Here is a 467,085-nt window from a genome sequence, read left to right as displayed (position 1 = left end):
AATAAAAAAAAACAGATACATACTTCGCATTAAACATTTTTTGGGCATTCTGCCAAAATTGGATAATTTGAGTATTATAACACGAAAAAATAATACTAAATAATAAGCGATATTAAATAATACTTGGCCCAAATTTTTTAAGGTTTGGCACAACCTGATGCAGGCCGCAAACTCGTTATCTAGTCACTTTAAAAGAGAGAGAGAAAAAAACATTATCAGATGTAATATTACTAATTATATATGTGATATATTTAATTATTTTTTTATAAAAATAAAATTGCTTTGATAATCTACATAAAGTATGCAATTTTTTTAGAAATAAAAGTAGAAAAACAAACTAACAGATTGGGTTTATTTATCATATATACAAAATACTCAAGCGTGTCATATATCATATAATACATACATTTGCATATTCATATATTAAGCTCACACAAAATTTATAAAAATATCCAATTTTTACCATAACAACAAACACTATTCGTCTCAACAATAAGCATCCTTTTATACGAGATAACCAAAACAATATATCATATTCACGTGGTAAAACCCTTGCAATGCATAATGAAGTGCTTCCCAACCGTTTTTTTAAACATAATTTTTGGAAAAATGTCCAGAAAATGGCAACACAAAAGAAAATCAGATGCCTTTCGATCACTTAAAACAATTCATCATAATAATATAATTTTATTTAAAACTAAATATATATTTATTACAACAGAGGTTCAATCGTTCGTTCTGCATAATATAAATTTTGATGTTCAAAAAAATATTGTATAGATTAATTGATTTGCACATTGAGAACCTCCGCTTTATAACATTCCTCCGCTCGCTTATAATCTCTATATATAATATTTAATGTTATATCTTATATAATATTTATTTACTCATCCGCACAATGGACCGTCAAAATTAATTTTAATTTGTCCTCTTGAGCGATAATCATGAGCCGAACTGAAAAAACTATATTAACTTTCTATTATTATTTAGGCTCAAAATTATCGCTTTTAAGTACAATAAATAATCAGCGCGTCGTTATTATCTACTGGAACTATTAAGAGATTCAAATAAAATTAAAAAAAGTGAAGAAATAGCTACAAAAATATATTTATTTAAAAAAAAAAGATAATAACAGAATTGGAATGTCACTATATAGAAGAAAGAAAAACTTGATATTAACGAGCACGCCGATTTTGACAAAACTAATAATTCAAATAGGTCCACTGTGCGGTGAGATGCTCCTAAAGCAACGCTCTAATTTCTTTGTGTAAGTGGCAAAGAAAGTCCATGTAAGATGAGGCGCCGTTGCGACCGTCGTCCTCGACCAAGAAGTGGCGGAAGACCATTTCCAACTTGTCGTTTTGCTTCACGATCGTTAGCTAAAAAATAGTATTAACACATAGTGATTTGTTCTCAGTAAATAAATGCTTTATAAATAAATACATACCCTCATGCATCTTCGTCTCTGCTTCCTGACCATGTCGATCAGGTCCCGAACGGATTCGTTGAACGGTGTATTCAACACTGGCAACTCCGCAACCTCAGGATTGATTTCGGCAACTGTGTTGACTCCGAATAAGCTTTTGAGCAGCTCTGGAGAAGTTTGCAAGCCGACCCACAGCATCATATAAACACTATTTTCTGTAAATTATTACATTTTGAATATGTTATAATGACTTATTTGTAAAAAATAAACAGATGTCGATGTTCTTAACATTGAATGCATAGAGTATATATCAAAGTACCACATTATTAGCCCTAAATTTAAAATTTGTATTTGCTGGATACAAGTTAATAAATACGAAATTCTCAAAATTATTTATTTCAATATTTAATAAGCGCATAATTTAAAAAATGACGCATATTTGCGTCATCGGCTCTTAACGATAGTTTTATAAATGACGCATTCATACTAATAAGAGTAAGTACATTTACAACTCATTTTGGTATGTATATGGATTATATTGGTTACAGTGTTTTTATATCTTTTTACATACATTATTTGCCACAAAGATTCATTAATTTAATTTACATGTAAAGTACTCCCCTGATTTTTTATAGCATGCGTAATTTTATTATGGTCGTTTTTATATTTTGTGCAGCTAAACAACTACATTTTAGTGCCACAAAGATTTAAAATTGCAGTAATTTCAAAACTGATTATAGTCGATTTTATATTTTAAACAATAATTTTGTTTCATTTCGGTCAATATTTTTTATTAAAAGTATTTTAACAAATGCTATTGATATGTGTTAAAAATGGCTCTGTTAAAATCAAACATAAACTATTTTCATTGTTCTTGACATAAATATTGCGAACATTTAGACAATGAGACGCTTCTTCTTAACAAAAAAGTGCTAATACGCCTTCAAAAAACATTTGTGAATAGAATGTTTATCGGCGGTATCTACTATGGCCGAAATTCGCAGAATTCATTCGTTGAACGAAACAAATGTGGCAGACCGAAGGAAGAATGATTTTTCTGATAATTATATTTCCATTTAAAAATGGTTCATCAGATGATAGTTTTTACAAACAAAGGGTTAACAGTGGCAAAAAAATGTAAAGCTTGTATATATAGTGTAATTAAAATGTATAATGTATACCTAATAAAAAGATGGAATCGTCTCTCAGTTTCTCTAAAATACATCTCACAGGCTCAGCTGGCACTCCTGAAGCTAACGGATTCAAGCACAATAAGCGAGGATAGAACATTCCCACTGATGTATCGACATCGGCACAAAGAACGGCCTGCATCGCCCAACTTCTATCGTCGCATGTGATATCTGGACCTAAATAAAAAAAATAATATAACACAAACGCAATTATCTCAAGTATTAAAAAGTTAAATTATAAAAAATACCTCCGCTCAAGGCGTCACTTCTCAAAAGGCAATTGGCATACAACGGCAAGAGTTTCATACTTTCTGGAAGCACCAATTGTCCTACGCTAGACGGAGTGGCACAGTGCTTTCTGTAGCAGGCTAACGTTTGCGCGCATCTCGCAATAATTCCTTCTTTAATTGACTTGGGAGAGTGTTCGCTCAAACGCGATATGGCTGCATCGATCGAATATGAATTAATCAAATGCATTTTTCATTATTTATCTATTTCAATGGCACTACCTTGCTTTGATAAGAAATTGATGAATGTGTCCAGATCGCACGATCTATATAATTCGACCATTTGTGTCGCGACGTTCAAAGATAAATTGCAAATCCTAAGACGACGTTGTCCAGAAATGTGAGTATACAACAAGGCAACCTAAAAATAATAAATAAAAAACATTATTATTATTACAAATAATAATAATTAAATTGTATTTAAGAACAAACTTGGATATAGACTCCGTCTTCGCCTGTCAACTTATCGTCGTGTTTTATTTCGACAGCTATCGCTTTGTCACTATCTGTAATTAAAATATATTAATCAATGGGTCATTAAATTAATAAAAAGTAGATGACAAACCTAAAGTAGCAAGTTCAACGTCAGTCGTGTTCGACATGAAGAAGTGTCCATAAAAATCAGTGGCTCTGACTCCTGTGGACGTCCTCACTCGCATCACAGCATCGAAAGCAGTCGGTCTAGTCAACACTCTGTTCAAATCTTCAATTACACGTTCGCCGTCAATATCCGCCTGAAAAATATTTATATATACAACATCCTCTTGTCCTTTATTATGTATCTATTTATTTTTGATTGGAATCTTTGGAATAAATTAACAACAACAGACCTGGAAATATGTATATTTATATATTCCTCCTCCCGTGAGCCTTGCCAATTGACCGATAGTCGCAACGTCAGTGTACGCATTATTGAACAAGAAGAGCTCCACTCCGCATCCATTTCCGACACACTCTTGAGCCAGTTCATTGTATACCTTCGTTTGCGGCACTGAAATTAAACACGTCAATAAAAAAATCATTTTGAACTATATTGCATTATAATCACAAATACTGACTCAATATGCTCTTCTCTTTCTCAGTTCCCAACAGCTTCCGATCATCTCTGTTCATGAGTTGACCTGGCGCTTGTGCTGACGGTAAAGCAGAATGGAAAACCAAGAGCTTTCCGCAGCATTCGGCAGCTTTCAATGCTTCTAAACCAGCCTATATAAAATATTTTTTAATAATAATTATAAATATAGATTGAAAGAATTATAAATGAAAAAACATACTTGAACGGCAGGCAAGAGGATCGTTTCAGTCTCTTTCGTTTCTCTAAACATTAACGGTATTTGTTGCGATAATGCTTCGAAAAGATGATCGACCTGTCCGGGCTCAGCTAATAAGCCACGCGCCAATGGAACGAACACATCTTGAATGTCTCCCACTACCATCATTTGGGGTTGACCCAATTTTTCCTACGGTACAAAATAATATTAGTTTAGGGTTAGATATATTTATATTTAAAGGTTTTTGTATGCTTACGTTGATATTGTAGAAATGTATAGTTGAGCTATAAGTAATTATGCCTATCCTTGGCGGCGTCTTCAAATTGGCAACAATCGAACGCAGTCTACCTATGATCAAATTCACCATACCAGAACGGATGGCGTTATATGAAACGTCAATTACAAAGATCATCGCTGGAGGATTTGGCAAGACGTTATTCTGAAAAGAAAAGTAACATTCAAGTGGGATAATTACAATTTTGGTACCATTTGTGTTAATTTTTATGAGATAAACATCAACCAATAAGCAATCAGTGGTTGTTTAAATGCCTGATAAAACAATCAAACAATCACAAGATTATTAGCATGAAAAACTTTGCTTTAAATTAATTTGATAAACATATGTATGTAATATATTTTAAGGTTTAAGAACCCTAGGGGGTGTGACTTCGTAGCCAGTGAGACGCAAGGTGGAATTTAGTTAGTTTTATTAGATTATATTACAATTGCGAGATGTTTTTTACGAGCGGTGGCGGAGAAGCTGGCGCAGGGATGATGTATGTGAGAGATCCTCATAGGTGGCAGCGATAGTATAGTGGAACATGATCCTTCTCTGTTCGTATGGAAGAGTCCCTCTCGGGATGTGAGCTCTCATGACAGTATATTGTTCGTGGGCATCTGCTGGTCTCTTCGAGTGTCTGCCTGAGTTTGCGAGTGATCGCTTGTGACTACCCTCTCCTCACCGGAGTCTAGGGCTACAAAACTTGCTGACCAATAACAATCATGCAGTGATCATTCAGCCAATAGATGTACTCGTTTCTTTAAACGGCGAAATATGTATACGCCTTTAGAAAGCGACATTTGCTTGATGGGCATTGTCCAAAGTCGTATACTGTAACGAGAATCTTTTGGATCCGGTGATTTATTATATTGCAGCAAAGAAATATTCTTTCAGTGATGGAGAATATTTACAGTAAGAACACTTGCGTATTATTTATGTCGTAACGAGGGCTTTTGTGTGTGGTCACATTCTTTACGCTACGTCTTGTTTCCTTGTTGTCGGATGATCGTTTTGGTCAAAGTAAATTAACGCATGTGTTACGAATAAGACCCCACACTATACTATAGATTACATATAGTCACTGCATTCTATAAATCTTTTTATATTCATCTCAATGTTCCGTTTCAGAGTAGCAGTCAAATGGATCGTCGGGTATAGCAAGCGTTGAATGTTTTAATCACATTCTTGTCAATCAGTTGGATCAAATTTATCATGTTAGGAGACAAAAACACTACTTTTACTCAAGGATCAAAGTCCACGAAAATTTCTAGTGCTCTTAAACTTTGTCGACAATTAGCACCACTTAAAAAAGCATGTTTGAGAAATTGTGATCAAACCAGTTGTCAGATAGTAGCAGTAACACATATTTTGGCATTGGATTTTCACCACGGAAAGATTAGCTTTGTTCTTGTTTTTCAGAGCTTTCGGATTCTAGCATTGATTGACCAGAAAAGGCTTCAATCTGCTATCACCTATAAAATTCCCATCAAGCACTGCAGTTAGCCAATCTTTTTCTGAATAGAAATTTTAAAGAGAAATTAAATAATCGAAGAAACCAGAAATTTATACCATTAATTAAATATTTGCAAAATCCATAATTTTTTACCAATTAAAAAAATTGACTTCTTTGGTTATTCTTCAAAAGTAGAACTAAGTAAAATGGGGAAAGATATTATTTGCAGATTATTTAATGGCTCGATGAATTCTAAGGACCCTCGCGACTTCATTGATCATTAGAATCCATAGAATTCGAGTAGGTTAGGTTTAGATTTAAACAGAAAATGTACATTTCACAACTGTCAAATTGAGTTTCATAGACATTTTAGAGCAGCATATAACTTCACTAGCGCCTATCAATTAAATTATATTTTCGCTGGTAGAAATATATATCTACTGGTGAAAGTGTATTTGGACTTCACTAGTGAAAATATAACTTCACCGAAAAATATGCATTCACTGTAACATTTATACAATGCATGTAAACAAATAATGATAAGTATGTAAAGGTATATAAGTTGAAATCATTTTCACTGGTAAAAATATATATCTACCAGTGAAAATGAATTCCCATATGATTTCACTGAAATGACATATTTTTTTAAATATTTTGGGATAGATTCGAAACTGTTTTTTTAGATTTTCTTTGAAGGATTACCTGAGAATTTCAGGTTTAGAATCAGGGGCGCCATTTTAGCTTTTTCCAGGGGGAGGGGTTAGTTGGCTAGACTATGGTTATATTTTTTAATAATTCGATTTTATTAAAATTCATATTATTTCATTTAATGTCATGCAACTTTCTGGCCAAACTCAAGGAGGGGGGGCAAACGCACCCATTTGCCCCCCCCCCCCCTAATGACGTCCCGTATTTACAGATTCCTCTTTCAGCTTTTGAGAAATTATCTTGGTTTCATTGCATATTTAACTTTGATTTATAGAGCAATTTTTCACTCTGACGTGATTATCATAGTCTTCATTTCAGAAAGAAATCCTCGAAAAACCTGGATCTCATATCTTAGTTCGAAGAAACGTTACCGCGATTTAATTAATAAAATTATAAATACATACCCTGCAATATTCTTTAGTTGCGACAATCTCGTAGCATCCGAGCGACATTTCAGGAGTACCTTGACCGTAATGCTGATTATTGTTTAAATACTGAGTGTACTCCATAGGCACTGAAATAATACAAAAATATATTATTAAAATATGTTCTTTTTATAAGTTAATATAAATCATACACACCTTCGGTTGTAGCTTTACAAAAGGCACATTGGAAATGACGTCCGGCATCTACGAATTTCATAGCCGGACACATATAAGCTTTGCAGCGGCCGCAGCGCACCGGACCGTTTCCAGGAACTCCCGTCAAAATTGAAAAATCGAGCAACGGTGGATGATGCTCCTCTTCGGCTTCTTCGGCCATCGGAGACAACTAAAATATCAGCGTAATGAATTAGGCATACCTAAGATGCAATTCTCTCTAATTGATACAATACTTACAACAACACAGAATGGAACAGCAGTCTGCTTCATCATCTCATTAGTAGCAGGAACGTTGTACATCGAGCTTCGAATATACCTGGGACCTAAAGATTTTCATCGTTAATAACAAATGTATGTATAGTTTGTATAAATAATAATTTAGAATCTTACTAGCGTTTCCTTGATCCACGACGACAAACTCAGTGGTAACCAAAGGTGGCACACATCCTTTTGTATTTGTTGTGAATACACCTCCGTGAGCATTTTGATCATCGGTCATCACTTGAATCTGTTCATCAATAATGGAATAATAATATTACTAAATAAAAAACCGGTGTGAGTAATAATTACTCGGTATGTATCAAAAACTACTTGGTAGTTAATGATATTAAACTTACGGGACTCGGCATTTGATCAGGATTCAATTTTTTAGCTGACTGCTGCTGATATCCGAATTGAGCCTGCTGTCCAGGATAAGAAGGCTGCTGTCCGGGGAACGGTGGCTGTTGCGGCGGATATCCACCTTGCTGATTCGGATATCCCGGTTGAGCTGGAAAGTTCTGCTGTGCGGGGAAACCCGGTTGTTGATTAGGATAGCCCATTTGTGGCCCCTGCGGACTTTGAAGGCCAGGCTGTGGCGGATTCATAAATCCTGGACCTCCAGGCGGACCTTGCATTTGTTTAGGCGGCATTGCCGGTTGGTATGCTTGACCGGGCAGTGGTGGCATTTTAGGGGGCGAATATGGAGGAGGTGCTCCTGGTGGCAATTGAGCGTTGGGAGGATGTCCGGCAACCGGTACGGGATATTTAGCTCCATGGTTTTGAAACGGAGGTATCTGATTTTGCGCTGCTTGATTTTGGAACGGAGGCATCTGATTTTGGAAAGGAGGCATCTGGTTCGGTGCATCCCCGGGATTCGCACCCGGAGGGAACTTGGGATATCCTTGAGGTGCCGGTTGATTTTGAAAACCCATCGGTTGAGAAGTTGGGGGTAGTCCGGGTTGATTCGGGTAACCCATAGGTTGATTCGGCGGCGATCCTGGTTGGTTTGGGAAGCTCATTGGTTGAGACATCGGCGGCGCAGATGGTTGAGACATCGGCGGCAACGATGGTTGAGACATTGGCGGCATTGACAGTTGCGGCGTTGGAGCACCGGGTGGCAGATGCTGGGAATTAGCATTGGGTGGCCTTTGCGGATCGTTCATCGGCGGTAAACCCATCTGCGGTCTTATCGGTCCTGTCATCTGTGGCGGTCCTGCCATATGTGGCGGTCCAGGTTGATTGTCGTTCAGTTGCTTAGGTGGTGGCGGTTGTTGTCCGCCGAATGGAGGTTGACTGAATTGCTGGTTTGGACCGTTTGCGAATGGCCTGACTCCTTGCTGCGGCATGGCCTGGGGACTGCCCAAGTTTAACGACTGCATCTTTTGGTTGATATTGGGCTGACCGACGTTCGGTTGCGAGTTAATATTTTGGTTGTACTGATTGTAATTTGCTCCGTTGTTCAAAGGCGGAGGCATGCCCGGACCGCTCGGATGCTGCATTGGATTCATCTGTGGATTTAGTGGCGGCGGAAGGCCGGCTACAAACTGGGAATTCATTTCTTCAATATAAATATCTGAAACAATAAAATGCCCTATATTTAGTTTGGAAATAATATGTTCTTGAAGAACGTCCTTGATTTGGCGAGTGCCAGGGGAGTCAAACTTAAGAGTTTTTTTGAGTTATTTTTTAAAATGCATAATCCTACAAAGAATAAATAATATAAAGTAAATATAAATTATTAAACTATTCCTGCAGTATGTTTTATTTTACTATTGAATTTGTTGCCTTAATTTATTTAAATTTTTCCCATTGAAATAGGAAATTGATTTGAGGTACAAGTAATTTGAGTTACGAGATCACAGAAGGAATTAAACTCACCATTTAGTCAAGGTACCACTATTTATTAATGTCACTGACAAAAACTGGTTCGGTGACTATTGCTCCCATGGAACATTGAACATCAATCAATTACATTTGCTTCAGCATAGGATATCAAAGAAATCGTAATGCGATTTGGGGTAAAGTTTCACAAGCAGCAGGTAGGAAAATCATCTCCATAAGAAGTTTATTCCACAGTTAAACTACGCCAGTGTCAGGTGCATTTTACGAAATCTATTAGATGTTTGTAAACACATTTTTATAAATTGATTTTTTGTCAACTACCTAGCATTCTAACTGGAATCTACATATTTGGTTGAAGGCCGTGCAATTACTAGAGAGCAACCTGTGGACTCAATTAACCCATATAGACCTACGTGTTTCAGTACTGCCTCAATAATCGTATAAATCACGTATATTAAATGAATTGAACATAATTAAGTGTATTTCACAATCCAAAAAGGGTTATCATAAATATTTTTTAGCTCTTAACTTCGGATAAAATCAAACTGGGACACAAGTGTTTTCTAATCAGTCTAGTACTTTGTGTTACTCAAGCAGTAACTCTGAATTTAAACATTATTTTATTATCATACGGAATGGTATTGTTGTAGAAAAAATGTTGCTTAAGCATATGTAAGCCCTAATACAACACAACGTGCGATAAGTGCATACGTCAAGCGTTCCATTGAACTTTGTTATATCACAGAAACGTCGTCGACCCCTCTCATTGCAAACAGGCTATCGTCGGTTTGTCTTTCGATAGTGTGGAATCACTTTCGCTGCCGTATACTCGACATACGTACGTTTAAAAGCGACATGCTCGTAGGAAATAAATAGTAACACTGTCGCCGTTGTGTCTGATAATTGAAAGAGGTTAGGGGTTAGGGGGTGTGTTATACCTCGTGCCGGACGCGAAGTGTCTTATGAAGCGCAGGAATGTGTTTCGAATGAGGTATCCAGCGCTGGGGGCGAGCGAGCGGGGCGCAACCGGCCACCGCAGCTGTCAGGGGCCACGTATCTGCCGGTGTTGCCAGGCGGCGACGGACGATGTGGAACTTCAACGTCAAATTGGGCAATTGTCAAAATTTTGGCCAAATTTCAATTTAAAATCATATTTATAATGAGCGAAAAGGATAGTAAATCTTTAAAATGAGATAATAATCGTTTTAATATTTATTTGCTAATATTTATAAATATGTGGGTATCAAAAAGCTAAGTCAAATTAAATTTAAATATCGTATCATAAAAATAATCGAGCAGCACAATTAATGCTTTACACAATTAAATTCTTGAACAAAAATTTCCGAAAAGACATTTTTTAGCTCCCGCAGCAATTTATCTTTCTCAAACAAAAATTTTGGAAATAGCCAATTTATTTTTAATATTTTAAAAGTCTGATTGCCTTAGTTTTATTATTGTATAGGTGTACATACATTGTTTAATAAAAAAAAGTCATAACCTAACAACAACGCAAGACAAACAACAAAATAAATAGAATAATCGTCTCCGGATTCATATAAACTGAAATCTCACCGTTAGCCCTAAGGGAGAGATGCGTTCCGATTTTTTAACACTACACTACTGGTTAAAACCCTTTTGATTTTTAGCCAGAGAGATCCTTCTGTTTTCTCGAAGTAATATACACTTAGAACTTGCTGGTATATCTGGAACGACGATATATCGGTATTTAGCGATATAAGGGTTAATGAGACGCACAATTCGATCATTATAAATCAAGTTTTATTATTTCACAAATAATTATTTATATAAATATATTGTAGGGGGCCCATTAATATTTAGATTTTATTATGGACAAAACTTGGCGACACTTTGGTAACATTGGCGTAACGGACACACTTTCTCTTGGCGACTCTGGTGGGCTGGCACTCGAGTGCGTGTCTCGCGCACCGTCCAATCATTATAATAACAAAAAATACTACTGCAGCGGCTCAATCTGTGTCTAATTGTCAGCAAAATATATTGAGTTGATATTAATTATTTATAAACATTAGTCAATTATTGTATGAACTATTACTTTTAAGTATTTTCATTCATGCCGCAAATGGTGGAAGTTCTGGGTGCAACTTCTGAAAGTTTTCTAGTGCCAGTGACTAAGGGGGGAAGCCTTAGCGACAATCGAAAGTATTCGACTGTTAAATTAATTTATACTGTACTCTTAACTGAATGTGTGAGGCGGAGTTCTGACTTGTGTACAATCTCCGCCACTTGAGGAGAACATAACTTATCATTTTGCTCCATCTATTGTGTTATGAATCAATCAAAACTGTTAATGGAAAATTTGCGGTACATTCTATTTATAAAAACTTGTTTACAGCGTGAATTGCGTTAAATAAAAATGGCGAACTTTCGGTCGGTGCTCGTGGTTTGTTTTTTCTATTTCTCTCGAAAAATTATCATCTTTCCGCCACTGCAGTGCTGCCAGCGTAACTCTAGAGTGCCAACAAACCAGTCCCCCCCATAATGTAGTTTTTATTATAAAATTAGATTCTATTGCTAGAAATAGAACTCGCTACTTTTCTTATTTTATTTACACACACTTGAATTAAAAAAATAAAACTCAATTAGCTTTTAGTAAAAACGTTTTATTTAATAAAATTGTTAATTTTGATATATATTGTTAATTTAGAAACAATAAAAAATCATGTTTTTTTTCATAATTATAAAAAGTGAAAATTTGTAAATGTAATCTATACATTTTATAATATATTTTACAACAAAAAATTGTAATAAATAATATTGTAAGCAGTAATATCAGAAATTGGTAAAAACTCTAAGATTATAAGTAAGAAAAGTTAAAATAAAAATCAGAAATTAAAATTATTTTACATTGTAATGAAAATCAACATTTATAAAATTTGACACTGAAATGTGAATAGTAGTAGTATATTAACATAAAACTTAATATATTAAAATCACTTTACTTATTAATGCAAATAATGGCTATATAACAAATAAACATGATTTTTCGATATAAAATTTACAAAATTGTACATGGCATTGCACAGCACAATGGCAGGCATACGGGCACGGCTGTGACGCCCGATGATGACTTAGATTTGCTACTCGATTTAGCTTCGTATTCATATTTACCCTTTCCTTTCATATATCCGCCCTGAAAATAAATATAGATTTATCAGACAACTCGCCATTATAAAAACGAAAGAGAAAATATGATATAGTTACTCCAGCTTGTTGATAAGCGGCACTCTCCTCTCCGCGAGCGAACATTTCCTGACCCGGTGGGTAGTACACGGCGGGTCCTTCTACGTTTTTACTTGGAATGGGAGACTAAAATGAGATATCATTGTTTAAGGAATGTTATCACGTTAACTTAATGATTGTAGATTTAATAGAAATAATATTACATCGCTGGATTTGCTAGATTCTTGCAGCTTGATGCTTTCTTTCATTGTTAGGTTTCCATTCATAGTTGATCCTCCCGGTCCCCTAGCCGGATTGGGTCGATGTCTTAAGCCTTCATCTGTGATCCGATGCTAAAATAACCATAATAAAATATGTTATTATATATATTGACTTACATAAAATATATGTGTACTTACATCGGCATCAGGAAAATCGGCCAACAGTTCGTCGAGTCGTTTCGGGGGTTCTTGTACACGTGGAGCAGGACTCTCATTGCGCGGAAACGGACTTGGAGAAGGCGGAGATAAATGTCCCGATGGGAACGGTCCAGGTTTCGGACGTCCATCGACCGTATTATATGTCGTATAATTCGTAGTAGTATATTTATAAGTGGAAGATCCCTGCATATTAAATTTAATGATTGATTTTTAAGTCAGATATACTACCATTAGCATGTTATATTTACCGGTGGTCCACTGTTATTCGGTGGATAGTTCTGTTTTGGCGTATTGTCAATTGGAACTGAATAAGTCGGACTGCTGTTTGATGGATACGGCGGGTTTCCTGCGTGTTCGGTCGTGTAATGAGTGGTTCGTGTTGTTACTTTTGTAGAATCGGTTCCGAGCGGTAGCGGCGGATAGTTGTGCGGTGGCGAACCAGCTAGGCTTGTGGTGCTGGTTGTGGTTATGCGAGAATTGCAATGCGTGCAGAATTGACAACCTCCAGTGAGCTGCGGAGACGGTGGCGGCGGTTGTCTAAAATTATATATAAAATATATTTTAGACCACTAACTGATTAGCATTAGAAAATTATTTTAATAAATATCTGGGACATTATTTGGGGGGGGGGGGGGGGGAACAGGTGGGGGCATTTGCCCCCCTTCCCTTGAATTTGGCCAGAAAAATGCATGTCATTTCATTAAATGACATGCATTTTTCTGGCCAAATTTAAGATTCATCGTATTTCATTAAATACAATGAATCTTAATGAACTGGCTAACTTTAGCCCCCGCCCCCTCCCTAGAAAAAGCTGAAATGAGATCCCTGATTCTAAACCAGAAATTCCTGGGTTAACCCTCAAAGAAAATCTAAAAAAAACAATTTCGAATCTATCTCGAAAATATTTTTAAAAATGTCATCTCAATGAAATCATATCGGAAAACATTTTCACTGATAAATATATATTTTTGCTAGTGAAAATATAATTTATCTAAATTTATTTTTATATGTAGTAATATATACATTTACATACTTATCATTATTTATATACATGCGATGTATAAATGTTACAGTGAATCTTTCAGTGAAGTTATATTTTCATTAGCGAAGTCCAAATAAATTTTTATATAATTGAACTTGACAGTTGCGAAACGTCCATTTGTTGTTCAAACCCAAACCTAATGTAGTTTAAAAAAACAGTCTCGAATCTATCCAGAAAATATTTTTTTAAATATATCATTTCAGTGAAATAATATCAGAATACATTTTTACTGGTAGATATATATATTTTTTACCAGTGAAAATGTATTCTGATATTATTATATAAACGCTAGATAACCAAGCGTTTCCACTGTGACGGCGATGGCACGATTTTATTGCTTTTGACCCCCTTGAATTTGGTCAGAAAAATGAATCTTAATGAAATGGAAATATTAAAAATATGCCCACTCCCTAGTCAACTTTTTCCCCTCCTTGGAAAAATCTGAAATGTCGTCGCCCTTTGTGCTCCGAATGCCTCATATATGTAATAATATTAATCTTATTATTGTGGCAAAATTTTGTACATCAAATATTATTCTTCAGTACTTTATATAAACCACATATATTTCTAAATGGAATCATAAACATCATAATCAACTCACTTTACAGGCGTAGACGTTTCAAAATGAGTATTGGCATAAGTGCGGTGATCGTGATTCTCTTGAATGTAACTCGATTGTTGATGACGATTGTTAGTGACGTATTTTTCAGCGACAGTTGTGTTTGTTGTTGGAGACGTCGTCACTCCGGGAATCGGTATGGTGGTTGGATCCTGATCCGCCGGCACTTCGTAAGTGTAAGTCTTCACAGTCGTGGTGACTTTATTCATGGGAGTGGTCGATACCTACGATAATTTGCATATTAGATAATCATTCATTAACTAAGAGACTGAAAAAAAAACAACATTAACCTGAACGTTCGTATGGTCTTGACATTTGGCACAAACAACTGCTGGCACTGGTTTAGGATTAGCCGGAATCAAATGAGATTCTAAAACAAACAATAGTTTATTTACTATTTTACGGCACGTAAAATGATTATATATATATACCGGTAACTTGATTTCTCGTGACTTCCCTCGAGACTTCTCTGATTGGCGCAACGGTAGTGTTTGGCGATATCCACTCAGTATCTTTCTCTATTCTCGTAGTATATGGAGAAGACTTTGGCATTCTATAATATAAATTAAACATGACATAATATAAGCATAAAAATAATATAAGAATAATATACTAACGTTGTTCTGTAATCAAAGGATGAAGATTCCATAGTGTCAGATGCGTATCCACCTGAAAAATACACAATTATATATATATAAAACTATGATGCTTTATATATAGATATTTGCACGAGGCTGAGTAAAATGAAAACGTTAAAAGTTCGATTAAAATTGTTCTGTAAATTGGCAGAAGTTTGACACAAAGGCGTAGCAGTAGCTTAAAATGAGTGTCGCACTTGCAACATGCATTAAAGTTGATCATCACTATCGTTCGTTTTTTTGTTAAGTGTACTAGAACGAATCAAAATACTGTAGCTACAAGCAAATAAATTTTTTTCTAGAGGTATCCATACAATATCTCAGCATTAATAAGCTTTTATTGAAAGCCATAGAAACCACGTATAATAATGATTAGTTTTCAGTAGACGCCCTCGTACATATCATTTAATAAACATACTTTTGTACATCTTTCTATCTTGATCTCTCTGCAAATCGTCAAGAAGCGAATCTAACTCTTCGATATTATGTGAAAGATCACGATTGGTCGTAGTCACAGTCGTCGTCGTAATCTTTTGGGGCGTATTAGTAATCATGTGGGTAGTCGGGTAACCGATGGACTCACTAGGAGCGTGTGTGTATTCATATTGCTAAAAAAATATCACCTCTTTAATACGATTCAATTATAAGTATAATATTAGTAGTTCGAACAAGGATTACATCAGCTACCTCAACGGTATGAAGATCTTTTCTGTCATAAGTACCTGCCGGATTCTTTTCTTCTTTGTATTCGTAATAGTACTCTTTGTTCTTAGCTATAAAAATGATTTGTAACAATTTATATCGTGTACTGCATTATTGGATCAATTCTGAAAATACCTGGCACTCCATTGGACGTTTGCACTAAGCTTCCGTACTTCGGCAAGAGTTCTGTTTTCATAGACTCTGTAAATAAAACATTCAATGAACAACAATTCAATTAGTCTAACTGTGCTTGCAATATTAGTTACCGAAATCCTTATCGTCGAAGTTGCCCTTACTGGAGTACGTTCGATACTCGCTGTGCTTCGCGTACGCTTTCTGCGCCATTTCGATCGGAGGTCACTGAAAGAGATAATCGAGTAAATGAGCGATACGTCAATGGAAGCAAACTATTGATTGTCGAAAGATTGAGAAAGATTGGCTTGGCGCCCAACACCGCCAAGGATATTTCAGTGTGTGTCAGTGGTCAAAGTTATTTTAAACAGGTGACTAAGGGTATAGTCTGAGTAAGCAGTCTATTGTTGCGCGCGATGGTCAGTGCATACGGTGCATGATTCATTTTCGCGCGAAAAATTATTTTTTTCAAAATTTCCGTTTCAAGTATGCTTTTTTCGTTGCAAAACAAAATGGTCGGTTGGTTGGTTGGTTGGTCCGTAGTTACCATATTCTGACCATGATCCCATACAATCGTTTTAAAATATTTTACTCTATATTCAAAATAATAACAAAATCTGAATTAATTTCCGGATACTCTTATTTTATGTAAATAATAATAATAATAATAATAAATATAAAGGATTAAATACAGTTTCTATTTTTATTGATGATTTGTTACATTTTTCTAAAGCATATATCAGATAATGATTAAGCAACTAAAATTAATCATTTTTAATTATTAAAAGTCACTCAAATTATTAGTTTAAGTTCATTTCTATTCCTAAACGAAAAAATAATGAATTTGTGACAGTTTCCCTAAGAAATAATTTTTAAGAAAAAAATAGATATTATTATCCTTCTTTTTGTAACTCGCACACTTAATTACCGCGACATAAGGATGATCATCCATAATAATAAGTATGAACGTGACAATAGAGTGTAAAGGAAGGAACCGCACAAAAGCCCTCGTTACGTCCAGGAAAAAAAGATTTCACATAAATAACACGTTTTTACGAAAGAATATTTCTTTGTTGCGAAACAGGCACGGAAATAATATATCACCGGAAGAATATTTCCGTTGCACCATTCGACCTTGGAAGGATGTCCAGCGAGCGAATTTTACTTTCTAGAGGCGTATACATATTTCGTTGGTCGAAGAAACGAGTGCGACAATAGTTGTGATTCGTCAGTGAGCTTCGCAACCCTTGTTGCTTAAGGCTGATCTCCAATGAGAGGCCAGAGACGTCTGAGACGGTGGACCATACGGTTATAGACTACAAGACCTCCGAGGACCATTCACTGGACATCATCCCTCCACCAGCATCTCCACCACTGCTCGGAATATATGTAATATTATACAATAAATTATTACCAGTTTCCAACTGCGTCTTTCTGGTTGCGAAGTTGCACCCCTTAGGGCTAGAAAACTATAAATTATTATTAGCATTTGTTCGATTAAATAATTACACAAATGTAAATACACATCCAGTGTTTCTCATATTTTTCTTTTGTAAAATAAAAAATATACTCTTTATGTATTACACATTCTCTTTTAGTTATGTTATAATTTTTAAAACTCAAATAATAATTATATAGAGTTGAATGTGAAGGAGATTATACATTATTTTTATAGAAAATGAATCTTAAAGATGAGCATTTGTTTTTTTATATTAATATTACACTTCTCAATGGTTTGATTTGGGTACATATATTTTAATAATGACTTATTTTGAGCATACATTTACAATATTTATTTAATCTAAATTGATATAATGAAATATATGCATATACAAAGTGATCCAATTCGAGTTTCCTATGTTGGCAGCACTGTAAATCAGACAGCTGTCAATAATCACGTGTGTTCAAAGTGTTAAATGTTAGCGATCCATTTTGTAAATGCGTTGTTGCAACAACGCATTTACAAAATGGATCGCTTAACCACCACTCAACGCGTTAAATTGTGCAATTGTTCTACAGAAATAACAATTTCGTACGAACTGTGAATCGGAATTTACGGGAAGATTATGGTTAATTTCATTGTCATACTGAGTGAACATTTTGCAACGTAGTGAAAAAATGGACTGGAAGTGTCGGAGATAGGTTGAGGTCTGGGCATCATCGTGACGCTCGTTCAGCTGAGAATATTGGTGTTTCTGCACTTGCTGCTTCTGGACTTGCATCTACAACTGTATAAATTTCAGCCGCACATATATCATAGATAGGGAAAAATTTACGCAGATTAGGTGGTCATGCTGATTTTTCAAAGAAAATCTTCTTTTTTAATGAGGCACATTTCCACCTTTCTGGGTATGTTAATAAACAAAATTGCCGCACACGGGGCGAGGAAAATCATCATGTGATTCACGAAAGAACATTACATGAACAAATAGTGCGCATTGTGGTCAGGCGGCGTTATTGGGCTTTACTTTTTTGAAAACGATGAAGGTCCGACTATGACAGCCAATGGTGAGCGTTATAGGCGCGTGATATTGATGTGGAAGACACGCGGTTCTAATAAGACGGCGAAACTTGTCACATATCGGGTGCAACGTTGGATGTTTTGCGTGTAAAGTTCCCAGGTCGCATTATTTCATGTTTTGGTGACGTCAACTGCGATTTATTGCCGTTGGATATTTTGTGGAGTTATGATAATATCGTGTCTACGCCAACAAACCCGAAAAAATTGAGGACCTAAAAACCAACATACGCTAAGTTATAGTCGAGATATCGCTATGTACGATAGAGTCGTTGAAAGGATCGGCCGCTGCAAAAATTCATAGGTGGCAATTTAATTGATATTATTTTTTTATAATTAATGAAATACAGCAAATGTTCGATTATTAAAAAAAAACAATAATTTTAATTCGGAAACTGAAGTTGGATCACCTTTTACGTGATAACGTTTACTCTACTAAATTCTAGTTTTAAATAGAGCAAAACGGACGTGAAATGGTTCAAATGAACTACATACATATGTTGTCTCTCTCTTTCTCCCTCTCTTACCAAAAAGGTTTATATCCTCTGATTGGAGTGGCGCGTGGGAAGAGAAGGAATAAAGAAGTGTTCGATTGTGACCGGCTTCCAGCACTCGCCCATGCATCTCGGTCTCATTTATCAAGCTCTTACGCCTGTTCGAGGCGGAGAACGTTTTTGTGATTAGTCGGTGGTTTTATATATATATATAAATTTATTGCTTCATACCAGAACTATAAAATTATATACTTATCGCGAGCGGAATTACGTAGTAGATTGAGCTTGAAAGTCGCGGATACGGCACGAAAGTGGAATGGATGCGTTGGGAATATTTATAAGAGTGACAAACGGCGCTGGAGATAGCCAGAGGAGAAAAAAGAGATGTTAAATTGGTAGATTCCTATCTTGAATTCCGAAGAATTCTGTCTGAGTGCAAGAAGATTCTATAAATCAGTTTTTAAGTGGATTCGAATTCGATATGAGAAATTGGACTTCAAGAATCATTCCATTCTTAAAATAAGTATGTTTATAATACCAGATATTTGATTTCGTTGAAGGTTAAAGAATGCAATATTTACATTTATTTAAAGTGTTTTTTTTCCGTTAACCAACTTTAAGATATACATTTATATTTTATTTTATATAGTAGTATCAACACACTTTTTTTGGTATGATATAAATAATTCATTTTTTAAAGCATTGGTGCAAATTTAATATATTTTTTAAATTATAATCTAATTTAGTAACCGCTCTTTGATATTTTTTATATCCACGTCTCAAGTACATACACGTAAACGGTTCTTCTTAATCTACATCTTTCTTTGTATATGTTTAATACTGTACATAATGAAGGGGAAATTGATCTAGAAAATATTACTTGCATCATCTTATTGATTAAACTCTGGAGTTCGATTACTCATTGTTGCTGAGACATACCATCTCAGTCGTGCTTGATAAGAGAATCGTCGATTAATCGACTCATTTGAGTATCATATGTATTTTTATGACTTACCACCACGGGTGGTTTCTATAATCAGTAACATTCCCAAGGTTTATTAATTCTCAGCAATTACTAACTAACAGCATTAACCATGACGAAACCGACGACTCCTATCCTTTATATGGAGTTAATAAGGAGAAATGACAAAACCATCACCTTCGACGAACTGGCGCCAAATGCGGCACACTCCACAATCCACAATCATGTCAAGGATTTCAACTCGTATAGATGGATATAAAAAAGGATTTCCAGGAAAAAAACTGCATCAAATGGAATGAGTGCCTTACCGTTTTGCATCTCGCCTTGCACCTTCGATTTTGCTCTCTAGCATCTCGAGATACGTGTCTCGGTTTGTGATGACGCAACCGGTCACCGACGCGTCCATATATGGACCTCATGTCTGTTGCAAAACGTTTTGCTATCAGTGATAGCCTTACCCACATTTTCACATGCGTGTCCGCTTTCTCCACCACTTCCCGAGATGATGGATTTATCGCATCCGTCATGATGATGTTTTTTTAATAGTTCCAAGAATGCAAAGTCAATCCCATTAACTTATATACCAGATTAAGACAACGAAACTCATGGAACAAGAAAATATATGATGATATCAAAGATTCATCTGAAAATTAAGATGGAATTGAATAATTTATAGACTAGACACTGTATGTTAATGATCGTCTCCACACACGTAATAGTTGCTTCGTTAACCTTGTTACTTGGTGACCTATGCATTAATTTAAATAGAGGGTAAAAGTCTAACAAGATTTCTGCACAAAAATATAGAATTACTCGAAAAATATCACTTATTGTTTACTAGTAAATATAACCCAATCCATCAGTGCAGTTCTCCACCGAGTTCCTAAATTCTTTGGAACCATCTGGAAAGCTGCCATTTTTGTTTGTTTTTATGGTACTAAGTAACATAAATCCATCTAGAATTTGTGAGTCAAAACATTGCTACCAAATGTAATTAAAGCAAGAATTTTAACTGAAAGTGCTAAAGCAGCGTGACTTTTAACTTTAAAATGTTTCAATTTCTGATTAGACTCGATTAACCAATGACTGAAATTAGTTTTTTTTTCATGTTCAAATATACAGTCACTCCCAAGGGATTATTGATTTTAAAATGTACAATATATGTTGAAGTATTACAATAGTAATTTATGGTTAGACAGACAATTTATTCCGAATTCGACTTTCTTCTTAGTGATTTACTGTATGGCTCATCGTTGTTTTAAAAATGCAATCTTTTAAATAAATAAACTAAGCTATCAACAAAGTAAGCAAAATTTATCTGAAAATCCATACCCTTGGAATAAAAATAATATATGAATGCAAAGCATAACCTTACAATCAAGTTTCAAATTTTGTCCAAATTTGGTTATCTAGTCCCTAGAGCTAAACTCTACCTCTCACTGTTGCATGAAAGGTCAAGTTTTTTTAAAAGATATATAACGACATTGACCTTGCTTGAGTTCCAATCGATAAATCAAAAGCTTTCACGATTTGGTTCAACCTATAATTACACTTTTGGTATCCCGCATCGTTTCTAAAAAAAACACCCGCATCTTTCAATACTAACCCTCGATCGTTCATCAGGTCGAGTCAATTGGTTCCAAAACGAGCCAAAGGCCAACGATCCAAAATAGTAATTTATTAGATGATCCTGTTGACACAATAAGATGTGATGTCACACCGGATGACCCAGCGGGTCATTTCACTTATCTCAATCGGTACTTACTTCTTAGTAAGTCACCGCTGGTGAATGCTTTCAGAATTTTTAAACGCTCGATCTGGGAAGGTCAGATTGAAAGTAAACAGAAATAACTTTCCGCCTCAGTGGGTCAGCGTGTGGGCGCGATGCTAATGGAAGATGAGATTCGAATCGAGGATAATGACGCTATTTTGCATGTCATCGTTGCATCCGTTGCCATTTTTGGATGCACACTTTGCATTACTTTGTTTGGAGATGAAGAGTATTTTTTTATTTTTTTGTAATCCTTGCGTAAGTGGTGTTGATGTAGCGCTTCGTTTAATTCAATTGACTCAGTTTAGTGAATGCCACACAATAGGATTCTAAACTGTTAGGTGCGTGCCTTTGTAGATAAAAGGTTCAAAGCATTTTAATTCATATGAATAGTATTATTAAAGCATTCTCTCATTGTCCTATTTTGGAGATAGATTAAATAAAAAGTATTTACTGCAATGTATGTTAGATTTAATATATTACATTTTTAAGATATTACTTTGTCGGGGCCATCCATAATTGTTGCGCTATGAAAAACCTGTTAAAAGGGTAAAAAATGAATGGATTTATTTCCCTCAAAAATCACTAAGAATTTAATCTTTTAACGTGGAACAATGTAACACATACATACATATCTCCGCGCCAAGGACAATTAACAAAGATTCTAATTCCACCCCAAACCATTTTTGATTGATTAAAGAGGCGAGGACTAGAAGTCACGTATCCAATCTAACCCTTTTCTTGATAGTATTATATATAAACGAGAACGCTGCCATTCTTCCATTTGGAACTGTTCTTCCAAACTTCCATTATTATTTGTTTAAATTAAGACCATCGTGACCTAACAGGTTATCCCAATGCGTAAAAGCAATACATAGTATTATTAATGTACAAAAATATACAACTAAAATAAAATTAAAGAAAGGAAAACTTCATAAAATATTACAATTAAATAATAAAAACTGGACCAGCTTTTCTTAGTTGGCATTAAATAGATTGATGTGCAATGCCGGCACATTAAGGAGCTGGATGGCGACAGCCATAGGCGAGTCGGCTAGTGCGGACAAAAAAGGTTTTGCAATGACCACACACAGATGACCACGTTCTAAAGGGTCATTATCTCAAACCCTAAACTCGCGTTAATGACTGTGACCAAAACGATCATTTATTAACAATAGAGACAGTCGGAGAGTGAGACAGTCACCCAGTCAAGGACAGGCAGTCAGTCACCAGCAGCCACCCGACGAGACCTGAAGACGCGTTCCCACCGACAGACGCGAAGAGACGACCTGGAACTCCCAAACGACTATCGCTGCAAGAAGAACTACCTCCTGACACTCGCTGCAGAGCGCCACATGAACCCTGAGGATCATCCACTGGCATCATCACCTGCGTTAGCTTCGCCATGTAAATATCGCACTCATGTAAATATTGCAATAAAAAGTCTTACTAGATTCCACATTGAGTCTCATTGGCCACCAGGTCAATCACCCCTGGGCCTCAACCACTAAAGTATCAAAATATATATCAAAAGAGGACACAATCGTGACTTTCAAAACTGAAATTCCTTGAGAAAAGTTGGATTGTTAATAGAACATACATATTTTTGAGAGAAATCAGCGAATCGTATCCCAAAGCTTAAAAAAAAGGCGCTGAGATACAAGAACAGATAATAATCAAATATCCTCATACAAAGGTATTTCAAGAACCTTTTTTAAACTTTTTAGATTAAAGGGGAGAATTTGGTTATTCATGGATTCAAAATAATAGTTCCTAATTCAACAATAATTCGAATTAAGGTGTCATAGAACAGCGGTCGCCAACCGAACTTTCAACTTTCATTTATTTCAATTTTCCCCTCATTAGATTGCGCGGTAATTAAAGGCTTCGACAAACATAGCGATGCAACTATTAAATAAAGTTGCCAGATCTCACACTTACTTAAAATATTTACCGGCCGTAAATATTTGCAAATTTTTTTAAAGAACCTAGCGCATATATCATAAAAGTCCAGTAAGAACACAGGCTAATCCAATTATATCCGTAGATAGTCGTAACTGGGCGTGACAGCAATAAGTGGGCGAGCACTAAGTCTCCCTCATGGAAAAAATAAATATCATTTAATATTTGGAGTGGCACTTTTAAAAAAAATCTTGGTTATGATCCGCGGGATTCAACATTTTGAGTTTAGTGATCTGTGAGGTCCGAAGAATAATCTGATGGCATATGAAATCGGGACGGTTTACGGAAGTCTAAGAGTCTGGAACAAATTGAGTGCATCTAAACAATTGTAAATAATTTGAATACAAAAGAAAACTAAAACGTGTAACTGCCGTTTTATGTCATTATTAAATAACTTAAAGAGTAGAGGGCCCAAGTTGGACCCTTAAAGAACCTCCGAATGAGTGATATATTATTTTGACAATTAGTCGTCATAGATCGATCGCTCAAATAATTAATAATTATGCGAATTCTGTATCAAGATATGTTGTCACTGATTTGGTAAAAGACAGTATTTGGATAATCACTTCGTTTCTGGCTTGGAATATATATTAGACCGAATCAAGTACGACAACGTACAACTCCAGAAAAGCCATCGCTTTCACTTCGATTGTTTGATTTGGTCCAGCCAAGCAGTCACTCTGCATTTCCAATGATTGAATGAGAACTTCGGAAAGACTAGGATCAGTGACGTAGCTAGGGTTTGTGCCACCTAGGACGATCCTTAACTTTGTCCCTCTTTCCAAACAATTATCTAATATAAAATCTGACCTTCCTTATAATCTGTAACTTAATGCACGTTTTTAGTACCTCAAAACTTTTTGGGGCAGATGGCTCGTTTTGACCCCCACTCCCAGTAACGCTACATACCACATATTATATGCATATAAAAATATGTTAATGGTTATCAGGCATTTCATTATTTTAACCGAACAAACAATGCGGAACATCTGGCGTAACTTCGAGTTATACCGATTTTAAGAAAGTAGCCAAATTTTTGGGCCGGCCAAAAATATTTTTATCTATAGGGGCGGCATTTTATGACTCGGGTCATAAAATCAGAATTTGTTAAACTGTTGTTTACGCTACACGAACGGTCCTTTCATCGCGAAAATGCAGCCCTTAAGCAAGTGCCGCCCGGGACGGTCCCCCTATCCTTAGCTATGACACCGAATAGGAGACTACTTTCGGTACGACTAGGATAATATCATACATTTATTGGGCAAACTATACAACCATATATAAACTTTTGAAATTTAAGAATAGCTAACTAATTAGTATGTTTTAAGAAATATTGAAATTATTTCACTCAAATATGATGTTTAGTTACCTTAAAACTATTGTTTTTGCATTTCTTAATGTGATTTTTTTTAATTTTTCGTTGTAACTTAACAGGCGTAAGCCCGATGCGTTACAGTGTGGTAAATCAGTACTGACTGAGTTAGTCAATCAGACACAAACAATACCTAGAAGTATTAATATACAATATTTTCAATATTCAAAGAAGTTTATTTGATATTTAAGTTTTGTGAATCAAAAGTACTTTTGCTTGGAATTAATGTGGCAATGCAGCAATGTGATGATATTTCATTGCCTCCTTCATTACAGTTTCACTAAAATACCACCGCAAATACGTATAACATAAACAAACTAGAGGTAAATAGTTTTTAAAAGCAAACCAGTGTTTAATTTAAACATTAAACATAAAACCATATGCTCAATGTAAACACGTGGCTTGTAAAAAACGCGGCACGTTCGCTAAGAACAATGGCCAATATATTTTATCTTTTTTTTATGTTTCCTTTTTTTCTTCTAATCTTCATCCCACTGCACTTTTTTGCCGCAGGCGTTCGCAACAATTGGAATAAAGTGGAAGGTCAGGCGTTCATATATAACTCATCTTATTAAACGTAACACGAGCGACACATTATTACATCATTGACACAATTGGATATGTGTGTCTGTGTCCAATACATTTACGCGACATTTTCGCGCAGAGGAAGGTCGATCAGAGTTTGTCAAACTTATTTCAAATATGTAGAAAAAGTGACGTTTTGTTTAATATATTATAATCAGCAGAATAGGTGTAACCGGTGATTAATACCGAGTCCTAGGTTCAACCCTAGTGTTTATGATACACAGTATTCAGAAAAAAATCAAATAAATAGATTTCATGCAGACTCTCAACACCACCTGATACAAATCAAATCAGGAACAAGCTCACTGTTGTACAGAGCTAGAACCAGGCCGACGAAGAACACAAAGACTCGGAGTTTAGACCGTGAAAAAAGCACTAAAGTGCAATAGGATGAGTTTTCGAAAATATGGGACAGTAAATAAGTAAGGCAAAGCAAGAAATATAATCAATTAAAAATGTATATAAATGATTCTTAACGTTAAAACGAGAGTCAAAGCGTATACCAAATAGCTTACTTTAACTGTAATATAATACATATATATATTAGACAAACAAACAAAAAGAGAAACGCAAAAATTCCATAAAAAAATTTCGGAAGCAGCACAAAGACGTTAGCGAAAATATCCACTCCGTTTGGAAGCGGTTTGAAGAAAAAACGAAAAGAAATTGAATTTTAAAAATGTCCACAGTGAACAAACATGACGATAAAAATACAATATCAAAGTATTGACTTCCTGTTCTGGATACTATACGATCAAATTCGATCACCAGACAAATATAACTTAACACAGACAACAATACAAGTAAAACAAACACTAAAAATGTGAGTATGAATGCGCAAAACAACACAGTGTGATCAAAGACGAGAACCGCAATAATCTCGCTGTGACTGTGACGGGAATACACCTGCCGAAACTTTGATCAAAAATCACCATCGCTAATAAACCTGTCTTTTTTAATTATAATATAAATATTCGTAAAAAAGTGTTTTAAAATAATATATAATATATGCTCGAGTAAAGAGTATGTGTTATATACTCTGATTTATAATATATTTATTCTTAATATTATATAATTTAATATGATCAAGATGCAATTATTTTACTGTGGCATAATTTGTTAATGTACACAAGGGATTGATTTTTGTATCATCCGTGTGAACGATACGATGAATCGATAATAGTTGGCCATACACGCGCGGATCTGCTCGTCGCGGGTGGCGGACAAATCCGTTCGTGTGTGGTGAGAAAAGACACAGATGTGTCTGTCCGCCGTCTATCCACTGTCCGTGCTCAAAACGAACGTATAGGACACAGACACGCAGATCCGAGCATCCGCATTTTTTGTTAAAATTTGTCCCTTAAGTGATTTTATGACCCGGGCCATTTCTGTCCGCCAAATTTGCCGCCACCGGTAAACGTCTAAAATAAGATTTTGGTGATAAAGTTTTATTAATTTATGATCAATCAGGTCACTCAATATTATTACCGTTGAAAATGTATTTTTTTTATCAATGACAGTGGGACATAAATACTAAATTCGCGTGTTAAAAATAATTGTAAACCTTGTAATTGCTTATTAGGACCAATCGCCATTAGTTATTATTTTAGTACTGTAGGGATAGGGCTCCATAATATGCTTGTTTAGTTGAAATGCAGAATCAATTAAAAACACGTAAATCTGATGTCGAGACTTCGGACAGATCTGTCCTGGTGTATGTCGGACATATCTGTGCGTGTGTGCTTAGCTTTTTTAATCTTTGTACTTGATACCGAGAACAATAAGATACTGCTCATGAAATCCATTAAAGATTGTCACAAAGAAAATGCGTCACATGTTAAATAGATATAAGAAGGAAAGAGATTTTGTTCTCGGAGAGAGAGAGAGAGAGAGAGTGTGAAGTCAGAGCCAATACAACGTCTATTCATTTACAAATCTTTCGTCCAATCAATTCCTCCTCCCGGTCCTTTTCATATGCGCATATATTATGTTATTATTAACACTAAGAAACTTGTAAAGTCATGATGGTCAGATTTCGAATAATTAACTAAATGATATATTAGCTAATGCCTATGCTACAAAATTTTTAAATTGTGATAAATATATTATCGCAACCACTTAAAATTGTTATGGCAAAATAAAAATAATTGATTTACAGTATTGTGCAAATGTCTTAGCCATCCCCGCTGCACTATTTTTTAAGTGAAATGGGGGAAAATAGAACCTTTATTAGTCAACAAATAGCGAAAAAATTCAGAAACTTAAATAAAACATGTAATATTATAGCAAATTATGATGTAATCAACATTATCAACATTATCCATTCGACAATTAAACCACTTAATGGAGAAATTAAATCAGTAGGTCCTCAAACTTTTAGCCAAATTTAAAGGTGTGAGAATCTGAATATTATGCTATTAAATCATGAATCAGTGTAGCTTCAGTGCAGCTTCTTTGTTAAAATCGGACACCACATTTTTTGCAGTCAAAGTACCCGCCATAAATCAGAAAGAATAAAAATATCCGTCGCAAACGCATTGAGTAAAGATAAACGTATGTATTTTAAAAAAACATACACAACGGACAGATTTTGTAATTGGCCGTTCCACCGAAAGCGGCGAAAAACAAAATCTCCTATGAAGGGAGCCATGGGTACAGACACTTTTTCCGACACTTGAACACCGAAATGTGCGAAAATGACTTTTCCCAATAGTTTTTAATAATATTTATTAAGATCAGAAGTCAGAACACGTCCTTCAGACAGATCAGTCACGAATTTACATACGCCACTTCATCCAAAACTACTACTTTGCTTCCGACTTGGAATAAACTGATCTCGCACCAAGAAGTGATACGCCAAATTGACTGAAACGATCTGACTAAATCAGCCGCTCTCCTTCAAGAAGTCAGCCAAACTCCCAATAGTTTTAAATTTTATTTATTAGCATATCAATTTTGGCACGCGTGCCACCTTTGCACACATATCTATACTCTATATCTCGCATAAGGCCAAAACACTTAAAAACACATAAATTATGCACGAACACGTAATTGAAAATATGTTATGTCATAATAAAATTTACTTATCGAGTATGTCTTTTTAATAACAAAATTGTTCATAAACTGAATAATTGATCTAACCGCAACTCGTTTACAAGGTCCAGTTATATCCAATTATGCATCACCGATTCACAACAATTTGCGGTTAGTGGTATCACACTGATGAGCTGATGAGTTTTTCAAAGTAAAAATATGACATAAGTGATTCGGACAAAATTTATAAATAAATAAAAAAATCAAGGTTTGAAAACCAATGATTCAACGAATGTATTCATAAGAATATATTGTTATATATTTATATATTACAACTCTTTGTTTATGTGGGAGCAATGAACTTACATAAGAGTTTTGATCCAGAGGTCCTTTTTATGGACTAACACGACGAAGCACCCCTTTCTTACACCTAATTAACATACTTATATAAATAGGGGAATGTCCTTCGTTCGTCAGCATTCATATTGATAAACACTACAACTCTTTGTTTATGTGGGATCTATGAACTTACATAAGAGTTTTGATCCAGAGGGGCTTTTTATGGACTAAGACGACGAACCACCCCTCTCTTACATCTAATTAACACACTTATATAAATAGGGGAAAGTCCCTTGTTCGTCAGCATTCTAACTAATAACTTCAAACCTCACGGTCAGTCATCGTCTGATGACCGACCCCCCCTAAAAACCGATTTTCATCGAGCTCACGCGAAAATATAACAATATCAATAAATTTTGCATTCGAATGCGGTTCTTCCACAGAAATCTAATAAAAAAAACACATAATACCAAAATGTAATATAAAAGATGAAAACCGGTTAGGTTTGTCATTGAATGTGTTGTATTATATAATTTTACATGTGAGAATATGGTGTGTTATTTTTGAGAGAATTCATGTGAGATAGATTCAAAATGGTGCAGCGTCTTAAATTTAAAAAATCGTTTCTGAATATGTTTTTTATTAATCCATGTTATATGGTTGAGGCAAACATCAGCTAAGTTTATTATAATGGCATTGGAGAATCTGTGTTTACACCTATATCTGTCAATCAACTTTGCGATTATGCTTCGACTATGTAAATCAATGGTTATGTTTGAGAACTACCTATGGTTATTTCAAGCTTTCAAGCTTAATAAGCGAAGAAAAGGGTTAGCAGGTTAAAGCCATAGCCATGGAAGTCGCAAGGTCGCCAAAAGGTGCAAACGCATGCAGATGTCTGAGATCTGCGAGGAGAGCGGTAACCCAGACTCCATTCAGCAGAAGGTGTATCATCAAGGTTAACCGGTTCGTTTTTCCCCCAGTTTGGCGCTTGTCAAAAGATGTGGGCGTATTTTGTCGTAACTAGTTGCCGATGCAAAAATCTTACCCACAAAAAAGAGCAAAGAGACCGGAAGGAGAACAAAAAAAAGGAGATCTGGAGCTAGAGAACCAGTCTGACCGAGTTTCTAAGCTTAGAAGCTCGGTTTTGCATCCAAGATTCAAATGCATCGCGTTAAAACTTTTCTGCGGCTAACACGGGGTGCTGGTTTCTCCATCGTGTGACCAGATGGTGTTTGACCTCATGATGGCGATCGGAACACCCACACGAAACGAGGAATGTCCGCTTAGGTTTTACCAATCGGGAAGGTTATCTAACTCTTTGATGGTTCATTGTTTACGGTAAAACTGATCAACAAATAACCATGGGTACCAAGCTCTAAAACACGCACCATAAAAAAACAGCTTAAAGCTTAATGAATTGCCCAACGAGTATTTTTTAACAGTAAGTCACCATATAATTTAGTGCTGCGTTTTGTGACAAGGATTTATTTGTGGTGTCTAGAGCCACATTCGTTTGCTCCATTAGCCTGTCATTCCTTTAAATATAAACAGAGCATTTCACGAGTCTTGTTGCTCCATCTAATGCAAAGGGAGAATGTGAAAAATTCAATTAGTTTGACAAATGTTCGTAATGAAGACGAAGTAGCAGTTGACACTTAAAAAAGTCACAGATGTTTTGTTATTTCTCTGTCCTTAGTCAAACAACTTCACCCACATTGTATCATCAAGATTTACGCAGACTACCTACATCTTCTAAATAATAAGATCCATAGAAAAGGTATTTTATAATCGTACCAGGCCTCGATCGCCTTTTGTTTCCAATTATTTCATATCGATCCCCATGGGTCGATATCACATTGTTATAGGTCGATTGGGAATCGACTGTAAAAAGTTAAATTATTATCACAAACATAATTGATTATAGTTAAACAATTTAAAAGGAGGATTATATAAATTGAAAACAAGATTTAAAATACACATTAAATATAAATATTAAACAATATATTATTATCATAAATTTCCTCGAGTTAAATTATTTATATATTTAATAGGAAGAACAGTGAACACCCCATGATTCGTTGCAGAGTTATTCATGAAGTGTTCACTGTTTTAACCAACGCTCGCTCTGATCTAACCTTTCCTTATCGCATTATGGCCAACGATATCCGGTGTGTCACCATGCGGTCACTAGGGATTGCAATAAAACCGGTATTACAGAAAGAGAAAAACAGTCAGCACCGGTATTATCAGTTAAATTATATTTTTGCTTGTAGACATATAAATCTACTGGTGAAAATGTATTTGGACTTCTTTTTCTACTGTTAAAATATGTATCTAACGGTGAAAATGTATTCCGTTATGACTTCACTGAAGTGACACATTTAAAAAAATATTTTCAGCATAGATTTGAGACTGTTTTTTTAGTTCATTAAGTTAGGTTTGGGTTTATACAGTAAATGGACGTTTCGCAACTGTCAAATTGAGGATCAGAGACATTTTAGAGCAGCATATAGTTTCATTAGCGCCTATCAGTTATATTATATTTTTGCTAGTAGAAATATGTATCTACTGGTGAAAATGTATTTGGACTTGAATTGGACTGAAAAATACACATTCACTGTAACACTTATACATCGCATATAAATAGATAATGATAAGAATATAAATTTATACTGCCAAATAAATTATATTTTCACTGGTAAAAATATATATCTACCAGCGAAAATGTATTACGATAGGATACCTTGACAAACATTAAACATTGAGAGCATAAAATAACTAGTTATATTGTTCATAAATATATAATTAAAATAATACTTAGAAAAAAGCAAACAAAAAAATCATAAGATATTAAAATTATATGATACGAACCGAACCAGATCTTCGTAACTGACATTAAACAGATCAATATGCAATGCCATAGCCATAGGCGAGTCGGCAAGTGCGGACGTCTTAGCCCCTACGGGCATCAAAAGAGGACGCGATCGTGATTCTCGAAGACGTTCTGGAACCCAAAACTGGAATTCCTCAAGAATAGCTGGATTGTCGACAGAAGAAATGTTTAGCGGCATACAACTTTCTGCGAGAACTCAGCGAATCGTATCTCAACGCTCTTAAAAGAAAGGCGCTTGGATATAAGAACGTATAACCAAATATCCTTTTGTAAAGGTATCTTAAAAACCTTTTCAGAACACATCTTGGAAGATTTTTCACAGACACGTGTATGTGTAAGGAGAACCTCCACTTGGTCTCAAAAAAAATGTTCCCACCGAGATCGTAGGAACAAACTGATGGCGAACGGGACCAAGAAAATGTCATAATATGGCACTTTCCGACACTAACGGAAGCTCATCTCCATAGAGAGTCTAAATCACTCTGTAGAAAAAAAGAATCCGCAACAGATCGAATGCATTTATACAATTTTAAATCATATGCGTGCAGAATTCTTACTAGTATGAGATTATTTCATGAAGTATAAAAAATAAAACAACTTCTCCCACATTGGATCATCAAGATTAACAGTCCTCCCACATCTTCCAAAATGTTTGAATCCTTAAGTGACTCACAAATACAGGAAGGATGGCAAAACACTACGGTAGGTCCTGGTACGTGAGACACCCATAATATACAGCACCTGATTATGCATTCAGCTTGCTATGCTATGTCAAGATTATCGTTAAAGCGTGGGAACACTTTCCGGTGTGACGTCACATATCAAAATATAGCTTGCTTATACAAAGCAAACACCTTAAATTTATCAATCGGAAAAGTCAATTACCTCAAAAAGTATTGTGTTGATTCAGTCGGATGTTATCCGTTAGGATTATGTGTTGAATAAGTGATGGATTTAGGCAGTGTCTAAGACAATAAACTTGTCATAAAGGTGTACAAGAAAAAGTTTCGCAAGCACGTGGTGTCTCCATGCCTTCAAAAGGCATTGGCCGAAGCACTAAAATATAGTGTTTATATACCTATAAAAATGGGTAATGTAAAGCTATTCTACATTTTACAGATGTAGTAATAGAAAGTACACATATTCATGGAAATGTTTTAATCTATCATTTCGATATGTAATAGATTAATGTATGACAAACTCTTCCCAGACGATAGACTAGCGTCTTATTTACTGTCCAAAACTGGGACGAGGCAGTCTAGCTGGCCGATATGACCCGGTCTATTTCGGCAACGAATCCAAAGTAACAACTGGCGCCTGGTCTATTTAAAAACCCGCACGCGCACGTAAGACCGCTCACCTGTCTGGGACTGTGTTTCTATGACTCACACGTGGCTAATTATTCAACAGTATCCCCAGGAATCAGGAGTGCAATAAAAAAAATAGTCAAAACATCTGCGCTTAAAGTGTTGATGGAAAAGAAACCCCTTGATATGTTTTTTTAGGGTTTAAGTTACATTGTTATAAGGTAAAACGACGTGCGGTTGACATGCCGACTACCTAAAAAGTCTAGGGACGCTTCGCCTCTTGGGGTTGATTTTTATTAACATTTCGACAAACATCCATGCGTTACAAAACTTAAAATCTTTGACATATTGCATAACTGTATCTTTTATGAATGAAGTGTTTTTAGCATACTAACACGATATGGCTGATATATTGTCGAGACGAGCGGAATGCAAAGTGAAGAGCATTATAAACATACACACACAAGAACGAGTCTGTTTGTTTATCTTTATAATCCAATGCTATGTTTGTCGTATTTATTTGATTACACTTTTTTCGTAGATCAAATACTAGAGAAATGAATCACGTGTAAATATATACATAGTAATATTATTTTATGCATAAAAGTATTTCCCCCTTTTTATTAGGTTGGTATCCTTGATGCTCGGTGTTTAAAATAGCCGGCATATTATATCACAAATGTTTTATTTTCATTGATGAGGCCTAGGGAACAGCCGTTTTAAAAAAATGTATATTAGTCGGTTGCTTTCTTATTGCGTCACTGTTCCATTCCAATTCTTAAAAAATAACATTCGTGGAGAGTGTGGTAAAAAGCTGTCAACATTGCAGTTTACGTTTTGTGCAATGGTTCATTGAAGATGTTTATACCAATTTTGTATTTGATGCAAGAAGTATGTGAAATATGATGGGTATAAACAACAATGTGAGTTATTTCACTGATAACATCCATTTATCACAATAAAGAACATGTTGATTTACAGAACTGTTTGACGTCAAGTTGTTTTTTTAAACTTCTTGTATACAATTTAAGTATCACACAAAAATATTTTTTATTATCTGTATTTGAGATAGAACTTTACCTAGCATGTAATATTTTATATTTACTAGTATATGTAATACAAAAATAAAATAAAAATGCTATTCTATAGATCAGAATAAAACTATAACAATAATTATATCGAAACAAACTCGTAATCATCGCGTTGCATTTAATTTGTATAATACAATATCCGTCTTTTATCCCTTGAATTTGTAACAAAAAAGCGTTTTAGCGGCTGCTCAAAAGGAACGTAGAGCAATCACTAAATTTATTATAAAAAAATAATGTCTCCGAGTTACCAAATTTATGCTGCCGTAAATAAAAACATATACTCAACTGAGTCTAATACGATATTTATCAGATAAAAATTAAAAATAAAGATTTATGTTCCGTTCTTTGATGCTAGCGCAAAACTGACATATAAAAATCACTTATCTACTTTATTTGAAACTTTTAATTGAAATTGCAGCGGTGGCCGGTATAAAATCGACCAGTACTGTTTTTTGCGTTTATAAATATCAATAATCGTTTAAATCTGACTTTTATGTTCTGGATTATAATTCTGAACTTTCAAAGTACAAAAAAATATTTTTTTTTTAATGAAAATTTGATTAAATTATGTGGTGTTAAATAGTGGGCAGAATCTAAATATGTTATTCAATTTTTGGTAACGAAGAGCCTTACGTTAAAAATTATAAAAACTAATGATTTGAAATCAGTGTATAATTTTACATATAAAACAGGTTATTCAAACTTTGTGGCAAAAATGTATAATCCTGTTTAATCTCAGATAAATAATGCATATATTATTAATATTAAAGCTACGTGTGTCACTTGGCTATGAAAATAATTTATTACAAAAAAGGTTATGCTCAACTTTAAATGTGTTAAATCATATGAATGCAATTAAAACAGTTTTCTATATAGTATTTTAAAATCAAATTTAAATTTTAAATGGATAATGCCGCGTCAGACACCATTCATTGAAACTTAAAACAATCTTTCGTCTCTTGGATTGTACCATGATCTCATCTCGAATGCATTCCATTTTTTACGGCACACGCTTCGTTAGTATCCAAGAAGCGAATTAACCCTTGCTCTTGCTCCGACACGGTCGTTCTTCAAGTCTTCGAGCTCTTATAGAAAGTTACTGTCAAGAAAGCGAGCGGCATTTATCAATCGTTAGAAAATATGTGCAATGTTTACAGATTCGAATCTAATCTTTAATATGCACATCTACCGGATTCGTCTGACGCCATCTACGCCCACCGACACCAGAAGAAGACACGAATAATCGTCTAAACGGCGCATATGCGTATTTATGTGTGGAAGCTTTTTCTTTAAAAATAAACGACCACCCGAAGGGAGCGACGGAGACTATAGAATAGGCCAAAAACAGACGAAAATCTTAAGCAAAAACTCAATTTTGCACAAGAACTGGTTTCCCCCTAGTCTACTCGTTTCGTAAATATGGCGACAGATTTTCTACGGACGCCTGTACTAAAACACATTTTAAGTAATTAAATACTACGTAAAAAAGGGAAATTAAGATTAATAAAATTTATATTAAGCCGAATAATGAAAATTATGAACGCTTTTCAATTAAAATACTTCTAGCATAACATATTTAAAATTATAATTATGCATTGTCAAATAAAATTTAAAACTCGATAATTATTACATGGCCACCAAATGTGGTGTTTAATACGTTATAATAAAAAAATAAACATGGCTTCCTGCGTTACGACCTATAATGGAGCTGGATTTGAATTTGACATTTGATCCACTTTGATATATTTTTACTGTAACATACACCTGTTTGGAAATATACATATTTTCCGGTCAATGTGGTAACAAGCCGCTTCGTTATTGTTTGTTTTACACAAAACATATCGGAAATTTTATGCATTTTTTTAATTGACACTTAAAATTAGCTCCACTGGCGGAAAAGGAGGAGCGGGCGAGATCAAAGCCAATGTTTACAGAAGAAACAGTTGCGCAAAGGAGTATCAAAAACTCACACAGAACCGGCGTCGTTTCCTGCGAATTCTGGCAGAGACACAAACTCGTTTCGCACTACTTTTACACGACAGCGTTTATCTGTCTTGTACGTTCTCTAAAAATAACGTTCGAAAAGTTTTGCGGCACGGAAAGATCGAAATTTAACTCGCACTAACGACACGACTATACGCGCCAACCACCCGGCGCGCTCTAATCCAAAGTCTGCTTGTTTGAAAATAAATTGAGTTGTTGTTTTTGTGCGCATGCGCTGATGCGTTTTTATTTCAAGTGCACCGCGAGTAAACAGTTTCAAAAAGAAGCTCTGTTAAAATAAACGATTTTTTATTCCAAAATAAAATCATTATTATAGTTAAATTAAATAAATTGTAATATATTCCAACGAACCAAATTTAAAACTTAATTTACGGATATTATTTCTCTATTTTTTATCAATCAATAATACACAAAAATCCGCCGAAGAAGTTTTAAGGAACGGGTCAAAATAATTGCAGAAAACATGATGTATTAATGCAACATTAATAGAAAAGAAAAGCCGTTACGACCAGTCTTAAAAATAATGGATCATATTTTTCGATGGGGGTGAATTTAAATGTCTGAATACATCGGTCAGAATATAGGCGACCAGAATAAATATCAGATGGTCAGAATTTATATTAATTGCTCGAAATTATTTCAACAGATGTTCAGAATCTTTTTTCAGTCAGAAATTATTAAACTATATTGATCACTATTTACAGTCCATATTTATATGATATAATCTGTATTTTAGCCTTAGGATCAGTTTTATGTTGACATATGGTCAGCAAAATAATACATGGACATTATCAAGGTGTTTTAGGGCCTATTTGTTTAGTAAGGCTAGCAACATTGTCAGATAGCAATACAACGAGCCAAGCGTGCTCTCTGTCGTCGCTCTATCGTTATTCCCGCTTCGTTCGTCGCTCAGAATACCTTCGCGTACTACATACAATTAAATAGATTTGTTGAGAGTAATTCATGGAGCGTTTATTGTTCCGACCGAAGCAAGCAAGCGAGATATTTCTAAATAAATTTATTTATTGCCTATTTATAAATATTATATTTTTTTAAGTTATTATAGACACAAGTTGTAAATTAATTAAATTGTATATAATTTACGCGTGTTGCGCATTAATATGTCGTTATACACACGTGTATCGAATTATATATTTACTATAAATATGAAGTAATTATTCAAATAAAGATAGAGTTAAGACAGAACTCAATCAGAGGCGCAAGAACTAGTCTATTATTGTTGGAGCATCCACGATTAACTGTTTCCTGACTTCCGCCACCACAGCGCCCCCTAGAGGGCGGGCGCTAAAGTGGTGGACCACCGACGTGATCTAAAATTATTATTTCGCTTTTTCCATGGGGGGGGGGGGGCAAAATTTGGCCAGTCAGTGTTCGTTTTTTTTTTAATAATTCGATTTCATTAAAATTCATTGTATTTCTTTAAATGACATGCATTTTTCTGACCAAATTCGAGGGGGGAAATGATGTCTATGGACACAATATTAAACAATGCTAGTGTATTCCTTAACAAAGTAAGTGTAGTAACTGACAGTAAAATGTAGGTCTCATTGGCCTCTTGAAAAGTAATTCTAGATTTCCGCGGTTTATCGCGGCCTTGAACATCTGGTGGTTTAATATTTAAAATGTTATCAAGACGGTTCTACATATTATAAATTATATTAGAAAAAAGGATGAGGCGCATTTTTGGTTAAATGGCTACGTCAACAAGCAAAATTATTGAGATGCCTTTACATCCACAAAAAGTCGCTGTTTGGTGTGCTTTATGGGCTGGTGGAATCATTAGTTCATGTTTCTTCAAAAATGATGCCGACCAGAATGTTACAGTCAATCCATGATTACTGACTTGATTCATTCCCCAATTGATTGGCATTAATTTGAAAGAGCTATGGTTTCAACAAGATGGCGCAACATGCCACACAGCGCGTGCAACAATCAATTTATTGAAAGAAACATTCGATGAGCACATAATTTCGCTTAATGGACCTGTGAATTGACCTCCAAGATCGTGTGATTTAACACCTTTGGAGTATTTTCTATGGGGATATGTAAAGTTGCTAGTCTACGCCGATAAACCAGAGACGATGGACGACTTGAAAGCCAACATTCACCGCGTTATTGCCGATATATGGCCTCAGCTGCTCCAAAAAATTGAGACTTCCAGATTGTGCTTTATTCGAGCAAGCCGCTGCGCTCATGTGCCCGAAATCATATTTAAACACTAATGGCATAAATTGATCTTTATAATAAAGCCAATAACATGGCCATAAAATGTGTTTTATTTCATTTTAATGTTCTATACCTAAAACACCTTTACAATCTATAATGTCGATTGTCTTGTCAATTTTTTTGAAGAAAAGAACAAATCGTACACACAACTCGAAGATAATGGTTACGGGATTTAATGCTTCTGACTGACACAATGGAACATATGCAAATTTTAAACTCAAAGAGGAAAAATATTTCTTAACTGGTTCAAACGATATTTAGCTTTCAGAAAAGACTGCAACTTTTCTGTTTAAAAATCTACTGATAAAAAATAAGGGTTAAAATAAGATCCCTTGAGATCAAAGATGAAATACTTGATGAATATCGAGGGAAGTTAATATAATTATCTGAATAATTTAGATCATACTATCTCATTCTTTATTAGTCCATTAGTAATGGATTAAATCAGCTATAAATTTCCGATTTCACAATTGGTGCTCCCTTAAATGGCAGCTGGGGAAATAGAATTAGTAGAAATTCAAGAAGAGCTCGCTTTGAAGATACATCACAAGGCATTTACATCTCCAAAAGAATTTTGAAAGCTTGTTCCACAATCAAAGTACCTCATCTTAAGAAAAACTACTCACCGACTTATTTTGATTTTCCGTATAGCCTATTTCTGTGAATCTTTGTACTCGTATATGAACTGATCAAATCAGAGCACCTTGCACTACTCATGAATCAACATTTTACGGATTTGCAACGCACAGCCCTATCAAACTACAAGCCAGATTTTAAATGCCTGACATAGCAAGTCCAAACAAACAAACAAATTCACTATTTAATTTAAAAAAAAGAATAAATAATACATTTTTTATTCGTTTGTTGTTAAAAATAGTACATCTATACAAATTATGTTCATGTAAATATAATTTAAAAAAAATTAAAATCATTGTTTTTGATTCCATCAAAAAAATTATTGCGACTGAGACTCCTATTGCGACTGAGAGGCTCGGCAACATATGACCCGCGGGTCACCAAGTGACCCATTTCAGTTCTGCAAATATTTTTTTTTAATGTGTTATAATGTCACGACTAGACCACATATATGGTTGTTAGGACCAAAAATATTCACTAACCGAATAGTCTTTTTTATAGTCACATTTTAATTATTTTGTCCCGCAGCCAAAAAAGGTTGCCGAGACCTACTATATGCTATTGCAAATGATTTCTGCAATTTAACGAAACTTTGCGGTTGCTCATTCCCTGGGGACGCATTTATTGTGTAGTGCCGTTCCGGTGGATTGGAGTCTCTTGGTGCTGCTCAGTCACTGGTCACTATCGATTGGAGAAGAACAAAATTCCTCATTTTATCGGTTTTCGTCGGTGTATGCTACGTTGTTTCTCGTTGTGTGAGCATCTAGCCAAACAATTCCATTGCTTGCCAGTGTTAGTGTTTTATTGATTGCGAGTGTTAGTATCTACTACAATTACATGACTCGTAATGTTAATAAAAACATTGTTTTAATACTATAAATCAAACATGTTGTGCAGCGATGTACAAACGCATGGGTTTGTACTTAATCCCACTTCTTGCACTTGACCTACATCTGGAACATCTCACATTGCCCATGCAGTGTGCCCTGAGTTGCTTTTTGGAGTGCACGCATGACGCATGTTATAATTTAAAGAAACTTGAATAAACAGAGGTTTACTTAACAATAAACATATTGAAGTGCTACCCAATTTTATTATCTTTAAAGTTAATCAGTTGCAATACCACTATGACCTAAAATTATACATATATAAAAATAATCTTCAATGTCTCAATTAATCATATATATGAAAATGATTACGACAGTTTTTTAAATGGGGCGTTATATGTTATCTTATATGCATAGATACTGCAATATTAATATCCTCCATATATTCAAAAGATAAAAAACGTGTATTTTAATTACTTTTTATTTTCCTCGTATTATTACACAATTAAAAAACAAAATATTAAAAAAAATGTACAGTAAAAATAGCCGTCTACATTTCCAAAAAAACACTACCTGTTTTATGTTTTACATACATAGTTTGTGTACGCAGGAGGGACAGGATATTTCAGGAGAGGGACAAGGTTAAGGGACACATCGCCATTATTATTTCCAAAAGTTTATACGAAACAAACGTCAATAAGATGTCAAACGTATATATTCGGGAAGATAATGATTTGTCTTTTACATTAATCCGTCGCGGATGAAACGACGGAAGTTTTTTTTTTATAGGAAACAGTAACAATGTAAAGTGGTCAAATCGAAGTTATTTTCACAGCGAAGACCAAGTGATTACGATAAACAACCAACCGTGTATACGTGAAAACTTTAGCGCATTTCATTTACAATAATACCTTTACAAATCTATGACACAGATAAAATTGTTATTCAATCGAATAAGACCTGCTCGATTGTATTACTTGTTTTATTATTTATTTATATAAATATATATACGTATCGTATATTATTAACTATACAGCACATTCAAATATGTAATAATCTAATATTTATATTTATATAAAAATGAGTTCTCAACCAGTTATGAAATTTCAACAAAACTGAAAGTGACATGTAATATATCAAAAACGTTCACTATTTTTTTTTATTATTTAACAAGCAATTACAGTAATAAGCCTTCAGTTAAATTTTTATAATAATCATATATAAAAATAAAATCAACAAAATGAAGATCAACTAATGAAGCGTACATATAATTATTTTATAACCATTTTAGCACATTAGTGCGAAACTATTTTTTTAAATTAATTAACTTAAATACCTTTGTATATTTATTAATAATAATACATTGCACAACTATGAGAGCATTAATTACAATTAAATATCCGCGTAATGCTCAAAAGTAATCAGAAACGTAATGTTGGTGCACTGCAGTTTTATACGAAAGGCTCTGCTAGGAACTGTGGAATACAGCACCCTAAAATATACATAATTTTTTCTTAAGCGCTATTTATTTACAGCAAAATAAATTATTAACTATCCTTTGTATATTTAATTAAATCCTTTGTTAATAATACATAGAAAAATCCGTTTTTTTTTCAAAGATATAATTTCTCAAATGATACCACTTAATATATTTAAGATTCAAATCATAGTGGAATTAAGCGGCACTTATGGTGCACCAACACACCGTAAAACACTAATTTCAACAATATCATTAAATCAATATTTTCAGTGCATAGTGCATTTGAGAAAAATAACAAATCATGTAACGAACATCAAAATTCAAAGGCTTTTTGTTATACACCTAATATCAGTTCCAATTTTGAGTATACACAAAACGTCTTAAGTGCAAAAAACGCCAGTCATAAAAATAAATTAAAAGAACGATCATAAGTTAGTATGTATATGTATAATAAATACTGTGTTATAAAGCCAAACGTAATACTTTAACAGCAAGATGATTAAAGTATACGAACCGTCTAATAATTTACATTTAATACTGACTTGGTTAATGAACACTTATATATTATACTGAATACTTGTGTGAAATTCGTTGGTTTATATTAAGAAAAAAAATACAAGTTAAATAAAAACAAAATAAGTCACGTTATATATTTACATAAGAATTGCAATAAATTCAATAAACGGCGTTAAAAATTGTGCTTCCCGCAAATGACAAACCTTTACGGTAAACATCGATACTGAGATCAATCGTTCTTAATTGTCAGTTAATAATATATTAACTTTGAATTAAACCAAATCCATATATGTATAAAAAAATAAATCAGGTAATGGGTCGACATTTATATATATAATAATGTATATATAAGCACATCAATATATTTACTAAATATATATGTATGTGTGTGTGTATATAATATGGAAGCAACAATTATATTTTTTTCATCAAAAATTTAAATCTAAGCAAAAACGAAAAAACAGTAAGTCTAATATTTGACATTGTACAATTTCTATAATGGCGACATCTGTTCTTACTCGTCTATATAGGTTGTTTTAATTTTTTATTTACACTAAAGAACGGAACGTTCATATTGGCTACTATAAACAAATACGTAATATTTACACGAACTTTTTTTAATGAAAACACCTCCCCCTTATTACATACATAATATGTTTGCAATTATTAAACTCCCTTAGCGTTTATAAGACATGTATTTTTTTATTTTTGCTTACACATTATTATCAAAAACTTTATACAAACATGTGACTAGAAAACCATGATTACGAAACATTACATAAAGATATAATTATCAAATGTTAATAAAAAAATTAATGCATATACATTTATATATATATATATATATTTAATATATATGCGATTCTCGCGTTGAGACATAGCAATCATACAGTTTCATCATATGATCCGTCAGACATTATAAATTTTACTAATTATACAAAAAAAAAATTAAAATAAATATTTTCTATATTTTATTTACACTTAAGAAGCTACTCATTGAATTATTATATTTAATGTGCTGAAACAGCTACTAGATACTAAATTATAAGAGTTAAATCATGAGATGCCTGGTTCAGGGTACGTATTATTATATCATCAATGTGTAGTAACCGTGAGGCCTTTTTTTAAAAATAGGTCACAATTAGAAACTATACACAAGCAACAATTTATTTGTAAGATATTGAACAACAATGAAGGCGATTTTCGGCATCGCCAAAGCCACTTTTCTAGCCGAGTAATTTACAATTAGGTTTTCAGTTTAACGGCGGCGGTTTCCGACGGGCCCTTCTCGCGTTGGTGATTGTATTCGTGGGGGGCGGGGCGGGGTCTGCTCCGCTGCAACAGTGGCAAGAGCGTTTGATACCTCCGGGCGCTCGAAGGGAAACGCGCCTATTGTTGCTACTGCCTTCTTCTGGTGTAGAACTACCAGAATGTCTCATTGAACCACCTTAAAAAATTACATTCTCACAACATAATCCCCTTGTAGATAGCATTACAATATTCATTTAATTAATTTAGACGGTGTTCCTAGTACAGATTCAATAGTGTTTCAAACTTAAACTTTAGGAACACAGCCTATAATACAACGAATTTTCTTCATTAGCACTTTACCGACTTGCGAGTACGAGTTTCACCAACAAATGGCAATATACAAATATTTTGGGTCTTTGAAATACAAGTAACATAAGATTACCACACCTGACACATTGAATATTACCACTGGTGAATTTTAGCAAAAGTAATGGAGTAAAAGTATATTTTAAAGTATAATATAATTAATTAATAAAATAATATAAAATGTATTTTTTTTTAATATATACATTAAAACAATCATATGAACTTAAAAACGTTTTTAAACATTGATTTCTAAGACAAAAAAGTAATAGAAACACTGTTCGGATTCTAACAAAATCTTCAATGTCCTGTGAACCACATAATAGCAGGGCAAGATTCAAGTAAATAAATTAAATGCACCAGTCGGTAAAGTGTTGAATGAGAGTGTTGTTCTTTGATAGATAAGACAGATTTAGATGCTTTGATATTCTATGAACATAAAAAACAATTGCTATAAAGTACCTGATGGTTTAGTTATGATGTTAACTCCTTCAGAGCTACTAGTCTCAATCTCGGCTCCTAAATTTATTTCCGTCGTAAGCGATCGAGGGCTCAGTACCCTCCTATTGCCTTTATGACTACGCGTCCACGATCTTCTATTCATTGTATGATTTCCATCCTCTTCTGGACTCGAAGACGTATTAGAATCGCTCTTATGAATGCTATTCAACATCAACGGTTTCTTCGATGCGTCTTGATTGAGATTAGACGTCCCCGACAACAGAGCGCTATGCAGAATCGGACCTTCGGCCGCCGTACTATTAGATCCTGACGATTTAATCACAGAGTTTAATCTCAGCGGATGGTGGTGAGAGTTGTGCGATTGCGTGTTATGTTCGCCTAAGCTGCTACTGTCCGTCGAGTTCGATTCTTCACACGAAAGAGGACTCTTACAACATTTATTACTATCTTCTGAAGAAAAATCTAATAGATTCGGTGGCGCTTGAGAGACGCGTTCTTCTGACTGATTCGAATTAGAGTTGGACTCCCAAAATAATTCGCTGTGTTGATCCGGAGACGAGCAAGTCATTCCATCTCTGCCGTCCCTTTCTAACATGATAGATTTGAGGATGCTGGAATCGGCAGCTGGTCTGTTATCGCTGCCGCTTTCTAACAAAAAATTACGTCCATTCTCGCTCAAATCGTTCACAGTCGTACTACACAACTTTTCAGACGTTTCCTTTCCGGATAACGACAACTGATCGCTGCTCGCGTGTCTAATGACTTGCGTCACGTTTCTTTGTATAATTCCTGATGATATACAAATGGACGATTCGGCCGAAGCTAAATTCAGATCTCGCTTCACAATTTCGTTCGTCATCAATCCGTCTAAGCATTTGTTATTGACTAAGATATCTTTGCTCTCGGCAGAGTTCATGGAATCATCGGCGCCTTCGGAGAAGTCATCTGAGCTCTGCACGGATGACATCACATTAATAGTCTGCCTCGATAGATCTCCCATAGAATAGTGAGTCGGTAATTTTGTCGACGCAAAAGCCGCACTGCCACTATTATTCCCTATTCCTTCTATCACGCTTCTGACTATATCCACTCTTTTCGTCATCATATGAGGACCGGAACTTGTGAGTTTATTAGTCGAAGTTCTGAACATCTAAAATATAAAATTAATCATAAATAACATTGAATTAAAAAGATGCAACTCAAATATATGTATATTTACAGCTGCATCGCCAGTGTCGTCGCCGACTAGTTCAATTTCACCAGAATGGAAAGTCGTGTTCGGATGCATCCTGGCGAACTCGGACTCCTCCGCTCCTTCCATCGGTTGATTATCCGACAGTTTGGGGTCGCGAGTGTTAGAACCGCCCGACATGTGATGACCGGTCAGGTGAACGGACGGAGAAGCGTGACGTGCCGGCGCTAAAACGCATCCGTCTTGAGACTGATCGAACTGCGAAGACGGAGAAGCCGCAAACAATAACTCGGCTTCGGGGAACAAGTCCGAAGCGGACGGCGAATCTACTCCTAGATCCTCACATTCCTCCGACAATGACTTCTATAACACAAATGGTAATTAATACGTTACGAAAGTTTATGATTATATTTTTATTATATATTACCTGTAATCTCAATTCGTGTTCCATCACAGCGTATTTGTGACGGAGGCTCGCCGCTGAATGGCCCGAACTGTTGTGTCCAGGCCTTCCTCCGGAAGCGGACGCCGAAACGTCCATAGATTCACCTACTGCTGACTTATCGTCCGCGTGCCGTATACTTATAACCTGTGGATTGTGACGGTGATGAATGGTGAATGGAGAATTATTTTTACGAGCAGATACTGCAGATGCCTTGTGTTTTTTGTGATGTCGCTGTAAATATGAACAAGTTTTTGCTTATAACCGTCGATTGACTTAAAAATTAATAATACACATATTCATTACATATTAAACCTCTCAGTTCCGATTATATGCGGAAGAACATTTTAAAAATGTTATTAGTTAAAAACAAATACAGCAACAACATCAACTGTACAAATGTAATAATTTGAGTTGATTTTACACGCACCTGTACAAACTGCTTATCATCGTCTACGGAAGATGCGGAATGATCGATTTCAGAAGAGAACGTCTTTTTTGCCGGTGCTGAGATAAACATTTTGTGGTATAGATGTCTCGGTCCTGGCGGTGACGACGAAGGACTGTACTGATGTCTCAGAACTCTGCTAACTCCTCCGTCTGCCAATTCTCTCACTCCATCAGACTGGAAATTAATTTAGTAAAATCACTGTATAAAATATTGTATTTATAAAGAATGATCCACGAAGGTGACCAGATTTTAAAAATACCAAAACACTAAAAATAAAAAGGCTATAATGAAAATTTTTGTTCAAGAACAATAAATTGTCGCAGAAACTAAAAAAAAAATTCGGAACTTTTTTGAGAAGAAATTGTAATAAAAAGAAGATACATTTTTGTTCTAGAACAAGAACAAAAGTGAACACCCCATGAATAACTAAATAGGCGGGACGAAACCCGTGCTGTTGGTCCAACAAAACTTGCCGAAAGTGATTAAAGGTAGAACAGTTAACACCCCATGATTCGTTGCAAAGAGTTATTCATGGGGTGTTCACTGTTTTGACCAAGGCTCGCTCGCACCTAACCTGTCCAACAATTAAATGAAAAACTTTATTATTGCCTATTATTTCGGCCATATGAATGGATATAAAAACAAATTAAAGCTTTTTAAATCAGCGTTGGCCAATGATGTTTTTACATTATTTCCTAATTGCAAAGAACGTTTCGAGAAGATGAAAAAAATTAGAGTATATCATTTTCATTGATAAAATAAATGCAGATTTTGACCGAAAGATTTCAAAAAAATTGAAGATATTAGTCTGTTTGCCGAACCCTTGGTTGTCAGCATTAAGAATGTCCGATATTCAGCTGGAATTGTGCGATTTGCAAGCTGATCCCTTTAACTCCGAAAGGAGTGAAAAGGGAGATTTTCTCAGTTATTATCAGCAGAGAATTATCTAAGATTGAAAAACTTTGAATTAAAAATGTGCTCAATGCTTGGTAGCACATTTTCAACAATGAATTTCAAAAAATCTAGATACAGATGTTAATTGACAGATATAAACCTATTCAATTTATTAAGATTGGCAACCACAAATTACGAAATAAACGAAGCTGTACTACCAAAGAGGTTTCATTAAAACAATTTTTTTTTGTTTATTTACCCTAATTCTAATAAAAAGTGTACTTCACTATTTGTGCATTTTTATTTATATTTTTAAATACATTTTGAAAGTATTTGCGGACCCAACAGTAATATTTTCAAATAAACTTTATATAGGTACAGTAGTTCTCCCCAATAACACGGTAGATTGGGAATGTGTTATTCGGGTGCTGGTAGTTGGTGGGGGACTAGAAAATAATCATACAATTTTTTGTAATACGTGCGTACAAATCTAGAGCATGTGGTGAGATATCCTCCCTTTGGCTCGCTCACATGTAATGTAACGGGTGCGAGTGAGAGAGGAGAGCATGCTCTCATATGAGTGATCAGACGTCCGTATTTACGGGACATGTCATTGTCTCACTGTTTAGATTAAGATCGTCGGTACAGTTAAATGTATTTAAGTAATTGTTGATAAAAAAACTATATTCATAATATATTTGAGAAAATTTTGTTCCAATAAATATTTTAATATAGTAGTATTTCGGAAAAGCAAAAGAAAATGTTTTGCTTTTCCGAATGAAGTGCTGACTTGCTTGGCATATTTGAGAAACTGGAGTGATCCTTTTAACAAATATAAAGTTTTTATTTGGATGTTATTGGGAAAATTACCACATTATGAAGAAGTTCAAAAAACGACTGAGTTAGGAATAGAAATAAATGAAAGTGACCCCTTGAATCAATATTCTGTTCTAAAACAGTATATTACTAAACAAATAGATGACCAAACCAAGTGGATAAAAACAGCATGCAATGATAAATGCAAAAAAATTAAATATTTTTTTAGCTTTTTATTAGCATTGCCTGCACATAATGCAAGTACAAAAAAGTTTTTTCTATCATTAAAGCATGGAAAAAATTATATTTATATTGTCAATTGTAAATTTTTATTATAATTTAATAAAAATAAAACAAAGATATTATAAAAAAATGGAAAAGGTACATTAAAATATATTTGATTTCCAAAATGTGCCATTTTATTATAAAATGTGAAAAGATCTTCCAGTCGAAAATGTTCCGGATTCGTATATACTGAATCTGGTCACCCTATCTTATCTTTCACTCACTCTTGTCACTTAACGCGCGAGTGAGCGAGAGGCACTGTAAGTGACTGGTACGAATGCATATGTATTAGTGTTGCGTCGCAGGAGTATTAAACTTTTATATTTACGAACATATATATTTGTTTTACTGTTATATTTTTAATTGAAATATTTTAGTAAGGACTACTTAGATTACATTTTAGTGTGAGAAATAAAAAGGATATAAGTTATATAAATTATTTTTATTTTACTTTTAAACAAAGATTTATTTACGAAGGAAATAATATTAAAAAATATGAATAAAATGAAAAGATTTATTTATTGTACAAAGAAAAAAAATATATTAACATTTAGAATAACAAATAATTCAGAAATAAATAAGTATGAAGCAATCAACAATCACTCTCGCTGTCATCCAAAATCAAATTCCAATGACACGATTTTTTTGAAGTGCTAATAGGGATACTATACTTTGAAAATATTATAAAATTTCCAATACAGCCCGAAGACAATTTTTTAATCTCAATGCAGAAACTTACTGAAGGTTGGACAGCCCTGTTTTAGATTAATTGAAATAATCCTCCTTGAACTTAAACTATTGTATTATTACCTGCTTAAGTTAATTCAATAAATATAAATATTATAGTTAGCCTAATATTGTTGCATTTAAATTAGGATGAGTAAAGTTGTAAACTTTAGTATGGAATTGTTTGAACTTTGCACCACAAGTTACGTCGCCAGCTATAGAACCACTTACGATTTAATTTAGGGGATTACTATATATTGTTATAATTTAATAATGCTAGTGTATCTGTTTTTATAAAGTTTGTCAAATTTATTTATTTTTTTATGTTAATAATTATCCAGCATAAAAATTACCTCCTGCATATCATGATGATCTTCGCGATGTGACGATAATCTATGCGGAGAGTCTTCGAAGCTAACAAAAGACGAAGACGGATCGCTTCCAGGTCCGTTTCCATTACTGTCAAGATATTAAATGATTAGAATAAACTATTAAATATTGACTAAAATCCATGAAAATGTTGCAAACCTCCACGGATTGTGATTTTCAGTCTTGAGTATCCTGTCGCCGTCGCTCTGGCTGGAGTGCGCTAATATGAACGTCTGCTGATTTGAAGAAGACGACATCGTCAAATTACCGTCCAAGTGATTGGCCGCGTCCGATAGCTTAGTTTCCCCGTCGGCGCCCATATTCAGCTTACTGCCGCTCAAGAATTGCGTGTCAAAATGCAGGTGCTTTCTGACCAGCACGTTCGTCGCAGACTCTTGAATGCCACCCATGTCGGCGTTGTCGTCGTTTAACGATTGACTCAACGCGGCCTTGTTGGATAGCTGTATCAAAGACCCAAGATTAGAAGCGTTCCGAATATATAACTTTGCACAATTGCCACCGTCCAGTGAGTGTACCTGTATGAGATTTAAAGTATTCCCCGACGATTTCGCTATGTGAGCTTGAAGAAAATGTTCTGGTATGCTGTGAACCTCCTGATCTTCTTCTTTTTTTATGCCCAAGGAGGATTCACCGGACGTTTCACCGGTGTCTTCGATTTTGATCGTCGGCATGTGATCGCTGCCTACGGATATGACTTCTTCTTTGATCGTAGGGGAATCGGAAACTTCAGATTTAATGGAATCGATGTTTAGTTCTGGATTTGTGACATTTGAGCTATATTCGACGAGCAGCTTGGGCTGAGAATTGGTCCCGATCCAAGATTGATCTTGATGTGTTATGCTGGTCGAGGTGTTGATGTTGAACGCTTGTAAATTTTGCACGGCATTTGCGGGGAGTCTCACGTGCCTCACTTGACCCGGTCTAGTTAACATGGGTTTTAATCCAGCCGGACTAATGAGCCTTTGTACGAATAAAGTATTCGCTGCACCTTCTCCTTGAGGGACGCTTAATATTTTAGGGCCTTGATTGGTTACGATCGTAATCTGCTGACTTCCTTTAACCATCGACATTGGTAATAAATAATTAGCAGGCATTAGAACCGCCGTAGCCTTGCCGGTACCGGGTCTGGCCATCGTTATAGTTTGCCCGTCTGCTATAATGACGTTTCTTTGCTGTTGAGGGTTGGGCGTAGCGGGTGTTTCTACATCTGGTTGAAACAGTATTTTCTTGGTAGATTTTTGGGGGCTCGATTGTGGAGATTGATTATCAATACCTTGAATACTATTGTCGGTGCATTCTCCTTGAGATAAACCGCAGGAACTGTCTTCTGAGCCCATCGTGTGCCCGGCGTCTTCTCCACCCAGCGGACTCATCTCTTGCATGCTTTGACCGCTGCCGCCTTTTTTAGAAGAGCCACTCCCGGATCCCTTTTTCCTTTTCGACGAAGTAGTAGGATTTGTAGGTGGATTTGAGCGCCTCCTCGGTGCAGGTTTATCTTTATCCGGCGAGTTCTCTACTTGTTCTTTATACTCCGCCAGAATATACAAGATTCTCTGAGTGGTTTGTTCGTCTTCTAACGGCTTTTGCAGAGACGTTTTAGCTGCAACTGGAGCTGATTTCGAAGCACTGCTAGTCGACGGGTTTGGAGGTTTACTAGGTTTAGTCTTGATCGATTTTGAAGTTAATTTTGTCGGCGTATTAGGACCGGGTTTCGTGTGCGATATAGTGCTGGATAGTCCATGAGTGATTTGATTAGATGGAGAGCTCTGCGACGCGTCGGAAGTGGTATAAGTGGTCGTCAATACAGATGAAGCTTTAGATATGACCTTTTGATTAACGTACGTCACATTTACAGTCTGATTCGGTCCGATTGAATATAATACTTCTCTTTGCGCCGGCGGTGCTGGAGCGGCGCTAGATTGATTCGACTCGATATCGCTATTATTATCGACTACTTGGGGAGAGTTTTCGGAAAAAGTTGAACTACTGTTGCTGTTCGGTTGTGTGGTCGTGCTCCGTTCTTTAACTTGCTCTAGAACCATATCGAACTCTCTCAACTGCTCGAGAGTTGACGAGCTTAAATTAGATTCTTGATGAGTAGTCACAGGCGGTCGAGTGGGTCGTACGGCGGGGACTGGCGCAGGAACAGGCTGTCTTATAGTCGGCGCCGTAGTTAAAACTAATTGTTGATAAACGGCAGGATTCGTACCCGGTATAATGTTCCGCTGTATTTGCAACACGGGTCGGACGACCCTCGCACCGGTGACCATCTGTCCTCCGCCTTTGCTCAAAACTGGTACTTTAATCCGCATTTGCGTCAATAACGGATGATTATTCGCGTTATTTTGAGATTGCTCGGAAAAAGATTGGTTTGTGTCGTCGCACGATGCTTCGACGTGTGAATTTGTAGAATTCGACTGCGATTGTTCTTGAGAAACTAACTTTATCACTTGCGGTTCGTGCTGCTCGCTCGAGGATGACTTTTCTTGAATTTGTTTTTGAACACCTTGCAGCTGCACTTCGTCCATCATATCCGAGCTCGGCACTGTTATGAGATTAATGGTCTGACCGCCTCCGATGTTAACAGGAATCTGTCTGGTGTAAATGACTCCTCCGTGAATCGTTTGTATGTTCATTGGCTGGATGGAAGGTTTCACTTGTTGGACGACATTTTGATGCACGATGTTCGACGACGGCGCCTTTCTGATCAACAACGGCGGACTACCGATGTGTCCTAGTTGTCCTAAATTAAGCGTGGAAAGTTCTTGAGAGTTTTGTTGTTCATTAGCAGTCGATACAGCTGGATTTTGTATTTGTTCTAAATTGTCACTATTTTTAGAAATACTGTTGGTTTCTTGATACACAGACTTTCCAAATGCTTGATTAAATTTTGGCAAAGACACTGACTTTTCCGGACTAGACGGTACTATAGGATTAGACGAATTTTGTATAAATTTAGCATAATTTTCTTCGTACACCGATCTAGACTTTAACTCTTGCTGCGACGGTTCTTGCGCCTTTACAATCGTATTAGTTACGGAAGTCTGTACTTCGGATATCTTTGCATTTTGATTGAACGTTGAATTGTCGATGGGTTGCAATCTCAACACCATTCCTCTTTGATGTTGCGTATTTAATTGAATCGGTTTACCGTCGGTGGATTTGCAGACAAATTGCACCATTTTTTGTTCGTTGTTCCCTTGAGGATTAGTGATGCTCGTTAAAAGATTGACTCTTTTGAGAACCTGCGCCGTGTTACTGTTCTTGCCCTGCATCCCGGTGTTGACAATATGTAAAACTTGATTTCCCGACTGATGTCCGCTAGCTTCGACCAAAGAGAGACCGCTAAACGTCGTTCCTGCAATTTGCGATTGATTGAGAATAGTAGAGTTATTGGAATTAGCACCAGATTTTCCTTGCACGATGTGCAACACTTGCGTACCTGCCGACGTGTTCATCACGCCCTGTTGAGAACTATCGACCAGAATGCTTCCGAAAGTATTGCCCGATTGACCGGAATTTTTCCCTTGCACAATGTGTACCACTTGCGGCGAACCAGTGGAATGAGCCGTATTGTGTATGACGCTCTCGGAGGATTGACTCAAGGAAGACGGCAGGATTTGCGCTAACGCCTGTTGAAGCGATAACGCGTTGATCGTTGTGCCTTTGGGAAACGTAGCCATTTGCACGTGTTGACTTCCGCTGGGAGATTGAATAAGTTTTTGAGAAATTAAATTGACGAGACCTCTGTTGGTCGAAATGAAACTGGCAGTCGAGGTCGGCATAGTGATTTGGTTTTCAGACGCGGATTCGGTCGGATCTTCCTTCTGTTCGTTTTCAGCAAAGGTTTTTTGTGAGGTAGATTGCTGAAATTCTTGAGTGACCGGCTTATCCGCAGTTTCGCTCGATACAGATTGTGAATTCGCATCGTTGTAATGATTGTCGTTCGTAGTAGCTTTTTCTGGACTTGCACTATTACTCACTTCGTCAGACTTCTTTTCGGATGCCTGGATTTTTGAATCGTCTACATCCGCGTTGTTTTCGTTGCTGCTAGATTGTTGGGAGTTTTCGTTTGATGATCGATAATCTCCTGTGTTGTTTGAACTTATATCCAAGAATCCACTTGACGTGCTCTGAGAGTTGGTGGAGGTGTTCGAGAGAGAGCTTTGTTGCGCAGAAGTGACCGGCAATTGACCCAACTGTACGACATTAACGATATTCATAGATTGTAGGGGTCGCATAAAATCCAAGTTATCTAAACCCGGAACTTTCGAAAGAATCGATTTTTTATCGTACAGTGGTTTAGAACAAAAGCCTTTATAGTTTTCTTTTTTGTTGAAATCTTTAAATTTATTTGTTCCGAGGATCGATTTGATCTCGTTGGCCAGTCTCTCCGAATTGCAAACATTTTCGTCGCTGTAAAAAAATCCTTTGCTGCTGCTTTTCATTACGTTTTCGGATTCATTGTTAAAATACGGCTTTTGAAATTCTTGGAGCTGAGTAAAACGCTTATTCGGTTTGATGTTGAAAAAATTGCGCAAAGCGAGGGGCGGCCGATTGATGATTGCGTCCGACAGCGCGGCAGCCGGACCCTCTTGGCGACCTCTCGACGAGTCCTTCATATTCCCTCTGCCGGACCAATCACAAAAACCCTTCCCCTGCTGTGTTATTTTTTGATTAGTTATATTGTTTCTATTTATATTGTTCAAAGGCGAGTCAATTTTCACTGGCACCTCGGGACAATCTTCGAATAATCGCTCCTTATTGAAGATAGGAGAGTATAGGGTGTGGCGACCTTCTCTTTCCGATTCACGCCATACGCTGTCAGCTTCGGATAAAATATTAATGAAACTTCTATCCAAAACCCTCACACTCTTCATCTCCGAATCGTTATCGCTATCCAACGAGTCGCATTCCACGTCGCTCGTAAGCAGATGCTTAAGACTGAAAGACAACGCATACTTGTCAGTAACGTTATCCTCCTGTCTCACGGATGTAATATCGACTTGAGACAACTCAGGTAGATCGATCGTCGGAGAGTTCTTCAATTTTTTTACCACGCCTTCCAAGCTGAAGTCTAGTTTTCGTTTCTTCTTAGTTGGACTTTTATTATGATACGTTTTATGGATGTCTTCATGGTTTATGAACATATCATAAGTTGAACGGGAATTATCATCGTCGTATTTTTCAGATATGGAAATTCTTTCCTTTTGATCGCAGTTCGGAATAACATCCGGTTGTTGATAATTGACGATGGCTATCTCCTCAGTTTTGTTTAACAAATCAGGGCACGGCGATACAAGATTATTGCATGCATTTAACGATGATTCTTGATCAGTCTTATTTTCAGAAACAGATAGATTCGTTTCATCCGGCTCTAAATCGCAATCTATAATAATCGGCGATATATTACATTTCCTGATGTGTTTAAATTTCTTGCTTTTATTTTTGAATCTCCTTCGTATCAATCTACTCAAGTATCGAGGTTCATTCCCATCATTGTCTCGATGAATTTTTGCTTCTTTTCCATTCTTACTAGCCTTCAAAATGGAGTTGTCGACTTGAGTACTTTTAGAATCGATCGCATCTCTAGTGCTTCGACTGCTCCGTCTTGTCATTAAATCGGAGCCACTTTCACCCTGATCCTGAGTTTCAATCTCGCTCATTTCCAACTTGACTTTTTTGATGTCGAACCTATCATTTTCACTATTTATTAGATTCAAGTCGATGCTTGTCGAGCAATCTCGTAACGAACGTCTCGTGTTTAAACTATCGTTGCTCTCATCCAGCTCCACTTCTCTAACATCGGACTGATCGCTATCGTCCTTCGCTTGATCTAAATCAGAATCGCTCTTGTCGTTTACTGAGCAACTTCGACTGCTGCCATATAGTTTACGCTGGCGTTTCGTATCCGAGTCATTGTTCTTTAAATCACTTTTTTTAATATCGAACCCGTCGTTTTCATTATTCAACAGATTCAAGTCGATGCTTGTCGAACAATCTCGTAACAAAGGCCTCGTGTTCAAACTATCGTTACTCTCATTCAACTCAACTTCTACGACATGAGACTGGTTGCTATCGTCCTGCGCTTGATCTAAATCGGAATCGTTCTTGTTGTTTATTGAGCAACTTCGACTGGTGCCACATAGTTTGCGCTGGTGTTTCGCATCCGAGTCGTTATTCTTCTTTAAATCGTCACTCTTCAACTTCAACAGATCGATATTGTTCTTGAGACTTATCGAACAATTTCGTATTAAATGCTTAGCATGCAAACTAATCCTGCTCGCCTCTAAATCAGCTTTGACGTCACTTTTATTCTTTGTCAGATTAGCATTGATACCGTTCTTGAGTTTTATGGAGAAATCTCGTAGATTACACAGCAAATCGAAATCATTATTGCCATTCGACAAAACCATTGCGGAAGTAAGTTTATTTTTGCGTTCGACCTTTGGTTTTATGTTAAAATTATATTTTTCTAATTTCACAGCGCAAGGCATCTGAAACTTTTTAACATCAGCTGCTGAAACCTCGACGATTCGTATCATTTTCGAACCAAAATATACAATATACTCGGGCTTTTTCTTTTCCAGAAATTTATTTCTGACTTTCGAGAATTTATTTTTGAGTTTGGTCGGTTGAACCGCTGAAACGACAGTAACGAACACTGGTGGAATCGGTATCGATTTGATTTGGCTCCTTTCCTTTGGAATAATAGGTTCAGGTAATATCATCGTCGTAGGCTCGGTAATATCATCGTCGATTGCGATCGGATCGCTAGACTTAACAAACTCTACGTCGCTATTATCGTCATCGGACAATTCAATAACTGCAATTTGTCTCGGAGCTTGCGAAATTTCAACACTCTTATCTTTAACTTTTTTGTTAGATTTAGCTCGACATTCCAGAAACTCGATATTTTTAGATGAATCCAGATCTGATTCGATGCACTCCAAAACTTCAGAATCGTCAGCTTTAGACGTCAGCAATTTTGCTTTGGTTGTTTTATTAGCATCTCGTACAAACGTAGCAATTTTTTTGAACTTTTGAAAAAAATTCTTACCGTCTTTATTATTTTTTAAAGACACGTTATTCGGTTCTTCCACTTCAACAATAATAACATCGTCCGAATCTGCACCATCTATAGGATTTTCAACGTCGATGACATCTTTCTCTCTAACCGATTTTTCTTTATCATATATGATTAAAGGCGAGTCGGAATCACTTTTATTTTCCACGTCAACATTCTTCGATATCTTATCAGTCTCATCAGTGTGTATTCTTGCCGTTCGTAAATTTACATCATTGGTTTTACCGGACGTTTTTCGAGGTAGCTGTACTGTTTTACTATTACTATTGGATAACTTGTGCGCCTTACTTAATTTTGATCGCATGCTCGGTTTTTTTAGCGAGCTCGCAAAATTTAAAGCTTTAAACACTTTATGAGAAGCTTTAACTGTAACGTCGTTTTCAATTTTGCAATTCATTGATTTCAAAATTTCTTCGATCGGCGTGAGAGCTACTTTAACTTCTCGAGTGGCGTGTTTCGCTTTTGGAACGTCAGCTTTCGGTTTATTTTCTGACGTGTTGCATAAATTAATATCAGTCGCTTCATTATTTTTTACAATATTGAACACAGGCTGTTCCATTCCTAAACTACTAGATTGTTCATCAGACACATTATTTACAGTATCTTTCATAACATTATTTACAATAAAAGTTGTTCTCTTGTGGTGACTCTCTTGCTCTGCGACATCGTCAGTGTCGGAAGGAGATTTAGGCAGGTTCTTTTGCTTCATATCGCCGATATCGACGGAAAGAGGATCAGTCTGACTCTCTTGCTCTTCGATATTGTCAATATTAGAAAGATGTTCATCTTGTTTCAAGACACGGTCATGATTTATAAACGCTTTGCTAACCCTTTTAACAATCACATTTAACGGTCTAAGTATTTTAGTGGACTTTTTATGTTTCTCCGACTTCTTTGATGACAAGGTTTTACTAACTGGTCCGCTAGATTTTTTAAGAATATTGTTGTGGTGATTCTTTAAAATCGTAGGTTTGTTTTTGACTATTTCCAAATACACATCTTGTTTGATTAAACTGGTTTCAATTGGAATGTGAGACGCTTTGATAGTTCTTTGCAGAGAAGTCGATTTAATTAAAATGGGGGTCTGAGTTTTCTTGCACGGTTGAGCAGCTTTTTTCTCAGTATCAGCAGTAATGTTCGCTGAAAGAGACTGATTTTTCTTGCTCGATTGAACAGCTTTTTTCTCAGACTCGACGGTAATCTTCACTTTGCCTTCTGAGGGAGGCTGAGTTTTCTTGTTCGATTGAGCAGCTTTTTTCTCAGACTCGGCAGTAAAGTTCGCTTTTCCTTCTGTAATAGACTTAGTTTTCTTGCTCGGTTGAGCAGCCTTTTTCTCAGACTCGGTGGTAAGGTTTGCTTTGCCATCAGAGAGAGGCTGAGTTTTCTTGCTCGATTGAGTAGCTTTTTTCTCAGACTCGGCAGTAAAGTTCGCTTTCCCTTCTGAGATAGGCTGATTTTTTTTGCTCGGTTGAGTACTTTTTTTCTCAGGCTCGGTAGTAAAGTTCTTCTCTTCGGAAGCAGTTTTTTTCTCAGACTCGGCTGTAAAGTTCGCTTTGCCTTCTGAGACAGGCTGAGTTTTCTTACTCGGTTGAGCAGTTTTTTTCTCAGACTCGGCGGTAATGTTCTTCTCTTCTGAGGGAGGCAGAATTTTCTTGCTTGGTTGAGTAGCTTTCTTCTCAGACTCGGTGGTAAAGTTATTCTCTTCTGAGAGAGACTGAGTTTTCTTGCATTGTGCAGCTTTTTTCTCAGACTCGGTTGTAAAATTCGCTTTGCCTTCTAAGTGAGGCTGAGTTTTCTTGCAAGATTGAGCAGCTTTTTTCTCAGATTCTTCGATAAATTTCGCTTTGTATACCTTGATCAACTTTTTGAACGTTTCTGCTTCTTCTTCTTTCTTATTTTTCTTCGACATTGTGCGTGATTTTTCAGTGACAAACGATTTAAAATGCGTTGATTCATTCTGAATCGTTCTACATATTTTTTCCATACAAATAGTTTTTAACTGTTGTTTAACTAAATTTAATTTTTCAGACCTATCAGTTTCAGTGCTGGATAATTGACTATGTTTAGCAATCCTTGTGTCGTTTCTTAATACGTCCTCAGGGATTGTATTGCTGTGTAGGGCTTTCGCGTCTATTCGGTTATCGGTATCGACAGGTACGGGCCGATTTGACGTTTTAGCGTCTATACTAACTTCTTTAACTAACGAAGAACAACCATGAGTGTGTACTATACTATTACTATTAATATGTGTTTTAACATCGGACTCCGCAGCTTTCGTTTCCAAAGGACTGACCGCTTGAAGTGATGCATAGTCTATTACTTTCTGGGAATGTGCAGTTTCTTTATTAAGCACCGATAAACTGAGATCTGGTTGCGAAGAGGTGGAAGCGATCACCGATTGCCGTTGAAGATTATCACTCGAGCAACCACTATTAGTCGGATCTTCTTGTGGTTTTCTTCTGAACTTGTTGGATTCGGAGTCTTGTAGCGCCATAAGTTTGTTCCTCAACAAAGTCCGTTCATTTTGATTCGACTCTGACATTGCATTTGCTTTTCTTTCACTATCAAAGCGCATACTATCTTCAGTTTGACTATGATTCGGTGTAGCACTTTCAGATTTCATTGGATTCTTTACCATATTGTAATTTTGACATTCAATGATTCTTTTCTGCCAACTCGGAGTCATATTACAATATTCATACCTTATTGGCTCTTTTAACATACATTCTAATCTGGAAGATCCTTCAGTTTTCACAGTGATGTTGCTTTGTTGTGAACTCGACGGCTGTTCAATTTTAACTGCAATGTCTTTATGATAATGCAATGGATGCGCATACATATTATGTTGTAAGCTTTGCGTCAATTTCGTGATATTATTAGCATTAAAGTTTGGTTTACGAAACGATAGCAGGCTCGATTTTGTCTTTTTGAGAATCGCACTCGGCGTCGTCGATACTTCAGAAGACGAACTGACAATGGGGTTTTTATGATAATCGTATCTTATTGCGGAAGATGTAGCAGTATAACTCGAAGATGGCATCGAATTTATATTATTATGAATGAAGTACGGATTCGGATTGGTTAACAATTGGTTCAACAGCGGATTGTGTTCAGGTCCCTCTCGTTTAATCTGCAATTTATCGTCGTCTGTCGTTTTCGGATAGTTAAAGAGGTTGAATGATGATTTTTTTTGATATGTTTTCAGCGACGCTATATTGTTACCTGCAAATATTAATTTACCTGGATAAGTTCTCATAAAGCCATACCTCTCCTTAGTATCATCACTGATGCCATCGCTTTCGGTGGAGCTAGTTTTAAGTTTACGATTACCTTTGGTTTTTTTTTTCTCTCTGCTACTATCTTTCTTAACGCTTTTTATCACTTTTTCCGTTTTTACTCTACTCCTGTAATCGGAATCCTCTGATTTCTTGGAAGACTTCTTCTTGGGTTTTTTAGACTTTTGTTTGCTTTCGCTGACATCACTGCAATCACTGAACGTTTCATAGTGTGGCTCTTCGACTACGTCGTTCTCTTCCCATTCGTCATCCTCCAGTTCCAGGTGATGTTCGTAACCTTAAACAGAGAGTAACTTTAAATTTCTATCAAAAAATAAAATAAAAAAATAGGTAATTACTGTGATAATGTTATTATCGTTTTAAAAAGGCCCTAATAAGCTGAGAGGCTTTAATCAACAATCGAGAGAAAGTGCAGCAATTAGTAAATAAATAGTCAAATGGAAACTTTTCAGGCCCACAGATTCAATTTTTGATTCTTTCAGGACGAAAGATGTCATGGAAAATGCTTCCAACGGCGAAAGTGTTCATAAGGGATCAATTACAAAGATTACTAGAGAAGCAAATTTCAATTTGGCCAAAGGCGGGATACTCTTTTTTATGCATAATTTATTTTGGTCAAGACTGTATTTAAAAATTCAAATTCATAATCACCTTTCTCTATACCGAAATATATATCTTGCACTTCTGGTTCTTTAATTTTATATTGACTATAATCCAGATGCACGAATTTCAATTCAGTAGCAGCCAAGGTCTTAGTGCCTTCTTCGGTGTCGGCCATATACGATAGACAATATTCAGAAAGTTCTTTCCTATAATAATATTAATCAAACATATAGGTTATAATTTCCATCATTAGTTAATTAAAACAGACATTGAACGAACCAACTGAGGTCCCAAGTGAGCATTTTCAACCGGGGTCCGCTCAACAGCACGGCAAGGTCGTGGCAAAGATCCGAACTCAAATCTAGATCTTCCCCTTCTAATACGGCGCTGGAGACAAGCGACTGCGGCTGTTTCTGCTTAAGGTCGAAGCTTTGCAATGCATTTGATGAACACTTTTTCTGCATTTTTAAAAGTTGTAAGTCAGCTTCCAGTCCGTCTAACGCTCTCGAGAACAATTCGTCGCTATTCGGTTCCGGCGAAGGAGCTCTCTCGGGCTCGACGAGCGTGCTTACCTCTTTTACCAGCATAGCGCTCTCTATCACCCGCTGATAGTATAGTTTGGAAGGATAGAGAGAAAATGCTGTCAAAACACACTCGGCGCTCACCGTCACGTTCACTGATAGATAATCCGCCAACGAGACAAACCAGTCGGCGAGCTGATGGGAGATGGTCGTGCTCTTTCCGCCTGCTTCGTCTTGAAGTTTGAGCCTTTCGAGCTCGTTCACGCCGGTGGTGAGCGCTCGGATATAAAGCTCGCAAACGAATGATCGCATCGTATCACCGTACTGTAAACACAAATACGATTATTGTCTTTATCTTTGTTTTTATACTGATCTTAAATATTTTTTATTACAGCGCTCTGGATGGCTCTGCAGACTGTGTAGATGTGTCCAGCAGTGTCGGCCGAATTCAGCAACTTACGAAGAATGGGAGCGAGTTCGTCAATTTTGGACGCATACAATGAAGCGAGACGTGTCGCCAACGTGTTCAACTGTGAATTCTCCAACGGTTTTACTAAGCTCGTAGCCATTGACACCTGTGCATTAAAAATATTTTTATAAAAGTCCTTTAAACTTATGAGACGATTTAATAACAAACTTGTGTGCATAGCAAGGCGGTTTCTCGAGCATGTTTGTAAATACGTCCGTTAGATTTGTTTCTGGAAGCCAGTCTGGCGATTATGGTGATTGCGTCGTTCGTCTCCATTGCTTTGATCTACACAAGAGAGAGTTGTCAATCAAAATATAATCGTAATCTTAATAGGTGCTATCTTACGTGAGTTATGCATTCGGTGGTGCGGCTCGCTCTGTACAACAGGATGAGTAATACTTCGAGTATGCGATTTCTGTAAGATAGCGAGAGCAGTGGAGCAGCGGGCGGAATGGGCAATAGGGCCAACGCTAAACGCAACGCAGCCTTCTCGCATTGTCCTTTAGCTTCGCACAATTGCCGCAGCCGCTCCAAAGCTCCAATGCATCCCTCTTTTCGCAGCCATAATAGTACTGAAAGTAAATTCAACGGTAAGTATTATAGAAAACAACAAACTTAAATACAAATACATAAAAATATATACCTTGCTGCGAATCAGGTACGACTCCTTCCAAGATGTTCTTGAGCACCGCAGGATGCCACGGATCCTTTGCCACCTCGATCAAGTACCGCAAGCGGGCTTCAAACGCGGAAGACTCTGACCTGGACTTAACTTTTTCCATGCACATTTCGATGGTGTCCAGCAATTCTTTTTGGGCAGACTCCTCCGAGCTCTTCCATCCCTCCTGTTATTTGTTAAAGATCATGATAAAATAATATAAAACGTACTACCAAATACATTTTAATAATCACTTACTTGCAATACATGTAAAAGAGTGATATGGTGTAAATTTTGTAGCGTGCGCATCGACGCCAAAGGTGTCGTCGCGGCTCGCCATGACGCTGCCAATATGGGAGGCCGTTCTTTATGTGCAACTTCATCTATATTTTCAAGCAACTGTAAAAAGGAGACGAATGGTTATAGAACATAAATCATACATTTCTCAGAAGTTACATAATGTATTTATAGACGTTAAGAGAATACGGAAAAATATATGAATTTTATTGCACTGTGTTGATAAAAATAAATAAATCCAAAATCTTTCACCAGTCAAAAAAATAATGACTTCTTTAGTTATTCTTCAAAAACAGAAATATGTAAAATGGGGAAAGAAATTATTCGCAGGCTATTTAATGACTCGACGAATCCTAAGGAACCTCGCGACTTCATTAAATCATTCGAAAATTGATCATTGGCGCAAAAATTAGAGAAAGAAATTTCTTTCAGCCTTACAGAGAGTAGTGCAAGAAAACCAACATCTTATGGATTAATGAAGAAAGAATTCAAAATATTTTAATCGATGGGTAAGAGAACAAATAATTTACAATGCCTATTTGAAGCCTTGTTGTCGATTAAACCAACATCAACGCAAAACAAGAGGAATTTTGCCACAGCTGAAATTTTATTAACAAAAAAGGATCGAGGATGTTTGATTATACTTTAGATAACATGTGTTTTTAAGGGGTTATTTTAACAATAATATGTAATAATGAATATGCAATACTTTACTGTATTACATACAAAATTTCTCGAGAAATTTGAGAAGTGAAGTTCTGTAAGACTGTATCTTCAACAGACTTGTGACCTGACTTTCAAGAAAGATGACCTAACCGTGGATGATGTTTGCTGATTTATAATGGCACCCACCCCTAAGTTGGAGTAGCTTTTTAACCATTAAAATGTAAGATCTATAACTTATCTCGTTCACAAGTCTGTATGCATGTACACAATCTTAATCTCGTAACTGAAATATTTATTTTCTGCCGGCTTTAGAAAGTATTTCAATTTAATAAGGATATGTTTTTATTTTCAAAATATGACTATTCCAACTTCATGATTTTCATTCAAGTGAAGATACAATACAATGTCTGGTATTCTCTCTGAAGTTTATCTAAAGTGGTTTACTCTTTAATCTTTGATTGCATAATCTAGAGACAACTAAATGCGGTCAAGAATCGCATAAATGATGCCACAGAAGAAAAGATAGAGCAGAAATTAAACTGACACTTATATATTTGTCTTATATGAAGCGGAATGGCTGTATATTTTTACTGTCAACCGTAGTCTATATTACGCCAAATCACTTAATTCGAGTCAATTACCAAATTCGCAATTTGGGATAATCGCCTAATTATTTATATTATTTTTACTGAATATACTGATTTTTATAGAGCATTGGCAATGGATAAAAATACACTAATAACGAAATTCCCAGTGTGCAAACTATTTTATTGTAAACATATATTATTAGCAGAATATTTAAACAGACGCTTTTTAAAATGATGTTTATAATTTAAAATTAATCAGCAATCAACAAAATTGAGAAACATAAATAACTTGCTTCATTAGTATTTTTTCATTCAAGTAAGTTTTTCAAGGAGCTCGATGGATCTTGCTTAATATAGTTCTGCACTGACTAAACAAATCTTGATTGAGGCCACTGGATCAACGACAGAATTAGGAGTGTTTCAAGAAGATTTCAAAAATAAAAGGACACTTTAATTATTCTATTTCTTGACTAAGCATTGCCGTCTCTTCTGAACATTTAATGATACATTACAATTTATTTGGATTGATACATAATTTCATAAAATGTTAAATGATAAATTAAAGAAATATGCAGATTTAGAAATTGCGCTTTTAGATTCTCAAATCAGAGAGCAACAAAACAGCAGTTCATTGATTTTTTCTATCATCTTGGATACATGAGGGCGAGCACTATCTTGCAAACTATGTATCTATCATAATTGTCTGCCTATAATCCAATAACTTATAATGAATTATGCCCTTTATATCCCACATTTTATGTTACGGATTAAAATAAAAAATCAACTTCTCATCTTCAGTAATAATTTTAGTCAAAAATAAATCTTTCTGTTCTAGAATCATTAATTATTGGCAAATTGAGATTTTCCTCAGACAATTACCCAAAGAGATACCCATATTCTGCAAATTGATATCTTTCGTAATTTTTTAAATATCTGAACTGATTTGATGGCAACCCTAATATCCTCACTAACAACCCCTAAGGAAAATTCCTGGAATGAAATATTTAGAACCACATTTGACACTTTATAATATTAATGAAATCCCTGCTGTTTGCATTACATATGTTTTTAACTGTTATTGACACATTGTGACCGAGTTGAAATGCATAAAGAATACTATAGCTTAATTGAGATTATTTTATTTTTACTGCCATTGTTGATTTAGGGTCGAAAATATCGAAACAAAAAATATCCCACTACTAAATAGCATCATTGATACGACTACTGTTTCAACACCAAAATCATTGTTAATTTATAAAAAGTTATACATTTTTACAACCCAATATATGTTTTCCCTCTATAATTTTATTTCGCTCTATATTATATATTTTTGTAAAAATCAACAAAGGCATTAGATATATAAATGAATAAATAGTGTACAAGTATATTGTAAAGTGGAGTTCTTATCAGGTTTTTTTTGAGTGATTTATTTTTATCACTTTAAAAAGGTTAGAAACAGTGACTAGGACAAATACATAGAATAGTTAAAAGAATCTGTCGCCGTCATCAGCATCTTTGGACTTCTGTGATAAAAAAGACTTTCAAGTCGAATGAAACGACAGTGAACGAGTGATCAAAATGGAAGATCAAAGTGGAATCTCGACTTACGCGTTTTTCGAGATACGAGCAAATTTTTTTTTAAATTTGTCTTGACATACTAGCAAAATTTTTTAAGTTATTGCATAACTTAAAAATAAACTTTATTACTAATTTAGGTAGTATATATTTACCATTTCAATGGGGAAAATTAAAATGGAGTATAGCATTTTAATTCATTATAGTGAGGAAAATTGAACAAGCTCCGTCACGGAACAAATTAAGCTTGTAAGTCAAGGCACTACTGTATATGATTATGTAAAAAAGCTCAATCAATTTTAAAGTAATTTTATTTGATTCATAATTTCTTTCTATTGTGAAGAACTTTTTAACTAGATACAAATCTTCATTATAGAAATGTTAGAAAACTAAAACTGAAGAATAACTATAAAGAGGTTATTATAAGTTCTCTGTTGCACGCCGCAAAAGGTTAATACCAGATAATCTTAAATCACATACAAGATCTATATTGAGTCGAAATAGTATATAGGAATATTAATTGTTCAAAGTGTGTAATGCTTCTGTATTTTTACTTAAAATTAACAAGAATGAGATTAGGGATAATCGATTGATAAAACTACATCTCAAAAATTAGTTTCTATGTACTCGATGTATAATGAAAACTTTTAAAGGGAAATAAGTAAAGTTCGCGATTTACAAATATGTTTAAGTGGATATATTTCATTGATAAAGTACATCGCAATAATAGTAAAAACGCGAGTAAATCGAATTAATAGTATTTTAGATGAATTTTGTCGAAGTGACATAGACGCGAGTGAAAAATGCTTCGGAACAAGACAGCCGTCATCTGTCATCGGAATCGGGTGGCGGAGTCGCCGCGGCGGAGACCGACCCCGCCGGGTGCGCGGCGAAAGCGCGTTCTGAGACGGGAGGGGCGCGGGAGGGCGCAGGGGCCGCTTCGGGGAGGCGCGGTCGGGCTAACATGGCGGCGGCGGCGGCGCGGCGGTACCTGCAGCGGCTCGCCGTCGCCTCGGGTGGCCGCCCCGGGCGAGGGCGGCGGCGCCGGCGGGGACTGGCAGAGCGGGGGCGAGCCCTCGCTCCGCCCGCCGGCCGCGGCCTCAACGGCGGCCATCGCCGCGAAGCCCCAGGGGCCCCAGCATCGCCGCCTGTTGTGTTTTCTCGGCCTGTCAAACGCGGTGTTGCCACACGCACGAGACGCGATACGCAACGACGCCTTTTCGCTTTTTCGCTGAGGGCACGTTCGCCACCTCCCGAGTCAGGCGATTATCGCCCTTAACGCATTGCGATTAAGGCGCACAATGGCAACACTCGTCATTATTTTATACCAATAAACATTCGTCTGATTTACCGACTCATTATTTTAAACATTATTTTTATAAATACACGTTTTTTTAAATTGAACCGCAATTTGCTGCAATACAAAACGTTATTATAAAAATAATTATTCGTACTAGTACTAACGACTATCAGGGGGGAAAAGAAAGTTTTGCTGTCATTTTTATTTATATTATTAAGTTAAAAAAATTTACGCAGTGCATATAACAGTTTTTTACAAAAATTATATTATTAACATGAAAAAACGCGGATAAACAAATTCAAAAATGACATCTTAACGATTTGCTTCAAATGAATTTGATGCGAGAAATCATTCATTCAATGTACAAACACAGATTCCTGCATTTTTAAAATATCATACGAATTAACAAAGCGCAGAAAACAATACTGGATGTAAAATAATATAATAGTGAAAGACTGGTTGAAACAACACATAAAACTTCTAAAAAGCAAAAAATTACATTTAAACTTAAAATCATTGTAGAATATTCAATAAATCGCTAATTAAAAACATTTTCGACAAAATCATTGATTCAATAATATATGGACTTTAAATAGATTAAAACCTTATAGTATCATAAGCTTGCAAATACAATTTTAAACATATCAGACAGTAAAATTGTTCAAAGAAATGATCGATTTTAGAAAATTAGGTATATAACTAATAAAGCGAGTGATCTTTGCACTTTTATACACCTTGTAAGTATGGTATGATAATTTTATGTTCTGAACAAATTAAAAACTTTCTACAATGCACAACCGGCCGTAAGCTAAACATAAATTATTAGTTTGCGCGTGTTTTAGATATTAAGTGAATTTTTAAGTACTAAAACGCGAAATATGTTTATTAAATAAATATGATTTACCACTTAACAAACATTTTAATTTTAATTTTAAGAAGTTTCAAGTAATGTTTAATTTTAAAATTAATCGTTATCGTATTGTAGGGACCCATTTATAAATGTATTTATTTAGGTTTTATTATGTTCAAAACTTGGCACTCTGGTAACACTAACGTGATGAGGACATTTTCTTGCCGGACTTTAGTGGACTCGCAACGGCCGGTGTTGCCTCGTGCACCGATCACCTTTATATTGTAATAATTATGTAAACCATATACTTATTAATAAAATACTACTGCAATGGCTCAATCTGTGTCTAATTGACACTCGTCATCATCCGTCGTCAAATTATGTTTACAATTATGGGAATATAATTATTTATCTTGGTTTGCTGATAATGTAATTCGAACGGTATTGTTATGTTTTTCTATTTTGGGAGTTCCATCCGTGATAGAGATATCCATATAAGAATGCTGAAAAGCTATTGGTTGTAGGAAAAATAAAAATAGTATTAACCTAGCATGGGTTAAGCATAATAACACAAATTCGTTCCAATTATTTGACTCACGACTTCAATTTTTGGAAAATTGATGTAACAAGTGATTATTCATTTGGGCACAATTGTTATTTTTCTTAGGAAAATAGAAAATAAAATATTTGGAACGCAATAAAAAACATCCGTTTTAAAAGATTAGTTGCTTACTGTGTAGAATGTGTATTTATTTTTACTAGTTTAGTATATTTTTGTGTATGGGATAAATTTTTGTTAGCGTAAATCTAGAATTCCTCAGAACCTCGCTATACCTCAATATGTAAAAAAATATAGTCTGTAAATAAATATATAAAACATATTAATGTTTGAACATGTGTGCGAAAAATGATTGTCACTATATATCCTTCACATATGCGTCACACGAAATCACTAAAAATGCGAAATATAATTAAACGAAAATATTTTTTTTATTGTGAAAATAATATTATTGTTTCATACGAATCTATATAACTTTAGCATTATAGAATGAAAAAATATCCGAGCAAATATTTAATGAAGATTATCTTCGACAAGCAACTTATGTTTTTTGTACTAAATTTTGACACTACTACTGTAGCGGTCTATTTAAGTATGTATTTATTTTATTTTGACACTACTACTGTAGAGGCCTATTTATATATGCATTTATTTTATTTTGACCAAAACTTGGTAGCATACTGGTAACATTGGCGCGACGGCGGTATATTTTGGTAGACTTCAACGGATTCTTCAACTTCAACGGCCTCGCTCACCGTACACTTTCATGAAATAACATGTAAACTTAACTATATTTCAATAAAATACTATTGCAGCGGCTCAATCTAGATCTAATTGCCATCCATTATCATCCGTCTGCCAAATCAGTCACTTGATAAAAGCTGACTTCACAGTTTCATTATAAACAAGCGGTTCCAAACCAACATTTTATAAATTCACACAGGGAAAAACAATTTCTTTATGTTTTTTTTCCAGAAATGTATTTTTAATTAAACACGTAAATTAATATTTATTTGTTTAATTTAGGCAAACATAATATTTTTTATTATATTATGTGATTTAACACAAATAATTTCACATTACCTTATTCAACATGTTCAATTGTTTTGCTTTTGTTCTTATGCAGTATTGCAAATTCAATACAAAAGCATAACATTTTCGTAAATTTGACAATATATTTAATATCATTACATTATTTTTTTAAATTTAATTGGGTATTCAAATATAATCCATCATGACAGTTAACGTAAGTTGACGCGCGAATATATGTAAACGGGAGCCCTATAATGTCAACGGGAGCGTGTTAATAGTTCAATAATCTAATTTGTCTGATTTGCTGTTGGTACTGCCTTTTATTCTCGGTCGTGCGAGTTACTTTATCACGCGTTTTGACATCCGTAAGGCGTGGTGTCAAAACTTGACTTGATGGCTGTTAAAGCCTCCTGAGTCAGGGCGCTTGTTGTTGATGTATAGGGCATTACAATAATAACTATATGATTTCTTACATACAATTTTAATGAAACTACAAAATAATTTTATTTATATAATTTGTATTAGAGAAAATTTTTTGTTTATAAAAATAAAAATAAATGTTTACATATAGAAAATATTGGATTGGAAATTTTAGTAGTAATTAAACGATTTAAAACGCTCGATTACCCCTTGTATGAGTTTTGCCACACGGCGTTTGTTATGAAACATCTCGACGGCGTTACCTGGCGATCATGGCCGCCGCTCTGCGCGGTTTGGGCCGCGAACTCTGCGAAGAAAATAAAAAAGGTTTCAGTGTGTGCATATGTCGCTGGCGGTGATGAGGGTTTGATGCTGAGAGAAATAAAATAAATCAGGTTGGTACGGAGCCCCCGAGGTCGCGCGCGGCCCCTATCGCGCCCCCGCGCCGTCCGCCTCCGCGGCTGCGCCGCCGCCTTTTGTTTTGGTCCGTGCGCCAAGCCGTGAACTACCGATTCCCGCAGAAGCTCTCACGTCATCGTTCATATCGCGTTTGCCACTCGGACGACCGCCTAATGACGTTCGATACGATTTCGAGTCGCGATATTCCGCGTACACTGTTATTATGCACTTTTCCAGTGGCAATTAAAACAGCCCGATCTAGGGCCGTAAACATGGACTTAGTGCGCTTGTGATACTGCGATAATATTTGCTTTCATTTTCATCACATTAACGACCATTAAGACCATTACTTATTTTTTTTATTCGAGTGTATAAAATACTCAATCTCCCTCCTTTGGTTAAACATTTCAAATGAATACTTCTCAGCAAATCCTGTTATACTTTTGGGTCTAGGTTTGCACAAATTTTTCACATGTGCACAATGTCTGTTGACATTTAATGAATTGCATTTTTATCCAAGCCATACGTTGTAGTTGCATACATTTTGGTTAAATTTATAATCGTCTCGGGGGTAGATCTCGTGAGTATTCGTTGCACACGCAATGAGGTATCAAAACACAATCCATTAACGTCTTTTAAGATGGGCTTCATACAAAACTGGGTCTCAAATCTATATTGAATTTGTGTTAGTTGATAAACTTGCTTATTTCTTAATGTGTGATGTATTTAGAGATGGAGGTGAGTCAAATTAAAACTATAAATGTATTTTTAAGCATTTAAGTGCATATTTTGGATTGTTGCAATCGTTAAATAAACAGTACAGGGTTACAAATAAGAAAATTATTCTCAAGGACAAAGTTCCCCTTGGGCATGTAATGTAGTGCTTAAATTTCTCTCCCTTCATCTCAAAAAAGAGTTAATTTAATCTTTTCTGCAGATCCTTGCGTGCGATTTAACAATTCATTCTTATGCTACATAACTTGCTCCATTTCGTGACTCTAGGCCACTCGTACATTTGTTGGAGTGACCGATGTACATCACCATACTGAACATTCATATTTCGGATTTTGAATCCGATAGATGTGTTTCACAAATAAAAACTAAAGAAGAACATTTTTTTTAATGCATATGTATGTTTTATTGATGTAGTGTTTTTAGATCTACAATCATTTCGATGAGGGCCTCTTTTTGTAGGTATGGAATTAAAAATTAAATACACGATGACCCAATCTGAATTTTCTATGTTGGCAGTACTGTAAATCAGACAGCTATCAATAATCACGTGTATTCAAAATGTCAAATGTTAGTTTGCAACAACACATTCACGAAATGGATTGCTTAACGCGTTAAAATTGTTCTACAGAAATAACAAGTGTATCTAAATATATGGGAAGATTATGGACTGAAAGCGTTGGAGATAGATTAAGGCCTGTGCATCATTGTGACACCCGTTCAGCCGATAATATTGGTGCTGTAAGTGAAAGTGGCCGAAGACTTGCTATTTTCGATTCGTCGGTGTTCGCAGCTTTTGGGCTTTTCTTATGGCATCTAGACTTGCACCTACATCGGTATAAAATTCAGATAACACAACAGCTGAAGCCCAGAGATCATGAACAGTCAAGAATTTACGCAGGAAGTTGATGCTGATTTTTTCAAACAAAGTTTTCTTTTCTGAAGAAGTACATTTCCACCTTTCTGGGTAGCTTAATTAACAAAATAGTCACATGTAGGGCGAGGAAAATCCTTATTTGATTCATGAAAGACCATTACATGCTCAAAAAGTGACTGTTTGGTGCGCATTGTGGTCAGGCGGCGTCATTGGGCCTTTTTTGAAAACGAATGTTGGACTGTAATAGTCAACAGTGAGTGCTGTAGGCGCATGGTAACATACTTATTTTTGCCATGAAATCGAATATATTGATGTGGAAGACATGTGGTTCCAAGAAGACGTGCAACGTTGAATGTTTTGCGTGAAAAGTTCCCAGGTCGCATTATTTCACCTTAAACGTTGGAGCACCTAAAATCAACATCCGCCAAGTTATAGCCTAAATTTCACCCATAATGTACGAAAAAGTCATTGAAAATTACATCAAAAGGATCGGCTACTGCAAAAGACCCAGATGCGGCCATTTATTTGCTGCGTAATAAAATATCGGTTTCGAAAAAAATGGTCTAAACTAGAAGTGACACATTTAAGCAATAGTGTGACACTCAGTACCTGTTGTATCATTTTAAACCCGAGATTTATTACCGTGCGTTTCTGAAAAGTTCTAAACGGCGTCTTGTATGCATGGTCACTGTTCAAAGGGAATCATTGTCTAACGGAGAATTTTTGCATTTAGCTTCATTTCGTAAGCTGTGATATTGAGTTCTTTCATTATAAGGATTAAATTAATAATAAATAGTGTGTTTAACAATAATGTAATTTTAATTAAATAATAATATTAATATGGGGAAAAGTGCACATTGTGATCCTAAAAAACGAGAATTAATTGTGGAATTAAAAAACGAAAAATGTAAAGGTTCGTGCAAAAAGTGCAAACAATATCAATCTTAATTGAACACTTATAGAGACATTTAAAACTCAAAATTAAAAATAAATTTGCCACAGATTTAAAAAAGCTTTTCAATTGTGAAAAACGAGTGGGGACTGATTACTGCCGCAATATGCGTAGAGATTGGGACTTCGTTATAGGAATACTACGTTATAGGGGGACTAGGAATAGGCCATACAAAATTTGGGGTTAGGTTTTTTCAACCGTATTTTGTGAATTTAACGAAATCAGCAAATCAAACTTTTTTCCCATTTTTATGTATTAAATGATTTTAATTCAGCAGATTGCTCTGTGGAACAATAGTATTGAATAAATTATTATATTTACATGGGTTTTGCATTTAAATTTTGAAATAAAAAATTAGAAAGATTACGAATTATTTTAAATGCACCAAAATTTGAATGCTGAATATCATATATCTAAATATATTTTATGATTCATTAATACTTTTTTAGATTTGTAATAGATATGTATTACATAATTAAATAATTTAATTATAAAAAAAAAGAATGATTGAAACCCCCTGAAAAGTGTATACATAATGTATTAAAAAAACGTGTACATTGATTTGCTTAAGCATAATTTTATCCATAGCTATACAAAAATAAATATTTTCTTACTGTATTGTGAAGAATATCCCTGAAATGTTATAGCGCGGTGGCGTTTCGCCTATTACAGAATACGTCTAGCGAAGTCAAGGGACAAACAGTAACAAAAAGTACGTTATACGGGGGAACGCTATAGGAGAGACTTCTGCAAATGCTGTAGGAAACTTCGCTATAGGGGGGTTTACTGTAACATTTATATCAGGCGCGGGTGGTGAGATACTTTCAATCGCTTCCGTGTTAAGTGACGAGAGTGAATGAGAGATAAGGGCAAAAAGTTTTAGCAATTATATGTTAAATTTGCACTTTACATCGCATTTAGCCAAAAATTCGCAAGTGTCTTATTTAGGTAGATATATTCTTTATTATTTAAAAAATAAAATATAATACATATACGAGTATTTTAAAATATAAACATTATTTTTGCGGATAAAAGAGAAAACGGTTCCTGTCTTTCTGTAAACAAATATGAGCTTGACATTTCGTACACATCCATCTAGACTTTCCTTTACAGCCGAGATTTTTGCAGCGGGTTGTTAATAACTATTTTTCTGAATGTTTTGGCGTGTGATCCATAAAATCTTCTTCATAAAAGTCGAGTTTATTTCTGTCGTATTGCCTTGATATTTCAAGAAATCATAACAAAGTCCTGTTGCTGCACATAGCATAAAAATTTTAATATCCCATGGATTTGGTTTTATATTCATCAATATTTATTATTGATTCTACTGAAAAATATTAATGTATTGTTTTTAAGGTGCAGGTTAAATGAGTTATAAAATAAAATGTTTGATACTTTTACCAAATTATATATTCTCTATTTTTTTTACAATTATTCTATACATGTTAACGAAAAATAATGTATTTTTGGAAGCAATAAATTCTTTAACCCTTTCACCTTCAGCCAATTATTCTAAATCCGAAACATCTCCATTCTCTAGTAAAGACAAAATATCATCAGCAGACTATCAAGCCTTCAGTAAACTGAAAAATAATAAAATATTTAATAACAAAAATTGATATGTGATGTACGACAGACTTTCAAAAAAATTGCTTACGATTGTTCACATAAACTATATTTAGGCGTATGGCTAATTATAAGCAAAGTAATCAATATGTGTACATTTGAAAACATAAATGAACATATTTTATGTAGTTTTGTAAAATATTTAATAGATAAATTATTACATTACAATAAATAAGGAACAATTCTTTTTTAGATATCGGAGTTTAGAGTTGATCGGCGAGGAAGTTCTTCTCTCGCCTATTGACTATGTCGTTAGCATTAAAAGATTAATATTCTTCAGACAATTTTATAAAAATTACATAATTTGTTCACAGTCAAGTTGGCGAAGGCACGCAGAGGTATGATAAAGGACAAGGGAGATAAGGTCGGCGGCAATAGAAATACTATCAAGGAAGAAATCCCTGATAATGATGCTGGTACGAATCTCAAACTAATTTATTTATTAAAAATGTTTTATATGTAAAGTATAATGTATTATTTATAAAGGCCATGTCTCCCGGGCGGGTGCGCCAGGAAACGGAGGGGCCGGCAGCGGCGCCGGGGGGCTCAAAGAGGCCGACGAGGCCCCCCGTGTAAAATTAGAGCGAGGCGATGACACTAGCGAGCTTCCCACGGCCGATATCAAAACAGAAATGGACGGTCTCATAGATTCCGAAGGTTCGTATCGACTCAATTGTGATGTATACTTTATATATATAAAATGTTAACAATTGTGGATTGGTTCGCAGGTGATCCGACTAAATCTCCCTCTTGTGACATGGTCGGTCCGGGATCGCTGAAATCCGAGCGCTTGTCATCCGATTCGAACGATATTCTTGATCCACAGACCGGCTTGCGTGGACCAGCTATGCCGTTGCAGGTGAGATATTCGATATTAGTGTATTTTCGCACGGGATAACTCGTTAAAATTCTTAGAAGCGATCCATTTGAGATACGGATCGTATAATATGGCAGTGGTTATTAGATTGTTATCAATATGAATATGATATTCAGCAGGAAAGCTGTCAGCGCGGTAACAGTGCGGGAAACGTCGGCGATAATATGTCGTGCAGAGCTCCAGAAGGCGTTCAGCCGTTGCCGTCGAATGTTATATCGAAACAACCCAGCAATATGGAGGTTCTCTATGCGTTTATATATTCGTAGCATAGCAAAATATAAGCTTTTATTGAAATTTTAATTTTTCATATTTTAAAACATAATACCATAATTTGCTTACTAACTCATTTTTAACACATTAGACATATCTAATATCTCATCAGAAAGATAATAGGAATTGTTCATTTATTATCAATTTTATTTTTGTAGTTCTAAAAATTTTTTTTAGATATTTTAGTTACATATAAAAATAAATTATAAACTAAATTTTTTTACACAAATTAGATTAGATTTATTTAATTAAATTTCTGCTTTATATAAAGAGATAAATAATCTGCACTTTTTGCCCAATTCGTGACTAATATAGTAATTTTAAATTAAGTTTTTGCATCCGCTGATCGAAAAATTTGCACTTTCTACAATTTATCTTTTCAAGCGTATGTACAAGAAATGTCTATCTTATTCTCTCTTCACTCTTCTTCACTCCTAAATACTACTTAATCATTTCTTGGTGTATTGAGGGTTATGGTCTCTAATGTGCTTTCTAAGGGAACAAATTAGGTGTAGTGGTTTTTGAACTTTATTTATAGACAAAATATACGGGATTTTTAAAAAATATTTATTGTATAAATTGCTCATTTTTATTTATTTATTTTTTATTGTGATTTGATTAAATAATGAGAATTTACGACTATTAATGTGTCCATTAAAAAATCATATTACCCATATAAAATATAATTTATTCATAACATTTAACCCTTTTGTTACCAAAATCAAATGTATGGCTTTTTATACTTTGGCGAGTATTACCAAATTCGACGTCACCGTTGAATGAAGAATTGGATACATTTTTAATGGACTAGAGTATTTTCTTCAGGCTGTTCTAAAAATATATTTTTGTGTTATGTAATATGTTGATATTTATATAATAATCCAAAATAGCACGGCAACTAAAGAGTTAAATATGTATTAATCTAATGTTTAATATTTATGAACTACTATAATATTTTAATTATAATTGATTATAACGCAAGATAATAATAATGTTGTATTACATAAAATCAGATATTTTTACTATATAAATAATTAAATTACTTTTGAGCATACAAATATTATTATTTAATATATAACAAAAAATAATATCAATATTAGTATTTATAAATACTGTTTTTTTTTTGTAATTTTCCAGCACTTTTTACATCCACTGGTTGTTATCTCGATTATTTTCAAAATTAATTTACACTAAATTGAAATAAAATCATCTTAGCATATTATTTTGTGATTCATCATTGAATACGTAATATCTATCAAAAAATTTTTTTTAACCCTTTTGCTGCCTGGTCTTTTGAGATTACTGTTTAAATGTCGATTTATTACATAATAAAAAAATGTTATTCAACCCTGGATCAAATACGATGATATTGAATCTGGATATTTTAGCTAAAGTAGCAAAGGTTTATAAACCAAATTTTTTCCATTAAAGGATTTTAACGAGCGATTGTATATTTTTTGAATTTATTTAAAAATATGTGATATCAATTTTAGTAGTCACAATTGCTGTATTACTGCCCATTTGTAATATCATTATTTAACCCTTATACCATAGAGCCAATATATTGGCTTTCATAGAATCGCTAAAAATACACAGCCAATATATATTGGCGCTTCAAAATGATTAATTTATTTTTGTATTTTAAATGTAATTTGCTGCTTAAATGAGTTTTTATGATAAGTACATTTATAATATAGTGTCTGTCTGGCGTACTAGTCTCGACAGCTCTACAAAATATTATTTTTAACATTATTTGATTATCAAAATATTTATTATACACATATAATTTTTTCCCAAAACGCAATAACACATACATGAAACTATTCACTAAAAAAATATTAAAATAATTAAATTTCTAAAATATAATTTTCTTTTATTTTAAAAAAAAAATCATTGCTATTTTTTTAAATTATTTTTAATTGCTGAAACATTAATTTATTAACTAAGAATAAGTCTGTATTATTATTTTTCTTTTGTATATATATATGTCTTTATTATTATTTTTTTCATAGATTTACGTAAACATTTATTAAACAGACATTTCTTAGGGTATTCTTGGCATATCTATTAAAAAAATCAAAGGGTACTAAAAAAGTTAAAATAACTAATAAAAAATTGTGAATTATTTTTATACTTCTATTCTAATATTTATTTTAATATAATATTTTTTGTTTTTATACATTTTAAAGTTTTTCAACGACTTTATTGCATATAAAAATCTAATAATATACTATTGGGTCGTTGAGAAAGTCATTTTTAATCACATATCAGATTTCTAATGATGGATTTCGAACATCCGGCCAGGTGCAGTACTCTCAGCAACAGTCGCAGATATTCGTCTTCTCCACTATGCTCGCAAACAAAGGCGCCGAGGCCGTAATGCAAGGACACTTTCAATCTATAATCGCGTATCATTGCGCTCAACCGGGTACAAAAAAGTACCTCGAGGTAATCATTTATTCCATCTTAGATCATTTGAAATTCTCTCAATTGTACCGATTTTAATCGACTTGAATCTCGCAGAAACATCCGTTGAAGATGGGCCAATTCAACAAGCAGAATCCGGCCCAGTGGCTCAATAACCTTGCCATGGTGAAAAACAGGGGTGCGATTCGAGGTTCGGGCGGTCCTAATATGCCCCCAAGCATGATGGGCGGCCCCAACTGCGGCCCAAACCAGATGGGACCCATGATGGGCGGTGGGCCAATGGGCGGCATGCACATGAGTCCGGGCATGGGTCAGATGGGCCCCAACATGGGACAAATGGGGCCCAATATGAACCAGATGGGCGGCAACAGGATGGCCGGGCCCGGGGGACAGGGGAACCAAATGATGATGATGAAAGGCAACGGAAATCAGATGCCAGGGATGGGGCCCGGTGGAATGGGACCTGGAATGGGCCCGATGGATGGCTTTCCCGGAAATAATGGACCGTGCGGAGTGATCGACGGCATAAGCGAAGCCGATCTCTCGTGGGACACGGTTAGTATTACATACTTATTAGATTCGAGATTCACTTTTATTAACATAATATTTTGTAGCAGAAAAATCCGATGCACTCAAACGGAATTAACAACGGAAACTCTGGCAGCGGTGGTCCACACATTGGCTCTGGGAACGACGGCAACCCGGGTGGTCCGCCATCCGTGTCTTCGGCTCAAGACGGAGGCGGAGGCCGAGGCGATGGCAGTCCCGCTGACTATCTAAAATTACCTCTCACACAAGGTGCGTCTCATAGAAATATTACACTATAATTTTAATCCTTTATAGATAGCTGTGAGTAATTCGGAGATTTTGCGGGTCGACATGTTTGATCAGATTTTTCGTTGATTTAATATTTTTAGCTACTATTGCTGCACACCTGTATACATCAAGTGTATTTGTTTTAATAGATGATTCTCCCGCTAGTATCGAGTTTCTTCGAGAGCCGAAACGGCTTTTATAGTTGTATTTTATAAACACTAGAAATTTGATGATGAACTTTCCAAATTTTTAATCATGTTTTCGTTTAATTGGCGATGGACACAGGCGTGGGAGCATACCACGGAGCACCTCTCATACGCTTCCTGACCCACCCTAGTCTGCTTAATGCCCATCACTCGTCTGACACACGTTTGTCTAATCTCATATATTAATTAATTATTTTAATGTTTTTGCAGTATTGGTTATTTATTACTGTTTATTTTTGGTAGTGTTTTTTTTTTAATTTAGGTTTTTCAGTTTTGATGGATTATAGAATTATTTTGATTTATTTATTATATGAATATGTAATGAAACTTCGATTCAACATTCTCGCGTATGCAAAAAAATGTCTAGTGGTCGTTAATTTGATTTGATTAGATCGGCGGCTGTTTACAGAATGTTACAAATCGAGGTTTAATTATTTATTTATTTTTATTTATTTTTATATATTTTTAATTTTAGGATAATTTATTTTCATAGATGCTTATTGTGTATTTTTTTGTTGAAATTTTATAGTAGATATGAATGAGGCGAGCTATATCAAAATTTAGATTTATCCATCTTATAAATATTTTTTTTAAACAAAGCTAAATAATGTTATTGATATAACAGAAAATAAGGAAACAGTTCTGAAGATCAGTTTTTTAAATAAAGTATTAATAAAATGATTTTAATTGTGCAATAAATTATGGCATTAGTTTATTAGGTATAGAAATGTTAAATATGAGTGTTTTTAATAATAAACGAAACTAATATTTAATAATAAAAGATAATTTTTGATATGATCCGTCTCAAACATAGAGATGTGTTGCTGTTTTATATTATTTCAATATTACCTAGAAAGAATTCGTCTAAGGAATTGTGATAATATTTTAAATATAAATGTGCAGCAATTCCTTAATAGTGAAAAAAAAATTGTGGTATCGGATTATAATTTTGGTGATTTTTCACAGGCGTTAAAATACCCGATGAAAATCTGACGCCTCAACAGAGAGCTCACAGATTGGAACAATTGGCGACGATCAGAAAAATGCAACAGATGTTGTTTCCAGAGTCTGGAATGGGACCCGGCGGTCCCAATCAAGGCCAAATGATCGATCCTTCGCAAAACCCTAACGACCAGAGCCCGATCGGAAACAGCCCCAATATGCCACCGAATTCTTCCGCTGGAGGCCCCGGAATGAACCCCAACAATATGCCGATGGGATTCAATCCAAATCAAATGGGCCCAATGGGTCCTAACTGTCCCATGGGCCCTGGAAGTATGGGAAGCATGGGATCCTCCGGTCCTATGGGTCCAAATGGTCCGAACTGCTCAATGGGACCGAATGGCCCGATCGGCGGCGGCATGGGACACAACAGTCCGATGGGACCGATGGGTGGTCAAATGGGACCCAACGGACCGAATGGACCAAACGGCCCCATGGGTCCTAACGGGCCGATGTCATCAATGGGTCCGAACGGGCCGATGGGTCCCGGTGGTATGATGGGTCCTAACGGGCCGATGGGATCTGGAATGCCCATGGGCTCGATGGGACCTTGCAGTATGAAGAATAACATGAGGAATTCGTCGTGTGGCGGTCCCGATATGAAGCAAGGGATGTGCGGAGACGTGCATATGAACAGGCCGTGTTCTGGACCTATGGGAGTGAGTCATTTTTGCTCTCGCTTTAGTTATTATCTATCTGTTGAATCTAACTTTTATCGTTTTCAGCAGCGAATGAATCCGATGGGTGACATGAAGCCTTGCATGATGGGCGGCGCTAGGATGATGCCCGGCACGAACATCAACGCAATGAACGGTATACACCTATATTGGACTATGATAAGCATGGCATAAGTAATAGGTGATTATCGCTATAAATTTCTAGGCGGCATCATGATGGACGGCGGAGTGATGGGCGACTGCGGCGGAGGCGGTCCTAACGAGCATCATATGAACCTCGGCGGACCAATGTGCGACGACTTCAACAGAAACAGAAATGTAGGCTAATATAATTTTAAAAGTTCACATATATATATGAATGGAATGATCATGATTATTATTTATAGCAAATGAGCGGTCCTAACAATTCGGGAGATGGACACAAGCTCGGATTGAGAAGTCCGAGGAGTCCCAGCGCCGGTGAATTAGAGTGGCAGAAGTTGCAGTTTTTCGATCATGAACCTAAAGGAAATCTAGATAATGAATTAGGTATGTTTTATTATTTATTATATTCATTTTTAATATTTTGTGTAACAAACCATTGATTAGTGTGGCTCATAGGACTCGAACTCAAATTTTGTTAAAGTCTTAGTAAGGAAAGAAATACTTGATAGTCGAGTGAGAATGCACATTTACATAGCGCCATTAAATGACAACAAATTTATTATTACCCATATAGACATTATTATTATTATTATTTTAATTAATTGGTAATAAAATATTCTGAGTACCGCTTTCATAAAGTTTCACCTTGTTTATTAATTAGCAAAACTGAAGCATTCGAATACCCCGGCAATTATTGTTTCAATATATAGGCGGCCTTCGACTTTCGAACGTTCGACTTTCGCACAATTCGCTATTTCGCACATTTAAAAAAAAAACAATTTTTTTTAATTTCATTTTTTTTTTAAAAACATTTTGATAGCGGTGAATCTTTTGCTTCAATCGGACGTTTGTATGATATGTTCAATTTTGCAAAATAAAAATATAATTAAAGAATACGTTCAAAATTGTGGAAAATAAAGATATATTTCCACAATCTTTAATGATATGTTTCCAAAAAAACACAGCAAATAAAAAACATGGATGAAATGGAAAATCTTTGTCATCGTAGATCGATGACCAATATCAAAAAGATGTCCCTCTGAGTATTTCAATTATTCAAGCAAAAGCTCTTAGTTTGCACAAAGATTGGAAGGATAGATTAAAAAGATATTTTAACACGGTTTTTCAAGCAAGTAACGGTTGGTTTTACAATTTTAAAATGAGGTATTCTTTTCATAATATAAAATTTACTGGAGAATCGGCTGATGCGGATAAAGATGCTGCAAAAGAATTTATTTCCTAATTATCCAAAATTATCGAAGATGGAGAATATTCTTTTAGCCAAATATTTAATGTAGATGAGACAGGTTTATTTTGGAAAACTCTTTAACAATGAAAAATATGAATGAAGCCTTCACGCACCTTGACAAATTTTTAAATATTATGGAAGATTGTGATCCCAATGGAGAACGCATATTTCAAGTGGGGTGATCAATAAAAACATAGCATGTTATAAAATACTATATGAAGAAAAGAAAAAGAATAGTGGAAAACAGTTAACTCTTGATAACTTTTCAAAGGAAACACCCGCAAACCCCACTTAAACGTGTCTCTTAAACGCCTCTTAAACATTTTATATTTACTTGATAAATAAATATTTTAAAATATACACAATTTTAATTTTTTTTTACTTCCCTCGACTTTCGTACATTCAACATTCGCAAACATTTTCAGGAACCAATTATGTGCCAAAGTCGAGGGCCGCCTGTACATATTAAATATTTTAATTATATCATTATCCATTTTAATGTTTACAATGTTTATATCCAGCATGTTTTGTAGATATTTGACTTGTAGATGTTTTTGTTTCATTTTGAATTGTGTTTTTATTACACTGCAATCAAATTAAACTATACCTAATTGTCATGTTTAGTATCTTTAAACGTTGTTTAGTCAGCTTATCTGATAAATGCCATTCAAAGTCAAAGTGAATGCTTTTTTGCTAAGTTTATAATGTAATATATTGTTAAATGTTAATACATACTAGCAAATTTTGCGAAAAAATTCAAGAATTAAAAAAATCGATATTGAATATATTGTAACTATTGTCATCTTCATGTTTTTTTGAAATATAATAAACAAGCAGGTTAAATTTCGACCTCAATTGCTGACATTTATGACCAATTATCCATCTATTTATAAATATTTCATGTTTCAAACAATAAGAAGCGTTTAATCAATTTTCCTTGCATTCAGGTACTTCTAAAAATACTTTATACGCTGATTCTTTATTGTGTTATCTATGAGTACCAATAAAAATCAATCGGATGACTCACTCATTCATAAAAAAATGCAGTTCTTTTGGAACAATAAGTCTAGGAAAACATCATCTTTGACAAAATATCGTCTTTCATCGATCGCTTCTAGATGCCTCCTAAGTATTTATACCAGGGGCCAGAGCATCACTAGCCAATTTATTCCAATAAAATATATTCCTATTTTACTCATCATTTTTTGTCAGTTACGATTATCCGAAAGAACCTTATGAGAAAGGAGTGCCTACAAAATTATAAATGTGTTTGTTCAAAATGCGAAATTTTATTCTAAACACAGATTTATGTGATTATTTTATTTTGATTATTGCATATTTAATATTTATTTTAGAATATCTCAATAATATTTATTTTCGAAAGATTTATCTCTTGTATATTTATTTATGTTAAACTCATGTTAAACATCAATTAAATTAAAAAAATACGTAAATACTGCATTATATTATTCTACTTTGATATCCTACGCCGATTTACTACTTAATTTAGTCCCTTACAATAAGCATAATTTTATTCTCCACTTCTGTTTTCAAGCAATATGGGCATTGTCGTTTTCATAGTTCGTTTATCGTTTTCAACAAATAAAATTTACGGATTTGAAAAATATATAGATTTTTTTCTGGGTATTACCGGTAGTATCGAAGGTTGATTTTTACTTCAATACTGATGTTGAAAACTAGTAGAAACTCAATATAATAATAAAAAAACGTTGAGATATTACTAAGTATAATATATCGTAAATTCTAATTTTCCGTTAACGAGTATACGTAGTTATGTTTAGAATGTATTACTTATTGTGTATTTATTTTTAAGGTGGACAAGTCAAATCACCATGTAGCGAACGAGGAGGTATGTCTTCTGGAGGCTGTTTGCCTCCTCCACCATATGGTGCTTCTCCTTTACATCGATCTGCTTCAGTTCCCATAGGTAAATATTTATTGAACTTAATTTTAAGAAAAAAGAAACATGTTTTGAAGGAATCAAAACAAAGGCGGATATCAGTATTGTGGAAAAAATCCAATAAATGATTATTCCTTTTTATAATGTAAGCTCTAATCATTACTTTTCTATTTAGCTACTCAATCACCTAGTCAGTGTCAGAACATACAGATGCCGATGTCGGCCGAAGCTTCTAGAGCCAATTCGGCACTGAACAGTCCGGCCGAATGCAGCGGGTCAAGAGCGCCGCCCGGTTCGAACTCCGGCGGAAACTCCGGAAACGGTCCGCACAAAGGCCTGCCTAAAAACCCTCTCGACGGAGGACCCGGTATGTTTGCGTTTCATTTGCCGTGTTGCTTTATATTATTTTTGGCATTTGTGTGCATAAATATATATGAGTTGTCTAGTTTCAAAAATCAATACATCTGATATTGTTTATTTTTTGAAGCTAAGCGATTCACTCATTGATTTATTATTTATATTTACATTTTAATTATTGTTTTTTTGAATATGTTTTTTTTTTATTTTTTGTTTTTATCCGTGTGTGTGTTTGTCTTGCCCGATACCGTGTGCCGGCCACATATCGTATATTAAAAATACAAAACCGATCACTCTTCAAAACAACAACCAAAATATTTGGCTACGCGCACTCATCCGACGATGATGCCGAACGAATAAATAAAAATAATTAAATGACGGCCAGAAGAGGGCATGTTTGTGAGGACGCTCCAATGCTTGGCGGCGCAACAGCAAAAGCAGCAGTCGGGCCCGGTAAAGGAAGCGAACCTGATGCCGGTACCCTCGCCGCAGCAGATTCAATATCTGAACACTTTCGAAGGTAAAGACGAACGGACCGTACGCAGTGGTTATAAAGACCTTGCAGGACCGCTGATCGTGAATCACATCAGTGTATCAATCGCACTTATTACATCGCAAACACATCGGTCCTGGAAGGTTTCAGTGGCCGGCACATTACATACATTCATATATATAAGATCACATCACAATAATAACGTTTTTGAAGCATGATTTTATTTTACATTAAACTAGTAGTTCTTATTGTGTAGTAATTATTAATTGAACGCCGGTTTTAATATATACACATCTATGATATATCAAACGTCTATTGTATTAATAACCATGCGGTGTGTTTTATAGGTCAAGAGTTGACTATACAAAAGCAGCCAAATACGTCGTTAAAAGAAGGAACGCCAACGAATCAAAAGTCGCCTGGGTATGTATATTGTGGATTTTTAGAGTAGCCGTTTGCCGGTGGAAATTGTGATTAAATTGTTGTGATCTGTTTCAGGATGATGCCAGGCACGCCGGAAGGTCATAGTACAAACACGAGCGGGAACAGTGGAGCTCCGATGATGGAAAGAACGGGACGATACTCATTAGATCACAGTCCAGGCTTTCCCGGATCAAATAATCCTCAAACGCCCAATTCAAATATACAGAGTAAGTTTTTTTATGTATTATTCTTATTTGTAACTGAGAAATCAACGAGTAGCAGCAACTAAACTGAGCAGCTTTTTGAATATGTTAATTTAAATCAAATACAGATATAAGCTGTATGCAGTTTCGTATTTAAATGTTTGATATACTTATCGTTACTCTGATTAATTAAAAAATATAAATTTGTTCAAAATATAAACGGAAGTAATGATAAGTATATCTATATTGTGTGCCTTAGTGCTAATACCTAGTAGGGTCGTTAATAGTACCCAAACATGCCATCTCTTTCTCAATTATGAAGAATGATGAAATGGATTGCTTTCGAACTGACTGTGTTAACACAAATAGGGTATAGTTTTGAAATTACTCTATTGCTGAAAACCCATGTTTTTTTCTTTAGATTACCTAATAATTTTGTATTGTACTATTATTTAAATTTCAAAACTTAACATATATTTACTTTTGAGTTTTGAATGTAGATATAAAAGTATACTCTATTAGTAAATTATTATTTTTATTAGCGACAGGTATGGCAAGAAAGCCTAATAATTTAATATTTTTAAATCAGATGACAAACAACGACCGAGCCCGCAGTCCAACAGACAGGATCCAAACTCAAAAACACCAGTCCGGGACTCGATGGGCGGCCCCAACACGCCCTCGCAAGGTCTGAGTCAAGGCCCCTATGCGCCCAACCCGTCAAATCAGTCCACCAACCCCGCGATGACCTCACCCAGTCACGCGATGATGTCGAACCACCCGGCGAACTCGAACAACCCTAACAACCTAAACAATAATCCCAATAGTTTAAATAGCAATCCTAATAATCCTAATAGTCTTAACAATCCTAGTAGTTTAAATAATCCGAGTAATATTAATAATCCTAATAGTCTTAATAATCCGAGCGGAGCCAGCTCGGGGCCCAACAATAACTTTAGCAATAATAACAAAAGCGGCCCCGGCTCCGTCTCTGCCCCCTCGAGTGTTAATTCGACTAATGTAAATACGAGCAGCGGTAGTATAAGTAGTGTTAATGTTATGAGCAATAATCCGAGCGGGATGGGAATGGGACCTAAGATGCCGGGCTTGGACGATAGCCCGACTGGGATGTCTTCGGCGCCGGGATCGCATCCTGGAGCTGGTCCCGAGGTGAGCTTCGGAATGAAATTTATTCATTATTTAATTTAGGAGGTGTCTAATCGTGATTGATTTTGTTTAGAACGGCGGCATGGGAAGAGGTGAGCATGTTCCGTTGGTACCTGGCGCCGGTGGAGGCTCAGGGTTCGATCCAATCTCATCGTTAGCGCAAATGTCACAGCAGTTGACAGGTGGACCGACGCATCCTCACGGACATCCGCATCCGCATCATCATGCAGCGCTTTTAATGCAAGACATGGGTATGTATTAGGTTTCATAGGGGCGGTATAAGACGATACAAACCCTGCACTTTTTAATTACTTGACTCATAAGCCAACGTTAATCTTGAGTTTGAGTAAATAAGAGTATGAATGGTTGTGAAATGATCGGATGGTCGAGAATTTTATGTAAATTATTCGGACGACACAGAGGACTCGTACTATTAGGCCTGCTCTACTTTTTCAACATTTGAGGGTGGCTTTGGGGTCAGTGGTGGTAATTTTACTAGTCCTAAGTCCTAATCCTAAACCTTTTTAATTGTATAATATATATATTTTTAAATTTATTTTATAAGGATGCTGTAGAATTATCATTTAATACACTTTCTTCTTTTATAGGATGTCATATGGAAGGTATGGGTTCAGGCATGGGACCAATGGACGGCATGATGGGCCCTAACGACTTCCCGCCCGAGATGAACATGAGTCCAAAAATGGGCGGAGGACCGATGGGACCGATGAGTTCCATGGGTCCCGATCCTTCCATGATGGGCCCCCGAATGGGGGGAAAAATGGCGCCGTTCAACGGCGCCAATGTTCAAGTGAAAGCGAGTGCACCCAACACGATACAGTATTTACCGACGAGGCCTCAGCTGCCTTGCAGCGCAGGACCTCGAGGACCTCCGAGTTTAGACTTTTTACAAAGAGTGACGAACCCGATGCACATGGATGCGTCTAAACCTTCGAATATGAACATGCAGTACTTCCCGGGCGGTCCTTGCGGAGGGCCGATGGGACACAGCGGGTCTCCGGGGATGGGTCCCAGGATGGACATGAGCGATCAGATGGGTCCCATGGGTCCGATGAGGCCGCAAGGTCCGATGATGGGACCGATGAGGGGTGGTCCGGGCATGCTGAGGATGCCGCACTATCCGGGAGGATTTAACTCGCCTCCGAAGATGTCGGATCCGTTCGCAGGAGGCATGGGACCCAATCCCGGAATGATGTGCAATCCGAATTTCAGGCCGACGATGATGAAAGGAGCGCCGATGCGAATGGGCGCTCCGAACACTTCTCAGCCGTTGCCGGCGTCGATGGGCGGGCCCGGTAGTTTCAAAAGCTCGCAGAACTTCGTCGTACCTTCGACGGCGGATCCGAACTACGCCCAACAGTTCCACAACTTCCAGCAGCAGTTGTACGCGACCGGTACGCGTTCGCAGGCTCAACCGGGACCTCACTATCCCGGCAGCTATATGCCCAAGTAGCCTCAGTTAACGTAATGCCGTGTACTTTTCTAAAATCAGTATTTAATTATATTATTTTTTGTGCTTGAACATGAAACGTCTCGAAAGCTTTAAAATAAAAAATACACGATTGAATCTGACCCATATTCACTATGAATAAACGCTATATGAAGTGCAATTGGATGTAATTATATATAGATGTGTACGTTTGCATGTATATGTATATAATAATAAGTAACTGACACAGCAATCATTCAGCGCCAAGATGAAATGGTTTTTTTAGGCGTCGCCGTTAGTTTTTCCGCTGTAACACGCGTTCTACTCGTCGCTGTAAACTTAATTTTTATTAAATTAATATTAAGTATATATTAAATAGTAATATGTAAGATTGTACATTTAATCAATTGAAATTATATATATATATATATATATATATATATATATATATATATATATATATATATATATATATATATATATATGTATATGTATATGTATATGTATATGTATATGTATATGTATATGTATATGTATATGTATATGTATATGTATATGTATATGTATATGTATATGTATATGTATATGTATATGTATATGTATATGTATATGTATATATATGTATATGTATAAATATATATATAAAAATATATATTATTATTATTATATGATGTAAAAGTTGTATGTAAAAATAAGCACCCGTTTGCAAAAAATCATCAATCTCATTCATACATTCAACGACATCGATTAAATTATTATTATTGATTGATTAGTTTTTTAGATTATTATTTTTCATATATAAAGTCATTTTTTTATATTATATAAATGAAACGATTAAAGTCGCGGTGCGAAGATTGAATACTTTTTAATAAATGAGATTTTATAGATAATTAGTTGTTAGTATCGATGACTTATGTGTATATGCTTATTAAATATGATCAATTTGAAAGTGTCTATTTTCGCATCTCGGCTTTCGATCTTAACAAGGTTGTGCAGAATTTGATATATTGTGTTAAAGTTTATATATTACGACAATAAGCCGATTACGCATCAGATTTTATATATATATGTATGTAATTTTTTTGTTAATCATGTATGTATAATATACGTATATATATTTATATATACTATTTAATCACGCGCAATAATTAACAAATTAGCACAATTGAATATTTTTATTGCGGCATTAAGATCATTTTTAAAATTTGTTTTGACCGTTAGTATTATATTTATTATTATATCTGTGAATATATAGCAAATACACGCACATATAGTGCCTTTTTTGTCTTTAGTGTTTGTGTGTGTGCGCGTAAATGGTTATCGTTTTTGATCTCGCTTCTCGATTTACATTATTCATCGCGATCATCAATTAAAAGCAATAAAATTTGGATTTAAATTATTAAAAAATGACATGATGTATTACACGCGTGTATATATTTATAAATATACATAATGACAAATTAATGAGATTAAATTATTGATTAAGGTGATATATAACTTTTTTATTATTTTATTTGAGGAGTTAATTCAGATGCGTTTGGTAGAAAGGATTGTTTATTTTTTCTACTACGTTTTTTAACTTTTGGTCTGACTTAAATGCGTTTTATTTTTCAAGCCAGCAGCGTAGTAGATCTAACGATTTTAATTTAACTAAACTGACGATATAATGCTGAATTATTTATGAACCAAAATTTGCGCATTCCCGTCGGAGGGTGTGAAATTGAAATGAAAACGAAGATCGGTTTCTTCCTATCCAAGTCATTTACTGCCATAAACTTCGTAATCTGTTCAATTGCGAAGTTGCGTTAGTAATATTTTATTTATTATTCGAATTAAAAAAAACGTTCGTTAATAATCAATCGGTTCTCGTAATAAAGTCTTTTATTTTGCTAGACTAAATGTGTCGTAATGTAAGAAAGTAAAAATAAATAAAAACCTCGGTGGTGGCTCGGAAGATCGTAGCGATAAAGTACTGACATTTATCATTTATATATAGCGTCAATAATTTAATATAATAGTTTTTAAGCTGGCTATTATTGTGTATTTTTTTGTATTTATTTTCAAAGTGTCTTCCGTGAGTCGTTTTTCAAAATACACACATATGAAATTTATATATTATATATATTTTAATTGTTTCATGTATGTAACGTCATGCATGTAAATGTACTCACGTACGCCCATAAATATTTTTTTGTGAAATTATGATTGATACTATAATCATGTTATGTATTATTTTAACGTAATCGTAAGGTTTATTATTTTATAGATATTATTTATAAGATTTATTATTATTTTAATTGTATTTGATTATAATGTATAAAAATCATATTATTAACCCTGCGCGGGGTAGTTACTTTTGGATAACTGAAATAAAAAAAAGTTAAGAATAATATTTGTTTTCTTTCTTTATAAATGGAATGCTTTTATAATATAATGTATCTTCGAAGGGTGCTGCTGTTGGACAATCTTTTTCTAATTACTTATCTAACGTGCTGGCAATGATATTTTGACATAAGTGCCTAGCAGTTCTCAATAATTCTGTTATGTAACAGAGAAATGACCACGGCCTGCTGCCCCATTTTTATGATAGGGATAGCTGGCGAAGTGAAAACAAAAACAGGTATTGCATACACGAAATTCTTTCTACTATTTGCACATTTTTATCATTATTCAGACATATTTTTACCCAAATAGTCCAAGGAACATAGGTTTTAAATATTGTATGTATTGTATGAAATGTATGTTTTTAAAAAAAACATTATTCATTGAAAAATAATGCAATGTTCTTTTTTTCTGTTACCAACTAAGTATATAATTATAATTAAAATGTGTTAAAGTGTATTTTTTATGCCTGTACTACACTCTCTGGAAGTTGGCCAAGGACGGAGAATATAGTGGGTTACTTCGGTCGAGTTCGGTTCTGCCCGCTCTAAAATCTCTCGGAAGTTGTCTGATGCTACTGAGAACGGGAGGTAAAGTAGGGGTAATTCAGTCGACTTGGCCAGCTTCGAGTGCTTTCGAACATTGTTGGCAAACGGACCGAAGTCGGAGCTGCTCTTTCGAGCGCGAGCGGTGAGATACTTCCCCTTTCGCTCTCTCGCGTGCTAAGTGACGACAGTGAGAGAGATAATGATATGGTTTTTCGCAAATTGAGATAGAACGAGTAACTCGGTTACATGCTTATCGGGGACTTCAACAGACTCTTACTGACATCTTTGAATATTTTAGGGCACCAAAAAGGATTAATTATATTTTTGATAGTATATTCTTTTAACAGATATCATTATTATATTTTTTTCATATAAAATTAAATAATTAAAAATAATTAGTGGTACTTGATTTTGTTAAAAAGATGTATTTTCCTAGATCGGTTTATATAAATGTCACACCATAACGAATTCCTATTTAAAATCGATGGCGACAAATTCTAGGATAGTCACAGATGTAGTGTTCGTATTCTGAAGTATCATTTTTATGCCTTATGGCATTTTGCAAAAGCCGACAAAGATTTTGCGTAAATTGAATATTTACGCCCGAAAAATTTTCACTGATATTGTATTGGTGAGTGCCCACACAAACTTTTATAATTATCAGTAGCGTAATTTTGATAATATGACAATTTAAGAATTGCGATTATTTGGCACATTTTTCGATCGAGCGTCATTCACGCCCGCCGTCCGGACGCCATATGAAATTTGTGGCAGTGTGGCCGCTACTCGGAAGTCGGTGACCTCGGCCGACTTCAGTTGAACTTCGGTTCGGACAACTTCCAGAGAGAGTAGTTCAAGCATTACATTAAACTTGATTTATCGTTAATGATAAATTCACAGTATTTTAGATACTGGATATGTAACATATCAAAAAGAGGCTGAACTTTGGTGAATCTGGAATAATATTATCATTGAGAGAACAGTGTACATATTTTAAAATTATATGTTTCGGTATTGCATTCCCATTACTTTCTACACCTAAGTATATCTAAGTATCTGGACAATAATAAAATTGCGATGAAGCATTTGAGCTCCCTGATATATATTTAAAAACTATGATCTTTAGATCTTGGATATTTAAAAAACATAGGGCACGTGCTCTATATAGCTCACAAACTAAACACAAAAATGTGAAAAAAGTTTTAATTTGCTGATTTCGTTAAATTCATAAAATACAGTTGAAAGTACCGAACCTCAAATTTTGTATGGGTGCCTAGTCCCCTATAACGAAGTCCCAATCTCTACGCCGTAGTATATATATATGTATATACATACATATACATATATACATGTATAATGTATTCAGATATGATTTCACTGAAACAGTTTATACGAGTGAAAATATAACTTATATATAAAAAATTAAAGTCAATCTTTTTATTTTTATTAATTTTTATTTCCCAATAATTATTTATCGATACAATTTGTTTTTAGAAAGCTCATGAGATGCTCGTGAAATCAAATGACACGTTTCTGTCACGAATGATATACAATACAATAATTACCTATCGAATACTTAACACGGGGAACAGGTCATATACATATCGTCATATAATTTCTTCTCATATATAATAATAATAATAATAATGATAATCATAATAATAATGGATAAATAATTTCAAATACAATCAACAAACGTAACGCTTTGCCATTGAACTTTAGCAATAGATTTTAACTTGAATACGTGTGGATAGTCATTCACAGTAGCGCATTCGTTATCGATTTAATTTGTGCTAAATTCATAATACACGTTAATAATTATACATACATAGTTTTAATATAATAATATAGTCAATATATATTATTATTATTAACATTCGGATTTTTTACTATTATAACACTATCCACTGATATTATATTATAAACAACATCCATTTTTTTTATATACTTTACTTTCATTTATATTTTATAATATAAACGCTCAATAGTGATATAATATTCTCCTCAATGGACACATCTATCCATTTATCTACAGATTTTTAGATATATAATTATTTCGCACGTGAAATGCTATCTATGAAATAAATATTAGAGTAACGGCAATTGAAATAAGAGCAAATGAATTTTACATTTATAATATATAGTTAGTTATAAAAAGACGGATACCAGTCTTGTTATTTGTTTTAATTGTACATCCGTATTACTACAGAATAACCGATTGTAAATTATATGTTCTGTATTGTAATAATTATTTTTAAATGGACTGACGGTGAGCAAGCGGACGACTAATCAAAAAATACTTTTATTTTTTACTATCAATATTTAAAAAATTCAATTCCAATCAAAATTTAGCAAAATACACGATTTTAGGTACAATATTTACCAAAAAAATAATTTATTTTATTTAAAATGGCAAGGTTTATATTTTTGTCGTCACTGTAAAAGTAATAGGATTACACTTTTAATTGGCGCAGTCAAAAATTTGACAGCATTTTTTGTAAAAAAAAAAAAAATAGCCACGATTATTAGTTTTAATAAATCTATTAAATGCCAATGGTGAAAAAAAAAACATTTTTTGCTAAAATAGACTTTAAAATTACATAGAAAATGGACGATTATAGAGGTAATTACACATAAATATAATTTAATATTTGATTTCTATGGAATGTGATAATATAATTAAAATAAAAATTACAATGGATTGATTCAAATATATAAATTTTCGCTGCGCGGCTTGAATTAAAAATAATATAAGGTGCCTGTCTAATAAAAATAATATTAATAAATTATCACATTTGCTTTGATAGTATATATCAATAACAACAACATAAATCAAATATATATATCGGATGATTGTGCGTTATTAACATATTGGAATGATTATATGGAATGACAATATCACTTATATAGTATCAGCTAGGAACTATGTTAATATTTTTTTTAAATAATCCATACATTTTTTACCCTTTATAACGATATATCGTGCTTAGATTTTTATCGTTGCGTGTCAAGTAAAGGGTTAACTTAAAAATAAAATAAATACATATTTTTGAATCGTAAAGATAAATAATCAAAGTGTCGGGCTGAAAGAATGTCAATATAAGCCGCAAAAATAAACTCTCGAACCTTACATTACGTAATTGTCTGTTCATTATCACTACATATTCTTCAAATCGTTTTTAGGCACACCTCATCGTTCGCAAGCATCACAAAAAGGTCTCATTAGACATACTTATTTAATTTTTGCACCATCATTTCATTTTTTCTTTTTAATCAAGGCTCGTAATGGACGGGAGTAAACCGGAACGCGGCTCCATTTATCATCCATTTCGAGCCCTACTTAAAATACAAATATATTTCTAAACGTACGCAAAACACACCGAATCAAAAACCCTGATATACACAAATAAAGCCATCACAAGCCGATCGATTACATAATAATTATAAGTATACAAACTAACACAAAATGGCAAGTATTTTTTATTATTCAAAAAGTATTTTATTTATTTATTTCAAAAGGACACTGATGATAAAAATACTTAAAATATTTTCATTAGAAGCCGTTAGCGATTTTTTTTCACATTACTATTTTATTGTTTGTTCTCACATTTATATAATATCGTAATATATTCCTAAACGAGAATAAAACGTTTTGATCATCACTAAAAATATACAATCACTATTTTATGTATCAGAGATACGCCGTACATATAAAACTACAAAGAATTTCGCAATATAAAATTGTAAAAAAACCGTCAATATTCCGCAACGAATTTGTGTCATTTTTATATAATATCTATTACAACAGTATAAAACTTTTCTCACAGTGTAGCTTTGCTCTATTGATTAAATTTATACCCAGCGATAAATTAAAAAATACCTACCGTTTTATTTAAGTTAAATATTACATATACACATAAATCGCATCTTTATCTTCCAGTCTTAATATACCGAATTTTATCCTATGATCAGTTTATTTCACTCATTCGATAGTAAGTCGTAACTATTTACTATTCACTCTTTAATCGCTCGTGATAATAATTCATTGGTCGTTACGTTCAATCCAAATCAACAAGGGTTAAAGTATAACGCGCAGTAATAGCAACAGTGTCGAAGCAATTAGTAGACTGTATCCATTTCAATAACCATACAGCTGAAAAGAGTGATCGATTAAAAAATATATTTCGATGTATTTGTATAGGAGTCACAATTCAACTTGCGCTCGTTCGCAAACTATACACGATTTGGCTGATTCAAACAATATCATTGATCTATCTTACATATTATCAGGGTCCAGATCTTCGGCGATGCTAAAACATAAGCGTTCACATGTGTAAAATTTATTAAACGGTGCTATTACATTTTTTACGATAGTAATTTCAGTGAAATTCATCAAATAAGTCGCCTGTCCCTATCTACCACTATCTAAAAACGTTATCCCTTTCGCCAATGCAACCCTGTATGAACCTTTTTGCGTTTATATTGTGTTTTGTGTTTATTAAATTGTGGCGACCAATTGTAACGCTAGCAGAATCATCTAAATATATTTAATTTTGGTTCAGAGAACCACATATGTCAGATAATTTGAACCAAATATTCTGAAGGGGCGACCCAGTATTTATCCAATTATTCATAGCTCTTTTTTGAGAGACTGAAAATACTACCCTTTGATTTGAAAATCCGATGTGTTTCATATAAGTTGAACACGTAAGATATATAGGAGAAAAACTGAGAGAAATCTTTACAGTGAAATCTCAGTATAGCGAAGCTCACGGGACAGTAGAAAAAATTCGTTATACTGAATGTAATGTAATATGATATATTTTTAATTACCATATTATTACAGCATCAAAATAACCTCATACAAGATTGACAGATTGTCCATTTTTAAGGATACTGTAATGAACACATTAAATTTTGTTAAAAAAAGTTTGAGGGTCAGTGAAGCACCTTGAATGTTGCTTGTGAACTCATCCGGTACACGCCAAATCAAGGACGAACTGAATTCAGAGAAATATTGTGTCAAGATGCAACGTCATTCGGATCAAACTATTTCGTTATACTGAGATCAGTCTTTATTACAATTAAAACACTTTGTATGAAAGTTTTTCGGGGACAAATTAAATTCGTTATACTGGAAATTTCGTTATTTCGGTATTCGTTACAAAGAGATTTCACTGTAATAGGAAAAATATTAAATAAAATTACCTCTCTGGCATTAGAATAGTACATTTTTTTTGATAAACTAAAGGATCAAACTCAAAAGTAAGACGTTATGTTCCAAAGACTTGGTGGATCTGGTTTCAGTTATTTTTAGTCAATAAAGGCAAAATCTACAGAATCCAATACTTGAAAACAGCAGCTATTTTAGCATCTTCTGGGAAGAAAGTTTTAGATAGACATTGACAATTGTTGTTCAAGTCTTATTAAATAGAGAGATACTTTAAAGATAGGCAAAAAACTACATTCTTAAAAAAAATAATAAGGCGTGACACATTTTATTAGAATTTAAAATGAGAAACTTGTTATTAAAATGGTATTAAATAGTAAGATCTTTAGAAGCAAGCAAGAAAACACATTTAAATTTCTAAAAAAAATAATTTAAGTATTTTAAAGCAGCGTGTTAGGATCGCTGCTGTATCTCTGATATACATGAAATATCTCTCGATAAGATGGCACTATGAATACATGGATAAAAGCTGCAATGAGCTATCGATAAAATCAACAATTGGATCAATATGTGGCTTATTAAATTTAATTGGAATTAATCTCATAATTTAAATTTTACAAATATATGGCAATACCGCGATGTATCGCACAATGACATTAGACGCAAAGTTGCAATGAAGCAATCGCGTCAAAACTAAACGTTGATAAATAAGTTTCTGCTTTTAAAAATTATACTGGCTCCTCAAAATACCATTTAAATCGTCAATATATTGCGATAGTTGCGAAATTGAAGGCGGTCGAAGAAGACATTATGTAGCATGCGCGCGGGCGTATGCTGCGCATGCTTCAGCATAACAGTGTATTGAAATTATTATCGTAAAAATATATCTTGTTTTGTACACATATGTACGCTTCTGTATTGGCGAGCACCATCATCAGGACCCTTCGTATTATCATCTAACAGGCGTCGTTTGTTCATATTATATGAAAAATGACCGAACGAACCGAAAAACGTCTACGACGAAAGCGTGTTCTAGTGGGTTTGTCCTTTATACGTTATCGTTGCCGCTGTCCTTTTTGCCCCAAAATTGATCAAACCTTGTCCTGGCCCTTTCCAGGACTTCCGCGGCGACCGACGGCTGCGACGTGGGCGACACTATGGACGTGTCCACGCCGCCGTGGCTCTTTTGTGTCGCTTCCGTGGGCTTAAAGGTCTCGCCGGGCTGGGACATGATAGTGGCCATCTCGAAGGATGGGTCGTCAACGGGCAACCGGCTCTCTCCGGTTATGGGCGACGGGTGAGTGTCCGAGCTGGAAGAGCCGCCGCCGTTCACCACGGGCTTGGACATGTCTAGGACTTTGGTTTCGTCTATGGGCGTCAGGTTGGGCGGGCTAGTGGGCGTTTTCGCCTGTTTCAGGTTCGTCACCACGGGCCTCTGTGATATTTCCACCGATTTCGGCGGTGTTATGTCCGATTTGCTTGACTGGTGTATGGAAGCTAGTTCTGAAAATGTATTGTGTATAATGTAAAACGAAATAAAATACAGGTCTGGTATAAAAAGCCAAAATTAACTTAACGACACACAAGTCACTAGAATAAAACATGCGATTAAACTGATTAATTTGAGGACGAGTCAAACGAAAACCTTGAATTTTAAGTTATTTATATTGCCAGTAGAGCACTGGTGTACAACAAATCTGCGAATTATCGATGAATGTAAGCTCTATACTGTTTTTCTTTGTAATCAATGGATGCCACTTTTGCTTAATAAACGATAAAGGTTTTCATATGATTCATCTTTGTATTATATAAAATTGTATATCAAATCAGAAGACGGCTTAGTGTATGTACATAATCATCATCAGCAAACGCCAACGCTCTTTTAATTTATAGCAGACGTTCTCAGAGTAGGTTATAAATACTAGAATATACAAGCAGTGACGTAGCCATGGGGGTGGGGGGGGGGGGCGCGCCCCGGGCGGCACTTGTTCGGGGGCGGCATATTCGCGATGGGATCGTCTAGTGTAAAAAACATATATAAATCCACGAATAACAAGAGCTTAATAATAACCAATTTATTATTTTAAGAAATGCTGATTTTATGACCCTGCAAAAAATGGAAGGGCGGCAATTTTAAGGATCGCCCTGGGCGGCACATACCCTAGCTACCCCACTATATACAAGGGATCATTGGAGAGCTGCAGGAATAAATAGCACATGAACTGTCAAGGAACCTTTGTGTTATGTTCATTTTATCATTACACACTGCTGCATATGATTTGCAGAAAGAAGATCACTTAAAAATGAAATCAACCTGCGGCCCACAAGTGATTGGCTATATTTGCTAATAAGCGGTTCAGTTGCCAATTATTTAAATAGTAAATTTTATACAAATATAAAAATAAAATGTATTCTTTAAATCAAATATAAATTTCGTTTAAAACATATTTGATAACTATGCAAGAAAGTTGATTTTAAGGATGTTATTTACCACTCAGTTAGTGCTGTTCTTAAATTTTTTGATTTACGTGTATAGTTCGTTCCATTTAACAGAGTCACTTTGAGGCTTATCTCGTATTTCAAAAATACAATTTTGTTTCTCCTGAAAAGTTGTCAAATATGGAGTTAGCAATTTATTTTTTATTTATTTTAGATTAAAAGTAATCTAAAAATATAAATAAGTGGGTTTTAAGGAATTTTTTTACTTTAAAGCTATTTTTTTTTGTGCAAAATTAATGGTTATTGAAGGATTTTTTTATTTCGCCGTTAATTTGATTGAGCAAAATTAGCGATTTTTAAATGAAGAATCCTGAAAATTTTCGCTGCACAGCTTATTTTATTGTGCAAAATTAATAGTAATCAAAGATATTTTTTGAACAAAATTAGTGGGAGAATCCTAAAAATTATCAATAAATTTATTATTTTTTTATTATCTTTCCTATCTGTTAAAATGACAAAAACTCCTATACAGTGAGCTTTGGCGTATTGAAATTTGAACAGATTTTTATGTCTGGTATTTCTAGATCAAAGCAAATTTTTATAGTTCACGTAATTATTATTTTTATAATGAGCTTTAACATAATTATTTATTAATTTAATCCTTCACAATAATATGTTTCTCCCCCTTCCTAGCGCCAAAATCTGGGTTTTGTCAAGTTTTTAATAAATATATAATATTCTCTATGAGTTGAAGTAGCTAATTATGAGAAAATTTACAATAGTGAGATCAGGTAAATCTAGGCAAACTTAATATGTGACGATCGATCTCCCAGACACAATAGAAATTGAATGGGATTCGAACCTAGGTGTTTAAGTTCTTCAGCGACTTACACCACTCGGCTATCATTTTTTGGATATTTTTTTCAAATAAACCTAAATAAAACTTTAAAAATAGTGTGTGCACCGGATTAACCCTTTAGTTGCCGAGGTTTTTAAGATGAATATATAAATATTGTTGTATTACACAAAAAAAAAATATATGCTCAGAAAAAATGTCATTAATCCCTAAAACACTACAAACTATTAAATATGTATCACATTGACGTTAGATCCAGTCATTTTTTGTAATTAAAGCAATTGCTTTAAATTACAATAACACGTTGGCTTTTGCGTTTTTAACGATAGTGAGAATGTACGTTTAAATACAATAAGTAAATTATTTGAGTGACAAGAAAATAAAGTTCAGTTTTCTATCATTTTACTTGAAAAAACAACACAAATTTATTTTAATGTATAATATTGTTGTATCTTATAAAACCAGACTGTATTTTATCATATACAGTATTTTTAAAATAATTTATAAATATTAGTATTTCTTATATAAATTACAAATTGATAAATACGCAAACACCAAAAATACAGTGACGAATGGGCGTTTCAGTATTATTTTTTTTATTAAAATTCCTTATAAATTTTAAAGGAGAGGCTACGAAATATATTTTAAATATAAATTAAATTATTCATTACTATAACTTATTGTATAATATTGCCGTTTCCTGACTGATATGCAATAAAAATATATAAATAATAATAATAAAATAATGTTAAAAAATAAATTTTATGTCATATAAATAGATTATGTTCATATTTATAATATAATAAATAATATGCTATTCTGCCAAAAACTACAATAATTTTGTGACTCAAATTAATACTTTGATTAAAAATATTGAATTTTGTGTGAAATTTGACAGAATTTGCTTATTAATATTAATATTATAATAATACAAATAAAATAATAATATATACACTGATCCTTTCAGCGTTCCAAAATTAATATACATATGTATTATTATCAAGCTAATGAGTGATAAATAAATTACTGAAAGCTCGACGCAAAAATATTGTTCATAATATAATAATAATACTAACAATAAAAAAACACTACATGCAAATTAAAAGAAACTCAAGTAAAAATATTAAAATGTATCATTTTGACCAATACAAAATGTGTGAATGAAAAAATGCTGTATTAATCATCATAAAAGCCTTTCGAAAGCTTTCTCTTGTGTGTGTTTGGTGTTTCGCTCAACGAGGTGTGGTGTTTCATCATTACAATACAATAATTAAATGATTCACAAATCCAAAAACTCAAACAAAGTGTGTGGTATTTAATAGATGACATTGCGAAATGTATGTTAGATTAAATTATTACATGTATAATACTAATATAATATATTATATAAGATATGCTCGTGTGAAAACAAACTTTCCATACCAAAAAAATGATATCACAAATCATCTTAAAAAATTGATATAATAGGTATAAATATATTTTTAGTATTAAACAAACAAAACCAAAACGCTCATCGAAACTACGCAAAAAATCAAGCATGATACGTGAAGCGTCAAATGTATTTTACTATAAATATAATGGCGGGTGGCGCATTTAAAAGTAGCCTCAAATCAGGCAATCTGTTGTCGAACTGTTGTTAAATTACATTAAGATAGTTTATACTTTTTAATTCGTTATTGAAAAATTCATAACTGGGCGGTATGAAATATTCAATTCATGCAATCATGAATTTATTTAGAATCATAGCACTGCAATACGTGGACGTTATCACCCACAAATAGTGGTCGTCGATGATCGAATGTAACGCACACGTTAGCGCACTTTATTTAAAAAAAAATTATTGCATATTTTCAATGAAATTTAAAGTGAAATTGGCTCTCATCTTTGTGTTAATAATAATATTAACCCAAAAAATATTTTTCGCTGAATAATTTTTTGTTAGCAATATTTAAAGTAATCACTATGGTGTTTTACGGTGATTGATTCTGGCGATAGCACAACTACACAATTGTATATGTGAGTTCAGCCGAATTGAAAATATGTAGATGCATTGATAAAATTATATTATTGCCTGAATTTTTGGGTCAGTAATTGAATTAAAAATCAGTATTTTTTTCAAATTATCAGTAACTTAAATACATTGTCAGCAGTAGATGATCAGTAATTATATTAAATAATATATTTTGTCATTAAATGATTAGTGAAATTTTGATAACAGGTTTCATACCATGCATTCAATCTAAAAGTCACTTATAATCTTTTGAAGTGGATATGTAATAATATATTTAGTTTGTTTTAGTATTAAAAGCTGCAATCAAAGTGTTTGTCAAAAAGTTATTGATTTATAATGACCGTGTATTAATAATATTACTAAGAATTTAATTTGTCAGTAATTATCGTCAGTTGTTGTATTAAATTTTGTTGCGTTAATAGACATGAAATTAAATGGCTCAGTGAAAATTTAGGTATGTGTAATATTTATTGAAAAAAATAGTTTGGTGATAATATATTTTTTGTGTTAGTGATTTTGGTTAGTAGTCTTAATAAATGTTCAGTAATTATTTATGTCAGTAAAATTATATATAATCCTTAAAAAATTTAAGTAAGAATTTAATAATAAAATATTTTTTTATTTTATTATTACCTACAGTTTAAGTTGTATTGTTCGTTTGGTATGAAGTTACTGAATATTAAAAATTAACTGACCATGTATGTTAAAAATTACAGATCATCTATTTTGTTGATTTTTAATATAGACTGTAATTGTTGTGTCAGTAATTTTGTTTTTTGTCAGTTATGTATGGCATTTAAAATTAAAATTATTAATTAATGGTATGTTTTTTTGTATAAAATGTTATGTTTTTAAATGAAATGGTTAGTTTTGTTTTGTTCGAATGTTAGTATTTAAATAGAGAAGAATAAAATATGTTGATAAATAGCAAATTAAATTCAGTAAGTAAGATTTTTAATGAGAGATTAGTTACTCCTTTTTTTAAAAGTCAGCAACAATTTATGAATATTAACTGACCATATATTAAAATATTACTAACCATTCAATTTGTTGCCTACTAATTTGGCATGTAAAAATTTGAGTAATAATTTTGTTTGATTTTTCTCATTAGTATTGATCAGTCAGTAATTGTTAAAGAGTATACTTTAATTTTTAACTTAAATTTCTAAATATTGTTATTTAAATGTTAAAAGACTTAAAGTGAAAGTAAGTATAGTTTTCAATTTTTTTTAAATAATTTTGCTCCTTTAGGATAACGAACTGATACTAAATTATTAATATTAGTGGTAATTTTTTCTTGAAAACTAATTATTTAATTAGTTGCCTATCAATACGAGTCAGTAATTTGTTTTTAATTAGTTGCGGTTTTAAAAATTAAATGTTATGTTTATCATTTAAGTGATAAGTTGTAATTTTTAAAATATTGTTGGTATTTTAATAGAGAATGATAATATGCGTTAATATACATTAAATAAAATGGCTCTGGGAAAGTTGTAAGTAAGTATTTATTATAAATAAATTAATTTTGGTAGTGTGCATATAGTCAGTAAAAATCCATTAAAAATTTACTAAGCATTGATAATTATTATCTGGCAGTTTGTTGCTTTTTAATAATAACTAAAATTACTGCATGAGTAATATTGTTTGATTTTAGTCAGTAATATTTTATTTTTTAATAAATGTTTTATGAGACGTGAAATGATTTTTTTTCTATATAAACCCTGAAATTATGCTTTAATGTTAATTTTTCAAAATGTTACTGACAGTTTTTGGTAAAGTTACTGATCATATATTAAAAATGTTACTAATCGTTCAATTAAAAAGTTACTGACAATTTATTTTATATTATAAAATGCTTCTTTTGAAGAATATCTTCTGAGATATTTATGATTATTTAGAAGACATGCCTCAACCATAGAAGCAAAAAATACTTAATTGAACAGTAATCAAAAGAATACATTTATATTAATCTCATCTGATAATTTTTGTAGCAGCACCATTTAGATGCTTTTACATAGTTTTATTATCACAAGAAGGTGAGGAATATTATTACATCATACAAATATAATTATATATTCTTCAGATTAAAGTTGTCATAGAGTTGTCACATAGGAATGTAAATGGATGCATCAATACAGAAGCACAACAAATCTCCATACAATCAATGGTTGGAGAACTATGGATACAAGTCTTAGGAAGCAAATAGATGATTTTTCATGGGATAGAGATGCAAATGAAGATTTGAATATAACAGTTCGACAACGGATTGAATGTGATCACCGCCAACGCATTCAGCACAGACCCGGGCTACTCTCAACGGCGCCACCCTACAACAACGTGGTCTTTCGTCAAAACAATAGTTTCAAATCGATGCCGGCGCGTCGGTTACACTACTACTTTTTTAGGTGTTGGATGATGTCGCTCAGTCGTTAGGCCAAGCCTAGGCCGTGCTTGCGTTTGCAATTGCTGCCATTGCTGAAGATGGCGTACCTTGCTGGATGGACTTCGGAGTGGCCAGAGTGCCGTCGTCGGTTTCCAGAGGCGCAGATATGGAAGTAGAGTGCTGGTCGTCAATGCCCCACGTGTTTTTGAAGTCGGAGCCGGGCCGCTTGATCATGTCATCTGAAAAGTTTCCGAAAGACTAAATACACCTTCCTTACCCTATCTTCTTCGAGTGTCTATTGAGATCTTTTACCGCTCTTGACGTTCTGGGTAACCGTGAACGTCTTGCCCGTGTCCAGGGGAACGGTCCAGTTGACCGGATCCGGAGAACGCATGTTCATCTGCTCTGGAGATTTAACCCTGGTTGGCTCCGGTGGAGACTTCACCACTGGAGAGTCGTCGAGGAGCCGATAGTCGCGGAAAGCGGAGCCGCTTCGAATTGGTACAACGTCTTCGTCTGGCAACGCAACACGAATTGGTTTATTTCTATTTCATTTCTATAGCAAAAATGATCAGAGCAGAAGTGGCGTAAAAGCTATGGAAGAATGCCACCATTGTTTACTTGCTAGAAGACAGTAGGATTGCTGTAAATATGTAGGTTACGCCACTTCTACTTTAATAGGCTCATATAACATTTAGTTGTGCTGCTATTGCGTGATGAGCTACCAATCGGTGATGTTCATGATGTGATGTTTGATGATGCTAATATGCCACCTTTTATAATAGTTGCATTTAAAAGTATGTAGTGCTAAAACAGCTACTATGTTTAAATTGCTGAATAATACAGTAGGTTACTATATTTATAAGTATTTAATTTAAAAATATCTCAATACAATTAAAATTGCAAGAGAAGCTAGTATTTCGCAAAAGATATCAAGAAACTTCGAAGATTATAGTAAATGGTTTTAGAAATGATCATCTACAATATAAAACCATATTGAATTTTTTTTTTTGAAAAAAGGCATAATTATACTAGTTTTTGCTAATTGGAAATATAAATATAAACAGTTGCTGGAAGATTGTGTTTCCAATAATGATTTAATGAAATGTCAGGAGAGTTCAAGATATTTCCTACAGTATTATTCAAATGCGTGAACACAAACAATTTTCCTGGAACGTCATGCAAAAGTTCTTTGAACGCAGGGAGTGGAAAACAGTTTCAGACATTTTCCAGATATTGTAAGTACTATATTTCTGACATATTATGTACGTCGTGTGCAAGGACCAAAAAATTAAGCAAACGACAACACATTTGTGTGTGTTATGTTTTTAGGGTGAAAACAACACTTTTTGGTGCTTTGCCAACTTTCGGTTCCGTTGGATAGCTACCTATTGTGATGCCAACTTTTGGTTTGATAAATTTCCTTTTAGGCGAGGCCGTCAGGGATGAAGGGCTAGACTTTTTGTCTTTCGTCATCTCGCAAGTTGTCGTTGTTGTTGGTAATTTATTGTTTGTGTTTAGCGGCAAACCTGAATTTGAAACAGCTCGGAAATAGTTATAATGATACATTACAACACAAGAAAACCAAAACCAAACATGTTTAAAAAATTAAAAGCAAATAAAACCAAACACCAATACAGAAAAAAATATAAAAAATAATAATAGGTTGTAACATATATTCGATTAAACATTACTTTTTTGTACCTTAACAAATATCACTCATTTTTATTTAAAAAGTGACAATTCAGTTATGACTTTAATACAAAAAATTAAGAAATATAAAACATGTTAAAAAATAAATATGCTTTTTAACTATCGAAAAACAAATATCACAAAATTGTGTAATTACATCATTTCCAAGTCTGCTGATTTTTTAAGCGGCAATACGGAAAAGATTATTAGAGAATAACAAATATTCTGTTTCCTCCCTGAATCATCACATTTGATGTATTGAATAAATCTCTACCATGCACTTTCAGCAGTTAAAGCTTGATATTTCAAACACTTCGCTTTCGACTTGAAACAAACGAAAGCTCAGCTCATGTAAAAGATTTTTTATTTATTATTTAACTTGACAGGTTTCCAATGAATTATGTGCTATTATAAAAACAAGCATTAATATTTACAAAAATAATTAAAAAACAGCTATGATTCACATATTTTTATCATATTGTTAAGAAGCTAGATGTTTCGTTCAAGAGAAGCGTTCTCAAGCGCTGGCGTCCTGTCCGCAACGGGAAAGACTAAGGAACGCGATCACCACCCTTTAGAACATTGATAGGTAAAAAAGACACCGAGCATTGATGGGTTGTGAACACCGCCGCTTAGCAACTTTAAAATTAGAGATATCTCAGAAATTTCCTTTGAATTCTCTCCAACAATAAGAGTACTTCGCTTCACTCGAATTTCAGACAATGGATATTCGAGGACGCTACGAACTAGCGTATCGTACAGAACGCGATCCGATAATAAATTATTGAAGTGACACGCGCTCCATATAACAAAACCGAGCATCGTCAATTTTTGCTGATGTACATAGAAAATCTCAACCCCTGCAAGTACTTATGCTTAAAATACCTCCACCTAAACTGAAAGAATTCCACCGTTCGAGAATAACGGATCTAGAAAAACGTGACAACTTGTCGATTTTCGGTAGACCACTTACACAGTATGCGAATACTCTGAAACACTTTTAGGTCATCAGCATATAATAAATATTCCGAGTTATTAATTGCCGCTTGTCTTAATAAAGAGCAGAGGACCTAGATTGGATCCCTGTGATACTCCAGAATGAGCGTAATACTCGATTGTATAGCTCACATATTGATAGCTATGGCTTAAATAGCTTGAAAAAAAAGCAAACAAGATCGTTCAAAAACCCGACGTTGCTTAACTTTTGAAAAAGTAGCTAATGACAAACTTTGGCAAATGTCTTTTGAAAGTCGCTATAGACTATCTGGATTTCAGAATCGAAAGATTATGTCACAGTCTTTGAAAGGCACAAAGACGCGGAGATAACCAGTGTTGTTTGTCTACTAGCGCTTGCAGATAGGGATTATGGATATATCTGTGAATAATTAAATCAAACAAGTTAGCAAGCATATCGCAACACAGGCGTGATATTGATTGAAGATTAACGACGCCCAAGATTATGATGGTCAAAAAGTTCAATACTTGGGTGCCGCATCAATTAAGCAATAAAAAAAACAGTGAAGCATATTTTTTCTCGCGTTACTTAAACGCAATGAAAACGATTTTTTTATGATAATTTAAATACTGGCGATGACAAGTGGATTCAGTACAACAACATTAGTTAAAAAATTAGAGTCAGTACATGCTTACAAACTTTTACTAAATACTGCTTATGAGCATCTTTGCTGGTTGTGAATAAATTAGTCGCATGGACTTACTAAAAGCCTAGAGATAACATTTTCTTAATAGCATTATAAAAAAAAATAACTGTAATCTAAATTTAAAAGAATGTATTGCATATTGAAATGTGTTATCAAGTACCTGGATTTTAAGATCCACATTCTATAGAAACTGCACCATTACCATGTGTCTGATTTTTTAATTGTAGTTACGCAAAAATTTTTTATCGGCAACAACAAATCTGTTTCTGCCCAAAAGCACCGCATTAGCCATACGATTATTGAATACATTTCTGTCATACCAGACATTTCAGTCAGAACTTGACTTTCTACTACTTCACTTTCGATTTGGAACAAACGAAAGTTCAGCCGAATTTATGTTTTTTACTACAAAATATTGTATCAAAACCTCATTTAGAAATTTTAAAAGGATATATATGCTAGAGCACGACGTACTGAACATAATTTACACAAACGAGAGTTCTTTAGAACATAAACATCAGATCAGGTTCTGCTAAGAAATCAGAAAAAATCCCAAAAGATCAATCAGATCGTGGTGCATATTACGGCAAAAACAAACATGTATATCAGGCACGTACCATGCGATACTTTCCCTTTCGCTCGCTCGCTCGCGTGTTAGGTAACGAGAGTGAGTGAGAGGTAAGGGCGTGTGTTACATGCGTTTCGCACGCCTTTATCTCTCATTCACTCTCGTCATTTAACACGTGAGCGAGCGAAAGAGAAAGTATCTCACCATACGCGCCTGATGTATATATACCAATAAGTGCAGAAATGATGTTAAAACGATAAAAAGAGAAACATGTCAATGGAAAAGGCACCGTTTTACACCACAACAATGCTTTTTTTTGCATCTTAGCTGAGATCACTTTTCCAATAAGTACTTATAAAATTGCACATACATAATTTTATATTATAATTTACAAATTTTAAACACAACGAACGAATATATGTTACGAACCTATACAAAATAATTTGATGAAAAAGTTTTGGGCTAAAATAAATATGTTAATATAAGCAACGAAAACTAAGGATGAGGGAATGATTCTATGATATAAAAATTGCTTTAAATATTAATATAAATATTACATTAATATTTAAGAAATTTATGATCGTTTACAATATATTTTTGATATAAAGATATGAATTAAAATATATTGCTAACAACCATTTTTTAATATGATAACGATGAAATGAAATTTATCTTTTCAATGCTCATATCTTTTTATTTTTGTTTAAATAATTATATAAAATTTCCATAAAATTATGTTAGTTTACAACCTTATGGAAATGTTGGCAATTAAGCTATTTTTATAATATAATATTTACAAAACATTAAATGCACATTTAAGTTAAAATAAATACATTTACACGTAGCGCATGTTTTATATTATTAAATATATGTTATGCTATTGTCAATTTATAACATAAAAAAAACGTTTATAGATAATTTGTAATATATTTTCCAAACACTTAAGCAATATGTATATTTATAGTTTTTTTTTTAATAAATATAAATATTATGTAATTTATTGAATGAAGTATATTTACTAAAATAAGCTTTTATGCTTTCGTATATAAAATATAAGCTATATCATAATTTGTTATAATGTTTTCTTAAAAATACAGAGGTGCTCAAAGTTTTTTTTAACATTTTCAAAAGACACAATCTAGTTATACATAAGTTACTCAAACTATATTAAAAATAAGGATATCGATTAAGCATCAAAGCTTTGACTAAGCATTTTTTTTGCGTTTTCGTTAAAATAATAATTATCTTTATTACCGATATCCTTACATAAATAGTATATTATCTTATAATTTAACTTAGAACACCTCTGAACATATGACACTAGCGTACCAACATGAAAATGGCGCATTCTAAAAATCTAAATAAAATAATCCTCTAATAAATATAATATCCTGAGATGGATGAGAAGAAGTGGCTAGTCAAAAAGTATTATTTTATCGTCTCCACTGACCACTCGGTTTGCTCGGACGCCTCTTGTCCTCCAAGGGTCCGTTGGACATCGGCTGGTGGGGCTTAGGGTCAGCTGACCTGGGGCGCCGTTTCGGCGACCTATATTCTAAAGACCTAGGCCCATGATCCATGGTGGGCTCCACAGAAGAACCGCGTGCACCTATAACAAGATTCAATTGCTTTCTTGGACTTGTGCGGGCACTGGTGCGATTTTGCGCACCCGTTTTACCTGAAAACGCAACAATCAAACGGTGTGGTTAAAATTCAAACACTTTTTGAAAAATAGTAATTCAATTCAAGCCAAAAAGGTCCTCATTCGGTACGAGAGAGACAAACGTGCGACTTCAAACTCCGAGGACGATAAACCAGAGATCGGGCCCTCAGATTTTATTATTAATAATAAATGGATTTGCCACTATCTCTGGTTAATCGGATAGGATCGGATAGTATTTTTGGACCCTCGTAGAGAATAAGTACACAAAAAGCAATACATAATCAATGCACATCTAAGCTATTTTTAAATTAAAATTTAGAATGTTTGAATATTTTTTTAATTCAATGATCTTTGCTTGTTTGACGATTAAGTAAAAAGTACTGCATTTTTTGAGGGATAAGTATTATTAAATATATTTGTTAAAAAAAAGCATAATCTACTGGGTTTTATTAAGAAATAGTTTATGTATGACAAAGTATCCCTATCTAAATTACAAGTGCAAGTACCCAAAATACGTAAAAGAAACATTCCTATAAGAAAATAACAGATATTAACGAGTCTGTTTCCGCCCTAAAGCATCGCATTTGCTCGAGCTTGTCAAAGGTAAGAAATATGTATGTATAATAATCAAATAAGATAACTTTTTGTGTGAGTTTAAAACGGTTGATAAAGCAGCAAAAACTGATCGTAAAACAATGCTTTTGGTATAGGTATTGTTAACCCTTTGATTGCCGAAATTTTTATGATTCATATAATTTTTTTTTTATTATTTACAAATTAATTTACTAAAATCATTTTTTTAACCCAATAGATTTTATGCGAGTTGTTTTAATAGTTAAAAAAATATTGAAAAATCGTCAAACATGCTGATCATAATTTAAGTAAAGAAATTTAAACTTATTGGTTTTTTTTATAGTTTTTTCTAAACATCAAGAAATGCGAGTTAACCTTTTTCAAGAAATAGTATTAAAAAGTTTTCATACTATATATGTATCTCACAATAAAAGTATTTTCACGAAATTTATATTTGTTTATTACTCATTATATTTTTGTGAAAAATCATTATTTATTTATTTTTGCACTTACCCGTGATATTTTAACTATTTAATAGAAACTTAATAATTCAAAATCATATCTGTACTTTCAAAGATTAAACATTAAAGTCCATTTTTATTAAAAAAAAAATTGTATTATTTTCATAACCACTGAATTAAATAAAAAAAATACATTTTTTTTGTGCCAGATATTTAAAGATGTAGAAAGTCCCAAGCTATTTCCGATTAGAAAACGTCATATTAAAAAAAAACCTTAACAAACAAATCCTGTAGGGAAATGTCATATTTGCAGTCATAAAAAACAAAGCAGTAGCGTAAAATAGTTGCCGCATTTGCAACATTAAAAAAGTGGAATACCAATTTTTTGAGTAATAAAGTGATATAAATCATTGAAATTCATAGGAGATTCAATAGAATTTCTAATTAGAAAGCGGCAATAAAACAAAATCTCGAGAGAAATCACAATATAACACTAAAAAGTGTTTCGCTCAATAAATAGATTTTTTTCTAAGTGTAAGGTAAGTGGCCACAATGGTTTTGTTAATAAAAGTCCACCCAGGAACAAACTCGTGTTTCATTAGAGAGACTAAGTATGACAATATGGTTTATTTGCCCCAACAAGTCACTTTATTATTCTTTAAAGAACAATGGTTTATAGTTACACTACGTGGTACGCCCTACGAGTCCAACCCTTCGGGTGGGCACCCAGCGTGTAACGGCCGGGTGAGCGGTTTTTTACCCCCCGTAGTACTAAGTATGTTATTGGAATTTTATTAGTGTTTCTCACTTTGTTAGCCTGTATTTGAAAAGCACAAATATCAATTTTTGACACAAAATGACACCACCGCCCAATATTGACACTTGAAATACATCTGTATATTGGTATAAATAATAATTTATAAGTCTCCCTGACCAATAAAATCACGTAACGCTTCAGAAGAAACAGAAAAATAAAAAATTCAGTACGGTGATGCATGTCTGCCACGGCAAGTATACGTGTGGCCTAGAAAATTCGGAAAATGAGTTATATTGTATTTTTTTAACGCAAGTCCGGCATTATAAATAATGTTTACTGCACACATAATCGATGGAAAAAGTTAATTGGAATTATTTTGTATAATAAAATTAAATTTCAGCATCGCATGCCCAAGTGAGATACTGTTTTTTGGAATAGTTTTCGAGATGTAATAAATGCACTTTTTTTAAAACAGGTGCATGGTTGCAATATACTGCATTAGTAGGAGCGTATATGAGAGAAGTGGAGTTTGACAATACAGATTAATTGCTCTAAATTTTTTTTCCTCTTCGTAAAATTTTCTGTGACAGAACATAAAATAAGGTTGTGAATTTGCCATAAAAGTGTAAATTAAATTGAATAAATGTAAATTAAAATTAATTATTGTGGTTAGAAGATTATCAAAAAGCTTCAGTTTATCAGTTAATTGCTGATGAGGTCAGATTTTTATTTATTGTATTGAACCATAAGCTATGAAGGACAGAAAATGGACTATATAGTTAATAATCTTAGATTTAAAATACAGATACTGTGCATTTCTTTCAGAAAACAAATTAACACTTATATACATACTTACATAACATCAAAAAGGACAAAAAGCTAGAAAAAGACACAAGATAGAACAACACAAAACATCCATGCTCATTGTTAGTGTTTTTTGTCTGTATATTGTACATAAATATATTATAAATACATAATTTAAAAATCACATAATTTAAATGTATATTAAAATAAAATAATAAAAACAAATGAAATGCTATTTAATATAAGAATGTCTGTGTTTTATAAATCGATTCAATGATATAAAATAAACGATGTTTATTAAATGTTAATGTTTGTGTTCTTGAAAAAAGCAATCGAATATATTGTTTTCTTTTTCGATTTCACGATGAAAAAATATGATTAAAATTAAATATATCCGATTCATGCATTTGTGCAAATCATGACCAAAACTCGTTTCTATCACATTTCTATCACAACGAACGACAGCTAGGCTTTGTGATGATCGTCTAATAAGTTTATATTAATTTATTTACATACGAATTCTACTCAAAGATCATCTTATTTGACGATCAAACCCAACAACGAAATTTGACGTGAAACGATCGTGAGCTACAAACCTTCGGATATAGTGGTATTATCAAAGCTATGTCCTTGAAGTTTCTTACGCTGATTTTTCTGAGCTGCAGTCTCCTGGGTGCGGGTCTCCTGGAGCTTGGCGTGTATGGACTGATGGGGTGCCGATCGGAAAGACCTCGGCTTTTTGGGAGAAGTCTTGTTTTTGTTTTCGTTCTCCTTCTCTTCCTTGGTTATCATTCTGCAACAGTAATTTATGATAAGCACTATTTTTAGAAAAAATGATACTTCGTCGTTATACAGCAGTGCTATCCAAGGCTTCCAAAATCCATTCCATTTTATATAAGCACATGTAACTTTTCATATTTTGTATATCACTGTTCTAAAACAATTAAATATTATATAACAACGAAGTACCAGACCATTAACATTTTAAAATATGACCATCATATAATTATAAGAATGTAACCAACGAACTAAATTAACAACTGTCAATGCCTTGCACATATTTAATAATTTCTTGCTATAATAATAAACATATATTGATCATATTGTTTTATTAATTTTGAAACAATTCGTAGTACATATATAATGCATTTAAAGTGGATTTCGTGATTGTAATGAAGCAAAGAAAATATGAGTGCTAAGGTCAGTCGTCAATAATGGATATCATTGTTTATAATAAGAGTTTATTTTGTCTAAATACACATCTCAATAATATCCAAACGCATTTTTAATATGGTAGTTTAAAGCTTAGGCTATGATGGTGTCGAACAAGCACTCAAGCGGCACTCATGTATACTTATATAATTTTATACCTATATGTTTAAGTGACAAACTCACTTACCTGTGATTGACAGCTGCCAAGGATAAAGCCGAGAGCGAAGATCGCCTAGAAACTTGATCCCATAATTCCATTTGCTTGTGATAAATTTCAGTTATGTTCTCTGACGCCAATTCTGTGCCCCAACCGCGACACTGTAATTTTTTGGCAAAATGTAATCTTTGGATGTTGAAACATCGCGTAAACTTTTTCTATTCTAACATTATTGTTACTTAAAAGTTTATATTAAGATATGACATAAACTATTGAAATTATATTTTCTTTAATCAAGAAGTTTGAAATTAACTGAGGAACAAAACGATATCGCTTGGGACTTGCTCAAATACTACTGACAATTCTATTTCATTTATGTTCACCTTCACTATCAAACCTTGATATACATATTATAGAAAGGAACATCATTATTGTTCTAAATATATAGAAACTGAAATATATATTGTGACATAATAAACTATTAAATATTGCTTAGAAACAAGATACTATAGTGTATTTTATAGAATAAGTACTGCAATAACAACAGTAACATCTTATAATAAAATCAATTTTTATGGTATAAAGTAAAATGTTACACATTCAAATTATTTAGTATTAACTTAAATTTATATATAAAAATAATACAAAAGTATTTAGATAGTTGACGGACTATTTATAATTTGTACAGTAACCTAAAAATTATTTTATTGACAAAATAAAAGTACCGAACAATAAATTAGTAGAGAGACAAAAAAAAAGTTTTATTTTATGCTTAATAAGAGCGAAAAATATGAAATATTTTTATACTCAAAACTTACAAATCATAAAAAACAATTTGTTGTAAAAAATTCTAGTCTTGTCCAAATTATAATTTGAAACCTAACCTAACCTAACATATCTCTAATATATAGAATTGTTACATATTACATCTATACCAATGTAAGACTGTTGCAATATACAAATCTTTTTATAAAAGAGGCTGAGTCAAATGAAAACTGTGAAAGTCTGATTAAAATTAAAAACATATGCTTTTATAAACTTTTAACAGTATTACACATAGTTAGAACAGTGGATGACAGGTGACATTGTAAATCAGACATTTGCAGCAGTAACATAAAATATCCGCCGCATTTGTAACATATCGCTCTGTCGTTCGTTTTTTTAAATAATGAAGTAGAAAATAATGAAACTTCAGTACGGTGATGCATGTCTGTTTCACCATAAGTGTACGAGTGGATTAGTAAGAATCTTTTCTTGAACTACATCAGTGGGTTCCACCTCAAATTTTTTTAGAATAAATTATGTATATATATATATATATATATATATATATATATATATATATATATATATATATATATATATATATATATATATTTTATATAAATCTTGGAATTCATCGCAATGGGAATTTATTGCTCGATATTTCGGCAGTGATATTTCTGTCCTGGTCACGAAATTTCAGCAACTTAATTTGTAAGTTGCTAAAATTTCGTAACAGTTACGGATAATTCGTGATCATGGCTGAAAAATCGCAGCCGAAATATAGAAAAGAAAGTAAGTGAAAATCGCGGTGGATCCCGAGATTTCAAATATATATATATATATATATATATATATATATATATATATATATATATATATATATATATATATATATATAGATACTTTGTCGTTCGTTTCTCAAGTAGTGAAAGGGTTATACCCATTTAAATGAATCAACAAATTAAAGTTTAGTATGGCGATATATGTAGGTCACTTCGGCAAATGTACGAATGGACTATTGGGACTTACGAAACAATGTAGTTTCGTTAAATTGTATACAAAATAGCTTTCCTTTCAGAGATCTTGATATTCTACAGCTCCATTGAAAAGTGTATGAAAGGAACTAGATGACTTCAGAATCAAAATGTTGACATATAGATGTCTACATATAGAGTAAGCCCAATACCAATAATCTGACGTATGTGACGTATGTCTGTCACTTCAGCAAATATACGAATGGACTCGTGAGATTTCTGAAGCGAAGTGTGTGTTTTATTGCATCGTTAACGAAATAGCTTCACTTTCAGTTGCGTCTTGGATGAGCACACTACATCTTCCCTGATGTTCTGCAGTTTAACTGTAGAAATAATGAGATTTCATTACGGTGATGTATATTTGTCAGTGGTTAAATGTCCCAGTTCTAAAGTATATGCAATGTGGGTATACTTTTTTTATATATTTTTTTGAGTAGTGATATCTATTAAAATGAATAAATAAGTGAAATTTTTAAGTATAGTGATGTATGTATGTCACTCTAGAAAGTGAACTAGTGAGATTTTGCAACAACGTGAGTTTCGTAAGACTATTCTACTGTGTAGAAAAATCGCTGAGTAACAGTGAGCGAAAAAGTATCAATTTTAAAGGTATATGGAGCGCGATATTCCATACCTTGAACTATTTAATAATGTTGTAAAACTGGCTGTCACTCGCGACAGCACAAGTAGGAGGACAAGTCTAAGTTTAAGCCACATTTTGCGCAGTGTAATAATGATAATGGACCAAAACTCATGAGCCGTATGGAAATACTAAACGAGTACTAGCTATCCAAAACATTTGAAGATGATTTCAGAATTAAAAATTACGTTGCGCATTGAAGCAAATAGTATTAGATTCCTGAAAAGAATTGCTACTAGAAATCAAGAAATAGGGCTTCACCTTTACAACAAAGCCGAAGTGATTCTACATACAATTAACAGAAGGGTATTTTGAACAGTAAACATGTAAAGTCCATCAAAACGAATCGACAAATGAAAGTTTAGTACGGTGATGCACGTCTGTCACTTCAGCAAGTGTACAAATAGACTAGAGACAGTTCTGAAATGGCGTAAATTCTGTTTTGGTATTCTCGCTCCCTAGTGGTAGGAGAATTTAAGGTTTTCATTCGACTCACCCTCGTACAAACCACCCAATGTATAACTGCCTCAACGTACATAAGTTTGACCAGTGTTTAGCAACCAACCTTGTATTCGCCAGCTCGCTTGCGCAAATCCAGCACTTCCCTATACCAAGAGTCGGCCGCTTTCTCTCCGAGCGACTGGGGCAACGTGCCGTTGGGGAGCTGGGGGCGCGCGCCCCCCGCGTCGTCGGTGGTGTCCTTCGGGAGCATCTTTTCGGCGGCGGGGTCCTCGGGCGGCGGCGCCTTCGCCCCGCGCGCCTTCGCGCTCGCCTTTAGCTCCCTGCATTTGGTAAATGTGCCTTTAGAGGCCTCGTACACATAATGCGAGAACGGTCTAAATTTCTTTTTGTATTCGCTCTTGTAACCTTTGCGGGGCTCCACTTTGCTTTTTGTATCGTCCCTTGTTATGAATGGCGCGATGGCGCTACGGAAGGTGATTTTTCTGCAAATATCATTCAGCAACGCTTTAGATAGACAGCCCAGCAAATCATCTTAACGCTAGACGAGGGACTTAACCTTACATGTAATATAGTAAGAGATATAGTATAGAATCGACCCCCAGGGGCCGCAACCTTACGTTAGTACAGATTGAGTATAACAAGGCGATTAAAATGTGCTTTATCCAAATAATAATTAAACATAAGTAATGCGACACAAAAGGGTCAAGGACCGGAGACTCGATTCCAAATTAAGGAACATATCAAATCGCGTAGCGAGAATATTTTCGATTCAACATTTAAATTCGATAGAAACGATTATTGTTTTTAATAATAATTGGGATTTTACAGATACTAAAAAAACAAATCAGTTTTGTTATAATATTATTAATAAAAAGCTACACAAGAACCTCTATTTTCTTCTAAGATTCTGTATTCTTACAGGAAATAAATTAGATCTAAATTAAAAAATATAAACCATGATATTTTAAACATATTCTTGGAAAAGAATTAATATACTAGCAATTATCAAGAGGATAAAAGAATAATACAAATAGGAAAGGATCAAATTATATTTTGTGGCACTACTGATTCTCATTATTGTATTTATATAATCATTAAAACTTTTGCGTATATTAAACATGAATTAAAAATTAATACTCGCAGTCAAAGACAGGACCAGAAGGCATCTTATGATTGGAGATTTAATATTCCCATTTTTTGCATCATGAATCATGAAAAAGAACACTTTTAAAATTGTTTGTATTATTAAAAATTGGCACAGTCGATGAATTTTTGTGTCGCACCACATATAGTTTGTTTTATAATTCAAAACAAATACATCAAGAAGTAAAAGGGAAGCGGTATGGATTTGTAGGTATTTGTAAACCCATGATTCGAAAGCCAATAAATTTCAGGCATCGCTTCTTTGTATAGTATAGTATTCATGTTAGTATCTGATCGCTTATCGCTATATTGTTTGTATAGTAAGAAAGGTACTTAAAAATATATGCCTTATATATTATATTAAGAAATGTATGAATATAATATAATATATATAAAATTCTATACCTAGTTAAATATATAATATATATAAAACACGACTGTACACATTTAGAGTGCGGTACAAAACATTTATTAAAAATGGATCCAAATAATCATTCATGATCTCTATCAGCGCTAACTGGCCTATGTTTGATGATAAGTATTGCAGTTTGTATTATATATTTTTTAGATAATTGTGTTAACAAAAATTCGCCACTGTGGAATACCAAAAAAAGCGTTTGTTTACGTGGCTGTTTTATATCGACAGGACATCACCACATTTACGTATGTTAGTAAGGAGCAAATACAACAAAGACTTTTAGACATTTCTCTTTAACGTACGATTATTTTTTATATATTTTTTTACAAATCAAAAGCAAAATTATAAAAGATCAAACTGGTCAAAATCAACAGAAAAAGCTCATTTTGACCCACAAAAATCGAGACCAACTATATAAATAGCCACAAATCAACATACATATTTTGAAGCGATTATTATTGATCTCGTTTTTTTTTCTTTAAATAACAAAATCTGACAAATCTGACTATCCAGTATTTGGTTTTGTCATCATCGTCTCATAATTTGACATACACACATTAGTATACAAAGGTAAAAATATGTCTTAGTTAGTTGGTTAGTCATTATTTAATGTCTTAAGCGCAGCTCAGCATGCAACGATTTTATTTTTGATCCAATGTATTTTATCGATTGAGATAGAATCCATTGTTTTTTTATTAATTAAAAAGCGTGTAGTATAGAGGAAGAAGCGCAAGTAAATAAAACAAGTACTTACCATTAAAATTATTTCTTAATACTACCTATTTAAAACGCGATGATAAAGCAAGATGGTCGTCTAGAAAGCTAATTATATATTGACCATTGGCTTGCTTTCATCTTTATATTTCTTACGTTTGCCAAAAATATGCTGATTACAAAAGTATTACAACTGTCCCTAAAATTGCATAAAAACGTCTTCAGATCTGAACGAGGGTTATTATTTTCATCACAAATGGTTTTTAAAAGGCTCGGCTACACCGAGACTAGACACTTGAAGATTGCGCGATAGTTATTTAATCCGATTAATCTAAATTAATGGGGTTGAAAACGTTATTAATTTATTGAAATATTACCACAATGACGTTACAGGTTACACCAATGCGTCAAAACTAACGAAAATAAAAATAAATTCTAACATAACCAGCATTAAATAGAGTAGCATACAATGCCAGCATATTAATAAGTTGGATTACGACAAATATATCAACAAAAAAAGTTGCTTTAAAATATCAAGCTGGTACTTTTTTAAAATTAATTTATACGAATATTTTTAAATTTATTACAACGCTGTATTTTTTATACCGCTGCATAAGAAAGAGCGTGTCTTTGCCATGTTTTTGAAAATATACATGCTTTCATGAAAGCTTTTAATAAAGGTCGAGAGTATTTGAATGGCAAAAAATTGTTTTCGATTTTCACGGTCTTATCTTTGATTTGGTAATCTAAGACCAACATTAATAATCAGATTATAAAAAAACACTACGTGGGAATCGACAGATTTAAAAAATATATGGGAGCATTTCAAAGAGTTTCGCTATTAAACTTGCCCGTCGGAAAACTTAAATCTTGTGTTTTTAATAATCCAAGGTATTTTTTTTTCATATTTATCTTGTTCGAAATATGAAAAGGTAAAGTAGCAACAACCGATAATGCAAATTTTATAAAAATCTTCATTCAGTTCTTTGTTCATCAATATAAAAATATCTACACAAATACACTGTATTATTATTATAACTATTGAAGGGTGTTATCGACAATCAAACTATTCTCTAAAAAGTCCAGTTTTGGATTCAGAAACGACTTCGAGAATCACTATAGCGTCTTCTTTTGCTGGTCATTAGAGCTAGTACGTCTGAAATTGCCGACTCGCCTATGACTGTCGCCATCCGGATCCTTAATATCAGCTACGAGGAGCTGGTCCGGTTCGTATAATTTAATTTTAATATTTTATTATTGTTTCTTTCTATGTATTTTTTTGTGTATTGAAATAATAATATGTATTGTTTTCCGACTATCGTGACGCATTGGGTCAACCTTACAATGGTTTTAATTTAATTTAAATTTAATTTCAAATTTTTTTTTATTTACCAAAATACCTAATCATAATCTTCTCAGGTTCATAAATTAAAATTCCATTCAACGATTGGACTACCTAATGAAGAAATTAAATTGAAAGGTCTTATAATTGCCGAGAACCTTTAAAAAAATACAAATGTGAGAATCCACAAATATTCCTAATAAATCATAAATCCCGGTCACAGGGCCAGTTTTAGTATGTATTATACAACAACTTCTTTGTTAAAATAGGGCACCACTATGAGAAAATCTTTTTGTAAATTAAATAAAAGTACTTGACATGAAACACAAATCTGATGTAGCGGTCAAGAGACTACTCGTAATTTTCTTTCTCATCGAAAGGAGCAGAAAACGAAATTTCTTACATATGTATAAATATGGGAACGCTGCCAATTAACAATTACTTCCTTAGACACTTTTGTAACATTCACACGTAGAACATCAACTTCTTGAACTCATTAAATTCATACGAACATCCGACTTTCAAAGATTGCAGAAGCCGCCGCTTCTCTCTTCGCATCCTCAGGTCTAGCTCGAAGTCCAGAATTCAAAATTGAAAACTTTACGTATAACTAACATACAAACTGTTCGTATTGATCGCAATTGTTGTAAAAAAAATAGATGGCAAACTTTGTCTTAAAAATAAAAATATACACCCCTGATACAAAGATTAGGACAATCTATAGCATGTATTTTCTCAATCATGAGATATTTGCCTTCGCAGGGGATTTAAATTCAGGATCATGTTTTAAGATATTGATATAAACTATAGTGTTATAAAGGATGCGAATTACTGATGGATTATCAGAGTGAAAAGTGTTCCTAATTATTAAACTGAGCATACTATAAGACTTTCCACAAATATTAATGAAATAGTGAGAGCATTTCTTTTGAACGTAATTCTGAGTAGAAATATTTTTATCCAGTTAATTTTCTTAAGAGAACAAGAAAAATCCACTTGAAAAAGATACGCAGAAAACGACTGAAATTCAACTTTCTGATGCTCATGGAAAATAGCAAATAATATTAATGAATCCATTCTAATGGGTTTCTTATGGAAAATATTTCTCAAGCGGTTTTTGCGAACACTCGATTCTAACAAAACAATACTGTAAAATAGGGATTGGATCAGAGGGTCTGGATTTGGCTGTAGAGAAGATTGTCTAAATCCCAAATTGAGCTGCCAGTAATTTGAAAGTTATTAATTAATAGATTGCCAAAAGGGAAGCAGCTGTAATAGTTAATTATTATTGTGAGGACCTTAATCATATTTTTTTAAATTTTCTTGAACTCTTACAACATTTGTATATAACTATAAAGCACTACTTTAAGTGTGTGTAACATATAATAAACGTTTTCTTTAAAAACATGTTGAAAAGAACTGCGAAATTCATTTGTATCATTAGCATATCTTTGGCTCATTTTCATTACCTCGCTGAGTAAGTATAAAAGAGGTATTGTTTTTATGCATATTACCCAAAGTTAAAGTCAATAGTCAATATGATAATTCTATTCATGGTTTGTGTTTCTTAAAGAATTTAATGTATGCTAACCTGTGAACAGCAGGAGCGTCTCCATCTTTGGCGTAATCTTCAATGTACTTCTTATCGTCGTCATCAACGTGGTTCATTAGCGGCTCCAATTCAGTGGCGCCTCCTGCTGAAAAATGGCAAACAATATGAGTACGGTGTCAACGCAGGGAAATCAATCGCTGATATGGACCTTCTCCTGGTCTCTTTTTGGCGTTTTGCTGAGCCGCCTTTAGCGCCCCCATCGAAACGCTTTTCCTAGGGTGGTTCTCGGCTCCAGCCCCTGCTAAATTAGCATCTTCCTTGGGCCACGCAAATTGATTTCGATACTCGGTGTTAAACTTTTTCTCGGCGATCGCTAAAGAAGTATTCTGTAAAAACAAAACATAAATTATGTAACGTATACTTAAGAGAACGCGTCCGGACACGTTATTTATTACACTTGAAAAAAATTTGCTCTAAATATATACCTAGATTTTTAGCAAGATTTGAATAAAATGGGAAAAGTACTTAAGGTAATTAATCATTTATGTAAATATGAAAATTACATATAGGGGTGTAATAAATATAAATTAAATAAAAAAAAGTGTATTAAAGTAATGTAATATCAAGAGACACGAAATAAAATGTACTTCATACCTAGATTATACCTTTATTTTAAGATATCGCTAATAAAAACTTGACTTCAAATCAGAATAACGATCCATTTTAGATAATATATGAATACCACAAATCAAGAAATGAGTTAGTAATATACATTATACTACGTTTTATGTGTTCTTTGGTTGGAAACAATTAAGTGAAGATCATGCTAACTAAACAAATCTATTATTTACGGTAAGTATGTGTCAAAGTATTTATTTAACACGTACTTGTTATAAAATTTAGCCTTGTAAGATCATTTATATTTTACTATCATACTATTGATAATGAATTCAGGAAGAGAAGCAATGTTCTTAATAATAGTAAGTTGAACTGTTTTATTATATATTTTTTTATTGCTCAATATGAGTTGATTATATAATTTTCTCCTATAGAGAGAATGAAAGGACGTACTATATTTTAGTGTTGTATTTCTACTGTTACCTCTCTCCCTCATTTTTGTTCCTAATAGCTCTTATTCGTCTCTATAAATTGATTAGTATCAATAATTTCACGCCTGTTTACTCAACCGCGGCGGTCACTCGCTACAGCCCAGGTAGGAAGTCGAGCTAAGTTTCAATCCGACAATACAACAATTTTAACTGACTGCTAATATTTAAATCTAGAAAAATGTATTCATTGATTGATGTCTAGTAATATAGATATTTTGATTTTATGGTAAGATTTTCTTTCATAATAAGCATAAATACATTTTGGGGACAATATCTTAAAGTTGTTAGTGAAAATTTGGAATCACTTGACTTTTCTTATGATCATATATCGTGTCTTAGAGAATTATAGTAAGCATTATTTTTCACGATGGACAGCAAAACATATATGTTGTTTATAATAAAGCATTAAAATAGTAATTTATGGAATGTTACAATATTTTTTTACACACCAATTTATATCAACAATGATAAATATATTCTAATCAATAAGATAAGTTGTTCAAATTCCTATACCTCCCATTGAACAAAAGACATTAATGATGCAGCTCTAGTGTTAGGTTCTGTAACGCCAGTTAACATGTAACCAGTTACTTTTATGCTTAGAGATTTACACAACAATATTGGTTAACTTAGCATTGTCTGTCATATATGTATGTGATTTATTTTCAAAAATTTTCGTGTTCAATCTCAAGCAGCAAAATCAAGTTTTACATAAAAATAGTATTATGGCGGTTATGTAATACTAAACCGCCTCTCGGAACCGGATAAAACTACTTTAATACAAAAAACAAAAAGGACGTAATGATTACGTAACTTAAGCAAAGGGTAACCCACAATAAAGATAACGACTAGTAACATAATAGACTGACATTGAACAGACCACAGAAAAAATAATAATTTTTAACATAAAGGAATGCATAAACAATGTGTCAAAGCACGTCATTAGTACCCGCGTAAATACAGAGAATCCATACCCTATTGTGCATTATGGTTTGCGCAAACAATACGCCATCGGGCGACAGATAAAAGGTCATTGATATTCAACTCTTGCATTATTTGACTTTCAAAATGTGTTCATACAGCATATTTCACTCTTTCATGGCGTGGAAATATTTCGTTGAATGATCTCTGCATTGCTGTGATTCGCCAGAGATGTCTCCAATCGATGGTACAGAAGGTCTGACTCAAAGAGAGCCACACACAGACGACAGACAGCGATGGAACAAATCAGGGAGAAGACGTTCCTGCAAAGAGATGCTCCAGACGGTTTAGAGACGGCCCAGACACAGTCTTGCCAGTCAATATACCTCAGAGGACCATCCCGAGGACATCATTCTTCCGCCAGCTTCTCCACTAGCTCTCTGAGAAAAGCATATACAACTCCGTATATATATTAAGTATTCGAGCTTCGCTAAAGCCATAATTAGCATGGAATAAAATATTTATTAACAACATGAAAAACAATGATAGAAGCGGTTTGAAATTATCAAAAAAATGTAATTATTATGCATTAGAAGACTGTTAGCTGTTCAAGTAGAGTAATTCTAGCAAAAAACAACTAGAATGCGATTGACATAAAGTTTGTCAATAACGCAATAGAAATATCCATTGATTTGCTGGATAGCAACATTTGACTAGAGATTGGGTCGATCCTGAGAGCTAGCCAATATCCGATCCATCTCCGACCTGACCTGTAAGTACATGGTCATGTAAAACTAATATTGTGCAATAAACATACATCTTGGCTTTGAATTGCATCTAGTTTCGGCTTAAACTAGTCAGTTCATATACTAACTTATGGCATCAAAGCAACTCCAGAAGGTTCTTTTTTTATTGTAAAAGTTTGTATTACTTTAATACAAATATTTTAAAATATCTTTTCAATTAGCTAGAACCAGTATTAACGTTTTTAAAAATTAAAATTTTATTCTGCTGCGGCAATCGATCGTGATTCCTCGGGGTCAGGATATCTATAATACCAATGCACTATTATGGCCATTTTTTTATTATTAAAACAGACAATTAAAATCCGTACAATCGATTAGGACGCATGAGAATAATACTATTGTAAATCAGATGTTACATATGCATATATACATCTACATGAAAAATATTAAAACGTTTGGAGATTAAGCTTAGTCAAGTTCAAAACTATTAATAAAATATTTATTATTTCACACCTAACTTCACGTGTACCCCGCGTGTTTATTATATACATATCATTTCGAGCTCAGTAAATATATTATTTAATTTGTATATATTTCAATTTTGTATTGTCAATATTTAATTCTACATAGTAATGTCTGAACATACTCGAAATTAAAGTACCATAATTAGTTTATATTTACTAAATGTGAAATACGTGTAATTTTATACACATAGTCTAGCACTCTAAACGAATGTATTAGTAAATTTATAATATTGAGTTAAAATGCAATGAAAATTAATAGTATATAATTAACGCACGTACAACGTCACGCGCAAACGTCAAAATGTCAATGTTTATTTCAGGTCACGCAACATAACACCACAAATAGCGGCTATAATTTACATTAAAAAAAATCGTATTCATGTATATTGCCTTCTATATTCTTTATATTACATAAAAAACAATTCCACATATATTTTATGTTTAATTACGACCTTTCAATGGTGATTTGAAATTAAAAATAACGTACAGTATTGATGCGACCGCATTCGTTCGAATTTGTTCGCACGAAGAACATAACAGCGTAAACGTCGGCCATAATTCAAACGCTTAAATTGCATCGCAAATTCGGCAACAGCTCTGGCGCGCTTCCCAGTTCAATTACGAAATTGGCACGAGGGGAATAAAGTTTGAAAAAATCGGCACCACTACTATGAAAGAGAACACCAAATATAAGGGCTAATCGAATTGTGAAAAATTCAACGTATGATATTTTGCTGGGTATTAAATTTTTAATGAGTTTGAGCCGTTCGAAATTCATACAACGTTCGGAAGGGTCCATAACGGATTCTATCGATAATCGGGTAATACTTGTTAAATATACATGAGCTTGGGTCAACGTGTGAGCTAATTGCTAAATAAACACTAAGCAATAATTGTAGTTTAATTATAATTTTATTCACTTTATATACGTTTTAAATTCAATGGAAAAGGAAAGCTAATTAACAATTTTACAACAGATAAAATTAATATCAATATTATATTTTGACGCAACGTAGATTAAATATATTTATAAATATGACCATTTAGGGTAGCGTGTGTTCTCGCAAAAAGGGGAGTAGGAGGCATTGGGGGAAGAAGAGTGGGCAATAAGAAAATGCAGAAAAGACGGTGCCAGATATATTCGCTTTGCATTGCGTGATTCATAGATAACAATTAGTTTCAAAAAACATTATTGATCATCTGCATCGTACATTAGAATACGCAATTGATACAGTAAAATCAGAAGTCATGCACTCAATAGTAGGTTGTTTAGATAGTTTTGCATTGAAAACGACGAAAGCTTTAATCGCTTGCTTGTTAAAGGGGTTTATATTTTAATCGATTTTAATATATTTTGATGATTCAATATAAGAAAAAGAGATTATTTAGCATATTTGTGCATCAAATTTACAGCTGCATTTTATCAAATTGCAGGCAATAAAAGATATGTTTGTGAAAAAGCTAGTTTTGTACAATGCGAAGATATTTGTCTTTAATTAAGTCTTTCCTCATTAGTTATATTTGAAGTCACTCTATATCGATTTGAATATATTCTTTCCATTGGATTTTAGATATAATCAGAGCCGAAGAATCAGACTTAGAATTACAAGATTAATTAATCGAAGAGCTAAAATTTAAAAAAGATTATTAGTAGTTGGTTGTGCAAAAGCTTTCTCCTGAACAAATGGGGCAAAAATATTTTAAAGCAAAGCGAGAGAACACGAAACTTAATATATATATATATATATATATATATATATATATATATATATATATATATATATATATATATATATATATATATATATATATATATATATATATATATATATATATATATATATATATATATATATATATATATATATAACTCATTTTTGACAAAATGACAGTTGACGCACTCTTGTTTTGCGGCTTTTATTTATCATAGATAACAATCTTAGCTTGTCAACAAGATAATTGGCGTTTATACAATTGTCACTCAGAGGAAAGTTTCTAGTATTTTGCATAATGATTTGAAGTTATTATAAGCTACTTGAATACAAAAAAATTACCAATTCGACGAAGACAATTTGTTATATCGTATTCTTATTCTTATATAATTTGTGTATAATATGTAAAATATATTACTTTTTCTTCTACAGTATCCGTCCAATTCCTAGGAGCACCAGTCTTTGCAGTTCTTGGTCCTTCAGATTTACTGCGCCTCTCTCCACGGCTAACCATATATTTTGTGCGTTCCATAGACTAGTTGAAATCACAAGTAATATATAATATTTATTCTTAACAATATTCTAAAAAATAAAATATTTTTTACAATATTTACCCTAGCTCTGTCTAATGTTTGCGAAGCTCCGAAATCTATTCCGGTGCTGTTAGTTCCTGAAGGAAGACCTGCAGCAGGAGCGTCGAAAATTTCGTTGGTCTTGTAGGCAAGTCCGGGATATTTTTTACGACGAGGCATCGCCGGTTCGATACTAGGAGCTGAATAAAAAAATATATATTAGGCAATTACAATAAGATTAGAATGAACAATTAATGTGTATAAGCGTTCTTAGCTGAAAGACCTTGGAGAGAAAGGAAGAGGGCAAAACGCAATTTATGCGAACTTTCGCACAAATCGGCGACGAACAAAGAACGTTTTGTTGTTTTTTCTTTTTGTTATTTTCATTCAGTACAATGCTCTGAAAGTTTGAAGCGAACGAACCAACAATGGAAAAATGTGGAATAAAATGAACATAAAATGTAGGGGATGTATGGATTTTTTTAATAATGGTTTTTTTATGTAGTGTTGTGTGTTACATACAATATTTTTGTGTAAACAGCATGCATTTACATATATTTATTAATGGAAGATGACGGTATTCTTATTTAAATACAGGTATACTATAGTTAGAAAGCCACTAGTGTAAATTATAGTAAAATATTGTATTGCACAGGGTGTAAGCTAGCTTGCCCATTAAGGGGCATGAAATAAAACTCTTGGGTTAAAACAGAGGCAAAGGTAATTTATTAGAACTTGGTATAAAATATAAAAAAAACAAAGAAAAATATTTTATTTTCAAAATAATAATTTATTGTTCGATTTTTTTTAAATTTACTTAGACTAGACAAGTGTAGTTATTTATAGCTTAATTAATGAATTTAGTTTATTTAAAAAAAAATGATAGATAGATTTGTTATATTATGTTTATACAAATATCGCTTACTTTATTTTCTTGTTAAATTTAAGATATACTATATTACATCTTTCTTCGTTTTTTCATTACTTTACTAATTTAGGTGAATGCTTCACTCTTGTTGCTGTTACTCGAGAATGATATAATTGCCCATCCGTCTCTCGATCAATACAAACACCAGTTGCGAGAGGAACAGAAGAATATATAATATATTATTATTATATATTTTTATTTGTATATAAACACTTATTTTAGAGGTAAAATTTATGAAAAGGTAAGTAAATACATTAAAGCCGTCTATCAAAAGTTACCTATAATAAAATGATACGCCTCATATAACGTTTTATATCATATTGGAAAAATGTCGCTCATACAAACTCAATAAATAACCTTTGTGTCACTTCTTACATAAAAAAACACTTATTTATTCATACATCTAATCGAGCAAGACTATTCACGATATATTAGCAAGCGGTTGCTCTGCGCATGATCATTGCGACCAATGAATCTTGCCGATGCAGCGTTTTTATACAAAATTCTCTTAGATTTAAAAAAAATATTAAACATATAGGTTAAAACCGGATTTGGAAAAATAGTTTCGAATTCAATATTGATATATAATATACATTTATGTATTAAATTTATTTATATATAGAAATCTCTTTGTAACGAATACATAAATAACGAAATTCTCAGTAAAACGAATCTTTAATTTGTCCCTGAAAAACTTTCATACAGAATGATTTCTTTGTAAGGAAGATTGATCTCAGTATAACGAAATATTTTGATACGAATTTGAGAATGACTTATCTCTAGTAAAGAAATAGTATTGGTATGTATTCCATGCATGGTTATTATCAAAACATCAGTTTTCCTTACTCAGTGTTCAGTGCAATCTGGCGTTAACATACTCCCCCATAGTTAGTCCTAGTCTTAGTCTAACGTGTATCTCAAATGTATGTATTTTTTTGTATTTACCATTGAAACTTGGTTACGATTATGTATTTTTTTAGAGTAGAACAGTAATCCATATGTTATTTTATTAATGAGCGTTTGAAAATGTGAGTATCGCAAGTTAATAAGTGGTACTTCTAATGTAAGAATGTGTTTATGTGCTTACACGATATTAGAAATTTCTAGTAAAATCTAATATGTAGTGACTGATCATATTTTTTATTATAATTATCATTAAATTATAGATACTTAAAAAGCGAAAAACACAATGATAAATTTTTGCTTTAAAAATATTTAAGACTGTTCCATTCTTTAGTTTTGTGGAAAAAATAATAGTTTGACAATGAAGCGTTGATGTTAGAACAATTGTATATTAAAACGAGTTAATTAAAAGGTATATAATAAATCAATAATATAATTAACTCTATTTTCAACCATTTACTTGTATGAATAATATTTTTCACCCATAATTAACGTAAAAAAAGAAACAACGTTTTGATTAAACCCTCAATCCTGGTTTAATTTGTCAACAAAACAATTTGCATACTTTTTAAACTGAATCACAGTAAAAAGATCAATATTTTTTTATTTGAAAATTTCGCAAAATTTAATTTAAACTTTTGTTAATTAGAAAAGCAGTAAAACCAGAGGCATTCGAGCTGGTTAAAAAGTGTTTTAATGGTGAGAGAACTAATAAATAAATAAATATTTCTGTCATTCAAATTGAAAAAATGACGCTTATGTTTTATTTTTTTTTTAATTTTATATTTTAATTTAATTGCTGAACAACAGAGAGTAATTTAATGAATATTAAATGACAATACTGTGGCGATTCATATATAACACGAGTCAAAAGATACGGCACGCGCGCGTCTATAGTTCCGAGCGGTGCCCGCAGATCTAGCAACTATCGAGGAGTACGTCTGCATTCTTACGATCCCTTTTAATGTGCAGGGTGGTGATATGGCTTACTCGCAGGGCGGCACAGAGCGGCACAACCGAACTAGACACTCGATTTCGCTACTCTTTGACACTCAGACTACTACTTCGCTATAATGACTTCAAGAAAAACCAACCAACATAACCGAAGATATGTATGTCTTAATATCACACTTTTTAAAAACTATTCTTAGCAAAAAGGACAACTTAATACGCTTCCGGGAAAAAAATACTATATAAAATATTTGTATCTTGCTATAAAATAAAACGATTAATTGATTGTTTAACCTTGAAACGTATGTTCTTTATGACGATTTACAAATTATTCATGTTTTTCTATCGTTTGAGCATCTTTTATTAGTCTTGATAATAATTTATAGCAACAAAGATGAATACAAAAATAAGTAAATGTGTATTATAATCGATAAGCTGTCTTCATGTACCTGTCAATTATATATTATACTAACAATTTCCAAGAATTTGGGAAGGCTTGGAACGTTCTGACTAAAATAATGGATATTTAATCGACGCTATATTTATCCATCTACTTTAGTAAAGAAAGTATAGTAATTGTAATATAATACCTCTCTGGGGGTTGGTTTGCGACGGCAACGGAGCCCGCCTGACGACGGCGGGCTGCGGCGGGGGCGCAGCCGCATTCTGTGGGGCTACGGTGGCGGATTCTCCCTGGGGCCCTCCCTGAGTCGCTTGCTGTGCCCCGCTGCCGCCCCGGTACTCGTGCCATCTGTACGTGCTACGATATTCCGAATGTAACTGCGAACAAACAATGAAGTAACATTAATTATAGGTTAAATTAACATTTAGTGGTACATGTTTTCAAGTGGTGAAAAAAAATCAATATCTAAATAGTCTTATAGCAATAAGCTATAGTAAATTAGTTGTTAATCGTTATTTTATTATAAAGTATAGACACCCCTTTAGTGTTGTCACTTAAGCTTGTAAATCTGAGTGAGCAATCAGAATTATAATTATAATCTGCACTTTGTGCTTAAATATTTTTTTATTTGTTAGTGGTACGGCTTATTATTTTAATAAATTATTAATATAAATAGCTTAAGATGTATAAATAAAATATGTGACATAATTGGAGAAGAATTAGCGTTACAACGAGTTAAGTATATTAATGATTTTTTGAGTCAAAGATAAAAAAAAATGAACAGTTGTAGATGTTTTATTGTTTTAGATTTATGACTTTCTTTTAATATTTTTTTTTGAAACAGGATTTTGTGTAGGCAATGTTATTGTACTAAATATGTAGACAAGCTTGGAAGTAAATAGGGGTGAAACTGCGTATCTTTACATGAAAATATTTATAAGGGGGATTTGGATAATAAAATGTAAATAGCCAGCTTTAGGATATGTTCAACATTGGCTTGATTAGCATTTAAAGGCAGTTAGAAACGTCACACGATATAATGGCGCATAAATTTAGCGACTGCAAGGTCAGAACCGCTGCAGCAGAAGCTTTGACCCCAGCGGGGGCGGTGAACCCTTGCACTGTGACCTGTAGAATTAATGATACGGATACTGATACGGGAAATGAGAATTTTCCGGGTTTTTCTTAAAAGGTAGTTTCGTATCTCTTATTCAATACAGTAGCTTAAAACATTTTATAACTCTTTAATAGATGATCTTTTTTTTATTAAGAAATCTGTTTTATATAACATGAACCAATAAAAAAAATTCGCTTCACGGCTTAGTAAATCGCATTATTTCACTTTGATAAGAAAACGATGAACAATCACTAGATACTAAGATACTAGAATCGAACAATATTTGATCAATAATGTTTACCTTTTAATATCTTATGATTTATAATAGTTGTTATCTTTAAAAAATATATTTTATGTGCAATAAAATGGAATCACAAATTTTCGATCGAGTGACTCATTATAAAAATATGTATTTAATACATGTTTTTGCATGGATAAACATAAATAAAAATATTCTTATTAATATGATTTTAATATACTAAGTATTATTATTAATATGATAAGAAAATATTTTTTATATTTAGTTTAAATTTTACTTTAATTGTTATGTGTCTACACTTATCCTATAGCTAAAATAAATAGCCAAACTAATTGATTTATACAATTAATAAATATAAATTGAATTTTTCATTATTAATTAGTTTCCCAAATATCGGTCATATTCGTCTAATACTAATATTTTTTATACTTATATGATATTCTTTATGAGAAGCTCGAGCTTTTAATTGAGTGAGATTAGAAAAATCAAACATGTAATGATCGATAGAAATTATAATTATATAATACTCACTAGTTCTGATCTCTCAGGTATGAATTTAAAATATATATGGGATTTGAACCTAAGTCTTTTAGGTAATAGTCACCGACATATACCAAATAAAAAAAATAAAAGCAATTGTCTAATGTGTGGTTCTCATTTATCTTTTCTCGCTAATATTTGATATAGCCTATGAAGAATAAACAACATCATTAGCATGTGGAATATTAGAAATACAAGACCACGTTGGACTAATCTATATTTGAAACTATCCATTTTACAATTATGTATGTATATAAAGTGACATTAATAGTTCGGATTAATATACAATTGTATCATCATACCAATAACAAAGTACCAAAAATTTTATTTTTTATTTTTTTTTCAACATTACAGCTATTTGAAAATCGATATTATTTCATATTATGCGCAGTGCGAGACGCCATAAAATAAGCACAAAAGTAACTTGAGGCGCATGACCTCATTATCTGTGTTTATACTCTTCTCTTCTAAAATAATGATTATATTACTATGCGCAAACAATATATAATAATATACATTTTGCCTTTTATATAAATGTATAAAAAAGGAAATTCGCGTGGGATGCTCTGAAGTGAGTCATGAGTGAAATTATATTTTGTATATCAATAAAAATATGCAGAAATAAAATATATATACATATTGAAAACAGCTACAAAATAGTTCAAATACTTAGTCTTAACAATTAAATATTAAAGTGAGCAAAAATAAAATTGAAATCCCAAAAAGTTAAACGTCCGGTATTTACACCCACTCGCTAGCTGCGGTACCTCACGACAGTGAAGGACCGACAGCTAGTATTATATTATATTTATACCTAATAATGTTTTTCCTTTATTATTTATTATGTTTAATCTATTTATAAGATGTCACAATAGAAGTCATATTAAGGTGATTAATATAATTTTAAATTTCTTTTTTATACTGTAGTAAAAATATGGTATAACTCAAACGCGAAAAATAAAATTGTACAAATGTCAAGTTGCTTTAATGTTGTTTAAATGCTGTCCTAATGTTTTTCACTATTGCTCTTTAGTTGTTGGATGCCCTATAGAAGGTTATGATTTTATAGGTCTACTTAGATTCTAAGCTATTAGTAATAATTTAGCGACAGAATTCATTATTTATTAATATAAATAGTGAAATGCAATTGTATGTTTGATAAATTGCTCCTAACCGTGTAATTGTTGTTTGTGAATGGTTCTAAAGTTTTCTTTTGTTCAGAAATGTCAGTTTTGCTCACGATTCGTATGTATTTTAAGTGCAGAATGCCATTAAATATCACGCAGAACGAGATGAGCTGTTTATTCTGGGATGTTTCTAATATGTTATACAAAAGAAACAAAATAATAGTTAATTAAAAACATAATTTAATTTTATGTTGAGATTACATCTATATATAATACTATTAGGTACAGCAATATTGTTGTATTTTATGAAAATAGTGTGTAGCGTTAATGAGATTTACCTTAAATAAAGTATATTATATTACTACTCATAAAAGCCTTGAAACGAATTTAACAACGTGATAAAAAAAATGGCTGCCAACCGCATCATCCGTGTGCATATTGAAGATGGTGCTCTTTTGACAGTTTTTCTGATTGCGACGCAGTGAGGGGTTATATACGGAGTTTTCTGTTTCGAGCATGTCAAAATGTCGCAGTAAAACGACGCCGCTTTGTCGCACCACGTATTCGGTTGACATGCCATTTGCTGTGTGTAATAAACTTGCCAAAACCAATACAAGAAAGAGACTTAATACTATTTTACGTAATATATTTTTTTATAATTGTATCATATATATCTGTAGAACAATATTTTTACCATACAAATGCGATATTTCGATTCGTATGAACATGGTGATTTTCTTGATGCCCACTACTTTCAGATCTTTAAATCTTACATTTGGCGCAATGCTAAAAAATATTAAAAAAAAACAACTAAACTGACAATATTTGGTAATTTTGTTAAATATAAATAGCAATATTGAATTAAAAATAAAATAAAATAAAATTTAAGTATACGTTATTATATATTAAGACAATTTTGAATAATGTCAGCCGGTGAGCTTAAAAATGTCGCCTGTGTGAATAATAAATAGGGAGCTGAAAAGTTCGCTTGCGTAAATTTGTAAAGTAAGTAAAACTTTTGCTTTGACTTAATAATAAATAAACATTTAAATTGCATTTTTATTATTGAAAGTAATATTTACTACATATTTAATTTATAATTTTTTAAGATCATAATTAAAGATTTTATTGAGTAAATATGTTTAAAATTAAAAAAAATAATTGGCGATGTATGGAATTTATTAATGAAATTAGTTTTTTGCTATCATAAATAGTTTTTTTCTGGAATGGCAATAGCGCAGTTAATAAAACTGAATGTTATTGGTTCGATTCCCGACGGTCAAATCAAATCAAAACAAGTAATTTTCCCTGTTAATAAAAAGTCAGATCGATAACAAATATACTTACAAAAGTAAGTATGTATAAAGTTTATTTGCTTAATATAATTATTTAGCTATTATTTTATATATTAAAAAAATAATTACAATTGTGTATAAAGAAAGCCAAAACAAAAATACCACTTCCGGCAATGGCCGCAAGAATCAGATTGATTTATGTATTTAAAAATGTAGAAATAATATTCTTATTTTTTTAGTTAATTAACATTTTAACTGATAGTGTTTTAGGGTCTTTTGTTAATAAATAAATGGCACTGATTTTTTTTGGAGATTGTGCCAAGGGAACCCCTAAAATATATATCCTATACACAAATTTATTGTAAGTGTTATATGTTTTCATAATTTTTCAACATTTTATATTTATATATGATTTTTTTATTATTTAAAAAAAATATATCATACAGAATATATCAAAAGTCACTTCACCATTTAATTATGATCTTCAAGATTGGGAGATAAATAAATAACAATCAACTGGAGAATAGACTCAAAATGTAAATCTCTGCTCGCAATTAAGCCAACATTAACGGAAAGCGAGTCATTATTCTTAACGGTAAAAATATTCACTGCGAAAAATAAAAACAGTCTCAAAACACTAATTTGGCCTTGCAAAAATAATATATTTTTATAATTAATAAGATATTTACCAAATTGATTAAATACTATTTCAAAATGGTTGTCTAATACATACATATATAAGTTGTCTAAAGGGCCTTACCAAGGAAATAATTAGTGACAGCAAACAATTTACTAGAAAATCTAATACAAATATTCTAATATCGAATATTTTCTACTGTTCAATATTTAAATATTTTTTCAACTAGTCGTAAATTAAACGTTTATATTTTGAAATTCTTACTTTCTAAATACACTAAAACCCGACCTACTTAAAAAACTTCAATAACTTTGGAGCGCTGTAGAACTGAAATTTTGATGGACCATTTTCAAAGCATTCAGTATTTTATTGTCATAAATATTCACTAGTTAAGTAAATATAAAAAAAAACATTCAAGTATTTTTATTGAGTTTCGCTTAAACTTGTTTAGTCTACTTGAGTCTTTAAGTATTTTAATATAAAACACACGTGAGCAATTATTTATATCAAAAAGGGTCAATACATTTTGTAAGCTCTGGAAAATTTGTATTAAACGCAATGGATACTTCTTATAAATACAGTGAAATCTCTTTGTAACGAATACCCAAATAACGAAATTCCCAGTATAACGAATTAATAATTTGTCCCCGAAAAACTTTCATACAAAATATTTTCATTGTAACGAAGACTGATCTCAGTATAACGAAATATTTTGATCTGAATTTAAGAATGACGTTACAACTTGACACAATATTTCTCCGAATTTGGTTCGTCCTTGATTTGGGGTGTGCTGGATGTTTTTACAAGCGACATTCAAAGTGTTTCACCGACCCTCAAACTTTTTTTTATAAAACATTTTTTTAACAAATTTTATTGTGTTCATTACAGTATCTTTAAAAATAGACAAAAAGGATTTGTCGGAGGTTATTTTGATGCTGTAGTAACATGGTAATTAAAAATAAAATATATCATCCTCCTTACATTCAATAAAACGAATTTTCGCTATACTGAGATTTCACTGTAAAAAAGCTCACCTAACTGGTAAATATCAATAAAAACATCTAATCTAATATCTAACAAATACATAGCTACAAAAAAATGCAAAGGGAGCAAAAACTAAAAAAAAGTTGAGCGTTCCGTATACGCACACTCCTTAGCTGTGGTACCTCGCATCAGTAAGTAACATTACAATTATAATATTATATTTAGGTATATTTTTATAATTTAATTATTTGAATCAAATATTTTATCATCGGTTCTCAATCTATGTTATACGAATTTATTTAAACAATTGTAATTGATATGTAATACATAGTTAAAAAGGCAAATAAATTAATATTAAAAATTCTCACTAGTTCGGATATTATGATTATTATCCATTTATTTAAAAATACCGTTTTTTTTTCTATTTATAATTATGATTAAAATAATATTTAAATCAAAGCTAATTTAGATCTTATGGGTTGATTTAGTATTAAAGAAAAAAATGAATTTTAAAAATAATATTCCTAGTAAAATCATATAAAAAATTCGTCAATGTTATCTAGTAAAATAAATATTTGGCAATGTCAGGGAAATCCAGGGAAATAATATTACGCAATATTAAAAATCGTGTCGCGGGCCTCATGTTGGTAAGTCCAGGTTTAGATGATGTAACGTATTGAATTTACGCTCGTTAACTTGTAACGGCAGACCCGCAAACATTTTATTTTATGGGGTTCTGAAACATCACGTTTATGAAGATAATATATGATGAATAGATGAAGTCATTAGCATAATATATCGTACTTTTGCAAATCTCGTGTTCCTTTATGTAGAAAACTAAGTGAAATATATGCATTGATAAATATGTATATACTATATATATAAAATAACAAATTTGTTTAATCTGTATATTACATCTTCTTTCTATAGATAGATTTATAGCTACAGCAAAGTTTTTTCCAAGCTCCACTTTATAAGTGCTATCATAGTTTAAAAAAGCTCAAACGTATCGGATATAGTTCGCATATGTAAATTTTCCCAGCAATACGGCTGCGTTGTGCTATCCGCCATTGGCGATGGTATGTTAGTTGTGGAAAGTTGATTCTCACGTGTTAGTATTTATTCGAAAGAGTAATGATAGAATCCCCACACCATGGCCGTGCCGCAGTGCGGGACTCGGCCAAACCGTGAACCTTGCCAAGAAAACCCTACTTAGGTGCTTACTAAGAAAGTAAGAAAAACAAAAAACTAAGAGGAATTTTTAAGGGGGCAGCTGCGACTGTGTCTTACCTACGTTTCGCTTAATGCTCGAAGTCCACAGACATAAGAAAAAGGCGAGCAAAAACAATCCTTTGTAAGTATAGTTTATAGGGCGTAATATTAAAATACTTAGGACTTAGGGGATCGTTTATTTCTGAAGAATATAGTTGGAGTTTGGTATGTTACTACGTTTTATACCAATAAAAACTATCTCAAGTAATATCCACTGAATCGATTATGGTAATATTGTATCTTGTAAAAACACATAGAATGTTATTATAAGATCTACTTTATATATATTTTATATTATGCATGTATATCAACATAGAGCAGTATTAAAGGGGTTAGTAGATGAACTTCAAAACATCATATCTTTTTTTCTCTAGACAGTATCATCCGGGACATATAATTAAACATCTTTATTATATAAATGAACACTTCAGATTTTTTTTTAAATAATTTTTATAAAATAAATAATTTAAAGTGTGTATATTAGGACGAAATAGTGTAGTCTGTAACGTCTCAGACTAGTAACTCTGAGGTTGCGGGTTCGAATTTTATTTATAAAAAATGTGCTATTATTAAAAAACTGGCCGCAGCTACAGTTATATATATTGATTAAAAATTGTATAGCACATAATAATTTATAATTAATTTCATTATGTCTGATTGACTTACTCAGTTGGTACAGATATGCCCGTTGTAACGCACTGAGCTTACGCCTGTCAGGTTACAACGGAATATTTAATAATAAAAAATATGTTACAGTGTATGTATATTACTAATGAAAATATATTTATTCTAACATTTCAATCAAATCATATCGGAATATATTTTCAACGGTTGATATACATTTCTACTAGTATAAATATAATTTATCTGACTTCAAATTGTCATTTGATAGACGTGAAACTTGTAAAAAAAAGTGACGTAATTAGCGATTTTTAACTGACAGTTGTTAGATTCTGTATGTCGTCAAAAAAATCTCGTTTCAAAAAATAGTTGTAGAACGGCCGTGCAATGAACAAATACAGTTTCACTGATAACCAGTGAAATTATAAATAAATTGTTTGATATGTATTAACCGGCCTTGTTAGTGAAATTATATTTATACTAGTAAAATAATTTTAATAAAAAACAGTTATGAAACATTCAATTGCTGTTTAAAGCTAATCCTGACCCAAGAAAATTAATCTAATTTAATTTAATAAAATAAAATTTCAAAAACCAATTGTAATGAAAAATAAAATCATTTTGGTTTGGGTTTGAACAGAAAATGAACGTTTCGCAACTGTCAAATTATATTTAATAGATATTTTAGAGCCGCAAATAATTACAGATGCGCCTATGATATGATTTAACTGAAGCGGATAATGAAATTATTTTTATACTAGTGAAAATACAACTCACCAAAAATGGGCCTATTCAGTTTGAAATGAAAATCATATATTTATGTATTTATAAATACAAATAAAAACCGCTTTATGTCAATTATAATGTAGCAATATTTATACGGTATTTTTTTTTTGTGTATGCAGAATACAAAATATTCAGTAGATACCGAAAATTAAAATAAATAAGTAAACGCAAAATATTTGCATAAGTTCTAAAAAGATTTAAATACATAAAATATTGATTCTTAAAAAAATAAAAATTAAGTATTGGTTAGGTGTAGTGCAGTATATTTTATGAAAAAAATTGAGAATTATTTGGCCGTGCAGTATGCAATCTTTCGATGCATACCATTTTATTTAATTTATAAGTAACACTTATTCAAAATCAATCATAATGCTAAAAGCCATCACAATTAAATGCTTAATTAACTTTTTAATTTGTGATGTTTTTCTATAGCGCGCGTGCCGAATGTATATTTGAGCGGAACAGAGCGCATTTTGGCAACATGGGAGCTTAACAAAAATTCGGCATCAATAAAGAATCGGCGGAATATACGGAATAACAGACTTTAAAATTATAGCTCTACTTGATATTTAATAGACTGTTTCCACCCTAAATTGTCGTATTGCCCGAAATAGTCTACTTCAATTAGAATTTCAAAGAATTTGCATAAAATCCGGAATTACATGAACAAAACCGAAGGGTCGATGCATAATACGATGGAATGCTATCTTCGCGGATGGGTATGAATAATTTCCAAAAACAGAGTTATATCATTTTTACGAATTAACTTTGTCAATTTTACCGATTTTTAATTATCATATTCAGATACAAAAAATCTGTTTCCACGCAAAACCATCGTATTAGCCAAACTATTGAAAATCGAATAGGGCGTTGGACTGGATTTTTAATGGCATGCAAGCCTACGTTCAGAACACTCGTAGCAAGTGTTATACGCCAAAGCAACTAAATCTCAAGAATTCAACCCGATCCTTAAGACGACTATCAATCAAACTACGTGATGTAATACTTTTACGAAAACGAGCACGTATTATGGCTCAAATTGTACGGCTGATTTTAAAATATCTTATTTTTAATTAAAAATTCTTGAAATAATTTATTTTTATTTTTTAATTATATACTAACATGCGCAGTGTTAGGTACTGTACAAAAATAGTAAAATAATATAATTCGATTATGAAACCGGAATAAGTTTTAAAGAAAAATATATTTTTAAGCCTGGTTCTCTACTGATACGCAAATAATAAAACTCAATTTTATCAGGAATATATTTTAAATAATAGCTTCAACAGCACAGAATAATACTTTGGTATGATAAAAATTAGACTTTTCGATTTTTATGATCATGAAAATAAAGTAATGCGAAATTCAAAAATGTTTGGTTATTATTATCATGAATATACTAAAACAAACATATTTTTATTTTTACTTTTATTTTTATTTTTACTATTTTAATTTAATTAAATTATCTGAATTACATATTATTAATTACAAAATAGGAATATTAATATTTTAAAATTCCTACTTTATAGTTATGTAACATTTTTTTATTAATAGAGATGCTATGTTTCATAGATTAGTATGTATAGATAAAGTGGCAAAATTAAAAAATAGAATGCAATTATCTACGTTAAAAATAAAATCATTAGATGAGTATACATATAGAAAAAGTAAAGAAGACAATTTATATGTACGATAGGTAAATGTATACACGTGAATGGGTCAATATCCTGCTCGTGTTTATTCGTGCGAATTCGGTTGGAATAGCTATATTTAGAAGACATACTAATTGTTTAGCACCAAAAAGCATTTTAATTGGATTATATCTCAACCGTACTATTTTGCAGTATACTCTGAATTAGGAATTTTATCAAAGTATAGGTATTATACTCTACGTATGCATATTTTTGGTAATACGTACCAATCGATAGTAATCATACAAATTTCGTGCCAGCGAACTCTTTTGTGGGTCACAAACACATGTAAGACTATTGTTCGTTTTAATATAAGAAGAAAATATAGAGTAATAAATCACTTTAACGGGGTTAAATTTCGTTGACAGAAGTAGCTGTCTGAAGCAAGAGGAGTTATGGCGTATATGAAGGGCTAATCCTTTTAGTTCAATCTAAAGTGAAATAAAATCCCAAGTAAAATTAGTTACGGAGGTCTAGACTCGGAAGGTCGAAAAAGCGGCACAGCCTTGATCCAAATTCGCTAATTCAATTTGCTTATCTTGTGGGGAAAATTTGGAGATAGCGTATTTACTAATTCTCTCAATTGTTAGAAACGTGACGCTATTTATTTTAGATATAAGATACATATGTTTTATTGTCTTATGAACGTGCGAGTTATTCTCGAGAAAAGGCTTTACGTCATAACGTTAACATAATAAATAAAATCGTATATATATCTCATGTTACAATTTTCTGCGTAAGAAGAAAAATGGGTATACAAGATAAGATGGGGCTATTTTTTTTTGAGTATAGCTCAATTTCAGATGTTACATCACTCTTTCTCATGTTTCAATATATTGTGTGTATTATATAAAAACTACATAATATTTATAATTTTATTTGAAGACTTTTATTAACTTATTTTTAAATATTATTTTCCCATAGGAAACTGTCATATAAGAAACATCCAGATCTGCATTATTTTTTATATTATATATAATAACATTTATTTCCATATAATATGCACTAATTGATTTTATAAAATACAACAATATAATACTTACGCGCTGTTTTTATAATAACAATATTTGAGCGATTCATAAAAAATAGGAATTTATATTTAATTGCTATTTGAATTAAATTACATTTTTCATGGGTAATAAATAATAAAAAAACTTCGTTGCTAAATTATGTATAATAAGTAATTATATTGATAATGGCGTCTCAAATTAGTCATTATACAATTAATTTACTGGAAATAATATACATAACTTAATTAACTGCTAGAATTATAATTTAATCAGTAATGGATTTTTTCGCAGTTGTAATTTAACAGTTAATCATGTTAATGATTAGAATCCAACTATTTTTTAATTTCCATGGAGTCTGGAAGATTATAATTCTGATTATGTTTTTTTAATTACACGTGTGGCTATCATCCAGCTAGATATAAATATATCATTGGAATCGACGTAATAACCATGAGAGAAAGACTTGTTTAAAATATGTGTTAAAAGCGTAATAAACAACAAAAAATATTATGAAATTACTATGCATTTGAACATGTCGAAGTATAAAAACATGTTATTGTATTACATTGACTAGAGCAGCAAGTGAAATACAGAAGGCAGTGTTGCCAAATCTCTACATGTTCATAATTCAACGGTCATTTTTATAAGAAAAATGCCTAAAATAAACAAATGTAAATCCACCCCCTATTGGCAATGAAAAATCTATATATCTTGACCTGGCGCGTGAGATAAGGAACGCCCTTATCTCACACTCACTCTCGCCACTTAACACGTGAGCGAGCGAAAGGAAAAGTATTTCACCGTACGCGCCTGATCGCCTGTTGAAACCCCGTTATAATGCATAAGGCTAACGCCAGTTAAATTAATCATAAATAAATATGTATCAGATTATTATTCTCTTTATTAAATAAATACTAATCAAAGATAAATACTATTATAAATAAGTAATAATCATTATACGTACCCTTATTTCAAACGAAGACAGCATTTTTTATATAATTCACTATATATTTTATATACTCGTGTGTATAAAATGTAAAATTTGATAATATAAATATTTTTAAAATTTGATTTTATTTTTACATAATATTAAATTAGCCTTGTTTATTATTGGTGTTTTTTTATAATATGTATTTTTGCAATAATTATGAACACATTTTATTGTAGCCTTTGCTTTGTATAAATATAAAAATTAAAAAAGATCCAATATAAAAAGTTCGTTGCACTGAAAGCGTTCGTTATACGTCGATGGCTTCAGAGTCGTTTCGGTCTAAGAGAGCGATTTCAATTTTCACTAATTTTATGCATAATAACAGTTTCTGTAAATGATGAAATAAAGAAAACGATTAATTAGTTAAAATTCGATTAATTATAAAATAGAAAGCGAAATATTTGAAATTAATAAGTAATAACTATTGATTTCATTACAGATAAAACACGTATGTAATTCAAGAAATAATTTACATGAAATATCGTATAGATATTTCGAAAGTTTTTCACTCTCTTTTGCGGTACGCCCCAACGATATGTTCGCACGCAATACTCAATATTTTACTGCAGTTAATGGCCACTTTAATGTGTTTTATGACCATCGTTGAGTATAAAATGCTCGTTGTCTATGATTGGAACTGATTCGAGATCTAGTTACTAAAATAAAATTGTATTAATTAATACAGAAAGAAAATATTTAATACTTTTTTCTGTAATATTTACAAGCTTCAGATTTATGAATAAACCTTTTTCAACGTTAATCGTAGCTTTGGGATAATAATGGGTGCTTGGGCCATTATTTTCTGAGCCTTAAATTATCATAAACGTTCCATTTCTCGTCCCTTGTAACAAAGTACCATAAAAATAATAATTTTCATGTAACTTTTAAGTATAAGTAAATAATGTAACTAAACCCTATTTATGTTCTTATAATATTATATTTATATATATTATATATATTAATTAAATAATTTATTTTTTGGTAAAACAGATAAATTTACTTATATTGCAATTAAAGCACATTTAATATCTGAATTTGATTTAATATTTAAACAATTAAATAACATCTAAGTCATAATTTAATATTCAGGAAAACAGCAGATATTTTGCTTATTTAGATACATCAATATATGATACAAAAAAATAATATATACAAAAAGTCGATTTATATGAATAAATAAATTTTAAGATATTCCCTATTTATTATAAAATATTAATTAAATAATGCGAAATGCATTTCGGCTTATCATTTTTTTAAATAAAAAAGTGGGTATTTTACTATTAAAATCGCTACAAAAAGGACTTTTTTCTAGAATATGCAACATTTTTGTTATAGTCATTTTTATGATTATAATGGATGTAACATATTTTTTGGCACAAATTTTTAATACCCAGATTTATATGTAAAATTTTGTGGTGATTTAAAAACTGTCATGTCATATTTTTGTTATATAAAGTGTAGTTTAAAAAAAATCGTTAGGAAAAAAAACATTCAGCGCATTACTCTACATATAAATAAGATGTTTTCATCTCTGCGTTAAAAATATATTAAGAAAATCAAAACGAAAAAATAAAATAGCCACGTGTCACAATGATTTTTAAACTGAGGGAAAATATATTTTAAAAGAGTTTTTCTTAAAAATTTATCAAAATAAATTGGCTATATGTAAAAAAATCAGTCTGTTATTTTACATACAAATATTTATGGTAGAATTAGTGTCATATATTAGTGTGAGTTACATATAAAAAATATTTTAACACGTCATAGTTAGTAACATTAAAATATTATACTATTTTTTCTAAAAGTCGTACTTCGGCTGGAAAAGTGTATTTCTTTCCAGTACCCTAATTTTTAATTTACTATATCCCCTTCGTGCGTAATGCATTTTTAATCGGACATGGCCGCAACTTCGTCACATTAGGACCTTTTAGAAGGATTACGTGACGGCTAAAAAACGTTTGAGGTTATGTGCGTCGACACGTACGCGATTAAATATTGATCAACGCTACGTCTAGACGCACATCTTTGTTCATCTCCAAAAATGCAGCTTTGTATGAAAATATCGCACAAGTTCATCTGACATTTAACTGAAAATTTACAGCTGAATTATCGAATACCTTAGACACACCCTGAAACTATTTTTAAACACATATCAACGTGAATCACAGTTTATATATTTATTTTAAAGTGAAACATATTGACATTATGACCAAACGTCGGCCAATGCTCACACGCGTGTATTAAAGATGAAGAAAACAAAATGGCGGCCTTTGTTGTTGTTTTTAGATTACATAAGAACGGATGACATTGCACTGAAAATTTTCAGCTACACTATCGACGAAGACACACCCATTTTAAAACACGTACATTTAAATCACACAATAATATTATTATGATTTCGCGGTACGAAATGAGCAATCGTCCACCATCGCTCGCACGCACATATCGAAGATGGGAAAACAAAATGGCGGGTTTTGTTGTGCTGCGTCTTAATGGCGTTATAAACGAATAAAGACGAATTGTTTTCGACGCGTTTAACCTATGTGGCGTCGCGGTGGCCGAACGTGCGTCACTTGTTTTATGGTAAGGTTAAAGGGGGAGTGTGCGCAAGCGGGGTTGCTGGCCGAAAAGGAAAGCGCTCGGACTGCACCCGTCTCGCTCTGGCGCATGCGCCCGAAAGAGACGGGCGTGAGCTTGTGTGTGTATGCGTGACAAAGTCTAGGCGCGGTTGAACGTTGATAAAAAAATGTAAGGAGGTTTTCCTCAGCTGTAATTGTGTCGGGTCATGGTGGGGGTCGCGGGGAAATGTATGCGCGGAAAACGCGACATTTCCACGGCTAAATATTTCTGATGCGATATATTGCGTTATGTATAATATAAAACAGGTTGCCGTTCAACACACGTGCGACCATTTTTGGTTTACCTACTTCTTTTATTATAAAAATAATGGTAATTGTAAATCTATCGCAGTAATCATATTGCCTGTTTATACTTTCGAATCTGACGTAATAGGTATTGACCATACGCTTCCTTCTAGATATCAGCCCATATAAATTTACTGTCCTTCGCAAATAAAATTAATAATAAAAAAATACGTTATTAAATTTTAGTGAAATTAATGTAAAAATAAATCTAAAAGCATTAAAAAGTAGCGTCGTATTTGCAGATATTTTAATTATCTAAGTCAGAAAGATAATACATCACAACACATATAAAGATATAGCGGAACTATGCATTTAAAATTTCACTAATAAAATAAAATGAAAATGTTTTTTGACTTTTTACGTTACTCGTTCATTACACAATAAACATTAAATAACGTAAATCGAAACGTAGCTTGTCAAAAATCATCATAAAGCTATTTTTATCAAATGCATTCGCCACTCAACGTAATGCAATTTAAACAACACATTTCGAGGCGCAGCTGCAGCACAGAAAAAAAGAAAGTTAGGACAAACTAAAAAAAGTTTTTAAAATATTTATGAGTAGTTGCAATATAAGGTAGAAACGTGAGCCATAATCCTGTTTTACGCAATCTATTTACATTAGAAAATAAGTTTTTATAGACAAAATATTGTATATAATTCATCCACCTCCATTAGACCTACGATTAGCTAAAATCAGTCTGGATAATAAAATAATATTAGTATGTAATCAATACATAATGAAATCTGATCATTAAAAAAATCCAGGCAGTGGGGGGGGGACAGAAGTTTTCTAGTCAGTGGTCGATTTTTTAATATTTCCATTTCATTACGATTCATTGTATGTCATTAAATGACATGCATTTTTCTAGCCAAATTCAAGAGGTTTATTGTTTAGAATTCACATAAAATGCAATAGAATCGTTCCGTTACCGTCGCAGTGAAATTGCTCGGTTATTTAGCGTTCATCTGCTGCGTGCTTCGGTACAGAGCGGACGTACGCTCCGCGCGCCTCTCGCTCTTCACACAGTAAAGCCAAATCACAAAATACAGAAGAGGGAGCTACTCATTAGCACCATAAAGAAGGCACAAACGCGCTTTTTTTGCATAAATTGTAAAAGATTTTTTCATTTTTTTCTCCTTAAATTATAACCATAAACGTTTTGTTTTGTATTATTTTTTTTTATATTAAATATAGCTAAGAACTAATTATAAATATGAAAATGGTTATAAACCAGTAACATGTTTAAAATATATAATTAGTAGCTCTGTAAATTATATTTTTATTTTTTTAATTTTATTTTATTTAATCTTCCGTTGTAACCTGACAAGTGTAAGCCCAATGCATTACCTAAAAATGTATTAGGATATAATTTCACTAAAGTGACATATTTTAATAAACATGCTAAAAAACCGTAAAAAAAAGTTTTTTTAGATTTTCTTAAGGGATAACCCGAGAATTTCTGGTTTAGAATCAAGAACGTCAATTCAAATTTTTTAATATTTTTATTTCATAGTATTTAATTCAAATACATTTTTTTTCTGGCCATATTTAATGGTGGAAAAATGCCCTTCCCCCAATGAGTGATAACTTTTCGAAACAGAGCAGTCACTGTTTTGCTCTTTCGTTCCCTAAAATTGAGTCAGGGAACAAAAATGCCATAAAAAACGATCACGAAACAAACGGTTCTATTGCCTCAATTAAAATGTAGCGTAAGTCCCAATTTGCATAACGTAGATTACACATTTATTTTATTAAATTTTAAGGAGAGGAAAAAATCCCTCCGGTAATAATCTTAACAATGCAAAAATAAATCATGGCCTAGCCAATAAACATATAAAATCTCAATACAAGAACCTAACGATTCATTTCAAAAGCTGCACCGACAATACACAAATTATACCAAAAGGTCACCGCTAAAAGATAACACAATATTCGCTACGTCAAAAGATATATAAATGATAAAGATGTTGTATTTTAAATATATGTATGCATGTATATATTCAATAATGATAAGCCTAAGTGGTATAATATATAAAAAAATAAAATTTTATCTGAAAAACAGCCAATGCAAAAAAAGTTAAATCACTAAGAATCAATGTGATTATGTCAATAGAAGATTGAGTTATTTATGCCGTTAGGTGGAAGACCATTATTGGAAAAATAAATAGTTATTGCTAGTTTTAGTCAGATAATAATATCCTCTTTTTATATTTATAATTACATAATATCATCATAAATTAATACAAAAAAATTTAACTGTAAAATGTTACCGGAGGAATATTTTTGTTGAAAGTGAAATAAGTACATTTGTAATAATCATAATTGGTAAGTTTATTGGCGTATATAACTCATATTCACTAAAATTACTTTACTATGCTAAGTGTAAAGGGAATATAAGTTAAACATATTAATAAGTTTCAATTAAAATATAAATTTAAAATTGCTAATATTTCAATTTTTAATATTTTTTTAATATTGATAGTGGTATAAGTCCATTTGAAGCTTAAAAAATCATTTTCTTTTTTCAACATTTTTATTAATTATTATTGAATATTTGGCAAGATTATATATTTAAAACATTACCCGAATTAATTAAGGTTTTCTTATATTTTTAGGTTGATTCAAATGCAAATGTATGAATAAAAGTGAAGTTAATAAATTTGCACCATAGGATAGCGATTTATGTGTTCAATTCCAATGCGCTACTAAGAATATTTTTTCTATTGCTCATATCTAATTAATGTATAAAGGAATTGGTAACCTTTTCAAGCTCAATAAATAATAATGTACGTAATAAAGGTCAAAGATTATGAAAAATAGATACTTTATTCCAATACTGTATTTTTTTAAGAAAAAGTAGAATCGTATTTAGCATTTATTTTTTGATAACAATATTTTAATAAAAATTACTAATTCATGTGAGATTAAAACTCATTAATATTTTATCAACAAACAGGAAATTGTATCATGTGATTATAAATGACATTTCACAGAATTACTCAAAAAGAGATAAGATGTGATGAGTGATTATTTATTTAAGAACTAAATATTATATTAATTCATAAAAATGTGTTATGAAATATATTAGGATATTCTTATAGTACATATTTTATAAAGGTTGAATAGAAAATGTGCCATGGCTTTCGTCTAGTATTACATATATCTATCATTTAAACACAAATAGCCAAGTTTCACATGAAAGGGCATTGTTAAGAACCCGATGGAATCTTAATGGAGTCGTTCCATAAAAATCAATACGCTACTTTGTATAAAATTAAACTATTTTAATATATAGTACTTAAAAATAGCAAGTACAAATAAAAATTAACATTTCAATCTATTTAGACATTAATTTCGCCGTCCATTATGGCAAAATGTCCGAGTATTGAATGTCTCGTTAAAAGGTTAAATATGGTGAAAATGGGTCACTACGTCAGAAGCTAATTCGACGGTTAGTATCGTTATTAGCAGTTAGTAGTATATGTGACATAGTAAGCTTGCTAATTAATTACTATAAAAAGACAATATTTTTTTTAAATATAAACAAAGATTAACGTAATAAGTTTAATCCAAAGAGTTTATATTATAGTTTAGAGAAATATTAAAATATGTAACAATACTGAGTTTCAATCGTTTAGCTATCAAAAAAGTAATATAAATTGGTAGGTTGATCATGAATGTATTAAAAACATGTTTTTATGATCAACCTTGAGCGCTATTAAAAAAATATATAAAAAAATCAATAGGCAATAAACATGTTAATATAATAACCTAATATATGCCAGCTCTACAACACTTCTTCTATGACAGGTCTTCGAACAACCCAGTGAAGTTATTTTATACGATACGACATTTTAGTAAGAGTAGATTCGACATATAATCTTGAGATTACATACTTGATATTTTGATATTATTAGATATGATAACGATAGAAACAAAAAGTCACTGTGAAGAGAGATACTTTCGCGATAGTATCACATACAAAAAAAGTTTCAATGAATGTAACTTTGAACAGGGACACTCCTATACAAAATTTAATGCCTTAGAAACTCATCACAAACTCAAGCAATTATAAGAAGTTCACGCTTTCGAAATCCAATCCTGTTCCTGCACATTCACAAGTACTTTTATATAAAATATTTTCACTATTAGACACTCTTCAATTTGCACAACTTTCTGAGATCAGCTTCACCCCCCAAAAATTTTACAAACTCCACTGAATAATTAATATCCCCTCCACCAGTTTCCGAGACGCGTTACATCCGCGGCGGACGTCATTAAATATTAAGTGGTCATCATCGCACCGGAATCATTTAACGCAGGCGGTTTTATTTCGTTCGAGAGAACAGCATTCAACGGCTGCAGAACTTTGACTACGTGTATGGGCCGCGCTATCAATGCTCGATTGCAATCGCTGGATCTCAAAGTGTGGGTAATGATTGATCAACCATCATTGCACAATAACATCTAGATGAATATTAGATAATGGAAATAGTTGAGCTGATCTAGAAATTCTAGACATATTAAGCTGTACAAATTTCATGACGTCAGAGCTCACCGCATGAGAGTTTTTTCTGATTCATCATACATACTATCCGATTTATAGTAAAGACTTATAGGTAATCATGCATAATTAACCAGTATAAGACAATCGAACTAAGGTGCTTTACTAAGCACGAGAGAAATCGTTCTATTTAGAACATACAAGAAACAATAAAAAAATAGAATAGCAAATGCATGTTTTCAAAAGTGAAAATAATAGTATCGCTACTCGTATTTTTTGTTGACATTCGACAAGCGACCCTAAAGGTTGCGCATATAAAGGGCCACCCGAAAGAAAAAAAAATGTTGCCTTATTAAAAGTGTTGAACATTTAAACTTCAGATGACGGCAACTAGTTTTAAGAATTTATAAAATAAAATATTTAAATTTTTTAAGACAAGACCGCATAAAAAAATAATAAACGGGTTGTGATATATGCTGATAATTCTTTTTAAAACATGGCTAGGTTGTGTCACGAGACTGGCGAAACATGACACACATGCTGTGCCATCGGCATGTAAAGGGCTAATTATCAGAGTTTAATAATACGTCAAATAATCTAAATAAGCATTTTATTGCAATAGTCAAAATCATATAAAATACTATTTTATTTGACATTCGATTGATAATGACACCTGCATTTTATCTATATTTTGGCGAAATTTATATTTGTGCAATTAATCTATTTATCAACTGCTATCTAAATGACTGAATAAGTCACACTACATGGTATCAAAACTATAAAAATAAATGATTATAATCCATTCCATAAAAAATAAACACATTTATTTAATTTCTTTTGTAAATTCTAAACTTGAGAAAATCGTTAGTTAATATAATATAATTATTATTTGATTAAATTTTGACTTATTGGAAAACGGAATACAATTTATCACTACTATTATATTGTAATTTTATTTAAAATAGATTTTTTAAGATATTTATTAAGACATCTATAAAAGATAAGCAAATAATATAAAAAAAATGTATATAATAATAATATTTTAAACGCGGCTAACTTCATGCGGTATAGGCAAATTAGAATGATTCAACAAACAGATTATATTTTAAATATTTTAGAACCTTTGGAATCAACTACCATGTGTTGGTTCAAATTTATGCATCGTAATGAACATCCGCAATATCGTACGTGCAGGGAAGCAAAACGAAATATGCTATCGTTTTTTTAACGCCAAAATAATTAATGTGCATTAATAGAACTTTCTTAGAAGTATGTACCTAGGAACGATTAGACGTGTGCGTTGAATCATTAATATAATAACTAAATAACCAAGATTTAAAAAAAACCTTTATTATGCATAATACTGTGAAATCGCTCAATCATTAGCATATTAATGTAATTATAATCTTATCTTGATTATAATTTTTATTTTGCATAGTATTCGTGATTCAAATAATAGCATGACGATTTAAATTAATTATATTTATCTAATATTAATTAGGTTGATTAGAAACTTATTTAAAATAATAGATATTCCATATTATCAAACAGCGTTTAAGCTTAGGTAACTTCCGCATTGCTTTATTTATGAAAGCATCCGGTTTAACACTATGAGTGTGAGTATGAACAAAAGGTATGAAGTTAATCCATGAAGATTACATACCACGTAGTCTATTTTAAATTTATTTTATCCCACACACTTAATAGCAAAATATATCTAATTTAAAACAATACCATTTCTTAATGATTATTATAAAAATAAATAAATAAAAAACACTATTTTTGTAAATGATTTAAATCTGATAAGAATCTGACGATAAAGGAATCTTTTGTCAATATTATATATTTCTAGTTGAAAGAAAAATACAATAATTGTCTGATACTGTCCATCACTTTGTGTGCCATTATAGGTCTGACATAACACTAGCGAATCCATAAAAAGATATTGCGATTGACATGAAAATAGAAAATACCCGACCGGAATATTTAATATCTCTTTCTCTTCTTTGAAAAGCAAACATAATGTATTTTGATACAAAAAAAATACGTTTTTTTCCATCGCGTGCGGTATGATTTGATAAATTAGGTCAGATTATGATATGAATAAAAAATCTTACGAGTGTAGCCAAATAATTTTAAGCGCATTAACGAAGGTCAATATTTAATTTAGGTTAAAAATATTTTTATTTGATATGACTTTTTTCACATTTTACAAAACGATTATAAAACTTGTCGATCAGACCAGTTTTTATTTAATTTAATTGCTACTTGACCTGAGAATGATTTGTTTTAAGTATTAATTTATATATAGAAATGAATACGTTGCACGAACGATAACTGGCACATTTTGTAAAAGAAAAAATTTGAATTTTACTCTTTTTTGTTTTTTGAATGCAATATAATGCTAATTACTTCAATAGTTTATTACATTATAAGCTAACTATAGTTATATCTTGAGAAACTTGATAAACCTCTTGAAACCAAATTAATAAATATGTGCCGTTTACAACGATTTCGATTATAATTAGCGGCGCATCAATTTTTTTTTATTTTTCTCATTTTCATTTAGATTTTTTTATGTTTTAATATAAAAAGTATCTAATGCATAATATTGTATATACAAAAATAAAATAAATATTTATTTTGTGCTGCATTACAAATTAAAAATACACCACATTAGATTATAACTATGACTATAGCTTAAAAAAATATATTTTATTTATTTATACGTGTCGTTTGTCGTTGTTTGTGCTACGAATCCATTTATATAATATATAGCAACACAGCGAAAACTATATATTTACACAACTTACTTAGAATTTTTATGTACATATGTACATAAAATTGAATTATTTGCATTAAAGAAGATAAATAGAATATTTTATATAAACAGCATATTTAAAGTTTCGGATATAATATCCATATATGTATATATGAATCAATAATACTTCATTTAAGTCAATAACAATAGATGTTAAGTATAGTTATAACTACAAGAAGTATTTAAATATCCTTTAAAATCAGTTAAATAAAAAAATCTGCTGTGTTTTTAGTGTTTTTAATTCAGCTGCGCAGCGAAAAATTTATGCTCTACTCAAAATTATTTAAGTTTTTGTAAAAAATTAAACGATGCTAATTTAATTATATTATATAAAATTAAAAACAATGCAAAATCAATAATGGATTTAATGTTTTTTTTTTTAATATAGTTTTAGATTGAAGATATATGAACACATATGTACAAATCAAAAGCAATATTATAAAAAATAGCCGTTTATTGTCGTTTCTGCAGCGCATACAAATGTATCAAGCTGCGCAGTGAAAATATTGCAATTTTTTTATTTATTTAGACTTTTAATTTGTGGTGTTTTACTCATTAAGTGCTAATTTCTATACATCACATTTTGATAAAATAAAGTTTACAATTTAATGGTGATGTATGTATTAAACGTATGGATCATAACAACGTTTATGGTTTTTGTTATAAATAATTCTAATTAGTATAAAAAGAATAACTATAAAATATACTAAAAAATATTTTTTTAAATATATAAATTTTATTCAAATATATCAAGCTGCGCAGCGAAATATTTTTTTATATATTTTTTGCCTGTTTTAATAAACAATGTATTTTATTTAAAATTCGATACGTTGCACGAATAATTAAAAATGTGACATTTTTGGAAGGTGCAGTATTTTATTTCATTGCGATATACTAATGGTTTATAAAGAAGGTTGCTATTAATTAACCATATAAATAACTAATTTGTTATACAATATTTGTTAATTATCATAAGATGAGATATTTAAAGCCATAAACGGAAATATATAAAAATATGTTAATCATCGTCTTTGTGCAACGAATTCAATTTCGCTACGCAGCGAAGATTTAATGTTTATCTCAAACTTAATCAGACTATTTGTAAGAAATTAAGCGATTATTTTTATGAATCATTTTTTTGTGTTACGTTTTCAACAAGCCGCGCAGTGAAAAATTTATTTTTCCTGTACTTATTCCATATAAAAATATGTTAAATTTTAGCATTACATTTCATTTTTTTTGTATTTATATTCAAATACCTCCTTAATTACGATTTTTATATAAAAAAATATTTTTTTCTTAAATAATTATTAAATATAATAATTATTAACGGCACCTATTAGTTATTGTCAAGAGTGTTTAAATATTAGGAGTAATATTTTGCTACTTAAAAATATATGTATGTATTAGTGTAAAAAACATGCAAAATATTTACATTTTTAAGCAATATATATTTTTGGAGAAAATCACATTTAACGTTTAATTTAATACTTAAAAAGAGTAGCATATACAATAATTTGTTTTATAAGTAAACTTTCGTATTATAGTATGACTAAAATGTGAAGCATTTTCTTAAAACCTTATAAAAAAGATGAAATTAAATCTAAACAATTTGAAATAAATTTCAACCATTAACTAAAATAAACAATAATCAAAGATAAAAAAAATATAAAAAAGTACATACCTTGTCTACTGGCATTGAAGGGCATGCCCTGCACAGGTTCCAAAAGGATCCGATCATCTCGTCTGATTTTCTTGCACTTTTGATTTAATTTAATTTAATTAAAACGGATAATGATTTTAAATTTGATCTAACGCTTTAAATCATTTTTTATATTGTCTTTAATTAATAAATGTTCCCAAGTGGATTTTTAAAAATATAAATCCACTTTTAGTTCGACAACCGAAAGCTGCGAATCTATAAAAAATAAAACAAAATCACCAATAAATAAAAGCGTCCTTGAAACGTACGAATCAATAGCCAGCGTTGTACATTTATTATTATTAAAAATCAATGGCCGCAAAATGTAGCGTTTAAACCATACGACGTGCGAAAAACTATCGATTATAAATGTCAAAGTGGATTTAATCTCAAATGTTTACAATACTAGATGATAAAATGATAGAAGGTCTTTGCAGTGTAAAATGCTGCATTTTGACGTTATATTATATTTTTAGACAATCGATCGACATCCGGTACGCGGCGGCCTCAACTCATTTTTGACAGATTGGCCATTAACCGCATTGTCACAATGATTCGAATCGATATTTAATATTGGAGAAAAAAGATTTTTTATTGATTTTGAATCGGCAAATTTTTGTTGCTGATCTCTATGAATTAATGTCACTGCTGATTTTGGGCAACTGTTGAATTTGGATTTATTGTGTAACGCGATGCGGCATATTTGACGTTTGACGTTTCGGCAAAATGATTTCCGGTATATTCACGATCGAACCCGGCACCCAGCGCGGCGCGGCGAACCGAACGAATGTTACGAAATTTGCGAACCGAACAGCAGCCACTTCCTGGTCGAGGGCAGGTTGCCGACTTGTGCGGGCGCGATGTTACATACTGCGTATGTTCGCCTCTGCTGTACTTCTGTACCCGGAATGGTAGGAGGAAAATCAATACAACCCCGGCCAGGGGTTGCGAAAGTCGCGCCGGCGGACTGTGGCGGCGCACTGTATCATAACGCTGGTCGCGTACTTCGCCAAAAAGTTTACACATTATTTTGTGCTTAAAATCTACTTGTGAAACTTGTATATTAGAACGAGTATAAATTATTTATATATTTTCTCACATATTTTTTGTTTTGTATTGCTATGGTAATATATAATATTTATATTTATTTATTTTACATCTTATGTTGCAACATCAATTTAAAATTAACATGTGGAGAATAATTGTAGAAAAAGATTAGGAAATATATACCGTTAATAAAATGTGTAAATTTTATGACACCAGTGCTCACCATATGAGAGTTTTTGTTGCTTCAGAAAACACTTTTTTAAATTCATAGTTAAGATACAGGTGTTATGCGGTATTATAATTTTTAATATTTGCCAATATATTGGTTAGTAGAAAAACACAAGCAGAGAACTTTTATTATACTTTAATGTTTTGGTAAAAACACTAAATTCATATGAAAAAGTATGCGCCAATTAGTTAGTTTTCTTGTCAGAGTAAATTTTACTATTTATAGCCCCTTACTACCTTTGGGATTTAAAGCATACGCCTAATAGGGTAAACCTTGTAGTTAGGTATTTAATTACATGATTAATGTAGTTCATCATACAGCGTTTTAGTTTGATTAATTATTTTATGTTTATGTATACCATTTTAATTACTTTCAGCAATACAATGTATATAAAAAAGGTGTTTCTTGTCATAATCCACTTCAAAGCCTCATACACCATCGATTAAGACACTAGTTTAGTAATATATACGTCTAGCTAACGGTGTACAAATTTACTCAGCGTTGCTATTTATATGTTTACTCAAGTAGGGGTGGAAAATAGGGGAGGTTCGCGAGCCCTGACGGGCAATAGCCGCGCCGGTCCCCTAACCTCTATAGCACGAAACTGTAACGATATTAGGGGGCACGCGCCGCCTTGGGCCGATCGTCCTGGCCCCGGCGTCCTTGCAATCTGAACGTCATGAATTTTAAACCAAACCGAGAAATACAACATGAACGGCGCTACATAAAACGCCAGCGCCGGCCCCGTCAATTATTAAGAGGCCAAGAGAGAAAGAGAGAGCCACTCGACTCGTATGAGAGAGCTCTTCGTTAAATTAATATGGAAACTAAAGTGTAGTTAGCTCTTTTTTTATGTATGACTGCAGTAGATACGGAAAAGGTTAGAGTATGAAAAAATGGCGGAAATGTATGAAATGAAAATTTAATATCAATTAAAATAATATTTATTTTATAATAATAAATAGTGATGTGATAATATTGTATATGAGGCGTTGAGAATATGAACGACGAACTCAGCAAAAGCTTGTTTCGAAATAATTTAATTCATAGATATTTATGGGCTTAAGAATATTAAGGCGAATTATTAATTGTAATATTTAGATATTTTTATTTGTTTATTTGTATGTGTTATGGGTAAGACAATAAGCGCTAAAATTAGGGTTTTCAAGTTTAGTAGTTTCAATAGTAAACATTACAAACTTTAAACATTACAATTTCGCTTCCTTGGAATAAGCACACTCTCATATTTTTACATTCGGCCAGATAAGCAGACACCAGAATTCGCATAATACATATTTTGATTCCTCTAAAAGAAATTGCATTATTTTTATTCGCGCACTATCTTGATTTTTGCAAGAAAGTCGTTTTACCGAAGCTTCGAAGGACCAGCGAAACACATAAAATATTGTTTAAATACCTTATTTTTATAAGCTATTACTGCATTTGAATTGCACAGACACCAACGGTATAAGAAAAGACATCTGTATGCGCTCGGCTTAGTTCAAGCATCTTAGCCACAACAATAGATTTACTACACATTTCCAAATAAATCTAATTTGTGATGATTAATTGGAAGTCTTTAATTAAAACAATCACAAAATTTAATCTCCCAGACATGATAGAAATATAATAAAACATTTAGGTTCATGTGAATCTGAGTGTACCGAAACAAATTTCACTACACAAAGTGTTTTGCTGGTCCAAGTGTTTTGCTGGTCCTTCGAAGCCATAGTAAGTCTTTCCGCGAATGTCAAGGTAATAAGATCGCAACTTTTCTCCAGAGAGAAGTCAAAATAGGTATTGTGCGGATTTGAGTGACTACTTAGCTGGATCTATAATATTTTAATTTAAAGTGAGATTTATTTTTTTAAGTGATTAAGCAGTGTTCTGAGAAAATAAATAAATATCAAAGTTCCTTCCAGTATAATACAAATCTTATCACTCTTTAGAGTAAATATGGGATAAATTTGGTACGTGTGATTGTGTTTAGTACTTGTTTAGTGTGACCTTTAGTCTTTGGAGCGTAGAGTTTTTGATATTCACATTTAAAAATGATGTAAGCTTAGTTAAGCAATACACATTAAGAATCGGCAGAATATCCAGAATTTCACAATAGTCACTCAAAGTTTTAACAACTATCAATAAGCAATCATCACCTAAAAAACAATACTTTTACATCGAATAATATCATGTGATCAGACCCTAATTTGATGTCTCCTATTTATTTAAGCTCTAATATGTGATACTCGACCACATTACCAATCACTTGGAAATACTCACCAAGCACATGACCAACGGAAGTCATTCGAAGAATTACTAGCAACCATCGATGATTACGGTACATACTCTCACATCATATAAAATCATATATCAGCAATCGACGATCATCGACGACTACAGAGAAGACTCTCAAACCGGCCATCACTCGTCAGACTTGCTTCTCCTGCGCCGCCCGATATTTTCACTGGATTATAATGTTAGAACAGTAGATCTACTATATTGATCTTCTATGGATATTTGAAATAAAAGTCATTATTAATAATACCTTTTTAATTATTATTGTAATAAAATGGTACTTTCACAGATATACATTTATATATATATTTATATATAAATTCAGAGCTACCATATGTTTATGGTGCAAGACAGACACGCAAATACTGTATACAGTATTATTTTTTATTTAAATACAAAATATCATTTTAATATCAAGTTTTTTATTTATAAAATTAAATCGACAAAATTTTAGCGTATGGTAGCTCTGTATAAATACATCATGGATTTTTTAGTTCAATACGAGAGAAAATTGTGTGAGAATTTTGGCATTTTTGGAGATACAATACAAATATAAGAAAAGTGACAAATACAATATGTAAACGACGGTATTAGACAGTATTCATTGGTCATTTTTTATGTTCAATCTATAACGATATTTTCATCTGTAATTTTTTAAGGTATCAACAACAACAATTTACAAGTCTTTTTTATTTTTTGAATATTTCAATCGTAGAATTTTAAATTTCAACAAATACTTTAATTTGTGCTTGGACGAAATGCAATAAATCGTTTTTAATTAAAATAACGTTAACGAATATTTTTTTTCAATTTTATCAAATCAATAGGAAGACAAACCGACATAAAAATATAGAAATTATATTTAAAATGAGTGTGGGTATGTTTAATTAGGTATAATATAATAATACTTCACATATAAAAAAAATGTTATAAATACTAAAATTTACCCTGTATCTAAAAATAATATTCGATACATATTATTTTTTTTAGAATTCATTACATTTATATAAACGCGATCAACTTGCATAGTGTTGTTAATTGAGACATTTTAATATTTAGAATATATAGATTGGCACATAAATCATAATAGATTTTATAAATAAGAATTAAAAAATTAAAAAATGTTTTGTGCATTTATTTATAAAGCAGTACTTTTAATTTCAGTGAAATAGCAATAGTTTGCTAATTAAAAATTTGATCTCAAAATTACATTTTTATAAATTTAATTATGTAAACTACTAGTGAGAATTTAATATTTTTGGCAAAATTTTATAAAATTAGAAAAAAGTTTTTTTTATTTATGTTTTAAAATTACCCACACCCATTGAAACATTTTTTTGACAATTGAGATTGTGCGGAAATTATTTGTCAATACAAGTAAATTTTTTTAAGCCCCGAAAATTCGAGTTTTTTTTTAATATCCACGAGACTTTTTTAGTAGTGGGATATTTATACTAATTGTTCCACTAAGGGGTTATAAAATTTTAACATATATATGTTCGTATGCTTATACACACATGTAGGGATAAAGGCACCTAAATTTGACAATAAATTATTTATAATATTTAAAAATTCATTTGAAGGCTGAAATGTTAGGTGTAGTAATGTAAAATATTGTACTACATCTATTGTCATTTCTCAATACCATGACAATTATTTTAAATATATAAAATTTTACTAAAATCACACATCGTCAAACAAACTAGAAAAAAATATAAACGACAGGACACAGTGTAATTAAAATTCTCTCACAATTTGTTGAATAATTATAGAGACCAATAAAAACATTATTTTTTAGTAAACATATATGTCGATATATATATATTTAGGGTTTCATTCAACCGAACATATAATAAAAAAATATTCTTGACCATCTACAAACACACAAATATTGTGTCGAGTGGTAAATAAAGAATTTCAAAAAACCGACAATTACAAAAAAAACTCTAAAAAATAATACAGAATAAATAACAAAAAATATTGATTATACTAATTATCCATGTTTTTTATCAATTTATATGATACATAAAAATATACAATCGAGCAAATTTGTATTTGGTAAATTTGGGATAATCCATGGTTGTGTAATATTTTTTATGGTTATAAATTATTGTTAAAATTAAAATACAATATAATACACTCCATGGTATATAAAAGTCCAAATTTTGACTTACCCTGTTTCCCAAATCTTTTGAATTACATCAAGGATGCTCGAATGTATATTCATTGTCAACAATTTTAATTTAATTTTTCCAATAATGTATATATTTACATTTACTCGTATATAAAAAAATGAAAAGCTATACACATTGGAAATATTAAGTTAGGATAACATATATTTTTTAATATACATTTTTTAGGTATGCAAAAATAGAATATACTTAAAATGTATGCCATCCTAACATGTGATAGAATACATAAAAAACATGTTTTCTTTTTTAGCATAATATTAGTAAACAATATTTTCTGGAATGATATACATTGCCACAAATTTCAATACCAAACATTCCAAAAAATATCAAAAAATATATTATAATCAATAATAACATGGAATATTATTATTTAAGTTTGACTTTTTCAACAGAGATCTATTAAAATTATCCTAAAAAATTGCTTTTGTGTGTAACATTTTATTTATAACAGCGATATAACGAATAAGTTAGGCAGTTTTTTTTATTATGTAACGTACTTGTAGTTGGCAAGGTTTAAAGCAGTTGCATTCAAAATGTGATTAAAAAAATATGTACTTAAATTATAAATAAACCAATAGTAAAAAAGATTCAGAACAAACCCACTTTTGGCTACAATTTGGCTGAATTTTCCAAAACGATGAAATTACATTCACGAAATTTTTAGATAATTGGAAATATATATATAACGATATTTACATTAAAATTCTCAATATATCAAATATATCATTTTTCTATTATTTTTTAATATATATATATATAAATTATTATTTATACAAATACAATCGTCGCATAATAAATTATATAAATTTATACAAAAAAATTAATAACGTACAATAATCAATAAGGTGTTTATTATGTATGTATATAATATTTTATTTAATTAAAAATAGAAAATAATTAAACGACTGATAGTCTTTGATGTGAACGTCGTTCTTGCAAATACGTATATTAATAATGTTATTATATACGTCACTCGTTTTTCTATAAATGTCATTTAACGGGAAAAGACTATAAAATGTCATCATAGTCCGCTTGATTGTCTTAACGATGGTAACTAACAATTTTCGGGCCCGCTATAAACCTCCATCTCGACCTGAAGGTGGATGAGTCGGACTATTTCCGTATTGTTGAACACCATCCGGTTGAATATATCCCTGAAAAAATAATAATAAATTGTAATAATCTATATACACTTTTTTATATATATATCTTCTATTAAAAGTCCATAAAATACGTTATACTGTTTTTTTGTGGACATCATTCTCAAAAGCTATTCATTAGTCACGCTATTTAAAAAATGTTAGGCTCTGTCTTTAAGTACCTAAACTGGACTAGTATACATATGTTCTTTGTTGTTCAAGCGTATTATGATAACAACCGTTCTTTGATAGCGTTCTAAGCATTTTAAGATACTTTTTTATTTTTTTTTTGTAAATAGTATATATACTTTAATAAATAAAAAAAAAATATTTACCATATTTTGCTGGAACTGAGCCTGTTTTCGTTGTTTTTCTTGCAACAAAAGTACATGTGCAGCTCTGCAAAAATAATAATGATAGTTAAATTCATAAATATAATTCTTATGATAAGCGTAGATGTTTGTTTTTAATAATAAGAAAATCATGGGCATTGCTCTTCAAGATGAGATGAAAATTCATTGATTTTTCACATAATATTATTCATAATAATTGCATTATCATATAGGTTTCCGTACCATACTTTTATTCAAAACACTAATAATATCGATCTTCACCGTAACGATAACAATTATTTTATATCGTATCAATAAAACCTCCAATCCTACTCGAAACAATACGCAATAAAGTTGAAACTAGAAGTTAAGATGAGTCCCCAAGTTTTATTAAATACTTTTCTCACACAGCCACGTTAATAAATATGTAGAAATTAAAAATATGTTCTAAAAAGCTGTCTGTCACGATTAAAACTTCGAAGGATGCTTGGATCTGCTCAAATGCGTGGCCGCCCTATTAAATAAAACCGTAGTTGTGCCATTAACTTTGAGCATAAATCGCGTATATGCGTTAAAAGCGCAATAAATGAAAATGCTATTTGTCAACAACTGACCGACAAGTGTATTTGTAAGTGACAATCAAGGATTAGCATTCCCAAATGCAGCATCAACGGTCATTTGCTGTTTTTACAATATGGAATGTGCTACCTGGAATGAAAAGTGCACGGTTGCCAAATCTTACCCGCTCAAAATTCAACGGCTATACAAACGTTCCCAGAAGGGAAACAACAAATCGTTGTAATTAGGCACGCGTCGAGAGTAGGCTAAGCAAAAGAAACATACATGTTGCACATCATGCACTTCCAATCAGGATTCACTTCCGACATGAAAATCAGTTACTCTCGAATTGCAACACATGATCCGAACTTAAACAAAGCGGAGCGAAGAAATAAGAAAGTACATAGTAAAAAGCTGATAACTGAAGCAACCAGGATACGCCCCAAGATCACTCAGAAATGACTACGAATGTAATGCGGAAGAAAGGTTTTAAAAAGTACATTAAATTGTATTTTTTAAATTTTAAAATTCATTAAATCTATGCCAAACAATGATTGAATTAATATTTTCTAGGCAGCTAAATAGTGACAAATAATAAAATTTTAGTATGAAAAAACAAACAAATTAGCCATAGCCATGATTTAAATTTCTCTCCATAGTTATTCAACAATTTTAGTCTTATTTGCTTTAATTTGAAACAGATTTTATACATTTAAATTTGAAACAGATTTTATACATTTAAAAATACTTATAACTTAAAATTGAATACATTTTCTACTAGTGAAAATATATTTTAACTGAACAGCAAAAAAAAATTTGTGCGGACAGACACATCTATGTTTTTTCACACCACACACGATCGAATTTGTCCGCCAGACGTCCGTCACGGACAGATCCATGTGTGTATGGTCAGCTATATTTTGAAATAAAATTCCCTTGTGGCGTACAAGGTTCAACAAATGGCATTTACAATACCACCAATTACGTCGCTTCCTTTAGACGTTTCACGCCTGACTAATGAGAGTTTTTAGTGACTTATTCCTATAAGATTTCACTGAAATGGCAGTGAAAATATAATTTCACTGGTAAAGTACATTCACTGTAATAATTACACTTCTAAAGTAATTAAAACTTTTTTTCAATTAGTGAAACACTAATAATGATTATGTGTTTAAAAATGTTATATGAATATATGAATAAAATGAATACAAAACCTGTCCATTTCTTCTTGCGTCATATCCAAAGCCTCTTGCATCTCTCTAGATGTAGTTTTAATAAATTCTGTATCACAATACTTGCCAAGCCCTTGCTCGACCAAAACCTTTATTAATAATAATTTTATTTATTTTTAAGCAAAGAGAAGAAATATTTTAAATTGAAAAAATACAGACCCTTCCAACTAAGCTCTCAGCAGAACCTACGATTCCTAGCGAGTTGCCCCTCCTGTCCGCAGGACTGCCCGGCAAGGATTGGGCTAGCCTGTTCTGATTCATCCCAGCTAAATATCAAACAAAATTATTTAAAATAATCGATAAAATATTATATTATAATATGTTTTTGGATTAAATAATAAACTAATAACATTAATAAACACAAAATTAATTTCATATACAAACACACAAACAGGATAACACCAAAACTGTTTGTCAGCGCAAACACAAAATATTTAATAAAAAAATAAATAAAAATCTAACACTTCTATAACATAACAAAATAAAAATAATAAATAATAAAAAAAACACAAGTAGGCAGATACCATTATATCATTTACATTGAGAACTTATATTTTAGGTATTGTATTGTTATTTTACTCACCTCGTGTATTTGTGTGTAAACATTAAAATTAAAATATGTTAAAATAATTAAATTAATATTGAACTCATGCATTTCCAAAAGAACTAGAAAATATTGCTTTAAAATATTTATTTAATGTGAAAATATATTATAGAATTAAAAATTTAGAAAAAAATTATCTATCCTGAAAATAAGTCAATAATTAATCATTAATTAAATTTGAATTAATTATTTATTAAAAAAATATGTGTTTTTGATGTGTGATTTTAAGAGTGAAGGTGAGATTACCTTAAAATTATTTTAATCAACTTTTTATACTTTTGCAGAATTTATTTGAAACTAACTATTTTAATTAAATATTTTTAATAACAGTTGATTAACATAATTTTTAATTTTAATTAAAAAAAAAATTGTTGTATAGGGGAAAACTACAATGTGACCAAAAAAGATCGATTGTTTGTAGTGATAAATAATAACACAAAATAAATATTACTTTTATTATTTCAGTTTTAGTTTAATTCAAAGGTTCTCAATATTTTTATATTTGACAATTTATTCAACCTAAACTTGAAATAGAAATAAAATGCGAAAGCATCAAAAGCTCTCGTACGGTGAGCTCTGACGTCATGAAATTTACGCAATAAATCAAGTCATTTTCATCTACAACTTTGATATAGCAATATTGCATAACGCAAATTATGTATTAATCCGAATAGTAAAGTACTATAAATAAATATAATTATATATGTGTATATATATTTAATATTTTAACCCATCTAGAACGATAGATAGCTTTAAATCCTATGTGAACCATAGTATTTTTTTTAAATTTATATTATGTTATATATTATATAAATATAATTCCGATCACATATTAGGTTTTCCTAGACTTTCCTAAGCTAATGGATGAATATCATGATCTATTGATTGTAAGCTGTAATAATAGTGTCTCACTACTTACTTGTAAATGTTGATTATGTTTACTGTACCGTAATATTTATTACGTTTAAATAAAAAATATAAATAAATCAGAATTTAAGCATTTTCACTTTCACGTAAAAATATTCCGAATTACACTAAGTTGCACTTTAAGACCCTGAGAAAAATATTTTTAAAACATACTTGGGCATTCTTTTATTATTTAAGGATCGAGATTTTTTTCTTGCTGTCTCTATTTATTGCTCCAAAAAGTGCATTAAAACTGTCAGGTACACAAAAATGAACCACCTTTTATTTAACAACATCTGCAAGTCCAAAAACAGACAATTTTTTTAAGAAAAAAATACTTGTATGGGAGTCCAAATATTATGCTATTTAATTATTATTTTATTTTTGAAAAAGCCAGTTGGTATGTGATACACAAAAACTAGCTTTAAATGACTAAGACTCTTATAATTTATTTTGTAAAATGGAACACTTGCTGCATAAGTGAAAGTATTCACCATAAATCAAAAATATTAAAAGTATTTGTTGCAAACGGCATGAGAAAGGGTAACACGTGCATTCGGGATTGCCCCCAAAACATCCGTTTTTAATCTGCTTAAAAAACTACGCAACAGCTACCCTTTTGTAATTGGATATCCCACCAAAAAAGCTGAAATCAACGAGCATTTCTCCAGATATTTGACACTTTTGAAGTTTAAATCATTAGAACTTGATTAGAATCAATTGAATCCGTACAAACTTCGTACCATCGAAGATAGTACAAGCCGCCGCTTCTCTCTTCGCATCCCCTGATCTAGCTCGCCGTCCGGAATCCAGAGTTAAACCCGCTTCGGATACTATTGGAGCCTACAGGCGCACTCAAGTACGTGACGATTTTAATTGTGGCATAACAATTTAATAAAAACAACCTTTGTCTTAATAAACAAAAATAAACACCCCCGGAACGAAGGTCAAGACAAAACTTCAATCCAAAGTTATGCATTTTACAAGTAATATAAAGCTGCGACTAAAAAATAATTCACTAAAGTTAACGTAATATTCGACAAAAAATCATAAAAAATGCAGCTCGCATAACAGAATAACAGATTAGGTTAAAAGATTTTGCACTGATCTATGGCGCATACTTACAATTACAAATACAGCATGTAACTGCAAATTGTAAAAAAAAACCGATTGGAACATAATACATTTAGTCAATAATAAAAATTCATTTTTATAACTAGAATTTTGTTGGATTAGAAATACATTAGTAAATACGAAAAAATTAAATTAACGTGTATTTTTATGTTTTTGAGATTTGAGTGCTTCCGAATTTATTTTTTTACTCGCATCTCGTTTGCCGACGTTTCTACCACTGCTGTTGGGGTCATCATCTAAGACGTAATCTTGACCTTATCTAAGCCACCGCAGACATTTCAGTCATTGGTTTAATGTTGTATTTTTATATTTTTTCGTTTTAAGAAAAATAAAAATACAATTGTGAATATGCCGTACCAGCAACTTGAATAAATGTTTTTTAAGTACACACGTCGACGCGACTCAAGGATATCACATCCCAACATTAGGAATGAAAAGTGGATAATATTTATAATTCCTCATGTACAAATCAATTTAATTTGCAACCAGATTAGATGTTGAACTGTTTAGTGCTTTATTGCAAGTTTTATATATTATATGCAGATGGAATCTTTAGTCCTTTTAAAATGGAACACCCAAATCTGTTATTACTTTTGTGCGATGAAGCACATTGTTATCTATATAATAATCATATTTTAAGTGATGTTTTTTCTCCAAAATGTGAATGGGTTTTATAGATATTATAATTTGACCACACACAGACTTTTAACATTATTTTTAAAGTTTTTTACAATCCTCAATATAATCTATTTTAAGAAATATTAGGATTATTGATCTTAACGATATATATTTTTATGAGAAATAATACCAAACTTTTACATACTACTTTTTTCAGATTTTGTTTTTGTTGGTTCAGTTTTGAACATATCAACCACATTCGAACCCTCTTAATAATTCATTGATTTGGGAATCCCTGAAGTAGTCCGTTAAATGCAATTGGTTTTGTGGAAAATATATTATTTTTTTTAATGCCAATCTAAAAATATTGCGAACACAATGTTGAACGATTATCGACTTATTCAGTCACATTTTAAAATATACATAAATCAAGGGTAAGGAGGCATTCCAAAGAGCAAGGATACATTCTGAAAGACTTGATCATGCAAGACACGTGCGAGTTCAATTCGTTTCTTTCATATTTTATCAGGGGACACATAGAATAGAGGGCACGCGCACCTCCGCACACGTTTGCAGCAAAAGCAGTCCCATCCTTTTGGGCGGTCATAAAGCCGGTACCGACCGTTGGACAGGGGTCCGATCGCCTGCCCTCGGACACATGTGCAGCCAAAGCGTGCGTTATGCAATTAGGACTGTCTCTATTCTCATCGGTCTCCTTCTGATTGCTGCCTCTGGCGAATTTCGACCGCAGCAGGCTGCTCGACTGCTGCTCCGAATCCTTACCATCTAATAACTGCCTCTTCGGCTTTACCTCGCTCACGTCGCACGTGGAGTTTAAAGCATGCGAAAAACTATGCGTGTAAGCTTGCTTAATGATCTGCGAAGAAGTGGTCGGTGCGTTAAAGGCATGCAAATCCTCCGACGAGGACCTGTAGCACTCGCAAGAGGATTGCGAGCACAACAGGCACTCTCTCGACTCGCTGTGCTTTCCCAGATCGAAAAAGTGATGATTCATGCAAGAATCGTTGTCGCAAAAAGAGTTGCTGTGCTGCTTCTCGCTCCAGCCGCTGTGTCCGGGCTTCCTCCTCACGAACGTGGACATGCTCTTTGGTATATTGCGAATGAACTCGTATTCGAAACAGTCGGACTGACCTTTAGCTCTGAACGACGACTTTCTGAGATTATCGGCGCTCAGTAGCTCAATGGCATCCTTCACTTTGACTCTCAAATTGGAAGATGGTGGACTAGGAGACTTTTGCTGCCTGAACAAGAAATGCTTATTCAGCTGCTTTTGAAACTGCGCCCTCTTTCTAATACTGCTCTGAACGTTCAGATTCTCTTCGGGCGCTTCGTCGACTGACTCCCTACTCTTACAACTCAACTGATGCGAAAACGCATACGGAATATTAGCAGCTGCGTTATATCCGTAAGGATTATTAGACGTCTTATTAGACTCGCTCTGAGTCTCCGCCGATACGTTCAAGAGTGGCGGTATTTTAGGTATCGCTGATGAAGAAGATCCGTTCTGAACGGGCGACTTGCTCGGAGATCTAGCAGTAATCACGATCTTTTCATTGGAAGACGTCAGATTTTCACCGCTCTCCGGATGGATCTGCTTTCTAGAACCGCCAGAAATGGGAATCGGAGATTGGTACATTGCAAAGTCGCTACTTGTAGTTTGTAGGTTGCTTCTACTTGGAACACTTGGAGCTCCCGTCAGATAATTCATGCAACCGAGCGCGAGACCGATCTGACCTAGCATCTCAGGATAGTTAGACTTTGAAGAACTTTGATTTAAAAAAAAAAACGTATAAATCAAACCATGTTGAGTGGGGATGAATCCAGAGCATCAAGTGATAGCACAGACAGAAAATACAAATAAAATTAGTACATCGTCATGGCATGACACACTAAAGCATATAATCAGATTCGTCGGTTAGGACTAACAAAGTCAAAGCTCACCAGAATTATTAAATTAAAAGTGTTTCTAACACTATTAAACGGTGAACGTTGACTAAGCAAATTTCTCAAATCTGAGTATAGATTATTTCAATGACATTTTTAATGTTAAAAACACGCACACGTCACACTGTCCACAACAAGGCACACTTACTATTATTAGAGTACACATTGAGAAAATCTGCGGTGGTTTTTCTGAAAAAGCAATTTACACACATATAGCGTGAATACTTAATTGTTTTATTTTTTTTTTAATTTTGCCTTCACTTAACATTTACATTCTTAATTAATCTACGTTACACTCTAAGATGCGTTTGATTAATAAAGTACGTGTTTTGCCATTGAACTCTGATTTCATCTCAATTTCAGATCAACCGATACTTCTCAAATACTATCGAGAAAAAAATCAAATCACTCACTCTAAAACTTGGTATATTTTTTCAGAGTCTCCGTTGAGTATCAACGGCCTCATCGGTATCTGCTCGTGGTTGTTGTGGTTGTTATACAACTGATTATTCGGACTCGAGTTTTGATTGATGGGCATCAACATTCTATTGGAATTCTGACCGGGGAATCTAAAAATGGATCTATTTAGCATACATTTTGACGAACGACATAATGGGTTCGAGAGACAATCTTTGAGCTATAGACTCACATGTTATTTGGCGCTGGTGCCAAATGGGCGCCTATTCCCAGCTCCCTCTGCATCATGCTACTCAAATGATTTCCCACTCCGTCTGTAATCAGCGGTGATCGATCGTATTCTTGATATATGAACAAAAATGCATTAAGAATGTATAAAAATACCTCCCAAAGGATTTTGTCCAGGTCCTCCACGCTTGCCTCTTCCACCGCGAACTCCTCCTCGTTTCTTCATCGACGACCAAACACCCCCGAATAATGAGTGATTTCTCTGAAAAACGAAAAAAAACAATTACTCTGTTAATCTCAAAAAGTTTCTGCATGTAAAAATTATATTTTATGGATCCTTTTGTATTTGTACTTTATCAACTTAAAAAAATATATACTAGATCGAAAAATAAATATTAGATTTGTTTTTAGCTATTTTCTTATCTTTTATTCGTCTTGGTATTATTAAGCATTTTTTTTCCGCCAGGGATAAAAATGAGTTATATAAATTAAAACAATATTTTTTAACGATTAATTACTAGTCTATGTATTTTTTACGTTTATTTTTAACATATAAAAAACTGTTAACTACTTGTATTTTTACTATATCTCTTGATAATAAGCAACCATGTTTTGATGGGGTGTGAATTGATAGCAACTTATTTTAAATATTTATTCTTTGCATTATAAATTTTACCCTTTGCACTCAAAAGTCATTTTCAATGAATTTGTCGATAATTTTATTTGAAGGGCAAAAAATAAAATTTTAATATATATGTATGTATATATATATAAAAGGGGGTTTAAATTACGATAAATTTTCAATGTGTATATTGAACATTATCTGACAAATTAATTTAAAAAATTAGATGTGATACTTTTTTAAAGAAAACTATATATTTTTTACAAGTTTTGCAAGAATACATCATTTCTTATCTTCCTTTGCGGCTTTGGTGTTCTAGTTGTCAAATTATGATTATGATATTTTAAATATATATTCTAAATAAAAAACAGAAATAAAATGTTTTATAAAAAAATGCAATCTGGAACAAAAACCCGTAACCAAAAATCTTCCAAATTCGGAACATAAATAATTCCTATATTTATGTTTACCCTAAATAATTCCTATATTTATGTTTACCCTAAAAATGACATTTTTATGTTATATCTAATTGTTCTGAAACTTCATCGAAAATATTAATATAATAGTCATCATCTTCATTACATTAAAATTAATTTTTGATAATTTAAAACATCCTTCTGGAATATAAATTAAAAAATGCACTATTTTTTTATATATAATTAACTAATAAATTATTAAATCATTGAAATGTAAGTACAGTTTCAATAAAAATGAATTACTGCAGAAATACACGGCCGCTTCTCTCTTCGCATCCCTTGGTTTAGGAAACGCCTGAAGCATAATCCACACCAACGGAAAACATTTCTCAACTATCTGCACATATTAACAAATAACTAACAAATTTTGTATAGACAAAATAAACCCCACTGGCATGAAGCTCTGGACTTTAAATATTTCGAAATCGGATTTCGAAATAATAAATGAAAATAATACTAATGACAATTTCAATAATGTGACGTTTTGTTTTTAATCAAAACATAATTAAACAAGCAACTAATACACTATCGGAATATTTTTCGGTAAAAAAGAATGAACGAATTTAATATTTTACAATAAATCTCTGCTCACAATTAAGCCAACATCAACGGAAAGCGAGTTATTATTCTTAACGGTAAAAATATTTATAGCGAAAATAAAAATAGTCCCTAAACACTAATTTTGCATAGCAAAAATAAAATATAATTAATAAGATATTTACCAAATTGATTAAATGCTATTTCAAAATAGCTGTCTAATACATACATATGTATATAAGTTGTCTAAGAAATAGCGGAACAAGCACCTTACTAACGAAATAATTAGTGACAAAGCAAATAATTTACTAGAGACTCTAATCCTTACATTTAAATATTCTAATACTGAATATTTTCGCCCGTTTTTAACTATTAAATATTAAAATATTTTTCTAACTATTCGTAAATTAAATGTTTATATTTTGAAATTTTTACTTTCTAAATACACTAAAACCCGACCTACTTTAAAAACTTCACTAACTTTGGAGCGCTGTAGAACTGAAATTTTGATGGACCATTTTCAAAACCTTCAGTATTTTATTGTCATAAATATTAACTAGTTAAGTAAATATAAAAAAAACATTTCAAGTATTTTTATTGAGTTTTGTTTAAAGTCTTTACTTGAGTCTTTAAGTATTTTAATATAAAACACACGCGACTAATTATTTATGTCAAAAAGGATCAATACATTTTGTAAGCTCTGGAAAATTTGTATTAAACGCAATGGATACTTCTTATAAATACAGTGAAATCTCTTTGTAACGAGCACAGAAATAACGAAATTCCCAGTATAACGAATTAATAATTTGTTCCCGAAAAACTTTCATACAAAATATTTTCATTGTAACGAAGACTGATCTCAGTATAACGAAATATTTTGAGCCGAATTTAAGAATGGCATTACAACTTGACACAATATTTCTCCGAATTCAGTTCGTCCTTGACTTGACGTGTGCCGCATGTTTTCACAAGCGACATTCAAAGTGTTTCGCCGACCCTCAAACTTTTTTTTATAGAACATTTTTATTGTGTTCATTACAGTATCCTTAAAAATGGACAAAAACGATTTGTCAGAGGTTATTTTGATGCTGTAGTAACATGGTAATTAAAAATAAAATATATCATCCTCCTTACATTCAATAAAACGAATTTTCGCTATACTAAGATTTCACTATAGAAAAGCTCTCCTAGCTGGTAAATATCAATAAAAATATCTGATTTAATATCTAACAAATAAATACATAGCTACAAAAAATGAAAAGGAAGCAAAAACTAAAAAAAAAGTTGAGCGTTCAGTATACGCACACTCACTAGCTGCGGTACCTCGCATCAGTAAGTAACATTACAATTATAATATTATATTTAGGTATATTTTTATAAGTTAATCATTTGAATCAACTATTTTATCATCGGTTCTCAAACTATGTTATGCGAATTTCTTTAAAAAAAATTGTAATTGATATGTAATACATAGTTAAAGAGGCAAATAAATTAATATTAAAAATTCTCACTATTTCTGATAATATGATTATTATCCATTTATTTAAAAACGCCGTTTTCTTTCAATTTATAATTATGAATAAATTATTATTTAAATCAAAGCTAATTTAGATATTATGGGTTGATTTAGTACAAAGAAAAAAAAAATTTTTTAAAATAATATTCCTTGAAAAATCATATAAAAAAATTGCCAATGTTATCTAGTAAAACAAATATTTGGCAATGTCACTCAATTTCTTTGAATTTATAAAAAAAGTTAATCTGATAAAAATATTCATTTGAAAATCCAGGCAAATAATATTACGCAATATTGGTAAGTCCAGGTTTAGATGATGTAACGTATTGAGTTTACACTCGTTAATTTGTAACGGCAGACAGGTTAATTTTATGTTGTAGTAACATGGTAATTGAAAATAATATATAAATATATCATCTTTCTTACATTCAATATAACGAAATTTTTCTTTGCTATACTGAGATTTTATATAGTACAAACAACTTTTAGCTACTCACCCTATGCATTGGCTCCGGACAGTCATCCACAGTATCGTCCAAAGTTCCCGAGATGGCTCTCTTTAGCTCAGGTCCTGCCTCGTGTAAAGTCCTCAATCCTGCTTGGAGTGTTACAGCAGCAGCAGCAGTACCGACTTCTCCCTCTCTAGCTTCCTGCTCCTTTCGCTTCTTGAATCTGCTCGTTGACGCCGCACCACAAACACATGCCACCGTACAATATTATCAATCAACATAACACTCAAAAAAAAAAAGGAAACACGCAAAAAAGGCACACTAGATAGCAAAAGTTAGGATTAGGCTGATGAATAAAAATATCAAACCGGGCAAAGAAATTCAATACTTGCGTTATTATAAATATATTTTAATGATCAATCAGTGCTGATTGATAGTTGGTATAATGCGCAAGTATCGATTTATTTTAATCAATATTTTTTGAACATGCTATAGAAAAAACTGGGGATACTTGATTATAAATAAATAGTTACAAACACAAAATTATTATCAAGTCTTCCTAGTTTCAACTAATGGTATTTTTAAATCAATTATTTTATATAAAAATTTCAAGTTTCACAATACTTTATGTAGTACATTTTATATTATGGACGTTGATATCTCAATTGGGTATGAATTGGGGACAACACCAGGAAAAAACATAAAATTCAATAGAATTTGGGAAAATTTTGTTGTAAAAATAAACATTTACCAAAGCACTTATTCGTCAAAGAAGAATAATTCCAATTTTATTAAAGTTTTTCCCTTCTGCTTGTATTAGATATACAATAATTTTAAAAGAACAGATAATTTTTTGTTACACAACAAAGTAAATCCAAAAAGTTGATACATCCAAAATGTATCATTTATATTTAACACATAAAGTGCCATTTAGTTATTGGTAGTAATAAATAAAGCAACCTGATAATTATATTTTTAAAACAATAAAGGGACAGCCTATTGAAGCATCGACAATGTAAATCTGAGTATTCGAAATATATTTACACAATCAAATCAAATTTTGTTCTTAATCTCATAAAAATATATCAGTTATGTGTATGAAATTAAACGTTTTTTTTTAATATTCGATTCAGATGTATGATGTAATATGTACAATTATTAAAGTGATATGATAAAAAATTCAACTGTGACGCAAAAATGTGAGTTATCTAATGTTAACTCTTCAAACTGTTATGTATCGTAAAGATCTGAAACAAGATTGTGGCGAACAAACTTTGAAAAGGCACTCTCAAAAAAATCAAAAAAAAAAAACTATTATGTATAATATAAATTATGGTTTTACGGATAAGGCTGAAGATTTTTTGGCTCATAAAAAACCTTTTTATTTTATTTTTGTGCTATTATCACACGGGGGGGCTAAATTCGGGCATAGACTAAGCGACGTGGCGTCACACTTCTACTTACGCGTGATTCCTATGAAAAACAGACAGAAAACCAACAAAGAAGCAACTCATTTTGTATAAAGATATATTCGTGTATATTCCAGGGACCAGGAAAAATTCTTACTTAGGGAAAAAATAATATTTTAATGCGTATAAATAATAAGCTTTCCCCAAATAAAAATTGCGACTCTTTTCAACTTTAATATCATCAAATTTTATATTAATATTAGTGTCAATAACTATTATTTTTAGTTAAATTTATATTCTACATACAAAAAAAAGCTTCTAATGTGCTGTAAATAATTTGTTTAAAACATATCTAAAGGCAAATTTTAATAAGTATATAAAAATATAACTAAACATTAATCAAGAGAGAATGTCTTAAACTCTTAAGGGAATACTAGTCCTTTAAAATAAAATTGCTTTAAAAAAATGACATTTTCTCTTGTGTTTAATATATAAATGTTGATAATATTGTATGCCATACATATTTATTATATAATGTATATCAAAATCATACCTCCTGAAGTAATCCTGGATGAGGAAAGTTGCATAGAACTTTCCGACAGTTACTTCGTCGTCTATGCCTGGAGGTGGTACAACCTGATCTAGCAACTTGGGTGAAGTTCTCTTCCATATTTTTCTAATTACAGCTCTTAATTCGGAGTTACAGTCATCAATGTTTCCTATATAAAGAAAATTAGATAATTTACATATAAAAGGTACAGATTTGTATGTGTCGCACATTTGTATTTATTCATAATCGCACCCATAATAAAAAAATAATAATCATTATGTTTTTATTATTCTACATCAGTGGTCATCACGCTATCCACATTTCATCCAAAAACACACATACGATTTACTCACACAATCATATTGTAGGAGTTGACAACCAGTTACTGTGATATTATATATATTTTATTTTGTGCAAAATAGACCGATATGTTTATTTTTATAACCGGATATGAAACAGACGAGTTCCTTGAAATCAAAAGCAAGCGAGACAACGAGTATTCTTACGCGCATGTATCGCTTCTCTCTCGCATACGTCTGTATACGTAGACAACGCATTTACAAAATTATTGCAGTACGAATTTTTGACGTATCTGTTAACAGCAAACTGTTTTTGGATTCGGTTCTCACAATTTTTCATAACGACTTTTTAAAAATTGAAAATTTTATTTTTTTAAATGTAATTAATTGTATTTTAAAATATGCGTTTTAAATTATGCATGTAAATTTTCCGTAAATATATTTTCTATGTATGTAAATTTGTGTCTAATATATATAATTTGTTTCACTATATATCAAAAATATTTTATTAATTTAAAAAAAAAATTAATTACATTTTTTAAATAATATATCATACGTATAAAAGTTTACGATCTCTTTTAAACTTTCCAAACTATGCTAATACGCTGCAGTTTCCCGATAATAACCTTTATTGCAGCGCAGGTAGAAACAAAAAAACACACAATCTTATTTTCGTGCGACGTATACGACTTTATTCTTGTGACTGGGTTCTAGCACGCGCAAATGTATGTGTGTACAATTTGGAAGCTGTGACGTTCATTGTTCTACATAAATAAAATACCCATAATTTTTTGCTGCAAAAATATTATTATTAATTAAACAGAGAAAAATTAAAGTGTATTTATTACAAAAACTATCAAAACAGACATTAAACTATTTAATATTATTAAAAAATTAAAGAAAAAATACTACTCTAAACTTTCTATTAATTTAATAAACTTTATATACTGTATGGAATTTGCATCGCTTAAGAATAGTTTTGTGGTACGACGTATGGACTCTGCCTCTTATTTAATGTATTATACTATGCTTCAACATGTGTTGATTTTAGTGCAAGACAAAACGAGTCTTTTTGCATTGACTAATGGGTTTTTAACATAACGTAACACGAAAAATATATTCTTATACCTGGATCATCTAATTATAAAAGTTGTACATTTAAAATAACTTCTAGATTTATATTCAAATATTATTGTTATAAATTAGCAAAATTAATCATTGCTCTCTAAAAGGTTAAACTTCAATTAATTAATAGAAATGATTTTTTTCATTATGACAAAGCTTGTGGTGATGATGAACCAGTACAAGATTAAAGTTTTGAATTGGACCACGTATGAAACGTTTAAAAGCCTAAACATCATCTAAATAAAATATAAAAAAAAAGTTTTTTGCTTCAAAACAAGCGACGTATCAGTTCGATCGGACCCCTATACGAGCTATTTTGAGACTTTCAAAAGAGTTAACGCTCTTAATTGCTTGGTTTTGAAGATTTAAAATTAATTTTTTAGTGTCGTATAGAACTATTGATTACCCCCTATACGTTCTGTATAAAAAAATATATTTTTTTTTACAAAATGGCGGCCAACGTAAAAATTTAAAGTGTCATAACTTTGCAAAATGAAATCCTACTGAAAAATGTCGTATGCAAAAAGTGTTCAAAAGCTTAATTTGCATTTAAAAAAAAATTTAAATTATTTAAAAAAAAAAACGAGTCTTATGGTAAATTGACCAGGCCCCCATACAAGCTTTTATGCGACTTGGCATATAGTTAACGCTAGTATTTGGTTTCAACCACCATACTCTTCAGACCTTGCACCTTTTGATTATCATTCATTCAGGTCATCACACTTTCTAGATTTATTATTTATTATTTAAACATACATATAAAATATAATATAAACATGAACAGAATATAATCTATTTCTTAATGCATTAATTTTTGCGAATTGTTTTATGAATATTATTATAAAAATTCACACCGCCATACATTATTCCCCTGGCCGTACTCGTTTTCTTATACCTAACTATCCTTAACCCTTTGAGTAGTGAGTTAATTTACACATATTTTAAATTTATTAGTATACAGTTGAGAATGAGTTAATTTTATGTATTTTTCAAAAATTATTTCTGTTGTGATTTTTATTTAGAAATATATAACTTGAAACACTAACCGTCAGTTTTGATCTTCAATGATGTTCTAACAACGGCGAATAAAGTGGCGTTGAACAAAACAGTACCGTCACTATTCAACGGCATATTCATTGAAACAAGTCTTTTACAAGCCACTCTATGAGGACAAAGCTTTCCAAAACCTATTTTTAAAACAATAAACTCAATAAAAATATCCGTTGTATAATATATAAATAGTAAATAAGACTTACCTAAAGGCGGACTGATCTTTCTGAGCAAAGTCACGACGTCCAAATGCTTTATGCGACCTTTGGCATCGGGATCATATTCACTCCACAGTCTAAATAAATATTTATATGTTGAGTATCACTTCATATTTATATAAAGAAGAGCTTAGTTAATACCTAATAAATTCATCTAAATGGTGAGGACCTAAGATTGACCAATCTCTCGTTAGATAGTCAAAGTTATCCATAATGACGGCGACGAATAAATTGATGATCTTTAAAATAAAATTAGTATAAAAAATAGTTACTTTAAATACATTCATGAAGAGGAATAAACTCACCAAAAATGAGCACAGAACGTAGAAGGAAATAAAATAAGGGAAAGCTATACTGCTGCCACAACTCTCGGTTGAGTTTGCATCGTCGGAATCAAGAGAACACTTTACGTTCTCATTATTAGTACAGTCTAACATAATATCCTGCCACGCTTCACCTGTAAAAAATATAAGAATTAATTATTAAAATATGTATATATTTATTAGATATGTACTAATAAAATTTTATAAATACCTGTGGCAGATCTAAAAAGCACTAAAACAGCTTGAGGGAATGTTTGAAAATTATTGTTTCTTGTTATAGCTGTCTCTTCGTTTATGGCAATTTTACCAAACACCTGTGAAGCATATCAATAAAATAAATAATACTCTATTTAAAAAATAACATACGTAATATGAAGGATATTTAGAAAGTACTTAAAATAGTGAATGTACATTATTCAAAGATACACAACCTTGTATCTTCATTCGAGGGGCGTATCATAAAAAATAGTCAGGAAGCACTAATTTAATAAATCCCTTTGTATTTATTTATTTATTAAGATTATGACCATGGTGACCTGACAGGTTAACCTAATGTGTCACGATTGCCATAAGTATAAAACTTATTACAATTTTAAGTTTAATATGTTAGCAACACTATAAATCAGACAGCTGTCAATAATCACGCATGTTCAAAGTGTCAATTGTTAGTTTGCATCAACACATTTACGAAATGGATCGCTTAAACATTGTTGCAGAAATAATAATTCTGTGCGAACTGTGTTCATCGTCCTACTGAGCAAATAATTCGCAATAATTCAAAATAATAAGAGGCTGAAAGCGTTGAACCTGTACATCATTCTGGCGCTCACATAGTCAAGAATATTGCTACTGTAAGTAAAAATGTGGTCGTAGACCTAGAATTGTTGATTCGTGAGCGTTCACAGCTTTTGGGCTTTTCTTATGGCTCCTTTTGACGCATTTTGCATCTGGAATTGCACCTACATGCGAATAAAATTCAGATAACACAATAACTAATCCAGAGACAATTTCTCTGGGAATGTTCATAAGCAAAATTGCCGCATACAAGGCAAGGAAAATTCTCATGTGATACACGAGAGACTATTAAATACCCCAAAAAGTGCGCATTGTGTCAGGTGGCGTCGTTAAGCCTTAATTTTTTTAAAACGATGTAGGTCAGACTGTAAGTCAACGGTGAGTGCTATAGAAGCATGATAACCGATTATTTTTGGCACTGAATCAAAGAAATTGATGTGAAAGACATGTGATTCCATGTAGACGGAGCAGCTTGCCACACATTGGGTGCATCGTTGGATGTTTTGCGTGAAAAATCGCATTATTTCATGTTTTACTGACTTCAACTGGCCACCAAGATCATGAGATTTATGGTTGTTTGAGTTTTTTGTGGGGTTACGCTTAGTAGCGTGTCTACGCCGATGAACCCAAAATATTTGAGCCCCTAAAAACCAACATATTTATTTATTTATTGAAATTATGACCATCGTGCCTGAAAGATTAACCTAATGCGTCACGATTGCCAAAAGTATAAAATATATTACAATTTTAAAATACATACATACATACAAACTTATATACGCACACACATACACGAAAACAAGATAGAAGAACAGACACAAATCACCTCAACAGGTGTGCATTGTCTCACACGAATTGAACCAAAACCCCATATGTGCACTATAAAATGTTAATATCTTTATGTACAGTATTGAGCAGACGAACGGTCTTTGCCAGAGAAGATTTGGCAAGTGCTCCAGTTCTAGGCTTTACAGGCAAGAACAGTGGACGCGATCGAGAACTATAACCACCTTCCGGAGCCTACATTTGAAGCTGCTCGAGCACCGAAGGGTTGTCTACGATGTCTTTGAGCAATTTCCAAAAGTGTTTAATTAAATAAACACTTCTGCGAGTTGACAAAGAAACGTATCTCAGCGCTCACATAATACAAGCACTGGAAAACAAGAACGGATAATACCCGTATTCCTTCAAGTATAAATATCAAAGGAATTTACGCTGTACATTTTCCAGCTTCAATTCGTTACATTGACTCATTACGCCTGGAATTTAAATAATAGAGCTAGTTTCTAGTATGCTGCGGACTAGAGCATCATAAAGAGTGCGTAATACTAAAGTATTCTTGAAGTAACGCGCATTTCTTAAGATAAAACCGAGCATTTTTAATGATCTGCTATGCTGGCTAAATTTCCAATATTCTTCGAAAGTCACAGCTAAATCCTTAGTAAAAGAAGACTTATCTAGAATATATCCGGTGAGATGGTAGGAATATTCCGCCGCCAAATGAAATTGTGTGACATTTCTTTACACTGAAAAGCAATTGGTTATAGCAATCCCATTTCCATAAAGAATTGAGAACCTCCTCCAGATCGAGGGAATCCGAAATCGACTGCACTTTCTTGAAAATTTTTAAGTCATCTGCATATAATAAAATAAATTAATAATGCATTGCTGTTTCTATGTCATTAATGAACAATAGAAACAGCAATGGACCCAAGCTAGATCCTTGAGGTAGTCCAGTAAATAATCTGAAAAATATTTTTTATACTTCAAGTAATATGAGAATAGGTTTATAAGACCTTTAGAAAACCTGAAATTAGATAATTTTTTTCACAAGTAAAGCATGATTAACTTAATCGAATGCTTTTTCAAAATCTATGTATATAACGTCCACTTGTACATCAGAGTCCAATGATCTTGAAAGAAAGTTAGAAAAAAGCATAAGATTAGTGACTCGAGAAGCACACACCTGCAATGATTAAAAATGTATTTATGAAATACAATTTCAAATAATTTAGCAGGTGCTGAAATCAACGCTATTGGTCTGTAATTATCAATGTGAGATTTGACACTCTTCTTATGAATCAGGGTGATCTTAGAGCATTTCCACAACTCTGTAAAACAGGATGATCTCAAAATTAAATTAAATATAAATCGAAGAGGGTTCAAACTTTCAGAAAGTAGTCAAAGATAAAATATGGTCCTACTAAATCCCTATTCCATATCAACCAATCTAAGGGTTTTGATTAATGTGATGGTATAATTATCAATAAAATAAGCACATAAAACGCACAAATTAATCGGTTTCATAAATAAATCTGATAGTCTTTCTCATATGCTAAGCAAGTAAAATCATCTGACTATAACAATACTAAATTAAAATAAAAAAGAACCAGTTCATCTGGGAGGCGGCAAAGCGATTTTGATGCCGTGTATGTACTTGGGAGCTCTGTTATTTTAATTTGTCCTCAACAGACATTCGTACCTGCATTCCGATTACGGCGTATATGAAGAACAGCATCACAATCAATAAAGCAACGTAAGGCAGTGCTTGAAAGGACTTTATAAAAGTCCACAAGAGAGTTCTAATGCCCTCGCCTTTGGACAGCAGTTTGACGAGTCGCATCACACGAAACAGACGGAAGAAGTTTATGGATATGAACGAAGAACCGGGCTGAAAAACAACAAGTTGACTAAGTAAAATAGATCAACACTGATACATAACTTATTAACATACGCTATAAAAAAATAAAGTAAAATAAGAGCTTAATGTTATATATTTAAGTCCATTACTCCTTTGCTTACGTTCACTTCTGAATAGATAATGTCGATGAAGCTTCCGAGTACGATTATGAAATCGAATACGTTCCATGCATCACCGAAATAATTCTGAAAAAACGGATTTATATCAATAAAATTCATAAATGAAATAATTTTGATAATGACAATACATACTTTAAATCTGAACGCCGCCAACTTAAACACAAACTCCAACGCAAACACTGCCGTGAATATCATATTCAGATCGTCAAGAGCTTCGGTGTATAGTTCTGGTTGCTGATAAAACTTCATCGCCAGCGTTATGGTGTTTATCATGATGAGAATGAATATCGTATACTCGAAAGGTTGTGACGTCACAAACCACCACACTTTGTATTGTATCCTGTGTTTCGGTATATACCTATAATTTTTCAATAATTTTTCAGTACGCGTGATATGATTTTTATCAATGAAAAATTATAAAAAAATTGTACCGTCGCACAGGTTTAGCCTTCAACGCAAATTCTATGCAATTTCTTTGATTCTTATCTAATTCACAGTTTTTGTATTCTTGTTCACCTTCGTTTTGAAACGTGACTATGACGAAGCCTACGAATATGTTGACCTAAAATCAAAATAAATAGCATTATTTACAAGCTATAAAAAGCACTATTTAATTCATTTTTTGAAGCACACCATAAAAAACGCTATTATAATTATATAAATGATGTAATAAGCAGCTACAATTGGACGGAAATTATGAATTGGACCATAATCTTCAGTGTTAGAATCGATTGACACGTGTAAAAGGCTGAAATTATAAAAAAATTTACATATTATCAAAAAATCATCAATAAAATTTTAATATAAACAAAGGCAACAATCACCAAATTAATAATAAAAAAATGATATTTAATATACTACAGACGGCCCTCGACTTTCGCACATAATTGGTTCCTGAAAATGAGTGCGAATGTTGAATGTACGAAAGTCGAGGGAAGTAAAAAAAAATTGAAATTGTGTGTATTTTAAAATATTTATTTATCAAGTAAATATAAGACGTTTAAGAGACGCGTTTAAGTGGGGTTTGCGGGTATTTCCTTTGAAAAGTTATCAAGAGTTAACTGTTTTCCACTATTCTTTTTCTTTTCTTCATATAGTATTTTATAACATGCTATGTTTTTATTGATCGCCCCACGCACTTGAGATATGCGTTTTCCATTGGGATCACAATCTTCCATAATATTTAAAAATTTGTCAAGGTGCGTGAAGGCTTCATTCATATTTTTCATTGTTAAAGAGTTTTCCAAAATAAACCTGTCTCATCTACATTAAATATTTGGCTAGAGGAATATTCTACATCTTCAATAATTTTGGATAATTAGGAAATAAATTCTTTTGCAGCATCTTTATCCGCATCAGCGGATTCTCCAGTAAATTTATTGTTATGAAAAGAATACCTCATTTTAATATTGTGAAACCAACCGTTACTTGCTTGAAAAACCGTGTTAAAATATTTTTTTAATCTATCCTTCCAATCTTTGTGCAAAGTAAGAGCTTTTGCTTGAATAATTGAAATACTCAGAGGGACATCTTTTTGATGTTGGTCATCGATCTACGATGACAAAGATTTTCCATTTCATAAATGTTTTTTTTTTGCTGTGTTTTTTTGGAAACATATCATTAAAGATTGTGGAAATATATCTTTATTTTCCACAATTTTGAACGTATTCTTTAATTATATTTTTATTTTGCAAAATTAAACATAGACCTGTTTGTATCATACGAACGTCCGATTAAAGCAAATAATTCACCGCTATCAAAACGTTTTTTAAAAAAAAAATTAAATTAAAAAAAATTGTTTTTTTTTAAATGTGCGAAATAGCGAATTGTGCGAAAGTCAAACGTACTAAAGTCGAGGGCCGCCTGTATATTTGTTAATAGTTGACCCCCCTATAGCGTAGAGATTGGGACTTCGTTATAGGGTACTAGGCACCCATACAAAATTTGAGGATAGGTTTTTGTGAATTTTACGATTAAATTTTTATGTATTAAATATCTTCCAAACCAAGATACAAATGGACGAATGTTGCCTTTGATATTCAGTTATATATGATACTTACTTTGGCCAACCCTCAAACGTGGAAACTGTGAAGAGCGTCAACATACCCTTGAGCACATCGTCAAAATGAAATCTGTTCCTCGACCAGTCGCGTTCTTTAATACCAGGCTTGTTCAAGTCTCCGTGTTCAAAGACTATATACGTTCCTCTGCAAGCATATTTATGACATTTTAATACTAAATCAATTAATAGGTAAGATGATACTAAAACGATACTCACTTACATTCTTCTTCGGTCATCTTTGAACCGTCAGTACACGAAAAGAACTTTCCCTAAAACGTATCATGATGTGAATATTTCAAACACTATATTTTAGATACATATACCATTTTTCTAATTTTGTACTAATATGATCATTGAATTTAATTGACTAATTTAATTATTCATAAATGCACCACATGGTTGGAATTTTATAATAGGAGTCCAAGTGTTAGAATACGTTAAATTATGTTAGAGAAGCTCGTTGAATTGATTTCGTTACACCGATAAAAATGTTCAATACGTACCTTGAATAATTGCACACCTATAACTGCAAACATGAACTGGAGTAGGTAAGTTACAAGCATTATATTGCCGATGGTTTTAATCGCAACTATGACACATTTTACTACATACTGGTTTGTAGTATCGTATATATTTAAATAATTATTATTATTAATAAATGCGTTTATACAAACCACAATCAAGGGGAGCAAATATAGACGTATCCATTTTATATTGTGTTTGTATGAATGCGCAATAAAATGGGTACGATTTTGAATGGCACACTCGCGGGACACAAAATGCAAGCCGGTGTGTGATATTTTGCAATCACGTTTTTTTTTTGGGCCATCGAACGGGGTCCGTGCAAACACACCACATGATTGGTCGGTAATGGCAGCAAAGGGGTGGCAGGAAAAGAAAGAAAACACAAACATGTTATAATTAAACGTACGGGGGCGGGAATACTTACCGATTAATTGGGATAACAATAATCATCAATTGAAATTTTATCATAATCTTAATTGTAATAAAAACAATTCAATCGACATTGTTCATTGAGGTAAGGGGCACACTACTAGTGACAATTTTTATATTAAAATAATAATTATATAAAAAAAAACAATCAAAAATCAATTCAAAGGGATGGAGTGGGAAGCAAAATAATTTTGGATAAATTAGTCTATTTTAGATTCTAGTTCAAAAAATAAGGTTAATTCAAAAGCACCTTTGGGTCGTAAAAGTTTGGCTTTTGAAAATATTATTTAAATACCTAACAAAACCGAATTATTAAATAAAAAAATATTACATGTATGTATGATGAGCGTTGAACTGTGTTTTAAGGTAATACCTATATTTAAAAAAATAAATATAACTGACTCTATTGAGTAATAATTTACAGAAAATCATTAACTATTTAAAAAAGTTACATTCCTTCTTATTGCGGTTTAACATGACAATATTTATTAACATGAGTCCCCATAAACATCGTTTAATTCGGTGTTGATCCCATCGTTCATTTTCTTTTACAAAAACAAGTATCTAATCACTGCACAATATTCGATTTTATTCATTTTTGTAAAAATTCAAAAGTTGTTCGTTTTCAATGACTGTTGAGCACAAACTAAGTGACGCAGCAGGCTGACAATTGACAAATAGACATGTAAAGGTTAGTGTTTATGAATAGCACCATTTTGATGGTACTGGTTGCGACATATCTTTCCTAGGCCGACTAATTATCAACCGCCCCTCGTAGATAGACCGCAAATTAAGAAAACTAAAAAATAAAATTTGTATGAAACTGTAGATAACGATACAAAAAAATCAAGAAAATAAAAAATGACAATATTATAACAATTGTCATTAAGATCAAAATAATTAAACCAACTAAATTGTGTATTATGATTTTTTAATGGAATAATATACTATTATATATGGACTGAAAAAAAAGCTATATCAATTTATTAATGTTAGATTGACTCAGTAAGCATTTTACTAATAAATGCTATGTATCAGTGACGTCATTTGAAAACAAATTGAAATGTGCTAATCCTAGATTTAGAACAATGACTTACAGTTAACAGTGAAATAATAGCAGTATTAATTGTATTTTTAGTCACAGAAATAATACATACAATCTGCCCTTCAATATAATTGATACTATATTATTAGTTGCAAATTAAATACATAGAAATTAGATAAAATATTAAACATAATTAACATTTATGAATGAGTCTTTATTGCTCTTTTATAGTTAAATCTGCCAAAATAAAATAAATTCTGTACTCTACAAACATATTTTTTTGGGAAGTAACATGAAAAAATATTGTCTACATTTTTTAAATTTTTTTTTCATGAACAGATTCTAAAAATCATGGCAATCTTTTTAAAGAAGCTACGGTTTCTTTAGGATCTTGAAGGATCTGATTTTTACACCTAAAGAAGATTCTTAAGGTATGAAAAACATAAATCAAAAGAAACTGAATATGCTGAATTTTTGGTATATTATTTGCTGTTCTAAAAACGATAAAATCATATTTTTAAAAGAACAATACTAATTAAAATAAAATTTATATATATTTTTTTTTTATGGATTATATTCTCTGTTATGTTTTTGTAGTTCAATTTATAATGATTGCGTAAAATCATTAAAATAAGTTTTTTTTCTTGTAAAGATTTGAAAACTCGAAAACCATTTTTATATAATACTAGAAATCAAAAATCGACCATTTTTATGGTTTCGAAATTGCGAAACTGTGAATTTTCTAAAAAATGTGTAATAATATGATAAATATTGATTTTAATGTTAAAAGAGCTTCAAAAATTTTAAATCTTTTTTAAAAATATATTAGCTATATATATAATCAAATTTTCATTAGTATTTGCAACTTGTTAAGTTAATTCGTTACGCGGACGCACGTGACGATCGGAGATCGATCGGAATACATATGTAATAACAGAAGGAAATTCGGTCTTTACAATTACAAAGAAATAGTTGTGTCAAAAAAGGCGATGGAACAATTCTAATATTGTTATTAAATAATAAATTATTTATATAAGTAAAAAAAAAGTTTGAATACTGAATATATGACACACATAATTTAACGTTATAAAAACAATCAAAAGTACCAAGACTATTGATTTTTATTTTAACCATAATATTAAGTGTTTTAAACTTTAATTAAGTAAGGTAAATTTGAATTGAACCTGCTGCTTAAAAGACTACAATTCAGTATGCTTGAAAATATATCACCATATCAAATAACAATAAAAAATCTATTCCAATAAATAAAAAAGTCCACAGCTTAACAATAATAATTTTAAAATATGAGAAATTTTATAAATTTCGGCAATTAAAAAATGTTTGTTTCTTAGGCTAGTAGTTGTTATTATGCATATAATACATAACCTGCATTGTTGAAATAAAAATCTAATATTACAAAATTCTGTTTTGCCTGACAGGCGTAAACCTAAGTAAATTTGTACCAATCAGACATAATGAAGAATTAAAAGCACCAGACTTTTCAGATTAGAAACAGTAATTATAAATTCTTATGTGTATTATACTTTAATATCAATAGCTGATACCGGTTTTTAATGAATAAAAATTCGAGTCTGTTACCGTGACTCGAACCCGCGACATCTGTGTTACCAGTTAAGATTGTATAGAACACACTATTTCAACCTAAATTCAAAACAAAGGTAATAGACAATAATATAATGTTTCCACCCAGAGTAAGAAAAGTAAAAGTATCTCCCCAATTTAAAAAAGTGTATATATATATATATAATACTTCTATAAAAAAATTACATCTACGCTTTCTTTCAGAATACACTTTTATCGTAAGCTTTTGTCAGAAAATTTTATAATAAACTTTAACCAGATACTCCTGACTTGGAATACTTAGTGATAAGAAGAGACTTAGTGATAAGAAGATTGAGGAAACAGCCGCTTCTCTCTTCAGCTACGAGACGCAGACAAAGCAACGCATAAACTTAATCCAAAGCATTTTTACGACTATCTGAGAATATGGATTATTCGACATCGTAAAATTTGTATATGTTTTGTTGTTTAAGGCGTATGCTTTTTTTATACAGCTTTTCATTTCGGGGCGAAAACCGACTATTTTTTTATTATAATATGTGAGACGATTTATTCGCAATTTAATAAAAAAATATATTGTTAATATGACTACAGTCTTGTGCTGTTTCTTTGTAATAAATAATTTCTGTCAAATATGAAAAAAAAATCACTGTAAAAAAATATTAGTATGGCTTTTTGTTTCCAATTTTTTCCCACAAGTACAGCAAAAAACACGTTTCACAAACGACAATGGATGACTGTATTATGACACATGCCATGAAATATTATTTGTAGACAAATTAAAAAAGAAATGTATTTTTTTGATTTGTGACTGTGAACATCGATAACTTTTATACCGATTGTCAATTTTCATAGTTTCGAAGAAAATATATAAATTACAAATCAAAAATTGACAATGGTATGTCAGTTCCATTAAAATGTGAATAGTTAGTATAAAAAATAAAAATAAAATAATTAAAAACACAGCAAACACTCTTTACATACCTTAATGAAAAATCAAGCAAAACGTCATTTTATGTTAAGTAAATTTTTGTCCCCCAAATAAAATATAAATTAAAATGTGCTCAGAACCCAAAGGTGCATTTATGAAAAAATAATAAAATAGCAATCGGCAACTAAACGAATGTTCTAATCGGAAAAAAATAAACATAAAGTTTTCGTGCCATCACGCGTGGTTTGCTCTAAAATAGTCGAGTGAACACAATAATAACAACGATGAAGAAAAAAACCAAATCAGGGTGCCCCCCTTACCTTGAACATTTGCACGCCCATTACGGCGAACATAAACTGGAGTAAACATGTGACCAGCACAATGTTGCCGATAGTTTTAACGGCAACGATCACACATTGTACTACATGCTACACGGTAAAAATAAATTGAATAGAAAACAAATTAAATATAACTTAAATACTGGTATTTTTGTATAATAATAACAATTATAACATAGCTTAATTAATTATATATAATTAAATATGTCATTTGTAAAATTTAAATAGACAAGAACATCACATGTATTTTTATATACCAATCAAAAATATGATGGATATTTATATTTTTAATATTATATAATAATACATGTAGATATATATTGTTAATGTAATATCATAAGAGAAACATAAACATATATGATACTGACCTTAAGACCCTTAGCTCTGTTAATAGCCCTCAATGGCCTGAGTACTCTCAGAACTCTCAAAATTTTTACTACTGATATGGCACCAGAACTGAAGGAATACAATTCAATATATACATTATATTGTCACATAGAAAAAAGTGCTGTATCATAGGACAGTATTTATATAATTTATACATTTTACTTTTTAACGATACTATTTATTTTAAATCAGTCATACTTTGGCAGTTAATACCCGAGTATGCCTTTTGTTATATTGTATTATGTCTGCACTACACTCTCTGGAAGTTGTCCGAACCGAAGTTACAATTGAAGTCGGCCGAGACCTACGACTTCGAGTAAGCGACCACACTGCCGCAAATTTCATATGCCGTCCGGACGGCCGCTGTGAATGACTTCCGGACGGCGGCTTCTGTCACGTACAGCTGGTATATTTGCGCGCGATCGAAAATGTGCCAAATAATCACAATTTTTAAATTGTCATATTATTAAAATTACGCTACTGATAATTATAAAAGTTTCTGTGGGCACTCACCAATACAATATCAGTGAAAACTTTTCGGTCGTAAATATTCAATTTACGCAAAATCTTTGTCGGCTTTTGCAAAATGCCATAAGGCATAAAAATGATACTTCAGAATGCGAACACCACATCTGTGACTATCCTAGAATTTGTTGATATCGATTCTAAATAAGAATTCGTTATGGTGTGATATTTATATAAACCGATCTGGAAAATACATAAGGATATTCGAAACGATTTTTTTAACAAAATCAAGTACCACTAATTATTTTTTAATTATTTAATTTTAAATGAAAAAAAAATATAATAACGATATCTGTTAGAAGAATATACTATCAAAAATATAATTAATCCCTTTTGGTGCCCTAAAATATTCAAAGATGTCCCCGAAAAGCATGTGGTATTATAACTTGACCACGTGACCACGGTGCAGCGCTCGACATGCGTGTTAACCATAGGACGCCTACGCGCATAGTGAAATTGAAGCGAGTTACTCGTTCTATCTCAGTTTGCGAAACGCCATAGCATTATCTCTCTCTCTCTCGTCACTTAACACGCGAGAGAGCGAAAGTATCTCACCGCTCGCGCTCGAAAGAGCAGCTCCGACTTCGGTCCCTTTGACTCGGAAAATAATGCCGACAATGAAGCTGGCAAAGTCGACTGAATTACCCCCACTTTACCTCACGTTCTCGGTAACCTCGGACAACTTCCGAGAGATTTTAGAGCGGACAGAACTGAACTCGACCGAAGTAACTCACTATTGGCCAACCTTGGCCAACTTCCAGAGAGTGTAGTTCAGGCATTATATATGTGTTGATGTACATCTGGACTCCAAATAAAAAAAATGGGCACAAAAATTAACGATGGAAAAAAAATTACTAAATGAATAATTTGTTTAAATGTCTTACTACGGCTATTAAAAACATTTGTGAAATGGTAGGCGATTCATTAAATAACCGGAAATATCAAAAATTGTTTAAAATATAGACGATGATGTCCTGGTTGCAGAAATGGAAGCAATCTACTCAAACTAATCGTCTGGTGGTTAAGAAACTAAACTAATCCGATTCAACCGTGCTTACGTAATATTATTATTTTTGAATCAATAAATATTATCCCAAAATACAACACTTTAAGTAGTTTCATTACAATATACCTGAAAAACATTGATATCAATGACACACAAACGACCAACAAGTCGAGAAGATTAAAAGCCGATCGACAAAAAGCGCCTTTGTGGAATATGAAACCATACGATATCAACTTTAATAAGAGTTCTATCGTGAACACGCTGGTGAAGAAGTAGTCAAAGTAGTTCAATATCTAAAAAATGCATTATGTTATAATGTAGATACTTTTTTAATATTGAGAGTAATGAAAGTTAACATACGACGTTTCTATCGGATTTAGCGTTTAACGGATCTTCACAAGCCAACATAGCCGACGAGAACATGATGCAGAACAATATGATGTTGCCGAACAGTGAGTGATTGCACAGCCAATGACAAAAGACGCGTACACTGAAAAATGCAGTAAAATATTTTAAAAATATGTTTAGTATATATATATATATATTTAATTGTTGGGAAATTAAAAAAACTGTGTAGCATTAACCTGAAAACGGAGCAAATCTAGCCAATTTAAATTATAGTAATGATGAAATTATAACCACTCTAAACTCAACCAATGATCATGCAGATTGTCATTGTGAATTTAAAAGCCAAAATTTGATTGTCACATTGAATTTTTGGATTGAAAAATAACTAAATATGAATTATTTTTAATTTAAGTTGAAACTGTGAATATTTTTATTTCTATATTCTTAACCTATATGCTGGCACATTGGTCGCTTTACCATTTATGATTTTTTGTAAAATACAACATTATTTTTGCTATGTATTAAACGCTGATTTTAAGTAAATATATTTTTTTAATTATTGTAAAAAATATATTGTACCGTGGCTTTATAATAATACATGGATTTAATTATGTATACATGGATGGTAAGATGATTAATGATATTTAGGAATTTCTGCATCTAAAAATTTGCTGTAATAACCGTTGTTTTTATAATGGTAGAGCGTCTTAATGAACCCTGTTTGAAAGCAACAATAAAGGTTAATGTGAGTTTTTGAAAACAATAAAAAAAAGAACACAACATCCAATAAGTATTAGCTTTCACCTGTTCGTAGGCGAAAATATGAAGAAACTACTCGCTGGAGGTATCGGCTGTTTTTGGTTGGACATGTTAACTTCTGAAACTCTCCTCGGACGAGCCGATACTTGAGCTTCTTCACCGCCGGTTTCGTCCAATTCTAACCGTCCACATTTACCCCACAAGCAGTTGGTTAAAATGTAAACAACATGTAGACAATAACAAGAAGCGTTTGTTAGTGAAGTGTTTTGCCGAGACGAAAAATAACCGTGACCCGTCGAAAACATAATAATTAATAACGATAGCTGCGAAGAGTGCCTTATAAGAATAATTAAAAAAACGCACAAAACATATTAATAACATTCCTCTTATTTGAGATGCATTTAACATACATCTCGTGTTTAATTCACATCACAAAATATTAATTATATCATCCAATTTTATATCGAAAATATCACTTTCTTTAATTTAAAATAAGAGTTTAATGTTTTGGTGTTTCATAATCAAAGTTAGCAATGTACATTTCATACATATTAACAAGAATTAAAATAATTTAACTAAACATTTGTACTATAAAAAGTAATATTTCTTCTCTAAATATATATCACACTATTTAATTTTAAAGTAAATGCATCAGGAATAATAAATAATAATACACTTAATTTTCCACTATTGTTAAACTATGCTAGATGATTATATTAATTTGATTTGATTGACTTCTTAATTTTAATTCAAAATACTATGTACATTGTTGACTTTGTTCTGTTCTCCTCAATTGTATTAAAGCAAAACTTTATGATCTATAAATAATTCATCTCTGCAAGTTAAAAATATATTTCTCTAATACATCATAACGATATGCAATCAAATTAATTTAGTTTAATTTTGAAACATCACCAAACCTCCTGCAATTTTAACATAAAACAATATTAAAACATATAAAATAACGTCGTATTATATATAGAATTATTGATGGACAGTTTAACATATGTTTATTACGTAGTATAAGTATAGTCAGCTTCAAAGATCTCGGACGTCACATGATTAACTCACAATTAACATGAAGTTACTATTGCATAAATATTATTGTTGTCATTTTCGTTAAAAGAAAACATCCACAGACGTTAAATTCTTTGAACCTGTTTGTGCTCGAGAAGATAAAGAAAGCACTGCCTGCGGGTATGGGTTTCTTCGTGTTCTTTTTATCCGTCTCCGAAAGTCTCCTCGGTCTAGCAGTTGTCTTAACGTTACATTCCTCTATATAGAAAACAAGTCGGATAGCGACGCGAGATAGCCGCAAATCAATATTTGATAAGATTCTTATAAAATTATTTACCAACTAATCTACCTTAAAAAAATCAATATAATATATGATATTTAAAAACAGATTATATCACCTTGCTCCAAAATTTGTTCTGGCTCTAATTCTTCTTCTAATGGCTCTTCTTCGTCCAAATTTACAGCAGCTTCAGAACCGGTCTCATCATATTCATCCCTTTCAGATCTAAAATAATAATAATTAATCACATATTCAGTAAGCACATTAAGCACATGTTCAGATGTTACATTTCAGTGTCATAAATATCTTCATTTTGATATTCTTCATCCGTATCGCCTCTGATTGTATCTCCAGCGTCACCTCCGATTGGAGTCGGACTATGAGATTTTTTACCATCGTCCTAATAATCGGATATAAAATTAATCACAACATAATAAATTATTTTTAAATCAAAATGTTACCTCAGCTTCCTCTGCTTCTTTTTCAATGGCAGTTAAAGATTCAGCATCGGCTAAATTATCGACAGCGATAGCCAAGAACACGTTCAATAAGATGTCTGTATTATTTCATGAGTAAAGGAAAATTATAAAAAACCTAAATATTATAGAATTTTTACATCCAAGTCCAGAGGAATATGACATAATTGTCACAGTCTTTAAATATAGCATTTACTGCACTATAGCACCACTCCTTTCAGTTCGCAGGTGACTAACATTGATCTTTTTTTAGTACATATATGATATTTTCTATAAGCTGAAGTAGCTTATTATTTAAAATATATCATCAAGATAATCATCCATGAGGGTTTCAACTAGCTGTCATTCAAACTACCATTTCATACATTACGAAAAGGAAATACCAACTGGTTTCGACAAAACGCTTTACAATAAAGAAGAAAATCAGTATTGAACAATTGCATAATAATTAAGATTGCACCAAAACCACTTTCGTACATTAAGAAATTAATTATAATAATTTTTTCTGTTTATGTTTATGTTAAATTTTATATGTATGGTTTGTTTGATATATATACAATTAGCTATGTTAGCTAAATACATTATTTAAATAAATAAATGATCCTCAAAAGTAGCCACCTTGCGGTTTCTTGCAATGGGACCAAAAAGCGATGCAACTGGCCCATTAACATCTTCATCTGTGGTTCGATAGAGTTGTCAACATTATAAAATATGCAATACTTTGTCACATCTATAGATGGCTTTCAACACACGAAGCAAGACAGAATTTGAGGCAAACCAAAAGAGACCCGCATTGACACGAGAGACATCTGCAAATCTTCCAGAGAGCACCATGGAGACGAAACTACCATCAACGCTCAGTCAACAGAATACAAAGACTAATAGCCGCATTCGTGATACACCACTATTTCTCTATTGTAATAAATTGTACCTAATAAAAATAATCTGTCTAATTTGGCTGCAAAATCACACCCCTTCGACCTTAAAACCCAAAAATAAAAAAAAACATAATCTGTGATAATCGATCTAAATTATAAATATATAATAACTACTAAATCCGTTCTCCCATAAACGAAAGAAATTTAAAAACATACTGGTTCACATGGGATTCGAACCTAGGTCTTTCGGATATTAGTCACCGACTTTACCGCTGGGTAAATCTTTATACATTTTGTCTAAAACATTATTTGTTTTAGCTTTCGCGAAAGATTTTCTAGAATCTGGCTGAGAAACATGAAGCGGTTAGACGTATTTGAGTCCATTAACCGGTATCCAATAGTATTTTCAGATTCTGCTATAAACGGTCAATGCCAAATAGCTTTGCCAAAGCAGGTACAAAAAATTCCTGAAAAATATTTCGAATCAGATTTACGCAGTTATTTACGCGTAATATATGTATTATACAATAACAAAGAGTCTAGATCCGCCCCGAATCCTAAATATTGGTCAGAAGCTTGAGGATTTCTCGAGAGTTGAAGGCAGAGTTACGATGAATCGACAGAGACAATTATGAAAAGCGCAAAAAGCAGCAGATTTATTGTTTTAAATATGTAAGAATCAGATTTATTGTTATTTTTCGACAGAGACAATTATTAAAAGCGCAAAAAGCAGCAGATTTATTGTTTTAAATATGTAAGAGTCAGTTTTATTGTTATTTTTCAGTCATATTTTCTCAGCATACCTAGTTTTTTCTGGACTTATTAATAATTTATAAACTGTCAGAGTCTCCAATCAACAGCAAAAGAACACATTAACGGGGACTCGGAAATCAATCGAACAAACTAAATTTTTATAGAGTAGAAAATTGAACGTAGAGCGTTCCATTTTAAAGCGAGTGCGTCCAGAAGCTGCTTAAAACAATTGTATATAAGATTTTTATTTTATTATTATTTATTTTATTTTATTTTTATGTATCACAAACAAGTCAGTGAATTTGTTTATGACAAACAAAAATAGCTGAAGAATCGACTTTTTGTTTTATTAACACATGAAAAGTATTAAATTTAAGGCAAAACTTAATTTTAAGCAAAACTAAATTTGCAAACTTTCTAAGTAAATGGATATTGCTTATTTTTCAACGTGACTTACATAAATTTAGATAGTATTTTAATAATATGAATATTCTTTAAAATTGAGTAACATTTCTGCAAAAACCAAAACAAAAGTTTTTGTAAAAGAGTTTATAAGAAAAAGTACATGAGTTTTTTATCCTGATTATTTCACCTTGATTTAATTTAGTTCATTTATAGTGTTTATTGGATTTAAATGTGTTTATTTTATGTGAGAGCTTTTTTTAAGAAGTTACAAAAATAGGCTGTTTTTTTTATCTCAATCAAAAAATTATTTTAATTTTGTTGGGACTACTCATAATCGTTGCATCGTTATTAGTTGTAAAAGACTTGTTAAATATGAGTTTTTTGGCATTGCAAAAAAATCAGTTGGACCTTACTTAAACAAAAAAGTCAGTGCCAAATACCACTGCTTAGTAGGAATCAAAAATAAGGATCATGCATATACACAATTTTGCTTCAAACGTAACATCGTTTCACACACACCAAATAATCTGAGTGGAAGCTTATGAAAACAGTCCCATTGGTATTTCTGAACAAGTGCACTAAAAGGTCAGTGCCAAATGCAAAGAACTGCGGTGCAAACAGGTACTAAAACACAAATTACAATTCCATAGAGTAACGATTACATGATTTGTAAGCTATCTTACGCCCTTTACCCATCAACGAATCTAATAAAATGTATTATACAAAAACAAAGAGTCTGGTTCCGCTCCAAATCATCAGCATTACTAAAAAAATCGAGAACTGGGAGGGGCGCTGGACTGGCTCTATTCTTCAACCATATATAAGCCGGAACACTTCCACCAGAACTTCAGTAAAAACTTCGCTAACTACTTAATTTGATTTGGAATAACAAGAGTTTACCTAAACCCGCAGTACGAAGAACTACGAGACACCCCATAAAAGTGCAAAAAAGCAGTGGATTTTGCGTTCGACAGTTCGATATGGTTCAGCCAAGTCATATATTCTGTTTTAAAAATAAAATTTGTATATTTATATTTAACAAGGTCCTGAATATAAATACAGTGCTGTAAACTCATCAAGAACAATTTGTATATAAATTCTATATCGAAGGACAAGCTAAACTCGTCAATGGAAACATGTTTATAAAAACAACATTATTTTTGATCAACAAAAAAAACACTTGGGCGTACAAATGGGGTGGATTTCTCTTGCCACCAATTGGTCTCAATAAACCCGCAAGCGATTGGTCTAAGCTGCTGAGGCGCAGATTTATGTATGTAAGGTATTTTAGGAGGCTCAGTACTTCACTCTACGCTTATATTTAATAATATAATTTTTGATCAACTTTTTTCATACTAAATATAAAAAATGTCATTTGGTTGACCAGATTTGAATATCGAAAATATTTTATATCAAAAGGATACAGTTACCGCATATGAAGAGGATGATAAAGTAAATGCATGCCAATATTCCAAAAGAAGCGACTCCACCATAAGCTTGAATTCCTACGTACATAACAGCATTCCAATCTTCACCAGTTAATATCTATAACAAAAAATAATACTTAAGCAAAATAAAAGCTTTATGTATTGAAAGTTATTTACGTACTTGAAAGACGGTGAGTAGGGCCTGCCAGAAACTATCAAAGTTTGAGCGATATTTCTCTTGAGTGCTTTCATAGTTGAACTTTCCTCCAAACACTTGCATACCGAGTAGAGCGAAGATGACGATGAACAGAAACAACAGGAGCAACAGAGAAGCGATGGATTGGATCGAATTTAAAAGTGATGCCACTAAATTTGAGAGAGATCGCCAGTATCTAAAAAAAGTGTTCAATTTATGAAATCGAATTAAGATAAAATATTCATCGGTACTGACTCGTAAAAATATATATAATTATATTAAACTTAAATTAGTAGCTAATAGAGTGTTATAAATTAGTAATATAAATAGAATATATAATTAGTATGTTAAATAATAATAAAAAAACTTACTTTGTGACTTTGAACACCCTGAGCAATCTGACGCAACGTAATACAGAGACTCCTAAAGGTGGCATGACTTTTGTGTTTGTTAGTACCATTTCTCCTATTGAACCGATGACGACAAAGCAATCGAAACGATTAAAGAGTGATACAAAATAACCCTGGAATCCCAAACTATACATCTTGAGCATCATCTCTAACGTAAACAGCGCCACAAAAAATGTATTCGTATATTCTTGAAAATCATCCAACCACAGCGGTTGCCTGCAAAATAGATTGATTAGCTTCTGATCTAATTCGATATATATATTCATAACATACCTATAATGTTCACTGGCAAGTACTCCAGTGTTGAGGAATACTAGTAAGATAATCAACCAGTAAAAAGCTTGAGATTTTACAGCTTTACGACACGCTCTTCTCATGCGCCTGTTGAACTTATCCAAGTCTTTCTTCCATAGTTTGAAGCATGATTCTTGAATAGGTGCGCCATCTGGTCCTAAACCTTCTGTTGAATCGCCTAAGCTTTGTACTTTGCCTTAAAAATAAATAAAACACACTTATTATAATATTACAATCTCAAGATATAAAATACTAAAATAATATAAACACCATCTTGATTATTCTGTCTGTCATCTTTCTCGGGTTCAATGTCTTCAGCTTGAGTTATCCAATCCAAATAGCCTCGAAGATCTTCTTCAATCTGTTGTTTCTCGCGTAGCTTTTGAAAATCACCGCGAGCTTTCGCTTTCTCTCTCTCTTTGGAAAACTCTCTATAATGATTGTATATTATAGCACGACATCAAATCCACAAAAAACGTACAATCATTCTTAACCTACCCAGACAACACACCAAGAATTAGATTCATAACGAAAAAGGCACCAAGGATCACCATAGAAATGAAATATATCCATTGCCAACTGTTTCCCATAGCATCTTGTATCTATCATAAAATATGTCACATATTATCTATATTACATATTTGTGTTATATTATATATGTATATGTAAAATATAAAAATTACACTGTATAACACATCTGTCCATCCTTCTAGTGTGATGCATTGGAACACTGTCAACATGCTTAACCCAAAGTTATCAAAGTTAGTGATCCCATCGTTGGGACCCTTCCAAAATAACCGGCAAACCATTCCTTCCTCACATACGTATCCACCATCTCCGCATGGCTTAGGATCGTCCATGATTTCCTCTGAAATACATAATATAAAAAGTTAGTTGGTGCAAATAAATGTAATTTCATGTCCTATTATAGAATTAAATATAATATCAACTTTAACTGCTTCCCGGGCGAATTTTCTCTAATTTTTTGTAAAAAAAAACGATATAGTACATAATCAAAGATAATTTGGTGTAAAAAATAAAGGGAGCAAAATTTCCGGAAATTTTGATGATAATGATTTATAACCACAGATAGGAATAGTGGTCACTTCCAATCAAGACCTTGATTGATAGTGACCGCCAATTGACGACATATACGATTGTCAGACACTAAATGATACCACTGCTGTTTCGAAACATTTACGAAAGCTTAGTATAGTCAGGAAGCTCGATACTTTAATGTTAAAATATATGTTACTTGAAACGAAATAAAAAATATTTTTTTCTTAAGCAACTTATTACTGACAATGGATGTACAACAATGACCAGTGTTTCAGAAGGGTCAATACAGACTGGATTTCAACTAAAGAAGGTCATATTTGTATCTGATAGGATTGGAATTGTATTATACTGTTGTTACTAAACCAAACTATTGCTTCCAAGTACTGCTCACAATTGAATAAACTAAAACAAACAAATGACATAAAGAAGTTAAAGCTGGCCAATAAAAGAGCATTGTGTTCCACCATGATTCTGTCTGGCTATACTTTTCTATGGGTAGGATGGATTCTGTGTCGAGATAACCCGGGAATTTATTTTTGAGAATTATTGGCTTTCATGCCGTTAACAGATTAAGATACAAATTATTCTCCATACATCAGAAAGAAATAAAATATTTGTCCCCTTGCGAAAAAATAACACATGCATTCGGGTTTGCCCTCAAAACGGCCGTTCTTAATCTACTCAAACGGTCAACGGTAATTTATTTAAAAAATCCACCTCTCTTTATCAAATAGCCCATTTTTACCCAGTCACGATTAGGTTTTGCAATACCGGTAATACCGGTATTGGGGCAAAAATCAACATTCGTTTCTACTGGGGAAAAAAAATATTTTTTTCAAATCCGTAGATTTTATTCGTTGAAAACGATATCTCCATGACTTACAACTCCAAAAACGAAGATGTTTTTATTGCTTGAAAGCAGAAGCGGAGAATAAAATGACGCTCATTGTAGGGAATTAATTTATACCCTATTTGTGTTAACACAGTCAGTTCGAAAGCTATCCATTTCATCATTATTCATAATTGAGGGAGAGATGGCAAGTTTGAGTTTACGCCCCAACTATTTGCTCTAAAGTACACGTTCGATATACTTATCATTACTCCTGTTTATATTTTGAGCGAATTTATAGAAATTAAAATCATTATTAAATTTTTTATATTTATCAAGCTATCAATCGAAATTGCCATCTCTTTCTCAATTATAAATAATAATGAAATGGATAGCTCTCAAACTGACTGCGTTAACACAAATAGACTAAAAGTAGTGTTATTAACGTAGGTATCAAAGTAGAATAATATTATGCAGTATATACGTATTTTTTTATTATACCATATTTATAACCATATTAACATTTATAAATGAAATTAAATTACTGTTTTAACACAAGTATAAATTATAAAGTATACGAGAGATAAATTTTCTAAAATAAATCACAAAAAATCTCAATCATCAGTCATATAAATCTGATTTTAGAAAAAAAATTCCCATTCTCAACTACAAATTTAAGATAATCGCAACTGACAACAAATTCTTAGTAATACATAAAATCAATGTCAAAGATGATGTTTTTTTAGACTTATTGCTTCTAAAGATAAAAAATATGCCGCCCGCATTTTTTAAAATATTTTTTTATACAATATAATAAATAAATAAAAGTGAAGATATAATTGGGACAAAAATGTTTTTGTGCACAGTAGTCATATTGATTTTTATTGCTACTCCTAGATAACACAATAAAGGAGCAGCGTATAAAGTATTTTTAGAAGTACCTGAATGTAAGGAAGATTGTATAAGCGCATGTCGGCAATTTAACTCGAAATATGCCTTGCTTGTTTAATATTTTTTTTTCAAAAAAAAAAAAATACTTGGAAGACGACAATAATTACTACATCTTCACTCAATATCTTTAAATAAAATGTTCTGTTTTTTGAATCATTGAATTTTTTCGCAAAATTCGCAAGAATGTATGAACATTTATTAATATATAACAGCATTAACTAAGCAATAAAGCATTTAGTTTGACTTTGAATGAATGGATATTTATCAGATAAGCCGACTAAAGAACACTTAAACATAGTAAACATAGGTATAGTTGTAATTTAATAAAAAGTCGGAGTATTCAAATACTTTAGTTTTGCTAATCAATAAACATGGTAAAAAATGCAAGCGATACTCAGATAATAATAATTAAAATATCAATACAGTAATACCGGTATTTACTGTTTTTTCTCTCGGTAATACCGGTACTATTGCAATCCCTAGTCACGATAAATATAACGAATTGAAATTTAAAGAAGATGTATTTATTTTATGGGTGTGTGTTTTTATTTTTCTCTTATTTTCACTCTGACTTGCTTATTTTTTGCTCCTATGCATTATGGTCAGAAATCAGAAATAATTCTTTATTAGCTATTAAAAAATACATAAATTCTCCATTAATAAAGAATTTTTCAATTATTTAATAATAACTTATTCTGATCTTCTAGACATGATAAAAATAGACTAAGGTCATATGGGATTCGAGCCCAGGTCTTACATGTCAATAGTCGGCGACTTGTATCACTAATCTATCCTCATTTTTAATCCGACATTAGATATACACCAATTAAACATATATATAATCGACAAAATAAAAATTACTCACTTGTTACGTTATTAAAGCAAGATTTGTGTAGTTTTCCTGAAAACAATTCGAGACCGATGATGGCGTATATGATAATGACGAACAGTACGAGCAGAGCAATATGAAATAAAGGCACCATGGCTCGTAAAATTGAATTGAGAACAACTTGCAAACCTGTAAAGTACAATAAAATAATCGTGAATACATCTTACTTAACTTCAGAATCTTAACTAGTAATAATTTCTCACTTGGTACTCCGGACACAAGTCGAAGAGGTCTCAGCACCCTGAAAGCTCTCAGAGCCTTTACGTCGAACCCTTCTTTCATTATATTCGATAATACGGTACTTATCATGCTGGAACCACAGAATATGAATAGACGGATTACTATTATATCCATTCACAATTAATAATTCAAATGTACTTACCCTATAACGACTATAGTAAAATCTAGAATATTCCATGCGTTCCTTAAATAGGCACCCTGGTGCATCATAAAACCGTACGCTATAATTTTCATCACACATTCCGCAGTAAATATTACCAAGAAGATGTATTCAATTTTTTCCTGAAAATGTAAATAAATTGTGAATATTTGTAAGCTAGTTAAGATAACATATAATAGCTTACCAAGATGGAGTTGGTGGCGTTTGAGTCGCTGTTTGGATATGGAGTATAAACAGCGAGCGCAACGCAGTTGGCAAAAATTGTAGTTAAAATCATCCATTCGAATGGTCTATTGATTTTTATGTAAGGTAAAATAAATGTAAACTTGTATTGCTAGAGATATTATAAAAACACCTGGATGTTTCGGTACTTGAAAGATCCCATTTTCAAGGTTTCGAAAAAGGGTTTTTTCGAGTAACAAAAAGACCTACAACCAATATGCCGCTAATCAAAACGCTTTTGCTAACCATCTTGAATAAGTCTTCAAACTCAATGAAATTTAAATACAAGACAAAGTGACAGGAAGCGAAAATAAAAACAAAAAAACAAAGAAATGTATATATGTAACGCCAACAAAAGAAACCATAGAAATAATAACTAATATTAATTCAAATAAAGCACTTTGAAAAAAGCTTTCAAAAAACGCAATAGTTCAACTAACATATTTAATTAACGCAGTGTTTAAATTAAAACTTGTGTCCATTGCCTGTAAATATCAGAAATAATAATGATTCTTAAGCCAGAAAAACCATTAAACGAAGTAAAATCGTACAGGCTTTTATCATTGCTACCAAAAATATCTAAACTATTCGAAAAACTCCTGTTGAAAAAAATTAAACATATAAGACGAAAAAAGCAATTCCTGATCATCAGTTTGAGTATCGAAATTCACATTCTACAATCGATTAGGTGCACATATCACTGATTTCATATAAAAAGAGCTAGAAAAATATATTTGTTTGACTATTTTCTAGTATAGCACAGAGACTAAATTCAAAACCTAAATAAATAAATAAGAGCCGAGGTCTCACAAGGAAGTGTACTAGTGCCGTTACTATATTTTTGTACACTTATGATTTGCCACAAATATAGAATATCACAATTGCAACATTCGCAAAAAACTGAATCAACAATTGGAGCAGAGTGGAAAATAAAATTGAATATATTAAAATCGATACATGTCAACTTCACTAATAAAAATATAACTAATCAATTGCAAATTTATTCCATTTGGAAATACAGCTACCTTGGCATGACTCTGGATACCAAGCTGCGATGGAAGGAACATATAAAAAAGAAGAACTTCAAATAAAAATAATGGAAAAAACCCTTCAAACTATTAATATACAACAAAATCAAACCTTAAAACCAGTTTGTGTCAATGGCATACAACTCTGGAAATGTGCCAAACAGATGTTACAAAACATTGTGAATGCTCCGTGGTATGTTTCTTATAGATACATACATTGTGACATATGTGTCGAAGACGTCACCAGTGCTGCTAAACATGAAACGAGGCTCCAACAGCACGTCAACATCGAGGTAGACAAACTCCTCAATGTTGGCTACTTCGAACTAATTAGTTATCATTACTGAAACTCACTCCCTATTAATGCTTGTGTAGCGTGGAAAAACAACTTGGACGCTAATGGATGAACATAGTGTTTAAAACATAAATTAATAAATATAAAATAAAATATTGATTGTTGCTTATTAAGACCAGTTTTAATGTTAAAAAAATGCTTAGGAGCCACTAATCATTTTTCAAAATATTAGCGGCAAAACTTTCCAAGTATCTTTAGGATTAGTTAAGAATTAATGGATGTGCGTAGGAAGGCCGTCGGATGGTGACTGAATGTATATGAAAAATGAAAAAAGATTTAAAATATAAATAATTTAAAGTCATAACTAGAAGTTCTATTTTAATGTGATAGAAAATATTTTATTTTTCCATATTAAAATACGTTTCTCAAAAAACTGTTTAAACTATTGCTATTTTCCTAGTTTTTAAGATAAGTAATAATGTCATTCACGACATTTACTGAGTGTGTATTTGTAATATGAACATAAATATGCCAGGTAATTTTAATTCAATAATTTATTTTAGTTAAAATGCGACACCCTAATAAAGAAACTAAACTCTAAAGTACTCTAAATATATCTCCAAAATATTTACAAATTTTTTACATATAATACTTAAAATATGGGTGTTACCCAAGCACCAATCCATAATTGTGGAAAAGCGTGTATTTTATTTTTTGAAAAAATGTGTGCACCGGTGCTCTTATGGCATTGAAGTAATTAAATAGAAATAATGCTACAACGTACATATTTTAAAACTGTATTAAATTTGTATTTAATTATTCAATCAGTCTTAACTGATACTAAGTATAATATTTAATTATTAACTGCTTACAGCTTACTATAAGTAAATGAATTTTACTAAAATATTTCAGCGCCATGCTTATTAATGTATCAGATGTCCATATTGATGTTATTGAGTTTTTGAAACAATAAAGAACATATAAACCAAATTTTGACAAATTAAATTTCATGGCTATTTTAGAGCAGTATATGATTAATTAGTTAAATTATATTTTCGCTAGTAGAAATATGTATCTACTGGTAAAAATATATTTGGACTTCACTAGTGATAATATAACTTCAACAAAAAATACATATTTACTGTAACATTTATACGTTGCACGTAAATAAATAATAATAAGTATGTAAATGTTGTATATATATATACAATACATACATATTACTACGTATGGAAAATTTAAATCTAAATTTTACTAACACCTTTCAAATAAATTATATTTTTACCGATAAAAATATATATTTACCCGTGAAAATGTATTTCGATATCATTTCACTGAAATGACATATTTAAAAAAATATTTTTTCTTACATTTTTTTCAAGGGAATTTCTGGTTTAAAATCAGAGAGTTCATTTTAGCTTATTTTAATATTTATATTTCATTAAGATTTATAGTATTTAATTAAATGACTGGTTAAATTGAATAAATTTTTGCTAAATTTAAGGGGGGATCAGTTAAATTATATTTTCACTAGCGCCTATCAGTCAAATTATATTTTTGCTTGTATAAATATATCCACTGGTGAAAATGTATTTGTACTTTATGCAAAAGTCGAAATCAAATAATTTTACTAGCACCTTCTAGATAAGTTATATTTTTACTGGTAAAAATATATATAATATATATCGGTAAAAACGTATTTCGATATGATTTCACTGAAATGAGATATTTAAAAAATATTTTATTTTGAGGGAATTTCTGATTTAGAACCAGGAACATCTTTTCAGCTTTTTTTAATATTTTTTTTTCATTAGAATTCATAGTATTTATTTAAATGATGTCCCTGCAACTGACCATTACTTATATGGCAAAATAATAAATTTTTGTTGCTATCCATTTTTTTCTGCCGTCAAAAACCAGCTACTTACGATGGCAACACTGGATCGATAGTTTAGGCGTATGTTTGGATTAAATGTACTGCTTCTTGTTTAAGATATAAAATAAAATAAGTTATTTAATGTTAGTTAAATAAGAAATTTTAAGTTTTGATTATTAAAAAAATATTTCTTTTAAACTAAGCTAAATTGAAATTTATTTTAATTTAATTATTATTACTTTGTTCAATACTAATAATCAATAAGCTTTATAATTAACATTCAAGGATAATTAGTAATCCTGAAATAAATCTACTCATCACGTAGAGATATGCATTCTTTATCAAAATAAACTGTCCCTTGAAAATTGTTCATATATACCTGCCAAGTATATATGAACAATTTCAAATATTTTGGAAGGCGTGGAATACTCTGGTATACACAATTCGACTGGTATCTTTATTGTAAATTTTGTTTGTAAATTAGTGTGTTTATTATTATATATGTATAATATTCAGACGTGCACCAATTAGATTTATCTCATTAAATCTACTTTTAAGTAAGCTCAGCTATCGATAAGTAAGCTAATAAAAATTCTGTAAAAGGATACTTCCACTCCACAATGTCGATGCAAAGTTTTCTAATGGGATTCTTGAGGCCCAAGCAAAATAGGGCTCTTTGCGGGCGCTCCGGCTGCACCTTCCCGGTGCGTCTCGGGGGCTTCCTGGCTGCAGGCGAGGGTTTCGCCACGGTGCCGGGGGGGACTGTACCCTCCGCGGCCGGCACCGTGGACGGCGGTGGTGCCTCTGCCACAGTGCTCATCTTGAACTTTTTCTTAGGTCCTTCTCTCCGACCCGACAGTCCTTCGCGATCTTTGTTGTCTTCCTCTTCAGTTCCATGCGACGAGTTGCTTGTAGCTTGAGCATGAATCGCTTCTTCTACTGCACTTCTTCGATTCGCTTATTGATAAGACTTCTATTAAAAAACTTCTAATGAACGTTTGGTCTTAGGTGTATAATATAGGATTCGGTTTTGATTGTGTGTCTGCTAGGATTGTTTTTCAGTATAAAATCTACCGTCGTTTAGAGGTGTAGGATTGTGTCCTCATGCTACTGAAGTCGGTCGAGTTCTTCTAAAGTGGTCCCCTGAAACAAAATAAAATGTATATTAATACACTAATTATAAAATACATAAAAAATTCTTTGTTTATATATTTAAAATAAAAAAATTAACAATAGCATTACGTATAGTTTTTTTTTCTTTAGAGTTGATTGATTGTATCCCGAAAAAATGAAAGATACTTAAATATCAGTTTACAAAAATTTTTTTCCATAAAGATGTAATAACATATCTTACAATTAAATACTGTTATTTTTCGTATATGTTAATTTTTATATTAGTATAAAAAAATAAGTATTTTTTTCAAGAAACCAATAGGTAATTTATTCAGATATTATTCGTAATACCCATATATATTTATTTCCTCTTTGGATAAAACGAGCTTTAATTAATCACACTAATATATAAAGTTTTTCTCGTTTTACTAATTAATTATGTAATCTTTCCGAGCAGTAAAATGTATAAAAGGTCGAGAGTAAAATTAATTATCCATTCTGGGTTTTAATCCTCTTTACTCTGCCACTTCAAAATATTATATTAATTGAAAATTGACTTAACTTGATTTTAATACATAGCTACACTGGAAATGGTAAATAATTAATTGTGGAGATTACTAGCATCGTTCCCGTTTAAGAAGCAACGATTTTTAATAAACTAACAGCTACTTTAGTCATTAATTATAATTAAACTTTAATTATAATAAATAAATCACTTTACTAAAAACTTATGAATGCAACTATCTTTTAATAGATTATATGTATTTTACACAAAATGGTTAAATCGCTTATTATATGAAATAGGCAAAAAATTTCACAATTCATGAAAAGGGCAAGCCCATTGCTTCATTAGTGAAATGGAAAAATTATTTGCTAAATGCATGCATGAATGAAATAGTAGCGCTTCGGTGGTGTTTTTTGGAACTAATGCAAATGTCATTTTTGACATTTGAAGGGTAAAAATTATATGTTTCTGTAAAGTGTATGAATAGTAATGCCGTTGAAAATAGCGGTCAATGTACTTATACTTTATCTGGTCTTTTAACTGATCCCGGGAGGTCAGAAAATATGTTGTAATTTAATGAAATAAATTAATTATTAATAATAACAAGTTTTTCATGTAACTGTAAAGGTTAGATGCTTGGCCAAAACTTTTTGCAACAAATCATGGGGTGATCACTGTTCTAGCCAACGCTCGTTCAAAACATCTGTTCAAGATGATCATCACTGAAATTAGTGATTGATTATTTTTACATGATCAAATGACATTTGGTAGTTACGAAAAACACCACCGGAGCGCTACTATCGCACCTAACCTGTCCAACAGTTACACCATAAGAGATTAAAAATCGAGCATACACCCAATTAGTGTTTTTTCGCAAAAAATATTTATCGAGAATTTCTCAAGAAAAATGTCAAATAGAGAATTCTAATTTCTTTAAAAAAATTATGAAGCATTTTTATTATATTAAATTAAATTTATTACGCTGAATAAGTAAAGGCTGGTTCATGATTAACATAAATACATACTTATTGAAAGGTTTTAATAGGAATTTGCGTTGCGCAAAATATTCAATATAAATAACGGATTAACGTAGTCCGTAACGTCTTAGACTAATAACTCTGAAGTTGCGGGTTCGAACCCTGGCAACTACCCTTGAATTTTTATTTATAAAAATGCGCTATTATTTAAAAAAAAAACGGCCTTAGCTGCAGTAACGTCTTTTGATTATAAATTGTATAGCACCTAATAATAATTTATAATTAGTAATATAGATGTCACCAATGAATACTAACAAGTAAGTGGTTAATATTTACTTGTTAGTATTCATTATGTCTAGTTAACTTACTCAGTTGAAACGCATTGGGCTTACGCCTCACATGCCACAACGGAAGATTTAATGAAAATAAATAAATTTAAAGATAAAACGTAATTTTATTAAAAAATTAAATAAAAAAATACATATTTATAAATCATCTCATATTTTTTTTATCATCTTTGTTTGGAAGGGGGGCGCGCACCTGACTACAAACAAACAAATTAACCTTTTTTACAAACATGTGTCACTTGAAAGAGCTAAAAAAAATAGCAAATAGAAAGAATGATACGTTGATTGAATTCTGCAGTTCACTCAGTAACTCCATTTCTATATTTGATTTTATTCGTCACGTAGTTTAAGTATGCGTTATATTGTAGAAACGTAAATAAATGTTTAAAAGATAAATTACTTATGATGTATTTTATTAGACACTGCTGACTTTTTTTATAGTACATAATTATTTAATTTCGAAACTCCATAACATACTTGCAATATTTATTATCTTTTTACTACATATATAATCAATAGATATAAAAATGCGTGAACCACTTAATGAGCTATCAAATATTTCAAAAAAATGTGTAGATACGGCAAATATAGATAATAATATGCATTAAAAACATTCATATCAATCTATTAGTGGATTACTCAGATCAAGAGCCATAACTTAAGTTTTCCTGACATTATATTATATAATACCAGTGAGGAAATTGAAAATGCCACTTCAATAAATTCAATTGTCTGATCCACAATGAGCTTTCTGACGTCACTGCTTGAAAATTCAACTCTACAAACACATATTTATACATATGTTTGTATGTTCATTTTACATAAAATTATCTCCGTATAATAACAAAGAGGAGAAGGAGGTGTAAAAAAATATGGCCCTTCAAAATTTTCGACGTCCCTTTTATCCGTCCACGCCTTTGTTTGCGCAGTGATAAAAAAAACGTAGGAACTCTTATTTATAGTATACTGCAGAAAGGGTGACGAAATAAAATATATAAAAATATATACTATAATAACTTCTGGAAGAGAGCTGTGGGCTGTTAATGTCGCTTAGGTAAATTGAAGCGGATGCTAAGCCTCTCTAGGGATTAGACTTCACCGACACGAAACTATCTAATCTAGACACGGAGGTTCGTCCCTTTAGGGCCTTTATGCAACATTGATTAAAGTTGAGGTCATAAAATTTGACGAAAAAACAACGAGGTGCCACGAAAAAAGTTATGTTCCTCGCATGGACGATATCATTATTTTTATTTATATTTTGGACACGTGAATTATAACTCAACACGGAGCAAACTAGGGTGAAACACTTTACTTATTTAACTACATATACACTACGCACAAGTTTGTTTATTGTAAAACGAAATAATTATGTACATACAAACAGAAAGGGAATTTAATTTTATATGCCAGAGATGTTTTCATTGTTGTAATGTAACTGTTGCTTTAAATGATTGTTTACAATATTTAACTAAACAATTAAGTTTTGTGGCGACTGCACACGTTTGAAAGGGTCTTTGTCTCAATACTTGCATTAATTTACTGTGCTAAAATGATCATCCATCAACAATGAAATAAAACAATAGCGTAAAGGATTTAAACCACACACAGCCCTCGTTACGACCAGAAAAAATCCCATAAATAACACCGAATTTTGTTTTTATTCTAAATATTCTCCGTCATTGAGAGAATATTTCTTTGTTATTTAATAAATCACCGGATCCACAAGATTCCCGTTGCAATGCAATACGACCTTGGACAATGCCCATCAAGCGTACAGCGCTCATAAAGCTTCTGCCACTCAAATCAAAAGATTCCATTCATAAATTATTTATGTCGTCTCAATACACGTTAACCATATTTATGCAATAATAAAATTCTATTCAAAATATCGATTTGCGTCCAATAAATCGCTTCGTATTTTTAGAGAAATCTACAGGGTTCAAATCATAGATGTGTCCTAACGTATATTGATATAATATTTTTGACATATGTACATCCCTAATGAATTTACATGCTTTCAAAGTATCTTTTGCATTTTTGTGTCATCCTGTATATAGTCCCATAACATAAGGAAAGTTTCATGAATTTATGTTTATTAATTAAATTATGATAAATTGAACGTATTAGTTATTTGTTGAACGTTGTTCGCGTTAATGACCCACTAACCAACAATGCGGATGATACGAAAGTTTAAAACTCGTAAACACATAACTCAGCATTAAAACATCCCAGCGCGACACCGTTAAATGTATGAAACATGTCTAGTCATTATAATTAAAATGGTATTATATCCACGTAGTATATTTATTTATTTATTTATTAAAAATCTGATCATCATGACATATAGATATACACATATATTCATATTATAAATGATGGCATAAATAGTTCCAGCTTCACGCCGAAAACATTATTATGTACTGGTCGCAACGGTCCATAATTAGGGACGCAATCGCGACTTTCTAAAGCACTTTTAGTCCTAGACAATATGGCCTAACATATGAGTTTTTTTAATTTTGATATTATTTATTTATTTTATTTAATATTTAGTTGTTACAACAATAAAAAAATATACTTTTTTATTTAAAAAATAAAATATGAATCAAGTTTAATTTAAAATAAACACCCGTAACACATTTTAATTATTAGTTATTAGAATTATATCGACTAGTTCAATATATTTTTAATTGTTAATAAAAAAAATAACATTTTCGAATGCAAAATGTTTTTTTTTAAACTTATTTTTCTCGCAAATTTTTCAAATACGCTTTTTATTTAAATGTAATTATTGCGATTTACCAATTGTTAATATTTAATATTTCAGTGAAGCATATAAATAATTCTGAAAGAATTTCGTGCTATGCCTACTTTTGCTTTCACTTCGCCAGCCATCCCTATCATAAAAAAGGAGCCAACAAGCCGCGGTGGCGCGGTCATTTGTTTGTTAGATAACAGAATTATTGAGAACTGTAATCTTTTCTGAGATAAAGCAAATGTATTCCTTTTATGTTGACACGTCGCGCTTAAAAAATAAAAAAATATTTTCAGTACTTATTTTAACACATAAAACATTCTATATTCAATATTAACGAATTTTCGATATCAGGTATGTACGTCCTAGCTCGATTTTAATTAATCATCACGATATTTATCCCTGAGATAAGGAAAATCTAATCTGTAATGATCGATAGATTTTATAATTATATATGTAATAATCAATAAATACGATTTTCCAGACACGATAGAAATTTATAATACTAATAAAAGTCAATAGTTGCAGACTTATAACGTTAATTTTGTAATACCGGTAGTACCAAAGGGCATTTTTTGCTTTAATACCGGTACTACTGGTATTGCAATCTCTATTCATAGCGACAGATATTTTTTGTAAAAGTTGCGAATCCGCACTTGTGCGTATACTCTGAAACACTTTCTGCTCATCAGCAAGTAATATATATTTTGCGCTTTCAGCGGCAGTGTGTATATCATTGATAAAGATAAGTGCGCACAAAGGACTCAACTTGAATCCCTGCAGTACTCCAAAATGAGTGATATTCATGCTTCATTTCCAAAGAAAAAATGTCAAATGCATTTAAAAATTGATTTAAACTACATCCATTTAGATTTTATAATTGAGGACTTCACCGTGGAACGACGCGGACAAAAACCGTGTTGCTAGTCAGCTAAAGTCTGCTGACAGTGACTATAAATATACTAATGAACAATTAAATAAATATATTTACATTATTAATAAAAAAATATTTGTCAATGTAAAAAAATATAAAACATACATCTACAAAAAAAAACTTTTTTATTGTTATATGTATTATTATTATAAATAATTTTTATAGTTATATTAATGCAAAAAACAGATTTTTACATATGAAAGTAATGAATTTTTAAGCAATACAATTGTGTATTATATATAATATGTATGTACATATAATATAAATATGGAACACGATGTCGTAAATGAGCCTTGTGTTTTGCTTCACACGCTCGGACTTTTCCTACGGAATTTTCCATAAAAGCTCTTAAAATGTCTAGCTTTAAGGGCTTGAATTTCATCCCAAAAGCTTGAGGAGCTGTTTACATACATCAGGTTCTTGGGTATATAAAAAGAAAGAAATCTGTTTTCTTTTTAATCGGGTGAACATCATCTTTAATTGAAATCGCCTTATAGTACACAGCGATAAATAGGACTAACATGGTTTTTATTTACGAATCTTAACCTAAATTTATAAATCAAGATCTTTTAGAATCTTTTTTACAATATTTAAATATTTTCAGATAACTTAAATATTATTTTTTTATTACAAATCTAACCATCGTGAATAATATACTGTGGCGACCACACAAATAGGTCCAGATTTAAAAGGGTAATTGTCTCATTGTTGATGACCGTGACCAAAAACGTTCATTCATTAACAATGAGACAAATATCATACACAACACGAGTCGTTAAGAGAATCCCTTTTGTGATAAAACGGTACGGACGCAATCAATCACCACATTGCAAACCCTTTCCGAAGAATTCGAAAATCTGGACAAGCAAGAAACTCGCTTTTGAAAATATAACATCCGATTTCTCGAGTTCTACGAAGTGACTGCAGCGATTGGCTAGGAGAACGATGCATAATCGCAATTGGCCAGCAAGCGTGCAACTCCTAAAGGATATAAGTCTGGACTCCAATGAGGAGAAGGCAGACGGTCCGAGATACGAGACGGCTGAGGCACTAGACAAAAGACAGCCGGGAGACAGCAGAGAGCCAGCGATGCAGTCGATCTACCAGCAGCCATCCGGAGGAACCAGCTACGCGCCCTCACAGACAGACCTGAAAATCACACCTGACACTCGCCGCACGCAGCCACAAGAACCCTGAGAATAATCTACCGGCATCACCACCTGCGCCACATTCACCTTCATCGCGAGAAACGTATCGCCATAATCGTCCATTTGTCACATGTAAATATCACTTATTAAAAAAGTCCATTTAGATTCGCACAATAGTCTCATTAGCCGCGAGGGCTACGCCCCCCTAAAATACACACAGAAAATATTCAATTTAATATTTTTTTAAATATATAAAAAATGCACATCTAAAATAAGCGAGCACCATCCCATATGTTTTTTTGAGCTTCTCATATATATAGCCAAAAACATCTTTGCGTTTGGCAAACAGTTTAAGGAAATAGATGGTTCGTGCAAGAGGAGCGTTCTTAAGCGCTGGCGTCCTGACTGCAACCCAAGAATAATGAACGCGATCGTGACGCAGAGCATGCAACCGAGCATTGACGGGTTGTCGACACCACCCTTTAGCAACGTTACGCAAAAAAGCACTAGGATACAAATACGAATACTATAGATATCTCAGAAAATTCTCTCCAACAACAAGGAGTACTTCGCTTCAATTGGATTCCAGGCGATAGAACCATATTCTAGGACGCTATGAACCAGCGTATCGGCAATAATTTATTGAAGTTACACGCGCTCCGCATAACGAAGCCGAGCGTTCTCAACGCCTTATCGCAAATTTTGGGATGCGGAAAATGTGACAACGTGACAAGAAACACCTTCGTGCATTAAGAAATAAATAATATTATTAAAGTATTTTTTTATATTTTATAAGTATGTTTCCATTAAATTTGTTTAGTATATAAACATTTACCTATATTAGCTAAATAAATAAATAAATATAATTTGTCTTAAATATCTACATTATTTTATATTCATAACTGTTCACATAAATCATTCACTAAAATCACTTCTCTTCGTGTTCTATTTACCAAATCTGTACTTTTAGTTTTTCCTCAAGGATTACAATAATCTATGCCTCTCGTGAGAGTAAAGAGGTTAAATTCCTACAGGGAATTTTCGGAACATATATGAATCGCTTAATTTATGAGCGCGTACATACAACAGCGCCTTTTTCTCTCGATTTTTCTATTTAATAACTCTTGAGAGAATTCTCGCAGTCGGAAGCTAATAATATATTTAGATATTAAATATTTTTCATCAAAAGGAAATGTATTATGGATTTTATTTTTTATATTTCATACATATTTAACGTATAATGATATGTAACGTAAAACCGATATACGTTCTACGTAATTAAATTCAGCGAAGAGATACAAAAGGAGAGTAGGTGCTTCTTTATAATAAAATTTGCGAAAACTGACATCAATGTCAAAAACATCTTAGCAACTCAACCAACCGAGACAAAGTTTTACTACTTACATAACAATGAAGCAGTAAACTTTATATAAAATAAGTTTAGTAAGATAATTTCCGAGACCAAAGAATCATAGCTAAATGTTTTCAGGGAGAAACATAATTATGTGTATGAGAAAAGTTTGATGCTTAAAGTCTAAAAATCAGTGTTGCTTAATCTACCACCCAGAAAAATATCGCTTTGAAAATAAATATTATAAAAAACACATTTAACTATTCGAATATAAAATAGTAAATGATAAAATATTTTAATATATTCGTAAACATATATATTTTTATGTTAAAAATCAAAAGTATTAGGATGATCTATTTTGATTTTAAAGTACTTTTAATAAGTGCAAAGCTACTGAAAATACTATCATATTTTACTTTAGACAGACACGTTATATATAATATATACATATTACATGTGTTAATTTAAAAAATAATACTAGCAATGTATATGGTTTATAGATGAATAAAATTACATTAGAAATATGAGTATTTAATGGAATTTCGGCAATTAAAAAGTGTATTTTTATTTATTTTTTCTGTCTGTTAATTTATGACTTTTAAATAACAAAGATAAAAATATAAATTTTGAAAGAAAAAATAAGACAATTAGTTATAGATACTCCAGCGAAACACTAGAAGAAAAAATGACTATCTGCGTTGTAAAAAACACACAATTCACAACATATTTTAGTACAAATAATAATCAAGATTTTTTTTATATATTGTATATGTATATATCACAAAAATTAGGTATATGTATTTGGTATTCAAATATTATTAATATTTCTTGATAGCATCTACAATATATAATATTTATAAACAACGATAATATTGTCAGGGATCGAAATCGATTGAACAGACTTAATATCGTAGATTTTTATGTTTAGGATTAGATTATATTGTATTTATATTAACATAGATACTAAATATATACAATTATGATGCAATAAATAACCATTTTTATGTATTCTTATTTGCTTTTACCAACAAATAAGATACAATAGTGTGGTCTATTGTACATTGCATAGGGCTTAACAAAAAAAGTCTCATGCTTGCACTACACTCTCTGGAAGTTGTCTGAACCGAAGCTCAACTGAAGTCGGCCGAGGTCGCCGACTTCCACAAATTTTATATGTCATCCGGACGGCGGACGTGAATGACGTACGCACGGCGGCTGCTGTCATGTACAGCTGGCATATTTGCGCGCGATCGAAAAATGTGCCAATAATCGCAATTTTAAATTGTCATATTATTAAAATTACGCTACTGATAATTATATAAGTTTGTGTGGGCACTCACCAATACAGTATCAGTGAAAACTTTTCGGTCGTAAATATTCAATTTACGCAAAACCTTTGTTGGCTTTTGCAAAATGCCATTAGCAATAAAAAATAGAATTCAGAATACGAACCCCACATCTGTGACTATCCTAGAATTTGTCGCCATCATTGTGTGACATTAATATAAACCGATCTAGGAAAATACATAAGGATATTTGAAACGATTTTTTTAAACAAAATCAAGTACCATTAATTATTTTTAATTATTTAATTTTATATGAAAAAAAATATTTTAACGATATCTGTTAAAAGAATATACTATTAAAAATAGAATTAATCCCTTTTGGTGCCCTAAAATATTCAAAGATGTCAGTATGAGTCTGTCGAAGTCCCCAATAAGCATGTGGTATTATAGCTTGACCACGTGACCACGATGTAGCGCTCGACGTGCGTGTCAACCATAGGACACCTACGCGCATACTGAAATTGAACCGAGCTACTCGTTTTATCTTAGTTTGCGAAAAACCTTATCATTATCTCTCTCACTCTCGTCACTTAACACGCGAGAGAGCGAAAGAGGAAGTATCTCACCGCTCGCGCTCGAAAGAGCAGCTCCGACTTCGGTTCGTTTGCCGGCAATGTTCGGAAGCGCTCGAAACTGGCCAAGTCGACTGAATTACCTTTACCTCTCGTTCTCGGTAACCTCAGACAACTTCCGAGAGATTTTAGACCGAACTTGTCCGAAGTATCCCTGAAGTAATCCACTATATTCTCCGTCCTTAGCCAACCTTGGCCAACTTCCAGAGAGTGTAGTGCAGGCATCAGAGCGTTCTATAATATACATAGTATATAATAACTGTATTTTTTTACAAAAATAACAGATAAGATCAAAAACCTTTATAGTAGATGAAAAATTAATATAATAAAAAAATACGATAAATGTCAAGATCAGTAATCTTTTTATAGAATGCGATTTGCGATTGAAATGAAACTTTCTTCAAAACATTAACGACGTATATAACATATCATCAGATAATAAAGACATTAAGAAAAACTCTGACCTATGATCTTTATCAAGAGAAGCAGCAGCTTTAATCGAAAAATAAGCCTTTGCTGCATTATAAAATCAATAACATACAATCTTCCTCAGAAATTAAGGTCACAAAGAGTTGTTAATTTGGATTAGGAATAACGTATGATTACCCTCGACGTTTTTCTTGATTCTCTGTTGATATAGAAGAAATTTTGACAGGAATGAGTTGTCACGCATATTTTTATGCTATGGCGTCATAGTGAAACAATCACGCATTATACTTTGTCTACAAACAAGGGTAATAATTTGATAAGCCTGCAAGAGACGCTAACGCCCACGCAGGTATCTTCTAAACCTTGAACGGACGTCACCCTTGACGTCATCGCAAAAAATAAATAATGTACGATTGCCTTTATAAAGTGGAGAGGCGAAAGGCGCAGATATTTTCTCTGTCCAATTAATTCCAAAGTGTAAATGTTTGCATATAACGAAAATCACCTATGGACGTGATTACGGGTCAAAGGAACACCATAAATATCACAAGATAATCGAGTTTAATACGTTTTGAACGGTATAAAATATTTTAAAATATGTCTCTTTGACTTGTTGATGGTTAATGAATATGATATGCATCCGTTGACTTCATTATAGCGGATTTTGAAATGCTAAAGTGCTGTTATAGCGGATTTTGTTAATTCAGTGTTGCTGCTAGGCAAAGTACCGTCCTTAACCAAGTTTTGAAATGCTACCCCTGCATTGCTAATGGCATGTTTTAATTATTATGTTATAAATACAGCATAAATTCATTACAACATATTATATTTAAAACAGTTAAATATGTTAAGTATTAACTTGTATATAAACATTAAATTATAAATAATGGTTCTACATATTTACTTTTCTTGGCCTTGTGGCGTTTTTTTCAAGTGGGGTGGGAGCAACATTGAAAATGGGAAGGAAAGTAGTATTTAATTTATCTAATGCATATTTTATATTAAAACAACTATTACGAATTAGATAAAAAAAATCAAGTCATCAAATAAATAAATAAAAGATTTTGATATGTATGCTGATAGAAATTTTATCTAAAAATGAATTATAAGAGGAAAATTCAAATGAGCAATACATAAAATTATTATCAGAACAGTGAACACCTTATAAATAACTCTTTGCAGCAAATCTTTATCCGAATAAAAAAACCGAAGTTTACCTTATATAAATTCACAAATAATTGATTTTATGGAACAATTTTTTTTTTAAATGCACATATTTCTTAAAATAATTGTTTTTTAAGTCGCACCGTGCTATAATAATATTACCAAATAATTAAAAAAATATGTCTTACGATGTATTGAATTAAATTTGCCACAATTACTATCTATAATATATGTATATAAACGATTAAATTAATAAAGTAAAAAAAAAGTATTCTTAAATAAAAAGGTAATGCATTAATTTACTAATATTTTTAAATAAATAATAAATAATTAACTAAGTAATAAATTAATTACAATAACAAAGTGGTAAAGAGGACTCGACAAACTATTTGTATCAATGAAAGTCCATTAGATTTATGTTGACTAAAATTTATTTTAAATAAACTGTAATTAATACTAAGTAAATATATAATAACATATACAGTGAAATCTCAGTATAGCGAAGCTCATGAGACTGAAGAAAAAATTTCGTTATATTGAATGTAAGGAAAATCATATTTTTTTATTTTATTTTAAATTACCATACTACTACATCATCAAAATAAATTCTTACACTTTTAATGATACAGTTAGTTAATGTCATATAGTATACATACGAACTTGAAATAATCTATTTTACATTTCTATAATATAGTTAAAGTTAAGTTATTAAGTCACAGTTTAATGTAACTTAATAACTTAATAAATTGCTTCTCTTTCAGCACAGCATCTGAATCCGGAAACATTTTTTTAATTAACAATAATTCACACACATTTGATTGTAAAAGTTAAATAATTCGCTATGGTTTTTTTCATGAAAAACAACCTTTAATGCTGTCAGGGGACTTCATATGAAAATGTCAGATGTGTCAGTCATTACAATATTATAAAAGTGGATTTTGAGGCAATGTAGACATTTTAATACGGTCAACTTTTTTGACATTAAAATGCTTACACAAAACATCCGTTTTTTATATGACTTTGAAAAAGCAGAACTAAACAAAACCATAAAAAAATATTCTACTACATTTACATATAATATATCTCACTCTAATGAATTACTAACTCTTTCATACACCTTTTGTACATATATAAAAAACAAATCTGGTGTAGATAGCAACTGGAAACCACTACACTCTGTTTATTAAGAAAATGCTCATTATATTTTCTCTATTCTCCTATGATGATCACGAAGATGAATTAAGTTGTAGATCATTTAAAAGTAACTAAATATACAATATGTAATACAGATGTTGGTTTATACAATAAAATCCACAAAAATAAAAATTTAGAGGGTGTTCTGATTGGGATAAAGAATAACTTTTACTCTTAATTTGAATGAAGTATATACTTGTTTTATATTATATTTTATATGTTGTTTTTTTTTTACAATTAGCTAATAAAAATAAATGGGTTTTGCTGTCCAGGGATTTATTTGCTTAAAGACAAAGATTTTTTGCGCAAGCTGAATCGGTGGATGCGAAGGGAGAAGCGGCATCTTCTACTGTGGGGACTGTCGACCACCATGAATAGTAACGGACAAAAAAAAGGGCAATTGTCTCATTGTTAATGCCCGTAACCAAGAATGTTCACTGTTAATAATGAGACAAACATCATGGCACAAGAGGGATTTCTTTTGACCACACAACACGGGTCGTTAAGAGTATCCCTTTTGTGACTAAACGGTGCGGATGCAATTAATCATCACAACAGCAAACCCTTTCCGTAGAATTCGAAAGTTGGAGCAAGCAAAAACTCGCTTCCAATATGTAACATCCGATTTTTCGAATTCTAGGAAGCGACTCCAGCGATTGGCTAGGAGATCGACGCACAAGCGTGATTGGCCAGCAAGGGTGCATCCCCTAAAATAATATAAGCCCAGACTCCGACGAGGAGACGGCAGTTGATCCGCAGTGGACATAAGACCTTGGTAGAGAGCCCGAGGCAGTCAAGCGAGAGACGAGAGGCACGAGACAAAGACCAGACGCCAGAGAGTGGAATCAGCGGCAATCGATCTACCAGCAGCCTTCCTGAGGAACCAGATACGCGCCCCCACCTGACACCCCTGACACCGGTCACATGCAGCTTGAGCCATCATGAGCATCATCAACTGCACGAACTCCGATATCACGAGAAACGTCACGCCGTATTCGTCCATAACAAACTTGTAAATATAAAATAATAAACAGTCTAATAGGATTCGACCAGGAGTCTCATTGGCCGCGAGGTCAACCACCCCTAGGGTTACGCTCCCTAAACTACCATAATAGCAGGTCTGAAGTTTAAAGGCTCTTTAACTCAGACGTGGATGTTCAAGTAGAAGTGATTTCCAATTACCAGCGTTACAGTATTTATATCCATGATGGATTTTGTTGTCCGCCTGACTAATTACATAGGCGTGGCGAGTTGCCATTGGCCACTAAGGCAGATCAGAAACGGTCGGTATGTCTTCTCAAGACAAGGAATATATACTCCCTTTTGTGTTATGAGGCGTACCTTAATCCGCTAATAGGTTTCCCATGGTGTTTCATGTTAACAAAAAACCCAATTTTTTCATCGTTTAAAACACTTTATTGCAAGTCAATTTGGCTTTTTTATGATTAATAATTGTGGATAGAAGAGTGATTTAGCTGATGAACCCGACAAGCAGTTATACCTGAAGTAAATTATTTAAAAAACACATACATATTCTGTCGACAAATCACACTTACATTTTGCAACCATGAGGCATTACCTCACTTGCCTACCCCCAAGAGAAGCCCCTATGTTAATTTCGCATTTTTTGCTTTACAGCAAGGATATTTTAACAGTAACTACAGCGAACAGAGTTTAAAATATATATATAATAATATAAAATATCATGAAATATTTATTCTAAAGTAAAAATTGCATTTTTAATTATATTACACTGTCAAGTTTCAAAAATCAATTAATGTAAATGTATTTGTAATTCCAAATACATCACTCGTATAACTAAAATGACACCAGTCGAAAATTCGCAAAAAAAAATGCAAATGGAAAAATGGTGAAACTTGTCATCAAAACGACAAATTGATGGAGACTATCGGCAGAATTTCAACATTACATGACAGCTGACTATCGAAGTGCCTTATACCGACAGGTACCGACTGAAAAAGGGATAAAATTCAATAAACGTTGGTTAGAGGGTTATTTTTGTATCGTATAATACGTATTATATAAGTATTTATACTCCAATTATGTTTCGTTATTTGACAACACAATCTGTTTGTGCGATAGGAAGAGTAAATTTTAAAGTATCCCAAAGGATATTTGGTCAAAGAGAAGAACGCCTTTTGACCTCGGCAAAAGTCGCATCGAGTTAATATTTAAAACAAGGGTAGCACCACTCGAAATGAAAAAATCCCACCCTTGTTGTTAATTAAATATTAAATGTGCGCGAAGTATTGTTTTCTTTAAAAATCGATATTTTCGCAGGGTTTCATATTGTTACATGAAGCTTACCTTTAAATTCATGAATAATTAAAATACTAAATAACACCTTTTATCACATAATATTACAATATTGTATTAAGCGACTTCTTAGAAAATATATTGAATGAAACGGACAATATAATTATATTTAAAAGGTTTCATGAGACTTAACCGATATTGAACTATTGAATGTATTTTATAATAAGTTGTTTAATTTATATTCATAAATAACAATGTACAAGATTTATAAAATAAAAACGTTATAACTCTTAAAATGTGTAAAATTACTTGCTTTATAAATTTTATCTCAAAAAATCTCGTTATAATATTTATGACTCTGTTGTAGCAGAATTTCTGCGAAATTTATCGTTGAATTATAAATTTACCTTAAAAACGTTTTTAAATTCATTTTTAATATTAATTGTAAGAATGTGTTTTTATTATGAATTCTTAAAGAAGAAAAATCAACTTTTATTTTATAAAGTCATTTAAAAAATTGTGCTAAATTTTTTATTACAAATCTATAGATTTTGCTTTAGTATTAATATATAAAGTTTAATGCTGTAATTATTTTTTTTGTGATATCTAGCTTTTTATTTATAATAAATTTAATTGAAAAAAAAGTATTGCATTGTAAATAAAACGCATAAAATCACTTCCCAAAAAAATTCACAAATATACATTGAATTAAAATGTTAATAAGAAAACACCATATTCTTCAGATCCTTCTCCTTCTGATTATCATGAACTAAACTACAGTTGTTTGAGATGTATGTACTAATATATTTCAGGTATAAGTTCCTTCAGCCATTTTTATACATACAAGAAATAAATGGAACGGAACATTGCCTTCAAAAGCACCCACTCTAGGTAGTACTTGTACAATAAACATTATTATTCAAAGGGACATATTGCAGCTTTTTGACGCGGCTCTATTTGTGTCAAAATTTTTTTGCAAATTATTGCTGACTTTCTTGCTTTTTAAACGTTTAAAAAATATTAGACATGAAAGAAAATATTTAACGATTGTAAATTAGAAGCAGTAGATTTAAGTAATTGATCTGAAAATTCAGATCGAATACCTAAGAAACAACAGCACCAGCTGAATTATATAATTTTAATGTTTTTCAGATCGTATTATCAGTAATTTGACAACTGGATTTAATGCAACAAAATAAATAAATAATACATTCAGTTTCATGTGGTTATTCCTAAAAGAAAATCTAGAAAAAACAGTCTCGAATCTATCCTGAAAATATTTAAAAAATATTTCATATCAGTAAAATCATAATGGAATATATTTTCACCAGTAGATATATATTTTTACCAGTGAAAATATAAATTATTTAGCATGTGCCAGTAAAATTATATGCAACTTTTCTATATGAAGTAATATATATATTTACATACTTGTCATTATTTATTTACATCCGATTTATAAATGTTACAGTGAATGTGTATTTTTTGGTAAAGTTATATTTTCACTAGTAAAGTACAAATAGATTTTCACTAATAGATTGATAAATATAATTTAACTGAGGCGCTAATATGCTGCTCTAAAATGTATATGAAACTCAATTTGACAGATGCAAAACGTTCATTTGCTGTTCAAACCCAAACCTAACCTAATGAAAGAACTTTTATTAAATCAAGTCCAAAATATAAACCACGCCAACTCATCTCTCAGATGAATATAAGCGGAAGAATAAGTAGACAGACATCACATCTCACATATTGCTCCATAGTTTGTATATAAAAATATTTAAAAATATAATAGCTATCCTTACTGATGTTACAATGGACTTCTAACATAAAATGGCTGATCAAAGTATATTCAAACCGAATTTTTGGTCAATAGGAGAGCGCAAAAATAATTATCACTTCTCAGAAGGCAAAAATTCACGTCAAAAGCAATAAAATCGTGTCGACGCTGTCGCAGTGGGAACGCTCGGTAACGAGCGTTCCCACTGCGACAGCGCCGACACGATTTTATTGCTTTTGACGTGAATTTTTGCCTTCTGAGTAGTGATAATTGTTTTTGCGCTCTCCTATTGGGCAAAATTTGGTTTAGATATGCATTATTCGATTCTCACTCATAATATTATGATAAAATTCTCAATATAAACACTTTATAATCGAGCGTTTTCACCGCGATGGCGCGATTTTATTGCTTTTGACCTGGACTGGAAGTTTACTATATGGCAACACTGAGCAAAAAAGAAAACACGACTAATATTATGAGTAGATATTTTAAATAATTTTAAATGCCTAATTAAAATATTGCAACGATGGCAACTTTTATATTTATTTTGATGTACTATTATTGTTTATTCAAGAAAATATATTACGATGTTAAAACAAACAAAAATTCCATTTTTGTCATGAGGCCCGGAATCATTGTTTTCCCATGGCCTGGGTTCGCTTTCGGCGGCCCTGTATATGTAGAATACTACAGAATGACGTAAATAATAAGTGCTACCATAGTTTGTTCCACTATTGTAGTCTACGAAAAGCGACCACTATGGTTTTGTTTATAAATGGCCACTCGGAGATATAATAATGCTTCATTAGATGCGGAGTTTCACAATACGGTCCAAGTTGTACTTCGACACTGACTTATGTATTGTGTGTGCCACCAGCAATAACTCTATGCATATCATATCAGACCACCTGCATTTGACACCGTCGCCCGATACTGACACCCAAATATATCTGTAGATTAGTATACATATTATTTTAGCGTCTACTCAATAAAGCAGTGTTTAAGTTTCTAAAGGACGTTGCTGACAATCCGTTAATGCTTGGCACAGAGTGCCTTAGAGAATCGCGATCGCGTCCCTTATTCTCGCCCGTTGCGGTTAGGGCGTAAACGCGAGCCATCCAGCTTTTTAGCTTGCCAAATACAATAATGTTTTCGGCGATAGCTATGAGGAGCTGGTAAAAAATACGTGGAATAGTGCTCATCTATTTTACGTGTGTACCATAAATGTTTATTTATTTATTTATTTATTTATATAATGGCATGACGCATTGGGAAAATCTATCAAGTTATAATGTTCAGATCTGTAACTTTCTATTATTTTTTTTACTGCACATATGTTTTTTTTTATATTTTCAACAATAAAAAAATTGCAACTATGATCTTGTGAGATGAATGCTTCTCTCATAGTCAATTTTATGTCGCATAATTACAAACATAGCAGCAAATACACCTGTATGTGTTCAAAAATGATACATCGCCTTTACTCAGTATTATTCAATACGATACCCTTATGAAAGCTTGTAAATTTATTGAATAATTTCAACCGTATAGTTGGAAATATGAGCGAATAGAAAATAGGTCACCTCGGCCTTACAAGCGATAAATTGCGTTGCTATGGTAAAAAGTTTAATATTATATATTATTTATACATATAGAATAAATATTTTCTCCAGTCGATAATTTTGATTATTTATAGACTCTAAAATAATTTTATGTCTATACATTTTTACATGTATTTGATTGACACGTATACAAGTTTACGATTAAAAAACGTATATAGTTACAATCGTCAAACATAACTGTTAAAATTCGCATTTAAAAGCTTCCTGTATTTTCTTCCAATACTTATACCGAAAGCATACAATCGAAGCGTTTCCCGTCGATAAAGGGAGTCTGCATTTCCTCACACCTCGTTTATTTAATTGCTTTTGTAGCCTGGGACAACAATAGACAAAGGAAACCCTACAACGGCGGAAGACAGATAGAAAATGAAAGAAAAGACGGGATGATGAAATTTTGCGATGAACCAATTCCTTCGACGAGAGATAGCCGTTCGAGTGAGTGATTATGCTGTGCCTTGTATTATATTATAGTACGTAGTCAGCACGCCCCAATTAACACGTGGACATAATTGAAAATATTAATATTGATCGACGACAGGGATGGAGACACGTGTGATTATACGAGTGTGACATACATCGGGAATTGACGCGACCTTTCAATTTGTCTGGGTGAATGTAGGTGTTGGAGGGTATAAAAAAGAGCGACATATTCGCGTGAAGTAGGGGAGAATACAGTGGTGGATTGGACTCGTTATTTATATACTATCTAGTTTAATTTTTCATTTTTTTTTAAATATAATGCAAAAATTTGCATTGCATTTTAACAAAATATTTAACAAATGTACATTTTTTTCGAATGCTTTTCTGTGTTTAAATTACTTAAAATAAATAATAATGTCACAGAGGTAAAAATTATCTAATTTTTGCAGAAAAGACTTATATAAAAGGGCCGTGTCTAGAGCCCAAAATCAGTAAGATCCGAAATAAAAAATGATGTCTCAAGTCATCTCTCTTCTTGAATTACGAAATTAATTTTATGTGTAATTTACTAGTCCAAATATTACATGTGCACTTTGATCACAGTTATTTTTGACATATTGCTTCTGTTTTTACTTCCTTTAACATAAAATAATCGATCGCACAATAGCATTTTTATTAGGTTTTAATCTGTATGATTTTTATTGGCAAGCATCAAAAATGTTATACTATCATAATCAACATTTACTTTAATTTCAAAAAAAATACAGTGTCGGGACCATCCATAATCGTCGCATTGCAATTAATTGATCAAAACAGTTGAATTAGCACATTAATATAGATTTTTATATCATATTTATTTTTTATTGCAAATTTGATCATTATGACTGGACAGGTTTTTCCAATTTATGATGGAGATTATGCATACAAGTTCAATTAAACGTTTCACATACATACATATACAATACATTAACTCAAACATACGCTATAATACGCAAAACATTAAATTATACTATTAAATATTAAAAAATAAATAAAATCATCACATATTTTTTCCAGCTCCTCATATAAATCACCGAAAACATTATTGTGCTTGGCAAGCTTATTTAAAAGCTAGAAGACTCGTGCAAAAGGAGCGTTTAGTCGCTACGGGTAAGAATAATGGACGTGATTGCGACATTTTTGAAATTACTGATTCTATTGTGAGATTTATAAAATCTAGTAAAATTCATTTTGGAATTATAATTATATATTTGTCTTCTAGATATGTATGTAAAAACAATATTTAAAGTCAGAAATTTCAAGTATTATTAATCAACATATATATCGGATTTGTATCTGTTGTATTTTAAGAGCTTATAAACAAAATGAATTAACGCTAAAACATTATCTATTGTGCCAATACAAACAATGTGCATCTAAAAATAACCATAAACCAAAAAACGTCTCTGAATGAGCAGGTAGCGAAGCTTAAAAAAATACTTAAAAACCCCAAAACCAGAATAGCGTAATCCGGTGCTAGATTGATAATCCAGAAATTGCAGGCTCGAATCACTGCAGCAGACTCGAATTTGGATTTGCAAAAATATGCTATTTTTAACGTGACATATATCGATTGTGTGCTGTTTTTGTGTTTTATGAATAAATAAATGATAATTTTTGTTCTAAATCATATTGTAACGCATTGGGCTCACTATTAAGATACAGCGGAATATTAAAAAAAAATACAAATACATAAATTATTTAGCTTAATTAAGATATAGAGGGATAGTAGAAACATATATAAAGATTATTTTTTTCTCTAATCATAAATAACATAGAATATTGCGATAAAACTTGACTTCGAATTATCACTTCGCTTTCGACTTTGAATGCACGAGAGTTCAGCCTGGACGCAAACAACGCTTTGAGCTAGATAAAAACCGCTTTAACAAACTTTAACCGTCCGATCTAGGTATAGTCTTGACAGCAGCAACATTAAAGCTCCGAGAGTTCGACTCCGTCATTGAGACGCTATAAAAACTACTACAACACAGCACGTAACTATACAATAATATTCATTCTATGCACAGAATGTGCGGTCATCTTTGAGCTGTTATAACTTAAAATAAATTTGTGATTACAGTAGCATATTAGACACCACCATTTAAAAGAAACTATGTTACTCAGACTATTTCACTAAGCTATTATATTTTTTAAATAACCAATAAAAAGTGACTTTCCTGAGCCTTTGGATACCGAGACATTTTGAAAGCTATACTACCAACAGATTTAAGATGAATGTGGCTTCAGATATTTTAGAAAAAATAATGATTTATACACTTGCAAGAATCGGTGGCTTTTTTAGGTTTTATTTATTAGTCTTAATTTACAGTATTTACAGTTTTATGAATAAAAAGATTAAAATGGTCGAGTAGCGCAAAAATTTGGGTTATATAACTAATAAAACACCATTTTTTATGCACTAAAGTTTGAATTATTTTACTTATTAACTGTAAAAAAAATATCTTCTATCAATTTAAAAAAAAAAATGTTTTTTTATTAAACTTAAGGGAATCGTTTAGGTTTACTGAACTGCAAAGAAAAAATATGAGAGTATCTCTAAACACAAAACTATTTCAATTAATGAAAATAGCAATGTCATGATCTCAAAAATGGATAGTACAGTATATATTTACTAAACTTGTAAAAGGGTTATTTAAAATAAAATAAAGTACTCCGAATGTTCCCACTGGCACCTTAGTGATTTCTAACCTTAATATCCTGTCGGCTTTGCATGTAATTTATTATAGAGTGACTAATATTACGAATATAGGGCAATAAGTCCTTAGAAAACCTATGAGATGACGCTAGACGCCGAGTTGGATGCAGTTCATGGTACGTTTGCACCATCGTTTAAAACTGTTTAAGTTAAAACGTGGTCATATATCCACAAGCGATGAACTTCGTTCGGAACGTCCACTTGAGGTGACTACGCCAGAAACGATCGACGAAATCCATGATATGCTCTTAAGTGATCGACAAGTGCGTAAATTTGTTAAGGCCAAAGGCATATCACATGGCTTAGTATGAAAAAGATATGCCGCGTTTGCTCACAGTACAGAATAAACGCAATCGTGTGTTCGATTCAATGGCTGGTTTGGCACTTTTCCGTCACAATTCCAACGAGTTTATGCTGATAAAACATGGATCCATCACTACACTCCATAGAAAAGGGAATAGTCGAAACAGTGGATTTCTGGAAATGATCCGGCTCCAAAGTAGGCCGGCAAGATGATGGACATGGTTTTTTAAGGATGCACGCGGAATCATCCACATTGACCACTTGAAAATGGATGGACGATATATGGAGAATATTGTGCGTTGTTATTGGTCCGGTTGAGTGTAAAAAATCAACAAAATACACCCAAATTTGGCCAAGAAGAAAATGCTCATCCATCAAGACATTGCACAGGTACACAATTGTGCAGTTTTGAAGGCAAATTACGCTTCGAATTATTGCCGCATCCATTTTATTCACCAGATTTAACCCCCGGCGACTTTTTCCTGATTCCAAATATGAAGAAATGGCTCGTCAGAAAAAGATTCGCGTCGATCGATGAGGTCATCGCCGAAATAGAAACCCATTTTGATGGAATTCCAGAATCGTACTTCTTGGAAGGCTTGGAAAAGTTGGAAAAACACTGAGAAAAGTATATCGAGCTAAAATGAGACTATGTATGTTGACAAATAAAAATGAGCAACCCAAAATTGGAATGCGAAAAAGGACTTGAAAATAAAATTATTAATCATGCATAAAATATTGCGAATTTTCATGCCGACAAATTCAGTCAGTTTGACACTAATTTGATTTTTTGCACAGATATGAATTATATCGATATTCATATATGTACATACACATATAAAATTAAGATGTCAATATCAAGCAGCGGTGTCGAATGACAAAGAATCGATGTTGATCCAAACAGGCGATCGGTATCAATGTCGATTAGTACTCGCAGTTGAAATATTTTTGACGAAGTCTCTGTTGATGTTTCTCGACATGCGTGAGTCTCTCTGGTCTCTTGTCCCTGCGGGTGGGCTCGTGGTACTGATTTGAGTTAATCGTTCCCTTCGCTCTTTTCCTGAGACTACTGCTGATGTGGGCAAGTATTTTTGTTTCTTTGAACGAAGCTTGTATGATTCAAAGAAAATACTAATTTATACTTATAGCTGTAAACCCAACCTATTAATATACAAGTGACCATTGTGGTCGCTTACCGACGATGAAACACTATTCGAATACGCATGACAACACTACTTTGTGCGCAAAAAATGCGTATTGTTTCTATTCGTGTCTTTCGAAGATTATAAATATATAAAACACGCGTTTTCGCGTGATAGCGAAACTTCACGTCAGTTTATTCGCGCGTTTTCAAGGGTTAAAGTAATAACTTTATCTTGTAAAAATATCGTGCGACCATAAAAAAAGAATAACTTTTATTAAGAGACACATTTCTATTTTTATTGGTAGCTTGAAAAAAATGACACCTTTTGTAAAAACTGGAAACGAAAATAGCGGACCGTAATGTGTGAAAATAAATCTGCTTGGCAACTGTTTTGCAAGTAGTCACTCTTCAGATTCTTGGGTGCTACAAAATTACTGTTTTTCTTTTGCTTTTGTTTGGAAACACACCTTTATACAACCGCCGCTTTCTACCGAGCAATTATGTGGAAACTTTACAACAAAAAATCAAACCAGATGAAAATCGCTAAACCTGAGTATATATTATAAGATATCTGTACATAACTAATCTATCCCTAATAAATAATAATTCTAAATATAATATCAATACTGATAACGTATTTTAATTATTTTCCCTTGCTATCAGTTATTTTAATTATATCAAAAGCGCGCATTTAATCGCCTCTACTTATCTACGCCATAGAAACGGACAAAAGTAATATTTCTTCATAAAACCGGATACTAATCTTACTCTTCCGAGCCATCGACCGATTAGTCTTCTTCCCGTTGCGAATAAAATTTTCGAAAGACTATTAAAACACGTAATCGATAATAATATTTTACCCAAAGAGCAGTTCGGATTTAGAACAGCGCATTCAGCTACGCAACACTACATCGAATTTCAGAACTCATACGAATGGGTGTTGATAAAAAAATGTCAACAGAAGTGCTATTTGTAAATGTAGTTTAAGCTTAACATGATTTTCACTGAAACTGATGACTATTCTGTAAAGCGTTCCTCAAGTAACTGCTGTTACATAGACAATAAAAACATGAACTTATTAATCCAAAGAACTAAATTAAATTCGTTCAACGTATCTTTTATGACATAATTTAAAATGCTTTTAGACAATGCGTTTGAGAAGCGCTGAATCTTCTGATAGTCGCTGACCTAATAAGCATATGAAAACTTTTCCGAGACTTCATTTCATATCATCCATCATTTTTATTATTATTGGAGTATTTTCTACATTATCATTAGAGCGATACGACTGAGATTTTCAAATGTTTAGAAGTGATAAAATATAATGCGGGGCGCGTTTAAGAGTAGCCCGTTTATAGCTTGCGCCATCGTGAAGTTTTCATTTAAATCATGCTGTGAAACTGTTCATACTTAACGACTACATAAACACTGAAATGAATCTTTCTTGGAACAAATTTGGAATTAATTTGCAAATAAAATATATTTTATTCTACATTATTTGATATCTTGTAATTAGATCAATATTAGAAGATTGATTACTTAACGCTTAAAGCTTTATGAATTTAATAGGGTAAACCTTGGATAAACAGACAAGGAACTTTCAGTCGATCGTTTTATATTTTATTGATAAGAATTAGCTAAATGTATTATTTGCGATAATATGAAAAAGGTTGCTTTTTTTTAATAACTAAATCTTTTTTAAATATATCTATTCTACATGATTTTTTATTTAATTGCGGATAAATTGAATTTATGTATATTATTTATATATGCATACATATGCTGAAATATATATGTACATACATAGAGGTTGGAGTGACGTAGGCCGTAAAACGCTGGACTGTTAATCCAGAGGCTACAGACTCGGGTCCCGCAGCAGATTTTTAAAGATGCGCTATAATTTAAAAAAATATCCTAAGCTGCAATATGACATATATTAATAGTAAGCTATAATTATAGTTTATAATGAATATATAATATGATAGATGCTACAAATTAACTGTTTTTTCACCACATATATGTAGGTGTTGATTGTTATAACGCCTGTCAAGTTATTACTTTCTTTTTTAATCTTTAGTTATAACAAAAGATTAAAAAAAATATTCATCATTTTTTTAAAAGTGATTTTTTTTTTAAAAGTGATAAAAGTGACAACTATAGACAATAAAATTCATCATTGTGAAACTATTTATTTTTAAATTCTTCATAACGTTTCGCACAAAATATTTTAATGCCATAATTTAACGGTTGTTTGAATGAAATTATTTTATCATCACCCTAAATTACTAAAATTGACAAGTATTAGGAAATATGTTTTAAATGATATTGAATTGTATTGAACACAATATATCAGTATTGTGAAAATATTCTAGTTCATTATTATATGAATTAAAGCAATGGAGAGATGTGTCTTTATACCAGAAGCACTGTAAAATTGCGTGTAATTGGTGATCATGGCTAGAGCATCGCAGCCAAAATATAGAAGCAAAAATCACGATGAATCCCGAGATTCCGAAAATAATAATACTCGCGAACCTCTAAAATCCATTTTTTAAACCTCTATGGGGAGAAATTTTACCATAACATTCGAAAATATCAAAAACTGCTCAAAAAACTGACCAAAAACAAATGTGATCTAGTGTTTCTGAAAAAGTGTCATGACAAAAACTTACTCCGAAATTAAAAAAAAATTACGGATAATTCGTGATCAGGGCTGCAGCATCGCAGCCGAAATATATAAGGAAAGAAAGCGAAAATCGCGATGATTCCCAAATATATATATATATATATATATATATATATATATATATATATATATATATATATATATATATATATATATATATATATATATATATAGATTTTTAGATTTTCGCAAGTATAATTATTTTTGAAATCTCGGGATTCATCGCGATTTTTTCTTACTTGTAATTTTCCGACCATGGGAAAAAAATCGCGATGAATCCCGAAATCTCGGGATTCATCGCGATTTTTTCTTACTTGTAATTTTCCGACCATGATCAGGAAGGAGTCACAAACAATTCGTGATCATGGCCGGAAAATCACGGCCGAAATATAGAATACAAGTAAGCATAAATCGCGATGAATCCCGAGATTTAATATATATATATATATATATATATATATATATATATATATATATATATATATATATATATATATATTATTAAAAAAAAATATATAGAGAAATATAGAGAGAGACTTATTCAAAAAAAGATAAACGCTAACAAAACACGTAAATACATTTTGTTTTTTTAATATCAGTAACGTGCTGTATAACGTTTTCAACGATTGAACATTTGTAACAATACTACAAACGATCGAATATTTTTTTTTTCAGTATGCTCCTATCCGCGGAGCAGTGAAGGTAATAACATTCAAACTTAGGTGTTTTTAATATTAAAACCAATAAAAAAAGTGCGAATTAAAAATCCTCACCTGCGCGATGTAAAAAAAAAGGGTACTCTATAAAAATAAAGTGAAAACTCCTGAGGATGCTGGGACAATCTCCGGCGAAATATAGAGAGAGATTCATTCAAAAAAAGATAACGCGAACAAATCACGTAAACACAATTTTTTTTTTTAAATATAATGTCGCGCAAAATATAAACAATTTAATAAATTTTAATGCAGTTTCAAAATCAAAATGATTTTTACGGTACTATTTTTTTATAATAGTCGACGATGTTTCGGCAAAAATATCTTTGAGCTTTATCTAGTGCAATTTTATTTGGAGCAACACTTTTTTTGTAAAAGCATTTACAGTGGCGGATCATCCATAAACAAAATAAACGCGCGTTTGGCTTTCAAAATTCTCTACATTTTTCCCGTAATTTAATTACATTACAATTTAATAATAAACTAAACACATTACAGAATTATTGCCAATATATACAAATATAGTCCAACTTATGTTGCGTTTGGAGTCTAAAAAAAGTACATCTGCCACTGAGCATTATATAAATACGAAATATATAAACATGTATATGTCGCTCTTGTTATTAAACGATATGCTACTTAGCTTTGGATTATAAGAGGGCTTGTATACCGCACTTTTTCTCCTCACCTATCTAACGAACGATTTGACATCCGATGTTGTGGGTCATCTTCCGGAGCTACATATATCTTATTTTTTGGTTGCATCGTTTTAGATATGATCTCAAAAGCGATGCAGTCATAAAATCTTTATCAAAAGAGATGATGACCCAAACATCAGACCCCGGATAAAATATTTGATTTTGTATTTTATAATCAAGCCCTTAGTTTAAAAAAGTGGATACAACACAAAAATGAAATAATAAAATAAATAATTTTGAAACTCACCGATTGTAAGCATCTTGCTATTGTCTTGAAAAAAACTTAATAAAACTGCTCCACGGAAACTTTTAAGTTTTTCTTTTTCAAGTATCTTAATTTATTTTTCCAACAAGATGGATATAATCACAATATTATAATTATATAAAGACACAATAATTAATTTGAATCACAATAATATTTTTAAATATATATTCACACACATACACATCAACATTTGCGATTTATTTATTATTTTTTAATAATAATAATAATAATAAAAATAAGAATATATCACAAAAGTTTTTCTTTATTTTATTATTAACACCGAACGACGTATTATATTAATTGAAATTGTAAATAATTGTCACTCGATTAGTTCTGAGATGATAATTTAGTTGTCCGAACGAACGTTTGACGTTTCATCCGTTATCTGCGTGGTGGTGGGCCTCAGCTCGGGGGGCGTAGGCGTCGCGCCCCATGCCGTCGGCGCATCGTGGGTCGATGAAGCGACTGGGGCGCAGGGGGCGGAGGCGCCCCGTGTTTGCCGCGGCGAGCGCCGGGCCACGCGCGGAAAGTGCTGCGAGCAGTGCGAGCTTCGAAAGCTCACACGACACACACAGATACGCAGATTCACGTGCACGCCTACGTCAGTGGCGGAAAACTGACGATGCGGGAGCAATTTTCATCCACTGAGCTGTCGGCAGTCTTTAGTGGACCAGCAACGCGGATATTTTTGCGCACTCGTATTTTCAACTAAAATGAACCGTTAATTTTTTAAATTTAATAATTTTAGTAAACAACAAATGAATAGATATCCTCGCTTAGCGACCGAATTTTGTTCCTAATACGATTCGGTCATTTTCTCTTATAGATTTTTATTTGCACCAGTTACCAGTTTAGCTGGATATTAATAATTGTTATATAATTATAATTCCGATCCATCATCACAGATTAAAGCTTCCTAGATTTTCTACATCTCACGGACGAATATCAAAATGAATAATTCAAATAAAATCGAGCTAGATCATGTATAGTAATATTTATTGATTTAAGGCAAAAAAAATAGTTTATGATTAATAAAATAGTGTCACTGATTTACAGATTTTGATTTCTTCGCTTATGGAAAAAGGGATTAAGCAATCAATACCTATACGTAAGTACTGAGACACTTCATATATTTATTATATATCATGTATTATTGATGAACTAGTATTATGGTTCACAATCAATAGTCACTATGCAACTAGGATCTTTATACGTAAATAAAAGACCCACAACTTGCTCTTTTAAAGCTCTTAAAGCCTGAAATTGAATTGAAGTTATAACAGTTAAGTTGCTTAAAAAACAATTTAGACTCACATATGAAATTTTCTATATCCTGCTCACTTCAATTATTTTGTCACATGAACGTAAAGATTTTTTTAATAAATAATATTTATTTAAATTGATCTTAAACGTTTCATATATAGCGATCTTTTCGTTTAAATTTAAACCTACTGAGTTACGAGTGTTTAAGTTTTTATACTTGTCGCCATTTTGCAAAAAATTGACACATTGGATTTTGCTAACGAACATATACAGGGTGCTTAAGATTTCTATACTGTCACCAAAATTCAACTTTAAATATATATAAATAAACTCACACTGACCTTAACTATATTGCAAGTCTTATGAGCGTATGTATGGTGGGTCGATCGACTCATAACACTAAGCGTGTTTTGGAAAAAAAAAACTTTTTTTATTAATTTAAAATGTTTTTAAGCATTGTAAGTATATTCAAAAGCTCTATTTCGTATTAATAATTCAAGTCTATATCTTTAAAAAGAACCAAATACGAGCATTAACTATATGCCAAGTCGCATAAAAGCTCGTTCGTGGGCCCGGTCAATATACCGTAAGACTCGTTTATTATAAAAAAAAATAATTAAAAATTGTTTTTAAATGCAAATTAAGTTTCTAAGCACTTTTTGCGTACAACATTTTTCAGTAGGATTTCATTTTGCAAAGTTATGACACTTTTAATTTTTACATTGGCCGCAATTTTGTAAAAAAAAATTATATATTTTTTTCATACAAAACGTAGAGGCAATTCTCGGTAGTTCTATGTGATACTAAAAATTTAATTTTTAATCTTCAAAACCAAGCAGTTAAGAGCGTTAACTCTTCTGAAAGTCTCAAAATGGCTAGTATGGGGGTCCGATCGAACTGATACATCGCTTGTTTTGAAGCAAAAAACTATTTTTTTTTAATTTTATTTGGATGTAGTTTATGCTTCTAAACGTTTCATGTATAGCGATCTTTTTGTTAAAATTTAAACCTACTGAGTTATGAGTGTTTGAATTTTTATACTTGTCGCAATTTTGCAAAAATTGACACATTGGATTTTGCTAACAAACATACACAGGGTGCTTAAGAATTCTATACTGTCACAAAAATTGCAATTAAAATATGTATAAGTAAGCTCACACTGACCTTAACTATATTGCAAGTCTTATGAGCGTATGTATGGTGGGTGGATCGACTCATAACACTAAACGTGTTTTGGAAAAAAAAAACTTTTTTTTTTAATTTTTAATTTTTTTAAACGGTATCGTAAGTATATTCAAAAGCTCTATTTCGTATCAAAAAATCAAGTCTATATATTTAATAGGAACTAAATACGAGCGTTAACTATATGCCGAGTCGCATAAAAGCTCGTTCGGGGGCCCGGTCAATATACCATAAGACTCGGTTTTTATTAAAAAAAATAATAAAAAATTGTTTTTAAATGCAAATTACGTTTCTAAACACTTTTTGCATACGACATTTTTCAGTAGGATTTCATTTTGCAAAGTTATGACACTTTAAATTTTTACATTGGCCACCATTTTGTAAAAAAAAATATTTTTTTTCATACAGAACGTATAGGGGGTGCTCAGTAGTTCTATACGACACTAAAATGTGATTTTTAATCTTTAAAACCAAGCAGTTAAGAGCATTAACTCTTCTGAAAGTCTCAAAATGGCTCGTTTTGAAGCAAAAAACTATTTTTTTATATTTTATTTAGATGAAGTTTATGCTTTTAAGTAAAAAAATTATTGCTTATTACAAAAAAGGCTTTGTTATAATTTATGCTATCTGAATTTTTTTATTAGAAAACAGTAGTTAAGATTCTACAATTTCCTAATTTAATTGAAAATATTTATATTAAAAACACATTTATGACAAGACGTTGGTGCCGGGAAACGCATATATGTGTTTCCTGGCACCAACGGTTTTTTTAATTGTTAATAGTGCAGCGTCTATAGTAAATAAAAAATCTTCTAGCACTAGCAACAAAAATCCTGTAGATATTTTGAATTTTTTTAATGAAAATTTAAATTTTTTACCCTTTCTCTATGAATTTTATCAATTTTATATAATATAAAACAATACAATATTTTATGCTAACTAATTTTTTAAATCGTTTAAAATTGATTAATTATTGGGAAACAATAAATTATTAGAAAATGTTTATTGAAAATATTTATATTTATTTAAAATTTAAAAACTAAATTTAATTAATAAATTTGGAAACTATGATATTTGTGTCTTTAAAAACGTTAACCGTGCGTCAACTGAGCAAAATCACTATTTCTAGACACTTGAAATTATAACGTGAACCGCAAAACCTTTTATGCGTTTAATATATATCAGACTTTTTATTCTGGGAATCAGTGACACCTCTATAATTAATTATAAATTATTATGTGTATTATAATATATACCATTTTGCAGCTGGGGTCATTTTTGTTTTAAATAATAGCGCATTTTTATAAATTGAAACTCGAGTCTGCTGTCATGATTCGAACCCGCGGCTTTTGGTATTCAGTTAAGACGCTATGGACTACGCCATTTCACACTGCACCGTATCATACCATGACCGTTATAGGAGCGTACCAGGCACAAAAATAGGTGTTGTTTCATACTAATTTATACAAAAAAAATTTGCTACGTCGATACGGTTACGACTATTGATAAAAACTAATGCTAAAATTATATTAACCTGTCATTAAACATACAACATATTTTTTGTGGCAATCTTCAATTAATACATGATTTTTATTTATCAATTTGTGCTCACTAGTTCCATCACTACAAATTAATAATTTTAAAAAAATAGTAGTGCTACATAATTCTAGCTACTAATACGCAAATTAATTAATCAATAAATATTAACATTGATAACATATTAGTGCAAATATAATATATTGTTATACATATAATTTGATATTGATTCATTTTTATTAATTCGTGCATCGTTTATATGTATAATAGAACACATACAAATGCTATTGTAATTAATATAAATATATCGCATTACAGTCGACAAGGTTTCGCTTCCCTGGCAAACGAATCTGTGTATGTATTGTGCTTTGAGTTTTCCTACCACGCCTCACGTTTCCGAGCTGAAGTTAGTCACGAAAAGCGATTTTAGCCGCTGAGTATCACTTTTCAGCCAGTAACTTTGTGACGTTTTAATTTAAAATAAATAAATAATAAAATTAATTTATTAAATCTATATAAATATAAATTAAAATCACCTATAGTATTTTTTAATATTTTTTTAATTTAGAAAAGGGGTGAAATATTTATTTTGATTGTTGATCTAATTTATATAAATTACTTATATTTATAATAATAAATATAGTGTTTCGATGCATTGTTTTTAAAGTGCTAGATAATATATTTGAATCATTTAAAGAGCAATTTTATATTTAAGTTGAACCAAGGTGACATGTTTCATCTTAGGGTCACAGTTCAGTCATGATTCTAATGACTCAGATGATTGAATGTCCGAAATACAGAGTCAACATAAAACTATATATCTCATCAATATTTACTTGTGTCTAAAATAGATATAGAAATAAAACTTATTGGAAAAATAATCATAATACTCATGATTATTATTAAAATATAAACAGCAGAATTTTGAAGATTTTATTTATCGATTCAAAGGGAAATCGCTTGTATTTGGTTTCGATTGCCAGAGTATGATAATCTAAATATATAAAAATACCTCTATTTGTTTATACAACCCTGCTAATCAATAAACTTATGACGCGTGCCGCGTGTCGTCGTCGTTATCGTTGTAAATATAGTAGTATGATTACTGCGGGAGGTTTTTTTTCCATTTTCGCTAATAAATATGTCCAAAACAATCCAATTAATCTTTCGTTGTAACCTGACATGGAATGAATACATACAAGTATATATTAAAACCACCAGATAAAGTCTGGGATTTGGTGACATTTATACATAAATAAATTATTATGTGTATAATAATTTAAAAGCAAAATATGTCACTTTGCAGATGGGGCCGGTTTTTGCTAATAGCGCATTTTTATAAATAAAAATTTGAATCGCTGCCGTGACTCGAACCCGCGGCCTCCGGGTTCGAGTATTCTATCCACAATAATTTTAATACTTTTATTAGTAGCAAAATATTCATTACTCTTTTTATTTATTTAATTTATTTAAAAATACGGATAATTAGTTCCATATGCGATTTTTCTTTTTACGTATAACGCTATAGAGACTTTTTCGTTACTATCGCGCCTTTGCGTGCCAGCATTCGTTGTCGTGCTACGACATGGAATATATTAATAAAAAAAATTAAATTAAAAATGTAAACTCTCGATTGGTTTATAAGTAGCATAAAGAGTATTTGTAAAGTATTAACAGGTGTATCCATTATACATAGAGAAGTATGACTCAATACAAGGTTATTGAATCGTATAAACTGCATTTATTCATAATAAATGGAAAATCTACTCCGCAAGGTTATTTATTCTTAAGTTAACCTACTGGTATAAACAGTTCGCTTTGTATATTCAATAAAAGTGGTCAACTAGTAAAACAGTGCTGCCAATATAAACAATAACAAAAACCCATTATTTTGTGCATATACATAAATAAAAAAAAATATTTGCGGCGTTGAAAATATTATGAGCAGATATCGTTTTAATATATTTTTTAATAATACTACAAAAATTTGAGTTGGACCTTAATATTATCAACGCTTCATCTATAATATTAATATTTGACGTAAGTGATCGTTTTATTAGCATAGCATTCAACTTCAGTTCGAGTGAAACAGTTGTGTTAACGACACATGTTCAACAAGTAAGTTTTACACGCGTTAAAAAATATTTTTTTATATCTAATGTATCAAATGTATTGTCAGTGTATTTCATTGCTCATTAAACTTTTCTCAAAAATTTCCATAATTAAATTAATGATAATAGCAAATTTTCTCGAGCGGAAAAAATACATTATGATGAAAAATCATGAAAATTTCTCGGTTCATTTGAATTTGGCATTACATTGGCGCGGCCAAAGTTTCGGGGAATTCTTCGACTGGAAGGAAGTTTACACAGCTGGATCATTTGCCTCGATTAAAACGCGTATGTTTATACACGTGAACTATCGAAAAATGGCGAATGGCACTGTAAATAATGAACAATCGAAGAACAAACACAGATCGAGTTCACTTACATGTCCTCATGTCGGGCTACATTTAATTGCGCCACGTGCACGGACAGATCTGGTTACAGTTTCACATCGTGAACGTTCACATTCGAGTGCTATTTGCAGCATCCAGAAAGTAAAAGAATGCATTTTTCTTATTTTTAAGAGCATTTTCTCGGAAAAGATCGAGTTTAAATTCCTTGGTTGTGTATCAACGTTCTGTTGTATCAAAATGTAAACACTACATCACACCGATATTTATTTTAATGAAATCTAATTATCGACTAATTAACTGGTTTTTGATTTATATGTAGTCACAAATAAAATAAAAAAATAATATTATTTACCACAATTTTCAACCATTTTCCTCACATAATATTATTAAAATATAATATTCTTTAAAATATTAACGGTAATATATAATATAAATAAATATAAAATAGCACAATAAAAATTTCACTAAAATGTTATTTTTTTAATAACAATACATAGATCAAAACATTGCTTTAAATTAGTTAAAAATATACTATCTATCTTTATAATTAAAATATAATAATTATTGTTTATTATATTAATAATATTATTGTCAAACATCACAGATAAGGTTTTATTATATTTCCCTAATCTTGCAGATAAATATAGTGATGAATATATAAAATAAAATCGAGCTTGAATAAATTAAGCTACAATAATAGTTGCTAATAAATAAAAGACATGTCACTAATTTACAGATTGATTTCAGTCTGGTGTCTCACTACTTACTTGGTGGTTGTTGATTGTGTTTTTGTAGCGGAAGATTTACAATTAATATATTTATACATATTTAAAAACGCGATTTATAAATGTTTTACTAATACTGTTATTCTGGTTGCCTCCTTATCAGCGTCTAGCGCGATGTTCTGCGCTTGTATATGTCAAAATACATTGTGTTTCTAATGTGGCATTCGATGCACATCTAATTACTAAATAATGATGTAAGATTAACACCGCTAGAATTAAATTAACTTCGTTTCGGACGACAGCTAATTGAGTCTCTACACTAAAATAAGCATCTGTAGAATCGATGTTTAGAACATAGTAATATAGTATATATGTATACGATACTAAAAAAACACACGTACACACATTCGAATCGTTTAAAAGACGGGAAATTTACTTCACGCTCGGCGCCATGCCAAAGCGTTTTTACGTAAAATATGAATTCATGTTTCTCGGCAATTACGACTTGATTTTTGGGCATTCTTATCAAATGGATGCGATTTTTTCATTTATATTTTTAATATCCCTTCAATGATGGCACGCGACATTGCCAGCGGGGCCAACAACCACAATAACACTGACTCACGAATCTATTTTTGCTCTCTACCAAACACCTGACATTTCCCTCACAAGTGTGATATTTTTCTTCTATAATTTAAAAAAAATAGTCGTGCTACATGACTTTAGCTACTAATACGCAAATTAGCTCAATAAATATCAACATTTATAACATATCGGTGCAGCTATAATAGATTGTTAAAAATATAATCTGATATTGATATTGATTTGTACATCGTTTATATGTTAGTGCTCATCTTTGTTATCAATCAAAACCTTTAGTTTGGTTGATATGGAATAATACGGATTTAGCAAGTTTTTTCTAACTTTGTTTCAAGATCATTGGACTCTGACGTACAAATGGACGTTATATACACAGATTTTGAAAAGGCATTCGATTATGTTAAGCATGATTTACTTGTGAAAAAATGGTTTTCTGAAGGTCTCATAAATCTATTCTCAAATTATGTGAACAATTGATCACAATTCAAGTATGAAAACTCATTTTTAGAAACATTCTGTAATTCCTCAAGGATCCAACTTGCGTCCATTGCTGTTTCTATTGTTCAGTAATGGCATATGCATCATTCAATATTTTACTATATGCAGATGACTTGAAAATTTTCAAGAAAGTTCAGTCGATTTTGGATTCCATCGATCTGCAGGAGGATCTCAATTCTTTATGGAAGTGGGATTGCTATAACCAATTGCATTTCAGTGTGAAGAAATGTCACACAATTTAATTTTCAAGGTCGACGCTGCCGGCAAAATATTCCTACCATCTCGCCGGATATATTCTAGACAGGTCTTCTTTTACTAAGGATTTAGCTGTGACTTTCGAAGAACGTTGGAAATTTAGCCATTAAAAATGCTCGGTTTTATCTTAAGAAATGCTCGCTACTTCAAGAATACTTTAGTATTGCGCACTCTTTATGATGCTCTAGTCCGCAGCATTCTAGAAACTAGCTCTATTATTTGGATTCCATGCGTAATGAGTCAATGTATTGAATTTAAGCTGGAAAAAGTACAGCGTAAATTCCTTTGATATTTATTCTTGAAGGAATACGGGTATTATCCGTTCTTGTTTCCCACTGCTTTTATTCTGGGAGCGCTGGGATGCGTATCTTTGTCAACTCGCAGAAGTATTTGTATAATTAAACACTTCTGGAAATTGCTCAAAGGCATCGTAGACAACCCTTCGGTGCTCGAGCAGCTCCAAATGTGGGCTCTGAAAGGTGGTTATAGTTCTCATTCGCGTCCACTGTTCTTCCCTATAAATTCTAAAACTGGAGCACTTGCCAACTCTACTCTAGCAAAAGCCGTTCGCCTGATCAATACTGTGCATAGAGATATTGACATTTTCACGTGCACGTATGGGGTTTTGGTTCAATTCGTGTGAGACAATGCACACCTGTTGAGGTGATTTGTGTATGTTCTTTTATATTGTTTTCGTGTTTTTACTTATATGTGTATGTGTGTGCGTATACGTGTTTTAAAATTGTAATAAATTTTATACTTTTGGCAATCGTGACGCATTAGGTTAACCTTTCAGGGTCATAATTTGTTGGTTTTTATGTGCTCAAACGTTTCGGATTTGTCGGCGTAGACACGCTGCTTAGCGTAACCCCACAAAAAACTTCAACAACGATAAATCTCATGATCTTGGTGGCCAGTTGAAGTCAGCAAATAATGCGACTTTTCAAGCAAAACATCCAACGTTGCACCCGATGTGTGGCAAGCTGCGCCTTCTTCTTGGAATTACATGTCTTTCACATCAATATCTTTGATTCTGTGACAAAAATAATCGGTTATCATGCACCTATAGCACTCGCCGTTGACTTACAGTCCGATCTACATCGTTTTCAAAAAAGTAAGGCTCAACGACGCCACCTGATCAGAATGCGCACTTTTTGGGGCATGTAATGGTCTCTCGTGAATCACATGAGAATTTTCCTTGCCCTGTATGCGGCAATTTTGCTTATTAACATTCACAGAGAAGTTGTCTCTGGGTTAGTTATTGTGTTATCTGAATTTTATTCGCATGTAGGTGCAAGTCCAGATGCAAAATGCGTCAAAGGGAACTATAAAAAAAGCTCAAAAGCTGCGAACGCTGACGAATCAACAATTCTAGGTCTTCTGGCACATTTTTACTTACAAAAGCAATATTCTTAGCTATGTGAGCATCAGAATGATGCACAGGTTCAACGCTTTATTTTTTTGCGAATTATTTGCTCAGTAGAACGATGAAATTGATCATAATCTTCCCGTAAATTTTGATCCACAGTTCGTACAGAATTATTATTTCTGCACTGCAACAATGTTTAAGCGATTTATTTCGATGCTAACAATTGCCACTTTGAGCACGCGTGATTATTGACAGCTGTCTGCTTTATAGTGTTGCTAACATATTAAACTCGCATTAAATCACTCCGTTTTCTATAAATTTAATATATTTTATTTAATTGTATTTACTAAGCCAATTTAGCCGTTCAGTGCTCTTTCATGTATAAAATTAATTATTTTTTAGAAACAGGTTTCAGAATATTCTGTAAAACTAATACTGATTTGTGTAGTTGAGTGTTTACAATTTAATATAACTCAGTTATGTTTTAATTATTTTATTAGTAAAAAAGAGACTTTAGCTCCTGACTAACAGCTAGGTTACAAAATTTATTATATTCAAAGGGCATGGATTTCAGATAAAAGATAAATTGGCAGCGTTTTATAATGAAAATCGTATTGTCAAGTATATATTTATACATTTTAACGAAGTTTTATTCGGTAAGCTATGGCACATTTGCGGTTTTAGTTTGTAAATTAACTGTTTTCAGCAAAATAAAGTCATATATGGTTTCAGAGGAAAACTTATATTTTTCCAATCATCCTGAGATTAGGATCGGCTAAAAATAGACCATCTCATATATTCGTCTGACGTACCATAGTCCCGTCATTTTGTATATAATATCAAACTGTACATATTTATATATGTATAGTTTCATATTATATACAAAACTTTCATCGACTTGTATGGTTTATTGTTCATAATAATAATGTTAGAAGCAGTAAAAAAGTAGTGATTACAGTAACGTATACATATATGTTGAATTTAATTTATATAAATGGCTGATACGAAAAGCATGCCTGTATTTTACATCAAAGAATAACTAAATTAATAACTAGAGAATAATTATAGTTTCAACGACACGAACGCCATAAAAAAAAAACACAATTACATACTCACAGTATTGTTTCGTCGACGATGAAAGACAACAGATAACACTTGAAATTACACTTTTCCACTGTCACTATCAACTCATTCGTTCGTTTGACCTATAAAAACGCTTTGTTAGATTATTCACATATTTATAACTTTCAAGGGAACGAACGCACGACTCTTGTTTATCCGGGCTCATTTTCGGGTTCAACGATAGGTTTCGCGAAAAAAATAGACTCGGCCAAGATTCAGGTTAGGTTTAGCAATGTGGGAAATTCGCGCAGCGTCACATTTTCCTCATCGAGTTATTTCGAAATGCTTGCTGGGTTGAATGAATCGCACGGCTAAAATTGAAAGTGTGCAAACGCGCGGCCAAGCTGCAGCAAAGTCGGTGCACGTGAAGATGGAAAAATGGACCTTCGGGAGGAATCCTGAGGGGAACGGTCCATTGTGAGTCGCCACCAAGGCGTAACCGTGCCGATTGTTGCTCTATTTTTGAACCAAGCAGCCCAGATCCGGACCACTTAGCTTCAGAACGAAACCACGAAAGATCAAGATGGCTCAGATGACCAAACGCTTAGATGATCTGAACGAGCGCTTCACTTCACTACACTTTGTATTATATTTTCTTATCAAATCGGAGCACTACCTTTGCAGATGTGTACGCCACGGCGGCGTACTCGATGGTAACTGAGTGAAACCGGGAGGAAGAAGGAGCATCGTCAGGAAGGAATCATTCGGAAGTCGAGGGTTAAGTATAGAATGTGCAGTTTTGTAGGAGGCGCGAAGTGTCTTACGTGAAGTTGGGTTAGTAATTATAGCATACTTACGATCTTGGCGATGGACTCGTCCTCAAACTATATGCGGCCCGGAACCCGTTTTTCTCATCGACAACATTACTCATCGCGTCCGCGAAAGAAAAGCTTATTTTCATTGGAATTGTAAGAATGTGCTTCCTCTCGATTGTTGAAAAGCTTATAAATATTTGCTAAAATTATATTTTTATTTTTATAGCTATTGCTTATAATTAAAATCTGTTACGTTGTTTATATATTTCCTACATTATAAAAAGTAACTGAAAAATAGTGTTTTAAAATACCGGTAGTACTGAAAATATTAAATCGATATTTTTGTACGATATGCGCGTCGTGTCAACTAAAATGAACACATTCACTGTATCTCAGGCAAGTCAAGCAGTTCCCAGTAATTCTGTTATGTAACAGATTAATAACTGCGCTGCTGCGGCTTGCCGCCCCATTTTTTATAATAGGGATGTCTGGCGAAGTGAAAATAAAAGCAGGTATTGCATACACGAAATTAATAAATCACATAAATATCACAATCATCAATCATATGTCGCAGTTTGAACAAACAAATTTACAACTTTTTACCAACTCCTTCTTTCAGATAATCGTCACTAACTGAAAAATAATAAGTGATTTTATTAGAATAAATTAGCGATCTGTTCTCTTGCCCCTGGTTAAGGAGGCATTCAAAGATGATGTTGTCCTAGATTTATTGTTCCAAAAGAGTGTTTTAATTAAAATATTAAATATATCGAAACAATACTTGCTGGGGTATTCAAATGCTTTGGTTTAAATCAGGACTGTGGAAGTGCTGAAAATTTTTCCCAAAAAATTTCAATAAGATAATCTTAAAATATTAAATTTATTTTGAATTATTTTATTTATTTATTAGATGTGAACGTAATTAGTAAATACATACTATTTCTAATATGTCATATGTAAATATGACCAGTGTAGAAACATGATCTTGGATGGCATTCGCTTGGATTAGTGCCGCGCCATTGCATGGGTCTACGTGTGACCACGCCGGCCGATGTTGAGTATTTGATTAAGTGCATAATAACTTTTATTTTCTTCATAATACTGATTTAAAACGCATGGTGCATGACGAACAACTAATTGGTCGGGGTGAAAAGGGTTAAAAAAGAGTCAGTCGATTTTTTATGACTCCAACTCCCACTCCACAACCTTGCTTTTTCTAATAAATAAACATGGTGAATCACGCGAGTGGAAATCAAATTATTTTTTTTGGGCAAATAAAATAAATACTGGCAATACCGGTAATACCGGTATTGCCTGTTTTTTTCTCAGTAATACCGGTATTTCCTTTCTTATATATACAGTGGTTTTAATTAGATTTTATTTAGAAATTCCTATTATTTTTCGATCCAAACGCACAGAAGTTTTTTTTACATTTTTTTTTATGATATGTAAAGATATTATAAATTTGATTTCTATAACTGTTACTATTTTCTGATATGCTTTTAACTGACCAGTGCTTGTTATGTTTTAAGTTCACGGTTAATTTCTGTTTTATCAGATCACAATGTGTAATTAACCGCATATTAAAATTTATTTTATTTTATAACTAAATTTAATCACAATAATAACAGGAGTTAATAGGGTGAAATTAAAAGCAGAACTAAACCGAAATACTTTAGATAGGCAAAGAATTCTTTAAAATGTAAAACTCATGTCATATGATATTTATAGGATTTTGAGTTTTAATGATTACCGTTCTAAGTGTGTCTGAGACTTGTTAGATAAATATGTTCTGTAGTATAATAGTTTAACGTTGTGAAAAAAGTGACCCATATTCAGCAAATTAACACCTTTGATGTAGGCGAAACGTTTTTTGTAGCTTCTGTATCAATAATATCGGATCTGTTTTGATGGCACCCATAATATCCTCACTAGCAACCATCATTACCCGCCCAAAATACTCAATGGAAAAATTCCCAGAACGATTTTTTTAGAATCACATTTGACACTTTCTAAATTTAATGGCATCCCTGCGCATTGCATTACTTATGTTTTTAACTGCTATTGTATTAAGATCATCGTTATTTTAACTTGGGCGCAAGCCTTAAAACTCTTAAGGCGAGCGGCCTTCTCGATGTTTTCTAAAATTATGGAAGACATGTTTCTTTTTGAGTCTTGTTTTCTAAGGGAAAATTGCTCGAACACATCGTATATTTCGGTATAGAGAACGGTAAGGGAAGCATCCACGTTGTGGCGCTTATAGGCTCATATAAACTTCTTCTGAATAAACTAGGTAACCGTCTTTGCATTATTTTTTTGTTGTCAGCACTAGAATATAAAAAGTGTAAAATTGCTTAGATTATAAAATACTAGTTATTTTACTAAATATATGTATATATATATTGATATTTTTTGAAGAAATAACTGCAACGTTTGACAGATGAACAAAGACAAGCTTTTAAGACTAAGTTTGTCTTTGTATATATAAATGTATTTTCATTAATATTAATGATAAGATGCTCAGTATATTTCTAAATTGATTTGAGTTGCTTAAGACTTGTAGAGAATATTGGAGTGTATGTGACTTTATATTATTATTTTTGCATAATAAATAATATTGTGCAAATAAAAGTATTGCAATTGGTCAAATATATGTATATATATGCAACTGGTTACACAGAAAACTAGACACTTTTTTATTGACACTTTTAATAATTAATATTTCTTCTTAAGAATCACAAAAATATGATATAGTTCACTCTAGATAAAAATATATATTCTATTGAACTTTTTGTTGTAAAGATAAAATTATCTGAATTATTTATGTAAAATACACACTTATCTGACATTACTTTTTCAAAACATGTACAGTTTTATTATAGTAGATTTTATTATTCCCTCAATCACCACAGTTTCAGAATAGCTAAATCAGTGTTGGAGACCAGGCATAATGGGGCACGATTGGTTCCCAGAGCAATGGAGTTAAAAATACCCATCAAGCTCGCGGACGACTAACATATTTATTTCTTCATTACACGTAGAAGGACGCCATATGCCATGAGCAACTTTTCGATGATATTATAGGATTTTCTTTTTATATTTAAAAAAAAAATTAACTACAAAACAATTTAAACAGAGCACAAATGTATGATATAAAAACTTATATCAGAAAAATATATTTTATTTATTATTTTTTTATTATAATTATAAGTTCAAAATCTAAAACGTTATATAATTTGTTATTTGCTAGGTTTAATTTGCAAAAATATTATTTTGCGGTTTATTTTCTAATTAAACCATAAAATAAATGTTATTTATAATAAAATATACATTTATTTCTATCTTAGGTTTAAAACTTCTCGCTATGAGAGAAAATATCATATAAGTATTTATTTTTAAATTTCCCGCTATGCAACGTCTTCATCGCGTGAAACAACAAATTATGAGGGAGAAAACTACATTAATTTATTACATTTTTTTAAAATATTTTAAAAAGGAAGTTTCTACACCACAGCTTCCAAAAATATTTAATATATGTAGTTCAAAAAATAAAGGTACATGAGTGTGGAATTGAGTATGTAGTATTAAAAAATAATTACTGAGTTAGATGTTAAGACCAAGTTGTATGTCCACAATTAAGACCAAGAAATTAGGTTAACGGTCAAAAAGCGCGTAGTCAGGGTCAGCATTAATATTTTCCTCGAAAGTCCTCGAAAGCCGATTAGTAGTATTGAAATATTTAAAAGCTGTAGCTTAGAGTAAGTTGGAACATATCAATAATATATGTTGTGATTTCTCATTACTCATAAACCTTTCCTTGCATGAATGAGCATTGCCATTACTTCTTATTATTTATTGAATTATCATTTAATAATGAGGATTCACATTATCCTATTACATATTCTAATCACATTATTTGCTTTATTTCCAGAAAAAATGAAAATCTTAGTGAACAGAATTTTGCAATCATGCCTAGTGCTTATGTTAACATTAAAATCTATAAATGGATACAATATATTAGTTGTGAGTCATTTACCGACTAAAAGTCACTTTATACTTACTAAAGGAATAGCTAATTCACTTAGAGAGTTCGGTCATAATGTAAGTATTATGTATTTATATTATTTTTGTGAATCTATCAGTTGATAATACCAGATTTTTTTTAAATATAACAGGTAACGTTTGTCAGTCCATTTCCAAGTCCGGATGCCAAATTCAAAGATTTGCCAATTCCTACCATGCAAAATTTATATAGTAAGTATAATATATATTTTCTTATATATAAAAATATATCAAAACATGATTCTACATCTGCAGGTAAAGGAAGAATATTACTACAAAAAGCAATGTAAAATACTCCCTTCACTAATAGCTGTCTTTTTGATGATTTATACAACCATTGACAATCTAGACTAAATGGGAAAGATATAAACTTATACATATTCTATGTCATAATTCTGATAATTTTTAATATATTAACATACACTTTCTATATCCTTTGTCCAATATAAATAAATTTTTACATAGTCATTATTTTGACTCATTTATAATTTTATAATTTCAGATGAATCTATTGTCAATATTAATACAGTATATGAAATGAGGTATCAATTACTACAAAGAATGGCAGTATGGGTACCAGAGCTAATCAAAACACTTATGGACAGCGATGTCATCAAAAACTTGAAGAATGAACAGTTTGATGTTGTTATTTTAGAGCATTTCCTAAATGAGGGATTATTTGGGTAAGTTTTCATGTATGAATATATCTACTCTTAGCCATAAAGCCTTTCTGTTTATCAAACTTTTATCAATATATACGAACAATAAAACGCATAGTCGAAATTCTAGTATAAAAAGCTTAGGAACTTTTTAGGCCATTCGTACAGTTATGTGCATCTCCGTACTGAACCGTACTACAATGAGTTTCGCCCTTTACTACTCAAAAAACTAACAGCGCTGCTCCACTTTGGTGCATGTTGCATATATTAAGCTACTGCTTTATATTGCCACCTGTCATTCTTCAAAATATATATGTTTTGAACTTGTATTCTACTTTTAAAGTATTAATTTTATTCACCCTCATAGTATATATTGCTCATATGTATATTTATAAATATTTAATACTGTCATTGCTTAATTTTAGATTAGGACTGCATTTCAAATGCCCTGTTATTTTATTTTCATCTTTTTCAATCACATATGCTTCTCAAGTCTTAACTGAGAATCCGGCGTTAATAGCTACTACTCCGAGTGTTTTCTCGCCTTTCACGACCGAGATGAACATTTGGGAAAGAACAATAAACTTTGTCATGTATCTATTTCAAAAGATTTACTTCTGGTGAGTTTATTTAAATGTGTTTTAATATACATTTCTAAGCAATTATAATTTATCTGATTTATTACATGTATAGGTGGTATATTGCTCCAGCACAGAAGCAACTATATCAAAAATATTTCCCAAACGAAGCCAAAAATGTTCCATTTGAAGATTTGAATCATATCATATCAGGAATGATTATAAACAGTCATCCATCAATAAGCATTCCTCGTGCGTATTTTCCAAATGCAGTGGAAGTAGCCGGATATCACATCAATGAAAATGAACCGTTAACTGATGTATTATTTAATCATAAAATCTAAATTATATTCTTTCTTATCCTGTATAATACTGACTATGTTGTATATATTTAGGAATTCCAAACAGTCATGGATAGTGCAAACAATGGTGTAATCTATTTTAGTATGGGCAGTAACATTAAAAGCTCTCAAATGAATGCCAATACTCAAAACACTATCTTAAATACGTTTAGTACTTTGAAAGAAACATTTTTATGGAAATTTGAGAAAATTGTTACTAATCTACCTAAGAATGTATTGATCAGAAGTTGGTTACCACAAATAGGAATTTTAGGTATGCAAAATAAACTTTATTATTATTAAATATGACAATAGTCCATGTCCCAGATAGTTTTAGTCCATTCCAAACCCTTTATTAAATTACATAAATAATATAGTATAATTTATTTTAAATAGCTCATCGAAACACCAAGGTCTTCATTACACAAGGAGGAATTTTAAGCTGTTCGGAAGCTGTACATTTTGGTATTCCAATGTTAATCATTCCGATATATGGAGATCAACATCACAACGCAAACATGTTTCAAAAGAAAGGCAATGCAATCGTCTTAGAGTTCAGTAATGTTTCTGAAACTTCATTGAGCTGGGCCATAAACGAACTTGTTTCAAATCCAACGTTAGTTACAATGAACTTATTATATATAAATTATATTATTTACCAGAATTAATAATATGAATTTTAAAATGTTTTTATTCAGATATAAAGAAAATGCGTTGGAACTTCAGACTTTATTCCTTGATCGACCAGTTCACCCTAAGGAACTTTTAGTATTCCACGTTGAACATATACTGAGAACCGATGGAGGAAAGCATCTCACTCCGCCTAGATTATCGATGATATCAAAATGGAACTTGGACGCTATCGCAGTTCTATTATTACCGTTCTTTATCTTCATTATATTCTTAAAATGCTTATCGAAAAGAAATTCTTGCAAGAAACCGGATAAATTCCAAGATAACATGAAAAAGTTTATATAAATGTTAAGCTTGGTTTTTTTTTTAAAAAAAGTTTTTTATACCAATGAATATTATTTTCACAGTCGAACATTAAATGCGAAATAAATGTCTTTTGCATATTTCACCCATTATTTATTTTTCAAAAACCTATAAACTATATAATATAATAATTATTTTAGATATATTGTGGATTAGTTACATTGTATTTAAAATTTACGGACTAAGCGATGATGAATCGGGCGGTGGCTCTCATTCAAGGGCATTATATTCTTAAGTAACATTGAAAAGTAGTTAGAGGCTAAAAAATTAAAGTTAAATGTTTAAAAGAAAATAAATGTTTTTCAATATATTCAGATTTATCAGTGAACACAGTTTTTTCCAAAAATAGATTTTGGCCTGTAAATTAAGAAACAGCGGCTCACAAATTAGTCGTCGATATTTAATAGGTTCAGATAACCTTACGCTAATATATTTCACAAACATATACCATCTACGATTGTACCAGGTGCAAATTCCAAACTATTACCGAATCACGAGCTATAGAGAATAAAGAGTAGAGATTTTGATCTCCTCCCATTTCCCAATCGAATATAAGCCGTAGCTCTGCCATAAAGCTTGACTTCCATTAAAATTTCCACTGACAAACATCCTAACCGAGATTTCACTAAATAAACACAGATGACCCTTCAAAGTCCAGAAAAAGCAACCGTTCCTACCTTGACTGTCAGATCTGTTCACCTAGAATCCCCAAAAGTTAAACTCAATATTTTAACTGTTATAACTAAAAATAATTTATAAATCATGACTAACCGTTTTCATCCAACAGTACCTTTCGTAGTACACGACACTAATGTCAGTCAGTCAAACGTTAACGACTTGTCAAAGACTCTTATAACCTAAAAAGAGCCTCCGGGTGCTGTTTCCGGTGCAGTTCTACACCAATTATCATTTATTATTAAAAATTACGTTTCATAAATTATAAATTCACAAGTGGCTAGTGGCAACCCTGGCACATTCATTTTAGCCATTTTAAGACAGCTATTCAAGCGGTAATACTTTTAAATATTTCTCCATAGATGACTCTATATACCTAAATAGTCTTGTAATATTATTTCGTAGCGTAAGTAACAAATTATGTTACTGCCCCCCCCCCCCTCCCATGTGTGACTCTTGGCATTATGGTCGCGTAGCAACTGAGCCCCGTATGTGGCGCGTGGCATTAGAACGGCTAATGCTGATAATCGTTTTTGTCACATTGTGGATCATAATGTATTTATAAAAAATATAAATAGAACGTTTGTTTGAAACCACGCCGACGAAATCCGAGGCAACCGACGAAAACCGAGACAATTTTTTCTCGGAAAAATTGACGATAACCAAAGTCAACGAAAACCGAGGTACCACTGTAATTGAATCGGAAATTTCGAAAAGGCCTCATCTCATGTTTTTTCCAAGTGAACTTTTTCACTATTTTTTTCATGTATATATAGTCTCCCGTCTAGTTTTCACAGTGGAAGATATATATGACGTTTGTAATAAATTTCACCGAAATGACACTTTTTCAAGATACATTATGGACATCTAGTACATATAACCTGACCAACCACTTCTCAGATTGATAACAGTCAAGGAGTGGGGTTTTTTCTTGATAATACGCAGTTGCACTATAGGTGTATGAATTTTGTGTGCATAATATGAAAACTGGGAAAGCAAGTTATTACTCCTACCACGAGGGTCAAGCGTGAAGGGACCCAACGAAGTGGCATCATTTTTAAATGACTTTATTCGTGTGAACGTTCCTGAAGAAATGACGGAATTGCATTTATTCTGTGACGGTTGTCCTGGTCCGAAAAAGAACAATACAATAATTCAATTTCTATCGACATTATCAGCGACTCGAAATAAAAAAATCCTTCATCTTCCACAAAGAGGTCACTCTTTTAACGATCGTTATAGAGATTTTGCGACCGTAAAGCGTTAAATTATAAGAGGAGGTCGTTTTCCACTCGTCAGCAGTATGTGAATTTAACCCTTTAGACGCCAGTGACGTGCCTGCACGCCAAAGCTGTCGGACCGTCAAACGCCAGCGCGTGCAGGCACGCAAATGTTATTACGGACACATTTATTAATAAAATTGATTTTTTTTTCGTTAATTTAATAAAGAGACATCTATTAAATGGAATGTGATCGTTAAAATGTGCAATTTTTGAACCATTCTTTTATTATTTACGATCAAGCATACAGAGGTTGTTAGGGCTGCTACAATATTTTTTTTAAATGATAAAAAAAACACAATTTTTTGTAAAAAAAAAAACATTTGTTGAATTTGAATTTTGTTTTTGTTTATTTTATTCCATTATTGCCATATTTACTTTTTTTTAATTTTTTTGACAAAGTTGAAATTTTTTAAATATATGAAGTAGCCGCCATTTTGATAAAAGATTTTGATTAAAATAACGGAAATTATCGTGTCCCATACAAATATTAAAAACAACCAAAAACATGTAATATAAACCACATACAATATAAATTACATATAATATTTGTGTGTGGCAGCCCTGACAGTGGTTTTTAAAACTTGTAATTTCTGTGCTTTTTTTTTTCACTTTTATGTTAAAATTAATAAAAAGGAAAGTAAACAGTGATTTTCCGGGTAAATAATGTTCCTCTTTCATAATAATTTAAAGGGTTGAAAATGGTGGCCTACAGAGCAAATTCATAGAAATTTGCTTGGCGTTGAACTGGTTAATACTCAGTACCACCAAGGTCGAGAAATTTAGTATCAAAACTATAACATATTCCGATGTAATAGACTTTAAATCGTAGCAAAATTAATTTCAAGACAAAACACGTTAAAAAAAGTTAAAAAAAGATAATGTGTCCTTTCAAGTGTCGACTATTTTTAAATTCATCTTTAACCCTCAAAAGGCGAATGAACTCTTATGTTGTCTCTTTATTGACAACGAAATAAACAGCGAAACTTTTGCAACGAAAAAAAGGTGCTTTGCACACAGGGACAAAAATCTACGAATTTAATCAGTGCATATGCAGCACTTATTAAATTCATAGAGAATGAAGTTATTATGAACGTGTACCTCTATTAATTTGAATGTAAAACGCAACTGAATTCAAAATATATAAAGCATAAAGAAAAAACTGATAATTATTTTATATTAATATTAATTAGGTTGTAACTATAACAATGAATTATGCAAACGAATAATATTTAATTGTTAATAATAACAATCAGTCGAATATGATCGGTTAGCGTTTAAATTAGCGTGTTCTTAGCGTCGTGTGGCGCTAAGCACTTTCAGTAGCGCGCTAAGCGTGCGCTAGCCGGTCGGATTTTGACAACCGGTTGACAGCTGTGTTGTCGCGCCGATGGCCTTCGTGGCGGAGGGCGGTGGCGGCGAAGCCCGCTTCCTCCAGCTTCTTCAAGCCGACTTCCGCACCCTCAGCGCCGAAACCAAGAAAAAGTTTCCGCAAATACGAGAAGTAGGCGAACCGCTTCAAACGTCATCTACTCGCTTCCGCTCGATAACAATACCGCACACGTATCATCAATTAAAATCGCCAATTAATACACCCGTTTCCTTCGAATCGTATCTAATTGTCCATTTTTTTTATCTCTCGTGTGTAATTATCTATTTTTATTGCCTGTTTAACTAGCACACTTGACATTGAGCTATGTGACTAAATGTGAGATAAAAGTATTAGCGTAACGATTTTGTCCTTCATTTACAGTCATGCGACGAGGCCATCGACAAGCTGACGCTGGCCACGAGTAATCCGCAAGGGTCCATCTATAGTGTCGTCAATCAGATTTTATATCCACTTGTACAAGGATGCGAGTCGAAAGACACCAAGATTATAAAGGTATGTTGTTCCTATTGTTTTAACGTTTCATCCCAAGCTTTACAGTAAAGATAAAAGAAGATTTTTTTTCCCTATAAATATGTTTACAAAATGTGTTTCATGATTGAAAAACATTCGAGTAAAGTCAACACTTTATTAAATATGTTTGGATGTAGGAACAAATCGGAAATAACTTCTCTTCTTTTCCTTTTCTATCCACTTACTTTTGAACTTTCCTTCGTCGAGATCATTTTCAATTATAATCATAATACTTATTTGCTACATGGGTTTTTATGTAGTAATTGATGGCTTTCGAAATTCTGCGTGGTTATTGTGCAATTCTGGGTCTTCTGCCGATTTTTAAAATCAACTAAACCATTTTCGTTTTTATGACTCCTAAAGCCATTGTTAAAAACCCCCGAGTTTATATGTTGTCTGCATACAAATGCTTGGTTGTGCAATTACTCGGATCTCCTTATTGTTGTAACATTGTCCGTTATCTATGTGATCAATTATTATTCCCCTAACTGTTAAATCACAAGGTTTTTAACCGCCAACGCATAATTTAGGTCTTATAGGCAATAGAAAGAAACATTTCGTACAAGTTTTTTTATCTATTCTTACCGATATTACTATAGAATTCTGATATGAGAGTATTGGTTAAAGTGTATTCAAATCAAATTTTGGTCAATAGGATGGCACAAAAACAATTATCACTTTTCAGAAGTCAAAAATTCACGTCAAAAGCAATAAAATCGCGCCGTCGCAGTGGGAACGCTCGTTGCCGAGCGTTCCCACTGCGACGGCGCGATTTTATTGCTTTTGACGTGGATTTTTGACTTCTGAGAAGGGATAATTGTTTTTTGGGCCCTCCTATTGGTCAAAATTCGGTTTAGATATGCCTCATTCAATTCTCACTTACTGTTATAATAGTCTTAATATAAATGCAAGAACTAACCGAGCGTTTCCATTGCGACGTCATGATTTTATTGCTTTTGATGTGGATTCCAAACAGGGATCACCTTGAATTTGGCCTGAAAAATTTAATGAAATACTATGAATCTTATTGAAATGTAAATATTAAAAAAACGACCACGGACTGACCAACTTTTGCCACCCATCAAAAAATCTGAAATGAGGTCCCTGTAATAAACAAACATTTTAAATTGATAATAATTGTCTCTGTGCAAGACTTTTTTCCATGAATAATCAATTGATTCGTCGGACTATAACTCCCACACAAGTTTTGTCATAAAAACAGCAAATGCCTCTAATATGTGGGAAAACAACTACGACCGTATGATTTTTCTTGTGAAGTTCTTAATCAATTAAATTTCCATACTTCATTGTTTCAATGCCTAAAAAATTCAGTTAATTTAATTCTGAACACATTAATTACCAAGCGTTTCAGGATTAATAATAATAAATCTCATAAAAATGTATCCGATTCTTTCCTTAAGTCATCAAGAAAATCGGCAGTATGTATTGGGCACCTTAAGATGTGATGAACCTTTGAGCCTTGTAATATGTTTAAAAACACTTTAATTTCTCCCCCACATACTAGTAAATTTCGAAATGGTGCGCAAAAATATCAGAAACGGAAATTTTCATCGAAGCAGCAAAACCCGATATATCAATTTTGGCAATTAAAGTGTTAAAAGTTAATATTATTAGTTTTTGTTAAATATGCTTTAATATAATACCACAGTAAATCACAGATATATTTTTTTTAGTTCTGCCTCGGCACAATGCAAAGACTAATAGCAGGCCGGGGCATAGACGCTCGCGGGGCAAGACACGTTGTGGACTGCCTCGCAACGTTAGCACCCGCGGGCGGATTAGAGCCCCGTCTACTTCAAACGGCTGCCTTGCTTCTCACCACGTCTGATTTAGTCCGAGGCGACACGTTAGCCAGAGTAAGAAAGCTTGTATTAATCACGACAATCTTTTAATTAATATTGTAACACGTCTTCAGACTCTAGTCGTATGCCTGAGACTTCAAGGAACACCTGGGGGCGCTCAACACGCAGCCGGCGCCACAGTCAGGCAACTCGTCTCGCTCGTATTCGAGCGGGCCACAAACGATTGTACTGGTATTGCTTTGTCGATAGTCAGTTATTACGATTTAAATAATGTTCATAATGTCTTGCCGTACTTTTAGTGGAAAACCCGAAAGAGGTCACTCCGGCGGATCTTCGGTTGCAAAACTCGAAAGCGCCGAGAGACTTACGCCCTTGCGCCGCCGACGCTTACTTAATGTTCCAAGACATCGTTCAATTGGTCAATGGCGATCAGCCTCATTGGTTGGTCGGCGTGACCGAGATATCTAAGACGTTCGGTTTAGAACTGCTGGAAACGGTTTTGACAGATTTTTCAGATATTTTCTTCAAGGTTTGTTTGTAGTTGAATTTTTTATAAACCGTTATTTTATTGTTGCGCTAATATGAGATTAATTTTTTACAGATTACCGAATTTAGATTTTTGCTGAAAGAACATGTGTGTGCGTTGATCATACGTTTATTTTCACCGAACGTTAAATATAGAAGCGGACTAGGTGGTTCAAATTTGGGCATTCAAGGTAATGCCATTCAAAATTCCGGCGGTCCGAATCAAACTACTCCGCCGCACGATCGACCGCACTTTCCAGTCAGTATGAGATTACTCAGAATGGTTTCAGTCATCATACACAAATATCATTCCATGCTGGTAAGTTTTGTTATACACTCATCATAATTTAAGCTTCATTTCCACATACACACTTAGTGTTTAGGCACTGACTTAGGGACAGATTACTCGACGTATCTTGGCTGATAATACTTAAGCAGATATATGTATGTCTAACCCTCTTCCCTTATGATTTTTGTCAGTTGATATATTACCCATTTTGGTAGCATATTAACTGACTTACTTTTAATATCTTATATAATCCCTCGATTGAGATATATTTGTCTGTCCAACTTGACACCAATAAACCGTTAATTTCTTACAAGTAGGACAAGAAATGTTGCTTTTTGGAATCGGATAGTCACATAAACTATTTTCCAAAATAAATCTATTCTAGTGAGTATTGAGTTTTAGAAAGAAAAGTTTTTTTAATGCATTATGTATATAATATATACATCAAAGAAACTGAGCATTCAGATCTTAAATACGGATTTAATAAATTAAAGACAGGCGTTCTTCTGGACCTGATTTAATTCCAGATTTTATTTTGAAGGGTTGCGAAGTCAGTCTCGCTGCTCCTCTAAAATGTATTTATGATCTGCTTCTCAAGACATCATCATTTCCTGATCTATGGAAATGCACAAAAGTCACCCCTATTCATAAAAAGGGTGACAAATTATATATAAAGAATTATAGACCAGTCGCAGTGTTGTCAGCTCCTGCTAAATTATTTGAAATAATTATTCATAAATATCTCCATAATCACTTTCGGCAAGTTTTTTTAGACCAACAGGACGGGTTTCGTCCTGCCCGTTCCACTGTCACTAACCTTCTGTCGTTCACCAAAATGGTGACAACTTCTCTCGATGCGGGAATTCAAGTAGACGTCGTGTATACAGATTTTGAGAAAGCCCTTGACCAAGTTTGTCATAGATTATTATTAAAAAAATTGTCGAACCTCGGTTGCTCAGATAATTTAACTCGGTTATTCTCGAGTTATTTAAGTAATCGTAAACAGTTTGTAACCTATGGTGGCCGATTGTCGAAAAAATATTTTACCCCTTCGGGGGTTCCTCAAGGATCCAATCTGGGCCCTCTGCTTTTTGTGTTATTTATTAATGACATAAATACAGCAATTAAAAATTCAAGTTTTCTTCTGTACGCAGATGATTTAAAATTATACAAATGCATACGATCTGTTGTGGACTCCTTCTCTCTACAAAGTGATTTAGACTCTCTATGGAGATGGGCTTCCGTTAACTGTCTGTCCTTTAGTGTCGGAAAATGCCATACTGTGTCATTTTCTCAATCCCATTTGCCATCAGCTTATTTCTACCATCTCGGTGGTAACATTTTGACTAGAGAAACTTCCACTAAAGATCTCGGAATCACTTTCGAGAGCAAATGGAGGTTCTCTCTACGCATACACGACGTCTGGGATAAATCTTCCAAGATGCTCGGCTTTGTTATGAGGAATGCCTTTCACTTTGACGATTCGTCAGTTATTCGCATCCTCTATGACACCTTAGTTCGTAGCATTCTTGAATCGGGATCTATAATTTGGAATCCCCGAATAGCTAAATATTCCCTTTTAGTGAAAAAAATTCAAAAAAGGTATTTAAGATACCTTTACAAAAGGACATTTGGTTATTATCCGTACATATCCCAGCACCTTTCTTTTAGGAGCGTTGGGATATGATTCGCTGAGTTCTCGCAGAAAGCTGTATGTCGCTAAGCATTTTTTCAAATTACTAAAAGGTACTGTCGACAATCCAGCTATTCTCGAGGAATTCCAGTTTTGGGTTACGGAACATTTTCGAGAATTATGATCGCGACCTCTTTTGATGGCCGTTAGGGCTAGGACATCCGCACTTGCCGACTCGCCTATAGCTGTGGCCATCCAGCTCCTTAATACGCTGACATTACATATTGATCTGTTTAATGATAGCTACGAGGATCTGATCCAGTTTGTATCATTTAATTTTGATATTCTATAATTTTTTGTTATGTTTATTATTTTTAAGTATTGTTCTATTTATGTATATATACTTTTTTATGTCTTATAAATTTAAAATTTGTTTTCAACCATCGTGGCGCATTGGGGTAACCTGTTAGGCCACGATGGTCTTAATTTAATCTAAAAAAATAAAAATAAATACACTTTTCAGAGTCTTTCAACCATTCTAATTTTTTATAATAAAACTATTTAATTATATAAGAAATATATTCAACACAGTTTATAGCCTAGTTAAATGAAATCGACCAATGTCTGATTTAGAAGCAGCTTTAGAATTACAGAAAAATTAGTGTTGATATTAGAAATTATTTTCATTATAGATATACTGCCACTAAAATTGCTGAACATATTGCAAATCAAAATTAAAATACTTTTACAGTGTGCAGTATAATCTGCAATTTTTTAGATTTAAAAGAATGAAAAATCTCATAGCATTCTGTTCAGATGGTGTATCAGCAATGTTAGATAGGAAATCTGTAGTAGCCATAAAATATACTTTATTTACAGTCTATTTTTGTGGAGAGCTTAACAGTTAATTCTGATGAGTTAGAAACTTTTATAGTTTTAATGGCAAAAAATAATGAATAAATTAAATTTCAGGTGACCGAGTGCGAAATATTTTTATCCCTGACCATCAAATTCTTAGATCCAGATAAACCTTTATGGCAACGCTCGTTGGCATTGGAAGTTTTGCATAAAATGTCCGTAAGACCAGGTAAAAGCTACACATAAATTATTATGAACTGTTTTTAATTTAACTCTGCTATTATTATTATTATTATTTTGTTTAGAACTATTGACATCTTTCTGTGAATGTTACGACCTTCGTCCGCATGCCACAAACATCTTCCAAGACATAGTCAATTCTTTAGGAGCTTATTTGCAAAATCTTTTCGTAGCGACACAGATCAATACACAAATGGGTAATTCTAAATCAGTTTTGATATGATTTTGATCTCATTCTTGACGTTTTAGAGAACAAATCTTTATAATAATTAAATTGTATAACATTTGATACTATATTTTTGATGAATAGGTATGACAGCCGTGTCTCAACAATCAGGATTCTTTTGGAAAGGAATATGGTTGCCTTTATGTATTATTTTTCCGCCAGGCACCGCTAAATGGACTTAGTAAATATTTACGTTATATATTAGGTAACACATGTATTAAAATATTGATTATAATATTATTTTCAGCTTGGATATGTTAGATCGCACCGAAGCTCCTCAGATTCAAGACGGCTATGGAATATCTGTCGCTTTCGCTTGTCTCATTGAAGTCGTTCGTTCCATCGCTTTGACAATAGGCGGTACGGAATATTTGCAAGATCAAGATTTTGAAACTACAGGTTGTGTATCATTAAAATAAACTATAATGCTCAAAGTACAATTTTAAAAATAATCTATCCTCCAGACTTTGAAATGAGGAACAATGAAAAAAATCTGTGCGAAATCAAAGACATAACAATAACAGACGCGAAAGAAACGGAAGTTAATTGCAATGATAATAAGACAAAAGACGAATTGGAGAAGCTGCACACTCTCCACTTGCAATTGGTGCAATCAAGTTGGTGTGGTTTGGTATGGGGTTTGTCCGTTTTGGCCGAAGCTAGCGTCGGAGAGCTTGAAGTCGTATTGAGAGCTATTCATACTCTAGCGAGAGTGAGCGCTAAGGTATATATATTAATATCTAATTTTAATTTTATTAGAATATCAAATAACTCACGGTTGTTTCAGGTCGGTCATAACGCAGCTAGAGATGCATGTGCCGGTGCATTGTGCCGAGCGGCTCTTCCAGCTCATTATCCTTTAGCCGCGTTAGGAGCTCTACCGGGACCTAGACCTAACTCCACTTCGGCTCTATCTAGCTCTCCGCCAACATCGGATCCTGATCCACGTCATCAAGTTGTGGCAGTAGGGACACCACTTCCTTCCGCTGCACCTCCTCCAGGTGAGGAATATCAGAGATGCCTTAAATTGTAATAGATGTAACATAGCTTTCGTATTCAGCATCCCAGTTATATCTTAACATATAGGGTCGTTTTTTCGCCGGGTGATTTGCAAAAACGGACTGTTTCGCGAAAACTTTAAGCAACACAGATATTACAAAAAAAAAAAAAAAAATATTATCAAATGATCTGAATTGTATTGTTACATATGTTTAAATTATTTTATCAGTGGTTTTCAATCTGTGGGTCATATAAGATATTAATTAAAATCATGAAATTTGTTTTATTTCTAGATTAAAAAAATATTTACAAGGAAACTATCTTGAAACTCAATATAAATAAAATAAAAGAAAAAATGCTGGTTTTGACCATTAGTTTCCACAAAAATTTAGTGTAAATTTTCATATATAAAATTATATTCTATGGGTTAAAATTTTTATGTTTATAGCTTTAAGAATAATTTACGATCATATTATACTATCATCTCGTGTTTAACCCTTTGCACTCGTAATCGTTTTCATACTAGGTATGTCGCCAGCTCGGGAAAAATGAAAAATGTTAAATTCTTTTTAAAAATTAAAATTATATATGTAGAGCATAAATATGAATAAACTAATACCAAAAACGAAGAAATCAGAACAAATACTTGCATTTCTCTAAATTACATTTTAATTTTTTTTTATTCTCTCAAGTACCATTGGTTGACAATCCATAACAATTAACTCAATAGGGCGACGACCCATTTTAAAATATTTATGGGACCAAAAAATGTTTTAACCACAAATAACAAAGACATGCCGCTCAGTTTTATATATATCTACCTGCGAACGAAGAAAGCTTACATCGCTTGCAGAAATACAAAATTGCACCGTTTTACAACAATTTAAAAATCCACAAGGTGTATCTATGTTTATATAAACTGATGTTAGGTATATTTTTAAAAACTAAAATACGTCCCATCGAAGGTCAAATGAAACGTTGCAGTTAATGTCATATTATTTTATATCTTTCTTAACAAAAAATAGACTAAACTTTTAATGAGTAGTTTTATGGTATATATTTGTTTGTGATTTTATATATTCGAGCTAATAATGCTTAAATAGCATATTTTTATATAAATGCTAATTTAATTAAACTATTCAACTCTTTTTTAAATGGGAGAAATTTCAACATAAAACTTGAAAATCATTTGTCAAATCCCAGACCTATAACTGCTGGAGTGCCCCAAGGCTCAATACTGGGTCCTTTATTATTCACTATATTTACGAGCGATTTTCCAACCAAGCACCGCGGCAACGACATAACTGCTCTATTCGCTGATGATACAGCTATTTTGTGTACCTATAAAAATCCTCATCGAGCGGTAATTAAACTTCAAAATAAAATAAAAAATATTGAAAAATGGTTCGACAAATGGCTGGTCACTGCAAATCCACTAAAAAGCGTCGCAGTAATGTTCTCTCTTAGAAGAAAAAAAGCCTTTGCTATAGAAAATTTAGCCAAAATTAAAATGTATAATAAACCGATAGAATGGCATAATAAGGCCAAATACTTAGGTCTTACCCTAGACTCTAAACTTTCGTGGAAACCACACATAGACACTCTAATTCATCGAGTTAAATACACAAGAGCTAAGCTTTACCCCCTTCTTTGCCGCAAAAGTAAATTAAGTATAAAAAATAAACTGCTAATTTATAAAGCAATAATCAGACCCGCAATGTCTTATGCATCCCCTGTGTGGGGACATATAATAAATACTCGCAAATACCCTCAACAATTACAAGCCCAGCAGAATATTTCATTGAGAATCGCAGCAAACGCTCCTTGGTATGTTCGCAATTCGATGTTGCACCAGGATCTAAAAATAGACACTCTTAAGAATCATTTTGAAAGGCTTAATAATAGACACCGCGAAAGAATACGAAATCATGCAAATGGCTTAATAGCTGATTTGTTTGATTAATTCCAGCTAATATTTCTTTAACTCAAACAAATAAAATAATAATAAAATGGTGATGCGTGTTAACACACACAGACACCAATCCTCGTCAAGCAGGTGAGAGACTTAAGTCTAGAAACTGCGATAAAATATTAGATATTATATATAAAAATAAACAAAGTGATGCACGAAAAAGGGCACTACGTTTAATAATATGTGGGATGTTGATTTATTATAAATTAAAGAAACAAATATGGAAAAATATTATTTTTTAATTTTTCGTAAATCCCCAAGTTCTACTAGTATACCAACTCATCAGTGTAAAACAATTGAACATAATCAATAGGTTGTATACAGTTTGGGGTAACTTGGGGCCCAGGACATTTATCACTCGGTGGAAATATTGCTATTTATAAGGTACATTGTCATTACTAGTTATTATTCTCCAATTTTCTGATGTGGTGCGATTTGTTTGAGGTACCGTTTCTTCCTCACTATTATTTTAATTGCCTGTATTCCACCTTCGATTCAAGGCAACAAGCCTAATTTCGACGTTACTTTCTTTACTATCATCATTGGAAGATGAAAAATCAAACATGAAATCCTCTCCATCACTATCATTACAATTACTATATTCAGCGATAGCACTGTTTTTTTTTTACAATAAAATTAGAAAAAAAATTTACAATAAAATTTAAAAAAATGTAAAAATTAGTAATTAAAACAAAATTATTAATCACTATACTTACTTAGACACAAATTATGGACACCCGAGACACTGTCGAAAACCCAATAGGCAATAAAAACGTCACCGACACGTGTCTACCGAAGGACGATCGCCAACCACTGCCTTTGGGAGAAATCTACGGCACATCTGCATTTAAATTTAGTCATCAAAAAAACCCCGACTTATCGCGATAAATGAGCTCTCCCTGGCTTGATTCAAGTAAAAATGATATTTTTTTGAAAAGATATGCTTCTTGAAACTCTTGTCTACAACACTGCAAAAACGCCATTCAAAACATACACAGGAAATACCTAAAAATCGACGCTATATTTCATTAATTGAAATGGTGTGCCTGACGCACCCTACGAGTAATATAGGGCCAAGCGCTGGTGCGTCTCACGCACCTTACAAGCAGAAAGGGTTAAACAAAGATATTTTTGATGGTCAAGGATGGCATTAAAAATAATTATGCGTTGAAATATTTTTTTTTTAAATATAAATATTGATTCATAGATGGCAGCACAAAACGCTTAAATTTTTGTGGGTAGATACTACCGAACCTGTCATTAAACATCAGAAGTCATAAAAGGTACTACCTGTTCCGTGAATTACCAGCAGCGGACAAAGTATGTAGAAATTATTTGACCCGTTGGTAGAGCATTAACATTGCAACGTATAATTTATCACAAGAAAAGCAATTTCTGTCACACTAACCCAGGAATTTGCTAACTTTTTTACTCATTACCCCAAAATATATTTATTTACACTGACCCCATTGATTTGAATCAGCCCCAAGCATAGTGGGCCGTGGATTTTTTACTTCTGAGTAGGGATAATTGTTTTTGCACTGTGTTTAATCGAGTGTTTTCACCGCAATGACACGATTGAATTGATTTTGATCTGGACTGGAAATTCACTATATGGCAACACTGAGCAGCAAAAAAAAACACGAATAATTATCAGATAAATATTATGAGCAGATTTTTTAATAATTTTTAATAATGCCTAATTTAAATATTTCGCATAAAATATGCTTTCAGAAAATATGTCGCAATGGTGGCTTATTTTTATATTTATTTGTAGCATAGAAAGGGTTAATTTGTACCTATTATTATTTATTCAAGAAATTATATTACGGCTACACTCTCGGCGGCCCTAGTGATACATTGTCAATTATGTTATTTTATTCATTTTGTACAGGTCAACCCGGATGGGTAGTCGTAACAGGTCGCCAAGTGACCGGATTACGAGCTCTGTTGCGGTTAGCAGCCTTACACGGTGCTGCACTTCAACAAGCATGGCTTCCAGTCCTCACCACTCTTCAGCATTTGGTACATCAAAGAATACTATAAGAATCAATGAACTTAATTCAATTAATCAATTTCGATTCACAGGTTTGGATATTAGGCTTGAAACCATCCACCGGAGGAAGCCTCAAAGCCGGAAGAGCTCATGCAGATTCACACGCATTAATGAGCACGGCGGCAGTCATGGCTGATTTACCGAGTAAGATTGAACGCTAATAAAATATTACGATAGCATTAATAATTTATTTTATTTATGTATAGTGCTTTCTGGACTGGTTAGTAAAGTATTCGAGTCTTCGGGACAATTAGACGCTGATGCTTTGCAACATTTATTAGACGCTCTTTGTAAACTATCCAACGAAGCTATGGAATTAGCTTATTCTAATAGGGTAACGTTAATTATGGTATTTTGATTTATTAATAGATTGATATGTTAATAAAGAATCGTTTATAGGAGCCGTCATTATTTGCTGTCGCTAAACTATTAGAGACCGGTTTGGCTAATCTCCATAGGGTTGAAGTTATATGGAAGCCGTTAACGACACATCTACTAGAAGTATGTAAAAATATACCTTAAGATTTGATTAACGCATTAATTATAATTCATATTTATAACAGGTATGCCAACATCCACATATAAGAATGAGAGAATGGGGCGTGGAAGCTATAACTTACCTCGTTAAATCGGCTTTGCATTATAAATTCAAGAATCCTCATCTCGGAAAAGAGGTAATTGAAAATAAAACCACTGATTAAATAATGTGATATTAAGAATATTGTTTGTTTTTAGAAATTAGAAGTGCTGTTAGTGGAACCGTTGGGTTCTCTCAGTTCTATACAACATGCTGACGTGAGACAAAGACAGCTGGAGTGCGTTTCTCAATTGCTGCATTCACACGGTCAAGCTTTAGCTGCTGCTTATCCTCAACTACTCCACATTGTTGCCGCCATAGCTGATCATCATAGGTAAAAGTTTAACGTGTCTTTATTTGATGTGCAGAGACTAAACTTAAAATTTACAGTCCGGTGCTCGTAAGATCAGCTTTTCAATGCCTCCAAGTTGTATGCGCTGAATTAGTCGCCGGAGAAGGTGCCGTCGGAGGAGCTGGTAGCGGAGCTGCCGGTCTGAGAAGAGCAGCAGCCGCCGCAGCTCGTTTCGCTCGTCAATCGCAAGATTTGAACGTCAGCCTGACTGCAGTCGGACTCATGGTACTTATCTAAAATAAATTTTGCATAGTTGCTCTTCAAGACCCTGCTCATTACAATTCTTTTCCTTATCCTCCCCATTCCCGAATCAAATTTTTCAACTAAAACTAATCACATGTTTATTTGCATCAAGTCACTAGCTGCGGTACCTTACGATAGTGAGGGACCGACAGTCAGTTATTGCATATTATATAGAACACTAACTTACGTACTTATTCTTTAGTGGAACATATCCGATTACTTCTATCACAATCAAGAGCGACTCACGGCCATCTTGAGCGAAGACACTAGCGTCTATCCTGAGTTTCCAGGCACGATCGATTTACCGCAGTTCGAGAAGCTTTGGATGTGCCTGTACATCCGATTGGGAGAGCTGTGCACTGAAGGTAGACCGTCCGTGAGAAGAGCCGCTTGCCAAACGCTCTTTAGCTGCATAGGAGCTCATGGAAGTTCACTACAGCCTGCTGCATGGAGACCTTTACTATGGGCTGTACTGTTTCCCATGCTACATAAGGTTAATTTTATATTCCATATCAAAGATTCGATTATATGAGCGTTTTAATAAGATCGATGCAATTCTGAATCAGGTTCAAAATCAAGCAAATATGGCGAGCTCCGAGAAAGTGGACACCGGAGAGCATATCCTCATTCATCATTCAAGAAACACGGCTCAGAAGCAATGGGCCGAAACTCAAGTAATGCAATCAAGCTATGTTAATATTATATTTATTCAATTATTATATTGATCTTATGTATTGTAGGTTCTAGCGTTGTCTGGTGTAGCTCGAGTGTTCCATACGAAGCATACAGTTTTGCAAGGCTTAGGCGATTTCGCAAGGGCGTGGGCCGTGTTGTTGGACTTTATTCAAAATTTCGCACTGTGCCAAAATCACGAGGTGTCCGTGGGAGCTTTGAAGTCGTTTCAAGAAGTGCTACTGATGAAGCGCTGCCCGGAAGCAGATCTCGAACGAGAAGTTTGCTCGCTATCTTGGCAGGTTTGGGTGCATATAGCTCGCGAAGCTTCCAACGGAGATTTCTGTGCGTATATTCTAATGTTCTGAGTATAATTTATTAACTTATTTCTAATGTATTTTTTGTATTATTACAGTCAATAATCATCTTGAAAATTCTTCAGAATCAAACAGCAACAAGCAAAATTCCAATGATTACATTCCATCGCAGGCGTTCTTGACAGCTTTAGTTCAGATATTTCCGACGATCTTCCAGAATATTAAATCTAGGTTAGTAGCACTACATTATGATTTGATTAGTATTATACATATGAATGGATGTTTTGTAAATTCTCATCCCAAATGTTTTGTAAATTCTCATCCCAAATTTCTCGAGAAAATTATCATAACCTTTTTTAAAAATGTAATTTGTTTGAGTATTTTTAATTTTTTTACAACGGCTACATATTTTTATACTGCTGAATAGGAAAGCGTTCCCACTGCGACGGCGATGGCACGATTTTATTGCTTTTGACGTGGATTTTTGACTTCTGAGAAGGGATAATTGTTTTTTTGCGCCTTCCTAATGATCAAAATTCAAAAATTATTTAAAAGAAAACGACCACTGATTGCCCAATTTTTTCCAAACCTCCCCCCCCCCCCAACCCCAAAAAGTTGAAATTTCGTCCCTGGAATACGAATATATTGTTCCTAATTTATTAAACAAATTAATTTAAAAAAACACACTAAGCAAGGCAAAGATTATAATAAAACAAACTGCCCTGTGTACTTACACATACTGGTACATCCCTCACGGCGAATGACTAATCACGTGGCAGGAATTCAAGTGCATGTAAGAAAGTAATACAAAGACTTAAACAATTATTATATAAAATATTCAATATCAACTTTACTGATGCTGATGTGTTTTAACCCTTTAAACGCAAGCGACTTTTTAACGAGTCACCAGTTATTTCTCTTCTCGCATCTGTACGTCTTTCGTTAAATAAATATAAAATACTTACTTTACTGAATAATGAAACTAGTACAATAATCTTTGATAATTAATAAAAAATAAATTTTAAATAATTCGTAAACTTGTTTTAAAAAATTAATTTCTTTAAAAAAAAAACAAAAGAATTACAAATGACGCATAAATGCGTCAGCGGCTCTTAATGTGTTAATTGTATTTTGCTTTTTCTGGAGTACCACAGGGATCTATTGTGGGTCCTCTATTATTTACCTCTTATCAATAACACACATACCGCAATTTCTCACAAAATTACATTCAATACAGATTGAGAATTCTACTGCAAGAATATTCTTGTCATTTCTGCAAGAATATTCTTTTCATTTTTATATAAAATGTTGCTATTCGAAACATTAGCTCATATATACAGGCGCCCTCGACTTTCGCACAATTCGCTATTTCGCACATTTAAAAAAAAAACAATTTTTTTAAATTTAATTTTTTTTTTTTTAAATTATAAGCATGAGTGAGAAACGGAAAAACTTGTGTTGATACGAACAAAAATAAATCAAGGACTCATAAACTTCACACGATTCAAGATGGAAATTATTAGACGTTCTGATAGCGGTGAATCTTCTGCTTCAATCGGACATTCCTATGATTCAAACAGGTCTACGATATGTTCAATTTTGCAAAATAAAAATATAATTAAGGAATACGTTCAAAATTGTGGAAAATAAAGATATATTTTCACAATCTTTAAAGATATGTTTCCAAAAAAACACAACAAAAAAAAACATGGATGAAATGGAAAATCTTTGTCATCGTGGATTGATGACCAACATCAAAAAGATGTCCCTCTGAGTATTTCAATTATTCAAGCAAAAGCTCTTAGTTTGCACAAAGATTTGAAGGACAGATTAAAAAAAGATTTTAACACGATTTTTCAAGCAAGTAACGGTTGGTTTTACAATTTTAAAATTAGGTATTCTTTTCATAATAATAAACTTACTGGAGAATCGGCTGATGCGGATAAAGATGCTGCAAAAGAATTTATTTCCTAATTATCCAAAATTATTGAAGATGGAGAATATTCCTCCAAAAATTTAATGTAGATGAGACAGGTTTATTTTGAAAAACTCTTTAACAATGAAAAATATGAATGAAGCCTTTACACACCTTGACAAATTTTTAAATATTATGAAAGATTGTGATCCCAATGGAGAACGCATATCTCAAGTGCGTATGGCAATCAATAAAAACATAGCATGTTATAAAATACTATATGAAGAAAAGAAAAAGAATAGTGGAAAACAGTTAACTCTTGATAACTTTTCAAAGGAAACATCCGCAAACCCACTTAAGCGTGTCTCTTAAACATATTATATTTACTTGATAAATAAATATTTTAAAATAAACACAATTTCAATTTTTTTACTTCCCTCGACTTTCGAACATTCAACATTCGCACACATTTTCAGGAACCAATTATGTGCGAAAGTCGAGGGCCGCCTGTACATAAATCAAAAAGCATAAGTGACTAAAACTTTTTGTAAAATTTTCAGCTTTACAGTTGAAGATCTCACCACACTTGGAACTCTAATGGGACAAATAATTATAGTATCTTCGCATTCTCCGCAATCTATAGTCGATACCGGATCCGTAACACTTCTTCACTCTGCCATTTTGCATTGTTTAGAACTTCTACAACAGGCGAGTTGCTAATAAAATAAAAAACACTTGCAAGTTCGCATCTAACCTATCTTTTTAAATAATACTTTTAGGAAGCAATTCAACGTCCAGTTCTTTTACAAGCTCTGTTCACTGCTTTACTGGCTTTAGCTCGGCTCGGTTGGGACGAAGGAAGTTCGGATAAGCTGTCTTGTTCCGGTCCATCGCCGTCCGGCGATCGTGCGTTATCACAAGCCGTGCGATTGTATCAAGCTTGTGCCACTTTACCGCAAGTGCTGCAAGCCCATATATTAAACGACATCATAATCGTATGAATTTATATATTATAATAAAATTTTAATAATTGTTATGTAAAATAAATTATAATTATAATTTAGATGCTGAAAGAATGTGCCGTTCTCGGTAAAAAGCATAGAAACGGAGAAATACAGCCTCCGGCGCCTCTTCCAGCGCTACTCCAAACGCTCGAGACCGGTCTTCCTCTGGCTAGGAATGATCCGTCGCAGTATTCACACTTTTGGAGCATCCTTCCGTCTGTTATTGAGTGTTTCTTGTTTGAGGCTATGTAAGTATCGTCTATATACATATGTACCACTGATTGCTATATTATTGTTGTATTTTATAAAAACACTAATATGAAAATATATGTATTTAATATTTATAGCGTCGAAGATGAAAGATTATGCTGTGAATTGGTTGTGGTGGTGAGGTCGGAAGTTTTACCGCATGCTGTTAAATTGCCAAGAACGTTTTTGACTTCAATCGTTGCATTATTAAATCGAGGGTCTATTCATTCAGCAGTTTCACATAATGCCGGTAATTTAATTATGTTTATTGTAACATAAATATAAATTCTAATCTATATTTCTGATTGTCAGGTGAATGTGAAAATGTTTTGAAGATAAAAGAAGAATTTGCACGCACATGTTTCGAGACACTTTTACAGTTTTCTCTATTGGAAGACGTCGATAGTTTCACAACTGAAAATGGTATTTAATAGTTCAATAATTAAAGATGATTATGTGATTCGTTAATTGTTAATTTGTTGTATAGGCGAATTGGCAGTGGCAGCTCTATTGGATAGATTTGGTGAAGCTATTCGTAATTATCGAATCGCTAGTCTCCAGCCGGATCTACCCAGGATTCGATTATCGGAGATTTCGTATGTTTTAAAAGCAATAGCAACTTTAGTGGAGTCTATGAAGAAAGCTCCTAAAGGAAAGGTGGACAAGAAAGCTTGGGAGAAATTGATAGGTAATCGATTAAGCTTCAACAAACAAAATTTGCTATGTAATATGATCTAATTTTTGTTTTATTTATTGCAGGATTATATCCAGAATTGGTGGAATGTGCCTCAAGCGGCGGTGGTACTCAAGTTGCCTTGCCACTGAAAGAAGCACTTTTGCATTACGCAGACCTTCTGTCTGCACCGTTGTAATGCTGCCATAATAATGTTTTTTTTATCCGATTTACAATTATTTTTTTATTAATATTGATATAATGTACATGCACCATAGTTCAAAATTACATTTTTAGTCGCGTGTGTGTTTCATAGTAAGAATACATTCCCATTTTATTACAGTATATTTAGCGCAGTTCAATAAACCGAGTGGTCGTTTGACAATAAAATAGTAACGAATACTGCATAGATTTCGATTTAAAATAAATTTGAAAATACTTCTCCGGATCTCTGGATATTATTGATAAGAATAATAAACTCGTAAGAGTAACTCGTTGGATACAGAGTATCTTATCGATAAGTTTAAAAATTAAAATTTTGAAAGAGTTAGCCAATTCCAACAATGTTGAATTTAGTCATTTAGTCGGAGTGTTGAATTTTTAATAGTTAATGCATGTTAATGCCGAGAATGATCAATGCGCAACTTTTGAACGGAAAAAATATATTGGACGAGTTAGGGGTCAAATGTACAATAAACTAATCAATAGTATATATTAAATCTTGCCATTTGTAAGAGAGCATTTAATATATTTATTTAGCTAAATAAGATAAATAATATTAAATGTACACTAATAAATGGCAAGACTTATTATATGTTTTATAATATAAATTTTAATCAAAAACTATGAATTGGATCTCTTTGATGAACTTTTAAAATAACCAAAGGTTGTGCATATTTATTATAGTTATAAACGACTAAATTTAGTGTTTCAAAATTTGTGAGTGATTTTTATACAATTTATATTTATTATTAAATATAATGAAAAATGTTGAAATGTTTGAATATTCGCGAAATGAACTGTTGCACGTGCATTTTATTACAACGCAAAAGTTTTGCGACAACGAGCGCACGCTAAATAGATTATTCTATGATTTTTATGTATTATTTTATTTTAGTGTGATGATGTAGTGAGTTTGTTATACTTTTAACGGCGGTGTGTCTCCCCAGTGCAATACAGATTTTGTTGTGTATTTTATATTAGCATGTTGTATTGTGTATATAAATATATAAACCATAGGAGGTAATCGTAAAATATATATTATATATTAATGAAATATATTGTTTTAACAATTTTAATTGTGTTTTACTTATACACGGTGAACCCTACAAGAAGTTACAAAATTTAATAGTTCTGAAATAATAATAGTTCCTTATTTATTTTAATCGCTCCATATTTATACTAAATATTTAATACGATATACGTGTATTAATGAGCATAATCATAATTATTTACTAATGAGCAACATGTGTAAAATATTAATTACATATAATTTAATTAATTTGTAACGTGTGTCTATTCGTTGTTGCTATGCGAATTTATTTAATAAAAATAATATGCAATTAACTTTTTGGTTCCGACAGTTTTAAATTTTATTAAATATCATTTACGTATACTTTTAATTTATATACTTTCATTTCTGATGTCATGTGTATAAATTTTCATTTTTTTCATTTGTTTTTAGTGTATTAAAATAAATAAATAAATAAAATAAATCTTAAAATTTTCATGGGTGCAATTTAACATGGAATTGTTTTAAGAGATATGTGCACTTAAATAAATACTTTGCTCCATAAAATGAGTTATTCGTGCATTAAAAAATTAACGTTAAATAAATATATCTATGATCAATACAAAATAGATTTAGCAACATTTTATTTGTAGTGCATTCAAATAAATAAACTATATATTAGTGTTGATGTAGCCATTGACCAAAGTTAAGTAGCATTGGGCCTGGTTGGTAACACACTGGGTGTTATACCTATCCAGCTATAACAAGTTGGATAGGTTAGGTCCAAACGAGCGTTGGTCAAAACAGTGAACACCCCATGAATAACTCTGCGACGAATCTATTTAAAACTCACCTTACATAAATGGTTTATTATACCTTATTATTAAATATATAAATTATTTAACTCAAGGGAATTTATTACAATAATATATAAGTTAAAATATTGATCCATAGTTACATATTTAATAGGTATTTTAAATCATTTGTTGCCAATTTGTGTAATCGTCCATTTTAATAGATTCGTTGCAGAGTTTTTCATGGGTTATTCACTGTTTTGACCAACGCTCGCTCGCTGCCGTTCGCTCACACCTATTCTGCCCAATAGTTGAGAAAAACTTTTTATAGATAACTAATAACTTGTTGCCAACGACATCCGTTGTGACATTTTTTTAAATTTGTATTTTTTCAGTTATACATTCCATTATTACATTTAAAGCAAATTTTTACCAAATAAACTTCTACATATGTATGATACTTATTTCAATCCTACTAACAAAAAAAAACATTTTTTTAAATATATAAATATTTCTGATTTTTTAGTCTCTTTTAAACTTTATTCTTATTTACCAATAAAAAATAACATTGTGTAAATTTAATTTTAACAAAGTCATATAATCAAAAACTGAAAAACCTGTTCTGTAAAATCACCATCGTTGTCTTACATCCAGTGTCTAAATCACTGTCCACTTACACACTCGTAATCACTGCGACGGCACGATTTTATTGCTTTTGACATGGATTTTTGACTTCTGAGAAAGGATAATTTGTCAAAATTTGGTTTAGATTTGCTTCATTCGAAATATTGTTATAAAAAGTCTTAATATTCCACTGCTGATTTATTGCTGTTGACGTGGATTCTAAACGGTGTAACTTAAAAACAATTTCAGATTTTGAAAATATTTGGTAACGATTATGAGTGTTGAGCCGTAGGCTGAGTATCGCAGCCTTAAACAGTCCTTGCAAAGATATATTTAGTTCACTTAACAGCGAAAAAATATCTGTCAGATATACAAGCTTGTCTACCAACTCATTGTCAGATAAAAGTTCTTGAAATTTCTGATTTTTTTGCTGTTGGAAAAATAACTTGACTTCTTCGCGTAGGGCGAACAGTCGAGTTAGTATTTTGTCCCTTGACAGCCATCGCATATTCAGCGTGAAGTATATATGGAACCCATTTCTTCAGTGTCTCAAATAATCGCTTTATGTTTATACCGAATTTCGTTTATAATCTTAATAACATGATAGTACTTGATGTAGTTCTGGAGACATTTTGTCGCCATTGTTGCTCATGATGTATAATTTAGTGTGTAAACAAAATGTTTGGGTGAGCCACAGAATAAAGAATACATAGAAGCGGCATCGCGGTGAAAAACAAACTGTCCACTTACGCGCGAAAATTAATAAAAAATAAATACTGACCTTAAAAATCAATAGTTTAAATAATAGAATGTGAAACTTGTTGTGATGTTTGATTTTGTAAAAGCAATAGTTTTCTTAGTTGTTCATTAATCGACTTGAAAGATAAGGGAAGTTTAATATACCCATCAGAAGATGTCATCCGTATTTGTTTAAAAACTGAAATTTATTAAAAAGTATTATAAGTTTAACTAGTGTCAAAATTAAATAATAATAAAAATTGTCAATATGATATTAAAATCTTTCATGGGCACAGGTATCTTTCAAGATCTACATTACCATATATTTGACCAATCTCCAGTGGAAAACCATTTAATACAATTAATTCAAGTTATTTCTGGAAAATATTTAGATGTTAGAATACATTTTATAACAAAACTCTTATTTAAAATATTTCCTCTTAAAAAATGAATGTGCGATGATACGAATACGGTCCTGCCGAGTAATAGTTCAGGCTTTCGATGCCTAAATCAGATTAGAGCTGCAAACGGCTTCAATTTTTATATGCGTATTTGCACAAAACAGCCGTTCTGTGGGGTGACTCAATTTTTCACTTTTGCAACAACTCCTGAAAGATTCTCCATCATGTTCGCGGCATCATCTGTACGTATCCCAACACAATTTTTCCATTCAATAGTTTCTTCGAAAGTTAAGTGAATAAAGTACTCCTTAACATTCGACTCTCACAAAACAAAATAGAAGTGCCTTGATGATAGACAGCATGCATTATACATAAAGGTGACGCCATTGTTTCTCGCTTTTTAGCACAGTTCGTGAATTTAATGCAAGCGAAAATTGTCATTCAGAACCAAGAATGCATTAGAATCCATTTTCATTTCATTATGAATAAAAGTTGCGACAGTTGCACTACAGTTATATTGTGGTGTAGTGGGGCCGGAGAGTGCCGGGGCGGCACTTTTTTTAGAGGCAAGAGTGCGCTCCTATACATTTTATAAATCTAATTTTTAAAACGTACCGGAAATTTCACAACAAAATCAAAACTGAAAAAAAATTGTTCCTATCTGCGCCCTTGTAACACAAAAGAATTAAAGTAACAATAGGTTGTTTGTATAAAGTCATAAACATACAACACAGTCTTTCTTCTGTGACATACAAACACTTTTGCAGCCGATTGCCTTTTCTTTTGAATCTTGACCGAATGTATCGATGGTATTCAGGGGAGTGCAACCTCGGTTGACATAAGATCGCGAACTTTGGTAAAATATAAATAACTTCTGTCAAATAAATCAGATTAATTCATTAAACTTTATTTGCGAAAACAAATGCGGAGACTAGTGATTCCTTGAAAACACTTTAGTCTGTAGCAATCATGAAACAGGATAATAAAAATACACATATTGCATTAGGAAAATTCTATGATACATTACTGAAACGTTGAAATAAGTTTTTTTTTATTATCACAAAAACATTTTTAAATATTATTGGCTATTTTTTTTAAAAAATTAGAGATGTGTTAGTTCAATGCTCCGGCACTTATTTTTTTATCACTACACCACTAGTTATATTTAGCCATTTCGCTCTTATCTCGAAGCATGTAGTCTCACGCAGAATGAAGGGATACGCAGTGACAGGAAAGGTGCGGATAAGCATTTCGCAATACAAAAACGCTGCAAAAAATAACACAAAACATTTTATTTTTCATTTATTCATCATGTATCATCACAAAATCAGCCACATGGTGGTGACACTTTACTTGACATTGAAAACCAGCGCCTATCGTCCAATACAAAATAATTACCAATCAATACTGAAATCTCACAATCATTCCGTGTGAAATATATTAACATGAAACCTTGTTACAATTCGTTCTTATTAATGCGCGTTCTGCGTTTGTGTAATTGTGTGTGTTGTTGTATGTCAATGTGTGTGTATGTGTTCTGTTCGTGTGCAGTGTGTCCAAAAATCAAAACTTTAAAAGCTAAACGATAGACTTTGAACAGACATGCTACATTATGGACAGTTGTGTCGAGGGTCATTCTAATATCGATTTCTTAATTACGACGCGATCTAACCGCAAACACTTTCCAACTGAAACGATAAAAGGCCGATCGAGTCGGCGAGCCAATGACATACGATTTGTTAATTTTAAAAAATACCTAAATTTAACGTCGTCTAAGACCAATAATAATAATTATAATAATAGTAAAAAGGGTTAAAATTTATTCATTATAGAAAAATAATTACGAAAATCCCTTCTCACGAGCACAACATCAAGATATATATAATATATATATTTCAAATTAGAATAAATCATTTTAAAATTTATATCTCACTACAATTGAGATGATTATGTGAAACCACTGTCGTCGTCGTCATTTAAAAACGTGGACATTCAATCAGCGTCGTTACGAGACAAAAAAATATATATTATCGTTACAATAAAAATCTAATAAATAATTACTACATCCCATCAGATGGGCTGTGATATTTTAAAAATTTCACACATTTAAAAAAATAGAAGAACGAGATAACGGCTCAGCCGTGTGTCGCTATTAAATGCATAGATAATAATTTGGCTCAGATATGACATCATGAAAAATAAATTATACAGCCGACGTGCCGCGCTCGTAGCGCACCAAAACCTTATCACTAACATATCACATCGCGCACTCTATCACATTATTACAATATGAACTCCGCCGCGAGGCGGGCCAACCGAGATCACCGCGACTGCAGTACGTCCGTCGCCACCGTCGCTATAAATATTTATATTTTTCGATCGTCGCGATCGAAAAATAAAATAAGTACAATTTGGATAGCACCGGACAAGTGGAACGACGGAAGCGACGGCGTCCACAATATCCTATTCCTTACGCAAAAACAGAAAATAAAAAATTAAGATGACACATACATTATTTATTCCTTCCTATCCGTTCAACGTAGATGATATTAAACCGTCACGCAAATTCGTTGTGATACATTATACAATCGTCTCTCTGCATCGACTGTCAAAATATATATATATATTACTAACACCTGATTAAATTCAATAAATATATAGATCGCGCGTATGTAAGTGTGAATTCGGATAAAATATACATATGTTTACAAATCGGATTGTTTTGTAAGAGTACATTAATTTATACGAGATAGTTTTGAATGAAATCATGCGATAATTCATATTAGAGTGCGACAAGGAGAAGCCTTGTCCCCGTTGTTATACAATACAGTCGAGATATGAATGCCACAGACGGCGTACGCGCATTCTTTCAAATCTTACAAAACAACCGGACACATATGCATTACCAAAACACTATCCATCAACACATTTATCTCGTAATTGGACATATATTTTGAAAACAGCAGTGCAAATTGGATAATCGTACACGTTATCGGTAAAATGAAAGAGGACAGAAACGATCAAGTATATTGAATGAAGGGCAGGCGAGTTTCTTTGGCTGGATATATGCAAGCTTGATTATAAACATACGTGTTTCCTATCGCGATAACTTTACATTATATGGACACTGTCTCGGACTACGACGGATCGAATACCGGACATTATACCGAGAAAATACATTCACTATTGCCATGCTATTATTTTTATACGCAACCCAAAAAATGATTTCCTCATTGTCGCCATCGTCGGCAATGGAGTACTGTATTTAATCAATTCTAATGAATAATCCTAGCACTTACACATGTAGTGTTCCATTCAAAACAGTAAGAACTAAAACCTAGCTTACACATACTTTAAATATACACAATAAACGCTATTTTACATTTTATATTTTATTAAATTTTTTTGCTTTTTTCCTCTCTTCAATTGTATCGTCGTTTTTTTCTTCTTCTTCTCCTCATTTTTATTAAATTTGCAATGTTCACACATCAATTTATTTCACTTCTGCATTCACTGCCTTCAGGTCTGATCCGACTTAGCGTTTAAAATAATAAGCTGTCAATCTCAATCAAACGGATTTTACGAGTTACGAGATCAAGTATCATACATACAATTGACGATAATTTACGAAACATAACCGAAAGTGGTTGTGAATTTCTGATTTTACGATGAACAACTTTCTGAACACCGTTTGCTTACGAGAAAAAAAATCCGACCGGTCTCGAGTTGGTGTTCTAGCTACTTTACACGAATTACGATATTAACCAGCTATGAAGTGTCCGAGACTATGTTTGTGTTCGGCAAACTATGCTTAACTATGATCCCTGAACCGACAATGATTAGTTCGTCCTATCTTAAATATCGTGGTCGATTTTTTCGCAAATACAAAAATCCATGTCCAACATTTCGCCTTCGAAATAATATTAAAACAATAAATAGTTAACTCTGCTCGGAAATCATTAGACGTATATATCCGCGTTCAGCTTTTCGGGCAAATCTCTCGTTAGTATTTCATTAACAGAAAGTCAAACACAATCTATTTTTTTTTTATTGGCAACGTACCACACTAAGATATCCTTAACTGCTTTCGAAATCATCAACGTTAAATATAAATTTGATCAAATAACAATTCAGGTTAAATCTTTGAATTTGATGCAATCAAAAATCGGAAAACGTCTTTAAAAAATAGGATATCTTGCATGTCGATTATGCCGCTGTGTGTATCTATGAAACATTACACAATCTAGAATGTCACGAGTAATTCTATATATTTTATATATATATACGCACAGAGCAATTAGTAAGAAATAGAAATTATCAATATTATCTTTTCATATCATCAATAATAAATTCATCTTTGTATTTCTTTCAATTATCTTTAAAATCCTACTAGAACTATGTTTATTTCACTATTTTTTTTCGTAATTATTATAATATATATAATATATAATGCGATATACATAACTTTAGAATGATATATAAATTGAATCTGGTACTATTTAATTATATTTATAATAGTAGTAAGGCAGCGACGGGATGCGGACTCAGATAGCGCTTAACATTAAATGAGATAACAAATAAAAACAACACTGTCGACATAGTCGAGGAATAAAAAAAAATACAGCTGCATAATTTTATCACAGAACGGCAGAAAATATCTACGCTCTTTAGACGGGTCACCATTTTGTGTACTAGAAGCACGGCACATTGTGTACAACTCGCGGAGAAAGCAAACGTCTATCGCTATCAAAATAAGTTACAGTATTATACGTAATAAATAAATATTCGTTCACAATGTGCTTCGGCTTTGATGAAGTAACATAAATACAAAACGAACGGTGGCATCGTCGCTTCAAGCAATATAAAAATTAAAACGCAATATACAAGTATCGGTAACTGACATTAAATATCTGTTTGAAAATTATTTTTAATCGCTATTCGTCGATATAAATTAAAAAATAGATGCCACCATACGAACACTTGTGTAATGAAACAGGCTACTCTATATCCATGCTTAGATCTCAAACCGTGCACTACAAAAATCACTCTTTATATTCATAAAACATGTATATCATATACACATCACAATAATAAATATAATAATAATTAACAATATCCACGTAATGATAAAATTAATAATCCTTTAGCGAAGTTCGCGAGCCACGTAACAAAAAAAAAGGAACCAGTCTACAATTCAATATTGAAACGTAGCATTTCAATAGACAACTGCGACACAAAGTTAAACTAATAAAACGATAACGTCGTGGCTCACAAACGTCGCGTATATCGAACAAGCGATGCTTATCACACTCAAAATTATTATTTTGCAGCTCGTATATATATATATATTTTTTTTTATATTTTAAATAATATAAAATGATTTTTTAAAACACGATCGGGTTTTGTCGTTTATCTTGGACCCGATGCCCTGAGTCCGCTCCGCGTCACCGTCACCTTTGGAAAACCATAACTATAAATAACAAAATATATTAGATCCACATTCATAGCTGTTTTGACAAAATAACACACATTTAAGAACATCCTATTAATCACATACATATTATATATATAGAATTATGTTTATATACATACATACATATGTATATAATTTGTATTAATAATAATAATAATAAATATATATTGACGGAAACAACATTAAGGATCGGCAGCCAGCTCCCTCAGCGTAAATATAATCAATTTTGTACTGTATTCGTTACAATATACACATAAGATACTTTGAAACGAAAAATTAAAGTTAAAAACAATAGCTGCGTTTGCAAATTTTGCATACTGGCAACACTATATAATGTATTTAAAAGCAGCCATCGGAGACATTGCTTCAAATACAATAATCAAAACCGACTCACTGTAACAATATGATGCTTCTAATTCAAAACTCAGGTAAGAATTCAATTCAATAGTTAATTATAAAATGTTCAGACTTGACTTATGTAACCCAAAATTCGGACAGCTTTGGAGCTCAAAGAGTAAACGTTCCTGAGGTGGCGCCGCATACGGACCAGCGTTATGCATCCATAGAACGTCAGAAAAACGCTTCAAATGTGCGAACAAATCATTCCCTCAATTTAGAAACAGATGCATCATATCAGTCTGCTTTTAAATACACCTAACATGTAGTACACAATTTAATATAGATACACGTATATATACAATATGTATATATATACGATATACATATACATATATACAACACACATAGCAAACACATAGAAACGAGAGCCGACTGCTTTGAATTGTAAATTACCGTTAAAGTTACTGTACAAAATCAATGCAAAAATAATCATAGGAAACAATAATGTATCATTATATCAATATATTAAATATTTAAACGTCAACAACACTATATAAAGGGACACAACTATTAACTTTGAATATCAGGATACTGCATTGGAAATTGTTTACATATTATATAATATAATAATAATAATCATAGATAATCTTTTTATAATTTGTAATTGAATTTGTATCATAAGTTGGCCATGTACTCTCTTTTTATTTCATTTGAACATTAATAATAATAATAATAATAATAAGAATAGGTGATAAAAGTGACAGAAAAATGTACAAACATCCAGTAGTAGTACGATCTATACATTTAAAATTTCCTTAGAACATTATTGAAAACACTTATCATCGGAGAAATACTAGCCCGAGCAAAAAACTGTTTTGTTTTTGTCATCATTTGTGATGATTCGCAAATATACATACATCATTTATATCATATAATGAACACCGATATTGAATAAAAAAATTAAATGCGTGAAAAAAAAAAACATATCATTAAAAAGCAATTTTTTTATCATTTCGTCATTTTTTTAAATAGTTAAAAATTAAATTTAAATCAATAATGTTCACTACTTTCGATAGTGTAAATGTTGAGAAGTGAGAAATAAAATCGACGTAGAAGAAAATAAAAAAAATAAGCACTTCGATGTGTGATTAATAGATTGGAATGAACGCAAAGCGACAAAGCGGAAATGGTTCACTGCTTTTTTAATAAAAGGTATACGTTAAATATACATAAATAGGGGTATGGGACAGGAAGAAAAAATATATATGTGCAAGATGTTGGAATCGTTCAAAAAAAAGTAAAAATAAATAAATAATCCTAAGGATAGATAACAAGTGTTACTACTATAACTTAATAACAAATAAAGTGTTTGTCACTGTTCAAGTATAAAACTATACGAGAATCTAACTCGGGCTTTTGGTGGCCCGTTAAAAAAACTTAATCCTAAAAATGAGGCAGTCCAACTACAAAAAAGCAAAAATTATATTTTAATCAAAGCTTAAAGCATACATAATTATACGTATGTATACGCGCATGTATATTAAATACATATCGTATAGAGAGAAAAGGTAGATTAATAATCGTGTGAAATTAAAAAGTAAAATGTTACGTTTTTAAAAATCATTAAAATATATAAATGACAGACGCAACGTCTATTTTATAATAATAATATGCATATATTATAAGAAAATAATTCTTGTTCTCAACGCACGTTCGATAAGTGAACGCGCATGCGTTAATAATAGCGTTTTATAGTCGACTCGACAATATTAATAATTTTTTTATAACCAATTTTGGTTGTTAAGTCATCAAATAAAAAAAATCTGCATTTTCAACCGACTTATCACAATTCACACCCCCAACCCCACAAGCTCACAATCGTTCGTTATTCTTTGAAAAAATATACTTTGTTCCGTTGCAGGTATTTTATACCGTGCAAATATAAAGTTAAAGCTTAAACAAACTTACGAATCAGCAACATATTTTGACTTCACGAAAAAAGAATTATTCTCAACGCCTATAAATATATGCACATGGAAACTGCATACCAATTTATAAATATAAATACATAATATATACGTAAGTTGAACACAAATAGACAATATATATATCACATATATAGTTGTAGAGATGTGTACATATTAGTTGTAGTGTAAAGTATATGAAACAACAAACAAATGATTATTATTTTTTTTATGTATGATCCTTTTCATGGCTGACGGGTTTTATAGAGGTTATGTATCGACTTTCCACATCAAATCTTGTTTGGTTTAGTACCACCATTTTCCTGAAAAAGACAATAATTTATTAGAAAATTTTAAAATAAAAATCAGAAATAATTTTGAAAATGATATTAACCCTATGGTTGCCGAGTATGTATTAAATAATAAAAAAAATATTCATCCCTAAAAACACAGCCGATTAAAAATGTATTATTATTTTAATGATGAATTCGGATTCATATTGCCAAAATAGCAAAATCTGATAGATCAGATTTTGGCAACCACAGGGTTAAAAACATTTTTTTTAGATCATTTTTTTTGACTTTGATTAAATAAAAAATATTAAAAGCAGAATCACGATATGATAATTTAAAAATATAAAAGGCAAATTACTCGAGAAAAAGGTTAAAATATGAAACTGTATTCATTGTGACTACGTAGGAGATTCATCACCAGTGTCAATCTTCTGTTCCTTATTACAGAATGAAAAATTGTACACAGTGAGAACCGATGGATTGAATCAATTGAATATGTGACACGAATAACGTATGTCGTAAATACGTAAATAGTCTGTTGTGAAAAACATAAAAAAAATCATTCAAAGAGCTTACCATATCTTGATGAGCTGGTGGATTGGTGGTCGTGGCCACGGCGGGAGTGGTTCCCGTTGCAGCGCGACCCATTTTATCGCAGTACTCAGCTAAGATGTCACGGAAGTTGCCCCAGCACTTCTCCGGAACCGTGATTGCCGTACGAAATTTGTTTTTTACCTGCGTATCAATCGACAATGTAGACTGCGCGTCAATGTTGGGAAAGTTTGAACACTTAATAATCACAACGGTGGTCAAAATTTCATCATTAATAAAGACAATCCGGGTAACATTTGAAATGCAGACTTCCCGGATTGCCTTTAGAATGACTTTTACAATTAAAATTAAAATAATAAAAATAATATTAAATTTTGGCATATAACCTCATTTTTTAAATCAATAATTTAAACTATGCGATAGTTAAAATTGGCAGTAAATGTAGTTGAATATAATAGTTAATGTATTTTGAAAATAAACAAACAATTCAAGTTATGTTAACTGTAAATCTAAAAATTTTAATAAATTAAACATTGCAAAATACTGATCAGTATTCTGAGTAGTTAATAAATCAGATTATAGCTGATAAGGATTTGTGGTAATAAAAAATAATCGAAAAATTACAGTAAATTAATATAAAACCCCAAATAAACACGAGAAGTAAAAAAAGTCAAATGAAAACCTTATATTATAAAATCCTACGAATTGTCAGCATCATTAGAAATGATTGTCCAGCTGTTCATAGTACAGAACTTCCGTAGCTTTTATTGATTATTGAAGGATTGAAGCTTAAAATGTGGGACCATTGCCGTTCATATTATTCATAAACGACATAGACATTCGCCTCTAATGTACATACATCAGGGGCTCACCCTGAAAAAATTAAATTCATTTCGGAATTAACTAAATAAAATTAACTTTTAAATAAAAATCTGTTTAAATAAAAAAAGTGCCTGAATCATTTTTGACTCGTCTTTGCAGAGATGGACTGCGGGCAACTGTTTATTTTTCAGCATCGGAAAGTGGCATGTCATATACTTTTCCAGGTCTTTGATGCCAGCGGATTTAATAATATTTACACCAAGTTTTCTAGGGTGCAAGGCTTTGTTATAAGGGACACATTTTACTTTGTGATTCGCGTCTTTTATAACAATCCATGGAAATCTTAAAATACGCATGTAAAAAATCTATCGAGATACTTCTACATGAAGGAATTCTTCAAATTGCTGAATCTCGAGAAGCAACGTGTTTGAGGACTTTTTGTGCTAGTTTCGGTAGTAAGACATTTGCACACTTGCCAGCTCAGCTGTGGTATTAGGACATCCAGCATTGTATGTTGATATATTTAATGTCAGTAATGAGGAGCTGGTCCTATTCATATAGTTTAATTTTAGTATCTAATATATATTTTTTTAAATAAAATTGCAATTTATTTTTTATTTTTGACCATTGAGGTCATGGTCATATTTTAATAAATAAATTAATTTCAATGCTTGTCTATCTTTCTTCTAAAATGATGATCTGTCACATCTTTGAACTAGTGACATGAGAAACGATAATATTTTCCAAAAAAATATTTTTAGAAAATTTATAAGATAATTTCACAGCATATTTATAGCATACTAGATTATTTTGAAAACCACATGTAAACTTCTCGAGTCTCTGAAAGGAATATAAATCATTCCAAAATATGCTTTATAAAACTAAAAGTAGGTCAATCAAAAGTAGAATATCTTAGAAGTAGAAGAAAAAGGCTCATATTTTGGGGTTAGAATTTTAATACGTTTGTGGTCAGAATTTATATTTTATGGTCAGAATATAAGCGGCCAGAATAAATATTTTATGGTCAGAATTTATATTAAATAGTTACAATTAAAATGGGACTAGTCAGAATTTATATTAAATGGTAAGAATTATTTGACAGATGGTCAGAATTATATTTTTCAATTGTTATCGTAGTGTTGTTATTGCTGTAACTGTTGCTATTCTCGTCTAAGCTCTGTCGTTATTCCTGCTTCGTTCGTTACTCTGCATACCATTGCATTCTAGATACAATTAAATAGATTCGTTGAGTGCTATTCATTGGGTGTTCCTCTTTCTGACCAACGCTCGCTCGCACCTAACCTGTCCCAATGGTTTTTTATTGCGAGATATTTTATAAGATATTTCTAAAATAAATAATTCATTGCCCATTTATATACATAAATGTTCTATTTTTTTTAATTTATATTACCGACCTATATTTTTATTCTGACCGTATGCTATTTTTGTTCTATTCATTTGATCTTTATTCTGACCCTGAATAATATAATTATGAACATTCATTATTTTAATTCTGATCGTCCTATATTTTTATTCTGACCGTATGCTATTTTTATTCTAACCACTTAATTTTTATTCTGACCCTGAATAATATAAGTATGACCATTCATTATTTTAATTCTGATCGTCCTATATTTTTATTATTCAAACCATTTGATATTAATTCTGACCCTGAATAATATAATTAGGACTGTGAGGGATCTTATTTTTGAAACATATTGCAGTAATTACCGTAACTAAGGATGAACTAAACAATAGAATATAAAGGATGGGACCACACAAAAGCCCTCGTTACGTCTACAAAAAAGAGTTTCGAAACAAAGAATATTTCTTTGTTGCAAAACAGGCACCCGTTTCATTGGTTGCACCATTCGACCTCGGAAGGATGTCCATTAAGCAGATGCCACTTTCTAGATGCGTATACATATTTCGTTGGTTTAAGAAACGAGTGCAACAATTGACTGGATGGTTGGTGCATGGTTATGATTCCTCAGCGAGCTTTGCAACCCTTGATACTTAGGACTGGTCTCCATTGAGGAGAGGCCGGACATGGTCATATACAGCCCGAGACTAGAGACGACTCCACCAGATTATCAGAGAGGAACCAACCTCCACTACACTGCCGCTGCCACAACTACAAAACCTCTGGGGACGATCCATTAGACATGATCCCTCCGCCAGCTTCTCCACCACCGCTCGGAAAAAAGCGATACTCGCTCACCATAATTTGTCGCAATATTTTTTAACGGCATCTTTCTGGCTGCGAAGTCACACCCCTTAGGGTTAGAAAACCTCAAATGACCATGCATTGTTTGAATTCTGATCGTCCTCTATTTTTATTCTGACCATAAGCAATTTTTATTCTAACCATTCAATCTTCATTCTGACCAACCTGTTAATAAAATTCTGACCGAGATTTGATTTTTATTCTGACCATTTAATTTGTTGCCGAAGAAAAATGGCATTTAATCTAAAGAACTTCTATTTTACCTCTTGTATAATAAATTGATAATTCCCAAATATTTCACATTTAATCACACTTTAAAAATTGTAATTTGTGCTGTAAAATTTGGGTAGGGGAAATTTAAAAAAATCTGAAAAATCTTGAATGAAGGTGGTATTTTTATCAACCCCTATGTTAGAGATAACTATACAACTCAAAAATAAACAAAGTAGAGGAATGTTTCAAAGAGTTAAATCATAATTTGTAAAACAATTACAGTGATACTTCGACTATGTACCGCTCTACATATGACCTTGTGAGAGATAAGAGCATGCGGTCAGCATGCCCCTATCTCTCATTCACTCTCCTCACTTAACACACGAGCGATCGAGAGGGAAAGTATCTCACCGCCCGCCCCTGCTTTTTACATATCTCATTTTGACCTCTACGTACGAATCTAGATTCTGAACCCATTTATCCGAGTGGTGTTTGTTATGTCGGATTTATCTGAAATACGACACATAGATTGGTGTGTGTGACGCACGCCGCATGTACATATTTGCTTTTTTGTGCATCTATTTCGGTATTTATGTAATCAATTATTATATTATTATAATGTTTAGGATAAATTTACAATGATACGTTTCGAAATATAAATAACCTAATCAAACAAAATATTTAGCTCATGTTCTGTATCTAATATCGAGCTACAAAAAAGTTTTATAGCAGTCATATGTAATTATTCAGTTCAAAAAGTGGTTGAAAACAGAGTGCTTTGTAAGTAAGTTCTACCGTAATTTTAGTAAAGTAGCGATTAACATTTTAACAATGACACCCAAAAACTAGTAACACTTTCACTACTGATTATTTGACAAAGATAAACAGATTAACATTTAAAATAGCAGTATAATTAACCTACATTTCTGTCATTCTAAAACATTTAACTTCATAATAAAAGTTGTTTAATTCAATTAATTTATGAAATTAATACTGTTGTATTTATTTAAAAATATAGTTTTATTTGTTCTAATTCAGTCCTGTTTCCTGTGATCACGTGAATTCTGCGTGAATTTGTTTTGTGCACGGACACTTGAAAAATGTGAGTATAATAAAGATAAATTATTTATGGTTTTCATTTGACTCACTCACATTATATATTATATATGAGAGTGAATATTAAATATTTTATTACCTAGTTTATAATTATTAAAGCAAAAGGGTAATTAGCTCACCTCGCTCACGCGCATATAGACCCCTCGGTGGTTCTGACCAATGTCAAAATAGAAAATCTTGTTGTCTACTCGCAGCAAACGACCCTCTGGAAGTTCGCCTTTAAAACTACACAACACATTAAACACTCTGAATACACGCAAACATATTTCAATCGCAGAATCATAACTAACCCTCCGTCGTCAGTGCCGAAGTCTTCTAGCAAATCGGTGAGGGCATCACGAAATTCTATCATTCCCTGCGCAGGTATGGCTACTTGCGTTCTTTGTCCCCCACGGGGAATCGTTTGAGAGACCTTTAAAAAAAACCCAACGTTATACTACAATACATCAATGCTTCACAGTTTCACGTTTAAGACGAGTACATACGCGTAAAAATCGTCCTCTAGAGTTTTCTTTAAGATCGAGATAATAACGCCTATTATCTTTTAGCATCATTTCAGATTTTAGCTTACCGTCCTCGGGAACACTCTCGGGGTTTGGCGGACCTGCAAATATACAATGCGTAAACATTACATGCGTATGCTACAATCAATTGTTTGGTGAATACAAAGGAGTACAAACCTAAAGATGAATAAAAGTCGCTAAAAGAGGAAAGGTGATCGCGGAATTCTGCAGCGGTGGACAAGGCCAAAAAAACTTGGCTGCGCCTACCGTCGGCTCCGATCTAGAAGACAATATCCACGATGAATTATAACGTAAAAATTTTGAAAAAATTAAGAATTGAAGTCATACCTCAGCTACTTTAATGAACCGCCCGCGGCGATTCTGCTTGACGTCCAGATAAAATCTTTTAGATTGTATCTGTAGCATTTTGGTAGCAAGCTCCTGTTCTTGCTGCCCTTGACCTAGAAAACAATTAGGAAGAACTGTGAATATTTTAATGTATTTTAATTCAACAAGGAACAAAGAAAAATATGGAATAATTGCAACGAGTATCAATAATATTACATCATGATAAAATTTAGTTAATAGTACATGGTGATGCAATAGTTATTAGAATGTTTTACAGCATATGCGTTGTTTGAGAATACAAGGAAGTTGAGTGCATTTTGGACTAAGTAGCAAGTATTTAAAAATATCCTAATATGGAACATCTGAAATGAAATTAACACTGACATAAAATATATCCACAAAATTATAAAGTCGTTTTTTTATTATTTTTCATCTCCTTTTATTCCCATTAATTAGTTTTCTGCATGATGCAGCATTTGAAGAAGCTTATGAGTGCAAAAAGTTAATAGATAAAATTAAAATGTATTTACAATATTGCTAAAAAATGATTTTAGGATTTCATTGTAGTTAGTCTAAATAAATTAATAAGCAGAACAATTCTATAAATTTTTACTGTTTATAAAAGTAATTTATTAGTAAGATTATTAAGATATACACCCAGTTTATTTAAAATTATGATTTTTTCTATTTCGTATCTACTTTGTCCTCAATTGCTTTTGGCACATCAAACCCATAATTTTGATAAGATCATAAGCAATGAAGACCATACTAACCACGAAATGAGGTCAAGGTTGTAATATTAGTAGTGAGTTATTTAAGACATTAAAGGAATGATAATACAGGCGGACCAATAAAGACATGTACAATTTCCCGAATCCACCTGTGTTCCATCTTTACTGAAGTACAAAATATTGTATTCATTACAAGACCGTGATATATCAAAGGTTGTAATGGCTTATTCAGTCTCTCAAAACAGTGGTATAAGTCAATGACTAACACCTGAAAGACCTAGGTTTAGATCTCATATGAGCCCTAGTGTTTTTCAATTGCTATCCTGTCTTAGTGATTATTATATAATTATAATTCGGATCTAGGTTGTGCATTTATGGTATAGAAATTCTCCAATGAGTTAATTCAGTTCATAGAAAAGTCACATTTATAAACGAAAAAAATAAAAAAATTGTAATGTAGTTGAATCAATAAATAAATATATTAAAAATGCATGGAAGCGTTTTATGACCTTGAAAAATAACACAACTTTGATCATAGGATAGTTGGAAAAATAATGGATTTCCTCTAAATTTCGCCGTAAATTCTCTTACATCCAATTATGAAAATAGTTTTTTTGATATTAAAGTAACGTATGCGCTCTATAATTACTATATCTTTTTGTTATGGAAAAATATTAGGAAAAATCAATTTAATTATATATATATATATATATATATTTTTCCGCAGTCTAGATTGGGCGTTTTACTTCAAACCTATCTGAATTTCGTTTAAATCACTCTTTTTCACTTAGATGAATTAATTTTTACTATTAAAATTTATAAATCAGTGAATGCAATTTTGACTGTCATTATTTCTATCAATATATATATTTGCTTTGTTCTTTGGAATCAATATTTTTTTACAGCTGCCATTTTAAAACCAGATGATAAAATCAGGCCGGCTAACTTAGCCAATATATTTACTGTATCAATTTATTAGGAAAGTTTGATTAGAACTCCACAAATTATCTGTTATATCCCATATATATTACAATATGTAATATATATGGCGCTTTGAAATTTTTCAGAATAATTCTATTGAAAACTACTTCATTTTTTTATTAATAAATATATAAATATTTAAGAATAGCAGTTTTTCTCTCATGCAAAATTTGGATTTTGAGACAATGATTTTTTTTTTAAATATCTTTAATATCGATTTCATTACATCAAAGTTTAATCAAAAAATTCCCAAACAATAACAGATAATGGAGTTCATCTGCATTGCCTGTTGCGATTAGTCAAGAAATCGATTAAATTTTCGCTTTAGAAAATAATAATGTTGCATTAAAAAATAATATTTTTACTATAAATCGATAATTGCAACTTTTTGCAATCCAGACTCTGAATCATATTTTATAAAGATATACTAATATTAATAATAATAATAGAGCGAAATATAGTGAATATTACGTAGACATCAGTTGTAAAAAAATCTTCAATGAAAGGTTTAAAAATATCGATTAGTAGTGAATCTGATTAATTTTTCAGTTTATGCGAATCAGAGCAAAAAAAAAGCACTCAGAATTAAAAAAAAATTTTTAGTATGAAAATCAATATATGGTTTGGGAAAAATATAACAATCAATCAACGATGGGTTGAAGTATTTAAACATTTTAACGAACATCACATATATGTTCAAAATCTAAAATCAATAACTAAATTTTGTTCAGGCCTTCCAGGGACGAATTACGTATATGGAACAATGGTTCTTCATAATTAATTAGTTGTAGACTATTACTACGGTTAAATTTAATCAATCCATTGTTACCGAATATAAATTAAAAGTGAAAATTTGTGTTATATTTTTTACTATGATATTTTCAGGGGCGTCCAAATTTTTTAAGAAACGGATAAGATAAAATTCTTCTTACCAGAACCATATACGAACATATATATTACTACATATGTTCGAATATGATTCCAATAAGAATATTTTCACCCAGTTTTTCACATTTTTTTAGAGATCTGAATAAATCATTAACGGTGCCGGAAATTTTGACGAATTTGGAGATTATGAATATGAACTATTATGAACATTATTACATTTTGCTATCTATTCGTACATCCACTTTATGTAAATTGGTACGAGTTCCATATTCAGCCATTGAAGATGTTGAATACAAAGGAAGGTAACGCACGATTGCAAATACCAGATAAGCACGTTGACGTCTCATAAAAGCAACAATATGATTTGATATTTCTTCATTTCATTTACAGATATTTAAAAAAAAATCTTTCAAGAAAACACTACAATGCCTACCATAACCTAAATACATTTAATCCTCTGATCACCTTACACGGCAATTGCATAAAAAAAATAAAAAAAGCTGTTGAAGTGACTGCAAGGTCAAACTGTGTATAAACGTTTCAAACATTATCACACTAGAAATCGATACTATTTTTTTATAAAAGAAATTCTCCTGAATGAATGTTTCAAATGCCTGATGGCTAAGTAGAATTAAACCCATTTAGACCTACTGTGCCATATATCAAGATGTTCCATAAGTTTTTGGGTTCTTAAAGGTGCGGGTTAAATGAGATAAAAAAATAAGACGTGCGATACTTTTACTCAATTATATATTCTCAATATTTTTCTACAATTATTCTCCACATGTTAATCAATTTTTTATATCTGATTCGAAATGTCGTTTTTGTAAAAAAAAATTTTCTATCTAAAAACTGTTTCAGGTATCTAAATATATGATAGTTGTTTGGAGCAATGTCTAAAGAATATGATGGATGAGAAAGAAATTGCGTTATCTTGATATAAAATTACCCTTCTTGAAGGTCTTTTTTATGGTCTGAGTCGCTTTTAAACGAATTAGCTGAGCATACTGTCTGTCATAATTGTCTGCCTTTAATCCAATAACTCATAATGAATTATGCCCTATATATGCCACCAAATGCATAACATTACATTATTGGGGTTGATTTACGTGCAAGCACTGCCTTTTACGTTGCAAGTTAAAGTAAATGATCCACTTCCATCTTCAGTAACAATTCGACTCAAAAATAAATCTTTGTTCTAGAATGATTTATTACTGGAATATTGAGATTCGCTGTGCATGGTTTTCCTCGGACAATTTATGAGATACCCATATTCTGCAAATTAACACCTTCCCTAATTTTTTAAATGTCTATGAACTGATGTAGGCGACACATTGAGCTTTTATGTTAGCTTCTATATATTTAATCTCGGGCCTACTTTGATGGCAGTCCTAATATCCTCACTAATAATAATAAAGAAAGTAGATACCCAATGCCAAAATTCCCGGAATGAAATTTTTAGAACCACATTTGACACTTTATAAATGTAATGGCATCCTTGCCGGTTGCATTACAGATGTTTCTAACTATTTTTGTTGTATTATGACTGAGTTGAAACTTAAAAAGCATAATATAGCTTAACTGAGAATATTTCATCTCCACTGCCATTATTGATTTAGGTGTGAAATTATCGTAACAAAAAATATCCTATTACTAAACAGCATCATTGATACGACTACTGTTAATAAACACCAAATTAGTGAAAGATAAATTTATTAAAAAATTATATATTTATGCAAATATAAAAAATCCACAATCAACTGCATACGTTTATATAAGTTTCAAGAATGATTTCTCATTAAAAAATTACCATTTTTTAACTGAATCAATTTGGGAAAGGCACCTTGAATACAGTAAGTTTAGATTTTATGTGACGAAATCTAAAACCAGATTTGATGCCAAAAGTTAACAACGTTTTTATTACCTAGTGTGTTTTTGACGTTTTCTCGGATCTATATAATTTGTGTGTAAAACTATCTAGTGACCTATTTTACATTTTTTGATTATTTATATTCTTAATTTTTTGTGGCTATTATTTTAAATTATATTTAAAAAAATCCCATTGCTAAATATAGTAGTTGTTATATACATTTTATTGATAGTGGAGAGGATTTTTGTCTATATCGGAAGCAAAAATCCGATTTAAATAATAGCGACAATATCTAAAATAATAGCAACGAAACAATATTTCAGATAAGTATCACCACTCTAGATTAAATAATTATAACAGATAATGATAGTATGCCTGTGATGTGGAGCTCAAGTTCCTTCAAATTGTATCCAGCCTATTGATTATTTTATACTGATGACCTAATTAGCAAAATAGTTTGTGAAACAACTAAATGAGAATTTCCAACATGACATTATCTTCGAGATCAATATGGACCTCGATGAGATAAAAGCGTTTATAAAATACATGCAGGATTATTTTTCTACTCGTCATAGTTGTAACTTTCCATTTTTCCAGGATATTTTTCTTAAGATATATTCTTTAAAATATTTTAGATGCTGCATGTTGTAGCAAATGAAACAATATAGTAATAATTTGAAGCATAGAATTGAAAAAGTCAACCGTATTTAAAAACCTTATATTTTAGAAAATTATTATGTAAAATAAGTTTTATTACTTACAATCCCAAAATACCTTTAAAATGGGGAATTTGACTTTTGGTAATAACTCATTCGAAATAATATTTCTTCACATTTTTGCTTTATTTCGGACATGTTACATCAGAAAATTTTAATAATTCAAAAATTCCTTTTACAACTAATATTGTTTTAGCCTCATTTAATAATGTAAAATAATCATTAGCGGATATAGGAGTTTCTTGTGTATACTGATAGGTACTACACTAATTTAGAACTTTCTAGAGTTATATCTTTTAGAAAGTCATTTTACTGGGACTATTATGGCTGATAGAAAGGGAAGCTCAGAGCTTATTAAAAAAATCAACAAAAAAAAAGAAGAGTATTTCTTGTAGAAATCCTTAAGCAATGATTATAACATGGATGAATAAACAATTTTAAATAACTGGCATACCAATGAAATACAAGTAACTTCAAGAATAATTCAAGGAGACTGGTTGAAACAGTGAAAAAACCTATGGCTATAATTTAGCACACAGGGGTAGATATCGCAGACCAATATGATTTTTATTGTTTTCTCAGAACATTTGAAGTGGTAGCGAAAACTATTTTTTGGGGATTAGAAGCTAGTGCGGTCAACGCTTTATATAAAGAAAATATTGTGCTAAACAATTAATTAAAAAATCTGTGAAAATTAACATTCTCATTTATGGCCCGATATAACGAATAGAAAAAATGACATTACCAGACAACAAAGAACTGTGGCTAATAAACGCTAAACGAGGGTAGGTACTCTAAGCAAACAAACAATAATTTTACAGGTCTGTACCTATACGGTGGGACGCATAATAACTTGGTTGCATAAATAATATAAGATAAATGAAATTGATAATTTAGTACTATCTAGTAAAAATTAACTAACAAAAAAATGTAATAATATTATTGAAACAAATTCGAGTGCAAAGAGTTAATTCCATGAATGATAAAAAAATATATAGAAAATTGTCTTTTGCGAGAAAAAGTAGAAACGTAAAGAACATCCCCACAGAATACTTGGTAAGGTAAAGCCTTTAGAATTATTGATTGGAATAATATAGTAAATTTTAACCAAGTGGTACCTGACTAATTTATTATATATTAAAAATAATATAAAAGAGTATAATTTTAAAGTTACGTACAAAAAAAGATTAGAGGAATTACAAGTTTATCATATCATTAGATTATTTGGCGCAAAATTTTAGGAATTATTATTAATTAACGGAAGGGTCAATAGATTGATATTTGTCTTTATCGGCCCGTCCTTTGGAACAAAAGTTGGTCGAAGGCGTTCCGTTCCGTTCCGTTCAGTAGTAATCGGTAGTAATGGACGGGAAGGAGAGAAACATTAGTGTCATTATATTATATAATGTAAATTAAAGATACAATTTTAGAATGAGTGAAATCGACCAGCGGCTGAAACGTTTAGTTTAGTTACCAGGGTCAAAATTGTTGCCGGTCGACTCCGCACCCTGGCCGTGGTACTCTGAAATGCGAAAACGGGGGAGTGAACGGGGGGCTCGTGTTCGGGAGTTTCGCCGACCTCCGAGGGGCGCCGGCGAAATTCTCGAACGGAGGTCGAAGGGGCGCGGGGCGAAGGGCCGGACGGAGCGAAAGGGGGCGCCTCGCGGAAGGCGCGCCTAAGCGGAAGGGTCGCGGGCGTTCGACGACGTCACCCCGGGGGCGCAGACCCGACCGGCGCGGCAGGGCGGGGGCGGTGCGAGAACAAAGGCCGGTCGCAGAAAGAGCCGGCGCGGCGCCCCGGGAGGCCCCAGCTCGTCCGTGCCGGCCGCACCGCCCGCCCGGACATCCTACGAGCCGACACACGTACTCTGCGCGCCATCGTGACTGCCTCGGTCCGACATGCCGCCGCGGGTGCTCGCCGCTCGCCGCCGCCGCGCGCGCCGCCGGCAGCTGTGGAGGCCGGTGTGGCCACCCCTCGCTCCGGCCGTTTCGCGTACCTGCCCGGAACGACCGAGCTTTCGGCCAAGCTACACCCGGCGTTCCCAGTTTTGCAACCCTCGTTTCGTTCGTCTTCTCCGTCTACCCTTATTCATAAACGGAAACACATTTTATATTTTTAATATAAGCTTTACTTCAAAAATTACCTTTAGGCCTTCCGCACACGGAGCAACTGTTTTGCAACTCGAATTGCAAAACAGTTGCTCCATGCTCCAACAGCTGTAATGGTAATGGTGTCAATACAATTTTGTTGCTTTTAACGTGATTTTTTTACTTCTGAGAAGAGATAATTGTTTTTTGTGCACTTCTAATGGTCAAATTCAGTTTAGATATGCTTTGTTAAATTCTCACAAATTGCAAGTCGTAAAACTGTTATAAAAAAATCATAAAATATAAATGCTAGATATCCGAGCGTTTCCACTACGACGGCGATTTTAAAAGTCTGGAAACTGAAGTTTGGATCACCCTTTATAGCTGTGAACATGTAATAAAAGCAATCCAGTATTACTCGTAATATGTATACTTACTAACTGAACCCCCTTCCATAATGTTATACGTAACGACAAACTAGACAAAAAAATCGAACAAAGGGTATCTCACGCTAAACGGAAACGAAGTCTCATAATCAATTCATCGTAGTAGCGCTATTCATATGCAAAATTCAAGATGTAAAGCAGTAATATAAATGTATAACAGAGGAGGGGGAATCAGAACAAAGAGAATTGGATTTAAATACATAATCGTGATATACTGATATAAAAATAGCATTCTTCAAGAAAAATGTTTACTTTTGCCGTTAAAACAGAAGCTACCGACAACTTCAAAGTTTTCACTTTTACACTGTAGATTTAGACGTCTACTAAAAGCTTCCGTAATATTTTAAATGTTTTATATATAAACTGCTATTTTTTAAATATATCCTAAACTTTACAATTGGAGGCGCAGCGCCTAAGATTTGAATAATATACTATTCAATTTATATTACATTTACATTTTATTTTTTTATTGAAAATCCCTGTTACTATAAGTTTATTTTGTATATATTTGATAATCGGTTTGTTTGATGACATATTTATTTGATTCAAATAAAGCGACGCAAATGATTTAGCTGAACAATAATAAATTGAATATTTTTCTATAAATTATGTATTTTATTATATAAAAAATACAGATATTAAATTAGAGATTAAAATAATTAATGCAGTAAATTGTATTTAAATACGATAGACTGATTGAATTAATAATAAAAAAAAGTAAAAATAAATAAGATTGATTTTATTGGAAGAATGTGTAACGATTGTCATCGTTTGGATATGCTCAATAATATGTTTGTTATTCTTCGCAAGCACGAAAAAAACAACATTTAACCTGCGGTGTGATGTCGGACTGTTTGTGTTAGCGTTCGTCTCCGACAAATCATCATGCTTTAACGTGTTTTTAATCGATTAAAATGTAAATTGTGTGTGTTTGTACGCGCACGCCCTACTGTGCTTCGCGAACTTGACACAATGTCAATGACAGTTGTCAAAATATCAGCCAGTTTGACGTTACTCGCGATCTGAACCCTTGTGCTGCTCGATTCGCATTAATTATGGACTCTCCGTCTACTACGCCACCCAAAAATGAACAACCGCCTCCGCCTGGGGTTAAGTCGCCTATGGAATTTACTGACATTATGGTATTTTTATATATGCAAGTTTTCATACTTCCCTTATCATACAATTGTTTGACTTTGTGAGGTAACCTTAGACTTACGTCATACTTAAATCGATATGAATCATGTGTATGTAGTTATTACAAGAAAATGTTTCTATTATACATAACCCTTTCATTCTCACATTAAAACTAGAGAAGAAGAAAAATTTCAATGTGTTCAAATGTATGGATTTAAAATTTAAATACAAAACAGATATATTATTTAGAAATAAAATATAAGTATAGATTGTAGTAATATATGTATATAGAATACGGCAGGTGAGAAAGAAGTACCCAAGAAAATCCGTTTCTTTTATCGTCTTCTTGGATACAAAAACTATATTTAAAAAAAAAAGTATTTGATTTTTTGCTCTTTCTACAGAAGCGCTTGTCGCCGGTATCGTAAAAATTAATTTTATTAAATTGAATACTTCTGTTAAAATATCTCTTAGTTTATTTTTAATAATCACATTAAATGGAATTCCGGTGACCTGCACACACCTGCCCGATTATTGTTGTGGGAAGCCGGCAGCTCCCACTTGCGAGACATGAAGGCCAAAAGGCCGGAGAAATAGACATTCAAAAGGTCAACCGCATGAACGGTTGATGATAGGCAACCGTAAACACGAGCACGAGTAACAGCTGAAGGCCAATTCAATTAATGGCGAACATATATCGACTGCGCAAGACAGCTGGCCAGCCAGCCCGCCCGCACTGCAGTCAGCTTTAGTCACTCCCTCGATATGGTTGTCTGTAGCAGATTTTCTGAGCGTTTCATAATTACGTAATTTAAAAAAATGATTAAATGAGAAAAATATTTCATTTTTAGAATCGTTTAAGCCACTGATGTCCGAGTGATAAACTCTTTTTTTTTTAAATCTCCTATCATAATGAGTTTTCTTATCTCCTGTATATATCACAAGCTGTGAAATTCATATCTCACATTTGTAAGGCATACATATTTATATTGAATGCAATTTAAAAAAAATTCTAATTTTGTCTTAAGTGATTCACCATTTCATTTGATATATGTGTGTCATATATACATAAAAACTACTAAATGTGAAGAATCAAATACAATTTCATCCCTTTCCACTTTATCATCTTCGTGAATTATTTCGTCGACAATCTCATTAGGATTAAATTCTATTTTGATTTACTTCTACGTAAAGTTTGGAGTATTTTATCAATAATTATATTTTCTATATCACCTTCAGCCAATTATTCTAAATCCGAAACATCTCCATTTTCTATAAAGGCAAATATCATCAGCCGCTAGACTATCAAGCCTTTAGTAAACTGAAAAATAATAAAAACTAATATTACGTTCGGCATACTTTCAAAAAAATTGTCTACGATTGTACACATAACCTATATTTAGGAGTAAGGCTAATTAAAAGCAATATAATCAATATATATACATTTGAAAACATAAGCTTAGTAAATATTTTATATATAAATGATTACATTAGCACTATAAATAAATACAATGTTGTCATGGCGGGAATAATTATGAATTTTTCATCACATTAGTGTTATGTTTACGCAGAGGTTTAAAAATATCTAAACCGTCAAAACATTAATGTGCAAAGTTGGTGTGTACAATTGTACACATAATGAACGAAAGGGTTAAATCAAAGACGATATGACACTATTCTAAATAACTACAAACATATAGATTTGTTGTTAGCATCGGCTCATTTGTTTTAAATTATTTATTTGATTTTAATTATAAATTTATTTATTTATTTAAATTTATTAAATAAAATTTATATACTTATAAAAATTTTAGATATGTTAAATATACCGGAAAATATTTTTATTTTTAAATAAAACATCTATTGTAGTTTTTATTATAATTTCAACATTCTTTCTGTTAACTTTTAACTCTTTCACCGCGGAAGGCTGCTATAGAAGTCATCAATAAAATCACCAGTAATCTCATTGGGCACCTAACGGTGCTATAAACCTTTGAGCCTAATAATATATGGTATAATTTAAGGCTGTAAATCACTTGAATTTATTGAAGCATATATTTAAAAAAATATGTGCATATTAACAAATTTCGAAATGGCACAAAAAATATCAGCCGCGGTGAAAGGGTTAACCTATACCTCTTATACTATTCAAATGCTTCAAATTTAAATATGTAAGTAGTGACGTTTTAACACTTTGGCTGCCATACGACGCACCGATTGTCGTACGTATTTCTGAATGAATGCGCCATACGACGGGCGGTCGTCATAATATACTTATTCAACTAAAAATTATCATGGCCCTATATTTATTTGTATTGTATGTTAATGCTGGGCTAATGTGAATGCTTTTGAAGTAGAATACGACAGCTGGTCGTCGTAATGGCCTTTTATATATTGAAAAATTTGTTCATTGCAAATGTTTTCAGTAGTAAAAAAAATTAAAAATAATAAAATGATGCAGAACGGTTTTAATTTTTTTTTATATAATTACTCAAATGTAAGTAAATAATATAAAACATTTAAGTAGTTTTATCAAAATATAAATAAAAAAAGTAGCTAATGAATATAAAGATGATATATATATATTAAAACAATTAGCACACATTGCTGATTTTTCCGGACAATGTAAACAATATGTTGATATATATATTTAAATGACTATATTTATTTAATTAAAAATTTTATATTAAATCATGTATTCAAAATTTTTATAAAATAATAAATGACTTATTTACTCCAGATTTTCGAGCAATTAATGTACGCACGGCAGTCAAAGTGTTAAAAATGTTCCATCAATCTGTGTACTTGTATCTTTTATTTTCTATATATATATAATCATTTATTGTAATTCATAAGTAAAAATAAATCTTCATAAAAAAACTCAATGATCAATTTCAGGTATCGTCTTCAATTCCAAAATCAATATTAGGCGCAGAGCAAGCAAAAAAAAGGTTGCAAGCGTTTTGTATTCAAAAAAAACAAAAACTTGAACCCCAAGATTTAAAAGGTATCAACATTATTATTTTATGCCATCACTAATCAATTTAACTTGATTTTTTTTTCTTATAGTTTTAAATAAAATTAAGGAAAATAAGACAAATACATTAAAATCGTCCTCTCTGGATAACGACAAATCTAAAGCTGGCACTTCAAAAAAATCTTCAAGTAATATGCTTTTTAAGTTATTTATCATTATAAAATTTTTTTATAATAAATTATATTATAAATAGAAATGAACGAGTATGAAAGAAGCAAATTGATTTTATCAAACATAATGGAGTTCAAAGAAGAAGAAGAAAGGAAACTGGCTCTTATTAGATTGGGAGTTCCTCTCGGATTAGTCCCTGGTGGAGTGATCGGTCTTAAACAGCAATCGATGCCTACGAAGGCTATGCCTCCTATACAAAAATTATTGAGTAAGAACTTTTTGATCATATTTAATTTTATATTATATACGATAGATATAGGATTGATAATGATTATGTGCAGATCCTAAAGATGTGGAGAGAATCATCAGTCAAGCCGCCAAAGGCGATGGAGATTTTAATTTCAAAGTTTCGATAAACGAACTGACTAAACCGGGTAATAAAAAAGACAATTTGAGGCACATCGGTTCTAACAATAGCCGTAACCATAGCAGGAACGATAGAGATAGAAGGAATAATAGACAGATGGATCGTCACCAGAGATATGATAGCAAAAGAGACAGAAACGATAGAGATAGGCGCCGAAACAGAAACGATTCTCATTCTTCTAGATATAGGGATTATAATAAGAGTAAGGAGAGAAAAAAATCTGACTCTAAAGACATGAAAGATACCGGTAATAAACCTACCGTTAAATATTTAGATTTGGGGAAAAAATCTAAAGTTGGAGAATACGTGATTGCTTCTCTGTACGGCTCGGGCAACGTTAATCAAATGCATCAAATCAAAGACGAAGAGAAGAAAGATACAAATAGCATTAAGACTTTCGATAAATCTGAAATTGTAGCACAGGCAGAAGTCGATTGTGAAGCAAAAGATAAGGTAGATGATGATGAAAATGTTTTTGATATTGAAAATGAGGAAGCAACATCTTCAATAGAAGTAGTTAAAGAAGTCGATATTGTGCAAGATTCAAACAAATTTATAAGAAATTCGTTTGTGCCGATTTTTTCTTATGAAGATACTACAATTAAGTCTTGCAGCGAAGAAGATATCAACGAGTTTATCTTAGAGGATCCTGCAATTGAAGCTGTATCAAAAGCGACTGTGGATAATAATTTAGCTGTTATCAGTGATGAGTTTACTGACTTGTATAGTCCGAATGTTGGATCGAGTAATGGCGAAGACGACGAACGCAGCCAAACTCCGATCATAAACGAAATGTCGTTTGTTGAGAAAGAAGTTGAAGAACCTGTGCCTGATTTAGTCTGTGATATGGAAGAGAATTCAGAAGAGTTTTATACTGAGCCTGAGAATAAAAACCAGATTGTAGCTGAGGATAAAACCGAAGAAGTTTCTACTTTGTGGACTGATATTTCACAAATATGCAATCCAAATATGCATTTTTCTTCCGAGTGTTACAGGTATTTTTTATGTGTTACGGTGAATATATAATTTATTGTATCATTCTAATGAATTCGTTGCTTTTATTGTACTTATAGGCAAACGTTCAATCAACCAATAATTAATTATTGTGAAAATCTGAATAATTGTGATTGTCATGAAGCAAAGCGAAAGAACATGGAAAAGCTTTCAAGTAACGTAGATAAGATTAAAGATCAACTATTAGTTTCAGATGTGTAAGTTAATATTGGATTCTATTTTTTTATTATTATATTATATATATTATAACATCTTGATTTTTATTATAGATATGATTCTGAGATATCATCTTCGAAAGGATGGTATCCGAAGACGAGCGATGTTTTTAAAACATTTTCTGTAGACTCGTTATCAAATTGGGAATCAGACGATTCTGAAACACATGAAGTACAACCAAATACGAAATCAAACGTAGATAATTTACAGAAAATTATGGAAAGTAAATTTGACTTGAAAGATACGTCCAATACAGAATCTGATAATTTTTCAAATTTAAAGAAGTTCACAAATGAAGACGCGCCGATAGATGCCGATGATTTACCAAAGTACATGGCCAAGAAATTTACATTGGAAGATTCCCCCAAGATGGATACTGACAAACTCCCGATATTTGCAAACAAATTTTTACTGGAAGTTGCTGATAATTTACCAAAGATTGAGGCTAAAGAATGTATATTTGAAGAAAACTCCAAAATGGATGTAATAGTAGACGAGAAAGAGACGCTCTACGATAAAATCGAATTACCATTCAACATTCCTAACAATCTTGTACAATCTCCGATAATAAATGTATCCACCGTTGCAACGTTGGATTCCGAATACGAAAAGTTCATGGAGGCAGTGTGGCCAGAAATATCCGAGAGTAAAATGGATCAAGATCAAGATAGATCGCAGGAGTCGTTCGCCGAAAGTCAAATTTCAAAGTCAGTCAGTGAAATATCCGACGATCACGTAACAAAGAGTAACTCGGTGCAGATGGAAGAGGATGATTTCTGTATCTCGGTAACTTGTAAAAATGAACTTCCGGTTATGTCGGATGAACCGAATGTTAATAAACAAGACGATGGCGTTACTCAGAATTTAAGTAAAGTTAACGAAGAGCATTGGAGCGGCGATAGTAATATGGATGATGATAAAAAGCCAAAGAAGCAAATAATCTGCGTTAGGTTTGTATGCTTGTGATTATACATATGTGTAATAGATATTATGTCTATTTTATACTATAAAACTTTTAGCCCGAAGCCTGAGCAGAAACGTAAAGGTCATGCCAAAATTAGTTCTAGACGTAAAAAAGGAAAGCATAAGAAGTCCAAAGTTAAGAGCGATTCCGGTAGTTCTTCCAGTGATGATTCTAAGGCTGAATCGAGTAGCAGTAGCAGCAGTTCTACTGATAGTTCTAGTGATGATTCGTCTCATTCGAGCAAGAGTTCGTCGTCGAGCAGCAGTGATTTGTCTAGTTTTAGCGATCTTTTCAGTACGGATAGTTCAGATGCGTCGTCCGACGAGAGCGATTCTTCAAACAGCAAGAAAAAGAAAAAGAAGAAACAATTAAAGAAGGTAACTATTTTGCATCAATTGAATTATATTAAGCAACTAACTTTTTTTCGTGCTGCAGAAATATCGGAGGTTATCGAAATCGAAGCAGAAAAAACTAAGATTGATAGCAAAAGCTAAAGAACTAGCAAGAAAGATGAAGTTAAAAAAGAAAAAAAAGAAGCTCAAAGCCAAATTAGCGAAAGACAAAAGCACAAGTTCTGAAATAACTGATAAAAAAGAACAAAGTCAAGGTGATTTTTTTATATTTTTATTATATTATTATGCTATGTATTATTATTAATATTATTATTTTATGCAGAAAAATCTTCAGACAGTAAGAAAAAAAAGAGAAAATTATCCGACGACGGTAAAATATCTAAGAAGAACAAAAAGAAGAAATATTCCAATTCCGACGAAAGCTCAGACAGTTCGTCAAAGAGTTATGATTCGCAAAGTGAAAAACGGAAGACCAAGAAACGTAAGAATATTAAATGCAGCAACGACACCGATAACGAAATTGACAAAGCCAAAAAGATGAAGTTAGAATCTTCAGATCTTCAGATAAAGACTGAAGAATCGCTGGATGTAGACACTTTGAAGAACATAAAGAGAGAGAAGGTGTCAGACGAAGAAGAAATTCAGCATAAGAGTGTGCAAATTTCAAAAGTAACGCGAGCGCCGTACAGACAGCAAATAATCAACGCTAGTGAATTACAAAGCGACTTCCTATCGGTGAATAAATATCAAGAAGTAATTTCAGCGCCCGTGAAAACCGAAAGTCCGACTCGTGTGAATTTCAGCGATATGTTTAATAAATGTGCATCGGAAACGAATCGGTATAACAGTCTTTACGACGATGAAGATGACGTTGGGAATAAAACTGAAGATAGTAGAATCAATAGTGAATTTAATAACAATAGCAATGGTCATGCTGAACAAACTTATGTGAACGAAGAAGAAAATATACCATTTATTGATGAAGTACGTATATATTGCAGCTTTTTTTATTTATTCAAACTTGTATTTAAATTGTTAATTGTGTCATCAGGAAATGCCTAGACCTATAGAGAAAATAGAGTGTCATTGGAGACCTGAACCATCTAAATCGATCTCAGATAGAAAAGCTTCGAGATGGGGTATGAAAATCATTCTATATTTATTTGTAAGCAGTCAGTACCACACAACTAGAGTTCTCAATCGAATACTCAAATAATCAATTATTCGAATTATTCGCCCGATTTTCAACTACAGTCGACCCCCCTATAGGGTAAAGATTGGGACTTCGTTATAGGATATAGGAATACTACGTTATAGGGAACTAGGCACCCATACAAAATTTGAGGTTAGGTTCTTTCAACTGTATTTTATGAATTTAACGAAATCAGCAAATCAAACGTTTTTCCATTTTTATGTATTAAATGACCTTGTATTTTGATTATAAACAAAAGCACCTGCCCTATGTTTTTATTGCAACTAAAATAAATAGTTTTATTATAAAAAATTAGAATGGTTGAAACCCCCTGAAAAGTGTATACATAATGCATTAAAAAAACGTGTACGTTGATTTGCTTGATCATAATTTTTTCCATAGCTACACAAAAAAAAATATTTTCTTACTATATTGTGATGAATATCCCTGGAATATTACAGTGCGGCGGCGTTTCCCTTATCACAGAATACATCTAGCGAAGTCAAGGGAGAAACAGTAACAAAGACTACGCTATATGAGGGAACGCTATCGCTACCGTATATGAATATTCGAATAATTGATCAAATATTCGTTTATATTGCTCTTTTATTTTGTTTCGAAATGAGAGATAACGAGACGCTTCTTCTCAACAAAAAAATGCTTTTGTGAATAGATTGTTTATCGGCTGTATCTACTATGACCGTAATTCGTAGAATTCGTTCGTTGAACAAAACAAAACATTGGATAGGCATACCCTTAATTATCGTTTAATGCTTGTCTTAAAAACAGATGTGCGTCACAAATTTTTGTAAAGTTCGTGTTATGTTTTTGTATTTATTGTTTCAAGACACAAATATTTTATTTCAAATAATTCGATTGCTGTTAATTTATTCCCAGTGATTTAATTAAAACAATATAGCCAGTTTTTTGGCTTCTCTTCAGTAATGCGTAAATATGCTAACTGTATGTTTTTATTTTTAATAAATATAATTTCTTCCAGATGATACAAACAAGGACGATTCAGTTTCGTGTCACATTAACAATTCGTCTTTGATAGAAGTTCCCATCCAGTCTGAAATCAAGTCATACAATATTCAAGCTATAACCGACTCAGATAATGTCGTCTATAAGATACCGACCATTTCGTCGAGAAGTGACGAGCAAAACTACGGTGATATAGAAAGTTATAATGATTACGACGTTTACAGTAAGCATGATGAAATTGAACAAGAAACATTTAAGGAAGTTAATACCACACCGTCGAGAAAAATATCATTGGATGACCGGATCAATATGGTTCTCCAATTTCCCGGTATTTTTAACTTTACGCAAAAATCATTTATTTATTTTTTATTATTATTATTTGTTAATTAGTGGTTTTTTGAGTTTTTCTTGTTACGATTTTGGTTTTTTTGGTGTGCTAAAAGTTTATATGTGAGATTCTTTCTCTTTCTATATTCATGCGTTATGATTGTCTCGTGTTTTCAGGTGACATTTTGAACAATTCAATCGATAGGAATAATGGCAGTGCTAAAACCCCGAAAATGGATGTGACTCCCGATAAGGGAATACTTGTGTAAGTGCCATTGTTATATATGTACAAATACATTGATAATGCAGATTATGTATTTATAAAATATTTCCCTTGATTTGGACTGCTTAGATTTAAAAAAATATTCTTAAACCCTTTGTTGTTGAACTAAATATCATTATATTTAATAATAAAAAATGTATGTTAAATTCTCAGTATCATTTTTCTCCATATTGAATAACGCATATTTGCGTCGTTGGCTCTTAACGATAGTTTTATATAGTCGAGTCATCGGCCTGTGAAGTGTTAACTTACAATTTTGTCGACAATAAATTGCAAGTAAAGCTCTGCACTGCACTTTTCATTTAAAGTTTCTGCTTTAAACGTTAAGAATTATATTTTGGGATATCAATGTAGATATGATTCGATTGCATAAATTATTTCTAACGAATGTGTTTATAGTGGGGGAAACAAAGTCCCTAGATCTGATCCTCGGATCAATAGAGCAAAACGTGTGAGCTTTGCTGATGGATTCCTACCTGGACAAGATTCCGACTGCGAAAATGACATAAATGTTGTTCAGCAAATGGTAATGCTACTATCTTATATTTTTTTAATATTCGAAACATACGTCTTAATATATTTTTTTTAATAGAATACGTCAATATCTGCAAATGGTACTATGAAGAAAAAGAAGAAACATAAAACATCCGGTGGTCATGCGTATCCCTGTCCTGACTCTTGGCCTGATTATCATACTAAATGGGATAAACTTCCTCCGCCGCCGCCGCCTCCGGGAAGTCCACCTCCTGATCTTTGCGGTCTGTATAAATTAGAATCAATCAATCAATCAATCATGGAATCAATATTTTTGAATTATATTTCGAAATTACAGAAAAGATAACTAATGTGCCTCACTTCAGCATCAACATCAACACTCCTCCGTTACAGACCTTGCTACCGAATTTGGTTGAAAATTTGTTGGTGTCTTGAAAGTGTTTGTGTTTAAGTGTTAAATGACAATTTATAAATTGTAAATATATAAATTCATTATAATATTAAAAAAATGTTACAGTTGTGTTATAGTCTATAATGAAACTCAAATTGTTAGTGCAATATTGTACAAATGCACTCTTAGATAAATATGTTCTAAACTATTGCGTATTTTACAATACGTAAAGTATTTTTTAATAAAAATAAACTGAGTGTTTCGTATGTATTGAGTGTATGTAATTGTTCGAAATCAGAAATACGGTTAGTTACAAAAACTACGTAACATATAATGCATCGTGTGAAAATGAGTAATTAGTATAATTCTCAATAGTAGAATGATATATAAATCAATGTAATGTTATGTTTTTATCTCAAAAAATGTGATTATTTTTTAACATAAAATAAACTATTGTAAATAAATACGATTTTTTTATTATTTAACTCATAATCTTCGAATTTAGGTATAAAACAAAATTTTACCATAGAAAATGATTAAATGATTTGCTTTATTGCAATATATAATATATTGAAGACATTTTTTATTCTGTGCTGATTTAGATTTAGCTGTAGAAAATAAAAATAAAACAAGGATATGGAGAAAGATTTTATATTTTATATCATATTTTGATCAAGTGAAAAAGTTGTTACATATCTTAACTTTCTGTCTTCATTTTTGTTGAGAGAATTTTGTGGGAGATTTATTCTTGAAACTCGCACTAATTACTTTGATCAACAGTGATTATTTATCAATAAGAATAAACTAGGTAGTACTAGTACGATAACACAAAGGCTCTCGTTACGACTAAAACTAAAGGGTTCTCCGGTGCATTGAATGAATATTTCTTTGTTACGAAACGGTCACGGGAAACAATATATCACCGGAAGACAAATAGCACCGTAAGGCCACAATATTCCCGTTACATGATTCAATCTCAGAGATATCCATCAAGCAAATGGCATTTTCTAAAGGCGTATACTTATTTCGTTGTTCTAAGAAGCTGCAAGATTGTGATTGGTCAGCAAGCTTTGCAAGCCTGAATACATAAGGCTCCAGCAGACACTCGAAGAGACTAGCCGATTCCCCCCACCTGTGACTCCAAAACACGATCATCGCAGTAAGAGGAACTGCCTCCAGAACTGTCACTGTCGCCTACAAGACCCCTGAGAATCTTCCACGGACATCATCCCTACGACAGCTTCTCCACCACTGCTTGTAGAGAACGATACATCATAGTAGCCGCAATATATGTATGTAAAATAATCTAATAAAATGCTCACTAGTTTCCAATTGCTTCTTATTGGCTGCGAAGTCACACACCCCAAAGAGTTAGATACCAGAATTTTTTAATAATAATAAAATTTTAACTTATCTTTATATAATATATATTGTGGTTATTTAAGAATATATTATTAGCCCATCATAATAATTACATTACTCTTACCTGAGTTTTATTTCTTCTCTCATCGTTCTTCACCTGAAAAAGTGAATTTTCGTTCGTTCTGTCCATCTGGCATTTAATTAGAGCTTGAAAATATCGACTCGTGACTTGTAAGTGGACAATTTGCCGTGATTCAGTAGACAAAGCCACGTGCAAAAAGATTTTTTACATTTTGCTATTTAGCACCATATATTTATAAACGTTTATTCGATTTTTTATGTAGTTCAGTAGGTTTAAGATATATCACAAGCAGGAAGCCAACTTTTCGCCGCCCAAAAATACTCATATTTCATGTAGGATAGGGCGAACAAATATATTAATTTTAAAACGTATTATTTGTAAAAATAAATCAGTTTATTTTTTAAATATTTTCATATACATATAATATGAAATAAAAAAATAATTCATTTATCTTTTTTTAAATACTATACAAGTAAACAAAAAATAATAATATAACTATGTTTTAAAAAACACTGTTTTAGTAACGCGAATACGTCAATTAGTTCTGATAAATCAAAATTATCTGATAACTTGTGTTCAATGGTTGTTAGTGACTATTTAAGTTTTTCTGAGACATTGTAAATCGGTTTTGAAAAATTTCTTTCGCCAGTCGCAACGGAAACTGGCAGTGTTAAAAAAATTCAAAGTGCAGTGCTAAAGTGCTTGTGAAACTTGTGATATTTTGTAATATTTGTAAAGGATTGTTCGATGACGAGGAATCGAGGAAAATTTCCTGGTAAGACAGTATTTCATTAAATAACCGGATACCATCTATATTTTTATTGACATGTTTGTTTTGTATGACTGGAATTGTACATCTAGCTCCATACAATATTTTTTCAAGGTAGCATTATCCATTTCTTTAAAATTATATTAAAAACTACAAAAAAGATTCACTTTCATTTGCTAATTCAAACTTTTGATTAAGGGAATTGCTCGTGTGATCTAAAAGTGTAAAATAAAAATTTATCTTAAATTGTTGCTTAGGATCTGGATTAGAATTTGATTTGGTTTCGTAGAAAATTGACGTGGCTTTTTATTTTGGCGAATTATATGAAATTCAGGCTGTTTTAATTTTCTCAGTCTCTGTGAATATATTGAAAAATTCATCATTTATTTTTTGCATTATATAAATTTGGAGATTTGTTAATGCATTGAAGCATTCGGCTAAGGTTATATTTGGGTTTTGAACCATTTTACTAACAATATCTACTCTTAAAAGCAAATCGTGCAAAATAATTAGAGAACATATAAATTTGAAAGAAGATATCTTTTGCTCTAACGAATGAGCCATATTTTTTGGTTTTACATCTCGGATAGGATCATTGGTTAATTCTATTAAACTGTTAATTATGTTTTTTTGATTATGACGTAAGGGTCTTATACAATAGCTTTAATTCTGCTTAGCTATCTTGCATCCCTGACTTTTAAGAGTTAAATTTGAAATATGTCTATCGATATCTGAAAGCAGAAAAAACTCCTGAATAATTACGAAAAAATCAAATATTTCCCCGCTACTATTTTCTGCATTACTAACAACTAAATTAAAAGTATGAGCATTAAAAATAACAAAGAGTGCTCTTGGATTTATGTCTAATATGCATTTTTGAAGGTCAATATTTTTACCTCGCATATTAGATCCATTGTCTTAACCCTGACCTCTAATATTTTGAACATCTAATTCATAAATTGCCAATTTTTCTAATAGAAAATCATATAAAAAAAATCACGTATGGCGACATGTTTATTTGAAGTATTTATACCTACACACCTCACAATAAATGTGATTTGCTCTATATGACTTACTTCTGGTTCACAGTCAAGTACAGTAGACCCCCCAATAACACGGTAAATCAGGAACGTGCTATTTGGGTGTCTGTTACTTTATATGGTGAGGATATCTCACCACACGTGGCTGATTCGTACGTATTGAAAAAAATTGTATGAGTATTTTCTAGTACCCGCACCCAAACAGCAGGTCCCCAATTTTCCGTGTTATTGGGAGGGGGTGGGGGCTACTGTATAATGGAAAAATATGTAGACGATTTTATAACCTGCATTATTCAATTTTCAACACATGCAGCTAATAAATAAACTATTTCATTTTGGAAATATTTTCCAAGTAAATTCTCAGTCTATGGCTCTTAGAAAATTTTGCGTCCTGGCAACATTACTTCGTAGCAAAAATGTTGCAATGTACTATAATTATCACAATACATTTTTAATCCAATATCTATGATTATAAATACATTTTATTATTTTAAATTCATTAGGTGTTAGAATGATCGGTAAAAATTATTTTTTATTTAAGTTAATTACATAGTCTATTATTTAATAAACCAAATATTTTGATTTATATTTGAAGGAAAATTTATAATATAACATATTTAGCCGCCCAGCAAAAATACTGATATTTTATTTTAATCTATTAGCGTAATAAGAAATCATATGTCTGCATTGTACCAATGTTGCTAACTTATGTACATAGTTGTGAAAAGTATGCTATATATTATCATCAGAATGGTTTCAGCAAAAACTAGAAAAAAAACTATAACTTTACTCGTTATTGTCTAGCATGTTTATAACGACCTTTATTAAAATCTTTTTTCTTTGTACATTTTGTTACATGCGTTAAAATATATTTTTCATAGCTACCAATTTTTGACAAAAGTTCTTCGCTTCTTAAAAATAATTTGATAAATAAAATTCCGTTTCTTAATAAATAAAATCCGGGCATGCCACTCTTACAATTGTATTGTGTAAGTATTATCGCTTTAACTGACTCTTCATTAAGTTATACCGTTCCTTGGTCCATTGAGAGATCATCAGCGAAAAAACCCTCTCAATGTTTGCATTATGAGCAGGAATACAAAAATAAAATTGACAAATTTTCAATAATTTCCACAAGTAATCAATATTGATATAGTATTTAAAAATACCGTCCATTGTTCATGCAGCCAATAATGTTCGAAAAACTTAATCTATTTCTCTTCAGATTTGAAAAATGACACCGGGCTGCAAAATTGGTCGCACAGTTTCACGTCATCAACGATAACACCTCTTTTTTGCGAGAACTTAATACAATGAATCAAATCTTCATATTTGTATTTATTGTATTCTTTAAGTAGCGTCCATTCAAAACACTTACAGTTATTGGGTCCATTTTGTCAAGTATTCAAGATATGTTTTATAAACAAATTGAAATTCGTCATAGATGTTCTGCTCTTCTTCCTTCAAACTATTTAGTTCAAGAACAAGCTACTTCACTTTCAAGGGCATAAATTAGTCTATATTTCTGTTTCACAGCATCCGCAATATTGATTTTAATATGTTCACGATTTACAGTACTGAATCGACTAATATACATATGTGTGATCGCGAATAAACTTACAAATATGGATTTTCAAATAGTTTCTTCATTATATAAGGCAGCTGGTCTTGTTACTTCTATACTAAATAAATAGGAAATGACGACAACAACATTATTGCATAAATTTTACGATCATTTTCAAACTGTTATTGCTGTTTTAAAATAATGATTAGTAACTTTGTAAGTTTAAAAATAAACGCATGTGCAGGACAAATAATAAGAGCGCTATTTTGAACACATAACTTCGAGACGTCAATTCGATCATAGCATGTACATAATTCTTTAACGAAATTTGATTCGATCCTCTTCCATTGTGAACGATATAATTGAGGACATGCTTGATTGGATAGCATTATCAAAAAATTAAATATCCGTACGCAAACGTCAATCCTGCGTCAACCAAAAATCCAACTGACCACACTCATATTGATGAATCGATTTTTAAGCAAAATGTTTATTTTATTACTTATTTAGAGGGACGTCATTTAGGGAGGGGGCAGGTGGGGGAATTTTTACATTAGTGCTGGAAGATAATTATCACCCGGCACAAATGATGAACCCAAATGTAAATAAAAATAGCATAATTACGAATGATGAGGAACGCGTGAGCGCTCGTAATATATGCGGATGGTCGTTTAATGGAAATTGTAGATTTTAATTTATTGCATAATTTATTTTTAGGTATGCACTAAGATCGAATGGGCGAGTGCATTGATATTAAATCTTCCCTAATGTCCTTCTAAGAGTTGCTCTACTGTGCATTCGATCAGCACTTTCAGAGTGCTTGACATGACATGTCCTAGATGGTTTTCTCCTGAGATCATTTCATTGCTAAAAAAGAAAGCACGCCTTCCAAAAGTTATGAAAGAGATCGGGACATTCGTCTGCTCTCGAGGAATTTCGCTCATTAAGAGCGTGCGTTAAGCGTTTGACTCCTGTCATCGCAATTATTACAGAAGTTGTCAAAAACAAATAATTTATGATTCCAAAGCGTTATGGAAATTACTTAACACTAAACGCGCTGCTCAGTCGAAGCCGAAAGTGATGAGCTTCGACGATAAAACATTGGATAGTTCACAAAATATTGCTGACGGTTTTGCGCAATATTTTCGTTCAGTTTTTGAGGAATGTTTTTCGCCTTCCGCTCAGTCGCTTCATTCTACTTGACATTGGTTTTCAGTACTAACCGTCAATGAAACTAAATACGACTTTAAGAAATTAAAGACAGAGCGTTCTTCTGGGCTTAATTTGAAGGATTGCGAAGTTAGTCTCGCTGCTCTTATAAAACGTATTTTTGATCTAATTCTCGAAAAGTCACCATTTCCTGATCTTTGGAAATGCACAAAAGTCACCCCTATTCATAAAAAGGGTGACAAATTGTGCATAAAGAACTATAGACCAGTCTCAGTGTTGTCAGCTCTTGATAAATTGTTCGAAATAATTATCCATAGATACGTCTTTAATCACTTTCGGCTAGTTTTGTTGGACCAAGAGCATGAGTTTCGTCCCGCTCGTTTTACTGTTACTAATTTTCTGTCTTTCCCCAAAACGGTGACAAAATCGCTCGATGCGGGAATTCAAGTAAACGTCGTATATACAGATTTTCAGAAGGCCTTCGACTTGGTTTGTCATGGGTTATTATTATATAAATGCATTCGATCTAATATGGACTCCTTCTCACGGAGTGATTTAGACTCTATTGATATGGGGTTAACCGTTTGCCCTTTTAGTGTCGAAAAGTGCCATACTGTGTCATTTTATCGATCCCGTTCGCCATCATTTTGACTGAAGAAACTTTCACTAAAGATTCCGGAATCATTTTTGAGAGCAAGTGGAGGTTATCTCTATACATTCACGACGTCTGTGATAAATCTAAAAAAAGTTCAGAAAAGGTCCTTAAGATACCTTTATAAAAGGATATTTGGTTATTATCCGTTCTATACCTCAGTCCTTACTTTTAGGAGCGTTGAGATATGATTGCTGAGTTCTTGTAGAAAGTTGTATGTCGCTAAGCATTTCTTCAAACTACTGAAGGGTGCAGTCGACAATCCAGCTATTCTCGAGGAATTCCAATTTTGGGTTCCAGAACATCTTCGAGAATCAGGATCGCGTCCTCTTATGATGACTGTTGGGGCTAAGATGTCCACACTCTGTTAGAGCATATTTTAGGCTATTAAGAAGTAATTGACTTATAAAATGGATTTGTTCTGTATAATATAATGTAACTGATAAGCGCTAGTGAAATTATATGCAGTTCTAAAATGTCTATAAAACTCAATTTGACAACTGCAAAATGTCTATTTGCTGTTCTAGCTCAAACCTTACCTAATGAAAATTCTAAAACTAATTATAGTTTTAGAAGTTTCATTAGGTCAAGTCCAAAGTACAAACTAAGCCAACTCATATTTCAGGGGAAAATAATCGGAATAAGAAGTACAGACAGACGTTGTACCTCGCATATTGTTCCATAGTTTTTCTGTATTTGGATATTACACTTGTTTTAAAAATATGATAGCTATTCTTAGCAATATTACTACAGACTTTTTATAAAAGAGTTGGTCAAAGTATATTTAAACCGAATTTTCGTCAATAGAAGGGCGCAAAAACAATTATCCCTTCTCAGAAAAGCAATAAAATCATGTCGGCGTCGTCGCAGTGGGAACGCTCGATACCGAGCGATCCTTTTTTGTGTTCTTTTACTGGTCAAAATTCAGTTTAGATATTCTTTCCTTATTCGATTCTCACTTATTGTAAGTCATAATATTGTTATAAAAAATATTAATATGAAGGCCAGATAACTGACTGACAATTGCGACGGCGACGGCACGATTTCAATACTTTTGGCGTAGATTCTATCTTTTACTTCCCCTCCTCCCCCCGGAAAATGTCAAAATGACGCCCCTGCTTATATAACATGTGGGTTTATTTCGAGCCACCAGTTTTGAATTATGAAGAGAAATGAAAAGTATCGCACGGTCGCGGAAGTTTGCGAATGCGCGATGGCAACCCTGAAAATCGGTCCGGTGGTTCCGGAAGTCGAAAGCGGCGCGGGAGTTTCGAATCGGAGTCGAAAGGGCGCCTGGCAACCCCGAGGCTTCGGCGGGCGTGCGCGCTCAGAGCTGCGGGGCTTGGAGGGGCGCAGTCGGCGCGGAGCTGGAGAGGCGGGACATGGTGCGAGCGCGGACGGCGGCCCGCAGGTCTCTTTCCGCTTTATCGCGAGCGTCTTCTTATTTATAATCGGCCGTCGGCCATCGACGTTCGAGAGCGAGCGGCCGCCTGGCTAAATTTAGTCGCGGCTATTTCGGATCGGAGAGAGCGAAAGAGAGAGAAAGAGAGAGGTTACGAGGCGGCGGATCGGCGGATCGGACGGAGGGCGGCACGCTTGCGCCTCGCGGTCGGATCTGGCGCATGCGCCCCCCGAGCGCCCCCGAGCCGAGTCGAGCGGCGATCGTCGTCGCCGCCAGCGCCAGCGACAGCGACACCGACACCGACGCCGACGCCGGTCTAGAATAATATAGCGAGGCGCGAGGGCGATGAGCGCCATATGAGGCGACCGGGGGGCGCAGCGGCCGCGCCGGACGGTGACGGTGAGTGCCCTACGGCCTACACCCCACCCCACACCCCCGAAACCATCGATCCCGCCCCGACTCTGCTTATCGATCTGTCAAACGCTCAACGTTGCGTAACGATACCGTGACGTCACCGACTAATCGTCCAAATTTCTTGGTCTTAAACCATCGATCGACGACCATCGACCGTCTATCGTAGTCGTCCCCCTAGTGAAGTGATTTTAGTTCGGGCGAATCGTCATCTCACTACTCATAAATATATAATAAACGTTTCATTTCAGTTATATAAATATATTTACAAGTGAAAACACACGTAAAACGAAATTTTACCATTTTGCCCTTTTTTAGATAATTTTCTCCCGTTCAAAATTTTTGGTTTTTACGTTTAAATAAACATATTTATGGCGTAAATTGTAACTCTAAAGAAGGTTTTGCCTTTCTTAACATTATATAATATATTTCGAATACACGCACAACAAAATGTTTCTAGATTACCATTTTTTTAAACATTTTCCTCTTGCTCAAAATTCCTAGTTCTTACACCTCTTACATTTCACTACATTAGTGGTCATCAATTTTACCGTTTTTTAAGAATCAAAATCTTTGCTTAGGAACAAATGTAGATATGGCAGAATAAATATTTTTTAAAATGAGAAATTCATTTTTTGATTTAGGTTAGTTAGGTTTTTTTAAATAAAATTTTATACAAAAAAGAAAACAGTTAATTTTAACCAAAAACTGTAATGCTGCGATTGTAAAACTGAATTGTTGCCGTTAACGTTATTTAATATATTTTATTTAAAATACCCGTGAATAACATTATAATATGTTCATCATTAATCAGGTTGCCTTTTAACTATATTTACTAGTTTAAACGGTTATTTAGGAGTCGCTTCAAGTTTTTTCAAACTAAAAGACAGATTACCACTTTAGCTTTTTTACGACTCAGATATAATAGATATTTAAATAAAATGTTTTTTATACGATTTAATTTATGGCCATAAATGTGTTTTAAAATATATAACGTTGCAAGGTGTTTTTGATATTGATTGTGAATGTTTGCCGTTTTTATATACATATTTTTATCTTGCTAAAATTTTTTTTACATAACTTAAATAAACTAGTTTATACAATTTTATTTATGGCCCAAATTTGGCTATAAATGAAATTAAAAAATGGTGTAACAGAATTTTGTGATAACATTATAACATATATTTTAAAGTGAAAAACTATTTATTATTCAAGAATTTGAATCATATATTTTGACGTTTTTGTTAAAATGATGCAAAATTTTTGGCCATATACGTGTTTAAAACTAAATAATGCTTGTCGATTTTAGTTTGGCTTTTTTGATATTTTTCACTTTTTATAAAATCTTGGTTTTTATATTTCCCTGGTGGTATGTGTAGAACATGAAATAAATATTTGTCATACACTTTCGATGTATAAATAATTTTTGTTTTGCTCTTCCCATGGAAAAGATTGTTCTTTTTCTGATTTTATATATATCAGTATAATTCAGATCAATGTAATCTTCCAGGTTTAGTTATTATATTTTTCATGAGATCGCTAATTACAGAGAGAGTTGATAAGTTATTTTATTTTGATTTATATCTAAATAATTTTTATATTTTTATTTATATATAATTAATAGGAGTGATTTTATGGCAATAATTAATTCCTATTAGGTTTATTTTCTGATGCTTTGATAAAACACATAAATTCGTTCATAGATTTAGTAAATATTAAATAAATTTCAGTATGCTTGCTAGACATACCTTGTAATTGTAATATACTATGTAAATATATCCAGCATCAGTCTCTATTTCTTGTCAATCAATACATAAAGTGGCAATAAATCTATATATTCTTTTGAAAATTTACCTGTAGGGTTGTATGTATATTTACATATATGCATATGTTATTTATAGTACGTATTTACACTTTTATTATATAATACTATATTTTACAAGAACACTGGTTAATTCTATAACTATTGTTGAATTGTGATGTAATGTATTTAGATCAGTGGTAGGTAAAGGCAGTTTCAATAGAGACAGCTGAAGATATTTTATATAGGACATGCATACGTGCAGTTGACATGTTCTTTAATTATTGTTTTTACATATTCTAGCTGTTTTCAAAAAATGCTGGTGTGTTTCATTAAATTAACATAGGAAACGTAATGTAGTGAATAGTATATAACAATTTTCTTGACTTGAAGTCTTCAAATAATAGTACCTTTTGCTAGATTTGTATTGAGTGAATATGTATGTATTATGGTACACTTATTAATATCACTATCTTAAGGTCAGATTACATAGATCCTACATTATAACCGTAGTTGTGACGTCACTGTATCTCATTTTTACAGCGACGCTCGGTTATGTAAATTAATTAATTATGAATGTTATTATTGTGCTACACGATATATTTGTTATATGAATTATGTATAATATACTTATGGAAGGCTTTCGCCGCGTACGAGAGCGTAACCGGTCGCACATGCGCGCTGTAGAGTCGCCACATGGACCCCAAGATGGGATGGTCTAAAAACTGTTACCTTTTCACCTCCGATCGATTCTTGTACAAAATTTACAAAACGAGCTAGAATTCCCTTATTAGTGCCATGGATTCGTATAAATTTTGCCTAGAAGTGTGGTCAGTGAGCATATTGATTTTCTAAGACACACCTACAGCCTAAAATGGCTTTCTAAAAGAGTACCTGTACTGTTACCGTAACGGTGCCTGTACAATATTTTTAACATTAAAATAAAAAGCTTAGATTTATATTCTAATTTATTGCATATTTCGAAACCTATATGGATCTTATTGTAAATTGCAATTAGTGATTATTTTATAATTATAATAACGATCGATTATCACCGATTATGTTTTCTTAGATTTTCCTAATCTCACGGATCGTGATAAATAATTAAAATAAAATCGAGTTAGTTAATGCATAGATATATTGATTGTAAACTTAAATAATACTAGTTTATAATTAATAAAATTGATTGATGGTGTTTCACTATTTATTTAGTAGTTGTTTATGTATACCAAGCTGTAACGCCTGTTATTTATTAGGTTAACACCTGTCATAGTGCAGCAGAATATTTCAATAAATAAATAAATATGGGAATAGAATGATGTAGTACATATCGCAATATAAAACCACAATAATTACAAATAGCTTTGAAATATATTTTCAAAATTAGCTCTGAAATTATTTGTTAATATATTTTCGACATTATTTTTGCTGTTAAAAATATCTCAAATACTGAATCGTTTTATTTATTACTGTTTTTTATACATTTTTTTTTATAGTGTGCACTAAAACGAATGATTTGTGCATTAAAATATTAAAAAACTATTTTGAATAAAAAAATATTAAACCGTGCAATATTTTATTGTAGTGTGCATTCAAATTATTACTTTTGTCTATTAAATAAATACAATTGTGGATTTAGAAAATATTTTTTGTATATAAATCGAACATTGCTGTGTTTCAATAATTATGAAAAATAATATCAATTAAATGGCCGCTTCTAAACCTTTTACAACAGCCGATTCTTTCGATGTAATTCAATGACATTTTCGTATCTCGGCTAAATTTGGCGGATGTTGGTTTTTATGTGCTCAAACGTTTCGGGTTTGTCTGAATAGACACGACTCTTAGCGTAAACTCATAAAAAAATCTAACGTCCAAAACGTGAAATAATGTGACCTGGGAACTTTGCTCGCAAAACATCCAACATTGTACCTGATATTGTGTCAAGATGTGCCGTCTTACTGGAACCACGTGTATTCCATATCAATATCTTCGACTTCGTTCTAAAATAATGATGCCGCCTGACCACAATGCGCACCAAACAATCATTTTATTATATTTTTATTCTTATGGGAATTTAAATCTCTGTTGCAAATGGTCGAAATTGGATGCAATACGGTGAATCGATGGCAATATCTTCAGCCGTAGTAACCTTACGCGCTCGTTAGACGGTTAGCACGTCGTTTTGTGGCATTGTGCCCGACGCTCCACATATAGCCACCGCCAAAAAATATCGCTCTAGATATTTTGTTTGAATCGAATTCGCGCGACTCTGCGAGTAGTGTGTAGCGGTAACGCTTTCTCTCGACGCCTCTTTAGCTAGTTTCTAACACCGCGCTCAAGTGAGAGCGGTCGGTAAATTCGCGTGCCGTATCTCAATCTCGCGATCCAGATATTCCGTAAAGTGCATTTCGACATATTGAGAGTGTATGAACTAGGGGTGGATATGAGTGCCAACGCTGAGTAGTTGCGGCAAGCCGATCTTTAAAAAAACATTTAACACACGATATCCAGCGGAAAGTAACGTAAGAAATTGATATTGTTAAAAGTGATTTATTTCAATTACAATCCTGTATGCTACATACATATATAAAGGGTACATTACAACACGGTTTTCGCAATATTTAAATTAGTACTTTACCATTGTAAACACGCGTGCACGCAAGCAAGTGCATTTTAAATGACAAATAACGCTTCGGGAAACCACTACACCTAATACGTTTTTCTTGAATACTCAAATCAAGGCATTTTATTTAAATTAATTAAATGTTATATTACTAGTAAAAAATAACACAGTGTTTTTATAAAATACAACAATATCTCGAGCAGAAAGTTGAGCCTTTAGAATTAATAGATATGCCAGTACAATAATACGAAGGTTGTAAAAAATCAATAGTTGCAAGTCCATTGTTAGCATACTGTTTATATAATATTTAAATTCAAACATATGTAGATGAAAATCATTATTTTTTCAATAACATAATACGTATATGTATGTATATATGTTTCTAAGGAAAGATTTTTCAAATATGCGGACGTCAATAACTCTTTCTTTAAAATCGATTCATTGGCAGTGAGCTTCGCCTAAATACCATTTTTAAGCTTGATGGAATGGATCCATCAAAATTAAATTCGAGTTCATTCTACATATATGACTGCTTAATTACTAACATATATTGTAGACAACGCTACATATTTGCTAATTTACCCGAACAACGACACGCCAGAGCACTGACCTGCTCAAAAAGAGAACCGAAAAACACGCTCTAATGACAGATTGTGAACGAAAGATACGCTACGTGGAATTTTAATAGGTCTAAAACTGTCGGCGTTCGATTACGAAACATCAAAGAAAACCATCGAGTTGTTTGTGTGTCTTTCATTAAATATAGGAGTTTAGGGTTATGCAAGATCCTTGGAAGTTTTAAGAGTCCCGAAAGCGTTAGCGTTGATTGTTCAAGTAAGAGTTGATCCATTGACTTAATTATAAATATAATATGTTTAGAATTTACGATTAAGCGAAGCGTTACAAATATCACACTAACAATCCCGATTAAGCCGGTGATCCGGGATAATTGATGGTGCTGGAAATGCCTACGCGTATTCCAACTGCCACCACTCTACTGAATGCACGCTTCAGGTGAGAAGCGCAAAACTTGAATGTTTTCCCTTGCCTTGGATTAAATCTCGTATATTGATTTTATGTTGCACATTGCCTAGCTTATTTATTCTGATCGGTGGTAAATTGTTTGAAGGAAATGTATTTTTATTCTTCAAATTATATCAATTAGAACTAGCTGCGGTACCTCGCGATAGTGAGGGACCGACAGCTAGTTTGCTTATATTATTTACATATATTTATAGAATTAGTAGTAGTATGTGTCTTATCTCACTAGATAGTTGAATCTAGATTTATTAGCAACACCATTCACATGCTGAAGCACAAGCTTCTCGATTTATATTTTGAAAGTCTCAATTTTCCAGTCTAAATGGAGTCTGTATGTTCACAATGCCACACTTTTTAGATGAATCCAGTTCGTATTTTTCACCCACACCCCCAAAACTAGATATATTTACGTCCACTGACATCATCCTTCCGCCAGCTTCACCACCGCTTAGAGAAAACATTCGCCATTTATCAAAACTAGATATCATATGTCGATATAGGCTATATAATTTCGTAGTACAAGGTGATCCAATTCGAGTTTCCTATATTGGGAGCACTTCAAATCAGACAGCTGTCAATAATCACGCGTGTTCAAAGTGTCAAATGTTACGAAATATATCACTTAACTAATTAATGCTCAACGAGTTAAAATTGTTCAATTGTTTTACAGAAATAACAATTCTGTACGAACTCTGTATTGATGTTTACGTGAATATTGTGATCCTTTTATCATCATACTGAGCGAATAATTTTCAATGTATTGAAAAATTTGGAAAATACTAGAAGCCTTGTAGATGGGAAACGGTATGTACATCATTATGACGCTGCTATAAGTGAAAGTGGCTGATTAGAAATTTTCGATGTGTAGCTTTTGGGCTTTTTTATGGCTCCCTTTGGCGCGTTTTGCATCTGGACTTGCACCTACATGCGTATAAAATTCATATAACAACAACTGAAGCCCAGAGTCCATGGATAATGAAGAATATACGCAGATTGTGTATTAGAGCAGTAGATTTTTCAAAGAAAATATTCTCTGGTGACACATTTTCACCTCTCTGGGTATTTTAATAAGCAAAATTGCCGCAAATAGAGCGAGGGAAATCTTCATGTGATTCACGAGAGATCATTACGTGCCCAAAAAGTGACTGTTTGGTTCGCATTGTGGTTAGACGGCGTCATTGGGCCTTAGTCTTCTGAAAACGACGAAGGTCAAGCGCTTTAAGCGCATGATAACCGATTTTTTTTGGCACGAAATCGAATATATTGATATGAAAGACATGTGATCCCAACAAGACGATGTTTTGTGTGAAAAATTCCTAGGTCGCATTATTTCGCGTTTTGGTGACGTCAATCGGCCTCCAAAATCATTTGATTTATTGTGGGGTAACGCTAATGTCGTGCCTACGCCAACAAACCCGAAACATTTGAGCACCTAAAAACCAACACCCGCCGAGTTATAAATGTACAAAAAAGTAATCGAAAATAATTTATTTTATTGGCAGCCATTTAATTTCTATTATTTTCATAATTAATGAATACACCAAATGATCGATTAATAAAAATAATCTTAAGATATCCTTTGTGTTTTTAAAAAAAAAACTTTTGAAATTGAAGTTGGATCGCCTCTATATCATAAGGGTCTTTATTAATAATTAGTACAATTATCAAAAACTGTAATTTAGTTCTTTACCTTTAGTTTTCTCGTGTTCGCTCCATCGCAACTTCATGGTATTGGGACACGACACGACTTATCCGCTGATATGCTACGATTTAGTCGCATGAAATTTGATGCGCCACATCTTGGTCCACTTGTTGCCTTTGTCAAAAGCGTATTGAATTATATTTTGGATTTTGTTTATATATATAGCTGTTAGATTACTGGTCCCAGCTCATTACTTTGAGGTACTCCTATTAAAATGTTGAATAATATTTTATCAACAGATCACATGGTAAGGTATATAGATTTTTAAAATTTTTAATTGGAATCATATGTGCCACATCTTATTGTTCAAGAGCGTATATTTTTTTCATTTTCTGTCGGTTTTCCTGTTTTTAGTATTATTACTTCATAAGCTTTTCATAAGCTGTGTCTCCAGATGGTACCATCTTATTTTATTTGACATATGCAAAAAAGCTTCAAAGCGACATTCCAGGTTATTATGATGCTATAGTAATATGGTAATTAAAAATAAAATAAAAATATATCATCTAACAAATTTTCAGTATGACGAAATTTTTAATTCGGTCACGTGAGCTTCGCTATATGTACTGAGATTTCACTGTATTTAACTGTATTGTATGTTACTCTTAATAGGCCGTACATGTACGGTGGTCAATTTTTCACTGTTTTGAGGCACCCTAGATACTTATATATTTACATATATAACTGAAGAAATAATAAATAAAAAACATTATATTTTTTTAATTTGATTTAATGTAAATCATTTTTATAAAAAATAAAAATAAATGATCTGGCAATATAGAAATTTTCCCCAACTTGAAATTGAATTTAAAAACAGTAATTAGATGAATGCTTAAATTGATTTTGAAAATAAATTTGAGACACTAAAAATACATATTCTTAATTTCTTATGAATATTTTTGCGGTTAATGTCATGAATAATGACGTATTATTTTTGCATCTATCTTTTAATGTTGCTTATTAAGCCTCAAGAAAAAGTGCGTTTTAAACTAATACAACATATTCAAGTTAGTTTTTGGGAAAACTTATATTGTAAATCCCTCAATTCTGCAATGAAATTCAACGAGTCTGATCATAGTGTCATCTGCATTGTCGTTATATAATACCAACGAAACTTTAGTGCACAAATGAAGATTCAATCAAAGTCTTTAACAAGTAGAGATAAGACTATTTTGCTATGATGAGTATATAATATTTTCAGCGGTTCTTGCACATTAAAAATGTCTGAATGTGACTCTTCTTATCAATGAACTTGAACACGTTTTTCTGTTATAACACAGGTTTATAAATAAATGGATATCGATTTTGCTAAAACAATTTGTATAATAATTAATTTAACGCGGACGGTTTGACTACCCTCAACGTTTAGATAAAAGGTTATTCCAATGAGTCATGGTGTCCTATATCCCCTCCATCGGTATATTTATTATACTTTCTAACATAGCGAAGGACTACTCCGGAAGAATTTGCGAGTTTATTTAAAATATTAACAAATCGGACATTTGAAATTGGATCAATACTGGTTAAAAGGTTGTGATAGGTCAGCTTTCAGTCGCCGGTCTTGCCAGGCCTTCCCCACTCATTCGGCGCTTTGAAAAATCGAAAGATTTCTTGTACTTTCCGGTGATAGCGGCAGCGACGCTTTGATTGTCGCAAAGGTCAATCTGTCCGCGATTGGCTCCGCCGTGCGAAAGGGGTAGTTTTGTGTCGATTCAATCCGACAGGCAAACTCTCGTCCGTTACGTCACAGATCGTTAAACATGGCCGCCCTCGTTCGTCGTTTGACATTTCGTCGGAAACGGGCGCAAGGACGTTTACACAGATGCGCGTCGAATGACAATCAATTTTTATCATTCTGTTTTTGCCGATAGGCTAGGTGGGAAAACCTGTCCACCCTACGCTCCATCCACTCCGGCTCTGTCCGCTCACACGTGCGAATGGACGTATTTATACCGTGTCTGTGTGTATATGTGTATATATGATCTATTAATAAATATTTGTGTTAAGTCAGTTCGCACGCCACCCGCCGACCAACTTCTTATCTGAAGAGTTTTTCTTCGCAAGTGTGACAAGCGCTGCCCCACAGTATTGATTAAGCAGCCTTGCCCTAGTTCCTTTCGCCGAGCTCTCGCCACCCCCAGGCCACCCTGCGCCCACACCCACAACCCCCAGCCGTTCTCGTACACTCTTGTCTCTCCGTCTCTCTCTCCTCGTTCCCGTTTTAGCCGCCACTTTCGCGGACTATATCTTCATTACGAATGGATCCATGCGATCGATAGAGCCGCTTAGTATATTTATCTTTTTTTCTCCGTTTGCTCCTAATGTAGGTATAAATAATCCGTTTTTGACGGATGCAAATCTATTCAGCGAGAGAGATGAAGCGTGAAGTCTGAGAGAATCGGCTTTGCATGCTCGATTATAAAAATGCATATTCAACGCTGTTTTGTGATCTAGTTTGCGACTCTTCGCGTCAGAGTCGACTCGATCGGAACTAATTGACTGTTGAATCAATCTTTTCAAACCTGGAGACCACGTGAGTTTCATGTTTATCAATGAAACCGTAACGTACGTAGGCTTGTTTGTTTCGAATTAACTCAAACCGTTAAGTCGCGGTTTTTCTGGGAGAAAACCGATACTGAAAAGTCCATGTATTTAAGCCTTTTCTTTCATCTACACATGCTCATTGCAGTACACTAGAGTTGTGGACAGGATATGTAACTGGCAGATTTTATTGTAACAGTATAAACATAGTACTACAGAATGCATATATTTTTTTCTAACTACGAAGAAAGATTAATTCCATGAATATCATGGGCCAAGTCAACAGGGTGTAACGTTTTTATTTCATAATAATAAATATAAAGAGTAATATTAAAAACTCCAGAATACTTTGATAAAGGCAAACACAACACGCAACGCGTGATCTCCCGTACTCCCACCAGTCGATAACTTTTGAACTGGAGGGATGTGAAATTTATTTGATAAAAATTAGTTAGCTAGTTTTGAAATAATTCAAAAAATGACAATGCAGTATCATCGACTATCTCCAGTAAATCATATGTATATATATGGGATATAACGAAAATTTAAGACACGATAACTGCCGTAATTTTTATCCTATTCTCGGTTAAATTCCTTATCCAGCCTGATCCTCCATATTTAAAAATGGCGGCCATTTAAAAAATGTAAAGTATAGATATCAAAAACATTCCATATTAAAAATTTCACTGAATGTCGTAGCTTTTATCCTATCGACAAATATTTTTTTTTCTAAAAATAGATCATGTAAAAATCTTTTTTTTAGATTGCTAATTTTAAATAAAAATAGTTTTTTTATTGTAGCTGTATCATTTTTATAAATTTTGTCTTACACCTTATATTATTTACCTTGCAATATTTGACTAGAACTACATTAATAACATTTTCAAAAAAATCTTACGTAATTGCTGCAAAAAATTGTTTATTAAAAAAAGATGGTTACTTGTATAGTAGCTGTGTTATTTTTATATGTATGTTAAGCGCTACACCTTACTTTCAATATTTGGCTAGCATTACGTTAATAACATTTTTCAAAAAATCTTAAATAAAAACGTAAATGTAAAAAACGTTTGTTTTAAATGGCTATGTATCAGTCATTACAGATTCTTCATAATAATAATAATTGAAAATGCAATGTTGAATATCTATTTTATGAAGTAGATTAATCAGCAGTTCTGGTTTATAAGTTCGATCCTGCAAACTGGTGGCGGGATGAATCAAATCGCTTTATACGCGATTCGCTCTCCGCCCAGTTGGCAGACGGCCGGCTCAATTGATTTGAAATTGGTGACCGCAATGTTTCATTCGCTCAACGAGTTGATACACACATAATGCAATAATGCGTTAATAAAATGTGTGACCGATTGTAGAGCGTGACACCGACGTGACCGGGGCACGCGCAGAACAATAACGACGTGATTGATGCGCGTCTTGGACGTTCCACAAACAAACTGAGATGACGATGACGCTCTCTGCGCTTTGGCAGCTCGGCCCATTATGTCGACACACTTTGACGATGGCAAACCGACGAGTGTCTAGCATCGATCATCTGGATGCGCGTGATAAAGAGCGTCTCTTTTTCCTGAGATAGATTCGAAAACTCGGGTAGTTTAAGCATGTTTGACCCAATTCTTTTAGGCACACGTGTTCTAACGTTGTATTGTTTACTTAATTTTCCAAAGCTTTGATTCGATCTTCCCTTGGCTCGTTGTATGCCTTTTTTATATCTTCCGTCTCTACCTTAACCTTTAGAAGTCCAAAGGCATGTATGTCATGCCCAAAATGGTTTTAACATTGCAGTCCAAATGTATCTATGTCATGCCTAATATATCTCCTATTTTCTGAAATGATTCGATGATAAACTTTCCAGTATTTTATTTCATTTTTTACGCAGAGATACTTATATTAATATATTTCGGTAATACGATTTAGTAATTCCTAAACCTTTTACATTGAATTGTTAAATTACTAAAATTCGTTGTAAAATATGATAATCTTTAAGGTTTTGTAACCCTAAGGATGTGAGTTCGTAGCCAGTGAGACGCAGGTTAATCTAGTTAGTTTTATTAGATTATATTATTATTGCGACAGACGATATATGGCGAGATGTTTTCTCCAAGCGGTGGTGAAGAAGCGGGCGCAGGGATGATGTCCGCGGAAGATCCCTAGAGGTTTTGTAGAGTGTCTGGAGTAAATTAACGTGAGTTTGAGAATAAGACCCTTTCAAACGTGGGCATCTGTGTGTGGTCGCCATCAATAGATTTTGAAAACAATTTTTTGATCAGTCTGTGCCAGCCGCTCAAAACCTTCATGGTTCTCAATCTAAAAAGTTCTGTTTTTACATTTACGTACATATTTTCTTTAAATAAATTAAATTGTGGTTTTTAATTCAACTTAGGCAATATATTTTGAAAGCATTAAATTCCGAATCGTGAAGTTGATTTTGACGAATCAATTGTCATATAGTTATTATTTTGTTCCCTTTGTAGGATTAATTAGGCTAAATGTTTTATTTTAATCTAGAGTAGTCATTCAATTGTACGATAGATTTTAGCGATACATTGTCCATGCTGAAGAATAATATATATAAATGATGATCCAACTTCAGTTTCTTCACTTTTTTGTGGTTTTTAAGTGCTCCAACTGCATGCTCTTGATGGCCAGTTGCCCCTTCCTTCATTTTGGAGTGGAAAATACACGTCATTTAATGAAATACTATGAATTTTAATAAAATCGAAATATTAAAAAAACTAGCACTGGCTGACCAGCTTCCCCCTCCCCCGGAAACGACAACCCTGATTCTAAACGAAAATTTCTCAGGTTATCTCTAAAAAAACAGTCTCGAATCTATCCCGAAAATATTTTTTAAAATATGTCATTTCAGTGAAATTGTATTAGAATACATTTTCACAGGTAGATATAAATTTTTACCAGTGAAAATATAATTTATCTGGCAGTTTCTAGTAAAATTATATGATTTCAACTTTTCCACATTTAGTAATATATACATTTACGTACTTATTATTATTTATTTACATGTATGGTGTATAAATGTTACAGTGAAGTTATATTTCCACTAGTGAAGCCCAAATACATTTTCACCAGTAGATATATTTGTACTTGCGAAAATATAATTTAACTGATAGGCGTTAGTGAAATTATATGCTGTTTTAAAATGTCTATGAAACTCTATTTTACGGTTGCGAAACGTCCATTTTTTCTGTTCAAACCCAAATCTTACCTAATGAAGGCTCTAAATCTAATTATAGTTTTAGAACTTTCATTAGGTCAAGTCCAAAATACAAACTATCCCTCAAAGAAAATCTAAAAAAAAAACAGTTTCGAATTTATCCGGAAAATATTTTTTTAAATATTTTATTTCAGTGAAATTATACCAGAATACATTTTTACCGGTATATATATATTTCTATCAGCGAAAACATAATTTAATTGATATGCGCTAGTGAAATTATGTGCTGATCTAAAATGTTATAAAAATCAATTTGACAGTTGCGAAACGTTAATTTGCTGTTCAAACCCAGACCTAACCCACACGAATTAACCAAACCCAACTTGACCTCATGAAAGTTCTAAAACTAATGCATTGCATTTTTGAATGCGATGAGATCGTGTCTTAGGATAATGCGTTTGATATGTGAATGCTAGTTTCGCAGCTGGACTTCAGCCTCTAGAAGCGTTTTCCACCTTGCGGGTGCGGTTAATCGAGAAAGTACCTCTTCGATACAATCTTGGCATTCGTGACGCTCTAATATAAATGTCACCACCGTTTGACTTTACCAGAATAATTATTTTGCAATTCATTAATCAAAATCACGTTTACTAAACATGCTAATTCTAAATATGAAAAAAAAATACAACACTGATTTTTATCGCGCCGTTATCAGCGATAACCCAAATGAGGGGGGCTTAACCGACCTCGAAAAATTATTCTTTGTAACAGAAAGATAACTGAATAGTAGTGTTACGTTATATTCTTGTTTATCCACTGCCTTTCTACCGCGCCATCTGTTCGAGCGTTTGGAAAATTATCTTAATGGGATGCGGGATAGGCGTTCGCATATTTATATCTTGTGGCGTTGTCATCCGCCCTCGCGAAACTTGTTTTCTCCGAATATTGAGAGGGGATACATGATGGGTTTGTTTACTAGGCTTTTTTATCCGTAATTTGCATGTTATTAACGTCGCATAATGTTCCGCTCTGGTAGCGCTGAGATATGTCAAGTGTCGTCAGGGTCGTCATTTCAGCTTTTTTCTGGGGAGGGGGGTCAAAAGTCGGCCAGAAGTGGTCGTTTTTATAAATGACTACCTGCCCTCTTCAAATGACGTCCCTGTTTAGAATCCACGTCAAATCCACATCGTCGCAGTGGAAACGCTCTATTATCTAGCGTTCATATTAAGACTTTTCATGGCATTATTAAGACTTACAATAGGTGAGAATCCAATGAAGCATATCTAAACCAAATTTTGACCAATAGGAGAGCGCAATTATTCCTTCTCAGAAGTAAAAAATTCACGTCAAAAGCAATAAATAAATGGCGCCGTTGCAGTGGGAGCGCTCGTGACCGAGCGTTCCCACTGCAACGGCGCCAACATCTATTTCATATATTTTAGAAAGAAAAGTTTCGATGTCTAGCAGAAAATCAATCTTTTTATTTGGGTTTTTTAGTTTTGAAAATTGTGTTGATATTTTTCGTTGTAATCGGTTAATACATTATTCATAGCACGTTATATTTTGTAATCTACTGAACGCTCTGCATCAATTAATACTTCTCCTGACATCCTTCTACCTCGCCTAATTATTTTTTCAATCTGTGCATTTTATTTTTAATATTTTAATAGAATTTTCGCATAAATCATCGCGGAATTTCAACAGTTCTTATTCCAGAGATTTAAAATCAGGTACTGCTTCTGTGAAAATCATAGTAGGATCTTGCAAAATATTTTATTGCAATTGTGTTGTATCACTTCTAGTTTCAAACGTCATATTTGGTTCTTTTGACAAAATTTCTAAATATTCGACTAACGTGTCCTCGACAGCTTCTATTCTTGTACTCCAGCGTGTTTCCAAATCGCGTTTTAATGTCATTGGTAAAGCTTTTTTTTAACTCTTCCTAGCGAATAGTAGAACGAGAAAAAACACGTTTATGCTTTCAACTGTTCCGAAGAAAGTGACTAACACTGGATCTTGCTTGGATGAGTGTGCTTAACCCTTTAAATGCCAGCGACTTTTTAGTTAGTCACCTGTTATTTCTCTTCACGCGTCAATATCTCTTTTTAAAACTAAATATAAAATAATTTTCTGATAAATTAAGCTAGTATAATAATCTTTAATAATTAAAAAAAATTGTAAGTAATTCGTTAATTTGTTTTAAAATAATAATCAACAAGTGACACACCGGTGGTAAGCCAAATTTTAACTATGGTTATCAGTTTACAAATAATGTCATATGATTCCTGGCAAAATTAAATATATTGTTTAAATGTGGAGTATTACCAACCTCGTTTTGGTGCCACCCTCAATCTTGTGCTTGGGGGCATATTTCCCCCTCTGCCCGTCATTGCATGTAGATAAAAAGTATTTAAATATACATATATATATTACTACGTATGGAAAAGTTGAAATTATATATATCCATTAGCACCTGTCAGATAAATTATATTTTCACTAGTAAAAATATATATCTACTGGTGAAAATGTATTCCGATATTTTTTTAAATATTTTCGGGATAGATTCGAGACTGTTTTTTTTTAGATTTTATTTGAGGGATAACCTAAGAATTTCTCGTTTATAATCTGGAACATGATTTCAGTTTTTTTCAGGGGGGGGGGGGAAGGAAAAGTTGGCCACTCAGTGATCGTTTATTTTAATATTTTGGTTTCATTATAATTTAAAGTATGACATGCATTTTTTTGGCCAAATTTAAGGAGTCCCATACCTTTCCATCAAATGTCGAAAGATTTATTGTATAGGCAAAGTGACAAGATAGTGTGTTATCCAATTGTATTTTTTTATAAAATATTTTATCTATCCATACAACTGTAGCGTGTCAATTTGTAGTAAGATAGCAATATCCTTCTAAAGAAAACCAGTCCGCGAATTTTCCTGCCTCGCCCCCTTCTTACGGAGCTTTATCGCCTCGTTAGGGTAGGGGCCGCTCCGTTCCAACAACAGATGGTCGATAAGTTGCCACGATCAAGCTCAAAGCCCAAATTTTACCCATTCCAAATAGATGCAGCACGAAAGCGGAAAAGTCCGCGTCTAGCACAGAAGCTAATTTATGAAAGGTGTGCGCGTATGTTTGGATGGGGTTGGTTTTCGCTAATAAATCTTTTTGGAAAATTCGAGACGCTTACATAAAATATGTATAATATGTACACGAGTGTGTACATAAACTCGGCGCTTACATAAGCGGCTGAAATATTTTTAGAATGAAAACGGAGGTTGTCTCGGGCGGCGCCCGCCTCCCTTGCACTCGGCGAAACCTTGACCAGCAGCGAAACCTCGCCGTGTATTTATATGAAATATTATATTACTTGCTAAGAGGAACTTATCGCTGCCGAAGTGGCCTTCTACATAACTACCCTTATGTATATTTATTTATGTACAACTTAGGATTTCTAACAGAGAAAAAAATGTATTTATATTATATAATATATAAAATAAATATGCCACCATGACAGTCAATCTCTTGATAGTAGTTGCATAAGACTCATGAATTCGGTTTAAGGATAGGTCCGACCTCCTACTTGGGCTTTCGCGAGTGACAGCCGCGGTCAGATAAACTGGCGCAAAACAAAAATGATCTCTAGCATCACTAATAAATTTTAGAAATGCCACAAATTATAAGAAAGTTCTATAATAATAAATATATAAATTTTTGTTGTACTTTTACAAGCACATTTTTCCATGTTTTATCACTGCTCAATCAAATAGATTTTGCTATTTATTAATTAAAAATAAGTAAATAAGTACTACAATATCACGCATTATTGTATCAGGTTATTCTATAAATATTTGCGTTTTTTAAGATGCGGGTTAAATGAGTCAAAAAATAAAACGTGTAACTTTTATGAAATTATATATTCTCCATCTTTTTCTACAAATATTCTCCATGTGTTAATCAATTTTTTGTATCTCATTAAAAAAAGAATGTATTTTTGGAAGCAATACATTTTTTAAAGTCATTTTTGTAAAATATTTTTTTCACTTGAAAAATATTGCAGGGATCTAAATAAACTATCTTTTCACCTAAAAACTTTTTTGAGGGATCTAAATATCGTATTTTCCGATAAATGAGCGCAAGATTTATGTTGAGATTTATGAGTTACCTATATTATGTATATTGACACCTTTCCAATTTTTTAAATTATGTAGGCGACACATTGAGCTTTTGTGTTAGCTTCTGTACCTGCTTTTATTGCAGCCCAAATATCCTCACTAACAACCTCTAAGGACTACCCGCCTTTACGTAGATATTCAACGTCAAAATTCCCATAACCAAATTTTTAAAACCACATTTTACACTTTTTATATTAAATGGCATCCCTGCCCATTGCATTACATATTTATTTAACTGCCATTGTCGCAAAAAGTTCAGTGCTCTGAAATTCGTCGGAGAGTGAATACAAAAAAACTAAAACAATGGTCCATTGTTCTTTTTCTATGTCAGAAAATAAAAAAAAAATTGTTTCGTAATTATCTATTATATTTTGGTATTAACTTATAAATAATACTTTCGGTCATGAAGCTAGTTCAATATTACCAGTGATTTTTAAATTATGACGCATTATGACTAATTTGAAACTCAAAGCATAATATAGCTTAACTGGAATTATTTTATCTACATTGTAATTGTTAATTTGAGGTTAAAAATATCAAAATTAAAATATCCCATTACTAAAAAGCATCATTTCCGTTAACAAACATTGAAAAAAATGCATCTTTAAGAATCGTTTTTCTGTGCAAACAAATATTTAAAAAAATTAAAATGGAGCGAATACATATTAATCAGACAAATAATTAAAATTCTCAAGTTAAGTAACCATTGATGTAAATTATAAAAAAGTATTACGAATATTTCAAAACCGGAATTAGCTGACTCGTGGTCGGTCGACAAGATTAATCACTCGTCGACCGATCAGTTGTAGATATTGATATTAGTGTGTGTATAATATTTAGTTAAGCCTATTTGCGGAAAATGTCAATAAGTGACTTTTTTGGCACATAGATTTTCAACATATTTTTTTTATTTTCCAAGTTCTTTTTACAATCCTTAATGGAATCTATTTTAAGGCATATTTTAATGTCATCGAAACTTAATTTTTTTAATTAATAATATCATTAATAAATAGAAGAAACATTAATAAGATTAGAACCTTGAGGAATTCCTGATGTGTCAATGTATTCAAGGAATGAACGAACCTCACAAGTCAGTGAATTTGCAGCGCTTTTGCCATACTATATAAAGCAAATTCACTGCCGGTTTTTTTAATTGCATAAGTTCATTTTATTTCTATTTTGGCGTAAGAATCTCGGCTCAGTTTATTTTTCGTCAAAGCAGGTGCGCGCGTGGATGAAGGGTCGTTTCGTGAATTTATCTTCTTCAGTTCATTCTAATCGACGGTCTTCACATCAGATAACAATATTTCTCATACATTCATACGCAAAGGATGCTTTTCATGTCACGTAGGATGTAAATGAGGGCTCGTCTTGCATCGCCAGAACATACAAGTGACCCTTGCATTTCCACGGTGCGAACTAGGTCAGTCGATCCCTTAGCGTGACGTCCGATTTTCACATACGCAATATCCGCGTACCCTTTTTTGCTCTCTCAAGGTTCCCTTTATCGCGCTACCCACTTCGGTTATAGGGCGTAAAGGCCATCCAATTTTTCCATGATCATTCGCTTTATATGCTTATTTTCCGAAAACTACTCCGCGCGCTTAAGTGTCGATCTTTTCAATGTCCGTCGTGTCCATTTCCAATCCTCAGATTTCCAACGCCGAGGGAATAATTCATGATTTTTTGTGGTTATGGATGTCGTGCGGTGGTACCAGTGTCAATATCTTAAATTTACGCAACATTAACACCGCCAGCTTTTACCCGATCAACACGCACTTGCTGAGTTACGTAACTAAATATCGACAAGAACGACCTATATTGCTATGGAAGAGTCTAGCGAAACGTTTTGATTTATCAATGAAACGTCAGAAAAGTATCGATCGACTATTCGATGTTAAAACACTCGACGTGCCCTATATTTGATAGGGTGTAAACGAAATCGGGTTACGGAAGTAAATACGTTAACGCCTTCAAATGTAAACCTATGTACATTGTTAGGGATGTAAATGTACAGTGCCTGTTCATTCACACGGTAAAATATATTGCTGCAATTTGTAAAACAATGCCTTTTCATGGTCAGTGGTCGACTATTTAATAACACACACAAATTATATTTTATTGTCGGTGTTTTGGATGTTCCGCTCGAGACATTGCTTATGATAGAAGCATTAATCTTAAGTTGATTCCTGTCACTGATTTTTTTATTGTCTATTGATAAATCGATAAGAATCAATGGACTTCTTGAAGTAAATACATTCTGTTATTATCAATTTCTCAGCAACATATGTCTAAAAACCTTGAGTATTGAGTTGTGCTGTGTTGTATAACTCAATCGGATAACTGATTCCATTATCTTATCAATTGAGTAAGTTGGACGTGCTGCAACTAGTATCATCTATTGCATTAGGAAATTTCTTTCATGGACTTTCACATTGATTGACGCAAGTAGTGCTCGCTTTTGATGTCATTCGTTTTGGCTAAGAAAAAATAATGTGTAAAAAATAAATTGCTAGTATTCATGAAAATTATGGTATAGATTTTAATGTCAATCCAATGCTAGATGATATACTTTTAAGTCAAATTGAACTTTTTTTTATAATTTATTGAACCTAACCCATGACTATAAAAATGATTCTGCGTACTCTATCCAATACAAATACTCTAGTTTTGAGTTTTTTTTTTTAATACCTTGACCATTAAGCCAGTCAGAAGCAACTAACGTAGTAATATTTGTTTTAAATACATGTCAATATGAAGGCTTCTGTTTTTTATTTTATTTTTAATAAAAACACAAATCTGTGGTTTAGTATTTGACAATGCAAGATGCATATAACAATTATTAAGATCCCTGATTCGTTGCTGCAAAAGGAATCACAATTAGACATTCTAATTTCTCGATGATTTTCATTTCTCGAGTAAAGTTATTCTTAAAACGACCCTTTAAAAAACACATGTCATCTAAAGTTCTGTTTTTTGCTAAAAAAATTTCGGCCGTGGAAAAATTCTTCTTGGAACATTTTAAATATATAATTTATTGTAATACAATAGCTAATAATGATTAGAATGAATTTGTTATACATAGTATTGGATCCGTATTGGGTTTGTTTTATGCAGATTTGCATATAAATTAAATCACTAAAAATAAATTAACCGCGATCTTAAAACAACAAATGCAAAAATGTGACACAAATTGTGACGCATACCTGTTTTTGAGATAAGCGTTAAACGATAATAAAAAGTTAGCCTTTCCAACATTGTGTTTCATATTCAACGAATTCTGCGAATTTCAGTCATAGTATATACCGCCGATAAACATTATATTCACAAATGTTTTGCGAAGGCGTAAAAGTATTCTTTTGTTGAGAAGAAGCGTCTCATTGTCTCGCTTTTTAAACAAAATAAAGGACCATAGGTTTTTAAGCGGCACTCGTCGCTCAGGTATATTGAGATAAAAAAAATGACAGTAAAAATGAATATTCATATAGTTGAAAATCAGGCGAATACTTCGAATAATTAAATATACGAATATGCGATGGAGAACCCTAGTTAGAATATATAAATAATTATCGGAAGTGACATAAATATTCTGTCAACAAAATTGGGTATCAATTCACCAGCATATTAAAATACTTGTTATGTTTTGACTTTGACTATTACTATTATAAATATAATATATCGTAATGATATTTGTGTTATAATTTTCTTAAATGTACACTGGGTGCACATCACCGGAGCGTGCAATTTTTTGCTCGAATTCTTCCTCTAACATTGTGAAGGTTGTAGGAATAATTAACCAATAGAGCTGATATTTCAGTTGCATCCATAACCATGACTTCCCAACCTTAAATGGAAAAATAAAATTTTATTAATTAACTGAAAAATATCTGTTATAGATTTTTTTCTTGCAGAAAATAACCTTCTTTTAATTTTATAAATAATCGCTTCTAGACTTGTCTTGAAAGCCAGTGTATTTTTGTGTGATAGAGAAGCAATTCATAAGTCTTTGTTTACAACGCTTGTCTATGTAAAATGTAATTAGTGGCGATAACTTGAGGAGTTTAATTTTAAACTAAAGTAGCATAAACATATGTAATACCAAACATCGGAAAGAGAATGAAGTTTTTTTTCATACACCAGGTTAAGAACCACTGCTCTAGATATTATTTTGGTAGCGCAGTCACTCATGCGCTACTTGTTCATCAAACCGTAGTATTTTTTCACGTTGCTTCAAAGATGCAGTAATTACTAGCAATGACAGGATCGAGTTTGTTGCAGAACTTACACAGTTTTAAACTTGAACTAAAACGAGTAACAATACTGCTTACTTACAAGACAATAGCGAGCTATTTATATTCCGTTAAAAAATTAAGGTCTTTCATCTGATTCAATTTGAATTGCATGGTTATATAAGTACTATTCACAAAAAAATAACAATAGTTTGGCTTGTGATAATTTATAATTAAGCACAAGGCTGCTGGTAGTTCAACCGTTTTTTCCATAAATTATTGTATATATCATGATTCAGTCAAGGACTTATTATATATGGATGTATGCGTATGCAGAATTTTGTGTATAATGTCGAAAAGTTTCAGCATCCAAACGAGATCCGTCGGCGCTAATTGCCCGATACTCGTACACAACGGTCGCAACAATAGATCTTCCAAGTTGGAACAAAAAACAACCGATTCAATTACCATGAACAACCGACAAACCACCCATCCATCAAGCGGACAAAGGCTGGAAAAAAACACAACTCGACCATTAACTATCTCTGAATGATTATCATCCCCCCGGTGGGGATGATAAACGAGCAGTTTCCCATATGCAGCAGCCAAACGCCCACTCTTATTGATACTATCAATCGCAAATAAAGATACGCTATAGTTGCTAAATCGACGCTAATAAAGAAATTCGATCATCTCTTGAAATATGTCTGAAAGAAATACTTGTATGATGTACCATATCATATGCTTTCGTGTGTTATTTATAAACCAAATTTGATAACGGTATATATTGGACAAAGATGATCGATAAATTAACTTTATTACGAACCTTTGTTATCAATAACAATTGTGATATGTATACGAAATGAAATAGTACAGGATATAAAGTATATCCTTGGCGCTCTCCCGAACTCTGAAACATTTTAATTCCACAGCATCGCGCAATTAACTATTTTCAATATAGGATTCAGTCATTTTCATACCCCCTAAGTTTTAGATTGGGAAATTTTCAGACTTTTTATAATACCCATACGCGCGTGAGGGTGGATGGGTATCAATCCACCCTTGTTTGTATGGGTCGCGTTCGCATTGTTATAAACTCGCCATAAAACCCTTTACGTAGGACACGAAGGGCTCACGCATGTGCGTGACTGTGTCATCTCTCGTTTAATGCGACCAGTATGGGATAATGCCCCCTATTTAATGTTAAAAATGTCGGAAAAGCGGAAGGCGAAATACGCCGTCGAGAATCTCGTTTCGCCGAAATTATTTCACATAGTATAAGCGGCACGAACACTCTTCCTTTTGAGTGTAGGAGTAATTCTAGAAAATGTATAGGTATATAATAAAAAATAAGTGCTCATCTTTGACGCGAGAATGCTTATGAAAATATTTGGAATGACTTGGATTTACACGACGATCGATATCATCTGTGTAAATTTACTTTGATGAAAAAATAACAAAGTCATTGTATGCTGCTGATTCATTTTTATGTTTATTTTTTATAAATGAAAAGACAGTGAAGCACACTTTGCTTCTACATAAATAATATACACCAAAAAAGTTTATTTTGTGAGCATATGTTAATTAACATAAATGTATATGAAAATATGGCTGCCGCTATCCGGTTCTAAAGTTAAAATGGCAGGTCTTGGAAGTCGGACAGTCTTCGTTGGAATGTCGAGATGAATTATTGTCGGCTGTGATCTTTGGCGTCTTTGGCCGAGACTCTGGAGCACCTTATATTTTATATTGCTGGTTCCAGGGGCGTCATTTCCGCTTTTTCAGGGGAGGGGCAAAGGTTGGCCAGTCAAATATTTTCTTTGAAGAATAACCCAAGAATTTCTGGTTTAGAATCAGACACAAATTCAGCTTTTTTTAAAAAAAGGTACGGGGTAAAAGTTATCTGTCAGTGGTTTAATATATGATTTCATTAAAATTATAGTATTTTGATTACGATTATGATAAACATTTTGCTGTCCAAATCCCCCCCATTCTCCTCAAATTACTTCCCTGGTTGATTCGAGATAGCTCCGGCAAATCGTAGATGAGAATGTTGGCGGCCAATTGCACCTTTCTTAAACACACCAACGAAATATATGATACAGTGAATTTATATTTTAGTTATATTTTAATTAGTATAAATATAAACTGTTTCAGTTAAATCATGTTCGAAAATATTTTCACCAGTATACATTTCTGCTAGTAAAAATATAATTTAACTGATAGGCGTTAGTGAAATTAAATTCTGCTCTAAAATATGTACGAAACTCAATTGACTTCGGTCCGTGCGACGTCTTTATCCAATGACCTTCGTCGTTGGTAGATGTATCTCATTTACTTTTCGCAAAAAAGGCTTTTTTCAAAACAAAATGCATATGCCAAAAAAAGACTTGTTATATTCCCAATATGGCGAACAATGTGCGGTTTTATTGCTTTTGACGTGAATTCCTGACTTCCGAGAAATATATATTTTTATATTTAATCTGCCCCAATTACATATATATGGTTTAAGTTCCGTAATGTATTCATTTTTAACATTTCTACATGCATTACATTTTAACCATTGAATCGATTAAGCTAATGCGTAACATACACAGCAGCGACACGTACCATCCGTCTACTTTGTATTATTACTTAATTAAAATTATGGTTTTATTATGCGACATACATATGTATTTATAACGGGGAGGTATGCGTGTATATTTTCTGTCTATTGTCTCTTGTCACGATATGACATTATAAACCCATTTGTTCCAGAGTCATTTCTCTTTTTATTGCGTATAAAAACGCAAATGCGTTTCAATTTACTTTTATATCCACTACTCCATCCGATTGCACTCTTTTGTAGTAGATCTAATTATCAGTATGGTATTATACTACACAATACATCCGCAAGATGCGTATTTTTTAAGGTCTCAGGACTAATTCCGGATTTGGTTCGGGTTTCTGGATTGATATTGTTTATCTATTGTCAAAACAATTAGTTCGACCCTTGAACTTCCAAATTCAGCGTCGAGGATTAGGACCCGAGGACTGTTGTACCCCAAAAACTTTGACCTATTATAGAAATCGGCAGATAATTTCAATCGTTGTATTAATGTATTGACTTTGAAGCGTTTTCTTATATTATAGTTAATAATTCCTTCGCTTTGTTAGTATGATTTGCTTTTTAACGCCATCTCGGATAGACATTCAGTACAAAAGTATTACAATAGTTAATCTCTTGACAGAATACAAAAAATGTCGACAATGCGAGATTCCATTAGTAATTTTCATTCTTGTCCCTCGACGCCGATAAAGAGAAAGCCTTTTTTTGTCCGTCAGCTAAATTGAGACTAATGAACGCGGTGTAGCAAGCAACCCAGACGGTAGGATGGTTGTAACCTGCGTGACGTCACGTCCGATCCGTCGGAAGTAGCTCGCCGATATAATGTCATATTCCCAATGTCCATTTAACTATATTTTGTTTAGATGCCATATAGGCGCTAATGACTCGTCGCACATATTAAAACACCCGGTGCCATTTTAGCCCCGCGAAATGTGTTGATTTATTATAGTTAGACGTGTTGAATTATATTTATATACACACAAACGGTTCATCGGCACTTAAAATGAATAATGCGGTTCGTATATATAAGATGTGTAAGCCAATTAAAAATTAGCAATTGTGTCTTGATTATTATTTCTTAATATATATTGGATCTTAGTATCATCCTTCCCTCTACACTGATTAGTATTGCCAGTTGCTCACAAGTTCCTCTCAGCCATTAAAGATAAGCCACTTTGCAGGCTTCGAATCTATCATGCAAGAAAAATGTCCGGCCCACATTCAGGGACGTTTTCTGCTTTTCTTGCAAAAGTTGGCCAGACAATTTTTCGTTTTTTTAATATTTCTATTTCATTAAGATTCATGTTATTTTATTAAATGACATGCATTTTTTCATCAAATAAATCGTGCCGTCGCAGTGGGAACGGATTTTGTTACTTTTGACGTGAATTTGACGACGTATATGAGGATGATGGCGGGCCAATTGCATCGTTTCTTGAACTCACCCTCGAAACTTATAGATGTTCAATTTTTACGATCGTTAATAAAAGGGTAAAGAACACTTTTTTTCTTGGGGGTAGAACGCATTGTCTATCGCGCATCCTTTCCACAGAGAAGGGCAGTTTTTTTCTGGTTCTTTTTCGCATGGATTTGTTATTTCAAATCAATAACGCGATTGTTTAGTCCCGATATCTCTTTTCCGTTGTAAGATTTTACTGTAGTTTCACTTTTCATTTATTCGAAATGGTCGTTAAAATGACCTCTAAATTAATAGTGCAGGTAGTTGAAACCCCCCACAACTTAATTAACATTTATTAGATTATTCAAACGTGAGATTATAAAAATCAATAAAATCATAATCAGTGACGATTGGCATTTTGATACATTTCAGGCTCTTGCTGCAACTAATATTATTTAATCTTTGCATGTTGGTCTGAAAACCTTTCTGTCTTTTCTCACAAAATATTGCAGTCGTTGGTGGCTCGCTTCGCCACGCCACCACAGTTTTTTTTGTTTTATTTAAGTCTGATATCCAATAACTATAAACGCCGATAAGAAACGATCGTTGAACCAATACTTGTCTTCAGATTAATCACGATTTCTTTTGGAGTACTACTTAAATAAAAATAAATACCGTTTATTCTGCTTCGGTTTAGTGTCGCTCTATCGCTTTTGCAGCATTATCGTTCGCTGCTTAACCCTTTTCGTCTCTCATCGTTCGCTATTTTCGTTTGCGGCCCACCAGAATTTCCTCGTTCACGTTCGTTACTCGGATTTTTATTGCGGCCGGCGGCCGTTGCCAAAGCATACCGTTTGTATAGTAGTAGTAGACTTTTTTTATTGCCACCTCTGTTCGATATTGCCATTGAACAATATCTTATCGACACTGTCGCCCGCTTGAAATACCGAGTAGTAGTGTACCGACTTCTAGCTGAAGACGGACATGTTTAAAATAGACACGCCACGCCTAAAATTTGCGGTTATGCCCCTCGTTGTTATGTGCGAATTTATTGGCAATATAAAGTCTATGTTTATAGATACCAAATTGCGTGGAGAGTTTTTAATAGACATCTTGAATGTTTCAGTTGAACGGAAACCGCGCGTACTAGTGTGAACACACTCGTCTAATTACACTCGTCACTGAGGTTTCAGCATTTTTTACTGTTTTATACAATTTTGATAAAGCAAAGCAGCTAAAAATCCTCAATTAACAAATTGGTCACATGTGTGCGTGTGGTTAAATATTTAAAAGGGGTTGCTCTCGGTTAAAGTCGAGTACCGTTGGTTCGTTCTTCTGTAAACGAGGAAACGTGATTAAGTGGAGTGTTGTCCGATCGTGGATATAGGAGTGCGCGAGAGAAGTTAGCATGTGGAGAAAAAGGGAGACGAAGAGAATTCCGTAATTCCTGCGGCACGAGTGAACCCTTATAATCCGGATTTAGGAACGTGCGGATATGTGCGTATAAATAAATCGAATATCGTGTTATTCTGCACTCTGGATAACTGTCGCCATTCATTGCCGGAAAATTATATGAATTGTAGTTGAAGTGCTACAACATAGTTCTTTCTTTCAAATGAGAATCATTGCAATGTAATGCACATTTCTCTAAATCGACATGTGCTTCTCACTATACATGCACTTTATTTATTTAATGATAAATAATAAGCGAATCTAATTATAGTGCAGCATTCTTCTTAATGTGTGTTGTTATCATGATCGAGTCATGCAATTTCTTTACTCATTATATGCTGTGTAGCATATAGTTATAAATGAAGTAATGTTCTGAATAGTTATAAAGTACCACAATTTAGTGTATCTGTATACATTTTCAGGAGCTCCAATAACTACTATGTAATGGACTGAGCGATTAACATCTGTTGTTATTTCACTCATTCGATTGCTCTAAATATAGTAAATCGTATTTACTTAACGTTTAAACGGAACAGGACTTTTCCAGTCATGTCCGCTATAATCCATTCTTAAAATTTAAATGATTCATGTCTCAGAATCTGCTTTCTACGAATCCATTTCCCACTGTTAACAATTAGTTGATATATTGTTGACGATTTGCCAATCTCTCAATTTAGCGAAGCTAATTGTCGTTGACGTCTGCCTATTAAAAAAAAACGACTGGTTGAAAAGAGCACGTGTGCTTATATTTATCTCTTTTCTACAAAAAAAGATAATTTCATTCTCATCCGTTATTTTGAAATGTTAACCGTGTAGTAAACAATGGGTTAAATAAAGCGATATGTTTTTTTATATATACATATTAAGCACAATTAGCTTAATCTTTCCTGCAATCTGGTAAAGTAAGAGAAGAATACTTTGTTTTTGTCAATGTTACAGTAAATGTGTATTACCAGTAAAAATATATTTTCACTGGCATTGCAATGAAATCATTGAAAGCCCCGCGATTTGAATCGTATATTTACAGTGAATGTATATTTTTATTAGTATAAATATAATTTCACTAACCAGTGAAATCGTATCGGAATACATTTTCAACGGTTATATATTTTGACTAGTGAAAATATATGCTAATCTACACTGTTATTTGAAAAGTGTAAAACGTCCATTTGCGTTTTAAAAAAAAAATTAAATCTTGTACGCCACCAGCGTTATAAAAAATAGTTGTTGGACGACATATCACCTGTTAATGCCAAAATGTTCAAACCTAAACATAACCTAAACGAATTAACCAAACTCAATTTGAGACAAGGAAAGCTCTAAAATTCGTTTGGTTATGTTTTCTAGACGTTTCGCAACTGTCAAATTGAATTTCAATGACAGTAGGGCGACACATCATATGTTTAGGCCAAAATTAACGTACTTGTAACAATACAATTTCACTTACATTGATCAGTCAACTTATAAATCAATAGCTCAAGTGGCCAGAATATATATTAGATAATCAGTATATATGTGAAATGGTCAGAATTTATATTAAATTGTAAGAATTATTTAGACTGATGGTCAGAATCGTTTTTTTTAGTTGGCAATAGTGTTATTAGATAGTGTTGTTATTGCTTATCGGCAGTTCATTATCAAGGTACTTTATGGTTGGGCTCTCAACATTGTCAGATGTCAACACAATAAGTTAAGCGTGCTCTCTATCGTTATTTCCACTTCGTTCGTCGTTCTGGATACCTTCGCGTCCTACATACAATTAAATATATTTGTTGCAGATTTGTTGAGAATTATTCATGGGGTGTTCACTGTTCTGAACAATGCTCGATCACTGCCGCTCGCTCGCACCTAACCTGCACGAGTGTGATATATTATTGATTATTTCTAAAATAAATATTGCCCACTTATTTTTTAAAATATTAATCCTGATCGTCCTATATTTTTATTCTGACCCCGAATAATATAATTTTTACCATTCATTATTTTAATTCTGATCCTCCTGTATTTTTATTCTGACCGTATGCTATTTTTAATCTAGCCATTTGATTTTTATTCTGACCCAAAGTTGATTTAAATTCTATTTATTTCGTTGCCTTAATTACTTGTTTGATACATTTTCACGGAAATTATGTTTCTACCAGTGAAAATATAATTTCAATTAAAAATACAAATTCACGGTAACATTATCTTTGGTGACCATGAACTGATGTATCTTTTCGATAACCATGTTTATGGGATAGTGTGGTTTTGCTTCGTTGTCGCTAATACAACGCTTTGCCGGATAAACCTGACGAACGCCCACGAAAATTTTAAGTAAAATCTTCCGGGGATAGCTTTTTCGCGATGAGTCATGGCGGGTATCCTCCTACGCACACGGAAAAACGCGTGGGTTTTGTATCTCGTGTATATACATTCATATGTATTTGTGCGCCAGCCACTGCTAAACGATAATGTGTTTGTGTACTGATCGGCGGTTTACAGAAATGTTTCATATAATGTAAATAATCTGTGTATGCTTATGTATCCGATGTTCGTAAACGACATGTGTAATTCATGTGTGTATATATAATTACAAAATTAATTAAAACGAACCGTGCATTTTTTGTTACTTCTATAGAATACAGCTAATTAAGATGAAAAATATTGATTTTATTAATATTTTAATTACAAGCATACCATTAAAATTTTATAGTATTTTAAAATTGTTGAAGGTGTATAAAAATATTTTTGACTGATTCACCGCGACAATGCACCGTCTGACATCGCAGCTTTCGTGACGAATTCTGTGTGAATGGAAAATGACATTATTCACGAAAATCTATTTTTGAGTTGCACGATTAATTAGACGTCCATTATTTTCTCTTCACTTTGATTTTGATTCATGTTATTTTTATTAAACATACACAGAAATTATTGTATCCCAATGATCTATAAAATAGCATTTTTATTTAATTAAAATTTAACTGTTTGTAGTTCAAGAGTCAAAAGCTACCAACATCTGGTGCGGCTGATGATGTTCATGAAAGTTTTATCCTGTTTGTATACTAAACTTCTTGTTTTTACTTTAGTAGGTCTGCTTACTAAAATTAGCATTATTAGGACCAAGTTAATTTTTCGGGTGACGTTTATTTAGCTTTCAAATCAAAACAATATAGTAACTTTATATCTGAAATTATGCTTTGCTTTTATATTCTGTATATGCTATATGCCCTGGCAACCTATTTTTGATCCTTTTAGTAAAAAAATATTACGGAGAAATATTTCGTTTAATTCAGCAAAAATGTAATTCACAATTGCATCGTACAACGAGGTTTCATAGGTTCTCAAAAACATATTTTAAAACATCTCTAATATTTCTGCTTTCAAATCATGTGATGTATACAAATATATGGATTTTATAGTAAATATGTATTACAGGCGTTTCAGTGAAATCATATTTATTTATTTATTTATTTATTTTATTAATTTATTTAGCTTAATAGCTAATCTTTACATCTAACAAATTTAGTAAACATATATAAATATCCGAATAAATTTGTACCGGTAGATATATATTTATTCTAGAGAAAATATATTTTACTGATAGACGGTAATGAAATTATATACTGTACTATAATGTCTATGAAACTCAATTTGACAGTTGTGAAACGTTCACTTGCTGTCCAAACCCAAACCTAACCTAAACGATTTAACTAAACTCAACTAAACCTAATAAAATTATCGGAAACTTCTAGTTAGATACAGATGGCTATTTTGCTTTAGTGGTTATTTTTGTTTGTTGACCATAACAACGTATTATATATAAAGTAGTATTTGGTATATGTACACGTACGAAATGAAATATCAGAAATGACAAAACATTCACCATGTTCCTATCTGAAACGCCGTGGAAGTAGTTATCGTACATATGTACATACATGTTAATTATATATGGTTTTGAAAAGGCCTTTGATAAAGTTTATTATGCCTTAATTCTTAAAAACATGAATAATCATTGCCGCGTCAGGAATTCCTTAAGGTTCTAATCTCGCCCCATTAATGTTGAAATAAATTACCATTTAACACAAACACTTCTGAGAAGTGATAATTATTTTTGCGCCCTCCTATTGACAAAAATTCGGTTTGTTTAAATATACTTTGACCGATATTCTCACATCAGAAGTCCGTAGTAATATCGGTAAGGACAGCTATTCTATTTTTAAAACATAGTGTAATATGGAAGTACAGACAAATTGTACTTCTTGTTCCGCTTATTTTGCCCTTAGAGATGAACGTTCTAAAACTATAATTAGTTTTAGAACTTTTATTAAGTTAGGTTTGGATTTAAACAGAAAATGGACGTTTCGCAATTGTCAATTTGAGTTTCATAGACATTTTTGAGCGGCATATAATTTAACTAGCGCCTATAAGTTAAATTATATTTTCGTTAGTAGAAATATATACCTACTAGAAATATATTTGGACTTCACTGAGGCGGACATTTAATTGATATTATTATTCATAATTAATGAAATACAAATACAAATCCGAATATATATTAAAACTTGTTGTTTTTTTAAGTGTTCGGAAACTAAAGCTTAATCACATTTTATGACATTTTAAAAAAAAATATTTCCGAGATAGATTTGAGACTGATTTTTTAGAGGGATTCAAGTTGAGAATAAGGGACGACATTTTAGTTTTTCTAGAGGGAGGGGATTTTTTTAATATTTTGATTTTCAACCCCAATTTGTGTTTGTTCGGAAACTGAAGTTGGATCACACTTTATGCATGTGCAATGTAACGCAAAATTCTGTCTTACAACTGAAGGACTACTCTCGAAAAAAAAACATTCAGCCTAATTAATCATCGCAACGTTATAATAGGGCCAAAAATAATAAATATCGATGGATTAACTTTACAATTCCAGGTAAAGTGGCTAGGAGTACTTGATTTTGTTACCTTAATATATTGGTAGAAGTATCATTGAGTAACTAATGAAATAAAATACTGGATATTTTAATATTAAATTATTTAAAATATCTTTAGAAAATATATTGGCAATGATGACATACATGCCTTTGGACTTCTAAAGGTTAAAATTATTTTTTTCAATTCACACCAATGGTGACGTTAAATTTTTTTATGAAATAAAATACTGGATTTTTTTTATCAAATCATTAAAATGGCTTCAGAAAATATATTGGGTATGGCATACATGCCTTTGGACTTCTAAAGGTTAAAATGATTATTTCAATTCTCACTAACGTTTAAATTTTTTTATGAAATAAAATACTGGATTTTTTTCTTAAAATCGTTTAAAATTGCCTTAGAAAATATATTGGCATGACATACAGGCGGCCCTCGACTTTCGCACATAATTGGTTCCTGAAAATGTGTGCGAATGTTGATGGTACGAAAGTCGAGGGAAGTAAAAAAAATTGAAATTGTGTGTATTTTAAAATATTTATTTATCAAGTAAATATAAGATGTTTAAGAGACACGTTTAAGTGGTGTTTGCGGGTGTTTCCTTTGAAAAGTTATCAAGAGCTAACTGTTTTCCACTATTCTTTTTCTTTTCTTCATATAGTATTTTATAACATGCTATGTTTTTATTGATCGCCCCACGCACTTGAGATATGCGTTCTCCATTGGGATCACAATCTTCCATAATATTTAAAAATTTGTCAAGGTGCCTGTAGGCTTCATTCATATTTTTCATTGTTAAAGAGTTTTCCAAAATAAACCTGTCTCATCTACATTAAATATTTGGCTAGAGGAATATTCTACATCTTTAATAATTTTGGATAATTAGGAAATAAATTCTTTTGCAGCATCTTTATCCGCATCAGCCGATTCTCCAGTAAATTTAATGTTATGAAAAGAATACCTCATTTTAAAATTGTAAAACCAACCGTTACTTGCTTGAAAAACCGTGTTAAAATATTTTTTTAATCTATCCTTCCAATCTTTGTGCAAACCAAGAGCTTTTGCTTGAATAATTGAAATACTCAGAGGGACATCTTTTTGATGTTGGTCATCGATCTACGATGACAAAAATTTTTCATTTCATCCATGTTTTTTTTTGCTGTGTTTTTTTGGAAACATATCATTAAAGATTGTGGAAATATATCTTTATTTTCAACAATTTTGAACGTATTCCTTAATTATATTTTTATTTTGCAAAATTGAACGTATCGTAGACCTGTTTGTATCATACGAACGTCCGATTGAAGCAAAAGATTCACCGCTATCAAAACGTTTTTTAAAAAAAAAATTGGATTTAAAAAAAATGTTTTTTATTAAATGTGCGAATTGTGCGAAAGTCGAACGTTCGAAAGTCGAGGGCCGCCTGTAGATGTCTTTGGACTGTAATGATAAAACCATTTTGGGCGTGACCTATGTACATGCCTTTGGGCTTCTAAAGGTTAAAATTATTTTTTTCAATTCACACTAATTTTGACGAAGAATTAAGATTTTTATAAAAACGTTTTAGCTACATATTTTTACCCTATTTTATAGACAAAAACGATAACTACATGGCAAATTCAATAAAAAAATTCTTGCAACCAAAAGTACATGATTTTACCTTGACCAGGTAATTCACTTGATTTAAATATAATTGAAAATTGTTGAGCAATTCTCAAATCCATAGTATACAAGTGCTCAAATACTTGTATATATATTTTTTAAATTACATAAAAGTATGTAGAAACTACTAAAATAATGTTTGGTCCAATTATTTTGTCACACTCCTGTATGGATGCAAGCGCGGCAGTGGCCGGCATAAAATCGACCAGTATTAAAAAAAACGCAAACACTTATAGAACAACCTGATATAATACAAAAGTGTGTTTTATTTTCACTTTGGTGCATCTTTGCTTTTCATTTGTAACATGGAATCTGTTTCGCGCTCATGCCGCATCGCTGCCGCTTCTCGCGCTGGTGTGTTACATTTGCTATATCTTCGTTTCCATCACTGTAAATAGCTGGATACGGATTCGAACAGGCGAAATTGAATTATTCAGCCGTCGTACACCGCGTGCTGCATCGCTTCTTGTCAGATCCAAATCGATTATTCCGCCGGCCGGGCCCGTCAGCTGATTATAAACAAGCGCGCACACTATGGCAGCGCTGTTTACGCGTCGAGCGGCGGAAAGTGGTGGTACAGTCGGCTCGCTGCACTCGGCGGCAGGGGTCGCCACTCCCGGTGCTCGGGCCCGATTTAGAATTCATTGTTGACGAGAGCGCGTGGCCGCGAGCACACGTGACCGCCCACGTGGGCCGGCGGAAGCGAAAATAGCCGACCGGACAGGCTCGTTTTGCTCAGTCAGTGCTACTAGGTGATAGTGATAACATCCGTGCTTGTGCGTGCGCGTGCGTGTGTGTATGTGTGTGCACCGGTAAAGGTTATGGACCTTTAGCGGAACTATTACACAGCAGCTGAGTAAGGTCTGTATCTATTCGGCTCGTTCAGTTTTAATGGAATGTTGCGTTCTCTCGAGGAGTCTCGGCGCTTCAAATGTTGACCTAGCTAGTGTGCAGTGACGTCAGTGTAACCGAGTTGCACTCTCGCAGTGACGTCAGCGTTTCGGTGACATCACCTGGCGCGATCCTTAACCGATGGAATTTTATTTGGAATAAATTAGACTCAATAGCTCTCTGTATTGTCGAGTCATTTTGCAATTTTTCGTGTATTTTAGGTGTTAATTGAGCGAAGAACTATGGCCGGCGTACTTTTTATAAAAAAACTGCTTTGATCTGGAATACTCACGATTCCTACGTCTGGCTTTCAAAAAATTTTCTTAGCTAATGACTCAGGCTACCTTTTTTTATTAAAGCAACTTGACTATTAAAACTGCTTATGCGGTTCAGACAAATATACACAGTGTATTTATGGGGCTTTGGTAGTCAATGCTCCAATTAAACGAGAGTTGGCCTAGATAAGCTGAGCATAATCAGGCTAAATGTTCATTTTACCTTCTGCCCTAAATAAACGCTATCTTCGATTAATCCCTGTTGAAATCGAGCAAAATCCAGTTCTATTATACCACGTCTAAGTAAAGTGAATATCAATTTGGAGATTGCCTGCATACCGTTCGTTTGCCAAATTATTTATACCGTCTAATGCATATTGTAGATTCTCTTTGATAATGTTCTCGTGTTTAGCTTGTTTGCGCTCCATTCGCTAATTTCCGTTCTAATTTTAACACTGCGCTACCCTCGATTGCAATTTGTATTAATACATATCTAGAATACGAGTAATCTAGTAAATTATTCACGCATTCGCATATGTCGTTAAACGTGAAGCGTTTCCGTTAATAGTGCGCCCCTTTATTCCGAACAATCAACGCTTTTTATTTATTTATTTACGCCGAGAAAAGTGTTTCGGAACGCCGTTTTAGGGCTTCTTATAATTAATGCATGAAAAATGTTAAGCGCCCCTGTCTGGTAGACTGCCCCGATGCGAGAGAGGGAGAGAGCACGATCGCTTGTATGTATTGCAATAGGGGTATAATACGTTATACACGTTTATGTTCGTACCCTCGCTTGCGGAAAATTTGCATAAAATGCTAATATTTTTCTGCGCTGCTTTTAGGAATATGTCGGGAGTTTGTCTTTTTTCCCGTGAGCTTTGTGTGTTTATATATTTTTTTTATTTCGCGTTTGACATAACATGTTTTGCATTTCGCATTAGAAGCGCAGAATAATGAACGCAATCAGGGCTTATTGTAAAGATATGCGAGATTCGCGTTTATGATCATGCCTCGACTGAATATGAATCGACGTGAATTACTCTTTTCTTTTATTCATTGTCAGGATCGTTATCTACAGCCACTACTTTACTAGATAACTTATTCCTTGAAAGTATAGACAGACGTAGCATCTTGCATATTGCTCCATTGTCTGCAATTTGATGTTACACTACATTTAAAAAACATTATAACTATCCTTACCGATATTATTCAAACTGAATTTTGGTCAATAGGAAGGCGCAAAAACAATTATCACTTCTCAGAAGTCAAAAATTCACGTCAAAAGCAATAAAATTGTGTCGGCGCCGTCGCAGTGGGAACGCTCGGTAACGAGCGTTCCCACTGCGACGGCTCCGACACGATTTTATTGCTTTTGACGTGGATTTTTGACTTCTGAGAAGTGATAATTGTTTTTTGCGCTCTCCTATTGGTCAAAATTCTGTTTAGATATGCTTTATTTATTTGATTCTCACTTATTGTAAGTCGTAATATTGTTATAAAAAGTCTTTAAATGTTAACAAAGAGCCCTGAGCTTCCTTTAAACAGGTCGAGACTATTTCAGGGGAAAATCTTAACAATCTGTAAAATAAACTGGGGATTAATAAGTGCATGTAGGAAGGCCGCCTGATGATGATGAGATGTAAATAATATAAAAATGATTAAAAATGTGTTAATTATCTAGATAGACAAAGTAGAAGGAGAGAATGTTATCTAATTTTTTACTATTTATTAGTTGCTATGATAGTGACGCGTTTCGCTAAAAGGCTAAATAAATTCGTTACAGTAAATTCGCAGTATGTGTTTTTTATTATATGTAATTGAAATGGAAACATACAAATGTGCTACCATAAAAAAATGACGACTGTGCATTTTTATGGAACAGATTTTTAGTGAAATAGATGAAACGTCATGCTAGGAACATTTGTAGATTTTTACAAAATTCTTTAAAAATCACAACGAAATTTGAAAAAAGCCAATGCAAAATGGTAATCAATATTCTTTTAAAACCATATAAACATACATATACAGAGAGAAAAGAAAATGGAGGGAAGGTTTAAATGACATTTTTTAAATTATATTAGTCTCATCTCAAGCTAAATGGTTAAAACTTAAAATGAATCGTTAACGTATGTTTTCTTGTATTGAGTTAAAATGATGCATACATTTGTACGCACGGTATTCAATGTGTTAATACTGATTGATATGTAGATTCGAAATCAATACACTTAGCGACGTCGCTATTCCTTGGAATGTGCGATTCGGGGATTCTGTATCTGGTTAATGGAATTATTTGGCACAGATCCTTGTTTCTTATTAAATAAGGACCAACGCTTTCAGTGCACATAATTATTTATTTTGCACGCTCACGATATTAAATAAATCCGAACAACATTAATCTATTATTTTTATTACTTTTTTTTAACTACTCTTGACACGTTTCCCAACTTAATGTCATTTGCGTCATATTTAGGTTTAATGCCGGATAAAATAAAATGCACTTTTTTATTATAGCATTTTTTATGATGACCACTACGATTGGTTAGTGTTTTTCACTTTCTATCGTTACTGGGAGCTCAGAATTATTGATTATTATATCATTTTTATTCCGAAAGATTATATTCTTCTGTATTTTATTATCTCACGGTTGAATAATTGAAAATAAAATCGAGCTATTTTTATAGGTAATGCATAGTGACAGGGCCGATCCGTGAGATATTTTCCCTTTCGCTCGCTCGCGTGTTAAGTGGCGAGAGTAATTGAATGTTAGGTGTGTGCAATTGCACGCCCTTATCTTTCACTCACTCTCATCACTTAACACGCGAGCGAGCGAAAGGTAAAATATCTCACCGACTGGTCTTTTAATTGTACCCTGCAATAATAGTTGATAATATTATGATTCATAGTTATTGACTGTATTTACTTATTTTATAGTTGCTGATTTTCATTACTTCGTTGTAACAAATTGGGTTAATAGATCGTAAGATTTACAGTAAATAAATAAATTAGTATATACAAATATTAATTACACTAGTTTTATTAAAAAACATCGATTAATAAAATATATGTTACTAATAGTTGCTGATTATGTTTACTTTGTAACGCATTGGGGGTAACGCTTGTCGTATTATAACGGTAGATTTAAAATAATTGTCTTAGACCACTCTTTGCGCGACATGCGATTCAACAGATTTACTGACATCTTTGAATATTTTAGGGCACCAAAAGGGATTAATTAGATTTTTGATAGTATATTCTTCTAACAGATATCGTATTATATTTTTTTTCATATAAAATTAAATAATTAAAAAATAATTAGTGGTACTTGATTTTGTTAAAAAAAATCGTTTCGAATATCATTATGTATTTTCCTAGATCGGTTTATATAAATGTCACACCATAACGAATTCTTATTTAGAATCGATGGTGACAAATTCTAGGATAGTCACAGATGTGGCGTTCCTATTCTGCAGTATCATTTTTATGTCTTGTGGCATTTTGCAAAAATCGACAAAGATTTTGCGTAAATTGAATATTTACGACCGAAAAGTTTTCACTGATATTGTATTGGTGAGTGCCCACACAAACTTTTATAATTATCAGTAGCGTAATTTTAATAATTTGACAATTTAAAAATTGCGATTATTTGGCACATTTTTCGATCGCGCGTAAATATGCCGACTGTACGTGACAGAAGCCGCCGTCCGGACGGCATATGAACTTTGCGGCAGTGTGGTCGCTTACTCGAAGTCATAGGTCTCACTTCCAAACAACTTCCAGAGAGTGTAGTGCAGGCATAAAAAGTACAAAATAGCAGAGTCAAAATATCGACTCATTGACTGGTTTTCTCTTTTAAACATAGTATTATTTTACATAAATAAATACCATATTTTTTTGGTAGACACTGATTGTTATAAAATGTCAAACAAATGGTTTTATTACTTTCACGAAATGTTAATCTTAATGGTCAAAATACTATTGTTTCAAAGATCATATCTGTTTAGAGGTTAATCAAATATTTTTTAAATATCTTTGTACCCATTTTATTGGTTAATATTTTTGTGTTTCTTGCCTAATTTATAAAGCTTTAGGCATAGTGCAATTAATTATTCTTGTTATATTTTAAAACGCGCCATCTAGCTATTATAAAATTATCTACGTAAATCATGCGGTATCTCACACGAAATCTCATTAGTCCATTAGATTACACACATTCCAAATGCAAATTCCCGGCATACCAATTAATCTACATCGCCGAGATATGTAAATAATTTTGTGATATTTACGTGACCACTAAACCACTTGCGGTTCACGCTTTGCTAGTTATCGCATCAATGATACAAGAAAGTCAACTGCGATTAATTCGAGGTTAACTGATGTAATTAACCCGAGCGCTCAAAATCGTCTAATTTGATTCTACATCAATTGAACTTAGTTTGCGCTTATGCACTGCTTATCAACACTGAATAATGATGTGCATGAAACAAAGCTATGCACAATTTTAGATATCGGCCTCGTACGACTGTTCACCGCTATTCGATTGCCAATTGAATGTACCATATCTGTGACGTAAATCGGGAATCGTCAACATTTTAGGTGCATCTCATATTTCTAATTGATAAAGTACTCGATGCGCGTGCGTCATAACCTGCGTGTACAATATGTTGAATTTTATCGATTTACAAAATTCAAACGGTGGTTTTTTACCATAAAAATGGATAATACACACGCAAAATATGTCTCATATAAAATATTTACAGCGCGCGTTCTCTGCACGCTTCATTTTTGTGGCAAATTGATTTTTGAGACCCGTATCGAATGACTGTTTAAAATAGATTTTATCATAAAAAACGTGTGCTAATCATCTGCTTTCAATGCCAAAAGTGTATTATATTTTAGCTCTTTTATAAATCATGTTTGTTTCGAAATATCAAATTTAAGTAAAATAGTTTTATTATGAAAAATACCAAGTACATAATACAAATTAACTGAAAACCACCTTCATCAATTACTACACGTGAAAATAATATTGTTGTATTTTATAAAATTTAATTTCAAGTCAAATTTGGACTACGCGTTAGTCTTCTTACATCTACGATCACAACTAATTTTGATTCAGAAATCAAATTTACTGAAGCGCTCCCTTTTGTAAATATATATTTAAAAAACCCAGAAATTACAATATTTTTATATTTTATAAAATTTACTTTTTAATTTAGTTGTATTATTTTATATTTTACATATATAATATTATTTATGAGCTTAAGTTGCTTTTTATGTATATAGCATGTATCATGACTCGATTTAATTAATCATTACGATATCCATCCGCGTGATTAGGAAAATCTAAGAAAACTTAATTTGTGATGATCGATTGGAATTATAATTATATAATAGTCACAGATTCGAGTGTCTGCCCGGTCCTCCTTAGATACCAGTATTATGTAAGGCTGCAAAGCTTGCTGATCAAAATCATTCAGCAATCATCCAGCCAATCGTTGCACTCGCTTCTTAGAACAACGAAATATGTATACGCTGGGTGTTTTTAAACAAAAAATGTGCCAGAACACTTCTTGTCAAGCGTTTTACTATAAGTTTCGAGGGTGAGTTCAAGAAACGATGCAATTGGCCCGCCAACATCCTCATATCTTGAACTAAACAGGGATGTCATTTGGCCCCTTTTGAATTTGGTCAGAAAAATGCATGCCCTCCCCCTTTAATTTGGCATTTAATAAAATACTATGAATCTTAATGAAATCGAATATTAAAAAAACGACTACTGACTGGCCAACTCCTCCCCTGGAAAAATCTGAAAAGACGTCCCTGATTCTAAACTTGAAATTCTCGGGTTATTCCTCAAAAAAATAAATAAAAAAAAAACAGTTTCAAATCTATACCGAAAATATTTTTTTTAAATATGTGGAATTGTACCGGAATACATTTTCACTGGTAGATTTATATTTTTTATAGTAAAAATATTATTCTAAAATATAATATTTGGCAGATGCTAGTAAAATGATATGATTTAAACTTTTCTATACATACTAATATATACAATTACGTACAGTGAATGTGTATTTTTCAGTGAAGTTTTATTTCACTAGATACATTTTCACCTATACATACATATTTCTACTAGCAAAAAAATAAACTGAACCAGTGAAATTATATGCTGCTCTAAAAAAAGACATATGCATATTGCTTAATACTTAGTCTGCACTTCTATATCACACTATGTTTTAAAAATATGATAGCTATCTTAACCGATATTATATGAGAGTATATGTTAAAGTGTATTCAAACTGAATTTTGGTCAATAGGAGGGCGCAAAAACAATTATCACTTCTCAGAAGTCAAAAATTCACGTCAAAAGCAATAAAATCGTGTCGGCGCCGTCGCAGTGGGAACGCTCGGTAACGAGCGTTTCCACTGCGAAGGCGCCGACACGATTTTATTGCTTTTGACGTGGATTTTTGACTTCTGAGAAGTGATAATTGTTTTTTGCGCTCTCCTATTGGTCAAAATTCGGTTTAGATAGGCTTTCTTTATTCGATTCACACTTCTTATAAGTCGTAATATTAATTTATTTATTAAAATTATGATCATAGTTCCTGACCGGTTAAGAAAGAGCCCTGAGCTTCCTTTAAACAGGTCGAGACTATGTCGGCGCCGGAACGCTCGGCAACGAAAAGCAAGAATTAGATATTTCTGTAGTTTTTTAAATATAATATATAATATTTTTTTCTTTTTTTACCTATTTATTTTTTATATAGCTATTTAAAATATATAGTTATATAAATTATTTTTATAAAAGGTACGTGTTTATTTTATTTTTTATAATATTCCAAGTTTTTCAAGAGCCACCAATTTACAACAAGCAAAGATCAATTTGACTAATTCAATTTAGTTGAGATTTCATGAAGTTTCATGTCAATTCAATAAAAATTACGACGGTAATCGTGTCTTAAAATTTCGTTATATCCCACTTTAATCACAAAATGTGATTTTTTTTATTTTTGTGTTTTATGCATTTTTAACCTTACTTTTTTTCTTTAGAAATTATTAACGAATTGACGTATTTTAATTTATATTTCTTAACTCTTTATTCGTGCATTTTTCTTTGGCCTCTCATGTATAGATTGATTCTCTTTGTTTTCTAATTGATTTGGAGCAATCTTCTCCAACATTATATCACAAATTTATCGATTATTTGTCTATATTAGATTTATTAAAAAATAATTGTTTTTATACATATAACTTATTGATATATGTTCTAAAAATACAGCTATATTTGATATAGGAAGCAATGCTCAAGTCCCGAATCTTTCAATGCCAACGCAATTAATTACTTCTATTTTAACTTTTTGTTATGTAATGCATTTTCCTATCTCTCGCGTTAATGCGAAACGCATTTAACTCGAGCCAAACCTTGAGCGATTCTGTGTTACTTCTATTGCAATTCCAACAACGGATGACACAAAACAATAATGCGAACGTGCGTTATCGCATAGTGCATATTGAACGTCTATTTATTGTATATCGAGCCTCGCTGTAACAAATATTATACTATATAGATACTATTTTAATTTTATTGCAATATTCAGCTTATCGCGTGACGGTATTCCAAAATTTTATTGCTCGCCATAATGGACAAAAACGATGGCTTATCGTGGCGTTCACAATGTATTTAATTCATTAATATTTTTTTTAAATATTAATAAAAATGTGAGAATGAAAGATTTTTTCTGTGATTGTGGCGTTTCATTGCTGCATTGATAACTGTGTTCTTGAAGCTGTGGTAATGATTGATTGTGTATAATTAATAACGTTGACCTTAACCCTCTTAATTGTAAACTGCTTTTTAGGGTCTAATAAACAATTTTGTTTAATAAGTCTAAATAAAAATATTAACAGCACATACTATGTACATAATTATACACTAGTAGACTTAAAAATACAATGTAAAAACTTGACTATAAAATAACAATCTAAAACGTTTCATATAGAAGGTGTTGCACGTAAACATTTTATTACTCACTATGCAGTAAGTGTTTTTTTACTGAATTAAATGTTTTTGTTTTAATAGTGGTATTTATATTGTAGTTATTTAGTAAAAATATGACCAATGTTTAATCCTTTCCGTCTAAGAATATTATGGATCACCTCAACCATGTTTCGAGATAATCAAATTCAAAGTTCTGTAAATGTTTATGAATATTAATTAGCGATCGAACAGGGATAGTGATTTAGTATGCACATGACCAAAGTTTTCAATAAGGCGTCGAAGGTGCTCGGCTTTGTTATGCGGAGCGCGTGTAACTTCAACTATTTATGGACGATTTGCGTTTAGTACGATACGTTAGTTTGTATTCGTTTCTTGAATATGGATTTTATTGTATGAAATCACAGGATACAATTCATTGCATTTTTGATGTAGCGTGTATTAAGTTGCTGAGGGGTTGTGTCGATGCTCGGTTATTTTAAGCTGCAGGCATAGATCGTGTCCTTTATTCTTGAACGTATTGACTGGGACGTCAGCGCTCGATTGAAGCAACGTTCTCTTTATGCCTGCACTACACTCTCTTCAATTGTAACTACGAACCGAAGTTACAACTGAAGTTGGCCGAGCCCTACGACTTCGAGTAAACGACCACACTGCCGCAAATTTCATATGCCGTCATATGAATGACGTCCGGACGGCGGCTTCTGTCACGTAAAGCTGGCATATTTGCGTGCGATCGAAAATGTGCCAAATAATCGCAATTTTTAAATTGTCATTTTATTAAAATTACGCTACTGATAATTATAAAAGTTTATGTGGGCACTCACCAATACAATATCAGTGAAAACTTTTCGGTCGAAAATACTCAATTTACGCAAAATCTTTGTCGGCTTTTGCAAAATGCCATAAGGCATAAAAATGATACTTCAGAATGCGAACACCACATCTGCGACTATCCTAGAATTTGTCGCCATCGTTTCTAAATACGAATTCGTTATGGTGTGACATTTATATAAACCGATCTAGGAAAATACATAAGGATATTCGAAACGATTTTTTTGAACAAAATCAAGTACCACTAATTATTTAATTTTAATGAAAAAAAAATATAATAACGATATCTGTTAAAAGAATATACTATCAAAAATCTAATTAATCCCTTTTGGTGCCCTAAAATATTCAAAGATGTCAGTAAGTCTGTTGAAGTCCCCGATAAGCATGTGGTATTATAACTTGACCACGTGACCACGATGAAGCGCTCGTCATGCGTGTTGACCATAGGACACCTACGCGCATACTGAAATTGAACCGAGTTACTCGTTCTACTTCAGTTTGCGATACACCATATCATTATCTCTCTCACTTTCGTCACTTGAGAGAGCGAATATATTTGAACCTAGCCATCTTAGTGCTATTGGGTGTGGGAGAAACGGAGATAACGCATTGCGTGTTGAGTTTGCCTTTAATATTCATATAAAAATTGGTCAATTTTTGTAAAACATTTAAAACATATTTCATGATTTACTATAATATGTTACTCTTTGATTATTAATGATAATTCTTATGTAATAAATTCTGTAGAAAATTGTCACAATTTATATTGAATCACAAAATATTTGCCTGGCGTCCATATTATATGTATGTATGTTCCTCTGTTGGTTTTATATGTTCAATGAGAATATGATATTGCCAAGAAAAAAACATAATAGGTTTTAATTTCCATTACGTCACATAAATTTGTGTTTCCATATTTACTTTCTTAATAAACCATTTTATAGAGAATATTTGCTTTATGTATATTTAATTTATTGATTTGATAGTATTTAATGATATAAACGACGCTAGCCATGACAGTGACTCACGAACGACATACTTATTTATAAACGCTAATTTAATCAATCTATCGATCGGTATATGTAACTTTTACATAGAATTTAATATTGAGCCAATATAACGTGAAATTTGATACTACCACAAAATTCAGTCACTTTCATTTCAGTCAATTATTTTTTTATTTTGAATATTTTTTGATCAAAACTTCATAACTGGGTAAACACAATCAACAACTAAATTATGTAGTGAAACATCAGTGACATATATAATTTATTAATTATAAACTATTGTAGTTTACAATCAATATATGTCATTATTTTAATTACCAATCACGATATTCATCATACATGTCATTAGGTTATTTATATTACTCTCCAGTAAAGTTGTGAAATTTTGTTCTTGCTAATTGTTCTTATGCATACAGAATTAATTGCAACCTAGTGACCGCTAAAATAGTATATACTGTAAATCTTCCGTTGCAAAATGACAGACGTTACAATAATGTTAACACAATCAATGACTATTAAGTAAGTAGTTAGACAAAAAACTGAAATATAAAAAGTGGCATTTATTTTATGAATTATTTTCAGAGCATACAATAAATTTTAATTAATAATCAGTGAGACTAGGAAAATCTAAGAAAAGCTTATCATCAATTCAGATCTTTCAGACACGATAGAAATTTTTTTAAAATATGGGATTCAGGTATTATTAATATTTTTACGCTGGCATAAAATAAAGTAATTAGCTAGTCGGGTGTGTCATTTTTTGTCGATTAGGATTTTTATGTATCTAGTTATAATTAAATAAAAACGGTCAATATATAATTTTTTGAGATCTGACCCCTTTGCGGGTCACGACCCGCACATGGAATAATTAATCACATGGCAATCGGGGCGTGCAGAATGAAAATGTTTTATCTGTGCTTATGAAAACGCCCGCTTCTGTAATATGTGGCTTACGTGGGGTATTTGTAGTTTTTCAACGAGATTTCCTCAACTGACGTTATATTCAGTACCTGTTTTTTCAGTTGCACATGCATTCTCTAGTTGCCGATTAATTTTCTACAGTACTAAATTGTTTTTTTAAATAAAAATAATAAAAAAATCACTTTTCACTTTTACTAAGTTCATTTTTAAAATGTACTATCTAATAATAATATTATAAAATGTACGAAACATGGTATTTTATTTGATTTATAAATAATAAACTAACAAAAAAATTTGGTTTCGAGCGTAAAGCGCGATATTATGAGAGCAAAGCGCAATTCTATGAGCATAAAGCACGAATCAGCTTTTGCCAGGCATATATTCAAGTATTTACTATCAGGCGCGTACGGTGAGATACATACATTCCTTTTCGCTCGCTCGCGTGTTAAGCGACGAGAGTGAGTGAGAAGAAGTGTGCGTGCGGAACGCATGTAACGCACGCCCTTAAAACAATTACCATCATTTTTAATCGAACAAAAAAAAAAGTAACGTTTTTTTATTTTTTTCGCAGCGCACATAAAATAAAATTTTATATTTTTAGCCCATACCATGCCTGTATTATGCTTCCTCTACGCTCTCTGGAAGTAGGCCATGGTTGGGCAAGGACGGAAAATATAATGTGTTAATTCGGGACTACTTCGGTCGAGCTCGGGTCTGCCCGCTCTAATGTCTCGGCGACCTCGACCATATTCGGTAGACCTTTGGTTCGGTAACTTCCAGAGAGTGTAGAGGAAGCATTACACAATAAAAAATATATTTTCCTTTGAAGCAATTATCCTACTTCGCATTAAAAATGCATCTGATTCTTTCTTTCATCTCTGATGACATTAGATTCAGCACTTTTCAATCTCTAAGTAGCAAAATCTGATATATCAGATATATTAATTATTGTGAAATCCTATCAAAATTCATGAAAAATAATTGTGATATATACGCATTTTTTATTGTTATTTTTTGTAGTCGTAATACTAAAACATTTTTAGATTTTCCTTACCGGAAAATTCACCTCATTCGTGAAGTGATATGGGTCCAACGGAGGACAGCATATGTAACTAGATTCATTACATATTTAATATGTAAGGTTGTACATACGTTATCTGGAAAATTTAAGATATTTTTAGTTACATAATAGCTAACTCCACTTGCATTTGTATTACACATTCCTGGAACGTTGCGGTAATGTGATTATATTATGGTCAGCGGCTGTTTTGTATTATTAACCATGAAAAGTGTTGCGGAAAAGCGAATTTTGTCGCTCGTGAAACGCGATCCGACGACCGCCTGCCCCTGACTCTCGCGAGTCAAGACGACTCGACCTTCTTGACTCTGAATTATTACGAGAAGGTTGAATCTTCATGCTTAGTAACTGACGGCAATTTATGCGGAAAGGCGCATTACTTATAAAAGTAAAAAAAACCTCACGGATATTGTCGCAAACCGGCGATTTCTACCCCTTCATTGTTTCGCACGCGGTCGCTCTAAGCTCCCCTCAATGCACTCGAAAGCTCTCGTATTAATTAAATTGGATTTTCTGTAATGGAAAATAATGTGTCGGATTTTCCACGCAATGTCACCGTTGTTATATATCTGTCGTTGTTTGGCAGAGTGTTTTAATTGCCTATAATCAATCAATCAGCGTGGCGTTAATGTTTCCAACAGGGTCTTGGACGATGTGTGTCTATTACGCCATTTCCCCCGCTGTGCGTGTTGGTGGGAAATCCTAAGGAAAATCATGACCTTCCAAAGCATTTAGAACAAATACGTACGATGTTTAGCGCCCCCTAGCCATTGCCTTCATGTGTCGGCTTAATATATTGATACGCGCTTTTACATATAATGGTAGTTTTGAATAACTCTCACTCATGCTATATCTGGCACGCCTGATTTTTTTTTGGCGAATATTTGATCCTGACCCTAACAATGGCAATGGATTAAATAATAATAATAGTAATTATTATAATATGCTTATTATACAATCGCTCGGGAAAGTAGATTAAATGTTGGATTTTAATGAGAGGTTGCGGGTGGGGTGGAACATGTATTCCATGCGAAAGTCATATGCAATACTTATGCTATCCTAAAGAAAAATATGGGTATTTAAAAGCTAGTGCCGGTACCGTGGATGAATCTCGTCTTCACCATGTCGGTCATGAGTAAATCGTACCTCGGCGCAGTCTCTGGAAGGCTCATCCGCGTAGAATTGTGGAAGGCTCTGGGTGTGCCGACGGTATTCTGGTACTTCGACGTTCCATTTACAAAAACCGTTTCTGTCCGAAATGACACGTCTTTAATTAAAAGCTTTTGTCTGTGTTTATGTGATCTTAATTATATTTTTCACTAACGTAAAAAAATATGTCAATATCAATCCTGGAATACGATTGTACTGTAGAGCGCTGCGAGGAAGATTTTCAGGCCTTAGTACAATGATGGTACTGGGTGACGTTATTACAACGAGTTGTATCAGGAAACTGATGTCGTTAAGTATATTAAACTATGGTGGGAGCATTTCGGACAACTCATTGATTAATATTTTTTTTTAATTAAAAGTATGAAAAACGCTGAAACAATGAAAAGCGCCGCCATGAAAGTGGCCGAGGCCCACTTTGGGCTATGATTATTTATTTATTTGCATTTATGTGCAGGGCATAATAGCTTTTAAAAATATATATTTTCAGTACTACCGGTATTTTATTTTATAATACCGGTAGTACTGAAGGTCAATCTTTGCCTTATGTATCTATGTTGATCTATCAAGTAACATTTTATATGGTTTTTATGAATAAGATTTCATGCTTAAATGAGCAGGATTTGTCGGTGTTTTGGCAAGTAATCAGCATTAGAACGGCATTAGTGTGCCGTATTTTCCGTTGTACATTGTTCTCCAAATGTTTTTAATATCTGCCCTTGCAGTAATGCCTGCATTACACTCTCTGGAAGTTATCCGAACCGAAGTTACAACTGAAGTCGGCCGAGACCTACGACTTCGAGTAAGCGACCACACTTTCGCAAATTTCATATGTCGTCCGGACGGCGGCTTCTGTCACGTACAGCCGACATATTTGCGCGCAATCAAAAAATGTGCCAAATAATCGCAATTTTTAAATTGTCATATTATTCAAATTACGTTGCTGATAATTATAAAAGTTTGTGTGGGCACTCACCAATACAATATCAGTGAAAACTTTTCGGTCGTAAATATTCAATTTACGCAAAATCTTTGTCGGCTTTTGCAAAATGCCATAAGGCATAAAAATGATATTGCAGAATACGAACACCACATCTGTGACTATCCTAGAATTTGTCGCCATCGATTCTAAATAAGAATTCGTAATGGTGTGACATTTATATAAACCGATCTAGGAAAATACATAAGGATATTCGAAACGATTTTTTTAGCAAAATCAAGTACCACTAATTATTTTTTAATTATTTAATTTTATATGAAAAAAATATAATAACGACATCTGTTAGAAGAATATACTATCAAAAATATAATTAATCCTTTTTGGTGCCCTAAAATATTCAAAGATGTTGAAGATGTTGCAGTCCCCGATAAGCATGTGGTATTATAACTTGACCGCGTGACCACGATGCAGCGCTCGACGTGCGTGTTAACCATAGGACGCCTACGCGCATACTGAAATTGAACCGAGTTACTCGTTCTATCTCAGTTTGCGAAAAACCATATCACTATCTCTCTCACTGTCGTCACTTAACACGCAAGAGAGCGAAAGGGGAAGTATCTCGCCGCTCGCGCTCAAAAGAGCAGCTCCGACTTCGGAACCTTTGACTCCGGTCCTTTTGCTGACAATTACTCCTGTTCTCGGTAACCTCGGACAATTTCCGAGAGATTTTAGAGCGGATAGAACCGAACTCGACCGAAGTAACTCACTATATTCTCCGTCCTTGGCCAACTTCCAGAGAGTGTAGTGCAGGCATAAAATGCGACCGATATCATATGAGTACCGTAATTAAAACGTTTTTTTATATCCATTTCCAACTTCATAAATGTTAGCCTTATTTTATTAACGTTTCTTTTTAAATATGTTCATAATGGAATATCTCACTAGTGTTTTTTTAGAATAGTACTTTTTAAAACCAATCGATATAATTGTAGTGTGCATAATGCAATGTCAGAAAATCATAAAATTAGTCAATTCTTTAATCTAATTTATTTAATATTTTTAATTGACGCGTTTATTTTTTTATTTATACCCTTATAGACTTTTTGGGTCACGGGGTTGACAAGGTACACACAGCTGTGCTTAATTCTCGCCCCTGCATATAATCGTCTTAGCGTTGCATCGTTTGCGAGCACTCGTCTTGTTACACAATGGCCATTGAACACAGCAGAGTGAGGTGTGCAGTAGTAAGTAGTGTAAATACTATTTTTAAAAAATGCGAGGTATGGAAAAGCGAAACGACACAATTGCGGCCCTGGTGGAAATTTTCTTTCGCGGTGGGTATGCACGGGTAGCGACCGAGCGAGGCTTTGACGTGTAGGTGTGTTCGTTTGTCGCGAGCGGATCAATACTTTCTAGGCATACTGTAGCGAAAAAGCAGGTACGCGAATGTTTTTCGAGAACTCTCAGCGCTCTAGGGCGTATATCGGAAGCGGCGAACACTAAACGCCGAAAGTTTTGACTTTATGCTTTTTATAGCTGAGTTCCTAATACGTTTTGGTTTATTGAACGTATGGTCATGGAAAAGTTTTCATAGATTTCCCGTGCCTCCCTATTATGCACTTAATAAAGTCATCATGATTAATACTATTAAATTTATGATACAAATTATTATATATAAAATAGTATGTATACTTTTAGAAAACACCGATTTCGAGTCTTAATCGATTGTTCACACGACACTGAATATTACGAACCGCAAATGCAAAAAGTTTGCGAGAACTTCGGTGATGCATGTAATTGAACGGGCGTGTTCACAAGAGCGTGCACCCGTACACTTCTGTACTCGTGTGAACACAACCGTCCAATTACACTACGCGCGTTTATACGCAGAGTATCATTTATGGTATTGCAATACCTGCGCTTAAAAAAAATCACGGTATGATAAATTATTTTCATCGCTTCACCGATTCATATTCCGATTTACGCAATTAAGCGTGTTGTAACGCACCTAAGATCGATGTGTTTACCGTCACGTGAACCGTAAAAGTGTATTACGGCTTCGCGTAGTAGTTAGTCGGCTCCACCTGTTGACGTGGAAAAAAAAACGACAGTATCCTGCGCGATCACGGGGTTAATCCTTTATTTTTATTTCTCTGTCTACGTTTACGTTCACGTGACAGCCCATCCAGTTTCATCGTCGGCTAATTGTGTTCGCATGATTAGCAGTATATTTTTAGACGATGCATAGGGTGTTTTTGAAAAATTGAGAACAACACCAAAGGTGTAAGTCTGTGACTAATATCTAAAAGATCCTAGTGTTTTACAATTATTTCTATCGTATCTGGGATATCAGAATTAATGATTTTGTATATAATTATAAACACGGTCGTTCATCACAGATTAGGTTTTCCTCGATTTTCCTAATCTCACATGTGAATAATTAAAATAAAATCGAGCTGGGTATGGAGCGTGATCTAAATAGTTTCAGATTTTTTTTTAAATAAAATTTGCAAACAAAATGTTAATCGAACTTATGTATTTAATTAACTATTAAAAATAATAGCAATTAAATAGCCTCCTCTGGACCTTTTGCAGCAGTCAATCCTTTTTTGCACATTTCGCGAGGTATATCGGATGTTGGTTTTTAGATGCTTCAATGTTTCGGGTTTGTCGGCGTAAACACAACTCTTAGCGCAATCTTACAAAAAAAAACTAACGGCGTTAAATTGCACGATCTTGGCGGCCAGTTGACGTCACCAAAACGTGAATTAATGTGAGCTAGGAAATTTCTACACAAAATATTCCACGTTGAAAGTTGTATTCCACATCAATATCTTTGATTTCGTGCTAAAACGAACCGGTTATGGTGCTCACCATTGAACGCTACAGTCCGACCATCATCGTTTTAAAAAAAGTAAGGGCCAATGATGTCGCCTGACCACAATGCGCACCACACAGTTACTTTTTTGGCATGTAATACTCTCTCGTGTATCACACGAAGATTTTACTCGCCCCATATGCGGCAATTTTGTTTATTAACATACTTAGAGAAGCGTCGAACTATTATTACACGCAGCACTTATTCAATATTAAAGCTACTATAAATCAAATGTTCGCGTATATCAACGTTATAATAGCTTTGTGTGAAAAACTAACATGAAGTATTTATATGAAATTATTTTTAATTACGTGTACACTTGTCGTATAACTGTTTGGTCTCCTATACATAAATTCTTCGCGTGATTTGTCGGCGTCAGAACTTTAATAAACCAAGTTGTTCATGTTGTTATATAGTACGTGCTCTATTATCGTGCACTAAAACTAAACTAACCGTCTTTTTTATTTCTCTTTCAGGTGTCGGTAGCTGAGGGCGTGCCTTGTTCCTAGCAAGATTAAGGTAATTATTCTTCCCCCAACCCCCACGTCGCATCATCGTAACGCATTAAGCTTATTAGATTTTTTACTTTTACCGTTGAGTTACGGCTCGCAGAACTAATTAGATAATTATTGCCGTGACGCGTGACTAGGCGCCGTAGCTCCTACTGCTACGTGCCGGGACGCGGCGGTGGTAGTAGTAGGAAGTCGCTAATTGAATTGCACGACCTCCTGTCGCGTTTTCTATCGCCATTTGCATAAAGCGGCGGATGCTATAGAACCCTCTGTGCAGAATGGGAATAGGAGGGTGTGCAAGTGTCGTTGCGTGCAAGAATTGCGCGATCGACGTGTCGAAGGTGTAAATAACGTGAAAATTGTATACAGTGAGTCACTACGTGTTGAATAATGTATACTGATAAGAAATTATTTTTTTCATTCACTATATAGCGATTAAAATATACAATTAATTGTGTCATTGGTACATGTCAGTAGTGGTCTATCACGATCGACCGCGAAGCTATTTGCAATCGCCCGCGTTTTAGTATGAGATACGTCGCACCTTGTTCTAAAACGTTTGTCTAATCAATGAAATAAATTAAAAAGCATATTTAATGATATATTTATTAATTATTTATAACAATTAATTTTAATTAAATATAAAAAATAGCAATTGTAAAATTATATTATAAAAATAAAGATACATATTTTATTTTTGCTAGGCAAAAAAATAAGACAAATCAGTCTATTTCTATTTTTTTTAGTGAATATTTCTGCCGTTGTGACTACTCGCTCGCTTTCCGTTGATGTTGGCTTAATTGTGAGCAAAGATAAAGGTGATCCAACTTCAGTTTCTGAGCTTTTATAAACACCTACGTAATTCTTCGTAAATCTTCCCCATTATTAACATATATATTTTGGAAGTAACTTCGAAAATAGTTTACATTTACAGTCGAGCTATTGTAAAAAATGAATTTTTTTCTGACACTCGTGTGTCGTGATCGACTTATTTTAATTTTAGGATTTGAATGTATTTTTTTGTGGAATAGATATAAGGAATATTTATTGGGAAAATTATACTTCCATTTCTTCCTGCAAATTAAGAATATTGTGAGATTAATTGGTTAACGTTAATCTTAAAGATTCTACTGTGTCAAATTGTTTTATTATTTAAAGAAACCAAAATAGTAATAAATAACTCTAATATAGAAATAGTGGATAATATAAAATATTTAGGAGTAATTGTTGATACAAAATTAAACTTTAAAGAACATTGTAATTACATATTAAAAAAAATTAGTAGAAAAATAGGTTTATTATCTAGATTAAGAAATATATTAAGTATAAATACAAAAAAATTAATTTACAATAGTATAATATTGCCCCATTTTAATTATTGTGCAACACTATTAAATATGTTGAATAAATTAGATAAACAAATGTTGCAAAAATTACAAAATAGGGCAATGAGAGTAATCTTAAATAAAAATAGATTAACTAATTGTAAAAGTATGATTGATAGATTAGAATGGTTGAATGTTCAAGAAATATTGAGTATGAATGTTTTAGTATTTATATATAAGTTAGAAAATAATATGTTACCACACTATTTTAATAAGTATTTAATAAGAAATAAAGATGTACATAAATATAATACTAGAAATAGAGAAAATTTAAAGATAATTAAGTATAAGAAAACGAGTACGGCTAGGGGAATTATGTACGGAGGTTTTAATTTATATAATAGTCTTCCAAGAGAAATCCGAAACAGCAAAAATATAACGGGTTTTATAAATGGAATAAAAAAACACCTTCGTACATATAGAAATAAAATATTATAATATTAAGTCTTTATTATTGTATATTTTTTCTTTCTGTTATGTATTTTTTATATATTTTTATATATGTTTACTAAATTTGTTAGATGTAAAGATTAGCTATTAAGCTAAATAAATTAATAAAATAAAAATAAAATAAAATAAAGATACGAAAATGCTGATTCACAGAAGTATCTTCAAAACTCGAATTTAAATATTCACAGCATCTTTTTAAATTTATGTATTTTTTGTTACAAATATATTTGTCCAATGTCTTGGCTTTCAAAGAAATATCACATTGCAATGTAATGATTTTATTGTTAAGCGCTATAGTATTAAATTAAATATTTTTGATTATGTCAAATCATTTATCCCTGAGATCTTATATCAAAACGAAAGCTTGTCTTTTAAACGCGAAATGCTATTAATCAAATAAAAAATGTTGAGTAATGCAGTAATGCTGAAAAATCTTCGTTAATTTGACACAATGCAATAAATCCATTAATCAATAAGGCTTTGTTTGAAACAAACTTAAATAATGGCAACGGTTTCTTAGTTACGTATTTATTGAATCTGGTTAAAATATAAATAGATACCGAATTCTCTCTCGCAATGAAATTGTCCCTAACGGTTATTTTTTAATTTTAACGGTTCGGCTAAACCGTGGCACACTGTGCCTTCGGCGTGTATAGTGTTAAGTTAAAATCCAAGTTTGTGGGTCATCATTACAGCACCAATAACTAAGAAGACTTCCATAATATTTCCAGTAGTGCTACGAACAATGAAAAAACCGTGAGTCGTATTTAAATAATACATAATTACAACAACTAATACATTTGACGAATCTTATATAATACATTTAAATGATTTTATAATATCTAATAATTTTACGCTGCGCAGTCAAGTACACCTTTGTGCTTTCTAGAGTTAAAATCAATTTATAAAAAATTGAAGAACATTTTCGCGACTAATAAACTCACGACATATTATTTAAAGTAAAAAACTCATACACGCTCTACTGTGATGTGCGATGAGTGTACATGTCATCTTATTATTTAGATACACTTAAAAATATGTTTCGACATTTTACTCATTAAATATTCATATTTTATGTATTCCTCTTCGATATTTTTACGCTTTAAATTATACGATTATAATATAACATTAAAAAAATATTCTTACAAATCGCTAATACAGTTAAAGGTATGATTTTTGTTTTGCACGGGAGTGATACATAGGTTTATTTTTATAAATTAACGTTTTATTTCTGCTTTTATTCGTTACACATTAATGATTTTTTAATTTTAAATAACTCATTTTTACATGTACACTGAGTATACATCACCGGAGCGCACTGTTTATTTTCATTCTAAAAAAAATACTGTCAAAATTGAGGAAAATATTCCAAATTTTCACATTCTCAAATTCATTTGAAAACATTATCCTTATAAATCTTTGCACACACGCTAAAACCTAAGGTGTGGCACACCTTCCACTTGCGGCTACAATAATTCCGTTATCTTGTTGCGGTAACTTAAGCCATTTACACTCACTGCCATTTCGGACCCACCGTCTGTCCAAAATACGACAATTTTGATAACTAGCAACACTAGATTTAAGTGCCGTTTCAGCGTTATATTCCTCAAACAGTGCTATAGGTGGTTACTAATACCTGAAAGACCTGTTATGCAAATCCCATATGGATTATAATGTTTTTTTTACCACGTCTGGGAGATAGGAATTAAATAATCAAAAGTAATTGTACGGTTTTCCTATATTTTCCCAATCTCACAGATGAAAATAAATATAATTGAGCTTGGTCGTACGTAGTGACATCTATTGATTTTAAGTAGTGTTACATCTAAAAAAATGCTAATTTGACGATTCTCATTTCTCAAGATATTTACTGATATCTTAAAAAGGCCGTTTTAAAAAATACGTATATTTTTTATTGTTTTACGACCGCTGCATAAGAAAGGGTGGGTCCGTACCAGATGCTTAAAAATATGCATGCTTTTTTAGAAGCTTTTATTAAATGTCGGAAGTATTTGAAAAGGAATTAATTATTTAGGATTAACTACTCTAATCGGTTTTAATTTTGCTTTGGTAATCTAAGAACTACATTAACACATATCATTGGGCATCTATTTGGTATAATTTATTTTTTAGTGAAGCATAATATTTTTAAAAATATGGCATGAATAATTGTCACCCACATATTAACAAATTTCGAAATGGCGCATGAAAATATCAGCTGTGGTGAAAGGGTTAATAGACAGATAAGAAGAAACCGCTCCGCGTGGAAATCGACAGTTTGCAAAAATGTATGGGAGCTTTCCACAATTTGCCTGTCGGTGAACTTTATGGTTCATTTCATTTTTTTTCTTTATCTTGTTCGAAATATGAATAATGTAAAGTAGCAACAGTTGTTATTTACCATTTTTTCTACGATTTGGGTATAAATATGAAGCGACAAATTCTTTCATAATTTGTCGCTCTGTAGATCGATCCGTTCTGGTCCTTCGATTATTCACGTCCATTACACCAAATCATAATCCTATTGAAGTTTGTTTTCTCACATGCTCATCAAACTATATGTTTATCTATAATATAAAGATATATACAATCATATACTATATATTAAATATCATTTTATTTTTCAATTTTCTTTTCGAGAATTTTCGTTTTTTTTAGAAATGAAAGATGATTGAGGTGCCAAAATGCCTACTGGTAAATTTTAATAATAGTTTTTATTAAAAAAATATGTTACCGATTTAGACTTTGATTTCAGTCTGGTGTCTCCTTACATACTTAGTGGTCGTAGATTGTGTTTATTCCATTGCAACGAAAAATTTGCATTTACATTTTCTTCCGAATAACTTTAGATCTTCCAAATTATATATTTTATATAACAAATTTTGGATCGACACATATTTTTATTAATATTTATTCCTCGTTTATAGTTCCTCGGCTTTCGTGCTTTTCTACCATGAAACGTGCTATACAATAAATCACAAACGTCGCCTACTAATTTTCTCACCGCAAACGTTTTTATTACATCGTCTACATACACATCTCCTCCGAGTAACTGGGTTGGCAGGGAGGTTTAAAAATTTAAATTGAGCAGACTTTTCCATTTTCTCCTGGCAAAGGTCAAACGGCATCCCGGCTATAGCACCCGGCTCGTTTTACTGTCACGTCGTTTTCCAAAATTACGTCCGTTATTGACGAATTACCGTTCGAAATTAGTTCGGGATTGCGGGGGCGATCCTTTCAATTATTAGATTATTACTATCAACAAAAATATCGATCGAAAAGACAGCTTGTATATTAATTAGACTTAGTTTTAACATCCAGGTACGTTTTAAAACCCATTTAATTTTAACGAAATTTATTAAAACCCATAAATTATACTCTTCCGCTTTTATCGTTCCTTTTAAAGGCATCGAGCTCATTTGAGTGCGTGTTTCATTTTTCATTGTCGCCAGAAATATATATATTTTTTGCAAGATCCAGGAAAGTGAGATCCCGTTATTCGCCGGCTGGCTTAACGCGACAATTAAGCGCGAAACGATTCATCACGAACGAAACACAGTCGTTGTAATTAAATTTCACTCACCGGCGCGTGGATCGTGTCAGCAAAAAGTCCGGCTCTCTAGAAATTTTCATGGTTAAAATCCGCAGACGCAGTGCCTAAGCGCTGAATGCGAGTACATTTATTCCAAAAGCTTTTGGTTACGTTTACGGCGAGTAGTTGTTGATTGTGTTTACATCGTCACGTTGAAAAAGAAGATTTATACTAAATAAATTACATTACATACCTTAGCCTTTTAAGTTACAACGAAGTAAACACAATCAATAACTACAAATATTGTTGCTCAAATTTTGATAGCAACACTATAAAACCGTACCAGTTTTAGATTTTTGCAACAAGGAATCAAGTCACTATTATAAGATTTTTTCAACACAGTTGAATTTATTAAAATTTTAACCTCTTGTATGAATTCCGCACGATATTTTTAGCTTCCAAGTTAGAACAGGACTAATATTATATATTTTATAGAAAACCTTTTTAGCATCTTATTCTGGCAATCATACATACATCAACTAAATATAATTAATTTTTGATTCATCATTATTTTCGCACTATATGTACTTCCTGTTATTAGTTTTAATTATCTGTACCAAATTTAATTTAATGAAACGACACCATTTTTATTTTGATAAAAGCGGGCTTGTATTTTGGCTTCTTTCGCAATTCATCACTCCATTTTTATTTATCCGTGTACATGATATTTTTTTCAGGCACTTTTCTGCTCATCGTCCTCAATTTAGCAAAGTCAGCTGCCTTTTTATAAACCACTTCAGATGCACCGTTCTTTTTCGACATCGTCATTAATTTAATGAGATTTTTTTTTAATGAAATTTTACTAAACATGACACTGCTGGTTTAATTATTTTCCAGTTTTCTTAATAAAAGTTTTAATGGCGTTTATCTCCCTTTATAAATATATGTATCGAACCGCTTGTGTGTTTGTCGGCTAGAGATATCTAAAAAGCTTTAAAGCGATCTAAAATAGTACACATAAAAATATGTCTTAAAGTTTAAAAGATGGCACATAAAACACTGAAATTTTCTATTAATAATATTCTCCAAACGATGACGGCAACGATATTTTTGCCTGGATGACTCTCACAGGTGTTAATCAATCACTTAGAACTAGGACGTGTTTTTTTAATTAAGCGACCTGCCCCTATCACCGTGTTCTAAAAATAATATTCTCAGAATCCTAACGACGACTATTATATCGCACGTATAAAATTAATATTATAAATATTATTTAATTACGCTCTCATAATCTCGCACTTCACGCTCGAAACCTTGCTTTTCTGTTAGTCTTACTCATTATTTAATCAATTAAATATTTAATAAAAACTCAATATACTGTAAATTACTGAAAGACCTGTATTCATATCTTATACGGACTCAAGTTTTTTTTTATTTCTATCGTGTATGAATAATTGGAGTTAATGAATATTATACAATTATAATTCTTAGATTTTCCATTTAAGTTTAGAGCAATTTAAAATTAAATCAAGTTAGATTTTATCCATTGAATTTAAGCAGTAATAATAGTTATATGTCACTGATTTCAGGTGTTATTGATTGTGTTGACTTCGTTGTAACGTTTGCCATGTTGGAATAAAAGATTCACAATAAATATGTTAATAATGTTAATGCTTTAAATCAGAATTATTTATAATATAGGATAAGACATAATCTTGGGCATCGTATATCGTATATTAATATTAGAAATTTATATAAATCAGGCTTTGATTTTGCAAACGTTTATCACTTGCCAAATGATGTTTCTGTCTCATCCAGGATGTAATATGCAGAAGAGCGTGAAATTCTTCTGTTAATTTAATCATTTAATGGCTATTAATACATAATTTATTTGCACTGAACCCTCCCTTAGATTCGGCGAAATCAACAGAAATAACATTCAACATTATTTTAGCTCTTAGAATAATATTAAGAATCTTTAAATGTTATATCTCTGCCACCGACAAATTATCTTATAATTTTCATATGTTATACTAAACATAAAAAAACATTCTCCCGAAAATTCAATTGATCCTTCATTAACTTATTGTACAATTTCACTTTTTGTACGTGTTCCTTTGTTTATTTATTATTCTGAAACATATGTGCTTTTATTAACACTAAACCATGAGACTCTTTCACGTTCAAGTGAATATGCAAATACTATTTTTATTGTAACAGATTGAACGCTTAGATACCATTGACTTGACTAACTAAAATAAAGCAGCTGCTTCCTCGATCTTTTTGAGGTCGCCTGGTCGATACCCGGCATGGCTCCGCTTTGTGCGAGTACGACTTAACTCTCGTGTGTTCCAAGTCGGAAGCGAAATAATAGAAAATACAGGTTCTGAATTATGAAAGAGTCTCGAGTCAGAAACAGATTGTTTTATTATTGCCAATATTTTGCGTAACGACTATTATTCAAACAAAAACAGTTTTGTCAATGTTGTATGGGTTTTTGTAGGTCCCATTTCCATCGCATTGTATTGGCGGTGTTAAGGTCCATTTGAATTGCGAGTGGTCCTAATCCGCTCAAATAGCCGATTAGCACGTGCGCTTGTATAATGTCGGCGTGACAAATAAACTAGTTCTGAATAAATATAGTCTTATGCAGACAGTAGGATAATCAAGGAGATATTTTTTTATTTATTCTGAATAAAGAATATATAGATTTCTGAATATAAATTCAAATATATAAAAAATATTTTTTTCCCTTAATTTTTTGTCATATATGTACATTTTTAAGGACATAATAACTGCCTAATTAATTTAAATCTAATTTTACTCTAACAGTAGTTTAAAAATAGCCTTGTTTCAAAATTGTTGCTGTTTAAAATAATAAAGATCGTAACTCCCGTTAAAACGTGAATTTATTTTATTTTATAAAAAAATCATTTTTATTTCTAATTTGTTTGTATTAATAATGAAAAATCGTAGCTTTGTTCAGAGTCGTCAAAAGTGTTCTAAAATAGATATAAACTTATATAATTAAACCCTTAAGGACGGAATAGCGTAGTCCGTAACGTTTCAGACTAGTTTCTCTGTTGTTGAGGGTTCGAGCCCTGCAGTGGCACTAAAATTTTTATTTATAAAAATGCGCTATTATAAAAAACGTTATAGAAAGGCGATGAAAAAAATGACTACCTGCGCTGCTAAAATACACATAACTATGTTTTTAGAGCTCGTATTTTTGGAAATTAAAAATTTATATTCGAATAACGATCAGTAAAAAAGGGTATTCGATATTCGAAAGTTCGAGTATTCGACGCGGACGTTGACGCGAACTTCTTCATTCTTTCCTCTTCCAAGTGCTGGTGTACTTTATTAGTTAGTTCTTTATCTTACTGTGAAAACAAGAATATGATAGAGAATTTTCCGAGCGGTCGTTAAATATGTAGTGACTTTTAGGTATTTAATTAATTAAAAAGTTTTTAATTTTCTCTGATGAAAGTTTATCTATGGTGCATCTTTTGTAATTTACCTCATTTACATATTTGATTCCATTATATATGTACAGCTGAATGCTATGAGCTAGACAAAGCCAATAGTGGAACATCTGGATTTTTTTATCAATACATTAGCAACGGATGCAAAAATTCGATAAGATTTCCGGCGAGTAACTTTCATTGAATTCTATTCGGAAAATACCGGATTTCTACCAAAATGTATTTACGTCCACAGTGGCATATTATTATTAGACAGTATTTCCAAACGTCATAAAAATCTCTCAAGTTTTCTTTGGCATAATTAATAACCTCCCTAGTATTACAACACACTTTTCCTTCAATCGATACCATTCATTGCCAAATAATTTGGCATAACAATTAGCAAGCAAACGCGCAACTCTCGCGTAACGCTTTTCCGGCGCCTCATAAATCATTAATATATTACATTTTCATATAAATCACACACATATATATATCACATACCCTTCAATACGTTATCTATAATACATCAAAAATGGCAGCCGATTAACGTGCTGCTCGATCTTCTGCTCAGATATTTCTCTTCGAATTTATTTCGCATGCTCTAGCGGTGCATTTCTGTCAAAATTGCTTCTAAAAACAGACGTGTGTGGTATTATTTTAAACGCTCTGTAATCGACAATTACCAACCCGGGGCAAAATGGGAAAACTTTCAGCCCAGGGTCCGATCGGCTTTCCGCCGTATTAATTGGCCGTGACCCTCTTCACGTCACCCAAACGAAATTGATATCTGACAATGAATCAAAATATCAATATGTCGTGCGTTTGTGCGCGTGTAAAAATATGTAGTATATAGTACATATACATAGAAATGTATACACCAATTTTGTAATTAATGTAATGAATCGAAAAATAATTGGCTAATCGCTAAATAAATGGTGCTACTTTAAACTATTGCGATCGATAAGCATTAACGAATAAAATCGATTATAGTAACTCTTATCGTTTTTTCTAAAGTCTTAGCAAGAATATGATTTTTATTTTAAAAGATGCTGCAAAGTTTGATCGTGTCATATTATATATTTATTTAATTTAAATTAATAGTTATAAAACGAAATGATACGAACCGGACCAGCTTCGCATAGCTGACATTAAATAGATCAACGTGCAACGTATTAAGGAGATCGTAAGAATGCGGGTGTACTTCTAGACGGCTGCAAGATCCGCGGGCACCGCTTGCGGGACTTCAGACGCGCGTGTGCCGTGTTGTTCATTAATGCTGCGAGCTCAAGTATCATATAGGATACAAATAACTAACGGATCGTCAAACTGAAACTCATTATCCATAACAAAGCCGAGCATCTTGAAATATTTTTCGCAGACGCTTATGTGTAGAGATCCTACAATTTCTCTCAAAAGCGTTTCTCTGATTGTAAACGCGATCCAGAAAATTATATTATTCGGCACTAAAAAGCAGAAGTTCATTAGACAGTAAGTCCGCAACTAGACGAAATTACTGCGTTACGTATTCGACTCGTGAATTTCTCCGTATTTATTAATCTGCTGGAATTCCAATAATTTTTGTCAAAAACAACACTGAAAGCTTATTGTGTTACATATCAATAGCTATTAGAATTATTTAGTTTCGTAGAAAACTCAATACGAAATCTTCGCTTATGGTATATCGCGTTTACATTATTCAAGAACGCTTTTCCGCGATTCAAGGCTGTCCCGTCTAGGGTTGTTAATGATCGTATATTAAATTTACATATACATTTTATAATAGATACATACGTACACACACACAGTGACATTTTTTGTTTTGACTTAATTGATTTTCACCAAAAAGTGTGTTTATGAAAGTTTAACGAATTAGTCGAAAGCGCTTATCTTTTAATGGATAAAATCGATTGTAGAACTCGAATGTTACAATAATTTTAAGAGATAAGTGACGCTCGTGTGAAGGTGAGCACTTAACCTTTCATTTACTGTGATGTACACAGAGTGTACATGACATCTGATTATGTGAATATCTCTATAAATCTGTTTAATAATATATTTATATTTTTTGTGTTCCTCGGCAATAATTATGTAATACTCGGAAGTTACAAAAATAAATATATCGATTCACTAACACATATAAAATTAATAATTAAATATTCTCTTTTGGTGGAAAGGATTTTAAGATACCTTTATTTGTTATTATCAGTTCTTATATCACAGCGTCTTTCTTTTAAGAGCGTAGGGATACGATTGTTTTATGTCGCTAAGCATTTCTTTAAATTACTGAAGGGTGCTTTTGACAATCAGCTATTCTCGAAGAATTCCAGTTTTGAGTTCCAGAATGTCTGCAAGAATCACGATCGCGTCCTCTTTTGCTAGTCGTTGGGGTATGGACATCCGGCTCCTTAATACGCTGGCATTACACATTGTTAGCTGAGGAGCTAGTCCAGTTCGTGTCAATTAATATAGATATATTATTACTTTTATTTTTTGAGAATTATTTTAATATGTAAATAAATATATTTTTTGTGTATTTAAATAATACAATTATTGTTTTCGACCATCTTTATGCATTGGGGTAACCTGTTATGTTACGAGCAATATTTTATTTGTAATGTGCACTAAAACTAATGATTTGTGCATTAAAATATTAAAAAATGCGCATTAAATAAATATATCTTTATTCAATTTTTGAGCAATATTTTATCTGTAGTGCACACTAAAACAAATTGGTTGTGCATATTAAAAAATGAGCATAAAAAAATTTTCAACAAAATAATATCAAATTGCGCTTTATTTTAATTGTAGTGCGCGCTGAATTTTTTTTCTATAAAACTAAATAAATTGTCGATTTAAGAAGTATTAATATTTACTAAATATATTCATATTTTTTAATTATATTTATTGTTTTCATTAGATTTGAACAGCAATTGGACGTTTCGCAACTGTCACAGTGAAGTTATATTTTCAATTGATATTTTTTAAATATTTTAATGCACAAATCGGTCGTTTTAGTGCACATTACAAATAAAATGTTATTCAATCTAGTATTTTTTATTGAACATAATGCACAAACAATTCGTTTTATGGACCAAATATTTATTTAAATGCACACGTCTCTTAATAATAACCTGTTACAAATACAGCAAACGTACGAGTGTTGAAAGTCGGATTTAAATGTTCAATATTATTTTTGTAAATATTGCCATATAATGCATTCACGACTTTGGCTATTATTGTAATGATTATTTCGTAATAATCATATTTTTTACATGTACACCGAGTGTACATCATCGTAGATTACGGATTTTTTTGCAGTGTAAGAGGAGGAGAAATACATTTATTGAATAAATAATGCGGGATAATATGAAATTACTATAAAAAGCGATTGGATCGATAACTTTTCGATGCTTCCTCTTATTTTTATAAAAAATATACACCAGAGTGAAACGACTATAAATACTGATTACATTCCGTGCTTTTTTTTATTATAAAAAGTGGTGCCAGATATTATTTGTTTCTTGATCTTAAAGTTAAACCGTCAGAATGGATTATATGTTGTTGGAGGTGGCCATGAGGTTGTCGTGCATATGTGAGTGAAATTTATACAAATTAATAGAACGCCTATTTTCGTTTAACATTCTTTTAAACCAGCAACATTAACACGCATTGTTGTTTTAGCTTAGACGAAAATCTCGAGTTACGCATACATGCGCTTTCGACTCAATTAACGTATAGCTTTGTTTACAGTCGTCGTCAATCTTTTTGATGGACGTTTCGGAATGTTTGCACTCGCGCGAGCACAAAAGCGGCGACGGTCTCGTGTTTCGCGACATGGATAAAATTGGGCACTTATATACATACATACATACATATACTACGTTAAACCCCGTAAGATTTCCAAGAGGCGTAGGGCGTTTATTTTTCTTTGGCTTTCGTTATTTCTTTTTCTATAATGCTTTTAACGACCGAGCCATGGAGACTTGAAAACTTTTCTCTGCAACACTACATTGAATTGCCATTGAATGCATTGTGGCTCGTTTTTCTTTAAAAAAGAGTGAATAACGCGAAATTGAAAGCAAAACTGCCCGTTTCCGTGAATCGAAGGTTTACGCCCGTTTCCATAAACATTTGATATCCTGCATTTGGAATGGCACCACTTCGTTCACGTCGCTTCGGAATCTACGCCCATAAATCGTCAAAGGAATAACTTCATCGTAGCGTTTTCGTAAAGTTTGGTGTTAGTCAGTATTGCGTTTGAGTTCAAAATTGGTGCTTCTATAAAAATCATTATAATATTTTATATTACTTGTATTGTTTTGGATCTTGCTAAGTCATAACTTTTTTTAGAATTCTGTGCTGCTGTATGTAAGCGACGAACGAAGCGGGAAGTTATTATTTAAAATATGTATTTTTAATTTTTTTTTAAGTAAATGATCTTTGCTTTGACCGGCAAATGTTCAAGGAAGTCGAACCAAATTATTGCTAATTCCTGGAGTGTCATACGACTTATATTATCAAAGTGCTTATCGAAAATCCCTGTCACTTTATTCACTACCTGCTCTGAACGCAGCTGTGAATTAAATGGATTAAGTCCACTGATTGTTTATTTTTATTTAATAAAAAAGTTTGTGTGTGGGGTATCATTCTTAAAATTCGCGTTAATTTACTGTGACCAAAATGTTCATCCATCAACAAGGAAACAAGGCAAAAGCCCTCGTTGCGACCAGAAAAAATCACAAATGACACGCAAGTGTTCTTATTGTAAATATTCTCCGTCATTGAAAGAATATTTTTCTGTTGCGAAACGGTCACGGGAAACAATACATCACCGGATCCACAAGATTCTCGCTGCAGTATACGACCTTGGATAATGCCCATCAAGCATATGTCACTTTCGTGAATGTATTCATGATTTATTTTAATATTTTAAAAATATATTTAAATGGTTTTGTAGCTAATGATAATATATATTATTAGAAACTAATGCGCCAGACTCCTCCAATTAGTTTCTTTAACTGCAGTGTTAAATCTAATTACAATCTTCTCTTAACCTTATGTTATTTAAAATAATATTTACATGTCCAAGTAAATGGACTCCGCACGTGTTTTCCCACACCCACGATCATATACTACAAACATTCTAAAAATACGCAAAACGCTCCCTGGCTCCATCGCGAGTCTTATTCGTCCCCAGGGAAAACAGCGCCGACGTCGGACAGATCGTTTCTTCGGATTGAATCAGTCCCTCACGAGATTGGCCCCTTATGTCGCGAGAAACTTCCTAAAGACCGAGGTCGGGACCGGCTATTGATTCTACCCCCGCCGTCTTTCTGCCTCGTTTTGCGAAAATCTCGTTTCGTCCCCGTGATAATTTTTATTTTTTCCCGCGGGTCCGACGCCCCGCTTAGGTCTCCATTACGAAAGTGTTGCGCTCATTCGATATTAACACTAGACTAGGCTTCGAACCGGTCTGTAGGGTCTGAAAGCGTCCCGGGGAGAACCGGAAACGTATAACTCAGTCGCTTAGTTTTCAGCTTGCATTGTGTGTCTTGTGTTATTATAACTTTGCGATAAAATATAAAGATTGCCATTTGATCCTTCTGTATGAATGCAGCCCCCGATGCGTTATAATAGCTTTTCGACTGTTTATCGTCGGTACGTGGCTAGATTTTTCAGCTCTCTAAATGATCTCTCACCATAAACATGGGGTGGTAATGGGGTAGTTTGTATTCTGAACGTTTATTTTTAATACACATTTTTGTTGTAAATAAGTCGATTATTGAGCGCTGATTCGTTTTCTTGCGAATAGCGCAAAACTTGTATTATTTTTGAGTCCTGGTTTGCAAAGTAAAAAAAATGCTAGTCCGAAGATAAGCCACATATCCTCCTAGATCAGGGCTGTCTATACCCATTGCTTAATTAAATGTATGTATAAACTAAATATATATACAACAGGAGCGGGCGGTGAGATACTTTTTCATTCGAACGCGGACCGCATGCTCTTATCTCTCACTCACTCTCGTCATTTAACACGCGAGCGATCGAGAGGGAAAGAATCTCACCGCCCGCGCTTTTTTTAACTAATATAAATTAAAGTTGGCGTAGCTATTCTTCAGGACTCTGATTGAAACAGGTACCAATCATCTCCCAACTATGATATTAAACGTCCCCCCTACCATACCGAGCTTCTTTCAAATTCTTCATACATCGATGAAAAAACTAAAGTAGTACTTAGCTTAAAATATTTATATTTTTTTGCAATGATATAAATCTATATTACCGCTTAGTTATATATTATATGTATGTACAATTTCTAATGTATGTAAATAGAATATCATATAATAAGAACGACTTTACTTAACTTACTTCATTCTTAATCCTGATAGTGACATTTAAATAACAAGCCAATTACAATAATATACCTAAATGTACGAAACACATTACGAAACAATATATGATATAATCAATTTTGAATTTAGCGTTCTAAAACTGTAGAACTGCACAAGTGTGTATGTTATGTTAAAATTTTTGTTATCAAGGGCCAAATTTATTCTAAAAAATATTTTTAAATTTAGATATACGTTTTATTTATTTATATTTAATTATAAATGACATGTCAGAGGCAAATAACAATTCATATAATTCTTAATTTTAAAGTCAATTCATTGCAAAGAGTTATTAATGGGGGTGTTCACTGTTCTGATCAACGGTCGCTCGCTGCCGCTCGTTCGCACCTAACCTGTTTTATGTAGCAAAACATTGTTCAAAAACAAAAATATTCTATTTTTTTAAATTTATTTTCATGTCAGAGGGCATAACACTATGTAATGCGAATCATCGTCATCATCTGTGACTTGATGGCAAAGTCAAACCATGGCCGTTATAAAAATATTTAAATTCCAAATAAATAATGTATGTATGAAAAATTAATTTTGAATACATTTTTTGAAGCATATCTAAACTAAATTTTGACCAATAGGAGAGCGCAAAAAATTTATCTCTTCCCAGAAGTCAAAAATTCACGTCAAAAGCAATAAAATCGCGACGGATCCGACACAATTTTATTGCTTTTGCCGTGGATTTTTGACTTCTGAGAAGTGATAATTGTTTTTGAGCCCTCCTATTGACCAAAATTCGGTTTGAATGTACTTTGACCAACACATATATATCAGATGTTCCAAGTAAAATTAGTAAGAATAGTAATAATACTTTAAAAATATATCCAAGTGTAATTTCAAACATCCCAAGAGAGATGAGTTGGCTTAGTTTGTATTTTGTTAGGTCAGGTTTGGGTTTTAACATCAAATGGACGTTTCGCAACTATCAAATTTAGTTTCATAGATATTTTAGAGCAGTATATAATTTCACTAGCACAGTTAAATTATATTTTCGCTAGTAGGAATATATATGTATCTACTGGAGAAAATATATTTGCATTTCACTAGTGAAAATATAACTTGAATGAAAAATACACATTTATATATCGCATGTAAATAAATAATGATACGTATGTAAAAGTTTATATTACTACATATGGATAAGTTGGAATCATATAATTTTACTAGCACCTGCCAGATAGATATTATTTTCACTAGTAAAAATATGTATCTATCATAAAAATGCCATATTTTAAAAAATATTTTCTGGATAGATTCGAGACTGTTTAGAATCAGGGATCATTTCAGGACAAATTCAAGGGGGGGAAATGCCTCCACCTTTCCCTATCTCAAATGAGTTTTTGTAGAATTGCAATTGTACAAAATCAGCATAAGTATTCAGTGCGGATTTTGGGTTACGGTCATTGCCTACTTGCATAAAATAACGATTTAATCCAATGATATATTTCTTGAATCCTAGTTAGTCGCTTACTGTTTGATGCTTTGAATTATTGACTTCAATCATTTGCATCTACACGGTTTTCATTTTTATTGTCACATGCTAAATTGTTAAAAATTTCGAATAATTAACAATTGGAGCATATAAAACCATCTTTATTATTTAAATTTAATCTCTCAATTTAACAGATTGGTGTTCCACATAACCGAAGTAAATTACTATTAGTTCCTTTATTTGGTTTCTGTTTCTTGCGATTTGGCCCAAATAACTGGCTGTCCCGATAAACCGATTGTCCAGTAAAGCGAAATCGACTGTATAATATATAAAATCATTGTTTTTGATTCCTTCGAAAAAAAATATTGTGTGTCTTCAGTCTTTGAAATATATGGCTCGTACTGAAATGAAGTTTGGTCACCCCTGGTATATATATATATTTATTTACATCATAATACTGTATTGAACTGATGCACTGATTAATGATCAATCTCGGATTCAGCTGTAGCTGATTGTTCATTTTCGCGAAGGTTTAAATCAGCCTGCTACCAAATCAAAGGATTCGTAGCGGTAGGTCAATGGTTTCGTTATGTTATGCCAAACTGTTCGCGGTGACATCACGTAGAGGCAGTATCCTTAGTTGTCAGATTTAGAAGTAATACTAGATTCCAAAGCATCGACTTACTCGAAGTACTTGTTATAGTCTATTTTTTAAAAACCGGGTCAGCTGATTGAGGTCGGTCGACGAGCAGATTATTTAATACAAGTTCGGATCTAATTTCGTGACTATCCAATAGTTGAAAAAATAGTGATAGTCACAGTTCGTGAATGCTCGCCGAATACTTTGATATATTTATCTGAACGTAAATCGCTAAATATTGGGTCAGCTTTTCATATTGATTTGAAATTTACTCTTTTTTTCTGACGTATTTTACATTGATATTCAAATATATTTATTTTGATTATATTTTAATATAAATTAGCTTTTGAGAATAATCAGAAAAAATATTGGCATGTTTTTATCAACGAATGATACAAATTTCATATAATATTTTCCGCCTAGAAGTTGATTAATTGAATCATTAACTATCATCATAGATGGCGAGTTGCTGTTATTAGTCGCAACTGTCACCAATTACCGATGAGTCATTCATTGTCTGTTTAGCTCATCGATTTCGTCATATGCTGACATAATATTACCGATAAATCCAATAGTATCAATTGGCGCCGCGACGGCGACGTTTCGCACGCACCCTTCAAACACCGAGGGGCGTTCTGCTGTGAAATGCCAGGACCGCACTCAGCTATGTGCTAGCAATGATAAATTCGCTAGACACGCCGCCGAGCTATGTCACTAACGTCGGCATTCCCGGTGCTCGGCTATATACCACTCGAATACATGCGCATGTGAAAATGCTTCAAAAATAATATATGTGTTGCGCTCGATACGCGATAATTATAGTTGCGCCGCTGCTTTGGGTCAAATCTGACCTACAGATCGTCTGCACGAGATATTGCTTACGAGATTTTGCCTGTGTATACATACGGTTGTAATTATTATTTGTAGCTCTGTGCTGCTTAGAACATTTATTTTTCCGAGAGAAAAGCTTGTATACATGAGTATACAGTGCCGCTCCAAAATCCATGGTCTTTTATTTTGTTTCGAAATGCAAGACAATGAGACACTTCTTCTCAGTAAAAACACGCTTTTACGCCTTCAAAAAACATTTGTGAATAAAATGTTTATCGGTGTGTCTACTATGACCGAAATTCGCAGAATTCGTTCTTTGAACGAAACATATGTTAGAGAGCCGCACCCTTTAATATCGTTTAACGTTGATCTCAAAAACAAGTGCTGTGAAGCTCGTGTTACATTTTTATATTTGTTGTTTCAAGACGCAAATATTTTATTTCCAACAATTCTATTATATTAATTTATTTTCAGTGATTTAATTTATATCCGTTCTTTATGTATATCAAATTCGTTTTAGCCTTTGTATGTACAATAAATTATGTTCCAGTAATTTTAATGCCGTCCCTGATAAAAAACAAGAACGGAGAAAAAAATTACGAATATATTCGAGTATTCGAATAGTTGAAAACTATGAATAATTGACACCTTTGACATTGTCTGGCAAGGCGGGTTGCTATATAAGCTAATAAAAGCTAAAGTTCCTCTTTTACTTATCCGCATAATTATCTTTGCGACAGAAAATTTACTGTATAAAACAAAGGACAAAACTCAGTACCAATGGGAGTGCCGCAAGGCAGCATTCTCGGTCCTCATATTTTTCCTCCATATATCCATGACGTTCCAATCCCACAGTACTGTCAATCGCGCTATATGCTGATGTTATGGCGATCTATAACTGCTCATCAAGCAGGAAAATAATCGCTAAAAAACTCAAGAGCGGATTGCAGCAGCTGCGTAACTTCTAAAGCAAGTGGAAGATAAAAATAAATCATGGCAAAACAGAAGCTATTATATTATGTTCTCTCGTAGAACAAGGGCGACTCTTGTCGCGAATAAAAATGAACGGCGAGGCGATTCCCTGGGCAAAATCAGTCAAATACCTGGATTGATATCTAAATTGGGAAAACCAAGTTGAAATCATTAGACTATTGCTATTGGTCCAATTTTCCGATGAAGCGGTCTCAGTAGCAAAAATAAACCTTTTTTTATATATTATACATACACCTATGATACGGTTGTTGATGACATATGAAGCTTCTGTATACAGGCGGTCCTCGACTTTCGCACATAATTGGTTCCTGAAATTGTGTGCGAATGTTGAATGTTCGAAAGTATTGAGAAATAAAAAAAATTGAAATTAAAAGTATTTTAAAATATTTATTTATCAAGTAAATATAAGATGTTTAAGAGACACGTTTAATTGGGGTTTGCGGGTGTTTCATTTGAAAAGTTATCAAGAGTTTACTGTTTTCCACTATTCTTTTTCTTTTCTTCATATAGTATTTTATAACATGCTGTGTCTTTATTGATCGCCCTACGCATTTGAGATATGCGTTCTCCATTGGGATCACAATCTTCCATAATATTTAAAAAATTGTCAAGATGCGTGATGGCTTCATTAATATTTTTTATTGTTAAAGAGTTTTGCAAAATAAGCATGTATCATTAACATTAAATATTTGGCTAGAGGAATATTCTCCATCATCAATAATTTTGGATAATTAGGAAATAAATTCTTTTGCTACATCTTTATCCGCATCAGCCGATTCTCCCGTAAATTTAATATTATGAAAAGAATACCTCATTTTAAAATTGTAAAACAAACCGTTACTTGCTTGAAAAACCGTGTTAAAATCTTTTTCTTAATCTATCCTTCCAATCTTTGTGCAAACTGAGAGCTTTTGCTTGAATAATTGAAATACTCAGAGGGACATCTTTTTGATGTTGGTCATCAATTAATGATGACAAAGATTTCTCCATTTCATCCATGTTTTTTTTACCGTGTTTTTTTTGGAAACATATATTTAAAGATTGTAGAAGAGAAGATATCTCTAATTTCCACAATTTTGAACGCATTCCTTAATTATATTTTGATTTTGCAAAATTGAACATATCGTAGATCTGTTTATATCATACGAACGTCCGATTGAAGCAAAATATTCACCGCTATCAGAACGTCTAATAATTTTCATTTTTGTCTCGAATCGTGTGAAGTTTTATGTCCTTGATTTTTTTTTTGTATCAACACTGAAGTTTTCCGTTTCTCACTGATGTTTATAATTTAAAAAAAAAAAAAAAATTTAAAAAAATGTTTATTTTTTAAATGTGCGAATTGTGCGAAAGTCGAGGGCCGCCTGTAGCCTTGACTAACAGTACCTTCACCAAATCCAAAATTGATATTTCTAGTGGCCTGCGCCGCATTGTGCTTCAGATTAAATTTATTCAAAGAACACAAAAAGGTTTGACTGCAAGTAAGATAAAAAAAATTAAAGTTTTTTATTACGAAATTTTTGTTCCAATTACGGTCCATTTTCGACTGAGTGAAAATCGGCCATTTGATATAAAACAACCCAATACACATTTACATTTGCGCAAATTACATCCCACAGGATGCAAAAGCTTGGCAACCATGTGGTCTAAGCATGACTAAAAGTGTTTTACTAAGTGCTAATGACCGTTGAAATCTTTAGACGGTCGCGTGCCTTGCATACTTGGTACGCACTGATATTTTAATTGCATAATACTGCGATCAAAACAAAGTACAATGCTCATTTCTATTTGAAATATAAATGGCTCACTATCGTTTTCTATAAAGTAGTTAATATGCCTGAATTGAATATGTTTCAATTATTGGTAAGATACTCTAGCATTACTGTAAGATCCTGTAATTATAGCTTGATGAATAAAAATTGTATAAAATCGATCACAATGCATAAACGATTAACTCGTTAAAAAATGGCATTTTTTTCCAAAGACAACTTTGGTAAAACTTTACAGTTTTAAACTTTGATAAATTGAAAAAAGTTATTAGTCTATCGAATGCTACAGCTGTTTATTTTTAGTGTTGCAGACACGTTGGGTCGAAGGCAAAACTTCAATAGAGAATAACCGGCGATTGTCCCCCGGGGAAATTTAGATTACACTGGAAAATTCAAAGTTCGACTATTCAAAATGCTGGAATTGTCTTTATGGTTACCGGTCAAGATTGTTAAATATTTAACGTGGTTTTGCGCTCATATATGGGATTCATTTAATATTGATTAAATAAGGGAGTTCTGGAAACGCTTGACATCAATGCAATAAGTATTGTTGGAGCCTAAGTAACGATGTCAGATTTCCATTGCCCGAATTCCAGACCGCGCGTATGTTGGTACGTGCTCTGAAACTAGAGTGCTCTTATTTTCTATCATAATTGTAAGAAATGTGTTATAGTTACTGTGTAATCGATAAATTTACGACGATTGCGTATATGCGTTTAAATCGGCGGATCCTGATTTCATTCCAGCTGGTATGCTTAAAAAAATGCAGGATCGCACATTCGCTGATGTTTTTAATTTATCGTTGAAAACAATGTATGGAAAATTACCAAAGGCTCCCATACATATAAAGCAATGATAGGCTTGTGTCGTTATTATCAGCGCCAGTTAAAGTTGCGTTCGGCTTAACAAGTGTGCATTCCTCAACGCATGCAATTGCTAAAACGCCGATAAATCATGCTATACATAAAGTATTAACAGCGAATCTGCTCTCTGTTTTACAATTTTGTGACGAATATATCGATATATATTAATAATTAAATGTGATTTTGTAAAGTCCTTTGATTAAATTTGTAATGCTTTAATTTAAATAATATTTTCTAATTGCGGGTTTTCTGAAGGTCTTATAAACCTATTCTTAAATTACTTGACCAATAGATCAGTTCGTCAAGTGTAAAAACTTTTTTCAGAATGATATAAGAACTCTACTGGAGTACCTCAAGGATCCAACTTGGGTCCATTGTTGTTTCTATTGTTCACTAATGACACAGAAACAGCAGTGTATCGTTCAATTTTTTATTATATGCAGATGACTCGATGATGATCGATTTCGGATTCCCTCGACTTGCAGGAGGATCTCAATTCTTTATGGAAGTGGGCTTGCTATAATCAATTGCCTTTCAGTGTAAAGAAATGTCACACAATTTCATTTTCAAGATCGTTTACCATCTCGGCGGATATATTCTAGACAGGTCTTCCTTTAGTAAGGATTTAAGTGTGATTTTCCAAGAACGTTGGAAATTTAGCCAGCATAGCAGATCATTAAAAATGCTCGGTTTTATCTTAAGGAATGCGCTCTACTTCAAGAATGCCTTAGTATTGCGCACTCTTTATGATGCTCTAATCCGCAGCATACTAGAAACTAGCTCTATTATTTGGATTCCAGGCGTAATGAGTCAATGTAATGAATTGAAGATGGAAAAAGAACAGCTTATATTGCTTCGATATTTATACTTGAAGGAATATGGGTATTATCCGTTCTTGTTTCCCAATGATTTTATTTTGGGAGCGCTGGGATACGTTTCTTTGTCAACTCGCAGAAGTGTTTATATAATTAATCACTTCTGGAAATCGCTCAAAGGCATCGTAGACAACCCTTCGGTGCTCGAGCAGCTTCAAATTAGAGCTCCGGAAAATGGTTATAGTTCTCGATCGCGTCCACTGTTCTTGCCTGTAAAGTCTAGAACTGGAACACTTGCCAACTCTTCTCTGGCAAAGGCCGCTCGTCTGCTCAATACTGTGCATAGAGATATTGACATTTTCTTGTGCACATATGGTTCAATTCGTTTGTTACAAATGCACACCTGTTAAGGTGATTTGTGTCTGTTCTTTTATGTTTTTTTTTGTAATTTTACTTATATGTGTGCGTATATGAAATTGCATGTATTTTAAAATTGTAATATATTTTATACTTTTGGCAATCGTGACCCATTAGGTTAACCTGTAAGGTCACGATAGTCATAATTTTAATAAATAAAATATTATATATATTGAAGTTTTTCCACAAAAAGATTAATTTTTTGAAACATACTTTTCAAATCGTCGTCCATGTGTTCAATATGGGAATTTTTCAAGGTCACGGCCCAATAATGTTTATTATATTTTAAATTCTTACTTTACGCTGATGACCTTAGAGTATTTTTTAAAATATTGTAGATTCCATTGCTTGTATAATTTTTTTTAAAATCTATGTCCCATTTAGCATTGAAAAATGTCATTCCATAACATATTCTAGATCAAAAACACCATGTAAAATGGATAACATTGTGCCTAATCGCACAGAAGTGGTAACCGATTTGGGTGTCATATTTCAATAGAACTACATATAGAAAACATATGCAATAAAGCTTGAAAGGTGTTGAGAAAATCAATTGAGGAGCTTGAGGTAACTGTGTGCTTTGGATAATCATCTATTGCGCAGTACCCTAGAACATGGCCTATTTTCTAAATAATGCAACTGAATCACTTTTAATATAAAAGCTTCAAAATGAGTGAATATTATATATTTTTATTTACCGCAAAATCCTTACAAGGTATGGTGGGATATGATTCCCTCGAGTCGCGTCGACAAGTGTGCTACAGAAAGAACTTTTCAAATTGTTTTTATGGTACATTCACAATCCGAGGATTCTAAAAAAACATAATTTTTGTGTCACCTAATTACCGGTGCATGCAAGAACACGAATATTAGACAACGCTCCAATAAGCACAGCATTTTAATTATATGTCGGATACTATTGATTTGTTCTCATCCATCTGTGCAGAGCGTATTGGCAAAATGCCATGCACATGTATTTAAATTAATAAATTATATTCTATAAATTATAAATTAGGTTTTTAATAATCTTCTTATAGCTTATCCCAAAATCTTTGATTCAAGCAACTCTTAGTCGGTATTTTTTGAATAGAAGTATATATATACACAAACGAAATCCAGCTTTAAAAGCGAATCCAATACCTAAAGGAGTACGTATATACTTAAGAGCTGTAGGACGGATTATATTTATAAGTGTTACTTTTAAAATTTATTCATAATGGCTCAACCTATTGTTTGAAGACACACGGACTTGTATAGTCAGACGTCAACAACTATCGATCTTGCTAAATTGAAATATAGTAGTAGTCGTCAACGTGTAACTATGTAAAATCGATTCGTATAAACCAAATTACAGTTCGGATATGTTTTTATACTGTGAGTCCAAAAACACTACTTGATTTTCATTGACTTGGTTTATTAAACCATCGCGCAGCTTTAGAGATTTAATGAGGTCCCCCCAGCAGTCGCTGTACAACAGTATATTTACTCTTTCTCGCGTCTTATTCTTTCCTGCCAACCAGACAGACACAAAGGGAGGAAAAATAGGAACGTTATTAGGTGAATTTTAATATTCTTTATGCGCGAACATAAAACGCTCCCCCGCTTTACGCCAGTCCGGAAATTCGCATTCCCCGGAATGACTCGCTCGTAAATTAGCAAAATTTATAGCTCACCATGCGCTCCATCGCGCCGGTTTTCGCTCTTGCTCTCTTTCTCATTTTTAACTTAGACTAGACGAAGAATTTTAAATAAATTTAACCGGGCAAATCTAATCTCAGATGTGTTATATATAATACACTTTCAAACTATCTGAAGAAAACCATTTATTCTCGCGATACAAAAGTAACAGCATCCGGCATAAATGTGGTTCTGAAAATTTTTTTGATTGTGTAATAATTAAATGCATCTCTGTTTGCTATGTCAATTATGCAATACTAATCTTACAACCGTTTAAAAATGACCCTGATGTTTCAAAAATCATGCTTGACTCACGGTGATTCAAAGTGACCGCTTAACTGGGCCAAATCAGACGATCGAAATAAAAGCGGCTTTTTTTCTGTCGTGTATTCTATGATACTTAACATGTTAATAATATTAAAGATCCTTCTATTCTTTATTTTATTTACCATTTGGGATGATTTGGTGAGGAACTGGAATATTTTCTCATATATTCTAAATAAATTATTTTATTTTCTGTTTGTTTTTAACATGTGTATTTGATTACGTAAGTTTGGTTCAGAGAGAAGGGATTCCAAGAACACAAATTTCATAGATTAAATAAATTCCATAGATAAGTATTTTTTTATTGTTAGCGTAAAAATATTTCGGCCGTGGAAAAATTACTCTCGCTTTGTGTTAATGTTGGTTTAATCGACAACATGAGATAGAACGAGTAGCTCGGTTCAATTTCAGTATGCGCGTAGGCGTCCTATAGTTAACACGCACGTCGAGCGCTGCATCGTGGTCACGTGGTCTAGTTATAATACCACATGTTTATCAGGGACTTTAACAGACTCTTACTGACATCTTTAAATATTTTAGGGCACCAAAAGGGATTAATTATATTTTTGATAGTATATTCTTCTAACAGATATCGTTATTATATTTTTTTTCATATAAAATTAAATAATTAAAAAATAATTAGTGGTACTTGACTTTGTTAAAAAAATCGTTTCGAATATTCTTATGTATTTTTCTAGATCGGTTTATATAAATGTCACACTATAACGAATTCTTATTTAGAATCGATGGCCACTAATTCTAGGATAGCCACAGATGTGGTGTTCGTATTCTGAAATATAATTTTTATGCCTTATGGCATTTTGCAAAAGCCGACAAAGATTTTGCGTAAATTGAATATTTACGACCGAAAAGTTTTCACCGATATTGTATTGGTGAGTGCTCACACAAACTTTTATAATTATCAGTAGCGTAATTTTAAAAATATGACAATTTAAAAATTGCGATTATTTGGCACATTTTTCGATCGCGCGCAAATATTTTCTTGTCTTTAATTGCCCGTTGAAATTTCGTTCTTGGCTAAGAATTGATATTTTACAATTGTCTTAACAATAATCTTAGAAAAATAACCCTAAATCGGTTTGCATTCTGCTGATTCCCATGCGTATTTTTTTTTATCGAAGCGGATCACCAAAGCAAAGATAAAACCGCCGGCCGGTTAGAGTAGTAGAAAATCTCAAAAAATTGTTGATCTTCCGAGAAAGTATGCACATTTTTAAACATCTGGCATGAACACCTTCGGAAAGTTTTTTTTATCTGAGTGTCTTCTTTTATTACTTAAGCAAAAATAAGGCGAGTTCGGGAGAGTTGTCATTTTAGACCCCTATAAAACCTTCTAAGAAATATGCATATTAGGCATGAATCCGCCTTTACTTATGGAGCGTTATAAAAAAGGCCGTGGTTGTAAACATTTTAAAAATATTCGTACAAAATTAAGTATACTATATTATAAAATTGTTTTATAAAATTTCATGAGAAATAAGAATTTTCGATTTGACATTTTTCTCGAGAAGAAACACTAATTGTGATGACGCGAAAATGTATTCCTAAGAATCTTTGAATTTTTCGCTATCCCAAGTTCTGGGAATTTAAAAAAAAATAAGTCGAAAATCGAGACTTTAACACGAAAATGAGAAATAGGATTATATTCGATTCATCGTTAAATGCTTTTATATTTTTACCTGAATATAAAAAATATTTGTGGAAAATAATGGGTACATAGTATGTACCCATGTTTTTCCACAAATAATACGTATTTTTCCACAATGTTTTTTTTAAATGATAGAATAATAATAATAATGATAAAGTCTTTAGTTTCGGGAATTTGAATATCACTAACTATTATACACACAGAGTAAAATGCTTCAGACAACTCTTGCCAGTCGCACGTCACTACTCATTCATACACGTTTGATTTCCGTTGAAAACGTATTACTGATCGCTCACAAGCGACACGTGTCGATTTTATTGCATTCGACGTGAATAGTGTGAACGACCGGAGACCGAGCTGGAATCATTGAGAGTCTGATATTTGAATCGACGCCTGATTTTTCACTCGTAGATCGACGCGTTTTATTACCATCATTAATTCAATTATAGTTATTGATTGTTCATGAATCCTCATTTTATTCTTAAAATAAATAAAATATAAATGATTTTGTGATTACATTTAGAGTCCCGTGTTAAAACGCAGCAACACTTTAATTTAAGCCTGGTATATTTTCTCCTGAAATATTAAAGTGGCACTAGAGGTAGAAAAATATTTCACTCAACACTTTCTCAAGCGCTGAATGGATTAAGTTGCTTTAAGACTAAAGTGTTATAGTAAAAAATCCAATTAGTCTATCGAATTAAAAGCGCTTTAAATTGAATGTCTCAATTTCTACGTTCTCTCTTTCTATTTTGCTCTCGCTAATTTTCCGCTATGTGCATATAAATGTTTTTTTTTGTATTATACCGTTGTCGTTGCAGCTAGTTAAAATCTAATTAAATTTTAACTCGATTGGTACCAGAGCAGCTAACTTCTGTTCCATAAAAAATGCATCTTATTTGTTTCGACCCGAAAACCTGCGCTAGACTTTTCAATTAAAAAATTAAACTCATCGTTATTCTAGGAAAACACTAATGATGATGCTTTTTCACAACTTTTCCGTTTAACCCGAGAACCTTCAAAGTGTTTTATGAAAAGTCTAAACGTTTTACCTAATTGAGTGTCGTTTGTGATTGTAAACAGTAATTATTTGCTTAATGTAATACCGCAAATTTACATCGCTTATTAACCGACTACTTATCCCCAACCTAACTTAATCTTAACAATCATATTACCATTTTGAACTCACGAAACAAACCTGTCTAACTAATAAATTTGCTGTCAAAAGAAATTGTTGGGTTTAAGGTAGATAATTTGTCAAACTGAAATAACGGCAATGGCATTATAGAGGTGAAGTATATTCTGTGAAGTCAAAACACGGCAGGAAATTTACTTTTAATTATACGGAATGAAAAATTAACCTTTACCGGACAAAGACTTTTTTCTTATTGAATTCTCTGCGGTAAAATGTATTTAATCACAAAAATAAAGCTTCTTGCTTATTATTTATATATCATTTATTTATGGTATACCCTGTACCCACTCCAGATGTTGGGACCACTACCTAAAAATGCAATGACAAAAAAAAATGTTTCGCTCTATTCTTGTATATTAATAGTATTTATTTAAATGTTCGCTATTGTAATTCATATAACATCAATAGTTCTCAACATATTTTTAATCGCACAGAATTTATTGCTTTTTTTTTATATTTATGTATGTACATTACAATAACTTACATATTTATATACTTGATGTTTGGTTATATTTGTCCATCGTATGATAATTCTCGGAAGCAATCATCCATATGAAAATATGATTTTGAATTACGTTTTTAAACATCTTTGTTTTTTTTAACATAATATGAAAATTTACTATATGGAAATAGTACCTATTTGTTACAATTGCGTATTTTTTTATTGCTTATGTTAGACCTCATTTTACTAGTTAAATATAATTTAATAGAGTAATCCAATTTGAGCTTATGCTGGCAACACTGTAAATCAGACAGCTGTCAATAATCCCGCGTGTTCACAGTATTAAATGCAGGGACGGAGGATGGGGCAAAAGTTGGTTAGTTAATGGTCGTTTTTGTATATGATATTTCGATTTCATTCATATTCATAGTATTTTGTTAAATGACATGCATTTTTCTAGCCGAATTAAATGGGGTCAAAATCGTACCGTCGTACCAATAAAAGCGGTTTTTTTAAACAATATTGCGACTAATCGAATTTTGACCAATTGGAGAGCGCTTCTCAGGAGTCAAAAATCCACGTCAAAAGCAATACAATCGTGCCGTCGCCGCCGCAGTGGAAACGTTCGGTTATTTACCGTTCATATTAAGTGTTTTTATAAGAATATTACGACTTAAAATAAGTGAGAAACGAATAAAGAAAGCACATTTAAACCGAATTTTGACCAATAAGATGGCACAAAAAACAATTATCACTTCTCAGAAGTAAAAAATTCACGTCAAAAGCAATAAAATCGTCGCAGTGGCAACGCTCGTTACCGAACGTTCCCACTGCGACAGCGCCGACACGATTTTATTGCTTTTGACGTGAATTTTTGACTTCTGAGAAATGATAATTATTTTTGCGCCCTCCTATTGTCCAAAATTCGGTTTGAATACACTAACCAATGCTTAATATCAGAAGTTCGTAGTAATATCGGTAAAGATAGCTATCATATTATATTTTTAAAACACGGTGTAATATTGAAGTACATACAAGTGCGACATCTGTCTTTTTCTCCCGCTTATTTTCATATGAGAGAAATATTTTGGACTTAACTGATTATAGTTTTAGAACTTACATTAGGTTAGGTTTGGGTTTGAACAGAAAATGAACGTTTCGCAACTGTCAAATAGAGTTTCATAGACATTTTAGAGAAGCATTATGCTCGCTAGTAGAAATATATATCTACTGGTGAAAATGTATTTGGACTGAAAAATTTACATTATAACTTTACTGAAAAATGCTCTTAAAATTATTATCTAAAAATGAGTTGAATTAAAAACAGTAATTTAATTTATTTAAAGAAAATATGTACGTACATGTAAAAACATAACTTTTTAGATTGAGAACTATGGATAACAATTTACACGTCTAGGTTTTGAGTGGCAAGCATAGACTGGTCAAAAAATTGTTTCCAAAATCTGTCGATGTATTAACATATTTTACGCCGAATTTTAGTAATCTAACAATTTTTAAGTTTTGCGATTTCGTAGCCAGTTGGACGCTTAGTGGAATCTAGTTAGTTTTATTCTATTATATTATAATTGCGACAGACGATAAATGGCGAGATGTTTTCTCCGAGTGGTGGTGGTGAAGCTGGCGCAGGGATGATGTCCGTAGGAGCTCATTAAAGGTCTAGTAGGCGACGTGTCAGCAAGTGTACAGCGGAAGTGAACACCCATGACAGTATATTGTCCGCGGGCGGCGGGCATCTGCTGCTCTCTTCGAGTGTCTGCTTGTGACTTCTCTTTATCGGTATCCAGGGCTGCAAAGCTTGCTGACCAATCACAATCATGCAGCGAATAGATGAACTCGTCTCTTAGAACATCGAAATAGGTATAGGTACGCTTTTAGAAAGCGACATTCGCTTGATGGGCATTGTCCAAAGTCGTAGGAATCTTGTGGATCTGGTGATTTATTATATCCTTGACCGTTTCGTAATAAATAAATATTACTATAATTTACAGTAAGAACAAAACTCGTGTTATTTATGTGATTTTCTGATCGTAACGAGGGCTTTTGTGTGTGATCCTATCCTTTACGCTATTGTCTTGTTTCCTTGTTGATGGATGATCATTTTGGTCACAGTAATTTAACGTGAGTCTTAATAATAAGACCCTTTCAAACGTGGGTATCTGTGTGGTCGCCACAAATTCTAGGTAAAATGGTTAGGAATTACCGTAATATATTGATAGAAGTATCTCCGAGTAACTAATGATATAAAATACTGGAAATTTTATCATCAAGTCATTTAAAATGGCTTCAAAAAATAAAATATACATATATTCTGCATGACATAGTTAAGAAAGCAATTATTAAATAAATGAGTAATAGAAGTACTAGATTAAGAGGGAAAAAATATGTGTTAGAAGCAGGGCTGTGGAGTCGTTTCAAAATATAATTTCTCTACTTCTTTCGCTTTATGCAATATTTTCATACAAAAATAACATTTAATAAAATAATCAGATTAATTACATTATATTTTGACACTAACTAAATCATTTTTCTTTATTTCCCATTCGTGTCTGTGGTCTAAATTACATCTTTAAAAAATTGCCCTTATTATTCATTATAGAAAATAATAAAAAAGAGTCAGAGTCGGTCGATTTTCACTCCTTCGATTCCGACTTCGCCTAAAATGTAACGACTCCGCGACTCCGACTCCACAGCCTTGGTTAGAAGTGATGATGTAGTCACACGAAACCCATTACCTGTGACACATACAGTATTACGGTAGTAAGAATAATGATGTTCTTTAATTATCAACCTTGAACTTCTCCTAGAAGAGCGTATGTATGTTACACCGGATATAGCTAGTTACATCTATCAATAAATTAAACACAACAACACCATCCATTGAATCATCTGTTACGTAATGATTAACGTCAAATAAAATTTCGTTATCGTATACCAATATTTCAACGAGCTTTTCACACTAACCGATATTTTCGCCGTCGAGCTTTCGCTCTGACGCTCGCGTGTTTTTTTTCTCTCGCGCGCGCTTTTAACTTTGCTTTTTTTTTGTTTAATACTCTACTACCGTATCGACCAGCGTGTTACAATATTATTTATGTTTGTTTCTATGTTTTTTAACATCGTCCAGGTTTATTCGGCTTTTTTCGCGCTCGCTCTCCGCGGAGCTTTATCGATCCGCCTCGGGCGATGGCAGATGGGGGCGCCCCTGGCGGCCGGCGCCGGCAGTACCCGAAACGGAGCCTTCAGAAAAGGCTTTCGGGGAGGCAGACCCACGGGTCAGAATCGCCGGGAACTAACAATATATCGCAAGGCCCAAAGCTCACCCCCGAGGCACCCCCGAGTTGCAGCGGGACGTCGAGCGGTCACGTGACTGGCTTTCTGAACTTGGAGATGAGTTTTGTAATGAATGTGTTGATGCTAAAATAGGTTTTAACTCATTGATTATACCCAAAATCATATGCGTTTTTGGCTTTATACGATCTTAAATGTCGATATAAAATTCCATAGTTATCTAGCAAGATCTGAATTTAATCAACATGCCTATTTTTCAAGCCTTGTTGTCGATTAAACCAACATCGACACAAAACGAGAGTAATTTTTCCACTTTCGAAAGTTTTTTTTAAGAATGTTTGATTCTTTTTTAGATGACGTGTTTTTTAAAGGGTTATTTTAAGAATAATATGTAATAATGCATATGCAATACTTTACAGTATTACATATTTTTTTCAGTTTCATTTCATTAGGAAGTCGAGAATTCTCATTTCATTGTATCACAACTCAAACATCATTGAGTTGTGATCCAGTTATGTAAGGACCGGATCAGCTGGCACTTGAGGTCGGTCAACGAGAAGATTATTTTCTCGTCGACCGACCAACTAGTTCTTCGTACAAGTCCAGATCCCAAGCGTATGTAGTTTGCAGCTCAAACCTTAACCTTTAAATAAGTAAACCTTGAAATCTGAACTTTTATATAGTGACGCAATTTCGTAATTTTTCATACGCTTCACGAACAGATGTCAGATTTAAATTCTGAATTTGATATTCTTCTCACGATTTCTACTACCCTGAATACGTTTTCATTTCTGATATAACATAGTTCGCGATTACGGCGAGAAACGCTAACAACGATCGTTGTTGACGTCACAATGCTCGAAAAGGTAAATTAATTTGAGTACTTGTTGTGTAACATGGACCGGTGTATATGTGACTTACGTCTGGACGGCGGCTTCTGTCACGTACAGCCGACATATTTGTGCGCGATCGAAAAATGTGCCAAATAATCGCATTTTTTAAATTGTCATATTATTAATATTACGCTACTGATAATTATAAATGTGTGGGCACTCACCAATACAATATCAGTGAAAACTTTTCGGTCGTAAATATTCAACTTACGTAAAATCTTTGTCGGCTTTTACAAAATGCCATAAGGCATAAAAATGATACTTCAGAATACGAACACCACATCTGTGTCTATCCTAGAATTTGTCGCCATCGATTCTAAATAAGAATTCGTTATGGTGTGGCATTTCTATAAGCCGATCTAGGAAAATGCATAAGGATATTCGAAACGATTTTTTTTAACAAAATCAAGTACCACTAATTATTTTTTAATTATTTAATTTTATATGAAAAAAATATAATAACGATATCTGTTCAAAAATATAAATAATCCCTTTTGGTGCCCTAAAATGTTCAAAGATGTCAGTAAGTCTGTTGAAGTCCCCGATTAGCATGTGGTATTATAACTTGACCACGTGACCACGATGCAGCGCTCGACGTGCGTGTTAACCATAGGACGCCTACGCGCATACTAAAATTTAACCGAGCTACTCGTTCTATCTCAGTTTGCGAAAAACCATATCATTATCTCTCCCACTCTCGTCACTTAACACGCGAGAAAGCGAAAGGGGAAGTATCTCACCGCTCGCGCTCGAAAGAGCAGCTCCGACCTCGGATCCTTTGACTTCGGTCCGTTTGCCGACAATGTTCGGAAGCGCTCGAAGCTAGCCAAGTCGTCTGAATTACCCCCACTTTACCTCCCGTTCTTGGTAACCTCGGACAACTTCCGAGAGATTTTAGACCGAACTCGACCGAAGTAACTCACTATATTCTCCGTCCTTGGCCAACCTTGGCCAACTTCCAGAGAGTAGTGCAGGCATAACAGTTAAAGAGTTAATCCTTTGACTGCTATGATGTAACAATGTCATGAATGTGCATTTACATTATTGCCTATGACTATCTAAGCTTATGTAATACACACAATTTATACGAATATCTTTAGCAATATTTAATGAAATATGGTCTTTCAAGTGAAAATATTGTTATTTTATAAACATATTATATTTCTTTAACTCTTTCGTAATATTCGTATTTTTTTACAATATGCGTAAAACAAGACAATTGACGTGAATTAATATATTAAGCAGATGTTTTCAATATGTAACGTCAAGGAATTCAATAGTTAAATGGTTTATGCAATAGCAAATATATAATATACACATGTGTTTTTAGGCATCTGACCGTTTTTACGTAGATAAAGTAGCGGCAAGCACAGATATATATTTTATGATCTGGAAATAATGTTATAAAAAAGGTCTAGTCTTAAAATTATATGGCTAGCTATATAAATAAGTTGATGATATCAAAATATATGCAAAATTCTCAATATAATCTTATCCGATATTGAATGACACACATTTGCGTCATCGGCTCTTAATGAAATATTTTTTAAACACTTATTCAATACATATTTTTACAAAAAACGCATGATTATACGACTGGCCTTTAAAATAACATTGCATAATTATTCAGCTGTAGTTTGATTACTTACTACTGTTTTATTGTCAAAAATATTTTTGTACACTAACATATAATAATAATTTAAATATCTCGAAACTATTATGTTAGCTTCTGTTTCTGTCTTTAATTAGTTGAATATACATACATATGTATGTAAAAATATCATTATGCCCAATGTTTAGCCAGAAACTTGTTGTTCAATTATAATTATATTTCTACTGATCAATCCAACATATTGCTAAAAAGCTCTTCGTCTACGACTTCCAATTTATTTTTGCTGTGCTACTTATTATATATAAATATGCTTCAACGCAGATTTTATATATTTTTTTGTTAAAATATATATTCGAGTATTTTCAATTCGAATCAATCTTATTATTCGTAATACATATGTATTTAAAAACTCCAAATACTTGTCGATTCCTTCTACGCCTTCAACTTGATTTATTGCACACGCGTCGTTAAACGGACTGAGAATGGCATTTATCATTAGATTGCCAAAAAATACAGAAATTCGGCGGTTTTTCGGTGGTGGTCTTTTTTTGCGATGATTGATTCATGGCTTCCAGGGCAGGCTAAGGGGCTATAATCTGGCCCCATTGTTGTGAAGAAAAAATGTTTTAATTAAGGCCCGAACGAATCCGAACATTTTTTCGTGTTCAAATTGTCGAAAGAATGTCTTTTGTTCTGCGAGGGAGGGTGGGCGTGCGAAGCTTTCATCCCCTATATAAATGATGTCGTACCCTGAAATAATATTAAAGAAAATCTGCAATGAAAATAAAGGAATAAGAGCATTGTAGCATCATAAGGAAATTAAAAATATGAAAGTAATGTATAATGACTTTTAGTGAATCGCTTTGCCTCGCCACCGCAGCAAGTTATTATATGTAAAATAAATATATCTGTAAGCTGTCGGTCCTTCACTATCGCGAGGTACCGCAGCTAGTGAATATATGAATACCGGATCCTTAACTTTTTTTGTTATACATAAATATTATATATAATACATATGTGTACAATACAATTATTGTTATTTATCTGTAGAGGAGATATTTTATTAACAACGAATAACACAAAATTCGAACTTATCATTATCTTTTATTATATATTTAAAAGTATAGTTTCCATATTTTTTTTTAATTAAGGTGATTTTCTTTTATCGGTTGCAACTCAGTATCAATTTCAGGTGTAATTGAAACCTTGAAATATCTTATCAGATTTATCACCCTTAATGTCATTGCCATTGCGACCAATGAACTTTATTGTTGCTGCGACATTGAAGAATATTGTGTCAGGAATTAAGGGTTCATATATTTGGTTCTATAGTGTGTAGGATATTACACATGAAAAACAAGAAACTTTAATAATACGGTGACAATCTTTCAGCATCTTAAATATGCGTTTAATTAATTGTGTGACATCTTCTGGACCTACCCGTATATTATATAAAAGCCAATCTTAATTTTGCATGCGCAGAAAGTCCTAAGACAAACTTAAGCGCCACTATTACAATGCTCACCCTTTCCACGTCCACAACAATAGTTTTTGTTTACCGCGGGGTTGATTTAACGCGCTCTGGGGCGTGCGTAAAGTCCTATATCAAGTTTTGACGTGACGGTCGTAAATTATTGTATTCGTTTCTATATTATCTTGTATTTAGGTATACTATATATATGTAAGCATAGAATATTCGCTAAATATTAAATATAAACGTACTTTGAAAGTGAAGAATGGTCAGAATTTTTTTTTGTATTTTACTTATAAATGCTTAAAAATTCATGATTTTGTTTTGGTATTGACCTGGCTTTTGTGTCAGAACCGTCTTATTTAATTTAAGATATTTTTTAAATATTGATGTTGTGAAAGTTTGCAGTTCTTGATGTGTGGTCGTGTCTGAAATATAATTTGCTCATTGAGGCGCCGTGTAACAGTTTTTATACACACACCCCCTCCAGAGGGAGATTTAGGGCTCGTCCACTTTTTCTGCCACAATCATTTACTGATCTGGTGCAGGCATTCGTGTAGGTTTGGAACGCTACTATAATGCATTCCAAGCCATAAAATACAATACTACTTGTATTTCCTATAATTATGATAGTCTATTGTGATCTATTGTCATTTCATAAAATTATGATTTACTGACATTTTTTATGACAGTACAAAAGATCTACCAACCTGCCGACGTTTATGACTTACTAGCGTAAGATTTAGATTGTAAATTTAACTAAAAGCGAGTTCAATATTGCTGCGATTGAGTAATAATCGCTATTATTTTTCTTGTATCTTACAAATCATAAATATTAGAGAAAAAATCGTTTCAACGAACAAATCAGCCGTTTGATATCTCACAGCCAGTGGGCATTTAAAAACGAGCTCGTTTTTATTTAGGCCACACTGTTAGCTCGAGCTCTTTCGTATGTATATGTACGTAACGGTTAATTTTCCTTATGTCGCTCCTCCTTTACGTACGTGTTATTACTTTTTCGCTACTTTCAACCCCCTATTTATATATATGGTGTATTACAGCGAAACGGCTTACATCCTCGATTTCGGCGAAACCGCCGCGTGTTGTTCGAAAACCATAAAAGAGGATCGAACCATAAGAATATTGAAGTAGTTTTACGTCGTTACTTTTACGTTGTGAGTACAATATTGAAAAGAATTTTTGGTGACGGTGCGTTTTTGAATCATAACCCAATGTTGACCTTACGGTCGCCTCTATTGTTAGAGATCTCTTGAATTTTGCCACAAAAAATACATTCAAAACTGAGATAGAATTATAATATTGTATATAACTATAACAATAGTGAAATTTGCGATAAGATATAAATTGGGGAATAGAAAAAAAACAATACCCTGTGTACTTACACATACCGGTACCGCCCCTCAAGGCGACCGACCATTGACATGACAAATTGTAAAGCACGCGTTGCACACTGTGTTAGTTTTATTGGGTAACAAGCCATAATAATTCCTCTGTTCCCCAGGCGAAGCCCATACACATGTTTTAGCTCCTGTCTAGATTATAAACAAAATGTGGCCAAATTTGCACAGAATGCTTTAAATCACATCTAGGCAATCCCTGAGGAAAATATTCATTGAAGTTATTGGTCCATTATTAACAATTTTGTTTATATTAATTTTAACAAGATTTAATGTTGATGAAAAATAATATAGTTATTTTTTATACGGTTTAATTTTAATCTTACCGAAAGAGCGAGTCAAGTAGTGAAATGGCCGACGGAACATCTCTGACTCGGCATTTTTATTAAAACGATGCATTTCTCTGCTTTTGAGTTTCGAAGGAGAAAAAGGTAGACGTTCACTGAAGCTCCTCTCGCAAAAATTGCAGCGCTCAGAAGACAGGTGAATAAAAATACTGCTCACTGTCTGGATTCTATGGGGAAAGGTTTTTAGGAAAATAAAATTGTGCGGTTTCTCTTGCAAGAAGTATTCGTTCGCAAATATCTCTATTCTGCAAAATATGTTTTGTAAACTTTGTGTACTGGATTGAGCTTGACTTTAATGCATTGCTTTTATTTTATGGATATGCCTTGACATATAAACCCAATGAGACATACCGTTGCTGTTATTTTTCTGTATTAATTTTCAGTCAAAACATATCGTTGAAATTTAGATAAAAGTCGCTTTACACCTCTGAAATAATAAGTATATAATTTTCAAATTTAAACTGCACTATCCCTAAAAGAATACAAAAATATTGTATTATATAATATATATGACGCTATAAATGTTGTTTTTATTACCGTTGTTAATCTTATCTTTATTACCAATATTATTATTATATTTAGCCCAAATCGTTAATAACACATTTTCAAATTGATATGATTAATTTTAACTTATCTTAATATCATTTTAAACAGTTTCCATCGTTATGTTTTAAATTCCTGTATAATTTTATGGTATTTTTTAAAGATGTTATCGGTAATTTAATATACTGTGGCGAACAAACACAACGTTGCGTTGATTTAATGTGACAAAAATGATCATCCATCAACAAGGAAACAAGATAATAGCGTAATGCCTGCACTACACTCTAGAAGTTGGCCAAGGTTGGCCAAGGAGGAAGAATATAGTGGGTTACTTCGGTCGAATTCGGTTCTGCCCGCTCTAAAATCTCTCGGAAGTTATCCGAGGTTACCGAGAACGGGAGGTAAAGTGGGGGTAATTCAGTCGACTTGGCCATCTTCGAGCGCTTCCGAACATTGTCGGCAAACGGACCGAAGTCGGAGCTGCTCTTTCGAGTGCGAGCGGTGAGATACTTCCTCTTTCGCTCTTTCGCGTGTTAAGTGACGAGAGTAAGAGAGATAATGATATGGTTTTTCGCAAACTGAGATAGAACGAGTAACTCGTTTCAATTTCAGTATGCGCGTAGGCGTCCTATGGTTAACACGCACGTCGAGCGCTGCATCGTAATCACGTGGTCAAGTTATAATACCACATGCTTATCGGGGACTTCAACAGACTCTTACTGACATCTTTGAATATTTTATGGCACCAAAAGGGATTAATTATATTTTTGATAGCATATTCTTCTAACAGATATCGTTATTATATTTTTTTTTATATAAAATTAAATAATTAGTGGTACTAGATTTTGTTAAAAAAATCGTTTCGAATATCCTTATGTATTTTCCTAGATCGGCTTATATAAATGTCACACCATAACGAATTCTTATTTAGAATCGATGGCGACAAATTCTAAGATAGTCACAGATGTGTTGTTCGCATTTGAAGTATAATTTTTATGCCTTATTGCATTTTGCAAAAGCCGACAAAGACTTTGCGTAAATTGAATATTTACGACCGAAAAGTTTTCACTGATATTGTATTGGTGAGTGCCACACAAACATTTATAATTATCAGTAGCGTAATTTTAATAATATGACAATTTAAAAATTGCGATTATTTGGCACATGTTTTGATTGCGCGCAAATATGCCGACTGTACGTGACAGCAGCCGCCGTGCGAACGTCGTTCACGTATAACTTTATTACGAATAGTATAACTTTATTATAAATAAAATATTTAGTAGTGGTAGATATTTTTTTAAGAATTACTTTAATAACTTCATTAGTCCTATACAATTTGAATAATTGTATACATATTATTTTCTTGTAGACGTGCCTGACATGTCTGTGAAGATCGGGTGAATTATGGATTTCGTACTTCTCAGCTGCAGCAAGGTTGACGTGAAGGGAGAATCGGCTGTTTTTTCGAACTTTATAATTCAGAGTCCATTTTAATGACGATTTCAAACAAACTAAAATACGTCTCGAATGTAAGGCCTATAATATAATATTCTTCACAATGAAACAGAGATGACTTGACCAAAGAACTGCGTTAATAATTGGAAATATTGCACGGCTATCTAATACGATATTTGTATTATATAGCCGTGCCACTAAAAAAATACTCTTTGTTTGGAAAAGACGCGCGTTGGACGATAAATTTTAATAATATTGTAATTCTACCATTCGATTACCGATCGCCGGAGTGTTTCTTTTCTAAGGCGTGAACACATCTTGTGGTTGTGTTCAATAAGTGATGTAATTGGGTTTGAAATATTATAACAGTGCTTCCCAATTACTTTAATGTCACGTCCTCTAAATCTAAAATAATTAAGAAGGGTTTATTTGGCAGTAATTATTACAATTATAATACACATATTCATAATACGCAATATTCCTGCGCATCATGCGCTTACATCATCTTCTCTTTGTGTATAAATATATTTTAATATAATGTGTTATTATTTAACAGACTTAAATATGTAATATGGAAAAATATTCATGAGTGAATATTTGCACTTTCTACTGAATATTTTGGCGGCCCTCAATTTGGGAAGCACTGCTCTAGAGCTGTATTGAACCAGCATAAAAAATACGACACTTGATCATAGAAGGATAGACGCGATATATTGTAAAATTTATTTATTTATTTATTTATTAAAATTATAACCATCGTGACCTGACAGGCAAACCCAATGCGTCACGATAGTTAGAAGTACAAATACATCATAATAAATACAAATATAAACAAGACAAAACAACAGACACAATGCAAGAGAAAATGTCAATATTTCTATGGACAGAATTGAGCAGATAAATAGCCTTGGCCAGAGAAGAGTTGGCAAGTGCTCCAGACTTTACAGGCAAGAATAGTGGACGCGACCGAGAACTATAACCACCTTCTGGAGCCCACATTTGAAGCTGCTCGAGCACTGAAGGATTGTCTACGATGCCCTTGAGCAATTTCCAGAAGTGTTTAATTACATAATATAATAATAATACAATATGAAATTTTGCTGTGGTTTTTGTGGCGATTTTTGAGATAAAAATTGTTTGAGCACGTGTATTTCGATTAAAGGTACAATATGACATTGCTAAGTATGTTTTGATTATATTTGTTAATGGTATATATGTATAATATAATTAACTATATAAGCTAAATAATTCAAATAAATAATAAATTGCGTACCATGGTTACAATGTACACAAACAAAATTGTTATTTATTTTATTATATATTTTGAACCATGTTCTTAAAACGGTTAATACGTCCGCTGAAACTAAAATTAAGATTAATCTCCAGCTACAGAAAAGGTGATCGGTAATGTTTATAAATATTTTTAGTGGATGTGAAAATTTCAACAGTGAAGGCGGTGTATTAAAAAAATCTTGAACTTATGTTTGTATCAAATTAAATTAAACGTGTTTTGATTACCATCAACATTTACGATTGAAATCCCAAAATGATGGTTTAAAATTTAAATTAAACCGCTCGCAGGCGCTTAATCTTTTCTGAGCCTCACAATTTATAAATACGTATCAATAAATCTTTACGGTGAAATTGTTGTGTATGTGTTGAACGCGTAAATAAACGCCGGAAAGCTCTCATCAAACGCCGACAGATAATAACGTGGAACCTCTACCCCGGTTGTTTGTTCTGGACTCTGGGTTTTCTTTGCCCGGGGTTTTTAAGTCTCGGGCCTTTGTGTGCCAAGGACTTTAGCGCCCGTAAACGTCTAATTTAATGCCCCCCGAGGTGTGTGTCTGCGTTTTGTTAACCCGTTCGGCACTGAAAGAAAAATAGGGTTATGTATTTTTTAAATTAATTTTATGTTTTTTTTTCTTTACAGGTAATCAACTAATTCATACATCATTTATCGGTCAATCAACATTTACAAATTGGCGTAAGGTAATTTTTTTTATATATATATTATAGTATATTTTTACTTCTATTTAATTATGGAAAGTTCATCAAATTCACTTATACCCTTCGTAACTTTTCTTGATCTTTACCTTAGCGTTAATGTACCCAAATAAACTATAAAGGATCACAATAGTCCTACCGTAATTAACCGAGGGTATGTATTGTTCCTAGTTTGAAACCAATATATATAGCGTTGGTTAACCTTAACATTGTTTAATTTTGAATTTACTCTCACTCTTTGATGGATGGTTTAAATTATGATTTTGATGCGACTTTAATAAATAAATATATAAGGCACACATTCTCTCTTTTATGTAATACATTACATGCATGTGCGATCAAATTTATGACTCCCACTTACACGGTTACAATTAATCGCCCGAAGGCACTTTATGACCTGACCAGTAGCGATACATTCACGAGCGACGCATAAGAGAGATATTTTTCTTTAATTAACTTGAATAAACCCGACCGTGTAATATCTCTCGTGCGCGTACTACACTTAATTGGACAAATCGTTTATGCAAACGTCAGTTTTATGTATTAAGCGTTCGATTTGAACCTTGTGTTTAATTTTAAACCGCGCGGAGTAAGTTAAACCGCCAACGGCTAACAGAAATAACCCGTGAGTTATTTGCGCAACTCGGCCGACTTTTCGACTGCAATATTAGTTCAGAACAGACATAAAACGGTATGACGTCACAGGATATCTTTTGTTCGTCGGACGGCGGGGGGTGCCGCCGTAAACAGTTTCGAAACCGCTGATTTGTGGTCGGCGATAAACAATTCCGTCTTGATTTAGTTCGCTTTGTATAAATACAAGTTGTGTACATTTACCGCTTGAATGGGTTAATGTTGGCCGAAGGGCTGAACACACGCATCGAGTAATTTAGTATTTAGTGGTTAGGACATGCTATGTGGTTCACTTGCCATATACATATGTGAATCTCTAATATCAGATTTTTTAAAATAACGGACAAAAAATTAAATTAAAAATCAATTATGTATTTGGCGAAGGTGCTGCTAGTCAGAGAACTGTAAAGCGTTGATTAAAAACAATCGTACTGGTGATATTAACATATAAAATAAGCCCAGTGAAAAGCCATTGTTATAGCTAATCCACAAACAAATGATCAGATACTTGTTTCCCCTGCAACTGTCTCACAACAATAAAAAAAAGGTACGAACTTACCGAAAGACAAAAACAGCACGTTTCGAAGTGTTTTTTTATTAGGTGTCAGATACAATATGAAAGCATTTTTTAATAGTATCGCTACTTTCAATGAAAATTTGATTCTCTAAGATAACTAGAATTAATTAGGACAGTGATTAGACATCTTGAACGTACGAAGTGTGATAAAAAAGTACGTTGAATGAATTTTTATAGCAGCAACTGCTGATGCTACATCCATTTGAAGTATTAAGTCCGATAGCCTGATCCGTTGAGATTGTCAGTGTCAAATTTGAACAAGTTGCGCCTTGTCAGCCGGCTTCTAGAGCCGGAAGAGTTAGGTCGTGTTTACCGTGTATGTCACATGATCAGATTTTGTTCCAAAGGGAACAACTGTAAACTCCGAATATTACAAGGGCGTACTGGAAAGTTTGCGAAACGATGTACGCGGAAAGAGACCAGAAAAATGGGTCAATGGCTTCCTCCTTCATCACGACAACGCGCCATACCACACCTCGCTTCTTAACCGCGATATTTTTGTAAAAATGCGCTTTCTGGCTCTTCCCAAAAACCGTGCTAAAAAGAAAATGGTCTGCCACCATTCCCGACGAAGCAACTAAAAGCCTTCCAGAAATGCTTTCAATAGTCTAATATGCTAGTCAAGGAGAGTATTTTAAATGAGATTAATTCAAATTAGACGTAAGTTTATTACTTTGTTCGTAATAAAATTATTCACCGTACTTTTTGATCACACTTCGTGTGGTGCTATTCTGGGGAATTATTAATCGATTGTCTCTGAATCCGTCACGTGCAAAATACCTTAGCGTAATTTCAGTCATTTTTATTAAAAATTACAAAGGTACAAGTCGCTTGTGACAGCCCTGGCGACGTTGAAAAGTTAACATTTAATTTTTGCCATTTTATGAATGCTATAGAGAGGTTTTAATTTTAAACATTTTTCCATAAATGGCTCTATATATCTAAACAGTCTTATAATATCATTTTAAAGCATGAATGGGAGTTTTTGTGAAAGCTTCGTAGGAAGGCCGTGGCAATACAGTCGCGACTTGAGTGAGCTTCGTACGGCGTCCGTGGCATACAAAGGGTTAAACCAAGCAGACTCATATTATAGAGAAATTTAAACCTTGCATAAAAAGTATATATTTTAAGCATTAGATTTATTTATTCGAAGTACGAAATTCAATAATCGGTGATATTATAAAGTCGTGGTACTTTAGGAGGAGTCGGAGTCGTAAAAAATCTACAGACTCCGACTCCTTTTTATCATTTTTTAATTTGAATACGCTGAAGAGTGTTTATTTTCCGCGCTTAAAATAATCAAATTTGATTCAAGAGCTTCCATAAATAGAAGCAATTATTTTTTAAGATCTAATTCATGTTAAATCACGGATGAAAAAGATTAAATTTAGATTTAGTATTACTAAAGATTTAAGGTTAGATTTAGTCAACCTGGCAAAATAAAACCAATTTGTTATTTTTAATTAATTTAACGTATCGTTTTATTTAATATACATAGTTTTAATTAACGTAAATTATGTTTAACGTTTTGCTTATTAAATTTATTTTGTCTTCTTATTTTTATAAATATTGTATATCATTATAATAAATCAATAAAGGTGAATTAGGTTAACTTGGCCTTTTTTTTGCTTAATGATATTTTTAAATCATTTAATTTTATTTATAATTTGAGAATCTTTGACATTATTTTCATTGCTTAAAATTATAATCTTAGTAAAACTATTAAAATCGGAGTGGGTAAAATTTTAAATGACTGATTTAAACAAACAAGATTTTCATTCACAATACTATTTCTATAAATGAAACATATTTTTATAGCTTTTTATCTCACTAAAATAATCGGACACTTTATACGAAACAACCTACTATAATCATTACAGTAGTGCTATGGCATCTATCTGGAAAACATTGAATTTTATTACGATTTTTAACCATATTAAAAGGGTAGTCTTCCATCGCAATAATTGTCACTACAATACAATTAACGCCATACTCTTTTGCTATTTTATGAATCGTTATAAAATACAATGTTTTTAACAAAAAAAAAACTTTTAGCGCCGGGAAACGTAATATGTAAGTTAATTGAATTTTTTGCGTAGACGCGGGCTAAGCCATTTAGACGCAGGTGGAAACTAGTGAGAATTTTATTAGATTATATTACATATTGCGACAGACTATGAGGGCGAGATGATTTCTCCGAGCGGTAGTAGAGAAGTTGGCGCGGGGATGTTGTCCGTGGAAGATCCTTATGCCTGAACTATCCTCTGGAAGTTGGCCAAGGTTGACCAAAGACGGAGAATATAGTGGGTTACTTCGGTCGAGTTCGGTTCTGCCCGCTCTAAAATCTCTCGGAAGTTGTACGAGATTACCGAGAACGGGAGGTAAAGTGGGGGTAATTCAGTCGACATGGCCAGCTTCGAGCGCTTCCGAACATTGTCGGCTAACAGACCGAAGTCGGAGCTGCTCTTTCGAGCGCGAGCGGTGAGATACTTCCGCTTTCGCTCTCTCGCGTGTTAAGTGACGAGTGTGGGAGAGATAATGATATGGTTTTTCGCAAACTGAGATAGAACGAGTAACTCGGTTCAATTTCAGTATGCGCGTAGGCGTCCTATGGTCAACACGCACGTCGAGCGCTGCGTCGTAGTCACGTGGTCAAGTTATAATACCACATGCTTATCGGGGACTTCAACAGACTCTTACTGACATCTTTGAATATTTTAGGGCACCAAAAGGGATTAATTATATTTTTGATTGTATATTCTTCTAACAGATATCGTTATTATATTTTTTTTCATATAAATTTAAATAATTAAAAAATAATTAGTGGTACTTGATTTTGTTAAAAAAAATCGTTTCGAATATCCTATGTATTTTCCTAGATCGGCTTATATAAATGTCACACCATAACGTATTCTTATTTAGAATCGATGGCCACAAATTCTAGGATAGTCACAGATGTGGTGTTTGTATTCTGAAGAATCATTTTTATGCCTTATGGCATTCTGCAAAAGCCGACAAAGATTTTGCGTAGATTGAATAATTACGACCGAAAAGTTTTCACTGATATTGTATTGGTGAGTGCCCACACAATTTTTTATAATTATCAGTAGCGTAATTTTAATAATATGACAATTTAAAAATTGCGATTATTTGGCACATTTTTCGATCGCGCGCAAATACGTGACAGAAGCCGCCGTCCGGACGGCATATGAAATTTGCGACAGCGTGGTCGCTTACTCGAAGTCGTAGGTCGCGGATGACTTCAGTTGTATCTTCGGTTCGGACAACTTCCAGAGAGTGTAGTGCAAGCATTACAGTTCTGGTTGGTGTGGCAGTGACGGTATTGCGGAGGTTGATCCCTCTCTAGTACGAGCGTCCATGACAACATGTTGTCCGCGGGCGGACGGGCGTCTGCTAGTCTCTTCGAATGACTGCCCTCGCCTCATTGGAGTCCAGGCTGAATACTTATATTTAGGGCTGCAAAGCTTGCTGATCCAGCCAATCGTTGCACTCGCTTCTTAAAACAACGAAATAAGTATACGCCTTTATTGATGGATATCTCTGAGGATGAATTGTGTAACGGGAATGTGTGGCCTTACGGTTATACATTGTTGTAACAAAGAAATATTCATTCAATGCACCGGAGAATCCTTGCGTGCTATTTATGAGATACCCTTATTTTTCTAGTCATAACGAACTTTTTAAAAAAAAATTATAACACAACTATTTGTATATGAATCTGTGTTTATTATTCAAAGAGTATTTTATAATTTATTATAACTTTACGAATACATTTAAATAGTAAACGATAAAATAAGAATAGATATGTGTATCATTACAGCATTGAAATTCGTAATAGGTATGGCTTCAGTCTAATGGAATATTGTAGTCAGTATTGCCAATGTTGTTTGCTTGCTATGTAAAACTGACATAACATACATATTATATCAACAAATCCAATGTATAATGCAAAGTGAAACCATATCACTTGATTCATAACCAGACATGAATTGGAGTCAAACATACATGTAAATTTAAATTATACTATATTATAATATGTATTTTTTTTTGTAAATTGGGGTTAATTTAATACAGTAAATTAACATGTATATCCTTTGTCTTTCCACTCCACTATGCGTAGGCATAATTAATTTTTGGCAAACACGACTAAAACGCCGTTAAGTCTCAAGTAGGCTCTTGTTAGTCGCTTGTAGCTGCAGCGACTGGAGGGTGGTGGTTAAAGGGGTTGCAACGTCCGTTATTATGTGGACGCTCGTTAATTTCTGTTCTAATCCTTTTGAGTTCAAAATAATAGCTCATAAACTTAGAGACAAAGTGAATGTCGTTCTATTATATGCGATGCAGTGGTTCTCGACCCTTATGCTACTTTGGAGTGTTAAAAGTGTTAAAAGATTAGTATATTATAAAAGCTGAAAACACGCATATAAAAAATGTGATATTCTTACTCCGTTTTAGTGTAAGAACTAGTTAAAATTCAGGACTTGCCATAAAAGAGTTTTAAATTTAAATCGCATGTGTAAGGATGGAAAATCGCATTATCATTCCCTTATATGTAAGAAACAAAATTTATTTTGTAGTCCGAAGCAATCTATTCTGAGATAAGAACAAGTTAATAATATTTTATTTTTATAAGTATATAAATTCACTGTTATGTTAGTATCTATAACAGCACTCCATCGAATATGGCATGATATATGATGTGTCAAATAGTACATTTCTGGGATCGCAAAACCACGTGTTGCCTCACTCGCTTTTTTTTTATTATACAGTTTTACCACTCGGCGTAATAGCCAGTCAGTTGTTTCCCCTTGCGAAGTTTGAGGGCTTCGGATCGAATCTGACATTTACGACACGACAACTACTCACATTTCGCCGGGACGAAGACAGACGCAGGTCGTAAAGCGAGATGACTTTATCATCATCGAGTCCCGCATGTTCCCGATTACGGCCACGCTTAGCGAGCGTGAAGCAGATAGCCCGGCTAGCTAGCAGCCCTTTCGCTCGTTAACCTTTGACCTTTTGACGAAATCGCGTTATCTCTATGAAGGGATGGAAGGTAGGGTAGGTGGCACGCGCGTTTGGAAAATCGCATTAAGCGCAGACGTAAAATATTCGCCGTGATCGAAAAACCGCGACATTCGGTAAAGATTTTGCGGTTAATCGATAAAACCTAATTTCTGTGCAAATTCGTGTTAGCGTTCGAGATTATTTTTATAGTTAATTAACCGACGTTTCATGTACGAGTCTGATATCTAACGCGTTGCTTAAGCAGAAGCATTTTCGTATTTTGTTTAAGCCAAAGGGGTGTGACTTTGCAGCCAAATAGACGCCGGAAAAACTGGTAACAATTTATTTTATAAACATATAAATTGACACATGTAGAAATGGCAGATTTTGTAAGTCGGAATATTCGCTGGCATGTCGAGTTGTATTATTGCCGGTTGTAATTTCGGAACAGCTGCCGTGACTCCGTGGCGTTCGCGTCTCTCCTAATATGACCAAGTGTCGTTTTTTTCATAATACTGGTTCAACACAGCTCTGTCGAATCGCAGATGAGTATATTTGCGACCCAATTGCATCACTTACTGGACACAACCACAAAATGTATTCATGCCTTAAAAGATAAACTGTCCAGATGGTCACTCCAGGATTAGTAATTAAAGGGTATAATAACATTATTATTAAAATTGATTGTCCAACGCGCGTCCTTTCCAAACAAAGAGTATTTTTTCGGTGATACTTATAGTGAATTAACGTCTCGGGACGAATACCGTATTAGATAGCCGTGCAATATTTGCAATTATATCTATGTCATCTTTGGAAGTAACAATTGTCATTGTGTTTTAACCTGAAACCCAAATATTTTAACCTTAAACTTTATTATGGATTCTTTTACTAATGAGACACAAATTCGTACTATTATCATATTAGTCTCTATCGGCTCATGGCGGTACAGTCATTGTTCAATTCAAGGGGAGATTAAAAGCTTGCGATATGTTTCAGAGTACAGCAATAAACTGTGCCGAAAAACGCGTTAAAAGCGCAATAAACAAAATTCTCTTAATCTTTACAAGCCGCTAAAGTGCTATTTTTATACATTTAGAGATCCCAGGGATTAGCTAAAAGCAACTCTATCGCCCGTTTAGGGCCTTGAAAAATACAAATGCTATTGTAATATATTGGGCTTTGTCTTGCGATCAATTAATAAACTCGGGGGCAATGTGTTCCTTGTATAATAATCTAGTACGCCGTACCCTTGAGCATAGTTCTCTGATTTGGTTACTAAATAATACATCCAACTCAATACATTCAATAAGGGCAATAAAAGTAATTTGAATACAGGAATTCCTCATGTTTCTAATCTCGGCACATTCATATTTTTTAAATTTATTAACAATTAATAAAGCTATTCGTAATTCTAAATTGTTACTCACTTTTGAAAATCTGTGCAAGGTCATCCGCTATTTAGCAAAAATGTCATTTCATGACATTGCTAAGTTGATTATAAAATAGATACAATGTGCTTGATCGCACAGAAGTGGTAACTGATTTGATTGTCCTATTTTAAGGGGCTTACAGGTTTCATTAGCATATAAAAACATGCCTTTAAGATCTTGGGACGAGCTTGAGGGCACTGTGCGCCTCGTATATTTACCTAGTGTACAGTATATAAATGTAAATATTTATATATGTACTTTTTTATGTGCATTGGCGTAAAGCTTTAAATACATAAATTTCACTGCAGCAGGTTGGATGCAAAATGTGTTTACATTGTTGCCAAATCTCTTCTTGTCTATACTCTGATGGATATGTAAATATTTTAATAAGAAGGCAGATGGAAATTAAGAAATTCAATTACATACAATCATTGAGCGAGGAAACGACGCCGTGTGAATTTAAGCATATTTTTAAGTATATTTTTCGGATTTGGCTTCCACTGTCACTTACGTTCAGAATTTACTTCCAACGATAACTTTCATCTGATATCCCTGACTTAAGACAAAAGAAAGTTCATTCAAACTCGTACTAAACGAAGCTAACCTTATCATTCATATAATAAAAAATACTAAAAAAGCAGCCGCTTCTCTCTTCACTAGTCGCAAATTACGAAAATTGTACGGGATTCAAAATTGTTGCACAATATTAATAATTTATAATTAAATTACTTTATTTATCGACACAGTTATTTTTGAACGGTTCTGTAAATTGTCATGGGTGTATAGGCGAAGTAGATTTTTTTTAGAAAAATGACCGTGAGATCTAGACTAGTAACCCAAAAGCCGCGGGTTCGAGCCACGGCAGCAGACTTGAATATTTATTTATAAAAATTCACTATTAATAAAAAATACTTCAAAGACTTTTGATTATACAGATATAATTATATTGATTCCCAGATACTTATTTTAATGTATTTATTATGTCTGATTGACTTATCCAGTTTGGCACAGATTTACCTCGTTGTAACGCATTGCCTATCAGGTTACAATGGAAAATTTAATAAAAACAACATTTTAATTTAATATAAAATATTAGTAGTGATAAAAAAATAAGCACAGCCAAAAAAATTAATGAACATTTTGGGGACGTCTTGTCATACACAATACTTAGTAGTGGGGGGGGGGGTCGAAATTATTTGTTAAAGTTGTTAAATAACAAATTTAATTTGTGTGCTTTAGATTTACTAGAGTTAAAGTTTATTTCTCTGGCGAAACAAACAACGAGTGGTTAGCGTATCCGAGCGGATGTTTATTAACTGTTCCAAATCAATTGCACCCAAAACGTTGGACCCTACTTTAACAGTAAAACAAGGTTTTATGCCAAATATCTCCATCAGTTATGGCGTCCCATAATTGCACATTTCAAAAAATACATTGATTTCGAATATGTATTAGACAAAAACAAAGAATCTGATTTATCCTTACTTCTCAAGGGTATATTTGCCATAACACTTCAGTCAGAAATTTACCACAGAACTATCAGATCGTTTTGACTTTAAATAACGAGAGTTCAGCCGATACTGCTCTGATATAAAGCTGAATCTGATATGTTTTACTAGCGATAAAACAAAGGTTCATCGCTATCAGTCTGAATCATAGCAATGGTCGAAACACTAAATTATATTTCTACGTATTAAACTATATCAGGATAGTACTACTCCAACTCGTTACATCAACTTAGTGAACAATTGCATAGATAGCGATTTAGAACGTTAATGAAAGGTGTGCTGTTTCACCAAGATAAATCCATCGGTGCGGCTTTGAATCGTATTCACCGGATCTGTTAAATAATAATTCCATCTATTTCTAAACCTAAAAATCGAATGTATTGCAGATTAAGCACTTCATCAAATATATTAAAAAGGCAAAGTTTCAATCTACGCTCACCTAAAAATGCTTTGATCATAGACTTGTATAGTTCATCCAAGATGTTAACGCTCATCATTGTTGTGATGGAAATAAGGGTGCGTGTGCGCATGCATGCATACATATACAGTTTTCCGAGAATTTCTTTACACCGATAGGAGAACGTTACCAATACTAAATCAGGGCTGTTTTAATGGTAGGGAGGCCATACGTTGGAAATTGAATTAAACATAATAATGTGTTTTTTTTTTATTATAAATTATTGTCATGTTGTGGTATTTTGTAATCAATAAAACAATTCCTTTAATATTCTATTGGTATTTTAAAAATATTATATTAAACAGATATTTAACCTGGAGAGTGATTCCAAAACTACGCTCATGTTTTTGAGTTAAATATGTATATAAATAAACAAAATAAGCAAGATAGTGATATTTTATATTTTTCTCAACAAATTAAATTAAAAAGGAAAATTTAATAGAACGTGTAATTTCACATGGTCACCCTAAAATATTTCTCACCAATACTACATCGATGAGCGTTCACATCTTGGAGAGACTGTACGTATGTAGAGGTGGTTATACAACACTCGGTTCGCCAGAAGAGATTGGCACTCAATTGATTTCCATTGCAAATGTGCAACGCCTAATGATGATGGATTCAATAATTTTAATTGCCCTTCATAGTCTTTTTTTCCGTCACTACGGTCTGTTGCATACGGTTTAAACACACTATACATGTCCTTTGGCGGTTTCGCCACCTACGTTCCAATTATTTATTAAATCAAAATTAGTGGTATTACGACTACCAGGCATTGTATTATAGTCGTTATCAATAGTTTGACATTTCTACAATACGTCCGTTTAACCTTTCTGACGCTACACGCCGCTCTCATGACACACACATATAATTTCGATGTTATCGTTCAGGTCATGACTTTTGTCACGATTGTCTTCTAAGATGGCAGGCGCAATTTTTAGTATTCATTCGCTAATTTTCAGGAATTTTATTCGTTCGTTAGCGCGCTCGCATTTTAAAGTGACTCGTAATTTATTGGCATTTTAACGAAGGTTGGTTCATTTCCTTTGATTTACTTATGTTGTACGTTGAATGCGTTTTGACCTAATTTGGAACAATTACTTTCTGCGAAGAGTGGTTTAACTGAAAGCCTTGAGTATATTTTTTTCATAATTTACTGAATAAAAGTGGCACAAAATATTTTTTACGCTGCTTTTTTTTTTTTTTAAATAAACGTTTATTTCAACATTAAGAATACAGGAAAATACATACATTAAAATTAAGTATCCATTTTCTAGTTTAGAAGAGGAAATTAAACATATAAAATATGACTAATAGTAATAAAACACATTGGATAAATTAGGAAAAAAATATAAAAACATTTAAATTACTACGCTTAAAAATATTTAAATGGGAACTTGAAACTATTAAGAATTAAATTTATGCCTCTCAATACTAATATTTGACTTTAGAGCCGCAATGGCAGCAAGCCCTTTGGATCTGAGTTTCGCGATGCTTAGGGAATTAGTGCGAAAATCTCATCCCAAAATGTTTTGGCTTTGCTATGAGAAACGCGTTTTACTTTGGCGATCAGTCAGTTATTCTTGAATCGGAATCTATAATTTGGAATCTCCGAATTACCAAATACTCTCTCTTAATCAATTTTTTCAAAGGATATTTGATTTTTATATCCCAGCGCCATTCTTTTAGAAGTGTTCTCGCAAAAAATGTATGTCGCTAAGCATTTTTTAACTACTGAAGGGTGCTGTTGATGATCAAACTTCGAGAATCACGATCGCGTCCTTTTCCATTGACCGCTAGCGCCAGGACATCCGCATCTATGACTGTCGCCACCCGATTCCTTAATACGCTGGCATTGCACATTGATCTATTTATGTTTTTATTACCTGTTATATTTTTTGTGTATTATCGTGAAACCTCTTTGTAACGAATACTAAAATAACGAAATTCTCAGTATAACGAATCTTCAATCTGTCCTCGAAAAACTTTCATACAAAATGTTTTCATTGTAACGAAAATTGATCCGAATTTAAGAATGACGTTACAACTTGACACAATATATCTCCGAATTCAGTTCTTCCTTGACATGGCTTATGCCGGATGTATTCACAAGCGACATTCAAGGTGTTTCGCCGACCCTCAAATTTTGTTATAAAATTTTTTTTTAACCAATTTTTATTGTGTTCATTACAGTATCTTTAAAATGGACAAAAAAAAAACGATCTGTCAATCTTGTAAGCGCTTATTTTGAGGCGAAAATAAAATATATCATCTTCTTTAGAATCAAAATAACGATTTTTTTTTCTTTGGTACCGTGAGCTTCGCTATACTGAGATTTCACTGTATTATTTTTTGATCATCGTGATGCACTGGAGTAACCTGTTAAATCACGATTGTCTTTTGGAGTTATGTTGTCATCTGAAACAAAAAAAATTTAACAAACTCAAGTCCATTTCTTAATACATTTTGAAACGATGCAAATCTGGTCTTTTAAACCCTTTTCGGTTTATATTTAACTATTAGTCCAAAGTTTTGCCAAAGCAAGTCCAAGCAATTTTTAAGAAATATATTTAATTAAATAATTGAATGATCATTTAATATATATATTTTGCCAAATTTAACTTTAGAATTAAAATTATATATTTATAATATAGATAGTATTATATTAATTTAAAAATTTAAAAAATAATTTTATTATAATATAAATTTTTAATTGGAATATATTTTTTTATTGAAATTTAATTGATATTAATTCAAGAAATTTACTAATATTAATCTTATTAGATTATAAAAGTTTATTAAATAGTTTTTTCTTTTATTATATAATATTATATAGAGATATTTATATAACAAATGAAGTATTTAAAATACATTTTATATATTTATTTAATTGTATTATATTATTTTTTAAATTTAAAATATTTTTTTTTAATTTAATTTTTATAGTTGAATGGAATTTAATTGATATTAATTCAAAAAATATACTTATATTAATCTTATCATATTATATAAAAATATTTATATAATAAATGAAATATTTAAAATACGTTTTATTTATTTAATTTGGACATGGGAGCTGCCAATAAAAAAATCAGATTGGACTTCAAAGGGTTAATTTAATAGACAAGTAGTTGTAATAAATGCGACACAAAGCGAATGTGAGGTAATAAAGTGTGGAATTCCACAGGGTTCTATTTTGGGACCTTTATTATTCAATCTATACATAAATGATTGAACAGATTCAAATGTATGCAGATATATAATTCTAAAACATGCAAAGAAGCATGCAGTGACTTTACCTTTTGGGTAGTAAGTTAATTTATACATATTTGTTAGTATAGGCCTGTGAGTTAATTTTACGTATTAATTCTGTTATTATTTATTTATTAATATTTTATATTGCATTTATAGTGAAAAATATTTTTAAAAATCTGTGATTCTCAAAATTTTATTGCTTTATTTTTTTACTACTTTTTGTATTTTTTAGTTGATTTAATAATTTTATTTTACATATTATTTAGCTTTTGTGGATTTTTTAATATCAATACAGAGGCTTTCAATAACTTTTTAACGCAATACGTGCGCTGTGAGTGTCGGAATAACAATGAAGTATGGAGTTGGAACGTATATGACAACTTTGCTCGGCTTAAGCGGACCAATGAAATACCGTTGTGAAATACGAGATAAGCCTCAAAGTGACTCTCTTAATGAAACCGAGTATAGAAGCTGTACTGAGTCAATACAATGAATTGTTGTTCGAAAAAATACAGTACTTTGGTATTTATACTAAAAGAAATACAGGTACTATCCATTCCTGTTTTCCGGTACTTTTTTGTAGCGCTAGAATAGATTTTACTATCAATTTGCAAAAGTGTATGTAATTTTGGAAATTGCTCAGAGGCATAGTAGACATCGAAGTTTTCGATCGCGTCCTCTGTTCTTGCCTGTAAAGCACTTTCCAGCTCCTCTCTGGCAGTGTCCGTCCGATTTCTCAGTACGGTACAATGAGATCTTCATATTGTCTTGTGCATATACGATGAGTTGGTTCAGTTTGTATAGGACAATGCACACCTGTTGATGAGATTTGTGTCTCTCTTTACGTATTCTTTTCGAATTACCGATTTTTTAAATGTGACTCATGGACCTCACGACACATAAAGTGCAACTCGAAGAAAGAATATCACAGCCGGTACATACAATTTTTATTTGAATGATGGCAAAAAAATATGTTTTTTTGATCGCGAAAACACAAATCACGGATTTCATCTCGGCAGATGTGGCGCGATTGGCCGTAATATCGTTCGTACGACAACAACATTCCTTCGACAACACCAGGTATGCCGAGCGATCGGAAAACCGGAGAGGTTTTCCGTGTAGTCCGTGGAAAACGTTAATGGGCCGCGTGCGACCGATCCCCTCCCACGTTCGACCAGAGGTGGTTTCCGGGAAGTTTTGCGGGTATGGGCTAGGGTCCTTCCGCCGGAGCAAATCTTCGTCCCCGGGTTGCGTAAGCAGCGGAAATAAAATGGGAATAAACGAGGAAGGAAGGGTTCTCCCGCGGGACGGGGGAAGCGTGTTTTTCCCGCACTCGGCGAACGCGGCCAGGGCCGGACTGACTTTTTTTGGTAACGTGAAAAATTATATTTCAACTGCCAAAAAACAATGGTTGGCGATGCAATTCGCTTTTGATTGTTTTATGGTCGCGATTCGCGTTCATAAGCCCGCAATTAATTTTAGAACGTTACTAGGAGAAAAATATAACTCATACCGCAAATAAAATACATTAAATATTAAAGATTTAATAAAAGGCATAACGACGTATAACAAGAACTCACCTGTATGCGATTATCCTTACGTGATGAAGTAAGTCTATAAATATACGCTACGACTTGTCAAAATCGTAAAATACGCCGCTCAAAACTAACTTTGCAAGTGCAAAAGGTTAACAGACGTTCATCACGCACTACGGTGTATTTTTTTATATTTTTATTTATAGTCAACGGTTTGAAAGAGCACAAGGGTTACGTAAATATTTTGAGTTTCAGAAGCGGGACCGTATTAGCGGATTAACCGCAAAATTAACTATACACTCGAGTCGGCGGTAAGGGGAGATGTATATGAATAAATAAACGCATGCCGCAGAATGCCGCGCCATAAAAAGATGCAGGAAACGCTTAACTTTGCCAGAGTTTGCTAATGCAGGTGTTCAGACGAAAGCTCAAAGCAAGACCCCTCGAGAGTTGAATCGATTATTTGTGGAACACTCCAATTGCTTCGAAGAAAGAAAGGCTATATCGTGTAAACACGAGATGAAAAACAGAGCCGAACTATATCATATTATTCATGCTGTCATTGCTATGATAATTCTGAATTCTTTAAAAAATGTAATGAAAACTATTGATAAGATTGTATTTTTTTTAATTTGATAATGAAGCAAAAAAATAATAATTGTTTCGTTGTGACAATCCTAGCACTTCATCTTATGGGATATAAATGTCATTGATCTGTCTCTTGACACTTGTCATATATAGATTTTTTAAATCTAAAAATACGCAGCATAGGGCAAGACATTAGGTTCGTCTGGTTCGGCCGGTAAACGGTTAAATATAATTATTGCGATTTACTTTTTGCACATTTGCTTAGTGAAGCATATTCCGTATATTATTTGGGTACAAATGTGTTTAAATAAAAATGTACAAATAGTAGGGAAAAAATCCTGTATGCAATACCTACTTTTGTTTTCACTTCGCCAGCCATCCTTATCAATAAAAAGAGCCTGGCAGGCTACAACGGCGCGGTCATTTCTCTGTTACAAAATATAATTACTGGGATAATTAAAGGTCATTTATATGTGAGCCTTTCATAGTGATTTTCATATTTTCGTCCAAAACGCTAATTAGTGTTCAGAATTACTTCACTAATTAAGCAACAAATTGTTTAAAATAAACATAAAAATATTTATACCTAAAGTTATACTACCCAAGTTAATGGAAACAAGTCATTCTGGGCGTAATGAAGTATTAAAGCTATGATTATACCAGAAACGGAGAGGTTGTTACCTGTAAACTATTTCTATAACTTTTTGTTGTAATAGAATTTGTTACAATAATCAGTATATGAGACGCGGTAGATAATTTTGTGAAATAAATAAATTGAACGTTAAAAAAATTTAATCTACCTTTACATTTTGTTATTAAAATAGCTACTGATTTATAAATACAAAAAAATCGAATTTTAATTTGTTATCTGACAATTCCAACATTTCGTTATTTTACCATTATGTTATTTAACGCAATTACTTTTTTTTCTATATGTTTTTTTAGCTGACACAGATTGTTCCGCTATAGTAGTATTTATAAAAGTTATTACATTGTTTAATAACACGATTGATACGAGGCTGGCGGGCGAGGTCCCACCGGTCGTCATGTGTTGCTTTAGTCGACGCCAAACTGGCCAAATAAATCGAATCCTGTACTCTGTATATTATTTACTAGTAATATACTTAATTAATAATTATTTAAACATTCATCTTTCATTTCATTATCATTCCCAAAATTATTTTGTATTTTTTTCTCGCAATGATATATGGTACAAACATTCTCGTTATCCTCATTTTTTATATCAAAATGTTTGAGAAAATATGTTCCATATGGTAATACAGTAAACCCCCCTATAGCGTAGTTTTTGTTACTGTTTGTCCCTTGACTTCGCTAGACATATTCTGTGACAGGCGAAACGCCGCCGCCATAAAACATTCCAGGGATATTCATCACAATACAGTAAGAAAATATTTATTTTTGTATAGCTATGGAAAAATTATAACCAAGCAAATCAATGTGGACGTTTTTTAATGCATTATGTATACCCTTTTCAGGGGGTTTCAACTATTCTATTTTTTTATAATGTAACTATTTAATTATGTAATGCATATCTATTACAAATCTTATATATAAACTCCTTTCCATTTTTAAGATCTTGAAATAAGTTCCCGATAGACGATCGACATCATTTTCGTAATGGTTTGATGGTATTTTCCTTGTTTCAGGGGAATTTTATGACGTCTTTCAATTTAATTTTATACATGATGATTACTCAATACTTGATTACTATTAAACAAATTGTTTACAACCCACCTAATAAAAAATGTCTTAAGTTAGGAGATGAGTCATTTTCTTCACGTTAATTTAGTATATAATTTTAAAAGCAAATCTATTATGATGAATAAATATGTCCGTAAAATACAACAGCAATATTCGCTAATGTAAACTTTTGACGTCGTATTTATAAATCACGTCGGAAGTTTATTTTAACACAAGATTCACGAGTGAATTAGTTTGTAAATTAATTAAAATTAAATTGCTGAAAATAGCTCAAAGAAAGTGGCATGAAATCGAACTTCAGTAATTCAGTAATCTAAAAGACAATAGTGGAAGGTTTTAACAGTAAAATGTCAATCTGCAAATATTATTAGATTTTATTATCGAGTAGATAAAAGTCCTCGAGGGCCAATAAACAATTTCATAGCACTCGCTCAAACATTTGGCGTGTCCTTTGTTGCAACTGTTGCATTGTGGTCCTCAGTTTTGATATTCATTCATGAAACATACAATGGCGCGTGCTCGCTATTGTTTGCCTTTTTCGCAAATGTAGAAATTACACTTTAATAAAAAAAAAAAAGTAACTAGAGCATTCGTGCAAAACTGCCACAAACGATATTGTGTCGTTTTTTCCAGTCACACGATGAGAAGTCAGAAATAAACCTGATTCAATGCAGTTTTCTTAATGCGATGAGCTAATTCGCTTTATTAGCAAGATGTTCTTACACAAACAAAAAGGCGTAAACAATACGGTAGGCTTATTTATATAGTCTATAATGTTGTTCCAACTCTTCGTATCAAAAGTAATTTTGGCAACCTCTATCGATGATGGATTGTTAAATAAAAATCTTGAACAACATATTAAAGCATTGCCACAACATTTTTTTTAGACTTTAGTTAAAAAACCATTAAAATCCTTGTCTTGAATCATATTTTTTATGGCTGTATTTAACTTTAAGATTTACGTTGTATATTTTGGTTCACTTCCAGTAGATTTTACTTCGTATACCTAATACAAAACGGTTGCATTTTGATGGTATATATACGATGCTTTAAGTGGTGTAAAAATACAATTTTAAATGGAGAAAAACTAGTTCTAAAATAAAGCTGAAAGAAGAAATTCTATATACATAATTACTGCTTTGCAATATACAGCAGAGTGCATAAAAAATATTCTTGGTTGAATTCCTGTCACTCACTATATTGTTTTTGAGTGCTTAACTATCAAATTGATTGAGCTTTCGTGATGAAAATATTTATAAAAATTATAATGCCAAATCGTCCACAATGTAATTTGTATATTTCTAAATTAGTTATATAAACAATATCGAAATGGGTGCAATTAATCAAGCTTAGTATAAAAATAACTACCCTTGGTGAAGATCAAGATATACTACTAATTTGTTTACGCAATGGATGATGAATACATAAATATGGACAACCATTATATGTGGCGTATGCATTGTTATAACTGTAAAAAACTTGTCTAATGGGCCAATTAACACAAAATCTGAACTATTTTGAATTAAGGAAAATCTCTGATGAGAGTAAATAAATTCATTGCGTTATTTGTTGTGGCAAAAAAATTTTCTGAGCAACTGTGCGATATAAGGGTGCTTTTTATATTTCGGAATGGAAGGTATCCACTTCATCTACGTTTAATATTTTCATATAAAAATTTTATTAACGCAATAAAGATGAAAAAAATAATACGTATATAGTAAAATGTGGGGAAAAAATATTGCACTGACCCTGTAAAATTCCTTGATATTTGTGCAATAAACAGATCACCTTCAAAATCTCAAATCAAAATATTGAAGTATTTATTATACATAAATTAATATAAGTGGTAAAATTTTGTCAATAATCTAAATAACATAATTAAATTCTACTCTATTCTCTCATTGAAAACCTTTATTTTAAAATATCTCTTAACCTTTTAACTAGGACATTTCTTATGAGGATAATAAAAATGAGTATTTTATAACGGAATTTCTCGTCACCGCCAATACAATTATCGTGATCACGGAATAAGCCGTCATACCAATTTATAATGAAAAAATACTATATTACAGCTCAACGAACAGACTAAAACTTATAGAAGTGATAATTTAAATAGGTTTTATTTTTTATTCCTAAAAATGTCAAAACATCATCTAAGTGATGATTACATTAAAGAATTTCTAGTGATGCTGATTAATTCCAAAAGATTAATTTTATCTGTGTATGTTACAGGCAAAGTGTAAATTTCAAAAATGCATACATTAACTGGTCAATGTATGCACTGTCAAATCATTTCTGTTACAGTACACACAAAATATTTTATGAACAATGTAACTAGTTATTGTATGCGCTCACTGTTTTGTGAATGTTAAGTATTTAAAATTAAATGATTTATATATTCAACAGATATTTTAAACCATTTATGTAAAGTAAATCTTGATTCTAATATATATAAAGTAGATTCGTTACAGATAATTATTCATGGGGTGTTCACTATTTTGATCAACGCTAATCTTTTTTATTCGTTAGTTGTCAAACACGCTCGTTTGTCAATTCTTTAACACAAACTCATAGCTGTAATCGAAATAATACTAACTGGGACATACACTTCTACATTATTAAAAAATTTTGGAAAATATTTTTTGTAACTTTTTTATTTGATTTATTATTTATTTATTATATTTTTTGCTTTTTAAAATAACATTTTATTTTTCAAAGTTTTTATATTTCCCCCCTATTGCTTCCTTTGATTGTGACGATTAATTTGTTTTGGAAAATATTTTATTTCATTATTATTTTTATTTATTTACTACATTTTTTGCTTTTTATAATAACATTTTATTTTTCAACGTTTTATATTACCTCCCCCCCCCTATTGCTTCCTTTTAATGCGACGATTAATTATAAAATACTGCATTATAAATATGTATGACGACTTATTCCGTAATCACGATAATTGTAATGGGCGTGACGAGAAATTCCGTCAATACCAAAGAAAATGTCACATTAGCAATTTTTATTATCGTCATAAGTAATTTTCTAGTTGAAAGGTTAAGAGAAATTTTAAAATAAAGGCTTCCAAAATAAGTCAAAATTATGAGAGATTAGATTATGTTTTTTAGATTATTAACTAAATTTTACTCTTTTACCATTAATATTAATTTATTTTTATTTTATATACGAAGTATGATGATTTCAAAAGTGATCCGTATTATATCTACATATAGTGATGTTTTGTGTAACATTCAAAGCAATGAGAGCTTTTCAAGCTTTTTGTATTATTTTTTTCATCTTCAACCTGCGTGCTTTAATTTTTTATAAATTAATACTGAATATTCGAGCCATAGATTTGTCGCATTATATATATTTGCTATTGCTGACCTAGTTGCACCATATGGTGTGTCCTATAAGTCTATTGAGAATATCGATAGCTTCACTAACTAATATTCGCTATAATTATATTTTGATAAAGTGTTCATATACTATATTAAAACATGTATTTATTAGTATATAGAATATCTTTGGCATTGTCTAATGTTTAATAGAATCATTTACTTCATTACCTTCACTTTCGCTTACCATGAATGCAAATCACACACCCAAGACACTCTATGTTACGTTTTTTGGTTCAACAAAAACGGCACATGTTTCAAAATGGCCACGTACGCGCCTCGACCCTGTTCAACCACGCTCGATGGTAATCGCGCGCATAAATTCCCTACCCTTAAATCTCCTCACCCTGACGGATAGCGGAGCATCTCCAAAAATCTCTGATTGTTCTCTCTCTTCGATACCATCGCCCGGGTGTTGCTGGCTAGTACTAACTGTCGGTTAGTGGGACGGGCGAATCGATACTTATGTAAGCTGAAAACGTGTGCTCGGATATTATTGTGGAAACTTTTTTAACCGCCGCGTATCCTTGTGGGGCTTGTGTCACTGTGAATTTACGATAGCGGTTCGAATTCGGAAGTTTGAATTATGACCAAAGCGCGAACTATGCAAATAAGAGCTTATCTTAACACGTCCGATTGGGTATTAATGCCCACTAATGAAGTTTAGATCGGAAGTACCGATACCGTAATCCACAGTAACATATATTTTAAATTAGATTATGTAGAGATAGACACGCAAATAAACGCTTCTGCAAAAATTCTGACAAATTGCTGCGAAGCTATAAACATATAATACTTTTTCTAAAACTTTTAAGGGCGGCCTAACAAATATAAAGTTTCTTTTGTGACCTCGTGCGTTGTTATTGAGACTCCTATTCATTATTAATAAAATCATTACTTAATTGCTGTATCCATAACTGTAATAAATCTCTTTTTAATTAGCGATTTGTATGTATCGTTTTGAAAAAATAATGCTATAGTGCTATATTTCTTCCTGTGATACCTTTAGAACGATTTTAGGGATAATACTACTGCCTCGTAAATGATAATATATAGTAATCCCAGATTTATCGTAAGCTATTATACCTTTAGCTAAACGTAGAATTTTACGTACATTTATCTTAAAATTTCCATAGATTGCTTTTATGTTGTTTTCTTACAAATATAAGTGCATAGAATAAGTATAAATTATCAATATTATCTCAAATCGACTATATATATACGCGTTTAATTTTATAAAATACATAAATAATTTATTTGTGCAATTTTTATAAATATGTATCATTTTCGTTTAGTTTGACGTGCGTGAAGTGGGAAGCGGTTGCTTCGGCCTCGGTTTTCTTATGGTAATCTTAATCGGTATTCGGCGTTGCTTCACTTGATGTGTATTCAGCTAAAAAGTCGTAGTTCCTTAAGAAAGTATATTTCTGATGGAAGCAAATATATAGTACGACTGATTTATATACAATTGACAATCGAGTGAAGTCCCTTCCGAAATTCGATACTCCTAATGCTGACAGTCTGTTAGGGATCTTCAATATTTTTATACCTATTTATCTATATTTTTAATTGAAAAACTTTCTAACCGCTCACCAACTTGAGTAACTCAATTTAGTGCAAAATAAGTCTAAAATATTTTTAGCGGCGGAAAGATTTAATTTTTTTTATTAATTACTTAGATTAAATTAAGACCATCGTAACAGGTTACTCCAATGCGCCACATTGATCGAAAACAGTAATTGTATTATTTCAATATACAACAAATATATATGTAATTAAAATAATACATATATAGAAGCAAGTAAAAAATAATAAATGCCAGCATTACACATTGATCTGTTTAAGGTTAGCTATGAGGAGCTGGTCCAGTTTGTATCATTTAATTTCGATATTTTATGAGTTTTTGTTTTGTTTTATTACTTTTTGGGTATTATTCTAATTATGTATATATACAGTTTTTATTAGATAGCACAATTATTGTTTTCGACCATCGTGACGCATTGGGGTAACCTGTTAGGTCACAATGGTCTTAATTTAATCTAAATAAATAAATAAAAATAAAATATTTGTGCCTTATTTCTGCATGCGCAGAAAACGCAAATCTTTGTTAATCTACTACATATTTTTATTATATGTTTGTGCAATATAACATTTTACCTGACTTAAAAAAATAAGATTGAACCATTCTTTTAACCGTTCACAATGATGACTTAGGTGCATTCGACCATTGGCAGATCAGATTAGTATAAAAAAAGCATTAACAAAGAACACGCCTCTAAGCGATTCAGTTTTTTACCTTCGGCTAATTCGTGCGGTACCCACTTTTTTAGTGTTTGACCTTTTGAGGTAGCGATTTACAATCATTACACTAACTCCTATATCACATGAGAGCGCGAATTTTCGTATGTGGGTTAGCTACCACCACAGTCTTCAATTTTTCTTCATTTATAACGGTTTTTAATCGACCCCAAGGCTCATTTTGAAAATTCAATTTTTTTTTAAACCATAATCGGATTGTTCTCTAGAAGCTAACATTTCTCTGAATGCCTTACTAATCTTTCTACTTGTCATAGTGTCCCAACAAAGAGAAACTCGCAATTTATTAGTTTACACCCTTCCGTTTAGGGCTGTAAAAATAACTTCTCATTGAAAGTCGATTGAAGGGCACAATGTATGACTAAATTACAAACAGCCGAAAGGGTTGAATACTGCATGGAACCTTTCTCAATCGCGATCGACTGAAATTTGGCAAGTTTATGTGATACAACCTAATATATGTGTTGAGTATCGGAATACGTGGACTGGTTACTACTGAGGTCTGAATCCAAAACGTGTGTACATATTTTCAATTATTTCTTTCGTAAGTTCGACACATTCTGACCGTTTCGTAAGAACGATCGGAGCCGACTGACTGTCATACGACAAACATTCGCTTAATTTCCAAACGCCTCAATACATACAGTAAATGGTGCTTTGTCTTTCAAGTGAAGAGAATTACATAATCAAAGTTACCCATCTGAAAAGTTCCTTATCTATATTAGTGTAGAATTACTTGTTGTATAACATGTATCGAAAAATATATATGAGAATATGCTAAATTTCACTATGTTCAGCGGAATTATCTTATGTTTTAATCAGAAATACTTTTATTAAAGACGAGGAGAGTAACGTTCAAGCAGAAATCGAGATTTGATGCTCGGTTTCGTTGTGCGAAGCGCGTATTTCCTTAAAAATTGCTTACCGATTATCGTTCTGTATGATCGTTACTATATGGCGTCATCGAATATGGCTCCATTGTCTGAACCTCCAGCGAATTAAGTAATCCTTGTTGATCGTTTTTGAATATACTGAGAAGTGGTGTCGATAATCCGTCAATGCTTGGCGATTTTCTGCTGTGTTATCTTGCTTTTTTTCTTGACAAAATCCTGGCTACGCCACTGGCGTGAGGCAGAATAATATCATATTTTTTCATTAGTTGTTGCTCTTATACTAGATGCTGCTATTAGATCCAAAATATATTGTTATATTCTTAACACTGTAATATTTTTGTTCAAATTGCTAGTGGTGGAGTACCATAATTTATTTCTCTAGCCAGCGTGGAGCTTGAGAATATTTTCAAAACATGTCTTAATTTTAATAAGAAATTGTTTTTACTGATATTAATTATATTTTTAACCATCACTATACATGCATAATTGACTATATTTACCTCGTTATGATGTCATTTGTAATTTTAATTAAAGAATATTATATACAGTATATACTTAACTCTACATTAATATTCCGTCCAAGTACGATTTCATATCTGCGGTTACGTCCCAAGGCCGTTGAATCTGATATCTTCGAAACATTTCTTTGTTGGCGAAAAAAAACACAAATGGTGCAATTTCAAACGTTCCGTCATACTCACGCACATTTTATCGCGGGTAGTTTGCACGTGTCGCCCATACACGTTTGGCAAAATCCCCACGGGCGCTTAATCGCCTTGAAATTTACAAAATTCGCGTCTCGTTTTCCTCCTTCTTATCTTCACAAATATCGGACGCCATCTATGTTTTTATTTTTATTTTTTCCAACTACTTCTTATATTCATAAGTCTGGATTTATAGGGGAAAAAATGTCTAGACTAGTGACGCAGCTCTCTGTTTCCACTCTGGAATTTTGTCGGACGCACAGGAATATCTGCTGTGTCACTGCGATTTTCAAGAATCGCAATCGTCGACAGTGGGTCTGAAATCGATCGGCTTTAAATATTCACGACTGAAAATTAAAATAGATATTCGTTGGTTACTACTTTTGTAGCGGGCTAAATGGGTGTAATTATTTGAAGATAAACTATTCAGACTGACTACGGTCGGCTTAGCTAGAATCGATTTAAAAAATGTATAGTTTTGCGTTATATTTAAACATGGATTTTTGTGTTACATTTTTACCATATCATAGATCAGTGTATCTAGTATGCTTATGCTCTATTTGAATTACTAATGACTTTAAGAATTGTATCGTTACTAATGTCTTTACTGCATGCACTACACTCTCTAGAAGTTGGCCAAGGACGGAGAATATAATGGGTTATTTCGGTCGAGTTCGGTTCTGCCCGCTCTAAAATCTCTCGGAAATTGTCCGAGGTTACCGAGAACGGGAGGTAAAGTGGGGGTAATTCAGTAAACTTGGCTAGCTTCGAGCGCTTCCGAACATTGTCGGCAAACGGACCAAAGTCGGAGCTGCTCTTTCGAACGCTAGCGGTGAGATACTTCCCCATTCGCTTTCTTGCGTGTTAAGTGACGAGAGTGAGAGAGATAATGTTATGGTGTTTCGCAAACTGAGATAGAACGAGTAACTCGCTTCAATTTCAGTATGCGCGTAGGCGTCCTATGGTTAACACGCACGTTGAGCGCTGCATCGTGGTCACGTGGTCAAGTTATAATACCACATGCTTATCGAAGACTTCAACAGACTCTTACTGACATCTTTGAATATTTTAGGGCACCAAAAGGGATTAATTATATTGTTGATAGTATATTTTTCTAACAGATATCGTTATTATTATTTTTTTTATATAAAATTAAATAATTAAAAAATAATTAGTAGTACTTGATTTTGTTAAAAAAAATCGTTTCGAATATCCTTATGTATTCTCCTAGATCGGTTTATATAAATGTCACATCATAACGAATTTTTATTTAGAATCGATGGCGACAAATTCTAGGATAGTCACAGATGTGGTGTTTGTATTCTGAAGTATCATCTTATGCCTGATGGCATTTTGCAAAAGCCGACAAAGATTTTGCGTAAATTGAATATTTACGACCGAAAAGTTTTCACTGATATTGTATTGGTGAGTGCCCACACAAACTTTTATAATTATCAGTAGCGTAATTTTAATAATATGACAATTTAACAATTGCGATTATTTGGCACATTTTTCGATCGCGCGCAAATATGTCGGTTGTACGTGACAGAAGCCGCCGTACGGACAGCATATGAAATTTGCGACAGTGTGGTCGCTTACTCGAAGTCGTAGGTCTCTACCGACTTCAGTTGTAACTTTGGTTCGGAGAACTTTCAGAGAGCCGGCATAAAAGTTGCAATATGGAACAGACAAGATACATTAAGTTATATTTATTTATTTATTAAAATTATTACCATCGTGAAATGACAGGTTAACCTAATGCGTCACGATTGCCAAAAGTATAAAATATATGTCAATTTTAAAACACATACAGTTGAATAGAGCCCATCGAATAAAGCAATAGTATGTCTTTTGGATCGCTCTTTTATAAGCGCAACTATTGCGATCGCTTCTCAGTGATGTTAAATATGACAAACTTATTCTTCTGAGCTAGAAAAGTGATACATCACGTCGCTCAAGTAACAGTAAAAAAATACAATACTTTATAATGCATCCACGCAAAAACAGTCGCACAAACGACATTTCATTTAACCCTTTACAGCCCATGATTCAATTAACGATCACACTTACGAATGTTTTCATGTAAACTTCAAAGAGCGCCCGCTTTACGACCTCGTCGTTAAAAAGCTACATTATTACCCCACTTTGAGCTTCCATGTACGACTTTAGACAAGTTCGAGAGAACTCCCCCTGCCTTGCGTCAGTCCATAAACTTCATTATAAAATTATGATAAACACCGATCGAACTTCTTTGGTCTCGCATACCGACAATTACTACTAACGAAACTCCAATCTCGACGCTCATTGAACACAATCAGATTACGAAAGCACGTAGAGAGCTCTTTGCCACTTAACACTCGCTCCCCCATTTGACCCCGGGGGTGGTGGCTATAAAAATTCTTTAAACGATTAACGAGCCGGCTTCTCGCATAATGTGAAACGTGTCGACGGGGCTAATCAATCGTTTGGCCCGTCGCATGTGTATTTTTCTCTCGATAATTTACACTCGTTAAAACGAGCGGATTTCTCGGACTAGCGCCGTGTTTTGCCAAGTATTGTTAAATTTGTGACAAAATATCCAGACGTAACTTGGCCGCCGTCCACCGGATCTTATTCATCGTAATATTTAACTTCAGATTCGCTAGAATTCGGCAATTAGTGATGTATGCATCATCGGTAATATCCGTTTGTCGTTTTGGCTTAAATAGTTAAAAAATATTTTCTTTTAAAAAAAATATAATCAGCAACAATTTTCTCATTAAAAAAATAGCAATTAATGAGTAAAATATCTTCATTTCCCACGATTTGATAATCTGTTAATAATTGTACATTTTCATTACAGAAAATAGTAGTTCAAAGTAATAGTAGTAGCACGTTAATAGTCTCGTGTTATTATTCTTAAATGTAATTGTTAGTAGTTTTTTATATTGTTATTGTTTTTAATATGAACAGTTTTTTGTATAATTATAGAAAAAAAATTTTAGAGTTTCGCCAGTCATTACAATTTTTTGCTGCGCTGCTTTATAAAGTTCAATATTTTTTTCACACTGCGCAAAAAATTACAACATCTATACCATATATCTATATCATATTTTTAACCCTTTTGAAGGAATTGCTCTATATCAGGGGTAGCCAAATTTTGATCACTACGGGCGACCTGCTTTTTAAGTTATTGATGGCGGTCTACTAGCATCGTATGTCTTTAAGTGATCATTAGAAATTAAATTTAAAATCAATATAAATAATATGCAAACACCTATTCAATATCAAGTTATTTTAATAACAGAAATTAATAATTACTTTATGGAATTAGACATTTTTTTTTTGAGAAATATACATATTGCAGTATCATCGAGACAAGGATCTCAACTAAGTTTGTTAGCCAGCCTGATCAAACCTATTAAAACCTTCCAAGAAGTATGCATATTAGGCATGAACCCGCCTTTATTTATGCAGCGATATAAAAAAAATCAGTGGTTGTAAATTTTTTTTAAATAATGGTACAAATTTAATTTTATGTAATAAAAAATGCTTCAGAAAATCGATTTGACATTTTTCTCGATAAGAAAAACGCGATTCGAGCGTCTAAACGTATTAAATCAAGTGTGTCTGGTTCGGTGCGTTATATACATGGTCCAGTGGGCCCGCCGTATCCCCACCATGTACATTGGTAGGACGCGCATTTGGACGCGCCAATCAAAAATATTTTTTTAAATGCAAATTTTATCTTGATACTGTGTTTAAATGTTTTGATTTTTTTTTTTTTAAATAATATTTTATGTTTATTCAACAAAAAAAGCTTTTTCTTAAAAATTATTTTTTTTATTAATTTTTGCATAAAAAGATAAAAAATAAATTGTGCGACTTAAGTCGATTTATGCATTCAAGGGGTTAAAAATCATATTACATTAAATTGTGACAGTATTATGAACTAATTTTTTTTAAATATTTTTCAGATTTAATTATATTAAAGTTGTCTAATTTTAACAATTATTAAATGAATATATATATATATATATATATATATATATATATATATATATATATATATATATATATATATATATATATATATATATATATATATATATATATATATACATATATATATACACGGTCCTGCGGGACCGCCGTATCCCCACTATGTACGTTAGTAGGCATCGATGCGCGTGTCGTAGATCAGCGCAGCTCTCTTTACTTTGTTTTTTTATCATAAAACAGCATAAAATTAATTTATTCTAGTTTATACCAAAAAATATTATGGTCTGAATCTAAAAAGGTTATCTTGAAAAGTTTAACTAAGTCGATTAGCACGGAAATACTTGGTTTTGTATAGTTTTTTAGCTCCACAATCGTATCTGATAACATGTTTTGCAACCCGCATCAAAGTTTAACTTTAAGACCACTGATTTAGATCAAAGCCTCGGTTCGCAACTTGATTTGTGCTACTGTCATTTAGTCTTTCAGTTTCAATGTTTACATTCTTATCATATTGAATATTTATCAAATAGAGTAACAGACTTATAATTATTGCCTTTGAAGTTGTATGGGGTGTAAAATGTCATGTTTTATGGTTAATAATAAAATGTTTCTAGGTTTTCATATGATCTAATAAGTGTAAAAAAATGAAACCGTAAAATAAATTTAAAAAATCATAACGCACGGATCAAAAAAAAATAATTGTGCTGACGGAACGGGGTATAAATTAACCCCATCCAAATAATGTTCTAGTCGTGTTTCTAAGATTCTAGATAAATTAACAAAATAATTAACTCCCAGTTCAGGAATGGTAAGGTTAATATAATTCCCAAAGAAAAAAATCCTTTCACGTACCGAGATCTACCTGATTCTCGCGGCCAGTGCCGGGGGGTATTTGTATATCCTAACAACGTTACTTCGTATGATGTGAAAGGAGAGCATGCATGGAGGATTTCGCAATCTGCCACCTCACCCAACTATAGGTATTTCCAAGAATTTTTCCTCAACCCACAAGATATCAGGTTCCGACACCGTCGTCTCCGAGTCTTGAGCCCGCTGTCATGTCTCCTTCTCCTTCCCGTCTGTTTATTATCGACGCCGTTACGCTCCGTGCATAATTTGATATTTCTCAGAGGCAATGCGTCGCGACGTCCGCCATTTATTATACGGTCGATTTGCTGCGAAAATCTATCCATCCAGACGCGGCGGACCCCTTTGAGTTTTCTCGGAAAAACGTCAATTCTTCGTCGCGGTTCGATTATCGGAACGGACGTGAATTATCAAGCGAAGAGGACGATTTTCGCATATTTTTCGTACTATTTTTAGATTAAAATCTACGGTGTTCCCATTTTTATATATACTATGTTTGAAGTTACTCACTATTTTTTATAGTACTCAAAGCAATCGGATAGAGTTTGCTACATTAGTGTAATGGTTTTTCGTCGTAAATAACCACAGAATCGACGTATCAATTGACTGTGTTCTATGTACTTAAGGGCTATTAATTCATTATCATTCAGTTCTCACATTTGTAATTGGATAAATATGCCTTATAGTAACCCTAAATAGTGTGAATTCGCAGCCTAGAGAGAATTTTACTAGATTATATTACATATTGCGACAGACTTTTCTTCGAACAGTGGTGGAGAAGCTGGCGCAGGGATGTTGTCCGTGGAAGATCCATAGAGTTCTGGTTGGTGTGGCAGCGACTGTATTGCGGAGGTTGATCCCTCTGGTGCGAGCGTCCATGACCGTATGTTTTTTTTTATATATTTTCTGTTTATGTTATATATTATACATATGTTTAGTTAAAATTTGTTGATGTAAAAATTAGCTATAAAGCTAAATAAATAATAAAATAAAATGTCCGCGGGCTGGCGGGCGTCTGTTAGTCTCTTCGAGTGTCTGGCGGAGTCTGCCAAGTGACTGCCCTCTCCTCATTGCAGTCCAGGCTTAGGTAATCAGTGTTGTGCTGTCCCCACAATCTCAATCGTAATTTTCATGATTTTTTAAATTAAAATCACCAACATATAAGTATCAATCTGACAATATCAAGCTAAATATTATTACGCACATCTATCATGCGCTGGTGATATGTTTTTTCTGACGATTTATTACATTCCAATCCTTCCAAATGCTCCACAATACAATACACAGGCATTCGTTATATGTTTTAATAATAGCATTCCTTGTCGAACCATCGAATATGATTTGTAATACACAGTATACGAGTGGAAAAAGCCATTAGTCATCCAGCAAAGGAAAACTTACCCATAACCGTGCATATTGGACACAAATGCGCTGCAGCGCTTTCATGTGAGCTATGCGAGTAATGCGCTTTTCCGGAAGATTTACTGTTATGCCCTTCGTATTCATTATTATAATAAAGAAATAAATATATCTAGTGTGCCATAGTCGAGCACGAAACCATATATTGGAGCAGCCTTGACCGCTCGGACGGAATGGCTAGCGTTTCAAATGCGCCGATGCATTGATCAGTTAACGTATTTAAACCTTTAGATAGAAGCATCGGTGTGAGTGCTCAAAAATAGCTGAATTCATGGATGAGCAATTTTGTTTTACCTTTGTATATAACTGACTCATTTATGAGACAATTTTTTGCATATATTTTAACACTCAATTTAATCTTAATCAGCATAAAATCGACCGAATTCGCACACACTCGTGACGTCATTGCCATATAACTACACCCGTCCCATTGTCGGGCAATTAAATTAAAATTCGCTCAACCCTTCCGGCTTCTTGTGCCCGCGTCGCATGCATCAATTAGGGAGGATAATGCGATTTTCACACATCGGACGCGAGATCAAAAAAAAGATTCGAAGCCGACCGTATCGGAAATAGACACCCGTATCGATCCCTCTGTTGTCGCAACATCAAAGCCACGAGTCAAAAGTTGCGGTTATTGATATTTTATGATCCGTCGCATGCGCGCGGGAAGAATGCCAAAATCAAGTCAGATGATGCGAGACGAGACTCTTAGTATGTCTGTTTCCTAATCTCGGGTAGAGCTGTAAATATATTTTCTTTTGAATGGATATTAATCATGCGAATCGAGAAAACGTAAAAATGGCGTTCAAGCAAGAGGTAATTTGCTTTAAAAGCATCAATGGTCGATCGATGAATGATTTAACACTTTGTCAACCGACCTAGAGAGTCAGCGGGTATCCAGTCTCTATCATATGGATACGTCGATGTCATCGGACGAATCTTTAGAAGTCCAAAGACATGTGCTATTAGATTTAAATCAAGTGAATTGTATATTTTTGTTTGCTAAGTCCTTTTTGACTGATTTTGCCGTAAAGCAGGGAGCACAATCTTGCATAAATATAAAGATATTGTTTTTAACGTTTTTTTCTAAAAAAGCATTGAGACTAATAATTGACGCTACTTGTGACACGGTATTCGGGGGTGCAGACCCTCAGCGACGCGCTAGTGTCGCCGTACTCTTTTATGAGGGCCTCGCTCTGTTGATGCAACACTGAATGCTGCAGTCTCAGATACCTTCGAAGAGGGCCAATAAAAGAATTGCACTCAAACTCTTTGATATCCATGGCGCCTGGAGAAGGAATAGAATTTCTCAGAACTATAATCCATGAAATTGATTACTCATTTTAATAAGTCAACGCTTTCTTAATATTTTTAAGCGCGGTCTCTTTAAATTCATTCCAAGAAACATCGTTATCATCTATGGAGTAGAGGAGAGGATGTCAAATGGCAATCGGTAGCGACGCGTCTTATGCTTAAACGATATCATTAATATAATAAATCACAACTTGAAGTATATATGTTTAGTGAGAATGCTTCATTGGCATTCTTACAGTAATAACAGCCTACATTTTGCCGTTTTGGTATCTCAATAAATTAAATGTGTGTATGTAGAATTTTCGGCCACATGGCTGTTGTGTTTATCGTCGTAGTGTTGCGTGTTAGGGGGTGGGCCGTCGCCGCTTTGCGATACGAACGACCTTACGTTATAGTTACTATGGTTGCCGAAATTGTAAACTTTCTCGGGGTCGTGCTCTCGCGGCTACGTTGACCCCTGAGATTCGTTAACGGGACAGACCATGACCCTAGCTATAGCTGGCTGGTCGAGTACTTTCGTGGCGACGCGCCAGATCTGTCTGGGTAAATTGAATTTCAGAATAGATTTAATACTATGAAATGAGTTGTTGAGTCAATGAAAAAAACATTATGAACATGCTATACCAATGTGATGTGATAAATTTTGTTTATTAAAATTATATTTTTATAATATTTTTAAATATTTAATGACCGTCTCAAATATATTCAGATGACAGGTTTCAATTTGTGCTAAAAAAATTATCGCATCGCTCATAAAAGTCCAATAAAAAAACAATCTAATCTAATTACATCCCTATATCGCCGTAAATGGCCGTGGCAGCATTAAGTGTGCGAGCACTAAGTCTCCCTCATTGAAAAACAAGTATTAATTCATGGTTGTAATGCAAAAAATCAGTGATTGTAGTCCGCGCGATTCAATATTTTGAGTTTAGTGGTCCGTGAAGTCGGAAAGGTTGGCGAGTGCTGTGCTATATATTTATAGAAGTCTTCTTAACCCTCTAAGAATGGCCTTGATTAAATTGTTCATGCTATCTAACACGCGTTATGAATTGGTCATCAATTAAGCTCAAACTATACATGTTTTGGGTTTAAGGGGTCAGGGTCATACATCATTGTTTTAGGACAAATTGTGCTTAATTGATAATAGACTTATAGCACACCTATTAAAATAAACTAAAGTGATTATTTTATTTTTAAACGGGCACGAAACCAGGGAATGATAAAATAGTGTATGATGTTAGTAAGACTAAAATAGAATATATTAACTACAAAAAAATATAAATTGATTTTCACGCTGAGTTATTGTCTTAAATTATTCAGTTTATTATAGAAATTATCTCAACTATGCTCGTATTTCTCAAGATTTAAAAATATCTACGGCAGATCATCCATCTCGCATTTTTAAAAGTCACACGTGAGATTCTGTGCTGAAACGTGTTTATCTATATTTTGACCTACACTCAGAAAAGTTACCCGCTGGACCATGTCCGACCTAAGCCCGAATGAGTAACGTTCAAGATTTTTCAGCTCTTTTACGTCACGTCTCGTTTTTCATCTCGCGTTACCATCTTTCTAATATAAATGCAAATTATTCCCGCAAATATTCATAGCGCTTATATATATAATTGTATCCAACGCGCATGGAGACTAAAGTAATAATATAAAAAAAACTTATTAATTGTGAATAACCTCGTTTCTTTTTATTTACTTTTCTCGCGGGTAATTAATCCACGACACACTTTACGAAATCCCCGCTGTCACAACCGGCCGATGACGTCAGAGCCCATTACGTCACAATCTCTACATCTGTGACTACCTGGGGGGTGGTGAGCTTTTTCCTCTAACGTCGATCGTTATCTAGCAGCTTCCGCGAGGTGCAGCCGAGCTTTTATCTGACAGCTTCTGGTTCAATTCCAGACGACGTCGAAGATGGAAAGAGCAGATATTTACGACCGACTTAATTTTTTTTATTTCGTCTACTGAATGTTTCTCGTGTGTAACGAAAATCAAATTTTCTACATTGATATATTTATATCGATACAATAGATAACATCATATCATTGAGCAAATAGCATTCGATTGCATCAGGTACTGTCTGTATTTTTATTGTAAAGATTTCGAATCACAACTAAATTTTAGACAGCTATCGCTAAAAAAAAACTAGAACTACAAATTAAATACATTTAATAAAAGTCTCTCCATAATATTTGCCATCATTGTAATAATCCTTAATAAAGTGTTTAAATGCATGTGCATAAAAACAACAGCATTTAAGCAGACCGCTTCAAAATAATTTCGAGAATAATGGACTTGCGATATAACGGTAAAATTTCCGTTCCGGCGCAATTAATGCTTTTAAAACGAGATATGATAACTGACCGTTTCGTTAAAACACGATAGCGAAACTCCCGTTGCCGATTTTATGCAAAAAATCAAGCGTAATGCAAACGTAACCATGATCAATGAAGAGAGTTGTTGATCTTTTTCCATTTCTGTGTAAAAGTTTTGGGATAAATATTTACTTTTCATTAACTAGTGATGAAATTTTATTTGTTTTTAATCGTTTCATAACATAAACATTATTTACCAGATTAAATTGCCTATATTTATTGCCTAAGCCCGCTACGAGTGGAGCTCACGGCAGGTCGACACAGACGAGCCTCAATCTAACCTAGACTATCAAAGTCCGGTGAAGAGCAGCTTTTGCTCTTTGATTCTCAGATTTGGCCGAATTTAACTCGAGCTTCAAAATGATTGGAATATTAAGGAGGCGTTTTTAATAAACTTTTATGCTTGCTCTACACTCTCTGGAAGTTGTCCGAACCGAAATTCAACTGAAGTCGTATAACTTAATGTATCTTGTCTGTTCCATATTGCAACTTTTATGCCGGCTCTCTGAAAGTTCTCCGAACCAAAGTTACAACTGAAGTCGGTAGAGACCTACGACTTCCGAGTAGCGGCCACACTGTCACAAATTTCATATGCCGTCCAGACGGCGCGGCGGCTTGACACGTACAGCCGACATATTTGCGCGCGATCGAAAAATGTGCCAAATAATCGCAATTTTTAAATTGTCATTTTATTAAAATTACGCTACTGATAATTATAAAAGTTTGTGTGGGCACTCACTAATACAATATCAGTGAAAACTTTTTGGTCGTAAATATTCAATATACGCAAAATCTTTTTCGGCTTTACAAAATGCCATAAGGCATAAATATGATACTTCAGAATACGAACACCACATCTGTGACTATCCTAGAATTTGTCGCCATCGATTCTAAATAAGAATTCGTTATGGTGTGACATTTATATAAACCGATCTAGGAAAATACAAAAGGATATTCGAAACGATTTTTTTAACAAAATCAAGTACCACTAATTATTTTTTAATTATTTAATTTTATGTAAAAAAATATAATAACGATATATATATATAATATAATTAATCCCTTTTGGTGCCCTAAAATATTTAAAGATGTCAGTAAGAGTCTGTTGAAGTCCCCGATAAGCATGTGGTATTATAACTTGACCACGTGACCACGATGCAGCGCTCGACGTGCGTGTTAACCGTAGGACGCCTACGCGCATACTGAAATTGAACCAACTTACTCGTTCTATCTCAGTTTGCAAAAAACCATATCATTATCTCTCTCACTATCGTCACTTAACACGCGAGAGAGCGAAAGGGGAAGTATCTCACCGCTCGCGCTCGAAAGAGCAGCTCCGACTTCGGTCCGTTTGCCGACAATGTTCGGAAGCGCTCGAAGGTGGCCAAGTTGACTGAATTACCCCCACTTTACCTCCCATTCTCGGTAACCTCAGACAACTTCCCAAAGATTTTAGACCGAACTCGACCGATGTAACCCACTATATTCTTCGTCCTTGGCCAACCTTGGCCCACTTCCAGAGAGTGTAGTTCAGGCATTACACGGCTCTTAATCTGTACGTGAAAATCCATAGAAGTATGCTTGCCGCTTATCATTATCATAGAAAAGTGACATCGTGTCTATATCAAATGACAGTTTATATAGCGCCCCGCATTCCAGCAGCATCCCTCGGCCTCCGCCCCCTTTTTGGCTCGCTCCATATTTTGATTTAGTCGTCGGTAGCGTTGTCGCAGCAGGAACAAAGCTTCGACGAGATATCGCCGCCTATATAGCTTTTCATAACTGGAATACGCTTTCATAAGTATAGAGCTTTATCAAATCCCTTGCATGCATAGTACGCGCGAGTGTGTATATTTATCTGGGACCGTTCCTACGTCATACGGAACGCTCCATAATCGAATTACGCAAGAGTCGGTTCTCGTGCCAAGGATTCTCGCCTCGCAGACTCGCTGGCGAGAGGGCCATGTGCAGCTTCTTGACGATTTTTAAAAAAAGTCACAAGAAAATTGAGGCGTGTTATGATGGTCTTTGAAGTGTGAGAAGACCTCGAAAGATAAATAATCTACCTGGCAGAAGTTATAAAAACTAATAGCTTATATGAGGTGTACATGTGTAGCCGAGCCATAGGCGATTAGCCGCATAAATTCAGGGAAAACCTGACTCGAGTATGATTGAGAAGTTAAAGGGGAGAGTTTACGTGAGAGCGGTTAGATTGAGCGAAGGTTGCTCGGTGCGTTTTCCTTTGATGGCGATATAACTAGGGCTGCGAGTCACGATAACCACATTTTGGGGTGTTTTTTGGAGTCCGTCAGGTCATGGACGTGGAATGACACAGGTGTATATGTGTTTATGTATAATACTACACAATGCGTAAATATTGACTCGGCTTTCATTCACTGTTTCCTCGCGTATTTTTGTCGAAGTCCTTCACATTTCGTCGAAGTCGCGTGGCGTACGTAGTCACGTTATTAATTATGGCACATGTTAAATTCGTGTTTTGTGACAATTTACTAATAATCGTTTTTTTGTCTTTGCAGGTGAGACAGACATGAATCGGTCACTTTGGACGCCACGATAAACTTTTGGGTCAAGGTATTTTTTTAATATCGTATAAAATGTATTAATTTTTGTAACTTTCACCAGAATGGGTTATTTTAAGCTGCTTTATCTAAATTTAAGTTTGTTGTTTCATTTCATTGTCATTTTGATTAGTATAATAGTATCTTAAGAACAACTTAATTGATTAGTAAATATCAGAAAAATTCGCGCTGCATGGAAAAATATTTTTTTCATTTAATTAAAATAGCAGTTAATGGCCTTAATAAGGCTCTAATAAAAAAGCAATAGGAAGAATTTTTCTATTGTATATTTTTAGTTAAACTCGGTGGTCTTAGAATATACTGCTATATACACACTTGATAAGTTTATTCGCGATAGGGATTCCGGGTAAATTAGTCATACAAAGAAAGAGGTCGATTAAGAAGAACCGTTCACATGCGTTGGCAATGTATATAACAATATAAAATAAAAAACACTAAATTAAATAATATGTTTAATATACATCAAGCTCTATGTTCAGATGCAACTTTTACGGTTTTTTGGCTTTCAACTAAAGTTTTAATTCCCTGGTCGCTTTGCGTCCAGCGAATAAACTGAAATATGCATTCACGTTTTAGTTAGGACTTTTCTCAAATACAATATTTTCTTTAATAAATTATTTTGAAATTGACCGTTTGGCAAAGGCTACAATAATTAGATAGATTTCTGTAGAAGTGGGTAATAAAATTATTTATTTAATTTTTATATTATTTTAATATCTATAATAAAACATTTTTGCCTTCTACTTTTTTGTAAAAGTTATAATTTTATATGTTTATTTAATTTTTTACTAAGCGCGTACGATGAGATGCATTCCCTTTCGCTCGCTCGCGTGTTAAGTGACGAATGTGAATGAGAGATTACATGCGTTCCGCATGCCAACTTCTTCTCACTCACTCACGCTTAAAATAAGATTACAATGTTTTTTATCATAAATAATTTAAAATGTCAGCAATTCTAGCTAGATTTCGAAAAATGTTTTAATTTTATATAAATTCAAGCCTAAAATAATTTTGATAAATAATAAAAAAAACTATCGTTAAGAGCCGATGACGCAAATATGCGTTATTTGAAAAATTATATGAGATTACGTTTTATGTTTATATACGTATACACTGGTGCTATCAAATTATTTAAATAACTAGCATAACATTGTAACGGGCGTTTCTCTTAATTTATATCTAATCTTCTAGGGTTGAAAAAAAATATTTTCAGAAAATGCCTAAAACACACTTATTTTGTTTGTCAGCATAAAATTGATAACAATCAAAATATTTACTGATTTAAAAAATATTAGCAACCATTGATTTTTAATTTTTTATATTATTGAAGTACCTACTCGTAAACATTTTGAGATTTTTTAAACGGAGTTTGAATTTTTTTAATATACTATTTTTAAAATTTATTATCTCTTTAACGTTTTATTATCTCTTTAAATATTTTATAATAGCTGCCATTTTATAACCAAAGAGCGGACTACGTAAATAATAAAAACCATTTTATTAATTTTTATTTTAAATCGTTTTTTAAACGAAGCTAAAAAATTTTATGTTTTGAATAGCCGATGAAGGATCAGATTGCCTAACGAATTTTAGAATAATAAATAGTCCCACACAAATGACCAAAAAATGTAAAAAATCTTAACTTTTTTCTGAAGATCAAATGCTTTTAAGGATTGTTTTGGTTGCTTCAGCGTAGCTCTGCTAGATGCAAGTCCAGCTTTTGTATATTCCGAGTCAGAAGCGAAGTGGTAGTCCAAGTAGAAGTTCCGATGTTAATTCTGTGGTCAAATTAGGGATAGAGGTGATCAAATATAGCAACTTTCTGGCTTATAGACTAGTGAGGGAAGGGAGTCAAAACGTTCTTCTAGACCAGTGTTTCCCAAAGTGTGGTACGCGTACCCCTGGGGGTACGGGAAGAGTTTAGTGGGGGTACGCGCTGCATCGGTCTTTGGCTGCGCCTGGTGCAACAAAAGAGCCTATTAAATAGCCTATTTCACTTCGCGTCAATTGTTATGAAAACCTAACAAATGAAAGCATTAAACCATCCGAACTAGAGCGCCATCTTAAGACAAACCACAATCAGTACAAAGTTAAGCCAATCGACTTTTTTGAAAATAAACTTAAGGATTTAAATCAGTCTCGAAATGTAATGTGGAGTTTGACAGGAGGTGACAATCAAAAAATCCTAGAAACTTCGTATTGGGTGTCTCTTTTGATTGCGAAATGCAGTGCAGCGGAGACAGACTTTTGGATGTGGAACAAAGAAAAAAGAAATATTTTTTGATTGTTATTAAAGTATATGCTTTTTTTTTGACGAGGGGTACTCAGTGTTACGAAAATTATAGAAGGGGTACACAGATGTCGAAAGTTTGGGAAACACTGTTGTAGACATTGCCTCTATAATCGTTGCATTGATCATCATACTTTTTGGCTAATTGTAACCTGTTAGATTCGTGCATTTTCCAAGTCGGAAACGAAGTGGTAGTAATCGATTAAGTTCTTCATATAATGGCAGATATTTTTTTTATAGAAAATACATTCTTTTACCATTTTACAAACAGAAAAAAAATGCTTATGCTGTATTTGATGTGTATAATAATAAAAGGGGATAATATCCATATTTTTTTTAAATAATAAAAGTTCATAATCTTTTATTAAAAATATTTTATTTATAGAGAAATTTTAGTCCTATTATCTAGTATAATCAATTATTAGTTAATGAAAGGAAAAATAGCTTTTCTATTATTTTAAATGTTACTGGTTAAATTTGTTATTAGCTACAATTTGATAAAAAAAATATAAAATAAAACATGGGTGGTTATAATTTAAGGAAATAATATTATAATACTACTGACGAGCTAATGAATATAATTTGTAAAAATACGAAACATCTGTTTTTGGTAAAATATCTAAATGGGGACTAAAATGTGTAAATTTGTGAAAGATTTCATTATTATTTTACTTTATCTGGCATCTCATTGCAAAAATATACCTAGCGGCTACTTGCTTTGTCATACACAAAAAAAAACTAGGTAACTTAAAATACATTAGACATGCCTAATATAAAGCAAATGTATCTTTTTCTTTGAAGAAGCTTAAATACGACAAAAAATCGAATAGGTATTAATTTGTTTTTAAAAGTTCAGTATTGTGGCCCTCTAGTTAAGTGATTTAGTACGATGTATACCATCCAAAATTGAGGAAAGTCCAATGTCCCTTTCAGTTCTCGATCATTTGGCCAATACGATGATTTGGGGCGGAAGCAGATTATTTGTTATTGCTATTCAAAAATCGGTTAATTCTATAGAATTTAAATTTGGGTTTTGTTTATTGCAAAAAAGCGACTACTTTCATTGCAATAATTACAGGTGCTCTTAACATACTCATAGCAATCATAGAAAGTTAATGTATTACGAAAGAGCTTAAGCGCTCTTACACCGCAAAATATGTACATAACCACCAAAAATATAATGTATGCACTGCGATAACGTAATTTATAATTACACACATGCGGAAGGCCAGTCGCATTGCGGCTTCGCTCTTATCATCATCTCGATGATAAATTGTATTTTTATTTATATAAACACAATCGCACACAATAGGCGCGTCGCGCTGTTTTTGCTGATCAGATACATACGCACGGTGCGTGAAAAAAAAAGTTATGGCACGTGAGCCTGGATATTCATTCACAATCGAAATAATTAATGCAGGCTTAGGATATGATTGCTTATCGCCATAGGGATCTATTTTCAACTCTTAAAACAAACAACCACCCTCTTGATTTATTGTAATTTTCCCCACGAGTAGCGCATGCGTGTGATATGTATAATAACCAGAAGCGCATTTCCAAGAAGTTGAATTAATATAAATCGCGTATCGTTAGTGAAGCTCTTGACGTCATAGTCCATTAGGCGCTTATTGTCCATTTAAATTAGGCTCTGGCAATTCGTGTTCCATTAGCAATTTTCATATTCCATGGAAATGTGTGTTTTTCTCTAATTTTATAACGTTGGTTTGATGTGATAATTATATGCCATCTGATTTGCTTATATTTGTCAACAATAATCAGTTATGAGGTTGTAAAAGAAATTTATTTTATATGCAAAATAAAAGTACTGTTTTTAATGATGATACAAATGTCAATGAATAACTTATCTTGATATTTGATAAACGACCGCGATGGTTTCGTCTATAAAGGATCACACGGAAGTGCATGATCGAAGTGATAAAGTTAGAATAGGACATTAGAATCTATGTATGATATAATATAAACTCTTAAGCAAAGACACCCCAAAGTTTTGAACAAGTTCAAGCCAGACAGGACCATAGAAAAAGGTTTGAATTTGAAACTTTTTAAGAATGGGAGTGTATCGGGCTTCAATCGCAGAACAACTTGAGGCAAATTGAAAACTGTTACGTAACAATTGAATTTTAGTGCAAGCAAAGTTGTTCGTTGCTTTTAACTTTCAACTATTGTAACCTTTTCGTGTCCTCGCCATAAAAAACTCCAACCGAGAGATGAAAAATACTCGCCACAAAATAAAATCAGACACTTGTTTGTTTTACGCGAACGCTCGTCGCAAAACAAGAACAAGCTAACGAATCGACGAGAAAATGGGTTAACGAGCTGTGCTAGCGAGGAACGAAAGAAGCAGAATTTATTATGCGCAACGACGCTTCACGAACTCCCAGATAGAAAAAAGAAAAGATAGCAGTAGTCCGGGGAAACCCCACGGGAGTCGCGTTCCCCTTTCATATCGAGTCCCTAACGTGGACACGGTTTCTGCATACGAATGCACGTAAACAGAAAACGTGCGACGACCCTTTTTCTCCAATTACTCCTAGTACTCTTTAATAGCATTTAGGTGTGAAATTAAGTTATTAGATTGCCAAGAAAATAGTGTGAGGTCGCAATTTTTTCAAGTCACGGAAAGGTCCCGTGTCACGTGATCGGCCATAATTTAGTCAGATATTTTATGTATTATAGTGTTTATTGAATGATTTTGAACAACATAAATAAATGGTAAAGAGCTTGTGACAGAGGAAGTGATCAATGATGCTATAGAAGTGTACTGGAATATATAAAAATATAATCCAAAATTGATCCATCCTCTCATAATTATTGAAAAAATATTTTAATCATTGCTTTATTTTTAAATTATACAAAAATAACCTTACTGACTATTTTCATCCAATGATAAGGTACAGAAACATCTATAAAGCTGCAATCCAAATTTCAGCTCACGTGCTTTAAAAAATTCAGTACAGTTTTATAATCCATCGAATTCACTGTTCCGGTGATGAAGTGGATACCTTCCATTCCGAAATATAAGAAGCACCTCATATAATTTAACTAATAACGTATTACTATACATAATCTGACCCATATAAATTTATTTTACTTTCTTATCAAAAAGCGCCACTCTTCTTTATTCAAAAACAATCCAGTTTTTGTGTCAATTGTGCCGTTTGATGTATTTATCATGCATTTCTTTGTTCAATGGCGGTTTTTGACAGGTATACGACTTCATACACCATCATCTTTCATTTGACATTTTTTTTTTAAAAAAGTCCTTTAATTAATAATTGTTTTTTAATAGGTTCTCTGTTTTTTCGTTGTTTTTTATTTCTCAAGAAATGAGAATCCTCATTATCACTACTCTACACTTTTGAGAAATTTTGATAAAAAATGATATGTAATAAATAGTTTGTGATTATAATACGTTTTTTAATAGGCTCTCTGTTTTTTCGTTGTTTTTTATTTCTCAAGAAATGAGAATCCTCATTATCACTACTCTACACTTTTGAGAAATTTTGATAAAAAATGATATGTAATAAATAGTTTGTGATAGATAGATATTACGGTATATAATTGTAGATATCTTTACATCATTGATCAACAGAGAACTGGATGATCGTTTGATGATTTGTTATAATTGACGCGAATATTACATATTTTGCTATTTTACGTTCTTCATGTTTCGAACAAGATAAAGACATAAAAAATATGATTAAATGAAAAAATGAGGCGTAACTCTGTGGAAAGCCCCCATACATTTGTGCAATCTGCTAATTCTCACGCGGAGCGGTTTTTTCCTGTCTGATGTTGTTCTTAGATTACCAAATAATGCCAATTATAGTAGTTGATGAAATCGTAGAAAAATGCCATTCAAATACTTCCAACCTCTATTAAAAGCTTTCAAAAAACCATAAATATATTCAAACATCTGGCACGGACCCACCTTTTTTATGCAATAGTATAAAAACTTCAGTTGTAAAACATTTAAAAATACTATTTTTTTTTAATTTAATTTCAAACAATTCGAGAAATCGCCAGATTTCTCGAAAAATGTGAATTCTCGATTTGTCACTTTTTATGGCGTTACGCGGTAAAAAGCCCCCATACATTTTTACAATCTACCGATTCCTACGCGGTGTACTTTTTTGTATCTGATTCATAAATTACCAAAGCAAACGCCAATGAGAAACGTAGAGAAAATCGTAAAAATTGCCATTCAAATACTTCCTTGTATAAAAAATAGCAGTTATATAAAACATTTCAAAATATTCGTATAAATTTAATTTTAAACAAGAAAAGACAAATTTCTTAATTTGTCATTTTTTTATTGCGTAAAGCCCCCATATATTTTTGCAATCTGCAATTTTCAAAAAAGGTTTTACCGCATATTTTTATTAATATAGCTCTTACATTACCAAATCAAAGATAAGGCCAATTATAATTACAGATTGCCATTCAAATACTTGTGATCTCTAATAAAAGCTTCCGAGAAAGCACCCAAATTTTCAAACACGTTTCTAGCACGGACCCACCCTTTTTATGCAAAAGCAAAAAATTAAATCATTTGTAAAACATTCTATAATATTTTTATAAATTTAATTTTAAACAAAAGTTCTAGAAAGCAGTAAATTTTTACTAAAAAATACTTGATAGCTATAACCGACTGAAATTAGTCAGTCAATGATATATCTTAAATAAAAGTTTTTTTGCACACTACTGTATATTATGTGATCTAAAACATTAATGAATGAATCTCAATAATGTTTTTGGATGATTCCCATCTAAAAAATATATTATTTCTTGAAAAGAGCTGAAAGATAAAAATATACAAACCGAATTTAATCGGAAGCTGAATATCTTCCTATTATGTCACGCGCTATTTAATGTAAGTCACTGGCAAAGTTCCTAAAAGTTTATCTACCATTCCATTGAAAATTCGCTACATTCTAAATATAATCAGTTCATTTTAAATCAATTTATATATTTAATGTATTATTCAAGAAGAGCGAAACAACTAATGTTGTATTTTAACTATAGAGATGTTTGAAAATTAATCATCTGACTCAAATCACGCGATTCTACGGTTAGCGCATACCTTGCGTTTTATTGACGCTTTGTTTGCTCGTTGGCTTAAGAGTTAAACATCTTCACACAAATTTGTGCCACCATTATCTCCTTGGGACACTGCGGTATGCGTTATCGTAGTCTTTTTCGAGTGCCAAGAAGTGTCTTTTGATAAGCAACATTCATCAGGCGGTCTTCGGCGGAAGAGAATACATTTTAGGTAATCAAAATCATTTCAATAGTAATAATTCTAATTATCTTGCGGTACGCTTTTTATTAATTTCACATTTCACTATCGGTGATGTTATCTCAAATGCGGTCTATTGATCGCGTGCCTGTATTTGTTTGTGTGTATGGGTATTGCTGCCTATTGATTGCATACAATATTGTTTCGTTTAGTATACGGCGATAATCGAAATGATGGGTTATTAAATTTAGGTATAATTGTGAGTAATAAAAAACATTTTAAATTATATTTGCCAGTTCTTAATAATGTATAATGAGTTTTAATTTATTTTTTAATAGTAATCCAATCGAATTTTCAAGTATTCTTAATCGCATAATAATTGGTTTTATCATTTCAAACTAAACTCAATAAAAAATGTTTCACAGAATATTGTTGGCCTCTACTTTTTTTATGTAGGGTCATGATGTTTTAATGGTCGCCATTTTAAAACATGATGGCTAACTAAAAAAACTTAGCCGAGGTATATACAGGTTCTATTTTTAAGAAAAGTTTTATATAAAAATTCGTGCGTTTTAAATATAATTTTACATCGTACTTTTTTGTTACGATCACAAGGCTGTCTGCTGGAGTTAAAATTAAACTGAAAATATGCTTTGATTCAAGATCACCTGCTGAAGTTGACCACAACGGTCGTAAATTTCGTAACTATTTTAATATTTTTTTTTCTGACGAACATAACATAAATTCAAGCGTCACTATCCCTATTATCTATTTTATGTGTTGTGAATAATGAGCAATACTTGTATTGTATTAATATTTGTTTTATTACTAATGCATATTATTCTCAGTCTTGTGGTAAATACTTAACTCCGGGTATTCATTATGTCTGATTGACTTACCCCATCGGGATTTCGTCTTCATAGTTACAACGGAAGATTAAAAAAATAAATTAATATGTATTACAACCAAATTTTGATGATAAAAATATTAGCTTCATTATTACTCTGATTTTTAATAATTTAATATATTACCTTTGTAACACGGATATGTTATCAGAAATATCATATGTTTGCTAAAAAAATTGTTGAGCATTGAGAATCATATTATTGCTCATTTGGAATACCATTAAATACTATTCTAAGAACGTAGGATGCAAAATCTATTTACAATGGTAATTGAAAAATATCATCTGCTGTTCCAAATGTATATGGTTATCATAAATACAGCCGCCTTATGCGGGTCTGTCGAGAGAGGGGGGGGGGGACAAATTCCCGGGGCCCGACTCTAGCAATATATATATATATAAAAAAGTAAAAACCGACCTCAAATAATGAGTGTTCTAAAATACAGTTGATGTATTTCAGATTTCAACTATTTTTATACATACAAAAATTATAATAACCCAAAACCGCAAAAAACAATTATCCCTTCTCAGAAGGCAAAAATTCACGTCAAAAGCAATAAAATCGTTTCGGCGTCGTCGCAGTGGGAACGCTCGGTAACGAGCGTACGTTACATGCGTTCCGCACACCCTTATCTCTCACTCACTCTCGTCACTTAACACGCGAGTGAGCGAAAGGTAATGTATCCCACCATATGCGCCTGATTTCATTGTTGTTTATCCAAGTAAATTCTGCTCCACATAAATTATTTCCTCATAGCTAAATGTAAAAAATACATCGTTTATTAATTTTGTAAATTCTTGTATGGTTTTATTAATATTAGTATTTTTCAGTATCTAAAATCTATTTTTGCTTCTTGAGGTATAACTTTTTTTATTATTGATTTATTTTAATTTTCTTATTTCATTAACAATATCAGTTACACTCGTTTGTACTGTCTATATTTAAAATATAATTATTAAACAATTATTTGTGTTGCCTTTGCACAAACCACAAATACATTAACACAATAATAATTGTCTAATAACTGTTTTATTATTAGCGGTCAGTATTATTGCTTAGTAAAATATGATCTCACTCCTTTAATTACAAGTATTCTGTCAACAGAAAGAATTAGCAAAATAAGACGGACGTTGTCGTGTTGAAGAACCTTTTATACTCTTTCAGTTTGACCGAATAAATGTGGAAATATTTCTAAATTTTGCTCACTGCAGTTTTTATTTCAATAGGTAGAACATCAACTGTAGTTTGAAGACTGTCTTGAATAATGTGAGCACCGCATCAAATGCCCACTATATTTCTTACCAGACTGTAAATATTGTTTTATCCTTTAGTATTGCAGTTATCTCAACATACTTCACAATCAGGTGCAAATACCGCACAATACTTAGCACAGTTTTAATTTTTTTTCTTGTTATAAGTATCAAATGCTATCGTCACAATATTTGTTTTGTTTAAATCGCTAAAAAAACAGTAGCTCAATCACATAAACAATGACATCAGTCAACTTTGGTTCGAAAAACTTTAATTCAGATTGAACAATTTGTGAACTTAAATTACGGTTGTTGTTAGAATTTATATAACATGGGTCAGAATTTGTATTAAAAAGTCAGAATTTGTATTAAAAGGTCAGAATATAAGCAGCCAAAATACATATTTGATGATCGGAATTTATATTAATTTGTCGGAATTAATTTAAATTCGTAAGAATTCAGTCAGTAATTATATTACAGATGGTCAGCATAAGAATACAATGTATATTAGGGCCAATTTGTTTGGTTGGGTTACACAACACAACAAGCCAAGTGTGCTCTCCACCGCTTCTCTGTCGTTATTCCCACTTCGTTCGTTTCTCTAAATACTTCGCTTCTTACATAACCCTGCATTTTATGTATTTTTTATTGCCGAAAAAAATATTTAAGGCTTAATATTATTCTATATAATAAGGAAAAATAATAAAAAAATATGTATTGAAAATCAAATACATATAGTATCTTGCAAATATGCAACATTATGAAAAAAAATATATTTGACAATTTATTTTTTTATATTAAGTGTGATACTTTTTTTTAATAATAACTTGAAAGAAAGCTAGATATTTTTTCAATAATAGTTTCACAATATACGTCGTTTCTTATTTTCCTTTTTGTTTAATAAAATATCTATTAAATTAAAAAAAACTTTAAATGAATAAAATATTTTACCAAAAAATGCATTCGGAACCTAAATAATTCCCATATTTATGATTGCCTTAAAAATATCATTCGTCAAAAATTGATATAATAGTCGGCATCTCTACTACATTGAAATTCATTATTGATAGTTTCAACCTTTTTTATGCCAAGGGCCGCTTGGATATTTATAAAATTATCCGCGGGCCATTCAAAATTTTCAACTACAAAGTTATCATTTATTTGTCATGCATGAACACCAAAATTTTCCGAAAAAATCATAATCTTCGGCGGCCAGCCTCTGCACTCTCGCGAAGTCGGCCGAGGTCCGAGTAGTGTTTCACGCTCTCATGCGACTTCGCGAGGATCTCATACGCGCGTGCGCTCTTCGACGTGGATGACGTCCACTGCTTTGTGCGATCTTGCGTGTTTTGAACACAATAAAATAAATGGTAGATGATTGCTATGCACCGTCTACTCCAGAGCCAGATTTAGATGACGATGTTTTTTTTTATTTTAGCCCCTGTATGTGGCAAATAGGTTTTTTCCCTTAATTCCTCTATCGAAAAAGTGGACCTTCTTTCTGTTCTTGTGCCCTTTATCATTTGGGTCTCAAATGCACGGCTCCGACTGAAGCAATTCTAAGAAGCTCCTGTGACCACGTTGCAGCGCTCTATCATACGTACGAATTACTGAAATAGTGAGTCATTTCATGTTCTTTTGACTCGGGCTAAAAATACCGACACGGTTCAGAAGTCGCTCGAAGCGAAGTTGACCGAAGTAACCCAGTAGACTCTCCGTCCTCGCCCAACCTCGGGCAACTTCGAGAGTGTAGAGTAGGCATAACCCTTATTTTTACTGGCAGAAGTGTTTATAATCATTTAATAATTAAATTAAATTTTTAACATAAAAACATGTTATTAGAAATTTAATTTTGAGTCCTATCTGCGGCGAGCCAGCACAAATAAGCTGGCTCGGAGGACTATAAATTAATAAATAAGTAACACTTATTTTAATACATATGTAGCAATCCTATGCAGACCATTTTTTATATTCGTAGAATGAAAAAATGTATTTTTTAAACCATTACCTGATTTTTCCGAAGTATGAAAATAGATCTAAATTATTTTTAAAACAACTTGAAAAAATGACATAAAAGTTGCTGTTAAAAAAACGATTTCGAGTTCAAAGGGTTACACAGTACAAATTATTTTTGTACTGCGTGTATATTCAGCATTTTTTTATTTTTACCAATTAACACCTTGAAACCGGGACAGTCCCGGTCAAACTGGAACGTATGGTATCCTTAAATATTTGTATAGATTAAATGTTGAACATAGAATTTGTTTTTCCTCAAGTTTTCGTGATCGATTTTATGTATATGTACTTTAATATTCTTAATATGTTTTTTTTAAATATTAATAGAGTGGATGTCAGTTGTCGTACACATAGCCCCTATTGTAATAATTATGTTGTTACGTATTTTAATAATATATTATGCACGTACGCATTTGTGAAAGCATAGGTTTTTGACCCTTAAAGGCAATTTCATGTTACGTTATTAACATATATTATTTCTCGATCTATAAATATATTTCTATATAAGTTGATTAGATCATTTGCGACCTTGAATCATGTATGCTTGTAATTGGTCATAGGTTATAATTTAAAAGTGAAAGATTCATTTATTTTTTCAAAAATATATTATTCACTTATTGATTATTTTGAAAGCGGAATTGAAGACGAGTATGAAACAAAACAATCGTTTTATTTTTCAATTAAAACTACTGAGGTGTACAGGAGGCCAAAATTACGTGCAAGCATTCTTTCTATTTATCATATTTAGCGCTTAGTTTCCGCTTAGTTCTTATCAACAAACAAAATTACCTTGATGCCGAGTCAGTGGGTCAGTCCGCTGCCGACAGCTGTGCGCGATGGTCAGATAATCGCGTGCATTTTACCGGTCAGTAGTTCACCATTTAAATTTTTGACAGTAGTCACCACCGCCGTCGAATCGAATCGATACTCAGCGCGTACGTGTTACTGTGTCGTTTGTGTGTCTATAAAATAAAGTGAACCGATTCGGTTTCGTGTGCCTTTGCGATAGTGGTGCGAATATCGGATTGCGTATTTTATTAATACAATACACAACCAGAGTCGAAATGGGCGTGCCTCAAAAATTCGCCATCTCTAAGCAAGGCTGCTGTAACCCAAATTTCTCCCGTGTAGCCCGGGGCATTTCTCTCTCCGCCTTGTATTACGTAACAAAGTCGAGAGCGAAATTTTATTTGGCTATGTTTAGATTTCGCGCTTTGGCGGGTAAATTTAATTATTTCCGTCGGTGGTGGGGGCGGGAGGGGCACCTTTTAAACGCGCCTCGATCGAGTTTGAAACCACTGACTGGTCCCTCGTTATTGTATAAAATAATGTGTGTGTAAATTGCCGTACAAATTATAAAGTCGTTATGTGTGTACGTTAAAATGTCGCTTAGCGAAATGTTTTCAGAAATATAAATTTCGCCTCGGGGTGTAATTCCTAATTGGTGAGAAGGGGGGGGGGGGTGTTAAAATTTATGTCGTTGCTTTTAATCGAGTTTTTATGGCGACGTCAACAAGTTAAACTCTTAAACTGTAATTTGATCGACGTATTTTGAATCTTGAACTAAAATTATTAATCAATCTCCTAAAATTTTATTACTTTTAAAATGTTCATTAAGTTAAACGTTTTTTTATGGTGGAAAAGTCACGTGTTATCTATTCAGATGTTTGTTGTCTATTATTATTTATAATTCACTCAAATGTTCATTTTTTTAAATTATATAAAAAAATCAGGGACGTCATTTCATGTCATACAATGAAATATTATGAATTTTAACGACTAGCGAATAAAACGACAACTGACTCCTCTCTTTCTATACCAGAAATTCTCGGATTCTCCCTCAAAGAAAATATTTTAAATTATGTCATTTCAGTGAAATCATATCGGAATACATTTTCACCGGTAGATATATATTTTATTTGGCATATCATTTCAACTTTTACATATGTAGTAATATATGCATTTACATACTCATCATTATTTATATACATGTGATGTCTAAATGTTACAATGAATGTGTATTTTTCAGTGAAATTATATTTTCACTAGTGAAGTTCAAACATATTTTCACCAGTAGATATATATTTTTACAATAAAGTTTATTTGGCATGTGCCAGTAAAATTATATGATTTCAATTTTTCCATATGTAGTAATATATGCATTTACATACTATTCAATATTTATTTACATGCGATGTACAAATGTGTATTTTTCAGTGAAGTAATATTTTCACTAGTGAAGTTCAAATAAATTTTCACCAGTAGATATATATTTCTAATAGCAGAAATATAATTTAACTGATATGCTGCTCTAAAATGTGACAGTTGCGAAACGTCCATTTGCTGTTCAAACCCAAACCTAACCCAATGAAAGTTTCTAAAAATAATTCCAAAATACAAACTAAGCTAACTCATCTTTCAGGGGAAAATAAGCGTAAGAATTAGTATAGACAGAGATTGCATCTCACACATTGCTCCGTAGTTTGTCTGCATTTCGATTTAGCACTATGTTTTGAAAATATGATAGCTATTCTTACCGATATTACAATGAACTTCGAATATAAGAGGTCTAATCACAGTATAATCAAACCGAATTTTCGGAACAGAGTATCGGTCCCAGCACACTACCTTGAGGTACTTCAACCGATCATTTTTAGGAATGTTTATGTGTCAGTTTTTTTGGAAAGCTCAAGACACATGCAATGTTTTGAGAATTGTGTAAATTATTTTTCCCGAATATATTTAGATAGTATGTCCAAAAAGTTTGGCAACTAAGGGGTTAAATTATTGACATAGCGTTTCTCATCACCGCAACTTTTATTAGTTCTCAAATAAACTATCGTTTAATGGTTTGTTATAATATCAATAATGGTTCATAAAATATAAAGTTTATTTGTTAACTTGTTACATAATATTTTTTATCGGAAAATGTTACAATTTTTTAACTTTAACTAGACTGCACTATCTTATTGTTTTCATTTCGTTATCCTGTAATCTTACCGTTAATCTGATTGTTAAGATACTGAATTCACAATCTCAATATCTGACATATATTTTTTCGCAATAATATTTCAAATACAATATATCGATTATTATATTCGGTTCGTTCAACTTTTGGCTGCCTATCAACTTCTTAATATGTACATATTACAGCTGTTCTTAATCTTTTGAAAGCTAAAAATCAGTAATAACTACTACACTCAACATTTTCTGTTTTATTATTTATATTTGATCATAAACATCATGCTGTTTACTATACTGTAGGCTTATAAAATTCACTACTATTTAATTGAATTGAATCTAAAAAATAACTGCATTAGATGAACTATCTATTTAGATTTTTTTTAGATTTATATGCGGTTCGTGTCTGTATTTTTATGCTAAATGCATTATAATACAATTCATAACATTCTCGATGCAGCACTTTGTAGAGGTGATCTGGACGTTCTCGATTTTAGATTGCTGTGATTGCGTCCCTTATTCATACCTTATTCATAAGCGAAACATCAGCGCTCGAATTAATGAGCCTGCCAGACACAATGATGTTTTCGGCGATAGCTATGAGGAGCTGGAACCATATATACTTTAGGTGTGCATCACTATCATTTTGTGTGCATTTTTAATAAGAACGGGTGTGTATATGCATGAAATGTTAATTAAAACTACATTGAGGAAACCTGTCAAGTCATTATGTTCAGATTTGTAATAAATATATGTCAGTTCTGAATAGTGTACTATGCGTTTATAAAATTGCATTCTGACGCCTGTTCTAAACAATTGTTATATTTTACAACTTGACTATATAAGCTAGTCGTAAAATGCATGTATCGACGGTACTAACTTTTGATTATCATACATCGTAAGTAATTAAATGTATTTAAAAGTGCTCTAATACATAGACAGTTGCGCATTTATTTTACTAGCTGTGTCATATTTTTATTATGCTAACGTAATATACTATAAATATGTTAAAGTGGGCATAGTCTAAGACAGAAGTCTGCAAACTATTACAATTTTGCATTTTCAAACTGTTGAAATTTCAAAGTATGCGCTATAACGAAACTCCCAATCGTCGTGTTTGCGAAATATGACCGTATGTGGTGCTCCTATTGCTTCGCATTCCACTATGAGAGTCTAACGCTTTTTCTGATATTTCGTTATTTTTATAGAATTGTTATATTATTTTATCGAAGCATTATATTTACTGTGCGATAAACTAATGCCTGTATTGAAATAATTTAGTGCAGTTTAGGGTAGTTTCATACAAAAAGATTTTTTTCGCAAAAATAAAAGCAAACTAAAATCAGTTTTCTTTGTAGCTTTTATTAAATAATAATAGAAAGACATAGCGAATGCATTCATGTTTTTCGGCGATAACAGTTGCTAAAAGAGTTGAGCACATTGTGAGTAACATCAATAGCCAATTAAATAGCAAGTACGATTTTCGGCGCCCTTGCGAAATCCATGTTTTTTCAAGGCGCCCTATATCAAATTATAGCTTCGCAAAATAGCGAGTATTTTGTATAATTAAAGGGATAGATAAAAATAGTAACAGTAAATACTCATTTTTAAAGTCCTCTGCAGTTTACACCACATGATTTATTCAAGGAGTAAAGGGTATATTTGAAGTAATTCTCATATAATTCCTCTTTTTGAAGCTCGCCGAGTCTTGAAATATTTATAATCTGGCCCTTGAAAAAATAAATTTTACGACTCCTATCTTAGACACTAAGACAATACCTGAATTTTCAAGTATGCTGAGCAAACTATAAGTTTAAAGAATATATTTTTTTCTTAACAGTTATTTTGCTGTGTAGCAATCATTAGCGTTTATTTTTTATTGCAAATCTGATTATTCTGATTTGACAGGTTTCTCCAATGCATCACAATGGTCACTATACAAAATAGTATTATTTTCTATTTTATATATAATACATGCTATTTAACAAATTCATAAGAAATTTAAATTATACCATTAAATATTTAAAAACGATTATGCTGCATACCTAAAATAGTCCCTGGAATTATTTTTCATTTGAATCATATAAAAAATTATTTTGTGGAACAATTATTTTGAAAAAATCTCCTCATAGCTATCGCCGAAAACACCTTTGTATTTGGCAAGCTTATTGAGAAGCTGCACATGGCCGTAACAGGCTCAAGAAAAAGGGACGCGATCGCGACTCTAGTGTACTCTAAAGTCTGCAGCTGAAAGTTGCTAAACATTGACATTGCCAGATTTTTGACACCATTCTCTAGCAACTTCAAAGAAATGTGAATCGCTAATAAATTATTTAATGTTTTATTAACTTTGGCAATGTGCATGCAAAATCTGTTTTAGTACGATCTCGCGCAGTTTTGACATCATCAATAAATTTACTGCTCATTTTTTCATGCAGCCCTCCCACTCGCCAAACCTCAGATATCTAAGTATATTTTTTTATTTTATTTTTTGAATCCAAAATAATAATTTGTCCTTGCGCCTCTCTATCTTGAAGTTGATTTTGCAACTGGTGTCCAAAATTAAACAATCGCCCGTCGACGCACTGCTATATTTATCTACTATCCGCAACACACATACATACATATAAACTCCATATCAACCACCGTACGCGTTGGACAGAATGGAAGAGTTATCTTTTTTCTTTCTCAATTCGCGTTTTGTGACCGACTTTCCTGTGGTATTTCTGGATTGCGCTCTGACGCCACCTGTCGCATCCGTCAAGGTCCCCGGGTTCGTCCCGATTCGGCCTAGGAGACAATGAAGAGTCGGCGTTCGGTGTGGTGCTTTTATTTTCTCGACGAGATGCATGCGACGGCCTAGGTGACGCCACCGATGATAGTCGTGCGCTTATTTTCCACCGGAGCAGACCGCCGCCAGACATTGCCAGGCCGGAATTTCGACACGTTACGAGGCTATTTTCGGTGGCACGCGAATGTGTTGGATATGCAGACGAATGGTCAGTTTCGAAGAGGCGTTGGAGAGAGTTTTCGAAGAAAAATCTGCAGTGATGACACAAAGACCCATGTGTGGCGTTACTGCTATTCACCAGATTGCATTTAACTTTATGTAAAAACTGAAAAGTTCTTGCATTAACGTGATTTTTTATATGATAGTTGCTCAGGAGTTAGCCCATTAGCAACTACGACTTTTACCTAGTTGGGCTTTGTATGGGTATACTGCGCGAAATGAGGCTAGGCTCGACCTCCTACCTAGGTTGTCGTGAGTGACAGTCGACAGTCTCTAGCATCACCAATCAATTTAACGATTCGGATATTGGATCATGGCACGTTTATCCCGGATAAACGTGCTAATGGAGATGTCAAAAAATATATTTTCTACCAACGCGAGTTGGTAAGTTAAAGCTTATCAACCTGTAGGGGTGAATCTTTCGATAACGCTGTTCATGTATCAGGACGTTTTAGCCATTTTCGTGCCACAGTATTTTTCGTACTAAACGTACCCAATGCCAGCTATTTTTAAAATTAAAAAAAGTACTTATAATCCAAAAAGAGCCTCTAGGTGCTGTTTCTGTTTGCAGCTGTTAAAATCCGAATTGCTAGGGCTGTCACAACAAAATAATATTGAATTAATTTTTGCTTTATTAGTAAAATAACATTTCTATACAAAGTAAAAAATACATATACTGTATCATCAAACGCTTGAAATTTGTTCGAGAAGTATTATATTCCATGGTAGGACACCCTAAACCGACTACATTTTAGCCTTAAGTTCTACACCAAATATTACGTTTCATACAGTGAAATCTCAGTATAGCGAAGCTCATGGAACCGATGAAAAAATTCGTTATATTGAATGTAAGAGGGATATTTTTTTATTTTATTTTTAATTACCATATTACTTCTTCCACTACCAAAACTGCTTTTAATATCAAAATCTTCCATCTGACGTCCTCCAATACATCATTAATGTATTTTGTTGCAGTAGATGCAGATATTTAAAATAATCTCAAATAGCATGCAATTTGATAAGAAATCTTCGGTCGGTATTAATTCTGTGTTCGCGAATCGGTGGTTTTTATTTTATTTTTTTTCTGTTAAAATGGATGCCTCAAATGTTAATGAACCGAAAAATAACGCAACACGTGTTGACACAACAACAAAGTGCGATTAATCATCCAAGCGGACCAATACAAAAAACGACATTAATATCCGAATAATCTAATGTTACAAAGGCGACGTTGGAAATAAGTACATTTTTAAAACAGCTATTCTCCATAGATGACTATATACCTAATTAATATTGTAATATTATTTCATAGCGCGAGTAACAGATTCTGTAAATGCCCCTATGTGGCGCCTGGCATTAGAACGGTTAAGGGCAACTTTTTCTTATTCAGGATTTTTAATTCCCGAAAATTGAGGTTGATTATTTTTCATTTCAATCATATAAAATGATGTATTTTTTTGTGGAACAATTATTTAAAAAAATATTATTTGTAGAAAAACACGTAATAAATTAAATCAGTTATTTATTTAAAAAATATTTTACATATTCAGGGGAAAATAAGATGGGTGCTTTTAATGGGAATTATTTTAATATATATGTGCATTTGAATAAAAACTAGGTTCCATAAAATTAATTTTCGGATTTTTTCTTTGGGATAGGATTATAGCTAATTGTTTATACCATAAACAAATTTAATCGAACTTTACATATAAATAGAATATAAAAAATACTTAATATTATGATTTTTTCTTAATGCACGAAGATATTTATTTGTTCCATTGAGGAAACCCGCTACATTTTTATTTTTGTGGATTGTTCCATCAATATTATTATACAAATTCAGACCTCCATATATTATTCCCCTGGCCGTACTCGTTTTTTTATACCTAAATTAAATCTATGTACATCGTTATTTATTATTAAATACCATATAAATACTAAAACATTCATCTTCAATATTTCTTGAACATACAACAAATTCAATCTATCAATCATATTTCTGCAACTAATTTATTAAGCATATATAATATTGTTGCACCATAATTAAAATGGGGCAATATAATGCTAATGTTTATACTTAACATATCTTTCATTCTGGATTATGCATATTTTTTTAATATGAATAATAATAGTATGAGGAACAAAAATTAGTTTTTATATATAATTAATTTCTAACCCCTGAAATGTAATAAATTGCCTATTTATTATACAAGAATCGTATAACATAGCAAAAAATAGGTGTCGGGCATCGTGTTTCGTACATCTCTTCCAATTATTTATCAAATATATAGCAACTAAAATATGAATTTGTCAAATAAAACATGATCCAACCCTTTAATATAAAAATATATAGTTCATTCTATACGATGGTTCAGAATCCCTAAACTTAGTCTTTCCACAGAGACATTCTCGAGACGTCTCTAGTGTTACTACGTGCCATTGTGGCATCAAATAATGCAAAGCCCCGGGCCAAGCTCAGCCGCATCGGTATCGGTAAAATTTTCCGGAAGAGAGCCTCTTTCCGGTCGCAGTCGGAAAAGACGCGGTTTTGGCAACGGCCAACCCGGTCGATAGGGTTAACGTATTCTCGGTTCAGTACTTCGTTCAACCAGATGTGGCCAACATTGCTTGCATTGTGTTCTCCATGCACACAAGTGACTGGTCGTATATTATTATTATTATCTTTGTA

General features: G+C 32.5%; 11 protein-coding genes across 83 annotated transcripts in view; 5 read left to right on the top strand and 6 right to left on the bottom strand.

Annotated features, from left to right (window-relative positions):
* Positions 1–332: 332 nt before the first annotated feature.
* On the bottom strand, positions 333–10,388 carry Sec24CD (COPII coat complex component secretory 24CD). The gene is made up of 17 exons (XM_088189498.1): positions 10,259–10,388; positions 7,835–9,051; positions 7,608–7,725; positions 7,455–7,540; positions 7,197–7,386; positions 7,020–7,129; positions 4,431–4,613; positions 4,178–4,363; positions 3,962–4,109; positions 3,734–3,894; positions 3,469–3,637; positions 3,336–3,409; positions 3,126–3,264; positions 2,865–3,059; positions 2,608–2,793; positions 1,448–1,641; positions 333–1,379 (listed from the first exon to the last, which is right to left on the bottom strand). The coding sequence occupies exons 2-17, from the start codon at positions 9,032–9,034 to the stop codon at positions 1,242–1,244; spliced, it is 3,477 nt and encodes a 1,158-aa protein (XP_088045624.1). The 5' UTR covers positions 9,035–9,051; positions 10,259–10,388; the 3' UTR covers positions 333–1,241.
* Positions 10,389–11,946: 1,558 nt separating this feature from the next.
* Positions 11,947–36,606, bottom strand: LOC148232683 (uncharacterized). 5 transcript variants are annotated; one of them, XR_015810311.1, is made up of 14 exons: positions 36,415–36,606; positions 16,229–16,322; positions 16,098–16,163; positions 15,948–16,033; positions 15,679–15,868; positions 15,240–15,291; positions 15,054–15,175; positions 14,913–14,992; positions 14,563–14,846; positions 13,210–13,680; positions 12,941–13,144; positions 12,746–12,874; positions 12,564–12,668; positions 11,947–12,492 (listed from the first exon to the last, which is right to left on the bottom strand). XR_015810311.1 is itself a non-coding variant. In XM_088189171.1 (14 exons), the coding sequence occupies exons 2-14, from the start codon at positions 16,305–16,307 to the stop codon at positions 12,358–12,360; spliced, it is 1,788 nt and encodes a 595-aa protein (XP_088045297.1). In that variant the 5' UTR covers positions 16,308–16,322; positions 36,415–36,606; the 3' UTR covers positions 11,947–12,357. The 5 variants fall into 5 exon arrangements, 4 of the variants coding, with proteins under 4 accessions (XP_088045297.1, XP_088045300.1, XP_088045299.1 ...); XM_088189171.1 differs by having other exon boundaries at positions 13,210–13,498; positions 14,605–14,846; positions 15,939–16,033; XM_088189174.1 differs by having other exon boundaries at positions 13,210–13,498; positions 14,605–14,846.
* Positions 36,607–43,114: 6,508 nt separating this feature from the next.
* On the bottom strand, positions 43,115–66,379 carry LOC148232682 (uncharacterized). Of its 7 annotated transcripts, XM_088190613.1 has the most exons (17): positions 66,177–66,379; positions 62,319–62,459; positions 62,046–62,247; positions 61,748–61,974; positions 61,571–61,687; positions 61,326–61,508; positions 60,985–61,257; positions 60,692–60,870; positions 60,461–60,618; positions 59,844–60,086; positions 49,565–59,735; positions 49,390–49,495; positions 46,295–46,489; positions 45,850–46,098; positions 45,450–45,785; positions 44,231–45,380; positions 43,115–43,601 (listed from the first exon to the last, which is right to left on the bottom strand). In XM_088190613.1, the coding sequence occupies exons 1-17, from the start codon at positions 66,297–66,299 to the stop codon at positions 43,408–43,410; spliced, it is 14,247 nt and encodes a 4,748-aa protein (XP_088046739.1). In that variant the 5' UTR covers positions 66,300–66,379; the 3' UTR covers positions 43,115–43,407. The 7 variants fall into 7 exon arrangements, with proteins under 7 accessions (XP_088046739.1, XP_088046735.1, XP_088046736.1 ...); XM_088190609.1 differs by having other exon boundaries at positions 49,565–49,866; positions 49,942–60,086; positions 60,692–61,257; XM_088190610.1 differs by having other exon boundaries at positions 49,565–52,784; positions 52,869–60,086; positions 60,692–61,257.
* Positions 66,380–69,604: 3,225 nt separating this feature from the next.
* lgs (BCL9 domain-containing protein legless) lies at positions 69,605–87,783 on the top strand. Of its 14 annotated transcripts, none has more exons than XM_088190266.1 (20): positions 69,610–69,741; positions 74,247–74,348; positions 74,419–74,589; positions 74,661–74,791; positions 74,929–75,048; positions 77,390–77,527; positions 77,603–78,061; positions 78,124–78,304; positions 79,495–80,189; positions 80,256–80,343; positions 80,389–80,525; positions 80,594–80,735; positions 83,435–83,548; positions 83,697–83,888; positions 84,264–84,398; positions 84,719–84,794; positions 84,870–85,021; positions 85,587–86,167; positions 86,238–86,415; positions 86,773–87,783. In XM_088190266.1, exons 2-20 carry the CDS (start codon positions 74,273–74,275, stop codon positions 87,636–87,638), a joined length of 4,632 nt encoding a protein of 1,543 aa, XP_088046392.1. In that variant the 5' UTR covers positions 69,610–69,741; positions 74,247–74,272; the 3' UTR covers positions 87,639–87,783. The 14 variants fall into 14 exon arrangements, with proteins under 14 accessions (XP_088046397.1, XP_088046398.1, XP_088046392.1 ...); XM_088190265.1 differs by having other exon boundaries at positions 74,926–75,048; XM_088190267.1 differs by having other exon boundaries at positions 74,926–75,048; positions 78,121–78,304; positions 80,413–80,525.
* Positions 87,784–95,514: 7,731 nt separating this feature from the next.
* LOC148232680 (uncharacterized) lies at positions 95,515–154,998 on the bottom strand. 18 transcript variants are annotated; one of them, XM_088190311.1, is made up of 14 exons: positions 154,883–154,998; positions 154,058–154,291; positions 129,978–130,167; positions 126,648–126,805; positions 126,452–126,568; positions 121,230–121,407; positions 121,061–121,166; positions 115,956–116,172; positions 112,982–113,112; positions 112,179–112,375; positions 108,775–108,933; positions 103,716–103,919; positions 103,511–103,642; positions 95,515–97,217 (listed from the first exon to the last, which is right to left on the bottom strand). In XM_088190311.1, exons 2-14 carry the CDS (start codon positions 154,112–154,114, stop codon positions 96,763–96,765), a joined length of 2,301 nt encoding a protein of 766 aa, XP_088046437.1. In that variant the 5' UTR covers positions 154,115–154,291; positions 154,883–154,998; the 3' UTR covers positions 95,515–96,762. The 18 variants fall into 18 exon arrangements, with proteins under 18 accessions (XP_088046437.1, XP_088046435.1, XP_088046424.1 ...); XM_088190309.1 differs by having other exon boundaries at positions 108,775–109,002; positions 154,883–154,980; XM_088190298.1 differs by having other exon boundaries at positions 108,775–109,002; positions 115,956–116,334; positions 154,883–154,963.
* A 5,780-nt stretch (positions 154,999–160,778) lies between these two features.
* On the bottom strand, positions 160,779–245,046 carry Ca-alpha1D (Ca[2+]-channel protein alpha[[1]] subunit D). Of its 9 annotated transcripts, XM_088190790.1 has the most exons (45): positions 244,910–245,046; positions 244,288–244,376; positions 205,856–205,924; positions 205,390–205,754; positions 201,545–201,650; positions 201,343–201,482; positions 201,164–201,270; positions 200,937–201,089; positions 197,916–198,100; positions 197,731–197,834; positions 197,503–197,663; positions 197,212–197,428; positions 196,900–197,154; positions 196,514–196,724; positions 196,330–196,450; positions 192,855–192,949; positions 192,681–192,793; positions 192,512–192,618; positions 191,142–191,274; positions 190,350–190,479; positions 190,116–190,282; positions 188,440–188,527; positions 188,054–188,161; positions 183,439–183,491; positions 183,221–183,367; positions 181,794–181,908; positions 181,592–181,722; positions 181,293–181,518; positions 181,143–181,226; positions 180,823–181,011; positions 177,757–177,859; positions 177,528–177,679; positions 177,364–177,461; positions 177,211–177,299; positions 177,001–177,141; positions 174,534–174,699; positions 172,620–172,794; positions 169,128–169,233; positions 168,976–169,057; positions 168,740–168,895; positions 168,475–168,515; positions 163,259–163,365; positions 163,082–163,188; positions 161,313–161,376; positions 160,779–160,992 (listed from the first exon to the last, which is right to left on the bottom strand). In XM_088190790.1, the coding sequence occupies exons 4-45, from the start codon at positions 205,599–205,601 to the stop codon at positions 160,912–160,914; spliced, it is 5,526 nt and encodes a 1,841-aa protein (XP_088046916.1). In that variant the 5' UTR covers positions 205,602–205,754; positions 205,856–205,924; positions 244,288–244,376; positions 244,910–245,046; the 3' UTR covers positions 160,779–160,911. The 9 variants fall into 9 exon arrangements, 8 of the variants coding, with proteins under 8 accessions (XP_088046916.1, XP_088046917.1, XP_088046918.1 ...); XM_088190791.1 differs by lacking the exon at positions 244,288–244,376 and having other exon boundaries at positions 244,910–244,927; XM_088190792.1 differs by lacking the exons at positions 244,288–244,376; positions 244,910–245,046 and adding an exon at positions 233,268–233,320.
* Positions 239,343–251,769, top strand: LOC148232678 (UDP-glucosyltransferase 2-like). Of its 4 annotated transcripts, none has more exons than XM_088190797.1 (9): positions 239,343–239,384; positions 248,980–249,149; positions 249,224–249,302; positions 249,613–249,793; positions 250,195–250,389; positions 250,463–250,667; positions 250,743–250,962; positions 251,085–251,304; positions 251,387–251,769. In XM_088190797.1, exons 2-9 carry the CDS (start codon positions 248,985–248,987, stop codon positions 251,664–251,666), a joined length of 1,545 nt encoding a protein of 514 aa, XP_088046923.1. In that variant the 5' UTR covers positions 239,343–239,384; positions 248,980–248,984; the 3' UTR covers positions 251,667–251,769. The 4 variants fall into 4 exon arrangements, with proteins under 4 accessions (XP_088046923.1, XP_088046924.1, XP_088046925.1 ...); XM_088190798.1 differs by lacking the exon at positions 239,343–239,384 and adding an exon at positions 239,710–239,865; XM_088190799.1 differs by lacking the exon at positions 239,343–239,384 and adding an exon at positions 248,396–248,602.
* A 3,185-nt stretch (positions 251,770–254,954) lies between these two features.
* Positions 254,955–273,459, top strand: mon2 (Mon2 homolog, regulator of endosome-to-Golgi trafficking). 2 transcript variants are annotated; one of them, XM_088190046.1, is made up of 30 exons: positions 254,955–255,143; positions 255,393–255,524; positions 257,237–257,419; positions 257,479–257,590; positions 257,665–257,894; positions 257,967–258,209; positions 260,785–260,899; positions 260,976–261,107; positions 261,221–261,317; positions 261,384–261,535; positions 261,601–261,860; positions 261,924–262,137; positions 266,002–266,132; positions 266,196–266,307; positions 266,370–266,497; positions 266,563–266,664; positions 266,727–266,837; positions 266,899–267,074; positions 267,131–267,317; positions 267,538–267,828; positions 267,902–268,009; positions 268,076–268,352; positions 268,423–268,555; positions 270,800–270,947; positions 271,019–271,234; positions 271,304–271,491; positions 271,591–271,742; positions 271,805–271,915; positions 271,980–272,180; positions 272,252–273,459. In XM_088190046.1, exons 1-30 carry the CDS (start codon positions 255,030–255,032, stop codon positions 272,362–272,364), a joined length of 4,869 nt encoding a protein of 1,622 aa, XP_088046172.1. In that variant the 5' UTR covers positions 254,955–255,029; the 3' UTR covers positions 272,365–273,459. The 2 variants fall into 2 exon arrangements, with proteins under 2 accessions (XP_088046172.1, XP_088046170.1); XM_088190044.1 differs by having other exon boundaries at positions 254,960–255,143; positions 257,479–257,596.
* Positions 273,460–283,229: 9,770 nt separating this feature from the next.
* Positions 283,230–296,943, bottom strand: Pur-alpha (Purine-rich binding protein-alpha). 8 transcript variants are annotated; one of them, XM_088189428.1, is made up of 9 exons: positions 296,857–296,943; positions 296,464–296,511; positions 289,804–289,916; positions 289,633–289,735; positions 289,438–289,556; positions 289,243–289,364; positions 289,072–289,198; positions 284,599–284,781; positions 283,230–284,052 (listed from the first exon to the last, which is right to left on the bottom strand). In XM_088189428.1, the coding sequence occupies exons 1-9, from the start codon at positions 296,888–296,890 to the stop codon at positions 284,020–284,022; spliced, it is 882 nt and encodes a 293-aa protein (XP_088045554.1). In that variant the 5' UTR covers positions 296,891–296,943; the 3' UTR covers positions 283,230–284,019. The 8 variants fall into 8 exon arrangements, with proteins under 8 accessions (XP_088045554.1, XP_088045556.1, XP_088045555.1 ...); XM_088189430.1 differs by having other exon boundaries at positions 284,599–284,757; XM_088189429.1 differs by having other exon boundaries at positions 289,072–289,177.
* A 1,378-nt stretch (positions 296,944–298,321) lies between these two features.
* On the top strand, positions 298,322–308,918 carry LOC148232675 (uncharacterized). 2 transcript variants are annotated; one of them, XM_088189151.1, is made up of 16 exons: positions 298,322–298,665; positions 301,559–301,667; positions 301,730–301,825; positions 301,891–302,076; positions 302,150–303,230; positions 303,309–303,446; positions 303,519–304,415; positions 304,485–304,806; positions 304,865–305,036; positions 305,105–305,766; positions 305,834–305,921; positions 306,975–307,181; positions 307,463–307,550; positions 307,968–308,094; positions 308,161–308,326; positions 308,401–308,918. In XM_088189151.1, the coding sequence occupies exons 1-16, from the start codon at positions 298,579–298,581 to the stop codon at positions 308,496–308,498; spliced, it is 4,524 nt and encodes a 1,507-aa protein (XP_088045277.1). In that variant the 5' UTR covers positions 298,322–298,578; the 3' UTR covers positions 308,499–308,918. The 2 variants fall into 2 exon arrangements, with proteins under 2 accessions (XP_088045277.1, XP_088045276.1); XM_088189150.1 differs by having other exon boundaries at positions 306,975–307,286.
* Positions 308,919–316,445: 7,527 nt separating this feature from the next.
* Positions 316,446–467,085, top strand: part of PMCA (plasma membrane calcium-transporting ATPase 3) — a 198,763-nt gene continuing 48,123 nt past the window's right edge. For 3 of the 13 annotated variants that reach the window (XM_088191135.1, XM_088191125.1, XM_088191134.1), the window contains exons 1-2: positions 350,810–351,094; positions 368,700–368,742. The gene's annotated coding sequence lies outside the window, so the exon portion shown is untranslated. Of the gene's footprint in view, positions 316,505–316,741; positions 316,895–350,809; positions 351,095–368,699; positions 368,743–410,018; positions 410,073–446,641; positions 446,697–454,249; positions 454,288–459,236; positions 459,291–464,263; positions 464,386–467,085 lie in introns of those variants that run through there. The other 10 variants (XM_088191137.1, XM_088191128.1, XM_088191136.1 and 7 more) reach the window with 7 other exon arrangements.

Source organism: Plectrocnemia conspersa, unplaced genomic scaffold (genome assembly GCF_051122295.1).
Source record: "Plectrocnemia conspersa isolate PC_06_02 unplaced genomic scaffold, ASM5112229v1 ptg000008l, whole genome shotgun sequence".
In the NCBI taxonomy this organism is placed as follows: Eukaryota; Metazoa; Arthropoda; class Insecta; order Trichoptera; family Polycentropodidae; genus Plectrocnemia; species Plectrocnemia conspersa.
The sequence above is the reverse complement of the archived record's forward strand: the minus strand, read 5'-3'. Positions and strand labels throughout refer to the sequence as shown.

What these genes read in the sequence shown, in the direction of transcription:
- Sec24CD (XM_088189498.1), bottom strand. Translation starts at nt 9,034, where the DNA reads ATGAATTCCCAGTTTGTAGCCGGCCTTCCGCCGCCACTAAATCCACAG. An exon ending in ATAAATATACATATTTCCAG is followed by an intron (nt 3,638 to 3,733) that starts GTCTGTTGTTGT and finishes AATATTTTTCAG; the next exon opens with GCGGATATTGACGGCGAACG. An exon ending in AAGTGACGCCTTGAGCGGAG is followed by an intron (nt 2,794 to 2,864) that starts GTATTTTTTATA and finishes TTTTTTATTTAG; the next exon opens with GTCCAGATATCACATGCGAC.
- lgs (XM_088190259.1), top strand. Translation starts at nt 74,273, where the DNA reads ATGATAAAGGACAAGGGAGATAAGGTCGGCGGCAATAGAAATACTATC. An exon ending in AATCCCTGATAATGATGCTG is followed by an intron (nt 74,349 to 74,418) that starts GTACGAATCTCA and finishes TTATTTATAAAG; the next exon opens with GCCATGTCTCCCGGGCGGGT. An exon ending in GTACAAAAAAGTACCTCGAG is followed by an intron (nt 77,528 to 77,602) that starts GTAATCATTTAT and finishes TGAATCTCGCAG; the next exon opens with AAACATCCGTTGAAGATGGG.
- LOC148232682 (XM_088190608.1), bottom strand. Translation starts at nt 66,299, where the DNA reads ATGGCCGCCGTTGAGGCCGCGGCCGGCGGGCGGAGCGAGGGCTCGCCC. An exon ending in GCGACGGCGAGCCGCTGCAG is followed by an intron (nt 62,460 to 66,176) that starts GTACCGCCGCGC and finishes TCCTTTTTACAG; the next exon opens with TTGCTTGAAAATATAGATGA. An exon ending in ATCATCATGATATGCAGGAG is followed by an intron (nt 46,490 to 49,389) that starts GTAATTTTTATG and finishes ATTAATTTCCAG; the next exon opens with TCTGATGGAGTGAGAGAATT.
- LOC148232678 (XM_088190799.1), top strand. Translation starts at nt 248,458, where the DNA reads ATGCAACGTCTTCATCGCGTGAAACAACAAATTATGAGGGAGAAAACT. An exon ending in TTAGAGAGTTCGGTCATAAT is followed by an intron (nt 249,150 to 249,223) that starts GTAAGTATTATG and finishes TAAATATAACAG; the next exon opens with GTAACGTTTGTCAGTCCATT. An exon ending in TTTCAAAAGATTTACTTCTG is followed by an intron (nt 250,390 to 250,462) that starts GTGAGTTTATTT and finishes TTACATGTATAG; the next exon opens with GTGGTATATTGCTCCAGCAC.
- LOC148232683 (XM_088189171.1), bottom strand. Translation starts at nt 16,307, where the DNA reads ATGGCGCAGAAAGCGTACGCGAAGCACAGCGAGTATCGAACGTACTCC. An exon ending in ATACCGTTGAGGTAGCTGAT is followed by an intron (nt 15,869 to 15,938) that starts GTAATCCTTGTT and finishes ATATTTTTTTAG; the next exon opens with CAATATGAATACACACACGC. An exon ending in GAAACGTCTACGCCTGTAAA is followed by an intron (nt 13,499 to 14,604) that starts GTGAGTTGATTA and finishes ATATAATTTTAG; the next exon opens with ACAACCGCCGCCACCGTCTC.
- Ca-alpha1D (XM_088190790.1), bottom strand. Translation starts at nt 205,601, where the DNA reads ATGAGCACTGTGGCAGAGGCACCACCGCCGTCCACGGTGCCGGCCGCG. An exon ending in ACGCCACCAACTCCATCTTG is followed by an intron (nt 201,483 to 201,544) that starts GTAAGCTATTAT and finishes TTACATTTTCAG; the next exon opens with GAAAAAATTGAATACATCTT. An exon ending in ACGCCGTAATCGGAATGCAG is followed by an intron (nt 177,860 to 180,822) that starts GTACGAATGTCT and finishes TATGCTTCACAG; the next exon opens with GTGTTTGGTAAAATTGCCAT.
- LOC148232680 (XM_088190295.1), bottom strand. Translation starts at nt 154,114, where the DNA reads ATGATCGGATCCTTTTGGAACCTGTGCAGGGCATGCCCTTCAATGCCA. An exon ending in AGCGAGCTGGCGAATACAAG is followed by an intron (nt 113,113 to 115,955) that starts GTTGGTTGCTAA and finishes AAAAAATTACAG; the next exon opens with TGTCGCGGTTGGGGCACAGA. An exon ending in TCCGAAGTCCATCCAGCAAG is followed by an intron (nt 97,218 to 103,510) that starts GTACGCCATCTT and finishes ATACATTTTCAG; the next exon opens with AACTAGCTTCCATACACCAG.
- LOC148232675 (XM_088189150.1), top strand. Translation starts at nt 298,579, where the DNA reads ATGGACTCTCCGTCTACTACGCCACCCAAAAATGAACAACCGCCTCCG. An exon ending in AAGCAAATAATCTGCGTTAG is followed by an intron (nt 304,416 to 304,484) that starts GTTTGTATGCTT and finishes TAAAACTTTTAG; the next exon opens with CCCGAAGCCTGAGCAGAAAC. An exon ending in TCCACCTCCTGATCTTTGCG is followed by an intron (nt 308,327 to 308,400) that starts GTCTGTATAAAT and finishes TCGAAATTACAG; the next exon opens with AAAAGATAACTAATGTGCCT.
- Pur-alpha (XM_088189428.1), bottom strand. Translation starts at nt 296,890, where the DNA reads ATGTCGGACCGAGGCAGTCACGATGGCGCGCAGA. An exon ending in GGTTCATTAAAGTAGCTGAG is followed by an intron (nt 289,736 to 289,803) that starts GTATGACTTCAA and finishes ATTGTCTTCTAG; the next exon opens with ATCGGAGCCGACGGTAGGCG. An exon ending in CACCAGCTCATCAAGATATG is followed by an intron (nt 284,053 to 284,598) that starts GTAAGCTCTTTG and finishes TGTCTTTTTCAG; the next exon opens with GAAAATGGTGGTACTAAACC.
- mon2 (XM_088190044.1), top strand. Translation starts at nt 255,030, where the DNA reads ATGGCCTTCGTGGCGGAGGGCGGTGGCGGCGAAGCCCGCTTCCTCCAG. An exon ending in AATTAGCTTATTCTAATAGG is followed by an intron (nt 266,498 to 266,562) that starts GTAACGTTAATT and finishes AATCGTTTATAG; the next exon opens with GAGCCGTCATTATTTGCTGT. An exon ending in TGTTTCCCATGCTACATAAG is followed by an intron (nt 267,829 to 267,901) that starts GTTAATTTTATA and finishes ATTCTGAATCAG; the next exon opens with GTTCAAAATCAAGCAAATAT.